Source organism: Lissotriton helveticus, chromosome 5_1 (genome assembly GCF_964261635.1).
Source record: "Lissotriton helveticus chromosome 5_1, aLisHel1.1, whole genome shotgun sequence".
Taxonomy (NCBI): domain Eukaryota; kingdom Metazoa; phylum Chordata; class Amphibia; order Caudata; family Salamandridae; genus Lissotriton; species Lissotriton helveticus.
In genome coordinates, this window is record NC_136065.1 from 278087771 (window position 1) to 278664486 (window position 576716).

Consider the following 576716-nt stretch of genomic DNA (forward strand, 5'->3'; position numbering starts at 1 on the left):
TCGGCTCTGACTCTGTATGATGCCTAACTTAGAATGGTATATTTTTTGGTACAATAATGCATAAGTCCTTTTAAACAGGTCCAATTTGCCACACACGTACTCGCAAAAGTCTGGCAAGGAGAGAGGCTGGTGAGCCCCCTCCGACACTGATCTAATGGCTACTGCGATTTCTTTCAACTTCTACATTACTGTTTGCCCCCTTATCTGCTCCATATCCCTGAGCTGAAACAAAAAGCTTTGGATGCTACTTACTGGTGCGTCATTACTTTTGAAACTATTCAAGTGCTCATGCCAACCTTTGGAGAATGCATGCACACTGTGCATGGGGCAAACTAACTACCACATGCACAATGCACTTACTGGTATGTCAGTGCCTATGGTGTACATGTGTGAACATTACGTACAGGCGATGTGTTAAAACGGGATGAAAAGGATACATTTTTATGATCCCACTCGTTGGGAACTAGGCTTACAAAGACCATAAACCCTTGCCCTGCATGGCAACATTTTGGAACATAGAGATGTAGAAAAAATAGAGATAATCCAATTCCCTTAATTACTTATAGTGAAAAGGGCGTTTTTTTTTTTTAAAGCACTCAAAAGTTAAAATAAAACTATTTGTTTTAAATAAGCATTTGCAATGCAATTGGTCTAGCATTAGTGCTGCTGAGTAAATGTTTTCATTTGTATTAATTGAAGTCCACAGGGACACGTAGTAACAGCCTGTGGTACTGCACCCTTTCCTTTGCACCGAACAAGGGAAACAGAATGGCGTGCAGCGCCACAAATGCTATTAAAAAGAAAAAAAATAGAAATGAATGGTGTGCGACCTCCATGTCCAAAGTGAATACATTTAAAGTGAGCATTAAGAAGTGGGAGCATTTTTTTGTGTTTGTGTAACCTTTACATTGTGCTGAGCTTTAATTTTATATGCAGCCAGTGCCTTCAATGCCTGAAAAGTAAGTAAATAACTAAAAGCGGGAGGCCGCCATGTTGAAAGGTAAAAATAACAATGTCAAGACAGCCACCCCCTTATTTTTTACTCATTTGCTTTTTTCGCATTTGTGGCATGCTGTGCTTTAGCATTATATGTTTAAAGCTACAGCGTGCAATGTCCAGATTGCTACAAAAGTAAATAAATGGAAAAGAAATGCGGTGTCCACCCACCTTTTTGTCAATTTATTTACTTTTATAGCAATCGCAGCATGCCACGCTTTAGCTTTAAACATATGACGCTAGTGCTGTGAATACTAATAAAGTACATTAAAAGTTTTTAAAAAGCTTTACTTTGTACATTTTACAGTAAAGCAGACTTTAATAAAATGACCTCCTCTCTAGCATCACGAGTTGTAGAAGTGGGATAACATGTTGTGCCTCGTACAGCAACTACAAATCCAGATAGCATGCTGTGCCTGCTTCAGCAAGACATTAACTAAATAGTGCTCCCTAACTGTTAATGAAACCTAGAGTATATGGACACATGTAAGAGGGGCTGTCCTTATGGGAGGTAACAACAGAAGAGAGGGAGGGACTACTAAGCTTATTCACGAATCAAAAGCCCCCATTTACAAATGACAGTAAGAGGAGGCAATTGAAAAGATGAGAGGAAAGTGGGCGGACCTTAAAGTCCATTCCTGAATACTGCATGTCTGAAGACACGAAGCAAGCGCTGCCTAATCGAGTCCTACAAAAGAAGTGCGTTGGCATATATATATTTGCCGGATCTCTATACTTCCCTCGGAATTCACACCAGATTTGATCGGTATCTGTATGCTTACACTCGAGTGAGTAGGGTGGAAGCCTAGAGATAATCCTCAAACACACTAGCCGAATCTGAAAACCAGCAAAGTATTACAATTTGGCACCGCATGTATACCTTCCCCCGGCTTTTCGTGCGAGATACAGAAAGACCTAAAATAAAAACATATAGCACGCAGCAGTACTTCCAAGCCGATGTGTTTAATGATGTAGAGTTCCGGAGGGGGGCTAAAAAGAATGTCACGTTATACTGCTGCCACCTCCAGAACCAGACTGCTCGTTTCAATTTCGAAAGTAGTTCTTTGATCTCGCTTCAGTCAATGTGACTTTAGCTCCATTTGTCCTATTAAAAATGTAGGACTACAGAATGCACAGCACCAAGAAAAATTAAAGGTCTGGCGAGCCGCTACCAGCCCCATATGCTCTTCTGCCTGACATCGGTCCTCTCAGACAGGAGGTCACCCACAGGCCGCCGCTAAGTCGGAAGGTCTCTTTTGTAATCAACAGATGGGTGTCGCTACCTGGATCGACACATCCAATTTCCCACAGAGCAGCAGCCATTAACTCTCCTTCAGCTCGTGCGGTCTGGCGGACCAATACATTCAGACCCTGTCAGCCTGGAGCGCCGGCCCACGTGCGGCGTAGTGACGTCTACCGGGGCAGTAAGTTGTCTCTTCCGGGGTAGCCATGGGGGCGTTTTTTATGGGAATCGGATGGGACGCCTATTTTGGGGCGGGTCATTTTTCTAACCAATTACACCATGTAACGAGAAATTACAGCGGAAAGAATCCTTTACTAGTACCGCCTCTCGGCATATCAATTAATTCGAAAACAGCTTTCTGTACGTCTTCACGTAGCGAAAGGGGGACGAAAGAAATGTCTGCATTTTCGCCAACAGGTAGGCAGCGTGATTTGAAACTAAGGATCGCGTGGTACCACCCGGCGATGAGTCGAGTGCAGCGTGCAAGTGGTTGTGAATGCAGGGCTGCAAGTGGTTGTGAATGCAGGGCTACAAGTGGAGGTCAGGCGTGGAGAGGTGAGGTTGGATAGGCTGCATGTACCTGATGCACCCCGTTTCACTATGCCAGTCGGGGTGATCCGACAAGATCCGATTATCCATGGGTGCTTCGCAGAAGATAGGTCGTCTGTGGATGATGATCCGAGAGGCCTTACTGTCAGTATATGATTAATGGAGGTTAACGTTTCTGATAAGGGCATGGCGGCAAAGTAGTGGTTGGTGTTGACTGGGCGATGGTAGTGTTTCCTTGTGTCTTAATGCCCACCTGGGTGGTGAGCGACAGACCTTGTGCATATTTGTGCTAATCCCAGTGGCCATTAACAGAATATGGCTAATGTCCTGTTAAACTGCGGGGTTTTTGCGACCAGTGCCATGCTAGTTTACAGCCACTTAACTGCAGTTGTTTGCGGTTCTCCCTTTAACTTTTCTAAAGGAAAGCCTGAACCTTTTTCATCCCTGTCAAGTACCACCCATCAGAGGTAGACTTACACATTTTAGTACTGGTGTCCGCATCTCTGCACTAAAATGCATTAGTCCTAAATACCTGCAAGTCCACTGGCCCCCTTTGTGCAATGAATGACTGCAGTCATTGCTCATCCATAGTGTGTTGCCCGGTTTGATTGTATTTTGCTGTTTCTGTCATTGCATCCAGATATGATACAAGTAATATCATGCCTACAACAAGCCAGGACTATTGGCTTTGTCAATGGTTGTTAGTTGCATAAGATGAAGAAGGGGCAACTATGGCTCGTTATATATAAAATTGAAAAATCTTCCACTTAAAGCCCTGGTGGCATCACGATGACGTTGCTGCTCCTGCGTTTCAAAAAGAGAAGGGAAATCCAGAGAGAAAATGACTCTCTGTAAAGGATTTCCCTTCCCCTATAACGCTCACCTGGCATGACGTCATGCCGTAACTTCTCCACTAGTGAGAAGTGAGCAGTGTGAGCATGCGCACATCGATGTGCCTGCTGTCACTGCAGTCTGCCTGGGCACAAAACAGAGCCCGATAGAGACCCGTTTCGAGGCCCCTTTTATAAACTGCTGGTGCTCAGCACTGGTGAGACCTGGTTCACTTAAAGCCCAGCCTTGCGTGGGTCCAGCACCTTTTATTGTTATTCCTGCTACACGCCTCAGTGATTAATCAGGAAGCAATAGTCCACTCTGCCTTACTTTCTGCTCTGGGCCTAACGAAACAAGGTGCTACCTGCGCGATAGACCCTTTGTGTGCTGTTCAGTGTGGGCACAGTACCGGATTGCTTGGTTCTCATGGTAGGGGGTCAACCAGTCTCAGCCATCCTCCGTTTTGTTCCCTGAAAGGTTTCAGAATTTCGGTCGTCCTGCATGGTAGCGTGGCGTACGTTTGGATCCAGACGGACGCCACGCTACCGGTATATAGTGAGGATTGTAACAGTGCACTTTAAATCTCAGACATTATCAGATCCTGAAAGGAGACACCACACTTTCTGAATTTCAGTACAGACCGCAAGTAAATGTGTTTTTTTCCCTGAATAAGTCTGAGAGAACGAAACGCGTTGGCTACGTTCTTTTTATCGTATTGAAAAAGAAGTTATGAATAAAGAATTTGATGGAAACAACTCTGCTGAACTGCCATTACTTTGAAGAAATGTGTACATAAAATTAATCACTTTTAGCGAATATCAACTGATAGTAAGAGTGCTGGACCATGGTGTGCTGTTTGTGGTACTAGGAAGCTTGTATTGGCTTTAACCAGGAGCACCCCCTCTCGTCCTGACCAACACCCTCGCCCCTTGTGCGCAAGCTGTTGTACTCGCACACATCAGGCATTTTTGATTCATACAAGGCAGAGTTATTTTGCACATGTCGAGCAAGCGCATTTAATGCAATGACTAAATAAAGTACAGCATAGAATTTCAGAATTACCGTTCTAATTAGATATCGCCTTTGCCAACACCTACTGTATACTAAAAAAGTCGAGTGAGAGAATGTGGCATAATTGCTACAGCAGCCGACTTTGAAGCTGGGGAACGAGGTTCGAGTCTGGGAGCATCAAACATCCCGTGATTCTTGACAAATCAATCTCCCATGCCTAAATAATTAACATGTCTGTTTGCAACTGCTTCCCGTGTAAAGTGCTCCAATACCTTCTCCCCACTTTATAAATTATCTATCTAGATAGATAGACGTTCGTTCTACTCGTGTCCTCAAATATCAAAAAGAGGAAATAAATAAGATGAAAGAAGGAGCACAGTAAAAAAAAAAGTACCAGCGTATTAGACAAAATGATCAGGCCTACAAATGTATCACAGTTTACATTATAAATAAAAACAAGCATTGGCATAGCCAATAGGTCTCGCCTTTGGGATGTTATAAGTGTTTGGCCATGCAACAGTTGATGTTGTTGCACCAAGGATATTGTGCTGGATAACAAACACTTATAAGGTTGTGTCTTTTGTTACTAATTGGAAGTTTGCTGGATAGCTGTCAATTGTACATGAAGGGGCACGGATCCTGATGTTGTACTAGAGCTATGATAATTATGATAAGTAAAGTGGTAGGACCTCTACTAGGGATTGGTGAAAGCTATGTTAATTGAGGATGGTAATTGGGCTAATGGTTATCCTTCCTCAATTTGAATTTGTAGGGGTGTGAAGGGGGGGCTGGAGTCTGAATATTATTATCAACAGCATCCCTTTTGACTTGTTTTATTTTCAGGCAGTTGAGAAGATGACTACTCTGACCCGCCAAGACCTGAACTTTGGCCAAGGTAAGGTTGCTGACCTCGTGGAATGGAACTGACTGTGTTTCAATGTTCCCATATTCTCTCGCTGGATTGCTAATCAATGCATGTGTTACCGGTCAAGGAGTTGGTTTTAGTCTTCTGGGCGCGCTATCACCCAATCTGTTTTATAGTGGTGCCTAATTTCAGGGTCGGGGATGGTGTTAAGGCCAAGAACTATGAGACAATATGTCCCTGAAAAGTATATTCAAACAGCATTGTAAAAATGCAATCAGTAAAATAAAGGACTGACTCATAAGGGAGTTCAAGATCTTTAGATTAGAAAAACTGTAAAGTTTTATTAAAATATTAAAAGTGTAATACAGAAGGGAATATTCTTTGCGATGAATACATCATTCAGATGACATTGAGAATCGGTTGTCAAGAATGCACTATTAGGAATAAATGCAATAATTAGCAAATCAGTAAAACAGATTAAGTTCCAAAATGCAGTACATCGATAGAAAATCGGACAGCCTCCCTAGAGGCTAAGCAAGAGTCTGGTTCACCCCCAAATTTGAGGGTTTCTATATCATTTCCTAGCCCACAAAGCAATGGAAAGTATAATGTCCGCATGATGCAGGGAAAAGTCTCAACATTTCAACATGTCACTGCTCTACTTAATTAATTTTCACAAACCCCGACCCTCCTAGCACTACCATTACATGAATATTGGTTCACCCTTTCTGACCTAATGTCATTGGGGGTGGCAAACAAGAAGGGCCTTGTATGATGCAAATAGGCTTCCTCCGTGGCTTCTTGAAGAACAATTAATCATTACAAAATAGGCAGTGCATATTTTTCTGCATGCAATGTCAAACGAGAAATAAACACGCAATAAACAATATGAAACAGCAGCAGCCATTTTCTCTAAGATTGAGACAAGGCCTAAGTAAGCATAAGCCAAAAAAATGCATTTCCTAACAGCTCAGTGTTTTCATTTCAATTACAAGAGATATATATTAATATGTACATATAATAATAATAATAATAATAATAATAATAATTTCCACAAAATTAGCAATTTTGTCCTTACTCGGTGTGTAACGGTTCTATGAGACCCTTACCAGGGAAGAAGAGACAGAGTGGAAAAGATAACGCACTAAGGCCAACAGTGAATATGAAATAAAATGCTACTAACCATAGCAAGTGCTGTAAAGAAAATTAGTTTGCTTTTACATTGCTTTCTATAGACCACTTACTTATGTGTTGTCTTAATTATACTTAACATTGTCTACAGAAAGATTTAGCATCTGGGGAGTCAGGCTTTCGGGAATACAAAGGTTCTGGGATAGGCCAAAGTAAATATGTTCCGTGATATTTTGCATTTCTCAGAACTATATCCAAGAGCTCCAAATGAACACTTCCACATTACACTCCTTGGCACACATCTGGGACACTCACTATTCCTGAGAAACATACTTTTCTAAGTGAGGAAAGACTAATGTCTGAAGGAACAGAGTGGCTATTTCCAGCTAAATGCGCCACTTGTTGCTCTGATCGCAATCGGCCCAGCATGTTGGCAGTCTGTTGTGAACACATGCTGTTTGGGTAGCAGATTGAGGTATTTCTTTCTGTCTTGCAGAAGGCCAACGCTGAACTGTGTGGCTTAACTTTCTTAGATGAGCGCAACCATGTTTTTTGCAATAAAACATTGCTGTAGTGTTGTCTCCTAGAATGAGAACTCCTAGTCTGTGAACTCGATAAAAGTTGAGTTTCAGTTCTAAAACCATAGTTTGAGCACCTCAAGCTCCACCACCATAGCACATATTTGCTGCGTTCTAAGCAGTCTGATGTTTTAGTCCCTTTTGGAACTGGAATGGCGAACAGTACACCTTAATTCAGACTGTGTTCTAGTGTTCACAGTAGAGTTTGTAGTTGAGGCTGGCTGGCAACTGCATTTCACTATATTCTGGTTGTTTTTGATTCATGACTTCCCATTTACAGTCTCTCCATGGGTACAGCTAAAAGGTACAAGCTCTGAGGCCATGGAATCTCTGCATCCACCATGAAGCGAAGAAATTATTTTTCAGAAAATGTCTTCTATCCAAAGGGAAAGCTGTGCTTATTCAAGGGCTTTGAGTCACTACTACTAAGTTGATGGTGTTGAGATGGTTTGAAATTTGGACTCTTAGTACTGACATAATCCACGATGAGTGTAACCAGTATCTTGCACATTTGGCACGGGGAGTAGATTCAAAGTTAGATGCCAGTACTAATGTGCAGAGCTGTAGGAAGCTATTGTCCTACCACGCCTTTATCCCTTGTAAGATTTCTCAATTCATTTTCATCCCTAGGACTCTGATCAACAGGAAGCACCAGGTGTGCCTACCAGATATATTCTTGCAGAAGTAATTTTATTGAACTCTTTATGCAGTGACTAGATTGTTGGGACAGGCTGTCATGCATTTGTGTGTACAGACCTTTTCCTACACTAGTGGTGGCATATCATAACTTTAGTTCCCTAGAGAAAATCTGCGTAATCCCACCAAATGTAGTGTTGCTACAAGTCAGTGTGTGTGTAGCAAAGGGCCTATAACAAATTACCAACATCAAACTTGTGCTCTCTGTGACTAAAGGTCAGTCAGTGGACTTGAGGCCCTGATTGTGAGTAGATCGGAGGTAAGATGCATTTGGGGTTTAAAATTAATCGGGTATGATAAACTACACCTACTCTGAGTTTTTGTGAAATGACGTGAGGGTTTTGGTGCTTGCTGCACCATAAGTTGCGTCATACCTATCACCGGGACGACCCCATATCACATGCAGCAAGCGATCCTCGTCGATCCACATCTAAGACCGTCCAAGCCGCTACTTAGCCCCATGTCTCACAGTGGTCCAGGGCGTGGTAGATTCTGTGTATTAAAGTGAAAGGGCCATATTACGACTTTGGCAGTCCTACAGAAGACGGTGCAGCGCACCATCCGCTGTAGGACCACAAAAGCTGTGGTGCTTCCACCTGCCAAAATAGGATTTAAATCCTGGTCTGGCGGGTGGTGCGGTCTAAGGCAGCGATCTGTCCGGCTTATTGTAGAGCCTGACATGGAGACCGCTGTTCTCAGGGCACCAACAGCACCTTCCTGCGGTGTGGCATGCATGCCACACCGTGCAGGAACTGGGGCTGAAAAACAAGCGGGGCACTACATGTGCCGCCTCACCCCCATGCACCCCCAGACCCAGAAACGGCATGGGGCCCTGTTGCTTCTCATCCACCCTTTTCATGGCGGGCTCACTGCCATGAAAAGGCAGATGGACAGGAAGCTCCTAATATGCTTGTCTGTGCCGCAGCGGCACCGCAAACATATTAGTGTTCTTGACCACTGTATGAATGCTGCAGGATGCTTGATCCTCACTGTTTGCAGCAGTCCTGTGGTGGTCTAAACACCACACTCCTAATACTGCGGGCGGGCCCACTGTGTGGCGGTGGTCGGACCGCCACCATGAGTTCTACCAAACTTGTAATGCCCTAAGCCTGGCTGGGATTACTAGTTGTCTGGCTGCCATCTTGACCCATTATTCATCATCCAGTTTACCCCGTTCTGACTCCCATCCATCTCGTAGTTTTGCCATGGGATCTGGTACATTAATCGTTAGGGACTTGTATAAACTGGAGATGCCTTTCCTTCGATTACCACCATAGTGAGTTTTTCGTTCTAGAGAATTAAAGTCTTTTAGTGAGTCGAGGTTTCCTTTTATTGGTATCTAGTGGATGGCTCAGCAGCAAAAAAGAGGAAATTGAGACTTGCGGAGCTCATATTCCTCAGTCAACTGTTGGAGGGATAACATGTGCCCCTAGAGGCCAGATGCCGCCCAACTTATAGATTTCCGGCCTGTGACAGTTTCTGAATCCCATGTCCTTCACAAAGGTGTTTCTTTAGTTGGTGTCGAACCGCATTCCATCAATGTTAATGCCCCACCAGCATTCTATGGGTGCTACTATCACTGAAGTAATTGACACCGTAACCACGACTCTTTACAGCCAAGACCAAAAACTTTATCCTCAAAAGCTGCCTTCTCTATACAAATCACTTGATAGTCTCTGTTCCCAAAAATCCAGTCCTTGATTGGCAGTACATGAGCAGCCCAGTAGTATTTCCACATATCTACTGCCCGGAGTCCCTAATCTATGGCATCCAAATACATGTCTTGTGTGATACTCTGGGGAGGGAGTCCCCATTCTACAAATAGTAGTTTGCACCAGCCTGTGTTTTTGTAAACTAAGATGGCGCAATCCTCTATGAATAATATTGAAGGATATAAAGCATCGATGGTAGGGCCACCATCTTGAATAACTCAAGTTGGCATGTTTAATGGTAATGTGCACCATACTTTCTGTTATAGGAGTGATATTTGTTTCCTAGCTTTCCACAGGATCTCTCGAGGTGTACATTCCCAGATATTTAATGGGGCCTCTTTTACATCATAAAGTAGTTAAGGTCCCGGGGTCCAAGGACCAGGGATTTGATTTTCCCCAGTTCAAGCGGAGGCCCAACTCCTATCTGCATACTTTCAGGATTCGGACCAAATCGGCCACCGAGAGCTTGGGTCTCTGGATTTATGGCAGACCTTCTCCATGCCTTCCTCCCCACCGCAGTCCCCACATCTGTGCATCCCTAGATATCCATTTGGCCAGGGGTTTGATATAAGGGGATAGAAAGAGAGAAATCTTGTAGGGTGCTCACCCATATTACAAATGTGTTTGGTAAGCAAGGGAAGCCTTGTCAGGTTCCCGTCCGTTTCACAAATGTGTTTGGTAATCAGTAGACTTCACTAAGGCATTTTGAGTTTACTAAAATTATATGTATACAATACTTAGTCTTTTAGCCAGTCATCGTCATCCATTGGTCAGTTTGTGTCATTCACATTTTTTTCCCACCCACTACAGCATGAGTCGGCCTACTTCAGCAATTGGCTGACTTCACTGTGAGTGATGGCATTTTACTCTTGCACAAGGAAAACATTTGTTTTCAAAATACTTCCTTCCAATGCCAGGAAAGACAATTGTAAAGTGTGCTTTTCACGCACCATGCATCTTCTCCAACAATACTGTTGGCCAAAACTGTAACAAAACATGCATTGCCGAAGCAAAAAAGGCTGACATCCAAGGCTAGGCCTATTGCCTTCAGCAATGCTTGTTTTTTCCTGATGTTATTCAACAGTGATTTTGTCCAGTGAGGCCAAAACAAAACTCTGGTATCAATTCTTATTTATTTGGGGAAGGTAGTTAGCTAAAGTTGGCGAGCATTGCTTATTGCTCCTATTTCTTTTATACAAAGGGTGTGTTGGTGCCAGGTAAGCTTGCCCAAATCCTCATATGCCATTCTTTTGAAATACTAGAAGAAATACGAGGCATCTAAGCAAAATGATGGCATATAAATAATAGAGCTGCAGCATTGTGGAGTACAGAAAGCGTCATCTACTTATGGAGAAGACTGTCCTGGATGGAGACCTAATTCCCTGCACAGTGACCAGCGTGGAGGCAGAAGTCTCCAAAGTTGAAGCAACCAGCTGTATCAGTAGAAGTGGAATTCAACCTCCCCCTCCCTTCTCTTCTTTTACAGAATTTGCCTATATACTTAAGAACATAGAGTTTTGGAGCCTGTATATTCATAGGATAGTTTTTGTCATTATTGTAGATTTTCCGCATTCCCAACATAATCCATTATCTGCAGCATACTGTGCAGATTTTAACAAAAAAATATGGTTTCTAGCTCAAATGCTTCAAAAGTGATTTCTAGCTCAAATGCTTCAAAAGTTAATAAAGCGCAGCAACACGTGTTATTGCGCAGAGGAAGGCCCCTTGAAAAACTTCACTGGTTACCTTCTTTTGCTCATTGCTATATGTAGGTGTTAAAATGAGGTGTAGCCAATGCCTAGACAGTAAAGTTTAAAAATGGCAAAATACTGAAGTAATACTATTATAAAATGTGCTGAATTATGCCTCATAATTTGCCTTTTCTTGACGCTTAGTTTACTCAACACTGCTGCATAATTTGGCCCTCCTCTGCCTCATAATTGTAGTGGCCCTGATTAGACGATTCAGGTGAGGGCTTTTTGGCTAGTGGCTTGAGAATCACTTCTAGGCAGATTTCACAATCAAGGGAAAAAAGGGAATTGTGGAATGATTTCCATTGGATCACACAGCAAGAAGCCCAGTAATATGCATACCATGCACAGCTCCGCAACAGCGTGGATTCATACTTTGACTTAGTTGTTCTTCCTTTAAGTTTCAGTTTCAGAATATCTTCCGGAATGTCACGATCACGCGAGTACAACCTGATTGGGTTTTTCAAACAAAGTGATGTTAAACAGGTCAAAAAGCATTGCAGATGTGTTGCGAGACATTTTACAGACCCCAAACAGCCATTAGAAATCAAGAGATATTGTCCAAAATAGGAGAAACCTGGTGCATTTTAAGAGCAAAATGGGCTACAGTTCAAAGCTTAACACCAGTGGTAGGCTATTCCGAATACTGAATAAAGCTCCCTCATGCTGAGCATACTTTGTTAGGGCTTGAATTCTGAAAATGTTTTTTGAGGGAAGAACAATTTTAAAATACTTGTTTAGGAAGCAAAGGAGAAAACCATGACTAATTTACCCATACACAGACAAGCACTTTTAAAATTGGTCTGGGCTCAATAGTTACAAATGTATGCAGAGATATATTTTCCATAGAAGTTAGCATATACATTTTGCACCACAGACGTGGGACAGCACAGAGAAGACCAAAATGGATCAGTGTGTCTCTAGCATTATCAGGATTGTGATCTAAGCTGCTAACAACCAGGTTTTAAGCCAACTTCTCTTTTATTGTCTATAAGTCCTTTTAATTTTAGGGTAGTGGGCCTGTTACCTGAGCATGTAGTGACCTGTGACTGTTACCAGCCATGAGGTTTTGGCCTTGGTCTCTGTTATTCTCCCGTCTGCTTTGAGCGGTGTATATAATTTGTGCCTATTTTACCTTAACGTCTGCCTGTTTTTATCTTGCTTTATCTCTTGCCCTGGTGCAGACTTGCCAGTGAAACACGGTAACTGAACCGCTCCTGTGGACACGAATATGGGTGTCTAACATTGCATTGCCAGTCAGAATACATTGATGTCAATCTCTTAGTTATCTTCTCCCTGCTTTCTCTTTTGTTCCACAGTTGTAGCTGACATTCTCTGTGAATTCCTGGAGGTAGCGGTCCATCTCATCCTGTATGTTCGAGAAGTTTATCCCATTGGAATTTTCCAAAAACGAAAAAAGTACAATGTGCCAGTCCAGGTAAGTAAGAAGTGGTATTCACTACAGTTATGGGTTAGCAAAGTTGACCATAACCTACAATGGAAGTATTTGGCTTCTGAGATTATTCCTGATTTAATTACCCATACAAATACCAAGCAGTAGTCTATGGAGAAAGTTTCCACCCTATTCTTTGGGTGTCAGTGGCAAATTTTGTCTTTTTCATTTATCTGTTTTATGGTTTAACGGCACCATGTCTTTCATTCGTGTTATTTTCTTATCCACAGATGTCCTGCCATCCAGAGCTGAACCGCTATATCCAGGACACACTCCACTGTGTGAAACCCCTGATCGAGAAGGTGCGTATCATAGGGGACCATAGAAAATGTTCTAACCATTCTTTCAATTCTTACAGTTGGCCATTTGGGAGCAAGAACAAATAAACAGTTGTTGAAATATAGGGCAAACTTATGCTGCTACTCACAAGTGATTGGAGATATTCTTTCATTTTTTATATATTATATGATTTAACTAAGTGTTTCAAGGTGGTGTTCATTTCCCACCGTCCTAGCGCATGAACGTTTGGATAGTTTCCATGCTTCGCTCCTTGTCTGCTGTGATTTGTCAACGTATTGTTTCCAGTTGTTTTGCAAACATCAGTAAAATTGTCAAGGTCTGGTACTCACATGTTCTATGGGCCTGGTCACGCATTGAGTTTGTATTCTTTCCTGCAGTGGTAGGCTCATCAGGGCAGGTCTAATTTTGTTATTCCAGTTTGGCTTGAGCAGCTCTGCATTCCTCTCATTGGCAATCTCATGTTATTCAGTTGCAAGGACACTTCGGGTCTGTTTCTCAACTCTGATTGGCCAATGCTTGCCTCGTGTTGCCTTTAGTCACACACAAGATTTGGGTTCTGACTAATATTGTTGATTGACAGAGACTGATCTAGTTTTCAGATTCAGTTTTCCCTGACATGTCTCAGTCAATAATCCATTTGTGTCCAGATAGCCAGAACATGTCTAGGAGTTGTCATTCCTGAATGGACAGAAAAGGTCTGAGGTTCTCATCCTTCACATTGTATATTGGTCCAGACCGCTCCGACAGTACTGCTCACTATATATTATTTTGTTACAGAATGACGTGGAGAAGGTGGCAGTAGTGATCTTGGATAAAGACCACCACCCAGTAGAAAGATTTGTCTTTGAAATCACTCAGCCGCCTTTGCTGTCTGTGAGGTTAGTTTTAATGCCTTCCCATGTCTCTTCTATGCATGAATGATATGAAACAGCCATTTCTTGTCATCTCTCCAGAACTAATTTACTGCCTCTTCGCTTTGGTCAGTTACATCTGCTTTCTTGTGTTTGCTGGTCTCTTGTACATTTTCCTGTCACTCTCCTGAGTCTCTTGTTCTCCTCGACTCTCCGGTTGCATGGATTTGCTCTTCTAGGGCTGATGCTTCTCTAAAGTTCTGAGGCTATCCCTGCTTAAAGTTTTTTTTTTTTCCCCAGGGGTTGCTCGTCTTGTGAGAATCACTCTTGGCTAGTCACAAAAAATCTCTGGAACAGAGATCAAGAGCCTAGCTATATTACTATGGTCATATTCACAACACTCATTGGGGTTGGAATAATGTGTTGTAGTGGAAGAAAAAGAAACATTTTTCTTTTTCTTAGTGTCCCCTTACTCGCCAGGGTTGCCCCACGGTGACATGCTTCATCATGGGGGCCATCCCAGTCCTCTACGGGCTGGGGCATGCTACGACTTGCGAAATATGTAGGAGCACTTATAATCAGACTATGTGTGGTGCGAGAACTGTGATGTGATGGAGTGGGATATGTGAAAGTGTTTAAAAATACCTGCCTAGTAAGCTATAAATGATTTATTCTTGCTCCTAGGTGGTAGAATTAAAAACGGGGTAGAATAGATAAGGTGCCTAAAGAACAATGTGTTAATTTCCCTTTCTCTCAACCACCAGATAGATGGTATACAAACCCTCTGAGTCCATGGGGCAAAGTTAGGCCCTACTACATGTATGCAAATCGTACATTTTTGTATTTTTGGAGTATAAATGGAGTTTGACACGAGGTGCTAACCACGTTTTCTTGCAGCAAAACGTTTTTAAAATCACACGCCATCGGGCTACTATGGAATAAGAAGGCACATTGATTATATGTTTTATGTGCTGTGTGTGAAATATATGTGCATATCCTGAGGGGTCTGGCTACCCCATAACCACAATGTTATGTTCTTTCTTACAGAGACCACGTAATTATTTTCTTACGTAGGTACTGCATGCATGCTTTATTCCCTTGCAGCATTTATTTGTTTCTTTACTAGCTCAGTTGGGCATTATTAGGAGTGGCGAACACAGGGCTGGTCCCTGTGTAGTCCTGAGGAAGAGCTTGGGGGACGCTCGAAACATGTTGACAGACCGGAATTAATAGGTACACCTAAACACATTGTCCTTTAGGCACCTTATTTATTCTACCCCGTTTTTAATTCTACCACCTAGGAGCAAGAATTAATCATTTATAGCTTACTAGGCAGGTATTTTTAAACACTTACACATATCCCACTCCATCACATCACAGTTCTCGCACCACACATGGGCTGATTATAAGTGCTCCTACTTATTTTGCAAGTCGTAGCATGCCCCAGCCCGTAAAGGACTGGGATGGCCCCATGATGAAGCATGTCACCGTGGGGCAACCCTGGTAAGTGAGGGGACACTAAGAAAAAGAACAATTTTTCTTTTTCTTCCACTACAACACATTATTCCAACCCCAATGAGTGTTGTGAATATGATCATAGTAATATAGCTAGGCTCTTGATCTCTGTTCCAGAGATTTTTTGTGACTTGTCTAAACTGTGGAGGGTGAGCCTAAGCATTTTCCCTCTATCTCCCTTTTGGTTTTTCTGATAATCACTCTGGGCTGCCATTCGTTTTATTTTGTCTGCGTTTGCCATTATTATGGGGATTCCTGGACTGTTGCTCTCCCGCAACCTCCAGGTCCACATCCCGATGGGCGTTCTGGGGCTGGTACTTTCTTAAAGGTTGTGGGGATGTCACTGTGCGGTGCTGATGCTGTACTTCAATGTGTATGTGAGCTGACAGTTGCACTGGGCTGTGTGTAGAGGGTGTTTATTATGTTCGAAAGGTGCATGTGTAGAAGATGCATGCTGTGCTTGCAAACTAGGTTTGCATGCTAAACTTATTGTACCATTTGCAGGCCCATGGTGATAAATGTTGTCTTATGTAGAGCTTCATTAATCACACGTGCCAGCTGTAAGCGCTCTATGAAACAGGTTGCATTTAAACCAATCTAATGGTTTTCAGTCTGCTGACATTCTATGAAGGGATGGTCATGTGGGTCTTGCTGTGATTTATGCTCATGTGTTGCAGATCATAGCAGATGTCATTGTTTTCTTTTTTTAAAATTCTTTTTATTAACATTTTTCAAATATGCTCACATTACCTTATGATACACATAAGTACACAGTAGGGGTACGGGTATGCCACTTGTAGGCTTGTTATATACATACAGGAGGAGCATTGGGGGTGTTAGTCCACCCATGGTCGTGGTAAATCAAGTTCAAGGGGGGAAACTGGAGAAGATGAAACTGGGGATGTCATGTCGGGGGGGGGGGGGACATGGTCAGGGACTGAGAATCGTGAAGGATGTTCGGGTCGCGTCGCATCAGCCACTATCTATCAGTGGGGTGTCACATTGTGCATAGGGGCCGTTCGATAGAGAAAGTCAGCAGGTGCAGTAGGAAGAGTCGCATGCAATGGTGTGTCCATACCACTTCAGGTGGCTTGGGAGCGCGGGGGCTGCCGCAATGTACTCTAAAGTGATGTTTGAGTCGCCGGAAGTGCAGGATCACCTTGAGAAGCGTTAGGAGCCGTGCGCGTGTGTGCCTCTGTGAACTGGTGGGTCAGCATGGCCCACTCCAGTGATATGGGATGTTTTCGCTGTCCCTTTGCTTCCTCCTCAGCTTTCGCCCATTTCTGCACCGCTCCCACCCATGCCTCTAACTTAGGTGCCGATGGCGCTCGCCACTGCATGGCGATGTTTCTTTTGGCTAGGAGTAGGGACAGAGCCGCGAAGCGGACCTGCACCTTGTGTGTTTTTGGCCTTCGGAATATTCCAAGAGCGACCGCTTCCCATGTGTGTAGGTCTATGAGGCCTGTGAGTGTTCAAACTGTGTCAAGGATGGTAGACTAGTATTGACTCAGGATGGGGCAGCTCCAGAACATGTGTTGAAAGTGCGCGTCCTGCGAGTGACATGTGGGGCAAAGAAATTGTGTGTCTGGGAAAAAAACGCTAAAGGCGCGCCGGTGTCTGATACGCTCTGTGCAAGATGTAGAATTGGATGTTTTTGAACCGCGCATTTCTGGATACTTTTTTGGGAAATTCCAAAGCCCTGACCCATTCCCCATCATGAAACTGTCGTCCGATTTCGTCCTCCCAGGTGGCTCGCAGGTTGTGCAGTGGCCTGTTTGCAAGTTCTCGTATGGACTTATACAGCCAAGTAACCAAGTGCCGGCCAATGCCCATATACAGAATGGTGTGGACGACCGGGTGTGTTGCCGGCTCGCCGACAGTGAGGTCACAGTGTGGGCGAAAGTTATCTATGAGCTGACGGTGCGTTAAAAACTGTCCCGGGGGGAGGCCATAGTCCTCCACGAGTTGCTCGTAGGGGCGAAGTCGTCCCTCCGCGAACAATCCCTCCGCCTCAGTTATCTCGCAGTCTGTCCATGCGCGGAGCATGGTGTGTGTGAAGTAAGTTTCCCGCTGCGGTCAGCCGACCAGCGGCAGCCGAGGGGGGTAACACGGGGTCCCCGCCGCTATGCGGTGTATCCTTTGCATACACCGGTGAGCTACCGACACTTGCAGTGGATAAGTCCGACGGGGCTTGGTACCTGGAAGTAATAGACGGCGTAGTTCGGGAGTAGGGATTGGGCCCTTTGCTGTGTAGGTTTCCCCGGCATGTCTACCCGCCGTCCAGTACGACAGCCACTGGAGCTGCGCCGCCAGGAAGTATGACTCGAAGGCTGGGCGCCTAGACCCCCTTGCGTGGTGGGCAGCTGCAATTAGGTGAGAGCTACTCGGTGGAGGCCGTGGGTGGAATAACGGGTACATTTTGTGAAGTAGTATAATAGGCGGGGTACAATGATCATCTTGGCTATAGCTACTCGACCGATCGGGACCAGCGGAAGGCTTCTCCAAAAGCCCACCGACGATCTAATGCCAGCTAACACTCTACGATGATTGCCCTCGTAGATGTCAGCAGGGGAGTGATACAGACGGACACCAAGATATCGAGGGGCGCCCGTGGTCCTAGGCAGGCTCTGCATACCCACTCATATCTCCCGCGCCTCAAGGGACTGGTGTAATGGGTAAATCGTGGATTTATCCCAGTTCACCTGGAGGCCTGACGCCTCCGCAAACTCCGTCAAAGCTGTCCATATGGGCGTCAGTTCCGCAGTAATATCCCGGATATACAGGAGGTCGTCCGCGTATAGGGAAACGCAGTGGACCGTGTCCGCTATGGGTATACCCCATGTGGCCCCTTCCCGCCGCAGACGTATCGCCAGGGTCTCCACCGCTAGGGCAAAGATCAGGGGTGACAGGGGGCAGCCCTGTCTAGTGCCCCTCTCAACCCGGAATGGAGACGAGATGTAGCGACCCAGCCGGACACGAGACGTAAGGTTGGTGTAAAGGAGCCGCGTATATTGCAGAAGAGTTGGACCTATTCCTATCCTGCGCAGGACAGCAAAGAAAGGCCACGTTAAAGTATCAAAGGCCTTTTCAAGGTCTAAGATTATGCAGGCAATAAGTCCCCCACCTGATCCTGAACGTGGAACAATCGCCGTATGTTTTGGGACGTGTTCCTGCCGGGGACAAACCCACATTGGTCCGGGTGGATCAAGGGGCGCAAAATTTGCTCTAATCGAGCCGCCAGGATTCTCCCCAAGATTTTGCAGTCAGCGGAGAGGAGGGTGATGGGGTGGTAGGAGGACAGTTGTTGCGGGTCTCGGTGCGGTTTGAGAAACGTTACTATGAGGGACTCGTGGAGAGAGCCGGGAGTTCTCTCCTCAAGTGCGTCTGCAAATGTTTCCGTCAGCCGAGGGTCCAGAACAGTATAAAAGGTACAGTAATATTCTAGGGGCAGACCATCCAGTCCCGGTGCCTTGTTCCGGGCCAGCGTGCGGATCGCACAGGAGACGTCAGCCGCCGATATTTTAGTATCTAGCGCGGTCTTGTCTGCATTCGTGATATTTGGGATCGGCAGGGGATCCAGGAAGCGGTTCAGCGCCTCCTGTCGGATACGAGTCGGGTGCAATAAATCGCGGAGTAGTGTTGCTGGAAAGCGTGTAAAATGTCTATCTGGGAGCGCACTAGGTTACCCGAGGGAGTCACAATCTCGGTGATGGGCTTGGTATCCGTGTCCTGTTTCGCTAGCCACGCCAGGAGTGTGCCCATTTTATCCCGCTCCTTGTGCATCCGAGCGGCATAGGCCCTAAACTTATATTTGCGTAAGTCAGCCAGGGCCGTAGAGTATTGTGTTTTGGCCTCTGCTACCTGGGCCATCGTTGCAGCATTTGCATCCTCTCGTTCCGTGAGTGTTGCTAGCTTGCATTCAGTGTCAACGAGTGTTTGTTCCAGTGTACGGCGCACCCCCACTATTTGTTTGATGCATGCCCCCCCGGGCCACTATTTTAAAAGCATCCCATTCCATCAGTCTAGAGGTGGCGACCCCGCATTGCGTGTGATAGTCTTGAATGCTTTGCGCGTGTTTGTGCCGGAATACCTGTTCTGTCAGACAGTCACGCGGGAGGCGCCATGTGGGAACCGGGGGATGAGGAGGTCGCCATTGAACGCGCAATATGTGTGCATCGTAGTCTGAGATTACCCGACCAAGATAATCTGTGTACTGGACTTTAGAAATCAGTGATGGGGAGCATAAAAACCTATCTAAGCGGATCCGCAAGTTGTGGGGAATGGAATGAAATGAGTAAAGCCTCGTCTGTGGGTGATGAGCTCTCCATGCGTCCACTAATGCCCAGTGACTGACCCAGCAGCAGAAGCGCTCTGATCGCACGAGGGCAGGGAAGCGTGGCTGTGGTGGGTGTGATCTTTTAAGTGCAACGTCGAGCTCGCAATTGTAGTCGCCCCCTAAGATCCATGGAAGAGATGCAAATTGGGCCAGGGTGCCTGTAAGGGAGTTCCAGAACTTATCCTGCTCTACATTCGGTGCGTATATGCTGCCTAGCAGTACGGATTGACCGTCCAGTATTCCCTCCTAAAGGGCATATCTACCCTCCCTGTCCACTACTCTGCGTGTTTCCTGGAATGGGGTGCCTGGGCGGACCCAAATCAGCGCACCCCGCGCGAATGCCGAGTATGACGTGGCACATATTGTTCCCCGCCGTCGGGACTGTAGTTTGTCAATCTCTGGCGCCGTGAGGTGTGTCTCTTGCAGGAACGCAATTTGTGTTTGTTGGCGTTTTGATGTAGGCGTAGGCTGCATATCTCTTGCGCGGTGTGTGGAGGCCCATTTAGGGTCAGCAAACTAACATCTGCGGACTGCATTGGGGAGTCTGATTAGCTTTACCTGCACCCAGTAGCGCGACCCCGAGTGTGGGGGTTGTGGGCATGAATGGATAAACAGGTTACATTGTGAACTGAGAAATGTGTAGAGTGTAAGTTCGATAGAAAATGTTTGGTCACTAGGAAACAGTTTATGATGACTGGAGATTCCAGACAAGCCATAGAAGAAACTAGGAGTGAACCATCTGCGTTCATTCTGCAAATTGAAGGGAAATTGCAAATACTCCTTAGTTATTACTACTTTTTCAAATGCATAGGTTTGGATTTTGTAGCTGAACCTAATAGCCAAGCAGCGATAAATGTATTGGAGAAGGTTTGTGCCAAGGAAGGTGCACCAAAATACATTGTCTGATAATGTAGTGCACTTTGTTTCAGTTGCAGTGATGGAGGTGCTGTGGCAATAAGCATAGCAAAAGTAGTATTTAACACCCTCAAAGAAGTGTTTTGGTGGAAAGGGTGAGCATTTAGTGGGGTGGTCCTTTAGACTGACTCTTATTAACGGCTTGTGTCTTGGAGTGTCTGGTGGTGGTATAGTGTACCCCCATGCATCCACTAAAGTCATGCCTTTCCAACCCCTGAAGGTTAGAAGTTGTGTTTCTGTGTTGGCGCTATGATGGATGCCATTGGGAGATCGAAGGACACTGTGTTTGTTGTATGCACAGGAAATAAAGAAAAAACAATAATCCTGCCATTTGCCAAAATGCATTTTGTTTTCCGCAAAAATGCTATTGACATTAAAAGTATAATAGTAATAACATTTAAAACTGCTGCCTCTAAAAGTGGTGTGCATATGTTTGCAAACATAAAATAAAAAACGAATAAAAAACATGAAATAATAGCAGAAATCAAAGCATAGAGAATGGACTTTCAGCCCTGGCACTGTAGTGAACTACTTTCTAGGCAGAGGTGCGCATGCGCAAGAGCCAACCGAAATCTCTCTCTCTCTCTCCCATCTCTCTCTCGAGCTGTCTCTCTCTCTCTCTCTCTCTCTCTCTCTCTCTCTCTCTCTCTCTCTCTCTCTCTCTCTCTCTCTCCCATCTCTCTCTCTCTCTCTCTCTCTCTCTCTCTCTCTCTCTCTCTCTCTCTCTCTCTCTCATCTCTCTCGATCTCTCTCTCTCCCCCATCTCTCTCGATCTCTCTCTCTCCCCCATCTCTCTCGATCTCTCTCTCAGCTGTCTCTGTCTCTCTCTCTCTCAGATCTGTCTCTAGGGCAGACCTAGAGAATGTGGTGGATGCATTGGATAACAAACACAAGTATAATTTCGTGCATTGTGTAAGAGACTTGAATGCACGTGTGCGACTTTATTCTCTAACAAGTGAAATGCTGAAGAAGAAAAATCTTGCCACAGAAATAATGCTTTCAAGGGCAGAGAACTCTCAAATAATGTTTAGTAAAAAAAAATAGTTCTTGAAAATACTGAACTGCAGTAGTATAGTTTACATAGGAGATACTTGCTCCATACAGCAAACAAAGACCAACTGCCACTGCAGTGCATTGGGAGTCTGTGGAACAACCTTGCTGCTTTGAAGGTTTGGGTATCTTATATGCTGCCGATAGTAAAGTCAGTAGGCTCTTGTGTGTAGAGTGCGAGGTTTGCTTGCAACACTGGTAATTCAAAAAATGCGCCCAGTTTTTGTAGTGTTTCAGCACTATTTGTGGGCTGAGGGAGTGCTTGGGCACTTATGATATGTTGATCAAATTTGACCGGCTCCTGACTTTACTTGCATGTGAGTTTTGCAATATGGATTGGTGTGCTGTCTTTCTGTAATACGGTTTCATCTTTCTTCTCCGTGGTTTACTCTTCGTAGCTCGGACTCCCTGTTGTCACATGTGGAACAGTTACTGCGAGCGTTCATTCTGAAGATAAGTGTGTGCGATGCAATGCTGGACAGCAACCCCCCAGGTAAGAATGATACCCCAGATGCGCATAATTGTAAACCCCGATGCGATCAGCCAAGCACCTTGTGAAAGTGAGCTTATTGCCTGTCCTTTGGATGTCTGTTGTTTGGAGGGTTATTTGAAGGCCTTTGTCTTGGATGTGTGCAAATAAGTTGATCTTAACAAGGTTTTGAATCTAGTAGGTTCCGGTATGGAGAGAAACAGGTGTGCCTAGAGCTGTTTAAAAAAAAAATCAATTGGTTATATTTTTTCTGTGGGGTTGTTCGCGGAATGTAGTACCATCGACTGAAGCAGGCACTTGAAATAAAGCTGTTGTAGGGATGAATCTGGCCCTGTCTCCAACAGACATACTCCCATGTGTCTGGTCCGACCACCATCACAGTCGCCGGTCAGATTTCTGCCCCCCTGATGGCTGGTGGCCTCTCTCGGAAATGGAGCACATATGACTCTCAGGGTTTCCTCACTGCCCTGGCCGGCACCCGCCCAGCCTCTCATCCTTCTAATGACATCGACGGACTAGAACACGACATCGGCTCCTGGTTAGAATCGGCCAGTGACCTGTTTGCTCCTCTCGTCAAATTTCCCCGCACCAGGCATCGGAATTCCCATAGATGGTTCTCTGACGACCTTAAGGCTCAGAAACTAAAAACGCGCCAGCTAGATCGCACCTGGAGACGCGATTACTCCGACTCAGCCAGACAGTCCTACCTGGCCGCGCGAAAAGATTACAAAGCAGCCATCAATTTAGCTAAAATGGAACACTTTTCCAACAGGATCTCTTTGGCGGTCGACAAATCTAAGAAGGTGTTTAGAGTTTTGAACGAGCTAACTACAGATGACAGAACCCTTCCTGTCCAGACCCCCACTCAGGAGGCCTGTGACACCCTTAACTCTTTCTTCTCGGAAAAGATCACAAAAATTAAAGTCTATCCCTCCCGTCCCCCAGTCACATTTACTGGATTTCTCCTCTAATAACTCCTCGACCCTCACCACTTTCCCTGCTTTAGACCCTACTTCCCTAGCGGAACTTGCTACCCACGTGAAATCGGGCTCCCCGAACGACTGTTGTCCACCATCTGTCCTGCAGAGTATCTGCCTTAACCTGCCAGATTGTATCCTACATTTACTTAACAGGTCTCTTAGCAGTGGCATTCTTCCCACTCCTTTCAATCAGGCTATCCTAGTGCCCCTCCTCAAAAAGCCCAGTGCCGACCCCGCAGAGCCGTCGAATTATCGCCCCATTTCCCTCCTCCCATACTTCTCTAAACTAATGGAGGCCCACGTCACCCGGTGCCTATCAAACTTTATTGAATCTTCCTGTCATCTTGAGCCTAATCAGGCCGGCTTCAGACCCGCCCACTCCACAGAGGCCGTCATCCTGGCAGTTCTTGACACACTCAGGAGCTACGCGGACGCGGGGCTCTCTCAAGCCCTCGTCCTTCTTGATTTGTCGGCCGCGTTCGACACGGTGGATCATAACATCCTTCTCCACCGTGTCGGGCAGGCTGGCATTCAAGGTGCTGCTCTTGAGTGGGTCAGGTCCTTCCTCACTGGAAGGACACAGGCGGTCCGCCTGGGTCCCTACACTGCCAAAAAAATCCCCACGTCTTGCGGAGTCCCCCAAGGCTCCTCCCTTTCCCCGCTCTTATTTAATCTATACCTCCGGCCACTTATACAATCTCTTCGGAAATGGGATATCATCGTCTACAATTACGCTGACGATTTACAAATCATCCTCTCACTCAATTCACCACATGCCATCAAAGCATTCCACGCTGCCATGAATCACATCCAACTCTGGATGAACCAGAACCAATTGAAGTTGAACCCCGGTAAAACTGAGCTCCTTCTCCCTGGGCTCAGCACGTCCACTGGGGCCCGCAGTTCTGGCCTCCGGAGCTCGGTTCTCCCCCCGTCCCGGCAAAAACAGTCAAGAGTTCGGGGGTAATCATTGACGCCGAACTCTCCCTCAAAGCCCAAGTCTGAGCGGTAGTCTCATCCTGCATGTACCAACTTAGGAGGAATCGCAAAGTCCGCCATCTTCTTCCCCCTGCGGCACTTACTCAAACCGTCATCTCACTTGTACTCTCTCGTTTGGATTTCTCCAACTCTATTTACTACGGTCTCCCACAATATCTGTTACATCGCCTCCAAGTCGTCCAGAATCAGGCGGCTCGCCTAATTCATGGAATCCCCAGATGGCAATCGGCCAAACCTTTGCTCCACAGCCTTCATTGGCTTCCAATGGACCAAAGGACAACTTTTAAGGTGGCCTGCCTCACTTTCAAAGCCCTCCGCTGCTCTGGCCCCGCGTTCCTCAAATCCCTCATCCGCCCTCACTGCCCAATACGTAACCTCCGATCAGCCTATCATCATCTGCTGGTCACTCCTAAGAGCAAAACTAAGAAATTCGGCGGTCACCGTTTTTCCTACCTAGCTTCCGTGCTCTGGAATCCCCTTCCTCTTTCAATCAAATCCTCTTCTTCCCTTCTGAATTTTAGAAAATTGCTAAAAACTCACCTTTTCCCCTCCCTCAGTTAGACTTCTGCTACTCACGCTCCCCCCTCACTCATTCTGTCTATTAGCGTCAGGAAGCTTCGGCGTCAGCGCGCTTTACAAATTGCACCTAAGATAAGATGAAATGATGTCTGTGTGTGATGGTAGACATTGATTTGTCTTTGATGCATCCATGGTAGTTACTGAATTGGACCTGTGCAAATTGTGGTTACACTGAAGGTAATGTTGCAGTGAAGGCTTCTGCGCCTGTACCCTGTGTTGTATTTGTACAGTCAACGATGCTCGTCCTCTGTAGCTATCAGAACAACATGCTGAAGATCACTTGTGCCTATCCAATCGCATGGATGGGAGTGTTGCCCGCTGGTTTTCAGACAGGAATATTTGCTTCAGTAGTCTTGTGTAATAGTCTTTGTGTAATAGTGTCTGCGGTTTATGATGTGTTTCGGACTCCATCATTATTGCAGAGCCTATTCATAATACTGGGCTTGCCTGTATTTCCTCCTGGTTGAGGATTTGATGCCCTTGAGCCTTAATTGTCCTTTGGAGGCAAATCCTTTTCCCGGTTGGTGTTTGGAAGTCTCAGGTCCATTATTTGCATTCGTTCTGCTCGTCAAATTAGCAGCAATTAAACAATAAATGGGGGAGTAAGAAGTTGTCAAGGTATGTGGCATTTGTCGTGAGGCTCCATCTAGTACAATGATAAGTTGTTTATCTGCTAAATATTGAACATTTTCTACTTTGAGATACAGGATTTGGGACAGTAGTTTTAGTAATTTGTTAAAGAAGGTAGACAAGTGTTAAGCACTGAAGGCTTTTCTTATTATGGACCGTTTGATGGGAGTACCATAGTCTTTGCACACTATTAAAGCACAGCCTGATAGTTACAGCTGGAACAGAGCCAGTCGGTTGGTGCCTGTAATGTTTTGAGTGCTTTTAGAGTAATATTTGGACAGGATGCACAGGTGTAGTGTGATTATTATTATTATTTTTTTGTTAACCTTGAGGTCACCCATTAACTTTTTAATTGACTAGGATGATTTTTGTTTGGGAGAGGACTGAAATGTTTGGTTAACTTAACTTTGCTGGAGTAGCATGGGTTAACTGTGATGTTCACTTTGTTGATTATACTAATTTGTTTTGTTAGTGATAGTAGTTGGAGTGTGCCTTTCATAGTTGGGGGGTGCAAGACATGATGCACAAGGGTTGTTGTGTGGCTTTATATCTGTTCTTCGTGTTTGCTGATGATGCTTTGTCGTAAGAACACTGCGATGACGGGCTAGATTCTCTGATAGGTACTAGATGATCAACATGTCCCTCCAACTCCTGCTATTCCCTCTGTCGACCATGGCCCTAATCTAGACAACAGGTATAGTGAAATGCATACCAAAATGGACCACGCACAAATATTTTTAAGGGAACTGAAGTATGTGACTGAAATTCTTTTCTGATCCCAGGTGAACTCTGTCTACACAAGCTGCTCTACTCTGCATAGAGACTGCACCGGGACAAGGCATTTAAAATTGTTAACATGATTTCCATTCTTTGTTTCTAGGTTGCACTTTCACCTTGTTGGTGCACACACGAGAGGCAGCCACACGCAACATGGAAAAGATTCAGGTCATCAAGGTATGGAGAGCTCGGGCACTCCCAGTCCGTGGTTAAATGTAGGAATAATATAATTCCTCTGAACATCACTCTGTACGTGATTTTCCTGATCAGGACAAGTATTCTTAACCAGTTTAATATTCAGCCCTTCATCGCTCTCTTTTTCTTCGGTGACATGTTAATATAAACACAGCGGTAACTTACACTTCTGAGTAAATTACACATGTAATTGGCTCCTAAAAATCTGAGTAACTTTACCAATTGGGCTATTCACAAAATCTGTGCGTAAAGTTACTAAAAAATGAAGACTTGCACCTCTCCACCCCCTGAAAAAGTGTGAGGAGCCAAACCTACAAGTGTAAGTTAATACTGGGGAAAAAACTGTAGTAGGTCCAGCCCCACACATGGCCACTACTGGTACTGAAGCACATTCCCATAAAAAATAATGGAGGCAAGGACTTAAATGTACACCCCTAGGAAATAAAGTAAATGAAGTTATTTAAAATAATGGTAAAAATGTATTGGTAAAAAATGTAGAAATAATGGATTTTTATTATATAATGATAAAATATTTTAGTCTTTTTTTTAAATGTCATTAAATATAAATCAGTTAGTTTTAATACATTCTAAACCTCACTTTGAATATCTGTTAATGTATAATAACTTTTTTTAACTTTAGATGGGAACCAATTTTTGTATTTAAACTTGGAAATAATTTTAGTTGAATATATTTACATTAATTTTATTTAAATAGTGGTTTGTTATGTCTGTATTTCTGCATTTAAAATAGATATATACAATTAATTTACATTCATATTTAACAGAAAAGTATTTTACAAACTTTTTCCAAGTTTAATAACCTTTTAAAATGTTCCCTATACTTCACCATACAGAGATCTCTGCCCCTCTGTGGAACTCTCGTTTTGGAAAACTACAGGCATTTTTTTGCCTATACTTTACCATGCAGAAATCTCTGCCCTGATTTCGGGCTTTCCATCCGGTAAAGTATAGGTCGAAGTACAAAGGTTTATTAAACTTGGAAAACATTTGTTAAAATATTTTTATGTTACATATTAATGTGAATTATTTATATTTATTTTAAATTTAAAGTCAAAGACATAAGGGGATACAAATTTTATTCATTTAAATATATTAAATTAAATACAAATATTTTATGAAGTTCAAATTCAAAAGTAAATTCCCTCAAATTACATTTTTTTACCACGCATCAATAATTAAGAGATGTATGGAATTATATAAATGTATTTTAATATTTTATTTTTTACATTTTTTAATAATCTTACATTATTTATAAATTCAAAACCGGTTGTTAAGTCTAATTGTTTCATTTTTACACTATTTTTAACATAACATATTTATTTATTTCAACTATTTTAAAATATATAATGTAACATTATTTCCTACTGGTTAGGTCTCGCATACGCAGCGATTGGAAAAATACCTTTTCGAATCGGTTCGCTTTTGGCCCTAAAAACATGCACGCGTTGCATTGCTTTTGATGGCAACGTGTGCATGTTTGCCGATTCCCTTGCGGGAGCCAGCATTGGCACCATGTGTTAGCAAATATTGCTCCTGGTGCTGCTCGCTCCCGGAAGGGAAACGCTTTCACTTCTGCTGAATTTTTTTTTTACATTTAGCTCGAGGGGCGTGCGCTTCTCTTGTTTTTATTCGCCACAATCTGGGTTCTGGATAGGCCTCAGTCTGAGATCGGTGTAGGCCATGTATTTACGAGCCTTTTGTGATGGTGGCATGATGGTGAGGTGTGAGCATACAAAAGAAAGTTAGAGGGTTTGAAGAATGGAGAGAGACAAAGGAGAGGGTAGGCAGCAAGACAATGGCGTGAAAATTCTTGAAGAATCTGCGGCTGGCTCTCACTCCTCTCCTCTCCAGCACCAAGGAAGTTCTTCATTTACATAGAAGAAAGGCGGTACATTATAGAAGGCGTCTGCTCCTTCACTTTAATGGCTCCTTTACCACAAGTGCAACCTCGAATTTATTCAGCATGGCCACCCGGGGGGGTATTATGTTGTGCTTTCTGCTTCATGCCTGTCACTTGTTAAAAATGCCAGCGCTCTGTCATCGGTGCAGGGTGTCTCCCAGTGTGCTCTTGGCACCTGCCACAGACGGGCATCGGCCCTGATTGCTGGCATCGGGAACCCACTCTGGCCCTCGGAGCCCTCTTCTTCCTCCCGCTCCATGTATCCTTGCATTCCTCTCTTTGCCAGCTATAGAGATTAGGCAAAGCCCGTCACTCAGAGGGTTGGGGTGATCGTTATATGTGTTCCTTGCAGCCCTCGCTGTCCTGGGAGCTTCAACCTGACACCGGCCCGGCGGTCCGGCTCTGGGTGCCAATGCGTGCCATTTTCTTTCATACCAGCTCAGATGGGCACCGGCCCAGGCCTGCTCCTACTTGCTGACATTGGGGTGGTATACCTGTTCCTTGCAGGCCTTTCCGTGTCTTGTCGGCCCCAAAGGGTACCAGTGCCGGCCTGCTCTTGCCCGCTGGCACTAGGTGCCCATACCTGCCAGCTCCGGAGGGCCAGCTACATAGACTGTTTGCAACCTGCTATGGCGCTCTCTGGAGTATCCCATTTGTGCCAATTTGTCCAATTTAAAATATGTGAGAGCCTGTAATCACAATGTAAAAGCTTCCAACCGCCTTATTACAGGTGAGTTGTGATGTCTCTAGTCACCCCTAATAAGATAATCACCTAGCTGTTCAAATATAATGACTTATTACAGGTGAGTTGTGACATCCTAATGCCAGCAGCCAAGTTAAAAGGTAGGTTATGGAGTATTGTTGCATAGACAACAGGTTTCACTTTTAGGACCGTACAAGTATTTAGTTATGCAACAGTTGATGTTGTTGCACCAAGGATATTGTGCTACATAACTAAATACTTATAAGGTCCCAAAAGCGAGACCTATTGGCTATGCCAATACTTGTTTTCATTTCAAGTTTTTTCCTCCATTATTTTCTATGAGGGAGGAGGGGTGTTGCAGTACCAGTGGTTGACCTTGTGTGATGCTGCACTTACTCCAGCTCTGAGCTGTAGTAATTTACTACTGTTTTGGATCCCTTTTTAGTTCGCTGTAGTAACTTTAGAAGTGCAGTTTGTGAATTGCAAAGAGCTTATTATTTAGTGAATGGCTGCATTTCCCTCACTAAACCCCTCCTTACTCCTCCCTATACCCCTCCCATTTAGTAGTAAATATAACTCTTTTTCCAGCCAACCAATCCCCCTGCCCCATTACATTTACTACAGAGTACTAAAATTACATGTGTGAGGATCTCCCCATGGAAATGATAGGAGAGGTGGGATGGAGATTTACACTCTTAGGCATGTGAATAGCATTTTGTAGTACATTAGTAGTCGTACTAAACTTGATACAAAATGCAGTTTTCGAATAGGCCCCAGGTTTTTTTTACAGCACATAATCTAATTTGACTTTCACTTACATCAGTTATGCCTATATGTATTTTTTCCTTAAGACATTTCTCTACCACCACCACCAGGGGTCAAAAACTATTTTTTATGCAAATGTGATACTATTATTTAAGTGTCTTAAGATGATTGTAACTGCCAGCTACAGTCTGTGACCTTTTACTATTAATATATATTCATCAGGATGTGCACACTGATACATCCTTTGGGAATGAAAATGTTGGAAGAGAAACCACCATTTGTGTTAACAGACTGGTTACAACCTACGTCTCGCAATGTTCACTCAATATTTCTACTCGGTGAGCTCAGACACATTTTAACGTGCATCTTTAGTCCATGCATTACAACAAGTTCTCTGGTATTCCACACATTAATACCTCTCATTAAGTTTGTACGGAGAAGACCAAAATACATTCCCTGGATATCTGGTCCTTTAATCAACATTCTTATTTCTGTGGCATTTGTTGAGCCCTGCATCAGCAGAGGAAAGGGGAAAAGAATAGTTACACATTTAGGGAATCTATCAAAACTTTCTTTTTAGCCTATTCATAACTTCTGTATCAATCATCTGTCTGGCTAATATGCACAATGGTAACTTACTTCATCTTCAGTTCTACAGGATTTACCATAGATTTAACTTGGTTCTTTGGTCACCCTTCATAAAACCAGAGTATTCTAAATTACAGAACCACTTACATTGTTGTGATCGCTTTTGGCCACCATAAGTGTGGCAGGGTATGCTCAGACGTGAGTCCCTTGCTCACTTTGCCAATGGATTCAAGCAAGCCGGGCTGAAGACGGCTGGAATGCCAGAAACCGGTCCTTGGAAGCTTGTTTCCGGTCCAGGGAAGACATGGCTTGGCAGTTCGGGCTGTACTGTTCCCATGAGGCACAGGGTCAGACTGATTTGCATATAGCCATGTCTGAACTGGGGTGGCAGAGTGGGCAAAAGAACGGTGATGGATTAAACCCAGATCTTTTGACTGGGTGTGAGTGTTTGATTGATTCAGATGCTCCGTCCATCACCACCCCCTTTTGTACCGCTTGTTGTGATCTAATGCCATATCCCTATGGAGATATCTTGCACATACCATTGTTTATGTTCATTTCTATTTTTGTTCACATATCATGTTTGCACCAAATTGACACACCTCTCTCCACATAAAAATAATGAGAGGCTTGTAATATGGCATCCATTTATTTGTTTGCTCTCTTCCTCTGTCTTTTCGTACTTCAGTTCTAATAGCTTCTTGCGTTAGGTCACGCTTATTACTCTTATTAAAAAGCCAGCCAAACCAGTTAGTCAATTATACTAAAAATAACTGATTGGCCGCAATCAATAGATTCATTTTTCATCTACAAAGTGCACCCTTTAGTCACTGCTCTTGTCTCATTGTTTTTCTCGTGCATGTATAAACTCTCAGCTCGAAGCGCTACCTCACAATCCAGGCAAAAGTGTGTACGCTAAAGAAGCACTAACTATCCCATCTGGCCCGTCTCATTCCTAGCTTCTTCTCAGTATGATCCTCTTCTGCTTTTTCCAGGAGCACAATATTAGCAAAGGATCATTAACCACAGAAACGTTTATGTATTTCTGCAAGAATTACAGCAGTGGTCAAGTGACACATTGTTTGGCACACATAAAAATAATTGGATATTGATTGTTTTCTACCATGTTGAAAACAGTTATTACTCATTTTAAGGACCACTGTCTCAGATTAGTAATGGTCTAGAAACACCAGGGCATTATCTTCATAATGCTATATAAGACCCTTCCATTCTCATATAACCACCTGTTGTGCACAGTAAACATAACAATAGCCTCCGCAGATATCAGTAAATTCTTGACTTTCAATCGGATATAGTTTTCTGGTTACTGTTTATATGCAGGATTTGTGAAGTGAGCAGAAGCAGTTGAAACAGATATTTGTCAACTGTCAATCTGTGTAATAGCATTACTTTTCTAATGACTGTGGATAGCAACACCTACCTCTTGCATAGCATACTGTGTGCATGAAGGCGCCCATGTCTCCCTGGTCTTATTTGTGTCCACTGCACGGCGAACACGCATGTGCCTGTGTCCTGAGTGACTCAACTGTGTGTAATAGCTAGTATTCTGCCTTTTTGTGTACCAGCTCACATGCTAAACCAGTGTGGGCATTGGGGCCTAGTCCTGGCCTTTGACGCTGAGGTCAGTTTGCACATTGAGGACCTGTCCTGGCCTTTGATGCTGACATCGTAAGCTTGTTTTGAGATACAGAGGATCGTACCAATCAGACCCTCTTTTGACATGGAAGAACTGTGCATGTCCTGGGTTGATAAAATTTGGCAGTGATGGCAGCATACTCCTTTAAAAAAAAATAGTTTCAACAAACCTTTTTTCTCTAATTCAAAAGGAGTGTGTTGCCTACGGGCTCCACTCATGTAAAGTTCTGCTTGTTTGAGATGCCCAAACCTTTGTACTGATATCCTGTGTCTGTGTTGTGTTGGCATACATGGTAGCAGGACTCTGAATGTGAGTGTAATGTTGCAGAGATTGGTGGGAACTATTTTGGATTGCACCTGCTTCTAAGTGGCACAAAATGGAGGTTGTAGTACAGTCTTCCATGTCAGTGGACGTTTATTGCCTGCATTCCTGCGCTGGAAGGTGTAACTCTAGATAATAGCCTTTTAGTAGGAGGATATAAAATTGATCTTGTATTTCAGACTGGTTCCTTACGGAGCCCCAGGTGGGCAGAAATCTGTATTGGATTCTAGCTAGTCCAGGCTCTGCAAGACTCTACTGGTGACTTGCTTGTTGCCACCACTGGTATTGGCACAAAGAGATCCTTTCTCTTAAACCCAGCCTTACCTCAGGCATAAGAGATCTGTTGGTGAGGAGTTGACCATGTTTAGTGTACTGTCCGTTCTTCTGAGAACCTGGAACCTCTAGATAAACACCTGCTGTAGTTCATTTGGCAGCACTCAAAGTAAACCCTAAATAGTTGTTGACCCTGTGTTCTGCCTGCCGATGGAGGACTGCTTATAGAATTACAACCTCTGTTGGATAGTAGTCATCATTAGGTGTTCAGTCTGAATTGAGGCGGGTGGATGGATGGAATGAAATGAAATTAACGAATGGCGCTAGGTGTCACTGTGGTCGCTTGACAATGCCTTAAGTTGAAGTATACCTAGACCATGTGTACTCGCAAATATTTTCCATGGGGCCACAAAGTATGCTATGTGGTGAGACTGAGGGCCAGCACAGTAGGAGTAGGAATTTGTACTTAAGGTGGGTTTAGGATAAGAAAATCTTATGCATGTTATGGTCAGTGAGTAATGGCGTTATTTTGAGGGTTTCATTCAATACTGCCCTTGTATCTTGTAGCCCCTGGTATCTAGAAGAATCCTAGATTTGACAATTCTATTTTATGTTGTATCCTAATAGCTATCCCTCTACTGCCCCTTGTGGTAAGCCTTCTATCGCTACCATGAGAGGGTCAAGTGTAAAAAGAAAGTAACTTGATTATCGAATTGGAATGAAATCTAATTACTCAATGTGAAATCAGAAAACCTGGGGTCAGTCCTGGCTTTCACACTTGACAAAATAGTGTGATTCCGGTTAATTGTCTAATTTCACTTTGCCTTTAATAAACCACAATCTTGTTCCATGTATATAGGAACCCTGGCCATCCAGAGGGTGTACATAAAAACTGACTTGCCTCCAAGTTCACTATTGACATTGTTGTCAGGTAGGGAGGTGGCATGAATTTTCAAAATACTTCTAAATACACTGACCTAATCTGATGTACACTTCTGCATGTTACTGAAGTACACGTTTTTGAATTCTGAAGAGACTTTATCATATATTTACACGTTTGTTGCAAGATGTCGTAAAATATGAATGTGTTCCTAAAGTTAAGTTGTGCAGGACACCTTATTTGCTTCTTTTCTTTTACTTCAGTTAGCATGTAAATAACCCCTAGCCTGTTTATTTAACATATTTCTGAATGTTAGGGCTATTTTTGTTAGGGCTCAACTAGGGATCGCATGTAAAGATTAGGAGGGTCTTATGCAGCCCCAGACATATTTTTTTTGAGTATCACGGACCTAGACCATTGACGTTTTTGGTATCCTAGGTAGTTCTCATCTAGATCTTTTTACTGCTTCTTCATGGCATCTTGTATTGACCACTCTTATCTACCACTCATGATACCTTGGGCGCTCTCAAAGCAACTGTCTGCTTAATTCATTGCTAAAGGGTAGTTTAGGGTGCATACAGGGATCGCTCTTCTGACCAGTCAAAGCTCACAGTACTTTATTTCAATTAATTTCAAACAATTGGAATAAAAAGCAAAGAAGAACTATGGGCCACATGCATCAATGTAGGATTTTGCATTTCCTAAATAGCGAAAATTAAGGAATCGCAATTTAGGAATTGCAAAATCCTATGCATCAAGAAATCCTAAAAGTTTTTAGGATTTCTTAATTTTCGGAAATTGCGATTCCTTAATTGCGAATCGCAATTAAGGAATGGCATTACATTGATTCCTATGGGCCTAGAGGCCCATAGGAATCAATGCCTTTTTGCGAATTTTTTTTGCAAATGACATTTTGTTGATGCATTGCAAGGCTGCTGAGGGGGGTCCAAAGGACCCCCCCTGCACCCTTGAAATGTTTGTTTTAGTGCAAGTTTCACACTCACATGTCCAAAGGACATGTGTGTGTGTAACATGACACTTTCCAAAATGCATTTTTGTGCTTTTTTTCAGAATTTCGCAATTTAACACAAGGGTCAACCTCGTGTTAATTTGCACTTCCTATTTCAAAATTCGCATTTTTAAAAAAATTCATGCATTGCATTTAAGGAATCGCACAAATGCGATTCCTTAAATCCAATCGCATTTTTAGGAATTGCAAAAAAATGCGGATTTTCAAAAATTGTTTCATGCATCCCAAAAACTTATTTAGGAAGCGCAAACGGCCGAATTTACCGATTCGCACCGTTTGCACTTCCTAAATAGGTTGATGCATGTGGCCCTATGTCTTTTTGTCATAACTGGGCTCTTTTTGCAAACATTGTGCAAAAACAAAGATTTCCATGTTATAATGTTTGAGTTTGACTTGAAGGGAACTGGATACTTGATCTGAGCTGACATAATCAATCAATCAATCAATCAAAGCATTTATATAGCGCACTACTCACCCGGAGGGTCTCAATGCGCTAGGGGAGGGGGGGTCCGCTACTGCTCGAACAGCCAGGTCTTGAGCTGCTTCCTGAAGGCAAGGTGGTCCTGGGTCAGGCGGATGTGGGTCGGGAGGGAGTTCCAAGTCTTGGCGGCCAGGTAGGAGAAGGACCTTCCTCCTGTGGTGGCTCTTCGGATGCGGGGCGAGGGCGTGGCCGGTCGATCGAAGCTGACGTGTGGGGGCGTAGAAGTTGAGGCGGCTGTTGAGGTATCCTGGGCGTTGGTTGTGTAGGGCTTTGTGTGCGTGGGTGAGGAGACGGAAGGTGATTCTCTTGTTGACCGGGAGCCAGTGCAGATCTCTCAGGTGTCCGGAGATGTGGCTGCGTCGGGGGATGTCCAGGATGAGTCGTGCAGAGGCGTTCTGAATCCGCTGGAGTCTCTTCTGGAGTTTGGCGGTGGTTCCGGCGTAGAGGGAGTTGCCGTAGTCCAGACGGCTGGTGACGAGGGCCTGGGTGACCGTCTTCCTGGTCTCGGTGGGGATCCACCGGAAGATCTTACGTAGCATGCGCAGGATGCTGAAGCACGACGAGGAGACGGCGTTGACTTGTCTGGCCATGGAGAGGGAGGAGTCCAGGATGAAGCCCAGGTTGCGTGCGTGGTCTGTTGGTTTGGGTGCGTTGCCCAGGGCGGGGGGCCACCAGGAGTCTTCCCAGGCGGAGGGTGAAGATCCCAGGATGAGGACTTCCGTCTTGTCCGAATTCAGTTTCAGGCGGCTGTTCATCATCCACTTGGCTACGTCTGTCATCCCTTCGTGTAGGTTGGCTCTGGCGGTGGCGGGGTCGTTGGTGAGGGAGAGGATCAGCTGGGTGTCGTCGGCGTTGGAGATGATGTTGAGGTTGTGTTGGCGTGCGATGGCTGCGAGGGGGCTCATGTAGACGTTGAAGAGGGTTGAGCTGAGCGAGGAGCCTTGGGGAACGCCGCAGATGACTTCGGTGGCTTCTGATCTGAACGGGGGGAGGCGGACTCTCTGTGTCCTTCCGGCGAGGAACGAGATGATCCATTCCAGTGCCTTCTCCTGGATTCCGACGTTGCTGAGGCGCCGCACTAGGGTACGGTGGCAGACAGTGTCGAAGGCCGCGGAGAGGTCTAGGAGGATGAGGGCCGCTGTTTCTCCGTTGTCGAGCAGGGCTCGGATGTCATCGGTGGCTGCGATCAGGGCGGTCTCGGTGCTGTGGTTGGCCCGGAAGCCAGACTGCGAGAGGTCGAGGGATCCGTTCGTCTCGAGGAAGGCGGCCAGCTGCTTGTTGACGGTCTTCTCGATGACTTTTGCAGGAAACGGGAGCAGCGAGATGGGGCAGTAGTTCTTGAGGTCGGTGGGGTCGGCTGATGGCTTCTTTAGTAGAGCGCTGAGTTCGGCGTGCTTCCAGCTCTCCGGGAAGGTAGCGGTGTTGAAGGAGGTGTTGATGATGTCCCGCAGGTGGGGTGCGATGACAGCGTCGGCCTTGTTGAAGACGTGGTGAAGGCAGGGGTCGGTCAGAGATCCAGAGTGGATGGAGTTCATCGTGCGGATGGTGTCTTCGGTGCTGATCGGGGTCCAGGCGCGGAGGGTGGTGGTGGGGTGCGGTGGTTCAGTCGTGGCGTGCGTCGGTTGAGTGCTGAAGCTGTTGTGTATGTCCGCGATCTTGTTGTGGAAGTAGGAGGCGAGGGAGTTGCAGAGGTCTTGCGAAGGGGTGATGTCGTTGTTTCCGGTGTTGGGGTTGGAGAGCTCTTTAACGATGTTGAAGAGTTCCTTGCTGTTGTGTGCGTTGTTGTCCAGTCGTTCCTTGAATGCAGTTTTCTTGGTGGCGTGGATCAGTTGGTGGTGTTTTCGGGTGGCGAGCTTGAGGGCAGTCATGTTGTTCGGTGTTGGGTCTCTGCGCCAGGCTTTCTCGAGTGCTCGGCAGATCTTCTTGGAGCTCTTGAGTTCGTCGGTGAACCATGGGGCTTTCTTGCTGCCAGGTCTGCTAGGCGGGGTCTTCAGAGGGGCGAGGTCGTCTGCGCTGTTGCTGATCCACTTCGTGAGGTTGGTGGCCGCCTGGCTTGGGTTAGTTGCGCTGGTGGGAGGGTTCATGCTCAGGGAGGTCGCGAGCTGGTCGGCTGTAATCTTGTTCCAGCTTCTGCGTGCAACCTGTTGTTGGTGGTGGTGGAGCGTGGTGCTTCTGAAGCTGAAGTGGATGCAGCTGTGGTCCGTCCAGTGGAGTCCGGTGGCGTGGCTGAAGGTGATGTCCTTGCTGGATGAGAACACGGGGTCGAGTGTGTGTCCGGCGTAGTGAGTGGGGGTGGTCACCAGCTGCTTGAGACCGAGGTTGGCGAGGTTGTCCAGCAGGGTGGTGGTGTTGCGGTCGTTGTTGTTCTCCAGGTGGAAGTTGAGGTCCCCGAGGAGGAAGTAGTCAGTGGAGAGGAGGGCGTGCGGGCTGATGAAGTCGGCGATGTCTTCGCTGAATTGTGTGCGTGGTCCTGGGGGTCTGTAGATGAGGGTGCCTCTGAGGGTGGTCTTGGGGTTGATGTGGATCTGGAAGTGCAGGTGTTCGGCGGGTGTGAGGGTGTCGTCGGTGTTGGTCGTGATGCGGATGGTGTTCCTGTGGATGATGGCGATGCCTCCTCCTGTCTGGTTGACGCGGTCCCTCCGGATGATCTTGTAGCCGTCCGGGATGGCGATGGCGATGTCGGGTGCTGAGGAGGCGTTCATTCAGGTTTCCGTGAGGAAGGCGACGTCTGGGGCTGTGGTGTCGAGCAGGTTCCAGAGCTCGACGGCGTGTCTGTGGATGGAGCGGGTGTTGAGCAGGATGCACTTGAGGTGGTTGCTGCTCGGCTTGGTCTGTGCTGGTGTAGTGCAGGTCCGGATGCAGGTGAACTTGCAGGAGTGGCAGCAGAAGGGTCCGTGGGTGCGTCTCGGGGTGTCTCGATAGCAGCCCGGGATTCGGCCGGCGTTGAGTGCGTAGAGTTCGGTGGCGTCGTAGGTCCGGCGGGTGGGCTGGTGTCTTTCTGTTGTCCACTCATCCTCCATGTGGCTCCAGGACGGACATCCAACTAGGACTGCAGCAGTGCAGAGTTGCAAAGACCGCGTGCAAGCTGGCTGATCATCTCTTCTGCAGTGTTTTCAGAGGCGCAGTTAAGAAAGTAGTGAGGGGAAAAATAAGGTTCATATTTGCTAATGTTAAAATAAAGTAAATCTAAGAAACATTTCAATCACAAAAGTAAAATGAAAACTAATCAGGAAATCCTCGAACCTTTCAAATGTGCATCACTGTCATTGAGGAATGCTCCATAGTTGAGTAGAAATTCAAAGAAAACTCCAGTTGTCGTCCAAGGTAATGTCCCAAATTCATAGCAAATGTACCCGCCCTTCAAGCTGTTCTTGGACAATGGCCAAGGTCTCCACTGATCTCACTGGCCTCCCACTAGGGTCGAAATCACTCTGAAAGTCCTGCATCTTAGTTCTTTGCACCTATTCTGCATAACATAGTTTGGGTTTGGAGAATTTTTCTTCTTCTTCTCTCAAAACACTGTCATTTCTCACTCAGTTATTTTCTACACCATAATCCTCTTGTAACGTGCTACCAGGAACTTAGCCAGCCCAACACCTGAACAGTTAAGGGAGCACTCTTCTTTCTGGACGCACTATATGAAGTCCCTAGAATACAAAGCATGAGAGTCGCCTCCCTTGATCTGTACCAACACAATGTATACTCTAGGCCACAGTGGACCAATGCCACGCTTAACACATTTTGTCTCTAGAACGGTTATTGGACACGTTCTACTGCAGCTGTTCTTCACCCTTTGACGTCTATGTCCCCCCACTGAATCACTCACTGCAGGATTCCAGGGAACCTCACAAAAATGCAAGAACAAGTATGCATCAAACAAATACACTAATTGCAAACTATTTTATTCACTCCGTAACAAAAAAATGCACATATCAAAATTCTAATGAAAAGGTTGGACTTTTTCGAAATGTAGTTTTTTCTAACAAATACAACAATATGCTGGACTTCAAATCAAGATAACGATGAGAAAATTTGGTTAAAAACCTTGAAGTTTGTTTTTTATGTACTTCAGTTATCTGTACATTCAAGTGGATCATTACATACGTTTTCATTGGAAGAGGTCAACCTGGGGCAGATTAGAACCTCCAGTCTGTATTTTGCCTTCAAATTTTCCTAAGTGAACTTTGGACTTACTTGGCAAATTGAATATTGCCCTTAAGTCATTCAAACCAGTCTATTTTATATACTCCTGAGCGGAGTGTATGGTAGGTCTGAAATGGGTATTGGAAACTCCTATAACATTTCTGCCATATTTGAAAATGTCACATTTTAAGGCTTGCTATATTTATTTATTCCCCCACACCCTAAACACACTTACTTTCTTATCAAGCATGTTTTCCTCCAGCAACTGTAGTTTAAACATGCTCCTTAATCTGTTCTTGTCTGCGTACATTATACATTGATCCTGGTAGTCAAGACCACCTAAAGATGAATTCACGTATTATTGGCTTTTTCTACCTGCCTTACATGTGTGGCCAAAGCAAACCCATATTTTATCTTCCTTGGAATGTTTGGCTAGAAGAGACCATTCCTATGTGCACATTTCTAAACCCTTGCTCTCCTTTTCTTGTGTCTGATGCTCTTGTGAAGGTGTTGATGTCCCTTGTTATCCTTCTCTTTAATGTGTGGATCGTGGAGCCTTCTCCAATGCTGACTGTGCTTAATATTCCTGTTTGCAGGATTTCCCATGGATCCTTGCTGACGAGCAGGATGTTCATATGCAGGAACCCAGGCTCATCCCCCTGAAGACCATGACTTCAGACATACTGAGGGTGAGCACCAACCTCCACTTAACTATCTGGTGTGATACATAGGACTGCTTTACTAGTGTGAAGACACCACTCCCCCCATGCCACTATGAACCTGATCGACCAATAGTCATACCATGCTAGTGAAGGCATTGACGACATTGGTTGGTTCCGGTCCAATGCTCATGATTCTTCATGTCGATTCAATGGCGGGGGTGATCACTGATTATTTAAGGTTCAGATTGGATTGTAGCTGCTGAATGACCAAGGAACTGGAGGTATTCTGGTTAGTGCAGGTTCAGGTTACTTGAAGAATTAAGGTGAGCATCTATTTTCAGAAGAGATCATGAGGACTACTGGTTCAGAAAGTTGGTTATTTCTGTGCATGTCCGGACTCGTGTGGGATAAAGTTTACACAGTTCTGGGATATGTAACGGTTGCTGTATAACCAAGGCTCCAGAAAGATCTTGTTCAGAGAGAGGGAAGTAGCTCATGATCAATATGTGATTATGGATCACAGTGCAAGTCTAGACTTGGCACGGATTGACGTTGGTTTCTCTGTGAGACTTCCGAGTAGGTTTGTGATCAGTGGAGCCCTGTGGTACGGATCCTAGTCAGTTTAAAGCTCGAGCGGGATGCTTATCGTCTGTTTAATGGTTTGTTTATGAGGGTGCTTGTGGTTCCGGGTTTCATTTTGACTGTCTCCATTACCTAATGTGCTTATTACTCGCGCCTGTCTTAGCTAGGGATGGTGTCATTTTGCTGGCTCGTTGTACAATTCTCTTTTTATTTCTATAATAGATGCAGCTCTACGTAGAGGAACGAGCCCAGAAGACTGTTTAACTTCCGTTTCCTGCTGCAACGTTTTCCAGATAATGATTGCCTAGCTTTCCCTTTGAGGCTGCTTGGGTCTCAAATTTTTTATTGACCCTTGGACACTCTGTACCACTTGCTCTAGGAGTCTGGGTTCACTGTCCTGCACAGTAGCCTCTTCCAGTGAGAGCCCTTGCACCAACCAGTGCTAGCTTTTACTGGTGCCAGTGCAAGGCTGCACAGCTCCCAGTCCGAGGCGCTTCGCCTGTCGATTCAAACCTCTACATCTCCCAATTCCAGGCACAGCTTCTAAGCGCTCTTCATCAATGGAAAATGTTCACCTGGTACATTACAATAATGGTTGGTGTGGGTGGAAATTCAGTTGTAATTAATTGGAGAAGTTATCTGACCTCCTGGGTCAAAAATACATCTTCAAGATTGGGGTGCTCGTGTGTTTTTTTTTTTAAATGAAAAGTTAAACCTTAGAGTGCACCAATAGTGCACCTCTTTGAGAACATGATGCACTTATGATTCTTTATTGGAGCGGATTACAACCTGATGAGCATCTATGGTTCATTTCTTAGATGGCAGGGTGTACTAAAAGTGCATTACTGTGCCACGGGATGGCTGTTTAGATCTCATTTCTTGTTGTATGAGGTGCACTAATGGCACTTTATTGCACAGAGGGGTTTTAGCCCATGAGGTACATCTCTTGTTTATTCCTTGGCATGAGTTACCTTCAGAAGGGTAAAGCGAATTCTGTCCTTTTTTTCATCCTGACATTTCCCATTCTTAAAGTATTATGCTGAACAATGAATTGTTTGTTTTTAAGACTTTTTCAAATTAAACCTGCATTGTGTTTTTTTAGTAAGCATAATTTGCTTCAGTGACAGACTCTGTGTAAAGTTTTCTAACATTATTAGATCTGCAGTCAGATCCCTTGGACATCGCTGCTACTTAGGCTCCCTAGAGCCTGTTTTGTTGTGTCACTGTCACAAATCATGTCCATATTTCCAAAACCCCCCTGGAGCTGTGGGCAGTTATTGCTGATCTTGTATGCCTTGTGATATAACTGATCATGATTAGCAATAAAAACATACATTGTTTTTGGGGATCTCGGCCTCTAAAATACTTCTGTGTACGAAGAAGTAATTATGTTAAAAAATTGAGTACTATAGCCAGCTGTAGAGGGCTTGCCCTGTTGTTAAAGGCCCTGAACCCAAGGGAAGGTCCTATATTGAGGAGCGGGCCTTTAACAACCGTTAGAGTCCAAAGCAGAATGACTATAAGGATATTAGAATATTCCACCCACTGAGGGTAGAATGTTCTAAATTAAGAAACAGAAAGATAAATATTGGAATGTTAGAGACCATTATACGCCTTGAGCTACTTCACTGTCTTCAATGGACCTCCCCACATTCCAAAGTTCAAATATAATTTATTACATTGCATATAAAAGTAACAGTACACAGGGCGAGAAAAACACTGTGCTGTATACAGACCAATGCATGCATATTATTTAAACACAGAACCGTAATTGTGATTGTAGGTGTCTTCAACACATCGTTCTCAGTGTGCCAGGCTTTAGGAACACCAAAGAACATACCGATTGTCAATGAAACGTAGACCTCAACATTATGCTTCAGATAATTGAACATAAATAGCAAATCGGGTTGGCTCTAATCAGTAAGGCTGAGCCTGATCAACTAAACAACGAAAAGAAATGCCAATACTGATGCTCAATTCTAGAGAGATATTTGAAACCTGAATACAGACCACAGTTCAATACTCAGGACTGCTATTAAATAGCTGTTTATTCAAAAAATATATTTTAGCAGTGCACGAATTTGAATTAATGCTCAAGTTCAAAACACATTTATTAAACAATAAAGGACATAAGGACACAAGAAAAGAGAAAATGAAACCTCATCCATACTCTCATTCGTTAGTCATCAAACATATCACATCCAACCTACTTACATTCAGGCATTCAAACAAAATACTTCACACAATCTGGGGCAAAGATTTGAACCAGTTGGTGAAGTAATAGGTCTGCTACAAAATCTAAAGAATTCTGCAATGTTCCAAATCATACATTATTAATAATGCGGTTAAATCGGAGGAAATGTCGTAATTAACAGCATGAAGTGGAAAAATAAATCGTGGTGCACAACTAATAAGCACCAAGATGAAGATGGCAGACCCAAAGGCCTACGCGTTTCGAATCCCTTAGAATGACAGGATTCTCTTCCGGGCCAAACGTCTCTGAAACAAGAAAAAAGAAACCATGTATCTAATATCTAAAACCAAGGATACTTCAGAGCACTACTACACCCAAGTACCACTCTAGCTTACTGGTCTTTCTATCACCAATGGAAGGTATTCCAAAGAGTGGCCTCCTATAGAAGTGAGGGAAAGGAAAAAGAAAGGAGTAAGACCTCTGGGCAATGGATACCTTAGCCAAAAAGACACTGTGTCCTCAGTTTGCTTGTACCATAGATTGAGATCGCTGGAAGTTAGTTGAGGGGTCTAATGCAAAAAGGCAAACAAGCATTTGCAATGCAATAGGTCTCGCAGCATTAAAGTTTAAGTTATTGTCATTGTGTATGACAATGCGTTGCATAACATTTTTAGCAAACTTTGAATTGGTGAGCAGTTTGAGTGTGTGCAAGAGTATGCTGTTGCTCACAGCTGTTATTATTCACACAGCTCTAATGATGCACCTCACCACAGGGCTGACGCAGTTATTATTCACAAAGCCCAGGCGGGCCATCACAGCAACATTGGATATCTCTGGAATTGTATTTTACAGACTGACATCATAGCACAGTTATTCGAAGAGGAAACGAGCAGCGCACAGCTGGCGAACGCATCCCCTCAGCCGGAGCGAGCCTTCAAAACACAGATGTCTCGACTCGAGAGAGAGAGAGGAAGTCGGGGTTCAAGGGAGCGCTCGGTCCCGTGGACTCTGGTCTGACCTGGGCTGGGCACCAGCAGCACGTGGGCACTGTGCAACAGGGGGGCACAGTAGTACAACCGGCAGTGCTTAATTTGTAAATGAAAGAGTGCCGTTGCCCGAAGCTCCTGCTGAGAAGTTCACGGCGGGGCAACTGAACTTCAACCTCTTTAATCCTCTATCATGCACCCGCTGCTTCTTTACCTGACTCCCGCAAGTACCTACTATTTCCCTTTGTGACAGTTTTCCGTCTTTGTCGTCCTGTGTCTTTTCAAATTGTGCGTTTTCCTTTTTTTGCTCTAGTCTAGGGAATATCTAACGCGGAACAAATAAGTGCCAGTCCCCAAACAAGTGCTGGTGGCCCTGCCGGCAAACCACCGGCTCAAATTAAGCAAGGACACCCGGGGAGAAAGACGCGCAGACCCACTCAGGGAAGTATATGACTAAAGTCTGGTGGACAAGTGGACTAACGTATCTAGTACAGTCATCGGTCTGCGACCGCGTGGTCATGTGTTTAAATCCCATCTGGTCCACTCAACCTTTCATCCTTATAAGGAGGACAATAAAATGAGTACTTTCGGTTGGGCAACAATAAGAATCTGCTATTTCAGCATCAAGATACCTTTCCTGTGAACGCCATGCTTTATGTTACAAATTATCCTTGAATTACGTTAAGAAAAGCAAAAACAGACTGCACTAAAAGAGCAACGATTCCAAATGAAGGTTGCGAAGAAGACTAAGGTATAAATAAAATCTAAACACAATGGGAAAAACTTGGTAGAAATCCCCGTTCACCAATTACAAATGTTGTCTTGTTGTTCACGTTGCTTCATGTGGCTCTTCGCACACATGACTCTGCCTGTTCAGCTGGAAGAAAACACAGAAAATCTACTATTTAAAAATAAAGGGAAAAACTTAAATCAACAGACGCCATTAACTAAAAATACGAACTCCGAAATGCCTGTGGAATCAACTGGAATTTACTCCATGGCAGTTCGATAGCCAGCGCTCTCTAACGAAGGGCGTTTAGAAGAAGAAGGGGAAGGTGGCGCGCGCTGCTTATTTTGGTCAGAGTCCAAAACCACTGTTTTGAGAGGAACAACGTCCAACGTAATCTTTGCCAAACCGGTCACTGTACCGTGCACCTGCTGCAGTTTTGAAGACAACATTTGGGGGGTGCGCCAACGGTAGGACTGAAAGGCCTGAGAGCACCGCAGGCTCACCGGTTGGCGGTTACAGCCGGAAATGGGGGGTGCATGTATGATTGGAGATGACGTAAAATTCCAACAATTCACGGGGATTAAGGCAACTGGGACTGCACCAATCTAATTATTGGGATAATGTAAGCCAGACTATGGTGCACAGGACCGGAGGTTCAATAACCGTAAACCCCCTAGGATGAGAAACCCTTCAACAAACCCACTAATTTGGTCTAGCACCCATCATTATATCACAATCATCATTTCTTTTTCATTTGAATTCAGCAAAATACAATTCAAAGGGCATAGCATAAATCAGTTATTGTCATGATATATAACACCAACGCAGCATGCACCAAGCTCCGAGGGGGCCACAAGCTGTTCTGAGTCTGCATCTGAGCTCCTATCTGGACAGAGAGGACGGCGGCAGTCCTGTCAAGTATCACGCATCCAGTGTGACACTTACGCATTTCAGTGCGGTGTACCGCATCACCGCACTGAAATGCATTGTCACGCATTTTGCCGACTGTCCAGCTCGAGCCACCGCCGGCACTTGTGAAGGGCTCTGCTGCTCCGAGAGACTTGCTGCCAGTGCCAGCAGCTGCTGGGTTCTAGTTCGTAAATAGTTCGTAACAATCGTGCCTGGCGCCAGGCTGCTATTATTCCTGCAGCGCAGCTTCGTTTGACACACACTGCTACCAATAATTAGGGGGGGGGGGGCGGGACCGCCCTCTCAACAGCCAATCCTACTGGCTCACAGCCACATACTCCTCGGGGTGCCCAGGTGATGGCTATAATCCGGATGTGACCGAACGGAAGTTAGTGAGCACTGATGCAGAAGCGGCGGGGGACTCAAATCTGAGTCAGGGAGTCCTCGCTGTGGCATGCTGCACTGCGCTGTCTTCGTGCGCAGCGTCGCAAATTACCTGCTTTGCCAGCCAGGCGGGTACTCGCCAAGAGTCAGTGACACCATGATGACCCAGAGTATAAATTTCACCAGCGGCGGTGCGGCAACACAACTGTGGTGCCAGGACACACAGGCACTGAAGTATTGACTCATGGCCGCACGCCCGCCGAGCAAGAAAAGAGGCATTGGTGATCGTGGGCGGCGGCGCTGGGGGACGAAGAGTGTGGCAGTGCGGAGTGTAGTGCTATCACACACAGGCCGGGCCACTGCAGACAGCTCAGTATGGGGAGGATGATCGGGAAAGTGCATTGTAGAGTGTGGTAGGAGAGATGACCTCTGACCGTCGTGACCGACCGTTTTGCAGCAGCTGTCAGGAGAGGACTCGGACAGGCTGCCTGAAATCTCCGGGCACCGGCAGCAAACCGAAAATGATTGCCTGGGAGGGGGGCGGAAGGCACGAGGCAGCCCTGCTCCAGAGTCAATCGCCGAGGCCAGACCCACTGTGCTGCGACTTCCTGGATGAAGATCGGATCACCAAGGACCTAGTTAAGTAATTCAAGTAATTAACACTTGCCACCCCCACTCGAGTCTCTGACAGAGTACTAGATTTTAATGCCCTTCAATTTCTTGTCCCTTGCAGTACGCTTAAGATCTTCCTAGAGTTTCTCCATGCTGAAATTAGTGTATTTTTTGGTGTTTATGTGCTTCCCTCATCTTTATGTTGCTTGCGAGAAAGTGTCACTCATAGTCCCTAAAATTTCACTCATATTTTCACTGAAAGTATGCAACTGTCACTCATAGCAATCTCAAACCTTGGCAGCTATGCGGCGGAACGAGACGGGAGAAGCCCCGAGCTGCTGACACGGAGGAGGACGCTACTGCGCGCGCACTTCTAAAAACGAAACCTATGGTGGGGGCGGGACTTCCGTTTTGTGAAGCCCGTGCCCACGGAGTGCCTAGAGGAGCAGTGGTGATGCGGGGCTCCCATGCCCGAGGGAGAGCCCCGCGGTCGGAGGCTGCACAAGTCCGGAGTGCCGGTGAGCGGGGAAGGGGGGGATGCCTGTATGTGTGCGTGTCTGTGTGTCTGTGTGTGCGACGGCAGAGGGGTGGGGGGGATGTCTCTCCGTGCGTGTATGTGTGCTTGTGTATGTGTGTGCGCATGCGTGCAGGGGGAGGTGTGCCTGTGTATGTTTGCGCTTCCCAGGAGACAGCCACGGCAAGCGCGTTCGCGCGCGTGTGGCCTGCGCCGATCGCCTTTTGCGAGATGCGCGCGGCCAGGTGCTGTCTCCTGGGAAGCACAGTCAGTAACAAAAGATCTCCTGGCGGACACAGCGCTGACGCGCTGTTACGCCACGAGACCTAAACAGAAAAAAGGGGCTATAATCGACTTCAAGTGAAGGGGAGTAATCGAGAGCCAGAGCGCCCAGCAGGTTCTTACCGTGCAAGTCCTTGTAGCACAACACGGAAGTAGATTGTTAGTTGGGTGGGGAGTGGACTGGTGAATCAATCCAGAGCACCACCCTAACGGGAAAGAAAGGGACAACGTGGAATTTAGCCCTGTAGGTGGTTTGAAATTAAATCAAAGGCAAGCGCTAGAGTGCCGGGTCCAGGAATTAATAAAAAATTGGACAGAATTACCTGGAACGGCGGAATCGTTGCCGCGTTCTCGATATCAAAACAGCCTCGGGAGTAATTGACGCATAACGCATGCGCGGGCTCTACCGATGCTGGGTAATGTAGTCCGGTGTGCGTCATGACGCAAGTTGGCTCCCCCAGTGGCCGAAGGGCTTAACCAATAGGAAAGTGCAAAGAGTCCAAAGGCAAACTGAATGCTGGGACTGGTAGTTACAATTCACGGGCTCATACTGCATAAACTTCGACCATATCTAAACTTAGCAAAAACATTAGTGGAAAAGGAATAAATAATTGTTTGAAAAATGAAGGAAGTTCCCTTAGGGTGAAAAGATGAGTTAAAATTGGACAATTCATTTGATTGAAGCAGGTTCAAAATGAACAGGCATATTGGGGTGTATAAATATCTATAATTTGTAAATCTCTGAGAGTTCATTGAGGCCTGACACAGCCGTGTCAAACTTGACAATCAAGAGTGCCTCTCTTTTAGATAATTTTAGGTCCAAATAACCTCCACGTAGATCCCTTTCGACTTTTGAGATTGTAAGAACACCTTACTTAAAAAATCTTTCTTCTTTTTTTCCTTTCCCTCACTTCTATAGGAGGCCACTCTTTGGAATACCTTCCATTGGTGATAGAAAGACCGGTAAGCTAGAGTGGTACTTAGGTGTAGTAGTGCTCTGAAGTATCCTTGGTTTTAGATATTAGATACATGGTTTCTTTTTTCTTGTTTCAGAGACGTTTGGCCCTGAAGAGAATCCTGTCATACTAAGGGATTTGAAACGCGTAGGCCTTTGGCCTTTGGGTCTGCCATCTTCATCTTGGTGCTTATTAGTTGTGCACCACGATTTATTTTTCCACTTAATGCTGTTAATTATGAAAATTCCTCCGATTTAACCGCATTATTAATAATGTATGATTTGGAACATTGCAGAATTCTTTAGATTTTGTAGCAGACCTATTACTTCACCAACTGGTTCAAATCTTTGCCCCAGATTGTGTGAAGTATTTTGTTTGAATGCCTGAATGTAAGTAGGTTGGATATGATATGTTTGATGACTAACGAATGAGTATGGATGAGGTTTCATTTTCTCTTTTCTTGTGTCCTTATGTCCTTTAATGTTTAATAAATGTGTTTTGAACTTGAGCATTAATTCAAATTTGTGCACTGCTAAAATATATTTTTTGAATAAACAGCTATTTAATAGCAGTCCTGAGTATTGAACTGTGGTCTGTATTCAGGTTTCAAATATCTCTCTAGAATTGAGCATCAGTATTGGCATTTCTTTTTGTTGTTTAGTTTATCAGATAATTGAAGGCCTCTCTTGGAAGTCTGGTTCTTGGCAGGAAAGAGTAGGGTAGGTGGGAGAAATCACTCCACACAGGTATGATGTTACATTATCCTAAAGCGGGAGTTTTGGATGCTAGCATTCCAGCAGATTTACCATGCTAAATGCACTAATGCTGGAATTCCAAGTTTTCCATCACGGAATATTCATTGAAGTCATGAACACGCCCACGTACAGGAGCGTCGTCAAATGTTTTTAAAATGTACGTTACAGCTACATTGGCAGATTTAATTTTCAGGTAAACCTGAACTGCTTCAACAGAAACTTATGGGACTTGGAATACTTTAGCCCGTTTAAAGGTGAAAAGCAAAGAAATGGAGCTAGCTAGGTGGCGGGTTCACAAAACTGAAAATTGACACTATGTATCTTTCTGGTAACCAGCAGTACATATCCTCCCATCATACCCTGAATATGCAATTACTTTATTTCATACTCTCACTTCCATAGTATAGCATACCCGACCTTTGGACTCATGAACCTTTCTGTTACCTTACAGAAAAGCATCTAGATTTCTTTCTTTTTGCTTAAAAGCATGATCCAGACGTTTTTGAGTACAGAAATGTACTTCACCGTCAGTTTGTGATTCAGTTCCTAATAGGAATGACTTCAATGCTTGTGAAGTGCACTCCAATGGAGAAAGAAAAGAGGGTAAAAAAACTTCACAACTTTGTGTAGTCTTTTTCCCAGACTTGCATACCCTGGAGGAGCATGAAAAACTATCTTGGGGGACTTGCAAGCGCTGCGTGAGGAATTCGACTAAGAGGGAGGCAGGGAATTGCTAGAAGTTGGTAGTAGAGCACATAAGTCGAGTTGCATGGCTTTGGAAAGGCAGGACAGGAAACAGAGCATTCTCAGCTCAAACAGCCCTATCCTGCACCAGGACCCTCAAGAATATAAGTATTATGTCACCAGTCTCGCCGACTTTGAGGGACTGAGTGTCAAAGTATGCTGGCTAAATGCTCGCAGTTGAAGACCAGGATGGCATTGAAAACCTACACAGATGTAAGTGACTTTGCCTTCAAGACAGCCAAGGTCCAGCCACATCAATCATTGTGACAGTGACAATCCATGATGAGGCAGATTGAATTAAGAGTATTCTGGTAGGCAGATCAAGGGTTGCAACCGCTTCGATTTCAGACCTCCTTTCTAATCCTTCACCTCAATATTCTCAGTTATCTACCTAAGAAGTAATTGCTATTTCTCTTCCTGTATTGAAATCTGCAACATTTCGAAAGGAAGCTGCACAGAATGTGCTCTTGCAATTATTCGATCATAGACTGAGGGAGTTCTCCTGACCCACAAGTGGTTAAAATTAATGTTGAAAAATGTGTTAGTACAATAATAACATTTTCCCCATCCATTGGTGAGGAGCATCACGTTTAAATGGTACAAATGCTGTTGATTGGGCCTCATGTCCCAAATAGAGTACATATTTCCTTCTTCTCAGGGGATCAGAAACTTGCAAAAGAGTTGCAATATTAACATGTATCTTTTCTCCAGAGTGTGATGGATCTTCCCTGCTCGTTTCCTAGCAACCCTGGCTCTTGTGTACAAATTAAATCAGGAGCTGACTCTGCAGCCAAAAGAAGGGTCTCAAAACTTGTTGTACACAGCTGTCCATAACATTGTTTTCAAAATGTTTGTAATTCACTTTGATACTTTGGGCATGATTTATGTTGTCACAACGGCTACAGAGGGGTATTATTTTACTTGTTAATCTCTGTCGGATTTTCAAACGTAGACACTGGTTATCGTCAAAACTCTTCAGTGCCGGACGCCATCCAAGCCCATTGCGTTTGTCAGTGCTTTGACTGGGACAAAACATTCTTCTCCCAAAAGCAAAAATGTCCCCTGGCAAGAAGAACAAACCTGCATTTACAATGCAATGGTCTCGGCATTATTAAAGGTAGAGCTATCTTGACTTTTTTTTTAAAAATCATAAATAAATGGCATTGTCATTTACATTGCCAATAGCTTAATCGTTTGCATATGCGAGACCTATTGCATTAGCACCCACACACAGAGTAAGTAGTAGAGTGAGTAGTTGATAGTGAGTAGGAGAGAGTTATTAGTAAAGAGTATTAGAGAGCGAGTAGTAAAAAGTGAAAGTGAGTATTATATAGTGAGAGAGTGAGGCAGGATCTAAGTCCCTTGTAGGTTTATATTTAACACAATCGTTTTCTCAGGCACAGTGCAAGTGCTATACAGGTGAAACCTAAAATGAGTACCAGGCATTAGCAAACGATCACCTGAATGAAAATGTACAGATTTGCACTTTGGCCCTGACAAATTTGGTGGAAACCGGATACTGTAAAATATTCAAAATATATATGTTCACAAACCGACGCACTTAATGCCCCTCAACACTCTGCCCTCTGCCCTCTGCCCTCAACACTCTGCCCTCAACACTCTGCCCTCAACACTCTGCCCTCTGCCCTCATTACTCTGCCCTCAACACTCTGCCCTCAACACTCTGCCCTCAACTCTCTGCCCTCAACTCTCTGCCCTCTGCCCTCAACACTCTGCCCACACCACATCATCAGAGCTGTGTGAATAATAACAGCTGTGAGCCCATACCTGAGGTGCATCATTAGAGCTGTGTGAATAATAACTGTGTCAGCCCCGTGCCTGAGGTGCATCATCAGAGCTGTGTGAATAATAACAGCTGTGAGCCCGTGCCTGAGGTGCATGATCAGAGCTGTGTGAATAGTAACTGCGGGCAGCCCCGTGCCTGAGGTGCATCATCAGAGCTGTGTGAATAATAACTGCGTCAGCCCCACGCCTGAGGTGCATCATCAGAGCTGTGTGAATAATAACTGCTGTGAGCCCGTGCCTGAGGTACATCATCAGAGCTATGTGAATAATAACAGCTGTGAGCCCGTGCCTGAGGTGCATCATCAGAGCTGTGTGAATAATAACTGCGCCAGCTCTGTGCCTGAGGTGCATCATCAGAGCTGTGTGAATAATAACTGTGTCAGCCTCGTGCCTGAGGTGCATCATCAGAGTTGTGTGAATAATAACTGCAGGCAGCCCCGTGCCTGAGGTGCATCATCAGAGCTGTGTGAATAATAACTGCGGCAGCCCTGTGCCTGAGGTGCATCATCAGAGCTGTGTGAATAATAACAGCTGTGAGCCCGTGCCTGAGGTGCATCATCAGAGCTGTGTGAATAATAACTGCAGGCAGCCCCGTGCCTGAGGTGCATCATCAGAGCTGTGTGAATAATAACTGCGTCAGCCCTGTGCCTGAGGTGCATCATCAGAGCTGTGGGAATAATAACAGCTGTGAGCCCATGTAATGCAGTAGTATACAATTCTCCTGTATGCATAAATAAGAAACCACACCTGGTACAGTGCTAACTGTGCGTTATTGACACTTGCAAACTGCTTTTCAGTGTACAAAAGTCGAACGACTGCTATTATTCAATGTTTGTTTAGACCGCGTTCCTGCTGCTACACAAACAAGCGCACGCCTAAGGCAGCAACTTTTGCAGGCGACGTCGGTGTTGTTAAAGCGCGCACAGTCCCTCCTCTTTAATAGCTTATCCAACCTCGGAGCATAAGTCGCTCAAAGTGAAACATTGAAAGGAAAGTTATTTATTTTACTACAGGGGTTTACCTGCTTGATGTTCGCCTAATTGAAGTGCCTAAATGCCGAGAAGGTCGGAAAAGGTCTCACGCAAAGGGAATAAATTGCAGCAACAGGCTCCTCATAAACACGTAGAAACTTCGCAGACACTCTCGTACACATCAACATCCGAGCATTCCCGAGCCCACCAGCAGCCCCTTACCTCTAAAAGTGAAACACATGGAGCAGAACACCAAAATGGGGCCAAACAACAACAACAACAAGGGATAGTTACCTCCAGCAAAATGGCGGCTGCAAAGCCCCGCCTCTTTCGGAATTGGGGGCGTGTTTTTGGCATTCTGAGTGACGGATGACGTCACAGGGCGAAAGAACGCCAAAAACATGCCCCGGAATCCGAAAGAGACGGGGCTTTAATGGAGTGATGCCCCTCTCCTCCAATGGCTGGCCTCTGTTTAGGAAGCCAGCCAATGGGGGAGAGAGGCGGGTTCAAGCCCCCCAACTCAAAAACATAAAATCTTCGGACTCCGCCCACTGCTACGCAGTGCGACGGTCCGAGACCTAAAAATGTAACTGTGCTGAAGGATGTGCAGCTTATCGGTGAGCGCTTTGAAAACCATTAAGCAGCTCCTTTACCTGACCACTAGTAGAGATCCCTCTCCAAGACCAAACAATTGTTTGTTGGCGAGCTTCCAAGTTTTCACATTTCAAAACAAATATAAATTGAAACACCCAGTTGGCCCTTTAATCTCTTGTTGACTATCTTTGACCATATACATTACCCTACTGCCTTTTGGCTAGGGTAATGCTATGCTGATACCATGCACATACAAACAGTTGTGAGGCCCTATTCCTCTAACCTATTGATGCTTGGATATTACCATAGCCTGGTATTTATGAACACCCTTCTGGCTCATGCTTGAAACCTAGCATCCATCAAAAGATTTGCAACCTCCTTTTCCTCAGAACGTAATGCTATGGAGGGTGCTGCGTATGAAGAGATGCATCATATGAAGACACGTGGAAATACTGAAAGCTTTCGGGCTAGATAGGAATATTTTCACAGGCATCGCCACAAATCCCAAGAACTGAGGTAACTCTGACATAGAGTTGACCTCAATCAGTCACAACTAAATTGGACTTTTCTCCATCGAAAAGAATCTGAAGACAGGTCAGACATCAGCCTTCCGCAACAACATGAAAGTCTACTTCCACTGGAAAGCAAGGACTTCTCCCCTTCCAGTTACCTCTCAGTGGAAGGAAAGCATCTCCAGGTGCATCACAGAGACTAAAATATCAAAAGGAAGATGAAATCTTACTAAGTGGTGACGGACAAAACACCCGCTCCTCCCTTTCCCTTGGAAAAAGTTGTCTTGCCCCTAGAAGAGCTGTCTTTTGAGTTGACATCTAACTGCTGAAGCAAGCTGTGAAATCATTTGTATCATGCCAGAAAAATGAAGGGAATTTACCATGATAGTTTTTGGCACAAAAGTAGGAGAGTAAAAAGGTGTGCCTAGGGTCTAAAAGCACATGCCTCAGATGCAATATGTGCAGCCTAGAAGGGCGTATGTGACCTCAATTTTTACATAAAAGGGACTACACATAGGAACAGACAGATTCACAGGATGGATTTTCAATTTGAAAAATTGGTTGTACTGTGATGATAAAGCACATAAGTTGGTATAGAGTGCTTCGACATATTTCTCTAATGGAAACAAACGTGTTCCTTTAAACTTTATTCATGACTAAGTATTTGTCTATTTTAAATTCCTTTCCCATAAAACTAAATGTATTATAGGGCACACAAAGATCTAAAAGCAGGATTTACTCATGGACAGGCCAGAAAGATAATAAATCTAGACATCACAGAAATGTACTGGATTAAGGCCACTCTGGAATTGTCATGATAACACGATAAAGCGGTGTTGATAATTTCTGAGTTACAGTAAATAACCCAGTCCAAATGGTGTTTGCCAAATGCTTACCACATTCGGAGATCTAGATATGAGGATGTTCAGGATGAGGGTAAATATGGCGTCTGCATCGGTGAATGCAGCGACAAGCCAAAACTAGCTGGAATCTTGTGGGAAGCAGGATTACAGATAGAGTGGCCATCTTGGATTGTCCCATTATGAAAATGGGGTGACCAATTCCTCCGCAACCTCAGAAATTGACCAAAAGGTAAATTATCTCTGAGGTTGCGGGGATGATGACTTGAGTACCTTAGAAGCGTGTTCCGTTCACTACTTTTTCTATAAAGACTCGTGAACAACGTATCAGACTCTGCCTTAATCTGAATGTCCAGAAAGTCTATCATCTTGTTATCAAATTGCATTGTAAATTGAATGTCAGTCGTACAACGATTAAGCCATTCATAAAAATCAGACAGAACGTCTTTATTACCCTGCCATATCAGGAGCACATCAACGATGTACCTGGCCCACATCGAGATGTGAGCAAAATAGGGATTGATATTGTTCAGAACATAAGTGTGTTCATATTCGCTCATGAAGATAATTGCCAGGTTTGGGGCAAAACTCGCCCCCATTGCCACCCCTTTGGTTTGAACATAAAAATTCCCCTGGAAGACAAAGAAATTTTGGGTCATGGCTACCCTCAAAAGTTGAATAATAAAGTCAGTCGGGACCCTGTGTGGAGCTGGTCTACGGTTAAGAACTGTTTAGATACAGTCTAACGCTGCCTGCTGTGGGATATTGGTATAAAGGGCAGTGATGTCCATAGTTACCAGTAAAGATGTATTCGGATCATATGGGCGCCCCTCCACTAACTGTATGGTAGCTGTAGTGTCTCGCAGGTAGGTAGGAGTAGAAATGGCTATAGGTTTCAAAAACACATCGATGTACTTACAGAGTGGCTCGAGCAAGGAGCCACATCCAGAAATGATAGGTCTCCCTGGAGGGTCGGTCAGGCGTTTATGCACTTTAGGTAAAGTGTATATTGTAGGTGTGCGAGGATGTATATTATTTAGAAAATCAAATTCATGTTTGGTGATCACGCCTCCTACAAGTGCTTGACTGGTTATCTCTTTGATGCTAAGGCTTATGTCTTTTGTTGGATCATTTCTCAACAAACTATAGTTCCCTTCAACCTCTAGCTGAGAGAAAATCTCTGCCTCATATTTTTCAATACTCTGAACAACGATGGCCCCACCCTTATCGGCGGGCTTGATGACAATAGTCGAGGTATTTCTAAGTGTTTGTAAAGCTGTTTTTTCTTTTTTACTTGTTATAGGGAACATATTGTCTCTCCCTAAGTGTCTGATCAACATCCCTAATCACAATCTGTTCAAACGTCAAGATTCTATGATCCACCAGATGTGAAGGGGGATTACATTTAGATGGGGGTCTTAAGCCACTGGCGGAACAAGAGGGATTGTATGGTAACTTATGGAAGAAGTGTTTTAAACGTAACTTCCTAAAAAAATGTTGTAGTTCAATTTTTAAATTGAATTCATTTGGCATGGAAGTAGGGACAAACGACAATCCTTTTGACAGGACACTCTGTTCCTCTGGGGATAGCACATAGTCCAACAGATTGATAATAGGATTCTCTGGGGTATGTGTTACCATCTGTAGTGCTTGCGTCTCATCTCGATCTCTCCATGGGAATCCTGCTGGAATTGAATTTGTCTCTTGCCCCTGCCTCGTCCCTGGTTCCAGTTCGTGCCTCTGTTTCCCCTGGGTCTCCCCCAGGGGTGGGTCCTGCCTCGTGCACCCCACCATTGATCCTCGCCTAAAAAAGGAGGAGGAGGCTCTTGTCCCTGATAGTTCTGGGCTTGATTGCTATTAACTGAACTGGTACTAGTCCCAGGACGTTCCGAGTCGCTGTCCGAGCCACTCCCTACTGATGATCCAGAGAAAGTATTGTATCTCTGGTAACCACTACGTCCACGGCTCGACCAACCACCTCTCTGATCTCTAGTATAATATCCCTCTTGGAGATAGGGATATGTTACTTTTTTGTCGTACACCTTTATATCCCTAGCTACTTTGTCAAGCTTGGTCCCTTGAGTGTAGATGTCGAATTCCCTGATGGTTTTCTCAAGCCTTTCCAAAGCCTCTTTTGCATTAACTAGAGCCTTATCTTCAATGATTTCTTTTCGTAAGGCAGCAATCTCCCTAGTCAATCTTTCGACCTCCTCAACAGCTGTTTCGATCCCTAAGACCATCCAGTGTCTGGAGCATGTATTTGATATAAAACTGAAATTTTCCTTAAATTTTGGATTCTCTAGAAAGATTGCTGGCTCATTCCGAACCTGCAACCCAACCGGAATCACATTAGATCTCAAATACTTAGCCAAAGTGTGACCATGAAGTCTTGTACGAATTAATTTCTTTTCAAGACGTTCTAACTGCAAAATCTTGCTGTTCAATGATAAATCACTGGTGGTACTGTTATCAGCAAGAAAAGTACCCCCTCCCTCTTCCTGGAGGAGCCTGTCTATATAATCCTCTGTGTATGTCAGAGTTTCCTTTTCAGACATTCTCTGTCCAGAGACTAGATGTAACAAATGATTCTCAACAAATCAAACATCAAAACAAATCATACATTCGACAAAAACACACAACCCTCGCAGTCGAACTGCTCAAGGTAACCATTATGAAAATGGGGTGACCCAATAAGGTACAGGACCTGGGTGTAGTACGTTATACAAAACAAGAGTCCAAGACCTCTATACTTTTTACTGAATTTATCAGTACATCATCATTCATTTAACTCAGTAGAAATGCGCTGTTTTAAAATGTTGTTACCTCCAATATTTCTAGTGACTACGGTACTATTGAGGACATTAATACATTAAAAATTGTTCCCATACCCCTGGACACCAATAATAACGAGTATGGTGAAGTCTCTCGTGCCTCGGCACTTTTGAAAACACGTAGTTGTCCCTTTTCTATATCTTACATCCGATCAGGTGTTTTCTTCACGGATGTCCAACAACGATGTGCGTTTTCCGTGTACACAAGACGCTCGATGGTGAGTGTTTGGGCCCGGGTCCTGGCAGTTTGAGATAATTTACTCGACCTTGCGGCGTTCGGCTAAATTATGGCATTTTCTCCCCCCCCACCCCCCCTTTTTTGTAGTATACTGAAACGACGCGAAGGGATTTCTAAATTAAATCTTGGCAGTCAAGCATGGAGGAGCAGTTACTGCATTAAATCAGCAGGTAACTTTGATATTCCGCTCTGTCTCTTGCGAGGATGGGTATACATAATTTATACCGTGTAACTAATTAGTCCCACTATATACCCTTACAGGACCTTAGAATTACTACCCTCCCCATAACACTTCGGTGCCCAACTGGAATTGGAAAGGTAATTAAACGGTTTTAATTCCCCCCTTTTTAATGTACTTTGCTCTCATTGACCAGGATAGAAATTTAGGTTTCTTTATCCTCCTTTGTAGGATATAGTGTCACCAGCTATCAGCGGTGGATTTCTCTTAACCTGAGACCAGTCAGGGTAAGTCTTTTGTACCCTGTGGGTCGATTTTAGAGTAATTATCACATAGAAGACAACAGTACTAAGTATATCTACTCTTCTTTGTAGGGACATCATTAATCCCCTGGTTGCCCCTTTGTCCTGATGAAGACTCGCACGGCCCAGGGATAACCTTTCCGTATGGCCATAAGACGAGTCGAAACGTCGACATTTGAGATATATATATAACCTGGACCATAGCCATATTCTCTGCGTTGTTGTGCAAAATGCATTGCTTTATTCGTTTACAATGTATGAGACTGGAGTTTGTTTAATTTTGTGGTCAGGTTTTACAGGTTGGGTGATTAATGACCCATGTGCTGTATATAATAATTTGTTTACAATTATTATTTTGTCACTTTTCTATTGATTACTTCTTTTTCCTCTTATTCACAACCCCTCTTTTTGCACTCTTTGCTGTGTTGCACGTCCTAGTGGGGCAACCACCTAGGTACTCACTTAGTTATGTCAATGAATTATTATTGATTGAAAACAATTGTGTAGCAATTCAATAAAGGATTGCTTGATTCCACTACTGTTGTCTAGTCTATGCCCACATCCTGGTCCTTACAATTTATACATTTGTGTCTTGAGCTGATTAATGCTGCTTTCTACTGAGTTAAATGAATGATGATATACTGATAAATTCAGTAAAAAGTATAGAGGTCTTGGACTCTTGTTTTGTATAACATCTTGGATTGTCATCATATAAAAGAAGATGGAAGTCAGAGTGTATTGTCTGTTCATAAATCAGTTTGTTTATGGCAGTTGGAGAATCATCTGGGACCCACTGTCTTGTGGTAGGAACATCAGATTAGAAGATTGACTTTCTAATTCTTGCCTAATCAGATTGTACTCCTGGTCATTAATATTTCAAGGCCCTGTATACATGTACCTATCTGAGCACTCACTATTTTCTATCACCCTATTGTTTTTCTAGTACATTCTTATTTTGCACTTATGTTTCAAAGGTAAGTAAATTCTTTGAAGTGCAGTAAGTCGAAATCAGCTTATTGAGTTCTGAGACAGGCCAGACATACTGTGTATTTTCTTTTAGATGGGCTGCAAAACTTTGGGAGATGTTCACAGTGATCATTCAGGTCCATGAAGACAGTAACCTGCTCAGAGTTCTCAGTACACCTTTCCACTTTAGCGTGGTCCAGCCAAGAAGTGGTCCTAGTGCTGAGGATACAGGATGCTGAAAATGCTAAAGGGATGCATTGAGTGTTCCTGGGTCTAACCTGGTATCCATGAGCATTAGGGGTTCTCTCTGGTGTCAGCACTCTTTCCCATGATGCAGCATGGAAGTTAAGAACAGGTCCAGTCACCACTGGACAACTTATCTCCTGGCTGCAGAGCCTCAGCGGTGACTTCCAGGTAAGTAAATGTTTTCTTTCTGGAGACCGGGGTCCTCTTCGGCTATAGGTCCTATGGACTTGAGAACACCTTTGGAAGATCAGCACTCTGTCAGCGGGCGCCACAGGTGATTAAACATCACTTGTGTCCCCTGGTGTGTTAAATATGTCAGTCAGGGATTAGCCAATCACATGTACATTTTTGGTGGATTAGAGCACTAGGGCATCATCAAATCAAAACACATTTTAAACCCCACTTTGGATTTTATCAACAAAAAAGTTTGTTGTAATGACATTTTGCGGATTGTATTATTCTACCCTAATCCAGTACCATGTAGATTTTTTCATTACTTGGATAATGCTGTGTGCAAGGCAGATGCAGGCTCCATCTGCATATACTTTTAGCCTAGGGAAACTAAAATGGAACACAGATTTTAAAAAAAACATGGGGTTCCCATTTCAGAGCCTTTCTAGAAGGTTCAAGCCCCCAGGTAATACAGGTTTAGACCATTGTAGAAAACGGACAGAACATTTGACACAATATTTTTTATGCCCAATTTCAGGTGTATAGGTTACAGAAATGGATTATTCAGTGGGCTAAAGAACCTCATGCATTTAATGCTGTCATAAAATCACGCACAAGACCACCACATTCATTATTGAAAACGTTTATCATATCTGTTGACTGACTGACAGCTGTTCAGCACATTCTCAGAGCAAAAAAAAACCAATTTACCTGAATTGTAATGCAGGGCCCAATATCCAATGGTAGATGCTTGCAGGTGGGACATCAGAGGGTAGTTTCTAGGGACCCCAAAACCCTGGAGGCGCAAACGAGCATAATGATGAATCTGCCAGCGCTGGAGTCAAGCACAACTTTTTGCAAAACTGCTTTCCTAGCACGTAACAGGGGTTTGGTCTAACCTGGGGGATCATTTATTGAACAACATCACATCAACCTACTGCAAGAAAATTGGGCAACAGGTCCGGTCTTTAGATCAGAGTACATTGTGTTCTCTTCTAATGCTGAACCTTCTGCCTCAGGGAGGGCCTCTGGAGGGATGCTGATGTGATCGAGGATGGATCTGTTTAGTACAATACAATACAAAGACTCCCTGACAAGTAGTCAATTAATAGTAATTAAAACCGGCTCTAAGACAGGGGCTAAGCACTTTTCCATTTTCAACATCCATCTCCGCTCAGTTCCCTCAGGAATAGTAGCCTGTCTATCGGCTATAATCAAGAAACTACATAACACTCACTTAACAATCATTGGAGGAGACTATAATACCCACATTCCCTTAGGCATTAACACTGTGGCTCAGGAAGGCTCAATGAGCGATCCTAAGAGATCGTCTTACGTTCCAACTGATTTAGTGAACAGGCTGCCCAAATAGTTGATCTCCTAGAGTCCTATTCCCTAAAGGTAGCGAATGGTTCCACTCCTTCTGATCTCCCGCCACGCCCAACCTCCAAGAGAGGCCTGTGCCAAAGTAACATTTAGACAGCACATTATGGCCATACATGCTAGATATGAAGGTAGTCTCAAGACCAGATAGCGACCATGATGCACTGAGTGCCCTCTTCCAAATAGAGACGCTTTTGAACGCCAACTATCAATATAACTAATCCACAAGCCCACTATTATTTAGTTTTTACAACACACATGGCAGTGGTCAGTGCAGGTGACTTCCCAATCTTTATTGTAGAGGAAATAGCCCAGGCTATGAAACAAATAAAAAAAGAGAAAGCACCAGGACCTGATGATATTCCCAGAGATCTACAACCAGAGATCTGGATCCCATACCTGAATGCCTTGGGAAATACTATTGTAAGTAGAGAGGAGACTCCCCCGTCCTGAAATGGAGCTATCATAGTTCCGATATACAAAATGGGGAGGAGGGATGCGCCACCCAATTATAGACCAATCAGTCTGATTGACGGTAGTCAAAAAATCTTTTACAGGCAGGTGTTAGCAAGATTACAAACACGGATGCTGAATAATAAAATACTCTCAGACTGACAAGGATTTCAGGCCAAAGGTCAGTACCATTGACTTTTGGTTTGGATGGATATGCAAAAAGTACATTACCATCAGACATGATCATCTCTTTGTTGCCTTTTTTGATTTAAGGAAGGCGTTCGACTTGGTACCAAGGGACAACCTTTGGAAGGTTCTTGATACCTACTGTGTTCCCGATGGCCTTCTGAGAATTTCACGTCTGCTACACACAGACACATATGCACAGGTCAGGTAGAACTCTGGTGGGGATCTTACTTCTAGGATCCCAATCAACTGTGGGGTCAGACACGGATGCGTACTAGCACCTACGCTCTTTACCCTGTATATAACTTGAGCAGTAGACCAGCTAGTGCAATACAGACAAGACACCCCTAAATCCACAGGCACTTTCCTGCCATTACTAAGGAAGGGCGGAGCTTGCAGAGTTTCACTTTGTGGAATTCCACGAAGTGATCGAAAAACTCAGTGGAATTCCACAGAGTTACGCAGGGGGGCGGAGTTCCCTAAAACCGACATGTTGGACCATACCTGTCATTCGCTGCTTGTGGTTTGTTGCTCAGCCCAGAATCAGAAGGGAGGAAGGTGCAAGGGGAGGTTGGCAAGGCAATAATCTGCTCCGGATTATTTCACTTGTCTGCAATGCGTACAACAGGCCACTTGGCTTCGTGAGCGAGGACCTGCTCCTACCCCTGGAGTTTACTTGCAGCCTCCAGTGGGGGGACCCAGCGCCCAGCCCTAGATTTCATGTCCAGGAGCAATCCAGGAGTGCAAGTCTTCACCACAGCCGTGACCTAACATGGTGTTGGGTGGTCAGTCTAAGAAGGTGTCAGGAACTGGGGTTGGAGGTTGCTGATGCTTGCTCGTCTCCTGGTGGTCCCACGGTGCAGGCCACGCTCCTGCGCTGCTGGGTTTGCAACTCGAAGATCGCAGTCCTGGGCCAGCCCAGCCGAGGGTGCACAAGCCCTGCCCGGCCCCCTCCCCTCCGTCCCCTGGGAACCTCACTTACCTGCAAGCCCCAGAGACAAGCAGGCTAACCAACAGTGCCGGAGGAAGGGCTCCATTCTGCACCTAATCTTGGCCGCTCCATGCTTCTCTCCACCAACCAGAAAAGCGTAGCTCGAGCTAGCAATGAAATGCACCTTCACGGGTGAAAAAGTAAATGATGAACACTTACTTCTATTTGATTGTTTTAGCGACTTTTGAACAAAAACCTTGTAACCATCTATTCGTGGCATGCAGTGCTGTAGATTCACATTTTATGTCCTTGTTTTTGTGTGTATTAACGGCTTTTGATTCTTTGTGTTACCACCAACATGACAGACCTTTCACTTAATTACTGGAATCCCATTTAGGAACAAATATGCCATCAGGTTTTTTTTTCCCCTGGCATGCACTCTCTCTTCGAAACATGCTGTATCTAGAATATGGGCTTGGAGAACCGCCCATCTTTTTAATTGATTCCCCCTTCTGTCCTTTGGAAATGCCGGGTTTTGTTTGGTGGATACACTTAGTAGTTCCTCGTTTCCAAATTTTATATCTTCCCATAGGACTGGCCCTGTTACATGTGCTCTTGTCAGGGGGATGTATGACGTTAAAACGCATACTTTTACAACGCATACCGTTACAACGGGACTTTTACAACGCAAATACTATTACAACGCATGTATTTACAACGCATTTTTTTACAACGCAGGTACCTTTACAACGCATACCATTACAACGTAAGTATTGGTAAGTATATATATTTTTTTTAATTGTATATTATTTAAAATTATTTTTATTTAATGTAATTGTATTTAATTTAATTTAATTTAATTTAATTTTATTTAATTAATTTAATTTATATTTATTTTTATTTTATTTTTTTCTTGTACCCCTTTATCTAAAATTCCCAAAACTGACCCTGAACCCTAAAAATACCCCTTTACCCAAAAACCCAAAACTGACCCTGAACCCTAAAAATACCCTTTTACCCAAAAACCCAAAACTGACCCTGAACCCAAAAAATACCCCTTTACCCAAAAACTGAAAACTGACCCTGAACCCTAAAAATACCCCTTTACCCAAAAACTGAAAACTGACCCTGAACCCTAAAAATACCCCTTTACCCAAAAACTGAAAACTGACCCTAAACCCTAAAAATACCCCTTTACCCAAAAACTGAAAACTGACCCTGAACCCTAAAAGTACCCCTTTACCCAAAAACTGAAAACTGACCCTAAACCCTAAAAATACCCCTTTACCCAAAAACTGAAAACTGACCCTGAACCCTAAAAATACCCCTTTACCCAAAAACCCAAAACTGACCCTGAACCCTAAAAATACCCCTTTACCCAAAAACCCAAAACTGACCCTGAACCCTAAAAATACCCTTTTACCCAAAAACCCAAAACTGACCCTGAACCCTAAAAATACCCCTTTACCCAAAAACCCAAAACTGACCCTGAACCCTAAAAATACCCCTTTACCCAAAAACCCAAAACTGACCCTGAACCCTAAAAATACCCCTTTAAAAAAAACCTAACATATAACATTTTAAATATAATTATATACTTACCAATACTTACGTTGTAATGGTATGCGTTGTAAAAGTACCTGCGTTGTAAAAACATGCGTTGTAAATAAATGCGTTGTAATAGTATTTGCGTTGTAAAAGTTCCGTTGTAATGGTAGTGCGTTGTAAAAAATGCGTTGTAATGGGTGTATACCCTTGTCAGGGTTATGTTGAGAGCTTTGAGAGCACTCTTTTCTTTTTGTTGGCCTGCCTCTGCACATTAAGTGTTCTGTTTGCTTTGCTTCAGCAGCTTTATGCACCCTCACCCCTCCCACAACTCGTGCTTGCCCCTGTTGAAATGTAAATGTTATGCGTTCATTCTGCTAGTACATTGCTCTGTGCAAAGTTAGCATTCGCTGCACCATTTTCACTTGAGCTGCCATTTTGAGCCATGATTGAAACTAATCTCTGTCTCCCTTTGTCTGCCTCAACAGAAAGCAGCTGCAATATTTTTTTTGTATTCCAAGGTTAAGCTTTGCTGTGCTAATGAATACAGTTTTTGCCATTGCATACCTTTCTCGCTAGATAGGCCTGCTCCCACTCTCAGAGTGGCGGGTGCAGGCTGAGTAACCTTGGCTCTGAGATAACATGTACCCTGTCCTGGGACTGCAACTCATTCTTCTTTCACCACGACGTCAGATACTCCAGTAAATAGGGCAAAGGCCGCCATGGGAGAATAAATAAGTAGAGCTACAGAGCCCACGCTCACGTTGCAGTTTGGTTTTTCAGATCCACAGTGTCCAGGGTGGAGCCAAAGGGGATGGCCTTGCCCTGCCTCTTCCTGTCACTGACTGGCGCAGGATGGGTCCACCCTTGGCCAGTGCTTGGCCTAGATGCTGCCCGCGAATGTCCCGCAGAGGAGGATAGCTGAAACGCTTTTAGTGTGTTGAGTTACGCCCTGCCTCTTGGGATCGCAAACTGCAGCCACTGCGCTTGTAGGGATAGGATTTGTAGTGCCCAGGCACACTCTGGGTCTGGTGAGATGTGCCCCAAAACCACCTTCACAGGTGTCCCGTTGAGCTGGATAGGTGAAGCTCTTTTAGCGAGTTGAGTTGGGGCCAGCCTCCTGGGAACGCAGATTGCAGATGCTCCTCCTGGCACTTGGGGGGTGGGATGTGCAGTCTGTTAAACCCTACTTAAATGTATAACATGTACTCTAGCCCTGCTGTCTCTAGCTGCTCAGCCAGAGTGTGACTTGGCATTAGAATGTCGGTGTGCCTGTGATGCGTGGAATGCCTGGATGAGTGGTGACAGTTAGAGATGGGCTGAACAGCTTGGCAGGCTGCTCCTGGTGGGGCTGGTACCACACTAGGCTGGCTGGAGTCTAGATTGATGTAACCTGAACTGGAGACAGAATAAAGAAGACTTAAATATACATCCTGGCTCCTGGTGTCTTTCTACATAGGACACAACATAATTTTGGCGAAGAGGGGCAGACTTGAACTCTAGAGACTCTTGGTACAGCATAGAAACTAAGGAACTACATGAGAAACCAAAAGATCCTACAAGCAACTACAAGTATAAAGAATGTATTTCCAGGCAAGCCAGCGCCAGCCCCACCAGTGTCCTTCCAATGGACAGCCCCAGCGAGCAGTGTCACCTTCAACTGACACTACTGCCTGGAAATACTACAGCTACAGTGAGTTGGAGGAGTAGTACAACTACAACCGATTTTGGTGTTACAGCCACTGAGGTCAACAGTGACTTGGAGGAGTAGTTCAACTACAGCCTCATCTGGTGTACCAGCCACATGGTAACGTACAAAAGTGTTTGTGAGTTGGATGGGTTGCCTCTCTTCAACCAGGTGTTGGTGTTCCAGCCACATCGCACAAATGTGTGAAGAGTGTCTTTAAAAGAATATTAAACTCAAAGGCACAATTTGGGATTTGTCCTTATAAAGTGGTCAAAACGAGCAGTGTGCTGTGGTTGCACAGATGGAGAATTTTTGGGTGCTTACTGGAAACAGGCAAGAGTAAAGGCGTTACTGAAGAAGCCCAATCTCAATCCTGATGATTGGGCCAACTATCGCCCTATCTCCTTGCTGCCCACGATCAGCAAGCTTACAGAAAAATATGTAAACTCCATGATATCCAGCCATATAGAAAACAACAACTTATTACATCCAACCCAGACCGGATTCAGGTGCAAACAAGGCACTGAAACTGCCCTTATTGCAGTAGGTGAGGAAGCAAGGAAGATTGTTGATGGAGGTAGTTGTGCAGCCATATTGTGATTAGATCTCAGTGCGGCCTTTGACACCGTTAACCATTCTATTCTGATCCAAAGGATGAATGATGTAGGTATCACTGGGACCGCACTGAGGTGGCTACAATCCTTCCTCTCCGAGCGGAATTTCTCGGTATTTGAGGACGACATCTCTTCCCCTCCTATGCATCTACACTGTGGCATTCCCCAGGGTTCATCCCTCAGCCCAACCTTATTTAATATATATATATGAGACCATTGGCTGAGGTGGTGCTACCTTGGGGGGGTGCAACTAGTGACTTACGCTGATGATACTCAGCTTATCATCACTCTCTCTGGGCAGATGTCGACCTATGACAAACTTTCCTCCCTCCTTAGCAGAGTCCGTGAGTGGATGGATGACTCTTTCCTAAAACTTAACAGAGCAAAGACGGAGATCATGATGCTAGGGCATGACGCACCCTCCTCGGTGGATGGCTGGTGGCCTAATACTCTGGGCCAGCCCCCCCCCCAAAGGAGAAAATCAAGAGTCTGGGAGTGTGGCTGGACCCAGCGCTTAATTTTTTGGTGCAAGCCCAGAGGGTAGCAGCTATTTGCTACACTCTGATGAGATCACTCAGGAAAATCATTGGGCTGCTCCCGTTTGAAGCAAGGCAGATATTAGTCCAGGCCCTGATTTTAACGCGCCTCGACTACTCCAACGCAGTCTACCTAGGGGCCCCACAGGGGACACTTAGGGTCCTACAGACTGTACAGAACTGTGCAGCCCGGATGCTTCTACAGATCTCTCATAGAACCTCAGCCAAACCAGCGCTCCGGCAACTACACTGGCTGCCGGTACAACAAAGGATTGAATTTAAGGCTATGACCATTGTCCACAAAGCCCTAACCAAGACAGGACCTGATCTTATTCAACCTTTGTTTCGTCCCTATCAAACTAATAGGACCCTTAGATCCAGCAACAAGAACCTTCTGGCAGTTCCCAGAATAAGGAGAAGCCGTATGGGTGGCAGGCGTTTTGCTGTTCAGTCAGCAAAACTTTGGAACAGCCTGCCCGACTCTATTCGGATGGAGGAGAACCATCTTAGATTTAGGAATATGCTGAAAACCCTCTTATTTCCCTAAATCATCGGGGATGAATTGGACCACTGAAGCGCTGGGATGCCTCCGGGTAACCATGCGCTATACAAATGAGTAGTCATTCATTCATTATCTGACATTTGCGACAAATTGGCCCTATTCAGCGTCAGTCCCTATTTGCACCATGCTGCTATGGTGTGACATCGCAAAGATTTCTATATTGATAGCTCATGCAAAGCTCTATTAAGGATGTATAACCATTGTGAGTGTTTTGGTTATTCTACCAAAGTTTAGACATTTTCTTCGTACTACCTGCCACTTTGTAGCAGCCTGTTTAAAGTAACTATGGACCGGTTTCTAGTCTGTCAATCCATGGATGTCCGGTTTAGAGGAGTGGTGCCAGCTTATTGTTTGTGTACTTCTTGGCATCTATACTGCGGTTTCTATCTACACTGGAGCGAGTTTGCTCTGGAGATGTCTTGCACAAGGTCAGCATTGTTTGCAATTAAAAATTATGCCCTTAATGTAGACATGCTTGTGAGGAGGCCGATTGGTGAAATGACATTGCCCGGACATTGTGTTACATATTCTAGTATGGGGGTAAGTCAACATTTATTTCTTGACATTAATTTCTTATGGTCACGCTGCCTCCCGATTTTCACCAGTTTAGCTGCACTCTTAACGTTTAAATTTAAAAGTTCTTGCTCGTGCTACTCACCTGTGTTCAGTGTTGCACGAGGCTTCTCAGAATCTGCGGTGATGTTTTCTCCATTCTGCTGCTCTTTCACCTTTGTTGGTCGCCTTGCAGCCTTCACGTGCCGTGAACCTCCCGGCGTGCGTCATTCAAGTCCCCCATCTTGTGTGAGGAGCCGTTTTCATCTTTGTGCTGCTATTTTGTTCCATCCACAGTGTTTGTGTTTTTTTATAAAGTTTTTGGGAAATCGACATGTGGGGCCAGAAACAGCGTGGAGCGTTCAAGACGACTTTGTCAATTTTATGCGATTGTCTAATTTGGAACTTAATTAGTGCCTGCAACATGTTACAACCATGAACTCTGCTACACATGTGTTTGGACTACGTCATGCGCACCTTACAATCTACTTTCTTCAAATTGCGAGCATCATTGATCAACAGCTTGTGGTATTCTCGTCGTGGGATCCTTTTTGATGTAACACTCCGTGTCAAGTATGTCGGAGACCACGTGACGCGAGGACTGGGAGTGTCATTTAGCAGCACAGGTTTGGGTGTGGATATCCTTCGTTTCAAGTATGTCGAAGGAAATTTTCAAATTGTTTCATTCCTGCATTGTATATTGTTTATCATTCTAGGAATCTGTCAAATGTAAGCGCATATGGTAACTCAAGCCATGTCTGTGCAAGCACTATGAGGTGGGCATTACTTTGGGGTTCATGGTGTGTAGAAATATAATGTGAGACTTTTCTCACATGTGTGGAAGATACACATCTAGCTTGTTGGTTTGTGCTGTTTGTTTTCTCTTCTACAGGGAAAGTGTTTTCTAACCACAACTCGGGTGAAACATCGTTCACCGACGTGAGCGCAGTTCAGCAGTGAACCACTCATATTCGTATTTTAGGTTTTTGTTGTTGCAATGACACAATTTTGTGCATGTTTAGTATAAGCTTAACATTTTTCTTCTACTGCACATTCAAATGTCATGATGCCTTAGGCTTATGTTTCGCTTAGTATGGAATTTCCTTTTCTCCTATGGGTGGTTTTCACATTGTTCCCTTTCACAGGGGATGGTTATGGTCAAACTTTCCTATTTCTTTTGACAGTTTGTTACTCCTACTTGGGGGAAAGTAACCTCTACAAGGGGTTTGGGACATGGGTTAGTTCCCATACGTATGTGCCTAGGTAAACTCCTATACGGGGTTGGATGTGGGATTTAATCCCTGTTACAGTTGTGCACAGTACTATACTACGTACCTTTATGGTTGGTTATATGGGTGACGACCCATTTGATTTGTTTCCCTTACTCTTGGGATTGAAGTTGCAAGGTATTTTACCTTTAGCACTAGTCTATGTTATGCTTTTGGGCATTTGTGTTGTGGGGTCTTTTACCCTTTGTGTTTTAGTGCTTTACATTACAGTATATTATACTAAATGCTACGTACTGAAATATGTTTAAAAATTATTTTTAAGGGGGATGGGGGATATTGCTATTCAAATGTATTTATCTTAACCATCCTTTCTTACTTAATGGTTCTTTCTCCTGTGATGTTTTGTCTTCATTGCTGCATCCTAGAGATTTGTACTATTATTGATTTTTCTTTGATGCTTTGTCCATTTGCTGCATCTTTGAGATTCGTTACATTATTCTACTTGTGCTTAGTTCTCTCGTTTCCTTTTTGCTTTTGTTTAAAGAAAAAGGGATAATGTTATACCCTACTTAAATGTATAACATGTACTCTAGCCCTGCTGCCTCTAGCTGCTCAGCCAGAGTGTGACTTGGCATTAGAATGTCGGTGTGCCTGTGATGCGTGGAATGCCTGGGTGTCTGAGTGGATGAGTGGTGACAGTTAGAGATGGGCTGAGCAGCTAGGGAGGCTGCTCCTGGTGGGGCTGGTACCACACTAGGCTGGCTGGAGTCTAGATTGATGTATCCTGAACTGTAGACAGAATAAAGAAGACTTAAATATACATCCTGGCTCCTGCTGTCTTTCTACATAGGACACAACACAGTCCTTAAGCACACTCGGGGTCTGGTGAAATGTCATGCCCCAAAACCACCTTCCCAGGTGTCCCGCGGAAACTTTATGTAGCCCTTACTGTTTTGTCGGGACCAGTGGTTGTGTGGTGCCTTACGGACTGAATAGGTTCACCCATTTATATGACTTTTATTTTAGTACAGTGGGTTTTACAGGCTTTGAGAAGGTTGTGCTTTTGCTGGAAACATTTTCTATTTGTAGTCAGGCAATGACGTTGTAACGTCGTGGAGAAATTCCAAAAGGTGGTGGAAAAAGGTGGGGGTTCATCTGGTTCACGAGGAGGGGCAAGTGATAACATTACATAGTCAGAGAAGGAGTCTTTAGTTATGGAGCTGACGGTGGTGAAGGATTAACTGGTGTCATTTTAAAGTGAAGCAAAAAAGCAGTGGGGGAGAAAAAGCTGGAGCTAATGAAAGAACAGAGGCTCCTAAAGTAATCAAACAACAATGCAATCAAACAACAATACAAATCAGTAACACTTCCCCCTCAGATCCAGAGAGAGAAGCGTGCCACCACAAACATATTTTGGTGTTAGCCAGTGCATGGCATCCAAGCAGAGTGAGGAAACTGTAGACAATTAACATCGAGCCATTGTATACCCCTGTAAACCCCCATGAATATTCACATACCAATCATCTCCAGGACCTACCTCCTGTTCTGCAACTGGCTCCTTAAGTTCCTGCTGTAGTTGAACCTCCACCAAGTCCCATTCCATTCTGCCCCCTTTATCAGCCATGTTAAACACCAATCTATGTCTCACCCCACATTCCGCTCGTCAACCTCTTTAGCACTGTACATTTCTTCGCCACAGCCAAGCCCAGCTCCAATACTTTTTCTGGGGCATATTACCAAGCACGGAGTTAAAATTATCGCCGCTTTAGCGCCAGAAAACTGCAGCTAAAGCAGCGATAATGGGCTTGATAATATGCCCTGGAGAATTCCAATAGAAGCCCATGTTGGCACCAAAATATGGGCTTCTATTGGAACTCTCAAGGGCATATTATCAATCCCATTATCGCCACTTTAGCGGCAGTTTTCTGCCGCTAAAACGGTGATAATTTTTGCGCCGTTTCTTGATAATATGCCCCTTAGTGTGTTTAGCTTGAGTCACCAGGGCCAAAAGACATAGCTGAATGGGCGGCAGTAGTGGCATCTCAGTCAGAACCCCCAGTACCTGGATTACTTCACCCCAGAAAGCACCCACACCCGGACATGAACACCACATATGAATATAAGTCCCAACAGCTGATCTGTGTCTGGGGCAATGCTCCTATTTGGATGAATTAATCTGTGTAGCCATTGAAGCGTGATATAATCCCTGTGTACACACTTCTAACGTATCAGCTTCAAACGCGTATTATGGATCACCATTATTAATCAGATTTTTTAAATCTAATGTTATAAAGGTAGCATATGAAAATACATTATAGAAACTATATAAATAAATGCAGAAAATATAAAACAAAAAAATAAACAACTAATAGCAATTTCTACTTACAAACAAACATGAACGTAAATTCACTACAAATGTCAGGGGTAGTGGAAATGACTTAACACCCTCCCCCCCATCCAATGGCAGCATAGGTAGTGACATCATATGATCTTTGACACTGAATCCTCTCAAGAAATGATATCACACGACCTTGATAATAAATCCAACACCATAATTGACACTGAGACATTAAGAACCCCTCTTGCACAGAATAATATAACATAAGTTACTAACACAAAAAATGTACGTTTTCTATACAACATGTACATTAAATAGGGAGCTAACACTTTAGGAATATTGCACATTTCTCTATTTGACTGCATGAAAAATAATGTGTTTGATTCATGAAGAAATAGTGGGATTTCCAAATTATATTACAATCTGTCAAGATTTACCGGTTCCTCTGGTGTAGACTCAATAGCCCAAGAACGTAATGTAATGGAAAATTACAGAGAGAGCCTCATACAAAATAGTGGTTTGTCCACTTGTAGTAATTAATGCAGACCATATTTTGAATGTAAATTATGTTATTAACTTTACTTATTCTTTATCACTATTAATAAATGCCAATCACAAAGGTGAAGTTTGTATTCAAATACATCTTACATGGTTTTTTTACAGTAATTATAAATCCGGAGAAAATTGTTTGAATTGTATGTCATTTTAAATTGAACTTAACCAAATGTTTAATGTTCCAGGTCGAAATGGGAGCTGCAGAAAACAAACAGTGCTCATAATGTTCACCTTCTGTTCTTGGCATTGCCTTTGCAATCACTGAAGCCAGGGGTCGCAAGGGTCAAACTGAGGGTCGCATGTGCGACCCTTGGCAGCCCTCAAATGATGTCCATGCAAACATATTGTCCGGCACTTAATTACACCATCAAGATCTTGTTCCCAGATATGTGCTACTGCAATTAGACTAGTAATTTAAAACAACCCTACTGCAGTTGGGAAGAGAGTATGGCTAGATCTGGGAATGTGTAATAGGTCACAGTAATAAAGATTGATACTTCTGCATACAATTAGATTTTTCAGTCCACATTTCCTGTGTCTCTTTTGGTAGCAGGTACCTTTGAAGTCTCTATTTTCTCATTAAACCAGTATGAAAAATGTTGATGGTGGTGGGTGGGGGGGATCCAGTGAAGTGTTAAAAGCAGAGTCAATGAACTCAATTGTGGTATGAAATGGAAGCCTGGGATTTGGGGATCACGGAAGGTGTGGTGTGGGACAGTGGAAGGCGTTCAGGCATGTGGTTCAAGCAAGGCAGTTGGGAATGGACTGTGATTAGCTCTGTAAACAAGAGTTATGGATTGTTATCACTCATGCGGTGATAGTACACTTCTCAGATACAGTATTGCATGGGTTAATGATATTTCAGACAGTGATCTGAATTCTGAGCAGGTTAAAATGCAAGTGACAAGAAAATTCCAGTCTTGATCAAAATAAGAAATGCCTGTCAACTTCTTAATTTTTGTCACCAACATACATTGACTGAGATATGTCTGTTTTAATAGTTTAACAGACTAAACTCTCTTTCTCCACCCTCTATTTGCCTTATTGGAATAAATAGGAGTATATGCATGAACTACAGGGCTGGAACAATGGTGCTTTCAGTCAAAGGCTCTCTGTCATGACTTAATACTTAAAGAAGCCTTGTGCATTGCCATTCTTCATCATGCCATACACGGTAGGGATACTTTTCTGGCTCATCTTGTCACTGTCCGTTTGCCTCCACCGGGGCTCAATCACCAGGCTGCTGCATGTCACTCGCACTCCATACCATCCTTTCCAGTACCTGGAGTCTTTTCCACCATGCTGGAATTTGATGTATCGCACACCAGGACCATAGCTCTGGAATGTGTGGGTCATCTACAAATGAAGCAGTAGGAAATTATCAAGTGAGAACGGGTCGAAGAAGCAAAGCAAGGACTCTGATATATGTCTGGAACTGGATGACTTAAATCTATTTCTGATGTTCATTGAACCTGCATGGTCTGGGGGCCCTTGCATGTTGTGGGTGGGCTCTTACAGACGAGAGAATTAAGGCAATAGGAAAGGATGAACACAAAAAGTGGATTAACCTTGGATTCTTTAAAGTAAGTGCTCAACAATTCCAGATTTACAGGATCATGACCGATTATATAATTATTTATTATATAGATTAATTGCAAGCAAATATTTTTCAGGTGGATAGTCTGGAAAACAACTAACTTGGCGACAGCAAGCTTAGAACAACACTAGATGCCTCATAATTAGGAGAAACAACTAGAAATATACATTTAACAGGACATCAGATTTGATTGTCCTAAAGCATTGTGGGCTGAAAAACACAACATAATGATATTTTTTTAATTCAAATGAATGACTAGGTTTAGGTATTTAAAGCCATTACAAATACGAAACATATAAAGGTTAAAAACTGCAACTGTGTCAATGACTTATGGAGGCTGCCGTGGCACATCTGAATCAAGACAGTACATAACAAAATATATATGTTAAAGGAAAGGACTGACATGATTAGTCATGTGTTTTTTAATGTGAGGACCTGATGGCACTGGAACGAAGAAGGATCTAATGCTCATCACTATGTAGGTTGTACATTTTCACTTTCATATGCTTTGTATTTGTAATGCTTTCAAATGACCACACCATATACTTATTCATTAAAATATCTTTATTGGTGAGGATCCACAAACAATGCTGCGCACAAGGACCATGCTTTTTTGTGAAATGTTGACCTTTCTATTGGTCAGTGTATGCATGTAAATGTGCATTTACTTATTTAAATATATTTAAAAGGAGCATATAACCTTTCAATACATCTCTCACTCAGTTGACCTGTTTTAACAGAATTCACCCCAACATAGTTATTTGCTCCCCGAAACAGAAATAGATCAGTTAACTTGTCTGGAAACACCTTCCTTTAGCTGAAAACAAGTGGAGAAGGTGCATCAGCAATCTCGGGGACCGATTGTTAGGTCCAAGGTCAAAGCTTCAAAGCTTTCCTCTGATGAGGAGAGGGTTGAAACTTACAGAATAGCAAGCAAAGGAGCTGCAGATATTTCCGTCTGAAGGTCACTGGGCCCTAGTCTCTGTCAAGAATCAGATGATGTTTCCAATCAGAATATACGATGTATCCCCAACTATGCACATTATCCTATTTAGTATGTTTTCCTAGCAACACAGCTATAAGTTCAGCCAGGGCTTGCTTGAGAGCTCGGAACCCATATAAGGATTAGATAATATCAAGTATATGTACTCAAATATGTTTAAAGAGGTACATATGCAGATATTCCAAAGTCACTGATGTAACAAATCTACTGTGCACCCAACTTTAAGTCCAAGTACCGATTATCTCATAAATGTTTTGTGTACTTAGGTGTGCAAACACAAGCTAAGCCCATGGTTTTTACAAACATATCAAACACAAGGAGATGATGGACGGAGCGCTGAAACTTTTCAGACACTCGCCCTGTCACAGATCTGGGTTGAATCCATCATCATTCTGTTACAAACATATGCCTTGCACAATGCTGAGTTCTTTCCCTGCTGCTTCGAGGTAGACAAGGCTACCAGTTGAAAGTTGCAGAAACAAGAATCCTAGGGTGAATCAATAAAACTGACATTGAGGAGGATTTGATTATATATTTTCAGAAAGGAAAATGTTGCTGAATAAATGTATTCAAAATGAGAAACACACCTGTAATAATAATAATAATATTTGTAGAGAGCTTGGTTACTCCAACTGCAGCGTCTCCGTTCTGTAGGAGCTATACCATACATATCTGACAAAAAAGGAGAGGATTAAATTACAGTATTAACCTCACGTTAGATAGCGGACAGCAACCAAGGCCATTCAGATTAAAATGACTGAAATAGGCAGGTTTTCAGGTTTTTTTCCGAAAGGTTGTTTCTGACAACTCAGGCCTGTGATAAAATGGTAACATGTTCCATAATCTCGATGCTAGAAACCCAAAGGGGCAGTCACCCATCTGGGTTCAATTCTCACCATGAGGGCTTCCGCCAACCTGGCAATGGTTGACCTGAGGCTTTGGCCATGCTGGTACAGTTTCATCAGAGAAGACAGATACCGGGTGGCGTTGCCATTAAACGTTATGTGATTTGAAGGAAATTATTTTGCTCTTAAGGAAGCCAGTGCAACTTGCCCAAGGCCAGGCACATAGGCGCACGTCTGGGGACATTTAACAATAGCTGTGCTGCCTCATGTTGGATTCTCTACAGCTTTTGCAGTCTGTCTAGTGAGGCCCTGATGTATAATACGTTGCAATATTCGAGTTTGGATATCATCAGGGCATGCACAATAGTTTTCTTGGCGGCTATGGGGAGGAGATCGATGTTCTTCCTCAGACTCTTAACTGTGATAAAACATTTACCAGCTACACAAGCGATCAGGTTATCAAATATCAAAGCTACAATCAAACAAGACCCCCAAGTTTTCAACTTTAGCCATGTGGGCTGGAGTGGGCCCCAAAGCATCCAGCCACCAAGTAGAGGACCAAACAGGAGGAATTTTACAAACAATAAGGATCTCTGTTTTATCGCCATTGAGCTTGAGGCAGCTCCTAACCATCCATTCTGCCAGTTCGAACAGGTAAGATCTAAATTGGTCAGCTGCACCTTCCTCATCCTCTGAGAGGGTGACAATAAACTCTGTGTTATCAGCAAGACACAATGGTAGGAAAGACATTTGTTATGCATAGCACCATGAAAAACACTAAAACAAAGCTCAAATGGGCTGCAAATTGAGAATAAATTGAATCAATTTAACTGTGTAAAACCTCTGAAAATCTAAACAACATATAGTAGTTGAGTCCAGAAATGTATAATAAAATGGATATTTTTATCACATTAATCAAAAGCTAAACTCAGCAACAATTAAGCCTAAGATTTTACATATTCAGATCATGCGGCTAAATATCAGGCTGTGTAGGTTGGCAAACACTAGGTGTATTAAGAACTCCTTATGACATTATGAGATGTATGTACGCGAAAGCATGAATAGATACCCTGTAAAATGAAGAGAAGCACAATTTTATCACTAAAAATTCAGAGAGTACCTTGGGAACCAACACATGTTTGGGGCTAGGGAGTTTAGATACATACCATAGGCAAACTCCTAGAAGAAACCTTGATACTGGCAGACACTCTTGACCGGGGTCGTTGTCTATGTTGTATTTATATTTCCTTTAGCATAATCTCTGTAGCTGTCCCCCTGTGCCTGTTCCGCCGTTTTTGCACAGTATATTGTTGTTTCTGCTGTATTTGTATTTGTATTTCCTTTAGCATAATCTTTGTTGTCCCCCCGTGCCTTGCCCGCCCCGCTCCCCGCTTCCCGCCGCCGTCCACGCGGCCACGCCCCCTTTTTTGTTCTGTGCCCTCCCCGCTCCCGCCTCCCAGCTGCTCCTCCCTCCCACTTAGCCTTAAATGGCGACCGCGCGGACGCGCAGCGGTCACGCACAGCGGACGCGCCGATTGTGCGCCAAAGGCAAGCCCGTCTGCGCCCGGACCACGCCCAGCGCCAAGACCCCTGGCCCCCACCGATGCAAGACGACCCGACATACCTACGACGCCGCCGCCCTCAACGCACTCAATGCCGGCGGAACCCCACCTGCTGCCGGGCCGCCCCGAAACGAATTCACGGACCCTTCACCTGCAGAACCTGCAAGTTCACCTGCCTCCGAACTCGCACCGCGCCCACCAAGCCATACACCAGCAGCAACCTCAAGTGCATTCTGCTCAACACCCGCTCCGTCCACAGACACGCCGTGGAACTCTGGAACCTCCTCGACACCACTTCACCAGACATCGCCTTCCTCACGGAAACCTGGATGAACGCCTCCTCAGCCCCTGACATCGCCATCGCCATCCCGGACGGGTACAAGATCATCAGGAGGGACCGCGGCAACCAGACCGGAGGAGGCATCGCCATCGTCCACAAGAACACCATCCGCATCACGATCGACTCCAACGACACCTTCGCCGCCGCTGAACACCTCCACTTCCAGATTCACACCGACCCGAAGATGACCCTCAGAGGCACCCTCATCTACAGACCCCCGGGACCACGCACACAATTCAGCGAAGACATCACGGACTTCATCAGCCCACACGCCCTCCCCTCCGCCGACTACATCCTCCTAGGGGACCTCAACTTCCACCTGGAGAACATCAAGGACCGCAACACCGTTGCCCTGCTGGACAACCTCGCCAACCTCGGACTCAAGCAACTGGTCAACACCCCCACCCACTACGCCGGCCACATGCTTGATCCCATCTTCTCATCCAGCAAGCACATCACCTTCAGCCACTCCACCGGACTCCACTGGACCGACCACAGCTGCGTCCACTTCAGCTTCAGAAAAACCACAACCCACCACCACCCGCAACAGGTCCCTCACAGAAGCTGGAGCAAGATCACCGCCGACCAGCTCACCACCTCCCTTAGCCAGAACCCACCCGCCAGCACAACGGACCCCAACGAAGCAGCCCGCAACTTCACGCAGTGGCTGACTGCCTGCGCCGACGACCTCGCACCACTGAAGAACCCTCCCAGCAGGCCCAGGAGCAAGAAGGCCCCCTGGTTCACCGACGAACTCAAAGACTCCAAGAAGACCTGCCGCACCCTTGAAAAAGCCTGGCTCCTCAACCAGACCGCTGACAACATAACCGCCCTCAAACACGCCACCCACAAGCACCACCAGCTCATCCGCACCACCAAGAAGAAATCACTGAAGTAACGACTGGACTTCAACGCCCACGACAGCAAGGAACTCTTCAGCATCGTCAAGGAGTTCTCCAACCCCAGCACTGGCAACAACGACATCACTCCCTCACAGGAGCTCTGCGACTCCCTCCCCTCGTTCTTCCACCGCAACATTGCCGACATCCACAACAGTTTCGGCGTACCATCCACGCACCCAACCGTCGAACCAACGCACCCCACCGCCACCCTCCGCACCTGGACCACGGTGACCACCGAAGACTCAGCCCGCACGATGAACACCATCCACTCTGTATCTCCAACCGACCCCTGCCCCCACCACATCTTCAACAAGGCCGACTCCACCATCGCACCCCAACTCCGGGACGTCATCAACACCTCCTTCAACACCGCCACCTTCCCGGAGAGCTGGAAGCATGCCGAGCTCAGCGCCCTACTGAAGAAACCAACAGCAGACCCCACCGACCTCAAAAACTTCCGCCCCATCTCGCTTCTTCCTTTTCCTGCCAAAGTCATCGAGAAGATCGTCAACAGACAGCTTGCCGCCTTCCTCGAGACGAACGGATCCCTCGACCCCTCGCAGTCCGGTTTCAGAGCCAACCACAGCACCGAGACCGCCCTCATCGCCGCCACCGACGACATCCGAGCCCTGCTCGACAACGGGGAAACAGTGGCACTCATCCTCCTGGACCTCTCCGCAGCGTTCGACACTGTCTGCTACCGCACCCTAGTCCAACGTGTCAGCAACACCGGCATCCAAGAGAAGGCACTGGAGTGGATCATCTCGTTCCTCGCCGGAAGAACACAGAGAGTCCGCCTCCCCCGTTTCGTTCCGAGGCCACCGAAGTCATCTGCGGCGTCCCGCAAGGATCATCACTCAGCCCCACCCTCTTCAACATCTACATGAGACCCCTTGCTACCATCGCACGCTAACACAACCTCAACATCATCTCCTACGCCGACGAAACCCAGCTGATCCTCTCCCTCACCAGAGACCCCGACACCGCCAGAACCAGCCTACACGAAGGGATGAAAGACGTCGCCGAGTGGATGAAGAACAGCCGCCTGAAACTGAACTCAGACAAGACGGAAGTCCTCATCCTGGGACCATCACCCTCCGCATGGGACGACTCCTGGTGGCCCCCAGCCCTGGGCACCGCCCCCAAGCCAACAGACCACGCACGCAACCTGGGCTTCATCCTGGACTCCTCCCTCTCGATGACCAGACAAGTCAACGCCGTCTCCTCATCATGCTTTCACACCCTCCGCATGCTTCGCAAGATCTTCCGATGGATCCCGACAGAAACCAGGAAGACGGTCACCCAGGCCCTCGTCACCAGCCGACTGGACTACGGAAACACCCTCTACGCCGGAACCACAGCCAAGCTACAGAAAAGACTCCAACGCATCCAGAACGCCTCCGCCCGACTCATCCTGGACATACCCCGACGCAGCCACATCTCCAGCCACCTGAGGAACCTGCACTGGCTCCCCGTCAACAAGAGGATCACGTTCAGGCTCCTCACCCACGCACACAAGTCTCTCCACGACCTGGGCCCCAAGTACCTCAACGGCCGCCTGACCTTCTACACGCCCACCCGCCAGCTACGGTCTACTAGCCTCGCCCTCGCCGCCGTACCACGCATCCAAAGAGCCACCGCCGGAGGCAGATCCTTCTCCTACCTGGCGGCCAAGACATGGAACTCCCTGCCCATCCACCTTCGGCTGACCCAGGACCACCTCGCCTTCAGGAGACAACTCAAGACCTGGTTGTTCGAGCAGTAGCGGACCCCTTCCCCCAAGCGCCTTGAGACCCTTCCGGGTAAGTAGTGCGCTATACAAGTGGTTTGATTGATTGATTGATTGATTGATTGACCATAACTGACTTATTGAGGACCCAGCAATGAATTGTCCATCATAAAAACAGACCTGCGCTGCATGATAAATGTATTATAAAGCAACAAATGTCCTGTGGGACTAAATTCACAGAGGAACCTTGTGTGTGTATCTAAAGTACCCGATCCAATTGTTCATATACATTTTGATTCAATAATGAAAACACTAAGTCATAAATACAGTTCACTCTATTTTCTGTTTAAACAATTTCTTATTCAGCCTTATACAGAGCAAGGTGTAAAATATACAATGTGATCATAGTGCAGATGACTTAGGGCCATATGTATCAAGCAAATTCGCATTCGCAAAGGCCGAAATTCGGCCTTTGCGAATGCTAATTTGCTAAATGGTATGTATGAAACATTTTTGCAGCAAAATAAGGAATCGCAAAATTTGCCATTCCTTATTTTGCGATTGCACTTAAGGAATCGCAAATTTTGCGATTTCTTAAATGCAATGTATCAAAGAAAAAATAATTCAAAAATGCCCATAAGGATTCGCAAATTACCACCAACGTCTAGTTGGTGGTAAGTTGCGAATTCTGTAACAAAATTTTTTTTAAATCCAAAGGTGCCATATGACGCTCATTCCTGCCCTTAGGGCATGTATGTGCGCCATATGCCCCCACATGTCATTTTCAGGGGTGCAGCAGGGTGTTCTTGAGACACCCCTGCACCCTTGAAAATATTCCTAAATTGCGATTAGCAAATTGCTAATCGCAAATTTCCCCTTCATTCCTATGGGCCTCCTGGCCCATAGAAATGAATGGGAAATTTGCGATTAGCAATTTGCTAATCGCAATTTAGGAATGTTAAGGAATCGCTAAAAAGAAGCGATTTCCTACATACATACCATTTTGCGATTTCTAAATAGCGATTCCTTAAAAATCGCTATTTAGAATTCGCAAAACGGAACCATGATACATATGGCCCTTAGTGCTCAATTCGTGACCATATTTACAAAATGCATCTACCAAGGCACTTCATAAGCCCAAATGGTTGAGCATTAACTTAAGATAATTTGATACAGAGATAGTGTTTCATTATGTCTACAATATCTTGTGGCAATATATAGCCATTAAGAAACCAAAAGGGAGGGTTGTCCACATTTCAACCTGGAATGAATATAAGGATCTCCTAAGGACATTGTCACCTGACCAACACACCACCTTGTCCGTGAGTGCCAGGGTACTTCCTGAATGCATCACCTGAAAGTCAAAAGGGCTAAGCAATATACTCTCGACTTCTGGTTCTCAAAATGCCTTCCATGCTCTGGTGGAGCAGCGTGTTCGACAGGTCAAATCGCCTGTGTATTTACAGAACATCTCCTCTATCCAACACCAGTATGGCTCAGAAAGTCATGGTATGAAAAAAGGTCAATTTAAGCCACAAACCTATGTCATGAAGTGGATGCTGAGTTGTGTTGATTTTTAGTAAGCAATATTTTATCAGTATTATATATATATATATATATATATATATTTAACACTCATACATGTTTTTATAACACTCACAGGATGATGTCAGTTGAGATGTCATCAGTGATGTCACTGACCATGTCATGAGTGATGTAATATTAATATGTGAGGTCATAAGCAGTGCATTGCAGTGGCGCGAGTTATAGTTAACTCGGGTAACTATAACGGCTGAATTTCTCTGGTTTAGTATGAGTAAAATCTGACCCTTATTATAACGTCCCTGTAACCTTTGTTTTTTTAGTCAATTTCTAAGTTTTTTTTAACTCTATTTGCTAACTATAGCATCCCTGTAACCTTTGTTTTTTTAGTGAAGAAAGGGATTGGTATGCTCCGACCCGCCTCGGACTGAAGTGAAGAGACAGGGCTGCTGCCTGGATCAGCTCGTCACTATACGAGGAGCCGGGAATCATTGTATCCCGACTCGCGGCCCGCTCGGAGTCCCCAGGAGAGGCTGGAACGTAAACGGGGACCCGATGAAGTCTGGGGACAGCATTTTAAATACATGGCCCAACCATAGGAACAACACTCACCTTCCCTGAAAAATGGAATTTTCAACAACATTTCCCCCAGAAGAATTGTGGGATCTGTAGTGAAAATATCGAACTACAGCAGGCGTGAACAAAGAACTGTGGGGCAGAGCTCTCTATCCAATGGGAGAGCTGCAGGAGAGTTAAAGGTGGGGATGGAGTCGGGCCAGTTTCACAATGGCATCTGTGGAAGGCGCAAACATCGCCGAAATGCATTATGCCTGAATTCCAATAAAGACTTCTCCGTGGTATTCCTCGTGTGGCCTTTTGCTTCTCATCAATGGAGGGGTCGTTGTTTTATGTTTAAGCACGCCTGCCAGTTGCGTGCTGAAAAGGCCCCGTTCCATCAAGAGGCTGGAGCCTCATCTGGCAAACCAAGGGATTGGTATGCTCCAGCCCGCCTCGGACTGAGGTGAAGAGACAGGGCTGCTGCCTGGAGCAGCTTGTCACTATACGAGGAGCCGGGAATCATTGTATCCTGACTCGCGGCCTGCTCGGAGTCCCCAGGAGAGGCTGGAACGTAAACGGGGAGCCGATGAAGTCTGGGGACAGCATTTTAAATACATGGCCCAACCATAGGAACAACACTCACCTTCCCTGAAAAATTAAATTTTCAACATCATTTCCCCCACACGCTGCCTGTTTCAATCCAGAAGAATTGTGGGATCTGTAGTGAAAATATCGAACTACAGCAGGCGTGAACAAAGAACAGTGGGGCGGAGCTCTCTATCCAATGGGAGAGCTGCAGGAGAGTTAAAGGTGGGGATGGAGTCGGGCCAGTTTCACAATGGCATCTGAGGAAGGCGCAAACATCGCCAAAATGCATTATGCCTGAATTCCAATAAAGACTTCTCCGTGGTATTCCTCGTGTGGCCTTTTGCTTCTCATCAATGGAGGGGTCGTTGTTTATATATATATATATATATATATATATATATATATATATATATATATATACATACATATATATATATACCTACATATATATATACACACACACACACACACACAAACATACATGCTACAGAGGGGTATAGTGCTACATTATGTGAAAATAATGCAATGGGTGGAGTAGGACAGAGGTTCATTGTGAGAGTTCTATAGATGTTTCAATACTAAGATAAAGCATGCTACACTGGGGAATGTAGGTAAATTCCAAGTGCTCTTTGATTGCGCTACTCTAGACCATGAGTACAACTGGTAAAATATGATTCAAAATGATATTCGCCATACTCCCTGATCTTTGGGAGAGATGCCAGACTGCCAGGTGATCTCTGTATTTTGTTACTGGCCCGGACGGAGAATTGCCAAGATTTGCATCTGAAATATATCCAACAATATAACTGTTATTTCAATAGCTGGATTCATTCCAGATGCAAGTTTGGACAATCCCAGTCAGGGCCGAACCTAAAACGCAGATCATCTGATAGTTTAGCATCCTTCCCAAAAATAATTATTTTGTAGAATGTACTAAAGATTCAGTGTTCATTTATGGTCAGCCCTAATAGCAACAAGGAGACAGGGTTCCAGTTTCCTGCTAGGGACTCTGAGGAAAAAACAAATTTGAAGAGTAATAGCACTCTGGCCCTTACGTAGCAGACGATATAAAGTTCTTCACCGAAACATCCCATCTCCCCGTACCAGAGGACATTGAGTAACCATCTGTTTCTCTTTATGAAAAAGAAACCATCTCTGACAGCATCTCAAATGATTGGTGGGAAGAAAACGGTGCAGAATCCTAAAAAAGAAAGCAACCTGGAGCAAGAGTAGAACTTGGAAACAAATGGAAAAATTTTATTTTAGGGATTACAAAAGAACCTTGATCAGTTTTATGGCTAGTCCATCCCTAAATCAAAAATATTTCATATTCCACTTCAGTGTCATTCAAAAGACAATCCATACAAAACTGGCACAGACACAGTTAGGCAACCATCAGTTCAACTTGGTGCCCAATTATAACAACTCTAGTTTGTCTAATGAGTATGGGTCAAGTTTGTCGATCCAGGAAGAAACTTCCTGCGCCGACAAACAAGCACGGAGATGAAGACCATTACTGAGTTATGAAGTATCAGGACTCCAAAGAGAAGTATCAAGGAAGGTGGTGTACCAAAAGTTGTATGCCAGCAGATTTGGATTAAAATTAATAAAATTGAAATTGAAATTGAAATTTTGGAAACTGAAAATTGAGAAGTGGCACATATGGTATTTTTTGTTCACTCCTTTCAAATCAGGCAATTGTGGTTTTCCATAAGACAGGATATTGTAATGTGAAACAGCAATGGGACTCCTGGCACTTAAGGCTCACAAGAAATGAAGAGAGCAATGCGCTAAAATATGTAAACCGCATATTATGAAAATTGAACAGGACATCTTTTTTCTTAAATAAAGCACTGAGGGCCAGATGTCGGTAACGGCCGAATTCGGCCGTTACCGACCGGTAAATGGAATTTGAGATGTAGGGGGCATATTTTTACAGAATCGGTAAATTTACCGATCGGTAAATTTACCGATTCTGTAAAATACCGAATCGGTAAATTTGATATGTAGGTGGGACTCTTCTGAGTCCCACAAGCCTTACCGAATCGGTATTTTACCATCAAATTCAATTTGATGGTAAAATACCGATTCCGGTGTGCATGCACCTGTGTGCATGCACACCTGTGCCATATGACAGGCAGACCTGCCCTTAGGGCATGTATGCCTGCCACATGGCACCCAAACCTGTTTTGGGGGTGCTAGAGGGTGTCAAAGTGACACCCCCTGCACCCTTGTGAAATTCGGTATTTACCGATTCGGTAAATACCGAATCGGTAATGCCCATTCATTCCTATGGGCTTCAAAGCCCATAGGAATGAATGGGCATTACCGGTCTGTATTTACCGAATCGGTAAATACCGAATATTACCGATTCGGTAAATGCACATCTGGATTTACCTACATCTCAGTACTTCTATTTTACCGATTCATAAATACCGAATCGGTAAGATTCGGTATTTATGAGTCAGTAAAATAGATTTACCTACATCTGGCCCTGAATGCTTTCAAATATCTTTGATTCCTAAGTGCAACAACTAGGTTTCCTAAAACTTGGTTGTCAAAAACGTGAAGCAGGGTTGCCCCAATGTCAACAGAAAGGTACTGTAAAAACATCATGGGAGAACAAGGGGTTTTAGAGAGAAAGACACAAGCTAGACTTCAGTTTGTAGAGGCATCCACAAGAACCAAATTACGAAGGGCAGAGGCTGGCCAGAAGTAGTGGAGAACTGAACTATGAAAGTTAGGCACAAGTTCTAGACTGCTAAAATATGTGTGTACTCTCTTCTGGGTTAAGTACATCGCTTACAGGACAATGTAGGAAGCAGGAGTATTTCAGCTCGGAGTTAGCGTGTTGAAGTTGCCTGACAACTAACTTTATTGGTCGCAAGTAGTGGTCAGAGTGGGCGGAATCGGAGGGACACGATCTGCCCATGTTTTTTTAAGTTAAGAAAAACAGTTCCTTTCTGTGAAAAGATAACTGCCCCAGGCCGGTTCATTCAGAGAGCTGAAATGCTTCAGCTGCAGTGTACGCAGGGAGTCTCCTGTGCTGTGAAACCGAAGGCGGACAGCTAAACAAGCCTTCTTGTCAGGATGCCTGCTGCTTAAAAGAAATATAAATGTGCACAGCGGGCCAGTCTGCAAATGCCAAGGGAGCTAGGAAGCAAGTATTGGCTTTAATTAATCAATGGAATCACTTGACACTTCCTGATGACACATGGTTTGCCCGTCCTGCTATATGCGGACAATGCGGTCCTCATCGCTAGGAAGGCAAGGGGACTTCAGACCCTGCTTGACACCTTTCGGAGCTTTATGGATGCCCGTGATCTGGCTATTAATAATTCTAAATCTTACATTATGCAGGCCGGGATCCGACCGAGGAAACAGTACTTTTTTAAAGTGGGTAATGAGAAAGTACCAATGGCCTCGATATTCTCTTACCTAGGTGTCTTATTAGATGACCGCTTGAATTGGGGGGCCCTTATCCAGAGGAAAAAGGGGGAGGGCATAAGGGTGAATGCTGCAATTTTCAACTTTGCCGCGAAGATGGGTCAGAGCCCAATTGCGGCAATGTTGAAAATATATCAGGCCAAAAGTGTTGCTATAGCCAGTTATGGGAGTGAAATCTGGGGCTATTCAGCAACTGATGCTCTGCAGGTGGCGGAGAACATTTTTTTAAACGTCTACTAGAAGTGCCATGGGGAACATCAAATTTGGTGGTACATGAAGAATTGGGGTTGCGATTTATATGTGATACCTTGGCCATGCGCCCCTTGTTGTTCTGGCTTAACTGTTGGTTAAATAAAGATTTAGCTCTTAACCATCAGATTTTAAGAGAATATATGAGCCTTGGTCACATGTTACGCATTCCATAGTTGAAATATATCAAGGGCTGTTTTGAAGAGCTGGGGCAGACAGACCTTTTTGTTAAAGCCTGATTCTATTACTTTGAAGGATGCGGAATTTGTTAAGAACTCCTTTATTACCCTAAAAAAGCTTCACAGAGATGATTTAGAAATTGAGAAATCTAGGGTCCGTAAATATTTGAGGCTTAAAATAATCCCATCCTTAGAGCAACCCATGAGAGGTTTTTATTGATCAGGTTTTGACTGGACTATTTCCATCTGCTACTTGCTATCCCAAAAGGGAGTTGTAGAGGCCAGGTGAGTGTCTCCTCAGGATTTGCTACACTTCATGTTTTTTTGTAAATTTTATGAATACCCTTGCAGATAGTTTTTTAACACCTCTCTTAAAGAAGATGAATTTTATGCAGGTCCGCCCAGCTCTTTGTTATTTACAACTGCTGAAACCAGAATGCTTACCTTTTATATTAGTCTTTTTGAAATCCTCCCTGAGATCTAGGATTTGTATGGAGAGTTAGTAAACTCTTAACGTTGGTAGGCACCCCTCATCACCACCCATGAAGATGAATCTCTGGCCAGCAGGCGTTTGTATTCCTCTCCCTATTATTCTTGTATTAGATGTATATATTTTAAGGGGCTATATCCCTCTCTTTTATTGTCATGAATTGTAATGTTTTAAATCACTACATGTAATTGTGCAACTTTTATGGTTTTATTTTCAAAACCGAATAAAGTATTTTGAAATTGAAATTGAAATTGAAATTACGTGGCCTTGTAAATATGCCAGGGCACACTGTGCCATCAGAACGTCAAAAAGTTATGTTTCAGCAGTGCAAAAGTGCTCATAAAAGAGGCCCCATGACTCTTAATGCATGGTGTGGTGAGGAGAAGCAATTCCTCTTCTGACCAGGAAATCTGAGTGGAGAGTTTTGCTCTGACTGGAGAATGTAGAGTGCAGTCTGGAGAAAAACACAAAGTATTTGGAAAACACTGAGCAGAAGCTTCAAAGTTGCTGTTTGAAATTAAAGGCAGATTGTTTGGATGAAGTACAGAGATCAAATGCTAAAACTGTCACCTCCTGTTAAATGGGGGCAAGTGATGTTTGATGCCATTGAGGTTCAGTGTGAAAAGGCCTCCGGACAGCTAAGTATTTTGCTCACATGCGCTGCACTGAAATGCCACATAAATGTGACAGGGAATCAACAGAAATGATCTTCACCCCAAAGCTGTCAACAGCTAAAGCCACTAGAGCTTTATTATCACCAGATTTTACCCATGTACACACATGGTAATATACAAAAATCTGGACCATTTTTTATTAGGCCTGAAGTCCTTATATGTTATAGATGGATTGTGCAAAGTAAGTGAAAGTAGATTTACAAAGAGACACTCAAACGACATTTAAAATATATAGCCATTTACTAGAATGTTCTTGTCTCTAAACTAAATTTTAATTTTGCATTGCTGGGGGTGTAGATAATATCCAGAACTCTACACGTGAACAGGGCTTGGGAACAACTAGTGTTATTGTGACTGGTTGTCGGGCCATAGTGAGAGAAGCTTGATTCATATCTAGACACAAAGAGACTGTTTTCCTTTTTTATGAGGTCTTTCAGTCAATTATGTTCGAAAAGTCGGATGTGTCTGTTCATTCCTTTTATGTGACAGGGAGGTAGAGTGGAGACATTACGGAATTAATCACCTCTAAAGATACCCCATACATTTCACCTTAGCAGCATAAGCCATTTGTTTGCAGGAGTTGGGTTGAGGCTGTGTAGAGCTGCTCTAGACAGTTGTAATTGCCTCATTCACTCAAGACCACTGTCCCCTTCTATGACTTAAACAGATAAAGCACCATACTCATTTGCACCTGCCTTAGAACAACAGGTGCGCTTAAAACTACCCTAAACTTGGTTGCAAACAAGGCAAAAAAAGAAATGTATTCATGCTCAAAAGAAATACAGAGAAATTCACTTAAGGCTCTTCCGCACACTGCTTCACTAAAGGAGCAACAAAGAATATAAAGGTGGCCTGTGGTGGCAGAGCGAGAGCCCACCATTGTTTTGGGACAACTGAAGGACTAAATGATTGGGATAAGCTATTGTCTTAACGGGTGTGTTGGACTTGGCCCTTTTTGGCTAAAGTTCCCTAAACTTTTTGCCTCCCCCCTAGACCTTTTTTCTGACATGGTGTTGCCAACTTAGATACTATGGGCACCTTGCCACTGCTGATCAGTGTCAAAGAGCAAGTGCTCCTGTATAAAGTGTACTGGTAACTGGTTGTCCATAATTGGTATGTTTGCCTTACTAGTAAAGTGCACTATGTGTGCCAGGGCTGGTAATGCAAATGCTACTAGTGGGCCTGCACACCCACACAAGTAGCCCTAAAGAGAGAACTAAAGAGAGAACTCAGGACTGCCACTGCAGTGCCTGCCCGCCGTTTGTTAAACTGCCTTGTTGTCCTGACAAGTGCACCCACTTGCCTAGCCTTACCCTTCCCTTTCTGTGCACATCAGACACCCCTATGGTAGGCCCAAGGTACCCCTGGGTAGGGTGCAATGTCTGTGAAAGGTAGGGCATGTACTGAGGTGTGTACCATGTCCTCAAGAGACAGGTGATGCTGAGGGGGATGAGGATGAACCAGGGAATGGATTTGGTTCACAGAATTTGCCAGTGGAAGGATCAGCCTCAGGGGCTGGTAGTTACCATTCAGAGAGGAGTTTTTCCCCCCAGAGGAGCTGGAGCATGAGTTGGAGGTTTTAAAACTTAAAGCTCAAGCAGAAGAGAAGAAGCTGCTCATTGAAAGTGAAAAGCCAGCAGAGGAGAGCAGGAACACTCTCGCCTTGGAAGAGAAGAAGACTCTCCTAGCTCATGAGTTAAGGATGAGGAAACTGGACATTAAGGCTATACAGGTGGAGTCCAGTTCAAATGGTGGCAGCGCACAGCCAGTGCCAAGTGTGGATCAGTGCCAGCGTGCACTGGATGATTGGGTGATGGTTAGCATGGCAAATGATTTGAAGGGTTGCTCAAATTGGCTCCCAGGGAGCCTAGGCTCAGTAATTGTTTTCCAAGATTGTGCCAACCCTTTTTAGGGTGCGAGCTCTTTGATTCCCGGGAGCTTGCACAAGAGCCCGACCCCTGGTCATGGGTTCAAGGGTCTGAGGAGGCATTAGAGAGGGAAGAGAAGCGAAGTAGAGCAGTTAGGTCCCAGAGTGTTGGGGGGGCAAGCGGGCTAGCACCCTGTCTCAAAGGAGAGGGAGGGAGTGTGAGCAGTGTGCCCAGGGGTTCACAGCCTCAACACAGAGACTGGAGGGCTCCTTAGAGGAGCACCCGGTTTGAGGCCTAGCGCCTACTTGTCAGCTGTGTGAGGAAGAACACCTAGCGTCAGGAGGGCATGGGGCACCTGTAAACAGTGTTCCGGCGGTCCTGAAGTTTGTGGGTGCCATTCCTAAATGGCAGGCACAAAAATCTAAATGGAAGGTTTAGGGAGGGAGGTGTCCCCCCATGGGAAAACCCGTGGGACAGTTCCCAGCCAGTAGGGTTAGGTCCCCTAGACGTGACCAGAGTAAACCCACCTCTAACCTGGAGGGCAGCATAACTGGAGACAGTAACCTGACCGATGGGTCTTTCAGGGGTACAGGTTTAGGTGGGGGTTGGCAAGAGACCAGCACCCCTGGAGGGCCCCCAACTGCCAGGAAATACCCATGGAGCAGCATAGTTGGCCCAGGGAGTAGTGACCAAGGGAACCCCATGAGGTTAGGAAGGCATAGAGCAGGAGGGTGTCCCTGCAGTAGTGGGCTTGCGTCCGTGTTCTATCGCCCCAAGCTGGGAAGTCCATCAAGGTAGTTGATTGGTCTACCCTGGCTTTAGGCTGGGAGGGGGTTGTGTTGGACATGGCCCTTTTTGGCTAAAGTTCCCTAAATGTTTTGCCTTCCCCCTAGACCTTTTTTCTGACATGGTGTTGCCAACTTAGATGCTTTGGGCACTTTGCCACTGCTGATCAGTGTCAAAGTGCAAGTGCTCTCTGTATAAAGTGTAATGGTAATTGGTTGTCCATAATTGGTATGTTTGCCTTTCTAATAAAGTGCACTATGTGTGCCAGGGCTGGTAATGCACATGCTACTAGTGGGCCTGCAGCACTAATTGTGCCACCCACACAAGTAGCTCTAAAGAGAGACCTCAGGCCTGCCATTGCAGTGCCTGCGCACAGTTTGTTAAATTGCCTTGTTGTTCCGACAAGTGCACCCCCTTGCCAGGCTTTACCTTACCCTTTCTATACACATCAGACACCCCTATGGTAGGCCCAAGGTGTCCCTGGGCAGTGTGCAGTGTATATGAAAGGTAGGACATGTACTGAGGTGTGTACCATGTCATGACAGTGAAATACTCTCCATTTCGCTTTTCACTGTTGAAAGGCCATCTTGCCCATAGGACTGAATGGGGGGGCTGTGTAATAGGTTTTCAGCCTATCTTCCCATAGGCTTAAGATAGAGAGGTGAAGTTTAGTGTGTCTGAACTCACAATTTAATAACACATCTTTTTGTGAAGGTGGTTTTTGCATTGTGTGTTTAGAAACCACACTTTTAGAAGTGGCTGTTTTTTGTGTTCTAACAATTCTGTGTGTCTCTGCCTGGTTGTGGATTGTGTGTCTGGAATTAAAAGCAATAGGATCTGGGGAATGTCAGGACCCAGGGGAGGAGGTGAGACAGCAACAGGCTGACCCGCATCTGGAGTGTAGGGGGAGGAGAAGCCCCTGGAGATAAAGAGGCCTGGGCTGCAGTCCACCCCCTGCTGAGTGATTAAGGATCCAGATCCCCACTATCAGAGGAAGAAGGTGTCATTGGCAAGGGGACACCCAGAACTGGTTTGAATAGGGGTCAGTGCCCCCCTGATCACAAAGAATTCAGGGGTATAACTAAGAGAGCTGAAACCTCTGAACGTAGGAACTGATCAAGACTGAAAAGGATTGAAACTACTTTGTGGTCAAGAGGTACCTCTGCCAAGGAAGAAACAGCTGAAGAGACTAAAGGAAAGGACTGACCCTTGCTGTGTGTTCTGAGGCTGGCCTGCAGTTTGCTGATTTAACCAAGTGGAGGCTAAGGGACTTTGCTGTGTGCTGTGTCCCCGTTTGAAAGGACTTTGCTGTGTGCTGTGTCCTAAAGTAACTTGTGCCCAAGGGCACGAGGACAGCTTCCAGAAGTGTCTCAGCTATGCTGTGCCCGTATGCTTTTTGCAGCCTGAGACCTTCGTAAGAACTGCTCCGAGATCGTGTGCACCTGGAATCCAAGTGAGTCTCAGGGACGCTGTGTGCATGTGCTTTGTGCAGCCTGAGACCTTCGTGAGGATTGTCCTGTGATTGTGTACACCTGGAGTCCAAGGGAGTCTCAGCGACGCTGTGTGCATGGGCTTTGTGCAGCCCGAGACCTCCGTAAGGATTGTACTGTGATCATGGGCACCCGGAATCCAAGTGAGTCGCAGCGATGCTGTGTGCGTGTGCTTTGTGCAGCCTGGGACCTTCGTGAGGATTGACCTGTGATCGTGTGCACCCGGAGCTTAAGTGAGTCTCAGCGACGCTGTGTGCATGTGCCCGGTTGCAGAGACCTTCGTGAGAAATTGCCCTGTGACTCTTTGTCCCAGAGCAGTCGTGTTCTCTGAGTTGATCGACAGCGTGACCAGAAGTGCTGCGATCGTCATTGCCATCGGCCTGGCCAGCATCCCCAGAGGAGCTGTGGGAATTCACCGACGCCGGCCCGACCCTCCGTTTGCCAAGGAGAGACCTCAAACCATCACATCGGGGGTCCGTGCTCCACTGCCCAAGATCAACGAAGTTGCACCAGAGGCCCAAGCCACGAGGAGAGGAGAGTGAGATCGCACCCTCGCACCCTCCAGGTAACGTTCAGCGAGCGTGCTTGTGTTGCTGCCTGGGGCGGGGTGCGGTCTCCGAGAGAAATGCTCTTGGCCTTTCCCATCTTTGCAGCACGAGCCTCCGCTCAAGTTAGTATCGCGGCCCGTACTTGCTGAGGAGTGCCAGTACTGGGGCCGGAGTATGGAGCTACACTTTGTTTTACACCATACCTGCGTAGGGGGCATATTTTGGCAGTAGCTGACCGCGAGTCAGTACGAGTGGCATAGAGTCCATCCAGAGCACCGCGATCGGTGCTGGAGTACATTATTGTTGGCATAACGAACTGCCTGATTGTAGCATTACACATTGCATTATTTTTGCATAACGAACTGCCTGATTATTGCATTACGCATTGCATTATTTTTGCATAACGAACTGCCTGATTGTTGCATTACGCATTGCATTATTTTGGCATTACGAACTGCCTAATTGTTGCATAACAAACTGCCTTATTTTTATATCACGAAGTGCCTGATTCTTGCATTACGAACTGCAAAGCATTGCATTAGGACTGCATTGGATCATTGAGAATTGCTCATTAATACTGCAAGAACCTACCAGGGCTTGCTGGCCTAATAACCAGCAAGGTGAAATATTAGAAATACGCATATGTTGGATTTTTATCATGTGGTCTCATCGTATATCTTTTTATATAAACATATAATTGTTTTTATGAAACTCGTGTGGAGTCCATTTGTGGTGTTACCATTGGGTTACTGAGAGCCCTGGAGATAAGCCTGGCTGCTCGTGCCAAGCTACCGAGGGGGTGAGCATGGGCTATCTGAGAAGGTGTCCTTCCTTTCCCTGACGTAGAAGCAAGGGTCTCTATTTGGACTAAGGTACCAGCCTCAGCCAACTAGAGTCTCCCAGTTCTAACTGGGTGATTATGAGTTTGGCGGCCCATAGGACTGCCAAATCCATGGGGGTATGGTGGCTACTTCCACACTGGTGGTGCGACCACCCTATTTTGAGTTTAGCGGTCAGACCGCCGCAGGCCCATTGCAACCAACGGGAGCCACCGTTCCCCGGCAGTGTTGCAGCGGTGTGAGGCAGAAGTATGCTGGTGGTGGTGTTGCGGCACTGCCAAGCATATTACGAGTTTCCTTACTGCTAGCCTTTTCATGGCGGTGAGCCTGCCATGAAGAGGCTGGCGGTGAGGGAACTAAGGGGGCCCTACATGGCCCAGGGCTTCAGGGCCATGAGGATGTATGTACGGGGGCACATGGTGTGCCCCCCTCTCTGCATGCATGCCCAGTTCCTGCACGGCATGGACTTAACAGTCATTGCCATTCAGGAACTTGCTTTGGTATACCCATTGCTGTGGCTTTTTAATGGGCACCGCAGTGGGAACACCAAAGGACCGCCCACCAGACAAAGATGTAACTCGCAGTCTGGCAGGCGGGCGGTGGTGAGCTTTGGTGGTCTGGCATCGGGGGGGCGTCGTGCCACCCACTCCCACACTGCCACACTCAGAATCAGGCCCTAAGTTTTATTTTATACTCATATAACTTCTATGGTATTGGTGTAACTACAATTTCCAGCCTGATGACAGTAGATTTTCAAGCGTATAAGCCCATGAAAAATCCAATATGGGATGACTGTGGTTTACACATGCCACATTCTGAAAATTGACTCCGTTCTGTACAGTCTATGAGAAAGACATTAAGTGCAATACATATGGGTCTGGTCAAGACACATTTCATACCTTTATCCACTTGGCGTCACTCCACTGTTCAATGATCACTGGCTCTGGTTGGAGCTCCTGCAGAACAGTGTGATCATCTGAGAGCAACTGTACACATAGTTGGTATTTGCACCCGCAGTCATGTCTAGCAGCATACCTGAGTGGTCACAACATTATAGTTAACAAAGCATCACAGATAAACTAAAGTGAGGTCACAGTGTAACATACTGCCTGCAGAGAGGACTACAAGACTGCTCCAGTGAGAAGAAGTTTAATCTTTACTTCCATTCACCTGCAGTGATCCCGGCTGTCAGTCACACTAGTGCGGATATTAAAATCATTACTATGATAGCATTGCTTCGGAAAATGGTACTCTAATGAACCCTTCAATCAAAAAATGTTTACATGAAATAGCAGCTTCACTTCAGGAACCATCAACATACTATATAAGAATTCAAAAAGGAAATTTATAGTAATTTAAAAAATACAATGCAATTGTGAAAAGCCAATGTGAAGTAATAGAACAGCTGATTTGTATCCAGATGAAATCTGATGGGAAAAAGACCTAGATTGTAAACACTCTAGACAGTTGCCATCTTCTGGTGATTGCAAGCGAATGGGTATGTATGAACACATGCATGCACGCACTCACACACAAACGCACATATACACATGCCCAGCACCTCCAGTATCCTAAGGATGTAAGTCAAGAGGCAAGACAGTGAGCAAGAGTTGCCTATAGATAAAAAAAACGTAGTGACAAAGCGAGCCAGCACATCCACAAGGGCCACAAGAAATAGGCAACTGATCATGAGCTTCACACAAGAACCCAGTCTTAAAAGGACCCTGCCCTCAGTGGCATAGCTTGGTCAGTAAGATAGGGGTGGAGGGTGAGCTTCAGATTTCCTGACAATCACGCTGGCTTATAACATTAAAATGCATTATACGACAAGCATGAGAGTGGATTAAGGGGCAGCGGAAAGGGAGAGAAATGCAGATTAATATAAGTACAAATAGAGAGAGAAACACAATATTTGGTAAAATAATCTAAATTTTTTAGGACTTTCAAAACAGAGATGAGAGAGTACGTGTTTTTGTCAGTGTGTGCATACAAAAATCCCAGATGGAATCCGACAGATACCTTACCATACCCGACTGAAAGCACCCGTACCCAACTATTCCTCAGAAAATACATTTATTAGGGGGGGTGTACCACCGCAAACAGCCTCCCTAAAGCTATTCCCCTCCCTGCCCTTTACTTTTTCCAATAAAAGCTCTACCACTCACCATTCCAAAAGTGTCCTGGCACTCATCAGTCTGATGGAGGCCAAGGCACTCAGTAGTTCCAAGTCAAGAGTTCTTAAACTGCTCCCACTCACAAGGATTCCTGGCACTCACCAGTCTGATGGAGGCCAAGGCACTCAATAATCCCAAGTCAAGAGTCCTTAAACTGCTCCCACTCACAAGGATTCCTGGCACTCACCAGTCTGATGGAGGCCAAGGAACTCAGTAGTTCCAAGTCAAGAGTCCTTAAACTGCTCCCACTCACAAGAAATCCTGGCACTCACCAATCTGATGGAGGCCAAGGAACTCAGTAGTCCCAAGTCAAAAGTCCTTAAATGCTCCATCTCACAAGGATAAACGAGGCCCTTCTGCTTCAGTCCTACTAAGCTTCTCCCACTCACCAGTCTGTTACCACGATGTCTGGCTGCACCTCGTTCATCAGCTGCTCCCAGTATCCTTCTTTCCTCAGATCAATGAGCTGGGACTTCAGGCAGTACCTAAAGGGGAATGTGATAGTGGTGAGACAATATCACACTCCTGCACACACTCAAAAACACAACCAACACAGGCAGGGATGCCCACGTCACTACAATCACCTTGTACGTTACCAAAAGATGGGACACAAAATAAAATAAACAATATACAGCTTTCCATGCTTCACAAAATATTAGATAATACATTATGATGTGCTAATTTATTTCATAATAAAGCACCACTGATAATAGATAAACACAGCCGGTAGTGAAAGGTTATTGAGAAAGAATCTTGTGTTGGTGTGAATCAGGTATTCTTATTAGTGGAAGGGGACTGGTGCTCCTGGCAATCAAGTTTGAGTTGTGATTGATAGAAAAAGCACATTTTACCAAGTTTATGGGAAGATAAACACACGTGTGTTAATGACACAAGCTTGCCTCGTGCAAAACTCTTTTCATGCCAAGTCACCAGCAGAAGCTGTATCACAAATAATTCGATCACTTTTTTTGCACTACAATAAACTGTAAGGTCAACAAATGCAGAACACTCAGGATGTCTTTTTTGGTGCTGCAAACAGCAGACACTCTGGGCCTTATTTATGAAGGTACTGCGCCGCCAGTGCGTCACTTTTAAAATGGGAAAAAGTGACGCACTGGCGGCGCAAGGCCTTCATAAATGAGGCTCCCTGTATTTTGCATGAGAAGTCACTTTGCATATAAGGGCATCATCCATCTCCTGGGGATCAGTGCTGAGTGGCATTCACTATTCATGGAGCCATTGGCCACCTTCAATTGTCAAAGAGTTCTCAATCACCAAATTAAAGCAAGAATTCAGGAAATGTGAGGTAGAGGCTTTCAAGACAAGTTATCTTAATGTATTTTCTCTCTCCCCCCCTCGCTTTTCTTATTTTTCCATTTCATATATTGTTGATTTAATGATGACTATAAACGCCTGGTGGCTGAAAGCAACTAATAAACTTGCCGGGGAAGGCGAATATTAGCGTCCATGTCTTCAATAAAACAATATTTTTCTTCCCACTAATTGGAAAAATCTAACGTTTAAGGGAAAAGACATGTCAAAATGCTAATTTAAAGCCTGGTGTTAGACGGGGACCCTGAGGGTCGGCCGGACACTGAGGGAGAGATCCCCGAGGGGGACCGTCTCCGGGGATCGTACAGACAAGTTACCTCCCTCCCCACAAACAGGCACCACACCAAGTCGAGTTCAAGGCTTTATATAAGGTTCGTAAGGCAAGGTTATAAGCGATACAGGAGGTCTCGGACCCGGGGGTCCTCTCACTTCTAGTCTCTGTAGGGAAAGGGGGTAGCGGGACAGTCTTGGTACCGGATCGGTACCGGTGGGGGTACGAGGCGAGCTCACAATCCTCGAGCTGGAGGGTCTGTGGATCGGGCCGCGGCAGCGCCAGCAGGCCGAGATGATAGTCTCACAAAGCAGAGGGCCGCGGCAGCGCCAGCAGGCCAAGTCGATGGTTTCACGAGGCAGAGGGCCGCGGCAGCGCCAGCAGGCCAAGACGATGGTTTCACGAGGCAGAGGGCCGCGGCAGCGCCAGCAGGCCAAGACGATGGTTTCACGAGGCAGAGGGCCGCGGCAGCGCCAGCAGGCCAAGACGATGGTTTCACGAGGCAGAGGGCCGCGGCAGCGCCAGCAGGCCAGTTACGGATGAGTTCTTCTCGGGTCTCTCGACTCCAGGATACAACTCCCGTCCTGGTCTGGCCCTGCCCCAGTTATAGGTCTGGTCCCCTTTGATGTCCGGACCCTCGCGCCTGGGGGGCCGGGGGGTCCGGGATGAGGGAGTCCAGACACCCAGCAGGGGGGTGGAGCCAGCGCTCAGGGCGGCCGGGGGTGATCGACACCTGGCGGAGGAGAGCCGTTGACGATTCCTTCTCCCATTGACCCACCAAGTGGTCACTCTGCTTCCTGGGGGGAGGTTGGTGCCTCGATGTCGGGGCCGGCCGGGCCCAGGTTAGGGTCGAGCTGAGGCCACGCGGCCTCGTGCTGCAGTGCCCCAAGATGGCGGCCGGGTCGATGTTGTGGTGTGGATGGTGACCCGGGCCGGCTGGGTCCGGAGCTGGTGTCTTGTAGTGGAGGGATTGCAGGGTACTTCGGTTGGTCGTGTGGGGACTCTGGCTGGGGATGCAGGGAGAGCCAGGGTCCCGGTCCCATTGCGGGGAGGGGGGCAGCCCGACCATGCGGCCTGTCCAACATGCGTCCCCCCCAGCTGAAGGCGGGGAGAGTCAGCCATCTTCCGGGGGACTCTCCTCGCTGAGGCGGAAAAAGCGTGACAGGCCGTCGGCGTTGGCGTGGTCCTGACCTGGACGATGGTCCACCGTGAAGTCCATCCCCTGCAGGGAGATGGACCAGCGCAACAGCTTCGGGTTCTCCCCCCGCATTTGCATCAGCCATTGCAGGGGTCGGTGGTCTGTTTGCACCCGAAAGTGGGTGCCGAAGAGGTATGGCCGGAGCTTCTTGAGTGCCCAGACTACGGCGAAGGCCTCTCTCTCAATGGTGCTCCAGCGCTGTTCTCGGGGCAAGAGGCGTCGGCTGATGAAGACCACCGGATGGTCGACCCCTTCGGTGTTGAGTTGGGAGAGGACGGCCCCCACACCATGATCGGAGGCGTCCGTCTGCACAATGAACTCCCGGCTGTAGTCGGGAGCCTGGAGCACGGGGGCCGTGCACATGGCGGTCTTTAGTCTCTCGAAGGCCGATTGGCAGTCCGGGGTCCAGTTGACTGTTTTGGGGCTCTTCTTGGAGGTGAGCTCTGTGAGGGGCCCCACGATGCTGCCATAGTCCTTCACGAACCGCCGGTAGTATCCGGTGAGCCCCAGGAAGGCCCGGACCTCCGTTTGGGTCGTAGGGGGCTGCCAGGCCTGGATGGCAGCAATCTTGAGTTGGAGGGGGGCCACCAGCCCGCTTCCCACTTGGTGTCCCAGGTAGGTCACGGACCCTTGGCCAACCTGGCACTTGCTGGCCTTGATGGTGAGCCCGGCTTGCCGGAGGGCGTGTAGAACCTCCCGCAGGTGGCGGAGGTGGTCGATCCACTGGTGGCTGTACACAGCAATGTCGTCCAGGTAGGCGGCGCTGAAGTCTTCCAGGCCCGCCAGTACCTGGTTTACCAGCCGTTGGAACGTTGCCGGGGCGTTTTTCATGCCGAAGGGCATGACTTTAAAGTGGTAGTGCCCGTCTGGGGTAGAGAAGGCGGATCGTTCTTGGGCCCGAGGGGTGAGGCCGATCTGCCAGTAGCCCGCTGTCAGGTCGAAGATGCTCAGGTAGCGGGCGGCCCCCATCCGGTCAATTAACTCGTCGGCCCGGGGGATGGGATGAGCGTCGGTCCGGGTAACTGCATTCAGCCCACGATAGTCCACGCAGAACCGGAGCTCAGGGGCAACGCCTGGGGCAGCTGCCTTGGGAACCAGGACGACTGGGCTTGCCCAGGGGCTGTCTGAGGGTTCGATCACTCCTAGGGTCAGCATTTTGGACACCTCGGTCTGGATGCAGGCTCGTACCCGGTCTGGCACGCGGTACGCCCGGTGCCGAATAGGAGGGCTGTCCCCGGTGTCCACATCGTGGAGGCACCAGGGGGTGACTCCGGGGGTGAGGGAGAACAGGGAGGCGAACTGTCTCAGGAGCCTTTGGCAGTCTTGGCGTTGCTCCGGGGACAGGGCCTCGGAGAGCTGGACCCCTTCCACTGAGCCGTCCTGCTCGAAGGCCCTCAGTAAGTCCGGAAGGGGTTCGGAGTCTTCTTCTGTCCCATTATCGGTAGCCATCAGGAGGCTGAGCTCGGATCGCACAAAATGGGGTTTTAGTCTGTTGGCATGGAGGACCCGTAGGGGGTTCCGGGCAGTCTCCATGTCGATTAAATAGGTGACGGGCCCTTTGCGTACGATTACCTTGAAGGGCCCGGACCATCGGTCTTGGAGTGCACATGGTTCAACCGGGGACATCACCCAGACCTGTTGTCCCGGTTCGAACTCAATGGAGGACGCGTGCTGATCGTACCACCTCTTCATGTCCTCCTGACTGGCCTCGAGGTTGGTTTTGGCGGTGTCTCGGAACCGCCGGGTCTGGTTGCGGAGAGCCAGGAGGTACCTGTAGATGTCCGGGGGAGTTTTCTGGGGAGGCTGCTCCCAACCTTCCTTGACTAGGCTGAGGGGGCCCCGGACGGGGTGCCCGTACAGGAGTTCAAATGGGCTGAAGCCGAGGGACTTCTGCGGGACCTCCCGATAGGCAAACAGGAGGCACGGGAGTAGCACGTCCCACTGGCGTCGAAGGGGTTCTTCTAGACCCATAATCATCCCCTTGAGGGTGCGGTTGAATCTCTCGACCAGTCCGTTTCCTTGCGGGTGATAGGGGGTCGTGAATTTGTATGTGACCCCGCATTGTTGCCAGAGGGACTTCATATATCTGGAGATAAAGTTCGTGCCCCTGTCACTGACGACCTCCCGGGGGAACCCCACCCGGGAGAAGATCCCCATCAGGGCCCGGCCCACCACGGGGGCCGTCACCGTCCGAAGAGGGATGGCTTCGGGATAGCGGGTGGCGTGGTCTACCAGGACCAGGATGAACCGGTGTCCTTGGGCTGTTCGAGGGTCGAGGGGCCCCACAATGTCTATTCCCACTCGTTCAAACGGGGTGGTGACGACAGGAAAGGGTTGTAACGGTGCTTTGATTTTTCGGCCACTTTTTCCGCTGGCCTGGCAGGTGGGGCAGGCCTTGCAGTGGTTGGTGACATCCTTCCGCATGTGGGGCCAGAAAAAATGGGTCACCAGGCGGTCGTAGGTTTTATCCTGCCCCAGGTGTCCGGCAAGGGGGACATCGTGGGCTAAGTTCAGGAGGAAGTCTCGGAAGCGAAGGGGCACCACCAGCACCCGACTGGCCCCTAGTTCGGCAATTTTCTGCTCGCTGTAGAGCAGGTCTTGGTCCCAGTAGATCCAGTGGGCCCCCGAGGTATCCCCGGTGCTCTGGGCCAGGGCTTGCTGCCGGAGTCCTTCGAGAGAGGGACAGGTTTTCTGTTCGGCCCGGAATTGGTCCTGCGTGGGGCCTCCCTCCTGCCGCCATTGTGCCAGGTCAGGGACGTCCCGAAGCTGGGCGGATCCTTCTTCGGTTTGGGTCAATGGACTGGCTTCTGGGGCGGCCTCCTCTGGGATGAGCGCGGGAGGAGGTTCTGGCCACTCGGGCTCTTCTGGGCTGGGGACCGCGCGGGCGGTCATGGACCGGGTCGTGACGCAGACCCATTCGGGGAGGCCGAGCATCCCCAGGTGCTCCCTCCGTTCGACAGCTGCCCAGGGAGAGCTTTCAAGGTCGTTTCCTAGGAGGCAGTCCACGGGGGCATCATCGCGGACAGTTACTTTTAACATCCCTGTTACTCCTCCCCACTCGAAGGGGACGCAGGCCATGTGGCATAGGCTTTCAGAGTTGTCGGCTGACCGGACAGGGCAAAGAATGTTCGGCAAGATTTGGTCGGGAGTGACGAGGTGGCGTCGGACCGCCGTTACACTGGCCCCGGTGTCGCGGAGGGCTTCCGCCCGGCGGCCATTAATGTTGACCCATTGTCCGTACTTCTGTGTATTGGCGGGAAGGGGGGCCCGCGGAATCATGTCTCTCTCCCCTAAGCAGACCAGTGCCATGGCGGCGGGTGCCCATTCCGAGGGGTCGGTCTCGTACTCTTCTTGGTCTTTCGGGATTAGTTCTTCCCCTAGGGCCGCCGCTGCAACTTGGCGGGGGGTAGTGTTCGGATTCTTTGGGCAGTTGGGATCGCTGGCGTAGTGGCCGGGTCGCTGGCACCTGTGGCACGTAATGTTGGTCCGGAAACCGGCCCGGACGGCAGGGCTTCCTCGGCCAACCGGGGTCGAGGGGTTTCTGGGGGGTGACGAGGGGCCGGGGTCTCTACCCCGACCCTGACTTCCTCCTCCCCCTCGGGGGCGATACGGTCTGGATAATTCGCTGGGTACGTTCCGGCCAACTCGGGTGCTTTCCCACCGGTCGGCTTCGACGGCGAGTTGTCGAGGGTCGGTTAGCTTACTGTCCAGGAGGTGTTGCCGGAGCTCTACGAAGCAGTTGTTCGACAGGTGTTCCCATACGATCAGGTCAAAGAGTTGTTCGTAGGTGGTTACTTTGTTGCCCTTGATCCACCCCTCGAAGGCTCGGCTAAAAAAGTTCACGTACTCCACCCAAGTGGTACCCGGAATCCGTTTGCAGTCGCGGAACCGTTGGCGGTACATCTCAGGGGTGAGCCCGTATCGAGTGAGGAGGGCGGCCTTCATGTGGTCGTAGGAGGTCATCAGTTGGTCCGGGAGTTGCAGCAGGGCGTCCCGCCCTTCGTTGACAAACTTCCCCCATAATCCGGCTCCCCAATCGCTTCGGGGAATCCGGTGGGAGGTCATTGCCACCTCATAGGCTTTAAACCACTGCTGTATATCATCGTTCTTGTGGTATTCCCGGATGACATCTTTGGGGATGTGAACCTTGGGTTCGGTCGAGGCCGGCGGGGTCGGTCGTTCGGGGAGCCCGAGGTCTTTATTCTGTTTCTGGATCTCCAGTGCTTTGAGATTGCGCTCATGTTCGTACTCTATTTTCTTTTCCTCTAGCTCTCTCTGTCTTTGCTTGTCTTCTCGCTCTTCCCTGAGCCGTAAGTGTTCCAGGGTTATTTTTTGTTCTGCCAGCTTGAGTTCTCCATCCAAGCGAAGTCGGGCTAGTTCTATTTCGTGGAGTCTGGTTTTTTTCTCTTTCTCGGATCTCTTCCAGGGAGAGACCCGCTCCTTCTTTAGCTGGTGCGGGGCTTGTTTCGGATGTTTGTGTTCGGGGTACGGCCGTACCCGTTTCTGCCCAGGCTTCTAGGGCTCGTTTGAAGTCTTCCTTCGTACTCAGACCCGTGGTTGGGAGACCAAGTTCCATGCAATATTGCTTCAGTTCTCGGTGGTTGTAGTCTTCCAATTTTTCCATCTGGAATTTCTCTGTTGTTCCGCTCTCTGTTGTCATGGTGGTCGTGTGTCGTGGGTCGGGTAACTTTCTGTACGATTATGCGTAGGTTCGGATCCCGTCGCTGGCCACCAATGTTAGACGGGGACCCTGAGGGTCGGCCGGACACTGAGGGAGAGATCCCCGAGGGGGACCGTCACCGGGGATCGTACAGACAAGTTACCTCCCTCCCCACAAACAGGCACCACACCAAGTCGAGTTCAAGGCTTTATATAAGGTTCGTAAGGCAAGGTTATAAGCGATACAGGAGGTCTCGGACCCGGGGGTCCTCTCACGTCTAGTCTCTGTAGGGAAAGGGGGTAGCGGGACAGTCTTGGTACCGGATCGGTACCGGTGGGGGTACGAGGCGAGCTCACAATCCTCGAGCTGGAGGGTCTGTGGATCGGGCCGCGGCAGCGCCAGCAGGCCGAGATGATAGTCTCACAAAGCAGAGGGCCGCGGCAGCGCCAGCAGGCCAAGTCGATGGTTTCACGAGGCAGAGGGCCGCGGCAGCGCCAGCAGGCCAAGACGATGGTTTCACGAGGCAGAGGGCCGCGGCAGCGCCAGCAGGCCAAGACGATGGTTTCACGAGGCAGAGGGCCGCGGCAGCGCCAGCAGGCCAGTTACGGATGAGTTCTTCTCGGGTCTCTCGACTCCAGGATACAACTCCCGTCCTGGTCTGGCCCTGCCCCAGTTATAGGTCTGGTCCCCTTTGATGTCCGGACCCTCGCGCCTGGGGGGCCGGGGGGTCCGGGATGAGGGAGTCCAGACACCCAGCAGGGGGGTGGAGCCAGCGCTCAGGGCGGCCGGGGGTAATCGACACCTGGCGGAGGAGAGCCGTTGACGATTCCTTCTCCCATTGACCCACCAAGTGGTCACTCTGCTTCCTGGGGGGAGGTTGGTGCCTCGATGTCGGGGCCGGCCGGGCCCAGGTTAGGGTCGAGCTGAGGCCACGCGGCCTCGTGCTGCAGTGCCCCAAGATGGCGGCCGGGTCGATGTTGTGGTGTGGATGGTGACCCGGGCCGGCTGGGTCCGGAGCTGGTGTCTTGTAGTGGAGGGATTGCAGGGTACTTCGGTTGGTCGTGTGGGGACTCTGGCTGGGGATGCAGGGAGAGCCAGGGTCCCGGTCCCATTGCGGGGAGGGGGGCAGCCCGACCATGCGGCCTGTCCAACACCTGGTGATAGCTAAAGGCAGTGTGCTTAAATAAATGTTTTCAAATGTTCCTTCACCACCCCCACCCCCCCGACCCCACCCCCTGAACAACAATTTGTTTAATTTATATCATTGCTTACCTGCCATTACTCTGGTCTTAGTACTAGGTTGTACAGTGAATAGTCTTTGGCGCTGTGTCCATCTGAACTCCTGCCCCTCATTTTTATTAATCTGGCAGACCCAGCATGTTTTCTTGTGTCACATGTCATCTGACTCAAAGAATTTGTATATTGCTCCCCAACAGAATGCAGCACTTTGTTAGAACATAGGAATATACCTCAAAGAAGTAATCCTTTTGAGATGAATGGCTGCCAGCCCCATCACTCTAGTACCATTTGGTGGCAGTTTGTTATAGTAGTGGGGCACAAGCCTTTTCACCCACACCCCAGGAGCAGATTGGCTCCTGGTCCTCCCTGGTAAAGTAAGCAGGGGGAGACCAAACCATATACTAAAGAAGTGGCATGCGAACTACTACCGAAGTCTGGACTTGGACCATAAGACTTGGAAGAGCTGGGGACACAAGGATCTACCCAAGGTAAGTACCCAGAAAGCCACAGAGAATGTGTACAGAGTAGAAACACAGCCACGCACTCAATGCAAGTCAAAGGGAAAGTCGCAGTTGCAGTTTTCAAGATAAGGACCCTTTCCAGTGGACTGTGATAACCGATGTGGAAGACATAAGGTTGAAGAGTCACCCCACCCATGGATACTCCAGGAACCTGGATACCTGCACCACGGAAGCCAGGTGCATAGGTGTGAAGTGACGTTGAAAACCGCCGTAGACCACAATGGTGGACTTCGGAAAAGATGCCACTGGCGAAGAAGGTGAAAGAGTCCAGTGGAATTCAAAGATGGAATCTTGAAGAGAGGTACCTTCAAGCAGAAGGGACAGAGTCTATGCCACTCGGAAGTGACCAGGAGGCACGGTGCCTGCCACACGGTGCACAATAGGTGGCCCCTCTGCACCCAACTGGAGGCCGCAGAGGCAAGGGGCCCTGATATGGGTCCTCATACTCGCTCTCCAACAGGCTTTCCATGTCAGAAAGCCTGACATGGAAAGCCTGCCAGAGACAGAGCATCTTAATCCCAAAGGCGGAAAGGCCGCCCTTTGAAATTACGTGCCGGCCTCCTTGAGCCCACCGGAAGTCAGCCGGAATGACTGGCTGGGTTAATTTCTGACCCCCAACATTCTAATGTGGCAGTCGGAAATTAAACTGAGATGTGGCCCTGAAAGCCTCTGACCGATGATCGGAGCATTTCCGGGCTGCATGGTAATCTGCCCATAGGTAGCAGGAGAATGCACAGCATGTGAAAACAGTGCAATTCTGTTTACACTCTACTCATGTCACTAGTACATTTCCCTTAGACTCCACCTTACCAAAAGGAAGTGACAAAGTACTTCTGGACGTCTGGGTGAGGAAACGGCTGGCCATGATCCCCAGGAAGGTCCTCAATTGCCCACTGATCACCTCCATTCTCATCAATTTGCCAGAAATTGAAACTCTCTGAAAACAAAGACACCACAGCATGTTAGAGGACGTGTCACAGTGAACGCAAACAGGGTTCACAGCAGGAGACAACAGGAGAGACAGAACAGCAACATGATGTAGCCATACTCTTGGAAAAAACACTTGTTTTAATATGATTAATAACTCACGCATATCAATGCATGTTGCTCGCATGAAGTGATTCCTCAAAAACAAAGATTGCAAAAGCTGGTCACAAGACACAAACTCCAATCTAGCAGCAAGAATAAAGGTAAATATCATCTACACTATGCCTAAAAGAGTTTAGTGTCGTGATGATGGAGTAATAATACAAGCCAAAGTATATTTCTATTCAAGGGTAAGTGAAATACATGGAACAAGCTGTAGTTTAACATGAGCAGTTTAGGATGGAGATCTCGGCAGATGTTCTAAAGACAGCCAAGGAATCACTTGCAGCTCAAATTTCAGCATATATCCAACAGCCGCGGTCTGTGCAGGTACCAGCGGTGGGGCCGCATTGGTGGGGATTTCAAGGGACGTTGCCGCAGGGAACATTTAAAAAAAATGTATTTTCCCTCAGCATTGTCCTTCAATATCCCCCCAACGTGCCCCACCGCTGTTACCTGTAAGGACCGGGGCTGATATCCAACACAGAACAAGCTGCCTACTTGCTTAGAATAGAGAGTGATCCTAGTAGCTGAAACTTAACTTTATAGCAAGAAACCAACGAGAAACAGTTTACACATCGCGTCACAAATGGACAAACGAGAACTGAAGAGATTTGTCTATGATTATCAAATGAGCCAAGGGGTTTTGGTCTTTCTACTGGTTGGAATGCTAGTGAGTCTCAAACCACTAGGTTTTGGTCTGCCTCATACCTTTGCATGATTTTTTGTTTATGGGGGGTAACCATAGAGAATGCCAGGAAATTGCAATCATAAGTAAAGAATTGAGACAGTCAATTATTGGGAATGTGAACAAGAAAGCTATCCCTTTAGCATTTTACATGGGAGTAAAATCCTACTTTCTTTCCTCTGTTTATCTCCAGAAATTAATCTCAGTCCCACATAGCCTTCCTCAGGATAGCCAGGAAAAGCACTACACGTGTGATGGCAACAACTTGATGGGCAAGGTGTTTCTAGCCCATCATAGTGTCCCGCATCCAATTAATTATTTTTCGAATTGCCAAAAAGCTGTGGGGTTTCTACACCGTCACAGTGGGTAAAATAAAGTAACATGACTTTCTCACATGCCCAAGGTTGTATATTGGAATGTAGTGCGCGAATAATACACATGAGGTAATGAAAACATGGAGTTTGAGGTGTGGAGAGCTTAGACACTTACAAAATACAAAAGGCAAACTTGCATATTGAAAATAAAGAAAATGCTTTTAAACATAAAATAATTCAGTGGCTACTCTGTTGCCCTGGAGGATATTAAAGCAACATTGTAGTAAAGATTGCATTTGGAAAACAAACAGAGTGTATTTCCATGGTGAAAAAACAAGAAATGCTGTTAAACATTAAATAAGTTCATAGGTACAGTGTCACCCTGGGAGATCTAAAAGCACCGTTGTTAGGATAAAGATGGCGTTTGGAAAATGATCTACGTGCGTTTAAACATTAAATAAGTCAGTCGCTGCAGTATCACACCAGAGCTTTCAGCCATTAAATAAACCCTGGCTACAGTGTTAGCAAGGAGAAGAGGAGCAGCAGATAAAAAAGCATGCAGTGCCACAAAGTGCTTTTTGTGGCAACAGTGTTAGTGCGAAGAGGCGCTGCAGAGAAAAACATGCATTTGCACAAACTGCTTTAATAAAAAGGTAAAATCAACTTTGAAAGGAATGAAATGCTTTTAAGCATTAAATATTTCCTTGCTACAGGGTAGCTTTGGAAGCTATAAACGCAACGTTGTAGTAAAGAGTGCATCTGGAAAACAAACAAAGGGGCAGATTTACAAGCCCCCTGCGCCACCTGTACACCACTTTTCGTGACGTACTGGTGGCGCAGGGGGCTCCTCCATATTTACAAGGAAAGGAAAAGCCACCCTGCGTGACTTTTCCTCTCCTTGTAAATATGGCCCCTTCACACGCAGCACTTTGCGCTGAAGGGGCATTCCATGGGTGTTGCTGTGGGTGTTCCCACGCAACACCCATGGAACAAGACACATCTCCAGATTTACGAGAAATCGTAAATTTGGAGATGCGTCTGAATGCTATGCCACCCTAGAGGTGGCGTAGCAAGGCACAACGAGGAGAAATGTTTTTATTTCTCCTCGTTTTTTCCTCTTTCAATGCGTGCTGCATTCTACAGCATGCATTGAAAGAGGAAAAAGCCTTTAGTGATTGTTTTTGTGCAGGAAGGTGCCCCTTCCTGCATAAAAACAATCTCCCCACGAAGCAGGCATCCTTGCACCATGGTGCAAGGGTACCTGAGACAGCGCTTGGCAGCTGTTTGTGCGCCAGTGCAGGGGAGAGCACAGGAATGCGACATATTCTTGTAAATATGTCGCATTCTTGGGCTCTGAAAGTGCCGCAGCGTGGCGCAGCCAAAGGGCTTGCGGTGCCGCGCTGCAGCACATTCTTGTAGATCTGCCCAAAAGTGCTTTTTAAAATTAAATGAGTCAGTCGCCGCAGTACTGCCCTTGATCTTTCAAAAAAACATTCAGCTGTAGTGTCAAAGTGCTTCAATCTGAGTCTGAGCAGAGGAAGGACACTAGTAAAGACATTAATCAGTAGTTGGTGCATAAGCCATCAAAACGACAAACAAGAAGAGAGAAAGTTAGTGCCATGGTGATTGCAAGGTGTACACTTGGTGAATGAGGGAGTGCAGCGTGCAAGTGAGGAGTGAAGGGTGCAAGTGGGTATATCAGGGTGCAAGGGGAGAGCGATCAGGATAAAAGAGGGAGTGCAGAGTTCAAATTATAGGTGCAAGAGGAGGCAAACTTCCCTTCATGCACAGAACGGTGTAGTACAGGCTACAATCTTGCATTTTGCTCTTCACAAACTGGTTTTAAGCGGGCAGAGGCAAGCGTATAATTTTTTTGCACCCTTTGCCTTCCAACTACCTTTTTCAAAATCTTTGCCTTATATTCAGCAGCGCCTGTGCACGTAAGAGTGATGGGGCTTGGGGGTGGGGTTGGATTTCTACAGACAACCACGAAGGAAAATAAAATATTTATTTAACTTTCCCTTGTGGTCGTCTGTCGAATTCCCCCCCAATCTTGCCCACCGCTCTTACCTGCTTGTAGTACTCTTTTTCTCACTTCCTAACCAGTATATGAACATAAAATATGGCTTATGGCATTTCTCCGTTGATTCCCCAAGTCTGGCTTAGGTTTTTTGGCCAACTTGCTTCCTAATTCTTTTTTAATTGTTCACTAAACTGTTTATCTATGGAATGTACTATGTCACACAAGTACATAGTATTTGTTATAGTAAGTGCAGTGCAATAGACTAACCTCTCATCTTTCTTTGGTTCAAATTCTGGATGACAACACTTTATCTTTCTGAAAAGCCATGTTATCTTGATACCCCAAAAACCTCAAGAAGAAACAAACACTTTGTGTAAATATAAATGTAAATGATATTTTACCAAGCCCTCCCTCATCCCATTCTTCTCTGGAGAGACCTGGCCCACTTTAAGGACACCAACCTTCTCCACAGGGATTCCGTATTAAATTTTTCTTCAGCTTGAAGAGGATGTAAAACTTCTTCCAGTCATCAGGATTCTGTATGACCCATTTGGGAAGAAACCCTTCCAACTTGCACTTCCTTTTCCAAAGAGTGGATAGGCCAATCATGTCCCTCCAGTTGCAGCAAACCAGTTTGCAGCAACGGATCAGGTCCATGCCGGGAACACGGGACAGCACCTCCATCAGCACATCTTCAGGAAGATCGTTGATACTGTTCATTGTGGGGGCTGCTGGAATATCTCTCACAGGAGTCCCGGGAGCGACTCAGTCTGGAAAATGAAGAAAATTAACAATGTCAGCCCAGGGGTTTCCGCTGCGTCAACCGCAGTCCTCTCCTGTTTTCTGAATTTCATCCTTTCATCATTACTTATTATTCGAGGGAAAAAACAGAGCAAGGTTGAAGAAACTAGAGTCTAGTCTAGAAGGGAACCCTAAGAGATCTTTTGTATACCACGTATGTCTAAAAACATCGCTGTGATGCCGTCACTAAATATAATCTTTTTTTCCTACAAAAAAAGTGCATTAGCACTGGCCACATCATAGTGCTTTTTAAAATTATTTTTAGCCCTGCTGCACATCAGCTGCACTGTGGTACAGTACGGCTGCACATCATTGCAGGATCCAATAGCTCTCATAGGCAAGACCTATTGGCTTTGCAAATGCTTGTTTAATTTTCAAATGAACAAACAGCTTCCTCAGAGAGATGCCCTGAGGAGTGGGGTGAGATATGAGGGCTTGCTTTTTATGGGCCATCATTACCCCTAGTGCAACAGGTGCAGTCACTCTGGAGCCAGGAGTGTGGGGGCCGCTGCATTCCATTTATCGCTGTTTTAATACAGAAAAGGGAACTATGGGACCCATCTTCCTTGCTAGCATTAGAGCAAGGGTCAGCCATGCTGTGCGGGGTGCAGCGCCTAATCAATAGGGGGTGAGATGTGGGGCTTTTTTCCCCTTTTTTAAGGGGCGCCCAGCCTCCACGGATCCTCAGGCCTAGGATTGACGGCCCAGTGGAGTGGACAGAGGAGGCAAGGCTACATATACCATTAGTGCAGCAGGTGCAGTGGCACCAGGGTCCGGCGGTTTAAGCTGCCAACTAAGCCCCGATTATGGTTGTATTGCTATTATCCATTCTTGCTTGCATTAGGGCCCAGTGCACCCTTGCTGTGCCAGTGTTGCTTGCAATGGACAAAGAAAAGGGAAAACTGAAGAAGAGGAGACACCTTAGCTTGGGCTCAGACAGATGGTGGGGAGGGGGTAGGGCAAGATAGGGGCCATGTTTTTAACAACAGGCAGACAGAGCCACTTCACAAGGTAGTAGATATCACTGGTGAAGCAGGTGCAGTGGCACTGGGGCTCAGGGATGTGAGAGGCCCACTATATCACAGCTATTACTGTCTTAGTTTAAAAATGGGGCATGAGGTTTAATTTTCCTTGCTATCATTAGGGCCGGAGGGGCCCTTGCTGCACAGAAGGGGGCAACATGTGGCAGCTAATTAATTTCTGGAAGGGGCAGAGCACCTGTTTCAAGTTTGGCGTCATGATAACCACGAATGGTGGGGAAAGGGTGAAACAGGCATAGGTGACAGTCTGCTCTTCAGAGCCACACCCGTCACTAGCGAAACAGGTGCAGCTGTATTGGGACCCAGGATTGTGAGGGGCTCACTTACACGGAGAAGTCTTTTTTAGTCAGTTTCTTGTTAATTCATTTTCTCCTTTATAAGTGCCACATTTAATATGGATTATTTATGAACTACTAAAAATACCACCCTTGAAATGATCTCAAACTCCACCCCTTACACTCAGCCCTGCCACTACCACTCCCGCAATCCTTGCCATAAAGTTGTTGAAGTTGGCCCAACTTCAAAACATTTTGCTTAGTGGGGCTCAGAGGCAAAAGCTTTAACGAAATCTGCTCTAAATGGTGCAGGAAGTGATCAGCAGCACTGATTCTGTCCCTAGACCCCGGGATCGCTCTGTTCCGGGAAATGACAGACGATTTCCCTATTTCCATGAAATGCCCTAGGCCTGACCAATGCCAACGTTGAAAGATGAGTACAGAAAGGCAGCCTGACCTGTCTCCCCTGCTGCGGCTATCTCCCGCTGCCTCCGGTTCCTGTCTGTGTGTGGCTTCTTCGCAGCACTGAAACATCCTTGTACGCTCACATGACTGACGGTGTGTCAGAGACGGCGCTGCCAATGTAAATACCAGGGTTTCACAAATGCAGTCTTCTGCATTGTCAGTGGGCCGCCTATGCAGTAGTGTTTGTTATTTTAAATGCCTTCTCTCTCTGTGGCACCCAAAAGACTCGTAATAAATGTCTACCGAATCAGGCAGCACTGCCAAATATGAGTACAGTCTGCCACCTACCGGCAAACTGGGGTTTCTTTTTCCATAAAGTCTGTGTTATCAGCGTTGGCTCAAACGAAGCAAGTGCAGTGATCACGAGGCATGGGGATCTGAGCCCCCCCCCTCCCCCCAGGATCCACATTATAGTTGTTTTAAGTACCAAGCCAGGGGAGTTTTTGGGGGACCAGTTGAAGGGATTTGCTTGCATTAGGGCCCATGGGCCCCATGATACGCCATTGCTTTAAGCGCCCCCTGTTAACTCCCCGCTGTTACTTCAGCATTAACAGACCAAAGGAGCATTGGGCGAACAAAGTTGGAGCTGAAGACAACAACACCACAGTTGAATTATAATTTAAATTTAATTTGCATTTATATAGCGCCTACTACCCCTGATGGGGCATTGAAGCGCTTGACGGGCAGCAGACTACCCAGGAGTTATTGGTCAGTCCATTAGTTATTGGTATTAGTTTTGCTAACTGAAGGAGACATCTCTATGCATCAGTTTCGTTGTGATAATTAGTGACTTAGTTGTGATCATTAGAGGGGGCTATGTCAGAAGCAAATGATTGCTTGAATTGATAGATATTGTTATGGTTTCCAAAAAGAGTTTAAGACAGACATGCATGAGATTTGCGACAGAAGAGGCAGGTAGAAGGGAACCTAAGGTGCATTACAAAAGCATAAGGGATGGAAGTAAGTAAAAGTTTCATGGAATGGCAATTTTTCATGCAGGATTTTAAGAAATATTGCATGTAGAGATTTTTTACATACAATCTGTGAATGGAAACACGTTGAAACAAATTTAAAGTATGCTCTAAAGGAATGTAGCTTTTAGCATCTTTCTAGAGGTACTTAGGAGCAGGGACATTTTAAGGATATTTGGGGGCCGTGGACCATACATATATATTCTAAAGCTTAGATAGAGCGCGCTGGAGGTATGTTGGGGTAAGCTGGTCAGAGGCTTAAGGCTCGGCACGTATTTGCACAGCAGTCTCCCAGTGAGCTCCCCTGATACCCAGCCCTTCACTTTTTAATTGTGTGTTTTCTGGCGATCATTTTTTAAAATTGAATTTTACCTGCCTCATTGCTACTTTGCACTTTCTCCTCGCTTTGGGCACCCCTCAGCTTCCTGCGCATTCCGCCTGCGCCCCGGTCCACCACGGGGCTCTCCCGATTGTTGTGGAGGGTGCAGGCTCACGCAGGACGACAGTCTCTCTTCCAGCACAGTCGGGGGCGGAGCACCGCGATCAGGCAGTCCCGCTACCCTTAACTAGGGAGGTGTCCTCATTCTCTCTGTGGCAGCGCGCTGGAGGTACGTTGGGGTAAGCTGGTCAGAGGCTTAAGGCTCGGCACGTATTTGCACAGCAGTCTTTGGTTCACAAAAGACCTTAAGGACAGAAAACTCGCACTGCGCCAACTGGAGCGCAAGTGGAGGCTTCACAACTGCCCCCTTAAAAAAACGTCATTCCTTACGGCCCTACAGGACTATAAAGCAGCCATTCTCTTGGCCAAATCTGCATATTTCTCTGCAAAAATACATAGCTCAAACTGTAAATCTAAAACCATTTTTTCCATCGTGGATGAGCTGGTAAAACCTGACCGTGTCACTGCTAAATCCCTCCCATCACAATCCCTCTGTGTCTCCCTCAATGGCTATTTTATTGAAAAGATAACCACAATTAAAACTAGCATCCCCAGTGTTGCCGCCACGCCGAATTCCACGGTGACCTCTCCCAACCCCGCCCAGCATCTCAAGTTCCCCACGCTCACCGAAGAAACTTTCTTCTCTCTTCTTAGGAAAATCAATTCTGGCTCCCCCCAGGATAGCTGCCCCCCCCCATATTAGTCGGGAGATCTTTCTTAACATTCCTATGCCCCCCCTTTTTCTTTTGAACTCCCTCTTCTCTGGGGTGGTCCCTCTCTCCTTCAAAACAGCTGTGGTTTCACCCATCCTTAAAAAACCTGGAGCAGACCCCGCACTCTCTCTAACTTCCACCCAATCTCCCTCCTCCCCTACTTGGGTAAAGTCCTGGAGGCCTTTGTGGTTAACTGTCTGAGCACCTTCATTGAATCTACCCACTTTCTTGATCCTCATCAAGCTGGTTTCAGGCCTTAGCATTCCACTGAATCAATTGCCATGGCCGTCCACGAAGAGCTAAGAAAGGGGGCGGACCAGAACATCTCTCAGGCATTGGTGCTCCTGGATTTGTCGGCGGCATTCGACACCGTTGACCATACTATCCTCCTCGAACGTGTCGAGCACGCCGGCATCCGGGGGCTACCACTGAGATGGATCACCTCCTTCGTCCAGGATCGAGTCCAGGCAGTTTCCCTCCCCCCCCTTTTCCTCTGTGGGAAAGCGTCTCACCTGTGGAGTCCCGCAGGGCTCCTCGCTCTCACCACTTCTCTTCAATCTTTACATCCGTCCCCTAATCTCGGAGCTTCAGCAAAAATCTGTGACCGTCTTTAATTACGCTGACGATCTTCAGCTCATCTTTAACATCGACCCCTCCTCGTCTTCCATCCAAAACGTCCACTCCGTCATGACCTTCATCAGCTCTTGGATGAACTTAAATCAGCTTAAACTCAACCCCGACAAGACCAAGCTAGTCCTCACTGGTCCCCATAGCAACCCCTGTAATTCCTCCTTTTGGCCCCTCTCACTTGGCCCCTCTCCCTCCCCTGTTGACTCTGTCAAGAGCTTAGGCATCATCATTTGCAAGGACCTCTCCATGAGGGCTCAAATCAACTCAGTTGTATCCGTCTGCTTCTTCCATCTGGGTCGCATCCGGAAAATTAGCAGACTCCTCTCCCACGAAGTTCTTGTTCAGGTCACTCTGGGACTAGTCTTGTCTCACATTGACTATGCGAACTCCCTATATGTGGGCATACCGGTTTATCAATCCCAACGCCTCCAACTCATCCAGAATCAGGCAGCCAGGCTGATTTATGGCCAACCAAGATCTAGTCCCACCAAGCCCCTCCTTAAGAACCTTCATTGGCTCCCCGTAGCCCAGCGCAGCCTCTTCAAACTTGGCTGCCTGATTCACAGAGCCCTCTCCTCTCAGGGGCCTTCTTTCATTTCTTCCCTCTTACATCGTTATGTTCCCCAACATGCTTTACGCTCCTCCAACTCCAACCTTCTGACCTCCTGCTCCTTCAGACGTAAGAAACATGGAGGCCTGAGATTCTCTGCCCAGGCTCCACTCCTTTGGAACTCCCTCCCCCCAGCACTCCGCCTTCTTCCCTCCTACGCGCACTTCAGAAAATCACTTAAAACTTGGCTCTTCTCGTTAGCTCACAACTAGTTTTGCCCCGCCATGTACCTTTCAGCCCTCCCACTCCAGCGCCAAGAAACCGTAGGTGTACGTGCGCTCTACAAATCCCATTTATCATATCATATCATATCAATTTATGATCGGATTTGAGCTCTTTCATGCCCTCTTTGGCCTGGTCACTGACAGTGCACAGGCACACTCGTCCAAATTCTAAATGTGTTTACATCTAATATTCAGGGATAGTGACATGATGGAATTTTTTTAACACAGTAGCAGCTTCATAATTTTACCGCAAATAATCTCTGGGACACCCTCCCATTACACATATGTGAAGTCCTGTTTCGATCGAAATGAAACTTTTTTTTGTGGATGTTACATGAAACATAATCCCAACCTTGCTCTACAAAATGTTTATAATACATTCTCACAAATTACCCACATTAAAAATAAATTACATGTAAATGGTATTTAAAACAATCCTATTAAGAATTATTCAGGGTTTTCAGGATAGACTCTCTGCAGAACAGAACTGATTCTATCAGGGGACCCCCTGAAAGGGTGGGGCCCCGGGCCAGAGCCCTCTTTGCCCATGCCTTAAAGCGTCTCTGCTTAGTAGATGTCACAAATACTTCCAGTACTGAAAAAGGAAGCCCAGTGCTTGTTGAGACCCATTTCCAAGTGACTGTCAAGCAGTGCAACATTTGAACACATCCTTTACCCATGATTACAATTTGAATACACCACCATCGCCCTACTGTATGCAACACAAGCAATACTTTCAAACCCAGAAATACCCTTAATTGTACCTACTACAGCAGTAGTTTCAAAAACATAAAATATTATTCCTGTTTAAGCAAATAATTTGCACTATACATAATCTACACATATAATATGAAAACCTATGTTATGTAAACACCCACCGATTTAAAATATATCAAGGAAATTGATCGCCACATTGCAGCAATCATTAGTAAATTCAGTGCATGTTTGTCACCCATTCAATACCTGTTTTGTAAGGTGCTGTACCCTGCGCCCACCTGATGAGCACCCCCACGGAACAGACACCCCGTCCTGCAGAATGGCCGGGCCTGAGCTCACCTTGACACTCTAGCATTAGTGAGTTGTAAATCTCTTAAAGTACGTTTACACTTTTTGTGAATCAGGATCTATAGTGTATACATGCCAAGATGTTTACATTTAAATGGAAATAACACTCTCTTTTCAGTACATGTGGCACTTGGTGACCACAAGATATATTATTCTTTCATTGATTAGTCCCTTCAATATATATATTTTTAACTCACTTGGGCATAAATCCCTCAGATGTTCTTGGGTAAGGGCAGTCAGGATGCACTTCAGTTTTGAAAATCACCACCCCCTTAACTCACGAGAAACTGAAAGTCAATACCATCTTGTATCCATTGACACAGGAGTTATCAGCTGGACTGTACATGGTCAAAGACAGGATGGCATAAGGAGACTTTACAGTGCAGCCAGGACGTTGATGGTGGAGATTCTTTGAATAAGAGTTGGCTTTAACCCACTTTAATACTTCTTGTAACAGTCCACTTTAGTCAAAATGAATAATTGTCACTGTCTATGTGGACCAAATGCTAAAGCAGAAATTGTCCATGTTTATTGGATTGTTTTTAATATCTCTTTGCAAAATTTGTTTGTGTCAGTTTTTACGTTACTCAGTTTTTTGATCAGGCAGTGGCAATACATTTTTAACAGTTGGTAATGCCACATTTATTATAATGTTAAAGTAATTGTATCAACAATTGTCATTTTTATCATGTATGTAATTGCATAAAGCTGTATATTAAATCTTTTTATACTGAAACTGATAGCCAATATCAATTTGTATCTACTGATACAGGAGTTATCATCTGGACTGTACAAGTTTTAAGACAGGACGTCAATAAGTTAAGAAAGCAGACTTTGCAGTATTGGCAGGTCCTGAATTTTTGACTACACCTCCACTTGCTCATCAGTCACAAAATGTTGCGAATGAAGAATACAACATATGAGCACCAGTCAGAAAATGTATAAGACAGTCAGATATGGTAAAAATTGCAGAAAGATTTATGAACTAATTAGATGAATTGTCCAGTATTTAGGACAGGGAAGAGTAGGCAAAGCATATTCTTAGGTGAGTAACACCTGGGGTCTGTTCCAATAGATTTATGACCCACATCCATCAGAATACCAGGACAACAAGATGATACTAGTCAAGATGCCAAAGAGGTTGCTGTATCTGATAGAGACATCCAGCAGCAGATGCCTTATCTTAGAATCCTCCCCAGGCGTCACGCTTGATCCAGAAACTTTTCCAGCAGTACCCTTGCGCTTCAGTAGGGGGCGTCGAGCGACTGTATCAACATCGTCGAGTCCATGGAAGCCCTTCCCCTGACATGCGTCAGTTCCCTCTTTTCCGTGCTAACACGCGGACCTGCACTACAGTTCGTCCTGCCATTTTCGGCCATCTTGCTGTTTTTTCATCAACTAATGCCTTTCTTCATGTCCTTTGGGTTCATACCTTGTGGGTCCTGTGGTTGACATATAGGCGCCATAGATCAACACGCAATTTGCTTGTAGTGTCTGGGTGAGCACCATGACTCTGTCGACCGTGACTCTTGTCAACAGCTCCGACGGAAAGCACGCCTGGAACGTTGCATGAAGCTTGTGAAAGCACTGATGTCACAGTCTTCGAAGTCGCCTCTGCCTCGGTCCCCTAAGCATTCTAGGCACTAACCACACATTTGTTCTAGGAGCCGTTGATGCAGGCATCATTCATCTCCGACATCCGAAGGTAAGTCTTGGTGCCTGTGTTCTAAGTCACGGCGACACCTGCCTTCGGAATCGTCACCTACCGCTGTTCCCTGCTCTTCTGTTGAAGTGCCGAGGCAAGAGTCCGCCAGCATCTACCCACCTATCCTGGGACACGGGCGTCTCTCGCCCAGATGACATAATATTCTCAATCTCTTCATTTTTTTTGTAGAGTTTTATATAGCGCGAACTAGACCCGAACCAAATTAGGTATCAGAGCGCTTTACATAGCACAAGTTACGTTTTACATGAGGACACACACTTTCATTTTTAGGCACGGGGAGATGAAGTGATTTGCCCAGAATCACAGGAGGTTTTAGCGTTGTTACCGAGACTCGAACCCAGATCCCCAGGTCCGAGGTCGAGCGCCTTAGCCGTTAGGCCGTCACCTTCCTCTGGAGTGCACTTGGGCCCCACAGAAGTGCATGAGGTTGTGCCTGTGACTTTGCTGATGGGTTCTCCCTCAACTTCTGCTCAGCCTCTGGTGTCTGACACCTCAGTGGCACCAGTGCACAGCCCACTGTGGCTCCCGCTTCTGGTCTACGGAATCTAATGTCTGGCCTCAGGCTCTTGTCTGCCGGCTCTGATGGTAGTGCTATTGACGCCGATCAGCAGTCCATCTGCCATTGCCTTCCTGGAGTCGACTGGTTTTGGTGACGGCGTCGAATACAACGCCGATGGAGCCAATCATGTTTTTTCCTTCTGAGGACCATGGTTGTGGCAGTACTATGGACGGTGTGGTGTGTCCTCCTCTAATTCCGGACATAGTACCACCCCAATACAATCTTGCTGATTAATTGACTTGGGTGATGCAAGTGGCTTGGAATCTTTACCAGCCTCCTGGCTCCTCCTGGTTCGGCTACGGAGGAGAGTTCTGTGCTGGCGGACATGCTCAATCGAGTTTTGATTCCCCTATATTTACACCTTCGGAGGAGGAATTGTCAACAGACCCCTTAACTGGTGTTCTACACCCTCCCCAGTCTAATATTGAGCCTGAACTCTCTTATAGTGACTGTCTTTTCGACATCCTGTTGGGTGGTTGGACTAAACCCAAAACAGGGCTCCCTGTGGATCACTCAATTTCTCACAGGCATCACCCGGCCCTAGAGGATCCCTCCTATCTACTTATACATCCCTCTACTAAAAGCTTTGTGGTTCAGGCTGCTTTAGCCATGCAGATTTATTTTTTACCTCGTCATTTCGGAGACGAGGTCAGACAATTTGATGCTTGCGATAGCTGCATTTTCTCTTTTAGCACTGCTCTGCGCTCTTTGAACACTTCTTGTGAGCTCGCCTGCTTCCCTCAAGCCTTGTGGGACTCTGTGGAGCACCTCTTGCCCTCCCTTCCGAAGGAAGCCCGGAATGCTTTTGTTCCCCTGGGAGAAGATGGGCAGCAACGGCCACTATAAGCATCCGCTGTGTTATGGATACTTCCGATTCTGTTGGTTAGGCTATGGCCTCTCCCATTGCTCTATGTCTGTGCCCATGGTTGTGTACTTCCAGTATTTCAGAGGATCTGCAGGCAGCTTTGATCAACAGACTTTCTGATGGCACCTTCATTTTTGGTGCGCATGCCTACTCTGCTTTCAGTGTCAGGAATAGTCATGGGGGTACAGTCGTAACTCTGTTGTTGTACTAAGCCATCGGTGACAGGTGTTTCCCCTTGTTTTGACTCTTTCCCGCCTTCCTAGGGTAGAGTTCTTCTCTCTCTTCCAGGGATACACCCAATGTGGTGTTCCTGCTTTCTGCCGGTACTTTTTGTCTTGTTTATGCTGTCGGCAACAGGTTTTGTTTCCAGCAATCTGGAACTTATCTTGTTTTGCGTTCTCCTGAAGTCTGCTCTTTGGTTTCTTTTCCTACCCGGGTATTTACCATGTGGCGGGTATTTTGTTTATGTTGTGCAGTTGCACTGTAGCATTGTTCCCTGTTTTTGGGGAACTTATATTGCAAGCCTTGGAGGCCTGTTTGTGAGCTACTTATGCACTTTGTATCCCTTATAGGGACAGCACTGTCCTCTTTTCTCTGCCCTTGTGTCCATATGCGATATGCTGGTGCTGCAGGCAGGCAACTTCTTTGGCCTGATTTGCTTTCATTTCAATCTCCAACCCTTTTCGATGTGGCCCTTTTCTTTGCTTTGTTTTACTCTTTGGAACGGATGGTTTTCTCATGTTAAGTTCCTTTCGGTTCAGGCCTGGGTGCACAACTCCAGTCTTCTTGTGCTCCTGGGACTGTTTGTCCCCAGCAGTCTGGTATTCTGGTGCCTGTTTTATACATATCTGCCATTGCACTGTGGGGTATCTGCTGTTCTTTTCGGTCCTCTTCACATGGGACACCGGTCCCCTTGATTGTTGGATCCTTGCCTGGTATCCTTCTTTCACAAAATGTTATGTTATCCAGATTTGTATAGCGCGCGGCTGCCCCAGCCAAGGGGCGTCCCGGCGCTGCGAACTGACCAGAGTGCAAAAATGAAGGTGCACAAAAGAACGGATTATTGGAAAAGATGGGTTTTGATGGCTTTCCTAAAGGCTAAAAGATCATGCATCCCCCGTATGGTTACAGGCAGGCTGTTCCATAGCTTGGCAACAAGGAGGCTGAAAGAGCGTCCCCCAACTCTAGCAAGTCTGGTGCGTGGGATGGTCACTAGATGTTGTCCCTCTGAGCGAAGAGATCTGCTGGGTGTGTACTCAGACAGGAGGGGGCTCAGCAGTGGGGGGGAGGCGGTTTTAAGGATCTTGAAGGCTAAACACAGAGCCTTAAACTGGATCCTTCTTCCCACCGGGAGCCAATGCAGTTTCCTTAAAGTTCCTGAAACAGAAGAGTGGCGAGGGAGGCCGACCAGAGCTCTGGCAGCCGCATTCTGGACTCTCTGCAGTCTGGTGATTTCGGCCAGGTTCGCTCCCAAAAGGAGAGAGCTGGCATAGTCCAGTCTTGAAAGGATCGTCGCCTGGACGATGAGCTGGCGGGTGCGGCAGTCAAAGAACTTCAGGATGGGCCTGATGTTGCGTAAAATGCCGAAGCACGTGGCGGCCACTTTCTTGGTGTGGATGGTGTATTTTAGAGCCGGGTCGATCCAGACGCCTAGATTTTTAACACAGTCTTTTGGCTTGGGGGGAGAGCCCAAAATATCAGGCCACCAGTTATCTCCCCAGGAAGCGGTGTTTTTTCCCAAGAGGAGAATCTCGGTTTTACCGGCATTTAGTTGGAGAAAGTTCGCCGTCATCCAGTTGGTGATGTCGATGAGTGTCTGTTTAAAATGACGGGCTTCCAGACCACTGTTGTTATTCAAAGCCACCACCAACTGGGTATCATCTGCATATGATACTAAAGCCATTCCATTCCTTCTGGCCACCTCCGCTAACGGGCGGACATAGACATTGAACAGGGTAGGGCTAAGGGACGAGCCCTGCGGCACTCCCTGTCCAATGCTATGCTCCTTCGAGACTGGTTTTCCCTTTCTTTCCTGTATCTTTCCTCCCTCCTCTTCCGCCTCTGTGTACTGTCCCTTTTCTTATGGAAAAGGATACATTTTACCAACTTTTTTTAGGTGGGGGTATTTCATTAATTTTTCTTGGGCATATCCTATCTTTTCTCACATTTCCAAGAAGCATTGGTCAGGTTTCTTACCTGTTCCTCCTGCTTCCATAAGTTGGACACTGTGTGCTTGTCATATCCAATTATCTGTTGTCCTTAGTTTCTGCCAGCCCTTTGTTTCATCCAGACAGTCTTCTTCTTCTTCTTCTCTTTTCCTTCATGGTGGACGTTCCACGTGCTGTTTTTCTTTACTTCTACTGCTACCGCCTGCTGACAGCCTTCCTCAGTCAATGGCGTTGATTCTTGGGTGGTTGCCCTTTTATCCTATAGTGGGCACTGCCTTCCACTTCCTATGTAGTATTTTGTTGCTGTTTCCCAGTCTTGTCTTTCTATCTCCATCTCTGCTACTGTTGTAAACTCTTCTTTTACAATGGTAGGATGTGTTGTCTCTGTCCTTTATTTGGTTTCCCCTATTCTTGGAGTATCCTTCTTCCCCCTGCTTCTCGTCCACCCTCTAACTGGCTGTGGATGTGGGTTACTTTTGGAGGAGTGGATATACTTTTGCTGTACCCTGTATAACTTGTGTGTCTACTGGGATTTCTATGTTTTTTATATGCATAAATATCCTTATCTGCATTTATCCTTGTATGCATCTGCATTCATGTACCCATCTCTAGAATGGTTCTCTTGTGGATGTCTTTTCCTTCAGTTATTTATATGTGTGTGTTTGCACATATAGTCGTCTGGCCTTCTGTGTGGTGTATATCGCTGCATCTTACCTCCATCCTTCTTGCTGCCCTGGTTCAACTGTCTTGGCTGTACTTGTGAGTGTCTTTGTTATATTACCTAGAGGGTGTTTTCTCTTACCTTCGAGGTTCTCTGTTTAAGAGCGGGTTCTTACAGTTCTTGTGGTTTTCTTATGATGCTTTTCAGCATTCAGTGCTTTCTTTTTCTCCATCATTCTTTCATTGGATGTCCCTTTTTTGTACTCTGTTTCTCAGGTTCGTTTCGTCGGTGATCGGTGGGTGCTTTTACAGTCGGTAGGGTTTACTGTGGATGAGCACGCTGTTTGCTCCTTCAACTTGGTTTTGGGCCTGGACTCTATGGACTTTTGTCCCTGGTACCTTTGCATTCCCATGATGTTAGGCTGCATTTTCTTTGGGGCTGCCTCTTCTACTGGTTCTATTCTCCCGGTCCTATGGCTTCTACTCCGTACGGGCTTCCCATCGTCCTTTTTGTGGGTCAGTCCTTTTGGTGAGCGGTTTGTTCCCTATCATTTTTTGTATAGTCTGGTCCCTTTCTATTTTTCGGACTGGCTTCTGTTGGAGATCTTTGGTAAGTTCAGTTCGCAGCCCCTCCTCCAGGGATGGTATTGCGTGGATACCCGATTCTAAGATAAGGAATCTGTGGCCAGATGTCTCTATCAGATGACCACGTTACTTACCTTGTCTTTTCTAGATAAGGCGTTACAGAAAGTAAGGAACTTGTTCAAAGGCAAATGTGTGATAGTGATAAGAACGACTTTTAAAAATGGAAATTCCAGGGTAGGTTCAGTTTCTGCCTCTTGCTTTTTTGTAATGTTTTTTGTGTTTCTTATTTGCAGCAGTAGCTCCCAGAACACATCATTGGCTGGGGGAAGTTTAAATAGTGTGTGAGTTTGACTGGTCTGAAATTTGGGTGGGGGTGGTGTGCAGAAGGGAGCTGGGGAGTGTCACTGACAGCTTTGCAGGCAGACAGTATTTGATGGAACCTGGAAAAGAGCACATAAATCCACTGATGTCAGAACGTAGCCTTTCTAGGAACAGCACTAAACTCCACAGCTGGTTCTATTCTATCTTCTCACAGCCTCAGTTTTACTCTAAGTTGTTCATGCTGAGCAGTTTGTTTTCAGCTCACCTTTTGTATTTTCAGTATACCCTCTGTGTGTATCAGAGTGAATACAATATTGTCCTGTTCCTTTCAGTGATGTGACCCATGCTGGTCCTAGAAAAGAGAGGAACCTGAAAGTCTATCCAAGCATTTAAATATAGTGAATGGGTATTGCTTAGTATGGCTTGGACCCAAAAAAGGGTTCCTAGAGATGACAAAAAAATCAACATTAAATAACTGGGTATAAAAAATAATAGGAAAGGAGAAAGCAAGGAGGACTGGCCTTCCCTGATTTTCTAGTTTATTATGCTTGTCAATTTAAGAACTTTAGGCTCCTGAGTGTTGAAGTAGATAAATGGGTTCAGCAGCAGGTGCCACTGGATAGAGTCTAACCATGGTGAGGGGACCTTAAATGGTCCATTTTGGGGAAAATACGACCTCAAATGGGGAGCGATGCGGCAAGCACGTGTACAAAAAGGGAAGTATTTTGGATCTATACTCTCAACACCAAAGACACAGTACTTAATGAGAGTCTACTGTGGGAGAATGCCATCTTATAACCTTGACGTGCTTCTCACTCTATCGTCCCCTGTTATGTTATCTGTGGGTTCTGTGCAGCCTTTTACTAGACTTTGGGCCCTTTGCTTTTGAGACCGCACTTCGTTTCTCCTTTTCTGCCACCCTGCTCTAATTTTTGAGGAGCTCCGCTGGGGTGACCCAACCCTGTAATCACTTCCTCTGCCGCCAAGTTGGCCTGGGTTCTAACCCCCACCCCCCTTTTTTGAGCCTCTAAACTTTGTTTGTGTGTTTTTCTCAGCACATAACGCTTATTTTATTTTATTTCTTAATTCTTCATATCATTACTTATTGAATTTGACCCTTTCCTTTTTTTAGGGCACTAGTTTCCCCGTCAGTAGCACCTGATCAGTTTCCTTTCCTTGCCCCTGGATAGCCTCCTTGAGATAGGCTACCGCATTTTTTAACTGATGATGTTTCTGCCTAATTTTTACACCTTTGGCGTCTATTTCACTATGGCTCCTGCAGCTACGCGTTATTTCATCTGATGCACCCTTACTTGCAGTATACGGGGGTGTCCGCTAGGAGGAGCTTCTTGGCCTCGCTTTGGCATACGCTGACGAATGCACACCTGTCATACTGGTTATTTAAACAACCAGCCCGCGCCGTTCGTATTCACCGCTGTTGATGAACCGGCCGACATCCCACTCAACGGTTGACCCCAGATTGATCTATTGAACGGCAATTAGTGAACTGCTACGTTTCCCCTTACTGGTAAGTCTCCCTAGCTCCGCTCCCTAAGAGTTCATATTGCGGCTACATGATCTCTGCTGTGTGGGAACCTGCCGAGAAATGGCCAGCTTGTTTGCATTAGCTGAAGGCTTTGGAACGGCTATCGTTTAGCTGTCGCTCTGCGCTCTTAAACTTTACTTTGTGGCCACCTGCCCGTAGAACATCCCTTGTATATTTATATCTGCTGGAAGTTCTGGATGGCTACATTGTAGCCGTTGCACCTCTGCTTGTGCGAGTCAGCGGCCCCAGCCCTTGAGCTCGTAGCGTTATTTCACTGCCACTTGCCTTTTGTAACAAAACAAGGCTTCTCCCCCTGAAATAGTGTCATCTTTTTCCTGTGAGATCAGGTGGGGTGGGTTAGGGGCCATGCCCCGTTATTCTCTAACCTCCTTGCAGGGTGTGCCTGCCTCCTGTTTCCATCAGTAAGCGACAACCTTTCGCTAGTATGTGTCCATCTCAGCCTCTCTATTATAGATTTGCCATTGTAATAATTTCTGCATGTCTTTTATCTAGGTGCTAGTTAATGTCCACACCTCCTTGGAGCTACTGTTCATATAAAGCGGAGACTTCTGCGAAGGTGGAGCAAGTGGCCCCCACGAGGACCTCCTGTATTCTACTAAATCCTCTGGCCGGTTAGCCTATGATCCTTTGTATTTCTGTTATTTCCGCTATGCTATTGCTCTGTGACGCCATTATTCCAACCGGTAAGTTGAGTACCATGATTTGGCAATCTACCCATGCTTTGATTTCTCTCTTTAAGACCCACTGACAGCCTGTCTGTTCATTTGTCTATACTTGCAGATTTGGTCCCTGTATTTCTAAAACCTCATTTACCATTGGGTTTTTGGCTGCATACCACATGAATACCCATTCCAGGTACTCATGTGCAGGATATTGATTATATGCTCATTAGAGCATGGCGATCATTATGATTTTTAATTTTTTTTTACTTACATTCTTCTTTTTCTACACTGGTGGACCGTACACAGTGGAGCTTTGTATCACCTTTCACGGGTTAGTTGGTATTGGTCTCTTCTTTGCCTTTTTAATGTTTTCTGTGTGCACCTCTCCTTCCTTTATCATTTTTCCTTATCCTTAAAATGCTCTGAACCTGTGCTTTCCATTTCTACTGGTAGAGTCTGTGTCAGATGTGTTATGTATGGCACACCGCTTGATTTTAGCTGTATGTACCCTATCTAGCAATTGTTATCTCTCTAGGCACATCCTCCCGTTTTATGACATCTGACCAGTGCGCCCTGAAGAAGGTGAGACCCATACTGGGGTCAATCACCGAAACGCGTGTCGGTGCTGGAACTCTCCATCGGCAATAACATGTATCCTTTGTCATTCCTCCCCATAGATGAATTGTTATCCTAAACACGAAGTGTTACATCAACTGATTAATCTGCTTTTGTGTTCAATCTGTGCATTGATCTTCCTTCACTGTATTTATCCTGTTTTGCACTAAGTTATGTGACGTTCCCATTATCTTTGTGCGAGGGTATGTGTTGTTGCTTATATATCTAGTGGTTGTTCAAAAGTGAACCCTGAGTTTGAAGGACGTATGAGATTGTGTGGGTATGTTTGTGCTTGCTTGAACAAATGTTTTTGTGTGGGGTAAGATGTTCTTGGACTTGTCTTGATATTTTTTCTACTATGTCTTGGCTATAACTAAAAAAATCTGCTGAATAAATAAAATGTTGATATGTTTGGTACGTAAAGCGATGTGTATCATATCTTGGAAGGCCAGTGTTCTCAGACGTGTTGTTTTATATCAGTGACTACTAGCACTATAATATTTTGTACATAGGCAGAGGATCTCCTGTTTGAGTATCTCTCTGGTTTTCCCCTGCTTTCTCTGCCTGTTATTTGCTTCCGGGGCCCCCTTCAGTGTGAGTGGTTGTTCGGCAGTTTAGAACCATGTTACAACACATAGGTCCGGCTAACTTTTTGTTTACATTTGGAGATCCAACATTTTTCAAGCGGGTCAGGTTGAAGTTGCTTTTGGCCGCTGTGAGGGTCTGGGTATACGTTAGGAAAGTCCTTGGAATTCATTATTACGCAGATTCTGCACCAACTTGGGACTCTCCAGGTAACCCTGACTGGCTAAAGGATAAATTAAGCTATCCTCTTCTAAGAGGGAATTGTCTTACCTGGGGAGATTTTAGAAGATGAAGTGCTCTGATCTCATGGTGAGAATTTTCCGATCTGCCAATAGGGAGCATTTCCAAACCTAAATACCTGCAACTGACTTCCTGGTGGAATCTCAAAATCTATTGGAAGCAGGAAGTCCAATACTGGAGCCCTTTTTTACACAGATGGGGCAAAGCAAAGACTTAAGGAAATCTTCCACTGGCCCATCATTACTGCACTAAAAAGATGGACCTCCATATCAACACTGGGAAATGGACTTACCAGGAATAATTAATGAGCAACTACGGCAGGTATCTTTGAGCTTACTTTACTCAATTGTTAAAGCTGCACCACTTAAACAGAATCATATATTTATTTTTCATAGGGCTTACGGATTGCCGGTAAGGTTGGTAGGATGTAAGAAGCGTGGGGAGGGGGACACAAACGATAAGCATATGTTCGTTGATTGCCTGGTATAAAGTTCCTTTTGGGAGGAAGTCAGATCCTTGCAGCAATTATAGGCCAGGAAATTAAGGTAAACTGTGCCTTAATATTATTTGGATTGGATAGCTAACTGTCTCTATTCCCAGCTTCACACGGACCAAGCCTCACTGATATTTTCCTGATCTTACTAGCAAGGAAAGACATTTGTAAGAAATGGGTTACCCCGGACCACACAACTGCAGAGGCATGGCTTAGATCTGTTCAATATGTCTGTGAATTAGAGATAAGCTGTAAATTGACTACTGCTGAAAAAAGATGGAGCCCCTATTCGGCCTGGCGTGATAAATGGTAAATGTCCGATGATTACACATAACAACAAGAGTTGTTCATTCACTCTTTGTTACTGTGGAGGATAGAGAGATATTCAGCAGCTCAAGTTTATTTTTTATTTGTTTGCTTAATTAAAATCTTACAAAGAAGTACACATTAAAATATCTTCATTAATAAAAATTTTAAGAACTTCATACAGATAATAGTGCTAATCTTTTTAAAATAAGAAGTCTACATAAAATTTTCCTCAAGGCCTTTCGCCATCACAGTTAAAAATTTTACAAAAGCAGCATTCATTAATAAATCGTTCGGGTTTAAACATGCCATTATTGCTTGTCTACAAGTTCTTATGCCTCGAGCATTAAATAACCGCCTGAGGATTACTTTCCTTTCTGCTTCTATTGCAGGACACAGACACACCAAGTGCAAAAGATCTTCTTGTCCTCCTTTACACAACCTACATATCATATTGCCTTCAGTTGTCTTCCAAGGTGGAAGATGGCACAAACCTGGCCATAGACAAAAGCGTACTCTGACAAATGCTCGCTTACTTTGGACAGACCAGGGAGTTTGAAGGTAATTTTGGACTTGCTTTTTTTTGTAGTCGTTTACAATCGGCCATGAATGCTTTCTTTTTACCAATAGTACTTTGTCTTTTAGAAGCCATAGTTGAATAACCAGTTTATTAATTGTTTTTTTAAAGCTTTCCTGAATGATTGTGGTTTCCCAAATTGGTGTAATTTCAAATTCTTCTTTAGCTTTATTTAAGTATATCCATGCTTGAAGTTTTTTGTTGACTACTACTTCTTGCCACAATGCTCGAGGCAATTGATTATCCTGATCATTTTTTATACGGTTCCAAACTTTTAAAATGTGTCCTTGCCGGGCATATTGCTGATTGTTTATCCCAAACTCCAGCCTTATTTGTGCCTGTGAGGCATTACGTGGTAGGTTGAATACTATTTTGTAGGTTTTTGCCACAGCGTTGTTGAGTAACTCCGCATCCTTACCGTTTAAGACTTCGGCTCCGTATGTTAAAGCCGGTAATAGTTTAGCAGCTATGATTTTTAATAAAGGACCGTATGTCAGTGCAGTTAGATTCTTTTGTATGGTTCTAAATGCTGCAGCCAAGCTATTAGCTTTCCTTGTGATATCCTTCGGTCGGGGGAGAAAGCTTCCACTTTCATTAAATAAGACACCAAGATACCGATAGCAATCAACTTGCGCTAGGTGAGTTTGTCCCAGCATCCATTTGTTTTTTGTCTTTTTTTCCTTGTGACAACCATTATTTTTGTTTTTGCCTCATTTATTATCATTTGGTTATCCTTTGCATACATAAGTGTACGATCAATTAGCCTTTGTAATCCCACTTTTGTGTGACTCAACAACACCACGTCATCTGCATATAGCAAATTCGACATTTGTTTTCCGGCTAGTCTAGGCGGGTGTGAGTTAACTTCATTTAGAGTTTTGGTGAGGTCGGCTACAAATAAGTTAAAAAGTAATGGTGCAAGCACGCAACCCTGCTTAAGTCCGCGTGTCACCGGAAGTTTGTTGGATAATGATCGGCCGTCTCCGATCCGGACCTTGACCCAATTTTCAGAATAAAGTAGTTTGATACGGTTAAGTAGTGAGCCAGGTATTCCATAATCCTCAAGTTTTTTACATAAAAGAGTTCTATTAACAAGATCGAAGGCCGATCTAAAATCGACAAAACAAAAGTAGAGAGACTGTCTACCTAAAAGTGCTTTATCCGTTAAAACTGATAAGATTAAAAGATATTCAGCAGCTGGTTACACGGGGCCCGTTGAGTGAAGGTGTCATAGCCTTTGACTACAGAGGCTGGGTGGTGATCCGAAGACAAAAATAATTAATTTAATGAAAAAGCAAGGAGAAAGTGGTGTCAGAGGAATTATACAATCCTTGAGCGGTATTCATGTCTATGAAAACATGTTTAAATATTTCTGGATGATGGGGGAATGATGGGCCGGTTTGGCCAGATCATTCCATCTTAGGTGCATTTTCAGAGAAGGATTAATTTAAAGTAGGCTTCTTCTCAAAGAATTATACTTCCAGAAAGTAGGAGTGTTTTCAGTCCGAGATGTTCCATACCACCAGAGACTGAGTTTATGTACAAGATTCTCTGTAGAGTAGCATTGCACAGGTATTTTTACACAATATACCAGGGGGAACAAATGCAACAAGGAAAGTATTCGAGTCATATGGTAAAACATTTTGGTACAAATATATATGACCAGCTGTCAAGGTGAACACGTACTTCAGGGATGATAAACAACCTTTTGAAAGTCGTGTTAGCAGGGCATTTTCCCATGTATTCAATCAAGTGTGCACAAACGCCAGCCTCTTTTTTTGTAATATCATCAAATTAACGGGATTTGGTATTACTCTTGAACAAACTGTCTGTTTCAAAAGTGTACTTTTTAAAAATAAAACTCATAACGATAACAATCATTTGTTCAGACATTAAAAGAAGTGCCTTAATATTTCTGAGAATAAATTATTATAATCGACAGGACCCACGTGTTTAATCATAGGTCTAAAACAGAAATAATACAAATATTTATCAAAATGTTGCATTTCAGCCAACCTGTGGTTTCTACCGAATTTGAAGGCTGCGTCGCCTGTTAGTTGTGTTTTCTACTTGTTTTCCTTTTTAATGGACAGATCAGTTTGCTACAGGGTGAAGTCGAGAGTCTCTGTTTTTGTCCTCCCAAGGCTCATTTGCATGTGACAGGCTTCTCGGAATTAGATGGTTGATAGCTGACAAAAAAAAGGTTTCCAGATGAACAAATGCCAGGAGAAATTATGCTGCTTTGGGCTTAGATATGTATGCTCTTTCTTCCCTCACTGTACACATAATTATTATGTCTTTGCTTATATCTTTATGCATCCTCATGTCCTGCGATGTTATGCAATGTTTTTTTTACTTTGTGCATGTAAAGCGCTCTGATATACACGGGTCTAGCTAGCGCTATATAAAACTTTATAAATGAAATAAAGAAATTAAATAATGAGACGCAGTGTTCCTTTTCTGGGCTTTCCTTTTCCAAATGATTGTTTTCAAGGGTGCAAGTCTCTTTGGATTACTTGAAGTAAACCAGGACTATAGTCAGGGTCACTGGAGGTCTGCAGCAGAGGTGGACTAAAGTATGCTGCAGGGTTGACTATGTTCTGATGCAAGAAAAGGTCAATTATGTGCGTTATGTGGCAAATTTTGAGATAATACTACTTCATTATTCTGTTATTTTTACTCAAGTTAACACTGCATGGGCAAAGGTTTCATGTCATTAGCACTAATGTAACATTTTCAAACAACACATAAGGAAATGCAGAATCAATCAATGCGAAAAAATATATAGTAAAAATATACAATTTATTTAAACAAGTTAAGACCAGCTCAGGCTTGTGTTAGACATATCTGTTAAAAAATATACATTTGAAATCACATGTACATTGACATTATGCACATACAAAATTTATAATAAATGGCAAAAACCAATTCTAGGGACAGAAAAATAGGGAATAAAAATTACTGTTAGCCTGTTTAAGCCGCTCATTTGATTCGGAGGCGTTAGCCCCGTCCCGATCTGTCGTTCACTCAGGTGAGCCATGTATGAGTGAGGTCGAAGTTTTGATATTGATATTGTTTAACTTCGAATTGTGATGCCCAGTATATTTTAGCTTTACTCTCTTATGTTTTTTATGTTTTTCTATCTGCATTTAGAGAACACCACCGGATTCGGGGTGTCGTGGATGAGGGCATCGTTATTCATCGCCCCTCTGATTTAACACCGTTACATCACTATATCGGGTGTTTCTGCCTCAAGCTATTTTTATTATCAAACAAAACAAAAGCCAATGCTGGAACTACCTATTTGCCAAAAAATATCCTTAAGAATAAGCTGCTTTGAATTAAGCAAAAACAACCTGTTTTTGATTTAACACCATACGGGATTTATTCTCTTAAGAAAACAATCTGTCCCGTATCTGGTTACCACTAGTGTTTTGGAACAGTCCTTGCATTAATGTGGTCACATGAGTGACTTTGATAAAACTACGACTAAAACAGACTTTAAGAAATTACAAAACCACGAAAATAATTATTTTCCATCTAATCATCTACCGATACGTGGACCTATTGTTTTCTTATTTCCAGTTGTTTGAATGGTTTGTGTATGACTGTATGGCCAAGTGTGTATGAAATTGTGTATTAATTTGTATGTATATATTGTATATAAATTTTGTTGCATTTTGTATTTTGTATTTTCCATGCACGAAAAATAGTGTGCTCAAAAAAAGAAAAAGAATTCTACTAAAAGAGAATAAATCCCGTATGGTGTTAAGTCAAAAACAGGTTGTTTTTGCTTAATTCAAAGCAGCTTATTCTTAAGGATATTTTTTGGCAAATAGGTAGTTCCAGCATTGGCTTTTGTTTTGTTTGATAATATTGGTTGGACTCAGCCTCGCTGAGTAAGGAGTCAAGACCCTTTTTGATTCTCAAGCTATTTTTGGCATCTCTGCTTGGAGGTATGATGCAAGATAGTACTGTGCTATAAAGATTGGATCTAATCTATGTAACAATCGTTTTATGCATACTAATGCCCTTTTTTGTATCTATTTATGTCGTTTTAATACGCTTGAAGTTATCGAGAGGGTTTATGACTGGGACTTGACATAAGCCCACCGTCATTTTTAAATAGTGCTCCGATATTCTATTAGCGATCTTTCCGACATTACTGCGACTAAGGTTAGCAATCTCCCTGTCTCTTTCTTCGAGTTAAATTCTGGATCATGTGATGGGCAAGTCGGTAATAGGCCTTTTGATATATTTTCACAGATCGCTCTACATTTTTCAAAGAATACCACAAATACATTTCTGAGACAGTGTTGTTATTGTGAACAAGGATGTTGCCCACCAGATAACTGGGGGTATATTTAGCGGTATGAATGTGAACTGAAAAATCAAGGTATGTTTAGTACATTTGTAGGAATATTATGTATTCTTTATTTTGTGATGTTTACATTTATGTTTATGCCTTGGGCATATGGACTGACAATAGGTATGTGCACCAAATGCAAATTTGCCTGTCACAATGGCTCTAAAATGCTTCTAATGTTCATATGAGTACTATGATGATGTATGAATTAATAGATTTGTTTGACCATTTGGTGTGGTCATTCTGAGGGATGAGGACATAAACGTGTATACTGTATATATTGTCTATACTTATACTCTCACCATGTCTACGTCTGAATTCCCTTGATATGGGCTTATTAACAGTTAAGCAATTATTGTTTTTTCTTTTGTATGGATTGATGCTAGACAGCATTGTAATGTCTTGTTAATAATAGGGTTATGCAGAATGTAATGTGACTATGTATGTAAAACTTTTTACAAAACTGGCCCTCAAAAATTCTTTAATTTTTTACAGGCTTCTGTTGTTTTTAATGGGATGGTACGATATATTATCCTGAGGAAGGTGTTGGCTACTAATTGATTGCCCACCGAAACGCGTTGATTCACCAGAAAGGGAGAACTACTTTGAGTTTTGGGAGACAACAAATCTGATGGAATATTTATAACAATAATCAGTAATGATCTTTGATCTACCTCTGTAGTTCTTCCGTTGCTAACAGGAATTTTTATTCCCTATTTTTCTGTCCCTAGAATTGGTTTTTGCCATTTATTATACATTTTGTATGTGCATAATGTCAATGTATATGTGATTTCAAATGTATATTTTTTAACGGATATGTCTAACACAAGCCTGAGCTGGTCTTAACTTGTTTAAATAAATTGTATATTTTTACTATATATTTACTATATATATTTTTCGTATTGATTGATTCTGTATTTCATGTGTTGTTTGAAAATGCTACATTAGTGCTTTGTGTTGATACTATTGAGCTGAATGAATGCCTAGGTTTATAGTTACCAACGGGGGACTTATTTTTTTACATTTGTGGCTTGGCACCCTACTCCTTTGGGTTATTGGGTCCCTCTCTTTTAATAGAGGTTCATGTCATTAGCACCAGTTGAACATCCAAAGACATAACTAAGAAACTGAAAGGTGACCAATCAACCTTTTAGAACGGCCCTCCAAAGTGTGACAACAATATTGCTGCACTTTGTAACTTCCGATCTAGAAACAAAAAATGTTGTTAAAATCTTCAATTAGTATGTGGCAAACGCAGCAAATCCATAATCATGAGAAAGACGCTGCTGTCGCAAAATTGCATTAATCCAGTGGACTTGAATTCAATTGCTTGTCAAAATAAAGCCCAGGACTTGAAAGTGATATCCTTGCTGACACAAAGTCTTCTGGTGAACTCAATCCAGGGAGTCACATATTTAAATATGCAAAGGGGGGTACAGCACCCAGAACCATCTGAGGGTGGACCCCTGCAATGTCTAAGAAGGGACTGAGGCAGGAAGGCAGGGATATGATGCATGTGTTTGTCCTTCCACGTAAAAGGTGTTCTGAAGAAACTACAGTCACAGCAGCTCATTCAGAGGTCTCAATCCTTGCAACTAACTGGCAGAATCTGCAGTAGGCTTAGAAGAATGGATGGCCACTACAACATATATGACCAGTTCAAACTCTCTGTCACTGTGAAACTGGGTGATATGAAAACAGACCTTAGAGAGTAGCACAATGTCTGAGACACAGGTATAAACCTGGCTGTAGAGACATGGTGAATGGCAGTATGGCAAATACAGTGTCTATCATCACATTGATGATGGCTCCATCGCCATCTTGGAAAGGAAGTTTCATTCCACCAATTTCAGTGACCATAAAAAGCTCTCTGGTATTGCAGATACTTTGAGAATATTTTGGCATCACGCAGCGGTGTGTGTTTTTATGATGCAGGAGAACCACTAATCGATATGCTGTCAATACCAGTTTCTCATGTCGTTTTGGCTTGTGTAAATGGATGCAAGAAAGAATTCAGGCAGTTTACCAGACAGGTCTTACTCAGGCTCTTATCCATAATACACAGTAGCACAAGGAAAAAAGATTGCATCATGCTAAGAGGCGTTAACGGTGTGTTGGTGGATTTACTTTTCAGTAGGGAGGACAGGTTATAGAACCTCCCCTTAAATATCCTCTAGCTTTCCCCTTTATCTGTGGATCATGTTAGGAGACCAGTAAATCCACTCACCCCTCATCACCGCCCCGCAGGTGCAGACCACCCCAGGGAGTAATTTGCCCTAGCCAGAAAACTAGAAAACTGTGTTCTCAGTCATAATCCCAGAGTAAGGGCCTGATTTAGATTTCAGCAGAAGAGTTACTCTGTCACAACGGTGACGAATATCCTGCCCGCTGAATTATAAATCCCATATTATCCTATGGGATTTATATTTCGGTAGACAAGCTATCCGTAACCTGCCTACCAAAATCTAACTCGGGCCCTAAGACACAATGGCAGTTGTGGCCGGCATGACTTGTGGTGAGTGGGGGCAGGAAGGGGGGGGGGGTCACGTGGGGAGGGGGGTGTTAATTTATATTTTAAAAAAATTATTAAAACGTACCTACGTCTCCATTCCTGTGTCGCGTTTCCTCTCTCTGCTCCGAGTCCCAGGAAGCAGTCAGCCTCCCTCTCCAAACAGTCAGCGCCCACAACAGTAGGCAAGCCACTCCTCCCCTGCCCTGCAGTAGGACCACCCACCCGCCTGCCTCCAACCAAGCCCTTCTGCTTTCTCACAGTGCGAGAAGCAGAAACATAAAATGGTATTCATAATACCATTTTATGTTTCTACTTCTCGCACTGTGAGAAAGCAGTGGGGCGACCCTCCTCCGCCCACGTGGAGGAGCCGCCTCTGACAATTGGGTATGAGTCTGAGAGGGAGGAGGAATCTGGGTTTGCTGCTACAATGGAAAAATCCACTCATCTGGATCACTTCACACGTTATGAGCACACAACAGGTGCGCTATTTACATTATGTGAAGCAAAGGGATCTTACAGAGGGGCACAGGACTGTGTTTAAGGTTATGCTAATCGGCACTTAGTATACAATCCAGGAGACCCCATTTTTATTGCTGCCAGTTATGGTTTATAAGGCACATAATAATCCCCTTACTGACACAATATTGTGTTACAAGAGTGATAAAGCTGGTTCGTTGAGTTCAAAAGCCCTTATACTTCAATAAGGGGGTGGTTAATCTTGAGCTGAGCCTGACCACACCTTTCAATTATTTTTCTGCAAAGCCTTAAAGCTGTTGAAAGGTGCTCAGAGGGGACCATGCAATCCCCGGACCATGCCCTCAGCCTAACTATAGAGCTAAGATGCCTGCACTTGAAATGCCATAATAACTACAACGGACGGTACACCATCTTTGGAACATCAGATCTGCCAAGTGTCAAGACAAAGGCACTATTCAATTAGGCAAACCTTCTCCAGAAAAATGAAATTCTGTAAGAAAATTGAAGACTTCTACAATCAGTTCTCCTTGAAAATGCTCAATATGTCACTGATCTTGTGGAGGCCAATGTAAGCATTATTCTAATTTCCAATGGTGTAAGGTTTGTGGGGTCGAGATCATCTAAAAGAAATCTCTTCTCTGAAGACTCTTCAGTAAGCTCAATAGTAAATGTTGCTCCTCCATGTGCTGTGCCACTGCGCCACGAGATCTATTGAAGATGAGGAGTTTGAAGGAGTAGGGCCCACTTTTGGGGTGCACGTCTTGTAGTTCTCCAACACACTGTTTGAGTCAATACCCGCTAAAGGGATCTCAACCTGACACTTTATCATGTCACATCCATCAGCGCCGGTTAAGTTGTGAATTAGTAGTTGCATAGTTTTATTACTTGGCATAAAGCAGACCGTGAATGGACTGGAATTTCCTCCCACTGTCACCCTTGTTTTGTTTTGAATTTACATTTGACATTTAGGTAATGGATATAGTGAATTTTTGTACCATCACCAAAAGTGATTTGCACCGAAGACTTCCAATACTGTCAGTTCATTCCACAGAGCCACTACATGCTCCTTCTTACACCTGGGAGCACCGCATGTTGCCTTTGATGTGGACAGTATTGACCAAGCAGGAACTTCCTCTGGGGGTCCAATTTCAATTCATGGTTCTCTCTGTGGTTAGTTCGTGGGTGCTGGTCATTGCAGACACAGTCTTGCTTACCTTTAGGTTTGAGGCACAGGTAATCACACTGCCATGCACAGCTAGCTCCCTGAGTAAGGATGAATTCACCCTTAGGTTGAAGTTAAAGTACTTCACATTAGCTCCCTCATCATCTACCTCGAAAAGGATCAACGCCTAAAGAACAGTGTGTTGTTGATGACAGTTGTATGCAAATCAGTCTTGACCCTGCACCCAATGGGAACAGTCCAGCCCGAACTGCCAGGCCAGGTCCTCTGCGAATCTCCTTTGAAATTGAGTCATATTTGGGGATGTTTCCCAGTAGCTGTGCGGCAGTATTTTGAATTGTCTGAAGTTTTTTTTTATATTGCTTTTGCATACCAAGGTAGAGACCACTGCAATAGTTTTACCTGGACCAGTGCCGTAACCACCAACTTTCTGGAATCTGTAGGAATGTATGGCATGATTTTCTTCAGTTTTTGTATCTGGAAACAAGCATCCTAGGACCGGTTTCGGGCTTTCAACCCTCATCAGCCAGAATAGTTTGACTCCAGTGGCATGGAGAGCATGGAACCCACTTCTGGGCATACCCGTCCCACTTGTTCTCTTTGCATTTGTCTTGCAGAGTGGGACAGGTATGCCCAGACCTGGGTCCCGTGCTTTCCATGCCACTGGAGTCAAGCTATCCTGGCTGATGAGGGCTGAAACCCCAGAACCGGTCCCATGATGCTTGTTTACGGTCCAGGGAGGACCTGGCTTGGCAGTTCGGCTGGACTGTTCCCATGAGGCACAGGGTGAAGACTGATTTGCATATGGCCAGGTCTAAACTGGGGTGGCATGGTGAGCAAAAGAATGATGGATTTAATCCAGATCTCTTGCCTGGGGGTGAATGTTTTGATTTGTTCTGCATTCTGTCCATCAATTGTGTGTCTTTTGCAATACATAACAAGCAAATTCATGCTGCAAAAATGTTCGTACAGTGAATGTACTGACCCAAATGGAAAACTGTGCGGATTATTGCCTTAGTTAAAACACTGCAATTATGTAGTTTTGAGGTAACAACGAATTTGTATTTTTGATATGTAATTTTCATTTCTTTATTTAGATTATTTGGTTCAATAGAATGTTTCATAACAGGATGCAATAGCATGATCACAATAACAAGAAGTCACCGAGGAAGAGAGCGGAAAATTAAAACACTATATAACAAGAACAGCCCCATAATGCCAGACCAGAACCGGGTCACAGTAAGTAACAATCCGGACACAGCTTGTTTCATTCTGGGTAGCCCCTACTGAGTGACGGAGCCTGTTTTCATGTATCGGAGATCAACATCATGATTGTTGTATGGTGCGCCATGTGGAGGCAATGGAGAAACCTTCCAAACAAGGATAGACACACGGCGCTGTCCTGATGAGACCCGTGGATTAATTCCATATGGGTCGAATCAATGGCATTTAGACTGGGTTATTATTCCTACCTGAGTCAAAACGTTGGTGTATTCATGTTGGTATTGTGGGTTATAACATGTGGATAGCCTGTGTTGTTCTTATGCAGCTACATGTAAAAATGTAAAGATGTATCACACACTGAGCACTTTTTGCACCCTGCGCCGACTGCACTAGAGTTTGATAGATGCTGTTCAATGTGGATGGAATAATACATTGCATTTTGCAACTTGTAGTGGGCCCTGTAAAGCATTTAATAGTACACTAAAATACCTATAAGAGATTGGTTGTTTTTGGAGTAGTAGATTTCTGGATAAATTTGACCCTTGCGACCACTGGGTTTTTCTAGAAAATACAAACAGTACAGTACTTTCAACACTGAAGAGTAGGAGTTGCTTGGCAGTGTGGTTGTTTCTCAGTAAAGCAGGTGAAAACAAAGACTTTGAAAATATACAGCAGCAAAAATAAAAAACAAAACAAAGAGCATACAAATTATTTGGCTACAAAAATATGGACATAACTTTTTTTTTTTTACATAACTGTTTTTTTAACATGGTACGCTTACACTTCTGCCATTTCCTGCCCTTTTATTACAAATGTTAGTATTACCTAATTTAATGGTCCTCAGTTTACCAACCTCAGAAGGATGAAAGGCTGGACAAGCCGTGCTGGCATTGTAACATATGACCTTCAGTTCACTGGAGATGTCAGAAGAGAACATTAAATAACTAAGCATTTCGTTGAACAAGCGCCAAATCTCAGCATCTCACCATCAGTGCTCAAGTTGGAGTTAGAACAGTAATTTGACCCAGCCCACTCGTTGGGGAATTAGTTCCTATGGGCCTCATTTATGAGGCCTTGCGTCAGTTTTGCGTTTCCGATGCGTCACTTTTTGTGACGAAACGCCGGTGTAAAACATGCCTCCTGTTGCGCACTATTTACAAAGTGACGCGCACTTTGTAAACCCCTGCGCTACATTATACCTGCGTCAGGTATAATGTAAGCAGGGGGGGGCGTTCCCCTATAAAAAGCCTCGTAGAAGTGACGCAGTGAAATCTATGAGATTTCACTGCGTCACTTCCAGGACGCCGTTGTATCAAAATCTGGCGCCTGCCTTACAGCAGGCCCTTTCACTTGATGCTTGCCCCATGTGAAAGGACGCATTGCTGGAGTTGCGTCACTTTTGTGACACACTCCAGCAATGCGTCACTTTTGCGCTTACAGATACGTCAGAAATACTGACGTATCTGTAACTCCTTGTGACATGAAGCGTCATACATTAAATATGACGCATCAGGTATGTCACAAGGAGTGCGCACTGAGAAGTGACGCATCGATGCTTTCACGCAGTGATGGGTAATTTCTCATAAATGAGGCCCTATATCTTTTTGTTGTCTATAGCTTCACACTGCACTGGGTGGAGGATGTTGGTGGCGGTAGTGGCTGCATATTTAATTGGTAAGGCGCTCCAGTTGAAATACTAAAAGGAATGCAATGACAACTGAAGACAGGACATGGCAGACATAAGGTTGATAGCCAGTGAAGGGCATTGAGCCTGAAGATTTGTGCATCCTAAGGAGGGCTGGGTCAATGTTTAGTTTCATAAACCTCTGGAAATGTTACAGCTCTGAGATAATAAACACATCATAGTGTTGCTAAACTTACAGTATGCAGATCTAAGCAGGTGAAATCGGAACCCAAGAGAAATTTCTAAATCCATGAAGAGAAAATGGATATGCGGTGTTATTGTTTACAAAAATCAAGATAGCTACCAGCCCTCTTTGGCAGGGCTTCATTTTCTGAAAATGCATCACCAAAATAAATGCTCATAATTGCCCCTAGTTTTTATCCAGGGAGAAAATGTGGATATCTGCATGAACCCACTGACCAGAACAGTGGTCCCCGCCTTCCGTAAAGTTGTGGTCTTCTTATCTGTGGTCGCAGTGTACATGGAAGGGATTTTTTCCAAGCCTCTTTCTTTACTGTCCATTAGGGCCCGGTGGCTCGATCACCAGGCTGCTGCAGGTCACTCGCACCCCATACCAGCCTTGCCAAAACCGGGTATCTTGTCCACCATGTTGAAACTTTATGTACCGCACGCCAGGACCGTAGTTCCGGAATGTATGAGACATCTGAAAAAACAAGCAGCAGGACAATACCAAGTGAAGGGGAGCTCTACACGTGAGACAAGAGCTCTTGACATAACTGCTAGATTATTTGCATGTTATTTCCCTTTCCTCATTCACCTCCCTTAATCTGCCCTTAGGCTCACATACTCCCTCTTACCTCCCACCAGACCCACAACCACCAGAACTTCTTTTATCCGCACAATTGTCTTCGCTCCTTCCACTCACCTCTTATCTCTTCTTTCTCTTCACACCCTACTCCCCTATAACTCACCCATTAGCCCTTCAACATTAGCCTTCAGTCCTCTGAATCACACCTTACCATACCCACCAATCTCTCACTCTCATCTCTCCATTCCAGCTACTCATTCCCCCTCCACACCATGTCCCTCTTCCATCTTTCCACAAACAGCTGCTTTATATCGCTGATTGCCCTGTTTTTGCCGTTTTTGGCATCATCATCAACTACTCTAATGTTAATGTTGTGAGACTTATTGAGCGCACGAATACCCAGAGATGTCTTGGCGCTATGACTGCAGTATTCACCACCAGAAAATCCGTTCTGGAAAAGCCAATGTTTTAACTTTTTTCTGAAAATAGTGAGGGAAGCAGCCCCTCTGAGCTTGGCCGAAAGCGTAATCCACAATTTTGCGGTACCGTAAGATAAACTTCGGCCACCCCCAACCCGAGATTCGTATTCTTCGCAATTTCATCAGTCTTGCACTTGAGGACCACAACTGTCTGGACGGTTGGTACCAGACGAAAAGATTTCTAAGAGAAAGAGATCCTGTGTTGTTCAGAGCCTTATAGGCTAAACAAAGAACTTTGAACTTAATTTTCTGAGCCGTCGGGAGCCAGTGAAGTCTGCGAATCGCCTTGGAAATTGAGACATATTTGGGGATGTTTCCCAGTAGCCGTGCGGCAATATTTTGAATTTTCTGAACTTTTTTTATTTTGCTTTTGCATACCAAGGTAGAGACCATTGCAATAGTCCAGTTTTGCCTGGAACAGTGCTGTAACTACCAACTTTCTGGAATCTGTAGGAATATATGGCATGATTTTCTTCCAATTTTTTTTATCAGAAAGTGGGAGGCGGAGACAATAGCGTTAGTCTGGTGTGATAAAGCTAGTTTGGTGTCAATCCACACTCCTACATTTTTGGCCTTTTGCACAGGTTTGAGTGCTTCACCCATCTCTGCCGGCCCTCAAAGATGGTCTAGGTTTCAGACTACTGAAGATAATGATCTCGGTCTTTTCAGAGTTGCGCTTCGGACAATGCAATCCCATCCATCTGTTTACTTCCCTCATACAGTTCTGAAATCGTAGAGAGGGCAAGGCTTGATTTCTATATGATGCTATGACTATCTGCGTGTCGTCCGCATAGGACGTCAAACTAAAACCACGTTTTCTATTTACTTTCTTTTTTTTGTAAATATTTTTATTGGTTTGTTTTTTACACATATACACAAAACATATAAATCAGAGAGGCGAGTCCTGCGACATATATATTATACAGAGTTGGACTCAAGGAAGATCCCTGAGGAACTGCTCAGGGCAAAACATATGGCTCTGACTGAAAACTGTCCATTGTGACTGTTAATCTCCCTTCCTTCAGGAAGGAGGCCAATAAAGTCAATGCCATTCCCTGGACCCCCATCAATTCCAGCCGCTGTTGCAACAAATTGTGTTCCTCAGTGTCAAATGTGGCTGATAAATCGAGGAGGACCAGGGCGGCTGTCCCACCTCTGTCCATCACTGTTCTGATTTCCTCAGTAGCATTGGTCAGAGCAGTTTCAGTGCTGTGCTCTTGTCGAAACCCGTACTGAGAGTGATCAAGCAGATCATCCTGAATGAATTGAGATAGTTGCTTATTCATAATTTTTTCAACTATTTTGGTCGGAAGTGGTAGATAGGCAATGGTGCCACATCTAGATTTTGGCACACTGCACTCCTAGCCCTGGTACAGCTCTACTAGGCCTATTCCAGGCAGACTCAGTCATTCGCTTTATACTGCCAATGCACCCTTCTCATACTGTTGCCTTCACACACAATATCCGTCCGTCTCTTTACAAACTCCACCAGCCAACCTCCCTCTCGCCAGCATCCGTGTCAATGAAGGATTCGCCAGACAGAAAACATTGAACAAATTGTTCTAATTGCCTTGAAATCCTATTTATCACAGCATCGTGTCTAGCAGATGCCTCAATATCAGGCCTCCATGAGGGGTAATCTGCTAAATACAAAATCCACATTTGGAACTGCAAAACCAAATAAATATATGCAAAATGGATTAACCTCATCTGCAGGGATACCGTTTGCATCACTTATTTCACTGTATTGTCAGATGTAGAATTCAAATCATTGCTAGAAAGAGGCTCATTAGCTAGATTTTACCTTTCTCACAATGGTGTTATGGATTGAGCAATGGTATTGCAGATTATGAGTTTACAGACTTTTTGTGTTTGATTTGGCCTTTATTTCTGGTGTCATCCAAGATCAGACATTATGTTACGTTGTAGAGTTCTTGAGGTAGGATGATGATGTCAAGGATGGGTATTAGCTAATGATGGAAATGCTGAATTGTGATCCTTTATTAGACAAGGTACAGTTCAACAGAAGGTATGAAGAGGGGTGGTTCAGTTTTTTTCAATGAGCAAATAGTTGATTTAGATATAGAGTAGTGGAAGTGGCTGGAGGAAAGGGGAATGGAAGGATAAAATGACTTGCTGAGAGAACTTGGAGAATATCTCCCTCCCTCTCTCACCTCAAGCATTTGAGGTTGACTAGAAGTGCTTACAATAAACACATTCGAAGATCTAAAGCAGAATACTGTGAGACAGCTAGATGGACCCAAAAAACTATTACAACTTATCAAGCAACCCACAACTCTAACTCCTATTTGGGAGATAAGGGATCATCACCTTGTGGAAACTACTTCTCTGCCCATTTCATGGAAAAGACCAAGAAGATTGAATCAGAACTACATCTTGCCTCCCAACATCTAGTAAACCATTTGCTTTCCAATCTCCTTGCCATTTACCAACTGTGGAGTAACCCCCTTCCAGCTTCTCTACAAAAAAAGTTACCTGGAATGCCTTCAAATTTAGAGGCGAAGTCGACATACTCAACATAATAATATCGCTAAAACTCTCCAACCATTTCTTTGATCCTGTGCCTGCTAAACTTGCCAAAGAGCTAAAATCCTCCATTCTACTTTCCTGGACTAGGATTATTAATGTATAGCTATCCCAGGGCCTGATTCCAGACTGTCCAAAAATAGGACAGGTCGCCCCTATACCCAAAAAGCCTAACGCAGTTCAGTCTGACCTCAACAACTTCCGTCCCATTGCCAACCTACCCACACTAGCAAAGGTCCCAGAAAAATATGTACACTTGCAACGCTGAACATATCGAAAAGTTTAATCTTTTGGATGAATGCCAATCTGGCTTCATAAAGGGGCATAGCACTGAAACAGCGCAAACACTTATTGTTTATGACGCCCTGAGACTGCTTGATCAGAATGAATCATGCCTACTTATACTTCGCGATCTATCCACTGCGTTCGACACGGTCAAACATGACAGCATTATCGGCCTTCTGGAGGCAAGGATAGGGCTATCTAGACCCACTGCAAGCTGGTTTGTGTCATTAAAACGTAACAGATTTCAAAGAATAAAAGTCAATCATACCCTCTCTGATCCAGTCTATATTGAAGTATTTCAAGGGTCCATGCTCTCTCCTACGCTATTCAATTTGTTTATGGAACTCCTCACTGAAATTCTAAAGTATAAATATACTTTATCACATGTATGCTGACGACACTCAATTATACTTGAAAATCTCAGCCCAAGGACATTAAGACTCTCAACCACGCCCTGCTGAAAACCCAGCAATGGCTAACCCACAACCACCTCATGGTCAGTGCCCTCAAAACAGAATTCCTTTTGATGACCCCCACAACTGCTCTGTCCCTATACAGGAATGGCTCCAACAATTTACACTTCTCAATTGTGTCCCAACCACCAATCATACCACAAGATCACTTGGTTTAACTATGGAAAAAAATATCTGAATATGCAAGATGATATCAGAGCAACAAACAGGGGAGCCAACTACCAGCTGAGCATTCTAAAGAAAATCAAACCTTTCTAGCCCCCTGATGATCTTCATATGGCAGTACAATCCCTTGCCATTAGACTTCGGAATTGCTACTTTCACAGGTCCCCCCCAAAACAAGGTTAGCACCATTAACCCCTCCCACGCTCATGACGAGCTCAGCTCGTCATGAGCCACTGTTCTCGTGTGCTCATGACAAGCTGAGCTAGTCACGGCCGTTAGAACGCTCACATGCGGGATAATTCCCCTGCTGTGCTGAGCGTTCTATTGAAACGGGCGTGGCCGTGACAAGCTCAGCACGTCATGAGCACATGAGAACCGTGGCGTGCGCGCCCCCCCCTCGTCCCAGCATAGCAGGGGAATCAGGCCGGCAGCGAAGGGGTAAAGAGTTGGGCTGAACTCGGCAGCTAGACTAGTCATAGGATCTAGAAAATCTGATCGTATCAGTCCAGACCTAAAACTTTTAAACTGGCTCTTGCTTGAAGCAGGGGTTTAGCTGAAAATAGCTGAAAATAACTTGCATGACTCATAAAGCTCTACACCACAGCACTCTCATTTACCTGGCCAATAAACTAGAATGGTCGGGGGGCAGTCGCTCCTTGAGAGGAATCAATTCCCTATTTCTGAAACCGCAGAAGCTGAACAAAAATGCAACATACAATCGTTCATTTTCTGGCCTAGCCCCTAGAATATGTAACTCATTGCCGCCCACAATCAGAATCCAACCCCTCGACTACCACCTTCAAAATAGAAATTAAAAGATTTCTGATTAACAAATATCTCTAATAACAACCATGATGAAAGGTTCTGGATGACTCTAATGTTGATAATATCTGATTATGATTCAACCTGCTTAATGGATGTTCAGCAGTTCTCACTGTTCTTTCTTATAACTGTTTGCCATTTACTTTGTTTGTATAACTTGTCTGCAATTTGTTCAGTGCTCTGATACCCGGATGGGTCATCTACGTGCTTTATAAAACTCTTAAAATAATATATACATAAAAATAAATTAAAAATCACAAGGTTCAGCGATTGCTGAGTGGATAGGGCGCATTTAGTTATGGGAAATCCAGGTTTCTAAAAAGACAAATTAAAGTCTTGCATTGTGTAAAGGTTAGGATGTTTTAATGATAGAGAGACATTCTAGATAGTGTATGGCACTGTGTGGTGGAGTCATAGTGGTTAGGATAAGAAAGATAGGGTACAAGAACAATGGGCAAGAAGAGATTTGCATTCATGAGTAGCAAATTTGTAGGTATGGAATTTCTGTGAATGACAGCTGTAACTCCTTTGGTTTCTTGTAATGGAATGATGCCCAGTGAGAATGTTGTGGCCTGCAGGGATGGCTTGGTTCTTAAAAGGAAACATAAACTACTGGCTACACTATGCAAGCTGCAATTGGTTTAGAAGGCAAGGTTAGCTTTTATACAACACGGGGTTACTGGGAAGCACTTTGGGTGGACTCTGTGTACTGCAAAGGGATTTGACGTTCACAGTCAGGTGTGACAAGTATATCTAGTCATGTTTTTCTCTTTACATTTGTATACTTATAGAATGATTTGCTCCATGATAAGTTCAGAGCTAAAAAGAAGGACTGGATGTTGTGCTTGAGATAGCTAGCATGGATTCCTGGAGCCATGCTGAAAATCAATCAATCTTGTCTCAATCCTGTTCCTTTAAAATGACTGCTCCATAGGCATTAAGATCAGGGTCCTATGACCGCGTCCTGAAAATGGCTTTAGAAAGTATCTTTCATACACTTATTTTCGCTTTCATATGGTCCACTGCCACACCACTTGCAACCCACACACCTGTGCACAGACCTCAGATCTCAGCTGAGCCCCAATACTACACAGACGAAAGCTCACTCTTACCTTCATTGCAAGATAATTCCCATCCTTTGTGTTCTCAAGTAGAAGTGGGTGAAAGAGAAGTGAATCTGACAACATTTCTTGGGAATTTTCTTTAAAAAAATGCGGGAAAAACAAAGTTTTACCAGCCTTTACTCACAATCTCCTCTCGGAGGGCTGACTATTGGGTACTGGGGTCCTGACCTAGAGACAGACCTACCAACTCTTCCTCAAAGATGACCCTAGGGCATCACTGCTTGGGTGTCTGAAAAATGGTGAGAATTATCGAATTATAAGATCTTTTGGCAAACTCTGGCTCGGTAGGGATCTGGCAATGTGTTTTCTTCAAAGAAAATGGGAGGTCTATGTGGAGAGGTGGGCTGCCACAGTTCGACATTGGAGTTCTCATGCATTCAAACTCCACATGCCACCTCTACTTCCACGGAAATATGAGATGTTATTTCGCATGCCATTACTTCGCATATTATTACTATGCGGTTATTACTTAGCAATAACAGTTACTACGCAAGTTTTTACTTTGCATACCATTACTTTGAAAGTGTTAATGTACGCTAAGTAAAAACTTGCCTAGTAGTAAAAATGGTATGCGGAAGAACATGTCATATTTTTTTTTAAGTCTAAAACACAACACTATAGAAAACACACTACCCTCCACATCTAAAACACTAAAACACTACACTACCCTACACTGCTGAAACACCGCTACACTACCATAACCCTAAATCACTACCCCCAGCACTAACATACACATTCCCCTACTCCGCTTCCTACAATCATTCACTACCCATCACAAACCCCCTACACTACACTAAACACTAAAACAGTAAACTACACTACTACACTACCCTAAACCCTAAAACACTACACCCAGCACGACCCTGCCCCTACCCCAGTTCTGTCCCTACTCTCAAACACTACCCTTCACGACCCCCTACACTTTACTACTCTGCACAACCCCCAACACTACCCTAAACCCTAAAACACTACCCTACACTACACTAACCCTACAACACTACCCTAAACCCTAAAACACTACCCTCAGCACGACCCTGCCCCTACCCCCAGTCCTGTCCCAACACTGAAGCACTACCCTGCACGACATCCGGACACTACCCAAAACCCTAAAAAACTACCCTACACCAACCCCACAACACTACCCTAAACCCTAACCTTACACTACCAAAACACTACCCCCTACACTACCCTACACCCAAACACACTACTCTACACTACACCTACCCAACTGCCCCTACTCCCAAACACTACCCTTCACGACACCACTCTAAAACAGTATAACCCTACACAAGTACACAACCCTGCACGACCCTACACAGTCCCTACACGAATCTACACAACCCCACTTACCTCTTTCCACGCGTGGTTCCAATCTTCTCCCCTTCCTGCTTCCTCCGGCTTCCTACGTCCTCAGCAGCAGCAGACCCTGGGAGCAAATGGCCGCCGTGACGAACTCCAAAAGCGGTGCCCGCCCCCTACGCATGCGTTGTTAGTAAGGATACGATGTAACAGCACACGTACTAAAGGCGACGCATTGTTACATCGCATGCGTACTAACGCATGCAAAGTAATGGTACGCGAAGAAATGTCAGCATACTAATAGATGTTTTCTAAGGCAGTGCATAACAACTATTCACAAGAATGAAGAGTCAGCGAACCCTCTAGCCAAAAATGTGATACTCACAGGATGGCTCGTGCACACGGCATAAACACATATTCTATTGCAGAAGGAAGTTCCATGTGTAATGCCCTGCTCAATCAACAAACGAGCTTGGTGGATTCAGTAACAGAAGGTTTATTTGTTGATCTGGTACTCAAACTGCTCTCTGCTCCTTATCTCTCTTTGACAATACTAACAAATGCCTCTCTTGTAAATCATAAGATTATAAGCTTACATTCCACACACATGCATTTCTTCCCCCAACCTTTTTTTCCCAGCAGTGAGAAGAAACAAAACAGAACAAAACAAAGAAAAGTTAAAGGAAAAGAATGGAAACACTGAAAATATGGGCAGGAGGTTTTAATACTTCAGTCTGCCAGGTGGAAGATAGTCATTTATGTAGTGTTTCGTTTGAAGTTGCTAATGGGTGCATTTTAAACATACAATGCGGGAGTGACGCCATGAATTTTCTTATTAGCTAGATATTTTACTTAATTTTTACTTCTTATTCCTTTTTTGGTCGTGATCATTCAAACTCTATTTTAACCCATACTTTCATTAGTACTCATCTGGGTAGTACTATAGATTTTATATTGATTTCGGCAGAAGGCATGCACCTTAGAGTTCAAAATTGTCCCCAAATGCATGAGTGATCACAATCTATTGGTCATCAAATTGCAACTTTCTCAAATAGAGGTGACGATTAGTCGGAAACCAATATATACCAAGAATCAAGGTTTGCACATCAAGTAGGAAAAAATAGACCCTTTAGATTTCAAAGGATAATTAATAGAAATTCATAGTCCATAATGACCCGCTTAGCAGATAGCAAAATTCATCCACTTATTTTAAGGGAATATGAGTTATTATGTGAAGCTATTACAAAGGAACTAACAACATACAGTTCTAATTTAGTGAGTTCCACACACCGCTGGTTAAGTAAAGCTTGTTCTGCTGCCCATAAAATACTAAAAAATGCCTTTAAGTATAAGCCACAAACAAATATTAGAGCCGCCAGGTTACAATACAAGAATGTTTTGGAAGAAAGGAAAAAGGAGATTAGTGATAACGCCTGAGAAAATCTAAATTTGGCAAGTGGTAAACTACCCTTTCTTTTCTGGCCAAATAGGCTCAAAATTGGATGCATTGATCCTTGAGGCTGATTGGGCGGCTCATTTTGGAAACGTTTTCCAGGGAATTGATAGTGGAGTACCCTGAAAGACCTCAACCGGAATACTCTGTATTCTTCCCATCCCTCAGGAGTTCCTTCCTCCAAATACTCTTGAATGAAGATGTTGAAGCCATAAGTCAATCTCCCTTTGGGAAAGCCCCGGCCCTGAAGGAGTTCCAGTGGATTTATTTAAATCAAATGTCTCCATATGGGTTTCTTTGGTTACAAACATTCTCTGGGCCATATGGTCTTTATAGATTTATCTAGTGCCTTTGACCTTGTCAACCGAGAGAAACTCTGGGAGTGCATGGAGGGCATGGGTGTGGAATCGAGTCTCCTTAACATGATAAGGCACCTCCACTGGGATTTGAAGTTATCCATTTGCAATGGCCCTCACGGAGAAACATCATCATATATTGATTCTCCGATTGGGGTCAGACAAGGCAGTAGATTGACCTCCTTCCTTTTTCATTATACATAAATGGAATTTCCAAACACCTAATTCATTTAGGTAGGGATGTGCCTAAGATGGGATTTCAAAATATTCTGAATTTCTTGTATGCAAAGGATGCGATCCCTGTGGCCCGCACAGCAAATGGCCATCAGAGCTTACTGGATGGTTTTTCTAACTTCATGGAGGGTTTAGATTTAAAAGTAAATTACTCCAAATCATATATTATGACCTGTAGCCCCGTTGGTTAAAAAACAAAACAAAATATTATGGGTGGACACTTTCTGGACAAGTTTAGGGATTTCAATTAATTGGAGGTAAACTTTTAGAATGTCTTGTTCTTGGAACCCCTCTTGCAATTGAAAGTCCAACAAATTATCAGGATTATGGAAAGTATTTTTCATATTATGTAGTATTTTCTATTCACAAATTAAAGCAAAAACCAGTAGCGGAGCTTATAGCATTATTACAAATCTGAATGTGTTTCAAGCGACTTGTATGGTGCAGGTGTGTGGGGGCTCTGTAAGCTGAAGAGTTACACATTTTTGGAAACAGTTTCACCCACAGGCTGTTGGTTGTTCCAAAAAATGAGAGTGAAACAATGTTTTCGTGAAACTAAGATGACTGAAAGACTAGAAAGGGCAACAAAAATGCAGTCTGTAGAAGCTTATATTCAAGTCTCACTCTACCCTATTTAATTTGGTTTCAGAACCCATGTCGTCTTTTTCTCATTAATTTTAAGTTGAATATGATCCATTTTAAGGTAGCCTTTTCAGAACAATGTCCTTGGTCTCGTGATTTACCGCCTTGCAGATGCAATAATATATAGCACATGCCACTTTATAATGTTTTGCGCTTTATATACCCAACCAAGGTCAGTTTACCTTGCACTAGCGTTACGTAGTGCAAACGTTACACAACATCAAGTAGCCTTAGAGTTTCTACAAAAACTCCCCATGAAAGAGGTCTCTTATTAGGTTCTAAATTATATAAAGAATGCTATGGGTATCAGGAAAAGATATGAATTATTATTTTAACATAATTTTATATGCATTGCACGCCCTATAAGAAATGGCTGTTTTAATGGTTTGTAATCTTAATGTGCTACATTGCTGAATAAAGTTGTTTTGACTGACTCACTGAAAGGAAAAGAATTAAAAAATTGGAAAAGCTATAGAAAAACAAAAAAAAACTAAAGAAACAAAACGTATTATGCTGACAATGTTCAATTAATCATTGTGGTTTCATTAAAGGTCTTGTAGATATTCTGATATGAGTATTACGCTCCAATTGGAAAAACGTCTTATTCCTCATTATTATTCTACGATCGTCTTGTGTGGTAACTGCTGATCTATGTATTTTCATCGCTTTTAATGGAGAAGGGTGAAAAGTACTTTGAGATTTACTTGCCTATCAGTTTTACCAACACTAATTATCTCACATGATACCCTTGCTCCTGAGTGTTATTAGGTCTTGCCTTTTCCATTCCGCAGGAATGGAAAATGGAGAGAATTCTAGTGGTCAAAATACTCGTCAAACCAAGGGTTTTTCGGTGCGGTTTTCTTCGAGTTCACGTGAAATCACGTGACCACAAGCACGCGCATTTCCCCACCTCAAAGCCATCAGCGTCCCTCCCACAGGCTTACCCAGCGTGCGCTGGCTTCCCTTCTCCTCCCCCTAATTGCTTGTTTCCACGGCCGCGCTACATCAAAGGGCTCGGCTCCCCGCCACCTGCTTCACGGACGCTTCTCGGGCCATCTGTTTTTCTCCTCTAAGCAGGCTCGCTCCCCGCCATATCATGGGTTATATGAGTGCGCTTCTGTCTGCCTGTGCCTCGTCACCCCATCTCTCCCTCTCTCCTTCTCTCTCACCTTACCCACTCACCACTGTGTCTTCATCTCTTTCCCCTTTTTCTTTCTTTCTCATCTTGCACACTCATCTCTATCTTCATCTCTCTCTCTCTCGCCTTCCTCTCTTGCACTCTCTCATTACCCATGGTGCCTCATCACGCTCTCTGTCCTTAATATCTCTTGCTTCATCTGTTCCTCCCGTCTGTGTCGCTCTACACTGTCTCACACACTCATCTCTGTCTTTTATTCCTGTCTTCCGCCATATCTGCCTTTTATCTCCATCTGTTCATCTGTCTCTTGTTTCTATGTCTGCCACCCTATCTGCCTCGTATCTGCATCTGTCTGCTGCCCCTGTCCGAGCACTTCAAATGCTTACATTTTCCAAACATGCAAATTGAATATTTCATTCAAGGCATCTCACAGGGGTGAGACAAAAAAAGTGTGGGCATGTATATGTGCACATGCGTGCCTGCATGCATATGTGTCTAAGTGTGCACATATTCTTAGGAGTGCCTGTGTGCGTGTTCTTGTATATATGTGCATGGACATGTGTGTGTGTGTAAATGTATCTCCGGTTGGTAATGCTGTGTATGAATGTGCATGCTGCCTTATGTGGATGTCTGTGTGCAATCCATTACATTACATTCTAACTTAATGTGATTTGCACGATGTCCACCCAATGCTTGTTATAGATTGGAAAGGCACAGCAGAGAGCTAGCAACACAGAGGCTGTCTTGCAGCTACCAATTAAAGCGATCTGCAGCGAAACAGTTTATCATCATAGGAGGGCCTTCAAATACGTGCATTCTGGATATGCGCTGAACCAAAACCTCTCTCATATTTGATTTTATAACACATTGCTCCAACTATAATACTAATAATGTGATGCACTAAGGTGAAACACGTGTGTGTGTTACAGAAATAAACACATTTTAAAATTTTCAAAAACACCTTTGCTGCAATGATTTAAAGCCCAGCGGTTTTCATGGGTCCGCACGTGGACGGACTCTTAACACCCGCACCTCAACTTTTACACTTAATTTGTTGACTCTCCCTCCAGACAGGAATGATAAGTCTAGCCCAGGGCTTTCCTTTTAAAACGCTCGCTGTCAGGTGTTAGTGCAATTGAAATAAAACAAGACTATACTTCCCAGAATGCATTGCGTCATAAAATCAAAGTCAAGGGATTTGATATGGATAACCAAAGAGTCTGGTTCCCAAGACTAAAGGGGTGACTCTATGTATGGTGGCTTGTACGAGGATCAGCCTCCCTCCCACCTCCCCCCTAATTGCTTTAACTTTCATTGCTTTGTGCTCGGCCTCAGGCCGGCATTTCTCCTCCCCTAATTATTCACTGCATGGCCGGCCGGCACATCAAAGCCTGCTGCTCCCCATGCGTCTCGTCACCCTTCCTCCCTTGTTTTGTTTGCACGGATAGGGCAGGCTCTGAGACTTTTTCTTTTGTTTCTGCCCTTGTTTTCGAAATGTTGGCTTTTCTAACTATACATGTTCATCCAGCGGGAGTTCAGAAAAGATAACCGTAGTGGTAATAACCCTACATATCGGCATTTGTTTATCCTTTTGTTTCCGTTGCGTTTTTTGTTTCCAATCTGCATTTTTTTTTTGTTTCTCAGCTTCTCCATTGTTTTACTTATTCCGATCGGCATGTCTCTGTAATGTTTTTGTTTAATAGGCACGGGAAGAGCCGAGACTAAAACCAGTTTCCAAACTTTGCAGCTCTGGATATTACATCACATCCTCTCTCTAAATCAATCTGCAATTTTGAGGGGGAGTTTCGCAGTTTATTTCTTCTTCTGATCAGCATGTCTACATTTCTTTTTTTGTTTGCACCGATAGGGCAGGCTCTGAGACTCGAACCCTGTCCCCCAGTTTCAAAGTCGGAAACTCTAAATGTTACGCGACATCCTTTTTTCAGGCATTGCTGGGCACAGGCATCACCCTGAATACTGTTTCATTGTGTTTAGCTTCCCAGAATGCATTGCGTCGTAAAATCAAAGTCAAGAGATTTGATATGGATAACCAAACAGTCTCGTTCCCAAGACTAAAGGGGTGACTCTAAGTATGGTGGCTTGTACGAGGCATGAAAAAATTATTGCAAAGAAAAGCTCAGTTCTCAGAGCGCGCTCCAAAGTGTGCTGAATAAGGTCCAGCATGTGTTTAATTTTATTTATTAGCACACAGCACCACTCAGCACCACCACAGCACCACTCAGCACCACCACAGCACCACCCAGCACCACCACAGCACCACCACAGCATCACTCAGCACCACCACAGCACCACCACAGCACCACTCACCATCACCACAGCATCACTCAGCACCCCCACAGCGTCACTCAGCACCCCCACAGCGTCACTCAGCACCACCACAGCGTCACTCAGCACCAACACAGCACCACTCATCACCACCACAGCATCACTCAGCACCACCACAGCACCACTCAGCACCACTTAGCACCACCACAGCATCACTCAGCGCAACCCCAGCATCACTCAGCACCACCAGAGCACCACTCAGCGTCACTCAGCACCACCACAGCGTCACTCAGCACCACCACAGCGTCACTCAGCACCACCACAGCATCACTCAGCACCACCACAGCATCACTCAGCACCACCACAGCACCACTCAGCACCACCACAGCACCACTCAGCACCACCACAGCATCACTCAGCACCACCACAGCATCACTCAGCACCACCACAGCACCACTCAGCACCACCACAGCACCACTCAGCACCACCACAGCATCACTCAGCACCACCACAGCATCACTCAGCACCACCACAGCTTCACTCAGCACCACCACAGCATCACTCAGCACCACCACAGCATCACTCAACACCACCACAGCATCACTCAGCACCACCACAGCATCACTCAGCACCAACACAGCATCCCTCAGCACCAACACAGCATCCCTCAGCACCAACACAGCATCCCTCAGCACCACTCAGCACCACCACAGCACCACTCAGCTCAACCACAGCATCACTCAGCGCAACCACAGCATCACCCAGCGCAACCACAGCATCACTCAGCGCAAACACAGCATCACTCAGCGCAACCACAGCATCACTCAGCACCACCACAGCATCACTCAGCACCACCACAGCTTCACTAGTTCAAATATGTTCTCTCAATGTTTGAAGCTTTATTGCAAATGTCACAAAAAATGTTAATATTTCACTTCTGTTCTTGGATTTTAGTCACTGAACATAATCTTCACAACAGTTATTTACAAAAGTTTAAGCTATTGCCATTAAAAATTACAATCACTTTTATTTAAGTATTAATTATTTAAAAAAATTAAAAGCCAATGTTAATTGTAATATCAATACATCTAAGTCAAGTCAATACAAAACATGTGACATTATAAATACTAAAAGTGTCACATATGCTAAAGTTAAAAGTATTGGCATTGTAAATCACAAAACATAAAAATAAAATGTCATTTACAAAACCAATAGTTCCAACTTTCCTACTGCGAGACCTATTGGCAACGCCAGTGCTTGTTTTTGTGATGTGTATAACACTTAACTTTCCCTTAACATCTTTGTGTCTCTTCACAATTTCTTCATGGATCTTTGATTGACTTGTTGGGAGATGGGGTACACAAGTTTGTCGCGACTGGCCAAACATTAATTAGGAAAGACATTTCCCTAGAGATCTATGAGGTGTATTTTTGTAATTATGCAAACCTTGACACAAAGCCTGGTTTATATAAATTTGAGATAGTTTTACTGTTTGTAGAGCTTTTTCAATAGTGGCCATTAAACTTTCCACCATTCCATTTGCTTGAGGCCATATTGGAGTTATTTTAATTGTGTGTTATTCCCTTACAATTCATGAATTTTTTAACTCTTTCCCACTGAAATGTGGTCCATTATCGTTTAAAAAAAACCAAACCATCTGGTATCCCATGTAGAGAAAATGTCTTCCAAAACAGGAAGCACTGCCGAAAAATATTCATCAATAATCGTAAACAAATAATGTTCAGAATCTAATGGTCCATAAACATCTCCTGCCAAATTTGTCTACACGACGTCTGGCAATCTGGACGTGTGTAATGCTTCCTTGTTACTTTCTTTAGAAGTACACTGGCATAAATGACATGTTTGTACAATTTCTTGTACATTACTACCTAATTTTGGAAGCTACATTTATTCCCATAAAAAGATTCTCTGTCACCGATATTGCTCAGTGACTCTCATGGCCTAAATCACAGGCTTTTGCAAACTAAAAGAAATCTATTACCTCTCACAATCATGCCAGGATTACCATCCAAGAAATCAAACATTCTCACAAGTCCATATCACAGATAAGCTTTCTTTTTCCTGCTGCAAATATTTATTTTCTATATCGGACAAGCTTTTAAAAATTCTGCAGCTGAAGATATATCCCAAAATGAAACTTTTTATATTGAAACAATCCACGATGCATCAAAAATGTTGTGAAATATCTTGATTGTTCATCAAATTTCAACTGATGATATTCTTTGTACACATCTTTTTTTTCTTTTAAACATTTATATTGAAGATGAGGCTTGCAATAGTGACATTTACAGCATGACACATTCCTGTAAAGGTAGTTTCCATCATATTCCATTGAAAACATAAGTATATCGCACATCTGGCATACATTATAAGGTTGTAGTGGATAAAGAATTTTCTTATTACTCATCATCTTCTGAGACCAGACCTACTGTCGGAGGGGCCCAAATACCTCCCCTAAATGTATTTCATTTACCCCACATTCTCTCCCATTTATTAGGACACCCTCTGTGAACATACATCTTTTTCAGCCACCATGGCCATATCCATATCTTTAAACCAGTCTTCGAGGATTGGGGCAACAGCCACCCCCCAGTGTTTGACAACATTCTGCTTTGCTATTGTCATACCAAGGGTTGCCCAAGCTTGGGCTGTGATTCATGTCTTTTTGTTCCCAAATATTTAGGAGACATTGCTTAAGCTCAGACGGTATAGGGCTGGCGCTAACCTGTGTGATGGTTCTCATTACTGACGTCCAATACAGTTAATTGCAGGGCATTCCCAAAGTGTGTGAAAGAAGGTACCTATGTTACCACATTGGCGCAGACAGGATTGATCATTGGTCTTCCCTATCTTGCATAATGTCACTCTGGTAAATATGTCTTTTGAAGCACTTTGAGTTGTATAAGACGCAACTTAGAGGAAACTACCACCACCCTAGGGGACTCTAGCGCCTCCTGCCAGTCAGTGTTGTCCAACTTGCCCACATTAGTCTGCCATTTTGCCGCAACAGTTGCATTGGATCTACCTGATTGACGATCTTCCGGTATGTAAGTGATATCGCCTTCTTGTCTATGTAGTACGCCAGAAATCTATCTTCTAATGGAGAGGCCTCTGGAAGGATCGTATCTGGTGGGATGGCCGCTTCTAGTGTGTGTTTAATCTGTGTGTATCAAAACAGCTCAGTGGGCGGCATTTCAAGTGACAAAGGTGATGATTTTCCCCCTTTCCAGAGGTCACCCAGTTGTGAGATCCCTATTGCGTCCCATTGTTGAAACCCCTTACTCTTGCCCAATTTGCCCAGCGTGCCTGTGTCCCATAGCGGGGTTTGTTGTGTTAATTTGTCAGTCCAGTCCAAGTTTTGTGTTACCGCCTACCATATGTGGACGGTATGCGCAGTCGGTCCCAAAAGTTCGAATTTTTGCTTTTTATTATAAAGTACTCGGTTGATCACTCCCACTCGCAGAGTATGTCTATCTAGGCGGTATGCAGGGTGAGTTTGGAGCGAGTGGAGCCATTGAGTAATCACTGCTAATTGAGAGGCCCAGTAGTATGTCTGGACATTTGGAAGTGCAATGCCGCCGTCATACCAGCTCCTGACCAGTTTTGCCGTAGCTATTCTAGCGGGTTTCTAATCCCGTAAGAGATTGTTCAACTCTGAATCTATTGCTTTGAAGTAAGATGTGGGAACACAGAAGGGGTGTTATGGAGGGCATAAAGAAATCTGGGGAGAGCCATCATTTTAAAAAGTGCAGCCCTACCCAGTAGGGTGAGGTGTGGCGATTTCTAGTGTTTGGCGTCTCGTCGTAGCCTCTGCAGCGGTTCCTGAGGTTTTCTCACCATGAAGTTGTCTGGGTTGCATGTGATATGAATCCCCAAGTATTTGAAACTGTCTGTGACTATTTTTACTGCACAATCCTTCGATAATACTGGATGGGCCCATGTAGAATATACTGTACCGATTTTCCAGTTGATAGTGTAACCTGAAACTGTCCCGTATACTTCACATATGTTTAAGAGTCTATGGAGGGGGCGTTTTTGGGATGCTACATATATACCAGAAAGTTGTCCGCATAAAGGGATATGCGGTCTTCCCATCCCTCTGTCCATCGGAGTCCACGGATATTTGGATATTTTCTTATCCAGGCTGCTAATGGCCCCAGTACTAAGGCAAAAAGGAGTGGTGATAGGGGGCAACCCTGCTGCGTTCCGCGTCCCAGAGAGAATTAATTGAAGATCTGTCAGTTAGCCACTACATTAGCAAGTGGGTTAGTGTATAGTAATCGAAAACATGAGCAGAATTTAGGCCCAAACCCTAGATGTAGAAAGGCCGCTAAAAGGTACGGCCATTCGACCGAGTTGAAGGACATCCGTGCGTCAAGGGACAATATGGCGTGTTTACGACTTAGGACGCTATGTAAGTGTCTAAGATTTAGTGCTGTGTATCTTCCTGGCATAATTCCAGATAGACTAGTTTGGAGAGATGGGGGGGTCAGTCTGTGAGCCAGCAATTTGACTAGTATCTTGGCCTTTGCGTTAACCAAGGAAATGCGACAGTAGGAGGCACTTTCTGAGGGTGGTTTACCAGGTTTATGAATGACTACTATGGTGGTTATATACCGGTCTTTGGGGAGTTCTCCCGGTTCTAGGCTGGCTTCATACATCTTTAAGAGGTGAGGGGCCAGTTTAGTAGCCAATCGCTTGTAGAGTTCTATAGGTATGCCTTTGGGACCCAGGGCTTTCCCCGACTGTACCTTGTCCATGGCAAGCGTTAATTCATCCGTTGTGAAGTCAGTTTCCAGTAATTGGGTCTCTTCCTTTGTAAGTGTTGGTAAGTGTATATCTCTAAGGAATGTGATCTCCTCTTGAAATCCGATTGTAGTCGTGGAATTTAAACGCGCTCAAAGTACCTCGCAAATGCGTCCACTATCTCCTGTGGATCTGAGGTGGTGTTTCTGTCATCTTCTAATCGGAGCTCTGTCACCCATCTGTCCACCCGTGTACATTTGTCAAGCCATGCCAGACGCTTGCCTGACTTGTCCCCGGCTTCATAGACCCTATGTCGAACTGCTGTGAGTCTGGTTCTAGCATCCGTCCATAGGTATTCTTTAAATTCTTGCTGCTTTGTACGCAGCTTATGTGTATTGGCATCTGACAGGTACTGAGAATGCAGTGTCTCGATTTGGGTCACTTCCAGATCTATGGTCTCTACTACTTTTACCTTTACCTTTTTGTGACCTGAGATCAGGGATATGGCTTGCCCCCTTAGAACAGGTTTGAATGCTTCCCAAAGGATCAGTGGGGAGGATACTGATGATTTGTTTTCTGCGAAGTAGTGAGTTGTAGTGGTGATTAATCTCTTTCGGATCTTGGGGTTATTTAAGTAACCAGGATATATGCAACAGCGTGTTGAGGCCTATAAAGCGTATTCTGCCGAAATGGGAGAATGGTCAGAGATGCCTCTGGGTAGATGCAATATTTCCCTAAATCTGCCTACATTATCTGTGGATGTGAATATATAGTCGACGAGAGAGAAACTATTGTGAGCCCCTGAGTGGTAAGTAAATTGGCATGTCTGCAGGAATTTAAAGTGCTACGTGACTATCAGGCAAATGCGTCTAGGAAATCATGAAAGCTGGAGCGTGTGCGTTGTTGCGGTCTAGAGCAGTGGTAGAAGTGGGCGGGATCGGAAGGGCACGGTGTGCCCCTACTTTGAAAAATGATTACAGTCGGTTCCCCTACTTCTTTACTTTTAAAAAGCGTCCCTGGGTGGCAGGAATGTACCTAATTGAAAATTACAGCTTTAGCATTCAGCCGTGTCCCCAGTGTGGTGCCTCGAGCAAGGCCTCTGCAGTGCCCACGGCCTCCTCCCCCTCTGTAACAGGAGGGGCCTCCAAAGCAACACTGAAAGGGCCATCAGTCTTGGGTTAGCACGCAAAAACGGCTACCTCTGATGGCCCTGCTGCTGCAGTGATTTACAGCTCATCACTGCCGAGGCTACCTGCCTGCCCCCCACTGTAACCATTTCAATGGTCACATCAGGATGCTTTGTTGGCCCCCCTTGAACTCCTCTGCTCTTTATTTTCGGGCTCACGCAGACCGAGGGACGCCACCTGGAAATGAAAACAAGCATTGGCTATGCCAATGCTTGTTACAAATCTGCTTGTGGTCAGTGGCTTGTTTTGCTGATCTGAATATTTTTCAGCTCGTGGGAGTCGTTGCCTCACCACCTCTTAAACGAATGTGTGGGAACCGTCACTGTTGGTGACCAGTATGTGGTACGATTCTCCTCGGAGAGCATGTGTTTGCTGATAGTTTTATTTTCATTTCTGAGCTGCACCATGGCAGTTTAAGACCCAATGTAAAACTTCACTGATTTATCCAAATAAACTGGTCTTCTAACAGTGCATCCCCAGTTTCTGTCTGACACCGTTAGTGCAATGTAGGATTATATCCTCAATAGCAAGGGAACATTCACAGTAGTGTTGTGGGGCATTACTGATTGACAGAGGGCACAACGTAGAGCTTTTTCGGGTTGCTTCGGTTGCAGTGTTGCGCCATACATGCACAGCAGAGGTATCTCTTGAGCCTCTGGGACCACTCCTTCACCAATCACTGCGCTCTAATCCCGATACAGAGTCTTACCAGCAGTTGTAGACCTGATGTAAGCCCTGATACCTGCAGCTGTGGCTCAGAATTCCCTTTTAAAGGTTTAAGAAGACAGATAGCAGAAGGAGCCTGTATTTACTTGTACACATCCTGGCTGAAGTGTGCATGACGTGCTGCCCAAATCCTGGTGCATTTGAAATGTAGCATTCCTTTCCCTTTAGGAGACTTTATCTGCTGATGGTCATGGTCGACCCCACTAGTTACCCCCTCCCCCCCCCCCCCCCCGTCAGCCTCTTGTGTCTTAACTTGGTAATTATAAGGGTTTCCAATCATCTAAAAACTATATAGGAGCAAGTTTCCTTTTTTTTCTCTTTCTCCTAAACTATCCCTACCTTGCAACTGCACCCTCCTGATGCCCTAGTAGAAGGGAGATGCACTGCGGTAAAGTGTTCATTTCCTTTGTGCTGGAATTTCCTGCTGTCAAGGTGTCACACTCGAGCCACTCCGTGTCAACATTTTGCATATCTCCAAATTACTGTAAAATCGCTTTGTAGACGATCGCTTATTTCACAAGTTGTCTTACTGCCTTTCCTTCTTTTCTGCCCCTTTATGGTAGCTTTATGGTGGAATAAAGTGCTAGCAAGCGCTAATATTCTGACCACAGCCAGGTTGCTTGTTGACCATAATGTAGCCCCTGGCATGTTTTTATTTACTTGGTGCACTCTTTGTACATCAGTGTCTCTGAATGTTCCCAATTGGAAAATGTAGCCCCTTGAGCATGGGGCTGCCTTGGAAAAGGAGATTGTCATTTTGGATTCCTTGGAAAGGAGCGAGTGGCACGTGTATTGGCAACCATTCTGTGCCCTGCTGTAGATGTTTTGGGCATGTGTATGCCTGTGCATGACATCACCTGCATTTAAACCGGAAGCAGTTGGTCTCCTCTGCTTGATGCTAAAGATCACCTCATAGGCTGTTTGGTGCCTGTTTGACTGTGCAATAATATTGCTGCTACTGCTGTTGTTCATTTGTGTCTCATGAGCAAAATGCCCAAGTGTAAATCTCTGCTCTAGGTGCCATTGGAAGCCAGTATGACCAGTACACGGAAAATCATGGAATTTAATAGATAGCTGGAGTTGCAGGACATCACTGTTTTGGTAAGACATTTAGGGTGGTCATTCTTCAGCCGCCAAAGTTGCTTTCAAGTTCTGGAGTAAGAAAGTAGGATCTAGAGCCACTGAAGCTCAGGTGGACAATGCTGAGAGTGTATATGTAACCTTAGGGAGCTTACAATCATGGCTTCGTTTTTTTCTCAATGGATGTTACTTTTACCATTTTTAGGTCTCGCTGAGCCAGCGCATGAGAGACATATAGTGTGTGGCTCCAGAAAATGCCACCACACGCTTTTGCTTGTTGCAGCCTAGAGCTTGCTATTACGCGCCTCGCTCTGCCTCTCCAATGCCCACTATGCCTCTCCTTCTTCCTCTTTTCTTAAGGCTGTAACGCAATGAGGTTCGAGAATACTTCTGAGGGGGGCAGGGGGCAACATGTGTGAGTGTGGTTGCTTTTGTGGACGATCGGGACGGAGAGAGAAGGAAAAGGACTCTGTCTCTTCCTTACTGCCATAGAAGACACGGACAATGTCCTCTTCTTTTCTGTGCTGGCAGCTGACCCCCCCTTCCTATTATTCCCTCTCTTTCTGTCTTGCTCCTCACTTACTGAAAACCGTGACTTGAAGAAGCGGATCACAACTTCTCTTTCCTTCTTTCATTTAGTTGCTTCCCTGTGAAATGGAGCCAAAAAAGAAAACCACTCCTGCGGGAAATGCCCTTTTTCTGACATTTTACTATTCCAAAGTGCAGCCTCGGGACGGAGAGAAATAAAAGGTTTTAAATATGAAAAATAAATACATAACTAAATAAAGCAAGACAGAGTGGTTGCAAAGTGGCCAGACTGGTTTTATTCACATCCAAACACATCAGCCTTACTTTACAGACTTTACAGTGAAGCGCTACTTTTCCTTTCTTGTCCTTCTTTGAACAGCATTGTAGTCCCCAGTTGGGGAAGTGCACCATTCCTGGATGTATTGCAATGGATGTACGACATTACAACGCATGCTTTTACATCGCATGCTTTTACAACGCGAGTTTTACAACGCATACCATTACAACGCATAATGCTTTTAGGCGCTGGATAGTGAATTGTTTAATTTACTATTCCAACTCCAGTCCCCGTGGATAGTAGGGAAGGTGTTGGATAGTACATTAAACACATTCCCTATCCTAGAGCGACCCCCAGCGCATTTCGTTGTAATGGTTTGCGTTGTAAAAGTTGCGTCGTAAAGGCACTGCGTGGTAAAAGTTGCTTTGTAAGTGATGTTCCCCATTGCAATACCTGGTTGATGGGTGGATTGGAAAACAAAATGTGTACCTCTGTGTTTATGGATGTGGTCTTTTTAAACCATAATGTTTACGTTTATTAAGGATATAAGCAATGGACATTGAAAACAGTTCCCTTCAGGGCCCTGTAATCATGTCCTTAACTGTTTAGGTAACACCACTCACTGATTTCTGAATAGCGAGTGAGAGATCGTTAAGGTAACCATGTTGTTTCTGCTTACATTTCACATGCTTTACTTAATCTTGCAATCCCTATGAGTGGTTGCTTTTACTTTTTTTTTTTTTTTTTTTCAGGCAGCATAGTACTCTTATCAAATGCATAATTTGAATTAAGTTGCATCCTGGTGTTTATAGCAGGGCAAAATTGGGTTTTCGCTGAAGGCAGTGTGAGTTTTTTCTCAGTGGGGCAGTATGGTGTTCAGTGGGGGAGAGGATGTGGCACTAGGGCCAGAGCTCTCGAATTTGGAACCGGGGAGTCGGGTTCAGCCTTCATGACCAGCCCTCAGACCACTCTCCTGAGGGAGCACATTCCTATGGTAGACCTTAGAAAGACCCATTAGACCTTAGAAGCACAGGTGTCTTAGCACCAGCAGGTGGACCTTTGCAGTGGCAAGTGTGGGTTAACCTTAAAGGCCTGTCCACCACAATCCATACTGAAGTTCGCCTCCAGCCTTGCGGGCAGGCCTACGAAGCAGCACACCCTAGAGCAACAGTGATCCAGTCACTGTGACTCTGTCACTGAGGTCACAGGAACCTTGAGCAGGTTAGGGCGGTGCCAACAGTGCGACTGTACTGGGTACCTATTTCGGGTGGGTGCGTAGTGTTTGCAAGTATATTATGGTTTAAAAAAAACTTTCTGCCTCCTTCCTGGCCTCCAGCAACTTTCAGCAACAATAAAGATGTCATGATAACTTCGGTGATTAATGTTCTTCCTAGAGAAAGATCGGAGTTTTGTCAAGTGGAAGGGTTGACTCCTGGAAAGGTGGCACAGAGAGTTAATGTGCCTGCTGCAAAGAACATGTACCATGCAGGTCATAAAGTGCACATAATGTTAACTAGGTTAGTAGGTTACTGCTTGTGTCAGAGAGATCCTTTTGTTACTTGCAGTTTATAAGTTAAAATCCTAACATAGAACAGTGAGCTATTAAACTATACTGCCTACTAGTATGGTTGTCATGTGGTTTCTACACCTTGTAGGCCTTTGTCTTATGTAACATTTCCTATTCAGTGATTTACACAAGTATAAATGATTGTCTCTGTGTGGTGTCCGAGGTGTAGGTGATCTTTGGGGGCACCAACAAACATTGTTGCACAGGACGCCACCAGCACTAAAGCCATCGAGGCCAGTACGCCTCACATATTGGTACCTCCATTGGCCTTGTTTCAGCAGTAGTAGCTGCAACTCACCAAGGATTGGCAATGCAGGATTTGCGCACACACACCAAACTAAGTTTGCAAACTTCACACTCTCTGCTTCATGCACAGGCACTGTTAACATGTGCTACGTGCTCTAGAACCACTGGTATTATGCAGCAATGGGAGACAAAATGATGCTGCATCGTTGACTAAATTATGCAACAAAAAAAGGCTGCAGCGTAATGCAATATACTTTCTTAAACTTTATTATTTAGACATTTTTACACATGTTAAGTCTCTGCAAAGAATCTGCCCAATTAGTATCAGTTTAACATACTAATGCAGTAGTGAGAAAGGTGATCAGTCAACCTTTGCAAAAGGCCGTCCACTTTGCAGCAACTCAAGTCACGTTTTTTAGTAACTTTTTATCCGTTTGAGCTACAAAAATGATAAGTTAAAACTGCAAGATTATGCAGTAGATGATGTATTATGTGACAAATATGGCAGAGCCATAATTATATAGAAAGCATTTGCAAACTAGGATATTTTGCCATTCATGTTTGAACTGCTCTTGTGGAAAAAGGGAGGAGAAGTGCTAATGAGAGAAACTGCATGGCTTGGAGACGGGAAACATCCTTTACAACGAAACTTTTACAACGCACTACCATTACAACGCAACTTTTACAACGCAAACCATTACAACGCATAGCGCTGGGGGGCGCTCTAGGATAGGGAATGTATTTAATATACTATCCAACACCTTCCCTACTATCCACGGGGACTGGAGTTGGAATAGTAAATTAAATAAATCACTATCCAGCGCCTAAACGCACTATGCGTTGTAATGGTATGCGATGTAAAAACCACGTTGTAAAGGTAGTCGTTGTAAAAGTATGCGTTGTAACGTCATACATCCCTTGGAGACAAATGGCTTGTGATTCCACTTTTAAGCGTATATGGGACATTCTGTGTTTGGAAATATATTCCACTTTTTGAATGTATTTAAATGACAATAACTCCTATTAAACCTTAAATAATCAAGTGTATCCATTGGTTGAATTACATAACACAATAAGCTGTAATTGGTCGGTGAAAGGCCAAACAAATACTAAAAATTGGGTTGTTTTGCACATGCTGGCCACACCTCTGACTCCGCCCTCTGATCTAGTCCTTGGGTTATCCCCGCCCTCTGGGTCTCCACCCAAAGTTCTCTTACTTTTTTTCCCCCACTTCGACCACTGGTCTAGAGGGCGTTAGGTCTAGAGTGTCATCTAGAGTAGCGTTGAGGTCGCCTCCGAATATCAGTTCTCCTTCTGGCAGTGTAAGTAGAAACTTGCCAAGCGCTGGAAAGGCCAGCAAGTGGAGTGCAGGGGGGATATTGATGGTGAGCAAGTTAATTGCTTGCTGTTCCCATTGGCAAGAGATCGCTGCAAAGCAGCATTGATCTTCCTTGTAGGTGTGTTGGAAAATCAGAGGAAATTGGTTTTTAATCAGGATTCCTACCTCACGTGAACCGCCAACTTGAAATCCCATCGGTCTAGGGCCTTACATGTTGATCCCACCAGATCAGTTTCTTGTATCATGGCAATTGCTGGTGCCTTGTGCTTAAGATATTGCAGCACAAACCCTTTCTTTAGCTTGTCCCTCAAGCCACTGAAATTCCAGGAGAGGAGTGATAATGGGGGTGCGTGCATGGGTTGTGTCTTAGGAGTACCAGGGGTAGTAGGCGTAAATGTTGGTGTCATTTGAGCCAGTTCTGTGTGATGCTATTGAGGAGAACAGTGGAAACATTACTTAGGCATTTGCAAGTCGTGTTAGGAATCCAATTAAACAATAGGAACCAAATTGAAGAAAATGTAACATACCGTGTAACCCGTCCCTCCCCCCCTCCCTTCATGTCAGACTTAAAACTACCCACTTTCCAAACAATCCAGAGTGCCTATTTTCCATTTCCCGTTACCTTTGTAGGGGGTAGTCTCTCCATCAGCCCCCCAGACCATCTCTGCGACAGTAGTATATGACAGTAAAAATGATTAGGTTTGCATAGATAATTAAGCGTACAGGTGTATTATTTGTTAACATTGGGTATCTTTCACCCATTTGGTCGGCAATCTCAAAAAAAGATCCTCAGTCCGTTAGGTGATCTGCTGAGTACAGAGGTGTTACAGTCCATTATTTGGAAGAATCCATTTTTCAGCTACTAGTCTCTTGGATGGATTGTCGCTGTTTTAGCATCTTTCAAACGTTTCGGCACGTGTCGAGGCTGCTTCTTCTGGTGTGGGTTGTGTCATTTCAGTCGGAAGTTGGTGCAGTGTGTTATTCTTCTTCCCAGGTTTTGCGACTCTTCAAAATCCTTCAAGCCATTACTGGGCCTCCTCTGGTGTGGTAAAAACCAGGCTTTTCCCTCCGCTTTGACCCGTAACCTCGCCGGGAATAGCATGGAGTATTTCAACTCTCTATTCCTCAATTCTTTTTTGATGTAAAATAAACTGCGCCGATGCTTTGACACTGCTGCTGTATAGTCAGGGAAAAAAGTAATCGTACTGTTCTCATAGCATACAGGTGGGGCTACTCTCGCTGTTTGTAGAATGAGGTCACGATCTCAGAAATTGAAAATGCGGGTGAGGATCAGCCTTGGTGGTGCACCTGGATTAGGTCGACCAAAGGGAACACAGTGTACTCTCTGCACCGCGAAGTACTGGGATAGATCCCTGGGCTGTAGATGTTGCTTGATAAGATCTTCCATGAAGAGGTCCATTGCTGGTCCTCCCCCCTCTTCTGGCACCACAACTATTCTGATGTTGCTGCGCCGGGATCGGCCTTCATAATCATCCAATTTAGCAGCCATTACTTTACTTTCTGTTTCAAGCTGGCGCACTTGATGTTTGAGTTCATTGGTATCATCGTGCAGAGTCCCTGTGGTGGGTTCTACTTCTGTGAGTCGTGCCCTCATGTTTTTATAGTCCGCCCGGATCGGAGAGAGTCCCACCGATATTGGGCCAATACGGGAGTCAAGAGCTGTATGCACTTTATTAAGGGTAGCGAGAATGTCTTGCAATGTGACTTCTGACCCATCCCTCACGGCCATATCGGATGTATGCGCAGTCAGCTGGTCCATTGTTTCCTGCTGGGTTTTGGTGTATGCGTATTTATCTAACTTGTTCTGTTGCGCAGCACGTTGTCCTCGACCTCCCATCGCTTTATGTCTACGTCACGTTTGCTGCGGCAAACCACTTGGGCGGTAGTATACACCGCTGGCTGCTTGGGTAACGCACTGTCAACCGCGGCCTTTCGGGTTTCCTACCCCCGGATAGAGGCATAGTTTTGCACACGACGCAGGCTGGAGGCCACTGGTGTGACGTATCTGAGACACTCAGGTGTTGCACTTCACTGATGAGGCCAATGTTTCACTTTTAGTGAATATGGCTTTCCCCTCCAAAGGGTATGTGTGTGTGCACTGTTGGCGATATCCACTCTCTGAGGTCTTTACTGCGAAGTACGTTTGCCTCTCAATCCAATGAGAACCACCATATGCTGTCAGTAATAGCTGCTGCGTTTCTGTTTCCACCCCCAGCTCTGGGAGGCACTCTATGGGGTATTGGGCTGAAGAATGCTCCACCAGCACCGTTATTTAAATGTCGCTTCAGCACTGGGCAGAGGGGGCGCTTGAGGTGATTGTTGTGGCGCTTAAATAATCTTGAACCCCCGCATGGGGGGATAAAGACAGGCAGTCTTGCCACGCCGCACAAAGCAGTATGCCACAACGCAGCCGTTCACCCAAACTGGTCCAAATGTCCGTGCTCACATCCAGTACATCGCACCCATGCTAATTCATCTGTGTGTCTCGGAGAGACAATTTCAGTCAGCACGGAGGGGAGGACCGCCGGTATACTCAGGCAGACTCGCAGGTCTCGCATCCTGGTTTTCGGGGAGCTGCGTTCATTGTTGTGTGCCACTATGCCAGTGGTGGAGGCACATTCAATGCGGTGGGGTATTGGCTTACTTGAGGTCCCGGCTTTCTCCGCGCATGCAGGCCGCAGACACTTCCCACAATGTTACCGCTGTGATCACCTGTTTCACGTTGCGAGTCAATTATCTTGTACCCGGGACCTTCCAAAACTGGTATCACCGCTTATATGCAGCAGAAAAGGGCAGATAAGCGTGCGGATCGACGGAGATGTCTGTGGGAGTCCAGAGCTGCTTTAGGCGGCCATCTCATTCAGCTGCTACCCATGCCCCCCCCCTTTGTACAAATCTAGTTTTGAAAAAAACAACAGCTCCATTAATGCTACTAATACATTCCCAATGATGAACGATTGGTCACGTACCTTAGCACTATGTCCTTGCGACAGTAGCTCGATACAATCAACATTGCATGTTATTTTATTCTGCAGGTTTTACACGTCGCCAAGGAGGTTGTTTTTATTACCGATTCTAAAACAGTATGGTTTAAGACAATGCAGAGTGGCATATCTAAAGATACAATGTATGGAAGATGAATTGACGATGGGGTGTGTAGTAAGTTATTTAAAATGTGTGATCAGATTAAGAAAGAAAATCAGGCTGTAAAGAAAACGTACTCCCCTATTTATCACCCTTGAAATGTATTTTTATTTGTGCTTTTATGTTTTTCAATGAAATACGAATAAAGTAATTTTGACTTGACTTGGCTACTAATGAAGTCATTCAAATGCAGCCCTGGATATCTCTCTTTTTTGCCAACGTGGGCATCCGCATGTTGGCATAAATTCTGCTGTTTTCTGAGGATGTTTTGGAACCATTAGCAGGCTCAATAATATAGTGTTGAAGTAATGAATGTTTTTCTTTTTCTGCTTTGGCTTGCAAATGTATTGGGACTCTTCTGTATATTTGCCCAACAGCCTTCACTGCTTCATTAATATGTAGTGTGATTGTCTTAGCTTTTAATTTTCCTAGTCATTTAAATAACTCAGGATATTTTTTTAGAACAGAATGTTCTGTAGTAACATTCCTAGTCATTGCTAATAAACTTATTATTTGAGCAGTGCCATTACTTTATAAACAGGGATCAGGAAAAGCACTGAGGTTACATGTTGCCCCATTATCAAGGGTGAAAGGAACTTCTTGAGTTCCAACCATTATATCAATGCCTTTTTTTCTCTTCTTACCAAATTAATTTGTTTGACTTTGGTTTCATCATACATCACGTACAACTGTTCTAACTGCTCAGATTTATCAACAGTAATGTTCAATACTTTCAATCTGTCTTACATGTTAGGTAGTTCCTTTAGTTTGCTTACTCCAACCTTTGACGTATTCCTTTTTGGCACGTTTGAGTCTTCACATACTTATATAATGATTTGTCTTTCTAAATTCTCTCCATTGGTGTTTTACAGCTGGACAAGTCTTTAAATGTGGAAACTGAAACTACATCAATAATACAATATTTTTTTCTGTGTGTTGTGATTCTGTCTTCTCTGTTTTACTATATTTCCTTGGCATTTGTTGAACTTGCTCCATTGTTTTCATGCTTCCTTGCTCCATTTTCCTTATATTATTTTTACTTGCATATCTGTCGAAGTCATCCGTAAAATTGTTTGCAAGTCATATGTTTATTCCAACAATTTCTTTCTAAATTTTACTTAATTACATCCTTGAATTATCCTCAATCTTCTTATTTCTTAATAACTGAACGTTTCAAATTCACAAAATATCACCAATTTCTTTTGTCTTGTTACATAGTAATCAATGGTGTAATCTTTTTGACAGGCCAAAATAAAGGTAAATGTTTCGAAATCGAAGTTTCTTTGTGGATCAAATCTCTAAATCAAACATTGCGTGAGTGCTTACAATGCGTTTCTTTCTTGATAAAGAAAGGTTACTATTAAATCCTCTACATCATCACCCATTAAATTGAGTAATAGAACTTTTGCCTCCTCATCAGAGTATGTTTTACATGTAGTTTTTAAGAAATATTTAAATTTCCTCCATTTTTCCCATCTTTGAGCAATATGTAGGTCTGATCTATCAAATGGTAAGGGCCTTCGGAAAATCATACTTGAAACGTTCTCTATGTTCTCTTCATCACAATATACTTCTGTATTCATGTTTAATGTCAATTCTCTGTTTCTTGATTTGACATCTATTTCCTTTTTTGTTAATTGATTGTTCAATTATTTATCACAATTTAATTTGAAAATGTGTTGTTTAATGAAAATATAATGGTTTTACTATGTGCCCTATCTAAAAATGGCTGCCTATCTAAATCTACGGAAGTCTCCTGATTTAAAGATGGCTGCAGTGATTAGATTTGTCTCACAGTATCTTGTGCCAGATTTAAAAATGGCGACTGTTACAGAGTTTCCTGTATCATGTATTAATTTGGTTTTCATATACATGCATGTACAAGATTATCTGCAACTGTTGGGGCCAAAATGCAGAAAATCTACAACTTCTTCCTTTTTTCCCACATTACCTAATAGCGATCTGCTGCGACACAAGACGGTGTTAAAATCACTTTGCGCAGGCAAATATTATTTCGGTGGTATGTGTTGTGAGAAAATGGGGCTCTCTTGCAGTACCCACCATCCCCCACCCCCTGCCCACACACTTTTTACCTGGCTTTTAATGCTACTTGAAATGTAGAGTACTTGGTTCTTCTGTCCCGGTTCCTAGTACCAGCGTTCTTTCCCTAAAACTGATCCACAATTGGCCCTTAAGTCCCTAGTAAAATGTACATGGGTACCTACGACATTGGGACTGAAGAGGGTCCCCTAGGGACACATCACCTAGACCATGCAGACTGCTATTGCAGCATGCATTGCCTGGTGCAGTCAAAAACAACAAAGTCGACCTGGCACACTGCCTCTGTGCCATGCCAACTAGCACTGGCTAAGATATAGGTAAGTCACCCCTCTAGCAGGTCTTGCCAGTCCTAAGGCAGGGCACACTACATCACAGGTGTGGACATATCTGAATCAGCAGATATGACCCTACCGTATTAGGATCTATTCCTTAATGTTGTTAGTGCCATGGAAGGCACAGAGAGTACATGGGCTGGAAACTCAACAACTCAAGTTCCAAAGAATCATGAAGGCTTCACTGAACACAGGAGTGTTTGAAATCAAACTACTCCTTTCATTAAACTCACACTGATGACAGTGTGGAATTAATTGTAACATGTACTCAGAGGTGCCCCCTAAAAATCTTCCAACATTGGTTTGGTCACAGACTGGCTTTAGGCAGCCTGCCACACACACAGACGTGTTTCTGGACCCCTGGCTCTCTGGGACCAAAAACAATGCACATCCTGGGCGGAGGGGTCACACCTCCACCTCCTCCCCCGGGATGTGCACAGTGCTCAAAGGGGAAGCTTCAAAGGCCTGCTGCCTTTGTAATGCAACCTCCAGCCTCTGCTGCAAGCAGCATATGGAAACCCCAAGTTTACACCTCCAATTTGGGCAGGAAACCAGCAGGACAACTTAGAAAGACTAGGAGGTGTGCCCACCTTTGGCAACTCCACTCCTCAAGTGGAAGAGGGGAAGTTAAGCACACTTTTCAGTCCCCTCCAACTTGAAGATGAGGGAACTCTTCCAATCAGGGCTAGGACTATGCTCCCTCCCACAGGTGAGTGGCATAATAGAGGGTGCAGTCACCCTAGGTGAAGTGCCTATAGGCCCAACCTGTAACTTCCTTAAAACTCCCCCTAAATCTAGTATGCAGGAGACTTCCTCAGACCTTGAAACTAGTCACCTGCGACCTAAGAAGAAGGACAAAGAAGATACAGTGCAGCGAAGCATGAAGATGACTACTGACTTGGCTCCAGCCCTACCAGCCTGTCTCCAGCTTCAAAGACCCTGCGAGAAGACATCACCTGTCCTGCAGCCAGCGACTTCCAGAAACCCAAGGAAGACTGGGTGAACTTTGACAGAGACCAGAACTCCTGTCCCCAGAATCCAACACCAAGGACCCTTGTGCAGCGGAACCACGAGTCCTGACCACTCTGCACCTGATGCCTATGGCCCATGTCCAGGTGGCCCACCGACCCAGAACAGGTTCCCCAGAGATCTGGACCTCAAGTCCAACATTGGCTGTCCCTGCCTGGAATTCACACTAACACCTATGGCCTGAATCCAGAGGCTCCCCCTGACGGCAACCTGTTCTGGTAAGAAAATGTCAACATCTAAATGCACCCCTGCACCCGAAGCCCCTCGGATTTGGTGAGCTGAATAGACAGTGCACCTATGACCCCCTACATCTTTACTTACCTCTATTGTCGCTGGTCTCCCACCTGCAACCTCAGGTGCGAAGCCTGCAGCCCGTTGCACCAAAGCAAGACCTTCATTGAAAAGCATTGGGTGCTCGATGCTGAATTTGTACCATTCACCTGGCCACCCATGTGCCGCTGGTGGTGTATGTTTGGTGCTGCTTTGTGGCCCCCTGATCTTGCTCTTACCCCCAAAGCTTGGCCCCTGCAACCTTTTTAACTACCTGCAAGCCGAGTGGCTTCAAGTACCCTCAGTCTCCAATGAAATGCATTCGGCTGAACTCCGTTTTAAACCTCTGCACCCAGCTCCCCCTGTGCTGCTGATGGTGCAGTTTTGGTACTCACCTGACCCTTGCCCCTTGCTGAACCCTGCTCCTGAAGACTGGAACTGCAAGTCAGGTTTTTCCTGTATAACCAAATTATTGTTTTCCTCCGTAGGATAACATTGAACTCTTTGAAAATTTGCACTGACGACTTTTGAAACTGAACAGTATTTTTATTTAAAAATGTACTTACCTTATTGTGAAGATCTTGGTCTTAAAATAAAATTCAAACAATGCTTATTTTTATCAAATTTGTGTGGATCTTCTTTTAGAGTTGTGTTTCCCTTATTGGCCAATGTTGTGTAATAAATGTCTTACACTTCTCTGTGTTCGGTCTAATGAATGCTCGCCCACACTACTACTAATAGAGATACTTGGATTTGCATTGAGCCCTGTAGACTTCTGTGGGAATCTCTGGACTCTGTGCAAGGTATAACCACCTAGTGGTATTCCATATACAGAGCCAGCTTCCTACATTGGTGGCAGCGGTGGGATACAATACTAGAAATTTGCTGTACTGCTTGATTATCAAGTGATTTCACAAGAGGCAATCCAAAATTGTCTTTAGTTAGCATTCTCTAGCAATTTTCGATTTTTTTCAAAATGTATTAAACTAGTATTAGGGGCTTGGCTAAGTCCCCCACTGTTTAGAAAATGTAAAAATCTGTAACGTAGTCAGGCCTCAATAGGTCTTATCAATTTTTGTAAGTCCTTAATAAGACCACAACTACTTTAAAATCCATTTCTGAATATCTGCCAGAGGGCTCAACCTGCCCCCTATGCACATCCAAATGTTTCTCAACTTAAAGATTTGTGCAAAGCATGGAAACTTGCAATGGATGCTAAACCTACAAAAACCCATCTATAGCAGTTAATGGCAGAGAATGACAAGGCCATGTAAAGTCAAACTTCCCCCAATGAGGAAGATGATGATGATGATGATGATAATAATGATTCCCAGGTAGTAGAGGGGGAGGAGGAAGACACTGACTTCAACCTTACTCCCTCTGATGCTAACACCACTGAGAGTAATCCCAGTAGTGTCCCAGATGAGGTAGAAACTGAGGATGCAGATCTTCAGAAACTAGCCAGGAGGGTGACTGTAGAAGCTACACTCTTAGTCATAGCAAAAGAAAGATCTGAGATGGGCCTCTGACCCATCTCTGGTGGCAGCAACATAATAAATAGGGGGTAGAATATTTTGTCTCTGAAATCTCCAAAGGAATTGTCCCTAAATTCTTTGAGGGTGATGATATAGTGATAAGTGGTTTATTGCATTTGAGAGAGTCTGTCTTAGGAGGCAGCCCCACAAAAAGATGTGGTGTGATATCCTGTAGGAAATGTTCTCAGGCAAGTGCAGGGATAGACTTCTGACACTCAATGAGAAAGATGCAACATCATATGACCGCACAAACGGTACCCTGAGTGAGGTCTTTGGATTTAGCACTGAAGAGTATACAATCAGATTCAGGTAGGCTAAGAAACCCCAAAGCCAAACCTGTGTGGATTTTGTAGATTGTTTCAGTGAAAACACTAAGAGGTTGGTTACATGTTAACAATGTGCATGAATACGATGGACTTTATAATTTGATAATGAAAGAACATATATTAAGTAATTGTGTGCAGGTAAAGTTGTATTTATACCTAGTAGACCTGGGGCCATTCTCTGCCCAAGAGATGGGGAGGAAGGCTGTTCAGTGGGTAAGAACCAGAGTGTCCAAGACAGGTTATGGGAGGGGGATACCAAAAGAAAAAGGCCAAAAAGCCCCACACCATCCCTATGAAAAAAAGGTGAACCACTCTGAAAAAGATCAAGGTAAGGAGTCCCATGTAGACCCCCAAAATCCTGTCCAGGAGGCTGGACCCACAAACACCTCACATTAAAACAGGTACCATAGTAAGAATTGAGATCCCAATAGGGCATGGTGTCACAGCAGGCAAAAGACAGGCTACCACACCAAGGAACCTAGAGGTCCTAAAAACAAAACCCCTATTGTAGCCCCAGGGTTGCCAAATTAGCCTATGGGGGTAATTCTCCAAATGAGGATTTCCTTCTAGCCTTTAAATGGGAATAGGGCCCAACTGGTGAGTTAGAAATTCCAGAGGGGAGTAGACATCTCCACCCAGTGGCCGAGGAATGGAATCCCAACCACTACCCTGAGAGATACCTGTTATTATTATTATTATTATTATTATTAGGGTTTTGTAAAGCGCGTAGTAATCCGTAAGCATCCCAGCGCTAAGATCAGAACAGTCGAGAGGGTGACAGCGGGAGATCAAGGGAACAGGTGGGTTTTCAGAAGTTTTCTGAACCGAAGGTAGTCAGGTTCCATCCTTAAAGTGCGGGGGAGAGCATTCCACAGGCGGGCTGCGTTCACAGAAAAACGCCGTCCGCCAGTGCATGCCCTCTTCACTCTGACCGAGGTGATAAGGTGATCGTGGTCAGAGCGCAGGGATCTCGTGGCTTTGTAGGGCCTAATGAATTTTTTAAGGATGGGGGGGCCTTTATCCTGCAGGAGTTTATGGGACAGGCAGAGGGCCTTAAATTTGACTCGCTCTCTCACTGGAAGCCAGTGGAGATGTTTCAAAGCTGGTTTGGCCGAGGATCTGGCCGGAGTGTTGGTAAGAATCCGGGCCGCGGCGTTCCGGATCCTTTGCAGTTTGTTGAGAGTTGCTTCGGGGGCACCCAGATAGATGGTATTGCTATAATCCAGCCTTGACAGGATGAGGCCTTGGATGAGCAATTTCTGGGAGACAGGGGGGAGAAGGGGCAGAATTTTCCTAGTGGATTTAAGGAGCCCGAAGCAAGTCCCAGCGATTTTATTGGCTTGGGTCTTGAAGGATAGATCTTTTTCTAGCCAGATTCCCAGGCTCTTGATCTCGGTCTTGGGGACTGGAGGTTCACCCAAAGAGAGGGGCCAGATGTTAGGGCGAAGGAAAAGCCCCTTTTGGCCGAGAAGTAGGATGTCTGTTTTAGATCCGTTGAGTTTCAACGACGAACTATTCATCCATCCCTGAATTTCTGAGAGGCAGCTATGGAGGTTAGATGGTTCCTGGTTGGGGTGAGATAGAGACACCACTAATTGAGTGTCATCCGCGTAGCTGATGATTTTCACTCCGAACGGGATGACGACCTCCTCCAATGGGGACATGTAGACATTAAATAATGTTGGGCTTAATGACGAGCCCTGGGGCACTCCACATTGGAGGGGGGTTACGGGGGAGCGGGTGTCGTTCTCCCAGACCTGCAAGGAGCGATGGTCTAAAAATGATGCGAACCAGGCCAGGGCGGTGCCGTCCACACCGATGTTTTTGAGTCGCTGGATTAAGACTTGGTAATTGACAGTGTCAAAGGCCGCACTAAGGTCCAGGAGGATCACTGCCACTGATCCTCCTGCGTCCAAAATGATTCTGGCCTCCTCCACTGCCGCAAGCAGGGCGGTGTCCGTGCCCTGTCCCGGGCGAAATCCGGTTTGCGAGTTTCTGAGCAGGTTGTTAGTCTCTAGAAACTGCGAAAGCTTTTTGTTGACTAGCTTTTTGGTGATTTTACTGGTCCCGGGGAGGAGGGAGATTGGCCATGTCCACAGGGTCGAGTGAGGGTTTTTTAAGGAGCGCCTTGACAACGGCTGATTTCCAACTGGGGGGGACTTTTCCCTGGAGTAGTGATGAATTGATGAGTTCAGTTAGCGGGGGGCGATCGTAGGGGCCACTTTTTTTAGAATGCGTAAGGGCGCCGGGTCGCTAGGGGAGCCGCTTTTGATTGTCGCTAGCGTGGTTAGAACTTCTTCAATAGTTACCGGGCCGAGAAAGTTTAGGTGGGCGGTTGTTAGGCCCGAATTAGTGCAGCCCGCATCAATAAGACTGAGGTCGACAGGGGGTAGGGAGGCGAGAATTTTCTAGATTTTCTCATCAAAGAATTTAGCCAGATTGATGCATTTCTCTTCCGAGGTGTTGGAATCTGGGAGTTTCTCTGGTCGCGGATCTGGAACTTTGAGTAGTTCTTTAAAAATAATAAAGGTTTCCCTGGCAGAGCTGGCTGAGTTTTTTATCCTTTCCTCAAAGAATGTGCTCTTGGTATTGCGTAAGGCAATTTTGTAGTTTTTTAAGGAGGTGCGGAAGGCGACTTTTTTGTCTATGGATTTATCCTTTCTCCATGCGCGCTCTGTTCTTTTGCACTCCTTGCGTAAGAGGTTAAGATCAGGAGTGTACCAGGGAGCCGGGTTCACTCTTTTAACTCGTTTTAGGATGGTAGTTCTAGGGAGGAGATTGTCCAGTGAGTGGGTAAGCCAGGAGTTGAACTGATTATCCACAGTGACTGGGTCAGAAGCCAAAGAGGGGGCAGTGACCCTGAGTGTGGCAACCCATTCTTCAGGCGAGAGTTTGTGCCAGCGTCGCTCGGTGACCCGGGTTTTAGACGGGAGGGTACGTGGGACGAAAAGAGGCCAGTGAATGGGTATCAAGAAATGGTCTGTCCAGGGTAGGGGAAGAGGGGAGTGGGTTTTGAGGTCAGAGATGTTGGTGAGAACAGGATCTAGAAGGTGTCCTTTGTCATGGGTGGGCTCTAGATTCACTAGTCGGATACCAAATGACATGAGGTCAAGGAGGAGTTCGGAAGCAGTTGGGTTCTTGGGGTCTAGTAGATGGAGGTTCAAGTCCCCCAGGATTAGAAAGTTAGGGGTAGAAGATGCCGTCTGGGTGACTGTGTCAGTCAGAGCGCCAAGGAATTTGGCTGGGGCTCCCGGCGGGCGGTATATCAGTAGACCAGAGAGTGAGGTTGCAGAAGATATCTGTAAGGCAAAGTGGCAACTTTCGCAGTCGTCGATATTACCATCATTGGTTCTACAGGAGAATTGCTCTCTGTAGATTATTGCCAGGCCACCTCCTCTGCCGAGGGGTCTATTCTGAGAGTGGATTTGGTAGCCAGGTGGTAGAGCATTGACAATGTCAGAGTCAGAGCAGGGGGTGAGCCACGTTTCCGTGAGGAATAGAATGTCAATGGCATGATCACGCACCAGGAGGCTGATTTCGTGGGAGTGTTTAGGAAGGGACCTACAATTGAGAAGGCCGAGCTGTAGGCCGCGGCAATGTGTGGCAGTGGGCGCCGGATTGCAGAGGTCACAGTTAATATAAGATTCTTCTCCTGAGTAGGTATAGTTCCACTTAGAGTTTTTCGAGGGGTTGAGTGCATGGAGCCTGTCTCTGGTGTAGGTAAGACGACCAACAGGAGAATTGGGCATAGTGACTGTGCCTGGGGCCGGCTGGGCCCGGACGGGCCCAGACGGGCTTGCTTTAGCCGCGCCCGCTGCGCCCGTCCGCTGCTCGTACGTGGAAAGCACATTGCTTATAAGCTGTGTAGGGGGTGTGGCCTAGAGCGAGTGGGTGTGGCCTGCGATCAGGCTGGGTAATGGCGCCAGAAGCAATTTACGCTCGCACGCGGCAGCGTTTAACTCGGCTGCGCGGGGGGCCAAGGGTGAGAGGAGAAGCTCAGGAGAGCACTGGTCAGGTGGGCAAACAAGTATTTTTTTAAAGTATCAAGGGACACAAATTATTAAAAACAATTTTAAAAAATACAACACAGAGCAAACTCCCGGCTGTGCCTCAGGAGTGCCGCGATCTGAGAAGGATAGGACCTGTGCCAGTCACACTGTGGTGCATGACAGGTTGGTACTCTCAAACCAGTATGTGCCAGGGAGACAAAAAGAGTAAGGGCTATCCCATGGAAGGTCACTGTTAGTCCTGTTGCTGTAGTGCCCCTAGAGATAATTGGGTCCTGTTATACCTGCTGCTCAGCCAGTGTGACTGTGGTGGTGGAATTGTGTGTGATGTGGCTGCGGAATGTTGGTGAGAGAGGCAGTCAGTGGAGGATAGGCGGAGCAGCAGGAAGACTGCTGCAGATGGGGCTCTTCATAACATCTTACTCAATAAACCTACTTATCTAACCTAACCTGGGACTGGACGTGCTTTCTTTGTACAACATATTTTGGCGACAATTTTGAAGAAGAACTACGTGTGCAAGTGCACCGAGAGAGGAAACAATCAGAACTGAACCTACATCATACAAACCTGAGGATACTACTGAAAGAAGAATTTTAAAGGAACCAAAAAGCACTGAGAAGGATAGTATGCCCTCCAGCCCCACCAGTGTCCTGCTCCACCAGACAGGCTACCAGCCAGGGCAGACTTCAATTGAACAACCGTTGCTGTAACATTCTTGTTGTGCCACTCGATCTCAAGTGGTTGTACCTTACAATTAATTCCTGAGATTATGTCAGCTGAATGTGGAGGTTTAGAAGCTGATTCTATCAATGATCATGGATTTCAAATTTAATGGAGACAGCATACATTTTTCAAATTTAGTTTATTTGTTTGAGTAATTAAAATCTTACAAAAAGCAGCTAAAACATTTACAAATATAAAATACTAAAAACAATCCATATGTTCAAATAAATTTCATAAATCTTAATTAATTACCAAGGTGATATCTTAGACAAACATTTAAAATTATTTTTTGGGTTGATTCGGTAGGTTCGTATTCACACTGCCCGTAATTTAATCAAGCACAGACTTCCAACTTGTGAAGGAATTTAGCAAAAGCTGAATTAATTTGTTAGTCTTCTGGATTAAAGCTTGCCATTAAAGCCTGCCTACAAGTCCTTACACCACGTTCGTTAAACAGTTTCTTAAGTGTACTTTTTCTTTCAGCTTCCAGATCCGGACAAAGACACAATAAGTGTAGGATGGCTTCTTGTCCTGATTTGCATAGCCTGCATAGACAGTTATCATTTGCTGTTTTCCGTAGTGCCAAGTGGCATGAGCCTGGAAAATAGCCAAACCTAGCGTTCATAAAAATGTGTTGTTGTTTTTTCTACCATGAAGTTTCCAGGTAGGTTTGAATCTTTTTTTTCTTAAGTCCGTTCACAATCGTCACGCATGCTTTCTTTTAACAAAATTATCTTTGTCCTTTATCAAGGAGAGATAGTCAGTACGTTTTTTTACTGATTTTTCTAAGCTCTCCTGCACAACGGTGGTGTTCCAGATAGGTGTTATTCCAAACTCGTCGATTGCTATATTTAGATAGGAGCTGGCAGTGAGATTCCTATTATTTCTTGCTTCTTGCCACAATAGACGAGACATTTCGTTGTCCTGATCGTTTTTTATTCTGTTCCACACTTTCATTGTGTGCCCTTTTCTTGCATAATATTGGTTGTTTAGCCCAAATTCCAATCTTACTTGGGCTTGTGAGGCGTTCCTTGGGAGGGAAAATAGAATTCAATATGTTTTGGAGACCGAGGTGTTGATGATCTCTGCATCTTTCCCGTTGAGCACCACACTGCCATATGTTAGAGTAGGCAGTAATTTTGCTGCAATTGTTTTTAATAAGGGGCGATAAGACAAGTCTCCAATGGTTTTCTGGATTGTTCTAAATGCACTGACTAGGGAGTTCGTTTTCCTTGTAATATCGAGTTTTTTAGTCTCGAAGTTGCCATTATCGTTGAAAGTTACTCCCAAGTATTTATAATCAGCTACTCGCTCCAATTTTTTCCTTTGCAGGATCCATTTGTGTGCGTGCTTTAGTCGTCTATTTTTTGTAATTACAATCACCTTGGTCTTGGCTTCGTTTATGTGCATACCATTTACCTTAGAATACTTAGAGATGCCGTCAATAAATCGTTGCATTCCCACTTTAGTATGACTTAGGAGTATGACATCATCCGCGTATAATAGGCTGGATATCTGACTTTGAGCTAATCTTGGGGGGTGGGCTTGAATGGCCTTTAACTCAGTGCTAAGATCAGCTAAGAATAAGTTAAAAAGTAAGGGAGCCAACACACATCCCTGTTTAAGTCCACTTGATGTTGGAATTATTTTGGTTAATGTTGAGCCGTTACCCGTCCTCACCCTAACCCAAGTTTCAGAGTGCAAGAGCTTAATCATCTTTAGCAGCTTTTCTGGTATTCCTTGCTTGGTAAGTTTTTCCCATAAAAGTTCTCTATCAACACAGTCAAAGGCAGATTTAAAATCTACAAAACACAGATATAAGGGTTGTTTAGCTAGAATTGCTTTTTCAATTAATATTGATAATATTTTGGAGGCAGCACGAGCACCAACAGCGTTTTATATAAACTCTGGTTGAGCATATCTGTATTTATTGGAGTACTTTGCACACTTAAACTCTGTCTTCCGTCCTCAGTATTGCGTGTTTGGGAGTAACAGTGTTTTGCCTGGCACTGTGCCTCAAACTATGACTTCTGCAAGAGCGCCAGATACAAGCCTCTTCATAAGAGATAACCCAGAGAGTTCAACACAGAAATGAGATTTCTGTTGCTGATATGTTGTGCGGCATATGGCAGGGCAGCCAAGGTACTTGTGAGAAACTACAAGCTGTTACTGCTGGGGGCATTTGACGGTTTCTGCTCTGAAAAGCTTTGGTAAAACAGCCATCTTACCACTATGGTGAAACCACAACGGTGGTTCAACCGCTGTCGTGTATTTTTCAACCGGAGGCGTGACTCAATTAATGCACGCGCTTTCTTACCTTTGTCTTTTGTAGCATGCTATTTCTTCGTTGACATCTTTGTTGCTATGCAGCTCCCCAAGCTGCTTTAGGGCGCTTTCAGGTACGGACGCGCCACGAGCCACCCAGCGCAGCGTTGTCTGCGTGTCGCCATCTTTAATTGGAAATTCTTTGCGCTTTCATCCGAGTGACGCTCTCCCTTAGCGGGAGAGGGCTGGTATCTAGAGATGGTGTTGCCTTGCTTCTTCTGCGTTTCTGTGGCAGTCTTCGAGGGTACTCTTTAAGCAGTTTGCCAAGACTTTCTGTGAGTCGTTGTTTCACTAGCATGGTGACTTCAGACTTTTATGTTGTTCCATTTGTAAGTACTCTTGCTGAAACATTTGGAAGTGACACTGTCAAAGCTGAAAGTCCCTCAAGTTTTCCTTCCATTTTCTTTGGATGATTAATTTCAGTAAGGTAGTGACTCATCTTGTGGGTGTGTGGGCAGAGCAACATTCCTGCTGCTGTCTTTTGGAGGAGTAACTGCTCTACTACACAGTGTTCAGATTATCATTCTGGTTTTGCGCCTCATCTCATCTGATTTTGTGTGTTAATGGAGACTAGTGTTACCGGGTGTTTATCTTGTGTGTTATTGGGAATTGTAGTTTAGATGATGTCACCTGTAGAAGCCATTTAGTTCTACCACTTTTTTGTGTTCGAGGGATGGTGCAGAAATACCACCTACTGTTGCGGTTGTGTTGTAGAAAACCACTTTCATGTGGTTGTGGGATAGTGCAGCAATACCACTCACTGTGGAGTTTGTGATATAACACAGTAATACCTCCCATTTTTGAAGTTACATTTGTGATGAATTGGGGTTGACGGTGATGTGTTTTTAGAAGTTGACATACAGTTGGTGTGCAGTGGTGTTTCACACTTACGACCCTTACTACGGGTAATGGTGAGGGGCAGAGAGGAAGCCAAATTGTTTAAATGTGAGTGAAGTTATGTTACTTGTGATTACATTTACCACCCTTACTACGGGTTTGGGTGAAGGGCAGTGTTGATGCCTTATGGTTGATGTGGAGTGGTATTCCACACTTTCCACCCTTACTACGGGTTTGGGTGAAGGGAACTTTAGTTGCCATATGGTTGGTGTGGAGTGGTGTTCTACACTTATCACCCTTACTACGGGTTGGGGTGAAGGGCATTGTAGATGCTATTTGTTTGGTGTGCAGTAGTGTTCCACACTTACTAAGTTCTGGTCGGTTCACTACCTCACCCTGTGGTCTGTACCCTATGTACTACTTTTATGTTAGCCTGGCCAGCCGGCATATGTTGTAGTATCAGGGGTTTGGATTTTGGTTTTGTGGGGTGGTAGAGCGTGTGCGTTTTGTTTGATTAGGAAGGGAGATGATGTATGTGAGTGCATAGTTATTACTACTTTCCTTGTTTTTCTTTGCTTGTATCATTTTATGACATGTGGTGCAAATTGCATTCTATATTTTCCATCTGCCTTTGTATGCACATTTGCATTTATTGTGTTGTGACATGTCCTGCGTGAAATGTTTCCACCCGTTAGTTCGTGCACTTGCATTAGTTCTTTGCTACATTGTTTATATGCCTGCAATAGTTCTAATGTCATTCTTTCAAGAGTTCCAATGTTATTTTGTGTAAAGAAAAGAGATGTGTTTTACCTGCTGCTCATCCAGTGTGACTGTGGTGGTGGAATGTTGGTGAGAGAGACAGTCAGTGGAGGATTGGCTGAGCAGCAGGAAGGCTGCTCCTGGTGGGGCTCTTCATAACATCTTACTCAATAAACCTACTTATCTAAACTAACCTGGAATTGGACAAGCTTCCTTTGTACAACAGGTCCTTTAGTTGGAGAAGGGTGGTAGTCAGTAAAGACCTCCAGATCGACTGCCTTCTTGGGAATGACCACCCAGAAGTTGGCCTGAGACAAAGTGAGGTTCTGGTCAAGTGCCAGTCCTCACCCAAGGAATCCGGGGGGAGGGGAGAGCGGGGCTGAACCTGCTACTAGTGTAGGTAAAGAAGAGAAAGTGTAGGAAAGGTGGACAAATGCTCGCCACTGTTCCGGTGGACCAAGGACATTACCCACAAAAGTATTTTCGACAAAAACATACATTTAAGGATGTAACTGGATTTACGCCTGCTGTGTTTTCACAAAGGATAGCTTGTAAGTGTAAGTCCATTTACACCTGTGCAATTGTATGCCAAAGCTGTATACAATCACATAGGTCAAAATCTCTTGCAAGGAAGGGGATATAGGCGCTCAAATTATCTTGTGGCATGATTTGAGTCAGGTACTTTTTCCAGCCCTTAATTGCCATATATGATAAATAAGTTGTAGAGGAGATCAGGTCGCATGAGTAAACAATTAGGTCTTTTGCATACCACAACACGAACACAAGTGTTACTTGTAGGTACATCACAGTTTACTTCACCAAGAAACAAAACCGCAGTTCCCAGACTGCTCACACAATTCAAGAAGTATATAAAGAATATTAATGTGACAAAGCACTCAATAACTCATTGGTGGTGGGGGAGGAAGAATAAATGGGTAGTCCAAAAAGCATATGTATCGATGATAGAAGGGTCTTTGAAGACGAGGAGTGGGACAGCCTCTAGTCCAACCTACCTAAGAGGCCTCAATGTATACTATACAGAGAAGCCGTCCCTCTCCAGGTACATGTACAGGTGCGCCCGACATTACATCGAATTGTAAGGAAATTCACACCAATTCCAAGATGCAAATGTTGGCATTATAGGGAAAAAAAGGGTATGCTTGTCAATATTTGTGGTCTTGTGAATAGATTATGTCATTTTAGAATGAAATCCTGAGCCACATTGCAAAGAATTAAAGATTAGCTCTCTCAGAGAATGTGGGAGACAACAATACTGGTACCAAGGAATCAAAGGGCAGGGCACATGACTGTCCAATGCCACTCCCAGCAAAAATTGTGGAGAATGTAATGAACATACAGTTTGCCTAGCTCATCTAAGATAACCATCAACTGGACCCAACGCAAGTTGGGTTCAGACCTGGGCATGGTACAGAGACTGTCTCGATCAAAGCCACGGAGGAGCTAAAGGCTGCCCCGGATAGGGGAGGTGTCGCAGTACTTCTCCTCCTCGATTTGTCTGATGCCTTTGATACGGTCAACTACACACAGTTTAACAATCGGCTAGGAGAACTAGGAATTAAGAATAAGGCCCTGGCCTCGTTTCTATCGGGCAGAGTACAAATAATTGCCCTCAATCAGTATGAATCCTTTCCCTTTTTCCTTCCTTGTGGGATCCCACAGGGATCCTCGCTTAGTCCGACAATAATCAACGTACACATTGCAGAGCTTGCTACTCTGATTAAAACATTTAGTTGCTCCTTAACCTCCTATGCTGATGACACTCAAATAGTTGTGTCAGCATTTAACAATGATTCGAATATCAGCTCTCAATTCCATGACTGCATGCATGCTATCAGTGTATGGATGAACAAACACTGCTTAAAGCTTAACTCAGGAAAGACTGAGGTGATGTTGTTTGGAAACCTCTCTTCGGCATGGGCCCCTTTCTGGTGGTCAGAGGAATTAGATCCTCTTCAGATTCCTGTGACCAATGCCAAGAACCTAGGAGTTCAAATCCATAACAAACTGAACTGTAGAAGACAGGTTAATGCCATTTTCTCCTCCTCCTTCTTCACACTTCAGATGGTCAAAAACATTCTCCCCTTTATTCCAGCTAATGCAAAAAAGACTGTCATCACTGCCTTAGTTTTATCAAAGATAAACTACTGTAATGGACTATATGTGAAAATGCAGGAAGAACATCTAAATAGACGGCAGACTGTGCAGACTGCGGCAGCTAGGCAGCTATTAAGGATTCCTGAATTCTAATCTGTCTCTCAAGAAACCTAGTAGCTTCACTGGCTTCCATCAATTCTTTGAGCTAGATATTAAAGGTTCTCTTTCAGTGGGTCTAACCTGGTCACTGTATCGGGCCGCACTCCATCGTGGTCAACCTGAACTTGTGACTTTCACCCGGTCACAACATAAGCAGATAGTCACTTTGTGCTGTCTGGTACTATTTTCACTTAAATCTTTAAAATTGCATATCTCCGGTTCTACTGATTGGATTTTAGTTGTTTTCATCTCAAATTATTTATTACATTGTATGTTTTTAATTAGTGTAGGATTTTTTTGTATTGCGTTTTCACTTTGTTACTGTTTGAAGTGCAACATAAATACTTTACACATGATCTCTAAGTTAAGCCAGACGGCTTTATGTTCTCTAATACCAAAAAAAGTATAATTTTCCGACAACTCACTGCTTGTGGAGAGGGAGCCCGTGTTGGATGATTCACTGAGACAAACATTTGGAGAAACAGCCCTCCATACGCTCAACCCACATTTGATACCTTTCTCCACTTAGCGTCACTCCGCTTTTGAATGATCACAGGCGTCGGCTCATACTCCTGCAGAACTATGTAGTCAATGGAGAGTAGCTGCACGCATATCTCGTACTGGCATCCACTTTCATGTCTTGCCGCATACCTAGGTGGGCAATCAAATAAACATAACTGCACATCACAGCACATGCAGTGTAACCTAGAATGAGGGCAAAATATACCACTATGCCCACAGAGGTATGAAGAACTACTAGCAAGTGGAGAGTTAAGGCCGAATTCAGTCTTTGGTGTTAAATTGGGAGGTAAACCTGGATTTTGTGGGGGTGTACTACCTAATCTACATGCACACCATTTTTGTGCCTGTTTTAGCCCCAGATGCATCACACGCTGGTTGTCAATCAAATTTAAAAAAAGGCAAGCAAGCACAATTTCTACTCAAATTACATTAAGAGGAAGTGTAAAAATGAGAGCAAAAATTGTTTACATTACTTTTATATTCTGAGCCACTCTCTAAATGGTGCCTTTATTCGTTGATGTCACGTCTTTGGCAGTAAAAGCACCAGGAAGTGTCAAGTGACCTCACCGTTGTCTACAGACATCTTAGACACTATATTGATACCTTCTGCTATTTAATTTGTTGTATATCATGCTTGGGCGTCAATGGAAATATTCAGGTGTTTAATTCTGCATCCACAGATACGATAAAGTGTAAGAGTGAAAGTGAAAAACGAGAGTGGCAAGAAAAATAGATACAAACTATGTCAGATAGAGTCGAAATATAGGGCTTTTGTATCCTTCAATCTGCGGGCAGAGAGTTCCAAAAAGAGTTTTCCATTCCAAAAAATGACTGATGCCCAGCGTATGCCATTCTAAATTCAGGTGGTTCAAAGAGCAGGGTTTTCTTAATTCTATATCCACCTCGTCCCCAGACATGCTGACCAGGTCAGCTGAATAAGATAGCATTTTCAGGTCCAAGGCTTTGTATGTTAGGCAACCTGGTGAAAAGCTGTTTTTAAAATGCCATTCCCATCAATCATTGTAAATAATATTTAGAGTCCAATATTTGTATCAATCTACATATTACATTAGAACTTAAAATATACACACACACACAAAATTGTAGGCAGGAGTCCATCCAAGAAAGTTCTCGTCTGTGGACCACACTTGTAGAGCAAGCTGGGCGGCAAAATCCAAAGGTTTAAAGCAAACACACAGATGAGTAAGCACTGCTGACTTATAGCTCAAAGCAAAACAATTAGTAGAAACAACCCTAACCGTAGTGCCACAGAGGCCTTCTGACTGATCAGTATCATGGAGCCTTCTATTCACTAATCAATGTTCTCAGACTAATACCCGACAGAGTAACCCAGTCACCCGTGCAATAGAAGTTTCACTCACCCGTTTGATATGGTCCTCAATCTTAACAGTATACTTCCCCATCATCCTCCAAGAGATGCCCTCCCACTCATCAGCTCAATCAAAGCCCTTCCACTCAAACAGTCCAGCAGGTGCTCTTTAGCACCCAAAGAGGCCCCTAAATTCTAGAATAATGCAGGACTTACCAGTCTGTCACTACAATGTCTGGCTGCACCTCGTCCATCAGAGCCTCCCAGTATCCTTCTTTCTTCAGGTCAATGAGCTGAGATTTTATGCATTTACTACAGAGAAATGTAAGAATGAGAAAGTTAAACACAGGACATGTCTGGTGCCAACGCACTGCCTCATTCTAGTCCCAGGGCACAGACAGACACTTTGTCTAAGCAACTAGAGAAACCCAAGTCACTAGAAGCACCAGATATGTCAACACCAGGCAGAGCCCAATATTGAATATCCAAAGAAGCGAAAATATCAGATAAAGTTGTTAACACCCCAACTTAAGTGACAAAACGCATAACTAAATGAATGTAACAAGTTGAAAAAAGTCATTGAAAACGGATGTAGTAGAAGTAAGATGGTGGTTTATGCTATGAAAGGAGACTGCAAAGGGGAACAGCACTGTTGGAAATGAGGTTTGATATGCAAGTGAGGGAGAGTTCAACCCCAGTTAGGAAACGTATACAATGGTTTTATTATCAACACAGGGCCGGCATATGGAAACATCTTTAGTGCCACAAAGCACAACCACAAGAAAAAACACCAATTCATGATGCCACAAAATGTGGAGTCAATCACAGAAACAAGAAAAAGATAGTCTTGTGCAAGAAGTCTTCCATGAAAATCTAAAGCTAATGCATTCTACATTGGCCTAAAATAAAACTTTTCAAAAGTGAATTCAAAGGACCAACCAGAAACACAGATATCCTCTTAAATATTCCTGAAACACATTTGCCCTTTGAATGAGTGCCAGACAACATTGCACGTCAGTGCGGCTGGTCTAATTGGATTCAGTATCCACATCACACATAGTTACCAGGCCCAGCAATTTCCATGTTAATGCTCTCTCAAACACTTTACAACACAAAAATGTGGACAAGCCAGAAAACAGGGTGCAAAACAGAACAAAAGCGTTTAAATTCTTAACACATAGAAATTTGCATGGCTGATAGACACTACTTGCCAATATATCTACTACTGCACGTCAGAGCCTTCTCCTCAGCTCTTGAAATCTGCAATAAACTGAAGAGCTGCCTCTTCACCTAGCCCAGACCCTCGCTCGGCCCACACAGATCCTGCTGCAGCACCAGGTTACCCTCCTGGTGAGTTGTGGACTACCCAAATACACATAACATGAAATAACAAACTTTTTTGAAACAGTACAAAGCAACACTCAGGTTTAAAAAAATAAATCTTTTTATTAAACATTGCTCATCGAACATATGATGAAGATAAAACACATTTACTTATCAAAGTGGGGGGTATCGCTAGAGGGCCATGCAATGACTCAGTAACCTTTTAATGGTAATCCTTGTTGGCGTGTTTAGGACCAAATACCTCTCACAGGAACTCAAGTCTAGTCAACCCATCAAAACACATGGTCCGGCTCGGTCTCTGTTAACTGAGCCCCCTCCCCCCCCATCAGTACCTCTAAATTCTCTCCATGCCCCCCCCCCCCCCCCACACTTTTCTCCATTTTTTGGGGCTACCTCAGCTTTGGTAGATAACCTACTCCGCCCTCTGGCACCAAACGAGGTTGGATTCTGTTGTAAACTTATTGTGTTACTTTCCTCATGTTTCCTCTATGATCTTCTCTCCTCTCTATGCCCTACTTGTATTCTAGAATTGTTATGTTGGCTTGTTGGACTCTGGTTCTGCTGTGACAGTTGGCAGACTGGTCAGCAGGCGTTGAGTCCACATCCTGCTGTGCTCTTCATTAAATCTCTTATACTACAACAACTGGTCTGGAGATTTACTTACCACATTTTTGGCGACTTGTGTCTGCTGCCCAGCGAGTGTTGGTGCTGTGCCTGTTACCCCCTGGCATATATCAACGTGGAGAAGCACTTCAGCAGAAGGACTCAACAAAAAACTAACCCAGCGATGTCTCTCTTGAATGCTGTGTGAAGACTGAGACATCCGATGAAATTCCGAGTGGAATTGGAGTTTCTTAGAGTTAATTATACGTCGAAAAGACGTCCAACGTTTCTCATGTAAGTAGAGCTTCTTTGCTCCTTAGCAACGCGCCTGTGTTCTTTCTTCGACCACCATTTCTTCACCGGGCAAGTCTGCGAGTGAGCGGAGGTGACGCATTACGCTAGCGTGCACCGTGAGTTCCAAGCCTCCCTTTCACCCGGCGGCCATATTTCTTCCTGTTTACAACAGAGGAAGTTTATTGAACACATCGCGTCATTGAACCTAGCGTTTGGACTTTTCATTTCGACATTAGAGCTGTGAAGGATCGGACAGCTCTATACTTATAGCGGTTCATTATTCTCAAGGTATTTGATAAATCTATGTACTTTCTATTTGAATTTTGACACAATCCTGTGTTGTGTAAAGCCTGTTGTGGAGCATATTGACGTTTTTCACCAGTTTTATTCAAGATAAATAAAGACTCATTCTGAATTGCTCAAATTTAAATATGGCACAACAAGTTTTGGTAACTCTTCCTCCTCCATTTTTAAGTGAGCCAGTAAATCCCCCTATTCAATGGGAAGACTGGTTTATAATGTTCGATAATTATTTAGAGGCGCTTGATGGCCAAGAATTCCCTTCAAAGAGGAAGAAAGCAATTTTATTGAGCACTTTGGGCAAGGAAGGGCAAAGAGTTTTTAGATTTTTACCTATTGCTTTACAAGGTAATGGCCAAGCAATCCCTGACGAGTACAAGGAGGCAATCTCAAGGTTAGAAGTCAGGTTTGCGAAAGAAGAGAAGCTTGTTATAAACCGTTACAAATGTCATACTCCGAAACAGAGGCCGGAGGAGTCTATTGATGATTTCGTCACACGTTTGAGACAACTCTCTATAATGTGCAAGTTTGGGGCTATGTGTGACAAACTTATACGAGATCAGCTGATTGTTCAGTGTAATAACCGTAAGATTCAGAAAAGACTATGGGCGGCAAAGAATCCCACACTCAAGGTGGCGATGGAACTTGCTCAAGTTATTGAGGAATCTGAAAAATGCATAAAAGATATTGAAAATTCTAAAAAGAAGAGTACGGAACAAGAGGTCTCAGAAGTCTCGGAAAAAGTTTCGGACCATGAATCAGACTACTCAGTAGATGAGTCAGTTGCAGTGGTGAAAAACAAATTCAGGTCTAATTTCAAGAAAAATCCTTCTTCTAATACGTTTTGCACAAGATGTGGCAGCAACTCTCACACCTCAGAGGCGAGGTTCTGCTTTGCTGCCAATAAAGAATGTTTAAAATGTGGCCGCATCGGACATTTTACGAAAATGTGCAAAGCTAAAGGTAAACAGAAGGTTGCTGTGGTCGAGGACTATAGTAGTGATGTTTCACCTGTTAGGAACAGATTGTTAGTTGTCAACGACACGGATGTTGCAAGTGTTGACGACAGAAGACAGAATAGAGCGAAGGCTGTTTTTGGAATAGATGGACGTGAAGTATCACTTATGGTGGACACTGGATCACGTTATACAATCATTCCTCAGTCTACTTTCAAGATGTTGTGGGGTGATAAACCTCTATTAAAGAGTGACATTTCTCCAAAGGGGTTTCAGGGAGAGACTATAGACATTGTGGGATATTTCGAGTCTGACATTTTATTTAAAAACAGATCCACAGTGGGTAAAGTCTACGTATCTTTTGATGGCCCTCCTATTTTGGGTTGGGTACGTCAATATGTTTTGTTTATCATCATTAATCCTAGGGCGCCTGACCAGGTTATGGTGTTGGAATATGATTCTGTGAGTCAATTTTGAATGACTTTGATTCTGTATTTAAAAATTATCTGGGTGAACTCAAAGGGTACTCCCATCTCATCAAATTGAAGGATGATTGTCTACCTAGCCAACATAAGTTGAGGAGGATTCCTTTAGCCATTAGGAGTGATGTTAAGCCTTTATTAGAGGAGATGTTGCAGAGTGGGGTCATTGAACTGGTAGAGGGATCGCAATGGGTCTCTCCTGTCGTGATTTCTAAAAAATCGGATGGCAAATTGAGATTTTGTGTTGATCTCAGGTCATTAAATAAGTGTGTGATTGCTGATACATTCCCTTTACCCAACATTGGGGAATTGGTATCCACTCTTGATGGTGCCAGGTATTTCTCTAAATTAGACCTCAAGAGTGCGTACCACCAGATAAAGTTACACGACAGTTACAAACATCTCACTGCCTTTATCACCACTGAGGGTGTATTCCAGTTTACAAGACTACCATTTGGCCTGATTTCAGCCGCTAGTGTTTTTCAACGAATGGTGGTGAAATATTTAAGGGGCTAAAAAAGGTGGTGTACTTCCAAGATGACATTTTGGTCTTTGGAAGTTCGTTTTTCGAACATAATCAGATACTCAGGAAAGTTTTACACAGGATTTCTGATGCGGGCTTTACTTTGCGCAAAGAGAAGTGTGTTTTTCTCGTGGAACAAATTGAGTATTTGGGCCATGAGAGTTCAGCTTCTGGTATCAAGCCAAAGAAGAATTTGTTGTTGGCGATAAAATCAGCTCCGCACCCCACTGATAAGGACCAACTCAGGTCATTTATGGGGCTCAGAGTATTACTCTAAATTTGTTAAGAATTTTTCGGAAAAGACCATCTGTCTGAGGTCCTTACTTAAGAAAGGTTGTAGGTTTGTGTGGGGATCTGAACATGAGTCAGCTTTTAGTCAGGGTAAAAAGGACATTTGTGGGGCAGGCATTTTGGCACCCTTTGACACCAGACGTGTTCCCATACTCATGGTTGATGCCAGTGCATCTGGGTTGGGTGCTGTCCTCCTTCAAAAACATGGGGGGGGGTGTGAACGTCCCATCGCTTTTGCCTCTAGAACTTTGTCTGATTCTGAACTAAATTATAGTGGGATAGAGAATGAAGCTTTGGCAGCTGTGTGGGGCGCACACTACTTTTGCACATATCTTTGGGGAATCAATTTTGTTCTCAAAACAGATCACAAGCCTCTGATTTGAATTTTGGCTCCTGGGGGTGCGGTCAGAGGATCGCCTAGATTGGCAAGGTTGGCAGCTAAATTACAAGATTTTCACTTCGACATACAGCATGTACAGGGTTGGAGGAATCTTCAGGCCGATTGCTTTTCAAGGTTACCAATTGAAGTAGATCAGGGAGCTTTGGAAGTGGATTTGTTGGATGAGAGTGTTGCGTGGGTCCAAGATGTGGTTTCTATTGGTGAGGGGTCATTTTCTGAAGATCAATGGCTTGAAGCCATGAAAAAGGAATGTGTTCTAAAGGAAGTTATACACATGATCAAACATGGTTCAAAGAGGGAGAGTTGTTTGCGGGTTCCTGTTCGTCCTTACGTTAAAGTTTTAGACGAATTATCTACTTGTGGCGAAGACATCTTGTTGCGGAATGATAAATTCATTCCTCCTTTTGACCTCAGGAGTAAACTCATTTCTATCGCACATGAGGGACACCTTGGACAGACCATGACTCAACAGAGGCTTAAAGCCAATTTTTGGTGGCTTGGGATTGATGCTCAGGTAGCTACGTGGGTTGAGCGGTGTGTGACTTGTAAAGAAGGTGAAAAAAGGTTGAAAGTTGCTGTTGGTTTGACCATGGGTGAAATCTCTTCATCCAATGTACCGTGGCATACCATTTGCCTGGACATTATTGGGCCAATGGTAGAACTCAATGTGAATCTACGATTTGCAATTGTTTGTGTTGATGTTTACAGTAAATGGGTCGTTTTTGAATTTGTTAAGATGTCACCACAGAGACCACTATCACATTTTTTAAGTCTCTCTGTCAAGGAGAGGGTTTCCTGAATGTTATTGTCACTGACAATGGGACACAATTGACCTCGCACAGTATGCGGTCTTTTATGTCTCATTGTGGTGTGTCTCATCATAGAACCTCTCTATATAATCCACAGGGCAATGGCCTTTGTGAGAGGATTAATAGATTGGTTAAGGGCACCATACAACTCGCCTCATCTGAAAGGGGCAATGTTTTAGAACTTGTTCAAGAAATGGTATGTGCGTATCGGACCACAGTTTATGGGGGCATGACCAAGTCTCCGTTTGAGCTCATGCGAGGCAGGGTCCCTGGGACGAAACTTGTTCCCTCTTGGGTGAAAAATCTATTTTCTAAGAGTCACATTGTGGAAACACAGTCTGTAAATGTGAGGAGTAGTAACTACATTTCAAAAGGGGATCTGGTAAAAGTCAAACCAGGAAGAGTCTCTAAGGGCTTAACAAAATTTAGGGGCCCTTTCCTTGTCAAGGATGTGTTTCCTCACTATGTTGTACTTGCTAATGGGGAAAAATGGAACCTGAGGAGGGTTGCTTTATATCAAGAAAATTGTTCTTTGTATTCTCACATCCTTCTAAACAATTCCATTAGTGATTCTCATGAAGACAGGGGTAGTGGTTATATGATAACTTCTCCTCAAGAAGAATGTACTTCATTTTCTTCTCCCTCTGAAAGGATTTGTGATGGTGGTGGTGATGTCTCGGATTCTGGTTTTCCTAGTCTTCGAAGCACCATCATTGATTCTTCTTCTTCTCAAATACCCTTCTCTCTTCCCAGTCCTAAAATTCCAAGGTATCGTAAACCACCTGTTTATTTAAGTGATTATATTTGCAACTAATGTTTAATATTCTGTTTTTTGTAAAGAGGGGAGATGTGTTGTAAACTTATTGTGTTACTTTCCTCATGTTTCCTCTATGATCTTCTCTCCTCTCTATGCCCTATTTGTATTCTAGAATTGTTATGTTGGCCTGTAGGACTTGGGTTCTGCTGTGACAGTTGGCAGACTGGTCAGCAGGTGTTGAGTCCACATCCTGCTGTGCTCTTCATTAAATCTCTTATACTACAACAACTGGTCTGGAGATTTACTTACCACAGATTTCCAATCGCCCATGCTCAGAGGGGTGTCTGAGCCCCACTGCCTGGCTATGTTGCGCTTACCTACTACTGACTGCCATCTTCAGCCAGATTTTGTGGTGTTTGGTCCAGTTTTCTTCATCCTGTAACGCTAATAGCAGCAATTTCGGGTCAAGGGGGACTGGTTTGGAGATAACAGTAGACATGACCTTCGTCACCCGACACCAAAACCCCTGGATTGCCGGGCAAGTACAGAGTATATGGAAGAAGGTGGCCTCCTGATCGCATCAACTGAGGCATAGCGGCGTCCCAGCCCTACCTAACTTATGCAGGAGAGTCCTCGAGTAGTACATTATGTGTAAGAGCTTAAGCTGGACCAGTCTAAACTTGGCTCCGGTGGCTGTTTTGTTATAACTTAAGTGTTACCATTCCTTTTCCTTCGCCACGTCTTCCCTACTGCTCAGCCAGGATGAGTGCTGGAGTGCTTGGTGATGACTGGAATGCTGAATGTTTGGTGATGTCACAGAATGCTTGGGTACCTGGTGATGTGCTGAGTGTCAGTTGGAGCATGCATGCTGAGCAGCAGGGAGGCTGCTCCTGATGGGGCTATCTTCTATTTGCCATCTTCTACTTACTTACCTGAAACTTACCCTGTAACTAAGCTTGAATACACCAACCTTATATTATACACCTCGGCTAATGGAATTTCAATTACAACATTTTTGGCAACGATTTGAACAAGAACCTACGTTTTGGGGAAGGAAGACTGTACAATATCCAGCTAAGGATACTTGAAGTAAGAAGCCTACTGAGGAGTTTGGAACCAAGCGAACTGGAAGGAAAAGCAAAACCCTGGCCAGTCCCACCAGTGTCCCTCATCACCTAGACAGCCTGCAGCCTGGGGCGTTTGACTTTCTTGTCATGATTGGATTTCATGAACTGATAGGTAACGTGACTATGGAACTAATTTGACATTGATTTGGCTGTTCTTATGTTCTTTGAACCAGCAGTTCCTTGAAAAATATGTGTAATGATGAGCCTGCTGCGAGTACTTTGAAAGTGAAGAGAATGCAGCAAGGATGTCAAGTGCTTTGGGAGCAGTCTTGTTGAACTGAACTGGCACCTTATTTGAAATGTTATAATGTTTTTATTATTGGTGAACCTTCTATGCTTTTGCCGTGACTGGGAATTTGCCTGCCATGGTGTGAACGTAACTGATGACCTTGAGCCTTAATATTTGAAAGCAGCCAGCGCGACTTTTAAAAAGCATTGAAAAAGCTGGAAAGACTGGGAACTGCTCTCTACTTTTGTTTGATGCAGCGGTGAGTTATTTTTTTTTTAACGATCGCTGCGCTCTTTGTTTAGTTTCTATTCAAATCCATCTCGAGCAGCTTACCTTGAGTCTTGAGCTGCGTATGAGGTGGAGCGTTTCTCTGCGTTCTTGGTTAAGACGGCTACGGCACGTATTCCAGTCGCGAGGTGAAGTACGCGTCTAAGGGGTATGACATCACTCTAGGACGAGAGATGTCTGCAACAACCCTCACCCACGTAATACGACACACCAGCAGACATCTTGGTGGATTCCTCTTCATGAGTATTTTGTGATTCTGCGAGCGGAGGGACGCTCTGCTGCGTTGACGCGCCGTGAGCCATCCGGCACGGCGTCAACTATCTTGGAGTTGGTGCCGGCTTGATGTAACCCCGCATCTGAAGAGAACTCGTTCTGCATCAAAGCTGCACTGCAGAGTTTGTTCTTCTCTACGGCAACCTGACGTTGTGGAAATCGATGGACACCTTCATAATGGATGGATGGATGGATGGATGGGTTTTTATATAGCGCAATATCACCGCCAGGTCTCAAAGCGCTTTGCATTGGGAACCCGTCCTGGTTTTTCCCTGTGAGATAGCCCCTACTGGGTATCCCCAAGGTGAAAGCCAGGCATCCCGCCGCGGGGGGCCGTAGTGGAGATTAAGCAAGCTATTGCCCAGAGTTGCAGAGTGTGAACCTGTGATTCGAGTAGGCACCGAAGTGAGAATTACCGAGTCCGTGGACATTTTGGGCTCAAGACCCTGCCGCGTCGGGAATTGAACCCTGGTCCCGGGTCTGATCTAAGCGTCCGGGTCTGCCTCCTCTAACCAGTGAGCCACACTTCTCCAGTAATGGATAGCGCGTTGTTGTGTCACAATTGAGGCTAGTGGACTAACCTTACAGAAGCCGGATACAGCAGGAGCGATGCAGAAAGAGGTGCGGGATGCAGAAAGAGCAATGCAGAAGCTAGTTTCTCCCTTCCTCCTTAGCGGCCACACCCACGAGCTTGTAATCAACACTCGCCAAATGTGACCCCCACAGGGGAAGGGAAAAAAAGGGACAAATAAACTAAAACTCTGTGCAGCCAGAAACCATCTACAGCTTGGGTTGGAGGGAGGTTAAACTTCACTCTAATATCTGTATCCGGAACCTTTGAACAAGAGACATAATAAACACACATCCCCCCCTTGCTTCTGCGCGTGGTAGGCTATATATATATATATATGTAACCATCAAATAGCACTCACTCATATATGCTGCCACTAGCATCCAAGGAAAAACGGCACAAAAGAAAACAAAAATAAAGAAAAGAAAAAGAAATATCAAAGGCTATTGTTGTCCTGTATCCAAAAAGAAAGTCATGTGATGATTAAAGGCAAGGAACCTTTACTTATCTGCCAATGATCTCTGGTTCATAGATAGGCTGAATATCCTGGAGGCTCCAAGTTCAGTAGGCCCCTGACTTGGTAAAGGATTCCACCTTCTTGCTGATCCGTGGCAAAGGGAAGTTCAAAATGAAACACATGAGCCCTGCTAGCTATCCTGGAAGAAGTCGCCAGTTACCTCACTAGCGGGACACCAAGATATGAGGCGGGGTTCTGGAAGGGGTAGTGTGGCTCGACAAAGCGCAAGGCAGAAGCTCTCACCATTCCGCCCCGTGAGAATTCAAGGAATCTTTGCAGCGCGGATCCCCGACGCTGCAGCAAAGGGGCAAAGGTCACGTCTGCGCACCAGCGCGTTCGTGGTTTGCTAAGGACATTCCTGTAGCGGCTCTGGAACTCAATAAAAGGGGTACCCACGACTCCAGTAAATGCCGCCCGGTACACTAGGAAATGCCTACGGGAAATCCGATAGGCAGCAGGATAATCCGGGCTCCAATATTACCTCCGTGAAGAACTCCACTCAGGTGAATAGGTGACAAGCGCCGAACAGAGGATAGGGAGGAGCCTAAATAGGAAGCAGGGAGTAAACGAGGAAACAGAAGACAGACCAAGATTCAGGTGTTCTGGGAGATGTAGTCTCAGCCTTTCAATCCCGCATTCAATCATCCCTATCTCGCTATGATCGTGACATGTTGTAACTCAAGAATACTGACACACTGTGTGCGAGACTATTATAGCGTGAAGTCTTCCAAGTCGAAGTGCACCCTGTAAACCTCAAGGAAAGCCCCATTGTCGACTAGTATACCATATGGGTAAGGATTTCGGGTGAGAGGTCGCTCACTGGAGTAAAATACTTTCTATCTGCTTTTCATTGGAACACATGTGTGCTGCATGGAGAGTGGTTGTTTCTTGACATCTGCCTATGTATATTATGCTTTTATGGGTCCCTTTAATGTTAGCCCATGTCTTGTAATGGTGTGTGGTACATGTTTCTGAACGGTTGTAGAGTCATGTACTCTATCATGGGGTGTGTGGGGTGGTGAGTGCCCCAGTACAGTCTTGTAGGGTGGTGTGTACCCTATCACAGTGTTGTGGGGTGGTGAGTGCCCCAATACAGTCTTGTAGGAGGGGTGTATCCTATTAGAGTTGTGGGGTAGTGAGTGCCCCAGTACAGTGTTGTAAATTATATTAAGCAGGAACAAGATACTTCCATTAAGTTACAAGAGTAGTTTTATGTAATAGTACAGTTGAGTGGACACCTCACCAGCTGACCAGACCATCAACTGAGAAGAGTGGAACACTCAAGTACAAACTAGAATACTCACAGGTATTCTGGAAGGCTGGGTAGTGGGAACACAAAGAAAGGCCTAATGACCTAATGACCAAAGGTGACCATGTTGCAAGAAGCCGGTCGTCATCATCATCCATATCCCCCAGATCTTCTGTCCAGTCCCTGTTTAAGGGGCCTAGTAAATCAGGGGAATTAACACTGTCAATTTAGACAACAGGCAACTAGGTACAAGTGGCAATTACCTGGGCAATACTGAAACTTTTATATGACCTACTCACATTCCACAGGGAGGTATTTCATGTTAACAGTAGCATGTTCAAGTAGATTTACATTAGAATTGTGAACCAGAAGGACAGCCTCTGACACATTAATTTTAAAAATTGCAAATCTATAAACAAATATTCTAAAAAGTTTATATTCTTTAAAAAGGATAGGCTAAATATTCACCAGACACATTGCTCGGCCCACCAATGGATCAACAACCCTTTGTGACAGCAGCAGCAAACCCTTTGCTTTGAGGTTGATCTTTGCTTTGAGAATGATGTTATGTTATGTTAAAATGGTTAAATATTTGTAAAGCGCATGGCTGCCCCAGCAACAGGGCGTCCCAGCGCTAGTATCAGAATGAGCTTCAGTTGGAGAAAAAGACAGATGATTAGACCAAGAATGAGCAGGTTTTAACAACCCTTTTAAATGACCAGTGATTCTGGATGCTCCTGATGGACACAAGAAGAGCGCTCCAAAGAGCGGAAGCTTTGGCGCGGAAGGAGCGCCCTCCTCCTCTTGCTCTTCTGAAATGAGAAGCACAAGCCAAATAAAGATTAGCTGAGTGCAGATCCCGCTGGGGCACATACCGGTGGGGCAAGTTGGATAGATTGGAGGGCGCCTTGGAAGAGAGGAATCTATGTGCAATACAAAGAGCCTTGAAGTGAATCTTCTTATCCCCATGGAGCCGATGCAGCCTGTGGATAAAGCTGAAAACCAAACAGGACTGCTGCCGCGTTTTGTCTTATTTGAGCCTAGATACATAGTATTGCAGTAGTCAAACCTAGAGAGTATAGTGGATGGATAATAACCTGCCGTGTATGAGAATCAATACCCAAATGGGTTTTAGCCCTCGTAGAAGTCCAAAACAAACACCCAACCCCGATTTTGCCTGAGCTTCAAATGTCAGGGTGTTGTCGACCCAAAAACCCAGTTTTTTTTACTACCGCCTTAGGCTGGGGTGGCCCTAAAGAGGAGGGCCAGCAGTGGTTGCCCATTGTTGAATCTCTCTCCCCAGGAGAAGATTTTCCGATTTGCTGGAATTCAGATGACTTTGCCACTGGATTCAAGCAAGCCGGGCTGAAGACGGCTGGAATGTCAGAAACCGGTCCTCGGAAGCTTGTTTCCGGTCCAGGGAAGACATGGCTTGGCAGTTCGGGCTGGACTGTTCCCATGAGGCACAGGGTCAGACTGATTTGCATATAGCCATGTCTGAACTGGGGTGGCAGAGTGGGCTAAAGAACGGTGATGGATTAAACCCAGATCTTTTGACTGGGTGTGAGTGTTTGATTGATTCAGATGATCCGTCCATCACCACCCCCTTTTGTACCGCTTTTGGCCTCTATAAGTGTTGCAGGGGATGCTCAGACGTGAGTCCCTTGCTCACTTTGTCACTGGATTCAAGCAAGCTGGGCTGAAGACGGCTGGAATGCCAGAAACCGGTGCTCAGAAGCTTGTTTCCGGTCCAGGGAACACATGGCTTGGCAGTTCGGGCTGGACTGTTCCCATGAGGCACAGGGTCAGACTGATTTGCATATAGCCATGTCTGAACTGAGGTGGCAGAGTGGGCTAAAGAACGGTGATGGATTAAACACAGATCTTTTGACTGGGTGTGAGTGTTTGATTGATTCAGAGGCTCCGTCCATCACCACCCCCTTTTGTACCGCTTTTGGCCGCCTTAAGTGTGGCAGGGTATGCTTAGACGTGAGTCCCTTGCTCACTTTGCCACTGGATTCAAGCAAGCCGGGCTGAAGACGGCTGGAATGCCAGACACCGGTCCTCGGAAGCTTGTTTCCGGTCCAGGGAAGACATGGCTTGGCAGTTCGGGCTGGACTGTTCCCATGAAGCACAGGGTCAGACTGATTTGCATATAGCCATGTCTGAACTGGGGTGGCAGAGTGGACTAAAGAACGGTGATGGATTAAACCCAGATCTTTTGACTGGGTGTGAGTGTTTGATTGATTCAGATGCTCCGTCCATCACCACCCCCTTTTGTACCGCTTTTGGCCGCCATTAGTGTGGCAGGGTATGCTCAGACGTGAGTCCCTTGCTCACTTTGCCACTGGATTCAAGCAAGCCAGGCTGAAGACGGCTGGAATGCCAGAAACCAGTCCTCGGAAGCTTGTTTCCGGTCCAGGGAAGACATGGCTTGGCAGTTCGGGCTGGACTGTTCCCATGAGGCACAGGGTCAGACTGATTTGCATATAGCCATGTCTAAACTGGGGTGGCAGAGTTGGGTAAAGAACGGTGATGGATTAAACCCAGATCTTTTGACTGGGTGAGAGTGTTTGATTGATTCAGATGCTCCGTCCATCACCACTCCCTTTTGTACCGCTTTTGGCCACCATAAGTGTGGCAGGGTATGCTCAGACGTGAGTCCCTTGCTCACTTTGCCACTGGATTCAAGCAAGCCGGGCTGGAGACGGCTGGAATGCCAGAAACCGGTCCTCGGAAGCTTGTTTCCGCTCCAGGGAAGACATGGCTTGGCAGTTCGGGCTGGACTGTTCCCATGAGGCACAGGGTCAGACTGATTTGCATATAGCCATGTCTGAACTGGGGTGGCAGAGTGGGCTAAAGAACGGTGATGGATTAAACTCAGATCTTTTGACTGGGTGTGAGTGTTTGATTGATTCTAATGCGCCGTCCATCACCACCCCCTTTTGTACCGCTTTTGGCCGCCATATGTGTGGCAGGGTATGCTCAGACGTGAGTCCCTTGCTCACTTTGCCACTGGATTCAAGCAAGTCGGGCTGAAGACGGCTGGAATGCCAGAAACCGGTCCTCGGAAGCTTGTTTCCCATCCAGGGAAGACATGGCTTGGCAGTTCGGGCTGGACTGTTCCCATGAGGCACAGGGTCAGACTGATTTGCATATAGCCATGTTTGAACTGGGGTGGCAAAGCGGGCTAAAGAACAGTGATGGATTAAACCCAGCTCTCTTGACGGGGTGTGAGTGTTTGATTGATTCAGATGCTCCGTCCATCACCACCCTCTTTTGGACCACTTTTGGCCACCATAAGTGTGGCAGGGTGTGCTCAGACGTGAGTCCCTTGCTCACTTTGCCACTGGATTCAAGCAAGCCGGGCTGAAGACGGCTGGAATGCCAGAAACCGGTCCTCGGAAGCTTGTTTCCGGTCCAGGGAAGACATGGCTTGGCAGTTCGGGCTGGACTGTTCCCATGAGGCACAGGGTCAGACTGATTTGCATATAGCCATGTCTGAACTGGGGTGGCAGAGTGGGCTAAAGAACGGTGATGGATTAAACCCAGATCTTTTGACTGGGTGTGAGTGTTTGATTGATTCAGATGCTCCGTCCATCACCACCCCCTTTTGTACCGGAATTCAGATGAAGGCAGTTGACTGCCATCCACTCAGCCACAGCCACCATCTCATCTTGGATTTTTGTCAGATTTTGAAACACAGCCTTCAGACATTGCACACCCAGCCCAGTATTCCATCAAAGCCTCCCAGTTGCCACTGGTAGGTGTCATTGGAGTACCAACTCCCACAAAGTGTGGCAACCGTGTTGGTATTTAGCATGCTCCTTTGTGCATTTACACCTTTGTCAAAAACACTCACATAGTAAGTTGAACCCATAACCACACACTGTAGTCTGCATCATCAAAAGGTTTTGCGCATCTAGCCCTGGTGACTATCATGCTGTGTGGTAATTCATCATGTAGGGTTGGGGTGATCGTTCTAGTGGTTCCCTATGATATGATCACTTTCCCGGTTCCTGGGAAGTTCTAAAATCAAGTTCTATTGTTTAGGACTCATCTTTGATGTCATGCATGGCACATGCACCATAAGGGTAAAGGCCTGGTAATTTCGGAAGGCAATAGAAATTCCGCAATTTTATTCAAAGGTTCAGCATGCAGAATCCCATCTACAATTCTACTGGCAATAGCAGTTTGGCCCTTATAGTCCGCTAGTTTATGCCAGTTAAGGTGGTCAACTAGACAAAGTCCATACTAAGGACAGTATAACAACTTGCAAATTGCTCAAAAAAGCAACCAATAAAAATTGAAAAAACGAAACTAAACTGTGGCCTCTACAGCTATGTTCCCCTACTTTCGCAATTAGTCAGAGTAGAAATCCAAGAGACCACTTTGCCCATGCAAGACATTTTTGGAGTTCGATAACACATTCTGCAAGAGACCCCATCATATTTTGTAATGTCATCAGTAAAGAACAACAAAACAAACCATTAATCAAGAAAGCACCACTAAAATGGAAACACCTTGCAGCACAGGACATATGCCCTGCATTTACAATGAGCAGCCTGTACTCAGCTCTTGTCTCTCCCCCACACATACAATGAAGCGCAAGCTTCAAAGTTCTCTATCTACAGCCGTTGTTCTAGCTCCATAGTACATAAAATATGGCCCTGCATGTTTCAGCAACCATCCACATAGTCCAACACTCACTCAACATGCTCCCCAAGTCACAAAATGTACTCTAACCACGAGGTGATAAGAAATAAAAAGGTAGATCTTGAGTTGCTGATTATTATGATTGACTTTACAGTTTTTTTGGGAAATCATCATTGGTCTGTGATGTGGCCTTATTATTGGATTGGGTGGTAACAAAGAGGCAGGCATACTAGCCACCATGCTGTACCGTAACATTGGTTGAGATTAGAGCAGAGGGGGTAGTAGTAAGGATTTAGAAGAGCTGGCAATTATGGAAGTAATTAGTCTTTCTGTAGGGCAAACCTAGTCAACAGGCTGCGGAGCGCTGTGCATGGTCAAAGATGCGGCTAAAGTCGGCGACTGATGGGAGTGGTAGCTAGTTGTGGACAGTTAATGCATTGTGATGCAGTTTTCTTTAACCCCTCCCATGCTCGTGACGGAACCGTTCCGTCACAAGCCTCGGGTGGGCTGTGCTGGTGACGGAACGGTTCCGTCACGGCCGCGCCTGCGCGGCGCGTTCTATTGAGCGGGCGGGGCCGTGGCGGAACCGTTCCGTCACAAGCACAGCTCACCTGCGTGCCGTGACGGAGCGGTTCCGTCATGAGCACGGGACCGCCACGCCGCCACCCCGCCCCCTTAGCGCTGCGGCGGAATAGCCGCCGCAGCGAAGGGGTTAAAGAGGCATGTCTTCAACTCTTTCCTCCACTGGAGCAATGTGGGAGTGGAACTGAGGGATGTGGGGATGTTGTTCCAGATTCTGGGTGCATAGATGGAAAAGGCCTGAATAAATATTCAGAAAAAAATCATTGGGCTCTATGACAGCTATTGAGCAAGTGTTAAGATGGGATACGTTGAGTTGTTAGTAAGATGACATGAGTCACGCGCGGTAACAAGCAGGTGTGCACTATGTCTTTGAATAAGTTCCTATCACAGAAACTTTGCACTGCTGCAAATATAAAAAGGTGCAAAATGATATACCCAGTTTCAGTGGAAAACTGCACCAATTTATGGAATAGTGCCCAAAATGTGCTATTAGGAGAGGAAGGTAGCGCTCTATTCCACTGTAATATAGACGCACTACTTAGTGAACACTGACGAGGCATGAGGTCCATTCCAACAAGCACAGGTAAGCCGGCTGGGATGGAAAAGCCAGTAACAGATTTAGTTCAAGAGGGGAACGATTCAATGATGAGTTCTGGAACCGTCAACAGGACAGGCCTTTTGCAAGTACAAGCGGATCAGCATAAGGGTTAAGATTTCACGTATTCAGTGGTTCAATAACAAAACAACATTACTATCATAAAGAATTCATACCAAGATTTTTAGCAACTTGAAATAAGATAGTATTTCGCAAAATGTGTATGCGACATATAGATTGCTTCACTTCTGTACAACAGTTATTGCATTACCTTCTGAAAATTAAATATTAATTTGTAGTTTTCAACAAGGCAAGAGCCTCGCGAGGCAACCAGCAGAAGAAATCAAATTTCAGAAATAACGATGCCAAAACGTGCAACAGTCAAACGCAAAAACAAATTGTTTAGTAGCTTAGGGATACTCAGGACATATCACAATCCCCAGTGAAGCTTTAGGCTAAATGATTATTTCAAATTAGTTTTAGGTTTAACTCTGACCCTTAGTGCTTGTGTTAAAAATGGCCCAACAGCATACATGATGTTAGGACTTCCTCAGACGAAAAGCTATGGCTGTCCTGCATTGTGCAAGATTTCCATAATAATTATGCTCTTGTTCTCAAGTTATTGTAGAATTCGGAAGAATTATCAGTAAGAGCATGTGGTTCAATACTCTTGGATGTCCTCAAGGGCAGATTTGATGTGCTAACGAGTAACTCTTGTATTAGATCCTGTTCACAAGTAGGAACTACATTAATCGGATATAATTCCCTAAACTGGTCCCTCGCCCTGTTCATGAAGGAATGCCATACTCAAAGAGCCCCACAGTTATTGTTATATAAGGAAAATAAACTACTGCAAAAGGGATAATATTGCCATTTGATGAGAGTGGCAAGAATGAATAAGTAGCCCCCTAACAGTAGGCTCCAATTTATCCTATATGGATTATTAACACCTCTTTATCCCCATCAATAAACGTCATCCTGCGGTTTACCCAAGGCAGCCCTTAAAATTCGATTGGCCGCATTACAAGCTTTCAAATTTTTCAAATGCCATGAACACTTGGCATGGGACTCGTCTCATCTAGCTAGTGCATCATTAGCCGCCGAAGGGAGGCTTGAACACATTGAATTTCACATTCTCCGAGTGCACTCGCTCTCCTCTGAGATTTTAGTTGAACCTCATGTCTACCCATGATCGGACATATCTTTTCTGGGCAGGCATTCAAATTTCAAAACAGAAGATTTAAATTAAAGTTGGTTAGGAATGCTTACGAGGCTAAGCACTAAATAAAATAATCCAAACAAACACAAAAAATAAGAATGTGTTTTTAGCTAGATAGGTGCGATAATCTGCTGTTCGCTATTGACAGGCTATTAGTTGTAATGATTTTTAGGTCTCGCCTAGACAGTGCTTGCACTGCCTCTCCGAGACATGCAGTATACACTTTAGTGTGGAAGCTTTGTGGAAGCTTCGCCCACTCGCCGCCCATCTTTTTCATTGGCTTCGGTCAGTAAATGCTGCTTTCCGATTTGTTTAAGGCTTGCTAGTCCCTCATGACTATTATGTCATCATTTGTAACCTTCCAAAGCTACTGGCCTCTTTACTCGCCGCACTTTCTTCTGGCGCCCGGCCTGATCACAACAGTGCGCATGCGATGACGTGCTCTCTTCCTGGCCGGTGTTCTGTCGTTTCCAGCTCCCCATCTGTAAGCGCTCCCCCTGCGTGTGTGCGCATGCCCATCAAACCGCATCGACGTGTTTTCACTCCAGCAAACAGATGACTTGCATAGATTTATATAGACCAAACTTGCCCCGAAGGTATTGAAGTGCTGTACATGAGCATCGATTATATTACACAAGGACACATTCAGGCACGGGGAGATAAAGTGATTTTCCCAAAATCACAGAATGTGGACGCGACCCCGAGGCTCGAACCCTGTCTCCAGCACCAAAGATGGCAATCTAGCCGTCAGACCACATCCGCTCACTTTGTCTAACGGGAGTGAAAAAGAATATAGCCAAAAACAACATAAAAGAAAGCACCACTGAACCTCTGTCCACTTGGATTTAAATTGTTTCCAAGTTAAGCAAAAACTTTTTTCTAATTATAACGATTTTATATTCTTTTCATACACATGTTTAAATTCAAAATTAAATTATCACCTGCACGTAAACCCCTGCGACTTACTTTTAAAACTAAATTGTTTAATTTTAACAGCCTTGCGTTAACGATGCCTCATAGGAAAATGCATTACTTTTTCGAATCAAACCAAACATAGGAGGCGTTCCCATATCAACATGTCCGCCGGATTCCATTGACTACATACATCAAAGACTCCCTTGTCATTTTTCTACACCGTTGAACTGTTCATTGTCTCATGCTTGTTGCATAATAGTATGGTTTTATTGACTATCTCTACTGTGGGGTAAACGGGCGTATGAGGATGGTAAGTATGCCCTGTGTCCCCGGTACCTTTTGTGTTTGGCTTGCTTAAATCGGGGGTTTTAACTGGTTTTCTTGATAAATGCATGTATCTGCATAATTTATAGCGTTTCTACTTAGTTTGTTGTAATGTAAATCAGATGCAGTACGCCGGTAAGTATCCCCGGTGCCCTGGGTATTTCCTGCATGCGCTTGTGATGTTTTCTGTAAAGCATTAGGGCAACCGGGTAGTAAGTAGCCGAGGTACCGATGCCTGTTCTGAGTTGAATATGGTCATCCATCCGCCCTGATTTTGTAGGGACAGTCCCTGTTTTTCACCAGCTGTTCTGGCTGATTTCAGGAAATGTAACTCATGTCCCGTTTTTTTTTAAATTGATGGCCGACTGAAAGCTGTGCGCGGTGTGTTTAAACAAAGCAATTTCATTAACAGGTATGATACTGGCTTTAAAAATGGCTGTTTATTTATTTTCTCTGTGCCTCTTCTGTAGTTCTCTGCTGATGAGCATCGTCATTCAGTGCGCTCATTTGATGTAAAATCGTAGTGCTCCTGCAAACACTGCCCAGGAAAATTCACCAAAACAGTTGAAATAAGCGTGTTGGAGTCCTAGCTTCTCTCACTCCCGGAGCAAGCAGCACGCCAGCTGCAGGAGCAGGCAGTGCTCACCCGAGGAAGCAAGCAGTATCAACAGTGATGATGCGCATTCAAAGGGAGCTGTCAGTCAGAGCAGGACGTTCAGGATTGATCATACAATTGGGAGGGAGAAAGGGGGGCAAGTACACCGACAACCATTTGTGTGTGTAAAAGGCCGCTTTATTGAAACAGGTGCACAGCACACTTTATTAAAAACTGGCAAACTGCCTTACAAAACTAAAACCTCTCTAAAAATCGAGTCACCTTACCCCCTTTACCATACCTCCCCCCACATAATAAAATTCCCCCACCCTGCAATATACAATATATAACTACAAATAAATTACATAATACACAATTTTATCACCCACATCATAACTCCAAACCTCCCAAGACCTACAGTCCTATTTTCCTTCTTGCAATTGTAACTAACTACTCTCTAATGTAACTTCCAAACTGCTTAACCTTTCCCCGCTCCCGTTCCCCAACTCCCCAAAATTAACGATAAAGTACCGAACTCCAGCCAAACTTGGCCAACATCAAAAACAACTCCGCCCGCACCTGTTCCAAGCAACAACATAGCTAACGTCCCCTATGCAACTGTCCCAAGCAAAGCATCCCTAACCAAAAACCTACCACAATAGAAACCTCCACCAAAAAACCCCAAAGCCCAGGGAGGGTGGGCGGGGACAAAGAAAAACCTAGCTACCATGCTCCCAGCCACCAGTACCTACAATGGTTCCTGGAAAAGCGCAAACACCCCATATATACCCTTGGGCTACTAAATCTAAACTTGGGCTGCCTTTGGGCTACTCCCAGGCAGCCCAAATCAGCAAAAGGGCCTCTCTTGCTCTCGCCCCCCTTCCCCCTCCCAAATCTGCCCGTGGGGCAGACCTCGAGGCTCGGCTGTCCCCCAAACCCCCCTTGGAGCAGTCAGTGGTGTATGGATCAGGTTTTAGGAGCAGGCAGGAAAGCACGGAGTAGGAGGTGGAGGAGGAGGCACTGTGTACAGTCAATCGGAAGACAGAGTGGGAAAAGGTTGTCGGACAGTGAGTACGAGCAGGCAGTACTTTAATCTCTGGCGACAGTCAGTAGGGGTGCGCAGTATCCAATTAGTACTGGCGCAGGGCACAAGCGTGCAGTGTAAGCAGTCATCCGGAGCAGTCAGAATTCGGAGTGTGCAGTCAGAGTGAGTGGAACGTGTGAGCAGCTCATTGTTATGTAGTATGGAGCACTAGGCATAGTATGCGTTAGGAGGCAGCGTGAGCTGGCAGTGCGTTAGGACAGTAAGAACAGTTAGTAGGGAGCGTGAGTAGTCAGTAGGACCTGGTAGTGTGCGGAGTAATAAGCACTCCGCAGCAGTAGGCAGAGCGACAAGTCACTGCAGTGTGAGAAGGTAGTGTGAGCAGTTAGTTGTAGCAGAAAGAGCGAGTGGTCATTAGGAGCGGTCTTTTAGGCGCAGGCAGAGTGAACCGTTAGTACGAGCAAACGGGGCGATCAGGCAGAGTTGCTACAGATAGGAGTGATTTGGGACATCCTCCCTGGTCTCGGGTTAGCGGAGCAGAAAGTCTCTTCGAGTTTTCTGAGTTGAACTCCTCAAAGTTTCCTGGCTGCAACATCTTTTATCCTGCTTAATATTTGCAAGTTTATATTCCACAACACCTTTAGTATACATTGTAGGAAGATGGTGTTTGTTTAGGTGCCTTTGCTTGGTATTTGTTCCTTAGGTTTTTCTTCCCTCTGTATTGTACATACATTCTTCATTTTCACCCCAAATGTCCCTGGTTTTAAATGTTTTGTTGAGGAGATGACTCTTACGAGAGAGTATACGATTGAAAATTAGTATCCTGCAGATGCTTGATATTTTTGTCTCAAACATAACTTAAACACATTGGCAGTGCCAATAGCTGTGGCTAAACACTTACAAGGTCCCAAAGGCGAGACCGATGCATTGCAAATGCTTGTTAAAACCGTTTTCCCAGCTGTCTTAAGACAGTACATGGCAAATGAAGAGAGGTTTCGGCCCTATGGCATCCTCAATGCAATCACCACCCAATGTCGCCACATGACCCCCACAATTCACTTTAAAATAGCCAATAATTGGGGGCGTGGCCAAGCGGTCCAACAGGGTGGACGCGCTGTAGAAGAGCTCCCATAGCCCCTGGTAATCTGACAATTATCCTGCTGTCATCTGCCCCTGAAACCTTGCCCCTGTTACCTCTGGGGAATGCCCTTGCTCCCCTGGCTGTCTGGGGTCCTGCCTGAGTCACCCCCCCTCTCCCCGGACCAGTGAGACGATCCAGTGTGGTATAGGGGCTGTGGCCTGAAGATCCTAGAGTGTGAGGCTAGCATTGGCGTATACGGCTTGTGGCCGCTGCCTGGAGCCGACTTGTGGGCTGCCGCTGTAGGGTCGTCCTGAGGTGGCCTGGACGGTGTTGGTCGAAGCACAGGAGGTGCTGCGGGGAACTGCCTGGGGATCGGCGGTTGCATCGGGCCACGGTGTGTTCCCATCCGGCATGCGCGACCTGAGTCGGGGGACTTTGGGTGGCGACGTATCTTCAGGAGCCAGTGAGAGATGCCCACTATCGCACCCAATAGAGCGCTTCCCTGCCGAGAGTGCTATGACACCATAAGTGAAGCAGATATGCGCCAGTCTATCGGCGGCCATGTCAGGCAGTGAACTGCAGAATAGATCATCGTGGAAGGCCTGCCTTAACCCCGTGCTGTAGCAGTCCTAGGTGAGAGCAAGCTGTCCTCGGACCCCCGATATCTGGGACCGGAGTGGGGTTGTATAGAGCGGTCTGTTGTGCATATTCAGCTGGTGGGACTGATCAATGACTCTGCCCGCGTTGTGGTACACAGGGGGGAGCACCTGATATCGTGGCCCTTGCCCTCCATACACAAGAGGTACAGACCTAGGCTCTTGAGTGACTCAGCCCCCTGGGCTATGATAATCTGTATTTGCGGCTGGAAGCGCAGAGGTTTCCTAACTACTAGCCTGGTCATCGTTGCTGCGCATTGCAGACACCCTACATGCGCTGGCCATATTGTGAAGACGCACGAAGCAGCTAAGGTCATTTGAGATCCTCCGCTCACTTGCTGCTACTGGCCCCTAGGGGATCTGGGGTTGTAGTACCTACACCTCAACCTACTATACGGGACTGTGCAGCCATCCTGCTTTGGCCAAATCACTCTGTCTGGCACAATCATAGAGACAGCTCCCTCAGTTTAAATATTCAAATCATGACTAAAGACAAGCCCTCATGTGAGGCCACACGCCAAAATAATTTCGACAAATTTCCTGGCACCGTGGTTTAGGCACCCAACCCAGGAGAACAGACGCCATCTATACCAGATAATGCCACCATACTGCCCACCATAAAGCATTTTCGAGACACGCTGGAAGCCAAGATCGGAGCAGCTTGCTTCGATGTCATGCTCTTACGGCAATATCTCCGCAAAGCAGCCCAGCGAATAACCGAAGCGGAAACTAGAATATTGACGGCAGAGGCCATGGTATCAATCCTCCAGGAGAAAATAACTTCCCTGGAAACGATTACAGATGGGCTGGCGCTGCACGCCAAAGAGGCAGAGGGGCGCACATGCAGAAACATCCTCTACTTTGTGGGGTTCCCGGAGGAATGTGAAGTCAAAGACATGGAGCTTACAAAAACACCGGGGTTATTCATAGGGGACTAAAATTTCCCTATCGATAGTCCAAAGACCTATTACAGTATATGAAGAACTCGATCACCCAATACACGTACCACAGAGACAATCTTTGAAAAATTTCAATCATTATTTTTGGTTATGCTTTTGACATAAAATACATACAAATACATATACATAGACAATTGCAACACAAACACTTATACAACAAAAACTCAAGTAACCAAACCTGTATAACCTTTAATCTGAGGTACTGTTACCCAAATTTCTTCTGGTAGTCAGTGTTCCCAAAAGCCAAATGAAAAAATAACAAAGTGCACAGATATATCAAAAGAAAAAGTGTGTAGAGCTGCATCTTCCATCAGGTGAAAAAGCACTCATGTTAACTCATCTGATTTAGCTTTCTCTTTGCTTATTTGTTTCCCTGCATGGCGTTGACCCAGAATGCCCAGTGTGATTTAGGACAGTTTTTATTGCTCATAGCTCTTCATGACACTCACTGTTCTGCACCCCTCTTCCTTCAGCACACATTCTGTACCCGCCACCAAACTAGAGCGCTTCAGTCTAGATTAGCTCCACTCTTTACCATCCATTCCTTCCCAAAAAAAATCATGCACTAATGGAAACTCCTCTGGTCAAATGGTTAAGATCCGACCCATGATTCCTTCTAGAATACGAAAAATGTACATCCATAACAATCTCCATAATGCATTAAAAACTGTGCTCTTACCACTAACCCACTAACATGCATCATTCCTACATGAAAGGGGAGGTATCCGCAAGTGCAACAGTACTTATCCTCACAATTTCCTCAACACACCATGCTCATATGTAGTAATGCCTCTAATCCAAGTTTAGAGCATATCCCCAAATCTCACACTTCACACAGGGCTTTCCCTACAGGTCTAACGACAACCTGCATCATGTTAAACCAAGTACTCAAAAAGTGAACCAAAGAACCCGATGAACATTGGTGTTGCCCCGCAATTTGGTTAGGGACTATATAAATGCTACAATACAATGGAATACCAATACTCTTAATTTAACAATATTAAAATATTTCATTGCCAATTTGAAGCCCTCCCTTCATACTTTTTATCCTAAATGAGGTGTCCTTCACTGATGGTGTTCAACCACATGACTCTATATTAGCCAATTAAATGTTTTTTTCATTCCAGCAAGGTGTGACAAATTAGATTTAGCAGTCTTAAGTCACATACAGAGTAGCAGGTAACATGAGAAACAGTCATGCACGCTTCACATCTAGAATGATTCAAACTTTGTTCACTGAAATGGACCACTAAAGTGTACAGCAGTGTAACCGGTTTTACACTTAATTTCCCCTTCACTGTCCCAATCCTTTCATAGGTTCCACTTTACCCGTATGAAGTAACAAAATATTTCCGGATGCTGGGCTGAGGAAACGGTTGGCCTTGATCACCAGGGAGGTCCTCAATGTTCCACCCATTCCCTTCATTTGAATCAAATGTCCAGGAATCAAATTTCTCTAGAAACAAAGAGAACAAAGGTTATAAAAGTGAGTCTTTCAACTTCTACATAACTAATGCATCAAATATCCCTCAATCAAATGGAGGTCTGTTTGGGTCTTTGAAAGAACGTGTCTGTAGCTCATCAATGTGCACTTGTAGAGAGTTCTTGTCACTTGCCCACTTTAAATTTCAGAAGTTGTCACAGGCTTGCTGCGAGGTTGACTTTCAGCTGTGACAAAGTTCTTGATGGACCATTGATGGAGCAGATTCCATCTGCAGTCAGGCATTGTTTTATTTTTGTGCTTCAGACAGACTGCATTTAAATTGCCACGCACATTTTGGTGCAAGTTAAAAACATGGCACATGAAAAACATGAAAGTGAGGCCTATTCAGTCTGAGATGCTTTTGCTGAATTAACGTGTTTTTTTGCAATGTAGAGAAAAGTGGCCTTTTTTGCTTTGAAGATAAATAGAATGTGTTTCTCTCTTCCCAGCTCATCCCTTGCCAATCTAAATTTACTATTCCTGTCATAATAGACTTTGACTTGTTGCATATTTTGATAAATATTTTCAGTTAATAACACCTCTTTTTATAATGTGTGTGAATTAATAATGCACCAAACACTACACAGGGGACTAAATGCTTTTTGCATGAAAAGCTATCTAAAACACTAAAGCATGTTGCTGTGTGCGCTGTATTAACTATGTGTGCTTTTAAATTTTACACTAAAGCATGAAAATGCTATGTTGCACATTTCACATTTATTTTGCATGTTGTCATAAATAATAGAAAAGCTGCTTTTCACTAATAGCTTGGCTAGGTAAACATTTATAAGGGGTATTGGTATGAGGGAGGGAAACATAATGGGCTGATTTACATGAAATTAATATTATCTTTGTGTTTGTTTTATTTTTGGGGCCTACACAAAACATGGCTGCCTGTGAATCCATCAAGGCTATGGCTTGCAATTTAATGAGAAGGGAGCATGCGCAGACTGTGGCAGTTTTCCTCATGACAAGAAGTGAAGGACATCTTGAAATGTAGATTCTTGTGACTTTGCCAATGTACCAGTTAGTTAAAAGTATCCATCTGATTGCGCTGAGAAGGGAAGGAAGAGAATTAGAATGAAACATTTTTCTTAGTAAATAATGCAAATGTTTATAAATGTAGTTATTCATGTATGCTTCTTTTGTTAAAACTGGTAAAGTCAGGATTTTAGAATGAGTCAGGGTATTGAGAACTCATGCCATCATGACTGACCAATCACGTACAGGTTTTCCTGAAAGATGCTACATCTTTGTGTAGTCTGCCAATAATTAGAGTATAAAATAATGTCCTCTCTGGATGGGGGCTGGCTTTCTCAGCTCAGCTGGCTTCTATGGGTTAGCTACGCGAAACGTCCCGGGAGATTACTGAAGGGGAGGTGCGTCCGAGGAGATTCAGGGGGAGGTTTCTTGCTTCCACGTCATATCTTGGCACTGTAGGCCACATTCCTTTGAGGTCTGGTGAAGGGCGGGCTGTCTCCCTCCTTTTTGCTCTTTAGACACAGAGATGCACAGACAGCAACAGATAGAAAGGCTCTTTAGATTTAGATGCTAAACTTTAAGTTTATGTTTTGACTAATTCATTAGGTCTAAAAAGATTTATTTGTTTTATGCATTTATTTCTTTTAATGGGAGATTTTTGCCAACTATTTAATTATTGATTAGCTTTGCAAGACTATTTTTCTTAGAAACTCTTTAAGAATTATGACTGATATTTTGCGCTACATTTTCATAACTACATGTAATGCTTATATGCAGACTGTAATGTGTTCTTTATTAATGCTATTTTTCCTGTTCTCCAAATTCTGTAACCTAATTGATATTTTACTAATGAATAAAGGGTCAGAGAAAAACTTAACTTTTGACTAGAAAATAAAACCCTTTAAAACACTCAACAACTCTCTTTATTGGCTTGAATTTAATTGCAGTTTTTACTGTTCATGATTATTTAAAATCTCCTGAAGGTAATACATGGTATGAAGGGTCCAACACCTTTTGAGCGGTAAATTAGAGGTAGCATGAGGGTTTTGCATTGAGAAATTACCAGAAGAAATTACCGCTCCATCAGTTTTTGGTAAGCAGAAGATGGTCATTATTGATTAGTTTGGTGATTAGTGATTATTGATTTCACCATCAACTATTCAACTAATGGATCATTGACCTTAAGAGGGGAGTAAAATAATTGTCCAAGTTAGATAAATGTCCAAGTCCTGATTCCTGACTCCAATGCTCAGAACCTGAAGACTGGCAAAGCAGTACTGGAAGGTGATGCAAGAAGTGGTGTGAGTATCAATAGGGTTGTGAAATGTTAATATGCTAGCATGTATTTTTGAAGTGTTGAAAATATTAAGGTTTTTTTTTTACTGTTGGTGACATTTTGCTCATTTTGAATTGATGGTGTTATTGATTATATTGGTAATTTCATAGGACATAATTTTTGGTTATTGATTACATGTTTTAACTCTTCATGTTAAGTTAGTGTCTTGTTCTATGTTGTCTGGAACACGCAGGTATGCACACCTGTGGAATCCTGGGAAGGGATAGCGGGTGGTAAATGGAAGCCACACTGCACTGAGGTTACTCGTCTGTTGGAATAACACTGAGAAGCTAGGTAGGGCTAGCAGTGTTAAATTAGGGACTATTTTCTGTGTGAGTGATTAATAGCAAAGAGTTCGCTGGTGAAACTTTGGTCTGATATCACCTAGAAAGGGTCACACCGAAGGAGTAGCAGGTGCTTCTGAGCTTAATTGACAGCAAAAGGGTTCGCTGGTGAAACTTTGGCCTAAGATATATCCTGAAGGATAAGTCCAAAGGAGTAGCAGGTTCTTCTGAGCTTGAGTGAAAGGTAAGCGGAAGGGATTTACCTGTAGTGTATGAAGAGTAAACGGAAAGTCTTACTTTGTGAAGGGTAAGCGGAATGTGTTACTCACAGTGAATATAAATCTATCCTTTATTTAGCACAACAGACAGAGTAGCGAATGTATTTATGTAGTTACTAAGAGAGTTATTGATTAAGAAAATATTGCAGTAAGTTTTTGTGGAGGGTCAGTGGTAGGAGTGAAACTGACTAAAATTGAGACTGACAGCTTTGGAAAAACGAAATTGCATTGAACTATTGCAAAAATGAAAATGTTTGAAGGTTTAAAGAAGCTGTTAGGAGGTAAAGTGAAAAATTCGTTTTTTATTGGTGATGATCCTGAAGGAACACCTGTGCATTTTATGTCTACCAATTTGGGACAAATCACATATATGTGGGTTCACCAATGGTGCAAGATTACTGAAAAAGAAGGTGCTTTGAGGTTTCCAAAAGATGGTACTTTTGAATTGCAAATTATTGACAAATTAAGGGAAGTGTTATGTGAAATAAAGACACAATCTAAAGCTGCACAATTTGAGGCCTTAAGCCTGTGGGAAAAGACAGCAAGAGAGAAAGCAAGTGAGGATAAAAAGGTAAAGCACCAGATGCAGGAGAAGAAAATTAGTGATGAAAAAGAGCTTCAAATAAATAATAATTCAGGGGATGAAATAATGGATGCATTGTTAAATGAGTGTCCACCACTTTATGCGGTTCCCATGAAAAATACTGAAAATGGTACACCAGTAAATACTACAGGGGCTACTGCTTCTGTTGAACAGAGAGAAATACAGACAGAGAACTGTGCAGATATTTTATATTAACCCATTACCTGTTGATTCAGCACTGACAGTGATACCTCCAGGTGTTACTGCTTCAAATGTGCCTGATTCAGTCCAAAAATTGCTAACTGCAGATGCACAGATAATGCCTAGAAAAATATGACTGTCCCAATTAATATGGTCCCTACTGAAAAAGTTCAAAGAGCTGCAGAATCAGTGATTATGGCAGGGTTTATTTCACAAACTCAGAATTCACAGATTATTGAACAGAAATTACCCCAAGCACTGAAAGGGGAGGGAAAAATTGTATTTACAACATCTGCAGCCCAGAATAAAATTAATGTAATTGAAAATGGGATTTTTCAAACCTGCTTTGAGGAAGCAGCAGTGATTAAAAATATAGAAAACATGGGAGAACATATTAACACAGGCCCTGAAAAAGAGAAACAGCTTAGTGTTTTAAATGCAGCATTTGAACATGGGGAAAATTACAGTCCTTGCTGTTTAAATCATTAAAATGTGAACCAGTGTCAGGAAAAAGTATTAATTTCCCTGAGTAAGGAAACAGCTGCATGTGCATTAACTACACATAATGGACTGACAGATTTGGCTCAAAAATATGAAACTGATGTTTCAGGGAGTTTTCCATTTCAGAAAAGTTTTAGGGTACACATGGATGAGGAAGCAAATGACAAAATGTGTTCTTCGGGAATGCAATTGCACATTGCAGAAATAAAATATTTTTTTTAATGCAATGGGTTTGAGAAATTAGGAAACAAGTGGGCAAGAAAACATGAGAAGAAAAAGAAACCACCAGACCTAGCAAGGAAAATGGATAAGGAAAAGAAGCCACCAGATTTAGTTGAGAAAAATAATAAACAGAATGAGGGAGAGGCTTTTGCTTACTCATTGAGAGAAAAGGTGGGAGAAATGTATGTGCATATGCCACAGAATAAAAGTGAACTTGCAGCATTTCTGAACTTAATACCACAATTGAGAGACAAATTTATGCTGTGGTACCCACAAGTAGATGGATTTGATGACTTTTTAAAAGAGTTGTGCACTAATTTGGAAATGTTCTTTTATATTGCCATGCTGACTAAATTGTGGTTTGAATCTAAAGTTGTTGTTCAAGGGCCAGGTGATGAGACAGTGAAAAGGGTTTGCATGAATGCATCATCATTTTTTGTTGTTATGGAGGAAAATATAGCAGTGATTTATTTCCTAAAGGGCAGAGTGCCAGCAAAGGATGTTGATTGGGTACAGATTAAAAGAACACAGGATGGTAGTAAAGGTGTTTTGGTTGGTGCAAATTTAGGTATGGATGTTGTACTGCTGGAAAATGCGTCCTTTTGCCATCTTCATAACAGATTTGAGCATTGGAAGAAGAAAAATAAATTTAAACATGATGCACAAAAACATGGAGAAATGCAGGTGCAAAATATGCCAGCTAAGCAAATGCAAATGTCAGTTCAGAAACAGGTACCAATGGCAGGAATTTTTCAAGCACAGATGGTCCCACAAAATATGGAAAATGCTAAAGTTAATTTAAATAAGGTGTCCAGAGCAAATGTGAATTATTTCCAGAGACAAAAACATAACGCAGTCCAACAGGTTACTATGTTTGCAAATGAGAGTTTTAAAACTAACAATTCTGAATCTACCAAGTCCATTGTGAAGGCAGTGGAAAGTCCAGATTTAGTTGCAGGAGTTTTAAAGAAAGAAATTACAAACCCAGTTTTAGAAAAATGTGCACCAAAAATAGGCCCATTTGAGGAAAATTGCAAAGTTGTTGTCTGTGACTCGGGCCTAGCAGAAAAACAATTATTTTGCAAATCAAGCAGCACAGATTACTGTACACCAGATAATGTTATTTTTCAGGTTCATGATGAGGATGTACATTTTAAAATGGCTCAACAAGAGACAGTTGTAGCATTATTTTCAGAAAAGACTGTTGAAAAATTACCTTCTGCTTTGGAAAAAATAATAAACACAGAAATAAGAGCGTTCACAGAGAAGGATGCCAGATTAATAAAATGTGCAGAACATGTCTTATTAAAATTAGAACCAGATTACATGTATTCAGGAACACCATCAGATGCAGGAATTTTACCAATAAAAGGATTTTTGATGGAATTGATTGGAAGTTTGTGTAACTTTCTGATCACAGGTTCACAGAAAATAAATGAAAAGAACAGAATAGTGCAGAAGATTAAAAGCATATTTTTTCCATGTTGTCCTGTGGTACCGAATCCAACCAATATATTTTTTCACATTCCATTTGCTGAAGAATGGCTTACTTTTATTGATTTTTGCCAAGTTCATGTCACAGTGCCATTGGATGAGAATAGTCAGGAGTACTGTCAAAAAGAAGCTGAATGTCTGGGACACAAAATTGGAAAGGGAGGTAGAAAGGTGTCACCAGAGAGGGTGGAAATAATTCACAAGATAAATCCACCTCAAATCCAGAAAGAAGTCAGGACATTTTTGGGAATGGTTGGCTGCTGTAGAGAGTGGTTACTAAACCTTTCCCTAGTGGCTAAGCCTTTACTGAGGCTGACACACTCAGGTGTGTCTGATCCGCTTCCATTGGACAACAATTGCACAAAAACATTCCTAGAGTTGAAAGAGAAAAAATGTCACGCCCCAGCACTAGGAATGAAAGTTTATTTGAAAGAAAATACACTAATTTACAGTGAGAGGGAGGGCTGTGCTCTCTCATTGCCTATTGAAAAAGATGACTGTGTTCAAAGGTCTTTGATGTATTGCCCAATGACCTTTGACCCTAACTTCACAGAAATGTCAGCAAATGAATTGGATTGTGATGAAACTGAATATGAGTGTCTAAATATCATGAAAATATGCATAAAGCCAAATTCAGACTTTAAGGATGAATGTCTGAGTCAGCCCAACAATGTCCATTTTGTAGATGACCCATGTTTGAAAGGTGACACATTAAAAGCAGCACATGCTGTGCTCCTTATACATTATGTTGTCAAAGCTTCATGGCTTTTAGTAATTACCCCAGCCCAAAATTCGAAATTGATTGCCCTTACCATAACATGCAGAATATCTGCTCAATTGGGAATCACTGTTGTCATGGGAGAGAGAAATGCTAATTCAGTGGCACAAAATGGTGCTCTGTTAGCATATACATTCAATGGAATCTTCACAGTTGAATTAAAAGAGGCTCAAGAAAATGTTTTTGAAGCAGCACAACAGGGTTGTATCAGAACTGTTTTTGAGAAAAGTGACAACTGCATAGTGGCAAAAGTGTTATTGCAAAGACTGATGCCCAGGTATAGATTGCCAGTTTCTCTGAAATCAGATCATAATGGGCTCTCAAAGATAATGAGTGCAGAACAACAGATTGGACAAGGAATGGATTGTAGCTATCTGCCTGAAGTGACAAGCATAATAAAGCAACACAATGGCAGCACTGAGGTACCTTTTGTAAAAGACTGTGTTTCAGCAACACTAAAGTGGCTTGAAAATACATATGCAAATGCACTTGTGGAAAACACTGATGAGAACACTAGTCATTGCTGTGTAGGTCTGGTTGATGTACAGTGTGCAGTTTCTCACCAGATTGCAGCTGCTACACAAGATCTGCATAATGGATGGTGCAACAGCTTTGGTCTGAGAGATGCTGTGGTGAAACATCTGAATCTGATCAAAGTGAAAATAAGAGTGAAAGGCCTTGGTTGAAAAAGTGCAAAAGGATTGATGGTGCTCTGTTAGAGTTTCTCAGCACCTAAGTAGTCTAATTGCATAGAAAAAGTACAGAATGCCACACTGTATGGGCCTTTCTGATGGTAAGCTGATAACAAAGAGCAAAGAAATGCTGAAACTGTCCTATTGAATTCTCTTTTTATTATTTTAGTTCATTATTTTACAGAAGACTAACTGTTCCAAGAAGCTACTTACAGATCTCTGCACTAAAACATTTGAGCTTGGCTATATTAATGATCTGATTACAGACTAAACCTGTGTTTGCCTTAGAAATAGAAGTAACATTGTTATATGCTCAGCTTTCGCAATTTAAAAAATATATGTATATATTGTCACTTGTGAAATGAAATATTTGTGATGAATTATAAATCATTTTATTATGATTTGAATCATCAGAAGGGTGGATTGATGGAGCAGATTCTAGCTGCAGTCAGGCATTGTTTTATTTTTGTGCTTCAGACAGACTGCATTTAAATTGCCACGCACATTTTGGTGCAAGTTAAAAACATGGCACATGAAAAACATGAAAGTGAGGCCTATTCAGTCTGAGATGCTTTTGCTGAATTAACATGTGTTTTTTTGCAATGTAGAGAAAAGTGGCCTTTTTTGCTTTGAAGATTAATAGAATGTGTTTCTCTCTTCCCAGCTCATCCCTTGCCAATCTAAATTTACTATTCTTGTCATAATAGACTTTGACTTGCTGCATATTTTGATAAATATTTTCAGTTAATAACACCTCTTTTTATAATGTGTGTGAATTAATAATGCACCAAACACTACACAGGGGACTAAATGCTTTTTGCATGAAAAGCTATCTAAAACACTAAAGCATGTTGGAGGAGGAGCTTGGCGGGCATCCGTGATGGCCGCTTGAGCACAGCGCTCTCCGGACCCTCGCCGCTCCCGGCGATTTATCCTGACTAGATCCTGATTTCTTGTAAGAATTCAAGTAGAGGACGTTTGGCTGATTACCCTGGCACTTTTCGGAATTTGCTTTGGATCTCGTACTCCTGAGCTACGGTGGTCTGAACTTTTGGGCTCCGCCCTTGAGGTGCGCCCGGGACGGGGTGCAGATCTGTGGCCGTCCTGGAATTGAACAACAACGGCAGGAGATCTGGCCTTGTGAGACCCCCTTCCTGAGTTTCGGTTTCGATTCTGTCTCGACCTGTGCCACGAGTGTGCGTATCGCGCTTGGCTGAGACTTGGAGACAGTTCGGACACGGGGCTTTCCTCTTGTCTATTTGCTGGTTTGGTGGCCTCCTCCCGAGTTGAGCCCTTCTTTTGGGTGTACTTTTGATCCTGAGTTTTGGGTGTTTGGCCCGTCGACCCTGGTGGCTTGTCCCGTGACGCATCTTCAAAATGGCGGGCAGAGGGGACAGAGAAACGCGCAAGACGAAAACACCTCTGCGCGGAGCGCCGGTTCAGACGAATGTCATGGACCGTTATACTCAATCTAAGGGGTCCCCCGGAGCTGCCCTACCTGGCCACAGTACGGCGTCTGAACGAATTTTGGAAGAGTCGGCGGAGCCTTCCCTACAGGATATCATGGGCGCCATCTCGGGAGTGAAGGAATCCACCGGCCTTCAGTATGAGGCCTTGGCCCACAAACTTGACACCGTGGCCATCGAGGTGAACCTGATTCGTGCTGATCTCGGCAGGACGAATGAGAGGGTGCAGTCATTGGATATTAAATCGTCTAGCCTCACGAAGGACGTCTCGGAGCTCCAGACGGAGGTTGGGAATCTTCGTCGGGTGAACGACTTCATGACCCGACGCCTGGAGGATTTTGAAAACAGGGCACGTCGCTGCAATGTTCGCCTGGTTGGTGTACCGGAAAACCCTGAACCCCACTCTGTTGATCTCCTGGTTGAGGGTCTGATTTTAAACCATCTTGCCCCCTCCGGGCTTACCAAATTTTTCACGGTTGAACGTGCACATCGTGTCCCGGGGGGCAAAGTTAAACCGGGTGCTCCGCCAAGGCCTATTGTGGCTAAACTGTTTCATTATAGGGATCGGGACGCTATCCTGCAGGCCTCACGGGTGAAGGGCCCGGTGGCCTTCGAGAATGCCACAGTGAACTTCTACCCGGACTTCTCCCAACAGGTTCAAAGACAACGGATGGAGTTTCGTGGTGCTAAGAAACGTCTTCGAGATCGGGGTCTACGCTATGCTATGCTTTTCCCCACCAGACTTCGTGTCGAGTATAATGAGCGTACTCTGTTCTTTGATAGACCGGATGCTGTTAATGACTGGCTGGACTCCTTGCCTGACCGTCCTCCTGAGACTGAATCTGCCGCTCACCCTGGTGGTGCCGAAGGTGGTGTGGAGATCTGATTGTTTGACTCTGATGTCTCGTTTTGAATACGTTCCCAGGAGTGGTGGCCGGCGTACCTCTGCAATGTGATTATTTATTTTTTGTGTGTTGTTTCTTGCTCTTACTGTAGTCTGGGGGCGGGTGGAACGGAGACCTTTCCTCCTCCGGGGTCTTTGTGTGGACTAGGGGTTATGGGGCGACAGGCACACTGCAGGTTGGGGTGGCTCTTTAGCTTTTTGCAGGGGTGCAGGGTGGGGGGTGTTTCCTTTCAGCTTGGGGGAGGGGGGATGGGAAGTTCTTATTTTTTTGTGTGTTGTTTTCAAGGCGAATTGCTTCTGTCTTTACTGATGTTTCTGATGTCTAGCTCTTGGATGGGGGGTCCTGGCTCGGGTGGGTGGGATGGGGGGTAGGGGGTTGAAATTTGTTTCCTGGAACGTTAATGGCCTGGGAGATCGCATCAAGCGCAGTGTGGTGTTGAAATATATAAGACGTTTGTCACCGGACATTGTTTTCCTGCAAGAGACCCATTTGATTGGGAATGTATGTAATGCAATGAATAGATGGGGCTACAGCCTTGTGGCACACTCGGGGTTTACTTCAGGATCCAGGGGTGTGGGTATCCTTGTTCGTAACTCCCTCCCTCTGGCGATAGATGAGGTGATTCGGGATGACCGTGGGAGATATATTGTTCTGGTGGGTAGATATGAGGGCCGCACCCTGTCCCTCTTTAATGTTTATGTCCCCCCAGGCTTGCAAACTGCTACTTTCACTGATTTAGGCCGTGTCTTGTTGGGCCTTCCTGATAGTGTACTCTTTCTTGCCGGTGACTTTAATTCAGTGCTTTCTGGCCTTCACGATCGCCATCCCCCCAGGGATACCCCGCATGCCCAGCGTTGGTTGGGTGGGTTTTTGGATACTTTTGGCCTTGTGGACTGCTGGCGATTGTTACACCCTACTCAGCTTCAATACACTTTTCACTCTGGTGCCCATGGTAGCCTATCTCGGCTAGATTATTTCCTGATGCCCGCTGCCCAGTCGTCGGCGGTCCGTGAGATTATACATTTGCCAAGGGGCATCTCTGACCACTCGCCGCTCTGGCTTCGTTTTGAGGTTGGGATAGAGGCAGTGGGCCGAGTGGCTCCCATTAACCCATGGTATCTCTCCTCCCCTGAGACTCGTGCCCTCTTGCTCAAGTCCATAGATGCTTATTTCCTGGAAAACGAGGGGTCGGTCCCTTCGGCGGTGTCCCTGTGGGAAGCCTTCAAAACTGTGATTCGTGGACAGGCCCTTTCTTTGATTGTTGAAGCTAAGAAAGCCGGGAAGAGGGAGGTAGTGGACCTCGAGGGGGAAATTTCTGCCTTGGAGGACGAGCTGGGATCTGGTGTCACGCCTGAGAAACTTCATGCCCTGGGTCTAAAACAGTTTGCATATAAATCCCTAGTCACTGACGCTGCAAAAGTGATGTTTCGTGAGCAACAAGGCAGATTGTATGATGTTGGTGATAAGGCGGGTAAACTCCTGGCGTGGTTGGACAAGAAAGAAAGAGCTAATCGTGTTGTGCCTGTGATTCAGTCTGCGAGTGGTGAAAATGTGATTGATCCGATCGCCATTGTAGATCGTTTTGCGGAACATTTCCGTATTGTGTATGCTCCTGTGTCTGTGAGGGATGTGGCTGACTCTCGCCTCCTTTTGCGTGATATTGCATTGCCCTGTGTCTCTGATTTGGACCGTATCGCTTTGGACTCCCCCTTTACGGTTGATGAAATAGCTACTGCCATTCGTTCGCTCCGTTCGGGCAAGGCGTTGGGTCCAAATGGTTTGCCTATTGAGTTGTACAAGTTGCGACCCGATAAAATGGCGCCATATCTCCGCGATATGTTTTTGGAATCACGTGAGCGTAACCTCCTTCCCTATGATCAGCGTTTGGCGACGATAGTCGTCATCCCTAAGGACGGTAAACCTCGCGACCTTTGTTCCTCATATAGACCCATCTCCCTGTTAAATGTTGAACCCAAGGTTCTGGCGAAACTTTTGGCGACCCGACTCCTATCGGTTCTTGGGGACTTAGTTCATCCGGATCAATCTGGTTTTATCCCGCATCGTAACACTGCTTTGAATCTACGTCGTCTTCACGGCGTGATAGCGAGGGCGGGGCTACTGACTGAACCGGCCATTTTGGCGTCCTTGGATGCCTCCATGGCCTTTGATACTGTGGAGTGGCCTTATTTATGGGCGGCTCTTGAGAAATTCGGTTTCGGGTGCGAGTTTATTAGCTGGATTAAGTTATTGTATGCGGAACCTTTGGCGCAGGTTGTTGTGAATGGTAGGGTGTCTGCTCCCTTCCCCCTGGGCAGGGGCACCCGCCAAGGTTGCCCCTTGTCCCCGCTACTGTTTGCGCTCGCCCTTGAGCCGTTGGCGGCCTGGCTTCGCTGGGAACCGTCCCTTAAAGGGATCCGCTGGGCCCCGGACTTCGAGGACCGAGTCTCGCTCTATGCGGACGATATCCTCTTGTATCTTACCTCCCCTCGTAAGTCTTTATCTGTTTTATTTGACGTTCTTGTGTCCTTTGGTGCTAACTCGGGCCTCGTAATCAATTGGACCAAGTCCTGTGTGTATGTTTTGTCTGGTGTCTTGCCTCCATTACCGAGCAGGCTCCCTCTTCAGGTGGCCCGGGATGGTTTCAAATACTTGGGAGTTTTCGTTACTCTGGACTCGTCTCTTCGCTTTGATCGTAATCTCCTTCCTCCGTTGCTTCGACTGCGTTTGGACGTTGCTCGTTGGCGCAGGCTTCCCTTGTCTCCCCTTGGTCGGGCAGCCCTGTTTAAGATGATGTCGTTACCGAGGTTTCTTTACGCTCTCCAGAATTATTATGATCCTGTCCCTCAGTCCTATTTTCGGGAGATTGAGACCCTCCAGAGACAACTTGTCTGGGATGGACGCCCGCGTATTGCTCTTGCTAAGCTTTCCATTCCTTGGTATGACGGTGGCATTGCACTCCCCGATATTAAGAGGTAATATTGGGCCTCACACTTGTCCGCTATCAACCACATCATGTTCTCGCCGGGTAGTAATCCGGCGTTTGAGATGGATAGACTTCAGCTTCCGGGAGGTGACTTTAACAGAGTGCTTTACTCTCGCCCTGCTGGGCGCCATCTTGTGGGTCCTACGTCGATTGCTTTGGCGGTGTGGCGGGCCGCGACTCGGAGCCTGGGCTGGGAGGATCGCTTGACGTTAGCCAAGCCGCTTTATGCTTCCGAACGTCTGGGCGGTCTTTGGTCTACCAAGGGTTTCGATCGCTGGGACATGATTGGAATTTCTAAAGTGGGAGATGTGTATTCCAAGGGCTCTGTGCGAACATTTCAGGCCCTCCAGGCTGAATATGGCTTGAGTGGTCGGGAATTCTTTCGATACCTACAGGTTAGGCACGCCTTGACCGCTGTATTTGCTCCTGGTGAGATTCCGCCTGATTCTTCCCCCCTTGAAGACCGTGTCCTTGACGGACATCTTCCTGACAGCACTATCTCCCTGATTTACAAGAAACTGATTAATAATCGGACTGATCTGTTGGTTCGACTCCGGGAGGCATGGGTTCGTGATGGTTTGGAGCTTGATGACGAGGATTGGCAGTCGGCCCTCTCTTCTCCTAGAGAGGTGGCTATCCCGGCTCGTCTCCGTTTGGTCCAATTGAAGATCCTTCATCGGGTGTATGTTACGGGACCTCGTTTGCTTGTGATGGGTTTTTCTTCTGATGGGTTGTGTAAGCGTGGATGTGGTTTGAGTGCGACTTTCCTACATATTCTTTGGGAATGCCCGATGGTGGTTGCTTACTGGACGGCTGTGCTTGAGGTTATGGCTGTGGTGACAGGGGTGTCCTTGTGTCCGGAACCTCGTCGTTGTCTTTTGAATGTTTGGGAGCCCACTGACTGCTCGGTGGCCCAGACTAGGTGGGCCACCCTGGGTTATATGGTTGCGAAGCGAGATATTGCTCAACTTTGGGGGGCCTCCAAGCCCCCTGAACTATCGAAATGGGAAGACGACATGGATTGGTCTATGTTCCGTGAGAAGACTGTCTACGTGGCTAGGGGCAGACCCAGGGCATGGACTAGGGTGTGGGGTCAATGGAATGAATATCGTGGTGCCATCTGTACTCCTCCCCTTGTGGATGACATTGAGCTTTCCCGGTCTCCTTAGGCGAGCGTTCTTGGAACCTTGCATATAGGGGTTGTGCTGGTTTTCCGGCTCCCCCCCCCCCTTCTTTTTCTCCTTCGTGCCCCGTCCCCCCCCCCATCCGGGCTCTTTGGAGCTTATAGCTTTGATTCTATTTTTGTTGCTGTCCCCTCCCGTCCTTTGGGCTGACCTTCAGTAATACACTTTCGCCTTTTTTGTGTGTCTGTTCTTTTTTATAAAACAAAATCTGTTTTTGTTCTGTCTATTATATGGAGTATTGCATTGACGATTGATCGTTACCGCTACGGAAGTGTATATTGTGTATTTTCTCCTCTTTAGCGGCTGGCCCGTGTGGTTGTAGGCCCATCCTTGTATTTTATTGCATAATCAAATAAAGGTTTATAAAAAAAAAAAAAAAAAAAAATAAATAAAACACTAAAGCATGTTGCTGTGTGCGCTGTATTAACTATGTGTGCTTTTAAATTTTACACTAAAGCATGAAAATGCTATGTTGCACATTTCACATTTATTTTGCATGTTGTCATAAATAATAGAAAAGCTGCTTTTCACTAATAGCTTGGCTAGGTAAACATTTATAAGGGGTATTAGTATGAGGGAGGGAAACATAATGGGCTGATTTACATGAAATTAATATTATCTTTGTGTTTGTTTTATTTTTGGGGCCTACACAAAACATGGCTGCCTGTGAATCCATCAAGGCTATGGCTTGCAATTTAATGAGAAGGGAGCATGCGCAGACTGTGGCAGCTTTCCTCATGACAAGAAGTGAAGGACATCTTGAACTGTAGATTCTTGTGACTGTGCCAATGTACCAGTTAGTTAAAAGTATCCATCTGATTGCGCTGAGAAGGGAAGGAAGAGAATTAGAATGAAACATTTTTCTTAGTAAATAATGCAAATGTTTATAAATGTAGTTATTCATGTATGCTTCTTTTGTTAAAACTGGTAAAGTCAGGATTTTAGAATGAGTCAGGGTATTGAGAACTCATGCCATCATGACTGACCAATCACGTACAGGTTTTCCTGAAAGATGCTACATCTTTGTGTAGTCTGCCAATAATTAGAGTATAAAATAATGTCCTCTCTGGATGGGGGATGGCTTTCTCAGCTCAGCTGGCTTCTATGGGTTAGCTACGCGAAACGTCCCGGGAGATTGCTGAAGGGGAGGTGCGTCCGAGGAGATTCAGGGGGAGGTTTCTTGCTTCCACGTCATATCTTGGCACTGTAGGCCACATTCCTTTGAGGTCTGGTGAAGGGCGGGCTGTCTCCCTCCTTTTTGCTCTTTAGACACAGAGATGCACAGACAGCAACAGATAGAAAGGCTCTTTAGATTTAGATGCTAAACTTTAAGTTTATGTTTTGACTAATTAATTAGGTCTAAAAAGATTTATTTGTTTTATGCATTTATTTCTCTTAATGGGAGATTTTTGCCAACTATTTAATTATTGATTAGCTTTGCAAGACTATTTTTCTTAGAAACTCTTTAGGAATTTTGACTGATATTTTGCGCCACATTTTCATAACTACATGTAATGCTTATATGCAGACTGTAATGTGTTCTTTATTAATGCTATTTTTCCTGTTCTCCAAATTCTGTAACCTAATTGATATTTTACTAATGAATATAGGGTCAGAGAAAAACTTAACTTTTGACTAGAAAATAAAACCCTTTAAAACACTCAACAACTCTCTTTATTGGCTTGAATAATAATTGCAGTTTTTACTGTTCATGATTATTTAAAATCTCCTGAAGGTAATACATGGTGTGAAGGGCCCAACACCTTTTGAGCGCTAAATTAGAGGTAGCATGAGGGTTTTGCATTGAGAAATTACCAGAAGAAATTACCGCTCCATCACCATATCCACAAGACACTTTTTTGGAGTCACCAACAGGTCATGGGGACACGCAGGCTTCAATTTTGGATATACTCCTATATTATCAACTCCGTGCCACCTGCACAAAAATACACCGTACGTTTCCAATTTCCCCAGCTATCATGAAGGAACGGGAGCATTTATTAACCACACTGTCACCTCGAAAACTGATAACCAGGCTATATAATCTCATGCAAACAAATACCCCATGGGTTTCCCCAAATGCCTTGGTGCATTGGAGAAATGAGTTGGGGGATCTGCCTACAGACAAACAATGGAAGTTCTGTTGCTCACAGCTAAGACATTTATCCCCTATCTACAAGCTGCGGCTTATACATTTTAAATTTTTACACAGGTATTATCGCATCCCCCCTACAGTTATACAAACTGAAGCTACGCACAGATTCACATTGCTGGAAATACAGACATGAAGCCATTTTCTACATATTGCGTGGAATTGCCCAGTTATTTAATTCTACGGTAAGGAATCTATCACTAAAGTGTTTCTTTCAGACATGTGGCACTTCCTGATATCTTCCTTTATCAGAAGTTGTCTTTATCTTTCCCACAAATCTTGGAGTTGGAAGGTCTTCATGTTTTACTTTATGTTAAAACCTTTCCTAACATACATGCAAACCTTTCGCTGGGCTCAACTGTCATGGCGGTTCTTCATGTCTTCATTTTTTTGCTGCCCAATGTGCTTCGCAGATGAGGGTGTGGGGTAAAAGGGAGTGGGGCTGGAGGGGCGGGGATAGTGTATGTCACGAGGGAGGGTTCCTTTTCTGCCTACCTGATCACTGCTTAGTCTTTTGTAATATTTCTGAGGGTGGGGAATTTATCTGTGAGCGTTACTTGATTAAGTTGTTGCTCTTCATTTCTTCCGGCAACAAATATGGCTACCTTGTTTTCCTCTCAATTAGCAATTGATTTCCTTCTGGATTGAGAACAAGAGCTGGTAATTGCAAGTACATGAATGTGCATGGGTGATACCTTGAGCTCCCAAGAGGGCCACCAAGTGTCCGGGCTTGATATTTATAAACAATTTGTGTGCCGTTCAAAATATGCCTACATCGGGCCTGTCAGCTTAGACATTCTGTGGGGTCTAAGAACTAACCAAACAAGTGTCACTAAGGTGAATAATTTGTACTTTATCACTTGCATCATATAAATTTATTTGGCGATGGGGCATAGGCTCCAAATGACAGTATTTATGAATTTGAATGTGGGGGCTCGACCCAGTCCTCAAAAGGATTATTTTAATGAAATGTTATTGTAATGCATTTGCAGTTCAATGGTCTATTGGCCGAATAAAGTTTCCGTGATGATGATGATGAAATTGATTTGTGATCTTGATTCGCTACCTGTTGTAGACAGATCCCATTAACTACTCTGCTGGCAGTAGGCTGGAGCATAACTATTTCATGCAAATTTGGGTCCAGACACCCAGGTGGCAGTTGGCTAGCAAGCACCTTCTGTGTGCCTAAAGAGAGTCCCTCTCTGTCCGTCCTCATCAAGGGGCAAATTTCACCCTTGCACTTTGCCAACACGTGTTTAGTCTTAAACTGTATCTGTCAGAGCAGACTTCATCAGGGGGGCATTTGATCTAGAAGCAATAGCGAAATATAGGTAATAGTTGACAAGTCAGTCTACAATGTTACAAAGTGATATTAATCTCATGTGGCCGCCCTGGCTGGAGTAGAGCCTAAGGCCATGCGTGGTGTGGTATCCGAATCTGTCGGATGGCCATTCCACGTAGTATTGGGTATCTTAAATGCCAAGATACCCAATACCACATGGGATACCACACTACACATGGACCTAGGCTCCACTCCAGCCAGAGGGGCTAGATTTGTTTAAAAATCTTTTTTATTACATTTTGAAAAGACATGTTAACGGACTTCAATTACATAAATGCATCATCATCATAAGACAGTTGCCACCATACCCATGAATACAATAGCAGAATATTGTGTAAAGACATTATCCCCGTTCAAAGGACAGGGTATCGCCCTGCCAAATATCACAATATATAACGTTCAATGTTTGTGCTATCTTAATCCAAATCCATTGATCTTATACGTAGCCATTTATTACATTTACCCCATTCCTCATTTCACATCTGCGCGCTCAGGTCTTGTACTATAAATGATGTGCGAGCCCAGGTCCATGCCCAAATAAACAACTATCAACTTTATGGGGCCATTAGTTGACCATCTAGATGGAAATTTACAGGCGGCCTCACTGGTACTCCCAACTATTATGGTACAATTATTAAAGAGACGTACCCAAGCAGCAGCAGGAATTCTCCACACATAAAGATTCTTTTCCACACATGAACAAAAAAGGAAACTTGACCAAAACAACAAAAAAAATAACTAACTGCCAGGAGTCTGTGCGGCCTAATTGCAAAAAAAAGGAGCATAATGTCCACGGTATATATGGATCGGAAAGGGGGGGCAGCGGGGGAGCCAGGGAGGCTAGATGAGATGAATATCACTTTGTGACATCGTAGACTGACTTGTCAATTAGTACCTATATTTCTCCACTGCTTCTAGATCAAATGCGCCCTGATGAAGTTTTGGCAAAGTGCAAGGGCGAAATTTATACATCGGAATCAAATAAAGAACTTTTAATACCAAGACCTCAACAGCAGTGATTATATGAGTGCCAGGAGAACTTTCTCAATAACATATGGAACCCCCTCCAGCAGAGGACGATTGGGTGGCTCTTCCTCCTACTGAGCACCATACCAAGTGTGGACATTTCAACTTACATGTTTGATTGACATTACTTACTTATTACCTTACAGGGCTGTGTGCACCATTATTCCCAGCCATCATACTTGCTTGTTTTTTTCTTCTATCCAGGGGTAGTCAATACCAGGGACATATGGCATTAAACCCTCAGCATAAGAATGGTGCAACATTTGAATCCCAACATATCATATCAGATATCACTGCACACTTAGGAAACTATAATCAACAACATCTTGCTCCAATATGCTATCTAGCTCCTCCCTTTTTCTACCCAAGTTGTTAAGGAACAACCTCCAATTTTTCAACATTTTTAAGAGCATGCTTTAAAATATGTCCTCCTCAATTACATATAGATTGACACACAAGATTTAACTTTTGGAACAGAAACCAGAAATCAACCTGTATCTCTGTACAGCCACAACGGACGCAAGGGTCACAAACCTTCTGCACATGGATTTTTTATTAAATTCTTCTTCAGCTTGAAGAGGAAGTAAAGGCACCTCCAATCATCAGGATTTTGTATGCCGCTACTGAGAAAATAACCCTCCAGCTGGCATTTCCTTTCCCAAAGGGTGGGCAAGTCAACCACATCTCTCCAGTGGCTGCAGACCAAACTACAGCGATGGATCAAGTCCTGGTCTGGAACTCGAGACAGCACCTCCACCTGGACATCTTCAGGGAGATCATTAATGCTGCGCATCCTGGTGATTGATAAAGGGTCTCCAAGGAAGGGGGAGCACGAGGTGTAACAATCTGATAAAGATATAAAATTAAAAAACACATCAGATCCTAGTTTCTCTACAATCTGCTCCTGTTTTTAGACATTCTACTAATTTTAGCGGTTTATAATTTAATTAAAGTGACAAAAAGACTCTGTTCACAACATTTTTGTACCCCTACGCAAACCTGTCATTACTGCTGTTATTTCTGAGGAATAGACCCCTAACATGTGGGTTTATCTTCAGTAATAACATACTGTCCCCTGAGCATGCCACTGGGTGGCATTCTACTGATGTCACGTTTACCTTACCAGTAAACTGTATTTCAGACTCCAAAAGGTTTTTCCATATTTACCATATCTTGCTGGAAATAGGTCAGATCTAACAATACTGAACACCAAAAACACTGATTGGTAGTTTGCCAAGAGATAAAAACATTCAAGTCTCGTAAGCTGGATGTAGAAATGCTGATTTATATTTCTCATAGCAAACTGAACAAGAGAAGACATGAACTCAACAGTACCATAAGTACAAATTAATAACATGTTTGGAGCATATTATTTTTAATATAAAATGGAATCACACAGAAAGTTATACCAACCTAGTAAGAAAACAAAAAGAAAAAGAGGTGGGGCACATCTAGGGAGGGGAATATGGGTGGGAGGATACAAAGAAAATCACGGATGAAAATATTTATGTAAATCGATGGTTTGAAATCAATCCTCCCTGGCAAGATGAAAAGTGAATATTATTAAGTCACAGAATGGGTTTTCTTTTTTTTTTAGAAACCTAGCCAACATTTATTAAAACAAAGGTCTGACATTCAGCAACAGAGATAAGATTGTGTGCCTCGGCTATTAAATAACCTAACTTTGATTCTATGTCAGAATTTGATTGTATGTATAATGATAGCTCTGCGAATTTACATAAAACGTACCTCTCATTACAGGATATTCTCAAAGTTTCTAAGTTTGCTGTCTCTTAGGCGAATAAGACTGCAGAGATGGAATCCTATGTTTTATTTTTGTTCAAAGAGAACTCGCCTCATGCAAATACAAGAGTCAAATCTAACTAAAGGTTTTCCCAAAGTTACAGTTTCATATAAAAAGATGCACTTTAAGATAACTGTTGGTGTTCATTGAAAAGGAGCTGGAAGAATCTACTGAAAAGGGCATATTGCCCAGTATGATATATATCTTTTAAATTATTTTTATTGTAAATATAATCAAGGCACATAACAATCAGGTAATAAATACAGGCATTATATCCAGACAATTGTAGACTCTTGGCGATCGGCTTACTGATATCATATAGCTCATTCCATGTGACAACAATCCAACAAGTAAAATCACAGTTCCCCATCACTTCCATCATTAGAACCCCTCTCCGTCCGTACCTGCGGACATTTTTGTTAAAGCTGGATCTAATGTTCACAAATAAACGATAATCCAGCAGGTCATGTATTAATTTAGATTTTGCACAAATGTATTTAGAGCAAAGATCGTTGCAGCACTTAAGAGTACTGTCATAAGAAATAATAAAGACAATACAATGCGAAAAAATACAATATGAAAAATACATAATAAAAAAACAAAAACTACATTTCATAAGATGCTTAAACAGGGCAATTGTAGGTTATGCACAGCAGGCATTCCCAGGCAAAATGGAATCAATGTTAGACAAAGCACAATGCCAGGCCTATAAACGCATTTTCAAACTGCCTAAATATACACGCAACAGCCTAATTCGCTTAGAATTCGGACTGAAGGAACAAAGTAAAGAATGCTTGGGAATGCACGTGAAATATTGCTATCAAGTCCTAACAGCTCCAGCCGGAAGCCTAAAGAGCATGCTGAAGCCAATCTACGGGGGATCAATTAACCCGTGGCATCGTTACACAGAGGAAGCAGTGGAAACGTTGGGATTAGCAACTGAAAATTGGGATCAGGGGACGATAAATTATCTGGCAATCAAAAATTCAATTAATAAAAAATGTTACCAACTGTCGCATAGAAGTGATCTAGCAGAATATGCAACAGGAAGAGGTTCACCTTGGCTGATAACATCGTTTGCTGGGAGCAAAATCCAGCCCTATCTCAACCAAGCTCTGGGAAGGAAAGCACTAAAAAACATTGAATGGGCTATGACTTGTGCCCCTCCCAATTAAATAATTAAACCCTGGGTGGAAATCTCTAGAACACAAAATCAGATGTAGAATCTGTGACTTTAAATTGGAATCTTTGCTACATTTGATTTGTTGTTGTCCCGGTATGTTGCAGTCTCGTCAGAACCTTTTAAAACAAATATGGCTGCGTAACGGGGGTCCGGACAGTGAAAGAAGCAACCTCGGTTCTCTTTTCCTGCACCATACCGCAGGACTTGTCCAGATTTGGGAGATACATGGCCGTGTTGCGTCTTAGGCTTATGGAAGAAGAGGGGCCAGGCAATATAAAAGGCAACCTGGTTTGTTAAACAAGTACTCTCCAACAAGGTTGAACTGACAATCCTTTGCCGATTTATAAATGTACATAATATATCTTATAAGGTTGTATGTAAACCCATTTTTATAAGAATGTCTTTTTTAAATAATTGTTCTAATTTTCTTTTAAATATTGCATGTAAGTCATATTGCAGATGTTTTTAAGTAACTGTGCAATACAAAATAAATACTCAATACTCAAATAAGATGCTTAAAAATATGATTAAAATGGATGTATGGCAAGATAATCATTTTGTTTTTTGCAGTTTTCAAAATGAAACCGGGGTTTCACATTGTGAAATGTCCGACAATTACCATCCTTGCTAGGACCCATCGGAATTCAATTTGAGCTCGAAAGTAAGAGGGCAAAATGCAGAATGCAAAATATGTTTATAAAGAGAGGTAGCAGTTGAAGGAGAGCTGGATACAGAGACATATAGAGAGAAACCCCCTGTTCTTACTCATTGTTTATTTGTACATACATCAAACGAACAATGGTAACTTACACTGAAAACAATGGAATGCATAAAAGATTTTTCACGTAAAAAATCTTCCTCCGTTTTTGCAAGACAAAATAGAAAAAGCAGGAAAAGAAAGCATTTAAATCTGTTGTATATGTGTGCACAACAAACGCAGTGGCTACAGCATAAGCAGTTGTTACTAATTTCCAAAAATTAAAACATTAAAGAGAAGTAAAGGAGGACAGACATCCATTAATCGATCAGAAGAGCTACATGTATTGTCTTACTTCAGCAGAACGTGTATTCGGTGAAAGGTGGAGCAAACTTGAGTGTATGAGAGACATAAGAGCAATCAGAAAAGTATGAAAAGAAAACAATGTAAATGTTATGGATGTGATTGATGGCTTTCTGCACGTAAAGACTGTTGCAGAGCAAACTGGTTCTTTACAGCTATTGTAATTGAATATGAGCAAGACATCTTGAGAAGTAGAGGTTTATGTTGATTCCCATCAAGCATGGATTGATAAATTCTCTGTGGATTTCCAATTGCACAGAGTTAACTTATGGTCAAGAGTGATCGTCAGGACAAATAGTTGGAGATCAGAAGGTTTTAGCCAGGGTGGGATCACAGTAAATCAGAGGACTATTATAATAGTGGTAAGAGTTTGAAGGAAACTCACGTTATGAATGTCTATAATGCATGTATGTATGTATGTATGTATGTATGTATCTGGTATTTCTACAATAAAGAAAGATTTTATGCCAAATTTCATCAAGGACAGAGCAATCTAAAAGCATATGCACTCAATCAATCAAGAATGTATAAAGATAGGCAAATCACCCATGAGGGTCTCAGGCCATTGGAGCTGGTAACTGCTTATTGGTGATCTGTTCAATCGAGCACCCAGGTCTTCAGTCCTCTCCTGAATTGCCAGAGCGATGAGCAGGGGAAGGTCCTTCCAAGCTTTGGCTGCCAGGTGTGAGAAGGAGAGTCTTCCGCAGTTGCTTTGGCGGAACTGGGTGGTGTCTGCAAAAAAGAGGAATGCGGGTCGTAAGTGTCTGGTCAGTTGATGGAAGGCCATGCTTTGTTGATGTAAGCTGGTCCTTTGTTGTGCAGGGCTTTCCATGGGTCAAAATCTTGAACTGGCATCTTTTCTGAATCGGGAGCCAGTGTAGCTTCTTGAGGCGGAGTGTGATGTGGGTCCGTCTGGGGAGGTCGAGAATGTCTTGACACTGACTTTTGTATTGTCAGTAGTCTCTTCAGGAGGCGTGCTGTGATTCCTACAGAGAATGTGTTCCTGTAGTCCAGTCTGCTGGGGACCAGGGTTAGCCTGACGCTCCTTGGGGTGTTGACTGGGAGCCACCTGAAGATCTTATGGAGCGTGCGTAGGGTGCGGAAGCAGGTGGATGAGACTGAGCTTACCTGTTTCTTCATAGATAGCTTGCTGTCCAAGATGATGCTGAGGTGCAAGTGTGGCCTGTTGGGGCTGGGAATCGGCAGAGTGCAGCAGGCCACTTTGTGTCGTTCATTAGTGAGGTGTTGTACCCACAGAGGAGTACTTCCGTCTTGTCAGTGTTGAGTTTGAGACAGTTGCACATGTACAGTCTAAAGAGTGAGTGTGTCTCATGTTTGTCATTTAACTTGTATGTATTCCCAGGAAAGCTCTGCCACTTATGTCAGGGTTATGCATTTTTACTTCTTACTTATTTCTTGTTTTTATATGGATTCTATTTTTACCTTTGTTCTTTGCTGCTGTACTTCCAACACACTTGAATTCCTTTCAAAATGTTGACAAATAATGCACTTAATTTCAAACGGACACACGGAATGTGGAATCTCCGGTTCAACTCTCGAGGACAAGCTGGTTTTGAAGCCAAACAATAGTCAATGGCTGAGATAAGCGAACAATCCAAAAGAGGCTCAGGTAAAGGAAAGTAAAAGTAGGTAGTCACAAAAAATAGAAACACGCCAGCAGAAAGGTGCACATAAAACACAAAGTTTACGTGTTTAGCAAAACTATCCAACGTTGTCAATCCACATCGAGGAGAGAGAATAGAAGTTCTCGGGATGGTCGGCTGGCCCGCTACGAGTGTAATTCATCGGCAATAAATGTAGCAAGGTTCTTTTGATAATAAAGAACAGATTCCTTGTTGATTGAAGAAAGCAATTTATTTCCACTCAGCAGACCCACGACTGCTCACAGAGCCAGCATAACAGCAAATGAGATAATAAGGTCTACATCCTAGAATACAGAACCAGTGACCTAATACATTCTATTAACATCATGTTCTTAAAGGCACAACACATATAATCAGAACATACCTACCCACATACTACAGAGTCTCCTGCCGGACTCGGGGCTACATGCATGATGCATTCATATTCTCTAGTCTACTCTGCACGAAGCGAATCGCTGATTGACAGGCTCGGCGACTAAAACTGTTCCAGGAAATTCCTAGTAATACTCATACGTGAACTGAGATTTTGTATTTCTGAATTGACTTTTATCCCATCTGTTCATACAGTACTCTTAGATGGTTATTCAACGTCGCTTTACGTGGCAGGTGGCACAGATACTTTTATCGATAATTATGATCCAAGCTCACTGCCAGGGGGAAACCGACAGCTTCCCAGCTGACAGGTGCAGGTGGGCGGTCGGTCATTCTCTGTCCCGGTCATGGAGGAAGCAACTCCGCATCCTAAATTGGGATGGGGTGGATGCAACTTTGACTTCCTATAAAGCAAAGGGCTGCTAGAGAGTTTTGACAGTCAAAAGCAACGGAGACAGACATTCCTAGCCGTTGCGGGAAAGAATTGCGCTTTACTACCTCTCAGGTTCTCCGCAGCAGGCAAGGTGACGAGATCCGGGAGCAGGCACAACACGGAGGTCACTGTCGAGGGCAGCCAGGCGAGGAAAACAGGTAATAGGGGCGGAGAGGCACATCCCCTCTTCTTATCCTCGCCTGGCAGCCCCCCCCCCAGTCCCCCTCCTTCCCCCGCCCCCCACCACGTCCACCGCCAATCACCGGTCACGGCCATCGAGCCTGATAAAATTTTGGAACTAGCGGCGCCACCTTAAGCGGCGCCTGGTACCGGTCGAACCGGCCCGCACCTGCCATCGGTCGGCTTTGCCCCCTGGGCCAATCTCCCTCATGTTTCACTTTTGTCCTGCAAAAGTCGACAGGACTCCGATGAGACGGCACTGCAGACTTATTTCCTTCCTCCTATGTGAGACAGGGGGCGTCACTCTTTTTTCATAGCCTTCTTGAAATACAAGTTCTTGATAAAAAGCTGCTTACTGATCAGTGCTTATATAACGAGGGTAGAAGGCTAAACAAAAGATCATGCATGCATGGGGGTCGAGAGACTCTCTCAAAGGGGCGTGGCTGATGCATATAAGGGCGTGGCTTAAAACACCTATGCTAAAAAACCTGTGCTTAGCATATGTGCCGCCTGACTGGCGTTTTGCTGCTTCTGTGGTTGAATCCAGATATATAATTCAAAAGTTAAGATAACCTACAACAAGCTTGGGCCTTAGTCAATGGCCGTTAGATGCATAAGATACATAAGCAAAAAGTGTAGCTTTGTTGCATATAATAATGAAAATACTTTCACTCTGAAATTATGAGACTGTAAAAGAACTATAACATATCTCTTTGAAGTTACCTCAAAGGCAGTGAAGGGTGGTATTGCTGCAGAGTTAAGATGTTTTTGTTCGTCCCGAAGGTAATGGCAAAAATGGAGAGCCCAATAGAGACCCGTTTCAGCACCTGCTTTTTAGAACTGCCGGTGCTGAGCACTGGCAAGATCCGGCCCACTTAAAGCCCTGGAGGTGGCCCGATCTACAAGCCGATCACTGTCCTCCTTGACCTGCTGAAGGCACCATTTAGTAGACCCTCCAGGATTTTGCGGCCAACCGCAAAATCAGCACTTTTGTAAAAATGCCGCGATTTTTACAAAAGTGCCCAGGAATGCAGGGAAAAGGTTTATGAGGGGTCATTAGGGCTTATGTAAATATGCATTTTGGAATCTTTATTTTGTTAGAGTTTAATTAAAGTGATTTGGGTCACTGTGTAATTTAAAATTATATTCAGAGATTTTGGTGGTTTTGTGTGGATGTGCATATGTAGGTGGCATAAAAATAAAATCCAACTGAAAGTCCAGGGGTGGGGAAGGGAAACAGTGTCCTATCACAGTCTTTTATTTTCGCTCCAGGACTTCAGCTTGCCTCTACACCTTTGTATTAATGCCCCTCTCTTAGGGCATTATATACACTTAGAGCAGATGAAAGTCCTGCTTTTTGGGCCTGGCTGGGGATTTGAAGACTTTTATGGGGGCAGAGCCTGGGTCTACTGGGTAGGAATTTTATGGAAATGGTGAGGTTTAGGGGTATGGGATAATTTAGGGAGATGCAGAATAGTTGAGGAGGTGGAGGAATTGGGTCACCATAAGACATTGGGTAAACTTGAGACTAGTGCTTTGCATGGGGTCAGGTGGCAGAATGAGGTCATAGGTTGGAATGGAGGTACAAGGAGGAATAGGGGTAGGTGTGCTGGAAGCACTTGTGTCAGAGGAGGTATTAGACCTCCCTGTGTGGCAGGCAGGGCAGAGAGCAATTCTTCCAGGATGTTAACCAGTTTTGACAGTTGCTGAGTTAGATTGGCTTTAATACACTTGGAAATTGTGGTTCGTCATCCTGTGATTCTGGGCAAGTCACTTAATCTCCCTATGCCTACAAACAATGCATGCAATTGTGTAGTGTGACTGGTGCATATGTGAAGAGGTTCAATACCTTCGGGTCAAGTTGGAGCTATAATTAAAACAAGCATTTGCAATGCAATAGGTCTCGCATTAGGAAAGTTTGAGCTTTTGGTATTGTAAATGACAAATGTTTTATTTATGTGTTGGTTTTGAAAATAGGGAAATAGCTTTGTCATTTACAATGCCAATAGTTATAACTTTCGCAAATGGGACACCTATAGCATTTGTAATGCAATATGTGTTGTATTTCTGTGACTTACATGTATTGATATTACAAATAACAATGGCTTTTATTTTTTTTATAATTAATACTTAAATAAAAGTTATTGTAATTTATAATGACAATAGCTTAAACTTTTGTAAATAACTTGTGAAGATTATGTTCAGTGTATTTTATTGTGATGAAAATCCAAGAACAGAAGTGAAATATTAACATCTTTTTGTGACATTTGTAATGAAGCTTGAAACATTGAGAGAACATATTTGAACCAGTTGTTGTTGAATGGTTGCACAGATTGATGCTGTGGTGGCGCTGAGTGATGTTGAGGTGGCGAACGAGTGATGCTGTTGCGTTCAGTGATGCTGTGGTAGCTCATAGTGATGTTGTGGTGCCCCTGAGTGATGCTGTGGTGGTGCTGATTGATGCTGTATGCTATGCTATGTTTTGTTTTGCTATCCTATGTTTTGTTTTGTTATGCTATGCTATGTTTTGCTATCCTATGCTTTGATTTGTTATGCTATGCTGTGTTTTGTTATGCTATGCTATGTTTTGTTATGCTATGCTATGTTTTGCTTTGCTATGCTTTGTTATGCTATGCTATGTTTTGTTATGCTATGCTGTGTTTAGTTATGCTATGCTATGTTTTTCTGTGTTTTGCTATGCTATGCTTTGTTATGCTATGCTGCTTTGTTATGCTATGCTGTTTTGTTGTGCTTTATTATGCTATGCTTTGTTTTGCTATGCTATGTTTTGTTGTGCTATGTTTTGTTATGCTATGCTATGCTTTCTTATGCTATGTTTTGTTATGCTATGCTATGTTTTGTTGTGTTTGGTATGCTATGCTATGTTTTGCTATGCTATATGTTTTGCTATGCTATATGTTTTGTTTTGTTATGCTATGCTTTGCTATGCTATGCTTTGTTATGCTATGTTTTGTTGTGTTGTGTTATGCTATGTTTTGTTGTGTTTGGTATGCTATGCTATGTTTTGCAATGCTATGATATGTTTTGTTTTGCTATGCATTGCTATGCTATGTTTTGTTTTGTTATGCTATGTTTTGTTGTGTTTTGCTATGTTTTGTTATGCTCTGTGTTGTGTTTTGCTATGCTGTGTTTTGTTTTGTTATGCTATGTTTAGTTTTGCTATCCTATGCTTTGTTTTGCTATGTTATGCTATGCTTTTTTTTGTTATGCTATGCTGTTTTGTTGTGTTTTGTTATGCTATGCTATGTTTTGTTGTGTTTTGCTATGCTATGCTATGTTTTGTTATGCTATGCTATGTTCTGTTATGCTATGTTTAGTTATGATATGGTATGTTTTGTTATGCTTTGCTATGTTTTGTTGTGTTTTGCTATGCTATGCTATATTTTGGTATATTATGCTGTTTTGTTGTGTTTTATTATGCCATGCTTTGTTTTGCTATGCTATGCTATGTTTTGTTATGCTATGTTTAGTTATGCTATGCTATGCTATGTTTTGTTGTGTTTTGTTATACTATGCTATGTTTTGCTATGCTATACGTTTTGTTTTGTTATACTATGCTTTGCTATGCTATGTTTTGTTATGCTATGCTATGTTTTGTTGTATTTTGTTATGCTATGCTATGTTTTGTTGTGTTTTGCTAGGTTTTGTTATGCTGTTTTATTGTGTTTTGTTATGCTATGTTATGTTATGTTTTGTTATCCTATGCTATGTTTTGTTATGCTATGAAATGTTTTGTTATGCTATGCTAAGCTTTGTTGTGTTTTGTTATCCTATGCTATGTTTTGTTATGCTGTTCTAAGATTTATTATGCTGTTCTGTTTTGTTGTGTTTTGTTATGCTATGCTTTGTTGTGTTTTGTTATGCTATGCTTTTTGTGTTTTGTTATGCTATGCTATGTTTTGTTGTGTTTTGCTATGCTATGCTATGTTATGCTATGCTATATTTTGTTATGCTATGTTTTGTTGTATTTTGTTATCCCCTTAAGTGCTGCCGTCGGCCAACGGTCGTCGCGAGCACTACCTTGCCAGTGCTGCGCACGACCGTTGGCCGACGGGCCAGCATTCGTTCTTCGAACGTTCAGCACTGGGCGCTGAACGTTCGACGCTCCTAGGAGGTTAAACTATGCTATGTGCTGTTATGTTGTGCTATGCTTTGTTATGCTGTTCTGTTTTGTTGTGTTTTGTTATGCTATGCTTTGTTGTGTTTTGTTATGCTATGCTATATTTTGTTATGCAATGCTATGCTGTGTTGTTTGTGTTTTGTTCTGCTATGCTATGTTTTGATGTGTTTTGCTATGCTATGCTATGTTATGCTATGCTATATTTTGTTATGCTATGTTTTGTTGTGTTTTGTTTTGCAATGCTATGTTTTGCTATGCTATATGTTTTGTTTTGTTATGCTATGCTATGCTATGTTTTGTTGTGTTGTGTTATGCTATGCTATGTTTTGTTGTGTTTGGTATGCTATGCTATGTTTTGCTATGCTATGATATGTTTTGTTTTGCTATGCTATATTTTGTTATGCTATGTTTTGTTATGCTATGCTATGTTTAATTGTGTTTTGTTGTGCTATGCTTTGTTTTGTTATGTTATGCTATATTTTGTTATGCTATGTTTTGTTGTGTTTTTTTGTGCTATGCTATGTTTTGTTATACTATGCTAAGCTTTGTTGTGTTTTGTTATGCTATGCTATGTTTTGTTCGGCTGTGGTATGCTTTGTTATGCTGTTCTGTTTTGTTGTGTTTTGTTGTGTTTTGTTGTGCTATGCTTTGTTGTGTTTTGTTATGCTATGCTTTGTTATGCTATGCTGTGCTTTTTGTGTTTTGTTATGCTATGCTTTGTTTTGTTGTGTTTTGCTATGCTATGTTATGCTATTTTTTATGCTATGTTTTGTTGTGTTTTGTTTTGTTATGCTATGTTTTGTTATGCTATGCTATGTTTTGTTGTGTTTTGTTATGCTATGCTATGTATTATGTTATGCTATGTTTTGTTTTGTTATGCTGTGTTTTGTTATGCTATGATATGTTTTGTGATGCTATGCTATGTTTTGTTGGGTTTTGTTATGCTATGCTATGCTTTGTTTTGTTATGCTATGTTTTGTTATGCCTAGCTATGTTCTGTTGTGTTTTGTTATGCCATGTTTTGTTGTGTTTTGTTATGCTTTACTATGTATTGTGATGCTATGCTATGTTTTGTTTTGCTATGGTATGTTTTGCTATTCTGGTGTGTGGTTGTGGTTGTGTGTGTGTGTGGGGGGGGGGGGGGTTGTGCGTGTGTGTGTGTGTGGGCTCGTGCGTGTGGGGTTGTGTGTGTGCGGTTGTGTGTGGGGTTGTGTGTGTGGGGTTTTGTATGTGTGTGGCGGCAAAATAGGGTAAAGTAAGGGATTTTAGACAGACAAGAGAAGGCAGATATGCAAAGCATAGACGATGGCACGGCACAAAGGCGCAGTACGTGAGAGGTGACGAACACAGGTCAAGAAATGCGAGGTGGCACAGAGGCAGCAGGAGGGTAGATGGAGGAGAAAGAAGAAATGAGCAAGTAAGGCATCGGGAAATCAGGGACGAGCAGACGGTGGAAACAGAAGGACTGCAAAGGCGTGTGACTCAGTGTGGACGGAGAGAGATGAGAAGGAGAAAGGGATCAAGGAAGGAGAGAGAAAGTAATGCTAACAAGCTCTCGGCAGTGCGTGGTGGGGGGGGGGGGGCGGCACTGCGTGCTTGAACGATGGGTACATTCAGGTTATGCAAGCATCGTTTCGAAAATTACTTGCCAGCTTGGGAACTGTAGTCTCCTGCAGCAGGTTACATGCACGCAGCTCACATAGGCAACCTCTGAGCTGATCTGGCGGAGAACCTGCGGGCATGCTCAGTACAGCTGTGTGGGAGTAGAAGCTCCTGTGTTGGCTCAGAGATCATGTTTAAGACTCCAGAAATGCCCGGAGTCGTTCCGACAGTACATGTGCATCCGCATAGGCAGAGAAGAGGCACTCTGTCAGTATGTGACAGAGGTATTAAGTAGACTGTCGAGAGGTCTCTGAGATTCTGTGAGACTGAAGAGACAGCTAGGAAGCACCTTGACAGTCTGCTCTTCTGAACAGACAGTCCAGAGGCACTGGGACAATGTGTGAGTCTAAAGAGACAGCACGGAGGACTCTGATGGAGCCTGTGTGTGTGTGCCGGGTGCATTGATAGGAACGTCTTCTGAGTCCACATGTGAGACGGGAGAAAGCGCCTAGAAGCTGTCTGACAGTACGAGTGTCTAAAGAGGCAGCCAAGATTACTCCGACAGTTTATGTGAGTTTTGAAAACCCCAAAAGCTGCCTAAAGAGCAGTTCATTGACCCACAATATTCCTAAAACGGTCACCATGCGTGCTTGAAATGAATTCTATTGTCCCGGGGCCTCCCTGCGATGGTTTAAAGGTCTCTGAACCTGGTGACGCTGACATGCAGTCTACAATGAGAGGACGACACATCAGCTGGGTTTCTAGCGGGCTCCCCGCCGTTAGGAAGGAACACAAGCTGTTACCATCACGCTTACCCCTGCACTGCAATCAGAACGATAACGCATTTGTCAGGACAGGCGGCTTAGGAACAGCAAAGAAAGCCCTGGCGTGCAGTGTCCCATAGAGGACAGAAACCACAGCAAACATTGTAAACAGCCGCATCAGTTTAAAAATGTAAAGTTGCGATCTCGGAACGGTGATGGGGTGGGCAAACGGGGCAGAAAGCGGGCATGGCGTGCTGAATGTAGCAAAGCACGTCATGCCTGCAAATAAGAAACAAGCTGTCTCCATCATGCTTTCACTTTAATGAAAACAAGCATTGGCCGCGCGAAAGTGAAAGCAGCGTGACGCGGCGGGGGAGGGGCGGAGGAGCGTGAAAGCAAGGTTGGTACAGCATGTAAGAACAGAAAGGACAGAGGAAAGAACAAGCATTGGAAATGCAATAGGTCTCGCAGCATTAGAGTTAGTGCTATTAGAATTGTTTATGGGTTTTTGTGTAAATCTTTAGCATTTTTGTTTCCTGTAGCCAATGCTAAAGAATTAAAAAAAAAAGCCATAAACATTTCTAAAAGCTCTAACTCAAATGCTCCGAGACCTATTGCACTGTGTGAGGGTGAGGGGTTGAGGGTGAGTGAGGGTGAGTGAGGGTGAGGGTGAGTGAGGGTGAGTGAGGGGTTGAGGGTGAGTGAGGGTGAGGGGTTGAGGGTGAGTGAGAGCGAGGGTGAGTGAGGGTGAGTGAGGGTGAGTGAGAGTGAGGGTGAGGGTGAGTGAGGGTGAGTGAGGGTGAGGGTGGGTGAGGGTGAGTGAGGGTGAGGGTGAGTGAGGGTGAGGGTGAGTGAGGGTGGGTGAGGGTGAGTGAGGGTGAGGGTGAGTGAGGGTGAGGGGTTGATGTTGAGGGGTTGAGGGTGAGAGGGTGAGTGAGGGGTTGAGGGTGAGTGAGGGTGAGGGTGAGTTAGGGTGAGGGGTTGAGGGTGAGTGAGGGTGAGGGGTTGAGGGTGAGTGCGGATGAGTGAGAGTGAGGGTGAGTGAGGGGTTGAGGGCTCTCACAATGTCATTCAGATATAGGAGGATAGTAACAAGGCTCATCCCAGCAGATCTCCCACCACCTCTCTCTTTAACCAGGCCTGCTTAGGACCAAACATGCTTAAAACAAAATATTAGGTTGGACAATCCAGTGCAGTAACCAGCTGTGTATGGACTAGGATTATAATAAGTACCTTATAGAGGGACCTGCAAGTTTACAGAAAAACATAAACTGTGTGTCTGTCTCACCACCACTTCTTCATGAACCACACCATTAGGCACAAAGTCTAGTGACACAAGGACCGCACTTCGGTGGTCCTCAAGCACGACATGGAAACACTTACTACACAGGATCAAAAAAGAAAGACAACACAATCCCCAACACACACCCTGCATAACGCGGCTGGCTGCCAATGCAGACAGGCAATTAAGTGCCCCACATAGGAGTAGTAAGCGCTATATAAATGCTGAAATACAATACAGCCACCTAAGTGGGTAATAATCTCTTATTTACAGAACATAGAAACGGACGTTAAATAAAAATAGCTTCTATTAGCATGTCATTCACCAGAAGAACCGCTGAACTTTATCAAACCTCTAAAAAAATACGTCCCTTAATCTTACTCCCAAACCTGCTCCTCCAGGTGAGGAAAGGTGCCGCCCACAATCCCCAAAGCACAATGCCACGCAGGAGTGTCTTGCGTAACAACAAAAACACATTCTAAACTTAAATGCCGACTTATTTAGTGAAAGGAAGCGTCCCCGCAAGCAAATGCAGTCTTAAGGTGCAGAAGTTCCCAAATAAACCGGTATCCGTGGAGTGCATGGGGACCGAGGACACCGGGGCTGCAGCCCGCAAAGCGTGCCTTACATAAGCCCCCGCCCTCTTTCATAACATCTGCGTTCTGTGCAAAACGTCAGGGGAGTTCGCTAACTACCCTGCGCAGTAAAGGAAAACTCCACCATGGAGGCGCTTTAGCCAGTACTGTGCCCTGGTATATGTCTCTTACCTCACATACAGCGGGTCCCGCGGTCCCTGGTGCGCCTCTCTGAGTTGGACAGGAAGTGGCAACTGCAACACATGAGCTTCTCTTCGTTGGTTTCTGGACTGGCCCTTCCCAGCCCATTAGTGTCCCTGGAATGCTAACCGGAAGTGAGCTAATCAATCGTTTGCACGCGAAGGTCGTTCGGTCTGGAACTCACACCTTTTAAAAAGGCGTCCAAAAGACCTGTCTGTGCAATGTTAAAATAGGTGCTTTATTATTGTTATCAGTGGGGTCTGCAATAGTTCTCATAGTAAGCGCTTCTCGCCTCGTCAGGGGTAGTAAGCGCTATATAAATGCAATTACAATACAATAGTGCTATGTTTTGGTAGCGCGTCAAGCGTGCTTGTTACATATTAACTTTTCAACTTCCAAGATTTGGTGTGATTACTTCAGTCTTTGACCCAGCTTGTGCATACGGTTGGCGCTTTTATTGATTTTCAAAGGACATTAATTATTCTTCGGGTGCGGAGAAAAAGCTTCTAGAGATTCAAGAAATAATTCTTTATTTAACCATGAGCTTGGCCTGAGTACAAAGCGTTAAGATAAACCCTTTTAAACTGGCACAGCCTGTTGATCGAAGGCGTTAACTAAATACACATGCGCTACAGCTAGCGGCAGGCAGGCAGGGGAGGAGGGGGGAGGAGAGTAGGGGAGGCACGGCCTAGCGGCCGTGCAATCAAGTAGTGAGGGGGCGGAGCTGGGGGAGGCTGTGGAAGAGAGTAGGCAAGGCGACACGGCGGGAGGGGGCGGAGCGGGTAAACAAAGACGGACATGCACGCGCCCGTGACTTTTAAGGTCAATGCGCATGCGCATAAGCTTAATGCGCATGCGCATTGACCTTAAAAGTCACGGGCACTGCAAGGAATCGCCACGATTCCTTGCAGTGTGGATAAAGAGTGGATAACTCGCAATACTCTCGCCTTGCTCGATGCGCATGCGCATCGACAGGCGAGACCTAAAAATCCCTACAAGCTGAGACTGCGGGATACTGTTGTAACATTAGGGAATACATTAAGGTGACGAGACGCATGGGGAGCAGCAGCCTTTGATGTGCCAGCCGGCCATGCAGTGAATAATTAGGGGAGGAGAAATGCCGGCCTGAGGCCGAGCGCAAAGCAACAGATGGCTTTGATGTGGAGGCAGGCGGCAAGCTCGTACACGAGGCGTGTAAGCATGAGCGCAAAATCCGCTCCGATCACGGATTTTGCGGATTTTCGGTAAATCCGCGATCCGCGAACTCTCGCGAATTTACCGAGAATCCGCAATCCGCGATCGGAGCGGATTTTGCGGTCAAAAGTTCAAACCTAAATAATTTACGATGGCGCCGGCAAGCTGCCAGCGCCATCCTCAAATGGTTACTTAATTAGCTTCGACAGGAAGCTCTAACAGATAAGATAAAGCAGGGGCTCGAGCGCCTGCTTTATTTTATCAGTTGGAGCTTCCTGTTGAAGCTAATTAAGTAACTTTTGCAGGATGGCGCTGGCAGCTTGCCGGCGCCATCGTAAATTAGTTACATGGTGTGTCTTTCTTCGTGAATAAATATGTGCCCTAGTTGAAGCTTAAATTCAGTGACTCATTCATCAGCCCAAAAATAATCACGTGGCTTTCACGTGCGCAATCCCCGTGCTGTTTCTGTGACCAGGGGCTTCTGTCTCTTAATCTGCTGCTCTGATCGGTCTCTGACCTTTTGTATTCACACAAGGGGCATGTGCGCTCGCATGGAAGCCCCGTCCGTTTGGCCCCGCCCACACACTCGAGGTGTGCACCCGCCAGTCTTCCCGCCATTTACCCACTATGATGGACATTTCACTCAAGGGACCCCTGCGCACTTCGGCGCGATTGCATAGTAACACACACTTGGTCGCTGGAACTAGTTGAAGCGCAAATGCAGTGACTCATTCATCAGCCCAAAAAAAATCGTGAGCGTTGGGAGGCTGGGCAGATGTGCCTTCTTCCCAAATATACCATCGGAAATCCGCTGTGATGCTGCCCAGAGGCATTTGCATCTTTGGCTTTCACGTGCGCAATCCCCGTGCTGTGACCAGGGGCGTCTGTCTCTTAATCTGCTGCTCTGATCGGTCTCTGACCTTTTGTATTCACACAAGGGGCATGTGCGCTCGCATGGAAGCCCCGTCCGTTTGGCCCCGCCCACACACATTCGAGGAAGCCCCGCCCCCAAATCCACCAATCCGCAAAATCCGCGGATTTTGCGGATCCACGATCCGTGAATCCGCAAATTCGTGAATCGTGGATCCGCAAAATCCGCCCATGCTTAGAGGCGTGCACTTCTCAAAATCCGCCAGAGAGCCCTTGGCAGAAAGAATGGTTTGGCTGCATTAGGGCTCGTTTCCTATTCCTGCGGAATAGGAAAGGGGCGAGCCCTAAAAACGACAGAAGAATGTACTAGGAGTTTAAAACTAAAAACAAAGTCTTAACAAAAGAAAAGACAAATTGATACCCACTTACTTGCTGATTTGTACAAAGTGAAACCAGAAAATTTGGATAAAATCGTGGCTTCCATACTGAAATTGTGGGATCTTAGGCAAATATTTAATTTCACTAAGGTAGGTTCTGGAATGTCATTTCCTATGGGATGCTACCTGGCCATCTTTGATGGGCGTCTCAAAACCTATACTAAAGCAAATGGAGGATTGCATTTCCAAGGAATAACAGCCTTCCACTGTGGGCCGCTTCCTCTGTTCCATATCCAAAGTTGCCTATTTCAAAGAGGAATACTCTGCTAAAACAGTTCCCATTGATATAAGGCTGAAAATGAATGATTATGAGTAAAATAAAGTGCTGCAAAAAAGGAAAGAGGGGCCGTTCGGCCCCCCGCACGTATGGCGGGGTGCCGGCCTTCCCTTCCCCAGCACCCTCGCTGGTGGAGCGTGCCCCTTCGCCGCGTCTTGATGACGTGGCGGGCACGCCCCACCACCGATTGGTGCCGGATCCCGCGTTGGCCCAAAAGCAATCGAATTGCTTCCGGGTCAAGGGGGCGGAGCTAAGGGGGGCGGACTAGTGGGAACTAGTCAGCCCCCGCAAGGTTTAAAAGCCGGGAGAGCGCTGGAAGGCGCCCTCTTGTTCCAGCGCTCTCCAGGCTTCGTCCGTGCCCTTAAGGGGCTGAATAATCTTTGTTTTGTTCCCACATTTGCAGAGGTTTGCTGAAAGTCGCGGCGTGGTGGCGTCCTTGCCTGGAGCTTGTATCGGCGACCGGCACCCAGCGACGGAGCTTCATTTTATTATTTATTCTACAGTTCGTGAGGTCGTGCTGGAGGATTGTGGCGTGGCATCGTCCTCGCTTGGAACATCTCGGTGTCCTGTGCGGTAGAGAGGCGTTGACGTGGAGCGAGGCATGTGGTCCGGACCTCTCCTTGCGGCGCGCTCCCGGGGGGACACGCAGCTTCGAAGTAAGGCAAGGGAGCGGGGCAGGAGCGTAGCGGGCGTCCCTTTCTTGGTTACAAAAGCCTGTATTGAGCACGCGGTGTTGGTGGCCGTGTGGTTTGTAGTGGTTTGTCAGCAGCACGCCGTGCTTAAACGTACGTTACAAGTTCTTATCTGCCCCCTGCCCTTACAGAAGGGAGCGCTATGAAAAGGTTTAAAAAATGATCTTTCGTGTGAGCACCGCGTGCTCCGGGAGCTTTGGAAAAGGAGCACGAGGAGAGAGGTAGCTCTAACGAACACCATTGGGGAGGGAATTGGCATTGTCCAACGAGGGGGAGCAGGCTTGCGGGTTCGAAGTAAGCTGCTGGGACACGTAGACTGCAGCTTGTGAATCAATGTGGGCACGTGATACTACTACTCGCACAGGGGGTTTTTGATCCTGAGTCAGTAACCGTCTTCAATCTGGGGGCTTGTGCTTAACTTCATGATATTGTAGTATTGTAATACTGTAGCTTTGTTGTGCATGACAAAAGGGGGGCAGGAATTTTTCAGCTACAAGGTTCAGCGGACTGAGCTGACGGAGAGTGGCGCAGCTGACAACTCTATCAGAGGACACGGGCAGGCCTGCATTTCACTGCTTCTGTCAGGCCGCCGGGCTTGAGTGTGCTCGCCCAAACACTCAGGCTAACTGGTGTTTCGCGGTCACAGTTGCGTGGTGCTGACGGCCAGCCTGTGTGCCTCCAACTTTGTCCAGGTACAAGAGCACATCGTGCTCATAGTCTGCATTAGATTCCAGTAGTTTACCTACCGCAAAGGAAAGGGGGAATGTCTAGTGGGCGTGGCGCTAAGCGTTCCTGTATGGAGCTGATGCTGCAGGGCATGATGCGCAAGATGTCAGCTATGGACAGGAGACTGGGGAAAGTTGACCAGTTGGGGAAGAATGTGGCCGAGTTGAGACAGAGGTTTGATGATCAGGCAGGGGCATCAGGGAGACCCAAGCGAGTTATAGTGGCCCCGCAGCCCAGGGGTGAATTGGATGCTTTGCCTAGCCGTGGCAGAGGCAAGAGGGGTAATAGTCGGGTCACAAGTCACAAGTAGTAAGGGGGTCACTTGGGATGGTCCCTGTCGGAGTGCCCACACCACCAGTAGCACCCATACCTACTCCACCAAACTCAGTAAGTTAACCAGGGACACCAGCTCCGGCCACACCACCACCAGCCCCAAACATAACACCCTTGGTGGTGCCAGCGGTAATCCCAATGGACCCAGTGAGGATTCCGGCACCTATCCCAGTACCTGACCAATTATCACCCTTCCCAGTTATTGCACCTCCCGGGGTTGGCCAGGTGCCCCCTGAGCTTGCAGCACAGATAGCAGCGGTACTACCCTGGCTAGGGATTGGGGGATGTTACCTTCCTCGGTGGGTGCCAAGGAGGCTGGGGAGGATCCCTCTGCAGAGGTGCAGAAGATGGTAGCAAAGATCATGATGGCCAGTGGTGGGGGGGGGGGGGGGGGTATGCCAAGCGCTCCTATTTCTCCCCAAGTAACATCTTCGGGCAGCAACACGGGAAAAGACAAGAGTGTTGACCCAACTCGAGTCGCTGAAAGTGGTAAGGAAATGGTATTCCCGGTACTAATGGGAAGGTACAATACCCTCCAGGAGGGAAAATCTGGCACAGCATGTTGCACAAAATGTGAAGGAATTAATTTGGGCCGGCAAGAATGCTAACATGTTTTCCTTGCTAGTTGATAACAGAGAAATGGAGTATGCTAAGACGCAGAAGGACTGGATGTTGCCTAGGGAGTGGCGAGCCCAAATGGCAAGATTCAGGGTAGAAGAGACACTGATTAACTGGATTAGGGCCTTCTCTGTGTTTGTGGCAATCACGGCCGAGCGCTCCCCAAATTTGCAGGCAGAATTAGCATGTTACCAGAGTAGGATCACCAATTTCAGTGAGAAATATTGGGGGGGGTGGGTAAGGATGTAAGGAGTATGACATGACCTTCAGGAAAGCAAAAGACTTTGACAATGCATTATCCTGGGATAGGCTAGACGGCGTGTCATGGTATGGTGAGTTCATGGCCGGGCAACCAGCGAGTGCCGGCCCTAGCACAAGCTGGAACAAAAGCTTCCTCTCCCAACCCCAGCAGCCCTTTCGGCCAGCACAGAGTGGTGACATAACCACTAGGGCGGGGGGCGGCATAAGGGCGTGTGCTGGGATTTTAACAAGAGATCATGCACCAGAGCACAAGGCACTTGTAAGTTTAAGCACGCATGTGCCATATGTAGCCACCTTTCCCACCCAGAAACAACTTGTCGCTCAAAAGGTAATGCTTCTGGAAACAGGGGAAAAAAGAAACAGGAGTAAGGGGGGGCGGGGGCGGCTGGTAGCCCAGTCACCCATTGACATTCTGGCTATGACCCCTTGGCTGAACAGGTATCCAGACCATGTTTCCGCAAGAATGTTGCAGGAAGGTTTTTCACAAGGCTTCAGGATCCCGGCGGGGGGTGTACTGGGACACCAGAATGTAGGAATCAGCTGTCAGTGAGGCATAACCCAGTTATGGTGGCTACAAAAATTGAGAAAGAATTACGCTTGGGGAGGATAGCGGGCCCCTTTACTGACATCCCTGTACTTAATTTTGTTTGCTCGCCCCTCGGAGTGGTCCCAAAAAAGGAGAAGGGCGAGTACAGGCTCATACATAACCTCTCAGCACCTAGGGGCGCATCATTGAACGATGCCATAGACGAAAACATTTGTAGTGTTAAGTATGCGTCTTTTGACCAAGCTGTGGAGATGTTGAGGTTTCTGGGGCCTGGGGCCCTGATGGCCAAATCAGACATTGAATCTGCTTTTTGGTTGCTGCCCGTGCACCCTCTGGATCAGCACCTGCTGGGCTTTTCATTTCAAGGCAAATTCTGTATGGATATGTGTATGCCCATGGGGTGCTCCATTTCATGCGCCTAATTCGAGAAATTCAGTTCCTTTCTGGAGTGGGTTTTTAAACAAACAACAGGACACCACCATGTCATGCATTACCTGGACGACTTTCTTTTTCTGGGTGCAGCAGGCTCACAGGAGTGTGCGTGGGCATTGCAGGAATTTTGCGTGCTCATGCGGGGTTTTGGGGTCCCGCTAGCGCCCGGGAAGACGGTGGGGCAGCAACATCCTCAGAATTTTTAGGCATAGAATTGGACTCAGTGGAGGGTTGTTTCAGGTTACCCAAAGAAAAAATCAAAAAATTCAGAGCAGCTTTACAACAATGCTTGCTTAAAGAGAAAGTAACGCTCCAACAGCTACAGCAGACTGGATCAGCTGAATTTCGCGCCAAGGATAATACCCATGGCACGCCCCTTCTCCCCCTCCATCTCGCAGGTTATGACAGGCCTGCAGGAGAAGCACCACCGCACTAGGTTGTCGGCCGAGGTACGCCAGGACATGCGTATATATATGCATGGCATTCCTGGAGGATTTCAATGGCAGAGTAGTGTGGTGTGGTCCCCCCACCACGTCAGCAGAGTTAGGTCTATGGACTGACGCTGCGGGCAGTGTGGGGTTCGGAGCCATACTTGGAAACAGGTGGGTGGCCCAACGGTGGCCGGCTTGATGGGAAGAGAGCGGCTTGACAGGTAACATCGTTTTTTTGGAGCTGTTTCCAATTTGGGTGGCATTAACGGTGTGGCCTGACCAGCTGCGCAATCAATCTGTGATCTTCTGGTCTGATAACATGACAGTGGTGGAATGTATCAACCAACAGGCGGCACGGTGTAAGTTAATACTCCGCCTCCTGAAAGAAATTGTGTTGATTTGTTTGAAACTAAATGTACAGTTTAGGGCAAAACATGTCCCAGGGGTACTGAATAACGCAGCTGATGCACTTTCTCGCTTTAAGATGCAGGTGTTCAGGGAGCATTTACCATCCGCAGAGGCAACACCGGCACACTTCCCAACAACACTCTGGCAAATTGGTGCCTCCAGCTACAGAACCTCGTGGCAGCCAGCCTAGCACCCAGAACAAGGACGGCTTATGAAGGGGCGTTTATGTCTTTTTGCTCCTTTTTGGGACAGGACTGGGCGGAGAAGTGGGGTCAGGAGGGGAGTTTCATCCAGTACATGGTTATGTTACATAAAGAAGGGCGCTCAGCTGCGACAGCTAGCAGGCACAGGGCAGTTGTGTCTTTCTTTGCACAGCTAATAGGGGCCAAAGATCCCAAGAACAGTTTCATAGTGCGGAAGGCACTGAGGGGATGGCGGTGCTTGCAAGCGAATGATAAGGATTCCAGACAACCGATAGGACAAGAGCAGCTGGCGGCACGAGAGGTGTGGCGCAGCGGCCAGGGCGACTGGCGCTGGAATCTGGGGACCACGGTTCGATCCCCGGCTCCGGCGGCAGGTTAGCCCAGCCCCATGTGACTCTGGGCAATAGCTCGCTTAATCTTCCCGACGGCCCCCAGCGCCTAGAGACCCTTACGGGTGATTGTGCGCTTTACAAATGTGGACTTTATTGAATGCCTTGGCTGACACCTGTAGTTCACTTGGGGAGGTACTCTTATTCAGAGCCTCCTTTTCACTGGCCTTTTATAGGTCTTACGGGTGGGTGAATTGGTGGCTAGAAGCAAGCTGGACACGATAGGTGGTCTCCGGCTGAAACACAAAAAGATACTTGGGGACACACTGCTGATCACCATACTAAATCAAAGACGGATCAGGAGGCCCGGGGGATAGCTTGGTTCTCCATCGGGCACGGACTAACCCTTGCTGCCATGTAGAGTACTTCCTTAGGCAATGGACAGTCACGGCAGAGGGGGCATTGTTAATCCATGAAGATGGTACCCCTTTGACCAGGTTTCAGTTTCAGAGAGTGCTGGCAATGACAATTGCCAAAGCTGGTTTAAATCCTAAAGATTTTGGGACGCATTCATTCAGAATAGGAGCAGCCACTGAAGCAACAGCGAGAGGGTTGCATGCGAACAATGTCAAATGCATTGGGAGATGGTCTTCCAACTGTTATAAACGTTATGTGCGGCTGCACATGCTGTGAGGTAACGAGTAAGTCACGCTGACGCTTGTTGTCTTTTGTTTGGATTTTCAGTTTCACGAGCCTGTCACGCAGGGCGGAAACTGGTACCGGGTCAGCAACAGCAAGTACCTTCATCACAGCGGACTCAAGGACACAGGAAGGAGACACGAGTTGTATGGGTGGTTGGTCACTCGTATGTAAAGCGCGCTAAATCCGTTTTCTTTTCAGGTGATTATAGACGGAGGGCGGAGCAGGGTGGTTTAAAGGTGTCCTTCCATGGAAAGGGGGGGTCTTTGCCTCTGTCAGTTTAGAGGGTTCTTTACAGAATTGCTCGAGAGACACACCCCACCGCCGTCAGTAGTCATTTTACACATGGGGGGCAACGATTTGGTAACATTGGGCAGAAGGGTCCTGGTGGAAGAAATGATCTCCGTAGCGCGCTGGATAGCAAAAAGACTCCCCGGTTGCACCATAGCGTGGTCTCAGATGATTCCTAGGCTGCAATGGAGGGTGGGGACTCTGTCCGGGCGTTGAATCACTCGGTAAAGAGGATCAACAACAAGATAGAGAGGCTATTTCGGTCACCTCAATTGCAGAATATTCCACATGGGTGCATCTGGGGGAGCATTTCTATTTACAGTTCACTTGTCTAGGCCAGGCAACGAATTACTGTCAGAGAATATTGTAGCATGGTTGGTAGATTTCTCTAGGTAGGCTTGACCTTTCAGAGTAGGAGGTTTAGGGGGGGGGCAGATAGTCGGGCAACTATGCTGGCCTGTGGCGGTAAGGTCATGATCGGTGAGCAGTCAAGTGAAGGTCCTTAGGGGGCGTCACTATTCTTGAATGGTGTCGACCAGGGGGAGGGGCCAATGGTCTCTCCTAGAACTCCGGGAGCGGGATATCCGCTTGGTTGGATGGGTGCGGGGGAGAGGGGAGTCACGCTTTCTTCTTTGGGCTGGTAAGTCACCCCGCACGTACACTATGAAGTCATTAAACGGCGCAGAGTGAAAGGGCCCCCTTTTTGATCAATGGAGTTCATGGAGCGTACGTGGGGTAAACAGGAGGGGGAGAAGTACTCTCCCGGTAAAGGGGCCCTCTGCGCATGCGCACTCATACGTGAGGGCGTAGCTGGTTAATAAGAATCTGACACCGGTTAGCGACCTTGCCGTAGGCCTAAAAGCTAGAATATGCAAAATTCATACATAGGATGTTAGATTTGGTTAGGAAACACTCTGTATTAGACATTTGTTAAGGTTAGCCCTTTGATACCTGTCTACATCGCTTGTAATCTAAGGTCAGAATTTTGTATATTAATGATTGTGTAAATATTGTTTATTTCAACAATTTTTAATTTGTTTTCATGTTTTAATAAATACGGCCGGGGGGTCGTGAGGCCCCTTGCCTTTCAAAGAAATCATAGTATGACTAATTGCTTTTGAGGTTGAGGTGGTGGTGCACAAACAGGGAGGGGGTGGTCGCTTGTCCCTGACCATAAGGAAAGGGGGGCCGCTCACCCCCCCCGCACGTATGGCAGGGTGCCGGCCTTCCCTTCCCCAGCACCCTCGGTGGTGGAGCGTGCCCCTTCGCCGCGTCTTGATGACGCGGCGGGCACGCCACATCACCGATTGGTGCCGGCTCTCGCATTGGCCCGGAAGCAATCAAATTGCTTCTGGGTCAAGAGGGCAGAGCTAGGGGGGGGCAGACCAGTGGGAAAAGGTCAGCCCCCGCAAGGTTTGAAAGCCGGGAGAGCGCGGGAAGGCGCCCTCTTGTTCCCGCGCTCTCCAGGCTTCGTCCGTGCCCTTAAGGGGATGAATAATCTTTCCCACCAACCAGCCCCTGAAGCAGACTTTTAGTCCTACCAAAATGTGAATGTGGTTTGTGTGAATTCTTCCTTAGGCCTTTTTTAACGTTTACAGGCCATAGTATTGAATTATCTGTGTTGGGTACTTTACAGTTTGGTGTATTTGTTTTTTCCTTAGGCCTTTTTTCCAGTGTACAGGCCGTAATATTGAAATAGCTATATTGGTATGCATTACAGTTTGGTGTATTGTGTTTTTTTCCTTAGGCCTTTTTTCCTGTTTACAGTTACCAGACTTGTCGTATTTATTGTAGTCCTTGGTCAGGCGGTAAGGTCATGATCGGTGAACAGTCAATTGAAAGTCCTTAGGGGGCGTCACCATTCTTGAATGGGGTCGCCCAGGGGGAGGGGCCAATGGTCTCTCCTAGAACTCCAGGGGCGGGATATCCGCTTGGTTGGATGGGTGCGGGGGAAGGGGAAGTCACGCTTTCTTCTTTGGGCTGGTTAGTCACCCCGCACGTACACTATGACATCATTAAACGGCGCAGAGTGAAAGGGCCCCTTTTTGATCAATGGAGTTGATGGAGCGTACAGGGGTAACCGGGAGGGGGGGAAGTACTCTCCTGGTAAACGGGCCCTCTGCGCATGTGCACTCATACGTGAGGGCGTAGCTGGTTAATAAGGATCTGACAACGGTTAGCGACCTTGCCATAGGCCCAAAAGCTAGGATATGCAAAATTCATACGTAGGATGTTAGATTCGGTTAGGAAACACGCTGTATTAGACATTTGTTAAGGTTAGCCCTTTGATGCCTGTCTACATCGCTTGTAATCTAATGTCATTATTTTGTAAATTAATGATTGTGTAAATATTGTTTATTTAATTTTTTTTTAATTTGTTTTCATGTTTTAATAAATACGGCCGGGGGGTCGCGAGGCCGCCTGCCTTCCAAAGAAATCATAGTATGACTAATTGCTTTTGGGGTTGAGGTGGTGGTGCACAAACAGGGAGGGGGTGGTCGGTAGTCCCTGACCATATGCCGCTAAATTTCCATATTTGTGCCGCTAATTTTGCTAATTCATGCCGCTATATCCTGGGGGGGGGCTGATTTAGGCATCAGCCTATCATACCTAGGCAGACTGGCACACACTAAGGCCCAGGGTTACCACAGTATAGGACTGATGCTTGCTGGAAGCAAGGCAGCGCAAGGAATAACGTCAATCAACTGAGCACAAACAGTTATTGCACTGAAAACTGACTCGAGCACGACGCCAAATGCCTGTCACATAGTGCCAAACCCATGTTAAGTTATACAAGTTAGATTTATTGTACACACATAAACTCTTGTGGACTCTGGGCCACGTTAACTAGTCACTCAGCAAAGTCTGATGTCCCTATGGATGGAATTCGAGCACCCCATGAAATAAGCCGTGGGCTGACTAAAATGCCTCTCTAAGTACTGGTACTGTACAAAATAGGTGTTCAACAAGAGGCTGCTATAGGTGAGACCAACAAATTCAGCAAACTTAACAAAAGAACAAATTGAAAAGGGCATTTAAAATGCACCATTGTTGAACTCATAAAGGACGCACCACTATAGGGGCCCATACACGGATCTGACTCTCCATCTAGCACCCTATTTATCTCTGACATGCATAAAGGACGCACCACTTTAGGGGCCCACATACGGTTCTGACTCTCCATCTAGCACCATGTTTACCCCTGGCATAAGTTTTTGGTGCGGCCCTTTTTCACTTCCCACACCAAATAGACCCACACTTCATACAGCATGCAATCAGCGATTCTAATATCAGATTTTTATTGATCTGGGCAGAGTATTGCTTTTTATTTGTTGCCATAACCTTGACACTCGCCCATGCATAACTTAACCCCAAGCATGCTCACAGGTTACAATATTGCACGCCAGCGCACTCCATAGCTTTGGGCTTGTGTAGTGACGTTCCACCCTGTACTCGCTATATAAATCACTTTTGACCCCACATCTCGGGCGGCTGCTAACTTCGTTTGGCGATAAATGCTACAACACCTCAAACTGTTAAATGGTATCATTTTATGGCACAATTTATATTGTCTTTTATATTTTTATACTCGGTGTCTCTTTTTACGCTATAGCTCTTGTAAAAGATTTTAAGTAATCATACAATAAAGAGCATCATTCATTCATTCAACATTCATTCATAGCTGAACTCATGATCTTAAACTCTGCAAATGCAAGCCCCTCCCCAATTCCAAACACCAATCTGGGACAATCCGCTGACCTTGCAGCCCTTTGCCTTCATTCTACCATTATGGATTGGGGAGCTGGGGAAGATGTTGTGAATGGGGAATGGAAGGGCTGAGGGCGCCATGGTAAGAGTACCCGAGGACTCCATGTCACAAAGAAGCAGTGCTCCAGCTGTGGCTGGCCTTCTTTTAAAAATCATCATTTTTGGGATAGAGCAACTGAAGTGGATAAGGACTGCACTTCCCAGAATGCTTTAGGTTGGCAATGAAGATCCAGCTTTGAGGAGAGAAAGAGTATTGATGACCTGAAGTCTTGTGCTACAATTATGCTGATCGAGGAGACGGCAGTGGGAGGCAGGGTTCGGAGGACACAGCTTAAACAAGCATTTGCAATGCAATAGGTTTCGCATTTACGAGAGATTGAACTATTGGCATTGTAAATGATAGTGCCTTTTATTTATGTGTTCATTTTTATAACATAAATAAAAGACATAGGGCCCGATGTGGAAAAGTCAGCCCATAACGCACCTGATGCCCAGGCTGCTGGCGCAGGACGCCTCTTAGTTCCCATCTTGAACAATTACCAAATAAAGAGACGGGCGCTGGAAGCAGGAAAACAAGAACAGAGTTTTATTTCTCATGAGGAGAGCCTGTCATTTCGGACACTCGCATAGTGTCTTCAGGAGGTGCTCTCTCCTGCTGCCCCCCCAGTTTCTCTGAGGCTTCGTCTTTTATACACATGTTTATGATGCACAAACATTCCTTATTGCAATAAAGACGCTTTGAAGTAGGAAAAAACATGCTTGGAATCCCAGCTTCAGGCCTATTCCCATACCAGTCGCTCAGATGTCATCCTCCCCTCCTGAATGTAACAAGAGATTGTGATCTCTCAGCCGGACATTCCTACAGGACACGAGGGCAGGAGGGGATGATCAGATCAAAGGTTGGGCAGGCGATAAGATCGGGCACTTCGGCTGGTGTATCGCGGTTTTGTTATGCTGGGCAGGAAAAAGGGGGGGTGTACATCCACGAGGCTTGGTCTTAGGACTTGGGACCGGGTCGAAAGGCCAAGTGCAGCTGGGGGGGGGTCGTCAGCTGAGGGGAAGGGTGTTCTTGGGAGGAAATGGGGGGGGGTGTGGGTCAAGCAGGAGTGTTACTTCTAGAGCAGGGTCACGCAGAGGGAGAGGGTTTTATGGCCGATGCATGAATGAGCAGTGCGCGCGGGGAGGGGTGCCGGGAACAAACGGGCAGAGAGGCCATGGTGCCTAAAATGGCTGTTGTGTACGTGTGTGCATGGGTCTATGCTGGCGGGATAACACAGTCAGTGTTTAGCGATATCCGTTCTGCTTACAACAAGGGGTACAGTGAACACAAATGAACGCCGCTTATGTGCATATACATTGCCATTTTCAACAGTCGCCGCTTTTTTACATAAGCTAGTTCATTTCTATACAGTCGATACGATTGGTGGAATGCGGTACATATGATTTTACATTTGTTGGGTTATTCATACAAGTCTAGAGATCGGAATAATACTTAGTCGGGGTCAATCAAGAAAAAGGTTCCGACACATTATAGAATCACGTTCTGACTTTCTCTCCGGTGACATCATCATACAGTAAAAAGTGCTCTGATACCTTCGGGTCTTGTCAGTGCTATAAGAGACTTTTTGGAAAACTAAATACATGAGTGACCGATGAAACATTTTTGAAAGCAATACAAAAAATGGTTGAGGGAGGAATTCAGTTCGATACAAGCAATTAGTCAAGGGGTGGGTAGAAAGTTCAGGAAGGGGGGGGTCTTCGTCACAATGTCTTTTTAACAGAGTCCGTTTTCTTTCGTTGGCGCTGTTGAGCACCGGCAGTGGAGCTATAGGTCCAGCTCGGATTCACCCTTACGCGTTGCAGGGTGCGATCAGTCCTCTGCTGTTAGATCACAGTCCTGTTTCCTAACTGACCTTCTTAGGGGTGCCTCATGCTGGGCACCTGCGTGTCTTTCTTCTTCCGTGGCAAAACCTTATTCTATCTAAATGCTGCTCTTCTTTTCTGAGTCAAAAGTTATGCGAAAAGGGTGATGTTGTTGAATAATCGAGGGAAGAGAGGGCGGAGTGGGATCAGATCTTTGAACACACCAAGGAACCAAAGGAGCAAAGGACGACGAGCAGGCAGGCCCATCAGTCGGGCTCAAAAGGGACGGGGGCTTCAGGCACGAGTGGGTCAGCAAATCGAGGGCTTCAAGGCAGCCCTTCATTCCTTCATCTGCCGAGTTTGAGAGTGGTGCCTCGTCCCGCGTCTCGTTGCTCTGCGACTCCACCTTTGGTTGCGGTCACACGTGCTTCATGATCTGTGGCCAGGCTGTGCGTCACGTCCAGCTCCTCTCCTCCGGTGATTGTATCTTTAAATGGGTACTAAACAAGTTTTAGAAAAACTGGCAGGAGAAGACATTTATACATCTCAATTCCGTCCCCAATCCTAAGTAGGTGGGGGATAGGTTCATCGGTCACAGTCAGAAGTCATCACTTATGGAGTATGTAGGAGGGCATTTCCACTGAGTTCGTAAGCCCATTTGGCGTTCATTCGTGAAGTACGTGGAGAGAAATCGGACTCCCATTGACAGTGTATTCTATCACACTCGAAATCGAGTCCTTAGGTAGAGACTCGCCCTTTTTTTTAACCCAAGTACTGACAATCTTACATTTCCCTCCGGGGTCGACTAACTCTTGCAAGCAGGGGGGTTATCATCATGAGAGGGGGGCAGAGGTTAAACATGTTTTTCTTGGGGAGCGACGGTTAATCAAGGTCATCAATTACGCTTCGGGGATAGCTGATATGGAGCCGGGGTCAATCGGGAGAAGCGAGGACGCTTTGGACAGGGAGCTGGGGTCAATCGGGAGAAGCGAGGACGCTTTGGACAGGGAGCTGGGGTCAATCGGGAGAAGCGAGGACGCTTTGGACATCCGTACTTAAGTGCAGAGGGGTGAGGCAATCTGGGCATTGGGGATTGCATTTCTAACGAACTGAAAAACAGAAGACCATTGACGTTATAGTCCCCCTATAAAAAGGCCAGATTAGGGGACATCAGTCGTCTTACCTGTCCTTTCTTTCATTACCAACTCGGGTTTTATCGTTTTGCAGAAAGGAGAGGTAGTAATATGGCAAGTTACAATCGTTTTAGTTCCTGTTAATTTTGCCGAACACCTTTGTGTTCGAAGAGACCCAATTAGGTTTGTGCCGGTGGGGCACAACGTTACCACACAAGGGAGGAGGGAACAGGGGGACCCTCAGAGAGAGAGAGAGAGAGAGAGAGAGAGAGAGAGAGAGAGAGAGAGAGAGAGAGAGTCGTCCGCACTCTAAACGAACCATTCGGTACACGTATGACATGGAGAGAGAGAGAGAGAGAGAGAGAGAAAGAGAGAGAGACCATTCGGTACACGTATGACATGGAGAGAGAGAGAGAGAGAGAGAGAGAGAAAGAGAGAGAGAGTGAGAGAGAGAGAGAGAGAGAGAGAGAGAGAGAGAGAGAGAGAGAGAGAGAAACGTGTACAATAATAGGCCATTTAAGTGCGCACACAACACAGAACAGTAGGGGTCGAGTAATACGGAAACACAGGCAGAGGGACAACGTAGATCCATACATTATGTACACACAAACTCAGGCGGGGGAGACAGTACATGTATTATATACAAAAATCCAAGACAAAACATAGAACAGTTATTGGCCAAAATGATCTCTTCCTGTATGCTGCGCATCCTCAGCATCCTAAGCTCTTTTTACCTTTTTCTTCTCTTTTATCGTCGGCTGCCTTCACTGGTGGCTTTGGTTGCACACACTTATATGCCTTTGGCAATTGGTCAAGAACTAACCTGGTCGGGCTAATGCTCACGGTGGGCTGAGGCAACAGTGAGTGTCAGTCGGGAGAACAATAGGGCAGCTTTGAGTTTCATGTCTATGAGGGTGCGAAAAGGATGTAGTAGATTTTAAATACTGGCAACATTCCTAGTCCTCCAAGCGGAGGGTACTTGGGTAAACCTCACCTCGGAATATTCCTTAAACTTTCCCTATTTAGTTAAACGTAGGAATTTATTCATTAGTGCACGTCATTCTTGGTTGTATTATTCGGGGTGCCAAGCGAAGTCATATTTTGTAGTTTCCGCTTCAGGCTGTCCTCCCAAGCGCTAAGTTCAGGGAGAGAAATAGTCATTGTTCGCTCGTAGGTACCATAATCGAACCCCTTTTTCCCATCTCTTTGTCCGCTAGATCACCATTTTTTTTTTCCGTACTTTAATCAACGTTCCGATGTGACCTGCAGAAAGAGGGAAAAAGAAGGGGGGCGGGGGCAGCATTTTAAAAAAAACACATTAGCGCGCATAAACTCGAAAAGGCTTTTACTTACTACATACTCGGTCTATCTCCACGGGACGCAGTCCCTGCCAACTTGGCGTTTAAGCCCAGGTGGATCGTTTAGTGTGGGAGAGATGATTATCGGAAGCCTGTGGATAGCATAGGTCGCCCAAGTGTGGTATTATGGATCGTGCGCAGGGGGGGGGTCAGAACAAAGGGCAGTCGGTGCAAAGTGGGGGGCGAGCTCGTGCTCTCCTTTGGGGAAAAGGGATAACCTACAGTGGTACGGGGTCGTTGTCGTTCGTACTAGGGGGGTCAGGTGGCACTCCTTCGGGGCGACTTAGGGGCATTTTAAAACAACTTTCCTGATACAGGTAGCATATAAAGTATAGGCTAAATACCAGGATCTTTAGCGGTTGCTTTAGGCTGTACAAAAATGAAAAACACATACAACAAAAACCTGGACCGTTCATATTTGCAATATTTCTGCGTACTATACTTTTTAACCCTTAACTAATCGAGCTGAGCCATTTCACCTGTAATTTAGTTATATCGGAAATAGTGGTCATTTATTCGAAACTTACCAATTTACGCGTGACAACTACGTTTGCTTTTTCCAAAAATCTTTAATAAAAATGTCGGTGCATAAATACGGGCCTACAACCCCGTGGGCCGGCCACGGAGCAGGCTGGAACTGTACATGTGGGGATACTTATTAGTGGAAAACCTAATGGAGTCGGTGGTTGGTGATTTCATAATAAAAAGTGCGACAAGTACAATAAAATCATATTGAAACTTCAGTGTGAGCGAGTGTCATAAGTGTTGAAATTCGAACTTTCAATAATCATGATGCGCCAAAACTTTACAACAATTCATTGTCCGAATGTTCAATCAGTACCCATCCCATATCAATTCATTGTGTTTAAAAAAACTGCATACATATCTCATGACACCAAGGCTGAGCAATCGGGGTACAACAAGGAGTTGAAAGTTCCATTTGTACCAGCGCCATTTTGGGTGCAGCCAGGCAGATCCAGGCATAGTCAAAATCTCCACCTACTCGTGGTTGGCCCAGAGCCTCTTTCGGCAGTCCAAAAAGTTCCGTTAAAGGGCAACAGAAAGGATCGGCGGTATGAACCATCCGTCAAAGGGGGAGGGAGGCAATAATTGTTTCCTACCGGGTCATACTGGGTTTTCCCCGGAACTGATCCGAACTGTAGTCTGCAGGATTTTAGTCATTCGGACTGAGGCTGGCGCCAGCATGGGAGCGCCGACGTCTCGCGGCTACATTTTCATCGTTCCGCGGGCAATCATGGCAGTCATTCCCCATCGGGGGTGTCTGCGGGGGTCGGGGGCCCCCGTGGCTCTTATAGAATCTTCAAAGTCGAGGAGAACACTTCTGATTGTGGGACTCATTTCTTAATCAACAAGCAACCGGGCCATCTCTTCACGCCGGGCCCGCTCCTGCAGGGTCGACCGCCATTTTACGAGTGGACGAACCCTCGTCGGGTGAGTGGAGCGTTGGGGGTGCCGCTGGGGGCCTCCACCTGGGGAGGTGGGAGAGGCTCGTTCGCGCCGCCTCTCCCTCCCAGCGCACCCCACGCCGTTTTTCTCGGCGTTAATATTCATGATGGCCGGACCAGGCGATGAGAGGGGGGGGGGGTCGGAGGCATAGGCAAGACATCCCCCCCCCGGTGGCCTGCAAGGTGCCGCTTCAGGGCCGAACGGGGAGCTTCTACCAAGCCGTGGCTGGACCAGGAGATATGAGGGGGTGGGGGTCGGTGGCATGAGCAAGACATCCCCCCCCGTGTTGTCGCAGCCATTATTGAAGAAAGAAGAGGGGACGCCCGGATCCCATCGGCCTCGGCTCCTCTTCTGGCCCACCTTATGCGACGACCTCCCCGGCCGACGGTTGGCAGCAGGACCCGCCCTACACGTGCCGAAGATCTCGTCTTCCGGATGGGCGTAGCCGCGGACCTGTTGCACTTCGGGAGTTTCCAGAATGGGGGTAGGTATCTGCCGACTTGTATCTATCTCATGTTACCGTTATTGGGGCGTGGCAGGCGGTGGGACAGACATGTTTGGAGCAGTGAGAGGTGGCGAAGCCTAGTTGCCTCGTGGCCGTTGCGATGTCAAGCTTGGCTTCTCTCACCATTTTCATGTTTCTTATTACGGGCTCATTTCTAACGTTTCTTATTTCTAGCGAAATCATGTGTTTTATCGTGAGCTATTTTTAACGTTTTCCTATTTGTAGTGAAATCAAAAAAAACTCATCAGTGGCCTACTGATTTTGCTTTCTTATTTCTTTCTTCCCTTTTTTTCTAGCGTGTTTCATGCTACAGTTTCTGTTAACAGGATACGGCGATTACTTCGTTATTGTTGCATATGTCCTTTTTATTAGGGGTGCCCTCCGGTCGAGCCAGATGACCTACCTCTAATAAATGGTCCGGGTGGAACTAGTTTACCAATCAGTGGGGAGTAGATAGGCCCGAGAGATTACAACGGGGGACAAAGGTCCGCATTACCTACCCTTCACTACTTGCAAAGATTAGACAGAATATTTCTTTTCTACGTTATTTGCAAACAGAGAATACCTCAAAAGAACTATTCCTTGAACAATAAATGTCCAGACAATCAATCAATCAGTGGGGAGAAAAACAGGCATGACGGATTACAACGGGGACAAAAATCTGCATTACCTATCCTTCACTATCTGCAAAGGGGGCAGAATATTTCTATTCTTCCCTGTTTGTAGACAGGTAATATCTCAAAGAGCAATAATCGATAAAAATCGATAACAAACAATCAGTGGGGAGAAAGATAGGCATGACGGATTACAATGGGGGACAAACGTCTGCATTACCTATCCTTCACTATTTGCAAAGAGAGAGGAACGTTCCTATTCATCGCTGTTTGCAAATAGAGAATGTCTCAAAGAGAACCAATACTTCAAGTACAATCAATCAATCAATCAGATGGATAAAGCCATCCTACCAATCGGACGTAAAGACGTCCTACTTAACCTTACCCGGACCGGACCGTGTGGGCAATTCTTCGCCTTCCCTTTTCCAGCGCCCAATCGTTCTCTTTCTCCATGTTTTTACCGCAGCATTCCTGTGGGATTCCAGTCAGGACAGTAGGTCACTTGAGAGAGGTCCGTTCGGAATCGGTGAAGTTCATTCAATCGGCAGCCGGACGAGGGCCCTCTCAAGGCAGGTATACTCCAATCGTTTAGATGTTCACCCCATCGTCTGGACCTCTCTTACCGGACCTTATGTCGCTGATGGGCACAACGTTGGGCGCCAATTGTGGAAAAGTCAGCCCATAACGCACCTGATGCCCAGGCTGCTGGCGCAGGACGCCTCTTAGTTCCCATCTTGAACAATTACCAAATAAAGAGACGGGCGCTGGAAGCAGGAAAACAAGAACAGAGTTTTATTTCTCATGAGGAGAGCCTGTCATTTCGGACACTCGCATAGTGTCTTCAGGAGGTGCTCTCTCCTGCTGCCCCCCCAGTTTCTCTGAGGCTTCGTCTTTTATACACATGTTTATGATGCACAAACATTCCTTATTGCAATAAAGACACTTTGAAGTAGGAAAAAACATGCTTGGAATCCCAGCTTCAGGCCTATTCCCATACCAGTCGCTCAGATGTCATCCTCCCCTCCTGAATGTAACAAGAGATTGTGATCTCTCAGCCGGACATTCCTACAGGACACGAGGGCAGGAGGATGATCAGATCAAAGGTTGGGCAGGCGATAAGATCGGGCACTTCGGCTGGTGTATCGCGGTTTTGTTATGCTGGGCAGGAAAAATGGGGGGTGTACATCCACGAGGCTTGGTCTTTGCCATTTTCAACACCGATGTAGGAAGCCAAATTGCGATCGCAAACACTGAAACAGTGTTTGCAATAGCAATTTGGCTGTGAGCAATGTAGGTAGGCAAATACCAGCATGTAAAATAAGGAATCACAAAAATTGCGATTCCTTATTTTGCCCAAGCATTCCCTAAATGCTATTATGGTAGGCATCGCACATTGAGATTTTGCCTTAAGGAATCGCAAAACACCACCAACTTCAAGTTGGTGGTATTTTGAGATTTCATTTCAAAAACCACTTTTTGGCTTTTTACAGAGTGCCATGTGGCACACATACATGCCCTTAGGTCAGATATGTGCGCAACATGTGCACACATGCGCATTTCAGGGGTGCAACAAGGTGTCCTTTTGGAATCCTTGCACCCTTGAAATTGCGCCCGCAATTTGCGAGTGCCTCTTGGTTACTCTCAAATTGCCGGCACAAATCCTATTCATTCCAATGGGCCTCTTGACCCATAGGAATGAATGGGAAGGTATTCCTTCATAGTGAATCTCAATTTGCGATTGCCAATTAAGGAATATTAAGGAATTGCAAATATTTTTGTGATTCCTTCCTACATTCAATTTTGCGAGTCCTTAATAGAGATTCGATAAAAATCGATCGCTATTAAGGACTCGCTAAATTGAATTCACCTACATGTGGCCCATAATAATTTACAAATCCAATATCTTAAATGCTTGCAAATGCGAGACCTATTGCATTGCAAATGCTTGTTCAAATGGACAACAAGGAATAGGAGGCCTGAACCACATATGGTAAATACCTTATCCCCTGTTATTGGTATTTACCAGGTGTGGTAAATTTGCCTCCACCCCCTCTCCAATTCCTCAAAAAGTTTAACCGGGGCCTATGAGGGAAAAACTGAAAAGGGGTGATAAGTATCACATAACTCACAATTATTATTCCTGTGCAAACTTGTTTTCTAGGGGTTCAGAATTAGCTCTGATCTTGAAACCAGTGATTAAGCATAGGGATGACGTTTACTGTATCTCAGCTCCAAAGAACTGGCCTGGAAATCAGCGCAGAGGACATATCGCTCCATAACTAATCCTGAACTATATCTACCTTAAACATCCGAACGAGGGAATTTCAGCAAAACTATGCACTTTTTGCATAAAAAACGTATGATAGAAATGTAGTACTCTTGAAAAGGCGAAGCGAGCAAGAATGTATTTTACCTGCTATTTACAATACCTCTTCATATGATAAATATTCAGATGCCAATGTCACTGGTCCCTTCTGCCTTGATTGATTGAGAATCCGCCATTCAGTTCTTTTCTAGTTGTCAATCACAGCTCATGAGCTTTGTGACACTTGCCCGAGTTTACTGTCTATTTGAAACCCTGCAGCAAAGGTCCCTAGGTTGTTGTCGCACTCCTCATTTTGCCTTTCCTCTGATCCATGTCTAAAATATTGCTATTAATCACAGGTTCCAGGATGGTGCAAATGTTTAGAAGCATTAATCAATCACTAATAAATCCAAACTGGTAGCGCACAGCAATTGGCATCAACAGTAACAGTAACTTATGAAGGAGTAATGGGCCTGTCAGGTTGACTGACGCAGTAAGAAGTGTGATTGGATTTTTAAGATCAGAGAAAGCGGAACGGTGATTGGCATGACAGCACAGATGCATGTGAATGACTTTCAGCCAAGCCAGTGTATTCCAAGATTGAATATAAATGTGACACCATATTGCCATGTTGGTCTGAATAGTTCTCAGCCCATGGTACGAATGTATCTGATAATCGTTAGAGATGTCCTTTGAATGGTCCTGCCATTTCTTTTCATACATGGTCGCCTGCATGAACTGCTGCTTTATCTCACTTGCTCTTCATGAAACAGTATCGAATTGAGGAGCATGGAAACATCTGTACAAATGCTAGCTAACAGTACAGAAGCCATTAGAGAGACATGCCAGTAAATCGTGGTCCCTGTGTGAAGTCATGGAATTTTACTTGTGACTGTGCGCTGCTCTGGCAGACTGAGCAAACCGTGTGTGACACCTGCACTACGCTGTGCAGTGCTACTGCACTGCTATGCTCAGATGTTGGATTCTTATTTATTTACAATTTATTTCTGCAACCAGGTGGTGGTTCCGGTCGCACCAACCAAGCTGGCTCAGTAATGCTCTCACTGGGTCCAGCTCCGCGGTGGCATTCGCAATAATGTCCATTTGACGCTTGAGACCGAATTTAAATCAGCTGAGTGGGCGGAAGTTTGCAATTTAGTTTTGGTGTCCGCCCCTGCTTGCACCCCCGCCTGTGCCTGATCATGATGCCATGTGACTGATCCAGGCTGCTGGAGACTCCTCGTTGCGGCTGTGGCTTCAGTCACTCTGAGCCTCAGATGTAGACTTGTACTGGCCACTAAGGTTAAAGTGTGTATAACTAAACCTTGAAATCATGTTGATTAAATAACATTACTAATTTAGTGTGAGCAGTCTGCAAGCTAACGGTGGACACAGGTTTATTTCCACACCACATAACATCTTCCTACAGAAAAAAGATTCCCGCGCCCCCCCAACCGTCAAAACTCCTTATCAACGTTACACCATGAGAGCGATGTACCACGCTCTGGCTAAAGTGGTGGAAATAAGAACCAGTAACATGGCGTCCGGCACCACGCTCTGGCTAAAGTGGTGGAAATAAGAACCAGTAACATGGCGTCCGGCGGGGACGCAGTCACCTCCTTATCACCGGGCCTCGCTCCTCGGGCGGCCACACCAAGCGGAGGGGAGCCGGCCCCAGGCCTTTGCCCCTCGCAGGGCCCGGGGCACACCTGGAGCAGGACAGGCTGCGAGTCAGCCGGGACTCATTCAGCCTCTTGGAAACAAGGGTGCAGTGCAGCTTTTGTTTATGGCAGGTTTGAAGCTTCCACCACAATCGGGGTCTAAGACCCAGCTCAATCATAGACCAATGACGCTTCGGGTACCAGTAACAGAAATTAGCCTCTCAGAGTGGCCAAGAGGCTGCCGTTCTGACCCCAGACTTGCCTAATTGCAGCATATTGAGAGCTCTCGGGGGTCTGCTGGGCAGTAGCCGAGGGCAGCTGCGGGATAAGGGCCACCATCTGCCATTCCGGAGTGCACCGGGGATTTCTAGGCAAGAATGTGCTCACGCTCCACGGTGCCACCTGCCAGTTGGCATGCGCCTGTTCCCTGTTGCCAGGCCTTCTTGTGTGTAATGCTGAAACCCGGGGGTTCCCGTCCAATGTCTGGGACAGACTGACTGTAAGAACTTTGGGTAATTCTGTAAAACAGCAGCACTCTATCTGCAAAGATATGAAGCCTATAACCCAAGAATGTAGAAACTCCGGGATGGGGACTCGCCTCGTTTTTGTGGGGAAATAATAAAAGAACTACTTGCAAGAGAAAAACAAGTCAGGCCCCGGGCCGTGCTGTGATTGGCTGACGTCACGGGGGTGTCCCGGGCCGGCAGCCAATCACAGCGCGGCCCGGGAAATGACGTCACGGGGGTGTCCCAGGCCTGCAGCCAATCACAGCGCGGCCCGGGACACACGGCAACAAGGGGCGGGGCTTAAAAAAAGACCCAGAAACGCCCTCGAACCGCGTTTTCTCTGTAAAACGTGATTGACGGCCACTCTCTTCCAATGGCTAGCCTCCATTTATGGAGCTAGCCAATGGAAGAAGGGGCGGTTTGAAGTTGCCACTATAGAGCTAACATTAGATTTCGCCCTTGGGTGGAGCAACTGCTACACAGTTGCAATGCCAGGGCGAAACCTAAAAACTGAGTGTCTGCCTTTCTTAAACGCAGCCCTTCAGATCACTTCCTGGCTGTGCTCAGACTCTGGACCGACATACTCAGCATCATGTCAACCACGTGCTTGACTTTAACCCCAGTTCAGCTATTAACTTCTGTAGGGCGAGGGCCCTGTGTGTAAAATGTTACTCCAAACCTCCTGGGTGTTGGCACCAGGACCTGGAACAGCAAGGGTTGCACACTCCCAGAAAAGGGGCTTTAGTTCAAGTCGAATAATGTTTTGGTTTCAGAGACATGGGCACGTTTCTTGCCTCACAGGCGATAGATATCCTTACTCAGGGTCTGACATGAAGGCCTTTCAACCCAAACCTCTGCAGGAACTTGTGTTGGTCACCGAAGCTCCCTGTCAGTGACTTTAAACACGTCGGCCTGCTAAACTCTAACTCACTGACAGGGATGACTGGAGCAGGTTTTAGGAAGCGGCTAACCATATGCGTTATGGTTTTATCAGAAAGGTTATAGCTTGAATGAAAAAACACCTTACATTGCTGTCCCTGGCAGTATTTCAAGATGCACTGTTGTGCGTTGGCGGGCACTCTTAAATCACCTCGCAGAGGGAGAGCAGGCTGGCTGTGGAGGTGACCGGGGGGGGTGAGGGGGGGGCAAGGGGGCGTTGCCTTTGTTTGTCTTGTCACACCCTGTCACGGGTTGTTTGAAACAACACTGCGTGGAGGACCGGGAAGACAGAAAGAGCACACGCAGGGCAAGAGAAAATACAAAAACGTGATTAAGTTCGCATCCGAGGTCACAGGCTACGAACTATATCTGTCATGATGAAAATACTGAGTCGCTTTTACATTCCCACACACACGGCATGTCTGCCTTCACACACAGCACTGCCTCCCCTAGTTAAAGGCATGGGTAATTATGTTAAACGTGGCTCGTTATTTAAAAAGGCGGCGAGGGCCTTTAAGCGCGCTGCATTAGTCCAGCAGCAGGCATTATTCTGCTGTGACCTCCGGCGACAGACCTGGCCGCCAGGACGTGTCTCTGGCATATGGAGCCGTGAATCACCGGAAACAAGGGCTGCCTGGGGGCGGGCGGGTGACACGAAGCAGCTCTGGGGGCTCTTCCGCAGGGGGTGCGGGGGCACAGCAGGCATTACAGGTACTTAGTAGCCCCATCCTTTCACTCCGCACGCATGTGCTTCCTGTCTCGGAGACACAGTGGAACATGTAAAACCATCGCCCACAGCGACAAACTCACTCAAAACAAGTAGGACAGCCCCAGCGTTCTTGCTGCAAGGTGCAGAGAGGCCGCTGTGTGGTCTGCACGGTCTTAAAGTGTCACGTGCGGTGCTACCAGGGCGTGCAGCCTGGACCAACATGTTCATGTGTGTTCTACCACTGATGATCAGCACCTCTTCCAGCAGGTTTAGCTGCTGAGTTCACAGGAGCCTGAGAGGGAGCCCCGCCGCGCAGATCTTCGGGGGATCCCACGTGTGACTTGCCGCGGGCGCCCTGGGAGATCACACACCGGATGCTCGGGTCAGGTGAGCGGAACCACCACCCACGGACCTGGGAGGGGGTCAACCCTCCTGCACGGCTCCCTCGCCCCCGCGGCAGCACACACCGTGAAGGATCCTGGCTGATCCTCCGCGGAGAGGGAGCCACGCGCCTGCAGAGCCAATCTACAGACCCACCTGCCTGCGATATGCGCCCGAGGAAGCCGCAGCACACCTGTGACTCCCTGCGCGTGACCTTCCGCAGACCAGCAGCCCCCACGCCTGCACCCCTTGACTTGCCGCGGGGCTTCACGAGACGCACCTTGAAGGCGCACAGGAGGGGCCACAACTCATTTAAAAACACTTTCATACATTGAGCGGTGCGGAAAAACACAAAACACCCCCGGTACACAAACTAAAACCACAGGTTCTCCTAGATAATGAATGCAGATATATAAATACTGTTTTTTTGTTGTTTTTTTTTGGGGGGGTGCCAGCCTACTATCTGCTTTACTTACAGCCATAGCGTGGTCGGAGCAGGGAGGCGCGCAGCTCCTCATGCTGCATCCTGTGTCTGCGCTGATGCTTCTGCCCAAACTTCAACAGCTGCTCCCGCAACCAGTGACCGAGCCGGGCTCTCCTCCGAGGTCCTCTCCGGGCCTCCGCCGAGCTCTGCCCCCGCCTGTTGCGCTCTGAGCCGCGCTGCTCCCGGAGCTCTGCTGAGCCTGCGGCGTGAGTGCGCGTGTGAGCCCGGAGCACCCTCCTCCTCTCAGCCAGCGACACACGGGCACTTCCCACGGCGCCTCACTCATGGCCCCGTTATTCAGGTTAGCACAGCATAGCGACACCTGCTGGCAGTCGTGGGCACTGCAGCTCGAGGGTGGACGGCCGCGCCTCCGGTGGGTCTGCCCTTGGCTGCGGGACGGGCTATTTATTTTTTTTAATTAGGTTTCGCCCTGGCGTTGCAACTGCGTGACAATTGTGCATGTATCAGAGGCAAACAAAATACAAGAGGTAGCAAACGATACATTGCACGTGGAAAAGTGACCCGGGGGTTCCCGTCCAATGTCTGGGACAGACTGACTGTAAGAACTTTGGGTAATTCTGTAAAACAGCTGCACTCTATCTGCAAAGATATGAAGCCTATAACCCAAGAATGTAGAAACTCCGGGATGGGGACTCGCCTTGTTTTTGTGGGGAAATAATAAAAGAACTACTTGCAAGAGAAAAACAAGTCAGGTCCCGGGCCGTGCTGTGATTGGCTGACGTCACGGGGGTGTCCCGGGCCGGCAGCCAATCACAGCGCGGCCCGGGAAATGACGTCACGGGGGTGTCCCGGGCCTGCAGCCAATCACAGCGCGGCCCGGGACACACGGCAACAAGGGGCGGGGCTTAAAAAAAGACCCAAAAACGCCCCCGAATCGCGTTTTCTCTGGAAAACGTGATTGACGGCCAATCTCTTCCAATGGCTAGCCTCCATTTATGGAGCTAGCCAATGGAAGAAGGGGCGGTTTGAAGTCGCCACTATAGAGCTAACATTAGATTTCACCCTTGGGCGGAGCAACTGCTACGCAGTTGCAACGCCAGGGCGAAACCTAAAAAGGGTTCTTAGCTTAGAGGGGAAGTTTGATCAAAAACACAGCAAATGAAGGCAGGAACAATGGAAGACAGCTGGGTGTAAAGAGTAGAAGGTGAGGGTCCGCAGAAAGGATGCACTGAACAGTTTCCAAACATCAGAGGGTGGAGAGTTTTAAACAGGACAGAGAGTGCAGTACATGAGGGTGCCGAGAGAAAGGAGTAGGCTGGATGGGAAGTGGAGAAGAGAAGGGCTCGGGGGATAACTCACCGGGCTGCTTGAATGGGTACGCTGCCCATGGCTCCTGAGCCACCCCCTCCCCCCCGCCCCCCCACCCCAGACCCATATTTAGATAGTGAATCAAAGCAGATGCATTGGAACGGGATGGGATTTCGATCAAGAGAAGATTAGAGGAAGGAGAGAGAAAGACATAAGTGAAACATGAGAAAAAGAGTCATGAAAAGAGAAGAGATAGGAGGGAAAGAAGTGACTGGAATACAAGAAAGGGGGGGAAATAGGACCGTGGGAGAGATTGACAAAGGAGGGCAGATGGAATGGTGGAGGAAACAGAGGAGACTGAAGTGAGAGAAGTGATGGGGAGAAAGCTGGTAAAAAAAAGAGTGTGAGAAATGGGGAAAGTTTGGGAGAAGTGGGAGGGGGAAAAGTAGGACAAGATTGGGACATACAAGGAAAGGTGGGTAAAAAAGCAGGTGTGACGAGATTGGGAATGGGAGACTGGTGAGATTGAGAGAGAGAGATGAAAATGGGATGTGGAAGAAGGAAAATGGAAGAGAGAGAGAGAGAGAGAGACTGGGGGAACAAATAACAGGCACTGTGATTTATGTGTCCGTGCATATGCACATGCGTGTCAGTGTGTGTGCACAGAGAGAGAGAGATGCTAAAAGCAGGGTCAGACTGAGAATACAAATCAGCCCTGGCAACTAAGGTTGACTAAGCCCAGGGGGGGCGTGCGGGGGCATGCGGGGTCCTGGTGGGAAACATTGCTGTTGCTTTTGTTACAGGGGGCCGATATTGCAGCATGAAGTGCTCATGCGCTGGCGCTCGCGCAGTTTTCTCAGAGACGGCGAAGAAGAGAAGGAGGGCAGCCCGGGGATGCCGCAGTACAGGTTAGTGGTTTTATAATTAATTGTTAATGGGGGGTCGAGCCGGGGGCTGGCCAACTCCGCTTCACCGTGGAGTGCACAGAGATTTGCCTTCTCTGCAGAGCGGAGGTCTCCCCCCAGGCTTAGTTTTGCATCCATCTCCGTATACTCGCTTCTAGACAGGTCAGCAATGTGGGTCTTGTGACCTAGTTATGCCTCTCGGGTCTGGTCCAGTTTGGTCAGCTGAAAGAGTAGGCTCGTCTGCCTGGTTCTGGCATATAGTGCGCAAATCCGCTAGAATCGCATCCCGACACCCTGCGAGTGGCTGTTTACGAATACCTATCGCATCCTCACGACGCAGCGCTATGCTCTCGACCTTGCCCAGCAGAGCAGCAATTGGAAAAAGGCCCTCTCTGCGGGGGAATCAGGTGACTTCCAGCATCTCGTGATCAGCCTCTTGGCCACTATGAGACCCAGGCCTATATAATGGGACGTCACTATGTGTTTCTTATACCTGTAGTATAAACCCAATATGCATACCTCCCAGGTCCAACTCAGCACACGCTCCATTCACTGCGACAGGGTCGCAGTGACGGTTTTCCAGTACTGCTGCAGCATCGGACTATATGAAGCTAGTCATCCCCTATTTCATCACATCTCGGACAGCCGGCATCAGCACAATTAAAATATGCATTGATTTTGGCTCGTGTTAGGTAGGCTCTGTGTAGTATGTAGTACTGGATGAGTCGGAATCTTGCATTCCGTGGGATTCGGGTGGCACCCTCGAGGATGGCCAACCATTCACTCTCAGTGCTAGTACGCTGCATGTCTGCCTCCCAATGAGCACGTAATGAGTTTAATTGTGGCACTGTGTGCATGCTCAGTGCCCCCGCAAACCATTTGACAAGATGTCGGCATGTGCCTAGTTTGTGCAAATATTGTACAACTAGGTGCGTGGGCGGTTCCTGTGCTATGTTGCCCCATGTAAGTTGCAGCGTGCGTACTACCTCTGCATGCTGAAAAAATTGGCCCTGCAGCAGACTCGAGCCCCCTGCCAGCATCTCAAAAGGTAATAGTTGACCTTCATTGAATAAGTCCCCGACTGTCAGAACTCCAGCCTCCTCCCATTGTGCCAACTCAACTCCTGTGACAGAGTGGTGCCTCCTGGGCATTCCCACTATGGGAAGGGACGGTGCATATGAGATCACGCTGCACGTGAGCTGCAGGCTGCTGCGATAGCAATAATGGCCCACATCAAGCATTAGCTGGGCTGGCGGCCTACCCTTCCTGCTGGGGTGGAATAACTCAACCACTTTTGAATGAGTGAGAGTAAGCGCCTGAGTCGCCAAGTCCTCCAGTTGGCGTGTGCTCAACCATCGTGCCACCCATTGGAGTTGAGCAGCAAGGTAGTATTGCTCCATATGTGGCAATGAAAGGCCTCTGTAAGTTGCTGTGGGGTACATTTTAGCCATGGCCACTCTACTGCATGATGTGCCCAGATAAACTTCTTCAGGTCTGTTTCTAGGTTTTTGAACAGCGGATGCCTAAGACAGGACGGCAAGTTTCCAAAATAATGCAAAAGGCACGGAAGCACCACCATCTTTATCAGTGTGATTCTGCTCATGACTGTAAATGGCAGTGTGCTCCAAAAGGCCCTCTGCGCACGCACCGCAGTGATAGCACACAATAGATTGCCATCGTGGAGGTCTGTCTGGTCTTTGTAGATGTGTACACCCAAATACCAAAATGTCGACAGTTGCCAATGTACTGGTCTACCATCAATGGTCAGGCATGGGTTCGGGGGGTACCGGCATGAATTATCCCAGTTCACCCGGAGTCCTAAAACGGCTGCAAACTCTAACAGTGTTCGCTCCACAACCACGCAAGGCAATCTGTCTTTTAGGTATATGAGCAGGTCGTCTGCATACAACGACACTCCGTGCAGGCCATCACCTAATGGGATTCCCCACTCCTCTGGCGTCTTGCGCAGCTAAGCTGCCAGGGGCTCAATGGCCAGCACAAAATGAAGTGGTGACAGCGGGCAGCCCTGCCTGGTGACCCGCTCAATAGGAATCCGGCCGGATAGGTATGGGCCTGTCTTGACCGTGGCCATCGGTTAGGTATAAAGTAATCGAACCAGACTCAGGAACTCATCACCCAAATTATATTTGCGCAGTGCAGCAAATACAAATACCCACACCAGGGTGTCAAATGCCTTCTCCAGATCTAGCATTAGGCATCCTGAGGACTCTCCTTCCGGAATAGTGTGCCACCCTAAAGAAGCTGCGTAGATTCAGTGACGTTTGGTCTGAGTGGACCAGTAATGGATCCAGTGGGGCCAGTCTGCAAGCTAGAATTTTTGCCAACACTTTGTAGTCAGTATTTAGAAGCGCCAGCGGACCGCAGAAGCTAATTAGCTCCGCATTTCTATTTGGCTTTGGTAGAAATATCCAGAGAGATTCCTGAAGGTCGCCTGCCTCCCGTGCCTCATGAAACACCCTGAGAAGTTGCGTTGCCAAATCTTGTCTGTAAGCTTTGTAATATTTGGTCGGGAAACCGTCAGGTCCCGGTGATTTGCCTGTGGCCAATGAGCTTATTGCCTCTTGGACTTCTAGCAGTGTAAACGGCTCATTCAGGTCATCACGTTGTTCATCAGTAATTTGTGGCAAGGTCAGTGGAGTAAGTAAGGTGTCCATATCTGGGGGCCTTGCAGTATGCGCAGAACGGTACACTGCAGTGTAGAGTGTCATAAGTTCTAGATGTATATCATGCTGTTTAGTGAGGATGCGCCAATTTGCTGATTGCAAACGCACTATGGGTGCTTTTGTCTGTTCCTGTTTGACCATGCGCGCGAGTAGCCTACCTGTCTGTCTGCTGCTGTATGCGTGCGCGCTGTATGAGATGCATAATTTAAAAAATGTAGTCTCTCTAATATCTCTGCATGTGCCTGATTCTGTGTTTCTATTTAATGCTGACTGTCTATGCTTGTGCTAATTCAGCTTCCAACCTCGACAATTTATTTTCTATGTGCGTAATTTCAGGCGCACCAACTCGGACCCAGAGATTGACCTCGGATTGTGGCTTTGCCCGCATCCCACAGTAGTCCTGTGTCAGCCCCTGAGCCTGTATTCTCTGCAAAATACATGTTGATCACCATGCCAACTGCTTCTCTGAATGGGGGGTCCTCCAGTGCCAGAGGCTGCGGCCTCCATACACGCGTAGTGAACCCCGTTTCCTCCCCTTGCAGAGGCTTTCTATGTGGGCTATGATCTGTGTGAGTTTTGCCCAGGTAGTCCGCACCTATGCACTGGATTAGGATCAGTCAATCTGCAACAAAGAGTGCATCCGCCATCTTGGCTGGCTAGCCACGCCCCCACCCCGCGGTCCCCCAAGACTGAGAATAGCCTGATACCAAATGATACCGTGTTTTCAAATTTTCAGTCAGCGGTCATATAGGGAAACATGCAGGCGGTGTGCTGAAGAAAAGAAAGGCCCACAACCGCCATGCTAAAAAATAATGCGCAGCTGCCATAAAGTGTGCGCTGCGCATTAGGGAAATTGAAACAATGACAAATCGCAGGAATCTATGCCGATGTTGGGAGGCTAACAGGGTACAATGAGATTAAGAGAAGCAGTTGTGTGGCCTTTGAATATGTATGTTCTGACAAATAACAGAAAAAATAGTCCCAGACACAGAGCAATAAGCACCAAAGTAAAATGATAGTAGTAGTTAGGTGCTGCTTCCTGGGCGTTAACAATCGGCAAAAAGGAGGGATAAAGAAGAAAGATTACGCACCAGAAAGCAAGTTGTTTTGAAGGACAGTCCATGTTACCAATAAAAAGCCAATTGGCCGGCTGTAAGCCCACAGAGCGAATACAGCATGTCTCGAGAGACAGCGCATGCGCTGCCTAGGCTTCATCTAAAACAGTAGAAAGTCGAGAACATAATTTTGTTTTGTGTTTCACCAGTCTGCCAATTACACTATGACATATGATACCACCAACAGCATATTGCATTGAGGGGCGTGTACTTTTGTTTTGAACTCTTTGGTAATGCACTGTTGGGTAAAATGCCAGAATTGACCAATGGTTTTATAGGTGATATGGATAACAGCATGCAGGTAGAAGAAAATAGATTTTGTTGGAGAATTTTGGGGGCACCGATTTATTCTTCTTCCTTTGTTTGTCATCATGAATTAAAATTACCCTTTATTGAGGACTATATCAGGATACGTCCAGTCATTTTTGGGATTAAAGTATGGCAACATTTAGCTGCCACGTTAACTAGAAACATCATAGTTGATTGCCTTAATTGTGACAGGGGTAGCGATACACCATGGTTGGCGGCTGTCAGATTCCTCACTTTCCTGCGGTTGAATACTAGATGTTACTACCCTGTTCATTCCCTCTATTCTTTCTGCTGTTGGTCCTTTGATGTGCTGAATTTGTGTTTGTTTAAAGTTTTAATTTTCAAGTGATCCAACTTGCTGCACCTTCATCTCCTGGGTGATCTTCCTATTGTGGGGAATAGTATATATTTTGTGAACATATGATTTCTAAATTTCTTTGCTTATTCCTGCATTTTGGTGCTGTGCCTGTCTTTTTGTTAGACTGTTTATTATACCCCAAAATTCCTTACTGTTTGGCAGTTTGCTAACCCACTGTAGTTTTCCCCTGAGGTCCTCCTTATACGCTTTTTTTCCTACCTTCATTCTATCTTATATTTCTACCTCATTGTTGCAATTTTATTTTTATCCATTTGTATACCTTTTCTTGCTGCTGCTGCCTGAGTTCTCACTTCCATGGCTATTTTTCTTTTATCTTTGCGCAAAGTTTTACTGTACTATGGTTCAATCCTTGCTTGTTGTCCACCAAAGTTCCTCTGTCTTGTTGGTTTTATTAGAATTTTTTTTAGTAGAGCATTTCCTAGAATTTCCCATGCATTCACAATATGTTTGGGGACCCTTTGTTATTTACATGATCATTTACAGCGACCATGATTTGTTTTATGTTAGTTCCAAGTCATTTTAGTTTTTTAAAGTTGTAACTTACTGGTCTTTCTATTAGGTCCTTTGTTTTGCTTGTCTGTTGCAGTTTGAGTTTAAAGATCAACGCTTGGGGGAGACGGTCGCCTCCAGGCAGGTGGGAAATCTTAAAGGAGTTAACTGTGTGAAAAAGCTCTTCACTGACGAAGGTTTTCTATAGTTGATTGCCTCTTACCGCTCAGAAACGTAAGTGTGCGCTGGGCTATCGCCTTTTGTATCACCGTTCAAATTTGTCAGGCCTTGTGCATTCAGCTCCTGTTGTATTTTTGCTACTTCTAGCTCGCTTTCATTCTGCCTCAAGTTTGAATTACTCCTTACAAAACTGATATTAAAATCTCCTGAAACAATCATTTGGTCATGCTGGTACGAGGTTTGCAGCAATTTTATCAGGTTTACCAGATTTAGCGATCTTTCTTTCTTCCATTTTTTATCCAGGTGAATGTATATGGATAGCAAGACCTCTGACCTCCTGGTCAGGGAACTCTGCTCTACCCTCGCGCTGCTCAGTCGTTGCGCCACTGCCCCCAGCACCTCTCTGGTCGCAGGTAGGTGTTCGGGGCCCTCCTCCACCCGCAGGCTCCTGCCTGCGCCTCATCCCTGGTGGTCCTGTGGGAGAGCCTTGCTCTTCTTTTGGTCTGCTCGGCTAGCCGTTTCTGTTTCTGTTTGTCTGTCTACTTTCTGTTTATTTGTGCCTGTGTTCTATCTATCTGTTGCCTTTATTAATCTATTGTGCCTTGTTGTGTCCTTTTCTTGTATTGCCGCCCCCACGGCCCCTCCCTCCGCCGGTTCCCGCCTCCCAGGTGCGCTCCCTCGCCCATCCCCTGCTTAGCGGCAGCCGCTGTGCAGCTGCACAGCTGACGCGAGCAGCGGGCGCGCCAAAGGCGAGCCCGTCTGCACCCGTCCGCGACCAGCACCAGGGTCCCCGATCCTCCTACCTCCCACCACTACGACTCAGCCACCCTCCACGCATTGAACCCCGGAAGAAACAACAGCTGCCAACAATCGACGCCGAACACCACCCGTGGCCAGTTCTCCTGCCGATACTGCCGCCGCACCTTCACCCACCTTAGGATCCCCACAGCCACCACCCACCCACCAGGCGCCAGCGCACCCAAACCCCTGAACTGCATCCTCCTCAACGTACGCTCCCTGCGGAAACATGCAGTAGAAATCTGGGACCTCCTCGACACCCTGTCGCCATAAGAACAATCGGGAGAGAAACCAGTTTGCCAATTATTTGTCCACATGCACAGGTGTTGAATCGGTTATTTGCCAAGGAGATGCTTCTTTGTGCTTTCATATTTTGTGCTTTTGTGATTTGAGCTGTTAATGATTTCAGCTTTAAATTGATTCTGGCTATGTGTTCCGCTATCAGATTTATTAAATCAACCTGCACATCACGTTTATCCGACTGGGAATGTAATACCTTGATGGCTAGCTGTAGTGTGGTTAGCAAGGTTTCCCTCATTGAACTGAGGGAAGCAAGTGCAAGTCGGTCGCTGAGATTGGTTCGATTCCATTTACGGATGATATTGTGATCAAGATGAAGGCTGTTTCTGTCTTGCTGGGAATTGAAAGTTTCTTCCGATTTGTTCCCCCCGCCCCGATCGTTTAGTGTTAGGGTCTGTTTTAGGGATGTGGAGGTTAGTCCACCTTTCTCCCTGAATGACTCACTGATAATCGAAGATGCTTTGGGACGTTGTTCTAGGTTTGCGAGTTGATTAGTTTTTTGGCTAAGTGTGCTATAGTCCAAAGCTTGTAGGAGGTCTACGTTATTTAATAATGAGGAAGAACAAGACCAGGCTCCTTTCTGTTGAATTTCTTGTGTGCTGTTTTTGTAGTGAGCAGCATTTTCTGAGGCTCCTTTATGGCTGGGGTTACTTCTATTTGCTCCATGCTTAATTGTACTCTGTGGAGTTCTACTTATGTGCACCTGTGCTGCTATCATATTGATTTGATCGGGGCGTTAAGCCCATGTGGGGTAGACTTCTCTGCAATTACCTCTGTTGTTTGTTTCAATGAATGTGGGATGCTTTTATTGGGTTGAGTTGGTTGAGCCTTTTCTTTAGGTGATTCTAAAGTCGGAGGACTATCTTTGTCCAGTTTGTTAGGAATGATGGTACTCAGTAGTCCAAGCATCTCATCCGACAAGGTGTATATTACTGCCATTGGATCTTTAAAAAAAGATGGTTCAAGTGTTGGTGCAGACACCAACCTCTCTATTTGCATGTTTGCTTTTTTAGTAATTGGAGTGAGATCCTTTAACTGGGCACGTTTTCTTCTTTTCCGTGTGGTTACCAGGCAGACTTTCCCGATATCATTTTGTGTTTTGGTATTTGGCTGTCAGAGGATCGTGAGTGGTAACCTTGGTTTTGCTGTGTAATTCTGGGGATATTCTGACTTGTAAATATTTCCCTGCTCTATTGATTTTTTCTGGGGGCTAATCTTTAATGCAGAGCTGTGAATCACATGTTGAGTTCTTAGTACCATCATCGCAACACTCCCCACCCCAAGCACATAGCATGCATGCAGCAAGACATGAAATATTGTCGAAACGCGTTGACAGATACAGCCTAGTCCGCCAGAATCAGAGATAATTTTGTCTTCTGATTGTTGATCAATACTTGTGTTTTTCTTATAAAGAATTATATCAGAATATATCAAATTTTATTGTGTAAAAATATATCATGTATACAGGATTATATGTATTTATCCATTTTAATTATGAGTATTAAAAAATAATTTTATACATCAACCCAGTTCATTGCGCTATTTTCATATGTAATTGTTTGTAAAATGTGTTCCTAAAAAGCCAGAATTTGTCTTGTCTCGTAAGTCTGCCTGGGTTTATACCTTTGCACCAACAAATTGTTTTCCCTGACCCAGGAGTCATATCCTAACCAGGGGGTCCTTGTTACATTACATAGTGCAAATAAGTACACACCACACAGATTTTGTATTGGGAAAAACTGCGGCAGGTTTAATACATACAACATTATGTAATATGGTGGGATATCTTACGGGTGATCCAAGGGCAGGCAGCATTCTCGCCACCTGCCTACCTGATGAGCCAAGCAGCACTGGGGCAAACCTCATCTGTGCTGCCCCTTCTGGTGATCCTCCTCCCAGATCACTTGACACCTGGTCCATAATTACTCACGCCCCTTTCAGGGCGGAGCGTAGCAAGGCAAGCCCCCAGTTGTTCAGGCCCACAACTGCCCGAAGGGCTAACGGGGCGCCGACACGGTTTCCAGGAAACTCCCATGAGGCTCCTGTGCTCTTCCTATGTGCCGTGCAGAGGTACCCTTCTGTACCCTTCTGTATCCATTTGCTTCCAGATCGCCCTGTAACTCCGCCTGCAACGAAACAAAAGTACAAGATTACAACATTCTCACCATACTTCCTTCCACCATCCACGTTGGGTAAGCGGTAGGGTGGGAGATGGCATGTCCAGCGAGGCTGCGGCCGTGGCGTGTCCGGTGCAACAAAGAGGTCGTCCGCGAGGTGAGTGGACCTATATACCCCTCACCCCCCCTCGCGCACCGGACATGAATCGGCACCGCCTGCACCCAGGAAGGGGACTTCACCAAAATCCCTGCCCCCTCAGAAGGAGGGGGGTGTGGGGTGCCCAATGCCACTAGAGGGTCGCCCTCTTGATTGGCCTCCTGCGGTGGCCTCGGGCAGCCACATAGTACCATCATGGCAACACTCCCCACCCCCCAAGCACATAGCATGCATGCAAATAAGTACACACCACACAGATTTTGTATTGGGAAAAACTGCTGCAGGTTTATTACATACAACATTATGTAATATGGTGGGTTATCTTACGGGCGATCCAAGGGCAGGCAGCATTCTGGCCACCTACCCGCCTGATGAGCCAAGCAGCACTGGGGCGAACCCCATCTGTGCTGCCCCTTCTGGGAATCCTCCTCCCGGATCACGTGACACCTGGTCCATTATTACTCACGCCCCTTTCAGGGCGGAGCGTAGCAAGGTAAGCCCCCAGTTGTTCAGGCCCACAACCGCCCGAAGGACTAACGGGGTGCTGACACGGTTTCCAGGAACCTCCCATGAGGCTCCTGGGCTCTGGCACCCCTATGTGCCGAATAGAGGTACCCTTCTGTACCCATTTGCTTCCAGATTGCCCTGTAACTCCACCACGGCTCTGGCGGGGGCCACCGTCGCCGACACAGCCCCCCACCAACAGCTTCTATCTCAACGGCAATTTTTCATTTACAGGCCCCTTGCCAATCCACGGGAAGGGGACCCCATCTATGTCCCAATAGCCCTTGACGTTAGACCGCTAGAGTCTCATGAAACCGAAAGCCATTCTGGCCTGTGAACTTGTGCCAAGAACTAATTCTCCTATGGGAAAGTTCCACTGCTTCACATGACTCTGCCCCGAGCCAGCTCTGGGCAGGGCGGATTCAAAGCCCCCTGAATTTGCTGATCTCACCTAGCTGACGTCCAGTTAGCACCGTGTGTCCGGCACACCTGTCTCCCACATCTTAGGGACAGCCGCCCACTTATTAGCTGACTGCTCACAGTCCTACGTACCCCCACCCTAGAATATTCACAAATAGGGGGGGTGGTGCTTCACACTGCCCACACTGAGCAGCCCCAGGGGTGGAAAATAACCTGCCCCACTAAAATAAATGAGTTGAACACTGGCCATGCCAAATGCTCTATTACGTAAACATTTGTGCTCTTGTTCCCCCATTTCCTGGGACGGCAGCACCTGATGACCTTAAACAATCAGCCTGGTGTGCTACCACAAACCGACTCGGTAATGAGAACCTAAGAAGCACACAAATATCACCTGTGCGTACCCTTTGATGAGACTGGCTCCCCACAGCTGTAAGGCCAGAAAGACATATATTCGACCTATTTACTGGTTTTTGACACTTGGTACCCTGCTGGTTGCCGCTCTGTGTTTTTGTGAAGGGCGCGTGCCCCCGAGGCATGATGTTACCCACTCGCTGATGTATCGCTAACTGCCCTTATTGGGATTGAAGGAATGCTGGATGATTCCCGAGGACTGTGGACTTAATATTCCAACCCCGTATGACCCCAACATTTGGGACAGGCCAAGAAGTAAACATGCCCTTCAAGGTACATCTACCCCGGCATTGACTATCAATGAATTAGGTACATTGGTGGGAGAAGATGCTCCTTCCAGTCTCGGGTTCAGGTCCCTCAGAGGATAACCAGGGAGCAGACAAATCCATGGGAATCCGGGGGAATATTACATGCAAAACATGCCCTCTCCTGAATATCGGGACGCCCCAAGGTCTGTAATATCCTGTTGCCAGTTGACTCTAACGCAGTGTTACAAATTTATCTACGCCACAGCACACTTGTTGAATGACAACTACCATCCCCGCCTGCTGCCCTGGCTAAAGCGCGGGTGAATGTGGCTTAACTGAAGCGACCTGATACCTGCCCTTGGCTGTAAAGGAATGCCCACCCAGTGTACATGGTACCGGATCCTATCTGGTGCCCGCAGGTGTTCCCCACGAAGGCCCTCGTAGCCAGTTGCACAATGCAGCCTCGGTATTTCGCAGTGCCTCTCTTTTAGATTATACTTTCCCACCATTGGGCTGGTAACCGGTGTTAAAGGCAGATTGTTAATTTGGGGCGTCTGGCATTACCTCGGAGTATATCCTACAACCATAGTGCCTGTACAACACGCCAGTACCATCGGCTTTAACAATGCTTGTTAGTTGCATAAGATAACTGAAGCCACAATTCTGGCTTCGCTGCGTAGCATATTGACAATTCATCCGTTCTGTACTGGTGGGATTATAACTTTAATGTATTGAACATTGCATTAAGTGTCTCCCTACCATGAGTAGCAAGCTCAACCGCAATTGGGACCATTACACTATCCCACTTCCGCAAAAGCCAGACAGGTCACCTGCACGTAAGCCAGGTGCCTAAAGCAGAAAGCGGGAGCCCCTTGAAAACGGAATAGCGGCGCTCAATCCCCACGTTGGAGACCAAATTGACCTTGTTGTACTGCGAAAGAGGCACATGCGGAGACACAATAACTATTCTTTGCAAAACAGAGCCTGTCCGTAACTTCTGTCTATATTGGGAAAAAAGATTAACCATAATATTATCACTGATCAAGTCTGTGATGTCATATTCGCTACTTCTGGCCTATTTCTCATAAATTGCCCCATATGACTGACACCGCACTCTCATCCTGTGCTTCGTGTGATCTTGGCCCACTTTGGTGTGAGCAGAGCCCCATGAAGTATACTTGGCTTCATGGCCGATAATGCACAAGTATTAGGTGAGAAAGATGAAACCATACTCGCCGGGCCCCGGCCAGATCCAAAAACAATTTTACCATTTGTCCTTAGTGACAAATCCCTCAATACGACATTGAGAAGGGCCACATGCATAAGTCCTGGTGGCACAAGGACCTTGTTGGCCAAGCCGCGAAATCTACCATCAATGCTGTAATACGAACAGCTTCTCACCGCGCACAACACCCACAGCGCCACCCAGGCGCCAAACAGGACACCAATGTTTACACAGAACATCCCAACTCGAAAGGAAAGGCACCACAAACCCTAGCCACTGCGCAAGTCACTCACCCAAGAGACCGCTGTAAGAACCATACCATAAACAGCGCTTCATGCCTGACTCGAATGCCCCCAATGAATAATACAGGCTGTGGTAAGCCAAACACTGCGCGAGAAGCATGCCCTATAACAGGAGGGTACTTCCCAGACCCCATTGCTGGCACGGAGCACCTTCTTACTAATCCTACACAATTGCCACTGTTCCACCGATGCGGCGCAACGTGCTCCATCTCAGAAACCACTGGATGGAGTACCTTGGAAATTCACTGCGGCACTGCGCCCAAAATGCTTCCACAAAGATGGTGGACTCCCTGGCCCCCTGACAACAAAAGGGGCTTGATACTCTATATATATATATATATATATATATATATATATATATATATATATATATATATATATATATATATATATATATATATATATATATATATATATATATATATATGTTACTTCTGCGGAACGAGAAGCGCCTCCGAGCCAGACCTCAAAATGCCACTAGCCGAGTCTGCCTATGAGGCAACAATGAACTAGATACGATTAAACAACTAATGCAATCAGGTGTCCCGAGGTCTACTACCATAGACAATTTAGTGGCCACAAGAGTGTGTTCAAACACTGTGACTAGCCAGGGCACCACAGCTGTACTGCGCGGCGACAAATATACCTGGCGAAGTCAGCACTGTGTTTCTGAGTGGGAACTGTCGTTTTGGCGCAAGGACTGCAAACCTATTACCCGTTAAAACCAAAAGTAAGAATACTTGACGAGCAAAGGCAGATGATTTAAACATTGGCAAATATCACACCTGTTCAAACAATGTACCACTAGCTGGGTGACCCCTTTCTTTAACCTTCCCAAAGCGACTTACCCCAGGCATGCGTTATCTCACCGGTCACGTGGTATCCCCCTGAACTTAATTTCACAAACCTTGGACTGGGCACTAGGGCGAACTAAGGGGTGGTAAAGAGGACACTGCCTCATCCTTGTCCAGGTAGGCACTGGTTGCACCATCAACCTCGGTCTTTTAACATAAGTGATCCTTCGATTGGCAATGCAAAATTGTCTGCGGAGGACAAAACCCGTTGGTAACTTTACACCGGGTCCACCGTTACTAACTTTAAATAAGGTTCTTCAAGAACAAAGGCATTTAAAACAGAATCGCCCATCTGTAATGGTGAAAGTCATCTGTGGTCGTGTACTGTCACCATATTACACTGAAATGCAGCAATGCGCCAATATTATACTGCCTTCCTGCCTCACGAGCGTGGCTAATGAAATTAACATTTTTGCCTTTCAAACCCATCCTATAACAGCAGTGGTTCACAACACCTAACTGTGATGGGACATGCTTTCAACTTCTACAAAATGTGTAACCAAAATTAATACTAATAGTGCTGGCGCCAAGCCAGAGAGGTAGCTTTGCCGCAAATTGCCTTCAGTAAGGATGCCGAAATCTCGTACTTGGCGAGTGATGCATTGGGCGAGCAATTACAAAGTTCCATTCACTCTATCGTCACTAATATGCATTATTCAATTTTAGCCTTCTTATTTTATATAAAGTTTGCATATATGTTTCAAACAGTTCCATTAAACACCCAAAGCCACTAATAACTTATGGTTCAAGCCAAACTAATTAGATGCAACTCGGATGCCAAGGGCCTGTTGCGATAAGAGGTGCCTTATCCCTTCTCAACAGACATCAAGAAATACAAAATTGCATTTCCCTGTAAAATCTGGGTGTCTGCATCCCTCACAAATTGTAGACGAGACGCATTAAACTTAGGAAAGCGGCAATGCCAACAGACAAAGGGACCGCCTGCCCACATGTGTATATGATAATTACTGGCACATCATTAGAAATGGAATGTGCCCGGGGTTCAGCCCCAATTCACGATCGCGCTCTCATTGCTGCTCTCCACTCTGAGAAAATTAGCAACAAGCATTTACAATGCAATGGTCTCGGCATTATTAAAGGTAGAACTATTGGCATTGCTCATGACATTTTATTTAAAACATAAATAAATTGTATTGTCATTTACAATGGCAATAGGTGAGCAAGTGGCACGGGAAAATGGTAAATGTCAATAGGTCTCTTCCTATTAAATAGTCCCCGTATTATTGTTCACCTGTGATTTCTTTATCAATAGTAAAAAAGTAGGGGTAGGTCCTATAAGCAGCCCCAGGTTTCTATCTGCAGCAATATCAGTTTCCATGGGGAAGGTTGGACTGGGCTGTACTACTGTTGTCCAAACCAGCAAAACGAGAGCACAATTGAATACAAAGTAACTTTCAGAATATCAAACCAAAAGAAAAATGCTCAACAAACAATGCTTGGTCAGTAATTTAACAACCAAAACCTATTTGGCACCCTAACAGCTCTCACGCCAGCAGGTTTATAATTTCATACACCCTGCAGGATGTTACGATTTTGACCTATTTGAACTCCTGATCCCTGACCCCGAGAAGAAAACCTTAGAGTGATCATATTTCCTGAGTCCGTAACTTACCTAGTCAGTCAACTGAATTTAGAAGGGTTTTTGTTCCAGGAAATGTGTGAGCTCTACAACAGTAACAGCTGTCTTTAGACAACTTGAGGTCTCTGGAGGCACAGTGTTGGCAAGGATATCTACCTACCACAGAGGGGGACATAAGCAGAACTCTTAAATTTACAATCCAGGTCCATGCCAGAAGCTCATCCAGACTCTGTTTTTGTCTGATTTAAAATGAAAAAAAGAATCAACTACAAACGCCAGAATTCTATGAACAAAACTGGGCTGGATTAGCTACTCATACATGGAACTGGGAAAGATGAGAGTTCTTCATAAATCTTGTGTCAGAACCGTGGGAAAATATTGCACTGTAAGAAAATCTCATTTGCAGCATAGTTAAACCTGACATTGGCCCGGGGAGTGCAGGGTTAATTTTGGATTCCCGTCGGGTTCTTTTGAACACGTCAATCTTGCAGCAGGTGAGCCCTGGTCTTGTTTTTAATTAGTGGGATTTTTAAAATGTTTTGAAGAATGGCTCACCTGTTTCATGTCAGATATCACAAGGTTTATTTTCTGATGAGCTATTAGCTGGGGGCTGGAAGCTGGATGTTCAAATGCTCAGTCATTGTTTAGGAAGACATTAAACAGTAAAATAGCTATACCCGAAAAGAAGACTAGCTGCATTTCTCGTGTTTGTCTCAACATATTTTGGAGCCATTTCTAGAAACGCACTCCACTTCCGGTTATTAACTCTGTTCCTGCCACGCCTCAGTCTGGGAAGGCTCTATTCTGAGGCCTGCATAGATCTTGCAGCTGCTGCACAGACTGCAGTTCTTCTAAAACACAATGCAGGTAGTGTTGCAGTGGTGTTTTGTCCCCCAAAATATAGGCCTTCTGCATTGTTTATAGCGGCCATGGATCCATTAGCCAGCTTTCGTTTTTAATCAGGTAGTTCTTTGCATTCTGGGACCTGTAGTCTCGCATTTACTAATACTCGATACTGGATGAAAGTGCCACGCACGACCCAGGGCTCATTGACAGCCAAAATGAGGTTTTGAATAAACTGAAACAATCCAACTTTCACAAGCCCTGGGGTCTCTCACAAAGAAAAGCCGAGGACTACGAGACAAATTGTCTCATTCTTATTGTTGCCGCTGCTCAAATCAATAACATCAGTAACGGGATCTGAAGGATGAAACACGGTGTGGCCCCAACTTGAGTCTGCAATAGGGTCCACATGCTACTCGCAAACACCCGCCGGCAGGTTGTACAGAGGTCAGTTGCAAGAGCTATTCTCACTTTTCACATTAATATTGAGCTGTGGGAGGTGACGCGAGAGAAGCGGCCAGGCGGGAACAGCTCATTACTAAACGCTTCGAGGCACTGCCGCAGATGGGGTGCGGTCTGAGGACTTCCTGACCTTTGAGACGGCCTCTGCGTGGGCTTGGCATGGATTGACGCAATGCAATGCCAGCGAGGCAAGTGATGCAGAGCGCACTCGGGGCCAAGCCAGGCCAGTGGTCAGCAGCGGGGACCGCGGGCACCGAGCAGCAATTAGAACCTGTTTTCACCATGCGGTGTAACCCTCGAGTGCCCGCAAGCTGCTCTGACGGAAGCTTTTGTGACCAAACTTAGTGCAAAGATCTCGAGTTGTACTACTGGCTCAGCTGTCACGCGGCCTCGCGTTAGGCCTGACTCCTTTCACCAGTCCTGCCTTATCAGTCGATAAAATTCACTTGAAATAGAATGTTGCATTTTGGGGCTGGTTGTTTCGCTTTTAACATTGTGTGAATGGATCATCATTTCAGCACACAAAGGGTTGCCTGAAGAGCCAGTACTGCTTTGGACTGGTCAAGGGGCCACTTGAGAGTATGTACCAGACCAGGTGTGAATACCTCGCCCAGTCCGACCTTTCCATTCTGACACATATGGTAATAGCAAAAACTAAAGTACCAAAATGCAAGAAATGTAGCCATTTACGTACATGTGGATGGGGTAAAGTAATGTCTCTGTTCAGCAACTCTAATTAAACTGACCCCTACACTTCTTTAAAGTACACCTCCTTGGCACAGTTCGGGCACTTGGGCATGTTGGTGCGGGGCGGTGTCAGGCGAGGTGTGCGTGGTGCGTTGCTGTCAGGCTCCGAGGGCGGGTTACGGCTCGGCAGCTCACTCTGTCTCTGAGCCCTTGTCGCGTCCGCTCGCCTCTTGTACACATTGTGCGGCAGGGTGGGGCGTAGAGGAGGGACAATACCCCCCGGGGAGGCAGGCAAGCCTCTGTGACTGCATCTGTTAAGCAAAAAGCACCAAATGGAGAAACGTAACGTGGAGTAAAAAACCGCAGCAGATAAAACGATAAAAAAGACCACTAGAGAAGCAAAAAGAAAATAAACCCCGGAGCGAGTAGTGGAAAGAGAGCGATGCAATAAAAATACTGAAAAGAAAATGAAGCCAGAAGAAATGAAATAACATCCCTGCATTGGCTTACACCACAGGAAAAAGTACAAAGCCACAAGAAAGTATAACTGGAGCTCAATGAAGTAAACCAGTCTAGCGCCCCCCCTCCCCGACGCTGAGACGATCTCATCAGCGGGAGGGGAACAAAGACACGGACAGCGGGAGGGGGAGGGAAAAAAGACGGCAGGAACGAGGAAAGCGAGAGCAGCCTACCTCAACCTTACCAGCAGGAAAATGGCGGCCTCAAGCTTCCGACATTTTTCGGATTCGGGGGCGTGTTTTGCTGTCCTGAGTGACGGACGACGTCACGAGCTAAAGAACAGCAAAACTTACGCCCCCGAATCCAAAAGAGACAGGGCTTGTTTGGAGTAACTCCCTTCTCTTCCAATGGCTGGCCTCCGTTTAGGAAGCCAGCCAATGGAAGCGAACGGAGCTGAGAGGCGGGTCTAAAGTGCCCTACTCCAAAACATAAGATCTCCGGACCGGAAGCTGCTTCGCAGCTTATAGGTCCCTCGACCTAAACAAGCATTTGCAATGCAATAGGTCTCGCATTTGCGAGAGTTTAAGATATTGGCATTGTAAATGACAATGCCTTTTATTTATGTTTTAAAAACCAATACATAAATAAAAGGCACTGGCATTTAAAATGCCAATAGCTCAAACTCTCACAACTGCGAGACCTATTGCATTGCAAATGCTTGTTTATGTTTTGTGTTCTAAAACAAACCAAAGGCATTGTTATTTACAATACCTAAACTTTAGCAAATGCAAGACTTATTGCATTGCAACAAAGGGCCTTCTAGACAGCTTGTTAGATTGTAAATATCAGAGGAAAAGTCCGGCCTGCGACATCTTCAAAGTAGTGATAAATTGTGCAGTGAATAAGATGTGTAAGTGTTGTAAATTACACGGACACAAAGTGTGAAGTGAGAGTTACATATAATCTAGAGGTGGTGGCACTTGTGGTAATGGTAGTACTGGTGGTGGTGGTGTTGTTATTGGTGGTGGTGATACTGGTAGTACTGGTGGTGGTGGTGGTGGTGGTACTGGTGGTGGTTATACTGGTGGTGGTTGTACTGGTGGTGGTGGTACTGGTGATAGTACTGGTGGTGGTTGTACTGGTGGTGGTACTGGTGGTGGTGGTAGTACTGGTAGTGGTAGTATACGTGGTGTTGGTACTGATAGTGGTGGTACTGGTAGTGGTTGTACTGGTGGTGGTGGTACTGGTAGTGGTAGGATTGGTGGTGGTGGTACTGGTAGTGGTGGTAGTATTGGGGTGGTGGTACTGGTAGTGGTGCTACTGGTGGTGGTGTTACTGGTAGTGGTAGTATTGGTGGTGGTACTGGTAGCAGTAGTATTGGTGGTGGTGGTAGTACTGGTGGTGGTACTTGTAGTTGTACTGGTGGTTTTAGTGGTGGTACTGGTGGTGGTAGTACTGGTGGTACTGGTGGTGGTAGTACTGGTGGTGGTGGTATTGGTACTGGTGGTGGACCTGGTACTGTCAGTACTTGTGCTACTGGTATTGGTAGTATTAGTGGTGGTGGTAGTAGTGGTAGTATATGTGGTGGTGGTACTGGTGGTGGTGGTACTGGTAGTGGTAGAATTGGTGGTGGTGGTACTGGCAGTGGTAGTATATGTGGTGGTGGTACTGGTAGTGGTTGTACTTGTGATGGTGGTACTGGTAGTGGTAGTATTGGTGGTGGTGGTACTGGAAGCGGTAGTATGGTGGTGGTGATAGTACTGGTGTTGGTACTTGTAGTTGTACTGGTGGTTTTAGTGGTGGTGGTATTAGTACTGGTGGTGGTGGTACTGGTGGTGGACCTGGTACTGGTGGTACTGTTGGTACTTGTGCTACTGGTAGTGTTAGTACTGGTGGTGGTGGTACTGGTGGTGGTGGTAGTGGTAGTACTGGTGGCTGTAGTACTGGTAGTACTGGTGGTGGTGGTGGTACTGGTAGTGGTAGTACTGGTGGTGGTACTGGTAGTACTGGTGGTGGTAGTACTGGTGGTGGTGGTACTGGTGGTGGTGGTAGTGCTACTGGTAGTACTGGTAGTGGTAGTACTGGTAGTGGTAGTACTGGTGGTGGTGGTACTGGTAGTACTGGTGGTGGTGGTAGTAATGGTGGCTGTAGCAGTGGTAGTACTGGTGGCTGTAGTAGTGGTAGTACTGGTGGTGGTAGTACTGGTAGTACTGGTTGTGGTGGTGTTGGTAGTACTGGTAGTGGTAGTACTGGTGGTGGTGGTACTGGTAGTGGTAGTGGTAGTACTTGTGGTGGTGGTACTGGTAGTACTGGTGGTGGTGGTACTGGTAGTAGTGGTAGTACTGGAGGTGGTGGTATTGGTGGCGGTAGTACTGGTGATGGTAGTACTGGTAGTGGTGGTACTGGTGGTTGTGGTACTGGTAGTACTGGTGGTGGTGGTACTGGTAGTACTGGTGGTGGTGGTGGTGGTACTGGTAGTACTAGTAGTGGTAGTACTGGTAGTGGTAGTACTGGTAGTGGTAGTACTGGTAGTACTGGTGGTGGTGGTAGTACTGGTGGTGGTGGTAGTGGTAGTACTGGTGGTGGTGGTACTGGTAGTACTGGTGGTGGTGGTGGTGGTACTGGTAGTACTAGTAGTGGTAGTACTGGTAGTGGTAGTACTGGTAGTGGTAGTACTGGTAGTACTGGTGGTGGTGGTAGTACTGGTGGTGGTGGTAGTGGTAGTACTGGTGGTGGTAGTACTGGTAGTACTGGTGGTACTGGTAGTGGTAGTAGTGGTAGTACTGGAGGTGGTGGTACTGGTGGTGGTAGTACTGGTGGTGGTAGTACTGGTGGTGGTAGTACTGGTAGTGGTGGTACTGATGGTTGTGGTACTGGTAGTGGTAGTACTGGTGGTGGTGGTACTAGTAGTGGTAGTACTGGTGGTGGTACCGGTAGTGGTAGTACTGGTGGTGGTGGTATTGGTACTGGTGGTGGACCTGGTACTGTCAGTACTTGTGCTACTGGTATTGGTAGTATTAGTGGTGGTGCTAGTAGTGGTAGTATATGTGGTGGTGGTACTGGTGGTGGTGGTACTGGTAGTGGTAGAATTGGTGGTGGTGGTACTGGCAATGGTAGTATATGTGGTGGTGGTACTGGTAGTGGTTGTACTTGTGATGGTGGTACTGGTAGTGGTAGTATTGGTGGTGGTGGTACTGGAAGCGGTAGTATTGGTGGTGGTGATAGTACTGGTGTTGGTACTTGTAGTTGTACTGGTGGTTTTAGTGGTGGTTCTGGTGGTGGTATTAGTACTGGTGGTGGTGGTACTGGTGGTGGACCCGGTACTGGTGGTACTGTTGGTACTTGTGCTACTGGTAGTGTTAGTACTGGTGGTGGTGGTACTGGTGGTGGTGGTAGTGGTAGTACTGGTGGCTGTAGTACTGGTAGTACTGGTGGTGGTGGTGGTACTGGTAGTGGTAGTACTGGTGGTGGTACTGGTAGTACTGGTGGTGGTAGTACTGGTGGTGGTGGTACTGGTGGTGGTGGTAGTGGTACTGGTAGTACTGGTAGTGGTAGTACTGGTAGTGTTAGTACTGGTGGTGGTGGTACTGGTGGTGGTGGTAGTGGTAGTACTGGTGGCTGTAGTAGTGGTAGTACTGGTGGTGGTAGTACTGGTAGTACTGGTGGTGGTGGTGTTGGTAGTAGTGGTGGTACTGGTGGTGGTGGTACTGGTAGTGGTAGTACTGGTGGTGGTGGTACTGGTAGTACTGGTGGTAGTGGTACTGGTAGTAGTGGTAGTACTGGAGGTGGTGGTACTGGTGGCGGTAGTACTGGTGGTGGTAGTACTGGTAGTGGTGGTACTGGTGGTTGTGGTACTGGTAGTACTGGTGGTGGTACCGGTAGTGGTAGTACTGGTGGTGGTGGTACTGGTAGTACTGGTGGTGGTGGTGGTGGTACTGGTCGTACTGGTAGTGGTAGTACTGGTAGTGGTAGTACTGGTAGTACTGGTGGTGGTGGTAGTACTGGTGGTGGTGGTGGTAGTGGTAGTACTGGTGGTGGTAGTACTGGTAGTACTGGTGGTGGTGGTACTGGTAGTGGTAGTAGTGGTAGTACTGGAGGTGGTGGTACTGGTGGTGGTAGTACTGGTGGTGGTAGTACTGGTGGTGGTAGTACTGGTAGTGGTGGTACTGATGGTTGTGGTACTGGTAGTGGTAGTACTGGTGGTGGTGGTACTAGTAGTGGTAGTACTGGTGGTGGTAGTGGTAGTACTGGTGGTGGTGGTACTGGTAGTGGTAGTACTGGTGGTGGTACCGGTAGTGGTAGTACTGGTGGTACTGGTAGTACTGGTGGTGGTGGTGGTGGTACTGGTAGTACTGGTAGTGGTAGTACTGGTAGTGGTAGTACTGGTGGTGGTGGTACTGGTAGTACTGGTGGTGGTGGTAGTACTGGTGGTGGTGGTAGTGGTAGTACTGGTGGCTGTAGTAGTGGTAGTACTGGTGGCTGTAGTAGTGGTAGTACTGGTGGTGGTAGTACTGGTAGTACTGGTGGTGATAGTACTGGTAGTACTGGTTGTGGTGGTACTGGTAGTGGTAGTACTGGTGGTGGTACTGGTAGTACTGGTGGTGGTGGTACTGGTAGTGGTAGTAGTGGTAGTACTGGAGGTGGTGGTACTGGTGGTGGTAGTACTGGTGGTGGTAGTACTGGTGGTGGTGGTACTGGTGGTTGTGGTATTGGTAGTGGTAGTACTGGTGGTGGTGGTACTGGTAGTGGTAGTGGTAGTACTGGTGGTGGTACCGGTAGTGGTAGTACTGGTGGTGGTGGTACTGGTAGTACTGGTGGTGGTGGTGGTGGTACTGGTAGTGGTAGTATTGGTGGTGGTGGTACTGGTAGTATTGGTGGTGGTGGTAGTGGTAGTACTGGTGGTGGTGGTACTGGTGGTGGTAGTACTGGTGGTGGTGGTGGTGGTACTGGTAGTGGTAGTACTGGTGGTGGTGGTACTGGTAGTGGTAGTACTGGTGGTGGTGATACTGGTAGTATTGGTGGTGGTGGTGGTACTGGTAGTGGTAGTATTGGTGGTGGTGGTACTGGTAGTGGTAGTATTGGTGGTGGTGGTACTGGTAGTGGTAGTATTGGTGGTGGTGGTGGTACTGGTAGTGGTAGTATTGGTGGTGGTGGTACTGGTAGCGGTAGTACTGATGTTGGTGGTACTGGTAGCAGTAGCATTGGAGGTGGTGGTACTGCTGGCCGTAGTACTGGTAGTGGTAGTACTGGTGGTGGTGGTACTGGTGGTGGTGGTACTAGTAGTGGTAGTACTGGTAGTGGTAGTACTGGTAGTGGTAGTACTGGTGGTCATGGTACTGGTGGTGGTGGTAGTGGTAGTACTGGTGGCTGTAGTACTGGTAGTGGTAGTACTGGTGGTGGTGGTACTGGTAGTACTGGTGGGGGTAGTACTGGTGGTGGTGGTACTGGTGGTGGTGGTAGTGGTGGTGGTGGTAGTGGTACTGGTAGCACTGGTAGTGGTAGTACTGGTAGTGGTAGTACTGGTGGTGGTGGTACTGGTAGTACTGGTGGTAGTGGTAGTACTGGTGGTGGTGGTAGTGGTAGTACTAGTGGCTGTAGTAGTGGTAGTACTGGTGGCTGTAGTAGTGGTAGTACTGGTGGTGGTAGTACTGGTAGTAATGGTGGTGGTAGTACTGGTAGTACTGGTGGTGGTGGTGGTGGTACTGGTAGTGGTAGTACTGGTGGTCGTGGTAGTACTGGTGGTGGTACTGGTAGTACTGGTGGTGGTGGTACTGGTAGTGGTAGTAGTGGTAGTACTGGAGGTGGTGGTACTGGTGGTGGTCGTACTGGTGGTGGAAGTACTGGTAGTGGTGGTACTGGTGGTTGTGGTACTGGTAGTGGTAGTACTGGTGGTGGTGGTACTCGTAGTGGTAGTACTGGTGGTGGTACCGGTAGTGGTAGTACTGGTGGTGGTGGTACTGGTAGTACTGGTGGTGGTGGTGGTGGTACTGGTAGTGGTAGTATTGGTGGTGGTGGTACTGGTAGTATTGGTGGTGGTGGTAGTGGTAGTACTGGTGGTGGTGGTACTGGTGGTGGTAGTATGGTGGTGGTACTGGTAGTGGTAGTACTGGTGGTGGTGATACTGGTAGTATTGGTGGTGGTGGTGGTGGTACTGGTAGTACTGGTAGTGGTAGTACTGGTAGTGGTAGTACTGGTAGTACTGGTGGTGGTGGTAGTACTGGTGGTGGTGGTGGTAGTGGTAGTACTGGTGGTGGTAGTACTGGTAGTACTGGTGGTGGTGGTACTGGTAGTGGTAGTAGTGGTAGTACTGGAGGTGGTGGTACTGGTGGTGGTAGTACTGGTGGTGGTAGTACTGGTGGTGGTAGTACTGGTAGTGGTGGTACTGATGGTTGTGGTACTGGTAGTGGTAGTACTGGTGGTGGTGGTACTAGTAGTGGTAGTACTGGTGGTGGTAGTGGTAGTACTGGTGGTGGTGGTACTGGTAGTGGTAGTACTGGTGGTGGTACCGGTAGTGGTAGTACTGGTGGTACTGGTAGTACTGGTGGTGGTGGTGGTGGTACTGGTAGTACTGGTAGTGGTAGTACTGGTAGTGGTAGTACTGGTGGTGGTGGTACTGGTAGTACTGGTGGTGGTGGTAGTACTGGTGGTGGTGGTAGTGGTAGTACTGGTGGCTGTAGTGGTGGTAGTACTGGTGGCTGTAGTAGTGGTAGTACTGGTGGTGGTAGTACTGGTAGTACTGGTGGTGATAGTACTGGTAGTACTGGTTGTGGTGGTACTGGTAGTGGTAGTACTGGTGGTGGTACTGGTAGTACTGGTGGTGGTGGTACTGGTAGTGGTAGTAGTGGTAGTACTGGAGGTGGTGGTACTGGTGGTGGTAGTACTGGTGGTGGTAGTACTGGTGGTGGTGGTACTGGTGGTTGTGGTATTGGTAGTGGTAGTACTGGTGGTGGTGGTACTGGTAGTGGTAGTACTGGTGGTGGTACCGGTAGTGGTAGTACTGGTGGTGGTGGTACTGGTAGTACTGGTGGTGGTGGTGGTGGTACTGGTAGTGGTAGTATTGGTGGTGGTGGTACTGGTAGTATTGGTGGTGGTGGTAGTGGTAGTACTGGTGGTGGTGGTACTGGTGGTGGTAGTACTGGTGGTGGTGGTGGTGGTACTGGTAGTGGTAGTACTGGTGGTGGTGGTACTGGTAGTGGTAGTACTGGTGGTGGTGATACTGGTAGTATTGGTGGTGGTGGTGGTGGTACTGGTAGTGGTAGTATTGGTGGTGGTGGTACTGGTAGTGGTAGTATTGGTGGTGGTGGTACTGGTAGTGGTAGTATTGGTGGTGGTGGTGGTACTGGTAGTGGTAGTATTGGTGGTGGTGGTACTGGTAGCGGTAGTACTGATGTTGGTGGTACTGGTAGCAGTAGCATTGGAGGTGGTGGTACTGCTGGCCGTAGTACTGGTAGTGGTAGTACTGGTGGTGGTGGTACTGGTGGTGGTGGTACTAGTAGTGGTAGTACTGGTAGTGGGAGTACTGGTGGTCATGGTACTGGTGGTGGTGGTAGTGGTAGTACTGGTGGCTGTAGTACTGGTAGTACTGGTAGTGGTAGTACTGGTGGTGGTGGTACTGGTAGTACTGGTGGGGGTAGTACTGGTGGTGGTGGTACTGGTGGTGGTGGTAGTGGTGGTGGTGGTAGTGGTACTGGTAGCACTGGTAGTGGTAGCACTGGTAGTGGTAGTACTGGTAGTGGTAGTACTGGTGGTGGTGGTACTGGTAGTACTGGTGGTAGTGGTAGTACTGGTGGTGGTGGTACTGGTAGTACTGGTGGTGGTGGTGGTGGTACTGGTAGTGGTAGTATTGGTGGTGGTGGTACTGGTAGTATTGGTGGTGGTGGTAGTGGTAGTACTGGTGGTGGTGGTACTGGTGGTGGTAGTACTGGTGGTGGTGGTACTGGTAGTGGTAGTACTGGTGGTGGTGGTGGTACTGGTAGTACTGGGGTTGGTAGTGGTAGTACTGGTGGATGTAGTAGTGGTAGTACTGGTGGCTGTAGTAGTGGTAGTAGTACTGGTGGTGGTAGTACTGGTAGTGGTGGTGGTGGTGGTACTGGTAGTGGTAGTACTGATGGTGGTGGTACTGGTAGTGGTAGTACTGGTGGTGGTGGTACTGGTAGTGGTAGTAGTGGTAGTACTGGAGGTGGTGGTACTGGTGGTGGTAGAACTGGTGGTGGTAGTACTGGTGGTGGTAGTACTGGTGGTGGTGGTACTGGGGGTTGTGGTACTGGTAGTGGTAGTACTGGTGGTGGTGGTACTGGTAGTGGTGGTGGTAGTGGTAGTACTGGTGGCTGTAGTAGTGGTAGTACTGGTGGCTGTAGTAGTGGTAGTACTGGTGGTGGTAGTACTGGTGGTGGTAGTACTGGTAGTACTGGTGGTGGTGGTACTGGTAGTGGTAGTACTGGTGGTGGTACTGGTAGTGGTAGTACTGGTGGTGGTGGTACTGGTAGTACTGGTGGTACTGGTAGTGGTAGTACTGGAGGTGGTGGTACTGGTGGTGGTAGTATTGGTGGTGGTAGTACTGGTAGTGGTGGTACTGGTGGTTGTGGTACTGGTAGTGGTAGTACTGGTGGTGGTGGTACTGGTAGTGGTAGTACTGGTGGTGGTACCGGTAGTGGTAGTACTGGTGGTGGTGGTACTGGTAGTACTGGTGGTGGTACTGGTAGTGGTAGTATTGGTGGTGGTGGTACTGGTAGTATTGGTGGTGGTATTGGTAGTACTGGTGGTGGTGGTACTGGTGGTACTGGTAGTGGTAGTATTGGTGGTGGTGGTACTGGTAGTGGTAGTACTGGTGGTGGTACTGGTAGTGGTAGTATTGGTGGTGGTGGTAGTATTGGTGATGGTGGTGGTACTGGTGGTGGTAGTACTGGTGGTATTGGTAATATTTGTGGTGGTATTGGTAGTGTTGGTGGTGGTACTGGTAGTACTGGTGGTGGTGGTACTGGTAGTATTGGTGGTGGTGGTGGTACTGGTAGAATTGGTGGTGGTGGTACTGGTAGTGGTAGTATTGGTGGTGGTGGTGATGGTAGTGGTAGTACTGGTGGTGGTGGTACTGATAGTGGTAGTATTGGTGGTGGTACTGGTAGTATTAGTGGTAGTGGTGGTACTGGTGGCGGTGGTACTGGTGGTGGTACTGGTGGTGGTAGTATTGGTGGTGGTGGTACTGGTAGTGGTAGTACTGGTGGTGGTAGTACTGGTAGTACTGGTAGTACTGGTGGTGGTGGTACTGGTAGTGGTAGTACTGGTTGTGGTGGTACTGGTAGTGGTAGTACTGGAGGTGGTGGTACTGGTGGTGGTAGTACTGGTGGTGGTAGTACTGGTAGTGGTGGTACTGGTGGTTGTGGTACTGTTAGTGGTAGTACTGGTGGTGGTGGTGGTACTGGTGATAGTACTGGTGGTGGTTGTACTGGTGGTGGTACTGGTGGTAGTACTGGTAGTGGTAGTATATGTGGTGTTGGTACTGATAGTGGTGGTACTGGTAGTGGTTGTACTGGTGATGGTGGTACTGGTAGTGGTAGAATTGGTGGTGGTGGTACTGGTAGTGGTGGTAGTGGTAGTATTGGGGGGTGATACTGGTAGTGGTGCTACTGGTGGTGGTGTTACTGGTAGTGGTAGTATTGGTGGTGGTACTGGTAGCAGTAGTATTGGTGGTAGTGATAGTACTGGTGTTGGTGGTGGTACTTGTAGTTGTCCTGGTGGTTTTAGTGGTGGTCCTAGTGGTGGTAGTACTGGTGGTACTGGTGGTGGTAGTACTGGTGGTGGTGGTATTGGTACTGGTGGTGGACCTGGTACTGTCAGTACTTGTGCTACTGGTATGGGTAGTATTAGTGGTGGTGGTAGTAGTGGTAGTATATGTGGTGGTGGTACTGGTGGTGGTGGTACTGGTAGTGGTAGAATTGGTGGTGGTGGTACTGGCAGTGGTAGTATATGTGGTGGTGGTACTGGTAGTGGTTGTACTTGTGATGGTGGTACTGGTAGTGGTAGTATTGGTTGTGGTGGTACTGGAAGCGGTAGTATTGGTGGTGGTGATAGTACTGGTGTTGGTACTTGTAGTTGTACTGGTGGTTTCAGTGGTGGTACTGGTGGTGGTATTAGTACTGGTGGTGGTGGTACTGGTGGTGGACCTGGTACTGGTGGTACTGTTGGTACTTGTGCTACTGGTAGTGTTAGTATTGGTGGTGGTGGTACTGGTGGTGGTGGTACTGGTGGTGGTGGTAGTGGTAGTACTGGTGGCTGTAGTACTGGTAGTACTGGTGGTGGTGGTGGTACTGGTAGTGGTAGTACTGGTGGTGGTACTGGTAGTACTGGTGGTGGTAGTACTGGTGGTGGTGGTACTGGTCGTGGTGGTAGTGGTACTGGTAGTACTGGTAGTGGTAGTACTGGTAGTTGTAGCACTGGTGGTGGTGGTACTGGTAGTACTGGTGGTGGTGGTAGTAATGGTGGCTGTAGCAGTGGTAGTACTGGTGGCTGTAGTAGTGGTAGTACTGGTGGTGGTAGTACTGGTAGTACTGGTGGTGGTGGTGTTGGTAGTACTGGTAGTGGTAGTACTGGTGGTGGTGGTACTGGTAGTGGTAGTACTGGTGGTGGTGGTACTGGTAGTAGTGGTAGTACTGGAGGTGGTGGTACTGGTGGTGGTAGTACTGGTGGTGGTAGTACTGGTAGTGGTGGTACTGGTGGTTGTGGTACTGGTAGTACTGGTGGTGGTACTGGTAGTGGTAGTACTGGTGGTGGTGGTACTGGTAGTACTGGTGGTGGTACTGGTAGTACTGGTAGTGGTAGTACTGGTAGTGGTAGTACTGGTGGTGGTGGTACTGGTAGTACTGGTGGTGGTGGTAGTACTGGTGGTGGTGGTAGTGGTAGTACTGGTGGTGGTAGTACTGGTAGTACTGGTGGTGGTGGTACTGGTAGTGGTAGTACTGGTGGTGGTGGTACTGGTAGTACTGGTGGTGGTGGTACTGGTAGTGGTAGTAGTGGTAGTACTGGAGGTGGTGGTACTGGTGGTGGTAGTACTGGTGGTGGTAGTACTGGTAGTGCTGGTACTGGTGGTTGTGGTACTGGTAGTGGTAGTACTGGTGGTGGTGGTACTAGTAGTGGTAGTACTGGTGGTGGTACCGGTAGTGGTAGTACTGGTGGTGGTGGTACTGGTAGTGGTAGTACTGGTGGTGGTACCGGTAGTGGTAGTACTGGTGGTACTGGTAGTACTGGTGGTGGTGGTGGTGGTACTGGTAGTACTGGTAGTGGTAGTACTGGTAGTGGTAGTACTGGTGGTGGTGGTACTGGTAGTACTGGTGGTGGTGGTAGTACTGGTGGTGGTGGTAGTGGTAGTACTGGTGGCTGTAGTAGTGGTAGTACTGGTGGCTGTAGTAGTGGTAGTACTGGTGGTGGTAGTACTGGTAGTACTGGTGGTGATAGTACTGGTAGTACTGGTGGTGGTGGTACTGGTAGTGGTAGTAGTGGTAGTACTGGAGGTGGTGGTACTGGTGGTGGTAGTACTGGTGGTGGTAGTACTGGTGGTGGTGGTACTGGTGGTTGTGGTACTGGTAGTGGTAGTACTGGTGGTGGTGGTACTGGTAGTGGTGGTACTGGTGGTGGTACCGGTAGTGGTAGTACTGGTGGTGGTGGTACTGGTAGTACTGGTGGTGGTGGTACTGGTAGTGGTAGTATTGGTGGTGGTGGTACTGGTAGTATTGGTGGTGGTGGTAGTGGTAGTACTGGTGGTGGTGGTACTGGTGGTGGTAGTACTGGTGGTGGTGGTACTGGTAGTGGTAGTACTGGTGGTGGTGGTACTGGTAGTGGTGGTACTGGTGGTTGTGGTACTGGTAGTACTGGTGGTGGTACTGGTAGTGGTAGTACTGGTGGTGGTGGTACTGGTGGTGGTAGTACTGGTGGTGGTAGTACTGGTAGTGGTGGTACTGGTGGTTGTGGTACTGGTAGTACTGGTGGTGGTACTGGTAGTGGTAGTACTGGTGGTGGTGGTACTGGTAGTACTGGTGGTGGTGGTGGTGGTACTGGTAGTACTGGTAGTGGTAGTACTGGTAGTGGTAGTACTGGTGGTGGTGGTACTGGTAGTACTGGTGGTGGTGGTAGTACTGGTTGTGGTGGTGGTGGTAGTGGTAGTACTGGTGGTGGTAGTACTGGTAGTACTGGTGGTGGTGGTGGTGGTGGTACTGGTAGTGGTAGTACTGGTGGTGGTGGTACTGGTAGTACTGGTGGTGGTGGTACTGGTAGTGGTAGTAGTGGTAGTACTGGAGGTGGTGGTACTGGTGGTGGTAGTACTGGTGGTGGTAGTACTGGTAGTTGTGGTACTGGTGGTTGTGGTACTGGTAGTGGTAGTACTGGTGGTGGTGGTACTAGTAGTGGTAGTACTGGTGGTGGTACCGGTAGTGGTAGTACTGGTGGTGGTGGTACTGGTAGTGGTAGTACTGGTGGTGGTACCGGTAGTGGTAGTACTGGTGGTACTGGTAGTACTGGTGGTGGTGGTGGTGGTACTGGTAGTACTGGTAGTGGTAGTACTGGTAGTGGTAGTACTGGTGGTGGTGGTAGTACTGGTGGTGGTGGTAGTGGTAGTACTGGTGGCTGTAGTAGTGGTAGTACTGGTGGCTGTAGTAGTGGTAGTACTGGTGGTGGTAGTACTGGTAGTACTGGTGGTGATAGTACTGGTAGTACTGGTGGTGGTGGTGGTACTGGTAGTACTGGAGGTGGTGGTACTGGTGGTGGTAGTACTGGTGGTGGTAGTACTGGTGGTGGTAGTACTGGTGGTGGTGGTACTGGTGGTTGTGGTACTGGTAGTGGTAGTACTGGTGGTGGTACCGGTAGTGGTAGTACTGGTGGTGGTGGTACTGGTAGTACTGGTGGTGGTGGTGGTGGTACTGGTAGTGGTAGTATTGGTGGTGGTGGTACTGGTAGTATTGGTGGTGGTGGTAGTGGTAGTACTGGTGGTGGTGGTACTGGTGGTGGTAGTACTGGTGGTGGTGGTACTGGTAGTGGTAGTACTGGTGGTGGTGGTACTGGTAGTGGTAGTACTGGTGGTGGTGATACTTGTAGTATTGGTGGTGGTGGTGGTACTGGTAGTGGTAGTATTGGTGGTGGTGGTACTGGTAGTGGTAGTATTGGTGGTGGTGGTACTGGTAGTGGTAGTATTGGTGGTGGTGGTGGTACTGGTAGTGGTAGTATTGGTGGTGGTGGTACTGGTAGCGGTAGTACTGATGGTGGTGGTACTGGTAGCAGTAGCATTTGAGGTGGTGGTACTGCTGGCCGTAGTACTGGTAGTGGTAGTACTGGTGGTGGTGGTACTGGTGGTGGTGGTACTAGTAGTGGTAGTACTGGTAGTGGTAGTACTGGTAGTGGTAGTACTGGTAGTGGTAGTACTGGTGGTGGTGGTACTGGTAGTACTGGTGGTGGTGGTGGTAGTACTGGTGGTAGTGGTAGTACTGGTGGCTGTGGTAGTGGTAGTACTGGTGGCTGTAGTAGTGGTAGTACTGGTGGTGGTAGTACTGGTAGTACTGGTGGTGGTACTACTGGTAGTACTGGTGGTGGTGGTGGTACTGGTAGTACTGGTGGTGGTGGTACTGGTAGTATTGGTGGTGGTGGTGGTACTGGTAGTATTGGTGGTGGTGGTACTGGTAGTGGTAGTATTGGTGGTGGTAGTGGTAGTACTGGTGGTGGTGGTACTGATAGTGGTAGTATTGGTGGTGGTGGTGGTACTGGTAGTATTAGTGGTAGTGGTGGTACTGGTGGTGGTAGTATTGGTGGTGGTGGTACTGGTACTGGTAGTACTGGTGGTGGTAGTACTGGTAGTACTGGTGGTGGTGGTACTGGTAGTGGTAGTACTGGTGGTGGTGGTACTGGTAGTACTGGTGGTGGTGGTAGTGGTAGTACTGGTGGCTGTAGTACTGGTAGTACTGGAAGTGGTAGTACTGGTGTTGGTGGTACTGGTAGTACTGGTGGTGGTAGTACTGGCGGTGGTGGTACTGGTGGTGGTGGTAGTGGTACTGGTAGTACTGGTAGTGGTAGTACTGGTGGTGGTGGTGGTAGTGGTAGTACTGGTGGCTGTAGTAGTGGTAGTACTGGTGGCTGTAGTAGTGGTAGTACTGGTGGTGGTAGTACTGGTGGTGGTAGTACTGGTAGTACTGGTGGTGGTGGTGGTGGTACTGGTAGTGGTAGTACTGGTGGTCGTGGTAGTGGTAGTACTGGTGGTGGTGGTACTGGTAGTACTGGTGGTGGTGGTACTGGTAGTGGTAGTACTGGAGGTGGTGGTACTGGTGGTGGTAGTACTGGTGGTGGTAGTACTGTTGGTGGTGGTACTGGTGGTTGTGGTACTGGTAGTGGTAGTACTGGTGGTGGTGGTACTCGTAGTGGTAGTACTGGTGGTGGTAGTGGTAGTACTGGTGGTGGTGGTACTGGTAGTACTGGTGGTGGTGGTGGTGGTACTGGTAGTACTGGTAGTGGTAGTACTGGTGGTGGTGGAACTGGTAGTACTGGGGGTGGTGGTAGTACTGGTGGTGGTAGTGGTAGTACTGGTGGATGTAGTAGTGGTAGTACTGGTGGCTGTAGTAGTGGTAGTACTGGTGGTGGTAGTACTGGTAGTACTGGTGGTGGTGGTACTGGTAGTGGTAGTACTGATGGTGGTGGTACTGGTAGTGGTAGTATTGGGGGTGGTGGTACTGGTAGTGGTAGTAGTGGTAGTACTGGAGGTGGTGGTACTGGTGGTGGTAGTACTGGTGGTGGTAGTACTGGTGGTGGTGGTACTGGTGGTTGTGGTACTGGTAGTGGTAGTACTGGTGGTGGTGGTACTGGTAGTGGTGGTGGTAGTACTTGTGGCTGTAGTAGTGGTAGTACTGGTGGCTGTAGTAGTGGTAGTACTGGTGGTGGTAGTACTGGTGGTGGTAGTACTGGTAGTACTGGTGGTGGTGGTACTGGTGGTGGTGGTACTGGTAGTGGTGGTACTGGTGGTGGTGGTACTGGTAGTGGTAGTACTGGTGGTGGTGGTACTGGTAGTGGTAGTACTGGAGGTGGTGGTACTGGTGGTGGTGGTACTGGTGGTGGTAGTACTGGTGGTGGTAGTACTGGTAGTGGTGGTACTGGTGGTTGTGGTACTGGTAGTGGTAGTACTGGTGGTGGTGGTACTGGTAGTGGTAGTACTGGTGGTGGTACCGGTAGTGGTAGTACTGGTGGTGGTGGTACTGGTAGTGGTGGTGGTAGTACTTGTGGCTGTAGTAGTGGTAGTACTGGTGGCTGTAGTAGTGGTAGTACTGGTGGTGGTAGTACTGGTAGTACTGGTGGTGGTGGTACTGGTGGTACTGGTGGTGGTGGTACTGGTAGTGGTAGTACTGGTGGTGGTAGTACTGGAGGTGGTGGTACTGGTGGTGGTGGTACTGGTGGTGGTAGTACTGGTGGTGGTAGTACTGGTAGTGGTGGTACTGGTGGTTGTGGTACTGGTAGTGGTAGTACTGGTGGTGGTGGTACTGGTAGTGGTAGTACTGGTGGTGGTACCGGTAGTGGTAGTACTGGTGGTGGTGGTACTGGTAGTACTGGTGGTGGTGGTGGTACTGGTAGTGGTAGTATTGGTGGTGGTGGTACTAGTAGTATTGGTGGTGGTGGTAGTGGTAGTACTGGTGGTGGTGGTACTGGTGGTACTGGTAGTATTGGTGGTGGTGGTACTGGTAGTGGTAGTACTGGTGGTGGTACTGGTAGTGGTAGTATTGGTGGTGGTGGTAGTATTGGTGGTGGTGGTAGTGGTAGTACTGGTGGTGGTGGTACTGGTGGTACTGGTAGTATTGGTGGTGGTGGCACTGGTGGTGGTAGTACTGGTGGTGGTGGTGGTAATGGTAGTATTGGTGGTGGTATTGGTAGTGTTGGTGGTGGTGGTGGTACTGGTAGTACTGGTGGTGGTGGTACTGGTAGTATTGGTGGTGGTGGTGGTACTGGTAGTATTGGTGGTGGTGGTACTGGTAGTGGTAGTATTGGTGGTGGTAGTGGTAGTACTGGTGGTGGTGGTACTGATAGTGGTAGTATTGGTGGTGGTGGTGGTACTGGTAGTATTAGTGGTAGTGGTGGTACTGGTGGTGGTGGTACTGGTGGTGGTAGTATTGGTGGTGGTGGTACTGGTACTGGTAGTACTGGTGGTGGTAGTACTGGTAGTACTGGTGGTGGTGGTACTGGTAGTGGTAGTACTGGTGGTTGTGGTACTGGTAGTGGTAGTACTGGTGGTGGTGGTACTGGTAGTACTGGTGGTACTGGTAGTGGTAGTACTGGAGGTGGTGGTACTGGTGGTGGTAGTACTGGTGGTGGTAGTACTGGTGGTGGTAGTACTGGTAGTGGTGGTACTGGTGGTTGTGGTTCTGGTAGTGGTAGTACTGGTGGTGGTGGTACTGGTAGTGGTAGTACTGGTGGTGGTACCGGTAGTGGTAGTACTGGTGGTGGTGGTACTGGTAGTACTGGTGGTGGTGGTATTGGTAGTGGTAGTATTGGTGGTGGTGGTACTGGTAGTATTGGTGGTGGTGGTAGTGGTAGTACTGGTGGTGGTGGTACTGGTGGTACTGGTAGTGGTAGTATTGGTGGTGCTGGTAGTGGTAGTACTGGTGGTGGTACTGGTAGTTGTAGTATTGGTGGTGGTGGTAGTATTGGTGGTGGTACTGGTGGTGGTAGTACTGGTGGTGGTGGTGGTGGTATTGGTAGTATTGGTGGTGGTATTGGTAGTGTTGGTGGTGGTGGTACTGGTACTACTGGTGGTGGTGGTACTGGTAGTATTGGTGGTGGTGGTGGTACTGGTAGTATTGGTGGTGGTGGTACTGGTAGTATTGGTGGTGGTGGTGGTACTGGTGGTACTGGTAGTGGTAGTACTGGAGGTGGTGGTACTGGTGGTGGTAGTACTGGTGGTGGTAGTACTGGTGGTTGTGGTACTGGTGGTTGTGGTACTGGTATTGGTAGTACTGGTGGTAGTGGTACTGGTAGTACTGGTGGTGGTACCGGTAGTGGTAGTACTGGTGGTGGTGGTACTGGTAGTACTGGTGGTGGTGGTGGTGGTGGTATTGGTAGTGGTAGTATTGGTGGTGGTGGTACTGGTAGTATTGGTGGTGGTGGTGGTAGTGGTAGTACTGGTGGTGGGGGTACTGGTGGTACTAGTGGTAGTATTGGTGGTGGTGGTGCTGGTAGTGGTAGTACTGGTGGTGGTACTGGTAGTGGTAGTATTGGTGGTGGTGGTAGTATTGGTGGTGGTGGTGGTAGTACTGGTGGTGGTGGTGGTATTGGTGGTGGTATTGGTAGTGTTGGTGGTGGTGGTGATACTGGTAGTACTGGTGGTGGTGGTACTGGTAGTATTGGTGGTGGTGGTGGTATTGGTAGTATTGGTGGTGGTGGTACTGGTAGTATTGGTGGTGGTACTGATAGTGGTAGTATTCATGGGCTTCTAACCTAAACTGGCTGCTACAACAGGGAATAGTTATTCCAGTGTCCCGAACAGGACTTTACTTAACTAGAGTACGAGCACTCTATGACTCACCTATCCGTCGGTACCTTCGCTACAAAAACGAGCGAATAATCCTCAATCATGACTCCATGGAGGGTTTATTACCTAATTAACGGGAGCTTTATAAGGAGGAAGGGCGTTACCACTTTTACCTCCACTTCCGCTCGTTTTTGTAGCGAAGAGACCGACGGATAGGTGAGTCATAGAGTGCTCGTACTCGAGTTAAGTAAAGTCCTGTTCGGGACACTGGAATAACTATTCCCTGTTGTAGCAGCCAGTTTAGCAGAACCTGGCCTAGCCCCTATTTTTCAATCAGATTTAGGGCCAGGGTATTCTGCCTCTTGATATGTCTATAGAGGTTAGAAGCCCATGAATATGGGTGGCCCAGGTAGCCACTCAGGGGCGTTTTCCAGTAACCCCCCACTCATGTAGCAGTGCTAGAGTCCCCAATAGGTCTGTAGCTTTTTCCCCCATCCCGATACACTTTAAAATATGTTTTTCTTAAAACTCTTTGTGTATTGGTTTAGGGTATACATTATTTTTCTAAGGAGTCACCTAGAGATACACATTTACATCAGTTAACTGGGTGATGTTTAGGATCGCAGGATGTGCGATCTCTATTTACCCCGAAGTAATCTTTGTGGTGGTCAGTGTTGGGTGTGACATTTTGTTTACTATCACACGTCTGTTGGGTTATATGTGTAGAACCATTGGGTTGGGCATCGTAGAGTTGTGTTCTTACTGTGTCTTTTATTTCTACACTATAGAGCGGGGCCTCACACTCCCGAGCGGTTGCCGGGTGAGGTGTGGTCATCACCCACACAAAGCTGGCTGAGTATCACTGAGAGGAAATGCCTCTAAGTGATCAAGCTAATATGCTTTTTAGAAATGCAGAATGTAAATTATTCCTGCAGGTGTGTCTGCATGGTCTATGTGTGTGTACGGTGAGTGTAAGTGTGAGACTTGGTGTTGTTTGACATACTGTCTTTGTGTTCTTTTTCTCTCTATAGGAAGAAGACACTTTTCTTTCCCTCCAGTGGACATTTAAGTATATTAGTTCCTGGTATATATGTAACTCTGTATCAGTACATTTTCATTATTATCTTTCACTTAAAACACATCGTATGTAGTTGCAGTAGCTATTTTTCTGTCAAAGGTCCTGAAGAAAGCTGGGCTAATTGCTCTTATAGCTGAAAACATGTCGACCGTACTGCACAGCGCCATTGAGTAGTCTTACTACTTGGCGTGTTTTTAATCTTTGACACTTGGACTTCTATTGCAATGTTCTTCGGAGTCCTGGTAGTCAATTTTATTTTATTTTATTACAAATTTTTTTGAGCACTGCACTTTTTTCCATTCATATCACCTCAGGGTGTCACAACAAGATCATGTTCCTGTCAACCTTTCCCGTATCGACACTACATGGTCGAACCTGGGATGGGAAGGTTAGTGATTCCCATATGATGCAAACTCCACCATATGGGTGGTCTGATGGGAATTACTTTAGCCTGTTTGTGACCAACAGTTTACAACCCTTTGTCTCATACACTCACCACCAGTGCCTCACGGATGCCATTGCAGCTACACACCGTTTTTCAGACCTGGTCTGCTCTTATGTGTGTTTGTTACCTTGGTATAGGGGAGCGAGCAGAAAGGTCATTAAATATTTCCCCCCGACCCTCCACACACCGTTTTGTTTTTTCAGACTCCACCAGAGTCCCTGCCCCCTCAGGTGGAGTGGGGGTGTGTGGGATGTCCGATGCCACTAGAGGGCAGCCCTCTTGATTGGCCTCCTGCAGTGGCCTCGGGCAGCCGCATATTGCAGTGATTCACTGCTGGCTGTGGTTAAATACATAAATAACAGAGGTTTTGGATATTGAGGAAAAGGAAATGAAAATGGAGGGTGGATGAGAACAGGGGGTTGATGTGGGCGGGAGCTCCTCTGCCCCTTCAAGCCACACCCAGACCTAGCTGGGCCGCTTCTGCAGCGGCCTGGGCTCACTCTCTGTGTCGCGCCACTATGGCCGCCGCGCTCGTGTGCACGCTCCTCCTCACCCTTCACTCACACTTCACTCCCCCTCGCCAGCCGCTTACCTTGGCCGCTTTCCTTGGCCCCTTTCCTCAGCCCCGCTCCGCTCCACTCCAGCAGGAGACGAGAGATGTGGGGCACTGGAAATTCAACAGTCAGGCTCCTTCCACCACTGAGATCTGCCTGTGCCCTTGGCTTCTGAACACCCGATACACCGGTGCCTGGATTTCCCCGGGATGCAATTGCTCAAGCCTATTTGACTCCTCTTGTGCATTGGCTGGCCTTTCTGCTTCAGTCTGTGCACTCTTGTGTTTCTTTCTTTCTGTGGGTTTTCTATGGCCTTAGTGCAGTTCTCCACTTGCTGCTGTGTTTCACATCCTCCCCTGAGGGGTAGTGGGCACAGGGAGTGCAGGATCAAGTGGAGAACTGCACTAAAGGCCATAGAGGGCCATAGATCCTACCTGCAGAGAACCCGCTTAGCTGTCCTTTTTCTCGCCACCTACCAGCTACTCTCCTCCTTGCTTCCTCAGGTCTCTCGGGCTGGCTCAGACTAGACCAGACGACTAAGCTCGGCTGGCTACGGCTGTGGAGCTACAAGATGGAGTGGTGGTACAGCAAAGCTCCCTTCCAGTGATTGTTAGGCGAAAATTCAATTTTGAGGATGCACATTTTTACCCACTCCAAATTCAAGGAGTCTAATAGGAGAAACTTTAATGGTTTCTTTTAAAAGAATGCCAATGCCCCGCCCCCTCGGTGGTAGCCCAACTCTATCTACTTTAATCATGTGATAGTTTTCTGTGAGAGCCTGTGTAACAGAAGGAATGGAGCTGGGGCTTAGTCAAGACTCTGTCAAAAAGTCCACATCAGGCCTAAGTGAGGAGAGAAGTTCCCAACATTCGGTAGCACGTTTGGGTAGGGATGTTATGGTTCATAGAAAATTATTAGGAGTGTGTGCCAGGTAGAGAGTTTTGGGAGGCAGCCACTGATATAAAGGGCAGGTCCTCACAGTATCAGTATTAAAGGTGTTAACAGACACTGTGGCCTTGGACCTAGTGTTTTCCCGAGCATTAGTCTTACAACAATTTCTACACGCAAGGCAACTCATAGGACCCGCTAACATTTGGGGGAAGCAATTAGCACAGCTTTGATCTGCCAATGTTAAGAGCGTGCAGCTTTCAAGTATATCAAGGAGAGTTTTGGGGGAGTAAGTTTAACTAAAATGACTGACCTTAGGAGACAGAGAAACAGGGGTCCCGGCTCCTGGCGATGGACAGGCGCAGACAGGCTTGCCTTTGGAGCGCTAGTGCCACACACCCAGCACGCGTGCACTTCACGCCCAGCCCGTCATCTGTTTAAAGCCTGGGGTGTGGCGAATTAGACCACTACCCCTTGCCAACGGCGGGCAAGCGTAGGAAAGAAGATTTAACTTCCTCCCCACAATTGGGAGAGACTAGACAGGCCGAGAAGTGAGGTATAAAAAAAAGATTAAAGTATTTATTTCAAATTATCAATAAAATCTCACTCCCTGTCCACCCCTGTCCATAGTCCACCATGGGATGCCGGCTGGTTCAGGGGCACACCGCTTCTGGAGGGGGATGGAAAAGAAAGTTGTGGCACCAGGAAAAGCCACTGATGACGGCTGGCATCATGTCAGCAGTACCCTGTAGACCCAAGTATGTAGGCACACATACAGAGACTAGGTGTAGTGAGTGGTAGCTAATGAGGAGGCCCAAACACTGTGTCAAAAACATTTATTGTCTTCATTTTTCTCACCACTGGTTGATGAAATTGTGATTCGCTTTGAAAAACAGACTGTATGACTCCTGACCAGCGTGTGATGCTTTCACCCCATCATGACCTTTTAGCCTCAGCACTTTGCATGAAAATCTAGACCCAGGTCCATAAAACAAAACTATATGTCCCAGAATACAAGGTAATGTCTGGGAAACAAGCGTAGCACCTATTGTCATGGCATGTGGTCTTCTGGCAGCACTGCCACCCCTGCATCGACCACAAACACCCAGCCCAGGAGAGACCATGGCATAAAGATGATGTCTTTAATTATTCTCTGGCTCAAGGGCATTCTGATGGAATCATCCATTATACCTATCAACTGGCTCAGTTGTACATGGATGACGTGACAAATATTGGGATTGCCTCATTCGTTGCAGACATGGTGATGTTATCAGTGCGGTTTAGGAGGGAAAATGTGTTGAAAAATGCTTTGTTTTGGCCTTTCTGTCTCCACACTTTTCTTGGGGGGACAACCCCCCCCAAACTCCCCCTAGTAGTGGTTGCTCACTGTGCTTGCTCGCTACATACCATGTGGGGGCTTGTCTCACTTTTACTTTGTTCTCTCGGATTCACTACTTGTCAATTTTTGGTGCTCTCTGAAAGAATGTCTATGGGTACATATGACTGGGTGGGTAACCTGGTGCTGTTTAAGGTCATCATCTACTATTTACTGTGCTTTGAAAGTTGATACAATTGAATATGTAATGAAAATGTGCTGTAAAATTCACCATTTTGTTCTGTCTTTTTCCAAAACTCCCCCTGGCCCACCTAGTAGCGCAGGACATGGGCTGGTCTGGCAAAATTTGCCATGGCTGCTTTCAGTTCCCAGTCCGGCCCTGGGGAGAACGCCCCCAGACCCTCCTAGTAGCGCCGGATGGGGGCTGGATTGGCAAAATTTGCCAGGGCTGCTTTCAGTTCTCAGTCCGGCCCTGTCCATGGGCAGAATTTTGAAACAAGTGGCATTTCCCCGTTTCCCTTAAAATACTGACCGCCTGACATAGACAAACTCTGACCCTGTAAATTGGGCCATTTCACTCTCAATCATTCTCCTTCTCTTCAGCAAGACATGCAGAGAGATTTGCACACAGATGGGTCACCACTTTAATTCAATTTCATCTGAGAGGCACCCGAATATTAATATAAAGAGCTTTCTGCTGGCTCCGCCAAGAGGAAGAGAGTATGGAAACAGAAGTTTTCATCTCAACAAAAGGCGCAGGAAATGTGCGCTGAGTAATGCTTGTCCTTTTTTCAAAGCCCCCCCACCCCCTTTACCTGCTAAAGACATTTTCACCTTTAACACAGCTATTGGTGACAACCAGAGAAAGACGGAGGTCACAAGCATGTCAACAGTGGCAGATAAGTGTACCACGTTTTGGCAGACAAGAGCGTAAAGATTGGTGAATGTGGAACCTCGCCCTCACCCAGACTGATACAGGAGAAATCAGTATCCGGTCACAATAGCCATCATTGTTCCTCACTTGATAAACCGAGGCTCTCTTTTACCAGCGCTTTTTTTTTTTTTGCAGAGTTTTATGTAGCGCGAACTAGACCCGAACCGAATCAGGTATCAGAGCACTTTACATATTTTCCAGTTACGTTACATGAAGACACACTTTCATTTTAGGCACGGGGAAATTAAGTGATTTGCCCAGAATCACAGGAGGTTTTGGCCTCGTTACCGAGACTCGAACCCAGATCCCCAGGTCCGAGGTCGAGCGCCCTAGCCATTAGGCCAACTCCTCTGAACTAGACCTGTATTATAGGACACTCAAGCGCTATGAAACCACACATGCCAGCGCTTCATAAAAGAAAACAAGCATTTTCAAAGCAATAGGTCTCGCATTTGCGAGAATTTAAGCTATTTGCATTGCAAATAACAATGTCTTTTATTTCTGTGTTTTTAAACCCAACACTCATATAAAAGGCATTGTTATTTATAATGCCAATAGCTCAAACTCTCGCAAATGCAAGTTCACTTTAATGATGGTTGTGCCCCTTTATTTAAATGCTACTTGCCGTATTTAGGGTACGGTGAGCAGTATGAAAAGAAAGGGGCGCAGACAACATTAAAGTCAAAGCGCGGTATGTGGCGCTTTCATCTAAAAATTACAAATAAATAAACAAAGGATCTGTAGCGCAGCCACTAATGTTAAAGCGGACCGTGCTGGAAAATTAAATAAATAAAAAAGCATGTACGCTATACTTAAAGCGGACCGAGCTGCAAATTAAATAATTAGGCGCAGCCGCTATAGTTCAAGCAGACCGCGCTTCAATTTAAATACATAAAAATGCGCAGCCACAATAGTTAAAGTGGACCTGCAGCCATTACTATTAATAAAAATATAAAAGTGGGCGGCGTGCTGCCTTGTAGGAAAGCACGTTGTGGGTTATTAAAGAAAATAGTGGTCAGAGACTAGATAAAGCAGACCGTGTAACACCACAAGTAAAAGGTCCAGTCCTCACGGGAGATTTACAGAACCACTGGTAGTAGATACCATAACCAAAGACTGGGGTATTTGTAGCCCCACCCATCCATTAAATAAGGATTTACCCAACAGCTGATGGAAATAGAACAATTTAAACCAATGTAGGATGCTGGGGCTCCGAAGTGGTGTGTGGCTGTAATTAAGTGACATTTAATTCAGACAAGCACACCAGAACAAAGAATTGCTGCAGACCGTTGAAGTTGAATCTCTGGCAGTCATTTGTGTTGTTGTTTAGCAGTGTAAATACACAGTAGTGGTCTCAAGACCGTTGCCCTCAAGACTGTTGAGATCGGCATCCCTCCGACTAGCAATGGTTCCCCGATTTCAGTTCCAGAGGTTGGGAGGTAAGTCTCTGACTCGGGGGCCGGCGGCATGCACTTCCCATTGAAGACTTGTCTGCGTTCAAGTAAAATCTCAAAACTTATCTTTTAATCTGATAGTTTCCTTGTTGTCTTTGAAACTGCCTACTGCCTTCTCGATTTCGTCACCTGTGATGTCTGATTCTAATGTTTCTCGCTGGGCTTCAGTGAGTGCGGGCGTTGTGATATGCAGGATGCAACGCCAGAACTACGCAGCCAATCAGAAATGCCAAATGCCATTGTTACTTCTGTATTTCTCCCTTGTCCCCCACCCCCGGGCATCTCTTTCGTCTCTTGTATCTTCTTCTTTTTGTCTCGTCTCATTACTACCCATGTAAGGGCAATGCACCTTGTATATATAAATTCAATAAAAAAAATTACTGAAATAAAAAAAAAAAATCCGATAGTTTCCTGCTCCCCTCAAGTCATCGCGCCGGGACACTCATGAGTAGCAGTGTGCTTTACAATTTCAATAAACATAACATAACATTAACATAACATATTTAGGAACTCGGTGTCCAGGTGACTGAGGACCCATGCAGCCTTGGAAGCGTCAGCAATCGTGCATAAAAAAATTCAAACAGGATCCAAATGTGATGGGAAATGGAAACAGGCTATTTGGCATTGCATTGGGAGGTGTTCTCCCAATTGTCTGGAGGTGAAATCGGCACACTGGTCTCCGTTGCCACAGCAGCACACAATTGCTTGGTTATCATTTTTTACAACTAATATGCAACAGTAATTTGATTTTACAGTATATAAAAACACGATCACTCACCATATCTCCGGGAAAGTATGCATTGTGGAAAGTCCCAGCAATGACCACAATCACCTAAAAACGACAACATTGGAGGCATGACTCCAAAACGTATATAGTTTAATTGGTATGTTGACCACCTTATTGGATGGACCAAATTAAAATGGGGACAATGCTAAATAAATGCGAACATTTACGTTTTGGAAAACGCCTACATTCCCCTTTGCTGCTACAGGAAAAAAAGTAAATTAGATAATGTCCACAAAGAAATAACTGCGAGTCAGGGTACATGTATGTTGAACATTTCAAAATGCAATGCTTAACTGCAAAATGGCTCCTGTTTGGGCTTCCTCTATAAACCCAACCAACTTCGATAATAAAAGTACATTAACTTAAGAGAACTTAGCTTAAAGTTGGTGCCTGAACAAAATAAAACAAGCCTGTAAAAGTGGGCTATTTCAGTATCAAGTTATACAATGGCGCCACCTGCTGTACACAACTGATATGACAAATGGAGAGTTTACCCAGCAAAAGCAACAAGCGCGACCACGCTAATTACTAACAAATGGCCCCTGCGCTCCACTGCTCGCTCCCGCAAGGTGGATGCCGTGGCTAGGGTGACCAACCGTCCGTAAATTTCATGGACAGTCCGTAATTTCGGTCGTCTGTCCGTTGTCCGTGAAGCATTCTTTAACGGACGCCATTTGTCCGTAATTTTAACCGGGCACAGCTTCCACCCACCTCCCTTCTTGACTCCTATGCTGTTCCAAAGCTAAGATACCCCGCAGCATTAGAGATGCACAGCGGGATGGCAACCCTCACACCTCCAGCCCTTGATGAGCTGTTAAGAGGTGCTTGAAGGTGACTGGGAGGAGGGGGCTGCAGCTTCAGGGGCATCTATTCAGATGCAAACAGCCCTGAATGCGCCATGTCTCTGCAATTTAGAGGGGCCTCACACATCCTAGAACCGGCCCTGATTACACCTAGGCAGCAAGTAGTTCTCTTCACAGAGCTTACAGTGGTGGCTGGTGGAATTTGAAAGTGGTGAGGCTAAGACCAAGTCAGTTATGCGTAAGAGAGATCGACGTTTCATAGGGTCCTCCCAGAAGGTTTGTAAAAATTGTCATATGTAGATTCAAGTTTCAGCACTATTTCTTTGATAAATTATCCAAAAATATTGTTCTTATATTCATTTTTAAAGGAAAACTCATAGAACGTTGTTTTTTTGCTTGTTGTTTGTTTAGCATATTACTCTTGTACAGTGTATGCTTTAAACCGAATCGCCTGCATACCACAATTGAGAGCTAAGCCCAGGAGTTGAGGCTGAGGGCGGTGCCTGTCACGGAGTCAAAAAGGTGTGCAGAATGCGTGGTCATCCAATTGTTGGCCTCTCTGCAGAGCAATGATCACACATTCTAATGTGTTTCTGTGACAATGCACATGATTGAAGTATAATGTTGCTAAATTATTAGTACCAATATCCGCCCCTCCTGCGCACCTCCACTTGACCTGCTTGTTATTACTACGTGGCCTGGCCTCCAATTTATCACAGACATAGCATTGTTTTCTATTTGACAGATAACCCATACTGGTGCCAGGTTAGTATCATGTATGTTTGCGGCTGTTTCAATTCTTTGCCGCTAAGCAGTTAAATAACCCTGCAGAATTGATGTCTTCTCCTATAAAAGAACGAGACTGGCCTGCATTCACTTCTACTAAGCCATACTGCCTTTTTCGACTCTTTCGCTCCTCCCCTGCCACACCCGATTTTTTCACCTGAGCACCGTGAAACAATGGTACTCTCGCCAGCTGTGCATTAATTAAACAATATCACCATTTCACAAATAACATTAAATTGCACAGTGTGACACATAACAGAGCAGGCAACAATCCACCACATCTCTCTAGAGCAATACTTCGCAACGTGGCCAAACTTTAACCATGAGCACTGCGTTTTATTTTCTATACCTGACATACGCTGGTCTTTTCTTGGCAGGGTGGCAGCTAAAGATGATTCAGGTTAGGCCAGATACAACTCTAACTATCTGTTGTTAATTATGCAGCTATGAACTCTAAATGTGACCTGCATATGGAATCTCAGTCTGGATTTGCTATTATGGGGATTGTGCTTTGCAGTCGCGGCCGGCATTACGGGCGGGTGGGGGGGGGTGGAAATGGGGTTGTCGCCGCGGAGGGGATGGGGGGGGGAGGTGGGATAAATAACTTACCTTGGCTTCCCGCTTTTCTTAAGTCCCGAGGCTCCAGACTCCCGCCGTCGCTGCATTTGAATTCCTCTGGGCTCGTTGTCATCAGGAAGGTGGCAGGCAGCCTCCCTCTGCTCCACCGCCTCGTTGTTGATTGGTGCGGCCGCTGCCCCACCCGCGTCATTTTCTCTCTGTATGCTATAGCATACAGATAGAACAGGGAGAGTGGGCGGTGTTACTCAAAGGCAGGGGGAGTGACTTGCCCACTGTTGTTAATACTGTCTGTTTGGGCGGACTCAGGCTGCCCAAACAGACAGTATTAACAACAGTGGGCAAGCCACTCCCCCTGCCCTCGAATAACACCGCCCACCCCCAACCAGGAACTTCTGCTTTCTCGCCGTGCGAGAAGGCAGAAACAAATTGTAGTTATTATGGTAATAACTACCATTTGTTTCTGCCTTCTCCCACGGCGAGAAACCAGGGGGGCGGCGCCCAAACGCCCCCATAGAGGAGCCGCCACTGAGAGCTTAATTACTGTCACTAAATTGTAAACAAACCTTGGTTCTTCAAACATGCAGTCTATAATGTAATAAAATAAAGAAATGGCATAATCGCACCCACACTGATTAACAAAGTATGGAGGACAATGTTAAATGAGTTCTCGTGGAGTATCTCCTTTAAGTACTATACATCACCGTTGCGGATGGCAAAACTAACATTTTGGAAAGAGAGCCTGTCTTCTCGTTGTCTTGTCCAGGAGGGGGTGAGGAGCCCTACCCCACCCTGGAAGAGACCAAGATGATACTAGAATACTGCATGCCCACCCCTGTGCCCACCCTGGTGGATCCTGTTCCCCCTCCTGTGATGGCTCCTGCCCCCCCCCAGCCCCGTGATGGCTCCTGTCCCCCCATGTGGTGGCTCCTGCCCCCCCCTCCTGTGATGGTTCCTACCCCCCCCCCCCCCCCAGTGATGGCTCCTGTCCCCCCCTCCCTCAGGCATGTGATGGCTCCTGTCCCCCACCTGTGGTGGATCCTGTCTCTGCCCTGGGTGGCTTCTGTCCCAGTCCTGGAATGACTCCTGCAGCGAGGGTGAAGTTCTTGATGGGCCTCTTCTCAAAAAGGCTCAGCTCAAAATTAACATGAAAAGGTGGGTGAGTGAGTAAGTGAAGGGATGTGCGGATGGCTGGATGAATTCGTGAAAGGGTGAATGGATGAATGAACGATTGAATAGATGGATAATGAGAGAGGATGGATGAATTGATGAGTGAGTGGAAGGATGGAAGAGAGAAAAGGTAAATAGCTGGATGTATGGGTGGAAGGGTAGCTGGATGGGTGAAAGGATGGATAGATGAGTGAAAGGATGGATGAGTGAAAAGGTGGATGGCTTGATGAATTGATAAGTGCAAGGGTGAATGGATGGACCGATGAGTGAAAGGGTGGATGTAAGGATGGATGAGTGAGTCAAAGAGAGGGTAGATGGACACAACGATGAATAGATGAGTGAAAGAGTGAAAGGATAAATGGATGAGAGAAAGGATGAATAAGTGATGGGGTCAATGGATGGATTCATGAGTGGATGAGTAGATGGATGAGTGGGTGGATGGAAGGATTGCTAAGTGAAAGGGTCGATGGAGAGAGAAAGGGTGGATGGATGGATGGATGACTGAAAGGGTGGATGGGTGGAAGGATGAGTGACTGGGTGGATAGATGAGTAAGTGAAAGGATGGCTGAATGGGTGAAAGGGTACATGGCTGGATGGATGAGTGAATGGATGGATGGGTAGAAGAGTGGATGGATGAGTGTACAGATGGATAGGGTGAAAGGGTGGATGGATGGATAATGGATGGATGAGTGAAAGGATGAATGAAGGGATGGATGAGTGAAATGATAGATGGAAGGATACATGATGGATAGGTTTGCAAATGGTTGAATATGTTTGGATATGGCTGGGCTTACTTAAATACTATTGAGCGACCTCTGATGTGTCTGTAAAACGTATCCAATTGTCCTGAATTTTGACCTCCTGTCCTGAATTTGTGTCCTGAATTTTGACCCTGTGTCCTGAATTTTTAAACTCACCGTCCTGAATTTGCACCAATGCCAGTTGGTCACCCTAGCCGTGGCATGCACGAGATGGTACACCTGGGAGCAGCGCGTGTTCCTGTTGAGCTGGAAATATTAACAAAGCAGGAAATTCCTCTGGTGGTCCTATTTCAATTCATGGTTTTCTCTGTGGTTAGTTCGTGGGTGCTGGTCTTTGCAGGCTCAGTCTTACTTACTTTTAGGCTTGGGGCACAGGTAATCACACTGCCACTCACAGCTCTCCGAGTAAGGATAAATTCACCCATAAATTGGATCTAAGGTACTACACATTAGCTCCCTCCTCCTGCCCGATCCTCATCTACCTCGAAAAGGAACAGTCGAAAGAACAGAGTGTTGTTGATGACAGTTGTATATATCCAGAGCCTATGCAACACCATCTCCTCTCTGGAAGGAAGACCACATCAAAAGAGAGCAAGCAACTACTAATTTGCACAGTGGTGAAAATGGGATTATAAAGATGACATTGGGTCACGCATCATTCTGGGATTTCAATTGATCAGCCAAAGACCAAGGTACTTTAAAGGCGCTGCTTTCAGGTTGCCTTTACATCTTTTCGATCTTGCTCTGGTTCATTCCACTAGCAGCCAAAAGCGACGTGTGAAAATATACAGAATTATAGATGGGCAACAGTGAATCAACTACTGGTTCTGATTACATCAATAGACAATTTGAGCGGCGTTTAGGTTATCCACGATGTCACTCAGAACCCAGAGGTGAAAAAGATCCATTAGTCACCTTTTACCCATCTATAAATTTATGTTATGTATGGTTCCCAGAATCAACTGCTCAAGACTTAAACTGCTAGACAGGGACATAATAGGGCAACATTTATAATATGTCATTTCATCCCTTTTTAAATGCAATCTATCACCTCCCCCAGTAACCACTCTGCTTTCCCCACCACCTCCTCTCCGAAGCTGAACATAGAGCCAGTGCAGCGATGATGGGCTGTATGAAAGCCCTGAAAGAGCAGCCAGGAATTTCATATGAAGTATTAATAATGGAAAACGTCCCCACTGTTGCTTCGTCATAGCAGTGAAGAACCAGCTTTGGAATCGATTATTCACAGCAGAGTCCCTGTGTGACCGCCATACATAACAAGCAGATTCCTGCTGCAAAAATGTTCTTACAGTGAATGTTCTGACCCATATGAAAAACTGTGTGCGGATTACTACCATAGTTAAAACACTGCACAGTTTATTATTGTAACAGTAATTGTGTAGTTTTGAGGTAACAACTGAATTTGTATTTTTGAAATGTAATTTGTATTTCTTTATTTAAATTATTTGGTTCGATAGAATGCTTCATAACAGGTTGCAACAGCATGATCACAATAACAAGTCATTGAGGAGGAGTGGTGAAAATAAAAACAGTCTATATAACAAATATCAAGAACAGGCCCATAATGCCAGGCCAGAACCTGGTCCCAGTAAGGACAATCCGGACACAGCATGTTTCATTCTGGGTAGTCCCTACTGAGTCACAGAGCCTGTTTCCATGAATCGGAGATCAACATCATGATTGTTGTATGGCGCGACATATAGTTGCAATGGAGAAACCTTCTTGCACATAAGGAAACTAGACACACGGCGCTGTCCTGATGAGACCCGTGGTTTAATTCCATATGGGCCGAATCAATGGCATTTTCACAGGCATATCAGTTGTACTTGAGTCAAGACGTTGATGTATTCATGTTGGTATTGTGGGTTATAACATGTAGATAACGTGTGTTGTTCTTGTGCATCTATATGTATAAATGTAAATATGTATCACACACTGAGCACATTTTGCATTCTGCGCCAACTGCACTAGATTTTTAAATATGCTTTTCAATGCTGATGGAATAATACATTGCATTTTGCAAATTGTAGTGAGCCTTGTAAAGCTTATAATAGTACACTAAAATACCTATAAGAGATTGGGTTTTTTTGGGTAGTAGATATCTGGATAAATTTGACCCTTGCGACCACTTGTTTTTTTTTAGAAAATACAAACAGTACAGTATATTCAACACTGAATACTAAGAGTTGCTTGGCAGTGTAGTTGTTTCTCAACAAAGCAGGTGAAACCATACAGTATATATATAAATTAAAAAACAAACAAGAAACAAAATCAAGAACATACAAATTCTTTGGCTATAAAAGTACGGACATAACTGTTTTTTTTGTTTTTCTTTTTTACATAACTTTTTTTAACATACTGGGCTATATTTAACAGTTCCGCAATTTCCTGACGTTTTATTACAAATGTTAGTATTACCTAATGTAATGGTCTCAAGTTTACCAACCTCAGAAGAATGAAAAGCTGGACAAGCCTTGCTGGCACTGGAACATATGACCTTCAGTTCACTGGAGATGTCAGAAGAGAACAGCATTTCGTTGGACAAGCACTAAATCTCAGCATGTCACCATCAGTGCGCAAGTTGGAGTTAGAACAGTAATTTGACCCAGCCCACTCGTTGGGGAATTAGTTCCTATATCTTTTTGTAGTCTATAGTTTCACATTGCACTGGGTTGACAATGTTGATGGAGGTAGTGGCTGCATATTGTATTGTTAAGGCGCTCCAGTTAAATACTAAAAGGAATGCAATGACAACTGAAGACAGGACATTGAAGACCAGAGGTTGATAGCCAGTGAAGGGCATTGAGTGAGAAGGTTTGTGCAGCCTAAGGGGGGCTGGGTCAATGTTTAGTTTAATAAAAATCTGGAAATTTTACAACTATGAGATAATCAACACATCATAGTGTTTGCAATACGTACAGTACGCAGATCTGAGCAGGTTAAACCGGAAAGCAAGAGATATTTTTAAAACCATGAACAGAAAATGGATATGTGGTGCTATTGCCTACAAAAATCAAGAACGCTGCCAGCCCTCAATGGCAGGGGTTCATTTTCTCAAAATGCATCACCAAAATAAATGCTCATGATCTCCCGCTCCCCAAGTCTTATCCAGGGAGTAAATGTGTTATCTGCATGAACCCGACGACCAGAACTGTGGGTCCCGCCTTCCGTAAAGTTGTTTCCTTCTCATCTGTGGTCGCACTGTGCATAGAAGGGATCCTTTCCAAGCCTCTCTCTTTACTGCCCATTAGGGCCCCGCGGCTCGATCACCAGGCTGCTGCAGGTCACTCGCACTCCGTACCATCCTGCCCAAAACTGGGTGTCTTGTCCACCGTGTTGAAACTTTATGTGCCGCACGCCGGGACCGTAGTTCCGGAATGTATGAGACATCTGAAAATAAAACAGCAGGACAATGTAGAAGGGGGCACTACAGATGAAACAAGAACTCTTGACAATGCTGCTAGATTATTTACAATTAGTTTCCCTTCCCTTCCTCCCCTCCCCAAATCTGTCATTTGGCTCTAATATTCCCTCTTTCCTCCCACCAGACCCACAACCACCAATACCTTCTTTCGTCCACAAAATTGACTCCACTCACCTCTTATCTCTTCTTTTTCCTAACACCTTACTCCCCTATGACTCAACCCATTTGCCCTTCATCATTAGCCTTCAGTTGTCTGAATCCCACCTTACCATACCCACCATTCTCTCAGACTCTCATCTCCCCATTCCAGGCACTCAGTTCCACTCCACACCTTGTCCCTCTTCCATCTTTCCACAAACAGCTGCTTTATATCTCTGATGCCCCTCTTTTTCCCGTTTTTGCTAGCATCATCATCTACATTGACAATACATTTGGGCACATTACACACCTAACCCTAGTACATCTCTACTAGGTCTATTTCAGGCAAACTCAGTCATTCACTCTATATTGCCTCTGCAATCTCCTCAGACTTTTACCTTCACCCAATATCCATCCATCTCTTTACAAACTCCAGCCGCCAACCTCTCTCTCGCCAGCATCCCCGTTAAAGCAGAATTCATCAGTAAAAAGCAGTAACACAAAAAACATTCATCATATTGATCAAAGTGCTTTGACATCCTATTAATCACAGCATCATGACTAGCAGGTGCCTCAACATCAGTCCCCCATCAGGGATTATCTCCTAAATACAAAATCCACACTTGGAACTGCAAAACCCAAATAAATCTGCCAAATTAAAGATGGAACTGCTGAATTGGGATCCTTTGTAATACAAGGAACACGTCAACAGAAGGTAGGAAGAAGGCTGGTTCCCTTTTTTTAAATGACCAAATAGTTGATAGAGATATAGTGATAGTGGAAGTCGCTGGAGGAAAGGGGAATGGGAGGATAACACGATTGAACCATGATAGGTGCAGGTAGTGATATATTTGTAGGTCAATGTGATGAGGTTAGGAAAGACAGACATAGCTTGAAGTGTGTATCCAGCTGTTTGGGTAGGGCCACAGATAAATTGCAAACAATCCAAACACTGGTTCAACTGCAACCTTAATGAAGAAAGGCACAATTTAAGACTTGCTGAGATATCTTGGAGAATCTCTCCCTCCCTCTCTCACCTCAAGCATTTGAGGTTGACTAGAAGTGCTTACAATAAACACATTCCAAGATTTAAAGCAGAATAGTTTGAGACAACTAGATGAACCCAAATATAGATCCCGAAAACAATATGAACTTATCAGAACCTCCAGCTCTAACTCCTACTCAGGAGATAAGGGATCATCACCTTGTGGAAACTACTTCTCTGCACATTTCATAGAAAAGACCAAGTAGATTGAATCAGAACTACATCTTACCTCCCAACATCTAGTAAACCATTCACTTTCCATCTCCTCGCCATTTACCAACTGGGGAGTAACCCCCTATCCAGCTTTTCTACAAAAACACAAATGTTACCTGGAATGCCTTCAAATTTACAGGCAAAGTTGACATACTCAACATAATAATCTCGCTAAAACCCTTCAACCATTTATTTGATCCTGTGCCCGCTAAACTTATCAGAGTTGAAATCCTTCATTCTACCGCTTATTAACGTATCGCTATCTCAAGGCCTGATTCCAGACTGTCTAAAATAGGACAGGTCGATCCTATACTCAAAAAGCCTAATGCAGATCAGTCTGACCTCAACAACTTCCGTCCCATTACTAACCTACCCACACTAGCAAAGGTCCCAGAAAAATATGTGCACTTGCAACTCTGACCATATCGAAAAGTTTAATCTTCTTCTAGACTAATGCCAATTTGGCTTCAGAAAGGGATATAGCACTGAAACAGCGCAAACACATATTGTTGCTGATCAGAATGAATCATACCAACTTATACTTCTGGATCTATCCTCTGCGTTCGACACGGACAAACATGACAGCATGATCGGCCTTCTGGAGGCAAGGATGGGACTATTCGGACCCCTTTCACACTGGTTTGTATCATTCCTACATAACAGATCTCAAAGAATAAAAATCAAGCATACCATTTCCGACTTCACTCCGGTCTATATTGGAGTACCTCAAAGATCCACATTCTCTCCTCCGCTATTCAATTTGTTTATGGAACCCCTCTATGAAATTCCAAAGTACTCAAATATACTTTATCACGTGTATGCTGACCACACTCAATTATACTTGAAAATCTCAGCCCTGAGAACGTTAAGACTCTCAACCGCACCCTGCTGAAAATTCAGCAATGGCTAACCTCATGCTCTACACGCTCAAAACAGTGATCCTCTTGATCACCCCCCAAAACTGCTCTGTCCCCATACAGGAATGGCTCAAACAACTTACACTTCTCATGTGTGTCCCGACCAATATTGACTCCACAAGATCAATTGGTATAACTATGGACAAATATCTGAATATGCAAGATCATGTCAGTGCAACAAACAGGGGAGCCAACTACCAGCTGAGCATCCTAAAGAGCATCAAACCTTTCTTTGCCCCCTGATGACCTTCATATGGCAGTACAATCTCTTGTCATTTCACGATTAGACTACAGGATTGCTACACTCACAGGCTATCCCAAAACAAGGTGAGCACTATTAAAAGCTGGGCTGAACTCAGCAACTAGACTAGTCACCGGATCTAGAAAATGTCATCATATCAGTTCCCACCGAAAACTTTTAAACTGGCTCTCGGTTGAGGCAAGGATCCAGGCCGAAAATAGTCTGCATGCCTCATAAGGCTCTACACCACAGCACCCCCATTTACCTGGCCAATAAACTAGAACAGTTGGGGGGCAGTTGCTCCTTGAGAAGTGGGGATTCCCCATTGCTGAAACCACAGAAGCTCAACCCCAAAAAATAACATACAACCGTTCATTTTCTAGCCTAGACCCTAAAATATGGAACTCTCTGCCACCCACATTCAGAACCAACCCCATGACTACCGCCTACAAAATAGAAATGAAAAGATTTCTGATGAACAAATATCTCTAATAACAACCCTGATGAATGGTTCTGGATGACTAGTGTTGATAATATCTGATCATGATTCAACCTGCTCGATGGATGCTCTGCAGTTCTGGCTGTCCTTTCTTATAACTGTTTGCCATTTACTTTGTTTGTATATGTTGTGTGCGATTTGTTCAGTGCTCTGATACCCCGATGGGTCATCTCTGCACTTTTTAAAACTCTTAAAATAATAAATAAATACAAATAAATAAACATTCACAAGGTTCGGAGATTGCCTAGTGGGTAGCACACAATTATAGGCAATCAAAGGTCGAATTTTAGTCTTGCATTGTGTAAAGGTTATCATGTTTTAATGATTCAGAGACATTCTAGGTAGTGTGCAGCATATGCAGCAATGTGTGGTGGAGTCATATATATTGTGGTTAAGATAAGAAGGATAGGGTACAAGAACAGTGGGCAAGAAGAGATTTGCATTCATGAGTAGCAAATGTGTAGGTAGAGAATTTCTTTGAATGACAGCTGTAACTCCTTCAGTTTCTTTTAGTGGAATGATGCCCATTGAGAATGTTGTGGCCGCAGGGATGGCTTAGTTCTTAAAAGGAAACAAAAACTACTGGTTACAGTATGCCAGCTGAAATTGGTTAAGTAGGCATGGTTAGCTTTTATACAACATGGGGTTACTGGGAAGCACTTTGGGTGGACTCTGTGTACTGGAAAGGGATTTGATGCTGTACACAAGCATATCTAGTAATGTTTTTCTCTTTACATTTGTATACTTATAGAATGAGCTGCTCCATGATAAGTTCAGAGATAAAAAGAAGGACTGGATGTTCTTCTTGAGATAGCTAGCATGGATTCCTGAAGCCATGCTGAAAATCAATCAATCTTGTCTCAATCCCGTTCCCTTAAAATGACTGCTCAATAGGCACTAAGATCAGGGTTCTATGACCGCGTCCTGATAATGGCTTTAGAAAGTATCTTTCCTACACTTATTTTCGCTTTCATATGGTCCACTGCCACACCACTTGCAACCCACACACCTGTGCACACACCTCAGCTGAGCCTCAATACAACACAGATGAAAGCTCACCCTCTCCATTGCAAGATGATTCCCATCCTTTGTGTTCACAAGTAGAATTGGGTGAAACAGAAGTCAAGTTGACAGAACTTCTTGGGAATTTGCTTTTGCAAAATGCCGGAAAAACAAAGTTTTACCAGCATTTAATCACAATCCCCCCTCGGAGGGTTGACATTTGGGTACTGGAGTCCTGACCTAGAGACAGACCTACCAACTCTTCTTCAAGGATGATTCTAGGGCATCACTGCTTGGGTCTCTGAACAAAGTGATAATGATAGAATTATAAAAACTTTTGACAAACTCTGATTGGCCCAGTAAGAATCTGGCAGGTAACCAGAATGCGTTTTCTTCAAAGAAAATGGGAGGTCTTTGTGGAGAGGTGGCCGCCACAGTTTGACATTGGCGTTCTCATGCACATGGCAGTTCCATGTGTAATGAAGTACTCAATCAACAAACGGGCACGGCTGGCTTCAGTAACGGAAGGTTTATTTGCTGCTCAGCTACTCGAACTACTCTCTGCTCCTTAAATCTCCTTGACATTACTAACAAATGCCTCTATTCTAAATGATAAGATTCCAAGCTTACATTCCACACACATTTTTCTAATCCTAGCCTGACATTATATAATTACGTTTCTTGGCCCTCCCTTTTTTTTAGTTTTTAGCAGCTGGAAAAAATATAACAAAACAAAGAAAAATCAAAGGAAAAGAATAGAAACACCATGAAAATAAGGGCAGGAGATTTTACTACTCCAGTCTGCCAGGTTGTAGACAGTCATTTATGTAGTGTTTCGTTTGAAGTTGCTAATAGGGTGCATTTTAAACACAATTCTGGATGATGCCATGAATTTATTATTAGCTAGATAAGACTTAATTTTTACTTCTGATTCCTTTTTTGGTCGTGATCAGTCAAACTCCATTTTAACTCCTACTTTCATTAGTACGCATCAGGGTAGTATTATAGATTTTATATTGATTTTGGCAGAAGGCATGCACCTTAGAGTCCAAAATTGTCCCCTAATGCATGAGTGACCACAATCTATTAGTCATCAAATTCCAACGTTTTTCAATAGGTGTGACAATTAGTCAGAAACCAATATATACCAAGAATCAAGATTTGCGCATTATGTAGGACAAAATAGACCCCTTAGATTTCAATCAAAGGATAATTAATGGAAATTTATAGTCCATAATGACCTGCTTAGCAGATAGCCAATTTATCAACTCATTTTAAGGTAATGTGAGTAATTATGTGAAGCTATTACAAAGTAACTAACAATATACAGTTCTAATTCAGTGAGTTCTACACACCACTGGTTTAGTAAAGCCTGTTCCGCTGCCCATGAAAAACAAAAAAAGGCCCTTTAAGACAAAGCCACGTGTCTAACAAATATTAGACCATCCAGGTTACAATACAAGAATGTTTTGGAAGAAAGGAAAAAGGAGATTAGAGATAGCACCTGGGAGAATCTAAAACAGGCGGCGGCCTCAAAAGACACCCAGAAAGTTTGTGAAGTGGTAAACTACCCTTTCTTCTCTGACCAAGTAGGCTCAAAATTGGATGCATTGATCCCGGAGGCAGAATGGGTGCTTCATTTTCAGAAAGTTAGTTGAGCTACCTGGTGTGAGACCTCAACCTTAGTGTAGCAGTTAAGCTAACCCCAGCTCAGACAGAAAGAACTGCCGTGCGCATGGCGTATTGTGTGAAGGACTGCCTGACCCTATCAAGGGATTTCATCGGGACAGGCATGCCTTCACACAATATGCCATGCGCACTGCAGTTCTTGCTGTCTGATCTGAGTTGGGGTTAGCTTAGCTGCTGCACTAAGGTGGCTGAGGCTCCTGGCTTAATTGAATTTCCTCCGAGACGGAGCAGCGGAGGCTTAGGCTTTTAAGCGAAGTCATGAGTGCTGCCAGCTCAGCAGCAGGAGTAGAAAGGCAGTTGCAGCTAAGAGACTGGCGGCCTGACTGCACTGCTGTGGACAGCTACCATGGTAAGTCCCTTAGACTCAATCTTGGCACCGGTAAACTCCGCACTGTTTTGAGTGCAGAGTTTTTGAAAACTTCGCACTCCAAACAGAGTGCGGATTTCTAACCGCCCATCTTTAGAGTTAGGCCAGGCTTAGGCACAGTCGAGCAGGCTCTGAACCTGCATTTAATAATCACCAAATATGTGATGGCCAAAAGGGGTGTGTTACATTTGGCTTTATTGATTTATCTAATGCCTTTATTCTGGTCAAGAAGAGAAAATATGGGAGTGCATGGAGGGAATTGGGTGTGGAATCAGATCTCCTTTAAGTGATAGGACGACTACACTGGGATTTGAAGGTATCCATTTGCTACAGCCCTCACGGAGAAGCATCATTATATATTGTTTCTCCGAGTGGGGTCAGACAAGGCTGCATTTTGGCCCCTTCCTTTTTTTATTAGACATAAATATAAGTTCTAATCATCTAATTAATTTCGGTAGGGATGTGTCAAAAATGGGATCTCAAAATATTCCAATTTTATTGTATGCAGACGATGCGGTACTTATGGCCCGCACAGCAAATAGCCTTCGGATCTTACTGGATTGTTTTTCTGACTTCATGGAGGGTTTAGATTTAAAAGTAAATTACTCCAAATAATATATTATGACCTTTGGCCCTTGTTTAAAAAAGAAAATGTTTTAATATGAGTGTACACCTTTTTGGACAAGGTTAGGGATTTCAATTACTTGGGGTAACTTTTAGTTTTACTTGTTCATGGAACCGTTCTTGCAATTGAAAGCCCAACAAATGAACAGGAATATTGAAGGTATTTTTCATTTCGCACAAAAATTAAAATATTAACTGCTGATCTATGTATTTTTGTCACTTTTAATGGAGAAGGGTAAAACATACTTGGTGATTTTCTTGCCTTTCGTTGTTTTACCAACACTAAATATCCCACATGATACCCATGGCCTTGAATGTTATTTTTGTGATGTGTATAATACTTGATCTTTCCCTTAACTTCTTTGTCTCTCGTCACAATTTCTTCATGGTTCTTTGGCGGACTTGTTGGGAGATGTGGTAGACGAGTTTGTCGCAACTGCCCAAACATTAATTAGGAAGGACATTTACCTATAGATCCATGAAGTGGATTTTTACAATGATGCGAAACTTGATACACAAAGCCTGGTTTATAGAAATTTGAGATGGTTCTGCTGTTTGCATAGCTTTTTTAATAGTGGCCATTAAGCTTTCCACCATTCCATTTGCTTGAGGAAATATTGGAGTTTTTTTTCCTGTGTGCTATTCCCATATAATTCATGATTTTTTTTTAACTATTCCCACTGAAACGTGGTCCATTATCGGTTTTTAAAACATCTGGTATCCCATCTTGAGAAAATGTTATCCAAAAAAAGGAGCACTGTTGAAGCAAATTATATAACTTTTAGCAATTGGAAAACAAGAATATTCATCAATAATCACAAACAAATTATGTCCAGAATCTAAAGGTCCATAAAAATCTGCTGCCAAATTTGTCCACACCACATCTGGTAATCTAGACGTGTGTAATGCTTCCTTGTTCCTTTTTTTAGAAGTACACTGGCGTAAATTACATGTTCGTCCAATTTCTTATACATGACTACCTAATCTTGGAAACCACATTTATTCTCGTAAAAAAATCTCTGTCACTGATATCCCTTAGTGACTCTCATGGCCTAAATCAATCACAGGTTTTTGCAAACTAAAAGGAATAACCAACTTATTACCTCTCAAAAGCACGCCAGATGAAGCTATGAGTAACCAAGCCTGAATATTTTTTTAAATGCAAGGATATCTCTTTTTCATATTTCGAGTTGAATTTGTGTTGCATTATCTATGCATTTTCTTATTTAAAGTGATAACATTCTGTATATCTCTTGAATCGTTTCTCTCTTAAAGAAGCATCAAATAATGCTTTTTCTGAAATTACTTCCGGTACTGCTGATCTGATTAAAAAACGTATGTATTCTTCAGCTTCAGACTTTGGCTCCATTTTACTTTCAAGTGGGTGTCTAAATAAATAATCTGTTGGGTTAGGTTCCTTTCCTGGTTTATGAACAACTTTAAAGTTGCTGTCCATTATGCTCATTTCCCATTCCTCAATTCGTGGGGGTATTTTCACCTTTGGATTTCGCAAAACAGTGGTCAACGCTTGATAATCAACTATTATTACAAAAGGATTACCATCCAAGAAATCATGAAAATGTTCACAAGCCCATACCACAGATATCCTTTTTTTCTGCTGCAAATATTTCCTTTCTATATCAGACAAGCTTTTAAGAATTCTGCAGCTGAACATATCCCAACATGAAACTTTTTAAAAAGAAACAATCCAAGATGTGTAGAAAATGTTATTATATATCTTGATTGTTCTTCAAATTCCAACTGATGATATCCTTTGTACACATTTAGTTTTGAAAAAACAGCAGCTCCATTAATACTACTAATCATGACATTCAAATGCAGCTCTGGATATCTCTCTCTCTTTTGCTGTGTTGGGTATTCGCATGTTGACATAAATTCTGCTGTTTTCGGAGGGGTTTTGGAACCACTACTGTGGAGGAAAAAACCCATTGTTTTGGACGTTTAGCAGGCTCAATAATATCTTAATGAATAATGAATGTATTTATTTTTCTGCTTTGGTTTGCAAATATATTGGAACTCTTCTGTATATTAGCCCAACAGGCCTCACTGCTTCATTGATGTGTAGTGTGATTGTCTTATCATATAATTTTTCTAGTCATTTAAAGAACTCAGGGTTTTTTTTAGAACAGATTGTTCTGTAGTAACGTTACACGCCGTTGCTAATAAACTCATTATTTGAGCACTGCCATTACTCTATAAACAGGAACCAGGAAGTTCATCTTCAAAATCTTGTATTTCTTCTTTGAATATTTTCTTCAAAATGTTCCTAGAAGCGAAACGGGCTGTCTGGCTCTCCAATAAAAAGCACTGAGGTTACATGTTGTCCCACTATCAAGTATGAAAGGAACCTCTTGAGATCCAGCCATTACATCAATACATTTTTTAATACTTTCTCTTCTTATCAAATTAATTTGTTTGACTTTGGTTTCAGCATACATCGCATACACAACTGTTCTGACTGTTCAGATCCGTCAACAGTCATGTTCAATAATTTCCATCAGTCTTACGTGTTAGGTAGTTCCTTTAGTTTGCTTACTCCAACCTTTGACATTTTCCTTTTTTGTCACGCTTAAGTCTTCACAAACTTATATAATGATTGTTTTTCCAAATTCTCTCCATTGGTGTTCTAAAGCTGGACACGTCTTTAAAAGTGGAAACTGAAACTACATCAGTGATAAAATCTTTTTTTCTGTGTTGTGATTCTGTCTTCTCTGTTTTACTATCTTTCCTTGGCATTTGTTGAACTTGCTCCATTGTTTTCATGCTTCCTTGCTCCATATTTCTAACATTATTTTGTGCTTGCATAGCTTTTCAAGCGATCCGTAACATTGTTTGCAGTCATATGTATTTTCCAACAATTTCTTTCTTAAATTCTACTGAATTACATCCTTGAATTTTCCTCCATCTTAATGCTTCTTAATAATTGAAAGTTTCAAATTCACAAAATATCACCAATTTTCTTAGTCTTTTTTTTTTATAAATATTTTTTTTTGTCCTCATATTTCGCCCTTGGTGACCAACTAGTAGCATGTAGAGCTAAACTTACTGTCACAGATAAACTGGTAGGGGCTCTCAGAAGGGCCGCCCAAATTGCCCCTCAGTAAGTGGTATCAGACTCCACCTAAGCTACTTTGGAACAACCGTCGGGGACACATGCTGCGTTCATATACCCATTCTTATACCGATTCAACTGTGGTGGGTATAGTCAAACATGAGAAAAAGGTGCCAAGCAGCGTAATCATTGGACCTTGGGGGGGGAAAACAAACAACAACAAAAAAAACCAAGATCAAAAAAAAGAAAAGAAAAAAATTACCAGTCTAATAATCTCCAAAAGTTTGTCTTGCGCGAATTTCTAGATCTTAGAAGGTCTAGCTTCGATGTTTGTAGCACAGAGGTACGCCAATCAAGTAGGGTAGGAAGTAGCGGATCTTTCCATTTCCTACATATTTCCCTCCTGGCCAGCAAAATACCAAAAAAAAGTAACTTTTTTGCCGGCCCGTGAAATTCTGGAGAAACACCAAAAATAACAAGAGCAAGACATAATGTAACTTGGGAACCCAGCGCGGTGGAAAGTGATAGGCAAACTGAGTTCCAAAAAGGTGATAAGAGTGGGCAATCTAGGAAAATATATGTACATCTAAAGCTTCTACCAAGCCACATTTAGGGCATGAAACAGGATTATCCGAGAACTTCGATAAACGCTGGGGCGAATAGTAAGCCCTATGTAGTGTGAACAAGTGGTTTCGGCGTAGCCAAAATGGTTTCACAATGTTCCACATGATCTTAAAGGATTCGAACCACAGGTTCTCCAGACTGATGTTTGCAATATGTGCGGTCCACAGTTTATCAGGCAACTGAAACTCACCCTCGATTCCGTCCAATAGGAGATTGTACCAGAGTGAGACCTCCTTCTTAGATAAAGGTTTATCTATTAATAGGGACACTAAGGTACTATCACCCCCTAGTTGAAATCTACCTTTAATAAAAGTCTGTGAGTGTGCCCAACTTTGTATTTGTAGGTATTTGAACCTGGAGAACCGAGTCCCTATTTTTAGACTCAATATCTCCCACGGAAGTAGGGTACCATCTACAAAAAGATCCCCCCATACTGCTAATCCTGCCTCTCGTAGTGGTGCTGCAAGGCTATCCAAAAGCCAGCTCGGGGACCCAGGTGAATTCCATAATGGAGCCTTACAGGAATAATAATCAATTTTAATAGTACGCCTACGTTTAACCCATGTTCTACATGAACCTCTTAACACCTTCAGTTTAACTTTTTTTTAAAACTTGTGATCCCCAAACTTAAACAAAAATGTATGATCGGCTACATTTTCCCCTCTAAGTAATGCTGCAAACATAAGCCCACATCCCGAATTTGTTGGCGATTTTAATAACATCCTGACATGGGACATCTGGAAGGCCCACCCATAGAGTTGTAGGTCGGGCGCCGCTAAACCTCCCTTCTCTCTACGGCGCCTAATATTCTTCCAGGCAATTCTAGGGTTACGATTATTCCAAATAAAAGAACATATATCCCTTTGGAGTTTGGCTATCATTGAGGGTTCAAAAAAAAAGGGGGATGGTGTTAAATAAGAATGTAACTTTCGGTAAGATCGTCATTTTCCCCAGATTGGATCTGCCTAATAAAGATAGTGGGAGTGAAGACCATGATTTCATTAGCCTACGGCATTCTTTAGCAATGAGCGAGAAATTTGCTGGAACTATCTCATTTATGTCCCTGTATATATTTAGGCCCAGATATCGCAAGACTGGACTTAACTGTACCCCAGCCACAGGCACAGGATCATTCCAAACCATTATATCTGACTTGGCCGCATTAACTTCGTAGCCAGATACGGCTCTGAATTCCTCAGCCAACGCAATTACTGCCGGGAAAGCCGACCGTAATTCAGATGTAAAAATGAGAACATCATCCGCATATAAGGCTAACTTCCTCTCCCACCCCTCATATACAAAAGACTTGATGTTAGTATTGTCTCAAATCCGCTGAGCAAAAGGCTCTATATACAGATCAAATAAAAGGGGGGAGAGGGGGCAGCCTTGGCGGGTACCCCGAGAGATGTTAAATGGGTCTGATAGTTCTCCGTTGACGAGTATTGAAGCTGAAGGATTCCTATACAAAAGATTGACTACGCGCCTACATTTTTTACCGATGTTAAATTTTCCCAAGACCTCCGATAAGTAAACCCAGTTAACTCTATCGAAGGCCTTGGTGGCGTCCAAGGTCATCACTGCAAGAGGAAGCGACGCCACCGTTGCCATAACTATGGCCCCTATAAGGTCATAGCCCTTTTGATCTATGTGCAAGATGTTTGTTGCTATTGCCCCCAACCTATTTGCCAGTACAGCTGTAAAAATTTTGTAGTCTGTGTTTAAGATGGAAATTGGTCTATAAGACCCACAGCTCGTTGCTGATTTTCCCTGTTTTAAAATCAGTGTTATTGAGGCACTGTCACATGATATAGGAGGGGGCATCCCTTCAAGAAGAATCTTATTAAATAACTCTGTCAAAAAAGGGAGAATTATTGGATTCAGAGCTTTATAAATTTCAGATGGCAGACCATCTGGGCCTGATGCCTTACCTTTTTAGGGCTCAGACTCCTCCCCACTGAAAGTGGGAGGAGTTTCGAGATCCTAATGTTAAAGAAGAGAAAAAAAAGTATCTCCTAGGGCTTTGGCGAGACAAATCCCACACATTCCTTAGCGTGTTCTGTCATCTGGCCAGTGATTCGTCTTCGTTGTGTTGTCGTTTTAATAGGCTTGAAGTGATAGGGTAAATGTAGTTTTGTTCCGCCATCTTGGGCATTTTTCGTTCGTGCTCGCGCAAAGAAGTACATTAATTATAATTAGGAGCTGTCAGGGTGCCTCCGTAAGTGAATCCAGATGGCCGGGCGCGTTCACCATTCAGCAGCGCTCAGCGCGCAGCTGCTGCATGCCAGGCCGGGAAAGGGCTTCATCAGCCTCACTCATCCGGATCACAAACTCGGATCCTCACCATGATGGAACACACCCCTTGCTGATCTAAACTGTTCCAGTTCAGACTGGGCTTCCACACGCAACTCTTATTTCAAAGTTCAGGTAAGGTAAACCGAACTGCAACTCCAAGCTATATTTGTTTTTTTTGGTTTCGTAATTGAGGCCAAGACCGAACTTTGCAAAAAACACAGGCTGTGAACACATTGTGTGTGTTTTAATGTTGCACTTCGTTGTAAATCCTTGACATACCTTTTTTTGCACTTTGGCTGCAGCTTGTATAAAGAGACTCGCCATCCTAAGTGTGCAATTCATTCCTTTCTTAGTTCGTCTCACCTCCTCCCTTCTTTTCTACTCTCCCCCCGCCCCTCCTATTTTCTTGCCATCGCTGGTTGCACTCTCTCCTCTCCGCTACTAGTAATACCCGATGCAGAGTGGGGGTGCAGAGTGGCGGTGCAGAGTGCAGAGTGGCGGTGCAGAGTGGCGGTGCAGAGTGGCGGTGCAGAGTGCAGAGGCGGTGCAGAGTGGCGGTGCAGAGTGCAGAGTGGCGGTGCAGAGTGCAGAGTGGCGGTGCAGAGTGCAGAGTGGCGGTGCAGAGTGGCGGTGCAGAGTGGGGGTGCAGAGTGGCGGTGCAGAGTGGCGGCGCAGAGTGGCGGCGCAGAGTGGCGGCGCAGAGTGGCGGCGCAGAGTGGCGGTGCAGAGTGGCGGTGCAGAGTGGCGGTGCGGCGGTGCAGAGTGGCGGTGCAGAATGGCGGTGCAGAGTGCAGAGTGGCGGTGCAGAGTGGCGGTGCAGAGTGGCGGTGCAGAGTGGCGGTGCAGAGTGGCGGTGCAGAGTGGCGGTGCAGAGTGGCGGTGCAGAGTGGCGGTGCAGAGTGGCGGTGCAGAGTGCAGAGTGGCGGTGCAGAGTGGCGGTGCAGAGTGGGGGTGCAGAGTGGGGGTGCAGAGTGGGGGTGCAGAGTGGCGGTGCAGAGTGCAGAGTGGGGGTGCAGAGTGGGGGTGCAGAGTGGGGGTGCAGAGTGGCGGTGCAGAGTGCAGAGTGGTGGTGCAGAGTGGCGGTGCAGAGTGGCGGTGCAGAGTGGCGGTGCAGAGTGGCGGTGCAGAGTGGCGGTGCAGAGTGGCGGTGCAGAGTGCAGAGTGGCGGTGCAGAGTGGCGGTGCAGAGTGGCGGTGCAGAGTGCAGAGTGGCGGTGCAGAGTGGCGGTGCAGAGTGGCGGTGCAGAGTGCAGAGTGGCGGTGCAGAGTGGCGGTGCAGAGTGGCGGTGCAGAGTGCAGAGTGGCGGTGCAGAGTGGCAGCGCAGAGTGCAGAGTGGCGGTGCAGAGTGGCGGTGCAGAGTGGCGGTGCAGAGTGCAGAGTGGCGGTGCAGAGTGGCGGTGCAGAGTGCAGAGTGGCGGTGCAGAGTGGCGGTGCAGAGTGCAGAGTGGCGGTGCAGAGTGGCGGTGCAGAGTGGCGGTGCAGAGTGGCGGTGCAGAGTGGCGGTGCAGAGTGGCGGTGCAGAGTGCAGAGTGGCGGTGCAGAGTGGCGGTGCAGAGTGCAGAGTGGCGGTGCAGAGTGGCGGTGCAGCGGTGCAGAGTGGCGGTGCAGAGTGGCGGTGCAGAGTGCAGAGTGGCGGTGCAGAGTGCAGAGTGGCGGTGCAGAGTGGCGGTGCAGAGTGGCGGTGCAGAGTGCAGAGTGGCGGTGCAGAGTGGCGGTGCAGAGTGCAGAGTGGCGGTGCAGAGTGGCGGTGCAGAGTGGGGGTGCGGAGTGCAGAGTGGGGGTGCAGAGTGGGGGTGCAGAGTGGGGGTGCAGAGTGGCGGCGCAGAGTGGCGGCGCAGAGTGGCGGTGCGGCGGCGCAGAGTGGCGGTGCAGAGTGCAGAGTGGCGGTGCAGAGTGGCGGTGCAGAGTGGTGGTGCGGCGGTGCAGAGTGGCGGTGCGGCGGTACAGAGTGGCGGTGCGGCGGTGCAGAGTGGCGGTGCAGAGTGGGGGTGCAGAGTGGGGGTGCAGAGTGGGGGTGCAGAGTGGGGGTGCAGAGTGGCGGTGCAGAGTGGCGGTGCAGAGTGGCGGTGCAGAGTGCAGAGTGGCGGTGCAGGGTGCAGAGTGGCGGTGCAGAGTGGCGGTGCAGAGTGGCGGTGCAGAGTGGCGGTGCAGAGTGGCGGTGCAGAGTGCAGAGTGGCGGTGCAGAGTGGCGGTGCAGAGTGGTGGTGCAGAGTGCAGAGTGGCGGTGCAGAGTCGGGGTGCAGAGTGGGGGTGCAGAGTGGGGGTGCAGAGTGGGGGTGCAGAGTGGGGGTGCAGAGTGCAGAGTGGCGGTGCAGAGTGCAGAGTGGGGGTGCAGAGTGGGGGTGCAGAGTGGCGGTGCAGAGTGGCGGTGCAGAGTGCAGAGTGGCGGTGCAGAGTGGCGGTGCAGAGTGCAGAGTGGGGGTGCAGAGTGGGGGTGCAGAGTGCAGAGTGGGGGTGCAGAGTGGGGGTGCAGAGTGGCGGTGCAGAGTGGTGGTGCAGAGTGGCGGTGCAGAGTGCAGAGTGGGGGTGCAGAGTGGGGCTGCAGAGTGCAGAGTGGGGGTGCAGAGTGGCGGTGCAGAGTGCAGAGTGGCAGTGCAGAGTGGCGGTGCAGAGTGGCGGTGCAGAGTGCAGAGTGGCGGTGCCGAGTGGCGGTGCCGAGTGGGGGTGCAGAGTGGGGGTGCAGAGTGGGGGTGCAGAGTGGCGGTGCAGAGTGGCGGTGCGGCGGTGCAGAGTGGCGGTGCAGAGTGGCGGTGCAGAGTGCAGAGTGGCGGTGCAGAGTGCAGAGTGGCGGTGCAGAGTGGTGGTGCAGTGCAATGTTGGTGCAGTGGTGCAGAGTGGCGGTGCAGTGCAATGTTGGTGCAGTGGTGCAGAGTGGCGGTGCAGAGTGGCGGTGCAGAGTGGCGGTGCGGCGGTGCAGAGTGGCGGTGCAGAGTGGCGGTGCAGAGTGGCGGTGCAGAGTGGCAGTGCAGAGTGCAGAGTGGCGGTGCAGAGTGGCGGTGCCGTGGCGGTGCAGAGTGCAGAGTGGTGTTGCAGAGTGGCGGTGCAGAGTGGCAGTGCAGAGTGCAGAGTGCAGAGTGGCGTTGCAGAGTGGCGTTGCAGAGTGGCGGTGCAGAGTGGCAGTGCGGCGGTGCAGAGTGGCGGTGCAGAGTGCAGAGTGGCGGTGCAGAGTGGCGGTGCAGAGTGGCAGTGCGGCGGTGCAGAGTGGCGGTGCAGAGTGCAGAGTGGCGGTGCAGAGTGGCGGTGCAGAGTGGCAGTGCGGCGGTGCAGAGTGGCGGTGCAGAGTGGCGGTGCAGAGTGGCGGTGCAGAGTGGCGGTGCAGAGTGGCGGTGCGGTGGTGCAGAGTGGCGGTGCAGAGTGGCGGTGCAGAGTGCAGAGTGGCGGTGCAGAGTGGCGGTGCAGAGTGGCGGTGCAGAGTGGCGAGTGGGGGTGCAGAGTGGGGGTGCAGAGTGGGGGTGCAGAGTGGGGGTGCAGAGTGACAGTGAGTGCAGAGTGACAGTGAGTGCAGAGTGACAGTGAGTGCAGAGTGACAGTGAGTGCAGAGTGACAGTGAGTGCAGAGTGACAGTAGAGTGCAGAGTGACAGTAGAGTGACAGTAGAGTGCAGACTGACAGTGAGTGCAGACTGACAGTGAGTGCAGACTGACAGTGAGTGCAGACTGACAGTGAGTGCAGACTGACAGTGAGTGCAGAGTGACAGTGAGTGCAGAGTGACAGTGAGTGCAGAGTGACAGTGAGTGCAGACTGACAGTGAGTGCAGACTGACAGTGAGTGCAGACTGACAGTGAGTGCAGACTGACAGTGAGTGCAGACTGACAGTGAGTGCAGAGTGACTGCAGAGACAGTGTGTCAGGGTGCACATTGTGTGAGTGTGCAGAATGAGTGTGCAGGGTAAACAGTGTGTGACTATGCAGGGTGACATTGGGAGTGTGAGGGTGAGCAGTGTGTGAATGTTACGGGGCAGTGTGTGAGTGTGCAGAAAACACCACACACACATACACCACACACACATAACGCACACACAAACCACACACCTCAGTCTCTCAACACCACACACTTGTCACCACTCAACACAACACACTCACCACCACACTCACTCCCCAGGCTCACCCCCACACACTCACCAGCACACACTCACCAGCACACAGAAAACAACACACACAACAACACACCCCCAGCCGTCAATGAATGCTTTCACCATGCACAAACACCAACAACCATCATCCATCTGTGCACGCTTTTACCAAGCACACACCCACCAGCCGTCAGTGCACCCTTCCACCAGGCACACACACCTCCAGCCGGCAGTGCACTTTTCCACCAAGCAATCGCAGTATGGTACACTTTACTTTTAAACATATTCATATAAAGCACAGCATGCCACCATTGGTAAAATTACAATTCAACCAACATACTTCCACTACACACCACATGCACACACTCCATAACACATGGCAAAAAGACATTGGCATTTACAATGCCATTAGCTCAAACTCAAATAAATCCGAGCCCGATTGCATTTCTAATGCTTGTTTACTACTGGCTACTGCTAGCCTGACCTCCTCCTGTGAGATGGGATCTTCCAGCCTATTGTTTTGTTCTAATGACAGTGCCGGAAGGGAAACACCCGCCAGCCAATCCTCAACATGCTTTGACTCAACGTTCTTATCCTCACAGTATATTTCACTGAAGAAATCACGAAGCGCTCTCCTAATGTCAGCATCAGTGGAAAATGTTATTCCACCGGCCGTAATTGAGTTGATGTTAATACGAACTAACTCTGTCTTTGTCTTCCAGGCCAGCAGTTTACTGGCACCCTCACCATACTCAAAATGTGCCATTTTGCTGGCTTCCCATCTCTCTAATACCCTAGCATTTAACACTGAGCTTAACTCTCCTTTTAAGATGGTCGCTTTATTCTGCCACTCATGTACTGTAGATGGGAGGGCATCTGGATGACTAGCAAGTTCTATTTGGAGTTTAGCCAACTCCAATTCAAGGGAGGCCACTGTTTCTCTATAGGCTTTATTCTTATACGAAGCTTTATTATTTATGTGACCCCTTAAAAATGCTTTAAGTGCATCCCATATAACACCTAGAGAGGCAGAACCGATATTTTCATCCAGAAAAAACTGGACCTCCACCTTAAGAGCATCGATTATATCAGGTGAGGACAATAATGAACGATCAAAAGACCAGTTGCTTGATCGACTCTTAGGAAACCCTTCTAGAACCAGGAGTATCGCCGCGTGGTCTGATAAATGAAATGTTAAATGAGATACCGATTTAACCAAGTTAACTAAATATTGGCTAATCAGAATAAAATCAATTCGAGATTGGTGGTGAAATCTGTAATTTCGGAATGTGACTCCTCTTTGTGTTCCATGCATTGATCTCCAGATGTCAATATATCCTAACTGCTTCATGTTGTCTTGCAGGTAAGACCTGGTTCTAGATAGAACTTTAGCTCTATTGGAAGGTGATTTATCCACTAAGGGATCCAGGACTATCTTGAAATCCCCTGCTAAGACAATGGGATCAGGAAATAGATACAAATGTGAGAAAAGAACCTTCAAAGCCGAGGGATCATCCTGATTAGGGCCGTAGTATCCCACTATCGTAATCGGAGACCCAAATATTATAACTGACGCTATTGCCCAGCGACCACCAGGGTCTACCAATTTAGAAATCAGTCTCGCTTTAATAGATTTTCTAAATAAGATTGCCACACCTCTAGTGTGTGTCAATTGTGACGTGGTTATACAAATATCGATCCATCTATTCCTTTTAACCAATACCAACATTTCGGGCTCAGCCAAATGTGTCTCCTGGAGTACTATGATCTGCGCAGTTGAATCTCAGAGGTATTGCATTATGTTGTTTTTCCTCGGACTTGTTCACAAACCATTAGTATTCCAGGAGAGAATAACTAATCTACTCATTAAACTGGTGTTTCCACATCTTTACTTTTTTGACTCCCCCAGGTTTAAAGAAACCGATACACTGTATGCCCCTATAGAGAAAGAATTGAACGAATTGAACAGGGACACCTCCTTTTGAGAACAACAATGACAACTTCAGGTATAAAGCCAATCTACAACGAAAATGAGGACTCTTTTTTAATTTTTCCCCCTGCGACCCCCCCCAGTGCCCCTGACTAACCCTCCCCCTCCCCTGGGAAACCCTTGTTCTATCTATCTGGAAAAACCAGAAGATAGCACTCTGTCGTGGACTCCCATCTTAATTTTGACCGGGAATATAATAAGAGGATAACAAGGAGAGAAAAAAGAGTGTCAGAAAAGTAGAAGTGAGGAAAAGAATATTTCTGTCCAACGTAACGTGCACTCTCTAGATGAACCATGATATATTAGAAAGAATAGAAAATACGATTTTAAGTGTTATATATATATATATTCCCCCCCTACCTTTATTCCCTATTTCTCTTTACTTTTTTCAACTTCTTTTTTTTTTTTTTCCGTTTCTATTACCCACTCCCTCTCGATCTTCTTACACTTACATTCCCCTTTATCTCTCTTTTAATTTTTCTTTTCCTTATTCCCCCTTTTTTTTTTTTTACGAAATACTGAACATTATTAGGTAACCACTTGAGAACGCTTCACCTAGCTAGCCGCTCCCTTTTCCTTACCTATAGTCAGAAGTAACTCGTCCGCTGCCTGCACTGATCTAATATTATGCATGCTGTTATTATACATAACTCTCAATGCTGCCGGGAAAACTAGTTGGGCCACTGCACCATATCTTCTGAAAGCCTCAAGCCTTTTCCCAAACTCCCATTGTTTGTCCAGAGTTACCCTGGACAAATCAGATCGTATTTGGAAGTTAAATCCCTTCGCACTAACAGATTTCTGCTTTAGGGCGAGATTTAGGATGGTTTCTTTAAGGGAATATGTATGAAAGTTAACCAAAACTTTTCTGGGCTTGGTTCTTTGGGGATTTTTTCTAAAAGGCTCTCTATGGATGCGTTGAATGTCTTGAGATAATTCTTTCTCTGATTGGTCGGATCGCAGCGCTTCTTTCAGAAGTGAGATAACGTACTGTTTAATGTCCGAGCCTTCTTTATCTTCAGGGATATTCAAGATGCGGAGGTTGTTCCTTCGGGCATTATTCTCCAGCGTCTCCATCCTTTCCGCTAGGATTTGATCATCTTTCTTAAGCATGGTAATATTGGTCTTAGCTTCAGCGAGATATAGGGACATACCGGTTACCCTGTCTTCAAGTACCTCTGTTCTTAGTGTGAGATCACTTAATCTTCTATCCAGGGATTCGCAAAAACACCTGATATACGCCTGATTACCTGCGGAAGTCTCAAAGCCCTTTTTAATATCCGCAGACAAAGAAGCAAACATACCCTGAAATGAAGCTTGCAATGTGGTAATCAAGTCTGCGTTACTGTCATTGGACGCTCCCCCGTTAAACCGGGGGTCTGGGTCCGGTATTGTGGCTGACGTGGCTGATGCGGCTAGTAATGGTGCTAATGTTGATGGTGTCGCGCCTTGCCGCACAACTTGTGAGTTTGAGCTGGCTGTTAAAGACAAAGGGGCCATCAAAAAAGGTGGAGCCAATGGGGGTGCCAGGACTAAGGCCAAAGGTGGAGGGTAGTCTGTAGTACAGACTGCAGTGTCCCCACCTCCACTCTCTGTAGCTAACACTCGTTCTATTCCAGCACCCACGCTAGCGCCGCCCAAATGTACGGAACTTTCTTCACCGCCTCCACCTGTGGTCATATTAGTCATATCGGTCATGGTGTTACTATGACTGGACGAATCCTCCGTGCCCTCTCCCTTTTCAAAAGCTATATCCTCAGTTGGTGGCTTTTCCAAATTACCGGGGAGAGCGATATTAACCTCCAATAGAGCCATATCAGTCAAAGTACACTTATTAATAGGTGTAGCCTCAGTGTTTCCTCCCCTCTCAAGGGCAGTAGCCTCTATTAATGGTTTTCTTAGGCTATCCAAGGGAGAGATTTTATCTGGCAGTAAAACCACTTGTGGAACCACTTTACAGAAAGATCTCAATGACGGCGTAATTTTTGACACAGAACTTGATATTTTTACCCTTGGACCCTTTCGAGGACTTACATGTATAAGCTCGTTTTGCTTTAACCTGGCCTGTCAAATAAGAGGAGGGCTTCCTTTTGCTACTTGTGGTAGGTTTCTCAGAGATGTTATTACTATGCCCCGGAGATTCCACCTGTTTAAACACAGAGTCTGCTTCACTTAAACAAGAAGCCGTAGGTAAGCTTAAACCAACATCAGCCAAAAGTGTGGTGTCTAGAGTGCACTTATTCTTTACTTTCTTTATCTCGCTTTTGCTGCTTTTATGCTTATTACCTCTCAGATTATAGTGCCCTTCTGACCCTTTACCCCCATACTTGTTGTTTACTCTGGAGCCTCCACCTTCTTGACCCTCCTCCTGAACTGAAATCGGCTCATCTTCCAGTGAGTTCTCCATGGCAGCTCCAAAATCCTCCACCCCCAAGGCGGGGGATGCAACTGCACCACGACGCCCAGGAAGAAGTGCACGAATCCGACGTCCCCGCCGGAGCTCCAGGGCGGCCAGGCTCCACACAGAAAGACCAGATGACTGCTGCGGAGACCTCCAGTGTGCCTCACGCTGACATAGAGAAACCTCAACGGCCGGGGAATTCACCGCAGCCTTAGCAGATAGGCACGCCCCCTGCAAACACATGGGATCCCTGGCCGCACGGGTGAAGGTAATAAATCACTTGTTTCTTTTTAGTTTATCGTATGGAAGCAGGCTTCGTTTTCCACTCTGAAAGAGGTATTGGTAACATATTCAGTCCATGTTCCTTCGTGCTTCAGCCCGGTGTTTTTTTTTTACCCGTACTGCGGCAGCTCAAGCGGCTGCCGCCATGTTTCCCCCTTTTCTTAGTCTTGTTACATAGTAATCAATGGATTCCTCTTTTTGAGAGGCCATATTAAAGTTAAATGTTTCAAAATCTAAGTTTCTTTGTCGATCAAATCTCTCAATTAGACATTTCATGAGTGCTTCATATGTTTCTATCTTGATGGAGAAAAGTTGTGTTAAATACTCTAAATCATATCCCACTAAATTGAGTAATAGATCTTATGCCTATTATTTAGAGTATGTTTTACATGTAGTCATTAAGAAATGTTCAAATCTCTTCAATTTTTACCATCTTTGAGCAATAGTTTGTAGGTCTGATATATCAAATGGTAAGGGCCTTCGGAAAATCATACTTGAAACGTTCTCTATGTTTTCATCAACACAATATACTTGTGTATCCATGTTTATTGTCAATTCAGTTTGTTTCTTGACTTCACATCTTTTTACTCCTTTGTCAATTAATTGATCAAGGATTCATCACAAAGATGCTTAATGAGAATATAATGATTTTACTATGTGTCCTATCTAAAAATGGCTGCCTATGTAAATCTACGGAAGTCTCCTGATTTAAAGATGGCTGCCATGATTTAATTTGTCTCACGTTATCTTGTGCCCAATTTCAAAATGGCGGCTGTTACAGACTTTCTTGTATCGCATGTTAATTTGGTTTTCATATGCATGCATGCGCAAGACTATCTGTGACTCTTGTGGACAAAATATGGAAAATCTACAACTTCTTCCTTCCCCCCCCGCAGTACGTAATATTGATCTACTGCGGCATGAGACTGCATTAAAATCACTTTGCTCGGGCAATTACTATTTCGGTGGTATGTGCTGTGAGAGAATAGGGTTCTGTTGCAGCAACCCCCCGCCCACACACTTTTTGCCTGTCTTTTGATGCAACTTGGTCTGTAGAGTACTGGATTCCAATACTAGTGTCATTCCCTAAAACTGATCCACAATTAGCACTTAAGTCTCTAGTAAAATGTACCTGGGTACCTAGGGCATTGGGACTGAAAAGGGTCCCCTAGGAACACCTCGCCTAGGCCATGCAGGCAAAAACGACACAATGTCAACATGATGCACTGCCTCTGTGTCATGCCAACTAGCACTACCTAAGATATAGTAAGTCACCCTCGAGCAGGCCTTACCAGTCCAAAGGTAGGGAGCACTATATCACAGGTGTGGGCTTTTAAAAGGGGCCCCCTGCCAGCGGACCTACCAATAGATGCTACGCCCTATACAATTGTTCTTACAGGTGTTGCACCCTTAAGGGAGGGTCATTCTGAATCCCATGGCGATCTTATGAATAAGGTCGCCTTCTGGTTAAACAAAAACCGTCCTCTCCCACCTTCCTCTCCAACCAAGATCCTGACCGTTCGCAGAGTTGATTGGGTGGGTTATTGCCCGAAGGATCTGGAAGGCGACTGCATCCTTATAAATTTTCGGGACCCCTGGGTGGTAGAATATATCCGCAGGGAGGCCAGGTTTGGGAGGTTAGGGGATGTGCAATCTTTGGGCTTGAATTATTTTTATCCCAAAAGACCTAGTGTACCTCGTCCTAATTGTTTTCCAATGCATCGGCCCGTAGGGAGGAACATGGTAGAGAGGATACCCCACTCTCCCTTCTATCCCTGTCTGTCAAACCGGTTTGAACCTCTGTCCGGTCTTGAGGGCATTGACTGACTGGAATCAGACAAAGGGTTAGAAAAAATATGTAGAGAAGTTGATGGTATCAACTTGGTGATCAACAACCCAGAACAGTGCATTAATGAGGGATTCATAGGGAAAGTGATCGATATTGCTAGCTCAACTGCTTCTAACCAGATATCTAGCTCCCCCCTTAGAATGGCTGTAACTACAGAGGAGGATTTGTGCGTATTAGAGTCGAACACATCTCCTAGTCAGGTTGGGTCGCTTAAGGTTGCCTCCTGGAATATTGCGGGATTAAAGGGTCGAATCGACTCAGAAGACTGGGCAGTTTTTATCGATACCTTTGATATCGTCATCCTTCAGGAGAGCTGGGCCCCTGACCCTATATATCGAATAGGGTACCTAAACTTTTTTAAGCCAGCGATCCAGGGCCCTAAGGGCAGAGCCTCAGGAGGCCTAGTGGTTTGGGTAAGGCAGTCCACTGGGTATAGACCGACAGAAATTATAGTGGCCAATCCTGACCTATTAGGAATAAAGCTCAGTAGGGCTAACGAACAGGACATAGTAGTCATAAATGTTTATGCCCGTGGACGTCCAGGGGGTCGTAGGCCGGTCATTATGGACGATCTAGATCTACTTCTTGAGGCAATAGGCAGGGACAAGTTTATCCTCCTAGCCGGGGATTTAAATTGCTCATTTGAACCACTGCTTAGCGTGGGCAAGGATTTAGGGGTAGTGGAAGATGCTGTCTGGGACATCCCGCCACTATTATTAAACAAAGGTGTAAAGGCTACTGAGGCGGCACTTCTCTGGCTAGGGCTGTGTTTGGAGTGGGGTCTGCGAGCAGTAAAATGGGCGCACGACCTCCAACAAGGCAGGGCATCCCACCTTCAATAATGGGGTCAGTACGAGCCGAATCGATTACATCTTAGTTAAAATAGAATTTTGGTCTTTGGTGATGGACATGGAGGTTGTGGCTCGCCCAGAGAGCGATCACAACCCCCTTTCGTTAGGTTTGAAGCTCCATGGTGATAGTGGCGGGCCTCCTAAAACCTCTTGTCTTACGTCTGAGGCTATTTTGACAAATGATAGAAGAAGAGTTAGATGGTCCAGAGTAGTCGAAGACCCTTCTCTAATAAATGACATAGAGAAGGAAGTTTCGGAAACACTGAATGATATGAAAGCCCTCCCATCCTTCTCGGGAGATATCCCTCAGATTAGTGACTTGCATGACCAATGTTTCTCGAAACTTAAAATCCTTTCAACGCAACCGCTAAACCTAAGGAAAGAAAAGGCTCCAGGTTTCCAAAATAAATGGTATAACAAGAGCTGCAGGGTAGCGCACTGTAGTCTGATCAGGGCGATCAAATCTCGAGTTACTGGTGACATCAAAATAGCGCGGAAAACTTACAAAAGAGCTCAATGGTCTGCAAAGAAAGAGTGGGATGAGCACCATTGGTCCGAGCTTCTCTCGGCGTGCCAATCATCTAACCAAACTAAGTTTTGGGACATCGTAAAGTGGGGTGCGAACCCAGACTCTCGAATTCCAGTTAATTATGTCTCCCCTGACGACTGGGTGGCTTTTTATTCATCTCAGTTTAGGGCTTTAAATATAGATTATCACACGGAGCAGACGAAGGGAGTGTACTTACCCTCTAACTCTTGCCACACGCTTGTTTTTACCCCTTTCGATACAGAGCAGGCCCTCAGAGTAGTACAATCTGGGAAAGCCCCAGGAATGGATGCAATACCGGCAGACCTTTTTAAAATTAACACTCACATCTGGGTTCCCTACATAACCACGCTCATTAATGCCATTGCTAAAGGGGCAAGAATCCCGGATTCTTGGAAAGGGGCGGAAATCTTAAAAATTTTTAAGAAAGGAGACCGATCAACACCGGCAAATTACCGCCCGATAAGTTTAATCGACTCAATCCAAAAAATAGCCGCTAGGATGGTCCTTGCAAGAATCCAGGGGTGGATGGAGCAGGATAACATTCTCTCCCCAATGCAAGCCGGATTTAGATCAGGCACCAGTACAATAGATCAGGTCTTCAGACTAACCATGTTATACTGGAAGGTTATCCTGGTGGGAGGAGGTGCAATCTATGCCCAGGGAGAAAATGTGGGATGCTCTCAGATCTATGGGCCTGCCGCCAGAACTCTTGGATATGGTGGTTAGGCTACATGAGGATAATTTGGCCAGGGTGAGATGGGGAAAACAAGGGCAGGTGACGGACAGCTTTCCAGTAACACGCGGCGTCCGCCAAGGGTGTGTGTTGGCCCCTACCCTTTTTCTCTTGTTTATTAATCAGGTAGTTACGTTTTTTGCTGACACCCGACAGATGCCCCAACCCTGGGTGGGACAAAGTATCCGATGTTAATCTTTGCGGACGATACCCTGCTTCTCTCAAAAACTCGGAGGGGGCTACAGCTAGCACTCAACAGATTTGATGAGTTTTGCAGGGTAAACGATCTGCAAATTAATATTAGTAAGACCACATTTATGGTCTTCAGCAAAAACCGCCCCATTAAAAGCTCGGTTAGTCTAAATCGAACAAGTGGAGGTAATGACTTATTTGGGTGTGACATTAGACTACCGCCTTTGCTGGAAACCCCAGGTTGAGGCATTATATCTTAAATTTGTACGCCTCACGGGTTGTTTATTCCAGGATCACAAGAAGTCCTTCATCAAACGTGTTGCCCCAGTACTTAAGATCTATGAAGCAAAAATAAATGCAGCCACTCTGTATGGTGCTGACCTTTGGGGTTTTAAAGACCTAACCTCTTTGGTCAAAGCCCAAAACAAATTCTTGCGGAATTTGATAGGTCTTCCTCAATCTACACCTATTAAACCTCTGCTGTTTGACTTGGGCTGTAAGCCCATCAATGAGTTGGCTCGGTATCGTTTGGTTGCCCTGTGGCGACGGATCTGGACTTCCTCAGAGCTCAGCCTTTTTGCCAATGAACTATCCGAGGTAAAATCATTATGGGGCGCCTCAAATATTGCATGGCTGAGGGAAGTGAAATTGGTGTTGGAAGAGATGGGTTTAAACCAGCTTTGGGTTTCCCTGGGGACCTCCACATTCCCCTCTAAACAGGACTTTAAAGATCTGTATTGGGCTTCAGTTAAACACTCAGCTGTTGCCCAGTCAGATGCTACTAGTCTAACAGGTCTTTTTCTGGTCCATAAAGTGACCCCTTCCCTAGAGATCTACTGGGATGTGACCTCTAAAACTCTCGACCGGAAATTATACCACCAGTTCCGAGTTGGGTCTCTACCCATTAACTCTTTTACTAAAAAGTGGTCTGCTAATTCTATTGATATTTGCCCCTTCTGTTCAGACCAGGCGGAGAGTGTGGGTCATCTCCTTTTTGCCTGCCCTGCATACCATGCCCCAAGAATGAAATGGATTAGGCCTATTTGTTGTAGGGTAGAAATCAAAGGGAGCACTGAAGCCATGAAGATATTTCGCACCAATACTTCTGAGATGGTAGTGGTTGGTGTTGCAAAATTCCTTGGGTGGGCATGGGTTATTCGCACCAGGAACCCAAATGTATTTTAATATGGAAATGTTTTATGTGGTATTAAACTTACAAAGTCTTATTATACTGTTTAATATATTTTTTAGAGATGATTGTAAAGATGTTTTTTATCAAATTTTCTTCTTTCTATGTCCCTGATATTTCTGTCTTTTATGATTTTATTATCGAAATAAAGACTTATGAACTGAACTGAACTGAACACAGGTGTGGGCATATCTGCATGAGCAGAAAAAACCCTACAGTATTAGGATCTATTCCTTAATGTTGTAAGTGCCATGGAAGGCATAGAGGGTACAAGGGCTGGAAAATCGACAACTCAAGTTCCACAGCACCATGATGGCTTCACTGAACACCGGAGTCTTTGAAACCAAACTACTCCTCTCAATAAACCCACACTGATGCCGGTGTGGGATTTATTGTAACATGTACTCAGAGGGCACCTCAGAGGTGCTCCTGAAAATCTACCGACCCTTGTGTGGTCACTGATTGGCTTTAGGCACTCTGGCACACACATACATGTTTCTGGACCACTAGCTCTCTGGGACCAGAAACAATGCACCTCCTGGGCGGAGGTGTCACACTCGAAGGGGAAGAGGAAGCTTCTAGGCCTGCTGCCTTTGTAATGCAACCCCTAGCCTCTGCTACTAGCAGCAGATGGCAACCCCAAGTCTACACCCCCACTTTGGGCGGGAAACCAGCAGGAAAACTTAGAATGACTAGGAGGTCACCCCTGTGCTGCTGGTGGTGTATGTTTGGTGCTGCTTTGTGACCCCCCCCCCGATCTTGCTCTGCCACCAAACCTCGGCCCGGCAACAGATTTACCTACCTGCAAGAAGTGTGGCTTCAAGCACCCTCTGCACCCGGCCGACTCTGTGTTGCAGTTTTGGTACTTACCTGACCCTTGCGCCTTGCTGAACCTTGGTCCCAAAGATTGGAACTGTAAGTCAGGTATTTCATTTGCCTATATAACCGCATTATTGTTTTCCTCCATATGATAACATTGAACTCTTTGAAACTGAAAAGTATTTTTATTTAAAAATGTACTTACCGAATTACGAAGATCTTGGTCTTAAAATAAATCTCAAACGGTTATTCTCATCAAATTTGTGAGGATCTTCTTTTAGAGTAGTGTGTCCCTTATTGTACAATGTTGTGCAATAAATGTCCTACACTACTCTTTGTTAGGTCTAAGAATGCTCGCCCACACTACCACTAATAGAGCAACTTGGGTTTGCATTGAGCCCTGTCCACTTATGAGGGAATCTCTGGACTCTGTGCAAGGTATAACCACCTAGTGGTATACTATATACAGAGCCAGCTTCCTACATTGGTAACAGCGGTGGGATACAATACTAGACAACTGCTGTACTGCTTGATTAATGAGTGATTTCACAAGAGGAAATCCAAGATTGTCTTGGTTAGAATTTTCGATTTTTCCCCCCAAATTTATTAAACTAGTGTTACGGTCTTGGCTAAGTCCCTCACTATTTAGAAAATTAAAAAGTCTGTAAAGTAGTCAGGCCTTAATAGTCCTTATCAATTTTTGTAAGTCCTTAAGAAGACCCAAACTACTTTAAAATCAATTTCAGAAAATCCAGGGACCAGCCGGGAGCTCAACCTGGCCCCCTATGCACATCCAAATGTTTCTCAACTTAAAGATTTGTGCAAAGCTTGAAAACTTGCCATGGGTGTAAACCCACAAAAGCCCATCTCCAGCTGTTGCTGGCAGAGTATGACAAGGTCATGAAAAGTCAAACTTACCCCAATGGGGGAGATGATGATAATGATGATTCCCAGGTTGTAGAGGAGGAGAACACCGACTTCAACCTTACTCCCTCTGATACTAACACCATTGGGAGTAATCCGAGTAGTTTCCAAGATGAGGTAGAAACTGATGATGCAGATCTTCAGAAACTGGCCAGGAGGGTAACTCTAGAAGCTAAACTCTTAGTCATAGCAAAAGAAAGAGCTGATATGGGCCTAGGACCCATCTCTGGTGGCAGCAAGATAATAAATAGGGAGGTAGAATATTTTGACTCCGAAGTCCCCAAAGGAATTGTCCCTAAATTCTTTGAGGGTGATGATATAGGGATAAGTGGTTCATTGCATTTGATAGAGTCTTTCTTAGGAGAGAAACCCACAAGAAGCTGTGGATTGCTGTCCTGTGGGAAATGTTCTCAGGCAAGTGCAGGGATAGACTTCTGACACTCAATGAGAAAGATGCTACATCCTATGACCTCCTGAATGGTACCCTGAGTGAGGTCTTTGAATTTAGTACTGAAGAGTATAGGATCAGATTCAGGTAGGCTAAGACACGCCAAAGCCAAACCTAGGTGATCGTTGTAGATTTCTCAGTAGAAAACACTAAGTGGTTGGTTACATGTTAACAATGTGCATGATTCCGCAGGGGGGACTACTAGCATATTATTTGGGACTGCCCCACTATTCACACCAATTGGACACAGATACTGGGAGAGTTGAGTAAGGTGTTAGAGGCAACACTTTCTGTGGAACCAAAGTTTGTTTTACTAGGAATAACTAATGATGTAGACCTGAGCCGCCCGCACCTGATCTTTGCAATGCTGGCCCTGGTGGAGGCGAAAAGGGACGCGGTGTGGGCGTGGGGGCACCGTCACCGCCCCAATTGGGGGAATGAAGGAGGGGAATGGATTTGTATATGACGGCGGAAAGGGTCACCTATAAAGCAAGAGGCTGTCCCTGGAAATTCCGCAGATTTTGGGGGAAATGGAGAAGGTACCATGGTCTTGATGGGGGTCTGGGATCAGATTGACACATTGTGGGTCCTGCTGAGTAGGGATTTGTTCCAAGTAGGCTGGGGCGGGCCACGGGCCCTAGACCCGAGGGGAGTCGTTGGATAATAAAAGAGCACTGTAGAAAGATGTCTTGTAGGCGGAAGCTGGATCTTCTTGTGCTGATGATTATGATGTTGTCACTATGCATGGTGGGTGGTGGGATGGGGGGCGCCTGGGTGTATGGATAATCACTTGTGACTTGCCAGCTGTGTTTGTGTTGGCTAAAAATGCAAATAAAAATATATTTTTTTTAAAATGTGCATGATTACGATGGACTTTATAATTTGATAATGAAAGAACATCTGTTAAGTAATTGTGTGCAGGTAAAGTTGTATCAATACCTAGTAGTCCTGGGGCCATTCTCGCCCCAAGAGATGGGATGGAAGGCTGTTCATTGGGTAAGAACCAGAGTATCCAAGATAGGTTATGGAGGGGGAAACCAAAGGAAAGAGGCCAAAAAGCCCCCCTCCCATCCCAATGACAAAAAGGTGGACCACTCTGAAAAAGATCAAAGTAAGGAGTCCAGTGTAGACCCCCAAATACCTCACAAATTAAAACGGGGTACCATAGTAAGAATTGAGATCACAATAGGTCACAGATCTCAAAAGACCGGATACCACACCAGGGAACCTAATTATCCTAAAAACAAAACCCCTAGTGTAGTCCCGGGTTTGCCAGGTTAGCCTATGGGCGTAATTCTCCAGATGAGGACGTCCCCCTAGCCTTTAACTGGAAAAAGGGTCCAACAGGTGAGTTGGACAATCCAGAGTGGTGTAGACGCCTCCACCCAGTGGCAGTGGAATGGAATCCCAACCACTGCCCTGAGAGATACCTGTGCCAGTCAAACTGTGGTGCATGACAGGTTGGTACTCTCAAACCAGTATGTCACAGGAGAGAAAAAAAGGTTAAGAGCTATACCATAGGAGGTCACTATTAGGCCTGTTGCTGTAGTGCCCCTAGAAATATTTGGGTCCCTCAGTTGGAGAATGGTTGGCCGTCAGTAAAGACCTCCCCATTTAACTGTCTCCTTGAGAATGACAACCTAGAAGTTGTCCTGAGCCAAAGTGAGCTACTGGTTAAGTGCCAGTCCTCACCCAAGGAATAAGGGGGGGGGGGGGTGAACCTGCTACTAGTGTAGGTAAAGAAGAAAAAGTGTAGGAAAGGTGGACAGCTGCTCGCTACAGTTCGAGTGCACCAAGGACATTACCCACAAAAGTATTTTCCGCCAAAAACATACATTTAAGGATGCAACTGGCTGGATTTATGCCTGCTGTGTTTTCACAAAGGACAGTTAGTAGGCGTAAATCAATTTATACCTGTGCAATTGTATGCCACAGCTGGATACAATCACACAGGTCAAAATCTCTTGTAAGGGAGGGGATATAGGCATTCAAATTATCTTGTGGCCTGATTTGAGTTAGGTACTTTTTCCAGCCCATAATCGCCATATAACAAAAAGTCACAGAGGGGATCAGGTCGCATGAGTAAAACAATCAGGCCTTTTGCATCCCACAACTCGAACACAAGTGTTACTTGTAGGCACATCACTGATTACTTCACCAAGTAACAAAACCGCAGTTCCCAGACTGCGCACACAATTCAAGAAGAATATAAAGAATAATAATGTGACAAAGAACTCAATAACTCATTGGTGCTGGGGGAGGAAGAATAAATAGGTAGTCCAAAAAGCATATGTATAGATGATGGAAGGCTCTTTGAAGACGAGGAGTGGTACAGCCTCTCGTCCAACCTACCTAAGAGGCCTCAATGTATACAATACAGAGAAGCCAGCCCTCTCCAGGTACATGTACAGGTGCGCCTGACATTGCATCGAATCATAAGGAAATTCACACCAATTCCTATAGCAAATGTTGGAGATATAGGGAAAAGGAGGGTATGCTAGTCAATATTTGTGGTCTTTTGAATAGATTATGCCATTTTGGAATGAAATCCTGAGCCATGTTGCAATGGATCAAAGATTAGCTCTCTCAGAGATTGTGGGAGACAATAGTACCGGTACAAAGGGATCCCAGGGCAGAGCACATTATTCTGTCCAATGCCACTCCCAGCAAACATTGTGGAGAAAGTAATGAATATACAGTTTATCATGTTCATCTAAGCTAATCACCTGCTGGACCCATCGCAATTTGGGTTTAGACCTGTGCATGGTACAGAGACTGCCTTGATCAAAGCCATGGAGGAGCTGAAGGCTGCCCTGGATAGGGGAAGTGCTGCAGCACTTATCCTCCTCAATTTGTCGGATGCCTTTGACACGGTTGACTACACTCAGTTCTACAATCATCTAAGAGAACTAAGAATTAAAGGCCCGGACCTTCCTGACCTCGTTTCTATCGGGCAGAGTACAAATGGTGGCCCTCAATCAGTATGGATTGTTGCCCTTTTCCCTTCCATGTGGGATCCCACAGGGATCCTCGCTTAGTCCGACATTATTAAATGTCTACGTTGCAGAGCTTGCTACTCTGATTAAAACATTTGGCTTCTCCCTAACTTCCTATGCTGACAACACTCAAATAGTTGTGCCAGCATTTAACAATGATTTGAATATCAGCTCTCATTTCCATGACTGCATGTTTGCTATGAGTGTACGGATGAACAAACACTGCTTAAAGCTCAACTCAGGAAAGACTGAGGTGGTGTTGTTTGGAAACCTCTGTTCAGCATGGGCCCCTTCCTGGTGGTCAGAGGAATTAGGTCCTCTTCCGATTCCTGTAACCAATGCCAAGACCTAGGAGTTCAAATCGATAACAAATTGAACTCTAAAAGCCAGGTTAATGCCATTTTCTCCTCCTCCTTCTTCACACTTCAGATGATCAAAAACATTCTCCATTTTATTCCAGCTAATGCCAAAATAACTGCCATAACTGCCTTAGTTCTATAAAAGATAAACCACTGTTATGAACTTTATGTGTATATGCAGGATCAACATCTAAATAGACTGCAGACTGTGCAGATTATGGCAGCTAGGCTGCTATTAATTCCAATCTGTCTCTCAAGAAACCTAGTAGCTACACTGGCTTCCATCAATTCTTTGCGCTAGATATTGAAGGTAACTCTTTCAGGGGTTCTAACCTGGTCACTGTATCGGGCCGCACTTCCACCCGGTCTCACATGACCCGACAGTCACGAGTGACTCTTTATTTTACAGAGTTTCATATAGCGCTAGCACATTAATTTTTGTTAGGCGCGGGGAGATTAAGTGATTTGCCCAGAATCACAGATGTTCAGCGCCATTGCGAGACTCGAACCCAGTTCCCCAGATTCAAGGTCGACCGCCCTAGCCGTTAGGCCAACTCCTCATCACTTTTTGCTGTCTGGCACTATTTTCACTTAAATATTTAAAATTGCATTTTTTTTGTTCTACTGATTGAACTTTTGTTTTTTTAATTTCAAATTATTTATTACAGTGTACTCTATTTTTCTGATTGGTGTAGGATTTTTCTTGTGTTGCGTTTTCATTTTGTTAATGTTTGAAGTGCGACACAAATACTTTACATATGGTCTCTAAGTTAAGCCTGACTGCTTTATGTCAAGCTATCAGAGGGTTAAGTACAAGTTAATTTGGGGTTTGCTTGTGGTTCACCTTGACAGGGGTTGTGGTTACTGCTTGAGTAAGGTTTCAACCCCCTCAAACAGTAAACCAAATTCCAACAACCTCTTAAAAATAATAATGCGTTACAGGAAAAATAGCCCTGGACACAGAACGACAAAGCAAATTAATAAAAAAAAATGTTAAAACATGGAAGAGGGTTCTCAGAAAGAAAGAGCCATTTAGAGGCTAATATGCACTTTGTCAGCAACAGAAAGAAGGGATTTCATCCAGGTAGTGCTACTAGAGAAGGCGACTATCCAAAGTTTTTGCCCTGAAACAAGTGGTTTAGTGATCTAGTGGGTGGAGCCTAAGCTCAGCCAATCCTTGGAAAACAAAATAACTCCCAAACAAAGTGTAAGGTCACTATTTTGATGCTGTCATCAACATCATCAAAACAACAAGAGATATCTAATTTGTTGAGTACATAAAAGATCTAATACTAAAAAAATATATTTTTCCGACAACTCACTGCTTGTGGGGAGGGAGGCCATATTGGACAATTCACTGAGACAAACATTTGGAACAACACCCCTCCGTACGTTCAACCCACATTTGATACCTTTCTCCACTTAGCGTCACTCCACTGTTCAATGATCACTGGCTCCGGCTCATACTCCTGTAGAACTATGTAGTCAGCGGAGAGAAGCTGCACGCATACCTCGTACTTGCATCCACAGTCATGTCTTGCTGCATACCTAAGATGGAAATAAAATAAACGTAACTGCACATCACAGCACATGCTGTGTAGATGGGGTCAAAATATATCACTATTCCCACATAGGTATGAAGAACTACTAGCAAGTGGAGAGTTAAGGCCCGAATTCAGTCTTTGGTGTTAAGTTGGGAGGTAAACCCAGATTTTGTGGGGGTACTACCTAATTATTTATTTATTTAAAGTTTTGTATAGCGCTAACATGACCCAAGCGGGTATCAGAGCGCTTCTCATGCGGGTTGAGGAAGACATAGATAGCTGCGGGAGAAAATGAAGGCAATATACATGAGGAACATCAATGACATAATGGCGGGCGACATTGGGCTGTAACAGAAGCCAGGGAGTAGCTAAATCATCTAAAAGAAGCAAGGCGACGAAAGGAGAGAAGCTTCTGGTTCAGCGTAGTTCATCAGTGGAGCTTTCACTTCCCTTTTGAAGGCAAATGTTGAGGGAATCAATGTTTCTACAGGTAGGGAGCTCCAGATTCTTGGGGCAATGCCATAGAAAATACGTTTGTAGGTTTTCAGTTTTTTGAATTTCTTCGACTTAAGGAGCAGTGTGCTGGTGCTCCTTGAGGGCCGGGAGCCACCCGATAGTTCGAGCTTATTTGTCAGGTAGAGACGGGTATTGAAGTGTAGTGCTCTATGGGTCATTCAAGCAATTTTGAACTGGATCCTTGCCCCAAATGGATGCCAGTTGAGCCGATTTCAGGTCCGGTGAGATGTTGGTTTTCTTGGAAACAGTGACAAGTCTAGTCGCAGCATTCAGAGATGCTCTGAGGCGGGCTAAACTGAGTTTCGGAAGTCCGCATAGAGTAGAACTGACGTATTCAAGTCTTGAGAAAACTAGTGCTTGCACCGCCGATTTAAAGTCATCTTGTGGAATGTAGGGTCTAAGTTTTCTTAGGATGCTGAGTTGGAAGTTTGCTCCTTTGGAAGATGCTCTGATGTGATCTTACATATTTAGGTTCTTATCTAGCACAACTCCCAGTGATTTAGTGCAATCAATGATGTGTGGTGTGCAGTTGAGAGCGGTGAGGTTTGTTAGATATTTCACAACAGTGGGGGTTTGTCTAGTGGGTGAAATGAGGAGGAATTCAGTTTTAAGGGTGTGAGTTGAGGTGGTTGGAGGTTAGCCAATTTAAGGTTTTGTGCAGGGTTCCGTTGAGTGACTTGATATCTTCTGGTGAAGATAATTTCATGTACAGTCGGGTATCATCCATATACATATGATATTGGATGCTTGATGCTTTGAGGATTACAGTCAGAGGTTCAATGAAAAGGTTGAAGAGCGTGGGGGAGAGTGAGGACCCTTGGGGGACACCCAGAGTGAAGGGACTGGAGTTGGATAGAGTATGATTGGATTTGACTCTTTACATTCTGTTGTTGAGAAAAGAGGCAAACCATTTTAGGACAGTGTCTGAGAGCCCCATTCTGCGTTCCAGGAGGTTAAGTAGATTGTCATGTTTGACCGTGTCAAATGCAGATGAGAGATCGAGAAGTATTAGTAGGCAAGCTTCATTCTGATCAAGCACAGTGAGGGCATCGTCCACTATATGAGTGATGGCTGTTTAAGTGCTGTGGCCTGCGCGGAAGCCCGATTGGAATTGGTCGAGAAGTTGGAATTGCTCAATGTGTTTGCGCAGTTGTTCATGTACACATTTCTCAAGGAGTTTTGCCATGGTTGGTTGATGGTTATTCAGGTCTTCAGGGTCCGCCATGGGTTTTTTAAGAATCGGGAGAACTAGGCCTGCCTTCAGGCAGTCCGGGAATTCACCTTGAAGAAGCGAAGTGTTGATGATCTTGGACCAGAGCGGGACTAGTGATCCTATCATTTATTTAAAGATGTTGGGAGGAGGGGGTCATTGAAGTGATTTGTATGTTTCAGGGACGATAGTATGCTGAAGAGGTCAGTGTCGTTGAAGGGTGTAAATTGGCTCCAAGAGGCATCGTTTTTGGGGGAGAGACAGGACAGCGTAAGAGTGGGGCGGTTAAGGAGGAGTCAGGAGAGGGTGAGAGTTCGATTAGAGCAGACTTGAGGTCTAATCTAAATGCAAACCATTTTTGTGGCTGTTTTAACCCAAGATGTACCACACGCTTCTAGGTGATTGTCAATCAACTTTAAAAAAGGCTAGCAAGCACAATTTCTATTCAAATTACATTAAGTGTAAGTGTAAAAATGTGAGCATCATTTTTATATTCTGAGCCACTCTCTAAATGGGGCCTTTATTCGTTGATGTCATGCCTTTGGCAGTAAAAGCATCAGGAAGTGTCAAGTAACCACACCATTGTCTTCAGACATCTTAGACACTGTATTGATACGTTCTGCTATTTAATTAGTTTTATAAAATGCTTGGGCGCCAATGGAAATATACAGGTGTTTAACTCTGCAACCACAGATACAATAAAGTTTAACAGTGAAAGTGTAAAACGAGAGTGGCAAGAAATATGGATACAAACTATGTCAGATACGAAATATAGGGCTTTTGTATCCTTCAATCTGCGATAGAGAGTTCCAGAAAGAGGTTACTATTTCAAAGAAGGACTGATGCTCAGCTTGCGCCATTCCAAATTCAGGTGGTTCAAAGAGCAGTTTTGTCTTAATTCTAAAATCCTCCTAGTCCCCAGAGATGCTGACCAGGTTAGCTGAATAAGATAGCATGTTCAGGCCCAAGGCTGTGTATGTTAGGCAACCTAGTGAAAAGCTGTTTTTCAAAATGCCATTCCCATCCATCATTGAACTTAACATTTAGAGCCCAATATTTGGATCAATCAACATATTACATTACAACTTAAAAATATACAAACACAAAATTGTAGGCAGGAGTCCATCCAAGAAAGTTCTCTTCTGTGGGCCACACTTGTAGAGCAAGCTGGGCAGCAAAATCCAAAGGTTTAGAGCAAACACACAGGATGAGTAAGCACTGCTAACTTACAGATCAAAGCCAAAACATGAGTAGGAACAACCCTATCCAAGATGCCACAGAGGCCTTCTGAGTAATCAGTACCATGGAGCTTTCCATTCACTAATCAATGTTCTCAGACTAATACCCGACAGAGTAACCCATCCAACTGTGCAATGGAAGTTTCATTCACCGGTTTGATATGGTCCTCGATCTTATCAGTATAACAGAGTCCTTCCCCCATCACCATTCCAAGAGATGCCCTCCCACTCATCAGCCCAATCATAGGCCTTCCACTCAAACAGTCCAACGGGGGCCCCATAGCACCTAAAGAGGCCCCTAAGGTCCAGTATAATACAGTTCCAACTCACCAGTCTGTCACTACGATGTCTGGCTGTACCGCGTCCATCAGCGTGTCCCAGTATCCTTCCTTCTTCAGGTCAATGAGCTGGGATTTTTTGCATTCACTACAGAGAAATGTTAGAATGAGAAAGTTAAACCCAGGTCAGATCTGGTGCAAACGCAGCGCCTCCTTCTAGTCCCAGGGCACACCCAGGCACTTTGTCTAACCAACTAGAGAATCTCAAGTCACTAGAAGCACCAGAAATGTCAACACCAGGCAGAACACAATATTGAATATCCAAAGAAGCGAAAATATCAGATAAGGTTGTTAACACCCCGACTTGATAAGTGACAAAGCGCATCACTAAATGACTGCAACAAGTTGTAAAAAGTCGTTGAAAAAAGATGCAGTAGAAGTAAGATGGAGGTTTACGCTGTTGAAGGAGACTGCAAAGGGAAACAGTACAGTTGGAAATGAGGTTTGATATGTAAGTGAGGGAGAGTTCAACCCCAGTTAGAAGAAGAAAACGATGGTTATATAATGGGCACGGCCGGTATTATGGAAACATCTTTAGTGCCACAAACATAACCACAAGAACAACACTAACTCATGACACCACAATAAAATGTGGAGCCAATCACAGAAACAAGACAAAGAAAGTCTTGTGCAAGAAGTCTTCCATGAAAATCTAAAGCTAATGCATTCTAAATTGGCCTAAAATAAAACTTTTCAAAAGTTAATTCAAAGGACCAACCACTAACACAGATCTCCTCCTAAATATTCCTGAAACACCATCGCCCTTTGAATGAGTGCCAGACAATATTGCTTGTCAGTGTGGCTGGTCTGATTGGAGTCAATATCCACATCTGACATGGTTACCAGGCCCAGAATTTTCCATGTTAATGCTCGCTCAAACACTTTACAACACAAACATGTGGACAATATAGAAAACAGGGTGACAAACAAAACAAGAGCATTTAAATTCTTAACACTTCGAGATTTGCATGGCTGATAGACACTGCTTGACAATAAATCTACTACTGCACATCAGAGCCTCCTCCTCAGTTCTTGAATTCTGCAATAAACTGAAGAGCTGCCTCTTCACCTAGCTCAGACCCTCGCTCGGCCCACACAGATCCTGCTGCAGCACCATGATACCCTCCAGGTGAGTTGTGGACTACCCAAATACACATAAAATAACAAACTTTTCTAAAACAGTACAAAGCAACACTGTCAGTTGGCTAAAAAAAATCTTTTTATTAAACATTGCTCATCGAACATTACATGATGAAGATAAACACATTTACACGTTTACCAAATAACTCACAGGAACTCGAGTCTAGTCATCATATCAAAACACATGGTCCGGCTCCATCTGTGTTAATTGAGCCCCCCATCAGTACCTCTAACTTCTCTCCAGGCCCCCCCTCCACACCTCCACTTTTCCCTATTTTTTAGGGCAAATTCAGCTTCGGTAGATAACCTCCTCCGCCCTCTGGCACCAATCGAGTTTGCAGTCCCAATCGTCCACGCTTGGAGGGTTGTCTGAGCCCCACTGCCTGGCTATGTTGCGCTTAGCTACCAACGACTGTCATTTTCAACCAGATTTTGTGGTGTTTGGGCCAGTTTTCCCTCACCTCGTACTGCTAATAGCAGCCACTTCGAGTCAAGGGGGACTGGTTTGGAGATAACTTTAGACATGACCTTTGTCGCCCTAAGCCAAAACCCCTGGGTTGCTGGGCAAGCACAGAGTATATGCAAGAAGGTGGCCTCCTGATCGCAGCTCCTGAGGCATAGCGGCGTCGCAGCCCTACCTATCTTATGCAGGAGAGTCCTCGAGTAGTATATTATGTGTAGGAGCAAAAGCTGGACCAGTCTAAACTTGGCTCCGAAGGTCTTTTCCCGTGGGCTTTGAAGGGCCTCCAACTGGTCATCATCATCATCCATATTCCCCAGATCTTCTGTCTGGTCCCTGTGTAGGGGCCTAGTAAGTCAGGGGGATTAACACTGTCAATTTAGACAACAGGTTACTAGGTACAAGTGGACATTACGTGGGCAATATTGAAAATTTTATATGACCTACTCACATTCCACTGGAAGGTATTCCATGTTAACAGTAGCATGTTCAAGTAGATGCATATTAGAATTTGTGACCCAGAAGGACAGCCTCTACTGACGTATGAATTTTTGATATTGCAGATCTATAAACAAATATTCTAAAAAGTTTATATTCTGTAAAAAGGAGAGACTAAATATTCACATGGCACTGCCCACCAATGGATCAACAACCCTTCTTGACAGCAGTAGCAAACCCTTTGCTTTGAGGATGATCTTTGCTCGGAGGATGATGTTATGTTATGTTAAAATGTTAAAATATTTGTAAAGCGCATGGCTGCCCCAGCAACAGGGCGTCCCAGTGCTAGTCTCACAATGAGCTTCAGCTGGAGAAAAAGACAGAGGATTAGGCCAAGAATAACCAGGTTTTAACGGCCTTTCTAAATGACCAGTGATTCTGGATGCTCCTGATGGACACAAGAAGAGCGCTCCAAAGAGCGGAAGCTTTGGCGCGGAAGGAGCGCCCTCCTGCTCTTGCTCTTCTGACACGAGGGACACAAGCCAAATAGCGATTAGCTGAGCACAGATCCCGCTGGGGCACATACCAGTGGAGCAAATTGTATATACAGGATGGCGCCTGGGAAGTGAAGAATCTATGTGCAATACATAGAGCCTTGAAGTGAATTCTCTTATCCTCAGGGAGCCAATGCAGCCTGTGGATGAAGCTGGAAACCGAACAGGACTTAGGAAGTGCAAATAGTAGCCATGCCGCCTCATTTTGGTCCAGCTGAAGTCTTTTAGTCACCGTCTTACTTGAGCCTAGATACATAGTATTGCAGTAGTCCAGCCTAGAGAGTATAGTGGATGGATAATAACCTTGCATACGCGAGAATCAAAAAACAGAAGAATGGGTTTTAGCCCTCGTAGAACAAACACCCAACACCGATTTCGCCTGAGCTTCAAATGTCAGGGTGTTGTAAACCAAACACTCAGGTTTTTTACCTCTGCCTTAGGCTGGGGGGTAGCCCTAAAGAGGAGGACCACCAGTTGTCGCCCCATTGTTGAATATCTCTCCACAGGATAAGAATTTCTGATTTGCTGGAATTCAGATGAAGGCAGTTGGCCGCCATCCACTCAGTGACAGCCGCCATGTCATCTTGGAATTTAGTCAGGGTTTGATCCACAGTCTTCTGACATTGCACATACAGCCCAGTATTCCATCAAAGCCTCCCAGTTGCCACTGGTGTCATTGGCGGACTAACTCCCACAAAGTGTGGCAACCGTGTTGGTATTTAGCGTGCTCCTCTGTGCATTTACACCTTTGTCTATTTTTGAGAGTTTTACTAGTGCTCAAGAACAGGGATCCCAAGGCCACCAGTTTCATAATGGCATGCATGGCGTTATCTTGTGGAAATCCAAGGCAGGGATAACATTGCCCTTTTTTGGCCCAAATAGATTGCCACAAAAGAAGAGGGTCCAGTCCTATTACATCTCCCCATTGGAAAAGTTACAGATGTACGACACAACTGGAGACACAATGAGGGACACAATGAGGGAGATCCTGCAATCTCATGAAGAGAGCAGAATTATCATAAAGAAAAACTTTACATCAGCACAGAGATTAATTTCACATTAAATATGGTTACTTAAGGCTCGTGAAATAAAAATACTTTGTTAAAAAGGTACATCCGACATTTTATAATTTCATCCTGAATAAACATGATAATGACCAAACTTCGAAGTAGACAAAGTGCTATTAGTGCAATGCATTGCGATCCTTTAAAACGCCAAATCTCCTTACTCTACTTTATAGAATTCAAGATCTCGTATTGCTAATAAACATTAAACATGTCATCTAGCCCCAGAATATTATTTGACTTGGAGAGCAGAGTACAATATCACTCTTCTAACTAAAGTGCTGTGCATGTTCAGTAAAATATAATGTGTTTGATAATTCAACAGTTATCATATTTATACAATCTGACTGTAGCCAGCTACTGGCTTACTACTTTATCCATATACTTCCAGACAACTGTGAATCTTTTTATCGCACCTACCCTTTTTGCATAGGCCCTCAGGTTGTAATTTCCATTGAAGGCTGTCTCTTAGGGCGGAAAAACTTTCTCCCAGAACTGGGCCAACGCTAGGCAAGTAAAACGAATATGACGCCAGCCCCCTTGGTCCAGTTGCTGGCATCGGAAGCATCTATCCTCTATTCCGGGGTGCATTTTGTGTAGCGCTCTAGGAGTAGAGTAAGCCATCAAGCGGGATAAAAATGACATTCTTTAAAAATGAGCTGCTCTTAATGCCTTGTTACCATAATGCGAGATCACCTGCCACTCTGCCTCTGAGAAAGTGCATTGTGTTTCTTGAGTAATTTTATCTAGAAAACATGATATTATGGTGCACCTCCTTTGGCTCCGTAAAAGCCTAGACCAATTTCCCACCCCCCTTCGCTTAGTTCTAAAAAGGGCAGCAAATAAGGACACTGTGGCGCGACTAGATGGAGGACAGTCATGTTTTATCAGTTGAATAATTTGAAGATACCCCAAAAAAACAAAAAACCTTGCACGGCATTCCACACCTAGCTTGTACCTCCTGCCAATTTAACCCCCCCCCACCCTACTATAAAATGGCCAAGATCTTTAAAACCCTTACCTTCCCAGACCTTTATCTGACTATTCTGGACATACAAGCCCAGACCTTTGCATTCTGAAAGCTTCAAATATCCATATCGAGCAGTGTAGGTCTCCCTGGAGAAAAATGACCCAATACTCCTGTAGTGTCTTGTATCTAGTTTTCTTTGGGAGTTTAGCCATTTTTATAAAAGCTGGAATCTGAGACCCTGCTTCCCTCACCATGTTTTCCCAAAAAGCTGTCCAGAGAACCCTTATAGTCTATCAAAAGGGCCATTATATCCAAAAAAGAAGCTTCATAATAAAAACAAACTTGGGGGAGTGCCAGCCCCCTTTGGCTAATGTCTAGTTGAAGCACTGGGAGTTTTACTCGGAAGCCTTCTTACTCCAAATAAACTGGCGAAAGATTGCCTCTAATTCTTTAAAATACGACATTTTGATTTTGATCGAGACATTTGTCAAAAGAAAAATGAGTAGTGGTAAAATCGTCATTTTTATAAGAGCAATTCGGCTGATTAATGTAAGTGGGAGGCGAGTCCATCTATCTAGTAAATTCCTAATCTTGGTAAGCATTAACCCAAAACTTAATTTAAAAAAGATCCCCATAGCGATTGGTAACATAAATCCCCAAATATTGAACTGGGTCATGGGATCACACTTGCCTTTGAAGATTGCATGGAAGAAATTTTGCACCCAGAATTAAACAGCAAAATCTCAGTTTTGTCATGATTGAGTTTGTAGCCCCCAATTGATTCAAACTGTGCAAACTCTGCCAACGTGATTTCAATATTCTGCTCTTCAGGTCTAAATTAGAGAACAGTATCGTCTGCAAACAGTTTTAGTTTAGGCATACCTTCTATTGGTGATCTTATCTCATGGTTATTCCTAATCCTAATCGCTATGGAGTCTATAAAGTAAATGGCAAAGGAGAAAAGGGCAGCACTGACGGGTGCCTCGATTTATGTCGACCATCCCTACTGGGTAAGAATTTATAATAATCTGTGCCTGGGTCTCTTGATATAGGTTCCATAACATATCAATTATTATAACTGGGAACCCCATTCTTCTAAGAATATAAAAAAGCGCATCCCAGTTTACAAGATCAAATGCTTTTTCAGCATCGACCGTCAAAATTAATGCAGTGGGTTGGTTGATGTTAAAAAATCAAGTTATGGTGCTATGAACAGCACACACTTCTCTGACTCACCCATAATCCGGGTCCAGGTGGTAACGGTCATACACTAGATAAGTCACACCAAGCCAAAAGTTAAAAGTCAAATAGGTAATCTCCAAATCACACAATGGAAATCATGTTATTTAATACAAAAACGAGAGAGGCCCCATCAAGTTGTTAGCAGTCTTGTAAGATTTGCCTCCATTAATTTTCTGTGAAGGTCGAGAATTATTTCATTACTGCTTCAATGATCCTCTCCCAGGAGAGCTAACAAAGTAAATTATTCGACTTGCCATACATACTGCTGATTTTTAAAGATGATGTGAAATGCAGCATTAAAGTCATTATTGCCTCTGGATCTTGCCATAAAATCAAGAATGCAGCTGTAAAATACCTTCTCAACCTTAATTTATTTTCTGTCACATTTAACCAACTCTTCAGTCTCTACACTGACTCCCTATGCCTCAATATATCACTTTCAAGAAAAGCTCATAGCTCATCGGGACACTCACTGCTCTGCACCTCTCTTCCTCAGCACACATCTGTACCTGACACCAAATTAGAGCGCTTCAGTCTAGATTAGCTCCACTCTTGCCCAGCCACTCATTAAAAAAAAAATCATGCACTAATGGAAACTCCTCAGGTCAAATGGTTAAGATCCGACACTTAATTCCTTCTAGAATACGAAAAATGTACATCCATCACAATCTCCATAATGCATTAAAAACTCTGCTTTTACCACTAACATGCATCACTCCTACATGAATGAGTAAGTATCAGCATGTGTGACTGCACTTAGTCTCACAATTTTCTCAACACCCCATGCTCATATGTAGTAATGCCTCTAATCCAAGTTTAGAGCATATTCCCAAATCTCACACTTCACCCAGGGCTTTCCATGCAGGTCTAACGACAACCTGTACCATGTTAAACCATGCACTCAAAAAGTGAACCAAAGAACCCGATGAACATCGGTGTTGTCTCGCAATATGGTTAGGGATCTTAAGCACTATATAAATGCTACAATACAATGGAATACCAATACTCCTAATTTAACAATATTAAAATATTTCATTTGCCAATTTTGAAGATCGCCCTTCCGTCGTACTTTTTATCCTAAATGAGGTGGCCTACACTGATGGAGTTCAACCACATGAATCTATATTAGCCAATTAAATATTTCGAAATTCTAGCAAGGTGTGACATCTACATGGATGTAGAATGTTGTCCGTCTGACATATATGGAGACACCTTTGATCTTTTGGAAATTAGATTTTGTGGTCTTAAGTTTCATACGGAGCAGCAGGTAACATGAGAAACAGTCATGCACGCTTCACATCTAGAATGATTCAAATTTTGTTCATTGAAATGGACCACTAATATGTATAGCAGTGTAACCTGTTTTTACACTTGATCTCCCTTTCACTATCCCAAAGCTGTCATAGGTTCCACTTTACCCGAATGAAGTAACAAAATATTTCCGGATGCTGGGCTGAGGAAACGGTTGGCCATGACCACCAGGGAGGTCCTCAATTTTCCACTCATCACCTTCATTTGAATCAACTATCCAGGAATCATAATTCTCTAGGAACAAAGAGAACAAAGGTTATTAAAGGGAGTCTTTCAACTTCGACATAACTAATGCATCAAATATCCCTCAGTCAAATGGAGGTCATTTTTTTTGGGGTCTTTGAAAGAACGTGTCTGTAGCTCATCAGCGTGCACGCGTAGAGAGTTCTTTGTATACACTTGCCCACTTTCAAGCAGGCACCTCAATTTCATAAGGTAAGTGTCACAGGCTTGCTGCGAGGTTTACTTTCAGCTGTGACAGAGTTCTTGGTGGACCATGATTTAAGATCTGCCCAATCTCTGGTTTTCACTGCTGCAAAATGTTTTTGACCCAAGACTTCAAGTAAACCACAAAGTCCATCTTGATTTAGTGAATGTCTAGGTACTTACACAGACTGTTGTTCAAAGGCCCATTTGTGCCTACAAAAGTGCTGCACCATACATGCTCTATGGAACCTCACATTTACCCTTTGGTAACGTCCTCTGGAACTTAATGATAGGCCTCAACAAACCAAATCAGTCATTGAATCAATAAGTGACATAGGTGATTGCTACAATACATTACCAGGAAATGGCATAGGGGCTGATGAAGCTCTATAATAGTATCATGGCCAGTTGTGTGAGGTGATTTGGCTCGATATGTTATTTTGACTTCTACCAAATCCATGATTACAGCACAATAATGTCTTCAAACAAAGGATATTTACGTATGAGAAGAAAGGTTTCCAATATGGCATTTGTCCATCATAGCCTCAGTGGATCATAGATTTGAGAATAAGTGGAACCAGGTGCGGAGTCCAAGTGATAATCAACGAGGCCCACAGTATCATACTGAAGACAATCATAATGCTAATGCGACTCACTCTTTCAGTCAGAGAACAGTGAGTAAGAAGAGGTAGCACCAATCTGCCACAAACCCGCCTGTTGCAAGAGTCTCAGAATGTGAACATCTCAATTAGATTTCACTAATATATTTCCATTTACCACTTTTGCTTACATTCTGTAGATGCACAATGTCTGCCAAAATCAGACATGGCTATTGAGAAGGTTTGGATGCAATAAACACAGCAAACTAACAAGTCCTTAATGTAGGCCATTAGGATAAACTGATTTTTTTTTAATAATCGCAGAAGATGGATAATCGGTTAGGAGTCGGATGAAGCACTACGTATAGGCTTAGGTTTCCCATTGGAATATTACATAATTAATTATTACTAACACTGTGTTCACAGGCCTTCATTTAACAAAGGAGCTGGGCTATTTCCTCCTGAGCAAAAACACTGCGTTTATCATTTACTTAGGTCATCCAAAAAGGTGAAGAACAATTATGGTAGCACAGGCCACATCATTCCAGAGGATATTTGCTCCGTAGGATGTAATGCAGTGAAGATGGATTCTCCGTGTGAACATATATATAACAATATGTAATGTTATGAAATGAAACAGAAGAATTTACCACTTTAATTTGTGAAACTTTAAGGAAAAATATAAACCAGGAGTGTGACTGTGGCAGCAATTAGCGTTTACAATATTATTACCCACTTTAACTTTATTTCAGAGTACTGACCAAATGGAAAGACCTATGCTAAGCCATGTGTATTGTAGACTGGAATCTGGTAAACGATGCAGTGGTGCTCAAAACAGAGGGTAATTGATGTATTAGGCCTCAACCATGTCACTGTGTAAGTGCATCTGTACGAGAATTAACACGGGAGACTTAAATATGTTTCAAATAATTTTACATTAGATATCTCCTATTGAATATACACAAGAAGGTCTCATTCTCACTCTTCAGTGGGACTAATCTGGTCCTTATACCAGACCCACGTTCCATTGCGGTCGGCATAAACTTGTACATTTCCTACGGTTAGGTGCGACCAGATAACCACGAGTGGTACTTTGTGCTTTTTGATGCAATTTTCACTCAAAAATTTAAATAAACATATGTCCGGTTCTACTGATTAGAGTTTATTTGTTTTAGTGTCATTTTATTTATTGAAATTTACTCTAATTTACTAAATTGGATTTTTTTTGTTTTACGTTTTCACTTTATTGCTGTTTGTATGCTGCATAAATACTTTATACATTGCCTCTAAATTAAGTCTGACTGCTATTGTGGCAAGCTATCAAAGAGTTAAGCACAGGTTAATTTAGTGACTTTTGTAGTTCACCCTGTCCAGCGTTGCGGTTGCTCCCTGAGTGGGACTTCCACATCTCTCAACTAAGAACCTAATTTATCACATTGCTATATTGTGGTTGTCCCCTGTGCAGACTTCATCTCAGACTACAGACTGATGAAGTTTTGCACACAAAGTACTGTCCTTCGGGACTGGGGAGCACGTTACCTCCACCATCCCGAGAGTAATTGCCCCTCCAAATTTAGAGTTGACCACTGGTCCTGCAGTCAGCTCAGTACACTGAATGAACTGCCATCACAGCGGTTCCTATCAATGCACTAAAGGTCTGGTGTATGGAAGCCATCAGTTTTGACAGCCATACACCAAACTATTGACGTTTTTTCCATGGGCCATGAAAGTTCAGAAGTCTGTCTGGATAGATGTGGCCTTCAGATTTGACCCCACATACTAAGATATGACCCCTTTTTCAGCCCCCGAGGTAAATGGTATACTGCAGATCTGGGGCCAGATGTAGGTCGGTCGGTAACGGCCGAAAATCGGTATTTTCGGCCGTTACCGAGCGGTATTCATGATTTGGTATGTAGGGGCACTTTTTTACAGAATCGGTAAATATACCGAATCGGTAAATTTACCGATTCTGTAAAATACCGAATCGGTATTTTTACCGATTCGGTAAATCTCAGATGTAGGTGGGACTCTTCAGAGTCCCAAAGGCCCTACAAATTCGGTATTTTAACACCCAATCCAATTGGGTGTTAAAATACCGAATTCAGGTGTTCATGCACATGTGTGCATGCACACCTATGCCATGTGACAGACAGACATGCCCTTAGGGCATGTCTGTGTGCCACATGGCGCACATGTCAATTTTTGGGGTGCCAGAGGGTGTCAAAGTGACACCCCCTGCACCCTTGCTAAAATCGGTTTTTACCGATTCTGTAATTACAGAATCGGTATTTCCCATTGATTCCTATGGGCTTCACAGCCCATAGGAATCAATAGGAAATACCGATTCTGTAATTACAGAATCGGTAAATACCGAATATTACCGATTCGGTAATTCCACATCTGGAATTACCTACATCTCCCCCCCTCTATTTTACCACTTCTTAAATACCGAATCGGTAAAATTCGGTATTTAAGAAGTGGTAAAATAGATTTACCTACATCTAGCCCCAGGAGTCTTAGGATATGCCACTTTGTGATTCTCCCTCCCCATAGCCATTTCAAAAAGTTGTCAAATGTCTTACAGCAGCCTCCTGGTTTTAGTGAAGGCAAATGGCTTGCTTACTCCAATGCACACCAATGAAGCAGACTGACACGAGGATGAGGAATAATGGTTTGCTTCACCTATGACAGCAAATGGCGAGAATTTCTGAGCTACTGCAGACTATGCCTTATTCTATGTGGCTCCTGTAATGTAATCTGCCAGGAAATACTTGAGGTAACAGTTCTGAGATCAGTGTTGCCATAGGCTAGGGAGTGGAGGGTTAACCATACCCTCCTCATATGTTTGCACGTTAAGCTAGTGCATTCGGGCATTGCACGACCCTGGCTTGCACGCATTCAAAGGACAAGCGTTTAAATATTGTGAAACATGGAATTAAATTGAGAAACAAGGTGTGCACACCACCATACATGACTGTTCTAAACATTAATATGCCCCCTGTTGGAGTAGCACCCATGGACTAATGAACTAAAGAATTATCGACTGAGATGGATGAACCACATAAAAGGTAACAACGGGTTTGTAGCAGCTTTTGGATAAAGGGGATAAAAAGATGATGCTATTTGGACACGGTAATGTTGCTTTTACATGGAAATGAAGATTCAGGTTTTTATAAAGTGACTGAAAGCTGTTTGTTTGTTCACCTTCATGAATAAGATGCACCATGGGAATTGTAGGATAGTGATGACGCCACAGGTGCTAATAGTTAAACTCATACCACGTGAGGTAGCCAAAGCACGCTAGAGTTCAAAAACCGAGGCTACACGGAGAGTGGTTTACTTGGCAAGAAGGGAACTGAGATTAATATCGAGTTGAAAAGGCAGCAGGTACGCTTCACGTGCAGTTGTAGATCTTAACAAGTAAACACGGGGGTAATACGAAAGCGTTACGCATATGTTAGCAGCGTTAGAATTTGATGAACTGTTTGACATGTAAAATAAAAGAAAAAATACGTGTATTGCTTGGGATAATTGAGCGTTTAAAAGCGCAAATGGAATCAGTTCAATAAAAATAGAAGGAGTAAATTGCTTGGCTTAAGCAAACGTTTAAAATGAGTTTTTTAAGATGCCACTATTGTAACAGCAATGAAGTGTCTGAAGCTTTTGGTTCGCGAGGGTTGAACAACATTTTAGATTTGCATTAGCTTGATAATTAATGTAAAAAGTTTTGATAAAAATGGTGTTACCTGTATTTATTGATAAGTAACATTCGTGTGCATTAGACTTAAAGCATTGTTCTATATTATTGTTTTTTAGACTCCCCTGACGAAGGGCAATAAAATGCCCGAAATGCATTGGGTTTTGGAATAAACATCTGCTGCTTTGAACCGCCTGTTGTACTGGAGTCGTATTTGCGTAGAAGAGGCCTGGATGGGCGCACGCTTATGCTAGAAACCTTTCAGTTACAAACTGTTGAAATGTGGATAATTCAAAGGAGATGCGATAAAAATTACTTGTGATGGTCAAGATTGAAAAAATGTTTAATTGGACTAACGAAAGATGGTGGAGTTATAATCTATAAATAAGCTGTGCAGCCAGGGAGTGGAGGGTTAACCATACCCTCCCCATATGTTTGCACGTTAAGCTAGTGCATTCGGGCATTGCACGACCCTGGCTTGCACGCATTCAAAGGACAAGCGTTTAAATATTGTAAAACATGGAATTAAATTGAGAAACAAGGTGTGCACACCACCATACATGACTGTTCTAAACATTAATATGCCCCCTGTTGGAGTAGCACCCATGGACTAATGAACTAAAGAATTATCGACTGAGATGGATGAACCACATAAAATGTAACAACGGGTTTGTAGCAGCTTTTGGATAAAGGGGATAAAAAGATGATGCTATTTGGACACGGTAATGTTGCTTTTACATGGAAATGAAGATTCAGGTTTTTATAAAGTGACTGAAAGCTGTTTGTTTGTTCACCTTCATGAATAAGATGCACCATGGGAATTGTAGGATAGTGATGACGCCACAGGTGCTAATAGTTAAACTCATACCACGTGAGGTAGCCAAAGCACGCTAGAGTTCAAAAACCGAGGCTACACGGAGAGTGGTTTACTTGGCAAGAAGGGAACTGAGATTAATATCGAGTTGAAAAGGCAGCAGGTACGCTTCATGTGCAGTTGTAGATCTTAACAAGTAAACACGGGGGTAATACGAAAGCGTTACGCATATGTTAGCAGCGTTAGAATTTGATGAACTGTTTGACATGTAAAATAAAAGAAAAAATACGTGTATTGCTTGGGATAATTGAGCGTTTAAAAGCGCAAATGGAATCAGTTCAATAAAAATAGAAGGAGTAAATTGCTTGGCTTAAGCAAACGTTTAAAATGAGTTTTTTAAGATGCCACTATTGTAACAGCAATGAAGTGTCTGAAGCTTTTGGTTCGCGAGGGTTGAACAACATTTTAGATTTGTATTAGCTTGATAATTAATGTAAAAAGTTTTGATAAAAATGGTGTTACCTGTATTTATTGATAAGTAACATTCGTGTGCATTAGACTTAAAGCATTGTTCTATATTATTGTTTTTTAGACTCCCCTGACGAAGGGCAATAAAATGCCCGAAATGCATTGGGTTTTGGAATAAACATCTGCTGCTTTGAACCGCCTGTTGTACTGGAGTCGTATTTGCGTAGAAGAGGCCTGGATGGGCGCACGCTTATGCTAGAAACCTTTCAGTTACAAACTGTTGAAATGTGGATAATTCAAAGGAGATGCGATAAAAATTACTTGTGATGGTCAAGATTGAAAAAATGTTTAATTGGACTAACGAAAGATGGTGGAGTTATAATCTATAAATAAACTGTGCAGCTAGGGAGTGGAGGGTTAACCATACCCTCCCCATATGTTTGCTGTATAATAAAAATACAGCAGCCTGATGTATGGCCATAGACATCTTGATCTTCAATGAAAAGAGGCTGTTTTCGATCATTTTGCCAAAGTTAACTTGATAGGTGGATTTTGATGTTCTCTTGGACGGGAACGTTTTATTCTACGTGATTACTTAGAGCATCACACACAGTTTTTGAATTGCAATTATCAAGACAGAGGCCTTTCCTCCTGCAGCTGTGACAAGAAGAATTTGAGAGTCAAGCGGAGGCTTTCCCTCGAAAATGATCTTGAGATCCACTCATGGCCAGACATTTCAAACTCTCATGACAGTCACTCTGCGATATGGAAATAAGCCTGTTAACTTGGCCTTCTCTTTCCTCGCTGCCAAGACCTCAAACACCCTCCCCACCCACCTACGGCAGACCCAAGACCTACTGACATTCAGAAGACTCCTTCTCCACTGTGGCAGCCTAGCCTTTGGCTTTTCTGGTTGAGGGTCTTTTGCTTTTGTACTTTTTTGATAGTTCCTGCACTTATTATACCCCCTAGGACATGTGGCACTTCCTGAGATCTTCCTTTATCAGAAGTTGTCTTTATCATCCCCACAATTCTTGGAGATGGCAGGTCTTCATTTTTACTTGATGTTAAAACCTTTCCTAACATACATGCAATCCTTTCACTGGGCTCAGCTGTCATGCTGGCTCTTCATGTCTTCAGTTTTTTGCTGCCCAGTGTACTTAGCAGATGGGGGGCGAGGGGGGGCAAAGGTTGGGGCAGGATAGCGTATGCCAGAGGGAGGGTTCCTCTTCTGCCTACCTCATCACTGGTGAGTCTTTTATAATATTTCTGAGGGTGGGGAATTTATCTGTGAGCGTTACTTGCTTAAGTTGTTGCTCTTCATTTCTCCCGCCAACAAATATGGCTACCTTGTTTTCCTCTCAATTAGCAATTAATTTCCTTCAGGATTGAGAACAAGAGCAGCTAATTGCAAATACATGAATGTGCATGGGAGATACCTTGAGCTCCAAAGAGGGCCACAAAGTGTCAGGGCTTGATATTTATAAACAATTTGTGTGCCGTTCAAAATATGCCTACATCATGCCTGTCAGCTTAGACATTCTGCGGGGTCTAAGAACTAACCAAACAAGTGTCATTGAGGTGAATAATTTGTACTTTATTACTTGCCTGATTGAAACTGATTTGTGATTTTGAGTCGCTACAGGTTGTGGACAGATCCCAAATCCTGCTCTACAGGCAGTAGGCTGGAGCATAACTATTTCATGCACATTTGGGTCCAGACACCCAGGAGGCAGTTGGCAAGCATGCACCTTCTGTGTGCAAAAAGAGAGCCCCTCTCTGTCCGTCCTCATCAAGGGGCAAATTTCGCCCTTGCACTTTGCCAATACGTGTTTCATCTTAAGATGTATTTGTCACAGCAGACTTCATCAGGGTGCACTTGATCTAGAAGCAATAGCAAAATATAGGTAATAGTTGACAAGTCAGTCTACGATGTCACAAAGTGATATTCATCTAATATGGCCCCCCTGGCTGGACACAGAGGCAATCAGCTTCTTATGAAAGCAGTGTTCGGATTCTACCTTACAGTGTGGTTCTAAGTATAGCCCCTGCAGTGTGGACTCTACAGATTCCCTCTGGCAGTGCGGGCTAGTAGCGTAATGCAAAATGCTATGTGTGGTCGTTATTGCCCTCTCAGTAGTGTGGGCAGTATACAGTGAAAGACAACCATTTCAAATGCAATAGGTCTCGCATTCACACGAGTTTAAGTTAAGAGCATTGTAAATGGCAATGCCTTTTTTTATTTGTGTTTTAAAAACCAAAACATAATTCAAAGGCATTGTCATTTACAATGCCAATAGTTCAAACTCGCATAAATGCAATATCTATTGCATTGCAAATGCTTGTTCTTCTATCTAGGGGCAGTCAATACCACCGGGGACATATGGCATTAAACCCTCAGCATAAGAATGGTGCAACATATGAATCCCAACGTATCAGATATCACTGCACACATAGGAAACTATAATCAAAAATATATTGCTCCAATATGCTATCTCCTTCCTTTTTCTACCCAAGTTGTTGAGGAACACCCTCCAATTTTTTTTTATTCTCAAGAGCATGCTAATAAATATGTACCCTTCAATTACATATAGGATGGACACATAAGATTTAACTTTGGAACAGAAACCAGAAATCAACTTGATAGCTTTTTGCTATGTCTCTCTGTACAGCCCTAACTGACGCAAGGGTCACAAACCTTCTGCACATGGATTCTTTATTAAATTCTTCTTCAGCTTGAAGAGGAAGTAAAGGTACCTCCAATCATCAGGATTTCGTATGCCGCTACTGAGAAAAAAACCTTCCAGCTGGCATTTCCTTTTCCAAAGGGTGGGCAAGTCAACCACATCTTTCCAGTGGCTGGAGACCAGACTACAGCGATGGATCAAGTCCTGGTCTGGAACCTGAGACAGCACCTCCACCAGGACATCTTCAGGGAGATCATTGATGCTGCGCATCCTGGTGACTGATGAAGGCTCTCCAAGGAAGGGGAAGCACGAGGTGTAACAATCTGATAAAGATATAAAATTCAAAAACACATCAGATCCTAGTTTCTCTACAATCAGCTCCTGTTTTCAGACATTTTATTCATTTTAGTGGATTATTATTTAATTGAAGTGACAAAAAGACCCTGTTCACAAACATTTGTGTTCCCCTACGCAAACCTGTCATTACTGCTGTTATTTCTGAAGAATAGACCCCTAACACGTGGGTCTATCTTCAGTAATAACATACTGTCCCCTGGGAATGCTATAGGGTGGCATGCTACTGATGTTATGTTTACCTTACCAATAAACTCTATTTCAGGCTCCAAGAGGTTTTTCCATATTTATATTCCTGATTTATATTTCTCATTGAAAACTGAACTTGCACAAGAGAACAAATGAAATCAACTACCATAAGTCGGAATGAAATCTTTGGAGCAAATCATTTTTTAAATATAAAATGGAGTCACATAGAAGGTTATACCAACCTAGTTACTAGAAACAAAAAGAAAAAGAGGTAGTGGAGCACAGCTAGGGAGAGGAATATGGGTGGGAAGATACAAAAGAAGTCACGGATGAGAATATTTATTTAACTAGATGGTTTGAAAAGTGAATATTATTAAGTCACAGAATGGGTTTTCTTTTTTTAGAAACCTAGCCAACCTTTATTAAAAAAGGTCTGACATCCAGCAACAGAGATAAGATTGTGTGCCTCGGCTTTAAAATAACTTAACTTTGATTGTCAGAATTTAGGTCAGCATTGATTGTTTTACGAATTTACATCAAACTTAACTCTAATTACAGGATATTCTCAAAGTTTCTAAGGTTGCTGTCTCTTAGGCGAAGAAGACTGCAGAGATGAAATCCTATTTTTTTTTTGTTCAAAGAGAACTCGCCTCATGCAAATACAAGAGTCAAATCTAACTGAAGGTTTTCCCAGAGTTACAGTTTCATATAAAAAGATGCACTTTAAGATACCTGTTGGTGTTCATTGAAAAGGAGCTGGAAGAATCTACTGAAAAGGGCGGATTGCCCAGCATGATATTTTAGTTAAAGATGGATCTAATGCTCATAAATAAAGGGTAATCCAGCAGGCTATGTAGTAACATAGATTTTGCACAAATGTATTTAGAGAACAGATCTTTGCAGCACTTAAGAGTACTGTCATAAGAAATAATAAATACAATACAATGCAAAACAATATAAAAGTACAATACGAAAAATGCATGATAAAAAAATCAAAAACTACATTTCATAAGGTGTTTAAAAATATGATTCAAAAGGATGTTTGCCAAGATAATAATTTAGCGGGAGATAGAGACATATAGAGAGAAACAACCTGTTCTTACTCATATTTTATTTATACATACATCAAAAGAACAATGGTAACTTACACTGAAAATAATGAAGTGCATAAAAGATTTTTCACTTAAAACTTCTTCCTCAAATGGGGGCGTGGCTAGCAGCCAAAGAACATGACCGCAACTTAGAGAGGCTCCGAGCTCCCGACAGTGAGCCCAGTCTATCCGCCTAGTTATCCGTGACCCGTTTTGCCCACGAGAGGAAGAGGAGGCGGCGGAAAGTGCTCGGTATCGAGCGACGCCAGTCTGGCTACTGGGCGACGCTCCCTGAGACGGCGGCAGAGTGCGGCGTTTTGAGGCTCAGAACGCAGACGGCAGCCGGGGTCTGGAGTCGGATCGGGGAGGAGCGGAAGTAGCGGTTGGTGTTGCGCTCCCCCCCCCTCCGAGGTACAGTGGGAGGCAGCGCCTGACCACACAGCCCTGCGGCTGAAGGCAGGGTTCGGCGATATCCCCTTTGTGCGGCCATAGTGTGTTCCTCGTGACGGCCGGAACGAGGACAGTCGAGAGTCCCCCGCCGCCATTACTGAAGCACGTGCTGCCGCTCGCAGTGAAGGGGCCAAATATCCACCGAGGATAGTGCTGAGACACAGCAGGCTTCGCTGGTGGGTTACCTCCCACTCACGGACTATATTTAATTTAACTATTGCGAGCTGCCTCGGACGCTGCTGAAGAAGACGCCTGTTCCTGGGGTTGCCTCACCAGTCTAGGCCAATCGGTGAAGGAAGGTTCTGCACCCTGTTTGCCAAGGGGGGCATGAGTCACAGTGGAACATTTGCATTCTAGACCTGTTGTCTGCGCAGCAGCTACCCCACCTACAATCAAGACGTGTGCACTGATTATATCCTGCGGAGTGGTGGGGAATGGCGAGGGACCGGGCCCCTCTGCTCTCATTGCCAGCCAAAAACGGTGTTGGATCTAGCCCTGATCTCTTGACTGGGTGAGAGTATTCTGCTTAATTCAGAGACTCTGTCCCTCACCACCCCTTGTTGTAAATATTTTTGTCCACCGTAAGCGTGGAAGGGTATACTCAGACATGAGTCCCTTGCTCATTGCACCATCAGGATTCAAGCAAGCCGGGCCGAAGACGGCTGTAATGCCAGAAACCGGTCCCCGGAAGCTTGTTTCCTTCCCAGTGTAAGAATTGGCTTTTGTAGTCTGGTCTGCCCTGTTCCCATGATGCACTGGGCCAGGGACAGACTAATTTGCATACAGCCAGGTTCTGAAACTGGGATGGTGCAATGAGCTAAAAAACGGTGTTGGATCTAGCCCTGATCTCTTGACTGGGTGAGAGTATTCTGCTTAATTCAGAGACTCTGTCCCTCACCACCCCTTGTTGTAAATATTTTTGTCCACCCTAAGCGTGGAAGGGTATACTCAGACATGAGTCCCTTGCTCATTGCACCATCAGGATTCAAGCAAGCCGGGCCGAAGACGGCTGTAATGCCAGAAACCGGTCCCCGGAAGCTTGTTTCCTTCCCAGTGTAAGAATTGGCTTTTGTAGTCTGGTCTGCCCTGTTCCCATGATGCACTGGGCCAGGGACAGACTAATTTGCATACAGCCAGGTTCTGAAACTGGGATGGTGCAATGAGCTAAAAAACGGTGTTGGATCTAGCCCTGATCTCTTGACTGGGTGAGAGTATTCTGCTTAATTCAGAGACTCTGTCCCTCACCACCCCTTGTTGTAAATATTTTTGTCCACCCTAAGCGTGGAAGGGTATACTCAGACATGAGTCCCTTGCTCATTGCACCATCAGGATTCAAGCAAGCCGGGCCGAAGACGGCTGTAATGCCAGAAACCGGTCCCCGGAAGCTTGTTTCCTTCCCAGTGTAAGAATTGGCTTTTGTAGTCTGGTCTGCCCTGTTCCCATGATGCACTGGGCCAGGGACAGACTAATTTGCATACAGCCAGGTTCTGAAACTGGGATGGTGCAATGAGCTAAAAAACGGTGTTGGATCTAGCCCTGATCTCTTGACTGGGTGAGAGTATTCTGCTTAATTCAGAGACTCTGTCCCTCACCACCCCTTGTTGTAAATATTTTTGTCCACCCTAAGCGTGGAAGGGTATACTCAGACATGAGTCCCTTGCTCATTGCACCATCAGGATTCAAGCAAGCCGGGCCGAAGACGGCTGTAATGCCAGAAACCGGTCCCCGGAAGCTTGTTTCCTTCCCAGTGTAAGAATTGGCTTTTGTAGTCTGGTCTGCCCTGTTCCCATGATGCACTGGGCCAGGGACAGACTAATTTGCATACAGCCAGGTTCTGAAACTGGGATGGTGCAATGAGCTAAAAAACGGTGTTGGATCTAGCCCTGATCTCTTGACTGGGTGAGAGTATTCTGCTTAATTCAGAGACTCTGTCCCTCACCACCCCTTGTTGTAAATATTTTTGTCCACCCTAAGCGTGGAAGGGTATACTCAGACATGAGTCCCTTGCTCATTGCACCATCAGGATTCAAGCAAGCCGGGCCGAAGACGGCTGTAATGCCAGAAACCGGTCCCCGGAAGCTTGTTTCCTTCCCAGTGTAAGAATTGGCTTTTGTAGTCTGGTCTGCCCTGTTCCCATGATGCACTGGGCCAGGGACAGACTAATTTGCATACAGCCAGGTTCTGAAACTGGGATGGTGCAATGAGCTAAAAAACGGTGTTGGATCTAGCCCTGATCTCTTGACTGGGTGAGAGTATTCTGCTTAATTCAGAGACTCTGTCCCTCACCACCCCTTGTTGTAAATATTTTTGTCCACCCTAAGCGTGGAAGGGTATACTCAGACATGAGTCCCTTGCTCATTGCACCATCAGGATTCAAGCAAGCCGGGCCGAAGACGGCTGTAATGCCAGAAACCGGTCCCCGGAAGCTTGTTTCCTTCCCAGTGTAAGAATTGGCTTTTGTAGTCTGGTCTGCCCTGGTCCCATGATGCACTGGGCCAGGGACAGACTAATTTGCATACAGCCAGGTTCTGAAACTGGGATGGTGCAATGAGCTAAAAAACGGTGTTGGATCTAGCCCTGATCTCTTGACTGGGTGAGAGTATTCTGCTTAATTCAGAGACTCTGTCCCTCACCACCCCTTGTTGTAAATATATCTCATTGCCAGCCAGCATAGGCACGCATTTGGTGACACGCCGTTTCATAACGTTTTTGAGCAGCCCTGAGGACTTGGGGAATGGGTTACCCGACAGGCTGTGGCGGCATAGTGTTCTGTCCAGCAGGCGGTGACGACGATCGACGGCCTTGATCCACACGGGTCCATCACCTCTACAGCCGCCATGAGCAACAGGAGCACGAAGGAGATTAATCAGGCGAAGCTGGACAAATTCGCATTTACAAAATCGCAGGGGGGCGCGCAAGACAAAGATGTTCCTTTGTCTGCTGGGGCAAATAGTTGAGTCACGCAAGAGGTGACCCTACAAGACATCATGACCACCCTGAATAAGGTAGACTCACGCATTGGGACTCTCGCAGTTGATCTTGCCCTGATCCACGCAGATTTTAATAAAATGTCCACCAAGGTGTCGGAGGTCGAGACTACGACGGCGGCTCTGTCATCTGACACCTCCACCCTTAAAAAACAGGTCCAGCAACTGGAGGCGGACAACAAGCTTCTGGCGGCCCGACTCGAGGATCAGGAGGGGCGATCGAGGCGGAACAACATCCGCCTTTATTGGCGTGCCGGAGACGGCAGGGGGACCTGCCCTAGATCTCTTTGTGGAGGACTTAATTACGACTCACCTCCAGCCGCGAGGTCTGTCCAACTTCTTGTCGGTTGAGCGGGCACATCGGGTCCCGGGTGGCAGACCGAAGCCGGGGGCTCTCCCGCAGTCCATCTTGGCCCGCATATTTAATTTCAGAGACAGAGATGCAATCCCCGAAAAGCCCCTCCGATCCAGATAGACAATGCCACTATCACGATTTTTCCAGAGTACACTGCAGCAGTCACGAAACAGCGCAGAGGCTTTCTCGACGTTAAGAAGGCCCTCTGGGAATGTGAAATAAAGTACTCCATGCTGTTTCCGGCCAAATTGGGAGTGGAAGCCGAGGGTAAGGCGTGGTTCTTCTCTACGCCTTAAGAAGTACAGGACTGGCTGGATGGCTGGCGAAAGGCCACACAACTGGGCCGCACAGGACACCGCGACGCACGGCGCAACGACCAACAGGCGGACATGGAACAAGAGTGAGCGCAAGTCTTCGATAGGGTGCAAGGTGTTGGGTGATGGAAGGATCTGGAGTACCGTGAAAACGTTGTTGCTTCACTTCCTCAGGACACTTTAATTTCTGGTATCTTTGAACTGTTTACTGCAAAGATGTAAAAGTGCGGACACTTTAAACTGCCCCTGATCAGGTACTTTTGGATATACCATGTGGGTGTTGCCTGCCATGATGATACTAAGGGGCACTTTTGACGGTTGTCTTCCTTTGCGTATATTGGACGAAACTCGAGAGGGACAAGGGGCCTATGCAGTTTTCTGGGTGGGGGGCTCTGGAGGGACGGAGATCATTTTCTCTTACCCCCTTTGTAGAAGAACTGGGAAAGGGTATTAAGCATTCTGCTTTGTTGGGGTGGCGGGTAGTTGTAAATCCGTCGAGCAGGGAGGCAGGGAGGGGGGGTGGGAGGGGAGGGGTGGTTATTGAGAGTTGTTTTATGGTTCGCTGTTTTTATGCATAGGGCAATGAGCATCGAAATGTATACCTGTTACAGTTTTTTGGGCATACTGCATTGGGGATTGTTTGACACACTACACTACTTATGGCATTAGGGACAATGTCAACACACTCTGGGGTTGGTACTGGTGACCCCTCGACGTCCCAGGTGACTCCCTTGTCTGGGCGATAAGATAAAAAGGGGCTTGGTGTTGCAGTATTTGAGGCGAAATGCACCCGCGGTGGCCCTGTTGCAGGAGACACACCTGGTGGGTTCGGCATGTAGGGCCATGGATCGCTGGGGATACAAAATGGTTGTACATTCCGAGTTTTCGTCAGGCTCTAGGAGTGTGGGCATTTTAGTGCGTAAACAATTCCCACTGATTGTACAACACACCCGGACAGATGACCAGGGACGGTTTGCAACCATATCATGTAAGTGGGAAGGGAGGCGCTTTAATATTGTATCTTTGTACATTCCCCCGCCCTCCAGGCTGTGGCCTTCCCAGCGCTTAGCACATTTATACTGAGTCTACCGGAGGGAGAGCTGCTTCGGGGGGAGATTCTAATACTGTGTTAGACGGCACTAGGGACCGTTACCTCCCCCCTCCCCCCCCCCCCAAGACAGATGTAGCAGGCAGTTCCCGTATGAAAGGATTTATTGACGCCCTGGGTCTCACGGACGCATGGAGGTATAGACATCCCACCACACGGCACTACACTTTCCAATCTGGGGTACAGAACAGCCTGTCCCGTATAGACTACTTCCTGCTTTCCGCGGACTGCCTGCCCCATTTGACAGACACTGAGATTCATACCCTTGGCATTACGGACCACTCGCCAGTCTCTCTGACCTACACGATACACGCTAAGGCGCGAAAGCGAATTTCCCCCATGTATCCGGGTTATTTACAAGTCCCCATTATACGTAAAGATATTGTTAGTTACAAAGCATTACTTCCAAGAAAATGTGTCCTCGGTGCAATCCCCTAGGATTTTGTGGGAAGCATACAAAACTGTGGTGAGGGGGCAGCCTATTGTCTTCATAGCAGGCCATAGACGTGCAGCGCGGGACGAGTTAGATGCCTTGGAAACTGACCTGGCCGATGTTACTGCTCACCATGCTGAGAATCCCTCTCCAGCGACAGCACAAGCCTTACGCCTTAAACAATGCGAACTTAGGGAACACCAACGTCAACAGGTTAGGATGCAGCTGCAGGCTACCCGGCACACGGTATACGAAGTGGGGGATAAGGCGGGCAAGCTGTTAGCATGGCTGGACAGGAAGGAAAGAGCACAGAGAACGATAGCGCAGCTGCGTACTCCGTCTGGGGATATAGTGTCCACTCCGCAGGACATGGTGGATACACTGGCCGGGTATTTTGAGCAGGTATACACTTCGGGCTCACACATGACGACAGAAGAGGCTCAGACCTACATCAAAGATATCAAAATGCTTGCCCGGTCAGCGGAGGCGGCACGCTCGCTGGAAGCCAACCTCACAGTTGAGGAACTGCAAACTGCCATCCACTCCCTGCTGTCTGGGAAGGCGGTGGGGCCCAATGGAATACCCATTGAACTTTATAAACGAACATCTAATCTAACTGCCCCACATCTCTTAAAATGTTTTCAGACAGTCTGAAAGCTGGGGAGCTACCACGCGATCAACGAATGGCTACCATAGTAACGGTCCGGAAACCTGGTAAACCCCCGGACGATTGACCAGGGTAGTGCGCCACCATGCCACAAAAAACTAACCTGCTCCTCGTTGGGAACCCGGTGTCCCACCTACCCTTCTCCGCTGCTCCCAGGAAGGTACTGCTGCCTCGCTGAACGTAGCTTTAAGTATCCTTCATTGCGGGCACTGAGTCGCGGGCAGGACGGTAGCGGGGGTGTGGCCTCACAATCTGGTCATGCGAGAAGTGCTCACGTGACCAGTAAACAACGCAGCCATCTTAGAGTGGAGTTTAAGTCAAGGCAACTGCCTCTGTTTGGATAAACGTCAGGAATTTATTAAACCTACACTGTGTAAACAATGAAACTAAAAATATTTAAAACTTGTTTCTTTTTTTCAATTGAACAGGGATATGGTGGAGCTGTAATACCGGGCATGTTGACAATTGGGATGTCAGGTAGTCAAACAGTTAATGTAGCAATCAGTGATTCTCGCCGCAAGGGGAACTCATGCAGCATACATTATCGCAGTGGGTCAGTTTATATAATCAAAAAGATTCACCAAGTGTGCTAAAAGGTACGTGGACTAGATTGGTAGTAAGTAGAATAACATGCGGTTTCAAAAACCAGTCTGTTTTTGTGGTGAGTCAATCGTAACAAATTGGTATGCGCTATTGACCTGTCTGTAACGGGGTGCTTGTCCTAGTGTAGGATAACACATATGGGGTACCCCAGGGAATTTAATCGTTGAGGCCACAGATCGCTGTGACGATATGTTAAGCACTATTTACCTTTCTGTGATGGGGGGCTGATCCCAGGGTAGGTTTCAAGTTTGGATAATCAAATGAGAGAGCAAGAGTTTTTAGGGGCGCGTCCTGTCCCCAAATGTAATATGTAGAATCAATGTGGACTGGCCCACTGTGTGTTGGAATATACTCTGATATTCTTGGTCACTTGTAATGGTGGCCTTAGACTGGATCCAATAGTTCTTGTTAATAAACCCCTCACACACCAACCTGGTTGGTGTCATGCTTCATCATCGGGGTCCAACCAGGCAGCTGGACACCGAAGGACCCGCAACAGGTATCCCCGCAGAGGACACTCACCGACCAAATCCGAAACGGTAGTGCCTCTCCCCCGCGCCCTGAATTACTGGAACAAAATGCTATAGCGATGATTTTCTTTGCTATCGGCAAGTATCTGTGAGTATATAGACACTGACCTTTTATCTTTCACTTTTTTCCACACACCTTAGCGCGTGTGTAGGATAATATCACCCGTGGCACCACATTTTGCCACTCACTCCACCTTTCTCATGGGCCTGAAGAAAGTCCCGCTTACTTTTTCCAGAAGGGACTGAAACATGTAGACCGCAACACCTAAGTCAACTCATAGTAATAATTTCTCTATTTGTAGTTGCATCACACATTTTTTATCAATACCCTGGGCCGCCAAGAATAAAACATTAGGTAAGGATTCCCAGAGGTATCTTTTAAACTCACCTTCATCCACATCACACTGTTGCACGACACCCGCTCCGCTGTAGTCAGGCGTTCAAGCACAACCAGGCGGCACTCGGCTGCCTGGTTGGACCCCGATGATGACGCATGACACCAACCAGGTTGGTGTGTGAGGGGTTTATTAACAAGACCTATTGGGTCCAGTCTAAGGCCACCATTACAAGTGACCAAGAATATCAGAGTATATTCCAACACACAGTGGGCCAGTCCACATTGATTCTACATAGGTTTCAAGTTCTACAAAAACCCTACTGGCACCAAGAGTCTATTACTTTACAGTAGCTAGCACCCTAAAACTTTGAGGGACAACCTGCCATTCAGCCAATTTCTTCGCATCAGGAGAAATTGTAGTTCGCCACAGCGGCCAGTGTTCTTGTATGGCACATATATATATGCACTATATCACAAGTTTCACTGTTGAAATTCCAGCATGTGTCAGAGTTTTGCCCTTCAATTTAAAAGACAATGTAGGGTTCAGAAAGCTTGATGCAACTCTGAGGGCCTAATTACAATGCTGGTCAGACAGCCTCTCACCGCTGGTTGGAGGCTTTTCAACCGACATTGTTTAAACTCCAACCGCCGTATTACAATGACGGCGCTCAGAGTTTAAACCGGCCGGGGAATCAAACTCGGGTCCGACAGGCTTAAGCCAGTCACAGAGGCCTCATAATCCCTTAAGAGCGGCGTTTCCGCTGTCGGGATTATGATGGCACTTTAACACAGCTGTTCCATGTCGGCCTTTCAAACATGGAAGTGCTGTCGGAAAGTGTCTTTGTGGGCCCCTAACAGGCCCCTTTGGCCCACCGCATGTGGCACTGGGGGACACCTTTGGTGCCCCCTACACATCCCAGCACTGTGTGGCAGGCACCGTGATGTCACACTTTTCAATAGTTTGGTCTGCCCTGTTCCCATGATGCACTGGGCCAGGGACAGACTAATTTGCATATAGCCAGGTTCTGAGCTGGGATGGGGCAGTGAGATAAAGAACGGTGATGGATCAAGCCCTGATCTTTGGACTGGGTAAGAGTGGTCTGCTTAATTCAGACACTCTGTTCATCACCACCCCCTTTTCTGTATCGTTTTTGGCCACTATAGGTGTGGCAGGGTATACTCAGACATGAGTCCCTTTCTCACTGCTCCATCAGGATTCAAGCAAGCCGGGCCGAAGAGGCTGAAATGCCAGAAACCGGTCCCCGGTAGCTTGTCTCCTTTCTGGTGAAGAATTGGCTTGGTAGTTTGGTCTGCCCTGTTCCCATGATGCACTGGGCCAGGGACAGACTAATTTGCATATAGCCAGGTTCTGAGCTGGGATGGGGCAGTGAGATAAAGAACGGTGATGGATCAAGCCCTGATCTTTGGACTGGGTAAGAGTGGTCTGCTTAATTCAGACACTCTGTTCATCATCACCACCCCCTTTTCTGTATCGTTTTTGGCCACTATAGGTGTGGCAGGTTTACTCAGACATGAGTCCCTTTCTCACTGCTCCATCAGGATTCAAGCAAGCCGGGCCGAAGAGGCTGAAATGCCAGAAACCGGTCCCCGGTAGCTTGTCTCCTTTCTGGTGAAGAATTGGCTTGGTAGTTTGGTCTGCCCTGTTCCCATGATGCACTGGGCCAGTGACAGACTAATTTGCATATAGCCAGGTTCTGAGCTGGGATGGGGCAGTGAGATAAAGAACGGTGATGGATCAAGCCCTGATCTTTGGACTGGGTAAGAGTGGTCTGCTTAATTCAGACACTCTGTTCATCACCACCCCCTTTTCTGTATCATCAACACTTTTCAATAGGAGCTTGTGCTGTGGGCTGTTTCGGCTGTTTTTTCATTGACAAATTGAAGTTTGTGACCATACAATGGATCCTAATCGCAGTGTCAGAACCGTCAACCTGAAGTTGGTCTGTTCCCCATCCACAACGATGTCGGTCGGAGGCAACTCCGACCAACATCGTAATCAGGGACTGAGTATTTAGTCATCAGAATCTTGGCCAGTCAGAGAGTACATTTCCTCCTTGTGTGTCAAGAGACAATCCTTTAACCATGTTTTCTGTGTTTTTGAAAACAGTTTGTGGCTGTAGGGCATAAAGTGTTCCATATTTACATCAAAAAGTAGTTTGCTTTTTAGCAAACTCTGGTACATTGATGCCACCCACATTTGTAGGGAACCACTGTTTTGTTTTTATTTAGAGAGATCTGTGTTTTCCCCCTTCCAAAGGCCAGGATTTAGGAGCATCGATTAGATCAGAAACCATCGTTTCATGATAAGCATTTGGGGGATCAGGTTTCAAATAGACAAAATATAAGTGAAGAAATGAAAATCTTCATTCTCAGGGAATACTTACTAATAAAAAAGAACTTGGCACAGAAGCTGAAAATATGAAAAGACATCTTTATTAAATTTTAATAAGTGAGGCTACGTCACCCAGCTGCCTTAGCAACTGAAAGAGGCAGTCTGAGGAATACAGAGGACAGAGGCCTTTTATATGTTTTAGGGTTACATTACTCAGCACAAAAGTAAGGGGCAGTCCTAGCTTTTGCAAGCATGCAAAAAACCCAACATTCCTTCTTACACAAGCTGAACAAACCCATAATAAAAGACCACAACCCATATCGTAGACAGGTCATAAAAAGAAGGAACAGAAACAGATGAGAAGCAAGATAGAAGGGTGTGTGCATGTACCATAAACTCAGCAATGTCCTGCTCTTTCATCTCTATCTTGATCAGCTAAAGGGCAAAAACTGGTTTGGCAAGGTCAGCTTCAGGCAACAGGGTCAGTTCACTCAGGTCATCTAAGAGTCAGCTAAAGTCATCGGCCTATGTGAGGGCAACTACAAAATGGCTTCCATGCACAAAATGGAACCCAAGGATTCAGAACGAAATCTTCAAATACACAGTGAATCCATCGGTGTAACATGACGAAAACACTCATACTTGCTGAGCTCACTGTTTACGGTTCGCTGTTACCAAAATCGTAACAGAACCACAACCTTTATGACCCAGGTTCAGAATTTACGGAACCTCATAAGGTTCTTTCTTAAATATGTTCCACCGATTCTGAAAAGAAGGCATTAAATTCTACACTCACATATTTTAGGAAACCCCTTCGCTAGGACAGAAGAGCCAAGGGTCTCAGACAAAATAAATTAGTGGTCTGTGTAATATTCTACTTAAGGCTGGCTGGCTTTTGCCTTACTCTGGAATGCTTGATGTCAAAGCTGGAATATTGGTAAATGAAGGGAAGAGTTAGGCTGGGTGGGAGAGAGGAGAGACAGCTGTGTGCCCTTTGTGGCAGCTCTGTACAACCTAGTCATACTAAACAGATTAGTTACAGAGGATTTGTCTACATGTCTACTTAAAGAACACAGCAAACACAAGCAGATGATGGACAGATTACTGAAACATTTCAGACAATCACCCCCAGTTTCGGATCTGGGTTGAATCCATCATCGTTCTTTAACTCACTTCGTCACGTTCAGATCCAGCCATGTGCAAATCAGTCTTGACCCTGGTCCCAGGAAGCATCTTTCCAGTCCATGGAGGACCTGGCCTGACAGTTCAGGCTGGACTGTTTCCATGAGGTACAGGGTCAAGACGGATTTGCAAATGGGTGGGTCCAAAACTGGGGTGGCATAGTGAGCAAAAGAACGATGGGTTAAACTCAGATCTGTGACTGGTGGGGTGAGTGGTTGAAAAGTTTCAGCACCCCGTCCTTCATCTTGTTGTGTTTGCTACTTGAAGAACCTCACAGGGCCTAAATTTAATGCTCTGCCACCTCTGTCACAATTTAAATGTCATCAGGATAGACAGCTGCTTTAATTGTTAGATTACCAAAAGGTACATCAGAAATTTCTGGGGTTTTCTTAATGCCTAGAAGTAGAGGTTCAGTAACTCATTTTTAAAAGATGGCAATATGGGGACCAGTTGTCTTATACTTTGTTCCAGAGAGACGACCTAAGAAGTAAAACCACTAATTCTAAGTCTGGTACTGGATTAGTATACAGGGCCATTATCATCTTTTTAATCTTTATAATAGTCACCCATGTTAAATCTGTGAAGGGTAGAACTAACAAAAGGCCATGCAACTTTGTTGAAGGGCTTTTCGGCACCTGGAGCATTGGCCACTATTGATTTATCAGCATATTTTGCATTCTCTAATATGTGACGTGGAAATCTAGAGATGTTGCTTGAAAATCTGTTTATTAAGAAACCAATTTTGCCAGTTATTTTATATTTTGTTAAGACATTCTCTAGTAGATCTGGGATACTTCAGCATAAAACTTGCATTGTGGGTTTAGAAGGGAGATAGGTCTGTTGTTTTAGTAGATTTTATGTCCTTAACCCTTCTTTGGAATTAGTGCTTCTGCCGTTAGCCTCTGATCTCACCTGTTCGCTCAAATTATCGGTAAAGTTCTAGCAGCAGAACACTGAGGTAGTCCCAAAAGGTTTCATCAAATTGGGCAATAAACCGTCTGTGCAGGGCACTTTACCACTTTTTAGATTTCTTATGACTTTCAGGCCTACATGGGCACTAATTGATTAACATTCTTTTTTTCCAGTTCTGAAGGAGAAGGAAAGTACAGATTTAGAAGGAATGTTTTTCACTTTGTAAAATGTGTAAAAATCTTCAGCTAATTTGCTGGGGGTGTAGTGTGAATTGTGCACAATTTATCTCCAATTCAAGTGATTCTGGGTTTAGCCTTTTTAAGTTATAAGTACGATGCTAGCATTTTGCCATCTCATTTTAATTTGCAAAGTGTCAGACAGCTGTTTGGTGGTCCACAGTCAAACCCAAGCATAGACTTTTATTTTATTCATAATTTTTCCTAATTTAGTGCAAAAAATCTACTCTTGTTCTGTCTATGACAAATTTCCATTTATTTCCTTTTCTAGGATTTCTCATTTATCGTTTGCTTCTCTGTTCATTTTTATCTTAAACTAAAAAGAGCATAATTGATGGTTGCTTGAAATGCATCACATAGAAGTTGTGGGGATTGGCCAGTAGTCGGCATTTACTTGTATGATGGTTGTTGTTGTCCAGTAGATTTCAAATTTATCCTCTAACATTTGAATATTGTCTTAGTTAAATTCCATGTCAGTGCCGACATACATCACATGTGTGATCAATGCTAGTTTTGGCTCAATCTGAGACTCTATGGTGATGTGTATGCGGATGATGAAGATCAGATGTAAGAAATTCTGGAGTGTGATTGGTCTGGGAAGGAATAGAATGCATAACCCTTTGTGTTGGGGTATTGTAACCTCCACTTATCTTTAAAGTTAAATCTCTCACATATTTTTTACATAGCTTTGTGTGTTTTTGCTGGGCGGTATTTACATTTTGATAATCTGTCAAAACGTAGGATCGAAAGGAAAGTTAAAGTTGGAGCAGGTGCTTCCACCCATTGACAAGTGCCCTCACATACCCACACCTATCATTCAGAGACACACACTTGATAACACCCACATGCAGCACACACAGCCAAATACAGACATGCCTACATACACCCACGCACCCACAAACTCAATAAATACTGGGCTGCAGAAGTGATTGCAGGGCTAGTGGGTGGTGAAAGGGAGAAGCATGAAGGTCCACGAAAATGCTGAAGGCTACCGAGAGGTAAGGAAGGATCCTGCCACCTCCTCTCACTGGCTAACTTGGTCATGCATCAGCCAATGACATGAGGACCTTCCCTAACTCGTCACAGAATGGAGTGGGGTCAGTGAGACTTGCTGATCCCATTCTGTGACAAATTGGGAAAGGGTGGTGCAAGACTTCATTAATTGACAGTCAGTTCTTCAGGGCTTTAACCTGAAGTGCCCAGATTGGACTCTGTCAGTAGAGCTCCTCCTCATCATAAGGGGTAGGATCCTCGCACGGCTTTGCCTGGCTGATGGCCCTGCTTTCAGGGCTGTGGGGTAGCCTTGCATACGTTGGCTCAGGCTGCCAACCTCTTGCACATTAGCGTAAGTAAAGCACCCGCAGGCTGACCTTGACATGGTGAGTGTCTGACAAGCTTACCTTTGCTTAGCTTGATGGACGCTCATGATTTGGAAAAGGGAGTGGGGCAGTGCCCAGCACCCATAATGACAGGCCACCGCTGATGTAGAGTAATTTTATTGGGTCCTGTGGTAAACACATTTTTTATTCAGATTTGCCTAAAATGGAGGGTTATCGGCAATGAGTGTGTAATATTAATAATATAACATTTTTTGCTATCTATGAATAATTACTAGATAACCCACCTGTCTTCCACACCAAACTATGGAGATAACTGCTTTGTTCTTCCACACCAAACTATGGAGATAACTGCTTTGTTGGATATTTTTAGCAAATGGGGTAACAATTCTAGCCACTTCACATTAATATGTCTTCTTTTAAACCAATTTTTGTTTCTTGGAGGAAGACTATGTCATCCTTTAATTTATAAGCATTGTCCGATATTCTCCTTCTTTTAACTGGATGGCTGGCACCCTTAGTATTGCGATCATATATTAATGCAATCAGTTATACTGAGTCCAGATGATAAGCGGGTGTCTGAAAGAAGACTACCGTATGTATCATATTTTTCAGGTAAAGGTAGGTTATATGGCAGCAGATGTAGTGTATACATGTGTCTGTTTGAAAGGAAATGCTGAATCTGTGAACATTTTGAAAGGAAATAAAGTGTGTTGGAATACAGCAAAGGACAAAGGTAAAAATTGAATCATATAAAAACTAGAATTAACACTCACTCTTTAGACTGTGCAGCATGTGCAAAGCTCAGGGCCTAAAGAAACTAATACTTTGGAGGGTGAAAATTGCTGACAGAGTGTGAGAGATGTCCATATCTTTATTTTAGGAACAGGATGACAGTCGACCTAACAAAAATAACAGAAACAGAGAGGAAAGGAATCTTAAGACATGCCTCTATCAGAAAAAAATCTTTCTCTACTGGCCAAATATTTCATTACTGGTGGATCTTAGCACCAGAAGACCCTGGGGAGCTTTAAAAGTCTCAGAAACTCCTTCACTGGAGCAATCAATAGTGCTAGTAATTGTGTCAGAGGTCTCTGGAAAATAATCTATGGTAACCTTGCATTTAGAAACACTGGGGAACGTAACAGTCTTGAGTAGGATTAGCCATCTACAACCATCTTAGCCTACTTTAACAAATTTGTCAAGAACAATACAAACTAGCCAGTTGGCTGCTGTAAGATAATGAGTAGATTTTATACAATACAGCTGGCTATGAGACAACATACTAACTGAATACTATGAGACACTAAGAATGTGTGTAGAGAAAAAAACCAGAATTACAGTAAATCAATTACGAAGGGTCAACTGCCATTGAGTAAATAACTAGAAACATTGTTTACTTTAAAAGATCAGCAATCACAATACACAAAACGGTACCCCGTTCTAAAGTTTGAATGAAGGCTGTGTAAACAAACCCAAATGGATACCATAGACTGTATCAATAATTTCACATAGGTTTCGGATCTAAACAAGCAGGTTACATACTGAATAACTTTAATTGAGTTAGTCTCTACTGAAGTTTCTGTGATATTGACCAAAACCTCAGACAGCATATTGTGATCAATAAAAGTGTGACCTTTTTCTTTATAGGTGATTTTAGGTTTTGAAGGACCTACAAAAGAGAAAGATAAGTTCAAATTCTTTAGTTTTGATCGGAGTACAAGGAAGCACTTTCGTTAGGACAGTATCCTTGAAGAAGTCTAGCAAATGTTGATCTTTGAGCCCTCCCAAATGATCTGTTAGTTGGCACGCCCATAGCTGAGGATTATCAACATGTGTTGGTCACGGATGTTTACATACAATGGGTTTACGGTACTTAGTATGTTGTAATTCAAACCTCAGTATGCGTGCTCTTTCCAGGTCCCAGTTTTTTTAACAGTTGATTCGAGTCATTTTCGGAAGCCCGCTTTCTAAGAAGAGTAAGCATGATCCCATTTAGAGTTCTGCTTTTTCTGGATATCCAAAAAATTCTTCCGTTTCCTCTGTGGATGCAAGCTACTACGTCACCTATATCTCTTTGCAGGGAGAGCGTTTTGGATTTAGTGATGGTATATCTCATCTGTAGCACCATAAATAATTGATCACTTTTATTACTATAGGCTAAACAGCAGAGAGATCACCTGTGATCAATTTGATTTGTGCAAGATTTATCACCACAGTCGCTGATTTCTGTTTCTTAGAAGTCCTCAATAGTGTTTCCTTAAATGCACTGACAGGTGACATATTCAAGTCAAGCAACTACATTTTGAGAACTGATACTGTTAGACTTTCCAGGATGATCCACTCATGTCTAAGGAAAGGAGAAAAGAATATGTGTATTCTGTACAAAAATAAATTACAGCCCTCAAAGGAGATAGCTATTTCCTTTACAGAGGCACACCCCTCTGAGGTGCCCTACTGCAGAAGCGCGTGGTTTTCAATGGTTAAAGCCATCTTGTGATCACTGAGAAATCAGAAAAAAAGAGGCCAGTGATTTGGTTGGGAAAACGGATGCAGGAGCTCACAAAGAGAATATCCCAGGTTGTGCAAAAGGGGACCACATGCAAGATTTGGATACAGCGATTATTACAGAAGCACGCTGGAATCAGTGAGTGCCGCCAATTCCAAGCATCATAGAGCATCATAGAGCCTTACAAGAGCGTTCCTCAGCGAAATGCCAAAATTATACTCTCTGTGTTAACAGTAGGAACATTATTTCTCTTTTTTTCTGCTGGCTGCCTGTCTGTCTGATAAGAGTACACCATCATCAAGGTGGAGTTCAATTCTGACCAGCAAGACATTGTTAAGAGTGAGTTACCTACTGCTGTGAAAATGTTCTTTTAGTCCCAATTGTAGCATAAAAATCCTGACGAGATTGCAAGCTTTGAAAGGTTTGATCGAAAAAGCGAGGATAGCAGTCTTTTAAGGCAACTGTCAGACTGTCAATAGAGGATTTTATGCTTGCTACAGATGATTTGGCCGGATGCTCCCAAAGAGGTCAGATCAAAGCTTAGTCTTCTCCTCCTGCCAGGTCAAGCCTCCAGATTAGATTACGAAACATACAAAAAGCAGGGTTTTCTAAACAAAGGAACTTTGACACAAAACTGATCTCCGCTTCTAGAACTTCGGGCAACACCCAAAACAGCAAGCTCCGAGGAAAGATAAGAGGAAAGTGACCACATGCAGTCTTGGAAACAATGCATAGTTGTTTGAAGTGGATCCCAGTGATCTTATCTTTTCATACTGAATACTGGATTGACTGCAGCTTTCAGTGTGGTGTTTAGCACACAGGGAATAGACTGTGGCATCCTGACCAAGAAGGAGATCCTGTAGTCCAGCATGTATTAAACCAGATCCTGGACCACAGATTAAACTCGTCAGATGGGATTAACATTATATAATGCACTTTGACAACAGGAGAAAATTTAAAATCCACCATATGTTTCATTTGTAGATCGAAACAGATATGTGGATCCAGCTGAAACCTTTTTGTGAATGGGGACATGAACGTTTGAAAGTATGGAGCATATAAACCAAGAAAGGAAATATTCTTACTTTACTTAATGTTTCTAGATCAAGCAAAGATATATTGAGTATCTGTAGCTTCTAGCTCTTAGGTAAGGGCTACACATATTGGTTAACTGTTTTGCACAGAAAAGACAACCCATAGATACATTTGTTATGGAGAAAAAGCACATGGTATTTAGCCATGTAGCTTTCTGTTCAAAGTAGTAGTGGTGAGACAATATGAGCAGTCTCTTTCTCCTGGAACCCTTCTACACAAAGTGATCATTGCACTGATTTACAATTGCAAAATCTGATATCAGCAGATGGACATGCACCGAAAGAGCTCCATAATCTGGTTGTGAATGGATGTACGACACCTCCTGATCACTTACATGGTAAACTCAGTAACATCAATGATAGTATAATGCAGCAGGATGATAGGACAATTTAAGACTGAAAACTCTGAATTGCTGAGAGACTATAGTGCCCAGTGCTTCATTCGGGCAATAGTTTTTATCCTAGCTTTAAATTATGTGTTCCCTTCTTTCACAACAGGAAGAATGACAAGTAGTAGCGAAATCCAACCAGCTTGAGTTGTTAAAATCATTCTGCTTCTGACGTTTTTCCCATGGTAGGTAAAATAAGACAGACACCTGAGCTAAATCTTAAACCTCAGGAATTTTTACAGCTGGTCCTGGGGGTAGGCTTTCAATATTTTTCAGGAAAACACTGTATGGATTTCATGATCATCACATACATCAAACAGTACTTCCTCTGAGATGCATTATCGGAGTAGGCATTTCAAGATATGTGCCGATTTTAATGTGCTGCATTCCACAACTTTTATTCCCTCATTTTGAAATCATTTGGTAATATCAACAACAAAGTTTGTCATCAGTTCTGCCTTAAGTATTAAAAGACATTTAAAAATGTTTTCTTCTGTATAATACACTGACATTTAACAGCCAGTCTACCTTAGTGTGGGATTAACTAAATATTTTCATTTATGTACACACTTAACTATTAAACAGAAACATTTTACTAGAAAGAAAGGCAGGTATGAAGTCAATTGTGACCTTTACAATCCACGGCATGGCTGTAAAGGGTCTTATCGAAAATAAGCATGCTAAATGTTCTCTTTTGGCCACACAGTAGTAGCTGTGGCGGCACACCAACAAAGCGATAGATTAAATGGATTTTTTCATTACATTGTACCAATTTTAAAATTCAAACATTTGTTCAAGAAAACAGTGAAGTTTGGCATTAATGGTCTGATTCAGTGTTCAGTCGTTACAGAAAAGTGTCTGATTAAGGGACGAAGTGCTAAATTTACAGAAGAATCCACTGTGCTGCAATATACTGTTCCAGTCAAATCATTCAACTCTAAAGCAGGCTCTAAGACATTGTACTATGATTCTTCAGATGCTAGTTGTATATGAGCTTGGTATCCTACAATTGTTTGAGCCCAATTTAACAAGTTGTGCACAAAATGTGGGCCAGTGTGCGCAATTATTATTTCAGTTTATTTTGTTAACACTAGTTGTTCCTATTTCTGTTTGCAGTATTACTTGCTTAAAGCTACTGACAATAATTTGTGCAGCAATATCAATTAATTTAGTCTAAAGATATAAGCCAAAGAAATATAGAGCTCAAAGGTTTGAATCCATTGAAACATAACGAGATACTTATTTGATATTTATTTGAGTGCGTTTGTGTGCATGGATGGTAGAATTTGGAAGCAAGACCAGCTACTCAGATCCTAACATGGCATGTGCCTAGTATGCTGGAGGCAGGCTTTCAATGTGGGAGGAGCCCCATCTCCTTCTCAAATCAGGGAAGATAGGGGATGGGTGGGAGAGATTTGGTGAGAAAAGACAATATTCTCTTGCCATCAAACTTTAAATAAGAGGCCTTAGAAATAATGCAATGCATTGGCAGTGGTGGGTGCTTAGTGAACTATCTATTGCAAGTATACTGTTAAAACATGTTCCCATGTTTGCAGAGCACACATTTTTAGGTCTTGCGCCTAGCGCTGCAGTGCGCAGCCCTGCTTGCGCAGCGAGAGACCTCATGTAGGGGGTTCTGAAAGCTGACCACACGCTCGTGCGTGTGCTTTTGTTGTCGTCAGCTGCTATTGGCTTTAGAGTCCGTTTTTTAAAAAAAGGCAGCACACCATTGGTGAAAGGTGTGTGCATGTCCCAGGTTCTTCATAAATGTAAATGCCCATGTCCCAGTGGTGTCTGTTATGCGCAGCAGCGGCTCGGTACAGACAACAGGCTCCCTCTGCCCCGCTCCTCTGTGGTGCGCGCGCACCCCTGTTCCTCATTGGATTGGCTTGTTATACCTTTCCAGGCGGTCTTCAAGAGAGAGGGAGGAAAGGGGCGCAGGACTGCGAGAGAACAGGTAGATTAAAAAAGAGACAGCGAAAAGAACGGTCTTGGTTTGGGCACTTTCACCAGGCAGCTTTTGATTCCACAGTCCGGCTGTTCTTGGTGGAAACGCTGCGGCCATGCACGGCTCCTGAGCAGCAGGCAGCCGTGGAAGGGAGTTGGATAGTGTGGAAGTGCCGAGAGTTTCTTATCTCTATCTCAGCCTTCAGTAACAGCTCTTTAAACAGACGATCCTCCCTTCTGCGGTGAGGCCGCTGCCTCTCCAGCTCGCTCCCTGTGACTAGCTACCGGTGTTAGAGGGGAATCTCCGTTAGTACGAATGAATTAATGACATGGTTCAAACACGAGCAAAACAAAGATGCTCCGGTCTATCATGGAAAATTACCCACATACATAAGCAGTGAAATGGAACGGCTCCGAGATACAACTGCAGTGTCTAGGTCAGTGGGATGGGGTGGGGGGTAGGCCCTCATCTCTGGTCGCCCACGCTGCCTCTTTCTGTCCTCTCTAGTTTTTCAAGTGCAGCCTCATACAGTGTAAAAAGTTGTCAACTCCCCGTATGCACCGTAGATAGGCAGGCATGGCAGCTACAACCTTTAGGTATAAAGTGTGCTGAGTGCGAGGTGAAGTCGAGTTCAGGTATTCACAAAATTGGCAAACCTTCTCTGGAAACGTGAACATTAAAAAAACGAGGACGCCTGTTTTGTTCATAAAAACGGCCAGCTGCGGCTCACATGTGCTTGGCTCCTTTAAAACATTTATAGTTGTACGGCTCCCCCGGATCGCTCCCAGACCATGTGCTTGACCTGGGACTGTGAGCACACAAAGGCGGGGGCTGTCCTGTATCTTCTGCCCATGGAGCTGCAGGTTCTGGAAATCTGGACTAATTTTGGGGTCCAGACTCCTTCATGAAATCCACTTTCATCTTTTGGGGGCAGTGTTAAGTCGCATTATGCCGGTCACTTGTCCAAATACAGCGGTGATAGCTCGCCTTCGGTCTTATACGGCGCTGAGAGTCTAGGACAGCAAGTTCTGCTTCTTCCTGTAGGCCACACGGAGGCAGGGCAAGCCCTTCGGGTGTTGCACCAATGTAGTGTGGAGTGTGCAGGTTGTCGAACACATCTTCAACAGATATAGGTTTATTGAGCAACGTAGATTTGCTGTACACTTGTTTCTTAAACCAGGAAGGGATTTTGTGTGGCAGTGGTTTGTGCTTTCCTGTTAGTGATGCTCCTGCCAGGCTGCCCCGGGCCACCGAAGGGGGGCACCTAAGAGGGCGGCCACCCTTAGTGCCACAGGATGGCATAGACCCCCAAAGAGCGGTCTAGTGTTGGGGACCCGGAGGGTCTCCAATGAAGTCACTTCTGGCGGGGGAGGGGCGGAGCCGAGGGTATATGGCCTGGGGTCGCGGGCCTGGCGCCCTCTTTGACCCCCGATCGGCTGTGTGGACGGACCCTCTCCCCCCAGTCCCGGACGAGAGGTGCTGCCCGGACGCTGTTTTTGAGGTGAATAGGCTGTTCCTCTGTTCCGCCCCCCCTCCCTCCCCGGGAATGCCGGGCTCGGTCTACATTAGGTGGGGTCTGGGTTGCAGACATGGGGCGCGGGGTCCGGGTCCTCCCCGGGGCTCAGGGATGATTGGTGGCCTGATGCTTGCGGGCGGTGGGGAGGGCGGGGCCCGTCTTCCTGGACCATGCATTTCTTTATCTCGCCCTGATATGATGCCCCTGGGTCGCGACGCCTCTATGGCCCCTTTTGGTCTCCGTTTGTTCCTCCGTGAGCTGCGTGATTGTCTAATGGGAGAGCGGGTTATTCCTTTGTGGGTACGAAGCAGGGGGTCTGGCCTGTAACCTCGTCTCTGGGGAGAGGGCTCTGGGGGAAGGGGGCGGTAAGTGGCTTTGCATAAGGAAATGTAGCCTCCTCTCCATGGCGATGCGGTGGTTGTGGAGGCTCTGGGCTGTTCGGAGAGCTGGCGTCTCAATGCGACCGGCCTCCAGTGTCCCCACCCTCGGGTTCTGGGTGGTGGGGGAGCGGCACGCTTCGGGCGGGGTGCGCACGCTGAGCCTTGGTGGGTCTGGCTTTGCTTCATGAGCGGGTCTGCCACTGGGGCTCGCGTGTGCGTCAGAGTCAGGCCGCTCCCAGCCACAGCGCTTCCGTGCAGGGGGAGGGGGGTGAGAGCCGGCAATTTTTATAAATATGGCAATTTGGGTCCTTGTGGGCTGCCTTCCCGGCGAGGTCAGCGCATAAAGCGCGTCTGGTAAGGGGCGGGGCAGCGCGATGTGTAACAGAATTTCAGTATGTGGCAGACGCTCGAGCATGGATGACCGATCCGCGCGAGCTTTTCTCTGTGTACCATTGTGACTATGTTATTTGCAATGCCAGTAGCAGGCTGCTTCCACCGCGATGTCGGTTCTCCTACTTTGTCCGTCAAGAGTTTGCCAGGTAAGTAGGATACAGATTATATAGCGCTTCATATGAAGAACGGAACTGTTACGTGAGGAGGACATTACTAGTGAACAAATGAACGTGTATTTGCGGAGGGTGTCGCCCGTGACAGATCTCCGTTTTGTTCCGCCACTGGGCCAATTGGGGGAAGTGGGTGTTCCCGTGAGCCCAAGCTTCGGAGAGCATGATTCTGGCCTATGCCCAGGGAGACCGCTGAAATCAACAATGCCCACCGGCACAAAGTAGGTGCTGGTGTCTGGGGGGGAGGGAGGGGTTGTCTGGCGTGCCCCTGCTTTCTGTAGCCACACGGAGCCCGGCCATGCCCCCCAGCCCCCCCGGCAGTACCTCTGCTTGCGCCGACCCCCTGGACGGGTTGGTGCCGGGGCATCCTCCCTCCACCATATGTTCGGATCGTGCCGACGGCCGCACCGGTGTGACCCCGCTTCCAGCACCCAGGAAGCATTGAATTAGGTTTTGCTTCGAAACCTTACCGCGGCTATGGTGCAGCCCCTGGAGTTTACTACGAGGGTGCTTGTAACGATATTCTAAGCATAATACTGATATGGGTTACATAAGGTGTGCACATAAAGAGATGATCGCTCTTTGTTATAGTAACTAGGCGATGAGATGTATGTACCAGTGAAGGACTCTGAGTGAATTGATCATGTCTCTTCAATGTGATGGAATTAATGCTAATATTCAGGCGCAAGTGGCGTATACCCTGGGTGCATGAGAGGTAACTTCTCTTTCTGATCACCCTTTGTGCCAATGTGTATGCACATTACATTAATATACCCAGGTAACGTCTAGGTGTTTAAGCAGAGGTACATTATTGCAATTGAGCACAAGAGCAAAGCCTATGTTAGTGAGGTATGCATTACGTGAATAAGATGAGCAATGTACTGCTGAGATGGAGGCCATCTTAAGGGCCAGTGCATGCCTTATGAATCATTGCATGGGGTGAGATGTCATGTGACAATTCTATCGATTACAATGGCAAAGGAAACACAACACCATGAGGTTTATCTTATGCATTTTCCTCCAGCTCGTCCAACCTCCCCCGGGGCCTGGTGGTTGAGGGGGAGGGGAGGGGTCGGGGCTTGGTTGACATCTTGCTTTATATCCATGCAGGCAATCGGTCAGAGGAGGACGTCTGGCTCGCTTCATGAATGGTCAACGGAGTGACCCGTGTTTGTGATGTGTCCAAAGTAGTAAATCGTTTGCGGGCATGACTGGTTTTGCAATTAGTTTATGAAGGTTCTTCATTGCGTTTAAGGTCCACACAAACGCTGTGCAGGTGGTGTGTATATAGCATCACAATATTAATTAGATACGTGAATAACTGATGGTTATTATCAACATTGATCATTTTAAAAGCGTATTAGTGTTGTCAAAAACAGTGGCCTTGATCCATCCTTTCTGTCTTGAAGTGCTGGGGCCATGGAATCTATGCTAACAAATTAACCAAAGTTAAACCGGAACAGTGCGGGCCTACTAGGATGTAAGTGGCTTTGCATAAGGAAATGAGTGCATGAAATCATAACCACCTGATGCAGAAACTCCTGGAGGGTGAACATAGATTAAAACCTAGCAGTGAAGCAAGGAATGACTGAACTAACCTTTCAAGTCTAGAGGCTCGACGCTGATTAGACTGTTTAGTTTAATATGCAGAGGTGAAAGGAACCCTGTTGGCAGGTCTCTGCAGCTCAATGCTCCAGGCTTTAGATAGCGCGGACTTTACCCGATGGTGTCAGAGCGCTTCACAGTGGGAACAGAACTGATACTCGAGAGTACGATATGTGAACTCATTACAAAAGCAAACGCTAAGTTACGTGAAGCAAAGTGACAAACATGAGCAGACAGCACAAGAGGTATAAACGGTGCATTACAAGAAAAAAAAAATCATGTGTGCACATTACTAAAGCATTTAAAAAAGGACAAGGTGCACCACTTAAACGTTTTTAGAAACTGTTATCTCTAGTGGGGTAAACAGCAATGATCACAATCAAGTATTTCTTGTAGTCTTGGGAGTTCTTTATTCAATTCAGTTGAAAAAAGGTTATACACAGGATCTACAGCCGACGCGTTTCGTCCTCAAGGGACTTCTTCAGGGCAAGAAAATCACTAACGATGATGTCCCTGGATCCTCTCCCCGTAGTTAAAGGATGCGTAAGTTTATCCATGAAGTTATGTAGTGGACCAGTGGCATCTCGTTTTTCGGACACCTGTCCGTTTAGGATTCTGTCCCGGCAGATAAAGCAGCGTGCAAAACTACGTCCTCCCCCTTCTCTGCCGTTATTTGAAGGGGGAGGACGTCGTTTTGCACGCTGCTTTATCGAGCCACCGAGGGAACCAGGGGATGCTGCAGGTCACTTTATTAAGAGTTTCTTGGCAATAGAACTGCTACACTTTCCTTCTACAATAAGAAGATACTAGTTAATAAGAAGATACTAGTAGATGACAGACGGAGGTCCCCACTATCTATCTACCCTGGTTTCCACTGTTACTGGATCATTATCCTTATTTTTGGATGTAGCTAGAACATACAAAATCCAACACCTCATATTACGGGTGTGATTCGGTTGTAGTCGACTTTGACTAAGTGATCTGCCGGGACAGAATCCTAAACGGACAGGTGTCCGAAAAACGTGATGCCACTGGTCCACTACATAACTTCATGGATAAACTTACGCATCCTTTAACTACGTGAGAGGATCCAGGGACATCATCGTTAGTGATTTTCTTGCCCTGAAGAAGTCCCTTGAGGACGAAACGCGTCGGCTGTAGATCCTGTGTATAACCTTTTTTCAACTGAATTGAATAAAGAACTCCCAAGAATACAAGAAATACTTGATTGTGATCATTGCTGTTTACCCAACTAGAGATAACAGTTTCTAAAAACGTTTAAGTGGTGCACCTTGTCCTTTTTTAAACCTTCTTAGTTCATGTTTTGAACCTACACTGTAACAGTGGGTGTTTTTGGAGTGTGCACACATACCGCCCCATGTACCAGAGGGTGGGCCCAAAAGAAAAATCTGGGAGAAATTTTGACTAGGTGCTGTTTTCTTGGGAATTTTCCACTGTTGTCTTTCGTTTAAAATACATTACTAAAGCATATATAGTACTAGTGAGGAAAAATACTGCAATACATGGCAGACAGTCAAACATGAGAACATACGTTATGTAGGCAATGGTGCCACTCGTGCAAGTACCGGAATAAACAGAATGTAAGAAGTACCAAACAGTGTGTTACCAGAGATTAGTGACGGGTGCATGCTACAAAAGACGACCTAACTCAGAGGGATAATACTGCAATAATGGGCAGACTCTCAATCCACTAGAACACACTGGGAAGACACTTCCAGAGGCAAGGAGAATAGAATTTCTTTAATGTAAGGTCTTCCTTCAGATAATAGAGAGGACAACTATTAAATTTGGAAGGGTGAAGGTATGTGGACAAACTATTTCTCGTAACTCCAAACAGGCTTGGCCTGGGTAGCGTGTGGGGCATTGATGGCCCCTGTCTCATTGCAGAGAATCCAGATTGTTGGATAAGGGGGGCGGGGGGGAGAACTTATAATGAATGTTTTCTGTCTCAAATGCAGGAACCGCGCTGGAGAACCACCATACTCGGAGAGCAGGTTGCATGGGGAGCCACCTGAGCTATCAACAGGTACAAGGATCATAGCACACTGGGGGCAGTGTACTAGGGCCTGGGATTCCCATGTTCTCCCCAGGTGTCATTACTGTCCCGGGTGTGGGGCGCGCTGGTTAAACTCATGAAAGTAATACATTGGTAGTTAACTGGTGAGCCGGAATATATTAGGTAGCCCCTGTGCAATATTTTGATGTTCTCTTGTTGATTAACTGGGCAATAATTGGGGGTTCTGTCGGTAAGCAGTGACAGTCTGTGGGCAAATCATGCATGCCCAGTGATAAAAATGTAAATGCGCTTTCTTTTTCACAACTGGTGTGTCGGGGCATATCATGCATCCCATGTGCAACAATAGAATGTGTTCTTTTGTACAGCAACTGGTGCGCAAGTAAGGGGCTCTGATCCTGGCGATCGAGTTAGCAAACTAGTGCTCATAACTGACAGGCTTGGCCTTGGTAGCGTGGGGGGCATTGATGGCACCTGTCTCATTGCAGACAATCCATATTGGTATATGAGGGGGGGCATGGCTTCTAATGGATGTTTTATGTCTCAAATGCAGGAACCAAGATGGAGAACCGCCCTACTCACATGGGGGACCAACTGAACTATCAACAGGTAGAAATGTCGTAGCACACGGGGGGCAGTGTGCGAGGGTCTGGGAGACCCATGTTCTTCCCGGATGTCATTACTGCCCCTGTTGTGGGGCGCGCAGGTTACACAGTAATACCTGGGTAGTTAACTGGTGAGCCTGTGCATAGTTGGTAGCTCCTGTGCTATAATTGGATGTTCTCTATTGTAAAACAACTGATGAGTCTGTTCTTTCTTCCAGAAACGCACAGGTTTCGTTCTATGATGATCAAACCACGCCTAGTTGGCTGGCATGCCAGGGCTCAGAGCTGGTACAGGGGAAGAACACACTGGGGCCAGTGTGTGGGGATCTGGGTCTGCACGTCCAGGATTGGAGTGTAACCTTTCTTCTAATTTCAGGACAATCGGATCAAGTAAACAGGCACCACTCTGAGAAGGACTGGTGGGAGCGGAAGCAGGTTGGCCAGGGCGTGCTCCGGGCTCGGAGCCTGAATGCTATTCCTGGTTAAGGGCCCTTGGGGGGCAAGGTGACAACCCGATTCTGACTTCTTGTAGGGGAGAGTAGAAGCAGTATTAAGTGTAGCGGTTGTGCTATTACCATGACCTCCTGACACATCAGCCACAGTTGTGCTCAATGACCTTAGGGAAATACTGGCCTCAGCTCTTAGATCACAGGAGGGGTAACCACAAGGGTAGATGGGCAGAAGACTGGTATGGTATCTTTAGGAGGGTGCCCAGGGGTCTTTTCCGGAATTTATCTGAAGGTCAGTACTTGTGACTCACTATAGGGTTTGCACACAGCAGGGGAGAGGGGACGTATGCTCCGTGGGGTGGAGCCCCTTAGAGTAAGGCGTGTGCAGCATGGACCTGGGGTAGCCAGCTCAGGCTTGCTCTTGGGTTTGTAAAGTTGATGTGACGGGCCTGGGGTGATGCACCATGTGCAAGTGATATGGTACAGCATCTCGTTTAACAGTTCTGTATGGGATCATCATTAGCAACAGCAGCTGCTTATTGATAGCAGTATAACCTCTTTTAGTTCGCCCAGGGTTGGGGCGGGCAAGGTCAGCAGCTTGGCATCCGGAAACGGAGTAGACACAAATCATATCCAGGACAGAACAACGCGCACTCGGCAGTCAAGCAAACTATGTTTCAATAGAAACCTGATACACTGTCTGGAATAAATGCAAGGTTATGGGCTACACATAGATAGGCCTTGCTTTGTGCAGGGGGCGTGAGTGAGCCATTCCCAGGAGGGTGCGATTGGCCTTGACGGTGCTGAAATGGAGGGGATGGAGCAATAATAGGGACATCTCCAACGCATAGTTTGCAGTGATGTTGAGAGGTTCAGGGACATTACTGATTCAGTTCACAGTCCTATGGAGCGGGAGAACTGATAGGGTATTTTGGTTGCTGGACAGCACAGCTGGCCAGAGGTGGCAAGGACATGTCCTTGAGCCGAGGGAGGCCTCCGAATGAACAGGGTGTAGGTCACTGGGTCTAGAGGGCCACTCACTCCGCTTTTGAAGCAGCTCTCTTTTCAGCAACTTTTGCGCTGGCTTTCTGTGGTGCAGTTAGAATGGGGGAGCTAGTGGCGAGTTCCAAACAGGACACAACAGGAGTAGCCTTGTGCAGACGGGATGCTGTCCTGACAGGCGAGGTCCTGACTCTAAGGTTGAAAAGATCTAAAACGGACCAGGAAAGGGCAAGAAAAGTTATATTGCTGGTTCGCGTCTTTTGACTCACTGCTGTGGGATATAAATGAGTCCGTTCTGTTGGGATGTATGCTCCATTGGGTAGACCTCCTTAGAGTAAGGCGGGTGCAGCAGGGACCTTGGGTTCCCAGCTCAGGCTTGCCCATGGGTGTAAAGTTGATGTGCTGGGCCTACGGGTGCTGCACCTGGTGTAAATGATATAGTACAGCATCTAGTTTACCAGCTCTGTATAAGATCATCATCAGCAACAGCAGCTGCTTATATGGATAACAGTATAGCCTTTCGTTGTTCGCCCAGGGTTGGTGCAGGCAAGGTCAGCAGCTTGGCAGCCGGAAACAGAGTAGAGAAAAATCATTTGTGGGACGGAGCAATGTGCACTCGGCAGTCAAGCAAACTATGTTTCAACAGAACCCTGATACACTGTCGGGAATAAATGCAGTGTTAGTTGAGAGGTTCAGGGACATTACGGATACAGTTCTCAGTCCTGAGGAGCGGCAGAACTGATAAGGGGTTTGGTTGCTGGGCAGCACTGCTGTCCAGAGGAGGAGAGGCATGTCCTTGCTTGAGCCGAGGGAGCCCCCTGAATGAACAGGCTGTAGGTTAATGGGTTTAGAGGGCCTCTCATTCCGTTTTTGTAGCAGCTCTCTTTTCAGCAACTTTTGCGCTGGATTTCTGTGGGCATTTAGAATGAGGGAGCTAGTGGCGAGTTTCAAACAGGACACATCAGGAGTCCCATAATGCACAATACAAAGAAAAAACCTGCTCTAGATGGGCCATTCGCGCACGGAACATTGAGGTGTCCCATTCATGTTTAAAGTCCACGTAGAGCATTTTTTACAGGGCGAGGCCTGGGCTGGGGCGTCCTCTGTGCAGAAACATTACCGAGGCTGAAGCGAGTCTGAGATCTGGGAATAGGAAGTCGTTGTGCGTGTTGGACACACTCTCGGAAACCTGCCAAGGATGTAGATCGCTTGCCACTGGGGAAACACTCAGCAGCTGAAGGAAAGCTGGGCCTCGGCTTCTTCCCACAACACTCGTGGTGTCACTCTAACTACTGCAGCTGCTGCACGCCTCGTAGGCACCTACTGCTGCTGAGAAAAGAACGCGTCGTCCCACGTTTGCTCTGCTTTAAGAATAAGCGCGTAGAAGCGACGGATGTGCTATACGCTTGTTTCTAAAACCAGGAAGGGATTTTGTGTGGCAGTGAAGCTTGTGCTTTCCTGTTAGTGATGCTCCTGTGCTGTGTACGTTCTCTGTAGCCCATAATAGAAGCACACTTTCAGAGGTCTGGGGTACGGGTCTGTGGGAGATTGGGGTGTCAGCCTGACAGCAGCAGAACTCTCGGGGTGCTAGTTTCATGCGTGAGAAGGTCATTCACGGCAGTTGTTTTTCTTTCCAGTCCGGGATTTGTAGTACTGCCAATTCCATTGTAGAGTCAGGACTGCAAGTCCCGTAATGCACGATACAAAGAAAAAACCTGTCTAGATGAGCCACTCGCGCATGGAACTTGTTCAATAAAATGAAATTGCTATTTCAAAAAGAAATGCAGGAAAACAGCGCACCCTTCCACATATAACCCCTCGTTGGAAGTAGGAAGCGCTATATAAATGCAATTACACGTATGTAATAGGGTAATACCAGTTCGTAATTGAGTACCACCTGCACGATTTATGTACTCTGCTCTCAAACACACGTTTTAATGGAAAAAGTACAGCAATTTTTTTTTCTACTCTACAAATCAGAATTTCTTGTATTTTAGCCATTGAACCGTGGCTCAATTACACTAAGTTCAGCCAGAGGCTCCTGTATGAGGTATTATTCACCTGTGAACAAACTATCAAAAGCTTTTATAAAAACAACGACTCATAAAACTCACTGAAATACCCTGCTTCTCGCAGGCATGGTATTTCTGCTGAGGCCGTGTGACATGATAATTAGTTTTTTTTTTTTCCATCGTACATTACAAAAAAAACCATTTGAAATGCAAGTGGTCTCGCATTGCTGAATGTTTGCGCTATTGATGTTGCATTACTATTAACAACACCAGTAGCTCAACATTTTAGTAATGGGAGACCTATTGCATTGCAAATGCTTGTCCAATATTATACTTTCACTTTACAAATCATTCTGATCGGCTAGGCAAGTTCAATTTGTATGGACTGATTTGTGAAATTGAAGCCCAAGACGAAGAACAGGGTGTCAGTGAAAAAGAGTCATCTCAAAATGTTTAGTGATTAGGGAAGTGTTTATTCCTACCGGGGAAATCCGCACCATTATACGCAATGGGCTGAGCCTCTCTAATCATGCAACACGCCTACAGATCTTTGCTTTTTTTCACTAAAATATGTTAAAGATTATTCTTCAGGAAAAGCTAGAGCCCTGAGTAGACCATTCAGGAAAGGTATTTTTTTACGTTTTAGTACTAAAGTTAGAACTTATAATAGGATGAAAAGAAAAACAGGTACTACAATTCAAATTTGGAAAAAAAACCTAGCCTGGATGTGCTACTCACATATGCAATGGAGACACTTGAGGACTTTTAAATTCTAAATAATAACAATGGATAGAAGTCAACTCTCCAAAACAGCCAACAGTGCAGTTTCTCATTGAAATGAGAATAAAGTCATACTTTCTCATTCGAAAATATTAGACAAAATTCATTTTTTAGGACGATCACAGAAGGAAATTACACCTTGCCCATCCGTTTCAAGTCATGCGCACCACATTCTGCTAATCCTGTTTTTGTATCCAATATTACTTTTAGACCTCTCAAGTCTCTCAGGATCCTGTGAGAACCTCAAGCAGCCCATTTTTTCAGTTAGCATTCGGGCACTTGAAGTGTTCATTATCATGTTAGAACATGTGCCAGAATAACAAAAAAAACTTGAATGAAAAAAAAAAGCAACTTGCGCATAGATTTGGGAATCATGGGAGCTCTGCACTTTTTAATGGGCTTTTTAAGCTTGCAATGGTAAAACCAAAATTATAACCCAAAGAATATGTGGTGCTGGTAAAAATAGAAACAAGCACCATAACTTGTACCCACCTTACAGCAACATGATCAGTTGGACATTAAAAAAAAAAAAAAAAGGTCACAGAATTGAGGGCTACATTCTCTCATTAAGGGTCCATAAGTATCCATCCACCGGTGCTATGGAACTCTAAAAAGGTCTAAATAATACCAAAAAACAAGATGACCATATTGTGGGAGCGACTTTCAGCCAATCTTGTTTTTTTTACGGTACTGCCATATTCCATTACCAGCAGGAGGAAGTATCCCTCCTTCACACTATGTGTGGTTCAATTTTTCCAGACCCCAAATCACTCGGTCCTGAAACACTGGCAGTGGCAACTGGTGAATTTTATAAATTGTGTCCTCATGTAATGCAACTGGTGCTATCTAAAGCGCTCAAATACCCGATTCGGGTCAAGTTCGCACTATATAAAACTCAGTAAAATAAAAATAAGTGGTAGGGTGGTAATCTTTGACCAGAGTGTAATCTGCGAGCGAGCAAGTCTAAAATTAAGACAAAGGAAGGGCGTTGGAGAGTTATTCTGACATTAGAATTTCTTTTTCTTTAATAGATTTAAGTGGTGGATTTTACAGCATACTTTTACTTCAATGTTTTGAATGAAAAGTGGTCACAGTGGGGCATTTTGCAAGCACAAGTGTCAAGAAACATTAGAAGCATGAAAAGAAATACCCCAAGCATAAAATTGGTCTGTCTGCAAAATGCCATACAATAGCCAAGACCAGTACAACCACCCACCCACAAAAATAAGTACCCCAAGTGTTTCCTACCTGTCTGCCTCTTTAATGTATTGTTTGACCAAGTCCAAAACAGGAGGTGACAGCATACATGCTAAATTCTGAAAAACATTAAATACCAAAAGACAGATAACTCCTTAGCATTTCACACTTGCACTTCTGGTATTAACATATTTAATAAAAAATAATATTTCAGCAAAGCAGGGCCAGGTATAGCCATGCCAGGGGCCATCATGATAACGCTGGCAGGTTAGGACCTGTGATCATGCATCTAATGCAGAGAACTCAAGATGCAGGCACCATGCTTTGTATTCACAACATGACTGGTGTGCTCTGCAGCACCACAGAGGGAGATAACACTCAAAAGTAACCGACGGGTACCTTTCCTTGGCTCGCAACTGTCTCCATGGTATTTGGGTGAGCAAGAGTCAGACCTGCTATATGCCAGGCCTTGTGCTTTCATAAGTAAGGCCCTGAGTCCCACCCTGCCAAGTATGGATGGCTGAACATGCAGACATGGCTGAACATCACCCTCATAGAACCATTTCACAGTAACGCAATTCAGTAGAAATGGAATTTGTGACCTTCATTACACACAGAAATCTGAAACGTGCATTAACCCGCAATACTGTGAAAATGAGAACATATACAAATGCTCTTCCATAGAGCCCACACCACTGATTCCCTTAATTTTCTCAAGTCCAAGGTACAAGTTATTTTTCCTGCTTCAGGATTCACATGAATTCAATAGGAGAGAAAGGAGGAGAGGAGAACGAATATATGATTATACCACGATTTCAGTTACCACGCATGGCTTTACCACGCGAATTTTACCTCGCAAGTGGCTTTACCACGCTGGTATTTACAACGTAGCATTTTACTACGCGTTGCAACGTCTTACCTTCACGTCTTTCTCCACGAGCCCTTACTTCCATCCTCCTTTGAAACAAGCGTCAAAACACGTATACCAAAATAAAAAAAGGACTGCTTTTTTGACGTACACGGCACGTCTTTGGGGGAGGCTCTTTCCTCTTTCTTTTAAATTTATGTTCGTTTTTTTGTTAAAGTAACCTGCTTGTTATTTTTGGGGGGGGAGACCCCCCCCAGCCCCCCTCCGAGCCCCCCCCTCCCTCTGCCCCCCCATGCCCACGCAGATCGACTTGAAGGAATACCACGTCTCCCCCCTAACCCGTGGTAAAGACGTTGTGGAAGGTACCCTGCGTGGAAGGCACCCTGCGTGGTAAGTGTCACGTGGTAAACGTGAGTAGTGGTAATGCCTTCGTGGTAAATGATGTTTCCCGAGGAGAACTCATGTTTCCCAGATATGTACTTTTACTCTTGGGATTTTTCTCAGTGCCATTTTTTATTTTGGACAGAAGACCAATGTATTTTTAGATAAAACTCTCCTGAGTGATGTACTGTGCAACAAGGCACTGATTTCAACCCATGGTCGACGGATAAAACAGCAATATTGGGATGAGAATTAAAAACCAGTGTTCCCTTTTGCACGTATGCATACTCAGAGCAGGTTCATTTGCTGCTGTGTCATGGCAATTTCATCCCATACACGTGTGGCAACAGATACACACTACTGCCAAATAACATGATTCATCGTTAATTAATGCATGTTTAGTGCCATCTTCGTCTGACAATAATAGGGCATGTCTAATAATAGCCTAGGGAGACTTATCTACAGCACGCTTCTACAAACGGATATGCCTCCTAAAGTCATGTTTCATGTGGACATGTTGCCTATGTGCCTTCGTTGCTGCGGCAATCCTTTCTCATGTTTGTATCACTCATGTGACAGAAGGTGGCTAGGAAACGATGGTGCACTAATTCACAGTATTTACATATATCAAATATTCACTATTTCGCAGCTGCTAATTTCGCCTTTTGTCATGTACGTGCAGCCAGACACGTGGGCGTAGTTCGCGAAGTAGCGCTACGCGAAGCCACGCGAAGTGCACTTCGCACTACGCGAACTTCACGTAGCACTATGCGAGCTGCGTAGTAGCATGTTCGCACTGTGCAAGATGTATTTTCAATGATTGCACAGTGCGAACAAGCATCCGGCACTGTGCAATCATTGAAAACGGCATCTTGCACAGTGCGAGCTGTAGTTTTCTGCTGCTCGAGTAGACTTTTACTCGGGCGGCAGCTTTCTCAACGCAAACTGGTAGTTTCTCATAGCGAGCGGTCGCGAGCATGCACGACCACTAGCAATGAGAAACCTGACCTTCCCGCGTTGAGAGTCTCGCCGGGATGTCATTTTGCTTGCTCGCGGTCCCGAACATGACGTTGAGGACCGCGAACAAGCAAAAAATGACCGCTGCACTACGCTACGCTGCGCTACGCGTGTTCACACTGTGCTACGTGCAGCTCGCGTAGTGCGAAGTTGCGCAAACTTCGCAAACTACGCGAGCGTAGCGTAGTGCTTCACACACAGGATCTCGTGAAATGGTGACATGAAATAAGAATGCCCTCAGCCTCGGTCGTTATGGCCGGAAAACGACCTTTATCGGGCATTTGTTATTGCAATAAATGGTATTTACCGCTCAGAATGAACATGGTTTTGGCACCTGTATGTCTCAACTAAGTACTGCACATATAACTCCGAAACACAACTGAATCACGTTACATTAGCAAATGTCATAAGTCCTTACAACTCAAGAAGGCCTCCATCTGGATCGGAGAGTTGCCTCCAGGCTAGTGACATATTTTAATTCACTGTAGATCGGAGCAGTTTCTTCAAGATTCAAACTCTCAGATTCCTAGGAGACAGTGGCAAAGCAAGTGTGCCATGGGCCCCAGTGCAAGGAAAGCAATGCGCGCCTTGGCCTTCGTTTGAAACTGGAAGTACAGTAATAATCCGGATATAGCGTCCCTTCAGGTCTTTGGGACCCTGCTGCACACATGGGCTTCTAGCCATGCTTGCTTGAAGGTGCCCTTGTAGTGGCAGCGGAAAAAGTCCCAGCTCTTCACCCACAGCAGGCAGATAATGTACCAGTCTATATGTTGCATGCAGGGACACATACTTGTGCATTTTATCTTTTAATTGCAGTACGTTACACAAGTGCCACTGTGCAATACAACACCAGAACTAGGGCCCAGATGTAGGTAATAGCAAATTACCGAATGGTAAATACCGAATTTTACCAATTCGGTATTTACAATTCGGTAATTGCTATGTAGGTAAAAAATTCGGTAAAAATACCGAATCGGTAAGATTCGGTAATTACCAATTCGGTAATTACCGAATCGGTATTTGCTATGGAATCCTATGGGCCTTGAAGCCCATAGGATTCCATAGCAAATACCGAATCGGTAATTACCGAATCGGTAAATTTACCGATTTTACAAGGGGGACAGGGTGTCACTTTGACACCCTGTTGCACACCTGTTTCAGGCTTGTGTGCCATGTGACACACATACATGCCCTTAGGGCATGTCTGTGTGCCACATGGCACAGGTGTACATGCACAGATGTGCATGTACACAGGAATTCGTTATTTACCATGTAATAGTATTACATGGTAAATACCGAATCCTGAATGGCCTGTAGCACTGTTAACAGTGCTACCTACATAGCAAATTACAGATTCGGTATTTTTACCAAATCGGTAAAATTTACAGAATTGGTAAATTTACCCCTACATACCAATGTCCAAATACCGGTCGGAAACGGCTGAAAATCGGTATTTTCGGCCGTTTCCGACCGGTATTTGGACACCTACATCTGGCCCTATGTGAGCTGCTCACATCTGACTTGGAAGAGCCTGGCAGATATGTGTTGGGCAGGGCACAGCGCCAGGGCGACTTTGTTACATGGCTTCGCTGCTGTAGGCACTTTTTAGGTTTTTAGGTACTACGAGATACGTAGTAAAGGCATGTGTGGTAAAGGGACAAATTAGAAAAGGGGGACTTGGTGCATTTCACCCACCCAAAAAAATGTAGGGAAAAAAGGGGGCTTGGGGGGGGTCTCACCCCCAAAAAATAAAAACTCACCTGAAGTCACGTCGAGAAGTACAGGCAATCGGCGTAGTTTAAGAGGAAATGGAAAGAAACGTCTGGTTCCTCTTTACAACGTAGGACATCACCACGGAAGATGGAGAGGAGACGACGTGAAGAGGTAAGGGGAATTTTAGTATTATAAAAAAAATAATATATATATATATATATATATATATATATAAAAAAGGGTTACGGGCAGGGGTAAATTTAAGAAGGGATGGGGAGTCACATAAGGGGTATTACCTTTACCAAGAGTATTCCCTTTACAAGCATACATTTACAACGAAAATCGTTGTAAAGGTATGCGTGGTAAAGGAATATTCGGAGTAAAGGTTATGCGTTGAAAAAACATTCTGTTGTAACGCATGCGTGGAAAAGGCATGCGTTGCAATGGAATGCATTGTAACAACATACAACCGTTCTGTCCCTACGTTTGTACAGCCAAGCAGCGTAAACGCTGGGATCATTCATTTTACAGTGAAATGATGTTCATGGTCTAACGCATCTTTTCTTTTGTAACCTCTTTTTTTGTTTGTTTTATATAGCACAAACTTGAACTTGACCCGAAGGCTATCAGAGCGCTGAGTTACGTTCCAAACGGACCCGTTCATTTTGTTAGGTAGGGGAGAATATGTGATTTGCCCAGAATCACAGGATCTCCCTACTTCCGTTCCCGGCTGAGGTCATCGAAAAGATCGTCAACACCCAGCTCACCCGCTACCTGGAAGACAACAACATCCCCGACCCCTCCCAGTCAGGCTTCTGCAAGAACCACAGCACCGAGACCGCCCTCATCGCCGCCACAGGCGACATCAGAATCCTACTTGACAATGGCGAGACAGCAGCCCTCATCCTCCTGGACCTCTCCGCCGCCTTCGACACCGTCTGCCATCACACACTACGCACACGCCTCTACGACGCAGGGATCCGCGACAAGGCCCTGGACTGGATCACCTCCTACCTCTCCGACACAACCCAAAGAGTCCGCCTCCCCTAGTTCCACTCCGGAATCACTAAGACCATCTGCGGTGTCCCGCAAGGATCATCCCTCAGCCCGACGCTCTTCAAAATCTACATGGCTCAACTCGCACGCATCGCCAGACTTCACGACCTCAACATAATCTCCTATGCAGACGACACCCAGCTGATCCTCTCCCTCACCAACGACCCCCTCACCGCCAAAGAACAATTAACATCGAGCTGAAATTATGCGAATTGTCTAGCGCCGAGACACCTGCGGGTATTCGTTCGCGCTTTATAAATAGCAAAAATAAATAAATAAATAAAATAAAGCCAACCTCCACCGCGGTATGAAGGCAGTCGCCGACTGGATGGAAGAAAGCCGGCTCAAACTTAACACGGACAAGACGGAGATCCTCATCCTCAGACCAATACCCTCAGCCTGGGACGACTCCTGGTGGCCCACACCCTGGGGACCGCCCCAACACCAACCAACCACGCACGCAACCTGGGAGTCATCCTCAAATCGAAACTCACCATGACCAAACAAATCAACGCAGTCTCTTCAACCTGCTTCTATGCCAGGCGCGCAACACCCATTGGGCTCACGGAGCTTCAGCCCCCCCCCGTCGTGTGTGGCAGCCCGGCTGGAGACAGCTTCGCGGGCTGGCGAGCATTTCATTGCAGCCGCACCTGAGTACTTAACAGGTCTTTAAAAGACCATTTACGTGTAAATTAGGCTTTTGTTGTGTGTTCGCCCCTTCTTACAGCCACTCTGTCTATGTTTGGAAGAATTAGCCCACCCCCGAAATATTTTTCAGCCCCCCCCTGAAATTTGGCTCTAGTTGCCCGCCTGTTCTATGCCCTCCGCATGCTCCGCAATATCTACAGATGGATCCCTACAGACACCCGAAAAACCATCACCCACGCCCTCATCAGCAGCAGACTCGACTACGGCAACGCCCTCTACACCGGAGCCCCGTCCAAGCTCATCAGCAGACTTCAAAGAATCCAGAACGCCTCTGCACGCCTGATCCTCGACGTCCCCCACCGAGACCACATCACCCCCCACCTGAAAGACCTGCACTGGCTTCCCGTCGACAGAAGAATCACCTTCAAACTCCTGACCCACGCACACAAGGCACTCCACAACACCGGCCCAGAATACCTCAACAACCGACTATCATTCTACGTACCCAACAGGAGACTCCACTCCTCCGACCTCTCACTGGCCGCCGTCCCACGCATCCACAGGACCACCTTCGGGGGTAGGTCCTTCTCCCACCGCGCCGCCAACACATGGAACTCCCTCCCTCTCTTCCTACGACAGACAGGAGACTACTCACGACCTGGCTCTTCGACCACTAGCTGCAGCCACCCTCCCCCCCCCCCCCCCGCGCTTTCAGACCCTCGCGGGTGTGTAGTGCGCTTTATAAATTGACTGATTGATTGATTCTGAGCGTCCTTGCCGAAACGCCAACACAGTTCCACAGCTTCACACTCGACCGTTCTGGCCGTTAGGCCACATCCTCTCCCCATACTGATCGATAGAGAATGTTCTACTTCTGCTTAGCTTTTTACTTTAAAAGCATGGCGAGGTTGCCTGCGCATTTGGAATGGTTTGTGGCTGAGACACCGGGGTCATATTGTGAAGGTCTGCACTCTCCCAGCGCACAGCCGCGCACCTGCGATTGCATTGTGTAAAGTGCTCAGAGTCCCAGAGAGGAAACAACTGCTCATTGCTTCCGAGCTGTCATGTCTGAGGCGAGTTAGATTCCAGTTTGCAGGGTGCAATTTCTTCTTCGTGCACTCTGCTGGGCCCGCCCCACCTCCTTCAGTGTTCTCATGATGGATGTATGCACCGCGCACCGTTTGTGCTCTTGGCATGGCAAAGTCACAGCTTCAGGAAACGGTTTTCCCCAAAAGTCAGTGGACCTGCCTTCCTCTTAAATGCCGCCCAGAAACTGCAGCAGGCATGAGAGGGTCCCACCCGCTGTGGTAACACCTGCCCTATCTGAATGGCTTAGAAATCACAGTTTCTAAAGAAGCAGGAAAGTACCGTTATTTCTGCACTTTGCATACAATAGAAACCCAAAAGGAGGCGGAGGGAGATTGTGTTTTTTTTTACACACAAGTCGTGCCTCGGTGCAGGGTAGGGCCCAAATTTGTCAAGAATGGGCGCCTATTTACTCACATGGATGGCTCGTGTAGATTTTGCTGAAAACCGAAAATGTGAACGCTGCTAATGAAGTTTTTAAGGCTGGGTGGGCAGAACAAACAGTGATGTAACAGGTACTGGGGCCGAGGGTGTTAGAGGCCAATTGCTTCCCCATACTGTTGGTTTTTTTTTTTAAACCAGGCATAAATGTCCCATTTTTCATCTACATTGTGGCTCATGGCACACTTGCTATTGAAGACGACGCTTTGATAGGGTGATCAAAATTTTAAAAATACAAGCATTTACAATGCAATGGTCTCGGCATCATTAAAGGTAGAGCTATTGGCATTGCTCATGACATTTCTTTTTTTTTTCTTTAAATCATAAATTAATGGCATTGTCATTTACATTGCCAATACACAGCACTCTGCACTCAACAGCACACACCACTCTGCACCTGCACTCACTACTCTGCACTCACTACTCTGCACGCACTCACTACTCTGCACGCACTCACTACTCTGCACGCACTCACTACTCTGCACGCACTCACTACTCTGCACGCACTCACTACTCTGCACGCACTCACTACTCTGCACGCACTCACTACTCTACGCACTCACTACTCTACGCACTCACTACTACGCACTCACTACTACGCACTCACCACTCTGCACTCACTACTCTACACACTCACTACTCTACACACTCACTACTCTACACACTCACTACTCTACACACTCACTACTCTGCACTCACTACTCTGCACTCACTACTCTGCTCTCTGCACTCACTACTCTGTACTCTCCACTCACTACTCTGCACTCTCCACTCACTACTCTGCACACTCACTACTCTGCACACTCACTACTCTGCACACTCACTACTCTGCACACTCACTACTCTGCACACTCTCTACTCTGCACACTCTCTACTCTGCACACTCTCTACTCTGCACACTCTCTACTCTGCACACTCTCTACTCTGCACTCTCTACTCTGCACTCTCTACTCTGCACTCTGCACTCTGGTGAGTGCAAAGTGCAGAGTAGTGAGTGCAGAGTAGTGAGTGCAGAGTACTGCACTCACTACTCTGCACTCACTACTCTGCACTCACTACCCTGCGCTCACTACCCTGTGCTCACTACCCTGCGCTCACTACCCTGCGCTCACTACCCTGCGCTCACTACTCTGCGCACACTCACTCTGCACACTCACTGCTCTGCACTCACTGCTCTGCACTCACTGCACACTCACTACTCTGCACACTCACTACTCTGCACACTCACTACTCTGCACACTCACTACTCTGCACACTCACTACTCTGCACACACTCACTCTGCACTCTGCACAATCACTCTGCACTCTGCACTCACTACTCTGCGCACTCACAACTCTGCACTCACAACTCTGCACTCACAACTCTGCACTCACAACTCTGCGCACTCACAACTCTGCGCACTCACAACTCTGCGCACTCACAACTCTGCGCACTCACAACTCTGCGCACTCACAACTCTGCGCACTCACAACTCTGCGCACTCACAACTCTGCGCACTCACAACTCTGCGCACTCACAACTCTGCACACTCACAACTCTGCACTCACTACTTCACACTCTACACTCACCTTCTGCCTCAAAGAGGGATGAAGTGAGCGCCGTTCTACTGGGCAGACCTGGGGTCGGACGTGAGGGTCGCCAGGGGCGTGCACAGCAGTGCTCAGCCCCTGCCTGAGAGGACGAGGAGCCCCCGCGGTGTGGACCGGCCAGAGGCTCGATGCAGGCCGCAGTTACAGCGACCTCATGGATGGCGGACGCTTCGGATCTGCAGGGTGCTCCCAGAGTCGAGGGATCTCATCTAGTTCTGCATTCTTATGCGAGAAGCCCCCGCGGTGGCAGCAGACGTCAGGAGTGGCGGTAAGTGGGGCTTAATTGGGGGGGGGGGGTCTGTGTGCCTGTGTGTGCATGCGCGTTGTGAGTGCCTTCGGCCTTCAGTAACGCTGTGTGTGTGCGCATGCGAGCAAAGCGCGTCCACATACCCTAAGCGTCTCGTGCACCTGTCTGTCTCCCTTGTGAGGCATTTTAACAACAATAGGTCTCGCTGCCGAGACCTAAAAAAACAGGCTGTCACAAACATAAAAGCAGGACTACAAATATGCAGCCACCTTATAAAATGCCAGGACTCTTTCACTCACGCTCCTTGTTATTGACAGCACTTGCATATCTTAACATTTAAGTCATCTCTTAAGCTGTGCAACTGTGAAGGTGATTACATTTATGCGAAGTAAATAGAGATTACCTTAACAGACTAGACTAGAGCCGCTGCGAATACTTAAACTTTAAAATTCAGCAGGCAGCACCTCTTTGTATGCAATAACAAGAAATGTGACACGCCTGTCACATGAGCTGCTGTAACATGAGACGTTGTGAATTCAGGAATAAATTAAATAAGTGGAATTAGACAAATGCATTAGTAGCAAGTTTTATAGCTAGCTCAGTACATTAATGCACCCCCTGCATTGATCTGTGTACAAAGCAAAACATGCTTTTTGGTGATCCTCCTTTATGCGGAAAGAAATGTGCACTCCCCGTTTTTAGGTCGAGTCTGGGCAGCGCATGAGTTGCTCTGCGTCATGCTGTATTGGTGTGTGGAATAGAAGCCCTGTCCACTCTCTGCCCATATTTGTCATTGGCTTGTGTCATCATTGACCTTTGAAAATGCTGGATTCTGATTAATTAAACGGCTTGTTATTCCCACCTTAGTTCCGCCTTGTCTTCATTTGTAACCTCCCAAGAGGACTGGCCCTCTTACTGCAGTTGTTACCCGGTATGTCTGTTTTAGTCTGTAAGCACTATTTTCTTTAATTGAGTTTCTCCTACTGCAGGCAGGACATGCTTTCCTGCAACATTCAGTGCACCATGCGCGCTTTCACTTTCCGAGCACCCCGGGACAATGGTGGGCGCTTCTTTGAATAGGTCTCGCATTTACAAGAGTTTGAGATATTCGTTGGCATTGTAAATGACAATGCCTTTAATCTATGTGTTAATTAGCAAAACAGATAAATAAAAGGCATCGTCATTTACAATGCCAATAGCTTAAACTCTTGCAAATGCGAGATGTATTGCATTGTAAATGCTTGTTTGTATATACATCACAAACTCAGAGCGCATTATATGGATACCCTGCCAGTTACATTGCAAAAGGTCAGATTTTTTTGGGGGGGGAGCTGGAGAGGCACGGGGAAATTAGGTGATCTGCCCAGACTCACAGGACTTTGAACAGAAGCTGGGACTCTAACCTTCCTCTCCGTAGCTCTGGCCTAAAGCCACAAATCCTTCCCCATTTGAATGGGTAAGGCATTTGAATGTATGATCACCTGCAAATGTCCACACGTGAACCGCCCCAACGCCCACCAATTCAACTTTGGCACCAGTCATACAACACTCAATTATGCGCCAGGCAGCAGCACTGCAGGAGGGACAGCCAATGACTCAGCAGTTCTACCTGGGCGGGCAGCACATTGCAGTCCAGCAAAGATGATACAGCAGACTTGCTGCTTCCTCACATGGACCCAGGATCCGTTCGTAAGCTCAGCACAACAGCAAACTCAAGAGTCCCACTGTCTGACAAGAAAACCAGCAGGACTGACATGGCGGGCATGACCCACCAATACAGACACACCACATCTGAGGTTGCTGGCCACTGCCCTCCAAGCTCCAACAAACAAGCATTTGCAATGCAATAGAGAGTTTAAGCTATTGGCATTGTAAACGACAATGCCTTTTATTTATGTTTTTATTATTTACACATAAATAAAAGGCAATGACATTTACAAAGCTAATAGCTCAAATTCTTGTAAATGCGAGACCTATTGCATTTCAAAGAAGCGTCTGCCATTGTCCATGCTGCTTTGAAAGTGAAAGCGTGTTGCAGGAAAGCATGTTGTGCCAGCAGTAGGTGAAACTCATTAAAGAAAATACTGCTTCGACTAAAATAAGACGTACCCTGTAACAACCGAAGTAAAAGGGCCAGTCCTCAAGGGAGGTTACAAATGAAGACAAGGCGGGACTAAGGAGGGACTCAAGCCTGTTAACGAATCAAAAGCCAGCATCTACGAAGGACAATGACAAATATGGGCGGAGAGTGGGTGGGGCCTCAAGTCCATACTCAAATACAGCATGCCTCGCAGACCAGCGCATGCGCTGCCCAGGCTCGACGTAAAAAATAAAGACAAGGCCTTCAAATCACCACCGCAGCCACCCTGCCATCAAAACTGTGGTTTGAGAGTCTGCCATTTATTGCGGTATTATCTTTCTACCTGTGTTTGGTACTCGTGTGTAACATGCACCCGTCACTTTCGCTTGTAACACACTGTTCTCTACCTCTTACATTTGTTTATTTTCGATACCTGCACAAGTGCCACCATGGCCTACGTAACGTTTGTTCTTGTGCTTGAGGGCCCTCCATATATTGCAGTATTATACCTCTGTTTACTTTGTACGCTTTTGTAACCTGCACACGTCACTTTTTCCTCCCGTAATGCACCGTTTGCTACCTCTTGTATTTTGTTGGTTCACGATTGTCACTTTTGTAATGCACCGTTTGCTACCTCTTGTATTTTGTTGGCTCACGATTGTCATTATTGCTTCATTTAATGTAACGTTTGCCTTTGTATTTTGTTCACTTGTAATGTTCTCATGTATCAGTTCTGTTCCTATTGTGAAGCGCTCTGACACCTTCGGGTAAAGTCCGCGCTATATAAAAACGCACAAATAAATAAATAAATTAAAACTAGAACTTCAGACCTAACTGGCCAGTACTATGAAATCCTTGCAGTACCAGCTGCCTTAACTTGAAAGGAAGGTGCTGAACTCCTCCCCATTCCCCTGCCCCCCTATCACATACCAGTGTCTGAATGGCAGTGAGGAGACTTTCACTCCCACTCCCACATTGTCCCATTGGGCTGCCCTACATCCAGCCATACTTTAATGGAGGTCTTTCAAATCCGCCCGGGGCCAATCAAATTAACGCCCAAAAAGTAAAGATATTCTTGGCTGTAAAACACACCACACACGCCACTGTGTGCTCACTGCTCTAATGTATTTGTCTACGGCCAGGAAAACTTCCCTCAGCCAACACATGCACAGGAGGCTAGGGAATAATTCCAATCCCGCCACCTCCCTAAACAAATAAATACAATAAAAACAGATTCAGACAACTTTGTCACTGAGCAGCAATCATAATTTATTTCAAGCTGATCTGTGTTTCTTTTCAGCGGTTTGCTTTTCCTCAAGGGTGGTAGGGAGACGCCCCTCAACGCTGGACTGTTTAACTGGGAGCTTAGCTGCACCCGTAAAACTGCAGCTGTGGAGGAGCAGAGCTGTAGGCAGAGAAGAAGCTTGGCATCGCCTCACCCACCTCCCTCCAGCCTCAAGCATGCCTCTCCTGGCCAACCCATTGCAATCCTTGATCCAACTGACCACTTGCTTTAAACAGAGAAGGCAACGTGCAATGAGACCATAGGCAAACAGAACTAGGCAGGGCAATACTTATAAAACAAAAAGTGAAACTATGTGATATTTTTGTTGAAAAACAAGGACGGTGTGAAAGAAACCCTCTTTCTTGTGGACCCTAACCAGCCGACATATCCCTGCTTTTTGTCGAGGCTCGCGCTAGATAGATCATACACATTCAGGCCAACATTTTAGGGCAGGAAATTGGTGGATACAACTAAAAGAAAGCCATTTGTTGCGATAAAAATCGGGCGTCTCCTGCCGGAATTGGGTCTACTGGAATACATGCATGCATTGATATTCTCTAGTCTACTCTGTACGAAGAGAATCGCTTATTGACTGGTTCGGCGACTAAAACTGTTCCAGGAAATGGCTTAGGTCTTCACTTTCTAGTAATACTCGGGGTCATACATGAAGTGAGATTTTGTATTACGGAATTTACTTTAACCCCATCTGTTCATGCAGTCCTCTTTGATGGCCATTCAAACGTCACTTTACGTGATACCGGCGACTTCCAAGCTGACAGGTGCAGATGGGAGAGGGGGCAGGCGGTCATTCACTGTTCCTGCCATGGAGGGAGCAACTCCACTTCCCATATTAGGGTGGGGTGGATGCAATATTAACTTCCTATAAGCAAGGGGGTGCTAGAGAGTTTTGACAGTCAAAAGCAACTGAGACATTCCTAGCCGTTGCGGGAAAGAAATGCGCTTTACTACCTCTCAGAATACAGAGCTCTCCCTCCTGTTTCACTTTTGTCCTGTGAAAGTCGACAGGACTCCGATGAGACGGCACTGCAGACTTATTTCCTTCCTCCTGTGTGAGACAGGGGGCGTCACTCTTTTTTTCCATACCATTCTTGCACAACAAGCCCAAGTTCTCGTCGAAAAGACGCTTACTGATCAGTGCTTATATAACGAAGGTAGAAGGCTAAACAAAAGATCACAGACTTGAATATGTGCATCTAAAGATGCTGCCTACTATCCAGGGCTTAACTTCAAAAACAAGCATTGTCAAATCCAATAGGTCTCATCTATGCGGCAATCCGAGCGCTATTAGCATCGTCAAAGTCTTTAAGCCATGTGCCATGGCTCTATGTCGGTCTCCCTCTGTCAGTGACTCTCCCGCTCTGTCATGCTCAGGCCCCTGTTGGAAGTTCACTCCTCATTGTAAATTTGAATTTTTTCCCTGGACATTCCTCACTCCTGCGAGCTTTGTTTGATTTTGTGTCTATGTAACCTTCATTTTTAGTCTCCTGTTTTTCTTTGTAATGTTTTATTGTAAAGTAAAGTCCACATTTGTAAAGCGCACAATCACCCGTAAGGGTCTCTAGGCGCCGTTGGGAAGATTAAGCGAGCTATTGCCCAGAGTCACATGGTGCTGGGCTAACTTGCCGCCGGAGCCGGGGATCGAACCGTGGTCCCCAGATTCCAACGTCAGTCACCCTGGCCGCGGCGCCACACCTGTTCCACTGTTCTCTTGTAACGTAACAGGCTCTATTGTACAGCGCTCTAACACCTTCGGGTAATGTCTGCGCATTATAAAAATGCATTAAATAAATAAAACATTTTAAAAAAGTGACTGGGCAGTGGCCAAACGGTGCCATTCATTTGATGGAGATGGCCCGATCTACAAGCCGATCACTGTTCTCCTTGACCTTCTGGCGACACCACTTAGGCACCAGCCTATCATATGGGCAGATGTAAAGTACGTCCCACACAGGTGCAATAAGCTGGGACACAGTTGCGGTGTAAAAGTATATTCTTTATTATCGGGAAGGAGGCGCGTACACTCTCTTCTGTGCCGAGTTCTGCAATGCCTGTCACAGTGCGCAATCCCGTGGGCCACCCGTGGGTCACGTGGGTATCTGACGACTAGAATGCGACACCACATATCTCCCCCCTTTAACAGTAACGTAAAGAGAAACAAATAACAATGCATTAGCTTCCATCGCGCAAGAAATCATTGTCCACACCTCTTTAGGAGCAAGAAAGGCCACTTTATTTTAGGACAGGTGCATCATAAATTTCATAACACATTCATTATTTATTTATTTACATAACGCAACTCTACAGTGAGCCTACGAAACCTAAATCCCAAAACCCCGAACAAACTCCTGCCTACTACCCCTAGACCTACCCAACTAGCTACCCTTCAGGATGGCCAACCCGCTCCAGGCTGCCCACCCCCACTAGCAAAAACCCGCCTCCAAAAAGAACAAAGGCACCCATCCTAACAGTGGCAAACCTACAGAAACGAAGCAGCGCCTAGAGCACCGCAAATAAAAACCCACAAAAATAAATAAAAAAGAGGGAGGGTGGGTGGGGCAAAACAAACCTCCCTTCTAGCCTCCCGCCACGCAGTTCCCAACCGCCAGCCTGTCTCCCTTATATCCCCTCCGCTAATCAGTCCCACCTGATTCCTGATTCTCGCGCGAACCTACCCAGGAAGAGACCGGCTCGCGCCTGGCTCTCCCTGGGTCCCCCCTCGCGCAAGAAATCATTGTCCACACCTCTTTAGGAGCAAGAAAGGCCACTTTATTTTAGGACAGGTGCATCATAAATTTCATAACACATTCATTATTTATTTATTTACATAACGCAACTCTACAGTGAGCCTACGAAACCTAAATCCCAAAACCCCGAACAAACTCCTGCCTACTACCCCTAGACCTACCCAACTAGCTACCCTTCAGGATGGCCAACCCGCTCCAGGCTGCCCACCCCCACTAGCAAAAACCCGCCACCCAGGAAAACCTTTAGCGTTTTCCTGCCCCATCTAAAATTGGAAAGGAAGGAGCACACCACAACTGCACCTGAAGAACTTTGCTAATCAACTCCCTGAGTTCCAGAAGGTAAAAAGAGATGCCCAACGCAGAGAGATGCACACCGTCCTCACAAAATAGATGCTGTTCAGAGACTTTTAAATGGTAATGATCCAAACTGTATATACCCAAATGTTGACAAAACAGTCGCATTGTTCGATTAACTTTCCGTCTAGCCTTGTCCAGGGCGGAATGGTTCCTCGCCCCACGCCATTGCAGACGAGGCACAAACTCAGTCCATATCAGCATGGTGCTCACCCATGTGGATTTGATGATTTCCAGGTCTTGCTTCATCAATTTTAACAAAGTCAAACCAGAGAGAGAGACTAAATCATTCTCGCCCAAATGCAGTACCAGGAGATCCGGAGGGCCCCCCAAACACTGAGAAACCAAAGCAGCCAAGGCGGGAAAAAGCCCACCCCAGCGCATGCCCCCCGTTCCATGCCAGGAGACTTCGTGTGTCATGCTGTTTAGACCAAGTGATCTCCCACAAAGCTGACTGGCAGCGGCCAAAGCCGCCCGTTTAACAAAAGAGTGCCCCAGTATCCACACCCTCCGTTTGGATCTGACGACTGATGGCCAAGGACCTAGGAGAAAAAGAAAGGTTAGACAGGCAAAAATGTACTATTTTCTCACATACTTTTCACAGCACTTGGAACGCCAACGTCCAATGCGACGAATTTGTGACCAGTCCCACCCCAACCTAGCGGCCTCAGTCGCCGCACCAATTCTGAAGGAGTGTGTACCAAACTGAACAGGATCCCTCCCCAGGCGCAACAACACCTTGCGTAATACAGCCAACAATTGAGATGCCACTATGGGACTACCATCAGCATGACAGAAAATGGGCCCCTGTAGAAAATGTTTGGAGGCCACAAACCCTTCCCATTCTCTAACCGGGCAACATGCAACGACGCCACTCCTACCAAGAAATACCCACTTACCCCTCCCCATCTGGTCGGTTTTGGACGCCCGCAGCCACAGCCGCACTCTGTCACTTTCCAACACCACCTCACCGCTGGTCATACCTACCCTACCCCTCAACCCCAGCAACTCAGATGCCCGAAATGCCCCAAAGAACAACCAAACAAAACACAAACGAAATTTGGCACACTCAAAATCATCATGGCAACACACCTCCAATGCCGGCAACAGCAACTGGAGCAACTCAAACGTCACCGGCTGCCGGAGCTGTTGACCCCCAGCCCGAAGCCTGGCCAAACCTTTCAACACTTTCCGAACCAACACCCCCCCAACCGGGTCCCTCCCCCACCAAAGCTGCCCATAAAAAGAAACACCAGCCAACTTGCCAGAAATGGTTGTGGGCGATAGTCCCTTGTCCGCCAAATGTAAAACAAATTGTAAGATGCGCTGTTCATCTGACAACCCAGCCCGGAATAGCCCCGCCACATCCTTACCAAACTGCAGAAACTCATGCCAGGCCTTCACATAACCCCGCCTTGTGGAGTCAGCCACTGATTGTTCAACCAATTGGTGTACCCTCAATCCCCCAGGTCCCATACGTACTGTGGGATCGCCGTGGGTTCCAGGTCCGCCCCGGGAGCCAATTTGCGGAATTCGGACCACTGAAAGCGAGACAAAGAGTCAGCGATGCAATTAGAAGTACCAGGGACATGCCGTGCTTTAAAGACAATATTTAATTGCAGACACCGCAGCATGAATGCGCGCAGGAGCCGCAAAACCCTCAAGTCACGAGCCTTCTGGTGATTGACAAGGTGAACAACTGCCAAATTGTCCACATGGAACAAAACGGAGCGATTCTGAAACTCCTCCCCCCAGAGATACAAGGCAACCAGCAGCGGGAAGAGCTCCAGAAACGCTATGCTGCGACCCAGTTCCTTCCAGTGCGCCGGCCAGCCGGCCGCGCACCATCGACCTTCCCAAAATACGCCGAAGCCGTGAGCTCCCGACGCATCCGTGAACAACTGGACTTGCCACACCATGTCCTCATCCGCAAAAAACAAGGACACGCCATTGAACTCCTGCAGGAATCTAAGCCAGACAGTCAAATCGGCACGCACAGCGGTGGTGATGCGCACCCGATGATGGGGAAGGCTTGCGCCGGACATGGAAAGACCCAGACGTCTACAGAACGTCCTGCCCGCCCGAACAACCCGGCAAGCAAAATTGAGGTACCCCAAAAGCTTCTGGACGGTCCTCAAAAACACTTTCCGCTCCCCCAACACCAGATGTATGAATGCTGACATTTCCTTCACTTTGGCCTCAGGTAATCTCGCCACCATAGACACGGTGTCAATTTCAATCCCCAAGAAAGTCAGGGAAGTACAGGGACCTTCTGTCTTATCCGGCGCCAATGGAACACCCAACTCCTCCGCCAGAGCCTGAAAGATGGTCAGAGCCGATTGACACTGCCCAGAGTGACCCTCCCCAATGAAAAGAAAATCATCCAGGTAATGACAGACCAAGACATGGCCGCTAACAAAAGTGAAGCGCCACTGCAGAAATGTGCTGAATGCCTCAAATAGGGAGCATGACACTGAACAGCCCATGGGCAACACCCTATCCACGTAGAAACTACCATCAAACTGCATTCCTAACAAACTGAAATCCCAAGGATGGATGGGCAGTAGCCGGAAAGCCGACTGAATGTCGCTCTTCGCCAGCAAAGCCCCGACCCCAGCCGTGCGCACGAGCCGTAAGGCATCGTCCACTGAAGCATAATTGACAGTTGAGTCAGCTGGATCAATAAAGTCGTTAATGGATGCACCCTCGGGCCATGACAGGTGATGGATAAGGCGAAACTCCCCTGCCGCCTTCTTGGGTACCACACCCAGAGGCGATACAATCAAGTCAGGCAAAGGACAAGTCAAAAAAGGACCAGCAATCCGACCCGCTGCAAGCTCGGCATCCAGCTTTTTCCGCACAACATGGGGACTCTCCTTTACAGATTTCAAATTGTCCGACCACCTGCCCACCCTGGGTCCCTGATACCCAATCCGAAACCCAATTTTGAAACCCCAAGACAAAATCTTAGCAGCCTCAAAATCAGGATATTCCACCAGCCAGAGATCAAGAACATCTTGCCTAATAGGAGTAGGAGCCCTTGTAAACAGCTTGTTGCGGCTGTCCTCTACCCCCTGAACCCCGTCCGTGATCACCAAATCGCTGGCCGGGAAAACACTGGGTGAGCGCATGCTTCCCTCCACACTGCGAACACTCATGCTTATACCTGCAAGCTGGTCTGTTACAGGAACCCCTGTTAAAATGCCAGCAGGTGCCAGATGCGGATGATTGACCTCTGCCCCAAACCCCCGCCCCAGACTGAGCGGGGCGAGCTGAAAAGGGCCAATAGTACACCGGCTGCCCGCTAGCCGTGTGGGTCGTAGCAGGCGGATTCGCCGACGCCATCCATTGCAGCCATAATTCAGAATCAACCGCACCCCTTGAACGCTCAGGAAAAGCGCTCATGCGCGCCCTGAATTCGTCATCATATGACAACCAGGCAAAGCCTCCAAAGTAACTGTGAGCCTTGCGAATGACATCTACATATTTAAACATGTCTATTGCCTTCTCTGGATGACGTTGGCAATAAACGCTGGCATAAATAAGAAAGGCCGAAGTCCAATTTTCTATCGACTTCGGAACACGAGGCCTCCGAGCCAATTCTAGTTCCTCCTCCTTCGACCCTTCTTTAGCTTGGACATCCCTATGTAAAAGCCGAAAAACATCCACAAAAGCACCAGACCATATGAGATTCTTTGTTTTTTCAGACAAATGGTACCCCAACGGCATCCCCACCCCAGAGTACGGCAATTTCTTCGGTAGGATACTATCCTCCGTGACCCGTGTGGCATTCGCCCCACCAGACCCCACTGCAGAAACATCCGTTGCAACTTGCACAGTAGAAACATGTGAAATCACCGGCCGCTCAAGCCGCGGTGCCAGAGCGACTCGCTCAACCACAACCCCATCGCCTGTACCAATAGATCTTGTACTCTTAACAGGGAGACTCTCCCTAGGTTGCCACACAGACCACCACCCATCCTTACCTCTGGGCAACTGCTCCGACTGTGGCTGAACAGCCCCACGATCCTTTTGAGAAGGTCCAGACCGCACTGCCCCTCGTACAGCTGCATGGTCCGCTCGAGACTCCTGCAAAACACGAGAAACAGTGGGTTGCCCCAACCCACCCCCTTGGGCCCGTGCTGCCAAAAGCCCAACATCCTTGTCTCTCAATTCCCCTTCTTCCAAATCACCATCATGAAAACTCCCACAGAAAGCTTCATCAGAAAATGCAACTTGATCACTGCCACTGGGCATAGCCCCATCACCAATACCCCCATCATAAAACTGCCAGTCAATATTCTGAAAGCTGTGTGCACCGAAAGCTGTAGAAGAGCCATCCGCTCCAGACAGCCCCCCTGTAAGCCCACCACTGGAAACAGCCATGTGGACAGTTCCCGGGCCCGTAGAAACAGCCAACAGCCGCCCAGCCGAAGGCGCAGATTGAAAACTGCGGCCGCTCGAGCCCGACAAGGAAAAATTCGCGAAACCATCCTCCCGCAAAGCTGAACCGCAAGCACCCCCCAATGGACGACCCACCGACGCCAGACCATGGTCACCCCCCGACCCAGGCTCAGGACCACCCAGGAGGCCACCAGGCCGTCCCCTAGGGACCGGGAACATAGCCTGACCAGTGGCCGGAGGCGCCCCCCTGTGCAACAAACCCTTCCCAACAGGAGCCATGGGCGTGGAGAGGGGCCGGGGGCCAGGCGCACCGGTGGCCGCAGCCTTGGTGGCCGAGGGGGGCAACATATGAGGTGTAGCGCCCGCAAAGACAACAACAGGGGCAAGGGACGGGGCCTCAGGGGGGGGGCATGCCGGCAGCTCGGCAGTGGGGGACCTGACATCAGCACCACCCAAAGGTGGGGGGCCAAAAGTGTGGGGCGGAGTAATAACAGGCCCCGGAGCGGCGGGGGAGAGAAGGAAGCATTGCCCATTCAGCCACAAGCATGGGGGGGCCCCCTCTGGCAAAGGCGACACTGTGGGAGAAGAGTCGAAAGGCCCCGCAGCAGGGGGAGGGGATTGCAAGCGCCCATGCAAAACCAGGCTCCGCCCCCGCTTGGGTTTGGGACCCGCCTGCGGCTTCCCCGACTTCCCTTGTGCCATCCCGCCTGAGCGCGGAGCCTGCCGGCCCACGGAACGCCCCCGCCTCCCCCCGGGCGCCCCACGAGAACCAGCGCTGAAAAACGGTAAATCACATACCTGCTGGAGGGCGCCCGGGTCACCCGGCGGGGGTTCCACATCTACGGCGGGCAAAACAAGCCCAGGCCCGTCCGCCGGCATGGCCGCCTCGCCGTCTTCCTCCACTTCCAGGCCCGGCGACAAACACGCCTCCACAGCCCTGGAAACGCCCTCCGAAGCCTTGCGAGGGGGGCGGGCCAGGCCGACCCACGCCTCCGCCGGAACACCCGGTCGTAGCAGGTCTTCACGCCCGCCTCATAAAGTATCTGCACCGCCCTCCGGACCTCCGCCGCTTCCTCCATGGGACCAGGGACAAGAAGGTAAACCACGAGCGCAAAACAAACCTCCCTTCTAGCCTCCCGCCACGCAGTTCCCAACCGCCAGCCTGTCTCCCTTATATCCCCTCCGCTAATCAGTCCCACCTGATTCCTGATTCTCGCGCGAACCTACCCAGGAAGAGACCGGCTCGCGCCTGGCTCTCCCTGGGTCCCCCCTAGGTTCTAACAATTTGAACATGAAGCCTGGAGAAGACTAAAACTGTAATGCCTTAGCCAAGGGGAGGAGCAAGGAGGGGAGAATAGGGGAGGAAGGAAAAAAAGGTAGAAAGAGAGAGAATGTCCCCAGGTAAGGTGCATATGTCCCCAAGGGGGTTTTACATTTCAAAATCTCTATATCTGCTGGGACGCACAACTAACCTGCCTGTGCAGGTGTGTGTGTGTAGGAGGCCTGCTCCCCTTGTGCCAGAGGTGTGCCCTGTGTGTTCGATGCCCTCTGCTCCATGCCTGGGTTACTTGCGTCATTGGTCTCTTGGGGTGGTGTGTGCTGGGTGGAAACCCTGCTGTTACTGTTACTTGGCCTTGTGTCACCCCCTGGCCCCCCGAGGTGCCAGAGATTCTGAAGTTCTAAGTTGGAGGGGCAACATTGACCACCGCTTCCTCGCCATCGTAACTTCCTTTGTCGGAGCTGCTGTCCATCGCCCACTGAAGGACTTTGTTGCACTTTGCCATGCGGCTGAGTGACCACACTTTTCCATCGCTCAAGAGAGCGGAGCGTGAGTATAGTTCTTTGATCTGAAGTGGTTGGCTGAATTTGCTATCACCTTTCTTGCAAAGGTGGCACCGCTTCACCCTGACCCAGTCTCCTATCGCTAGGGAGACTTCTCTTACACCATGTCTCCTGTCGTAATTATCTTTGTAGATCTTCTGGACCTTTTTAATGTTGCTTCTCACCAAAGCCGGGGACCACTTGCTTTGTAGCGTCATATTCATCCACACAAGATTGTCCCTTGTAAATAGTTCTCTACCACGTAGGATAATAAAAGGACTGTAACCAGTGAGTGTGGGCGTTATGCGATATGCCCAGATCGTGTGTTTGAGTTCTGTCTCCCAAATTGCCTGCGTTGATGGCAGCTTGGACTGAGCCCATGATGACATGGTTGAAGGGTTCGGCTAGAACGTTGCCAGCAGGGTGGTACACTGGGGTATGCTGTGTCTTGATCCCGGTCCTTTGGGAGAAGGCTGTCCATTTGTCTGAGGAAAACTGGGGTCAGTTGTAGCATGTAATGGCTCTCGGGATGCCTTCCCTAAGGAACGTGATGGTGAAAAACGCGATGGTGGCATCCGTGCCTGCCCTCTCAAAGACCTCCACTTCCGGCCATTTCGAGTACCTGTCAACGAGAATGATTGCATATTTGGGCACACCCTTGTCATCCAGGATGGGACCTAAAATGTCGACTGACAGCTCTTCCCAAGGGTTGTTGGAAGTGGCATATTCACCCATCAGGGGCCGCAGCAGTGTAAGCGAATTGTCCGCGCTGGTGCAGTGGTGACACGCTCGTACGTATTTTTCCACATATTTGTAGATGGCGGGCCACCAATATGACTGCTTTAGTCTCCTCTTGAACTTTACAATCCCTAAGTGGCCTTCATGCACTATGCTGAGGATGCGGTCCTGTAATCAAGTAGGGGGTATCACCTTGTCACCCCGGAGAAGAATACGGAGTTGTCGCTTAGGGACAATTCATCCCACACTTCCCAATACTTTCAGGTGTCATCTGTCACATGCCGCTTCTCAGGCCATCCTAGTGTGACGAAGGTTTTCACTCGGGCTAGAGTCTGGTCGATGTCATAGGCGGACGCTCAGTCTTGTGTGCTAATGATGTTCTTGTGATCCTCGGCGAAAGCCACTTGTTACTCATCCCATTCACTGGGTTTGGGTGCTACTTCCATGGCGGCGGAGCAGTTGAGGAAATCGGCAACCTTGTTCTTCTGGCCCGATAAGTATTCCATGTCATAGACGAAGTCCAAGAGCTTGAGAGACATTTTTGCTATGCGTGGGGTGGCCGTTGTGTGGCCACTGGATGTCAGGACCTTTATTAACGGTTTGTAGTCCATCGTGAGGCTAAAACGTGAACCCCATAGGTACAGTCTGAACTTGTCCATCACCCAGGTGGGGCCTAGTATTTCCTTTTCAACCACACTGAATTTCTCCTTATTGGGGCGAGTGAGCGAGCGGCAGAGCCTATCATGGTTTCTGTGCCGTCTGTGGATTGTTGCGACAAAACCGCTCCCAGCCCCTTCTCGCTGGCACCAGTGGTCAGTATGCTGGAGGCTGTGCAGTCAAACCCTTGGAGAGGAACGGCCTAGCAAATGTCCTTTTTTATGGTCTCAAACTCAAAGGTGGATTCCGGCGTCCAACAGAAATTGTTCTTGTCCTTCAAGAGTTGGCTGATGGAGTGGGTTTTTGTGGCAACATTTCGAACAAATTTACTGCAGAATTCTGCTAAGCCGAGGAAGGAGTGGACTTTTTCTTTAGTTCGAGGTTGTGGTGCAGCCTTGAATGCCTCCACGATGGCTTGTTTGGGTAAGATCCCGTTTTCACCGATATCGTGCCCCAGGCACTTGACTGTGCGCAGTCCAAACTTGCATTTCTCATGTTCAGCCACAAGGCTGTTGTCTGACAGTGTCTGCAGCACTTCCCAGAGAGTGGCTTCATGTTCCCTTTTGGTCGTTCCCATGATGAGAATGTTGTCCTGGAAGTATAGGATGTTTTTGCTGTTTTTAAATAATTTGTGCATGAGTTTTTGGAATACCGCCGCTGCGGACACTAGGCCAAATGACATGCGTCGGAATCTGTAGCCGCCGAACGGGGTGATGAAAGAGGTAAGTTTCCTTTATGCGGGGTAGAGAAGGATTTGAAGGTATGCTGCTGTGAGATCTATTGTTGAGAACCATTTAATCCCCTTGGTCTGAGCCAACAGTTCATTAATTAGCTGGAATTTGTCCACCAAGATGTTTTTGTTCAATTCTCGAAGGTCAATACATAGTCACACCTTTACGTTCGGTTTCCGTGCCACAACCAGGGGCGTAAACCACTCACAGCTTTCGATGGGCTCAATTATGCCCTCTTCTTCAAGGCGTTGCAGTTCCAATGGTACAGCTTCCCTGCAGTTGAAAGGGATATTTCACACATTGTGGATGACCGGTGTTGCTCCATCCTTCAGGACCATCATGTGCATGAATTTTGATAGTTGGACGATGGTGCGCCCAAAGACGCTTGGCTAGTCTTTCTTCAAGTTGTCTAGATCTGGGTCATGGGGCTCATCTGCCATGAGGACTTAAATGTCTCCACTGGGGTTGAGTTGTATGCCTAATGCCCCTTGGTCAGCCCATCCAAGGACCGAAGGGCCTTTTTCTGCTACTTACAGTTTACCTTTCGTCACTCGACCTTTGAACTCAAATGTGAGTGGTCTGAACCGCACTATGGGAATCCTCTCCCTGTGTAAGTGATTGGGTGTACATCTGTGGGGTATAGTTGGCTCCCTACTGTGTTGGCAAACTCGCTGTCCCAAATCTGTCTTTGTATAATTGTAAACGGGGAGCCTGAGTCTGCAACCATGGAAATCTGGACCCCCTGATGGTCAACAAACAGGACGGTTTCTTTCTGGTATTACAATCTATTCCCCAAACGTGTTCGTCAATGCACAAGATGCAATCTTCTTCTTCCGCCCTTCTCCCGTTTCGGGTTCAGAGTCATACATGACGCACTTCACTGAGGCGTTGCTGGGTCTACGCCTGCATACTTTACCGAGATGTCCCGCCACCCCACAGAAGGAGCATTTTACTCGGTAGGCAGGGCAGCGTTTGTCGTTGGTAAAGTGTGTGTGGCTGCCACATCTGTAGCAGGAACCCGTCCTGTCCAGAGGAGGTTTGGCAGATGCCGTCGGATTCCTCGTGGGCCGCCTGCTGTACCTGTTACTCGTGAAGGCGGCGGGTCTGTCACTGAACACTTTGGCTTTACTCACTTTACAGACTGTGGGTTTTGTCTCTGTGTCCTTCTTAGCGGCTGCCGCATACCGTTTGGACAGTTCAGCTTTCTTGACAATTGCAATGATCTCATGTAGGGGCGCTTCCCCGCTTCCCCACAACATTTCTTGAACACTGGTGTTTGACTGTATGGATTATGATTTGATCTAGCACTAAGTCATCATGTAGGGGGCTAAATTTGCAGTTGACCTCCAATTTCTTAAGTGCTGCCATGTAATCTTCTATGGTTTCCGTCTCACTTTGTTTCCTCTGGAAGAAGTTGTATCTATCTATGGCTGTACATATGACCGGCTGGTAGTGACTATCCAAGTCTTCCAATGCGTGCTGGAATACTTCTTCGTCTGTTGCGGCCCTCGGTTTTTTGACCATATTGTCGTAGACCCTCAACCTTTCAGGCCCCAGGTTGTGCAGCAGTATTTTTTTTCTACGCTTGCTGGTGAACTCTTCTTCTCCTTCATCTTCCAGGGCAGATAAGTAGTTGAGGAAGTACCCCTTCCAGTCGGCCTACGTCACCAGGTTTTGGGAGGAATGACACTGGATTAGTGAGGGTGAAGATGTGGGCACACATTGTAGCAGGGGGCTTCCTCTATGATGAGTGAACTGAGTCCGGACTCTCCTCCTTCTGTGCGACGGACAGGACCCCTGCGCTGGAGACGCACGTCTAAATTCGGTGCTGAGGGGGTAGGACCGGCTTTCTGAGCGTCCTTGCAGCGCTTGGCGAGGTGCGGGCAAGGAAGTGAAGTGTAGCGGTGGTCCACGTGCAGGGACCTATGAGCCAGTGAACACTTGCACTGCTATGTCAGGAAGAAGGTTCAGGTGCCTGATTGTACTGTATGTAGCAGTGAAATTTGCAGAGGTGAAACATCACAGTTGGCACCTGAAGCCACATCCGTACTTGGGAGGCGTGGTGTGGTTCACGGTGGTGGCACAAGCAGGCCTTGGAGCAGAACACTTGGGATCCCCACAGGTGAGGTGATAGTTACTTGGAGGGGCCGCTGGAGCGTGCTGATGCTGTGGGTGGGTTGCTCACCTCACGTGTGTTGATCGGTGTACTGCTGGTGGAGACCAGGGCTTGTCCTGGTGCCTGCGGGGCGGTGGACTGCTGGACGCTGCTCTCCTTCTCTTGGGCGCCGTGCGAAGAGGTGCGCTACTCGGCGGGAATGCAGGCGGGGTCTGCATCTCGTGTCGGGCGGCCGTTACAGTGGGATTCGTTGCCCGTCGTCGCCAGTTTGTAGGGTACGTCCCACACAGGTGCAATAAGCTGGGACACAGTTGCGGTGTAAAAGTATATTCTTTAATATCGAGAAGGAGGCACGTACACTCTCCTCTGTGCCGAGTTCTGCAATGCACGTCACAGTGCACAATCCCGTTGGCCACCACGTGGGTCACTTGGGTGTCCGACGACTAGAATGCGACACTACAGCAGACTGGCACACATTAAGGCCCAGGGTTACCACAGTATAGGACAGATGCTTGCAAGAAGCAAGTCAGTGCAAGGAATAACGTCAATCAACTGAGCACAAATGGTTATTGCACAGAAAGTTAACTCGAGCACAGCACCAAATGAATGTCACTTAGTGCCAATATAGGCAACCTCACCCCACATGAAGAACATAGCATGCACAGCAATAAAATAAACACACAAGACATGTTTGTTGGAAAACATTTTGCTGCAGGTTTCTTTCATATAAGAAATATGCCAACGTGGTGGAGGAACTTACGGGCGATCCAAGGGCAGGCAGCAGTAATTAACCTAAGCTGCCCTACCCGCCTGATGAGCTAACTGCACCATGGCCAACCGAATCGGTGCTACCTTTTTGTGGAGATTATCCCCTTACATACTGTGGACCACCAGTCCATCTCTTCACTTATGCCTTTTTAGGGGCGGAGCGTGTCCAGGCAAGCCCCTGGTTGCTCAGGCTTACAACCGCTCTAAGGACTAGCGGGCCACAGTCGTTTTCCTCCAGGGTCCTGCCGTAAAGACTCCTGGGGTTGTTTGGCATATGCACCCCTATTGTGCTCCTGAAGATGGTACCGCTATGTTCCATTCAGCCTCCGGCTCACCCTGTAACTCTGCCACAGCTCTGGATGTGGCAGCCATCACACCCAGGGCACCCCTACTAAGGCAGGAACATTTCTTCACTTACAACCCGCTGTTACCAGATATTTCCCCAGGTCAAACAAGAACAAGTCTATGCCCACCTTAAGCAGGTGACCGTATCCTTCCCCTGGACCCCATAGCGTTGGCATGAATCAGTCCATGTCTGATGCCAACATGGGCCTTCTGATTGGGGGATGGCTAAGCCCTGTATTTACCCCTCACCGCCCAGGCCCTGATTTCAGGATTCGCTGTTAAGCATAGTGGAGTTCACCGCCATGGCCATCAGTATATTTGTTAACACATTATTGTCTGTGGCCCACACAATACCCATATCTCTTCCTGCTGACCTCCAATTGTATGGAAGTCCAGCGCTGGCAAGAAATATTACCCCATAGCAAATTTAATACTACTGCTCTCTTTTTAAGCGCAGTTACGGGTGAAATAATCTATGTGCACTGTGTGCAATTATGTGCAGTTACATTTGGGGGTTGACTAAGCCCTAGTTTACCCCCCTACTTGGCGAGTCCCAAATTTGATGGTTCAAACTGATGTCCGTGCAGCACCAGCAAGTGAAATATGGACCCCCCGGGGCGGGTCATTGGGCGGGGATGGGGTGGAGACTGATGAGCGATGGCACCCCCACCTCCCAGAGCTAGCACCTTAGGCATGGCCCTCTCTTCCATGGGAGATTTATGACATGTATTGAATTTAAGCTGTTTCATGTCCTTATGAGGAAGCTAGATGAGCCTCCTCACCTAAACCTAGACCAAGGTAGGTCTAACCACAGGGGCCTGTGGACCCCTAAGGGTACTCCTATTCTTCTGCTACATTCAAGACCTTATGTAGTAGATTGTTGTGTAATTAGTTGCTCATCATCACAACCCTCATCTTTTATTACACCTTATTACCTGCAACCCGTCAATCTGACTCCGCTCTTCTGGTGCTGTGTCGCCGTGCTGGTGCCCCCACCCCAGCGTATGTAGCCCATAGACAGCTTTTGCTAAGGGTACACCAGAGTGGCAAAGAGGTTTGCCAATGCTTGTGGATTTGAGGACATGGACTAAACATATGAGCAAAATGACCTGCCCCTTCTTACATATGATTGCAATGTGTTCGATAATTGACAGCATTTGTGCTCCAACCCCTTGTTTTCCCACACTGTTGGAGTAATAGCACACTTTTGGAATGACAAACTGGCGCAACCTCCCTGGCTGACGGGCTACGGGGGTTTATCTAAAATGCAGGAACCCATCGCCTTGCCTCACCTGTTACAGTATTCTGCTTCACTTTAAATAATCATAGCCTGCAAGCCCATTACCGTCTGACTGCGATCTTTAGATGCTGAGTAGCCATGCTGATGTCCCCACGCTCGCGTGAGTAGCCCAGAGCCAGGGTTCTGCTCATGTATACCAGAATGCAGACAAGTGAATGGAAAAGCTACTGGGATGGTGAGACCCATACTTGCAGATCGCCTGCCCTTTCATAAATTATGGGAATGTTGAATGTCCAATAAATTGTAGCCTTTGTGCTGTAACCCAGTATTTCCCAAAACTTTGGAACCCCACCACACTTTTTAGACTGATAAACTTACACAATCCGCTGTGCTACGGTGCAGTCGTGGCTGGCATGATGCGTGGATGGGGGGCAGGGGGTCATGCAGGTGGGGGGAGGTTTAATTAAAAAAAAAAGTTAACTTACCTTCACCGGCCCGGTCCCACGTCGTCTCTGCTTCCCTCCTGAAAAGGAAGGAAGCAGCTTCCCTTCCCTGCCCTAAGCCAATCACAACGCTGCAATGGCAGCGTTGTGATTAGTAGGAATGCCGACCAGCCAGGCGTCTACGGTGAGGCCATTTTCTCCATGTAGGCTCAGCCTACATGGAGAAAGGACAGAGTGCACATGACTGGTTTGGTCAGCCCTGGGGCTGACCACACAGTCAGTGCCATCAGCAGACAGCAAGCCACTCCTCCCCTGCCCGAGACCAGACCCGCCCACCTTGCCGCCCCGAACCAAACCCTTTTGCTTTCTCGCAGTGCAAGAAGCAGAATCATAAAATGGTATTTATAATACCATTTTATGTTCCTGCTTCTCGCGCTGTGAGAAAGCAGTGGGCGACTTTCCTTCGCCCACATGGAGAAGCCGCCTCTGCTGCAGTGGCGGTAATGCAGGCACTTTTGGCTTATCTACCATTTCTGTGGAAATGACCTGTATGTTTGCACGGACTGTTTTCATGGTAAAACTATGATGAACAGACTAAAATGTGTCATATCCGGTTTCAGTGAATGTTTGTCTTATGTGCACCAATCCCAGGGTTTGGGCGAATGTAACTCCTAAGCATTGCAAATCGAAACGCAGGGCCATTGGGTTGGTGAGAGTAGGAGGAGCACCATATTTAGAAATTACTTGACCTTTCTTAACTTGTAGGAATGCTGAATGTTTTCTAATAACTGTGGCCTTGTTGCTCTAACTTAGAGTTTCCCCAGAACTTTGGAACTTCAGCATACTTTTAGGATGACAACCTTAAGCAACCCGCCTAGCTGCAGTGGTGAACGGTCAACCTGTAACACACACTAGTTTAGCACATTTTCTGTAGAACTGAAAATTGTATTTGCATAGACTATTTTATTGCTAAACTATGGCATACAGTTACTAATGTGTCCATCCGGTTTCATGAATACTTATTGCTAAACTATGGAAAACAGTTTGTAATGTGGCCATCCGGTTTCATGAATGTTTGTCTTATGTGCACCTCCCAGTACTTCGATTTGTTTGGCTGTAACACAATCAGTTAGAGAGAACACCTCTTCTGTCTCAATAACAGCTAGTTTTATTGGCAAACTATGGCGAACAATTAATACGGTGTCAAGTCCAGATTCAGTGAACGTTTGTCTACAGTGCATCTGCCAGTGAGTACCTAGAATTGTTTTGATTGTGTTAAAATAGTTGCTTCCGTCACACTTCAGGGCTACAAGAGATGAGCATAATCTTTTAGCTTTGACTGCTGAGAGAGTCTGGTCGATTATAGATATCACTTTGCCATTTCCTAGACCGCAAACTGGAAGGAGATAGTCAGCACCAAACCCTGTGCAAATATGGACTTTTTGAGCATATTCCTTCGGGGGACAAAACCTCATGTTCGCCCTCTATGGTGTGAGCTGGACTGTTTAGACCACGTGCCACTGAAAGCCTTGGCAAAAAATATTGTAATGGATGATACAAAACATTTTACTCAGCATAAGACTGTCAGTCTTGTGTTGACGGAGCCATCCCCTGTCACGTGCCCTTGGAAATCACCATCTAGACTCCCTACGCAGGTGGAATTTGCCTAAGAACCTGGTTGGTAAACCCGTGGACATGTTGGCACTGAATCACTGACAAATTATCGATTTCAGTAAAATCGACCTACAGAAATATCGTGTCTCAAATATCGATGACATTTATATCGACACCCTATATTTAATTAAGAAAATACAAATACCGATCAAACAATATCGATATACAAAAATATCGTCAGCACTAATTTCGATAGCACTTTTATCGAAATATAACATATCGACATCTAGATTTAAAAAGAGCACTTTAAAATAATATCGATTACACAAATATCGACAGCTAATATTTTGACTATATCTAAATATCGACAACTCTAAATGATAAAATAAGTTTTTTAAACATACTACACATTTAATCTATTACAAATAAAAACATAAAATTATATTTTAACATACAAAACTCTTTTATATACATAAATATCCCTAAAATATTGACTTAAAATTAACACATCAATAAAGAACATTTATACACACATATTTAATATATACACATTAGCAAATAAATATTACACCTTTCTACAACTTATACAAATTTAAAAAAGTATTCGTAAAATACTTACAACTACACTACTTCTCAGGATAAACATTTAACAGACAACTAACTTAATAAATTAACTGAAAAAAATTCAAACTAACCAATACCAACACTTTGCAAGGTATGTAACCAATCAGAAACAAACACTAATTAAACATACCCTATATAAGAAACGTAAAACATACTCTAAAACCAGCAGAAAATATTCAGCTTCAAGCTAGACTGCAAACTTTTCAACTACCTTCAAGATTCTTCTATCAAGAAAAAGACTACAAACTACAATAAGTAAGTAATTTTATTAGTCTGAATAAAATGTTAAAACAAATGTAACCTACTAATCATAGTCAAAACTTTATAACTAATTTTTCTTGCTATCTCTACATTTTTCCACTACAGTTTCTACTTTATATAACAGATGAACAGTTTCTACAGAACAACTACAACATACTTACAATGTAAGTATATGAAAATCTCTTTATAAACAATGAAGAATATCTAAATTAATATCTAAAATTATATAAACTTGTAATAAAATCCAACTTGACTATCTAATGTTTTTTACTTAGTAAACACAGGTTTAAAAGACACAAAAAATGGTATACATTTTTTTTTAAATGCTACTAAAATTATAAATACTGAACAAATTATTATTCACACATTTTTATTTTTCAACAGATAACTGAAAATTACAAAGCTGCAATATATCAACCAAGAATATACATTCAACAACTAAGATTAAACACTTGGTAAGTATATAATCATACACATGTACTATTTTTTAGCTATTAAAAAGCCACAATCTTAGAACGTTACTTTATTAAATTGTATAAAGGTATTTTCAGTAAATATTTTTTAATTTTCATTAAATAAACGTAACTTTTTTAAAATAAAATAAAGCACCCTACCAAATGTGTAACCAAAATACACATATAATCATTCCCTAAAATATTCTTCACTTTCTTTCAACAGAACAGTAATACCTATAAAAGCATCAAGCAAAAAACTATTCGACTTTCTAAATCAACAATTTCACTATTGGTAAGTACCTAAAAATTGTACATAATTAAATATGTTATCTTTTAAAGTTTACACTTTTCCTAATATTATTTAATACACCCTTTCTAGATTTAAGAAAACAACAATGACAGAAGAAGCAAAATTTGTAACATCTCAGAAAGGAAAATTTTTGTTGTGCTATATGGGGTATACTTATACTCAAGAGAAACAAAAAGACCTTAAAGTTAACTGGAAATGTACTAAGTATTATTCTAACAAATGCTATGGTCGTGCAACAACCAGAGAAACAAGTGATATTAATACCACTGAACATAACCATCCACCTAAGCTCTCAGATATAGAGGTTAGATCTACTCTAGTCAATATTAAAGAATTAAGCAAAACCTCTGACCTACCAACTAGTGTAATACTTAAAGAATTAATACCTAGAGTACCGAGAGAGGCAAGAGGTCAGTTACCAACAATAGCTGCAATAAAAAGAACCATAGCTAGAACAAATAAATCCAGTAGACCAACAATACCAATACCTAAAACCTTTGAAGAAATCATAATCCCACCTGAGCTAACCATAACACATAATGAAGAACCTTTTATCTTCTACGATAACAACAACAAAGATAAAAGGATAATAATGTTTGCTACAAACAACAACCTAAAAAAATTTAAAGAAAGTCAAACATGGATGATGGATGGCACTTTTACCATATGCCCTAAACCATTCTATCAATTATATACTATACATGGGCAATACCATAATACCTGTATTCCATTCATCTATTGTTTGTTACCAAACAAACAAACATCTACTTACACAGAAATATTAAACAAAATAAAAGAAGAAACTTCTGACTTCTTTCCCCTAAAAATTATAATTGACTTCGAACAAGCAATGATTAATTCCATCCTTAAAACATATCCACACACATCCATACAAGGATGTTACTTTCATTTTAACCAATGTCTATGGAGACATTTGCAAAAATCTACACTTAGGGCCCCATTAGGATGTCGGGCGGATTGCCTCCGCCAGGGTGGCGGAGGCAATCCGCCCGACATACTTCCCTGCATTCCCCCCTGCCATATTACGATGGCGGAGGGGACCGCAGCGGTGGGAAACACCGCCCGCCTGTTTTCCGCCCCGGTCGCCTGGCGGCCGGGGCGGATAAGTGATAACATGGTGGCGGTGTCTATCAGACACCGCCAGCCATATTAGAATAGGCATCTGACAATGCCTTAAGGCAGGCGGACTTCACTCTGGGGCCCCCCTGCGGGCCCCCAGAGTGAAGCACAGTAGGGGGGTGCACACAGGGGGGTACCTATGGTACCCCCCTGCATTTGCATAATGAAAGCGGCAGGCACCGCGCGTCATGCAAATGCTGCAAAGCATTTTCAGCATTGTGGCGGGCGGTGCAGAGTGCACCGCCCGCCACAATGATGGGAATACAGGATGCGCCCGCCACTGTGGCGGGCGCATCCTAATGCTGCCAACGGGACCCCCGCCCTCATGGCGGCCGGTCCCTAGTACTGTGAGGATGGCGGGCGGGCAAAGTCCGCCCGCCATCCTAATGGGGCCCTTAGTGTTGAGTATGCAACCAATATTACCTTTGCATACCAAATAAATCACCTAATTGCCTTAGCATACGTGCCAATCACAGATGTGGCTGAACACTATAACATTTTAATAGAAAGTCCTTTCTATACACAAAATGAACAAAAACTAGCTCCACTTTTGGATTATTTCGAGGACACCTGGGTGGGAAGACTACACAGGTCAGGCCACAGGCGCCAACCAAAATTCCTAATACCTTGGTGGAATGTCTATCTACCAACAATAAACAAAGAAGCCAAAACAAACAACGCAGTTGAAGGTTGGCATAATGCCTTCCTATCTTCAACTGGCCGAACAACTCCCACACTACACAAACTTCTAACAGCAATCCAAAAAGAACAAAGTTTTCAAGAATTAAGAATGGAGCAATCTGTCTTACAATTAAAACCCAAACTATCAAGACAAACTGCCCAAATGTACCAATATTTACAACAACAAGTACAACTTTACCCTACAACAAGAGGACTAGAATACTTGAAAATGATAGCCAAAACACTCAACTAAAATCACTAACAATATAAAAAGTTCAAAATCCTAGAAAATCATAAAATATAACACCACACATCGCCATAAAATATTATAAGATATTTATTTTGTCTAATATATTTAATATTTTTTTAATATATAGACAAAATAAATATCACACAAAAATAAATATGTTTAATAATAACACACTTCCCAACCCCCAAAAATATTGTCATTAAATCACTTACCTTTCACAGGAACGTAGTAGGAAAATCCAATTATCGTTACCAATCCATGTAGTAAAAAATCCAAAACATAAAAAAATGGCCCAATAAAATGAAAAAATACAACTGTGGTAAATCCATCGACCATCCAAATAAATCGATAATTCTGATTCCAACAAAAACCCGAAAATGTCTTAAAAATTGAATAAACGCTCCAGGAAACCCGAAAAATAAAGGAAGTGTAAAATACATCTCAGTTAAACAACTGAAACAAACTTCCTTTAAAAAAAAAAAAAATGTTACAACTCGGAAATGGAAAAGGCCGTATCCTAAAACCTACAATAGAAAAAGAAACATTCCCACCCACAAAATACTGAAAAGGACACATAATTAATAACCATAACATACATATTTTTAACCAAAAGTCAATAAAATGCCAAAAACACAATAACTCCAATGCCGTGAAACGACAAAACGCAACGAAATCGGGAAACCGTACATAAACAACTACATACTACCTAAATCTTAATATCATAGTCCACAAACAATAAATAACAAACTACTACCTTCAAAACTTACTTAAAATAGTTAAAATATAATGAAAACCACTCTTACCTGCTCAGACGTGAAGTAGCTTCAAACCGCGAGCTTCAATCTTCCAAAATAACCCAAAAAGACAATGAGCTGTCACAAAATAAAAGACCCAAATAATAGGATAATCACAAAAATAGTGAAATAAATGTCTAAATAATTTATTTTACTAGTAAAAAATTAGTACAACTGTTGTACATTTTTTTGCAACATTAATACAATTTATTTATCCTTGTTCCAATAACTATTTCATTATAATCATATTTTTAATTTCTTTAACATTAAATATTATTACTTTTTAAATTGTAATGTTATAATTATGAGAACAGGTTTTGTTAAAAATTGTGAAACTAAATGTATATTTTTTCTGTATTTATGTTAATTTTGTAAAACATATGTTTAATTTATTATTATTAATACTATATAATTAATAATAACAAATTAAATATATTTAAATGATATAATGTAATATTGTTATTATATAAATGTTTATTGTATGATGTGAAAACTTTTGAATATCAATGTTGATATGTCAAAATATAGAAATCTATATAACATAATTTGTACAGCACATTAATATGTTAAAAATTATTAACATTTCATTTAATAAAAATATATAAATATTTTTATTTATCTCTAAATGTATGTACTCTCTGATTGTTATCTTCAATTTTTTTTCATGTACTATATTATTTTGAATTCCAAGAAATGTACTGTACTGAACAACTATCAAAAAAAATTTATTTGTATTTAACATTGTACTTATATTTATTTGTTTAAATATTATAAATGCTTTATCCAATCATTTCTAATTTAATTTATGTACTATATGAACAAATAAAGAAATGTTATGTTAAAAAAACTGAGTGATGTTTGTCTACTACCTATTATAAAATTATTACTAACACTATATAAAATATTTTAATTTTTTATATATATATATATATATATTATACATTGAAAAAAATAAAGTAAAATATTTTAATCCTTTTAATATTCACATTTAAATCTTAATTTAATTTATATACATACTACAAACTTAACCTATTTAATTTACTATTCCAACACCAATCTACATTTAATCAGGGTAGGTGCTGGACACTGAACCTATTTAATTTATACTTCCAACTCCAATCTACATTTAATTAGGGTAGGTGCTGGACACTGAACCTATTTAATTTACTATTCCAACTCCAATTTACATTTAATTAGGGTAGATGCTGGACACTGAACCTATTTAATGTACTATTCCAACTCCAATCTACATTTAATTAGGGTAGGTTATGGACACTGAACCTATTTAATTTACTAGTCCAACACCAATCTACATTTAATTAGGGTAGGTGCTGAACACTGAATCTATTTAATTTACTATTCCAACTCCAATCTACATTTAATTAGGGTAGGTGCTGGACACTGAACCTATTTAATTTACTATTCCAACTCCAATCTACATTTAATTAGGGTATGTGCTGGACACTGAAGCTATATAATTTAATATTCCAACTCCAATCTACTTTTAATTAGGGTATGTGCTGGACACTGAACCTATTTAATTTACTATTCCAACTCCAATCTACATATAATTAGGGTAGGTTATGGACACTGAGCCTATTTAATTTACTATTCCAACACCAATCTACATTTAATTAGGGTAGGTGCTGGACACTGAACCTATTTAATTTACTATTCCAACTCCAATCTACATTTAATTAGGGTAGGTGCTGGACACTGAACCTATTTAATTTACAATTCCAACTCCAATCTACATTTAATTAGGGTAGATGCTGGACACTGAACCTATTAAATTTACTCTTCCAACTCCAATCTACATTTAATTAGGGTAAGTGCTGGACACTGAACCTATTTAATTTACTACTCCAACTCCAATCTACTTTTAATTAGGGTAGATTATGGACACTGAACCTCTTTAATTTACTATTCCAACACCAATCTACATTTAATTAGGTTAGGTGCTGGACACTGAACCTATTAAATTTACTATTCCAACACCAATCTACATTTAATTAGGGTAGGTTATGGACACTGAACCTATTTAATTTACTATTCCAACACCAATCTACATTTAATTAGGGTAGATGCTGGACACTGAACCTAATAAATTTACTATTCCAACTCCAATCTATATTTAATTAAGGTAAGTGCTCGACACTGAACCTATTTAATTTACTACTCCAACTCCAATATACTTTTAATTAGGGTAGCTTATGGACACTGACCCTATTTAATTTACTATTCCAACACCAATCTACATTTAATTAGGGTAGCTGCAGGACACTGAACCTATTTAATTTACTATTCCAACTCCAATCTACATTTAACTAGGGTAGGTGCTGGACACTGAACCTATTAAATTTACTATTCCAACTCCAATCTACATTTAATTAGGGTAAGTGCTGGACACTGAACCTATTTAATTTACTACTCCAACTCCAATCTACTTTTAATTAGGGTAGATTATGGACACTGAACCTATTTAATTTACTATTCCAACACCAATCTACATTTAATTAGGTTAGGTGCTGGACACTGAACCTATTAAATTTACTATTCCAACACCAATCTACATTTAATTAGGGTAGGTGCTGGACACTGAACCTATTTAATTTACTATTCCAACTCCAATCTACATTTAATTAGGGTAGGTTATGGACACTGAACCTATTTAATTTACTATTCCAACACCAATCTACATTTAATTAGGGTAGATGCTGGACACTGAACCTATTAAATTTACTATTCCAACTCCAATCTACATTTAATTAGGGTAAGTGCCGGACACTGAACCTATTTAATTTACTACTCCAACTCCAATCTACATTTAATTAGATTAGGTTATGGACACTGAACCTATTTAATTTACTATTCCAACACCAATCTACATTTAATTAGGTTAGGTGCTGGACACTGAACCTATTAAATTTACTATTCCAACACCAATCTACATTTAATTAGGGTAAGTGCTGGACACTGAACCTATTTAATTTACTATTCCAACTCCAATCTACATTTAATTAGGGTAGGTTATGGAGACTGAACCTATTTATTTTACTATTCCAACACCAATCTACATTGAATTAGGGTAGGTGCTGGACACTTAACCTATTTAATTTACTATTCCAACACCAATCTACATTTAATTAGGGTAGGTGCTCGACACTGAACCTATTTAATTTACTATTCCAACTCCAATCTACATTTAATTAGGGTAGGTGCTGGACACTGAACCTATATAATTTACTATTCCAACTCCAATCTACATTTAATTAGGGTAGGTGCTGGACACTGAACCTATATAATTTACTATTCCAACTCCAATCTACTTTTAATTAAGGTATGTGTTGGACACTGAACCTATTTAATTTACTATTCCAACTCCAATCTACATTTAATTAGAGTAGGTGCTGGACACTGAACCTATTTAATTTACTATTCCAACTCCAATCTACATTTAATTAGGGTAGGTTATGGACACTGAACCTATTTAATTTACTATTCCAACACCAATCTACATTTAATTATGGTAAGTGCTGGACACTGAACATATTTAATTTACTATTCCAACTCCAATCTACATTTAATTAGGGTAGGTGCTGGACACTGAACCTATTTAAATTACTATTCCAAATCCAATTTACATTTAATTAGGGTAGGTACTGGACACTGAACCTATTTAATTTACTATTCCAACACCAATCTACATTTAATTAGGGTAGATGCTGGACACTGAACCTATTAAATTTACTATTCCAACTCCAATCTACATTTAAGTAGGGTAAGTGTTGGACACTGAGCCTATTTAATTTACTACTCCAACTCCAATATACTTTTAATTAGGGTAGCTTATGGACACTGACCCTATTTAATTTACTATTCCAACACCAATCTACATTTAATTAGGGTAGCTGCAGGACACTGAACCTATTTAATTTACTATTCCAACTCCAATCTACATTTAACTAGGGTAGGTGCTGGACACTGAACCTATTTAATTTACTATTCCAACTCCAATCTACATTTAATTAGGGTAGGTTATGGACACTGAACCTATTTAATTTACTATTCCAACACCAATCTACATTTAATTAGGGTAGATGCTGGACACTGAACCTATATAATTTACTATTCCAACTCCATTCTACTTTTAATTAAGGTATGTGCTGGACACTGAACCTATTTAATTTACTATTCCAACTCCAATCTACATTTAATTAGAGTAGGTGCTAGACACTGAACCTATTTAATTTACTATTCCAACTCCAATCTACATTTAATTAGGGTAGGTTATGGACACTGAACCTATTTAATTTACTATTCCAACACCAATCTACATTTAATTATGGTAGGTGCTGGACACTGAACCTATTTAATTTACTATTCCAATTCCAATCTACATTTCATTAGGGTAGGTGCTGGACACTGAACCTATTTAATTTACTATTCCAAATCCAATCTACATTTAATTAAGGTAGATGCTGGACACTGAACCTATTAAATTTACTATTCCAACTCCAATCTACATTTAATTAAGGTAGATGCTGGACACTGAACCTATTAAATTTACTATTCCAACTCCAATCTACATTTAATTAGGGGAAGTGCTGGACACTGAACCTATTTAATTTACTACTCCAACTCCAATATACTTTTAATTAGGGTAGCTTATGGACACTGACCCTATTTAATTTACTATTCCAACACCAATCTACATTTAATTAGGGTAGCTGCAGGAAACTGAACCTATTTAATTTACTATTCCAACTCCAATCTCCATTTAACTAGGGTAGGTGCTGGACACTGAACCTATTTAATTTACTATTCCAACTCCAATCTACATTTAATTAGGGTAGGTTATGGACACTGAACCTATTTAATTTACTATTCCAACACCAATCTACATTTAATTAGGGTAGATGCTGGACACTGAACCTATTAAATTTACTATTCCAAATCCAATCTACATTTAATTAGGGTAAGTGCTGGACACTGAACCTATTTAATTTACTACTCCAACTCCAATCTACATTTAATTAGGGTAGGTTATGGACACTGAACCTATTTAATTTACTATTCCAACACCAATCTACATTTAATTAGGGTAGATGCTGGACACTGAACCTATTTAATTTACTATTCCAACTCCAATCTACATTTAATTAGGGTAAGTGCTGGACACTGAACCTATTTAATTTACTACTCCAACTCCAATCTACTTTTAATTAGGGTAGATTATGGACACTGAACCTATTTAATTTACTATTCCAACACCAATCTACATTTAATTAGGTTAGGTGCTGGACACTGAACCTATTAAATTTTCTATTCCAACACCAATCTACATTTAATTAGGGTAGGTGCTGGACAATTAACCTATTTAATTTACTATTCCAACACCAATCTACATTTAATTAGGGTAGGTGCTCGACACTGAACCTATTTAATTTACTATTCCAACTCCAATCTACATTTAATTAGGGTAGGTGCTGGACACTGAACCTATATAATTTACTATTCCAACTCCAATCTACATTTAATTAGGGTAGGTGCTGGACACTGAACCTATATAATTTACTATTCCAACTCCAATCTACTTTTAATTAGGACTTCAGATAGTTCTTTCCAAAATGACAAGAGCGCTGGACATGAATAAAGCATATGTTCTATGCCCGCCGCTTCATGGTCACATTTCGGGCACTTAGTTTTCTTATTGACTTGATTGCCCCGTGCCCAACTAGCTATCCTCTGCGGTGTATAATAAAGTTGAGTGATAGTTCTGTACGTCTGTAATCTCAAACTAGTAGACTGCACAATCGAGTTTATGTGACGTAAAGAGTTTGAGATCTGTAAAGGATTAATATTCATACCCAATCGGAGAGACCATTTGGCAGCTATTTTCGTGTAGTCTTCGTTTTTTCCTTGTATCAAATATCCATACCCTCGACTTATTAATGATTTTACTTTATTAGAGTATAGACATGTTATTAAGTATGTCTGATTCAATTGCTTCCGTAATTTTCATTTTAGAAAGTAAATAGTCCCTTATCTGAATATATTTAAAGAACATACTGTCGCTTAAACTATAAATAATTTTAAGTGCTTCAAAATCTAAAAAACCATTCTGGCCATAAAAATCCCCTAGTATGTGAATGCCTTGTCTCTTCCAAAAAAAGCCTGCTCCATCAGAGAAAATGTCAGGAAACCCTGGATTATCCCATATTCTAACCTCTGCGTTATGATATGTGATTTTCCCAATTGTCATTATTTGATCCCAAATTTTCTTAATATGTTTGACTGTCTTAAATTTCACTCGCTTGAAGTAGTTTGGGTCTTGCAAGCGGTATAGGAATTGGTTACTATCCAGTCCCAACATAAAACGGTGGAAAAATAATGGAGTTTCGTTTTTTAGCAAACTTCTAATACGACCAAAAAAAGAGGCTAAAAAGTAAAACCTAAAATCAGGAAATGTTAATCCGCCCATTTCTGTTGGCAATGTTAATAATTTCAAAGCCCTTCTCGCTTTTTTGTAAGCCCATATGAAACTGCTACATATGCCCTCCAGTTTTTTGAAGAAAATGTTATTGGGTTGCAAAGGGATGGATCTAAATAAATATAGCACCTTCGGCAGAATTTTCATTTTTACTAGATTAATACGTCCCAAAAGACTTATCGGGATCTTGTGCCATTTTTGAAGTGACTTTGCAGTTTCTTTTAGGAGAGGATCATAATTTAGTCTTATAATTTCATCAATATTGGGTGCTAATTTAATGCCTAAATACGTAGCGCTTGAACATAAGCCTTGGATAGGTACCAAAGGTTTGTAATTGGCTATTACCTGTGTTTTGCCTACATTTAGTTTGTAGCCTGAAACATGACCGTAGCTAATAGCTTCCTTTATTATTTCAGGTGTAGCTTTTGCTAAGTCTGTGGTAAATATAGCTATATCGTCTGCAAATGCAGTGATTTTCAAACTCTCTCCACCATGTACAAATGTTTGAATATTTCCTTGCTTAGTTAGTGCATTTAAGAATGGCTCCAAGGAAAGAGCGAAAAGTAAGGGAGACAGGGGACACCCTTGTCTGGTACCCCTCCCTATTACAAAACTCCTTGACTCTCTCCCCCCATAGCTGATTACAGCCTGCGGGCTGTCATATAATAGGGTAGTTTATGGACACTGACCCTATTTAATTTACTATTCCAACACCAATCTACATTTAATTAGGGTAGCTGCAGAACACTGAACCTATTTAATTTACTAGAGAAAACACTTGAAAGGGGTTTTTAGAATTTCAGATCTCTCGGGCGCACTACCTCAGTTAATACGTTACAGAGTGTAGAGTGACAGGTTGGTGTGTAGTGCGTAAGAGCAGGCGGAAAAACACCCTTAACCGTCTAAAAAAGTCAAGGGACTAAACAACTATATACAGTTATGCTCTCGCTACTACAGTAAAGTATCACATAAACAGTACAGTGACTGGTGAGTATTCAAGGAGACAGAAGCAGATTCTTTGGTGTGTTCTTAGTCACAGCAAGAAGATGGTTTATTCTCTCCAGACTTGAGGAATGTCATACAAAGCCGACACGTGTTTCGTCGTGTACAGTTGAGTCAACACGACTCTTCAGGGCTTAGGGCTCGGTACAATCGTAGTGATTAACATTAGGTCTGGACTAGTATTCATGTGTTGGACGTTTATATAGGAGAGAGACACTGATTAATCCAAATGTGACTAATTGGAAACGGTATGTTCTATAAAGATAGTCACGTAGAAAGTACTTATGGCTTGGCAATCTGCCTTATTGATTGCCAGATATCCTCGAATTTATGCACTCTGACTACTGGTGTGTGTCAGGCGGTAGCCGGGAGGGGATCCATCTGAACAAAGGCTCGCTAGAAACGGGTGCGTCTCTTAAATGGCAGTGCGCCGTGTTAAGGTATCCCTCCTCCTGTGGTTCCCGGTCGCCGTCTCTCGGTACGGACTCATGCTGTGACTAAGAACACACCAAAGAATCTGCTTCTGTCTCCTTGAATACTCACCAGTCACTGTACTATTTAATTTACTATTCCAACTCCAATCTACATTTAACTAGGGTAGGTGCTGGACACTGAACCTATTTAATTTACTATTCCAACTCCAATCTACATTTAATTAGGGTAGGTTATGGACACTGAACCTATTTAATTTACTATTCCAACACCAATCTACATTTAATTAGGGTAGATGCTGGACACTGAACCTATATAATTTACTATTCCAACTCCAATCTACTTTTAATTAAGGTATGTGCTGGACACTGAACCTATTTAATTTACTATTCCAACTCCAATCTACATTTAATTAGAGTAGGTGCTGGACACTGAACCTATTTAATTTACTATTCCAACTCCAATCTATATTTAATTAGGGTAGCTTATGGACACTGAACCTATTTAATTTACTATTCCAACACTAATCTACATTTAATTATGGTAGGTGCTGGACACTGAACCTATTTAATTTACTATTCCATCTCCAATCTACATTTAATTAGAGTAGGTGCTGGACACTGAACCTATTTAATTTACTATTCCAACTCCAATCTACATTTAATTAGGGTTGGTTATGGACACTGAACCTATTTAATTTACTATTCCAACACCAATCTACATTTAATTATGGTAGGTGCTGGACACTGAACCTATTTAATTTACTATTCCAACTCCAATCTATATTTAATTAGGGTAGGTGCTGGACACTGAACCTATTTAATTTACTATTCCAAATCCAATCTACATTTATTTAGGGTAGGTTATGGACACTGAACCTATTTAATTTACTATTCCAACACCAATCTACATTTAATTAGGGTAGATGCTGGACACTGAACCTATTACATTTACTATTACAACTCCAATCTACATTTAATTAGGGTAAGTGCTGGACACTGAACCTATTTAATTTACTACTCCAACTCCAATATACTTTTAATTAGGGTAGCTTATGGACACTGACCCTGTTTAATTTACTTTTCCAACACCAATCTACATTTAATTAGGGTAGCTGCAGGACACTGAACCTATTTAATTTACTATTCCAACTCCAATCTACATTTAACTAGGGTAGGTGCTGGACATTGAACCTATTTAATTTACTATTCCAACTCTAATCTACATTTAATTAGGGTAGGTTATGGACACTGAACCTATTTAATTTACTATTCAAACACCAATCTACATTTAATTAGGATAGATGCTGGACACTGAACCTATTAAATTTACTATTCCAACTCCAATCTACATTTAATTAAGGTAAGTGCTGGACACTGAACCTATATAATTTACTACTCCAACTCCAATCTACTTTTAATTAGGGTAGATTATGGACACTGAACCTATTTAATTTACTATTCCAACACCAATCTACATTTAATTAGGTTAGGTGCTGGACACTGAAACTATTAAATTTACTATTCCAACACCAATCTACATTTAATTAGGGTAAGTGCTGGACACTGATCCTATTTAATTTACTATTCCAACTCCAATCTACATTTGATTAGGGTAGGTTATGGAGACTGAACCTATTTATTTTACTATTCCAACACCAATCTACATTTAATTAGGGTAGGTGCTGGACACTTAACCTATTTAATTTACTATTCCAACACCAATCTACATTTAATTAGGGTAGGTGCTGGACACTGAACCTATATACTTTACTATTCCAACTCCAATCTACATTTAATTAGGGTAGGTGCTGGACACTGAACCTATATAATTTACTATTCCAACTCCAATCTACTTTTAATTAAGGTATGTGCTGGACACTGAACCTATTTAATTTACTTTTCCAACTCCAATCTACATTTAATTAGAGTAGGTGCTGGACACTGAACCTATTTGATTTACTATTCCAACTCCAATCTACATTTAATTAGGGTAGGTTATGGACACTGAACCTATTTAATTTACTATTCCAAAACCAATCTACATTTAATTATGGTAGGTGCTGGACACTGAACCTATTTAATTTACTATTCCAACTCCAATCTTCATTTAATTAGGGTAGGTGCTGGACACTGAACCTATTTAATTTACTATTCCAACTCCAATCTACATTTAATTAGGGTAGGTTATGGACACTGAACCTATTTAATTTACTATTCCAACACCAATCTACATTTAATTAGGTAGGTGCTGAACACTGAACCTATTTAATTTACTATTCCAACTCCAATCTACATTTAATTAGGGTAGGTGCTGGGCACTGAACCTATTTAATATACTATTCCAACTCCAATCTACATTTAATTAGGGTAGGTGCTGGACACTGAACCTATTTAATTTACTATTCCAACTCCAATCTACATTTAATTAGGGTAGGTTATGGAGACTGAACCTATTTTATTTACTATTCCAACACCAATCTACATTTAATTAGGTTAGGTGCTGGACACTGAAACTATTAAATTTACTATTCCAACATCAATCTACATTTAATTAGGGTAAGTGCTGGACACTGATCCTATTTAATTTACTATTCCAACTCCAATCTACATTTAATTAGGGTAGGTTATGGAGACTGAACCTATTTATTTTACTATTCCAACACCAATCTACATTTAATTAGGGTAGGTGCTGGACACTTAACCTATTTAATTTACTATTCCAACACCAATCTACATTTAATTAGGGTAGGTGCTGGACACTGAACCTATATACTTTACTATTCCAACTCCAATCTACATTTAATTAGGGTAGGTGCTGGACACTGAACCTATATAATTTACTATTCCAACTCCAATCTACTTTTAATTAAGGTATGTGCTGGACACTGAACCTATTTAATTTACTATTCCAACTCCAATCTACATTTAATTAGGGTAGATGCTGGACACTGAACCTATTTAATTTACTATTCCAACTCCAATCTACATTTAATTAGGGTAGGTTATGGAGACTGAACCTATTTATTTTACTATTCCAACACCAATCTACATTTAATTAGGTAGGTGCTGAACACTGAACCTATTTTATTTACTATTCCAACACCAATCTACTTTTAATTAGGGTAGGTGCTGGGCACTGAACCTATTTAATATACTATTCCAACTCCAATCTACATTTAATTAGGGTAGGTGCTGGACACTGAACCTATTCAATTTACTATTCCAACTCCAATCTACATTTAATTAGGGTAGGTGCTGGACACTGAACCTATATAATTTACTATTCAAACTCCAATCTACTTTTTATTAGGGTATGTGCTGGACACTGAACCTATTTAATTTACTTTTCCAACTCCAATCTACATTTAATTAGAGTAGGTGCTGGACACTGAACCTATTTAATTTACTATTCCAACTCCAATCTACATTTAATTAGGGTAGGTTATGGACACTGAACCTATTTAATTTACTATTCCAACACCAATCTACATTTAATTATGGTAGGTGCTGGACACTGAACCTATTTAATTTACTATTCCAACTCCAATCTACATTTAATTAGGGTAGGTGCTGGACACTGAACCTATTTAATTTACTATTCCAACTCCAATCTACATTTAATTAGGGTAGGTTATGGAGACTGAACCTATTTATTTTACTATTCCAACACCAATCTACATTTAATTAGGTAGGTGCTGAACACTGAACCTATTTTATTTACTATTCCAACACCAATCTACTTTTAATTAGGGTAGGTGCTGGGCACTGAACCTATTTAATATACTATTCCAACTCCAATCTACATTTAATTAGGGTAGGTGCTGGACACTGAACCTATTCAATTTACTATTCCAACTCCAATCTACATTTAATTAGGGTAGGTGCTGGACACTGAACCTATATAATTTACTATTCAAACTCCAATCTACTTTTTATTAGGGTATGTGCTGGACACTGAACCTATTTAATTTACTTTTCCAACTCCAATCTACATTTAATTAGAGTAGGTGCTGGACACTGAACCTATTTAATTTACTATTCCAACTCCAATCTACATTTAATTAGGGTAGGTTATGGACACTGAACCTATTTAATTTACTATTCCAACACCAATCTACATTTAATTATGGTAGGTGCTGGACACTGAACCTATTTAATTTACTATTCCAACTCCAATCTACATTTAATTAGGGTAGGTGCTGGACACTGAACCTATTTAATTTACTATTCCAACTCCAATCTACATTTAATTAGGGTAGGTTATGGAGACTGAACCTATTTATTTTACTATTCCAACACCAATCTACATTTAATTAGGTAGGTGCTGAACACTGAACCTATTTTATTTACTATTCCAACACCAATCTACTTTTAATTAGGGTAGGTGCTGGGTACTGAACCTATTTAATATACTATTCTAACTCCAATCTACATTTAATTAGGGTAGGTGCTGGACACTGAACCTATTCAATTTACTATTCCAACTCCAATCTACATTTAATTAGGGTAGGTGCTGGACACTGAACCTATATAATTTACTATTCAAACTCCAATCTACTTTTTATTAGGGTATGTGCTGGACACTGAACCTATTTAATGTACTATTCCAACTCCAATCTACATTTAATTAGGGTAGGTTATGGACACTTAACCTATTTAATTTACTATTCCAACACCAATCTACATTTAATTAGGGTAGGTTATGGACACTGAACCTATGTAATTTACTATTTCAACTACCATATACATTTAATAATTTGTAAACACTCCCCAACCTTATCCCATAGAAACCGTAAATCCCACTACTAAAAAAAAATCCAATTTGGATAAATTTTCTAAATAATATTTTTTAAATCAAATTAATCTTTTTTTTAATAAAAATATAATAATATCTATATATATATTTAAAACACTCCCCACCCTTATCCCCTATAAACCCTACATCCCGCTACTAACTATTATTATTATTGTACAATTTCAATTTATTATCTATTTTTAAATTTATAAATATTTTCTAATTTTAAATATTAATTTCTATTTTCTATTTATTATCTAATTTCCAATTTCTAAATAATTTATAACTTTCATGTGTTCTTTCGAATTTATATTTTTTGTCTTTTTTCAAATTTCGAACTATTTTTTATTATTAAATGTTTATTTTATTTCAATTTTTTTTATTTATTTTCAAATTTCAATTTATTGTTGATTTTCAAAATATTATTTCTATTTTTTATTAAATTTATTAAAAATTTATATTAATCCCTATATATATTTTTATAACACTCCCCACCCTTATCCCCTATAAACACTACATCCCAATATTTAAAGATTTAATTTATGTAATATTAAAAAAAAATCCCAATTTTCTAATTAATTTTTTATTTTAGAATTTTTTCTATTTTCAATGTAATATTTCGAATTTCTAAATATTTTATTATAAATGTTATATTAATCCCTATATATATTTTTAAAACAATCCCCACCCTTAACCTCTATAAACCCTACATCCCAATATTAAAAAATATAGTTATTATAATATTTAATTTTATCTTTTTTCAAATTTCAAAATAAATTCAATTTTTTAAAGTTTATTTAGATTTTAATTTTTTTTAAATTTTACAAATTTTGAAATATTTTCTAATTTCTAAAAATTAATTCTAAATTCTGTAAAATTTTTGTAAAATTTATATAAATCCCTATATATATTTTTAAAACACTCCCCACCTTTATCCCCTATAAACCCTACATCCCTTTCCTAAACTTTTACATTATCTTTAAATTTCTATTCTATAATTCATTATTATAATGTTTCATCTTCTATTTATAACTATATAAATATATATTTTTAAAACACTCCCCACCCATATCCCCTATAAACCCAACATCCCGCTCCTAAAAAAATATTATACATTATTTAACTATTAATTATTACTATAAACTATTATAGCTAAAAAATTACACACTTATAATTTTAATTTCTATTACAAAAAACACTTCTTTACATGGCGATATTTTTATTTTTCGATATTTGATACATCGATATTTCTTATCTCGACATTACTTAAATCGATATTATTGTCATTACACTCAAATCGATATTTAGTACTACGATATTTACTACTTCGATATTTCTTACCATCGAGTTTTTAGACTCGATATTAGTGCTATTCGAAATTAACTACTCGATTTTTTGACTGTGTACCGTTGGCACTGAATGGCAGATGTTTATTGATACCCCACTCAATGATACTCATGTTAACAACCTCAGAGGGAAGACAGGCTGAGAGAACCCTACGGGGTTTGAACCAAGACCAAGTGGTCGAACTCAGTCCCGCAGTGGAAGCTGTAGTCCACTGAGCCAACAGACCCAGCAGTAATAGGTCCTGATCAGCTGCCAGTAAAACCTGTGTTGGTTAACGGTTCAATGTAAAAGTCCTTGTTTCCAGCATTTTATACACTGTAGAGACTCCTGTTCGTATAAGGTCTGTGTCAATGTAATGCCAATGCCTACCCAACGGCCTGTTCTACCTTGGTGACTTTCCCACTATGATGTGTGCCGGCTCATCTTTAGATGAGCTACAATTGTGTGACAATAAGCAAAGGTTGTCCTTCTGTAATTGCCACGTGTCACTCCTTTCATACAGGAATTTAGCAGGTGCATATTTACTCTGGTGTTTTGCTCCCAATCTTCCCAGGCTGCTTAACTACTAACAATGTGAGCAGTTGCTGACAGTAATGGGCGAATCCAATGGTTGCAACTTGGTATTCTACGATGCCACCTTAATGTGTTTCATAGTATATAATAAAGTTTTATTTCTTTCCCCCGAAACGGTGTCATACTCTGCTTTGATCACAATTATAGTTAAACACAATTTTTTTCACCTGGAGAAACCTCTAAACGTCTCTAATGTGGGTCAGCTGATCAAAACGGCACAGGCAGTATGCACAGCCGCGGTGCGTCCATTGGGGCGTAGGGGCGTAGCCCCACCAGCCACCATGGACCCGCATCGCGGCCGCCGGCCGTATCCAATCTAGACTCTAAATAAAACATTGCGCTAAATTGCGCAGGGGGGTGGCCTGCTGCAGCTTGAGTGACAGTCCACACACACTCAGGCTGCAGCAGACCGTAGTGCGCAGTCCCGCTGGGGAACTTACAGTGCGCATGCTTGAGAAAGTTGTCAACTTTCTCAAGCATGCGCACTGTAAGTTCCCCAGTGGGACCCAGGGGTGCTTCACAGTGCTGTTCGCCTGCCACAGCCCGGGTTTCCTAAGGGCGACAGGGCGAGCAGCAAATGTGCCCCCCTAGCCAATCCTGGCGCTGCATGCAGCGCCAGGATTGGCTGGTCCACCGGCGCAGCATCCCATTGGATGCCGCGCGGGGGGTGGCCCGGCATTCCCAACGGACCCACTCACTAAAGCGGTCAGGATAATGGCCCCCATGGCAATGGCGACGATGTGGGCTCCTCCTAGGGCGACAGCCCCCTGCCTGACCCCGGTCAGGCCCGCTTCTCTTCTCGGACACTCCGCTTATCACCCGGCTCCCTGGACCATGAGCCGGGTTGCACCCCCCTGCGCTGCCCGGGCGCTCTTGGTCCTGCTGCTCGCCGCCCTCGTGCCCTTGCGCCTGGGGCTAGGGCTGGAGCAGCACCCGGCGCTGGAATACCTGCTCGAGGAGGATGGAGTGGAGAATCTGGACTACAAGGATCCCTGCAAAGCCGGTAGGTGGCAAGACCCCACACTCTCTACTATCGTGAGCCGTGCTCAGTCAGGATTTCGTTCGGAAGTTAAGCAAATATGCTTTCTACATTCGCATGGTCAGTAAAGGTCCAAATGATAACGTCAGGCAGTGAAGCATCCTTATTTCCGCAGCTGCCTGCTCGCGCTGTCATGACGCGTTGCTTGCGGGTGTCCGTCCATCCTAAATCAGACGTCAAGAGGTAAATGCTGATTCTTTATCCTGATCTCGGTTGCCATACTTGACTACTACCGTGCGATGCTTGGGGAATCACTGTATCTCCCTTTGTCGGTTTACTTGGCTGCCAAAAGTTGGGCACTTACTTAGTAAAGAGCAAACTACTGGCGAATGTTAAAAGAATTAAATGCAAAAAATGAACTTGTGTTTTTACCTTTATAAAAAGTTCCTTCTGTGCAGTCCAAATAATGTTATGTTGGGTCGTGCGTTTGCTCCATGTATTAAGGCGGGCTGGGGTTATACGAGGACATGCAGGGCCTGGGTACCAGATATTCAGGCATCTCATTTTTTTGGTGGACCAGTAGTGGGGCCGTTGCAGCCTGTCTTGGTGATTAGCAAATGTTTTTCCTTGCAGGTGCTTTAACTTCCATGATACACTGAGCTGGGGCTTCTTACCGTGGTGCGTGTGGAATGTCATAAGGACACACGCTGAACCTTTCATTTGGCCTGCCTTTGAGATGGAAAGACTATTCGCAGTATCAACTGTCTTGCCAACTGTACTAATGTTCCTCTCATAAATGGTCTGATTTGTTTATTTCCAAAGCAATAAATCGATCCGTTCTAGTGACAGGCCAATAGCACCTCTCCTTCCACCTTCCTCTGATAACAGCTGTCATTTATTGAGAATTTGTCTCACAGGAAGCTGAAACTGTTAACCAGTATGATCTTTCTCAGCGCCAGCATGTGCTGGAGACCCACCTCAACTCCTCTCAGCTCCATTCTTGAAGGAAGCGGAGAGTTCACGCCCTTCTCGTTAATGTTAAGTGAGACGCTTTGAGGCACAAGTGAGCAGCGAGGTACTCTCCCGAGCCTCCGGGTGCCGTATTCACTGAGATGAACCAACAGTCAAATGCCTTGAGAGACGTCTGTTCCGCAGCAGACAGCATGTCTTGCGTGACACGTTCGAGCATTTCTGTGTTTTTAGCCAGCTGCGCGTTGCATTCTGGGGGTTGGAGTTTAGTTTCTACCGTTTTCCATATGGGAAAACAAATCCCAGCAGGTAAAGTTTTGTTGGGTAAAAAAACCCAAATCTGATTGAAGACGGCAGACATGAGACAGGGGCTAACAGAAGTCGTATGTTAAATCTTTATATACTGTTTATATAGTTAATATGGGCAAACGGGCAAAAATGTCAGCATAAACTATTTTGGATGTGTGGAAACATTTGTGGTCGTAAAATCTGGGCTTATAAGATGTGATTGTTTAAAGAATCTATTTTACACGCTATTTCATGAGGAAAGCAAAGATATCCCTACCCTAATTCTCGTGATGTGGGGGCGACTGGGTATGGCAACGTTTAACTAACTCCCCGCTTTAAACCATGTTTTTGAGTACTTCGCTATGGAAATACACTCTGGCGTAATATGTGCTAAATGTTTGAGCGGCATGCACTGCTGTGAAAGTAAACCACCCATTCCCTAGGAAGAACCCGCTGCGTTGGAAAGTGTAATGTTGTAAGATGTGTTCAGTTGGTATTGTTTGTTTGTCCCTTAAGCACCGGGCGTCAAGTTTGGAAGCTACCGAAGAGCATCTGCCATTTTTTTTATGGTCTCCTCGGCAGTGCTATCTGCATTCGCAGTCCTTTCTACTTACATTTCATATGCTTTACTTAATCTTGCATCCATATGAGGGTTTGCTTTTTCCAGGAAGGTGCTTTTTTTCCTGGCAGCATATCATTCTTGTGCATAATTTGAATTGAGCCGCATCCAGGTATATGTAGCAGGGCACAACTGGGTTGTAGCTGAAGGCAGTGTGGGTGTCTCAGTGGGATAGTATGGTGTTCATTGGGGGATGTGGCACTACGCCAGAGCTGCCGAATTTCGTTCTGGGGAACCAGGTTCAGCCTTCATGAACAGTCCACCAGACCACTCTCCTGGATTCCTGGAGTGCCTCTGACTTCGTTCTGTTTCTTTACTTTTTGTGACTGTTGGTCCTGCGGGGAACATTTTCAATTTATGCTGTCTTGTTTAATGGGAGCATTGCTTTTATTTTCCTTTAGTGTAATAGGCTGGCTGGTGAAGTGCACTTCCCATAGTGTGCAGTCACTTCAATTTGCCTTTAGGTGACTACCTGGCTTGATGGTGGTTTTCTATTTGATTGCATGTAACTCCTTGTCTTGGTGAGTGCATTGGTTTTAGTTTGTTTGAGGTTACAGCTCCTTCACTTGAAGTGGGTTACCACCTACCCGTTACTTTTTGTATCCTGCTCGTACCATGTCAGATCCAGACCCAGACCAGTCCCCACAGTTGCTCCGGATTAAGGGACATTGTCATGTCATCTCAGGTGCGATGTAAAGACTCCCAGTGAGCTGAGGACTCTTTTGGCTCAAGAACCAACTAGCTGGAGACCCTTGTGGTTGTTTAAAGATTTAAGATCAGCCTGTAACTCAGTCTTGAGCTGGGTGGGTGACCTCGATTACAAAGTGGCTGTGCCAGATCTCCCATTATGACCCCTTTTGCCTGTCTCCCCTTCAGACGCAGAGGGCATAAAACTGGGGGGTGCTCAACCCTGCCAACTGAGGGGTGACCCAAAGAGCACAGCTGCCATCCAATCAGGGGTGGTATGCTTTGGTGTGCTGGTCTGGTTTTCTGGGTGCATTGCTCAAGTTTTTCCCATGTAATTGATTGGGTGTCTTGGTAAGTTGCTTTTATGTGAATGTCTGACTTATGACTGCGCATTCCTTTCAGTGTGCACTTGCTTCAGTTTACTTTTTGAGTCACCGTCTAGTTTGCTGGATGTATTGCTTTCATTTTTCTTTCATTAAACTGTTTGACTTGCTTGGTGCTTTTATGTTGGTGCCTGCATGCTGAAGTGTACTCTTCTTCAGTTTAAATGTATGTGACTGGCCTGTTGAGTAGCACCCTGCTTTCAAGGTGAAGGTTCACAGGTTCACACTTGCTTTAGTTTACTTTTGTAAGGTTGACTGCATGCACTGTTTTGCTGGATGCATTGCTTTAAGTTACTACTTGATGCATTGCTTTCAGTTTGCTTTCAAGTAATTGCCTCTCATTTTCCTAATGCTTTGTGAAGGCTGTTTCCCAACTGCTGTGCAACTTCTTCTACTCTTAGAGCTGAGATTTTCATGAAAGTCTTATAGTCTGAATTCAGCACCTGAGCGTAATAGGACGAAATGTATGAAGCTCTGTGGTTATACTGAATAAGCAGCTACCTAAGTTATGCCATCTACAAATGTAATAACTGCACTTTCACAATTACTTTATTAACCTTCCTGCTTTCTCAAATTTGCTTGAAAATGCACGATTTTTTTCTTTTTTAAAAACATTTTCGGGGGGGGGGGGGAACCCCCCAACCCCCCTTTTGGGGTTCAAGCTCGGTCGCTCGCTACGGTGCTGTATGCAAATCACTTTGCGCCCCACCACTTGGAAATGTCACCCACCGCCCCTGAGTATGCATCATTAGAATGGCTCCACTCAGCCAGAAAGACACATCAGACCTGCAGGCGTCTTTGTCCAAACAAGTAAAATGACTTTGCTCCCCTCGGAAATAGCCGGTGCCGGCGCCGTGCCTTCCGTGAGCGGACGGCGCCCAGCCGTTAACGGGAGCATGGCACAGAGAGAAAGTACAGACACGCACCCTGGTGGCTTCATCTGGCACTAGAACACAAACCCAGATTAATGTCCGCGTGACAATAACAGACTGATGTTCTGTGAGGGAGACAACAGAACGCAGGGCTCTGAGAGTTGCAGGAAAAAATGCTTTTAAAGTCTCAGCAGCATTGCGAGCATGTCAAGCATTTCAAGGCTGAAAAACAAATCCAGGGCCACCCAAGCACCAGCCCTCCAATTGAATTGAATTCGTAGATCTATGTAGTGTGGTGTATCGCCCGTAGGGTGACCAACTGGCATGGGTGCAAATTCAGGACGGTGAGTGTAAAAATTCAGGACAAAGGGTCAAAATTCAGGACAAAAATTCAGGACGGGGGTCAAAATTCAGGACAAAAGTTACCTTTTACAGACACATCAGATGAGGTCGCGCCATAGTATTCAAGTAAGTAAATAGACAACCACTTAAGTACAAGTGAAAAGAAGTTTATATTAGGTTGAGATAATTGTGCACTTCATGGTTTTTTAGTATGCGTGCAGCTTTGAATAAATGTGCAAGTCTTTTTGCATTAACAAAACCGCCCCCCCACCACCACCTTTAATAATAATAATAATAATACTGTGATTTTTAGAGCGCCAACAGCTACCTCCTAGGAGGTTTCCAGACTCCCAGGGAAACCCCCAATGCCCGGTCCGGACAGTCCGGCCTTGCTACCACCCTCCAATGGTGACCCTCCTCTTCACATAGACCCTCTCTCATGTGTATTTCATTTATTTTATAGTGCTACTCATCCCAATAAAGAAGGACAGTGTGTCGGAGTGAGTTACATCACACACATATTATATAGAGACAATGACTCATATAAATGTGAAAGTCAATCTGTAGGAAATGTACTTAAGATGATGGGGGTTACAAAGTGTAATCATTCTTTCATCAATCATTCAGTCTTTCACCATTCACTCTGTCATTCCATCTGGGTGCCCATCAATATCAATATTCAACCATTTGCAAACCTATCCATCATCTATCCTTCCATGCATCCATCATTCCATTCATCTATCCCTCCATCCACCCTTTCACTCATCCATCCCTCCATCCATCCTTTCACCTTATCCATCTGTACACTCATCCATCCACTCTTTCACTCAACCATCCAGCCATCTACCCATTCAACCATCCAGCCATTCTTTCACTTACTCATTCATCCACCCAGTCACTCATCCTTCCACACATTCACCCTTTCACTCATCCATCCCTCCATTCATCCTTTCACCGTATCCATCCGTGCACTCATCCATCCACTTTTCCACTCATCCATCCATTCACTCATTTATCCAGCCATCTACCCTTTCACCCATCCAGCCATCCTTTCGCTTAATCATTCATCCACCCAGTCACTCATCCATCCCTCTTTCATTTAGCCATCCATCCTTCCATCAGCATGGCGCCCTGAAAGATCACAGGCCTGGGGCATACTACCTCCTCTGCCTTCCCATTGTGATGGCCCTTCACATTAAAACATGGAAAGGGCTTTGATCGTCCACAAGAGAGATCCCACACACAGCTTCTCCTTCTTATTCATTGACAGGGAAACAGCTCTTCAGAAGCTCTCACCCTCCCTACACCTATTTTTTGCTCCAATATGTAGGGGCTCCTGTGAGAGGCAGGGGTCTTTGCATACCCAGGTTCATCTATGGGAAGGCACAAGTCAGGGAGTGTGGGGTTTAAAAGCCTGGAGGCTGCATAGCAAGCCCTCTCGGTCTACTCTGTTCCTCCCCCTCCCTTGTCTGCACATTGTGGCAATTATTTATACGCCAAACCCCTTAAGTTAAGGAATGTCAAAGGTGCAGTCAGAAAAGACTAAAATATTAAATATGACGGACAAACATATGCATCTTTGGTCAATTTGAAACTCCTGACAAAGACTCTGAGGTGGGTTTCGGGATGGACTGAAATGAAGGGTGGCTTACTGGTAGCCTTTCTGTTTTAGCTCTGCTCCCGGGTTGGTAACGTCATCAGCCACGGCCGGTAGTAGGTGTAACTGCTGGGCGGTGACGTGGGGAGGGGGAGGGGCAGGGTGGGGGGTAGCATGTAGACATTTAAATAAATAAAACATTTGGTGATGCAGTGCACACAACGAAATTCGTTTTATTTATTTATATGATTACTTACCTGTTAAAGTCCGTAATCCATACATTACAACACCCACCCTGCCCCTCCCCCTCCCCACGTCACCGCCCTGCAGTTACACCTTCTACCGGCCGCGGCTGCACGTCGTGGGGATTTGCTGCAAGGCTTGTCATCAAGCTCGATCACGTTTAGGTCTACCTGGGATCAGGCATCAGTATGTCAATTCCCGCACATGACCTTTATTAGTTGTACAAGGATGTTGCAAAGTAAAGAATTTGATCACACTGTATGTGACGTTACCCGTCGCTCTGAACCGTAGTGCAGTTGCCTCCGTGGGTACCACAGCTGCCAGGAAGTCCCATGCAAGTGCGTCTCATTTATCTTTTTTGTTTCCAGCCAATAAAACGCTCCATGCTGGGATTTTGATGCCCATATTTATAATGCTTTTGGCTAAAAGGCCAGAACTGGTATAGTGTTTCATACATGACATGGGACCTTTCGCCGCGATTTGGTTGATTGATTCCTGATTGACTTATATTTGAAGTAAACACGAAATATCAAACTATACGGGTTACTGAACCTATTTATTATTAGAAGCCCTGATGAAGTTCCCGTGGCACTGGGGAACGAAACGCATTGGCTGTGTGCCGGTGGTTTCTTTCAAGAATCTAATAAAAAGAAGAATTTTGTAAAGTACTTATTTGTTACCTGTCCTGACTTCTATGAAGTGCACCTTCCTTTTGTTTTGAATTCTTATTGTAAATAGGCATCCTTAAGCAGCAGATGTCGGAAGTTGGTGCACTTATCTTGCTTATCATTTTTTTAAACTCAAGGAGTTGATGTGCTTGACCTCAGTCTGCTCCTGTGTTTGTAGTGTTCTATAGAGTTCTTGTAGTTTGCCTGAAGCCTTCCTGCTAGGGCAGTTCTCATCTTTGACATGCAGCCTAGAGCATCTTTGGAGCAGGGTGAATTGGACTGTGCTACCTAGGAGCCCGATCTACAAAGGCTCAGCAGGCCCATGAGCTACAATAAGAAACCTATTTTTCAGTCACAAACATTCTGATTTAGAGTTTGCGACTGCAAAATAGTTTTTTACAAATTACAAATCTAGCTTTAGGAGTTGTAAAGTTTTACTAACTCCAAAAATGGGATTGGGACTGGAAACTATTACCGTACTTGGAAGGGACATGCTATGGACACCCCTTTTCAAAGACCAAATCAGTATCTAATTTATCAATTGTTTACAAACTTAATAGCGGTCACAAGCGATTGAAAAGTTACTGACTCCCAAGTTGGGCTGTGAGCAAATTCGCAAAGCGGCAGGGATCCCGTTTGCACCCTTTCCCCTTTGTGACATTTTGTAGGCGTTTCAGGGGGACAAGGCTGGGGTCCAGGAGACCATAGCCAACCTTATTTGTTTTAAAGCAGCCCGATTTGTTTCAAAGAAAAAGTGCTGCATTAGAAAAAAATTACATTATTGAAAAACAATTGCAGACATGGTAGTCTGCTGTCCCTTGCAGGCCAGCATCCTTGTCATTGTGTGCAATCAGAGTTAGTCGCAATTCAAACTACCTGATGAATATTAATGAAGTAAACTGGCTTGCAACCCACTCCAATTTGGAACTTTGGTAACACACCAATTGGTACATAGGTCAGTTAGCAACTTTCCACACTGGTTGCGAAAAATACTGCTCCCAAATTGCCACTCATTTTTGTTACTAGGCTATTGGTACATCTGGCCCAATCCCATCCCTGCCACGCCCTTTGTGGTCAATATTGCAATGACTGCAACTCTTTCTTGCAAACAGCAGTAATTGCTACCAGGGGCTGAAGAACCGGGTTTTAGATCCCAGCGGCGCCAGGGGCACGCCCAAAGTCTTCGGGTTCACCTGTCTTAGAATACAGAGACACGGGATACTTCTGAGTGGCATCAAAGATCAAATTTATTGGCTGCAGCCAGTAACAGAAGTCCTAGAAATCATCACGGTATGAGGTCTCAGGAGACTGCTCAATTTTACAAAGCAAGTCATCCCTTTTTATGCAAAAAATCACATTCCAGACAAATACCTAACATTTACAAACTGTCCAATCACATGTATCCACACCAGACGTATCGCATGACGGTAAAACCCACTTTTCAGTTGCCCAGCCCATGATCAATCATCGGTCAAACCCATCATTCTTCTTTAGACAGGTCGAACGAACCCATAATAAAAAAGGCCACAACCCAATCATAAATAGACCATAAAGAAAGGAGCAGAAACAGGTGAGAGTAGGATAAGGCATATTTGTGTGCAATAAAACTTTATGATGTCCTGTGCTCTGATCCTTAATCTTGATCAGCTAAAGGGCAGGAACTGGTTTAACAAGGTCAGCTTCAGGCAACAGGGTCAGTTCACTCAGGTCAATCAGGAGTCAGCACGAACTCGAGCTAAGGTGTACATGTCCTTAAAAAGACTAGTTCAGCCACAGACATCGGCCTACGTGAAGGCAACCACAAAATGGCTGCCATACACAAAATGGAACCCAAGGGTTCAGAACGAAATCCCTAAATAAGTAGTGAATCCATTGGTCTAACATGATGAAAACACTCATACTTGCCGCACTAACTAGTTACGGTTCGCTAATATCAAATTCGTAACAAAACTATGAAACGGGTTCAGAATTCACGGAACCTCAGACCCTCCTTTTGCCCTTACATAGGCAATAACCTAAACTCACGTCAATCTGAGTCCAGGTCTATATTCATCAGATCATCAAGATGTTGCTGGAGCATAATCCTATTACTTAGTACCTCTCTTGGGGCAGGCCTCCTTGCACACGTAGTAGCACAGAGGCCACATATAGCAGGAGCGCACTGCACACAAAGACAGAACAGGAAAAGAATCGCTAAAGCCATCCCAATGATCATCAGGATCTTCCATCCCCAAGTGGATAACAATCCCCAAAACCATCCCATCAACGACCAATCTCCTACGTCCATGTGTACAGACTCGGAGATCTTATGTAGCTTGGAAATGGCCTGGTACACTGTAGGAGCATTGTCTGGAATAAAAATGCAGCAGCTCGATTGAATCAATTTACATACCCCTCCTCTGTCTACAAGTATGACGTCTAACGCAACTCGATTCTGCAACGTCATAAGACAATCCGATTGGAGCTCAGCAGTCAAATTACTAAGGGCACCGGCAGTCTCAACTATGGTGGACTCAACCACTCTCGTCAATTGCCGTATGTTCCTACTATTAACCATAGGTCCCCAAAACGGCAGGAAACCCTTAAGAAAATCTCCCAATTCTTGTCCTGAAGTATCTTCCTTACTGAAGACACCTCTAACTACTCTAGTTCTGTGGTAATCTGCTGCTGCAGTATACGTAGGAGGCAACAAGTAACCAACATAACATGTGCCCGAAAAATCAGGGGGCAACCATGTATACGCTCGGCCGTAACAAACAAAATACGTGCCCTTAGCTGCCAAAAACGGCGGGGAAAATTGAGACGTAAAAACGTATGTCTGAGTACAAACGCTCTTCCCCAACTGAGCTTTCGGATTCCTGCCATTACCTTGCAGACAAAAATGACCTCGGTGGGGTACGATCCAAATCGGAGATGACTTCTTTCGTTTCTGCTTTTCACTCAGACTAATACTGTATCCAGTTGCTTTCCAACCAACATATGCCATTAGCTCATCTCTGGAAATAGTTCTATAAGTGTCGATCTCTCTACTCATATTCAGAACTCCTTTCACCAAAGCTCGATTACTCGTGTTTTCTCTTACAGAACGTGGAGGATAAACCTCAAGGGCATAAAGGAACATAGTCTGAAAAGCCCACAAAGAACCATTCTGACTAAACGGTAAAATCAAATAGGAAACACCTCTATCCGTAGTATGCGGCATAAGACCGCACACCCAGCAATTAGTGATGTTCACCACCAACTGATGCAGTAACTGTATGAACGAGTTGTTTACAAATTCTGACCTTCTAATCTGTTCGTGTTCAGGTAAGACATGAAAAGAATGCAAAGAAGTGGTAGCCGGTAAAGTCGTAGGTTGGGAAATGGGTGCAGAAATCAGTTGAAGAGAAAATACAATCCAACCCACCAAAGCTAACGTCATGCTAAAAAACATCAAAATACATGTGATCAGAAAACATTTGCTATGCATAATTCTACACAGTTTCTTCTTAAAGTTCATTTTCTCAACAGTTCTCTCAATCTCAAAAAACTCCATCCTCTAACCGATGCTGTTCACGGCGGTTGGTTTTCTTCTGCTAAAGAATGCTTCTGTCAGCCCAGGGAACTCCCTTAGACCAACCAGAACTGTTGACCTTGCGTCTTCGGCTGCACTCCCTAGTCTTTACACCGTGACCCTACAGCTGAACCCGGATGGTGGTTCACAAAAATATACCAAAAAAGTTTCTTGGCTGAGAGAGTTCAGTTCCAAAAATCTAAAAGGAATTATTCACTTTATTAGTTCATTGTCCCTAAGTCGTAGATTATAACGGTCTTTTCCAGGCTTCGTTTGATTTTGGAATAATAGTTCAGGTTCAGTAGTGTCCAATCTTAGAGACAAAGGCTCAGCTTCTTGCAGAACATCGTCATCTTCTTTCTCGGAACCTCTCCATACCAACTCAGCATTGCTAAACGGTGCAAACTTCGGCACACTTTCTGTCTCGGAATCTGCAATACCTTCACGGACCCACTGGTCGTACGGTAGAGGCAACGGTGCTCTCTTACAATGTACGCCGTGGATCCAGTTCTTTTTCCCGAAAACTTTCACTGAGGTCCTCGTAGACAACAAGACTTGGTGTGGGCCAGTCCAGCGGGGCTGATCATTCTTGGTTCGCTGAAAGTTCTTCACCAAAATCCAGTCACCAGGATTGAGGGTGTGACCTGGATCCACAGAAGCTGGCGGCAATTTATCATGAACCTGTTGATGCAAGACACGTAATTTAGTCGTTAAGTCATACAAGTAGTCCACTAGCATAGGATAATCGATGTCACTGAACTTCGTTGGCCTCGGCACTCCCCACTCATTTGCCGGACGGCCAAAAACTATCTCATAGGGACTAAGGCCTATTCGGGAATGTACTGTAGATCTAGTTGACAAAAGTGCCAACGGTATAGCATCGGGCCATTGGAGACCAGTGCTCGCTTGAATCTTGGCCAGTTTCAGCTTTAGGGTGCCATTATAGCATTCCACTAAACCAGCCGATTGGGGATGATTCGCAGCATGAAACATCTGACGGATTCCCAACCCTTCACACACTCTTTTCATCACCTTCCCCACGAATTCACTTCAATTATCACTCCATACCATCCTTGGCAATCCAAATCTAGGGAAATATTCTTTGACCAGGACTTTGGCAGTGGACGAGGCAGTATTATCTTTTAGGGGATATGCTTCTACCCATCTAGAAAAGGCACAAACAACTACAAGGACGTACTTTAAACTATTGCACCTTTCCATGTGGATGAAATCCAATTGCAAAACCTCGAACGGATACATCGGTTGGCGCAAAATGACCAGCTGGAGTTGGAGTTCCTTTGCCAGGATTATACATCAAACACACCATGCAATTCTTGACCACATTCTCCGCACATTTGGGAATTCCAGCATTTTGCCATACTGGAGCCAACAACTTACAAATCCCTTTCACACTAATGTGAGACAAACCATGTGCCATCGTAACCACCGCAAGCACATACGCATCTGGCAACATCCATCTTTGGTGTTCTGACAATTCAACCCAACAGCCAGTCGAATCCAATCTACCCGTAGTTTCTCTCCAAACATTCTTCTCACTTTCAGTAGCTTCAGCCTGTATTGATTTCACACTCTCAATCGTATCTTTGCACATTCCAACATGACCAATCCATCTCGCAGGGCCTGCAACATACATTCGGCTCATCAGATTTCTTGCTGTGTCTTTCGCAACTTCATCCGCAAACGCATTACCATGGCCAACATCATCCGTAACCTTCCGATGAGCACTACACTTCACAATCGCAACTTGCTTCGGCAAAGTAGGTGATTCAAGAAGCTCATTCACCAACTTTCCATGCTGAATCTTAGTCCCATGGGATGTCAAGAATCCCCTTTCTTTCCACAAGCGTCCAAAACTATGAGCAACACCAAACGCGTACTGGCTATCGGTATACACATTCACTCTCTTTCCTTCAGACAAAACACATGCTCTCGTTAATGCAATCAATTCCGCTGCTTGTGCTGAATTATAGCTCACTCGTGCAGTCTCAACAACTGTGCTTAATGTCGTGACGGCATATGCTGCAGTCGTATCACCCGACGGAAGCTTGTAGCATGACCCATCAACCCATAGCGTACCATCAGGATCCAAAAGAGGAGTGTCTTTCAGGTCGACTCTCCCCTTCGTTTCCTCCTCCGTCCTAAAAAAACAATCATGCTGTTCCTGACCATCTGTGTCCACAGAAATCGGCAGCAATGTCGCTGGATTTAATACATTACACCGCTTGATGTGCACATGACTAGCCAAAAGTGTCAACTCATAACCCGACAACCTCGCACTAGTAAGGTGCTGAGTTTTAGTTCGATTTAATAAAGTTTCCACTGCATGTGGAACCATCACAACCAACGTATTATCCATCACCAATCCAGCAGACTGTCGGATAGAAACAGCCGCTGTAGCTATCAAGCAACTTGGCAACACTCTAGCTACCGGATCTAAAGTCGACGAGAAATACGCACATGGACGTTGCTTATCACCAAATTGTTGAGTCAAAACTGACAATGCACAACCCTCTCTCTCGTGGACATAGAGTGTAAAAGGCTTACTGTAGTCAGGAGTACCCAACACTGGAGCAGAACACAACGCATCACGCAATTCAGAAAAACTTTTCTGACAATCGTCAGACCAAGGAAGAGGATTCGGTGTATCCTTACAAGTCAATGCCAACAGAGGTTTCGCCAGCAAAGAAAAATTTGGAATCCACTGTCTAAAATACGACGTGATACCCAAGAAAGCACACACTTCTCTCTGTGTGCTTGGCACAGTCATTCGAGCAATCGCTTGAATTCGTTCTGGGGTCAACCTTCTTCCCTCCTTCGACAAGAGATGACCTAAGTAGGTCACTTCTTGGCGACAATACTGCAAATTAGAAGGTGACACTTTATGATGCAAGTCCGACAAATGTCGCAACAAAGAAATAGTAGCTTCTTTACAAGTTTCCTCATCATCAGCAGCCACTAATAAATTGTCAACATACTGAATAAGAGCAGTACCAGCAGGCAATGCAAGAGTATCAAGCTGAGTCTTCAAAGCCTGGCTATAAATAGAAGGACTTTTGCAATAGCCTTGGGGAGCTCTCTTAAACCGGAAGCTTCGGCCTCCTAAAGAGAAGCCCAAAATATCTGTACTCTCCTCAGCAATTGGAATACTGAAGAAAGCATTTTTCAAGTCTATGACTGAAAACCAGGCAGCTGAAGCAGGAATCAAAGTCAACAAAGCAGTAATATCCGGAACAACTGGAAACTGTGGCACAACAATCTTGTTAACCTCTCTAAGATCGATCACAAACCTGTAAACAGGTGGCTGAGAAGAGTCAGTGTGTTTCAGGACAGGCAAAACAGGACTGTTACACACATTACCTCTCGTTTCTTCAATCACACCTTTCTCAATCAGATCATAGATGATTGCTAAAAGCGCTCTTTCACCATCGCTAGAAATCCGATATTGGGGAATACGTGGCAATTTAACATTTGCTTTAAGCGTTACAACATAAGGTGGAATCTCCAAAAGACTGGCATCATTAGGACCAGTAGCCCAAAGAGTATCAGGGAGAGAACGCAATTCCGGTGGAAGCCGATCTTTAGACAAATACATCGGAGAGATCACTTTCTTACCCAATGTAAGCTGTACTCCCGAAGGAGAACAATGCAATGTTGCATTCAATCTTTTCAATAAATCCAAACCCAACAAATTCTCACCACAACCTGTCGTTAAAATGAGAGGTGCTTCCAATTCACAAGGCCCTATAGAAAGAGACAAGGGACTAGAAACTCGATTACAAACTGGGGCGCCAGAAAATCCTACCGAAACATTCGTTAAGCCAGACAAAGGTGCGCCAGGGAGTTTAGAGTGCATGATAGAACTCTTCGCTGCACCAGTATCCAAAAGAAAAGGCTCTACCACACCCGATGTGGCTACTGCAACATAAGGCCCACTCTGATCTACTGGAACCGACACTACTCCCTCTCTTTGTCCATGGCTGTCCTAGCAATCATTATAATCAGCATTCTCACTCTCAACATAATAGTCATCAGCATAGTACTGAGTCGACTGACCAGACGCAATGTTCTGTTGATCAAAACAATTCATAGAATTTTGCGGGGGAAAGGAACGTTCGTTCTGAATAAACGCACCAAGTCCTCTACCCCATGACACTTGCTGGAAACCACCACGACCTCTCGGGCCGGTATACCACTCGCGCGCTGTCGTAAAACATGACACTCATTTTTATAATGACCTTCCTCCCTACAATATGCACACTGATTCAGGCCCAAAGGTGGTCTTGGAGGAAAATACCCAGCTTTCTGTTGCGGTCTCTGAAACGGTGGAGGTTGCTGAAACTGTGGGCGTTGCTGTAACTCTTGTTGATTTGAGTGAGGCGGATACGCCTGCTGCACAAGAACCTTGGTCTTTAAGTCTTTAGTCTTTTTCTCTACTCTATCTTTCTCATCCTTATCCCTATTTTCGTAGTACTGTGCAGTCGCCAATATCTGAGCCGACGAAGAAACAGCCCACGAACTCTCAGAGTCCTTCAACTTGTTACAAAGCTCAGGAAGTAAGTTGAAGACAAACTTATCTACAAACAATATTTGCCCACCTTCCGTACTCATGTCCTGACCACTATGATCTATAAACGTCTCTTCAAATCTAGTGAAGAAATCAGATACACTTTCGTCTTTCTTCTGCTTACATGCTGCTAACTTGTCCCAATTTACTGGTAACGCTGGCATCATCGTTTTCATAAGATCTATAATTCTGCCGGGTAGATTTGCCACTAAAGGCTCAGGCTTAGCTCCACCAACTTGTCTAGCGTCCGCAGCAGCAATATTGAGCCATGAGTCACCTAATTCAATCGCATGATCGTCATGACGAATCTTAGCCCATAGAGGTTGAGGTACTACGTTACCCAACAGCATATCTATGTCGGTTAAATTCATGATGCATCCGTCAACTGTCTAGGACAATTCTTTGTAATAGCCAGCTGGATTCTTACGGGGATCAGGTAAAGACTGTTTAAGGGCCAAAACTTCTACTCTCTTCCATGGCACATGTACCCATACTCTCTGAAAATGAGGCAGAACAGCCGGATTAGCGTTTGCGTCCCCTTCTCTCCAAACTGGGGGAACCTCTCTCATTGGATATTGTCGTACCTTTCTCCTAACAGAAGGATCAGACTCAAACAGTCGCTGAGAAGGGAAATTGCTCCTAAACGCAAGCACCATCGCAACCGCATCCTCAATTCCGGGACCCACTATTGTCCCTTTCGCAAACTCAGACTGTACATTTAGCAACTCCACTGAGACTGAGCCCAAATCCTTATCTTCCCATTCCTCACGAAGGAAAGTACACATTACATCAAACACATATCTCTGCTTGGGTGCTTCCCACTGCAGGAAGACACCCATAACTGACTCTAAATTATACCTTGAAACATTCGAAATCCACCTGCGAGCCAAAAGGTCTAACACGGCCCTTTCTTCGGGACCAGGAAGCTGGCTACGTAATTGTTTACGTGCAGAAACAGGGGTCATACTCAATGACCCAAAGAAAGGAGACAAAAGACCAGTAACAGTATCAGTCATTCGTTGTCGAGCAGAAGAAGCTGTCATAAGGACAGGAGACAAAGTATTTTGAGGTGATAGAAGCGTAGGGTTAGTAGAAAGAGAAGTTGAAGGTACAGGATAATAAGGCAAAGTAGTTCCAGACAAAACCGATAGCAAAGTCGGCGGCCCCAGAGGAGGCTGCGCCATAGAAGGAAGAACCAGCTGAGGAGGAGCCGGTGGCTGAACAGCAACAAGAGGTTGTGCAACTGGAGGTTGCGGAGGTGCCGTAGCACTCTGTGCATAAGGGGGTGGTAATCTCAACAAATGTGACATCAAAGGATCCTTCTCAGGGTCCTTCGTTGCATTCTCAAGAAGAGATGGCAAAGCTGGATAACATTTATCACTAGCCATATTATGTTGCCTATCTGACACCTCAATTGCTTTATCTTCTTCGTTTTCTTTAAACTGCCTAGCAGCTTGCATTATTGATACATCCTTTTCTCTTTTATCTCTTTTAGCTTGTTTAATTTCTCGTTGTCTGGCTTCTTTACGCCAAAGGCGAAAGGAGTCAAACATTGCCGGCCGGGCTTTCTTCCTAAATAATTTAGTTTCTAAATTGTCTAAAATCTCTGTATTAAAGCTACCATGTTGGGGCCATTGTAAGACACCATTTCTTCTAGTGTAGTGGACCCATACTTCATTGAACGTAATGGGGCCCACGCCGTGTTTAGAATAGAGCTCATAAGTCGGAGTTCCAACCGGAGGTATCGGACACGAATCCTCCAATCGGGAATCCCAGTTGCAACCACAACCAAACCAAGTACCAAATTTGCTACGATTAGGCATCTTCGCTCACTAACTGAGCTTCAAACTTCAAGGGATTATCTCTACCGATACACTCGTAAATATACGAGACCCTCGGCTTTGGAAATTGCAATTTTCAAATCGAAACTAAGGACCAAACAAACTAAGAACCAAAGGACCAAAAACTAAGGACTGGGAGCGACCCACTTATACTTAACTGAGGTATCAGTCACGCCACCAGAAGACCCGTCTATCGTCTCGCCGTACAAAGCATCACAAATGGGTCCAAGACAGGGCGACAGTCAGGGCAGCAGTCCTTCGTAGCCGTCAGGAAAGCGGGAAGCCTCGCAGCAAAGACCTTCAGTCCACGTTCGACATGCCGGAGTCGATGAAGTGGTGGCCGTCCTCCAGAATTTCCTCACGAAGCTCCTCACGATCTTCAGGCTTGGACCGGTACCGCTGAAGTCACCCCACGTTGGAAGCGCCAACTGAAGAACCGGGTTTTAGAACCCAGCGGCGCCAGGGGCACGCCCAAAGTCTTCGGGTTCACCTGTCTTAGAATACAGAGACACGGGATACTTCTGAGTGGCGTCAAAGATCAAATTTATTGGCTGCAGCTAGTAACAAAAGTCCTAGAAATCATCACGGTAGGAGTTCTCAGGAGACTGCTCAATTTTACAAAGCAAGTCATCCCTTTTTATGCCAAAAATCACATTCCAGACAAATACCTAACATTTACAAACTGTCCAATCACATGTATCCACACCAGAGGTATCGCATGACGGTAAAACCCACTTTTCAGTTGCCCAGCCCATGATCAATCATCGGTCAAAACCAACATTCTTCTTTAGACAGGTCGAACGAACCCATAATAAAAAAGGCCACAACCCAATCATAAATAGACCATAAAGAAAGGAGCAGAAACAGGTGAGAGTTGGATAAGGCATATTTGTGTGCAATAAAACTTTATGATGTCCTGTGCTCTGATCCTTAATCTTGATCAGCTAAAGGGCAGGAACTGGTTTAACAAGGTCAGCTTCAGGCAACAGGGTCAGTTCACTCAGGCACGAACTCGAGCTAAGGTGTACATGTCATTAAAAAGACTAGTTCAGCCACAGTCATCGGTCTATGTGAGGGCAACCACAAAATGGCTGCCATACACAAAATGGAACGCAAGGGTTCAGAACGAAATCCCTAAATACGTAGTGAATCTATTGGTCTAACATGATGAAAACACTCATACTTGCCGCACTAACTAGTTACGATTCGCTACTATCAAATTCGTAACAAAACCATGACCTTTATGAAACGGGTTCAGAATTCACGGAACCTCAGGGCTAGAAAATCTTTCTGCTCTCATCTAGTATTTCTCAAAATGCAATTAGGATTGTCTTGATTATATGGGGTGGAGTGATATTAAGAATACCCTAATCGAGCATTTAAACAATGCACGCCCTGGGAAGTGCTACAGAAGAAGCAAGTAGAGTGTGGAGGATATGCTGGATAGCATTTTGTGTGTTTTGTACTTTAGGTGGTGAAGAGTTTGACCCCTGTGATGTCTGCTTGGCTAATTTATCCCTCCACCAGCAGCAATGGGGCTCTCTACTGAGACAATTTTGTGGGCACTGCCCTCTGATTGGAGTCTGTTTGTCAGATAGCCAGCCTGAACATGATCTGCAGATCCCCAAACAACCAGCCACCTCCTTAATTCACCAAACACCAAGGTTGTGCAGTAGACTTTGAATGTGACCAGGTTTTCGAACCATCATCACTGTATCGCACTTGTGATGTCATAGCTCTTCACTACCATTCCAGTGGTCTAGGTGCAAGGTCGGCTTTGGAGATGTCACATCTCATTGACTCTCAACCATCAATCCCTTCATTAAGGACAAAAGAGCCACCAATTTTTAGTTCCTATTAATTTCTATATATGGTGATGGAGTCGGATGGATCCTAGGCATAGGATAAAAGTACTGCGCATGGAGAGTTTGACTTGAATTCGAGTATGACAAGTGCATCTTTGGTGGATCTTTTCAGTGACCTGCAGGATAAATTCTGCTCTAATGGAATGTAGGCGTGCTAGGCTTTGAATAGGAGCCCCGCTGGGCTTCGAATGGATGAGCTATTGCTGTGAGTAGGAGGAGAGAAGGCTCAGATGGCATTCACACCAATTTTCGGTTCCGTGGAGACAAATGGATACAGTGTGAAAGGCTGAATGCACCCAATTTCTCAGTGTGTGATCGCAAAACAGCTTTAGGGAAACTGTGACTCTGATAAAGTATACATGCCATGGAACCGTTTCGCATTCCCAAGAATGGTGTCGGCTGCTGTTCTGAAGCGCAGTGTGTAATTGTATTTGTGTTGTTCTCCTCTAGGAGGCTGTGCATGTCTTTAGTCTACAGCCTGCATTATACTTCTGAATGCTTCCTTCTACCAGCTCAGCTGCACTGCATGGTGATGCATGTTACCCCGATGTTACAACATTCAAAAGAGGGTCAATTGTCTTTAAACTGGCCTGCCTCAGTGGAACTAACACCCATAGTATTGCTCGGGTACCTACCTAGATATGTATATCCAGGGATAGGTCAACCTGCCTGTGTATATTAGGAGAGGCCTACAAGGCCATGATGTGTGAAGAATGGGGTCTCGGATGGATCCGAATGACATCGTGGTCTCCACCTGGGAATTTTCAGGCAGATGTTGCAGGCCAGTCAGCATGGAATAGAAGCAGGGCCGGACTGGCCTTAGCAGACATCAGGCGTTTCCTTGGGAAGCTGGAAGAGTGGGGGCTGGTTAATAGTGGAGGGGACCGATTTTGTTTCTGGGGGATGGTTTTGCACCTGTGCTGCAATATCGGCCACCAGTAACAAAAGCAGCAGTGCTTCCCACTTGCAAACCTGGGGGGCTGATCGGACAAGATAACCAGGGATGCTTTGGGTTCCTAGTCTGGCCCTGAATAGAGGACTGGCGGGGGAGATGTAAGGGCGAGACTAGCTGTAGAGACATTGGGGTAGAGTTGACGGCACTTGCAGGCAGGGCTGAGCCATTTGTGAGATCCCACCCGGGCTACCTCTTTTTAGGAATTTGATGAGTTGATTTTTTGTACATGGGTTTTGAGTTAGTGCTTGTTTTTTATGTAATAGGATTGTGGGTGTAATGGACTGTTGGCGTATGCCCTTTGGGAGTTTTTATTTAGTTCAGTTGTAGTTTTAGTAAAGTTTTTACTGCATTATTGGTTAGCTTTTGATTGAAAAGGTCTGTGTGTTACACCCTGGTTGTTTAGTCCCAGTTAGTTACCTACTAGATAGCCGCTGGTAGGGCTGGGTCTGCTTCTGTTAAGGGACCGACGGTCAGGGTCAGGAAGAATGATCTTAACTGAGGTCGTAGCACAGCAGAGACTCCAGCTGCATAGGCGGGCTATGCTTGGGGAATTTGATGAGTGACCATGAAGGGGAATTTGGAAACTTATAATGGAGTTTCTAAGAGGAAGCAGGAATGTGGATGATTTGTGTGTGTGTGGGTTGGATGCCTCTGCGGGAGGTTCTAAGGGAGGTGTAAGGGAGGGAAGGTTGTCTGGTAGTTGCTGTATTAGTGAGGAAGATTTTGCCTGTAAGGCTTATGCCGTAGGAATTTTGAGCATCATTACTATGTCGGACACCGTAGCGGACTGGAAACTGCCTGACCATAAGTCGACAGTTCCGACCACACAATTTGGAATGTGACCGCCTTATGGGCGGTCAGAAACATCTATTTTACAAAGGCAGTTGTGTGGCAGGCGGAAAAGGCCTGCAGCACAAGCTACCATGGAAAAATGAATGTTTTTAGACAGTGAGGGGCCTGCCTCATGGTGCAGGGATGTTTAGGGGGGGCACCATGGGTGCCGCCAAGCCTCATTGCAGAGGCTGCAGAAGGACTAGGGCCCTGCTAGGGGCTTCCAAGGTCACTATCCAACAGCGTTTCCATGTCCAAAAGGCTGACACAAAGTGACATCACAATGCCGATGGCCGAGCCGAGGCTGGCTCTGCTGTCATTATAGGAATATGATGGCTTCTGAGGCTCCAACGGGTTCAAAGTACGGCGGATGGTCCCTCCGCCCGCCGCATCGTAATTCAGTGGGCAGACTGCAATGGCAGATGTCTGGAAGCCCTTAACCGACTGTCATCGGTTGCAGACCGCCCAACATCGTAATCAGGCCCTTAATGTTTATCTAGGCAGGCCTGTTCTTTTAAAGTGGCCTTTCTCACTTGAAAATGGTGTTGTGTGGGCTTTTTTAGGCCATCTCTCCCAATCCGTGCGGTGATTAGAGTGTGGGCCAGGCCTTCTGTGGGCCTCTAAGAGGAAGGAACCCGCGTATACAAGACCTCCGCTGTGTTTAGGGATAAACAAATTCTAATTCACCCTCTAAACAGCATCCATCAACCGGAGGCAGGTACCCCTTGGGGAGAGAAAACCACCCTTAGAACACTACGGAATCCTAGAATGAGCGCTACACCGACATTCAAACAGAAGATCACTCGGCCAACTCATTCATATCCGATCCTCTGTATCTGTGGATGGAATGAGGTTGACTGGCACTCTAGCTCTTGCTTACTCTCTCCACCTGGCTTGAGATGAGCATTCCCATTCCTCACCTCAAAGGCAGGAGGAAAGTAGTGGAAACAGCAGCAGTACGTGAGCCTGCAGATCATCCAGGGGGGTCACCTTCCCTCACCCCGGTGGTGGCCTCAACATTTTAAACAGATGCTACATTGAAACTGGCGGCAGAAGATGCCCGGTGCGCGCGCATTCAACACCTGGAGTTTGGCAAGGATGGGCCTGGCTTTAGTGCATTTACCCAGTCTTTAACACTGATCTACTAGATTACGGCTACTCCCCAATGCGCAGAAACCAAAGAATCAACACAAAGCCAAGTTGTTTGATTAAGACCCCAAATCTTTGTTTTGCTTCTTTTTCACGAATAAATATCCATAGTTGGTTTGAATTCATCGCAGTGATAGAGCGCGCAGGTCACGCGACTAATCTTTTACCAAACAAATAGTCACCTGGGCCCATAATCAATAATCTCATAAAAACAGGGTAACCTTCGCTCTACTATCAGTGTATTTTTAACATTTAGGACTTTTGACCTATCTATACCATGACTTACCAATCCACGTCACCGGTACCTAAAGTCCTAAGGGATCAAGGGTGTTAGCATAATAGGATTAATAACATTTGCACTCATATAATAACCACAAACTCGGGAAGTTTTAAGTTCTTTATCTAAGTTTCTTAAATGGTCATGATCCACAGATTAAAAACCAGAAGACTTTCAATTATGAAAATCAGAATCAAAATGTAACTATGCAAAAGATGTATTAAACTAATTTCGATCATTTAGCAATAGGGAGGGTAAAGAGAAGGAACATAAAATGCAAGCACAATTATAATATTTTAGGAAGGGGAAAAGAAGGAAACAAGGTAATGACAAACGCACACAAATGTATATTTACCTAGGAATGGTGTGAAGAACTAACCCTGGCCACAGGTCAGTTTTAAAGGACAGAACCCCGAAAGTTGCAGTCGCCAATAGGCTTGCAGGTGCGGATCAGAATCAGGACAGGTAAAGCCAAATTGGATCAGGACAGGACCACCAAAGGTAAAGACTGGCACCCGCAGTTGAGTAGCAACGCCTGCGCTACTCCCTCTCTGCAGCTAACAGCCGGAACCCCGATTCGGTTATCGATTTCCCTGACAAAGTGCTTCGCCAGCACTTCAGCTTCCCAGAACCCCAATTGGGTTATCGATTCTTCTGACCGAGTGATCCGCAGCCCTCTGCTCTTGGTCACCTATTGAGTGCGTTGGGTCAGTGACAGGTCAGTGATTCGGACAAGTCGGACAATTTCTCTAGCTAAACCTACGCTAGTTATACTATTTTACAGGTCAGTGTACCACCCCCCAATGTTGCAAATGTAAGGATTCCCAATTTTGATTGGACAGGAAATTGAGGAGAGGTCATCAAACCATACCAAAATGACACTTTTCTCTTGAATATTCTAATAACGTTCCCGCCCATCATTTTTATTTTCTCACGTATGTTTTATTCCACCCGACAATGAATGTTCGCTTAGTAAATACATTGTATTAACATTGTATGAATGAGCTTCCTTCGACAGGGGTAACAGTTTGGCTTCCCAGGCACATCTTGGATGGGACTGTTCTTTGGCAATCATTCAATGTCATGACTTGATGAATTTCAGTCTCTAGTGCGCAGACTCAAAGATTTCCATATGGAGTTCAGCGTCAAGCATCAGGCCCAAAATAATACACATGAAAAATAGAAAAGAAACAGTTTGAGAACACAGAATAAAAGAATGCACTGTATTCCATTTATTTCTACTCTACTCCCATCACTTTATTTTTAACTATTGCGTTAAGGTTAAGCAGAACGAACAGCTTAGCAAAACCAGCAGTGCAAGCTTCATGCATGCTGTAACACAGAGCAGCCATCTTAGTTCTAGTGCGCAGAAGCAAAAGATTCCCTCCAAAGCAAAGAGTACGTCATGTCACGTGAGTATGACAGAGGCATGCGCAGTAGAAAATCCAGCGTAAAAGCAGCCATTTTAGTTGCAAGCGGATTACGGTTAGTAAAAGCACATAAGCACATGTTGATTAATTTATTACCGTCATGCTGAGAGGGTTGAGTAGAAGCAAGTCGCGTTACATGCGAATCCTTGCTCCATCAATCCCCTCTTTGATGAAACTTTATATCATCGCCAATTAATAAAACAGATGCCAACTTTTCACAATTCACCCAATTCAATTGCTTTAATTTTTCTTCTAGGATTCGTCTCGTTATTTAAATGAAAAGTTTTCATTTTCTTATAAATTTTGCCATTTAATTCTTCAAGTTCTATTTCATTGCAGTTTCTTTTCTTCTCTCTTTCATTTACTGTATATCTCTTTCGGTGTTTACGACATTTGCAACAAATTATTAACCCTAAAATTAGTAGGCCTATTCCCATCATTGGCATCAGTATTCTACCTACAAAACTTTTCCCTACATTAGCAATCCAGCTACCTATTGAGGAGAGACCATCAGTCAGTCTCTTCCAGGCACTATCAACCTCCAGTGGTTTGAGCTCTTTTTCCAAATGTGTAATATTTCTTACATAACTTTTACTTTCAACACTCTTGTCAGGTATGTAAGTGCAACAATGTTGCGCTTTCAACATTCTACAGACTCTGCCCTCTTTTGCTAATAATGTATCAAGAGCAAGTCGGTTTTGTAAAACCATTAATCTGATCGCAACCAATTCGGTATTGACCATCAAGAACCCTTCAGCAGTGTCCGTGGATAACCGATCCACTACTGTTGACAATTTGCAAATTCTGTGTGTATTCAGAGCCACCCCCACTGTAGGTATCAATGCACTAAATATATCACCTACTATTTCTCCAAAACTAGCTCTTTTACTACGTATTAATCCATTAATTTCTTCTTTGCTTCCAGTGATTTTATTTACATGATATACCTTTGGGAAGAGTATTCCAAAATAACAGCTCCCATACCAGTGATCTGGCAATTTGTAAAAAGCCTTGTTTCCGCATATAAAATAAATTCCAGGAAACACGGGTTCAGTTCCATCTTTGAAACCTCCAACCCCCAATTACCTTATAATTGTGTTCACATTCACTGGAACCAATAAATATATTGTTATTATAACTAGTTCTTTCCCTATGGAGACAGAGTTTCCCTTTCTTTTCGAAATCCAGCAGCATAGCAGCATGAGTTTTGCCATTTAGGGTGGACCCTATGTTTTCAGCCCATTTGGGAATTTTATGATTCTTGTCATCTGCTTTTCTTTGGAAACTCTCTCCTCTTTTCTCAGCTATATCTATTGTGCCTATAGTTAGAAAGTATTCACCCATATAACGTGTTACATCAATTTTAGTATGTACAGGATTCAGGTTACTACGTATAAGAAGTTTGGAAAATATCACATCTGAATTAGAATAGTAATACTGCAAAGGTCCTTTCTTATAGAATAAATTAGCTAAAACACTACATGAAATACCATATGTTAGAGGTAAATGGTGGTAGGTAACACCTTCGGCTACTGAAGTGCGTAACTTCATACAAACATAGCAATCTTCTATTTCAATAGCTTCTACATAGTGTACTAATAGGTTTGCAAATACATTTAGGTGAGTTCTGTTTTTAATCCCAGTATAATGTAGTCCTTCCTCATCTGATGCTTCTAAATCTAACTTCTGTTGTTTAATGCTAAGTGCCTTTTCTTGTGTATCTATTCTTCTAGGTGTATTTGTCGTTTGTAGTTCATTAGTATCATTCGTCATGTCTCTACTCATTATGTAAGGAATAGCTATTGTCAGTCCTAACCATACTATGAGTACTACTGCTATACTACATGTGCATATTCTACAGCATGTTTTTAAGCAGCTTCTTTTCGGTCTTCCATTAACATTGCGATCAGCCATTTCTGACTAAGGAGATTTAACCCCTTTTTGTAGCTTTTACACAGACTTTTACTCTGTGAATTTTCAAGTGGGTCTCACTTCTCCGTCAGTCTGATCAGCAATCAATTCGTCATCACTTTCATCACTTATTTCTAAGTTTTCAAAATCTTCAAGTACAATATAGGTCCATTCAGGGCCTCTGAATTTATTATTTAGCCTTTTCAGTCGTGGACTTCTCCTTCTTGGTTGTATTACAGACTGTTCAGTTTGGCTTGTTATCTCTTTCACTTGCTCAGGTTCTTCATTTATGGTCTTTAAACGAATTTTCAGTCTTTTGACAATCCTAGGCCATTTGTCTCCTTTTCTGAATCTTTTAGCTGGCACTGTGCTTTGGCCTTCTTCCAATGCTCTCTTATTTTCATTCAGTTGTGGCACATCTATTTCAATGCTGTCTTCTGTGTCCCTCTCTATCTGACTAGGTCCAGGTCTTATTACAGTTTCTTCTGCCTGGTTACTAATCTGGCCGTGTTCAGGTATTTGCTGAATTTGACTTTGCTTTGTTTTGATTCACCTTCTCCTTCCTGAACACCTTTTTCTACACCTATCTGGTCCTGCTCGGCTCGTCGAACTCTTGATTTTCTTCTGCCTGAGCTTTCGCCCTAATACCGGTCTGTCCCTCCTCAGACTCTGGAGTTCTTGGTGGGGTGTCGATTATCTGAGTATTCTGATCTATCCCTATCTGATCCTCCTCAGAATCACTTTTGACTTGTATTTCTATGATCTGAGTACCTTCTTCTATTCCTCTCTTGTCCTCACTATCACTCTGACTTTCTAAATAAGTTTGACTTCTAGTTCTCACGTATTCTGCAGGTATCTCAACTACTGGAATCCAATCATCTTAACTGGTGCTTGGTTGTTCTTCTTCAGCTACTTCAGGATCAACATCTTGAGACCCTTCAGCTGCACAACCTTCAGCTTCAGTTTCTTCAGGTTCGGTCACTCTTTTTGTGTGACTGGCATGGATCCAGTGTGGAACTCCTTCACACTTTACAGCTGTGGTGGTAACTAAAATCACTTGACGTGGTTTTCCCCAGCTCGGTGCAAGGCAAGATTTTCGAGTGTGTTTCTTTAGCACTACCCAATCACCTGGGTTCAGGTCATGTGCTGAAGTGGCTTGTCTGGCGACAGCGTCTTCCCCAACCTGGTGAGAGATAGAGCGCACTTGGTCAGCCAGTTCTTTGCAGTACTCCAGTACCAAATCATCAGATATATTTATCAGCTTGTGTCCTGGCACCCATGCTTGCTTCATTGCTCTTCCCATTAGTATTTCATGAGGACTCAAGCCTGTTTTCCGATCTGGAATACTTCGGAGTTCTATCAGCACAAGAGGCAAAGCATCTGGCCGCTCTAATCGGGTAGACTCATACATCTTTCCCAATCTTGATTTGACTGTGCCATTCAGTTGTTCTACCACTCCGGAAGCCTCTGGGCGGTATGCACAGTGCAGTTTTTGTTTAACATTGAATGCTTCACAGATTAGACCAATTATTTCATTATTAAAATGGCAGCCTCGGTCTGATTTAATTGTTACTGGAAAACCGAAACGTGGTATAAGCTCTCTAAGTAAGAGTTTGGCTATAGTGATGCTATCATTCCTACGGCTAGGGTAAGCTTCTACCCATTTTGAAAATAGGCAGACAATGACAAGAATGTATTTTAGTCCTCGACAAGGGGGTAACTGAATAAAATAAATCTGCAATCGTATGAAGGGACCCTCTGCCTTCCCAATCTTTCCTGGTAGCACTACAGTTTTCTTTCCAGGATTTATTTGTTGGCAAATTAAACATCTTTGGCAAAGTGCTTCTGCTATGTTCCTGAATCTCGCATTGAACCAACTCTGTCTGAACAATCTATTCATAGTGTCTCTTCCCAGGTGGTAATCTCCATGGAACATCCTAGCCATAGGAGCAAGCATACAGTCTGGTAACACAGGCCTACCATCAAGGTAAACAATAACACCATCTTCAACCCTTCTCTGACAACCTATCTTTCTCCACTCTTCCTTTTCTTTTGGTTCTGCTCCATTTTGCAAGTCTCTCACTTCTTCCCACGTTCTCACACCTTCAAGCAACATAAGTTGGCAGCTGTTTTCACCTGCTTCAATTTACTTGTTTACAGCCATTTTAAATTTGGCACAATGTTGGGCTAACTGGTCAGCATATCGGTTAGCAGCTGTCACTTTGTGATTGCCAGATTTGTGAGCAGCACACTTAACCACAGCCACTTCTTTTGGCAGTTGGATTGCTTCGAGTAAATCTTTTTTCATAATGACCATTTCTGATTGGAGTACCTGAAGAAGTCAGAAACTCCCTTTGCATCCATAATTGGCCATAGCCATATCCATAACGGACCCTGGTCGGGTCCGTCCATGCGAGCGGACCCGCCATCTTGGGGGTAGTTGGGCCACGTTCTAGTGGTCGGGGCTGCACACTCTGGGCTCCATAAAATGTTCGCTGGAGCGAGCGTGCAAACCCTAATCCTGGCTCTTAAGGGTGGCGGACGTGGTTGGCAGGGCTCTGTCAGCACGGACATGCACTTCTGAAGCTGCTGCTGAATTTTAATTGCTGCATTTAAAAAAAAAAGTTGGTCCTTGTTTTAATTCATTACCTGCTGCTAAAATTGTAATTTTGCACTGCCCTTACCTCGTGGTGGACCGGAGTGGTCTCCTTGGGCTCCTGTGTGCCTCCCCTGGTCGGGTCCGTCCGTGTGAGCGGACCCGCCATCTTGAGGGTAGTTGGTCAGGGCTGCACGCTCTGGGCTCCATAAAAACAACACTTGAGCGAACGTGCAGCGGGCGCGCCTAAGGCAAGCCCGTCTGCGCCCGTCTGCGCCAAGGAGGCGCCAGGAGCCAGTCACGCTACCCGTTTTGGTCACTCTGAGGAATGTCGACTACCATCCGGCCCTCTGTATCCTAGAGAGACTCTCTTACATATCGGTAAGCATCACGCTGACAGGGGGACAGTTAGGCTGCTGCACTCAGCCTACCCACGGGCAGATATTCTTGCCGACGATCTCTTGATGTGTGGGCTTCTGAATGTAAGGTTCCTGCCTAGACATAGCGCGGAGATCCAGCTGATGATAGAGATACATGAGCTTGATGTCTTGTTTATGACGGAAACATTTACTCGCCCTGATTGTATGGTTGATCCCGGCAGGGCCTGTCCATCTGGTTTCAAATTTTTACATCTCCCTAGGCCAAACGGGAGGGGTGGGGGGGTAGGAGTCATCTATAAAGCAACTTGGAAGATTGGAACCATTAACATGGACCCGGCTGATGGTACGGAACTGTTGGGCCTATCTATTCAGAGCTGCTCCGGGACTATTTCTACTGGTGTTTTATGCTATAGACCTCCAAGAGCCTTTTGTGCTCAGCAGCAAAAATCGCTACTAGCTACCCTTACTAACATGGCAGCTACCCACCATAAGCTGATAATTCTAGGGGACTTTAACCTTTAGTTAAACGGTTCCTTAGACTTAGGCTTAGTAAATCTGCTTCACTCTTGCGAAAGCTTTGGTCTTTTTCAGCAAGTCAAAGAAGCTACTCGCAAGGCGGGGCACCTCCTTGATTTGGTGTTCACTGTTCAAGACCTGTTGGTTATGGGGGAAATCTTGCCTATGGACTGGACAGACCATTCCCTCGTCAAATTTTATGTCAAAACCAAGGGTTCATAGACTAGGGCTCCTCATGTAATTAAAGAGTTTTTGTGCAGAGACTGGAAGGCTCTTGCTCGAGTGAAGTCCTCTGACTTGGTGTTTAAAGTTGGAGAGTGTTTTGCTTTGGATAAGCAAGTGGAGGAGAACTATTCCTCACTCTGCGCAAAATTTATGGTGTCACTGGAGTCTTATGCCCCCCTTAAAGTGCGTAGTTGTAAGAGGAAAACCTCTGCCCCTTGGTTTAATGACACGCTGAAAAACTTAAAGTGGGGTTGTAAACAAGCGGAGAGAAGTTGGAAGCGTGATTTCATAGAGGACATCCGGGGTTTGCATAAGTTTACCAAACAAACAATGTGCACCGTGGTGCTCCACATGTCAACAATTTTAATAACATTTCATGCTTCCCCAAAATCAAGGATAAACTATAAAGAGTAAGCACAGTGACTAAGGGAGGACTGGTGTCCAAAGTAAAGTGATTCTGTTAGACGGGGTCCGTGCACTGTGGTCAGCCAATCTCACCATGGAGGAATAATGGTGCACGCCCACCCATTACAGAAAAGTACTGGGTCTCCCCTAGTTCGAGCATGCTGCCCTTAATAGTGTCAAGTTGAAGCCTACTATAAAAACACAGTGTTTTGTCGTGTGTTACAGCATGAATACCCGTAACCTAACAGATACAGTCTTATGTTGGCGACAGAATAGGGCCACCCACCGTAGCTGAATATAAATGGAGACATAATGTTGACAAGAACATATAAATGGCAAGCAAGTACATGTACGTACCAAGAGTCCACGTTCCCAGGTAAGGAAACTGATGTATTGGGTTGGTAGTCCGGGCTGCACCGGCCTCCTTAGTAAGGGCCGCTGTGCGCCGTATCTGTTGAAAACAAGGATGCAAAATGAGCATAAGCACTGTCTGGCCAGGCGGGATGTAAAGGTGGTTGTGCGGGCTAGATGTGCAATGTGTCGCCCAGCGGGTGTCCTGGTATGGGTGGTAAAAAGAAAGAGTCCTGTAAGGCTACCAGCGCACAAGACCACTGAAACACGAAGGGGCATGTGTGCCTATGTTGGGGTGGTGCGCAGGTTGTGATGAGAATAAAAAAAAGGGGAGCATGGCCCGTGGCGTGTTGGGAATGGGCTGCGGAGTAGTGTGAGAAGGCCCATGTTCACCGGCTTGGTCGACCATCAGGAGTATCGACGGAGAGAGCGGTGCTTCTTCCACCTGAGCCGCAGCCAAGTGAGGCAAAGCTATGAACTCCTGATAAATGGTGGTTGAGAATTTTGCCACACAGGAGAAGGAACCGTGCACCTAGGATTTCAGGTGAAATGGTTCATTGATTTTACTATATTTTTTTTATATATATATATATCAACTTTCTTGCAGTAGCAATACATTGACTGGGGTCCTGACGAAGGCAGGGGATAAGAGTGCCCCAGTTTTCTACTGAAACATGTTGACCACATAGAATATATTGGCAGATATTAGTTACACATGCCATTTTTGCACTGTTTTTAATCTTGGGCAATTGAGCGATAAGAATAAACACAGGTTACTCTCATTTACCCATTTTTAATTCACCACAATTTTCACTTTTTCATGCACTGCAATTTGTCTCTACCCATCAACAGATATCCTTTATTAGGTATCTGCTAAGTGACCTTGTGTCTCATTATCAGATGTTGGACGCATTCAACTAGTCCTCATATACATCTTTATGACTCACTAATACGGCTGGTCACTAGGAAGACCAGATGATGACTAGGGAGGTATCGGACAGCGACTGATGGGTATCCTTACTTTTTAGGCATATCTGTATGGCACATAGTTACACACTGGTTTTGTTGGTTCATGTTATTTTTTAGGTAGATTGATTACAGATCGACCGTGGACACTCTGTTGTTATTATGTTTACTGTTGGGGGCTGTGTCCATGCCAGGTTGGTAAATATGCCCTAGGACCCTTCCTTAATGGTTTGTTTTCATGGTCTTGACCAGAGTCATAGCAGGTGCTGGGAAGTTGTCACTGCTTTTTAGCATTGTCTCTGGCCTGGGTAGTTTGCTTCCTCCTAGGTTGCTGCCTACAATATGCAGCTGTTGATAGCCATATCTGTAAGACTGATAAGATTGCGGTTGGTACGTTTGATACTTTCCCCAAAAGAATACAATCCTCTGCTACAGGCTCCTCGAAAAGATGCTTTCCTATATTGAAGAATACCTAACCCCTTAGAGGTATCAGTATCCGCTTGTATCGCTTGCAAGGCCTCATCAATATGTATCCCAAACAGCATGTCTCAAATTTTGCTCTGGGCGGAAGGTACTAGACTTCAGCTATCCTTGGCGATGGAGAACTGCTGCAGCAGCTAGTTGCCTAAAAGCAAGAGAATCATTATTAACAACAGGGGGAACCCGATAAACCAATAGGCATCTGGGTAGAATACAGTTTACTAAAGACAAGTGATGCCAAAGGTATTTTACTGAAGGAAAAATAATTAGCAGGGACAGATACTAGAAATTATCTGTCTCGAAACATTATGAATTGTACAGAGTCAATCTATCATAATATTATAACATTCATCTAGTGGTTATTAACACCAACTGAAAAAAAGATACACAAACAATAGTTATGATTTGTAACTTTCTTTTTTAAAAGGAAAAAACCCTTTTTCATTTTTTTATCATATGTACAAATCAACGAGTCACACAATATTTCATCTTGGTAGAAAACAATCAGCACAATCAAATTTTCTTTTTTGTTAACCCTTAATCCTTGGGTTATATATGAAGCCCAATTAATTATATACAAGGAAAAATACTGGCAATGTCTTTTCTGGCCTTAATTCCTTTTCGAACACCAAGATATCAAGGAGCATGGGAAGCAATAATCAATGTCTTTATAGCTTCAAATTCAATTGTACTCCTAGGTATTGTGTCCATGAAATTTCCAAATCAAGAGGGTGTCGAAATTGGTGATAACTGTCGACGTGTTTCGGCCTGTCAAGCAGTTTTAGGCCTCATCAGGACAATGGGCATCAAACAATCATAATGATTTACCTAAAACAAAAACCAATAACATAATAAGTAGATACATCCTTATAAAAAACACAACCGTCGGCTTCACGGACACAGGCCCCCAAGGGTGCCCCTACCACTACAAAGAGAGAAGGTTCCTCTAGGTTCTGGTATCTTATTATATTTATTTATATTTACACACCGATAGGAAAAAGTGTTCATAGTCACACCACCACCAACTGAATCTACTCTTTTATACATACATTCAATACCAAAACTCATTCATCCCCATGCGCGTACACCAATAGTGTCATGCAAAGCCAATTGCAACAGCATAGCGAGGCAAGAAGCTATACATACCACAGCATGGTTTCACAAATTTCCCAACCTTGTTCCAGCTATGGTATCACGGAGCTATGAATTTAAATCACTCCAGGAAGACCGCGAGTAAGAATTCCTCTGTTAAACACAGCCTGTGTTTGTCTGTATATCTCGCCACACTGGTAAATCAACAACCTGAATGATCAAATAACACACAGTGGCATCGTCAATAACCCTGAGAAACTAAAAACAAATTATTAACAACATAAATCTACAGCACCTCACAGGTGCTATCCTACTCTGCCACGCGCAAAAAACACAGAGGGAATGAAGTCTAACTTGCATGTCCCTGAGGTTCACATGTACCTCCGTCGTTCCCCCAGCACACTTAGTTAAGTTCGGGCAGAAAGGCATCAGAGCGGTATTACTTCACCTTATTTAGAACTGGTATTATTCTTCACGGTCCCATTGTGTACGCCGGTAAATTTAAGACGCAAACACGCAATCCAAAGTAGCCCAATTCTTCTAATGGTCGATGCTCCTAAAGGCTTCCTAGAAATAGGTGCCGGACTTGGACCATTCAAGCCAATGAACCCGCCTTCCCAAACGCGGTAAAAATAAAAAACAGACTTCAACCCAAACAATCGGCCCAAGCTAACATGGCCGCCATCAAAATACGCTCGCCGGCCACTCGTTCAAACATTCTCGGTGCACTTTCATCTACTAATCTCATAATGTCAACGTGTTCAAAATTAAAAAAGAAAAGAGAAGGAAGAAATGTTAGTTAGTTAATGTTGGTTAGTCATTATCAGAGATACAATCACTCATTCAACGACATATACTGGACAGTATTATGCGTGGTAACAAATAGAAATAAAGGAGACACTGAGACTAAGCTTAACCATCTGTTGGCCAGACTAATTGAGAAATATCAGACTTCTAAAACTGGGCTTAACGACAAAGATGAGCTATGGTCTCTAATTGGCTGAAATGTGTTATCTGTTTTGGCGTGAATACAGACTTGTAACTCTATGTAATTATGAAATATGCCGTTTTTGATGTGTTTTTGTGTACTTGTATATGATGTATATTTGATATATATATATTGTTTATTTGTATCATACATTGTACAATAGGTTTTAGAATGGAAGAGGGGCTAGGTATCTCACGGTGATAATGGTTAAAGATTTCCTCTTTTTTTCCTTTGTTTTAGTTTGATTTTGTTTAGTGACTTATTTATGGTCATTTGAGAGGATTGATTCTGTTCACATTTCTTCCTTCTCTTTTCTTTTTTAATTTTGAACACGTTGACATTATGAGATTAGTAGATGAAAGTGCACCGAGAATGTTTGAACGAGTGGCCGGCGAGCGTATTTTGATGGCGGCCATGTTAGCTTGGGCCGATTGATTGGGTTGAAGTCTGTTTTTTATTTTTACCGCATTTGGGAAGGCGGGTTCATTGGCTTGAATGGTCCAAGTCCTGCACCTATTTCTAGGAAGCCTTTAGGAGCATCGACCATTAGAAGAATTGGGCTTCTTTGGATTGCGTGTTTGCGTCTTAAATTTACCGGCGAACACAATGGGACCGTGAAGAATAATACCAGTTCTAAATAAGGTGAAGTAATACCGCTCTGATGACTTTTTGCCCGAACTTAACTAAGTGTGCTGGGGGAACGACGGAGGTGCATGTGAACCTCAGGGACATGCAAGTTAGACTTCATTCCCTCTGTGTTTTTTGCGCGTGGCAGAGTAGGATAGCACCTGTGAGGTGCTGTAGATTTATGTTGTTAATAATTTTTTTTTAGTTTCTCAGGGTTATTGACGATGCCACTGTGTGTTTTATTTGATCATTCAGGTTGTTTATTTACCAGTGTGGCGAGATATACAGAAACACAGGCTGTGTTCAACAGAGGAATTCTTACTCGCGGTCTTCCTGGAGTGATTTAAATTCATAGCTCCGTGATACCATAGCTGGAACAAGGTTGGGAAATTTGTGAAACCATGCTGTGGTATGTATAGCTTCTTGCCTCGCTATGCTGTTGCAATTGGCTTTGCACGACACTATTGGTGTACGCGCATGGGGATGAATGAGTTTTGGTATTGAATGTATGTATAAAAGAGTAGATTCAGTTGGTTGTGGTGTGACTATGAACACTTTTTCCTATCGGTGTGTAAATATAAATAAATATAATAAGATACCAGAACCTAGAGGAATCTTCTCTCTTTGTAGTGGTAGAAGCACCCTTGGGTGCCTGTGTCCGTGAAGCCGACGGTCGAGTTTTTTATAAGGATGTATCTACTTATTATGTTATTGGTTTTTGTTTTAGGTAAATCATTATGATTGTTTGATGCCCATTGTCCTGATGAGGCCTAAAACTGCTTGACAGGCCGAAACGCGTCGACAGTTATCACCAATTTCGACACCCTCTTGATTTGGAAATTTCATGGACACAATACCTAGGAGTACAATTGAATTTGAAGCTATAAAGACATTGATTATTGCTTCCCATGCTCCTTGATATCTTGGTGTTCGAAAAGGAATTAAGGCCAGAAAAGACATTGCCAGTATTTTTCCTTGTATATAATTAATGGTAAACATCACTTACAACGAAACTTTTACAACGCACTACCATTACAACGCGGTCATTACAACGCAAACTATTACAACGCATTGCGCTAGGGGGCGCTCTTGGATAGGGAATAGGTTAATTTACTATCCAATAACCTTCCCTAGTGTCCACGGGGACTGGAGTTGGAATAGTTAATTAAACTATTCACTATCCAACACCCAAAAGCGCTATGCGTTGTAATGGTATGCGATGTAAAAACCGCTTTGTAAAGGCATGCGATGTAAAAGCATGCGTTGTAACGTCATACATCCATATTTAATTGGGCTTCATATATAACCCAAGGATTAAGGGTTAACAAAAAAGAAAATTTGATTGTGCTGATTGTTTTCTCACTAGATGAAATATTGTGTGACTCGTTGATTTGTACATATGATAAAAAAATGAAAAAGGTTTTTTTCCTTTTAAAAAAGAAAGTTGCAAATCATAACTATTGTTTGTGTATCTTTTTTTCAGTTGGTGTTAATAGCCACTAGATGAACGTTATAATATTATGATAGATTGACTCTGTACAATTCATAATGTTTCGAGACAGATAATTTCTAGTATCTGTCCCTGCTAATTATTTTTACTTAAGTAAAATACCGTTGGCATCACTTGTCTTTAGTAAACTAAAAGCAAGAGAAGACTTATCCAAAGATATATTAATCATTTCAGAGGCAGACCGTTCAGCTTTGAGGAGAATCTTTCTTGTCTCCTGTTTTTTATCGTCTGGCAAAAATTTGAGATACAATGCCACATCCGACCACATTAGCAGTCATATCTGCCTGGAATTGCTAGGGAGCTGGCGACACACACCGATGCACCAGCAATGGCAAATTTCTTTCTGATATTACCTAAACGCCTTCCATTCTTATCAGGTGGAGCTGTAATGGATACCGAAGGATTCTGTGATCTTCGCTGTGCAGCCTGTGCAATTAAGGAATCTGGCCTTGGATGACCCACTAAGCACGCTGATGCATCGTCAGGGGCTTTATATTTTTTATCAATCCTGGGAAGGATTGCTGGCACTGAATATGGCGCCTTCATGATTTTTAGTCCTTCCTCCCAAATATGATCTATAAGGGAAATTGTACTTACAGATTTTCTGTTCTGGTCTTTAAAATCATATAAAAAACAGTCAGACTGTTTCTAAGGCATTGGTAAATGAAAACGATTTGCTGCTCTTTCCATTAGAGCATGTAAACCCCCAATATCTTCAGGTGGAGAGGCAATTGCTTGAGGAGCTGGCAGAGAAGGTGTTGGAATTAGTAATCATACCACTCGTCGATAATTGTAGGGTTTTTCTGAATTTCGCCCTCTTCAGCCTCATCATCGTCATCCTGTGGACCCTGATATTGTTGCATAGGTACAGAATCTTACAACTCAGGAGAAGGCACTGTAATTATTCCATAGTCCAAAACAGGCACAGTTCCTGCCGCTGTAAGGAAACGTGCAGATCCTGCACCAATGCAACAGGCAGTTGTATCATTGGTTCCTGGCATGGCATCAACACCTGTGACATATCCATGGACTGATGATATTGTGGCCCATAATATTCATCTTCATCCTCCTCCTGAAATTTTACATGCAGTTAAAAAGGGCTGAGGGCCGGAATAAACATGCGATCATCTTCAGATACCTCAAAAAATTAACTATGAGGCTAAGGAGAGATGTATGATGGATCCTGAGAAAAACCTCTTGATTACGGGATAGTCAACGAGAATTTTGATGACAAAACAGGTGTGAAATGTAATGTAGAAAGTCTCTTTGCATGGAATGTCGAAGAAATCATCAGCGACGGTGAAATGGATACCGTCGATGTAGACAAAACAGTAATCCGTGACGGTGTCGTCATAGTCAGTGCTGTCGGGGGCCTAACTACCGTCGATGAAGAAGTCATAGTCGACAAAGTAGTTGGCGACGGTGAAGGTGCCAACAATGGCAGAGGTGTGGTCATTGGTAGCACCGTCCACAATGCAGGTGCCGACAATGAGATTAGCATCAACGGTGTTGTTGATGGCGGATGAACCTTCAACGAGGCTTCCGTTGACGGTGCCAGTGTTGACATCGATTGCTCAAAGACGAAATCCAACAGCTGTTTTGTTATCAACAAAGTCTTTTCGATGACGAAGAAGTTTTGACAGACTCTAACTTGGGCCTTAGGTTGCTTATAGGCAGTTTTTGAGGTGGTTTTTAGGCAGATTTTTCCTCAGAAGGGAATGGAAGCTTCCCTTTTTTAGAGGTAGCCTGCTAAGACTCATTATGGGTCTTTTTTGATGCTTTATGTCCCTCAGGTGATTCCAGAAATCTGCTTTTCTAAGAAAGCTGGACTGATGCTTGGAAACTTACACTGCCTTCCTCATCAGATACCACAGAGGATTTTGATTTTAGCCTTTCCAACTAGATAAGCAGTCTGTCTTCCTTGTCTTTTACCTTGTGAAGGGGGAAGATCTTCAGCATGCAGCCTTTTCTGACCACATGACCCGCAAGGCCTGAAGAGTCCTTTCTTAGAAAATTCGGACACCATGAAATCACACAAATCAAAGATGAAGAGGAAAAACTGAGCAGAGTTCTGAGAGACTCCCGGTCACAACGACGTGCAGTAGAATATCTGAGGGACTTGCCTCTCTGTGGAGTGTTCTAAAGGGTACTGATGTCTGATTGGCTGTGTTTTAACTTTGGTTCTTTTTACAAAAGGATATGGATGGGCTACTGTAGCGTCTGTACAATGCATTGTTGCCTATGATAAAATGAAATACTACTATGTCACCTCGACGGCAGGGATGATTCAAGCATGTGAATCTAATAAATACCCAATACTGGATCAACAATGATATCAACCTGTCAGGAAGTACTAGGTACCAAGAAACACCAGTATGATGAATGGATCTCCACAGAAACGCTTTGCAAAATCAAAGAGAGAAAGGAAAAAGAAGATGTCTTCAACACCAGCTGAACAAGAGCAGAAAACGTGAACGCTCAAGGTGAATACACCAAAACCAACAACAAAGCAAAGAGAAGCTTATGAGCAGACAAGTGAAGATTTCTCAATGGTCTTGTCACAGGAACCCAGGAAGCAGAAGGCTCTGGCCAAAAGAAGCCTTATGCCACTTAAAGGAGGCAGGTTTGCAGGGAGGGTTGAGTGTATTGCTCCTGTTGAGCTGCTAGGTGTCAATCTATCATGCTAGGTAGTAGGCCGTAAAAGAGCCATCCTAAAAAAATATAAATAAATAAATATATATATATATATATATATATATATATATTCACTGAAAAAAACATGGGTTATAGACCATATATAGTTAGGAATTAGCATTTACAAAACCTTATTTTACTCACACAAAACCATTGAAATTCCATATATAGTTAGTTGCACTAACTATATATCGCGCACCCGCAATCCACTGCTGATGATGTCACATATTACATCATTCATGACATGGTCAGTGACATCACTGATGACATCACTGATGACATCTCAAATGACATCACTGATGACATCACTGATGACATCTCAGGTTTTGTAAATGCGAATTCCTAACTATATATGGTCTATAACCTATGTTTTTATCAGTGAATTTCAATGGTTTTTTATTAGCAAATATCAAAAGCTTTAAAATGTCAAGTACGTGGTAGGTAAAAACATTTTCGTGTTTATGCACGCTGATGTGCTTTGAACGCTGCCCCCCCCCTCTTTTCTTTTAGGAGTATTCTCTCTTTGCAGATAGTGAAGGGTAGGTAACGCAGGCCTTTGCCCCCGTTGTAATCCGTCGTGCCTGCTTCCCTCTCCATTTGATTGATTGTTATCCAAGCATTTACTGTTTTGGAATTGCTTCTCTTTGGTTCATTCTCTATTTACAAACAAGCACAGAGTCGCAATACTCTGTTTAGTCTTTGCAGATAGTGAAAAATCGTTAGAAAAAACAAAAGGAATCAAGCAAAATCAGTAGGCCACTAATGGGATCTCTTTTTGACCTCGCTAAAATAGAAGCATTAGGAACAACCCCTCATGAGAAATATGAAACTAGTGAGAGGAACAGAGCTCGACGCCATGATGGCTGCAAGACAGCTCGGCTCCGCCGCCCACCCTGCCCAAAATAACGACAAACCCTATGCAAATATTATAAATATATACAACACGCCAGCAAAGTAACAGGGTAAAACGTTTTATTAAATAACTATTGACATGGCAGCCTGCTGCAACATCGATCCAAATACATGCTGCCGTTCCCGGGATTTCTCCCCGACTACTCTGCGGCCTACGAGATGGAGAGACCGGGGCGTTGACTAGGCGGGCCTCCGGCCGCAACCACAGCGCCAACGATCGCTGCTGATGGAGGGGAGCCTTGCCGGTGAGACCACTGATCTGAAGAACCGCTGCCTGCGGTGCCTCCCTGAGCCGCTTGACGTAGGCCCCCGAGGGGCGGTGTGGTGCCGCGGACTCGGAGGGGGCGCTTGGCTCCTGCCCCCTCCCCAAGTCTTGTTGCCCTGGTGTGGCCTGAGATCGCCCCCGACATAGGCGGCCGGCTCCCGGGGTCCGGCGGAACTTTTTGCCTTTTGGTGACTCTTCATTCTGGACCTTGTCCCACAATCCGTTTGACCTGAAGACACGTCTTGCGGTGCCCTCGCAATGCGGCCTGGTCCCTTAATGTATGCAGGGGGACGGTATTGATTGGATCAAGATGGCGGCTTCACACAAAGCTGACTCAAGTGTTGCTGCTGATGCTATGCAGACAAAAACTGGTTTTCAGTTTGTACATTCTTCAGGATTTTTCCATCCAAGGCTGGTTGAGAGTTTGTAGAACGATGGCTTCAGATTTTCAACATACTACTCTTCAACATTCTTCATAAATGTAACAATGTGAGACTCACTAGGAGAACGGCCGTTTATCTTTCCTTTCAAAATGCTGCCAACAATATTTTCTGAATGGAAGACACCATCTTGTAGCATAAAGGGTTGCGTCAAGGGTGGTATTGCCCAGAATGTCTTGTTTTCTAGTGCTCGTAATGACGAAGCCAGAACTGCCGAAAGGGATTCTGGTCCTGCCGCTACTTATTGGAGACATTGAACTATACTCTGGACCTGCCTGGCCTCGACCAAAATGGCGCCAGTATGGGAGCAACTTGCAACTCCTTATGACGTTCTAGTTACTTAGCCTTGACGTTATGGGGGATGTATGCGGTCTTTGTGCACATGGCAGGCGGGGAAGGGTACTGACTGGGAATACGGACAACCCTATTGATGTCGATTTTTCATTATTGATTATTGTATTAATAAAGCTTCGAAGTAATGTTACCCATGATACTCGCCCATGGTGTGCGTATGGACGATTTTATTGTAACTGATCCTGTTATACTTTCAATTAAAAAATCAACCTTCACTGATTCTGCAACCGTTTGTCACGTTTAGTTTTTTCAATTAAATGGCTCGCTTGTTACATACTCCTATACCCCTGGCTTTTGAAAGACACCATCTTGTAGAATAAATGGCTGCGTCAAGGGTGGTATTGCCCAGAATGTCTTGTTTTCTAGTGCTTGTAATGACGAAGCCAGAACTGCCGAAAGGTTTTCTGCTCCTGCCGCTACTTATTGGAGACATTGAACTATACTCTGGACCTGCCTGGCCTCGACCAAAATGGCGCCAGTATGGGAGCGACTTGCAACTCCTTATGACGTTCTAGTTACTTAGCCTTGACGTTATGGGGGATGTATGCGATCTTTGTGCACATGGCGGGCGGGGAAGGGTACTGACTAGGAATACGGACAACCCTATTGATGTCGATTTTTCATTATTGATTATTGTATTAATAAAGCTTCGAAATAATGTTACCCATGATACTCGCCCATGGTGTGCGTATGAACGATTTTATTGTAACTGATCCTGTTATACTTTCAATTATAAAATCAACCTTCACTGATCCTGCAACCATTTGTCACGTTTAGTTTTTTCAATTAAATGGCTCGCTTGTTACATACTCCTATACCCCTGGCTTTTGAAAGACACCATCTTGTAGAATAAAGGGCTGCGTCAAGGGTGGTATTGCCCAGAATGTCTTGTTTTCTAGTGCTTGTAATGACGAAGCCAGAACTGCCGAAAGGGATTCTGGTCCTGCCGCTAGTTATTGGAGACATTGAACTATACTCTGGACCTGCCTGGCCTCGACCAAAATGGCGCCAGTATGGGAGCGACTTGCAACTCCTTATGACGTTCTAGTTACTTAGCCTTGACGTTATGGGGGATGTATGCGGTCTTTGTGCACATGGCGGGCGGGGAAGGGTACTGACTGGGAATACGGACAACCCTATTGATGTCGATTTTTATTATTATTGATTATTGTATTAATAAAGCTAGAGATAAGTCAAGTACGTGGTAGATAAAAACATTTTCGTGTTTATGCACGCTGATGTGCTTTGAACGCTGCCCCCCCCCCCTCATCATTTAGATTACCACCGCCCATTGCACAAAAGCATACCAGGCGCTCCCCACGCAAAAAACGATTTTTTTTTTTTTGCCCCGCGGGGCCCTTTTAAAGCCTCTACATCAAACCTAGAGGGTGAGGGAGGATCTACTATGCCCCCTTATGGTCATTTCCCCCTTTGTTTTGGCCTCCTCTTGTCTCTCGATCCTACCGAGAGACAAGATGGCGGCCGCTCCGGACTGTTTAGAATGTTGACAGACACCGGAGAGCCAATCAGCTTCGCTTCGCGAAGTTCCGTTACGCGTCAAGTACGCGAACCGGAGCGCTACCCGGAGCGCTGTTACAGATATATATATTTTTTTGAACGTTAATTTATCAAAATCCACTGGAGCACATATATTGAGACCTAGCAAAGGCACATCGGGCTAACAGTCCCTACAATTTTGCCAAGTTTCATGCAAATCCATTCAGCCGTTCGGGCTAAAAGTGAGGCCAACCGCCCTATGGAAATTAAAATGGGAAAAACGCGTTTTGGGACCCCCCTTTTTTCTCGGCCCCCCCTTGACGAACCCCCCCAAATTTTCAGTGGCCGCTCAGAAACAAAATGTTCCATTTTCCTGAAAATTTCAGCCAATTCCGTCCACAAACGCCAAAGTTATTAGACTTGACGTTATGGGGGATGTATGCGGTCTTTGTGCACATGGCGGGCGGGGAAGGGTACTGACTGGGAATACGGACAACCCTATTGATGTCGATTTTTATTATTATTGATTATTGTATTAATAAAGCTAGAGATAAGTCAAGTACGTGGTAGATAAAAACATTTTCGTGTTTATGCACGCTGATGTGCTTTGAACGCTGCCCCCCCCCCCCTCATCATTTAGATTACCACCGCCCATTGCACAAAAGCATACCAGGTGCTCCCCACGCAAAAATCCCATAGAGAAAAAATCCTAACTATATATACCTACTGTCGACCGCCAGTAGGTAATATATATATATATATATATATATGCCTGTCTGTTTCGATCAGCAGCCCGCCCTCAGTCAGGAACCGCGGCAGAAAAAGATATATATATATCCATAACTTCCCACTCCAAAAGGAAAAGGTATATACACATATATATATATACACACCCTTTGTTCTTGACTAAGTAGGTCTTTAATGCTGTAAAATACAAGACATAATGTGAGTTCCTTTCCTGTACGAGCTGTATGAGTACTGCTTCAATGAATACAGTTAAAAAAAAAAAAAAGAAGCATTATGCTGATAACTGTGTTTTGTTGTAAGCGGAAAAAAATTAGCGGCAGAAAGTTGCTCTGTATTGGGCCATTACTAACATCTTTTGTCATTTGTATTCTAGCTGGCAATATGTGACAAAAGGGAGGGACACCAAATATTCTTCAAGAACCCACCCACCCCCATTTCTAATAATCACACTGAGAATACTTTTACACATTAATAAGGCCTGCCTGACCAGAATAGTATGTTTGGCAACCATGAATTAAATTGCATTTTTTAAATGGTAACAGAATTAACTGCAGTGTTTAAATGTGTAGCCATATTTAAACAATGCCAATTTAATAGAATTTTGAATAATTGTGAGGGGGCACTGATTGTTTTATTTTTCACTGCGTGGGGGGGGGGGCACGGCATTAATACATTTGAAGACCACTATCCTACTGTGATATGTCATATCCATAAAAGGCCATTTGGTAGCATAAAGAAAATTGTATTTAGTTGTAACTAACGTCTTCAAGCACGTCTGTCTTCCACAGAGACACATGCCTGCATTACTTCCTCTGGATACGCTCATGAGTCAGTCAAATAGCTTTAGTTCGATAACACGTATCATAAAAGCATAATCATTCATACAGACCAACAGTAAAAATACAAGTTATCATAAAAGCATTATTAATAACAAAGTATATAAAATCCATCAGGGCATAGTATATTAGCACTTATTCAATTCGTTAATGATTGGATAGGCTCATAATTGTCCAGTGAAGTGTTACATCCAGCTGTTTTATAAAAAATAGTGCTCCCCCTCCATCCTCCTAACGTACTAATATGCACTACAGTAATTTGGTAGACTGGCCTAAAGGGTGCCATACATCAAATGTTTACAGCACATTATGTGAGAGAATCCTCTGCATATGTGCATTTTCTCTATCAGCAATTTGTATAGTTGTTTTCACCATTTTAAGATGTTCCCAATCGCCGCATATACAAAATCTATACTGTGACAAAAGACAGTTTTCCTTTGCCGTTTCTTCACTTAACTTTAGCTCTCCAGGTTTTACAGTTGTTTGTGTAGAGGATAGCTCTTTCCTACTGACCATTTCCTTGGAACGATGGGTAAAGTTTATGCTCAACCCTAGACTTCACTGTTTCGTCGTGTAATCTTTCTGAACTCAAAGGATTTATGCGTATAACCTGAACCTACTACCTATATCCTGATCATATCCCAAAAGACTGAAATTTGTCGACCTTTTTTTGGTAAAATATTAAATAGGAGGAGAGATGGTGTTTGTCTGCGGGATGTTCCTTCGTTGAGAAACCTATCTATAAACACAACACTTTCTGCAACTGCAAAAAATGTGACAAAATCCAAAACACATTCAAGCTTCCACCTCTGAGGTGAAAAGGAAGAAGTTGCAGAGCTGAACCAAGCTGGAAAATTTCAGAGTAACGGCTGTCAGCACGCAAGGCACTCTAGGCATCACCTGCTTTGAAAAAATTCAAATCTATAACTGGAGCGCCCCTTTATTAAAAGGGGAGATCTGATTTGTCATGTACTTTTCAAGCTGCGACACAGGACCCTCGAAGTGTTGAAAAATGTATCAATGCGAGAAGGGTCTCTTAACTGAGAACTATCCAACCGCAGGCGGTCATCGCCCATCCATAACAAGGAAGAGTGGATTTCTCCTCTAGAGTCTGAGCATTTTAGTCTCCAGAGAAACCCAAAAGCCCCCCTACTCAGTGAATGAACAAATGCAAAACAACCCAAAATGATAATTCGCTAGACCACTGTTAATGTTTATTACCAGACGTTGGTGTCTTACTCATCAGTCCCTGCTCTTCATCCCTTCAGTTCCTGCTAGCAATGACCTCCAATACAGACTTGGCATGGTAAATGCTGAATTAGCACAAACGATATGGCTTTATACCACAAGGAGAAGCAGCATGGCAAACACGGTTAAACATTCAGCAAATGATAGTAACCCAGACTAGACTTCTCAGAGCAGCAGCATACATGATGAGGCTACATACACCTTAAATAAGGACAAACGAGATAGACTGAGAAGAAAGGCGTGATTGCTAATAGTCCAGTCAAACCATGTACTCATGCCTTACGAACTAGCACATAAAAATTTCTTACCAAGAACAGAAGGGTGAGAAATGTACTTTTGCATGAGAGAGCACAGTTATATTGAAAGAAGGGATTCTTCTGACTAGTGGCTGAGTGCTTTTCAGTCATTTTGAAAGACTAAAAGACTGGACGGGGCAACATGTCTGTCACTTTCATCTAACACATGATAAGATGTTACTTATATAGTACATTTGGTAGTCTCAAATCTATAGACTGAAGAACAGTGCCTCCGCACACCAACACACACCACCCATAAACCAAAGACGCAATTGCGATCACTAAAACAATTGTTCAGAACCAAGGCAGTGCTTAAATGATTTTCCCTCTCCGTTTCTTTCCATCCTTCAGGTTCACTAATCACTAACTTACTATACACCAAACACTTACCTCTCGATTGAGGCCTTAACCTGTTATTTCCTACTGGTGTGCTTTATGTAAATTTGCCATACAGACATCTATTCCCAATACGGGTGTGCAGAATGAAGTGGGCCATCCTGTTTCATGAAGGTGACAGGGACCACTTTTATCCCCAAGTGGTTTGTGCCGGTTAATACAGTACATCCAGTTTCGTGTATGAGACAGGAAGCAGTTTAATCCCAGTGTGGGCAGTGTGGAATGGTGCTAAACTTCCTGATAGAAATCACTTTAATCCCCGTGTAGGCAGTGAAGAATTCTATAGGCTATCCACTTTCGTGTATGTGATAGGATTCACTTTAACCCCAATGTGCATTATGCCGTACGGTGACTCCGTTTCGTGTATGTGATAGGATTAACTTTAACCCCAATGTGCATTATGCCGTACGGTGACTCCGTTTCGTGTCGGTGATAGGATTCACTTTAATCCCATGCAGCTGTGAAGAATGATGCTCGCCATCATTTCTTGTGAAGCAGATAGGATTCACTTTACTCCTAATGAGGGCTTGCCGAATAGTGTTGGCATCCAGTTTACCAACAGGCGGAAGGTACCACACTGACAGCTAGCTGTTCGAAAAAAACATTGGAAAGTAGCATTATGTGGCTCTTCAAGAACTAGTGCCCAGATCACAGGTTTCAGGTGATGGTTCTCTTCTGAGCATCTCAGCGTGTCCGATTCTCAATTCTGCTGTGTTATTGAAAGCACGTAGGGGCATATTACCAACAACTAGCGATAATTTTTGTCTCTAACTTGTTTAGAGACAAAAATTATCGCCGCAAATCGGCGATTTTTATCGCAGATAAATTTTGCTATTAGCAAGGTTTATCGCAAATGCGATAAAAAACGGCCGCAATGCATGAATATCGCTGAAAAGTCAGCGATATTCATGCATTATCGAGCAAATGCTCTTAGCCATGTTATCCACCTCCCATTGGATAACATGGCTAAGAACTGCTCAGGGCAGGTGTTAGCTTTTGGAGATATTCGCGCTTAGCGCGAATATCTCCAAAAGTTGGTAATAGGAGATAGCGATGTTAGCGACTGTTTCCAGTCGCTAACATCTTGGCACGCCCACTTTGCATGTCATTAGTGATAAATATCACTGACATGCAAAGTGGGGCCCATGATGGTCGCTATCTCCTATTAGCTGTCGCTAACTGGTGTTAGCGACAGCTTGGTAATAGGGAGATCATTTTATCTCCGCTTTCTTGGCTTTTAAAGCCAAAAAAGCGGAGATAAAACCCCTTGATAATATGCCCCGTAGTTTGTTAGTAGCAGTCACTTTAGTAATGCACCACATTACACGGTCTAAAAGATGAAATTGATGACAGGGTTCAAGGTATTGCCTGCCAGACAGCTTTTACCTATCGGCAGGCAGAAGCCTTGTGGCCCATACCAAAAGGATAGAGATTACTTAGAGGCGGTCAACTGCTTACAATTAGTTGGTTTTCTTCTCACTCTCATTTGCTTGCTTCTTAGGCAATGGTTTTCCTTCCTCCTCATGTGTTTATGCCTCCTGTGGAGGATAGCATATTTATCATCCTTTTCACTGGATTACTTTTATTTTTCTACTGCTCTTATTCAGGCAACTTCTATTTTCTTTTTCTTTCAGTACTCCATGACAGTGCACATGTTATCTACCTTTCTCCCTCTAGCGTCGCTTTTCCCCAAATCCTGCTTCCCCACCCAGTGGTGTTCCCTCATCCCTCTCCCCAAGCTCGTCTATTGCTTTACTAAGCGTGCCCAGGCTTTTTTTCTATTTATTTTCTGAAGGCTTCGCTGGGTCTGGCCTTACTTTCCTCTTTTGCTCCATAAACCCCCCGCCCACTCCCTGTTGCTTTCACCCAACCCACTTTACTTATCTGCATCTTCGTAGTTACATGAATGTCTTGCAGTATATATTCATTTTTTAAACTCTACTTATTTTTGGAGGGCCAGGAAGCTTTCATTTGCTGCCGAGCCCCTTTACCGTGCCACCAAAATAATTTTTTTTATTTTACCCGTCCAATTGGTGTTTGCCATTTTGGGATGCTAAATGTAAAAATGGCACCACGTCATTTAGGCGCACACATTCCTCTTCTTGTATGTACATACCTAGCAAATGACAGTCATCAACTGGTTTTTTTGCATTTGTCACCCCGAGTGGGACGGGTATGCTCAGACGTGGGTCCCGTGCTCACTACGCCACTGGAATCAAGCTATCCTGGTTGATGAGGGCTGAAAGCCAGAAACCTGTCCTAGGATGCTTGTTTCCAGTCCAGGGAGGACATGGCTTGGCAGTTCGGGCTGGACTGTTCCCATGGGGCACAGGGTCAAGACCGATTTGCATATGGCTGGGTTCAAACTGGAATAGCATGGTGAGCAAAAAAACTATATATTTAGGCCCTGATCTCTGTACTGGGGTGATTGTATGACATTGTTCTGCATTCTGTCCATCAACTGTTGTTTTTGCATTTGTCACCCCGAGTGGGACGGGTATGCACAGACGCGAGTCCCATGCTCTCCATGCTACTGGAATCAAGCTATCCTGGCTGATGAGGGTTGTAAGCCCGAAACTGGCCCTCGGATGCTTGTTTCCAATACAGGGAGGACCTGGCTTGGCAGTTCAGGCTGGACTGTTCCCATGGGGCACAGGGTAAAGACTGATTTGCAAATGGCTGGGTTCAAACTGGATTTGCATAGTGAGCTAAAAAAACGATGGATTTAGGCCCAGAACTCTGTGCTGGGGTGAATTTATGACATTGTTCTGCATTCTGTCCATCAACTGTTGTATTTGCAATAGCAAATGACAGTCAACAGACCTCCCCAGCCTCCTATGTTTGTGTTTTTGCTGCTGCTACACAGCATCGGATAAACAAACGGGTAAAGTCAACAACGCAAGATCTATTGGCTTTGCCAATGCTTATTTACCAGACTTTTCCTGCATACGCGCAGTGCGTTAAGAGGAAATACAGATATTCAGATACTCGTGTGCAGGAGACCTGTTTGCCACAAAGAAGTGCACATGCTCTGTCACTTTACCAGTGCTGAGGAGAGTTGGAACTCTCCCTCTCAAATGAGTGAAGTGCAAATACTTAATACCTGTCCATTTACAGCACTGCACGTGCAGATCACCACAGTCTCGGTGTATGCCTCCTCTCTTCCAAGGTCAGCTGAGCTTCTTCCGACAGTTAATATTCACAGATGTTCAGGGAAGCAAAAGACCCGACCGATCGTCAATGCTACATGTCTAATGTGGAGTCACTGGAAGATTACTTCTAAGATTGTAACTAATGTCCCTTCCTTCCCACTGCAGGCAGGCACTCTAAAGAAGCGGTCCTCGGCAAGAGTGACCCTCCCAGGCACATGGCGGGGGCATGAATCCTTTACATGTTCGGACAGATGTGTTCTCGGGCGCTGGGCTGCTATGGCGACCTCAAACACGGACACCAATAGAAACCAGCCCCCCTGATCCTTAGAGCCGGGCAGCTCTGCTGGGAAACGTTAAAGCCCTGGCCCGGCATGTCTGACCCGCCTGAGTCACCGCCCTGGCCGGATGACAGGATTCTCATTCCTGACACTGACAGCTCGTCCAGTGAGGCACTGCTGCTGGGCCAAGTGCACTGCTACCTCCAAACCATGCGAGCAGCACCGTCTGCGCTTTCACTGTGAACCCGCAGACAAGGCACCGCTCCAACGGCAGCACATTCACAAGGGATGAACACCCAGGACACGGGCAGAGGCCAGGGAAGCTGCAGACGCATTCCAAGTGCACTGCTACCTCCAAACCATGCAAGCAGCACCGTCTGCGCGTTCACTGTGAACCAGCAGACATGGCACTGCTCCAACGGCAGCACATTCACAAGGGATGAACACCCAGGACATGGGCATAGGCCAGAGAAGCTGCAGACGCATTTCCTGGTCCCACTGGATGGACTACGAGCAGCTGTTAAACTAATGCAAGTGGAGACTCTACAACAAACACATGGAGGCCTAATAAAGCAGGTGCATCCAAGTTAACACAAGACAGCAGCACCCTAGAGAGCACACTTTGAAAACAAGAGAACAGTGAGAAAGAACACAGGTATGTCTGTCAGAAACAAACACAAGGAGAGAGTGGAGGCGGAGGAGGTTAAAGACGAAGTGTGAAAGATGGAGGAATGAAGGGAAAGAGTAACTATATCAAACAACAGAGAAAAAAACACAAGAGAACATCTGCAGAAATCATCTGATATCACTGGGCAGAAAGCAACAAAGCATGAAAAAGAAAGCCAGTTGTGGCCGTGTAGGAGGGAGTATATAGAGACGATTGAGGGCGGTGTAAGAGTAGGAGGGACTGGACAACAGGCAAATGGTGGACGTGGAGAGCGGTAACCATACAGACTCGAAAGAAGGATGGGTGAAGATCTGATGAAGAATGAGCGGGGACAGCAGGAGGAAGTTACGGCAAGTGGAGAGAACTGCAGGGAAAGTTGAGACAATGTGAGCATGAGTAGGAGAGAGGAGGAGTACAAGGGGTGTAAACCTGCTACATGCATGTGGACATGTAGGGAGGGAGGGATGGCAGTGTCGGCGATCTTATACTGAAGGGACACAGTTGCCTTAAAGAGGACTGGAGGCAGGCAGGCACATGTAGGAACATTTATTGTAGGAGCCAGAAAGTAGTAGATACACAGGACAGGCAGAGCAGCTCCAGGGATTAGTGCCCCACCAGGAGATAGGTGTTACTTGCTAAGCCACCAAAGTGCTTCAGCCAGATGTCAACTGCCATCCGCAAGAATCAGGAGATGGCACCTTAGAATACACTGGCACAAATACAAGGGGGGGGCAATAGGCCCCCACGCAAGCATGGCGGGCCCGGCCCCTCCCACACCCCGTCCCTTTCGGGGCCGCTTGCCCCGCGCCCTCGCCCCGGAAGTACTGATGTGCTTCCGGGGCGAGGGGGCGGGGTCGCGGCGGCGAAAGGGTTAAAAGCCTGGGGAGCGCGGGAAGCGGCCTCTTTGTGCCCGCGCTCCCAGGCTCGCTCCTTGCCCCACCGTGGGGCCGTGTAATTTTTTTCTCTTATTTTTCAGGTTGTAACTTTCAAGCCAGGAACGCACAATCGGCGATTGAATCTGGGGGTCCGATGCCATCGGAGCGGTTTTTGTGGACGGGCGCGATGGAGCAATGGGCACAGGGAGCGAGCGTTCGTGATTACACCAGTGTTGGCAGAGCCTGTCGGGTGCAAGGTACGGTTCGGCCCAACAGAGCGTGTGCGATCGTTGAATACACGTTAGGGTAAAGAATTGTTAACGGAGCTAAGCAGGGTCTGCTTGGGCAGCAGTCGGATGGGAGACCATGCGGGGCTTCTGTAAAAATAAACTGATCGCTGAGTCTTTAGGTGGGGCCAGACTCTGTTTATACTGGGTGGGAAAGCTTGATCAATGTATGAAGCAGGGCAGTTTTAAATAAGGTGTGATTCTGGGCAAATTCATTTACTCTCACTGTGCCTAACGTAATGAAGGTGTCCTCATGTAACATAACTAGGTGGTTCTATGTAAAGCGCCCTGATAGCCGATTCAGTACAAGCTTACGATTACAGGATAGCTTGTTTTTTGAACTTCCACGCTGTTTAGCACGCCCCAGCTGCAGCCAGTGATAGTGATCAGTAGGAAGGTAATTGTGGTGTCGAATTCAGGCCGTGTGGATTTTTTGTTGACAATTGGAGACAAAATATTTAGGAGCTTTGCACAGTTTGAAGTGCGAGGACACAGATCGCTTGTATTTTAGGTAAAGCAAAAAGTGCCCGACTGCACAGTGCGCCTGTGGTAATCGAGATAAGGCGGGTACGTTAGGACGTGTTTATCCCCATTTATATAATAGAACACACATTAGCAGAGTCAATAGGGCTGGCTTTAAGGTAACAACAAATGTAAGCAGAGGCACTCATTAAAGCAGGTTGCCATGCGTTTCAGAGTACGTGGTCTGGGCCTGGCGTGAAGTTAAGTTGTTTAACGGCTTCCCGGGAGCAGACCAAAGCCATTCGGATGCGAGCGAGGCCCTGCGCGCTTATTACACATAAATAACGTTGTACCTCAAGCCCACGTCATTTGGTGACAATGTGTTCATGGACTTGATTTATTATTTCTAAGAAGTTTATTCACATGCTTATCACACGATAAGGCTGTTTGTGTAGATAGTTGCTGCTTAAATGTGGGGCCAAAAATGTGATTTCGTAGAAATAAGGAATCTTCTATGCCTTCCTGCTGACAAATTAATGTTACTGTTAGAGGTGTTAACGGATTGTGATTACTAGTTTGAGTGTTTTCACTTCAAATAGGGAAATACTCCCACTAACGCCAAATGTTTCTTCATTATGTATGGAAGCACTTTCGACTATTGCGTTCAGAATACTAGTTGTACAAAAACCTTTTGTGCATGATTTAATAGACTATGATGTTGCTCTGGTACAATAGGGGACCACAGACAGGTTTTACACGACAAGTGCCTTGCACTAATCGTTTGTTTAAAAACGATTGCTTTAGTAAGTACTTCTCAGTGCAGTGCCATGATCTGATGTAGTATTAACCTCAAAGTTTCATATGTTATAGAAATACACAATTTTAATAGAGAAGCGCATTTATCTTGTTTTACGTAATGCGGGTTGAGTGACTTGCCTAGCAAACATTTTCAGGGCTCGGCACGTGCTCAGCTATCTGAGCCAGACCCTTGGTTCGGCTCTCCCCGCAAGTGTATTGGCTTACCAACCTTTATAACCTTATAATGTACAACATAAGGTACTTTATTCCAGAGCATATAATTCGAGATATTTCGAGATATGTATACAGCTGTAAGGGCAGTTTCTCTTCCCCAGCGGGACTGTTTCCCTCACGCTTTCTGTTATAATTGTCAGTATCTGATTACTGATTATGCCCCGTGACCTGGGTCATCAGTTAGCGGCTATTGTGTGTCTCCCTTTGTCAGACATTATCTCTATAAAACTGAGGGTTGGTGGATAGAGTATTACTGCACGTGGGTGACAGAGTATTCTGTACACTAAATTCTAGCCTGTCCCTATGTTTTACATCAATTATGCTTAAATTGACATTGAAACACATATCTTGTGATTAAGGTGGATAGCCAACGAAAGCTGAAGAAAAATGATAGGCTCAACTCCTTTCTGTATACAGAGCCACAGTGGAATAATATTTGATGCTAGAAGTGACGTGATCAGTCCAGTTCAATTTCGAATGCCCAAAGTGGATGTATTAATGTGTACACGTTTATATCAAGTACTGTTTGGCTCCAGTTGGGTGGAGAGGTGTGGCTCAAATGGTTAGAGTGGCAGACCCTGATGCAGAGGTCTAGCCCGGGACCAGGAGTCAATCCCCCGTCTTGGCGGGTTTTGGGCTCAATTTACCAGCAACTGCCAGCCTCTGATGTTCACGAATTTTCATTTCAGTAGAATAGTGGGGTAGGAAAAGTACTATCCCACATCCTATCACACCTGTTTACAAGCAAGTTGGTCCAGTAAATTGTTGACCAGGGTGACCACCTGCTACTGGGGATAGCAATAAGGCAGTGGGACTTTTTAAGTAGAATAGTGTGGGTAGGTAAAGTACTATCCCACATCCTATCACACCTGTTTACAAACAAGGTGGTTCAGTAAATAGTTGGCCAGGGGATAGCAATATGGCAGTGGGGCTTTTAGCTCACAAGTTAATCAAAAGGATGGTTCAGGGCCACAAATAATTGCCTGCTGAAATTGGAAGATCTTTATCTCTTTCTTTGAATCAAGAAGGTCCAATGTAGGCACAGGAGGGCTGTACCCATGACAGATTTGCAGGATAATCAACACGCTTTAAAATATGTTATATTTAGATGCACGGTATCTAAATGCACTTAATATGTTAATTCTAATCTCACAGAGATGCTGCCCATTGTATACCTACATTGGGGCAAGAACACGTTAAACGATCATTTGTCAGAATGGTTGAGTGCAGGGAGCATGAAAAGCTGCCCGCATGGGGTTAAATGCTGTGACATTGGGCTTCACCTGTGACATTGGGCTTCACCTGGCTCATTCCTAGGTGGGGGCGTCATGTGGTTATCTCATGAACATCCAACTCTTCTCTTCTGAACCTTATGCATTACTGAATGCAACGAATATCAGGTGATTATGACGTCCAGGGCTTGGCCACTGGGAAAAGGGAGGCCTCAAGTGCATTCTTTGGTGAATCTTGAGGGGAATCTGGGGTGTTGCCACTCTTGTTGTCTGCATTGCTTAGATTTTGTTTGTAGTGTTCCTCCTTTTCCTTGAGAGGATTTGTAGATGGTTCAGAAGGCCTTAAACATTGATATACCCAGATCAGGAAGCCAGATTATGTGAGTATAGTGCGAGAGAGTTGACTGACAGTATAGGGGGCGCACTGCACCAGTCTAGGCGACCCCTTTGACGGTAGGTTAAAGACAACCTTAGTAGTAAGTTATCCTAGTGGTAGCTGTGGAGAGCAGCCGTCAGGCTCAGGCGGCTAGGGAGGTAAAGCAGCTGGTTTACCAGTCTAAAAATTCTCACGAGTGAGGAAATTAAAGTAGTACCACACAAGGTGAATATAGATATAGATATAGGTAGTTATTCTGAACACTTTCCTCGGGTCCCTTTAGGTGGCTATGAGGCAAAGAACCCTGTTTTGTCTGAATTACTTACAGTTGGTTTATAGTGGTACTCCTTTTCATTGAGATGCTCTGTACATAGTGCTAAATGCTTTAAACATTGACCGAGCCATATCTAGGAAATGTGTAGCACAAGTTAATGCTACTACGATTGCCTAAGTAAGGCAGCCGTACCAAATGTGATTGCCTAAGTAAGGCAGCCGTACGAAATGTCAGCCAGGGAATCGCCATGCCATAGTAGGCCTGTTAGTTTCAGGCAATTTGCTCAGAGGACATTTAGCACGCAAAGGACTCACCATAGTAGAGTGGATCTAAAGAGGAAGGTCGTGACCATGCCTAAATCCCATCTTTGATACTGCTGGTGCTCTTATATGGGCAGGAGGCTCGGACAGATTTGCATATGACCAGGCCTGAACTGGGGCGAGGCAGAATGGGTTAATGAACGGTAACACATTAAACCCTGATCTGTTGAAACTAATGTTGCATCATGATTTTTCAATAGGTGGCGGTATACTATGAATTGATTGGAAAATCATGTGTGGCAGCTGGAGGGCCACCTGTTACTTGCAACTTGTTAAGGGAATGATGCTCACTCTGGTATCATAAGAATAATACATATGGGTGATGGTTGCCCCTTAGTATATTACGCGTTACCACTGTCAGCCACTGTCGTAGCCAACAGTCAGGCGCGAGGGGTTCGATACTTAGAATACGTATATCTCATCAAGTTGTGATTGGGTGGGTGGGTGCCAATACAAACTGACTGTTCCTTTAAACTGATATCCTAATCATCCTTAAGGAGTCATGAGGGCGCTATGGTATGCACTGGGGACTCCATGCTTTGTGTCACTACACTACACACTGGGTAGTATTCGTTAATGAAGGCCATTTTACAGGGCACTCTTCGTAACACTAATACAGTCACGCTACAGGGGACACAAACTAAGGTTATGCTCAACACTTAGTCGGAAGTGTTTAGGAGTATGCATCTGACGCTAATTGTATCTCAAACGTAGCAAGTGATGGCAATGTAAGACTAGCACGTGTACAGCAGTTATCGCCAGAAACACTAATGGTTTGTGTTTATCTTTTTCATTTATGTATGGCCGGGTCCATGGTGGATATCTGGAGTGCTCCGCATCACAACAGCTGCTACAGGTGGACAGCCCAAGGGATGCTTACGTCAGGTAGAGGATGGCAAACAACAATGCAAGTGTGATGGGCGAGCGATCAAAAGACGCAGGAGGTGCCAACACAGAGTGATTGTTTCGGTGTGTAAGCCCCGAATTGGGCTGGCGGCAGTAATGTAGCAGGATGTTGTTTCACAAAAATGGCAGTATTTGCCTTAACAGGATATTGTATACCTCCAGTAACGGCGCCTGTGCACGCAGGGCCACCAGTGTCAGCATGGTATATGCATAGATCAACAATCGGTAGTGACAACGGTAGAGATGGGACAGTACACAAGGGTGTGCATTCCTAGCCTCGGCAACCCCAGGAATGATAGGCCTATGCAACGCCTCATTTCCCCTGTTCAGGAAGTAGGGACGTCCATGGTAAAAGTAGTACCATACACTTAACACTTTCCAGAGCGTAGTGGCTAGGTGTGGATGGGTAGCAGACTGTCCAGTATGCCAGTGGGAAGGGTAGAATGGTAGTACCAGGATACCCCCGGTCATAGCATCTGCAGGGAGCCTCGAGAGGCGTGCCCCCACACCCTCATTCATTTTAGGACATGGGGTAACGATGATAGGACCCAGACTGCACCATAGGGGGGGCTCAGTTTTCCCCAGGCGGCACGTAAAAGGGGGGGGGGACTAGGCGAGTGCAAGGAGTCACTCGGGGAAAAATCACTCGATAAAGAGGATCCACACTTGGTTTGAGAAACTATTTCATACACATTAATCGCAGAATATCCCACAGGGGCTCATCTCAGGACCAAGTAGACTAACAGTCGGCTGATAATGAGGGGTTGACGTTTATTAGACGCTCTACTCACAGGGTGGGGGGGTCCAGTGGACAGAGTCGGGGATGCCCTAGGGATAGGGAACTAAATAGCAGGGGTAGAGGGTTTTTGGATTATGAAGTTATGACCTTTCAGTGTAGGCGGTTGGGGGGGGCCAGATAGTCGGTAAACTACCTGGCCTGTGGCGGTAAGGTCATTAATCGGTGAGCAGCATTTTAAGGTCCTTACGGGGGGGCGGACCCATTCCTGAAAGGGGCCGCCCGCGGGAGGGGCCATTGGTCTCTCTCAGAACTTCAGGGGCAGGATATGATATCCCGTTTTAAAGGGTGCGGGGGAGGGAGTCTACGCTTTCCTCAGGCTGGTAGCCACCCCTCACAACACTATGACGTCACTAAGGTGCGCGAGTGTCTGGGCCCTCCTGTTATGGTTAAATGGAGTTCATGGAGCGCACGTGGGTTTAACGTGCCCTGGGTTGCGCATGCGCATCTTCAACGCGAGAGCGCAGCTGTAAAAGGATCTGACACCGGTTGGCGACCTTGCCGTAGGACTTTATTAAAAATATTAGAATGCAGTTTAATTTTCAGGATGATTAGATTACGTTAGGAAACACGCTGTACTAGCTATTTGTTAAGGTTAGCCCATCATACCATGTCGAAACGGATGTCAATCTAATCTTCTGAAAAGTGTGCATTTTAATAATTGTCAGAAATGTTTATTTGATTAAAATTTTTGATTTGTTTTTATATTTTAATAAATACGGCCAGGGGGGGGGGCCCGTACCCCCCCTTGACTTCCAAAGACCCCCATGTGTTGACTGGTTGAATTGGGTAATTCAGTCGGTGTTCAAGGGGGGAGGTGGCCGGCAGTCCAAGACCATGATACAAGGGGGGGGCCAATAGGCCCCCACGCAAGCATGGCGGGGCCCGGCCCCTCCCACACCCCGTCCCTTTCGGGGCCGCTTGCCCCGCGCCCTCGCCCCGGAAGTACTGATGTGCTTCCGGGGCGAGGGGGCGGGGTCGCGGCGGCGAAAGGGTTAAAAGCCTGGGGAGCGCGGGAAGCGGCCTCTTTGTGCCCGCGCTCCCAGGCTCGCTCCTTGCCCCACCGTGGGGCCGTGTAATTTTCCCCACCCTCCATCCCTTATTAGCAGACCTTGGGGCTTGGCAAATGGTAAGTATCAGGTTTGTCAATGTGCCGGAATATAGGTGTAAGGGGGGCTTGATCCAGTAGGCCTTGAATTTCCCGTTTACTGGAAGGTAGAACAGATGTAAACTTTTGTGCAGTGCCGTGATATTTAACTAATTCTTTCCTTAGGCCCTTTTTTCCCGCTTACAGGAGTATCTGTATATGTAGATGTTTTTGTGCTTTGCTGTGGATTAACAATTTTATCCTTAGGCCTTTTTTCCTTTTAGAATAGCAATGTCGTATTTATTATGTGTGTCTGGCGGTAAGGTCATTAATCGGTGAGCAGCATTTTAAGGTCCTTACGGGGGGGCGGACCCATTCACGAAAGGGGCCGCCCGCGGGAGGGGCCATTGGTCTCTCTCAGAACTTCAGGGGCAGGATATGATATCCCGTTTTAAAGGGTGCGGGGGAGGGAGTCTACGCTTTCCTCAGGCTGGTAGCCACCCCTCACAACACTATGACGTCACTAAGGTGCGCGAGTGTCTGGGCCCTCCTGTTATGGTTAAATGGAGTTCAGGGAGCGCACGTGGGTGTAACGTGCCCTGGGTTGCGCATGCGCATCTTCAACGCGAGAGCGCAGCTGTAAAAGGATCTGACACCGGTTGGCGACCTTGCCGTAGGACTTTATTAAAAATATTAGAATGCAGTTTAATTTTCAGGATGATTAGATTACGTTAGGAAACACGCTGTACTAGCTATTTGTTAAGGTTAGCCCATCATACCATGTCGAAACGGATGTCAATCTAATCTTCTGAAAAGTGTGCATTTTAATAATTGTCAGAAATGTTTATTTGATTAAAATTTTTGATTTGTTTTTATATTTTAATAAATACGGCCAGGGGGGGGGGGGCCCGTACCCCCCCTTGACTTCCAAAGACCCCCATGTGTTGACTGGTTGAATTGGGTAATTCAGTCGGTGTTCAAGGGGGGAGGTGGCCGGCAGTCCAAGACCATGTAACAATACGACAAGGGAAGGACAGGAGTGCCCATCAAACGAATGCAAGTTATGACAGATGGCACTAGACATGGGGGAGAGCTTAAGGAGATAGGGGAAGGTGCAGTGGGTGGAGAGAATAGGAGGGAGTAACCATAGATGGAGCTCTGGGTAGAAACAGGACCTGCGAGGTGCACTAGGTAGTGATGTGTAAAACTACGGAGGGCTCACAATCGTAACATGCTTATCATGAGGAAGAGCTGCATGTTTGGTGTCCTGAGTACAGCTAAAGTGAGCGAATTCTGTTAATCAACTTTTCCAAGCATTGATTTCAAAGTCTCAACTCAGTTGAGGGAAAGTGGTACAGAAAAAACGATAACAACGGTGGTATGGGAGTGATAGAAATTCGATGTATGTGCAAAGTGAAGGCTAGCCTTTGTAATAAACAAGGTCCTGTACAAGGAGGGAGGTGGTTTACACACAAAACAAGCCCACGTAAGAAATCACTTCATAACGGGTAGTGGAGCTAACCCTTATTTAAAGGAGGTTTACCAGCTGCTTACAGCAACCACGGTTAAAAATCGCAGCTCTTTGGAGCAGTTCTCTGGAGCACACAAGCCGTTTTCTTTTTTTTCTTTAACACGTTGTATTGTTTTACTTCATAAAAGTTGCACAGAGATATTGCAAGTCAAGCAAAACCTAATTTTTTTATATACAAATAAAGAAATCACACAAAGAATTAAGGTGCATATTATCAAGCACGGCGTTAAAATTATCGCCGCTTTAGCTGCAGGAAACTGCCACTAAAGCGGCGATAATGGTCTTGATAATATGCCCTTCTATGGGAATTCACATGGACATATTATCAAGCCCATTATCGCCGCTCTAGTGGCGGTTTCCTGCCGCTAAAGCGGCGATAATTTCAACGCCGATTCTAGATAATAAGACCCTAAGACAATTACAAATTGCTCAAAACCTGGGGGCTTATTATCAAGACGGGCGATAAAATTATCGCCGCTTTAGCGGCAGAAAACTGCCTTTAAAGCGGCGATAAAGGGCTTGATAATATGCTCTATGGAATTCCAATTGAAGCTCATGTTAGACGTCCTTCACATCTAACATGGGCTTCAATTGGAATTCCAAAGAGCATATTATCAAGCCCATTATCGCCGCTTTAGCTGCGGTTTTCTGCCGCTAAAGCTGATAGTTCATAAATCTACTAATTCTTTAACATGGTCAGACCATTCAATAATCTCATTTGATCTTGCTGGCCCTTGCGAATACGTAGTTAAAAAAGCCCCAATAACTCGGATCTACAGACAGTGGCATAAATTATCTCCAAATCTATTTCGTGAAGCATTTACCCCCGTCTACTCATCTTTTTCGGACACAGTTGATAATTGTCTGACGGCCTTTCATGACACTATTAAGTTCACATTAGATGCTCTGATCCCTGAGAAAAAATCCTGCGTGGTTTCCACTCGTATCCAGACACCTTGGTACTCACCGGATCTTCAAACAGAGAAAAGCAAATATAAAAGGCAGGAACGACAATGGCGCCGAACTAAAGACCCTATAGACAAGGGGCAGTACAAAGCAGCCCTAGACATAGACCATAACAATTTTAAATCGGCACGGAAAAATCATATAGCTATCCAACTTGAGCAATCAGGCAACACTTCTAAAACCCTTTTTCACATTCATAATACCCTCATTAACCCCAAAGCCTGTAACCCAGATGAGGAACCTACTCAATTACTTTGTGACAATATAGCTGATGATTTTTCACAAAAAATAGAGGATATTTATAATATGATAACATCCTCCATTACCAACACCAATCATAATTTGATGATTGATCATGCCTCTGATTCTTCTAGACAGCTCACTTTAAAAGAATTTCCTTTGATTACCATTCAGGATACTGAATCTCTACTAAAATCTGCCCAATCAGGCTCTCCCAAAGATCTAATTCCTGCTAAAACTGCTAAAAAACTTGCAGCCGAATTGGCGGAGCCTCTTTGTTCTATTCTTAACTGCTCTATCAAAGATGGTAAACTCCCTAAAGAATGGAAGGATGCTCAGATCATGCCCATCCTAAATTGTCTCCCAATGGTATAACCAACTACCGCCCCATTTCACTGCTTCTCCTTAATAGCAAATTGCTGGAAAACCACATTAACATTCATCTTTCTGCCTTTATTGAATCTTCCAACTGTCTGGACCATTCTCAGTCAGGATTCCATCCCAGGCACAGTACTGAACTAGCCCTGGTTAATGTAGCAGATGACATTCGTGTGCTGGCGGACGCCGCCCAAGCAGCAATTCTCATACTGCTTGACCTGTCCGCCGCATTCGACACCATCTCACACCAAATCCTGCTGGACAGATTGCGCTCTATAGGCATCCAGAATTCAGCTTTAGACTGGTTGCAGGACTTCTTCAAAAACAGGACCCAAACAGTGAATCTTGTGCCATTTAAATTCAAGACTACCTCAGTAACCAAAGGGGTAGCACAGGGTTTCTGTTTAAGTCCATCCTAGTTTAATGTGTACGTCGCCCCCCTTTCAGTACTCCTTAGGAATATCTGGTTTACCCCGATTTCCTACGCGGACGACACTCAACTTCTTCTTTCCTACAAGAATGATACCCCTAACATCCAGAGCATGTTCGCGGAAGGTATGAAAGCTATAACATCTTGGATGAGCAGTAATTTCTTGCAGTTGAATGCGGGGAGGACAGAAATAATGCTTTTCAAGGATGCTGTCACCAGCTGGTCTCCTAGCTGGTGGCCAGAAGAATTAGGCCCAGCACCATCTCCCAAAGCAGTAGTTAAAAAATCTTGGGGTACTAATAGATGATGACTTAAACATGGATGAACGTATAGCAGTAACTGAAAGAGCTTGCTTTCATGCCCTTAGCCTCCTTTGCAAGGTCTTCCATTTCCTCCCTGCATCAACACGTAAAACCCTGATCCATGCCCTGGTACTTAGTCAATTGGACTTCAGCAATGCTTTGCTGATCTCTGCCAAGGAATCTGCCTTGCATAGTCTTCAGGTGGTGCAGAACATAGCTGCTTGTTTGGTAACCAGTGCACCTTATCGTGCCCCATCACTTCCCCTACTACACAAACTTCACTGGCTACCTATTTGCAAAAGAATTCATGTTAAAATGTGCTGCATTGTGTTCAAAGGCCTAAACCAGATGGGTCCTGCCTATCTAGCTGATAAACTAGTTAAATACACACCGTCACGCTCCCTTCGTTCTGAAGGGAAAGGTCTGCTTGTCATCCTCCGTATCATGCAAGCCAGACTGGGAGGAAAATCGTTCTCCTACCTGGCCCCCAAACTATGGAATCAACTGCCCCTGGATATCCGCCTTACCACTAACTATCTAGGTCTTAGGAAAAAACTCAAAACTCTGCTTTTTTAACTTTGCACCCCATACCTATACATGTCCTTAGCGCGGAGATACCCCATACGGGGTGATTCAGGCGCTTTACAAATGATATAAAAAAAAATCGGCGATACTTTTATCGCCTGTCTTGATAATATGCCCCACAGAGACCCAAATCTAGAAAGTCCTCTGGTTCTTGAGTGCACAGAACTCGTGGAGGTTGGGTGCATTCCTAGATCCCTATGTTTTCACAAGGCTTCAAATTGTTAATGCTGACAAATGTTTAATTGTAGGTTCAGTCCTTTAATGGGTCCCAGCTTACTCCATATTTGTTTTCAAAATGCTTATAAGACTGGTTTTAAATGAAGACAAATCAAATACTTCCAAACAGTATAAATCCTGTTTCCTTTTTCATCTAAACAGCAACTAAGTGTTGGGGTACTGCCCTTTACTATAACAAGGTAGTTTGTCTTCACCTGCCAACGACCTCACCCTCACCCTCACTTAATGCATTATTCCCTAACAAGCACCTCTCCTCGCCATTACACCGACTACAACAAAAGCTTCGAAAAGGGCCCTTCTTTCACAGGTACTACTGGCGGCTCAATCCCTTTTCAGACTGAGACTTTTTCTTACTCGTGGGTGTCACAAAAAGGTCAATAGCACTTGGATAAATAACATGGATATCACAGGCAACAGTCCCTACATATACCGTTCCAGACACCAGGAGCGTAGTGGGCACCAAGAGCAAGAACATCAGCCCGAGCACACTGCAGCTAATAGTCAAGAGAAGAAAGAAGGCAAAGGTAAACTCACTGTTTTCTGCACAGTACTCATTCATGATGCAAAGGGCCCAGACTCAGTCTTATGGGTGCACTGACTGGGGATGAGGTGAAGATTCTAGTTACTGGTATAATCTTTAGGAAGCATGCAAAAACAAGCTAAAAATACTTTTTCCAAAAACAGACTACAAAATACTACTAAAATCTCAACTTCATACATATCCGGGGCTGTGTAGATCAAAGCTCCACCCCTCTGTGGTGAATCTTTGATCTACAGATATCGTGAACCTAAAAAAAGTATTTAGCTCCACTGAAGCAGATATATTGCCACCTATATACCTTCAAGTAGGACCATTTTCTCACCCTAGGAGTATTCAACTCCCATTATGAAGATATGGAGAATACTTACACCATCACTCTAAGGGACGACATTGAGACTTTGGTCCTGTTTCAAATGGCTCACTCCTCATTCTGCTGGATATACACTTGACCTGTTTTTTTTTCAATTCAAATGCGGTCATGTTAAAATCGCCCTGGAAACTACCAGATTAGGCAACAACCTTCTTAATTTCGAGAGTGGTCTGAGTCAATGATGCCTTAAAGCAACTTCTAAACCTCTTACTACTTGAGCCAGATGAGATCCTGTAATCTCAGAGGGAATACTAATTTGACCAACACTTCCATTTACCCACAGGTGGGCTAGCAGATAATATCAACATGTGGCTGCTCAATTTAATGCTGCCATTACTGAGGCCCTAAAGACTGGCTCTTATGAAAGCTTGTAAATCAAGCAGGAGATCTACCGCCACTAAGTGGTGTAACCCAAAGGGAAAACAAAAGATTATGCAAGAGACTTGCATGTAACTAGCATTACTCCAAGCTAGTCTGACAGAGCGGCTTACAGAGCAGCCCTTCTTTCATATCATAAGAATATTTGTATGTCACGCCAGAGCTACCTCAAGGCACTCGTTGAACGAAACAAGGATTCCTCTAGGCACATTTTTAGGTCTCGGAGACCTATTGCAGTCGAGTTCGCTCTCAAGGGAGGACAGAGCGGTGCACGAGCCTACCAGGGTCTGTGGACGCGCACACACACACAGGCAGGCAGGCAGGCACGCCCAGACACACACACACACGCACGCATGCATGCACACGCACACACACACACACACACCCTCCCTCTCTGCCGCCCCCCCTCTACCCCCACTCACCGGGCTCTTTCCCTCCGCAGCGGGTCAGTCATGGCAGCAGGCAGACTCGGTGTCTTCTCCAGCGCTCTTCAGCTTATGTGCACGCCCACGCTGCGTCTCGTGCGCGCCCACCACGCTGTTTCGCGCCCGTTGATCCTCAGCTTGTGATTACTACTCCTTCTAACCCGGATTTTAAATTACTATTTCTTGGTTCTCTAACTCCACTCTGTGGATTCGTAACAAACTGATATTCAGCACATTTCACAGTCTCGCTTTTGCTTCTCATAAATACAATAAGATTATTTTAAGCAAATGTCTACCCTTCATTTGGTCCTGTGCCTATTATGCTTCGGACTATAGAGTTTTAGAAAGTGTGGTGGAAGATGCCATGATATCGGCGGCGCGCACAGTGCAGAACCTCTGTGTCATAGACATAGAAAAAGGCTCCCCATGTGCCAACCTGTGTGCTGACTCCAGAGTGTGAGTGCAGAGTGTGAGTGCAGAGTGTGAGTGCAGAGTAGTGAGTGCAGAGTAGTGAGTGCAGAGTAGTGAGTGCAGAGTAGTGAGTGCAGAGTGCAGAGTAGTGAGTGCAGAGTAGTGAGTGCAGAGTGCAGAGTAGTGAGTGCCGAGCAGTGAGTGCAGAGTGCCGAGTAGTGAGTGCAGAGTGCCGAGTAGTGAGTGCAGAGTGCAGAGTAGTGAGTGCGGAGTGCAGAGTAATGAGTGCAGAGTGCCGAGTAGTGAGTGCAGAGTAGTGAGTGCCGAGTAGTGAGTAGTGAGTGCAGAGTAGTGAGTGCAGAGTAGTGAGTGCAGAGTAGTGCGTGCAGAGTAGTGAGTAGTGAGTGCAGAGTAGTGAGTGCAGAGTAGTGAGTAGTGAGTGCGGAGTAGTGAGTGCAGAGTAGTGAGTAGTGAGTGCAGAGTAGTGAGTGCAGAGTAGTGAGTAGTGAGAGCAGAGTAGTGAGTGCAGAGTAGTGAGTGCAGAGTAGTGAGTAGTGAGTGCAGAGTAGTGAGTGCAGAGTAGTGAGTAGTGAGTGCAGAGTAGTGAGTGCAGAGTAGTGAGTAGTGAGTGCAGAGTAGTGAGTAGTGAGTGCAGAGTAGTGAGTGCAGAATAGTGAGTAGTGAGTGCAGAGTAGTGAGTAGTGAGTGCAGAGTAGTGAGTAGTGAGTGCAGAGTAGTGAGTGCAGAGTAGTGAGTAGTGAGTGCAGAGTAGTGAGTAGTGAGTGCAGAGTAGTGAGTGCAGAGTAGTGAGTGCAGAGTAGTGAGTGCAGAGTAGTGAGTAGTGAGTGCAGAGTAGTGAGTAGTGAGTGCAGAGTAGTGAGTGCAGAGTAGTGAGTGCAGAGTAGTAAGAGCAGAGTAGTGAGTAGTGAGTGCAGAGTAGTGAGTGCAGAGTAGTGAGTGCAGAGTAGTGAGTGCAGAGTAGTGAGTAGTGACTGCAGAGTAGTGAGTGCAGAGTAGTGAGTGCAGAGTAGTGAGTGCAGAGTGCAGAGTAGTGAGTGCAGAGTAGTGAGTGCAGAGTAGTGAGTGCAGAGTAGTGAGTGCAGAGTAGTGAGTGCAGAGTAGTGAGTGCAGAGTAGTGAGTGCAGAGTAGTGAGTAGTGAGTGCAGAGTAGTGAGTAGTGAGCAGTGAGTGCAGAGCAGTGAGTGCAGAGTAGTGAGTGCAGAGTAGTTAGTGCAGAGTAGTGAGTAGTGAGTGCAGAGTAGTGAGTGCAGAGTAGTGAGTGCAGAGTAGTGAGTGCAGAGTAGTGAGTAGTGAGTGCAGAGTAGTGAGTAGTGAGTGCAGAGTAGTGAGTGCAGAGCAGTGAGTAGTGAGTGCAGAGTAGTGAGTAGTGAGTGCAGAGTAGTGAGTGCAGAGTAGTGAGTAGTGAGTAGTGAGTGCAGAGTAGTGAGTGCAGAGTAGTGAGTGCAGAGTATTGAGTAGTGAGTGCAGAGTAGTGAGTAGTGAGTAGTGAGTGCAGAGTAGTGAGTGCAGAGTAGTGAGTAGTGAGTGCAGAGTAGTGAGTAGTGAGTGCAGAGTAGTGAGTGCAGAGTATTGAGTAGTGAGTGCAGAGTAGTGAGTAGTGAGTAGTGATTGCAGAGTAGTGAGTGCAGAGTAGTGAGTAGTGAGTGCAGAGTAGTGAGTAGTGAGTGCAGAGTAGTGAGTGCAGAGTAGTGAGTAGTGAGTGCAGAGTAGTGAGTGCAGAGTAGTGAGTAGTGAGTGCAGTGAGTAGTGAGTGCAGAGTAGTGAGTGCAGAGTAGTGAGTGCAGAGTAGTGAGTGGTTAGTGCAGAGTAGTGAGTGCAGAGTAGTGAGTAGTGAGTGCAGAGTAGTGAGTGCAGAGTAGTGAGTAGTGAGTGCAGAGTAGTGAGTGCAGAGTAGTGAGTAGTGAGTGCAGAGTAGTGAGTGCAGAGTAGTGAGTGCAGAGTAGTGAGTGCAGAGTAGTGAGTGCAGAGTAGTGAGTGCAGAGTAGTGAGTGCAGAGTAGTGAGTAGTGAGTGCAGAGTAGTGAGTAGTGAGTGCAGAGTAGTGAGTAGTGAGTGCAGAGTAGTGAGTGCAGAGTAGTGAGTGCAGAGTGCAGAGTAGTGAGTGCCGAGTAGTGAGTGCAGAGTGCCGAGTAGTGAGTGCAGAGTGCCGAGTAGTGAGTGCAGAGTGCCGAGTAGTGAGTGCAGAGTGCAGAGTAGTGAGTGCAGAGTGCAGAGTAGTGAGTGCAGAGTGCAGAGTAGTGAGTGCAGAGTAATGAGTGCAGAGTAGTGAGTGTCGAGTAGTGAGTAGTGAGTGCAGAGCAGTGAGTGCAGAGCAGTGAGTGCAGAGTAGTGAGTGCAGAGTAGTGAGTACTGAGTGCAGAGTAGTGAGTAGTGAGTGCAGAGTAGTGAGTAGTGAGTGCGGAGTAGTGAGTGCAGAGTAGTGAGTAGTGAGTGCAGAGTAGTGAGTGCAGAGTAGTGAGTAGTGAGTGCAGAGTAGTGAGTGCAGAGTAGTGAGTGCAGAGTAGTGAGTAGTGAGTGCAGAGTAGTGAGTGCAGAGTAGTGAGTAGTGAGTGCAGAGTAGTGAGTGCAGAGTAGTGAGTAGTGAGTGCAGAGTAGTGAGTGCAGAGTAGTGAGTAGTGAGTGCAGAATAGTGAGTGCAGAGTAGTGAGTAGTGAGTGCAGAGTAGTGAGTAGTGAGTGCAGAGTAGTGAGTGCAGAATAGTGAGTAGTGAGTGCAGAGTAGTGAGTAGTGAGTGCAGAGTAGTGAGTAGTGAGTGCAGAGTAGTGAGTAGTGAGTGCAGAGTAGTGAGTGCAGAGTAGTGAGTGCAGAGTAGTGATTAGTGAGTGCAGAGTAGTGAGTAGTGAGTGCAGAGTAGTGAGTGCAGAGTAGTGAGTGCAGAGTAGTGAGTGCAGAGTAGTAAGAGCAGAGTAGTGAGTAGTGAGTAGTGAGTGCAGAGTAGTGAGTGCAGAGTAGTGAGTGCAGAGTAGTGAGTAGTGAGTGCAGAGTAGTGAGTAGTGAGTGCAGAGTAGTGAGTAGTGAGTGCAGAGTAGTGAGTAGTGAGTGCAGAGTAGTGAGTGCAGAGTAGTGAGTGCAGAGTAGTGAGTGCAGAGTAGTGAGTGCAGAGTAGTGAGTGCAGAGTAGTGAGTAGTGAGTGCAGAGCAGTGAGTGCAGAGCAGTGAGTGCAGAGCAGTGAGTGCAGAGTAGTGAGTAGTGAGTGCGGAGTAGTGAGTAGTGAGTGCAGAGTAGTGAGTGCAGAGTAGTGAGTAGTGAGTGCAGAGTAGTGAGTAGTGAGTGCAGAGTAGTGAGTAGTGAGTGCAGAGTAGTGAGTGCAGAGTAGTGAGTAGTGAGTGCAGAGTAGTGAGTAGTGAGTGCACAGTAGTGAGTGCAGAGTAGTGAGTGCAGAGTAGTGAGTGCAGAGTAGTGAGTGCAGAGTAGTGAGTGCAGAGTAGTGAGTAGTGAGCAGTGAGTGCAGAGCAGTGAGTGCAGAGCAGTGAGTGCAGAGTAGTGAGTGCAGAGTAGTGAGTGCAGAGTAGTGAGTAGTGAGTGCAGAGTAGTGAGTAGTGAGTGCAGAGTAGTGAGTGCAGAGTAGTGAGTAGTGAGTGCAGAGTAGTGAGTAGTGAGTGCAGAGTAGTGAGTGCAGAGTAGTGAGTGCAGAGTAGTGAGTAGTGAGTGCAGAGTAGTGAGTAGTGAGTAGTGAGTGCAGAGTAGTGAGTAGTGAGTGCAGAGTAGTGAGTGCAGAGTATTGAGTAGTGAGTGCAGAGTAGTGAGTAGTGAGTAGTGAGTGCAGAGTAGTGAGTGCAGAGTAGTGAGTGCAGAGTAGTGAGTGCAGAGTAGTGAGTGCAGAGTAGTGAGTAGTGAGTGCAGAGTAGTGAGTAGTGATTGCAGAGTAGTGAGTGCAGAGTAGTGAGTAGTGAGTGCAGAGTAGTGAGTAGTGAGTGCAGAGTAGTGAGTAGTGAGTGCAGAGTAGTGAGTGCAGAGTAGTGAGTGCAGAGTAGTGAGTGCAGAGTAGTGAGTGCAGAGTAGTGAGTGCAGAGTAGTGAGTGCAGAGTAGTGAGTAATGAGTGCAGAGTAGTGAGTGAGTGCAGAGTAGTGAGTAATGAGTGCAGAGTAGTGAGTGAGTGCAGAGTAGTGAGTGCAGAGTAGTGAGTGCAGAGTAGTGAGTGCAGAGTAGTGAGTAGTGAGTGCAGAGTAGTGAGTGCAGAGTAGTGAGTAGTGTGTAGTGAGTGCAGAGTAGTGAGTGCAGAGTAGTGAGTAGTGAGTGCAGAGTAGTGAGTGCAGAGTAGTGAGTGCAGAGTAGTGAGTGCAGAGTAGTGAGTGCAGAGTAGTGAGTGCAGAGTAGTGAGTGCAGAGTAGTGAGTAGTGAGTGCAGAGTAGTGAGTAGTGAGTGCAGAGTAGTGAGTAGTGAGTGCAGAGTAGTGAGTGCAGAGTAGAGAGTGCAGAGTAGTGAGTGCAGAGTAGTGAGTGCAGAGTAGTGAGTGCAGAGTAGTGAGTAGTGAGTGCAGAGTAGTGAGTGCAGAGTAGTGAGTGCAGAGTAGTGAGTGCAGAGTAGTAAGTAGTGAGTAGTGAGTGCAGAGTAGTGAGTGCAGAGTGCAGAGTAGTGAGTGCAGAGTAGTGAGTGCAGAGTAGTGAGTGCAGAGTAGTGAGTGCAGAGTAGTGAGTGCAGAGTAGTGAGTGCAGAGTAGTGAGTGCAGAGTAGTGAGTGCAGAGTAGTGAGTGCAGAGTAGTGAGTGCAGAGTAGTGAGTAGTGAGTGCAGAGTAGTGAGTAGTGAGTGCAGAGTAGTGAGTGCAGAGTAGTGAGTGCAGAGTAGTGAGTGCAGAGTAGTGAGTGCAGAGTAGTGAGTGCAGAGTAGTGAGTAGTGAGTGCAGAGTAGTGAGTAGTGAGTGCAGAGTAGTGAGTGCAGACTAGAGAGTGCAGAGTAGTGAGTGCAGAGTAGTGAGTAGTGAGTGCAGAGTAGTGAGTGCAGAGTAGTGAGTGCAGAGTAGTGAGTGCAGAGTAGTGAGCTCAGAGTAGTGAGTAGTGAGTGCAGAGTAGTGAGTGCAGAGTAGTGAGTGCAGAGTAGTAAGAGCAGAGTAGTGAGTAGTGAGTAGTGAGTGCAGAGTAGTGAGTAGTGAGTGCAGAGTAGTGAGTAGTGAGTGCAGAGTAGTGAGTAGTGAGTGCAGAGTAGTGAGTAGTGACTGTAGAGTAGTGAGTGCAGAGTAGTGAGTGCAGAGTAGTGAGTGCAGAGTAGTGAGCGCAGAGTAGTGAGCGCAGAGTAGTGAGCGCAGAGTAGTGAGGGCAGAGTAGTGAGTGCAGAGTAGTGAGTAGTGAGTGCAGAGTAGTGAGTAGTGAGTGCAGAGTAGTGAGTAGTGAGTGCAGAATAGTGAGTGCAGAATAGTGAGTGGAGAGTAGTGAGTAGTGAGTGCAGAGTAGTGAGTAGTGAGTGCAGAGTAGTGAGTGCAGAGTAGTGAGTGCAGAGTAGTGAGTGCAGAGTAGTGAGTGCAGAGTAGTGAGTAATGAGTGCAGAGTAGTGAGTAGTGAGTGCAGAGTAGTGAGTGCAGAGTAGTGAGTAGTGAGTGCAGAGTAGTGAGTAGTGACTGCAGCGTAGTGAGTGCAGAGTAGTGAGTGCAGAGTAGTGAGTAGTGAGTAGTGAGTAGTGAGTGCAGAGTAGTGAGTGCAGAGTAGTGAGTGCAGAGTAGTGAGTAGTGAGTGCAGAGTAGTGAGTAGTGAGTAGTGAGTGGTGAGTGCAGAGTAGTGAGTAGTGAGTGCAGAGTAGTGAGTTGTGAGTGCAGAGTTGTGAGTGCAGAGTAGTAAGTGCAGAGTAGTGAGTAGTGAGTGCAGAGTAGTGAGTGCAGAGTAGTGAGTGCAGAGTAGTGAGTGCAGAGTAGTGAGTGCAGAGTAGTGAGTAATGAGTGCAGAGTAGTGAGTGAGTGCAGAGTAGTGAGTAGTGAGTGCAGAGTAGTGAGTGCAGAGTAGTGAGTGCAGAGTAGTGAGTGCAGAGTAGTGAGTGCAGAGTAGTGAGTGCAGAGTAGTGAGTGCAGAGTAGTGAGTAGTGTGTAGTGAGTGCAGAGTAGTGAGTGCAGAGTAGTGAGTGCAGAGTAGTGAGTGCAGAGTAGTGAGTGCAGAGTAGTGAGTAGTGAGTAGTGAGTGCAGAGTAGTGAGTGCAGAGTAGTGAGTGCAGAGTAGTGAGTGCAGAGTATTGAGTGCAGAGTAGTGAGTAGTGAGTGCAGAGTAGTGAGTAGTGAGTAGTGAGTGCAGAGTAGTGAGTAGTGAGTGCAGATTAGTGAGTGCAGAGTAGTGAGTAGTGAGTGCAGAGTAGTGAGTAGTGAGTGAAGAGTAGTGAGTAGTGAGTGAAGAGTAGTGAGTAGTGAGTGCAGAGTAGTGAGTGCAGAGTAGTGAGTGCAGAGTAGTGAGTGCAGAGTAGTGAGTGCAGAGTATTGAGTGCAGAGTATTGAGTGCAGAGTATTGAGTGCAGAGTATTGAGTGCAGAGTATTGAGTGCAGAGTAGTGAGTAGTGAGTGCAGAGTAGTGAGTAGTGAGTGAAGAGTAGTGAGTAGTGAGTGAAGAGTAGTGAGTAGTGAGTGCAGAGTAGTGAGTGCAGAGTAGTGAGTGCAGAGTAGTGAGTGCAGAGTATTGAGTGCAGAGTATTGAGTGCAGAGTATTGAGTGCAGAGTAGTGAGTAGTGAGTAGTGAGTAGTGAGTAGTGAGTGCAGAGCAGTGAGTGCAGAGAGTAGTGAGTGCAGAGTAGTGAGTAGTGAGTAGTGAGTGCAGAGCAGTGAGTGCAGAGCAGTGAGTGCAGAGTAGTGAGTGCAGAGTAGTGAGTGCAGAGTAGTGAGTGCAGAGTAGTGAGTGCAGAGTAGTGAGTGCAGAGTAGTGAGTGCAGAGTAGTGAGTGCAGAGTAGTGAGTGCAGAGTAGTGAGTGCAGAGTAGTGAGTGCAGAGTAGTGAGTGCAGAGTAGTGAGTAGTGAGTGCAGAGTCGTGAGTAGTGAGTGCAGAGTCGTGAGTAGTGAGTGCAGAGTCGTGAGTAGTGAGTGCAGAGTCGTGAGTAGTGAGTGCAGAGTAGTGAGTAGTGAGTGCAGAGTAGTGAGTAGTGAGTGCAGAGTAGTGAGTGCAGAGTAGTGAGTGCAGAGTAGTGAGTGCAGAGTATTGAGTGCAGATTATTGAGTGCAGAGTAGTGAGTGCAGAGTAGTGAGTAGTGAGTGCAGAGTAGTGAGTGCAGAGTAGTGAGTAGTGAGTATTGAGTGCAGAGTATTGAGTGCAGAGTATTGAGTGCAGAGTATTGAGTGCAGAGTATTGAGTGCAGAGTATTGAGTGCAGAGTATTGAGTGCAGAGTATTGAGTGCAGAGTATTGAGTGCAGAGTATTGAGTGCAGAGTATTGAGTGCAGAGTAGTGAGTGCAGAGTATTGAGTGCAGAGTAGTGAGTAGTGAGTGCAGAGTAGTGAGTAGTGAGTGCAGAATAGTGAGTGCAGAATAGTGGGTGCAGAGTAGTGAGTAGTGAGTGCAGAGTAGTGAGTGCAGAGTAGTGAGTGCAGAGTAGTGAGTGCAGAGTAGTGAGTGCAGAGTAGTGAGTGCAGAGTAGTGAGTGCAGAGTAGTGAGTGCAGAGTAGTGAGTGCAGAGTAGTGAGTAGTGAGTGCAGAGTAGTGAGTAGTGAGTGCAGAGTATTGAGTGCAGAGTAGTGAGTAGTGAGTGCAGAGTAGTGAGTAGTGAGTGCAGAGTAGTGAGTGCAGAGTAGTGAGTGCAGAGTAGTGAGTAGTGAGTGCAGAGTAGTGAGTGCAGAGTAGTGAGTGCAGAGTAGTGAGTGCAGAGTAGTGAGTGCAGAGTAGTGAGTGCAGAGTAGTGAGTAGTGAGTGCAGAGTAGTGAGTAGTGAGTGCAGAGTAGTGAGTGCAGAGTAGTGAGTGCAGAGTAGTGAGTAGTGAGTGCAGAGTAGTGAGTAGTGAGTGCAGAGTAGTGAGTAGTGAGTGCAGAATAGTGAGTGCAGAATAGTGGGTGCAGAGTAGTGAGTAGTGAGTGCAGAGTAGTGAGTGCAGAGTAGTGAGTGCAGAGTAGTGAGTGCAGAGTAGTGAGTGCAGAGTAGTGAGTAGTGAGTGCAGAGTAGTGAGTGCAGAGTAGTGAGTAGTGAGTGCAGAGTAGTGAGTGCAGAGTAGTGAGTAGTGAGTGCAGAGTAGTGAGTGCAGAGTAGTGAGTGCAGAGTAGTGAGTGCAGAGTAGTGAGTGCAGAGTAGTGAGTAGTGAGTGCAGAGTAGTGAGTAGTGAGTGCAGAGTAGTGAGTGCAGAGTAGAGAGTAGTGAGTGCAGAGTAGTGAGTAGTGAGTGCAGAGTAGTGAGTGCAGAGTAGTGAGTGCAGAGTAGTGAGTAGTGAGTGCAGAGTAGTGAGTAGTGAGTAGTGAGTGCAGAGTAGTGAGTGCAGAGTAGTGAGTGCAGAGTAGTGAGTAGTGAGTGCAGAGTAGTGAGTAGTGAGTAGTGAGTGAAGAGTAGTGAGTAGTGAGTGCAGAGTAGTGAGTAGTGAGTGCAGAGTAGTGAGTGCAGAGTAGTGAGTGCAGAGTAGTGAGTAGTGAGTGCAGAGTAGTGAGTAGTGAGTAGTGAGTGCAGAGTAGTGAGTGCAGAGTAGTGAGTAGTGAGTGCAGAGTAGTGAGTAGTGAGTGCAGAGTAGTGAGTAGTGAGTGCAGAGTAGTGAGTGCAGAGTAGTGAGTGCAGAGTAGTGAGTAGTGAGTGCAGAGTAGTGAGTGCAGAGTAGTGAGTAGTGAGTGCAGAGTAGTGAGTGCAGAGTAGTGAGTAGTGAGTGCAGAGTAGTGAGTAGTGAGTGCAGAGTAGTGAGTGCAGAGTAGTGAGTGCAGAGTAGTGAGTGCAGAGTAGTGAGTGCAGAGTAGTGAGTGCAGAGTAGTGAGTAGTGAGTGCAGAGTAGTGAGTAGTGAGTAGTGAGTGCAGAGTAGTGAGTGCAGAGTAGTGAGTGCAGAGTAGTGAGTAGTGAGTGCAGAGTAGTGAGTGCAAAGTAGTGAGTAGTGAGTGCAGAGTAGTGAGTAGTGAGTAGTGAGTGGTGAGTGCAGAGTAGTGAGTAGTGAGTGCAGAGTTGTGAGTGCAGAGTAGTAAGTGCAGAGTAGTGAGTAGTGAGTGCAGAGTAGTGAGTGCAGAGTAGTGAGTGCAGAGTAGTGAGTGCAGAGTAGTGAGTGCAGAGTAGTGAGTGCAGAGTAGTGAGTGCAGAGTAGTGAGTGCAGAGTAGTGAGTGCAGAGTAGTGAGTGCAGAGTAGTGAGTGCAGAGTAGTGAGTGCAGAGTAGTGAGTGAGTGCAGAGTAGTGAGTGAGTGCAGAGTAGTGAGTGAGTGCAGAGTAGTGAGTAGTGAGTGCAGAGTAGTGAGTAGTGAGTGCAGAGTTGTGAGTGCAGAGTAGTGAGTTCAGAGTAGTGAGTGCAGAGTAGTGAGTGCAGAGTAGTGAGTGCAGAGTAGTGAGTAGTGAGTGCAGAGTAGTGAGTAGTGAGTGCAGAGTAGTGAGTAGTGAGTGCAGAGTAGTGAGTAGTGAGTGCAGAGTAGTGAGTAGTGAGTGCAGAGTAGTGAGTAGTGAGTGCAGAGTCGTGAGTAGTGAGTGCAGAGTCGTGAGTAGTGAGTGCAGAGTCGTGAGTGCAGAGTCGTGAGTGCAGAGTCGTGAGTGCAGAGTCGTGAGTAGTGAGTAGTGAGTGCAGAGTAGTGAGTAGTGAGTAGTGAGTAGTGAGTAGTGAGTAGTGAGTAGTGAGTAGTGAGTGCAGAGTAGTGAGTAGTGAGTGCAGAGTAGTGAGTAGTGAGTGCAGAGTAGTGAGTAGTGAGTGCAGAGTAGTGAGTGCAGAGTAGTGAGTAGTGAGTAGTGAGTAGTGAGTGCAGAGCAGTGAGTGCAGAGTAGTGAGTGCAGAGAGTAGTGAGTGCAGAGAGTAGTGAGTGCAGAGTAGTGAGTAGTGAGTAGTGAGTGCAGAGCAGTGAGTGCAGAGCAGTGAGTGCAGAGTAGTGAGTGCAGAGAGTAGTGAGTGCAGAGTAGTGAGTAGTGAGTGCAGAGTAGTGAGTGCAGAGTAGTGAGTGCAGAGTAGTGAGTGCAGAGTAGTGAGTGCAGAGTAGTGAGTGCAGAGTAGTGAGTGCAGAGTAGTGAGTTCAGAGTAGTGAGTGCAGAGTAGTGAGTAGTGAGTGCAGAGTAGTGAGTAGTGAGTAGTGAGTGCAGAGTAGTGAGTAGTGAGTAGTGAGTGCAGAGTAGTGAGTAGTGAGTAGTGAGTGAAGAGTAGTGAGTAGTGAGTGCAGAGTAGTGACTAGTGAGTGCAGAGTAGTGAGTGCAGAGTAGTGAGTAGTGAGTAGTGAGTAGTGAGTAGTGAGTAGTGAGTAGTGAGTGCAGAGCAGTGAGTGCAGAGTAGTGAGTAGTGAGTGCAGAGTAGTGAGTAGTGAGTAGTGAGTGCAGAGTAGTGAGTAGTGAGTAGTGAGTGCAGAGTAGTGAGTAGTGAGTAGTGAGTGAAGAGTAGTGAGTAGTGAGTGCAGAGTAGTGAGTAGTGAGTGCAGAGTAGTGAGTGCAGAGTAGTGAGTAGTGAGTAGTGAGTAGTGAGTAGTGAGTAGTGAGTAGTGAGTAGTGAGTAGTGAGTAGTGAGTAGTGAGTAGTGAGTGCAGAGCAGTGAGTGCAGAGAGTAGTGAGTGCAGAGTAGTGAGTAGTGAGTAGTGAGTGCAGAGCAGTGAGTGCAGAGTAGTGAGTGCAGAGAGTAGTGAGTGCAGAGTAGTGAGTAGTGAGTGCAGAGTAGTGAGTGCAGAGTAGTGAGTAGTGAGTGCAGAGTAGTGAGTGCAGAGTCGTGAGTAGTGAGTGCAGAGTAGTGAGTAGTGAGTGCAGATTAGTGAGTAGTGAGTGCAGAGTAGTGAGTGCAGAGTAGTGAGTAGTGAGTGCAGAGTAGTGAGTAGTGAGTGCAGAGTAGTGAGTGCAGAGTAGTGAGTAGTGAGTGCAGAGTAGTGAGTAGTGAGTGCAGAGTAGTGAGTGCAGAGTAGTGAGTGCAGAGTAGTGAGTAGTGAGTGCAGAGTAGTGAGTAGTGAGTAGTGTGTAGAGAGTGCAGAATAGAGAGTGCAGAGTAGTGAGTGCAGAGTAGTGAGTAGTGAGTGCAGAGTAGTGAGTGCAAAGTAGTGAGTAGTGAGTGCAGAGTAGTGAGTAGTGAGTAGTGAGTGGTGAGTGCAGAGTAGTGAGTAGTGAGTGCAGAGTTGTGAGTGCAGAGTAGTAAGTGCAGAGTAGTGAGTAGTGAGTGCAGAGTAGTGAGTGCAGAGTAGTGAGTGCAGAGTAGTGAGTGCAGAGTAGTGAGTGCAGAGTAGTGAGTGCAGAGTAGTGAGTGCAGAGTAGTGAGTGCAGAGTAGTGAGTGCAGAGTAGTGAGTGCAGAGTAGTGAGTGCAGAGTAGTGAGTGAGTGCAGAGTAGTGAGTGAGTGCAGAGTAGTGAGTGAGTGCAGAGTAGTGAGTAGTGAGTGCAGAGTAGTGAGTAGTGAGTGCAGAGTTGTGAGTGCAGAGTAGTGAGTGCAGAGTAGTGAGTGCAGAGTAGTGAGTGCAGAGTAGTGAGTGCAGAGTAGTGAGTAGTGAGTGCAGAGTAGTGAGTAGTGAGTGCAGAGTAGTGAGTAGTGAGTGCAGAGTAGTGAGTAGTGAGTGCAGAGTAGTGAGTAGTGAGTGCAGAGTAGTGAGTAGTGAGTGCAGAGTCGTGAGTAGTGAGTGCAGAGTCGTGAGTAGTGAGTGCAGAGTCGTGAGTGCAGAGTCGTGAGTGCAGAGTCGTGAGTGCAGAGTCGTGAGTAGTGAGTAGTGAGTGCAGAGTAGTGAGTAGTGAGTAGTGAGTAGTGAGTAGTGAGTAGTGAGTAGTGAGTAGTGAGTGCAGAGTAGTGAGTAGTGAGTGCAGAGTAGTGAGTAGTGAGTGCAGAGTAGTGAGTAGTGAGTGCAGAGTAGTGAGTGCAGAGTAGTGAGTAGTGAGTAGTGAGTGCAGAGCAGTGAGTGCAGAGAGTAGTGAGTGCAGAGAGTAGTGAGTGCAGAGAGTAGTGAGTGCAGAGTAGTGAGTAGTGAGTAGTGAGTGCAGAGCAGTGAGTGCAGAGCAGTGAGTGCAGAGTAGTGAGTGCAGAGAGTAGTGAGTGCAGAGTAGTGAGTAGTGAGTGCAGAGTAGTGAGTGCAGAGTAGTGAGTGCAGAGTAGTGAGTGCAGAGTAGTGAGTGCAGAGTAGTGAGTGCAGAGTAGTGAGTGCAGAGTAGTGAGTGCAGAGTAGTGAGTTCAGAGTAGTGAGTGCAGAGTAGTGAGTAGTGAGTGCAGAGTAGTGAGTAGTGAGTAGTGAGTGCAGAGTAGTGAGTAGTGAGTAGTGAGTGCAGAGTAGTGAGTAGTGAGTAGTGAGTGAAGAGTAGTGAGTAGTGAGTGCAGAGTAGTGACTAGTGAGTGCAGAGTAGTGAGTGCAGAGTAGTGAGTAGTGAGTAGTGAGTAGTGAGTAGTGAGTAGTGAGTAGTGAGTGCAGAGCAGTGAGTGCAGAGTAGTGAGTAGTGAGTGCAGAGTAGTGAGTAGTGAGTAGTGAGTGCAGAGTAGTGAGTAGTGAGTAGTGAGTGCAGAGTAGTGAGTAGTGAGTAGTGAGTGAAGAGTAGTGAGTAGTGAGTGCAGAGTAGTGAGTAGTGAGTGCAGAGTAGTGAGTGCAGAGTAGTGAGTAGTGAGTAGTGAGTAGTGAGTAGTGAGTAGTGAGTAGTGAGTAGTGAGTAGTGAGTAGTGAGTAGTGAGTAGTGAGTGCAGAGCAGTGAGTGCAGAGTAGTGAGTGCAGAGAGTAGTGAGTGCAGAGTAGTGAGTAGTGAGTAGTGAGTGCAGAGCAGTGAGTGCAGAGTAGTGAGTGCAGAGAGTAGTGAGTGCAGAGTAGTGAGTAGTGAGTGCAGAGTAGTGAGTGCAGAGTAGTGAGTAGTGAGTGCAGAGTAGTGAGTGCAGAGTCGTGAGTAGTGAGTGCAGAGTAGTGAGTAGTGAGTGCAGATTAGTGAGTAGTGAGTGCAGAGTAGTGAGTGCAGAGTAGTGAGTAGTGAGTGCAGAGTAGTGAGTAGTGAGTGCAGAGTAGTGAGTGCAGAGTAGTGAGTAGTGAGTGCAGAGTAGTGAGTAGTGAGTGCAGAGTAGTGAGTGCAGAGTAGTGAGTGCAGAGTAGTGAGTAGTGAGTGCAGAGTAGTGAGTAGTGAGTAGTGTGTAGAGAGTGCAGAATAGAGAGTGCAGAATAGTGAGTGCAGAGTAGTGAGTAGTGAGTGCAGAGTGCAGAGTAGTGAGTGCAGAGTAGTGAGTGCAGAGTAGTGACTGCAGAGTAGTGACTGCAGAGTAGTGAGTGCAGAGTAGTGAGTAGTGAGTGCAGAGTAGTGAGTAGTAAGTGCAGAGTAGTGAGTGCAGAGTAGTGAGTAGTGAGTGCAGAGTAGTGAGTAGTGAGTGCAGAGTAGTGAGTGCAGAGTAGTGAGTGCAGAGTAGTGAGTAGTGAGTGCAGAGTAGTGAGTAGTGTGTAGTGAGTGCAGAATAGTGAGTGCAGAATAGTGAGTGCAGAGTAGTGAGTAGTGAGTGCAGAGTAGTGAGTGCAGAGTAGTGAGTGCAGAGTAGTGAGTGCAGAGTAGTGAGTGCAGAGTAGTGAGTGCAGAGTAGTGAGTAGTGAGTGCAGAGTAGTGAGTAGTGAGTGCAGAGTAGTGAGTGCAGAGTAGTGAGTAGTGAGTGCAGAGTAGTGAGTAGTGAGTGCAGAGTAGTGAGTGCAGAGTAGTGAGTGCAGAGTAGTGAGTAGTGAGTGCAGAGTAGTGAGTAGTGAGTAGTGAGTGCAGAGTAGTGAGTGCAGAGTAGTGAGTGCAGAGTAGTGAGTAGTGAGTGCAGAGTAGTGAGTAGTGAATAGTGAGTAGTGAGTGGTGAGTGCAGAGTAGTGAGTAGTGAGTGCAGAGTTGTGAGTGCAGAGTAGTAAGTGCAGAGTAGTGAGTAGTGAGTGCAGAGTAGTGAGTAGTGAGTGCAGAGTAGTGAGTGCAGAGTAGTGAGTGCAGAGTAGTGAGTGCAGAGTAGTGAGTGCAGAGTAGTGAGTGCAGAGTAGTGAGTAATGAGTGCAGAGTAGTGAGTGAGTGCAGAGTAGTGAGTAGTGAGTGCAGAGTAGTGAGTGCAGAGTAGTGAGTGCAGAGTAGTGAGTAGTGAGTGCAGAGTAGTGAGTGCAGAGTAGTGAGTGCAGAGTAGTGAGTAGTGAGTGCAGAGTAGTGAGTGCAGAGTAGTGAGTAGTGAGTGCAGAGTAGTGAGTAGTGAGTGCAGAGTAGTGAGTAGTGTGTAGTGAGTGCAGAGTAGTGAGTGCAGAGTAGTGAGTAGTGAGTGCAGAGTAGTGAGTGCAGAGTAGTGAGTAGTGAGTGCAGAGTAGTGAGTGCAGAGTAGTGAGTGCAGAGTAGTGAGTATCGAGTGCAGAGTATCGAGTGCAGAGTATCGATTGCAGAGTAGTGAGTGCAGAGTAGTGAGTAGTGAGTGCAGAATAGTGAGTAGTGAGTGCATAGTAGTGAGTGCAGAGTAGTGAGTGCAGAGTAGTGAGTGCAGAGTAGTGAGTGCAGAGTAGTGAGTAGTGAGTGCAGAGTAGTGAGTAGTGAGTGCAGAGTAGTGAGTGCAGAGTGGTGAGTGCAGAGTGGTGAGTGCAGAGTGGTGAGTGCAGAGTGGTGAGTGCAGAGTGGTGAGTGCAGAGTGGTGAGTGCAGAGTGGTGAGTGCAGAGTGGTGAGTAGTGAGTGCAGAGTAGTGAGTGCAGAGTAGTGAGTAGTGAGTGCAGAGTAGTGAGTGCAGAGTAGTGAGTGCATAGTAGTGAGTAGTGAGTGCATAGTAGTGAGTAGTGAGTGCAGAGTAGTGAGTAGTGAGTGCAGAGTAGTGAGTAGTGAGTGCAGAGTATTGAGTGCAGAGTGGTGAGTGCAGAGTGGTGAGTAGTGAGTGCAGAGTAGTGAGTGCAGAGTAGTGAGTAGTGAGTGCAGAGTAGTGAGTAGTGAGTGCAGAGTAGTGAGTGCAGAGTAGTGAGTGCAGAGTAGTGAGTGCAGAGTAGTGAGTGCAGAGTAGTGAGTGCAGAGTAGTGAGTGCAGAGTGGTGAGTGCAGATGGTGAGTGCAGAGTGGTGAGTAGTGAGTGGTGAGTAGTGAGTGCAGAGTAGTGAGTGCAGAGTAGTGAGTAGTGAGTGCAGAGTAGTGAGTGCAGAGTAGTGAGTGCAGAGTAGTGAGTGCAGAGTGGTGAGTGCAGATGGTGAGTGCAGAGTGGTGAGTAGTGAGTGGTGAGTAGTGAGTGCAGAGTAGTGAGTAGTGAGTGCAGAGTAGTGAGTAGTGAGTGCAGAGTAGTGAGTGCAGAGTAGTGAGTGCAGAGTAGTGAGTGCAGAGTAGTGAGTAGTGAGTGCAGAGTAGTGAGTAGTGAGTGCAGAGTAGTGAGTAGTGAGTGCAGAGAGTAGTGAGTGCAGAGTAGTGAGTATTGAGTGCAGAGTAGTGAGTGCAGAGTAGTGAGTAGTGAGTGCAGAGTAGTGAGTGCAGAGTAGTGAGTGCAGAGTAGTGAGTGCAGAGTAGTGAGTAGTGAGTGCAGAGTAGTGAGTAGTGAGTAGTGAGTGCAGAGTAGTGAGTAGTGAGTGCAGAATAGTGAGTGCAGAGTAGTGAGTAGTGAGTGCAGAGTAGTGAGTATTGAGTGCAGAGTATTGAGTGCAGAGTAGTGAGTGCAGAGTAGTGAGTGCAGAGTAGTGAGTGCAGAGTAGTGAGTGCAGAGTAGTGAGTAGTGAGTGCAGAGTAGTGAGTAGTGAGTGCAGAGTAGTGAGTATTGAGTGCAGAGTATTGAGTGCAGAGTAGTGAGTGCAGAGAGTAGTGAGTGCAGAGTAGTGAGTATTGAGTGCAGAGTAGTGAGTGCAGAGTAGTGAGTGCAGAGTAGTGAGTGCAGAGTAGTGAGTGCAGAGTAGTGAGTGCAGAGTAGTGAGTGCAGAGTAGTGAGTAGTGAGTGCAGAGTAGTGAGTATTGAGTGCAGAGTATTGAGTGCAGAGTAGTGAGTGCAGAGAGTAGTGAGTGCAGAGTAGTGAGTATTGAGTGCAGAGTATTGAGTGCAGAGTAGTGAGTGCAGAGAGTAGTGAGTGCAGAGTAGTGAGTGCAGAGTAGTGAGTGCAGAGTAGTGAGTGCAGAGTAGTGAGTAGTGAGTAGTGAGTGCAGAGTAGTGAGTAGTGAGTGCAGAGTAGTGAGTAGTGAGTAGTGAGTAGTGAGTAGTTAGTAGTGAGTAGTGAGTAGTGAGTGCGGAGTAGTGAGTGCAGAGTAGTGAGTGCAGAGTAGTGAGTAGTGAGTAGTGAGTGCAGAGTAGTGAGTAGTGAGTGCAGAGTAGTGAGTAGTGAGTAGTGAGTAGTGAGTAGTGAGTAGTGAGTAGTGAGTAGTTAGTAGTGAGTGCAGAGCAGTGAGTGCAGAGTAGTGAGTGCAGAGAGTAGTGAGTGCAGAGAGTAGTGAGTGCAGAGAGTAGTGAGTGCAGAGCAGTGAGTGCAGAGCAGTGAGTGCAGAGCAGTGAGTGCAGAGAGTAGTGAGTGCAGAGTAGTGAGTAGTGAGTGCAGAGTAGTGAGTGCAGAGTAGTGAGTGCAGAGTAGTGAGTAGTGAGTAGTGAGTGCAGAGTAGTGAGTAGTGAGTGCAGAGTAGTGAGTAGTGAGTGCAGAGTAGTGAGTAGTGAGTGCAGAGTAGAGAGTAGTGAGTGCAGAGTAGTGAGTAGTGAGTGCAGAGTAGTGAGTAGTGAGTGCAGAGTAGTGAGTAGTGAGTGCAGAGTAGTGAGTGCAGAGTAGTGAGTGCAGAGTAGTGAGTGCAGAGTAGTGAGTGCAGAGTAGTGAGTGCAGAGTAGTGAGTGCAGAGTAGTGAGTGCAGAGTAGTGAGTGCAGAGTGGTGAGTGCAGATGGTGAGTGCAGAGTGGTGAGTAGTGAGTGGTGAGTAGTGAGTGCAGAGTAGTGAGTGCAGAGTAGTGAGTAGTGAGTGCAGAGTAGTGAGTGCAGAGTAGTGAGTGCAGAGTAGTGAGTGCAGAGTAGTGAGTAGTGAGTGCAGAGTAGTGAGTAGTGTGTAGTGAGTGCAGAGTAGTGAGTGCAGAGTAGTGAGTAGTGTGTAGTGAGTGCAAAGTAGTGAGTGCAGAATAGTGAGTAGTGAGTGCAGAGTAGTGAGTGCAGAGTAGTGAGTAGTGAGTGCAGAGTAGTGAGTGCAGAATAGTGAGTGCAGAGTAGTGAGTGCAGAGTAGTGAGTAGTGAGTGCAGAGTAGTTAGTGAGTAGTGAGTGCAGAGTAGTGAGTGCAGAGTAGTGAGTGCAGAGTAGTGAGTGCAGAGTAGTGAGTAGTGAGTGCAGAGTAGTGAGTAGTGTGTAGTGAGTGCAGAGTAGTGAGTGCAGAGTAGTGAGTAGTGTGTAGTGAGTGCAAAGTAGTGAGTGCAGAATAGTGAGTAGTGAGTGCAGAGTAGTGAGTGCAGAGTAGTGAGTAGTGAGTGCAGAGTAGTGAGTGCAGAATAGTGAGTGCAGAATAGTGAGTGCAGAGTAGTGAGTGCAGAGTAGTGAGTAGTGAGTGCAGAGTAGTTAGTGAGTAGTGAGTGCAGAGTAGTGAGTGCAGAGTAGTGAGTGCAGAGTAGTGAGTGCAGAGTAGTGAGTAGTGAGTGCAGAGTAGTGAGTAGTGAGTGCAGAGTAGTGAGTGCAGAGTAGTGAGTAGTGAGTGCAGAGTAGTGAGTGCAGAGTAGTGAGTGCAGAGTAGTGAGTGCAGAGTAGTGAGTACTGAGTGCAGAGTAGTGAGTAGTGTGTAGTGAGTGCAGAGTAGTGAGTGCAGAGTAGTGAGTAGTGTGTAGTGAGTGCAAAGTAGTGAGTGCAGAATAGTGAGTAGTGAGTGCAGAGTAGTGAGTGCAGAGTAGTGAGTAGTGAGTGCAGAGTAGTGAGTGCAGAATAGTGAGTGCAGAGTAGTGAGTGCAGAGTAGTGAGTAGTGAGTGCAGAGTAGTTAGTGAGTAGTGAGTGCAGAGTAGTGAGTGCAGAGTAGTGAGTGCAGAGTAGTGAGTGCAGAGTAGTGAGTAGTGAGTGCAGAGTAGTGAGTAGTGAGTGCAGAGTAGTGAGTGCAGAGTAGTGAGTAGTGAGTGCAGAGTAGTGAGTAGTGAGTGCAGAGTAGTGAGTAGTGAGTGCAGAGTAGTGAGTAGTGAGTGCAGAGTAGTGAGTGCAGAGTAGTGAGTAGTGAGTGCAGAGTAGTGAGTAGTGAGTGCAGAGTAGTGAGTAGGGAGTGAAGAGTAGTGAGTAGTGAGTGCAGAGTAGTGAGTGCAGAGTAGTGAGTGCAGAGTAGTGAGTGCAGAGTAGTGAGTAGTGAGTGCAGAATATTGAGTAGTGAGTGCAGAGTAGTGAGTAGTGAGTGCAGAGTAGTGAGTAGTGAGTGAAGAGTAGTGAGTGCAGAGTAGTGAGTGCAGAGTAGTGAGTGCAGAGTAGTGAGTAGTGAGTAGTGAGTGCAGAGTAGTGAGTAGTGAGTAGTGAGTAGTGAGTAGTGAGTAGTGAGTACAGACCAGTGAGTGCAGAGCAGTGAGTAGTGAGTGCAGAGTAGTGAGTAGTGAGTGCAGAGTAGTGAGTAGTGAGTGCAGAGTAGTGAGTGCAGAGTAGTGAGTGCAGAGTAGTGAGTGCAGAGTGGTGAGTGCAGAGTGGTGAGTGCAGAGTGGTGAGTGCAGAGTGGTGAGTGCAGAGTGGTGAGTGCAGAGTAGTGAGTGCAGAGTAGTGAGTGCAGAGTAGTGAGTGCAGAGTAGTGAGTAGTGAGTGCAGAGTAGTGAGTAGTGAGTGCAGAGTAGTGAGTAGTGAGTGCAGAGTAGTGAGTATCGAGTGCAGAGTAGTGAGTGCAGAATAGTGAGTGCAGAGTAGTGAGTGCAGAGTAGTGAGTAGTGAGTGCAGAGTAGTGAGTGAGTGCAGAGTAGTGAGTAGTGAGTGCAGAGTAGTGAGTGCAGAGTAGTGAGTGCAGAGTAGTGAGTAGTGAGTGCAGAGTGGTGAGTGCAGAGTGGTGAGTGCAGAGTGGTGAGTGCAGAGTGGTGAGTGCAGAGTGGTGAGTGCAGAGTGGTGAGTGCAGAGTGGTGAGTAATGAGTAGTGAGTAGTGAGTGCAGAGTAGTGAGTGCAGAGTAGTGAGTAGTGAGTGCAGAGTAGTGAGTAGTGAGTGCAGAGTAGTGAGTGCAGAGTAGTGAGTGCAGAGTAGTGAGTAGTGATCGCAGAGTAGTGAGTAGTGAGTGCAGAGTAGTGAGTAGTGAGTGCAGAGTAGTGAGTAGTGAGTAAAGAGTAGTGAGTAGTGAGTGCAGAGTAGTGAGTGCAGAGTAGTGAGTGCAGTGTAGTGAGTGCAGAGTAGTGAGTGCAGTGTAGTGAGTAGTGAGTGCAGAGTAGTGAGTAGTGAGTAGTGAGTGCAGAGTAGTGAGTAGTGAGTGCAGAGTAGTGAGTAGTGAGTGAAGAGTAGTGAGTAGTGAGTGCAGAGTAGTGAGTGCAGAGTAGTGAGTGCAGAGTAGTGAGTGCAGAGTAGTGAGTGCAGAGTAGTGAGTAGTGAGTGCAGAGCAGTGAGTGCAGAGTAGTGAGTAGTGAGTAGTGAGTGCAGAGTAGTGAGTGCAGAGTAGTGAGTAGTGAGTGCAGAGTAGTGAGTAGTGAGTGCAGAGTAGTGAGTGCAGAGTAGTGAGTAGTGAGTGCAGAGTAGTGAGTAGTGAGTGCAGAGTAGTGAGTGCAGAGTGGTGAGTGCAGAGTGGTGAGTGCAGAGTGGTGAGTGCAGAGTGGTGAGTGCAGAGTGGTGAGTGCAGAGTGGTGAGTAGTGAGTGCAGAGTAGTGAGTGCAGAGTAGTGAGTGCAGAGTAGTGAGTAGTGAGTGCAGAGTAGTGAGTAGTGTGTAGTGAGTGCATAGTAGTGAGTGCAGAGTAGTGTGTAGTGAGTGCAGAGTAGTGTGTAGTGAGTGCAGAGTAGTGAGTAGTGAGTGCAGAGTAGTGAGTAGTGAGTGCAGAGTAGTGAGTGCAGAGTAGTGAGTAGTGAGTGCAGAGTAGTGAGTGCAGAATAGTGAGTGCAGAGTAGTGAGTAGTGAGTGCAGAGTAGTGAGTAGTGAGTGCAGAGTAGTGAGTAGTGAGTGCAGAGTAGTCAGTGAGTGCAGAGTAGTGAGTAGTGAGTGCAGAGTAGTGAGTAGTGAGTGCAGAGTAGTGAGTAGTGAGTGCAGAGTAGTGAGTGCAGAGTAGTGAGTAGTGAGTGCAGAGTAGTGAGTAGTGAGTGCAGAGTAGTGAGTGCAGAGTAGTGAGTAGTGAGTGCAGAGTAGTGAGTAGTGAGTGCAGAGTAGTGAGTAGTGAGTGCAGAGTAGTGAGTAGTGAGTGCAGAGTAGTGAGTAGTGAGTAGTGAGTGCAGAGTAGTGAGTGCAGAGTAGTGAGTGCAGAGTAGTGAGTGCAGAGTAGTGAGTGCAGAGTAGTGAGTGCAGAGTAGTGAGTGCAGAGTAGTGAGTGCAGAGTAGTGAGTAGTGAGTGCAGAGTAGTGAGTAGTGAGTGCAGAGTAGTGAGTAGTGAGTGAAGAGTAGTGAGTAGTGAGTGCAGAGTAGTGGGTAGTGAGTGCAGAGTCGTGAGTAGTGAGTGCAGAGTCATGAGTAGTGAGTGCAGAGTAGTGAGTAGTGACGGCAGAGTAGTGAGTAGTGAGTGCAGAGTATTGAGTGCAGAGTAGTGAGTAGTGAGTGCAGAGTAGTGAGTAGTGAGTGCAGAGTAGTGAGTGCAGAGTAGTGAGTGCAGAGTGGTGAGTGCAGAGTGGTGAGTGCAGAGTGGTGAGTGCAGAGTGGTGAGTGCAGAGTGGTGAGTGCAGAGTGCAGAGTGCAGAGTAGTGAGTGCAGAGTAGTGAGTGCAGAGTAGTGAGTGCAGAGTAGTGAGTAGTGAGTGCAGAGTAGTTAGTGAGTAGTGAGTGCAGAGTAGTGAGTGCAGAGTAGTGAGTGCAGAGTAGTGAGTGCAGAGTAGTGAGTGCAGAGTAGTGAGTAGTGAGTGCAGAGTAGTGAGTGCTGAGTAGTGAGTAGTGAGTGCAGAGTAGTGAGTAGTGAGTGCAGAGTAGTGAGTAGTGAGTGCAGAGTAGTGAGTGCAGAGTAGTGAGTAGTGAGTGCAGAGTAGTGAGTGCAGAGTAGTGAGTAGTGAGTGAAGAGTTGTGAGTAGTGAGTAGTGAGTGCAGAGTAGTGAGTGCAGAGTAGTGAGTAGTGAGTGCAGAATATTGAGTAGTGAGTGCAGAGTAGTGAGTAGTGAGTAGTGAGTGAAGAGTAGTGAGTAGTGAGTAGTGAGTGCAGAGTAGTGAGTGCAGAGTAGTGAGTAGTGAGTGCAGAATATTGAGTAGTGAGTGCAGAGTAGTGAGTAGTGAGTAGTGAGTGCAGAGTAGTGAGTAGTGAGTGAAGAGTAGTGAGTAGTGGGTGCAGAGTAGTGAGTGCAGAGTAGTGAGTAGTGAGTGCAGAGTAGTGAGTGAGTGCAGAGTAGTGAGTAGTGAGTGCAGAGTAGTGAGTGCAGAGTAGTGAGTAGTGAGTAGTGAGTAGTGAGTAGTGAGTAGTGAGTAGTGAGTAGTGAGTAGTAAGTAGTGAGTGCAGACCAGTGAGTGCAGACCAGTGAGTGCAGAGCAGTGAGTGCAGAGTAGTGAGTGCAGAGTAGTGAGTAGTGAGTGCAGAGTAGTGAGTAGTGAGTGCAGAGTAGTGAGTAGTGAGTGCAGAGTAGTGAGTAGTGAGTGCAGAGTAGTGAGTAGTGAGTGCAGAGTAGTGAGTGCAGAGTAGTGAGTGCAGAGTAGTGAGTGCAGAGTAGTGAGTGCAGAGTAGTGAGTGCAGAGTGGTGAGTGCAGAGTGGTGAGTGCAGAGTGGTGAGTGCAGAGTGGTGAGTGCAGAGTGGTGAGTGCAGAGTGGTGAGTGCAGAGTGGTGAGTGCAGAGTGGTGAGTGCAGAGTGGTGAGTGCAGAGTGGTGAGTAGTGAGTGCAGAGTAGTGAGTAGTGAGTGCAGAGTAGTGAGTAGTGAGTCGTGAGTCGTGAGTAGTGAGTCGTGAGTAGTGAGTAGTGAGTGCAGAGCAGTGAGTGCAGAGTAGTGAGTGCAGAGTAGTGAGTGCAGAGTAGTGAGTGCAGAGTGGTGAGTGCAGAGTGGTGAGTGCAGAGTGGTGAGTGCAGAGTGGTGAGTGCAGAGTGGTGAGTGCAGAGTGGTGAGTGCAGAGTGGTGAGTGCAGAGTGGTGAGTGCAGAGTAGTGAGTGCAGAGTAGTGAGTGCAGAGTAGTGAGTGCAGAGTAGTGAGTAGTGAGTGCAGAGTAGTGAGTAGTGAGTGCAGAGTAGTGAGTAGTGAGTGCAGAGTAGTGAGTGCAGAGTAGTGAGTGCAGAGTAGTGAGTGCAGAGTAGTGAGTGCAGAGTAGTGAGTGCAGAGTAGTGAGTAATGAGTAGTGTGTAGTGAGTGCATAGTAGTGAGTAGTGAGTGCAGAGTAGTGAGTAGTGGGTGCAGAGTAGTGAGTGCAGAGTAGTGAGTGCAGAGTAGTGAGTGCAGAGTAGTGAGTGCAGAGTAGTGAGTAGTGAGTGCAGAGTAGTGAGTAGTGAGTGCAGAGTAGTGAGTAGTGAGTGCAGAGTAGTGAGTAGTGAGTGCAGAGTAGTGAGTGCAGAGTAGTGAGTGCAGAGTAGTGAGTGCAGAGTAGTGAGTGCAGAGTAGTGAGTGCAGAGTAGTGAGTAGTGAGTGCAGAATATTGAGTAGTGAGTGCAGAGTAGTGAGTAGTGAGTAGTGAGTGCAGAGTAGTGAGTAGTGAGTGAAGAGTAGTGAGTAGTGGGTGCAGAGTAGTGAGTGCAGAGTAGTGAGTAGTGAGTGCAGAGTAGTGAGTAGTGAGTAGTGAGTAGTAAGTAGTGAGTGCAGACCAGTGAGTGCAGACCAGTGAGTGCAGAGCAGTGAGTGCAGAGTAGTGAGTGCAGAGTAGTGAGTAGTGAGTGCAGAGTAGTGAGTAGTGAGTGCAGAGTAGTGAGTAGTGAGTGCAGAGTAGTGAGTAGTGAGTGCAGAGTAGTGAGTGCAGAGTAGTGAGTGCAGAGTAGTGAGTGCAGAGTGGTGAGTGCAGAGTGGTGAGTGCAGAGTGGTGAGTGCAGAGTGGTGAGTGCAGAGTGGTGAGTGCAGAGTGGTGAGTGCAGAGTGGTGAGTAGTGAGTGAAGAGTAGTGAGTAGTGAGTAGTGAGTGCAGAGTAGTGAGTAGTGAGTGAAGAGTAGTGAGTAGTGAGTAGTGAGTGCAGAGTAGTGAGTAGTGAGTGCAGAGTAGTGAGTAGTGAGTGCAGAGTAGTGAGTAGTGAGTGAAGAGTAGTGAGTAGTGAGTGCAGAGTAGTGAGTAGTGAGTAGTGAGTGCAGAGTAGTGAGTAATGAGTAGTGAGTAATGAGTAGTGAGTAGTGTGTAGTGAGTGCAGAGTAGTGAGTAGTGAGTGCAGAGTAGTGAGTAGTGAGTGCAGAGTAGTGAGTAGTGAGTGCAGAGTAGTGAGTGCAGAGTAGTGAGTAGTGAGTGCAGAATAGTGAGTGCAGAGTAGTGAGTGCAGAGTAGTGAGTGCAGAGTAGTGAGTGCAGAGTAGTGAGTGCAGAGTAGTGAGTGCAGAGTAGTGAGTAGTGAGTGCAGAGTAGTGAGTGCAGAGTAGTAAGTAGTGAGTGCAGAGTAGTGAGTGCAGAGTAGTGAGTGCAGAGTAGTGAGTAGTGTGTAGTGAGTGCAGAGTAGTGAGTAGTGAGTGAAGAGTAGGGAGTGCAGAGTAGTGAGTGCAGAGTAGTGAGTAGTGAGTGAAGAGTAGGGAGTGCAGAGTAGTGAGTGCAGAGTAGTGAGTAGGGAGTGCAGAGTAGTGAGTGCAGAGTAGTGAGTGCAGAGTAGTGAGTGCAGAGTAGTGAGTAATGAGTAGTGAGTAGTGAGTAGTGAGTAGTGAGTGCAGAGTAGTGAGTGCAGAATAGTGAGTGCAGAGTAGTGAGTGCAGAGTAGTGAGTAGTGAGTGCAGAGTAGTGAGTAGTGAGTGCAGAGTAGTGAGTGCAGAGTAGTGAGTGCAGAGTAGTGAGTGCAGAGTAGTGAGTGCAGAGTAGTGAGTGCAGAGTAGTGAGTGCAGAGTAGTGAGTGCAGAGTAGTGAGTGCAGAGTAGTGAGTGCAGAGTAGTGAGTAGTGAGTGCAGAGTAGTGAGTGCAGAGTAGTGAGTGCAGAGTAGTGAGTGCAGAGTAGTGAGTAGTGAGTGCAGAGTAGTGAGTGCAGAGTAGTGAGTGCAGAGTAGTGAGTGCAGAGTAGTGAGTGCAGAGTAGTGAGTGCAGAGTGGTGAGTGCAGAGTGGTGAGTGCAGAGTGGTGAGTGCAGAGTGGTGAGTGCAGAGTGGTGAGTGCAGAGTGGTGAGTGCAGAGTAGTGAGTGCAGAGTAGTGAGTGCAGAGTGGTGAGTGCAGAGTGGTGAGTGCAGAGTGGTGAGTAATGAGTGCAGAGTAGTGAGTGCAGAGTAGTGAGTAGTGAGTGCAGAGTAGTGAGTGCAGAGTAGTGAGTGCAGTGTAGTGAGTAGTGATCGCAGAGTAGTGAGTAGTGAGTGCAGAGTAGTGAGTAGTGAGTAAAGAGTAGTGAGTAGTGAGTGCAGAGTAGTGAGTGCAGAGTAGTGAGTGCAGAGTAGTGAGTGCAGTGTAGTGAGTAGTGAGTGCAGAGTAGTGAGTAGTGAGTAGTGAGTGCAGAGTAGTGAGTAGTGAGTAGTGAGTGCAGAGTAGTGAGTAGTGAGTAGTGAGTGCAGAGTAGTGAGTAGTGAGTGAAGAGTAGTGAGTAGTGAGTGCAGAGTAGTGAGTGCAGAGTAGTGAGTAGTGAGTGCAGAGTAGTGAGTAGTGAGTAGTGAGTGCAGAGCAGTGAGTGCAGAGTAGTGAGTAGTGAGTGCAGAGTAGTGAGTGCAGAGCAGTGAGTGCAGAGCAGTGAGTGCAGAGCAGTGAGTGCAGAGCAGTGAGTGCAGAGTAGTGAGTGCAGAGTAGTGAGTGCAGAGTAGTGAGTGCAGAGTAGTGAGTGCAGAGTAGTGAGTAGTGAGTGCAGAGTAGTGAGTGCAGAGTAGTGAGTAGTGAGTGCAGAGTAGTGAGTGCAGAGTAGTGAGTAGTGAGTGCAGAGTAGTGAGTGCAGAGTAGTGAGTGCAGAGTAGTGAGTAGTGATCGCAGAGTAGTGAGTAGTGAGTGCAGAGTAGTGAGTAGTGAGTAAAGAGTAGTGAGTAGTGAGTGCAGAGTAGTGAGTGCAGAGTAGTGAGTGCAGAGTAGTGAGTGCAGAGTAGTGAGTAGTGAGTGCAGAGTAGTGAGTAGTGAGTAGTGAGTGCAGAGTAGTGAGTAGTGAGTGCAGAGTAGTGAGTGCAGAGTAGTGAGTGCAGAGTAGTGAGTAGTGAGTGCAGAGTAGTGAGTAGTGAGTGCAGAGTAGTGAGTGCAGAGTAGTGAGTGCTGAGTAGTGAGTAGTGAGTGCAGAGTAGTGAGTAGTGAGTAGTGAGTGCAGAGCAGTGAGTGCAGAGTAGTGAGTAGTGAGTGCAGAGTAGTGAGTGCAGAGCAGTGAGTGCAGAGCAGTGAGTGCAGAGCAGTGAGTGCAGAGCAGTGAGTGCAGAGTAGTGAGTGCAGAGTAGTGAGTGCAGAGTAGTGAGTAGTGAGTGCAGAGTAGTGAGTGCAGAGTAGTGAGTGCAGAGTAGTGAGTGCAGAGTAGTGAGTGCAGAGTAGTGAGTAGTGAGTGCAGAGTAGTGAGTGCAGAGTAGTGAGTGCAGAGTAGTGAGTAGTGATCGCAGAGTAGTGAGTAGTGAGTGCAGAGTAGTGAGTAGTGAGTAAAGAGTAGTGAGTAGTGAGTGCAGAGTAGTGAGTGCAGAGTAGTGAGTGCAGAGTAATGAGTAGTGAGTGCAGAGTAGTGAGTAGTGAGTAGTGAGTGCAGAGTAGTGAGTAGTGAGTGCAGAGTAGTGAGTGCAGAGTAGTGAGTGCAGAGTAGTGAGTAGTGAGTGCAGATTAGTGAGTAGTGAGTAGTGAGTGCAGAGTAGTGAGTAGTGAGTGAAGAGTAGTGAGTAGTGAGTGCAGAGTAGTGAGTGCAGAGTAGTGAGTAGTGAGTGCAGAGTAGTGAGTAGTGAGTAGTGAGTGCAGAGTAGTGAGTAGTGAGTGAAGAGTAGTGAGTAGTGAGTGCAGAGTAGTGAGTAGTGAGTGAAGAGTAGTGAGTAGTGAGTGCAGAGTAGTGAGTGCAGAGTAGTGAGTGCAGAGTAGTGAGTGCAGAGTAGTGAGTGCAGAGTAGTGAGTGCAGAGTAGTGAGTAGTGAGTGCAGAGTAGTGAGTAGTGAGTAGTGAGTGCAGAGTAGTGAGTAGTGAGTGAAGAGTAGTGAGTAGTGAGTGCAGAGTAGTGAGTGCAGAGTAGTGAGTGCAGAGTAGTGAGTGCAGAGTAGTGAGTGCAGAGTAGTGAGTAGTGATCGCAGAGTAGTGAGTAGTGAGTGCAGAGTAGTGAGTAGTGAGTAAAGAGTAGTGAGTAGTGAGTGCAGAGTAGTGAGTGCAGAGTAGTGAGTGCAGAGTAGTGAGTAGTGAGTGCAGAGTAGTGAGTAGTGAGTAGTGAGTGCAGAGTAGTGAGTGCAGAGTAGTGAGTAGTGAGTGCAGAGTAGTGAGTAGTGAGTAGTGAGTGCAGAGTAGTGAGTGCAGAGTAGTGAGTGCAGAGTAGTGAGTGCAGAGTAGTGAGTGCAGAGTAGTGAGTGCAGAGTAGTGAGTGCAGAGTAGTGAGTGCAGAGTAGTGAGTAGTGAGTGCAGAGTAGTGAGTAGTGAGTGCAGAGTAGTGAGTAGTGAGTGCAGAGTAGTGAGTAGTGAGTGCAGAGTAGTGGGTAGTGAGTGCAGAGTCGTGAGTAGTGAGTGCAGAGTCATGAGTAGTGAGTGCAGAGTAGTGAGTAGTGACGGCAGAGTAGTGAGTAGTGAGTGCAGAGTATTGAGTGCAGAGTAGTGAGTAGTGAGTGCAGAGTAGTGAGTAGTGAGTGCAGAGTGGTGAGTGCAGAGTGGTGAGTGCAGAGTGGTGAGTGCAGAGTGGTGAGTGCAGAGTGGTGAGTGCAGAGTGGTGAGTGCAGAGTGGTGAGTGCAGAGTGCAGAGTGCAGAGTAGTGAGTGCAGAGTAGTGAGTGCAGAGTAGTGAGTGCAGAGTAGTGAGTAGTGAGTGCAGAGTAGTTAGTGAGTAGTGAGTGCAGAGTAGTGAGTGCAGAGTAGTGAGTGCAGAGTAGTGAGTGCAGAATAGTGAGTGCAGAGTAGTGAGTAGTGAGTGCAGAGTAGTGAGTGCTGAGTAGTGAGTAGTGAGTGCAGAGTAGTGAGTAGTGAGTGCAGAGTAGTGAGTAGTGAGTGCAGAGTAGTGAGTGCAGAGTAGTGAGTAGTGAGTGCAGAGTAGTGAGTGCAGAGTAGTGAGTAGTGAGTGAAGAGTTGTGAGTAGTGAGTAGTGAGTGCAGAGTAGTGAGTGCAGAGTAGTGAGTAGTGAGTGCAGAATATTGAGTAGTGAGTGCAGAGTAGTGAGTAGTGAGTAGTGAGTGAAGAGTAGTGAGTAGTGAGTAGTGAGTGCAGAGTAGTGAGTGCAGAGTAGTGAGTAGTGAGTGCAGAATATTGAGTAGTGAGTGCAGAGTAGTGAGTAGTGAGTAGTGAGTGCAGAGTAGTGAGTAGTGAGTGAAGAGTAGTGAGTAGTGGGTGCAGAGTAGTGAGTGCAGAGTAGTGAGTAGTGAGTGCAGAGTAGTGAGTGAGTGCAGAGTAGTGAGTAGTGAGTGCAGAGTAGTGAGTGCAGAGTAGTGAGTAGTGAGTAGTGAGTAGTGAGTAGTGAGTAGTGAGTAGTGAGTAGTAAGTAGTGAGTGCAGACCAGTGAGTGCAGACCAGTGAGTGCAGAGCAGTGAGTGCAGAGTAGTGAGTGCAGAGTAGTGAGTAGTGAGTGCAGAGTAGTGAGTAGTGAGTGCAGAGTAGTGAGTAGTGAGTGCAGAGTAGTGAGTGCAGAGTAGTGAGTGCAGAGTAGTGAGTGCAGAGTAGTGAGTGCAGAGTAGTGAGTGCAGAGTAGTGAGTGCAGAGTAGTGAGTGCAGAGTGGTGAGTGCAGAGTGGTGAGTGCAGAGTGGTGAGTGCAGAGTGGTGAGTGCAGAGTGGTGAGTGCAGAGTGGTGAGTGCAGAGTGGTGAGTGCAGAGTAGTGAGTAGTGAGTGCAGAGTAGTGAGTAGTGAGTGCAGAGTAGTGAGTAGTGAGTGCAGAGTCGTGAGTAGTGAGTCGTGAGTAGTGAGTAGTGAGTGCAGAGTAGTGAGTGCAGAGTAGTGAGTGCAGAGTAGTGAGTGCAGAGTGGTGAGTGCAGAGTGGTGAGTGCAGAGTGGTGAGTGCAGAGTGGTGAGTGCAGAGTGGTGAGTGCAGAGTGGTGAGTGCAGAGTGGTGAGTGCAGAGTGGTGAGTGCAGAGTGGTGAGTGCAGAGTAGTGAGTGCAGAGTAGTGAGTGCAGAGTAGTGAGTGCAGAGTAGTGAGTAGTGAGTGCAGAGTAGTGAGTAGTGAGTGCAGAGTAGTGAGTAGTGAGTGCAGAGTAGTGAGTAGTGAGTGCAGAGTAGTGAGTGCAGAGTAGTGAGTGCAGAGTAGTGAGTAATGAGTAGTGAGTAGTGTGTAGTGAGTGCATAGTAGTGAGTAGTGAGTGCAGAGTAGTGAGTAGTGGGTGCAGAGTAGTGAGTGCAGAGTAGTGAGTGCAGAGTAGTGAGTGCAGAGTAGTGAGTGCAGAGTAGTGAGTAGTGAGTGCAGAGTAGTGAGTAGTGAGTGCAGAGTAGTGAGTAGTGAGTGCAGAGTAGTGAGTGCAGAGTAGTGAGTGCAGAGTAGTGAGTGCAGAGTAGTGAGTGCAGAGTAGTGAGTGCAGAGTAGTGAGTGCAGAGTAGTGAGTAGTGAGTGCAGAATATTGAGTAGTGAGTGCAGAGTAGTGAGTAGTGAGTGCAGAGTAGTGAGTAGTGAGTGAAGAGTAGTGAGTAGTGGGTGCAGAGTAGTGAGTGCAGAGTAGTGAGTAGTGAGTGCAGAGTAGTGAGTAGTGAGTAGTGAGTGCAGACCAGTGAGTGCAGACCAGTGAGTGCAGAGCAGTGAGTGCAGAGTAGTGAGTGCAGAGTAGTGAGTAGTGAGTGCAGAGTAGTGAGTAGTGAGTGCAGAGTAGTGAGTGCAGAGTAGTGAGTGCAGAGTAGTGAGTGCAGAGTAGTGAGTGCAGAGTAGTGAGTGCAGAGTAGTGAGTGCAGAGTGGTGAGTGCAGAGTGGTGAGTGCAGAGTGGTGAGTGCAGAGTGGTGAGTGCAGAGTGGTGAGTAGTGAGTGAAGAGTAGTGAGTAGTGAGTGCAGAGTAGTGAGTAGTGAGTGCAGAGTAGTGAGTAGTGAGTGCAGAGTAGTGAGTAGTGAGTGAAGAGTAGTGAGTAGTGAGTGCAGAGTAGTGAGTAGTGAGTGCAGAGTAGTGAGTAATGAGTAGTGAGTAATGAGTAGTGAGTAGTGTGTAGTGAGTGCAGAGTAGTGAGTAGTGAGTGCAGAGTAGTGAGTAGTGAGTGCAGAGTAGTGAGTAGTGAGTGCAGAGTAGTGAGTAGTGAGTGCAGAGTAGTGAGTGCAGAGTAGTGAGTAGTGAGTGCAGAATAGTGAGTGCAGAGTAGTGAGTGCAGAGTAGTGAGTGCAGAGTAGTGAGTGCAGAGTAGTGAGTAGTGAGTGCAGAATAGTGAGTGCAGAGTAGTGAGTGCAGAGTAGTGAGTGCAGAGTAGTGAGTGCAGAGTAGTGAGTGCAGAGTAGTGAGTAGTGAGTGCAGAGTAGTGAGTGCAGAGTAGTGAGTAGTGAGTGAAGAGTAGGGAGTGCAGAGTAGTGAGTGCAGAGTAGTGAGTAGTGAGTGCAGAGTAGTGAGTAGTGGGTGCAGAGTAGTGAGTATCGAGTGCAGAGTAGTGAGTGCAGAATAGTGAGTGCAGAGTAGTGAGTGCAGAGTAGTGAGTAGTGAGTGCAGAGTAGTGAGTAGTGAGTGCAGAGTAGTGAGTAGTGAGTGCAGAGTAGTGAGTGCAGAGTAGTGAGTGCAGAGTAGTGAGTGCAGAGTAGTGAGTGCAGAGTAGTGAGTAGTGAGTGCAGAGTAGTGAGTGCAGAGTAGTGAGTGCAGAGTAGTGAGTAGTGAGTGCAGAGTAGTGAGTGCAGAGTAGTGAGTGCAGAGTAGTGAGTAGTGAGTGCAGAGTAGTGAGTGCAGAGTAGTGAGTGCAGAGTAGTGAGTAGTGAGTGCAGAGTAGTGAGTGCAGAGTGGTGAGTGCAGAGTGGTGAGTGCAGAGTGGTGAGTGCAGAGTGGTGAGTGCAGAGTGGTGAGTGCAGAGTGGTGAGTGCAGAGTAGTGAGTGCAGAGTGGTGAGTGCAGAGTGGTGAGTAATGAGTGCAGAGTAGTGAGTGCAGAGTAGTGAGTAGTGAGTGCAGAGTAGTGAGTGCAGAGTAGTGAGTGCAGAGTAGTGAGTAGTGATCGCAGAGTAGTGAGTAGTGAGTGCAGAGTAGTGAGTAGTGAGTAAAGAGTAGTGAGTAGTGAGTGCAGAGTAGTGAGTGCAGAGTAGTGAGTGCAGAGTAGTGAGTGCAGTGTAGTAAGTAGTGAGTGCAGAGTAGTGAGTAGTGAGTAGTGAGTGCAGAGTAGTGAGTAGTGAGTAGTGAGTGCAGAGTAGTGAGTAGTGAGTGAAGAGTAGTGAGTAGTGAGTGCAGAGTAGTGAGTGCAGAGTAGTGAGTAGTGAGTGCAGAGTAGTGAGTAGTGAGTAGTGAGTGCAGAGCAGTGAGTGCAGAGTAGTGAGTAGTGAGTGCAGAGTAGTGAGTGCAGAGTAGTGAGTGCAGAGCAGTGAGTGCAGAGCAGTGAGTGCAGAGTAGTGAGTGCAGAGTAGTGAGTGCAGAGTAGTGAGTGCAGAGTAGTGAGTGCAGAGTAGTGAGTAGTGAGTGCAGAGTAGTGAGTGCAGAGTAGTGAGTAGTGAGTGCAGAGTAGTGAGTGCAGAGTAGTGAGTAGTGAGTGCAGAGTAGTGAGTGCAGAGTAGTGAGTGCAGAGTAGTGAGTAGTGATCGCAGAGTAGTGAGTAGTGAGTGCAGAGTAGTGAGTAAAGAGTAGTGAGTAGTGAGTGCAGAGTAGTGAGTGCAGAGTAGTGAGTGCAGAGTAGTGAGTGCAGAGTAGTGAGTAGTGAGTGCAGAGTAGTGAGTAGTGAGTAGTGAGTGCAGAGTAGTGAGTAGTGAGTGCAGAGTAGTGAGTGCAGAGTAGTGAGTGCAGAGTAGTGAGTAGTGAGTGCAGAGTAGTGAGTAGTGAGTGCAGAGTAGTGAGTGCAGAGTAGTGAGTGCAGAGTAGTGAGTGCTGAGTAGTGAGTGCAGAGTAGTGAGTAGTGAGTAGTGAGTGCAGAGCAGTGAGTGCAGAGTAGTGAGTAGTGAGTGCAGAGTAGTGAGTGCAGAGCAGTGAGTGCAGAGCAGTGAGTGCAGAGCAGTGAGTGCAGAGCAGTGAGTGCAGAGTAGTGAGTGCAGAGTAGTGAGTGCAGAGTAGTGAGTAGTGAGTGCAGAGTAGTGAGTGCAGAGTAGTGAGTGCAGAGTAGTGAGTGCAGAGTAGTGAGTGCAGAGTAGTGAGTAGTGAGTGCAGAGTAGTGAGTGCAGAGTAGTGAGTGCAGAGTAGTGAGTAGTGATCGCAGAGTAGTGAGTAGTGAGTGCAGAGTAGTGAGTAGTGAGTAAAGAGTAGTGAGTAGTGAGTGCAGAGTAGTGAGTGCAGAGTAGTGAGTGCAGAGTAATGAGTAGTGAGTGCAGAGTAGTGAGTAGTGAGTGCAGAGTAGTGAGTAGTGAGTGCAGAGTAGTGAGTGCAGAGTAGTGAGTGCAGAGTAGTGAGTAGTGAGTGCAGAGTAGTGAGTAGTGAGTAGTGAGTGCAGAGTAGTGAGTAGTGAGTGAAGAGTAGTGAGTAGTGAGTGCAGAGTAGTGAGTGCAGAGTAGTGAGTAGTGAGTGCAGAGTAGTGAGTAGTGAGTAGTGAGTGCAGAGTAGTGAGTAGTGAGTGAAGAGTAGTGAGTAGTGAGTGCAGAGTAGTGAGTAGTGAGTGAAGAGTAGTGAGTAGTGAGTGCAGAGTAGTGAGTGCAGAGTAGTGAGTGCAGAGTAGTGAGTGCAGAGTAGTGAGTAGTGAGTGCAGAGTAGTGAGTAGTGAGTAGTGAGTGCAGAGTAGTGAGTAGTGAGTGAAGAGTAGTGAGTAGTGAGTGCAGAGTAGTGAGTGCAGAGTAGTGAGTGCAGAGTAGTGAGTGCAGAGTAGTGAGTAGTGATCGCAGAGTAGTGAGTAGTGAGTGCAGAGTAGTGAGTAGTGAGTAAAGAGTAGTGAGTAGTGAGTGCAGAGTAGTGAGTGCAGAGTAGTGAGTGCAGAGTAGTGAGTAGTGAGTGCAGAGTAGTGAGTAGTGAGTAGTGAGTGCAGAGTAGTGAGTAGTGAGTGAAGAGTAGTGAGTAGTGAGTGCAGAGTAGTGAGTGCAGAGTAGTGAGTGCAGAGTAGTGAGTGCAGAGTAGTGAGTGCAGAGTAGTGAGTGCTGAGTAGTGAGTAGTGAGTGCAGAGTAGTGAGTAGTGAGTAGTGAGTGCAGAGCAGTGAGTGCAGAGTAGTGAGTAGTGAGTGCAGAGTAGTGAGTGCAGAGTAGTGAGTAGTGAGTGCAGAGTAGTGAGTAGTGAGTGCAGAGTAGTGAGTAGTGAGTGCAGAGTAGTGAGTGCAGAGTAGTGAGTAGTGAGTGCAGAGTAGTGAGTATTGAGTGCAGAGTATTGAGTGCAGAGTATTGAGTGCAGAGTATTGAGTGCAGAGTGGTGAGTGCAGAGTGGTGAGTGCAGAGTGGTGAGTGCAGAGTGGTGAGTGCAGAGTGGTGAGTAGTGAGTGCAGAGTAGTGAGTGCAGAGTGGTGAGTAGTGAGTGCAGAGTAGTGAGTGCAGAGTGGTGAGTAGTGAGTGCAGAGTAGTGAGTGCAGAGTAGTGAGTGCAGAGTAGTGAGTAGTGAGTGCAGAGTAGTGAGTAGTGAGTAGTGTGTAGTGAGTAGTGTGTAGTGAGTGCAGAGTAGTGAGTGCAGAGTAGTGAGTAGTGAGTGCAGAGTAGTGAGTGCAGAGTAGTGAGTAGTGAGTGCAGAGTAGTGAGTGCAGAATAGTGAGTGCAGAGTAGTGAGTGCAGAGTAGTGAGTAGTGAGTGCAGAGTAGTGAGTAGTGAGTGCAGAGTAGTGAGTAGTGAGTGCAGAGTAGTGAGTAGTGAGTGCAGAGTAGTGAGTAGTGAGTGCAGAGTAGTGAGTGCAGAGTAGTGAGTAGTGAGTGCAGAGTAGTGAGTAGTGAGTGCAGAGTAGTGAGTGCAGAGTAGTGAGTGCAGAGTAGTGAGTAGTGAGTGCAGAGTAGTGAGTAGTGAGTAGTGAGTGCAGAGTAGTGGGTAGTGAGTGCAGAGTAGTGAGTAGTGCGTGCAGAGTCGTGAGTAGTGAGTGCAGAGTCATGAGTAGTGAGTGCAGAGTAGTGAGTAGTGACGGCAGAGTAGTGAGTGCAGAGTAGTGAGTGCAGAGTAGTGAGTGCAGAGTAGTGAGTAGTGAGTGCAGAGTAGTGAGTAGTGAGTGCAGAGTAGTGAGTAGTGAGTGCAGAGTAGTGAGTAGTGAGTGCAGAGTAGTGAGTAGTGAGTGCAGAGTAGTGAGTGCAGAGTAGTGAGTGCAGAGTAGTGAGTGCAGAGTAGTGAGTGCAGAGTAGTGAGTGCAGAGTAGTGAGTGCATAGTAGTGAGTGCAGAGTAGTGAGTGCAGAGTAGTGAGTGCAGAGTAGTGAGTGCAGAGTAGTGAGTAGTGAGTGCAGAGTAGTGAGTAGTGAGTGCAGAGTAGTGAGTAGTGAGTGCAGAGTAGTGAGTGCAGACTAGAGAGTGCAGAGTAGTGAGTGCAGAGTAGTGAGTAGTGAGTGCAGAGTAGTGAGTGCAGAGTAGTGAGTGCAGAGTAGTGAGCTCAGAGTAGTGAGTAGTGAGTGCAGAGTAGTGAGTGCAGAGTAGTGAGTGCAGAGTAGTAAGAGCAGAGTAGTGAGTAGTGAGTAGTGAGTGCAGAGTAGTGAGTGCAGAGTAGTGAGTAGTGAGTGCAGAGTAGTGAGTAGTGAGTGCAGAGTAGTGAGTAGTGACTGTAGAGTAGTGAGTGCAGAGTAGTGAGTGCAGAGTAGTGAGTGCAGAGTAGTGAGTGCAGAGTAGTGAGCGCAGAGTAGTGAGCGCAGAGTAGTGAGCGCAGAGTAGTGAGCGCAGAGTAGTGAGCGCAGAGTAGTGAGCGCAGAGTAGTGAGTGCAGAGTAGTGAGTAGTGAGTGCAGAGTAGTGAGTAGTGAGTGCAGAGTAGTGAGTAGTGAGTGCAGAATAGTGAGTGCAGAATAGTGAGTGGAGAGTAGTGAGTAGTGAGTGCAGAGTAGTGAGTAGTGAGTGCAGAGTAGTGAGTAGTGAGTGCAGAGTAGTGAGTGCAGAGTAGTGAGTGCAGAGTAGTGAGTGCAGAGTAGTGAGTGCAGAGTAGTGAGTAGTGAGTGCAGAGTAGTGAGTGCAGAGTAGTGAGTGCAGAGTAGTGAGTAGTGAGTGCAGAGTAGTGAGTAGTGACTGCAGCGTAGTGAGTGCAGAGTAGTGAGTGCAGAGTAGTGAGTAGTGAGTGCAGAGTAGTGAGTAGTGAGTAGTGAGTGCAGAGTAGTGAGTGCAGAGTAGTGAGTGCAGAGTAGTGAGTAGTGAGTGCAGAGTAGTGAGTAGTGAGTGGTGAGTGCAGAGTAGTGAGTAGTGAGTGCAGAGTTGTGAGTGCAGAGTAGTAAGTGCAGAGTAGTGAGTAGTGAGTGAGTGCAGAGTAGTGAGTGAGTGCAGAGTAGTGAGTGAGTGCAGAGTAGTGAGTGAGTGCAGAGTAGTGAGTAGTGAGTGCAGAGTAGTGAGTGCAGAGTAGTGAGTGCAGAGTAGTGAGTGCAGAGTAGTGAGTGCAGAGTAGTGAGTGCAGAGTAGTGAGTAGTGAGTGCAGAGTAGTGAGTGCAGAGTAGTGAGTAGTGTGTAGTGAGTGCAGAGTAGTGAGTGCAGAGTAGTGAGTAGTGAGTGCAGAGTAGTGAGTGCAGAGTAGTGAGTGCAGAGTAGTGAGTGCAGAGTAGTGAGTGCAGAGTAGTGAGTGCAGAGTAGTGAGTGCAGAGTAGTGAGTGCAGAGTAGTGAGTGCAGAGTAGTGAGTGCAGAGTAGTGAGTGCAGAGTAGTGAGTGCAGAGTAGTGAGTGCAGAGTAGTGAGTGCAGAGTAGTGAGTAGTGAGTGCAGAGTAGTGAGTGCAGAGTAGTGAGTGCAGAGTAGTGAGTGCAGAGTAGTGAGTGCAGAGTAGTGAGTGCAGAGTAGTGAGTAGTGAGTGCAGAGTAGTGAGTAGTGAGTAGTGAGTGCAGAGTAGTGAGTAGTGAGTGCAGAGTAGTGAGTAGTGAGTAGTGAGTGCAGAGTAGTGAGTAGTGAGTGCAGAGTAGTGAGTAGTGAGTGCAGAGTAGTGAGTGCAGAGTAGTGAGTAGTGAGTGCAGAGTAGTGAGTAGTGAGTGCAGAGTAGTGAGTAGTGAGTGCAGAGTAGTGAGTAGTGAGTGCAGAGTAGTGAGTAGTGAGTGCAGAGTAGTGAGTGCAGAGTAGTGAGTGCAGAGTAGTGAGTGCAGAGTAGTGAGTGCAGAGTAGTGAGTGCAGAGTAGTGAGTGCAGAGTAGTGAGTGCAGAGTAGTGAGTGCAGAGTAGTGAGTAGTGAGTGCAGAGTAGTGAGTGCAGAGTAGTGAGTGCAGAGTAGTGAGTGCAGAGTAGTGAGTGCAGAGTAGTGAGTGCAGAGTAGTGAGTAGTGAGTAGTGAGTAGTGAGTAGTGAGTGCAGAGTAGTGAGTAGTGAGTGCAGAGTAGTGAGTAGTGAGTGCAGAGTAGTGAGTGCAGAGTAGTGAGTAGTGAGTAGTGAGCAGTGAGTGCAGAGCAGTGAGTGCAGAGTAGTGAGTGCAGAGAGTAGTGAGTGCAGAGTAGTGAGTAGTGAGTGCAGAGTAGTGAGTGCAGAGTAGTGAGTGCAGAGTAGTGAGTGCAGAGTAGTGAGTGCAGAGTAGTGAGTGCAGAGTAGTGAGTGCAGAGTAGTGAGTGCAGAGTAGTGAGTGCAGAGTAGTGAGTAGTGAGTGCAGAGTAGTGAGTGCAGAGTAGTGAGTAGTGAGTGCAGAGTAGTGAGTAGTGAGTGCAGAGTCGTGAGTAGTGAGTGCAGAGTCGTGAGTAGTGAGTGCAGAGTCGTGAGTAGTGAGTGCAGAGTAGTGAGTAGTGAGTGCAGAGTAGTGAGTAGTGAGTGCAGAGTAGTGAGTGCAGAGTAGTGAGTGCAAAGTAGTGAGTGCAGAGTAGTGAGTGCAGAGTAGTGAGTGCAGAGTAGTGAGTGCAGAGTGGTGAGTGCAGAGTGGTGAGTGCAGAGTGGTGAGTAGTGAGTGCAGAGTAGTGAGTGCAGAGTAGTGAGTAGTGAGTAGTGAGTGCAGAGTAGTGAGTGCAGAGTAGTGAGTGCAGAGTAGTGAGTAGTGAGTGCAGAGTAGTGAGTAGTGAGTGCAGAATAGTGAGTGCAGAATAGTGGGTGCAGAGTAGTGAGTGCAGAGTAGTGAGTGCAGAGTAGTGAGTGCAGAGTAGTGAGTGCAGAGTAGTGAGTGCAGAGTAGTGAGTGCAGAGTAGTGAGTAGTGAGTGCAGAGTAGTGAGTAGTGAGTGGTGAGTGCAGAGTAGTGAGTAGTGAGTGCAGAGTTGTGAGTGCAGAGTAGTGAGTGCAGAGTAGTGAGTGCAGAGTAGTGAGTAGTGAGTGCAGAGTAGTGAGTAGTGAGTGGTGAGTGCAGAGTAGTGAGTAGTGAGTGCAGAGTTGTGAGTGCAGAGTAGTAAGTGCAGAGTAGTGAGTAGTGAGTGCAGAGTAGTGAGTGCAGAGTAGTGAGTGCAGAGTAGTGAGTGCAGAGTAGTGAGTGCAGAGTAGTGAGTGCAGAGTAGTGAGTACAGAGTAGTGAGTGCAGAGTAGTGAGTGAGTGCAGAGTAGTGAGTGAGTGCAGAGTAGTGAGTAGTGAGTGCAGAGTAGTGAGTGCAGAGTAGTGAGTTCAGAGTAGTGAGTGCAGAGTAGTGAGTGCAGAGTAGTGAGTGCAGAGTAGTGAGTGCAGAGTAGTGAGTAGTGAGTGCAGAGTAGTGAGTAGTGAGTGCAGAGTAGTGAGTAGTGAGTGCAGAGTCGTGAGTAGTGAGTGCAGAGTCGTGAGTAGTGAGTGCAGAGTCGTGAGTAGTGAGTGCAGAGTCGTGAGTGCAGAGTCGTGAGTGCAGAGTCGTGAGTGCAGAGTCGTGAGTGCAGAGTCGTGAGTGCAGAGTCGTGAGTGCAGAGTCGTGAGTGCAGAGTAGTGAGTGCAGAGTAGTGAGTGCAGAGTAGTGAGTAGTGAGTAGTGAGTGCAGAGTAGTGAGTAGTGAGTGCAGAGTAGTGAGTAGTGAGTAGTGAGTGAAGAGTAGTGAGTAGTGAGTGCAGAGTAGTGAGTAGTGAGTGAAGAGTAGTGAGTGCAGAGTAGTGAGTAGTGAGTAGTGAGTAGTGAGTAGTGAGTAGTGAGTGCAGAGCAGTGAGTGCAGAGCAGTGAGTGCAGAGTAGTGAGTGCAGAGTAGTGAGTGCAGAGAGTAGTGAGTGCAGAGTAGTGAGTAGTGAGTAGTGAGTGCAGAGCAGTGAGTGCAGAGTAGTGAGTGCAGAGAGTAGTGAGTGCAGAGTAGTGAGTAGTGAGTGCAGAGTAGTGAGTGCAGAGTAGTGAGTGCAGAGTAGTGAGTGCAGAGTAGTGAGTGCAGAGTAGTGAGTGCAGAGTAGTGAGTTCAGAGTAGTGAGTGCAGAGTAGTGAGTGCAGAGTAGTGAGTAGTGAGTGCAGAGTAGTGAGTAGTGAGTGCAGAGTAGTGAGTAGTGAGTAGTGAGTGCAGAGTAGTGAGTAGTGAGTAGTGAGTGAAGAGTAGTGAGTAGTGAGTGCAGAGTAGTGAGTAGTGAGTGCAGAGTAGTGAGTGCAGAGTAGTGAGTGCACAGTAGTGAGTAGTGAGTAGTGAGTAGTGAGTAGTGAGTGCAGAGCAGTGAGTGCAGAGTAGTGAGTGCAGAGACTAGTGAGTGCAGAGTAGTGAGTAGTGAGTAGTGAGTGCAGAGCAGTGAGTGCAGAGTAGTGAGTGCAGAGAGTAGTGAGTGCAGAGTAGTGAGTAGTGAGTGCAGAGTAGTGAGTGCAGAGTAGTGAGTAGTGAGTGCAGAGTCGTGAGTAGTGAGTGCAGAGTCGTGAGTAGTGAGTGCAGAGTAGTGAGTAGTGAGTGCAGAGTCGTGAGTAGTGAGTGCACAGTAGTGAGTAGTGAGTAGTGAGTAGTGAGTAGTGAGTGCAGAGCAGTGAGTGCAGAGTAGTGAGTGCAGAGACTAGTGAGTGCAGAGTAGTGAGTAGTGAGTAGTGAGTGCAGAGCAGTGAGTGCAGAGTAGTGAGTGCAGAGAGTAGTGAGTGCAGAGTAGTGAGTAGTGAGTGCAGAGTAGTGAGTGCAGAGTAGTGAGTAGTGAGTGCAGAGTCGTGAGTAGTGAGTGCAGAGTCGTGAGTAGTGAGTGCAGAGTAGTGAGTAGTGAGTGCAGATTAGTGAGTAGTGAGTGCAGAGTAGTGAGTGCAGAGTAGTGAGTAGTGAGTGCAGAGTAGTGAGTAGTGAGTGCAGAGTAGTGAGTGCAGAGTAGTGAGTAGTGAGTGCAGAGTAGTGAGTGCAGAGTAGTGAGTGCAGAGTAGTTAGTAGTGAGTGCAGAGTAGTGAGTAGTGAGTAGTGTGTAGAGAGTGCAGAATAGAGAGTGCAGAATAGTGAGTGCAGAGTAGTGAGTAGTGAGTGCAGAGTAGTGAGTGCAGAGTAGTGAGTGCAGAGTAGTGAGTGCAGAGTAGTGAGTGCAGAGTAGTGAGTGCAGAGTAGTGAGTGCAGAGTAGTGACTGCAGAGTAGTGAGTGCAGAGTAGTGACTGCAGAGTAGTGAGTGCAGAGTAGTGAGTAGTGAGTGCAGAGTAGTGAGTAGTGAGTGCAGAGTAGTGAGTGCAGAGTAGTGAGTAGTGAGTAGTGAGTGCAGAGTAGTGAGTGCAGAGTAGTGAGTGCAGAGTAGTGAGTGCAGAGTAGTGAGTAGTGAGTGCTGAGTAGTGAGTAGTGAGTAGTGTGTAGTGAGTGCAGAATAGAGAGTGCAGAATAGTGAGTGCAGAGTAGTGAGTAGTGAGTGCAGAGTAGTGAGTGCAGAGTAGTGAGTGCAGAGTAGTGAGTGCAGAGTAGTGAGTAGTGAGTGCAGAGTAGTGAGTAGTGAGTGCAGAGTAGTGAGTGCAGAGTAGTGAGTAGTGAGTGCAGAGTAGTGAGTAGTGAGTGCAGAGTAGTGAGTGCAGAGTACTGAGTGCAGAGTAGTGAGTAGTGAGTGCAGAGTAGTGAGTAGTGAGTAGTGAGTGCAGAGTAGTGAGTGCAGAGTAGTGAGTGCAGAGTAGTGAGTAGTGAGTGCAGAGTAGTGAGTAGTGAGTAGTGAGTAGTGAGTGGTGAGTGCAGAGTAGTGAGTAGTGAGTGCAGAGTTGTGAGTGCAGAGTAAGTGCAGAGTAGTGAGTAGTGAGTGCAGAGTAGTGAGTAGTGAGTGCAGAGTAGTGAGTGCAGAGTAGTGAGTGCAGAGTAGTGAGTGCAGAGTAGTGAGTAGTGAGTGCAGAGTAGTGAGTAGTGAGTGCAGAGTAGTGAGTAATGAGTGCAGAGTAGTGAGTGAGTGCAGAGTAGTGAGTAGTGAGTGCAGAGTAGTGAGTGCAGAGTAGTGAGTGCAGAGTAGTGAGTAGTGAGTGCAGAGTAGTGAGTGCAGAGTAGTGAGTGCAGAGTAGTGAGTAGTGAGTGCAGAGTAGTGAGTGCAGAGTAGTGAGTAGTGAGTGCAGAGTAGTGAGTAGTGTGTAGTGAGTGCAGAGTAGTGAGTGCAGAGTAGTGAGTAGTGAGTAGTGAGTAGTGAGTGCAGAGTAGTGAGTGCAGAGTAGTGAGTAGTGAGTGCAGAGTAGTGAGTGCAGAGTAGTGAGTGCAGAGTAGTGAGTGCAGAGTAGTGAGTGCAGAGTAGTGAGTGCAGAGTAGTGAGTATCGAGTGCAGAGTATCAATTGCAGAGTAGTGAGTGCAGAGTAGTGAGTAGTGAGTGCAGAATAGTGAGTAGTGAGTGCATAGTAGTGAGTGCATAGTAGTGAGTGCAGAGTAGTGAGTGCAGAGTAGTGAGTGCAGAGTAGTGAGTGCAGAGTAGTGAGTAGTGAGTGCAGAGTAGTGAGTAGTGAGTGCAGAGTGGTGAGTGCAGAGTGGTGAGTGCAGAGTGGTGAGTGCAGAGTGGTGAGTGCAGAGTGGTGAGTGCAGAGTGGTGAGTGCAGAGTGGTGAGTAGTGAGTGCAGAGTAGTGAGTGCAGAGTAGTGAGTAGTGAGTGCAGAGTAGTGAGTGCAGAGTAGTGAGTGCAGAGTAGTGAGTGCATAGTAGTGAGTAGTGAGTGCAGAGTAGTGAGTAGTGAGTGCAGAGTAGTGAGTATTGAGTGCAGAGTGGTGAGTGCAGAGTGGTGAGTGCAGAGTGGTGAGTAGTGAGTGCAGAGTAGTGAGTGCAGAGTAGTGAGTAGTGAGTGCAGAGTAGTGAGTGCAGAGTAGTGAGTGCAGAGTAGTGAGTGCAGAGTAGTGAGTGCAGAGTAGTGAGTAGTGAGTGCAGAGTAGTGAGTAGTGAGTGCAGAGTAGTGAGTATTGAGTGCAGAGTATTGAGTGCAGAGTAGTGAGTGCAGAGAGTAGTGAGTGCAGAGTAGTGAGTATTGAGTGCAGAGTAGTGAGTGCAGAGTAGTGAGTATTGAGTGCAGAGTAGTGAGTGCAGAGTAGTGAGTGCAGAGAGTAGTGAGTGCAGAGTAGTGAGTAGTGAGTGCAGAGTAGTGAGTGCAGAGTAGTGAGTGCAGAGTAGTGAGTAGTGAGTGCAGAGTAGTGAGTAGTGAGTAGTGAGTGCAGAGTAGTGAGTAGTGAGTGCAGAGTAGTGAGTGCAGAGTAGTGAGTAGTGAGTGCAGAGTAGTGAGTGCAGAGTAGTGAGTGCAGAGTAGTGAGTGCAGAGTAGTGAGTGCAGAGTAGTGAGTATCGAGTGCAGAGTATCGATTGCAGAGTAGTGAGTGCAGAGTAGTGAGTGCAGAGTAGTGAGTAGTGAGTGCAGAATAGTGAGTAGTGAGTGCATAGTAGTGAGTGCATAGTAGTGAGTGCAGAGTAGTGAGTGCAGAGTAGTGAGTGCAGAGTAGTGAGTGCAGAGTAGTGAGTGCAGAGTAGTGAGTAGTGAGTGCAGAGTAGTGAGTGGTGAGTGCAGAGTGGTGAGTGCAGAGTGGTGAGTGCAGAGTGGTGAGTGCAGAGTGGTGAGTAGTGAGTGCAGAGTAGTGAGTGCAGAGTAGTGAGTAGTGAGTGCAGAGTAGTGAGTGCAGAGTAGTGAGTAGTGAGTGCAGAGTAGTGAGTGCAGAGTAGTGAGTAGTGAGTGCAGAGTAGTGAGTGCAGTGTAGTGAGTGCAGAGTAGTGAGTGCAGTGTAGTGAGTAGTGAGTGCAGAGTAGTGAGTAGTGAGTAGTGAGTGCAGAGTAGTGAGTAGTGAGTGCAGAGTAGTGAGTAGTGAGTGAAGAGTAGTGAGTGCAGAGTAGTGAGTGCAGAGTAGTGAGTGCAGAGTAGTGAGTGCAGAGTAGTGAGTGCTGAGTAGTGAGTGCTGAGTAGTGAGTAGTGAGTAGTGAGTAGTGAGTGCAGAGCAGTGAGTGCAGAGTAGTGAGTAGTGAGTGCAGAGTAGTGAGTGCAGAGTAGTGAGTAGTGAGTGCAGAGTAGTGAGTGCAGAGTAGTGAGTAGTGAGTGCAGAGTAGTGAGTAGTGAGTGCAGAGTAGTGAGTGCAGAGTAGTGAGTAGTGAGTGCAGAGTAGTGAGTAGTGAGTGCAGAGTGGTGAGTGCAGAGTGGTGAGTGCAGAGTGGTGAGTGCAGAGTGGTGAGTGCAGAGTGGTGAGTAGTGAGTGCAGAGTAGTGAGTGCAGAGTAGTGAGTGCAGAGTAGTGAGTAGTGAGTGCAGAGTAGTGAGTAGTGTGTAGTGAGTGCATAGTAGTGAGTGCAGAGTAGTGAGTAGTGAGTAGTGTGTAGTGAGTGCAGAGTAGTGAGTAGTGAGTGCAGAGTAGTGAGTAGTGAGTGCAGAGTAGTGAGTGCAGAGTAGTGAGTAGTGAGTGCAGAGTAGTGAGTGCAGAATAGTGAGTGCAGAGTAGTGAGTAGTGAGTGCAGAGTAGTGAGTAGTGAGTGCAGAGTAGTGAGTAGTGAGTGCAGAGTAGTCAGTGAGTGCAGAGTAGTGAGTAGTGAGTGCAGAGTAGTGAGTAGTGAGTGCAGAGTAGTGAGTAGTGAGTGCAGAGTAGTGAGTGCAGAGTAGTGAGTAGTGAGTGCAGAGTAGTGAGTAGTGAGTGCAGATTAGTGAGTGCAGAGTAGTGAGTAGTGAGTGCAGAGTAGTGAGTAGTGAGTGCAGAGTAGTGAGTAGTGAGTGCAGAGTAGTGAGTAGTGAGTGCAGAGTAGTGAGTAGTGAGTAGTGAGTGCAGAGTAGTGAGTGCAGAGTAGTGAGTGCAGAGTAGTGAGTGCAGAGTAGTGAGTGCAGAGTAGTGAGTGCAGAGTAGTGAGTAGTGAGTGCAGAGTAGTGAGTAGTGAGTGCAGAGTAGTGAGTAGTGAGTGAAGAGTAGTGAGTAGTGAGTGCAGAGTAGTGGGTAGTGAGTGCAGAGTCGTGAGTAGTGAGTGCAGAGTCATGAGTAGTGAGTGCAGAGTCATGAGTAGTGAGTGCAGAGTAGTGAGTAGTGACGGCAGAGTAGTGAGTAGTGAGTGCAGAGTATTGAGTGCAGAGTAGTGAGTAGTGAGTGCAGAGTAGTGAGTAGTGAGTGCAGAGTAGTGAGTGCAGAGTAGTGAGTGCAGAGTGGTGAGTGCAGAGTGGTGAGTGCAGAGTGGTGAGTGCAGAGTGGTGAGTGCAGAGTGGTGAGTGCAGAGTGGTGAGTGCAGAGTGCAGAGTGCAGAGTGCAGAGTGCAGAGTAGTGAGTGCAGAGTAGTGAGTGCAGAGTAGTGAGTGCAGAGTAGTGAGTAGTGAGTGCAGAGTAGTTAGTGAGTAGTGAGTGCAGAGTAGTGAGTGCAGAGTAGTGAGTGCAGAGTAGTGAGTGCAGAGTAGTGAGTGCAGAGTAGTGAGTAGTGAGTGCAGAGTAGTGAGTGCTGAGTAGTGAGTAGTGAGTGCAGAGTAGTGAGTAGTGAGTGCAGAGTAGTGAGTAGTGAGTGCAGAGTAGTGAGTGCAGAGTAGTGAGTAGTGAGTGCAGAGTAGTGAGTGCAGAGTAGTGAGTAGTGAGTGAAGAGTTGTGAGTAGTGAGTAGTGAGTGCAGAGTAGTGAGTGCAGAGTAGTGAGTAGTGAGTGCAGAATATTGAGTAGTGAGTGCAGAGTAGTGAGTAGTGAGTAGTGAGTGAAGAGTAGTGAGTAGTGAGTAGTGAGTGCAGAGTAGTGAGTGCAGAGTAGTGAGTAGTGAGTGCAGAATATTGAGTAGTGAGTGCAGAGTAGTGAGTAGTGAGTAGTGAGTGCAGAGTAGTGAGTAGTGAGTGAAGAGTAGTGAGTAGTGGGTGCAGAGTAGTGAGTGCAGAGTAGTGAGTAGTGAGTGCAGAGTAGTGAGTGAGTGCAGAGTAGTGAGTAGTGAGTGCAGAGTAGTGAGTGCAGAGTAGTGAGTAGTGAGTAGTGAGTAGTAAGTAGTGAGTGCAGACCAGTGAGTGCAGACCAGTGAGTGCAGAGCAGTGAGTGCAGAGTAGTGAGTGCAGAGTAGTGAGTAGTGAGTGCAGAGTAGTGAGTAGTGAGTGCAGAGTAGTGAGTAGTGAGTGCAGAGTAGTGAGTAGTGAGTGCAGAGTAGTGAGTGCAGAGTAGTGAGTGCAGAGTAGTGAGTGCAGAGTAGTGAGTGCAGAGTAGTGAGTGCAGAGTGGTGAGTGCAGAGTGGTGAGTGCAGAGTGGTGAGTGCAGAGTGGTGAGTGCAGAGTGGTGAGTGCAGAGTGGTGAGTGCAGAGTGGTGAGTGCAGAGTGGTGAGTGCAGAGTAGTGAGTAGTGAGTGCAGAGTAGTGAGTAGTGAGTGCAGAGTAGTGAGTAGTGAGTGCAGAGTCGTGAGTAGTGAGTCGTGAGTAGTGAGTAGTGAGTGCAGAGCAGTGAGTGCAGAGTAGTGAGTGCAGAGTAGTGAGTGCAGAGTAGTGAGTGCAGAGTGGTGAGTGCAGAGTGGTGAGTGCAGAGTGGTGAGTGCAGAGTGGTGAGTGCAGAGTGGTGAGTGCAGAGTGGTGAGTGCAGAGTGGTGAGTGCAGAGTAGTGAGTGCAGAGTAGTGAGTGCAGAGTAGTGAGTGCAGAGTAGTGAGTAGTGAGTGCAGAGTAGTGAGTAGTGAGTGCAGAGTAGTGAGTAGTGAGTGCAGAGTAGTGAGTAGTGAGTGCAGAGTAGTGAGTGCAGAGTAGTGAGTACAGAGTAGTGAGTGCAGAGTAGTGAGTGCAGAGTAGTGAGTAGTGAGTGCAGAGTAGTGAGTAGTGAGTGCAGAGTAGTGAGTAGTGAGTGCAGAGTAGTGAGTAGTGAGTGCAGAGTAGTGAGTGCAGAGTAGTGAGTGCAGAGTAGTGAGTGCAGAGTAGTGAGTGCAGAGTAGTGAGTGCAGAGTAGTGAGTAATGAGTAGTGAGTAGTGAGTGCAGAGTAGTGAGTAATGAGTAGTGAGTAATGAGTAGTGAGTAGTGTGTAGTGAGTGCAGAGTAGTGAGTAGTGAGTGCAGAGTAGTGAGTAGTGAGTGCAGAGTAGTGAGTAGTGAGTGCAGAGTAGTGAGTGCAGAGTAGTGAGTAGTGAGTGCAGAATAGTGAGTGCAGAGTAGTGAGTGCAGAGTAGTGAGTGCAGAGTAGTGAGTGCAGAGTAGTGAGTGCAGAGTAGTGAGTGCAGAGTAGTGAGTGCAGAGTAGTGAGTGCAGAGTAGTGAGTGCAGAGTAGTGAGTGCAGAGTAGTGAGTGCAGAGTAGTGAGTGCAGAGTAGTGAGTAGTGAGTGCAGAGTAGTGAGTGCAGAGTAGTAAGTAGTGAGTGCAGAGTAGTGAGTGCAGAGTAGTGAGTGCAGAGTAGTGAGTAGTGTGTAGTGAGTGCAGAGTAGTGAGTAGTGAGTGAAGAGTAGGGAGTGCAGAGTAGTGAGTGCAGAGTAGTGAGTAGTGAGTGAAGAGTAGGGAGTGCAGAGTAGTGAGTGCAGAGTAGTGAGTGCAGAGTAGTGAGTAATGAGTAGTGAGTAGTGAGTGCAGAGTAGTGAGTATCGAGTGCAGAGTAGTGAGTGCAGAATAGTGAGTGCAGAGTAGTGAGTGCAGAGTAGTGAGTAGTGAGTGCAGAGTAGTGAGTAGTGAGTGCAGAGTAGTGAGTAGTGAGTGCAGAGTAGTGAGTGCAGAGTAGTGAGTGCAGAGTAGTGAGTGCAGAGTAGTGAGTGCAGAGTAGTGAGTAGTGAGTGCAGAGTAGTGAGTGCAGAGTAGTGAGTGCAGAGTAGTGAGTAGTGAGTGCAGAGTAGTGAGTAGTGAGTGCAGAGTAGTGAGTAGTGAGTGCAGAGTAGTGAGTGCAGAGTAGTGAGTGCAGAGTAGTGAGTAGTGAGTGCAGAGTAGTGAGTGCAGAGTAGTGAGTGCAGAGTAGTGAGTAGTGAGTGCAGAGTAGTGAGTGCAGAGTAGTGAGTGCAGAGTGGTGAGTGCAGAGTGGTGAGTGCAGAGTGGTGAGTGCAGAGTGGTGAGTGCAGAGTAGTGAGTGCAGAGTGGTGAGTGCAGAGTGGTGAGTGCAGAGTGGTGAGTAATGAGTGCAGAGTAGTGAGTGCAGAGTAGTGAGTAGTGAGTGCAGAGTAGTGAGTGCAGAGTAGTGAGTGCAGAGTAGTGAGTAGTGATCGCAGAGTAGTGAGTAGTGAGTGCAGAGTAGTGAGTAGTGAGTAAAGAGTAGTGAGTAGTGAGTGCAGAGTAGTGAGTGCAGAGTAGTGAGTGCAGAGTAGTGAGTGCAGTGTAGTGAGTAGTGAGTGCAGAGTAGTGAGTAGTGAGTGCAGAGTAGTGAGTAGTGAGTAGTGAGTGCAGAGTAGTGAGTAGTGAGTGAAGAGTAGTGAGTAGTGAGTGCAGAGTAGTGAGTGCAGAGTAGTGAGTAGTGAGTGCAGAGTAGTGAGTAGTGAGTAGTGAGTGCAGAGCAGTGAGTGCAGAGTAGTGAGTAGTGAGTGCAGAGTAGTGAGTGCAGAGCAGTGAGTGCAGAGCAGTGAGTGCAGAGCAGTGAGTGCAGAGTAGTGAGTGCAGAGTAGTGAGTGCAGAGTAGTGAGTAGTGAGTGCAGAGTAGTGAGTGCAGAGTAGTGAGTAGTGAGTGCAGAGTAGTGAGTGCAGAGTAGTGAGTAGTGAGTGCAGAGTAGTGAGTGCAGAGTAGTGAGTGCAGAGTAGTGAGTAGTGATCGCAGAGTAGTGAGTAGTGAGTGCAGAGTAGTGAGTAGTGAGTAAAGAGTAGTGAGTAGTGAGTGCAGAGTAGTGAGTGCAGAGTAGTGAGTGCAGAGTAGTGAGTGCAGAGTAGTGAGTGCAGAGTAGTGAGTAGTGAGTGCAGAGTAGTGAGTAGTGAGTAGTGAGTGCAGAGTAGTGAGTAGTGAGTGCAGAGTAGTGAGTGCAGAGTAGTGAGTGCAGAGTAGTGAGTAGTGAGTGCAGAGTAGTGAGTAGTGAGTGCAGAGTAGTGAGTGCAGAGTAGTGAGTGCTGAGTAGTGAGTAGTGAGTGCAGAGTAGTGAGTAGTGAGTGCAGAGCAGTGAGTGCAGAGTAGTGAGTAGTGAGTGCAGAGTAGTGAGTGCAGAGCAGTGAGTGCAGAGCAGTGAGTGCAGAGCAGTGAGTGCAGAGTAGTGAGTGCAGAGTAGTGAGTGCAGAGTAGTGAGTGCAGAGTAGTGAGTAGTGAGTGCAGAGTAGTGAGTGCAGAGTAGTGAGTAGTGAGTGCAGAGTAGTGAGTGCAGAGTAGTGAGTGCAGAGTAGTGAGTAGTGATCGCAGAGTAGTGAGTAGTGAGTGCAGAGTAGTGAGTAGTGAGTAAAGAGTAGTGAGTAGTGAGTGCAGAGTAGTGAGTGCAGAGTAGTGAGTGCAGAGTAGTGAGTAGTGAGTGCAGAGTAGTGAGTAGTGAGTAAAGAGTAGTGAGTAGTGAGTGCAGAGTAGTGAGTGCAGAGTAGTGAGTGCAGAGTAGTGAGTAGTGAGTGCAGAGTAGTGAGTAGTGAGTAGTGAGTGCAGAGTAGTGAGTAGTGAGTGCAGAGTAGTGAGTGCAGAGTAGTGAGTGCAGAGTAGTGAGTAGTGAGTGAAGAGTAGGGAGTGCAGAGTAGTGAGTGCAGAGTAGTGAGTAATGAGTAGTGAGTAGTGAGTGCAGAGTAGTGAGTATCGAGTGCAGAGTAGTGAGTGCAGAATAGTGAGTGCAGAGTAGTGAGTGCAGAGTAGTGAGTAGTGAGTGCAGAGTAGTGAGTAGTGAGTGCAGAGTAGTGAGTAGTGAGTGCAGAGTAGTGAGTGCAGAGTAGTGAGTGCAGAGTAGTGAGTGCAGAGTAGTGAGTGCAGAGTAGTGAGTAGTGAGTGCAGAGTAGTGAGTGCAGAGTAGTGAGTGCAGAGTAGTGAGTAGTGAGTGCAGAGTAGTGAGTAGTGAGTGCAGAGTAGTGAGTAGTGAGTGCAGAGTAGTGAGTGCAGAGTAGTGAGTGCAGAGTAGTGAGTAGTGAGTGCAGAGTAGTGAGTGCAGAGTAGTGAGTGCAGAGTAGTGAGTAGTGAGTGCAGAGTAGTGAGTGCAGAGTAGTGAGTGCAGAGTGGTGAGTGCAGAGTGGTGAGTGCAGAGTGGTGAGTGCAGAGTGGTGAGTGCAGAGTAGTGAGTGCAGAGTGGTGAGTGCAGAGTGGTGAGTGCAGAGTGGTGAGTAATGAGTGCAGAGTAGTGAGTGCAGAGTAGTGAGTAGTGAGTGCAGAGTAGTGAGTGCAGAGTAGTGAGTGCAGAGTAGTGAGTAGTGATCGCAGAGTAGTGAGTAGTGAGTGCAGAGTAGTGAGTAGTGAGTAAAGAGTAGTGAGTAGTGAGTGCAGAGTAGTGAGTGCAGAGTAGTGAGTGCAGAGTAGTGAGTGCAGTGTAGTGAGTAGTGAGTGCAGAGTAGTGAGTAGTGAGTGCAGAGTAGTGAGTAGTGAGTAGTGAGTGCAGAGTAGTGAGTAGTGAGTGAAGAGTAGTGAGTAGTGAGTGCAGAGTAGTGAGTGCAGAGTAGTGAGTAGTGAGTGCAGAGTAGTGAGTAGTGAGTAGTGAGTGCAGAGCAGTGAGTGCAGAGTAGTGAGTAGTGAGTGCAGAGTAGTGAGTGCAGAGCAGTGAGTGCAGAGCAGTGAGTGCAGAGCAGTGAGTGCAGAGTAGTGAGTGCAGAGTAGTGAGTGCAGAGTAGTGAGTAGTGAGTGCAGAGTAGTGAGTGCAGAGTAGTGAGTAGTGAGTGCAGAGTAGTGAGTGCAGAGTAGTGAGTAGTGAGTGCAGAGTAGTGAGTGCAGAGTAGTGAGTGCAGAGTAGTGAGTAGTGATCGCAGAGTAGTGAGTAGTGAGTGCAGAGTAGTGAGTAGTGAGTAAAGAGTAGTGAGTAGTGAGTGCAGAGTAGTGAGTGCAGAGTAGTGAGTGCAGAGTAGTGAGTGCAGAGTAGTGAGTGCAGAGTAGTGAGTAGTGAGTGCAGAGTAGTGAGTAGTGAGTAGTGAGTGCAGAGTAGTGAGTAGTGAGTGCAGAGTAGTGAGTGCAGAGTAGTGAGTGCAGAGTAGTGAGTAGTGAGTGCAGAGTAGTGAGTAGTGAGTGCAGAGTAGTGAGTGCAGAGTAGTGAGTGCTGAGTAGTGAGTAGTGAGTGCAGAGTAGTGAGTAGTGAGTGCAGAGCAGTGAGTGCAGAGTAGTGAGTAGTGAGTGCAGAGTAGTGAGTGCAGAGCAGTGAGTGCAGAGCAGTGAGTGCAGAGCAGTGAGTGCAGAGTAGTGAGTGCAGAGTAGTGAGTGCAGAGTAGTGAGTGCAGAGTAGTGAGTAGTGAGTGCAGAGTAGTGAGTGCAGAGTAGTGAGTAGTGAGTGCAGAGTAGTGAGTGCAGAGTAGTGAGTGCAGAGTAGTGAGTAGTGATCGCAGAGTAGTGAGTAGTGAGTGCAGAGTAGTGAGTAGTGAGTAAAGAGTAGTGAGTAGTGAGTGCAGAGTAGTGAGTGCAGAGTAGTGAGTGCAGAGTAGTGAGTAGTGAGTGCAGAGTAGTGAGTAGTGAGTAAAGAGTAGTGAGTAGTGAGTGCAGAGTAGTGAGTGCAGAGTAGTGAGTGCAGAGTAGTGAGTAGTGAGTGCAGAGTAGTGAGTAGTGAGTAGTGAGTGCAGAGTAGTGAGTAGTGAGTGCAGAGTAGTGAGTGCAGAGTAGTGAGTGCAGAGTAGTGAGTAGTGAGTGCAGAGTAGTGAGTAGTGAGTAGTGAGTGCAGAGTAGTGAGTAGTGAGTGAAGAGTAGTGAGTAGTGAGTGCAGAGTAGTGAGTGCAGAGTAGTGAGTAGTGAGTGCAGAGTAGTGAGTAGTGAGTAGTGAGTGCAGAGTAGTGAGTAGTGAGTGAAGAGTAGTGAGTAGTGAGTGCAGAGTAGTGAGTAGTGAGTGAAGAGTAGTGAGTAGTGAGTGCAGAGTAGTGAGTGCAGAGTAGTGAGTGCAGAGTAGTGAGTGCAGAGTAGTGAGTAGTGAGTGCAGAGTAGTGAGTAGTGAGTAGTGAGTGCAGAGTAGTGAGTAGTGAGTGAAGAGTAGTGAGTAGTGAGTGCAGAGTAGTGAGTGCAGAGTAGTGAGTGCAGAGTAGTGAGTGCAGAGTAGTGAGTAGTGATCGCAGAGTAGTGAGTAGTGAGTGCAGAGTAGTGAGTAGTGAGTAAAGAGTAGTGAGTAGTGAGTGCAGAGTAGTGAGTGCAGAGTAGTGAGTGCAGAGTAGTGAGTGCAGAGTAGTGAGTAGTGAGTGCAGAGTAGTGAGTAGTGAGTAGTGAGTGCAGAGTAGTGAGTAGTGAGTGAAGAGTAGTGAGTAGTGAGTGCAGAGTAGTGAGTGCAGAGTAGTGAGTGCAGAGTAGTGAGTGCAGAGTAGTGAGTGCAGAGTAGTGAGTGCTGAGTAGTGAGTAGTGAGTGCAGAGTAGTGAGTAGTGAGTGCAGAGCAGTGAGTGCAGAGTAGTGAGTAGTGAGTGCAGAGTAGTGAGTGCAGAGTAGTGAGTAGTGAGTGCAGAGTAGTGAGTAGTGAGTGCAGAGTAGTGAGTAGTGAGTGCAGAGTAGTGAGTGCAGAGTAGTGAGTAGTGAGTGCAGAGTAGTGAGTATTGAGTGCAGAGTATTGAGTGCAGAGTATTGAGTGCAGAGTATTGAGTGCAGAGTGGTGAGTGCAGAGTGGTGAGTGCAGAGTGGTGAGTGCAGAGTGGTGAGTGCAGAGTGGTGAGTGCAGAGTGGTGAGTAGTGAGTGCAGAGTAGTGAGTGCAGAGTGGTGAGTAGTGAGTGCAGAGTAGTGAGTGCAGAGTGGTGAGTAGTGAGTGCAGAGTAGTGAGTGCAGAGTAGTGAGTGCAGAGTAGTGAGTAGTGAGTGCAGAGTAGTGAGTAGTGAGTAGTGTGTAGTGAGTGCAGAGTAGTGAGTGCAGAGTAGTGAGTAGTGAGTGCAGAGTAGTGAGTGCAGAGTAGTGAGTAGTGAGTGCAGAGTAGTGAGTGCAGAATAGTGAGTGCAGAGTAGTGAGTGCAGAGTAGTGAGTAGTGAGTGCAGAGTAGTGAGTAGTGAGTGCAGAGTAGTGAGTAGTGAGTGCAGAGTAGTGAGTAGTGAGTGCAGAGTAGTGAGTAGTGAGTGCAGAGTAGTGAGTGCAGAGTAGTGAGTAGTGAGTGCAGAGTAGTGAGTAGTGAGTGCAGAGTAGTGAGTGCAGAGTAGTGAGTGCAGAGTAGTGAGTAGTGAGTGCAGAGTAGTGAGTAGTGAGTAGTGAGTGCAGAGTAGTGGGTAGTGAGTGCAGAGTAGTGAGTAGTGCGTGCAGAGTCGTGAGTAGTGAGTGCAGAGTCATGAGTAGTGAGTGCAGAGTAGTGAGTAGTGACGGCAGAGTAGTGAGTGCAGAGTAGTGAGTGCAGAGTAGTGAGTGCAGAGTAGTGAGTGCAGAGTAGTGAGTAGTGAGTGCAGAGTAGTGAGTAGTGAGTGCAGAGTAGTGAGTAGTGAGTGCAGAGTAGTGAGTGCAGAGTAGTGAGTGCAGAGTAGTGAGTGCAGAGTAGTGAGTGCAGAGTAGTGAGTGCATAGTAGTGAGTGCAGAGTAGTGAGTGCAGAGTAGTGAGTGCAGAGTAGTGAGTAGTGAGTGCAGAGTAGTGAGTAGTGAGTGCAGAGTAGTGAGTGCAGAGTAGTGAGTAGTGAGTGCAGAGTAGTGAGTGCAGACTAGAGAGTGCAGAGTAGTGAGTGCAGAGTAGTGAGTAGTGAGTGCAGAGTAGTGAGTGCAGAGTAGTGAGTGCAGAGTAGTGAGCTCAGAGTAGTGAGTAGTGAGTGCAGAGTAGTGAGTGCAGAGTAGTAAGAGCAGAGTAGTGAGTAGTGAGTAGTGAGTGCAGAGTAGTGAGTGCAGAGTAGTAAGAGCAGAGTAGTGAGTAGTGAGTAGTGAGTGCAGAGTAGTGAGTGCAGAGTAGTGAGTAGTGAGTGCAGAGTAGTGAGTAGTGAGTGCAGAGTAGTGAGTAGTGACTGTAGAGTAGTGAGTGCAGAGTAGTGAGTGCAGAGTAGTGAGTGCAGAGTAGTGAGTGCAGAGTAGTGAGTGCAGAGTAGTGAGCGCAGAGTAGTGAGCGCAGAGTAGTGAGCGCAGAGTAGTGAGTGCAGAGTAGTGAGTAGTGAGTGCAGAGTAGTGAGTAGTGAGTGCAGAGTAGTGAGTAGTGAGTGCAGAATAGTGAGTGCAGAATAGTGAGTGGAGAGTAGTGAGTAGTGAGTGCAGAGTAGTGAGTAGTGAGTGCAGAGTAGTGAGTAGTGAGTGCAGAGTAGTGAGTAGTGAGTGCAGAGTAGTGAGTGCAGAGTAGTGAGTGCAGAGTAGTGAGTGCAGAGTAGTGAGTAGTGAGTGCAGAGTAGTGAGTGCAGAGTAGTGAGTGCAGAGTAGTGAGTGCAGAGTAGTGAGTAGTGAGTGCAGAGTAGTGAGTAGTGACTGCAGCGTAGTGAGTGCAGAGTAGTGAGTGCAGAGTAGTGAGTAGTGAGTGCAGAGTAGTGAGTAGTGAGTAGTGAGTGCAGAGTAGTGAGTGCAGAGTAGTGAGTGCAGAGTAGTGAGTAGTGAGTGCAGAGTAGTGAGTAGTGAGTGGTGAGTGCAGAGTAGTGAGTAGTGAGTGCAGAGTTGTGAGTGCAGAGTAGTAAGTGCAGAGTAGTGAGTAGTGAGTGCAGAGTAGTGAGTGCAGAGTAGTGAGTGCAGAGTAGTGAGTGAGTGAGTGCAGAGTAGTGAGTGAGTGCAGAGTAGTGAGTGAGTGCAGAGTAGTGAGTGAGTGCAGAGTAGTGAGTAGTGAGTGCAGAGTAGTGAGTGCAGAGTAGTGAGTGCAGAGTAGTGAGTGCAGAGTAGTGAGTGCAGAGTAGTGAGTAGTGAGTGCAGAGTAGTGAGTGCAGAGTAGTGAGTGCAGAGTAGTGAGTGCAGAGTAGTGAGTGCAGAGTAGTGAGTAGTGAGTGCAGAGTAGTGAGTGCAGAGTAGTGAGTGCAGAGTAGTGAGTGCAGAGTAGTGAGTGCAGAGTAGTGAGTGCAGAGTAGTGAGTAGTGAGTGCAGAGTAGTGAGTGCAGAGTAGTGAGTAGTGAGTGCAGAGTAGTGAGTGCAGAGTAGTGAGTAGTGAGTGCAGAGTAGTGAGTGCAGAGTAGTGAGTGCAGAGTAGTGAGTGCAGAGTAGTGAGTGCAGAGTAGTGAGTGCAGAGTAGTGAGTGCAGAGTAGTGAGTGCAGAGTAGTGAGTAGTGAGTGCAGAGTAGTGAGTAGTGAGTAGTGAGTGCAGAGTAGTGAGTAGTGAGTGCAGAGTAGTGAGTAGTGAGTGCAGAGTAGTGAGTGCAGAGTAGTGAGTAGTGAGTGCAGAGTAGTGAGTAGTGAGTGCAGAGTAGTGAGTAGTGAGTGCAGAGTAGTGAGTAGTGAGTGCAGAGTAGTGAGTGCAGAGTAGTGAGTGCAGAGTAGTGAGTGCAGAGTAGTGAGTGCAGAGTAGTGAGTGCAGAGTAGTGAGTGCAGAGTAGTGAGTGCAGAGTAGTGAGTGCAGAGTAGTGAGTAGTGAGTGCAGAGTAGTGAGTGCAGAGTAGTGAGTGCAGAGTAGTGAGTGCAGAGTAGTGAGTGCAGAGTAGTGAGTGCAGAGTAGTGAGTGCAGAGTAGTGAGTAGTGAGTAGTGAGTAGTGAGTAGTGAGTGCAGAGTAGTGAGTAGTGAGTGCAGAGTAGTGAGTAGTGAGTGCAGAGTAGTGAGTAGTGAGTGCAGAGTAGTGAGTGCAGAGTAGTGAGTAGTGAGTAGTGAGCAGTGAGTAGTGAGCAGTGAGTGCAGAGCAGTGAGTGCAGAGTAGTGAGTGCAGAGAGTAGTGAGTGCAGAGTAGTGAGTAGTGAGTGCAGAGTAGTGAGTGCATAGTAGTGAGTGCAGAGTAGTGAGTGCAGAGTAGTGAGTGCAGAGTAGTGAGTGCAGAGTAGTG

General features: G+C 45.3%; 2 protein-coding genes across 2 annotated transcripts; one reads left to right on the plus strand and one right to left on the minus strand.

Annotated features, from left to right (window-relative positions):
* Positions 1-2518: 2518 nt before the first annotated feature.
* MAD2L2 (mitotic arrest deficient 2 like 2) lies at positions 2519-41787 on the plus strand. The gene is made up of 9 exons (XM_078642216.1): positions 2519-2656; positions 5474-5525; positions 12683-12801; positions 13047-13118; positions 13894-13994; positions 22182-22276; positions 26342-26415; positions 39792-39884; positions 40662-41787. Exons 2-9 carry the CDS (start codon positions 5486-5488, stop codon positions 40701-40703), a joined length of 636 nt encoding a protein of 211 aa, XP_078498342.1. The 5' UTR covers positions 2519-2656; positions 5474-5485; the 3' UTR covers positions 40704-41787.
* Positions 41788-71508: 29721 nt separating this feature from the next.
* On the minus strand, positions 71509-422959 carry LOC144752444 (uncharacterized). Its single transcript, XM_078640371.1, has 20 exons — positions 422830-422959; positions 409500-409567; positions 375938-376249; positions 367343-367469; positions 360049-360144; positions 356623-356758; positions 322647-322798; positions 317490-317663; positions 232025-232245; positions 230446-230757; positions 211350-211476; positions 196629-196691; positions 186600-186695; positions 185047-185182; positions 139614-139762; positions 108955-109259; positions 105193-105319; positions 95551-95646; positions 93887-94022; positions 71509-73107 (listed from the first exon to the last, which is right to left on the minus strand). Exons 3-20 carry the CDS (start codon positions 376194-376196, stop codon positions 72874-72876), a joined length of 2946 nt encoding a protein of 981 aa, XP_078496497.1. The 5' UTR covers positions 376197-376249; positions 409500-409567; positions 422830-422959; the 3' UTR covers positions 71509-72873.
* Between the last annotated feature and the right edge of the window lie 153757 nt (positions 422960-576716).

What these genes read in the sequence shown, in the direction of transcription:
- LOC144752444 (XM_078640371.1), bottom strand. Translation starts at nt 376,196, where the DNA reads ATGCGCAGCATCAATGATCTCCCTGAAGATGTCCTGGTGGAGGTGCTG. An exon ending in TACTTTGTCACTTCCTTTTG is followed by an intron (nt 95,647 to 105,192) that starts GTAAGGTGGAGT and finishes ATTCCCCTTTAG; the next exon opens with GTACTGCCTGAAGTCCCAGC. An exon ending in GACATCGTGGTAACAGACTG is followed by an intron (nt 94,023 to 95,550) that starts GTGAGTGGGAGA and finishes GTGACCACTCAG; the next exon opens with GTATGCTGCTAGACATGACT.
- MAD2L2 (XM_078642216.1), top strand. Translation starts at nt 5,486, where the DNA reads ATGACTACTCTGACCCGCCAAGACCTGAACTTTGGCCAAG. An exon ending in TGAAACCCCTGATCGAGAAG is followed by an intron (nt 13,119 to 13,893) that starts GTGCGTATCATA and finishes ATTTTGTTACAG; the next exon opens with AATGACGTGGAGAAGGTGGC. An exon ending in TGACTTCAGACATACTGAGG is followed by an intron (nt 39,885 to 40,661) that starts GTGAGCACCAAC and finishes TTTCTATAATAG; the next exon opens with ATGCAGCTCTACGTAGAGGA.